This window comes from Dermacentor silvarum, chromosome 2 (assembly GCF_013339745.2).
Source record: "Dermacentor silvarum isolate Dsil-2018 chromosome 2, BIME_Dsil_1.4, whole genome shotgun sequence".
Classification (NCBI taxonomy): Eukaryota; Metazoa; Arthropoda; class Arachnida; order Ixodida; family Ixodidae; genus Dermacentor; species Dermacentor silvarum.
Window position 1 is genome coordinate 110,824,268 of NC_051155.1, and position 576,716 is coordinate 111,400,983.

Below are 576,716 nucleotides of genomic sequence, written 5' to 3' on the forward strand. Positions count from 1 at the left end.
ATGGAGCGGTTTGTATTAATGAGAAAGCCTGGTTGGAACTCCCTAATGGCCAATAGGCACAGGCAAAGCGCCAAATGATTTCTAGGCGCCCGCTTCCGTGTTTCATGCAAATGATTTGTCATTACCTTGTGAACAAAAGACATGCACCAGTATGAATGAGGAGAATACGCCTGCTTGCATACTGCTCAAATTAGCAATCCAAATATAGGAGCGTTTGGTCGAGTCCATTCCACGATGGAGGCAACAACTCCTTTAGACAGAGGCCATGTTCCCATCTCAACTTCTAGATGACGCACGTTGATGCTAAACGCGTCTGTACAAACACTTCACGTTAGTCTCCTCAGGTAAGGCAAGTTCCTTCCCTACTGTTTTTGTAATGACTGCAGGCTTGTAATATTTGCAGTGGTTGATTGCTAAACCTGGAGTTGGAATAATCTGGCTTTCTACCTCGAATGTGGAAAGAGTGATGCTTTCCTTACTAAAATAGGTATCTCTGTTGTAGTTCAAAAGAAGGACAGTACGAAAAAAATTTGAGAGGACAAGCGTTTTATCGTTACGATTCATTGAAAGCCGCACGGATGTGTATACAAGCATTATGACTATGTTACTTGGTTTGTGTTGATCCGTTTGTTTAATTTGTATTGCACGAAAGCGAACTGAACGTCATTCTAAAGGACTCCTCCATTATCGACGCGGAAACAAATTGCGGCAGAGCCATTCTCACAATGCATGTCAACCTAATGCGACTAGCATTGAAGCAATGTGTCGACACGCCGTATTGCCGCCACAGATACGTGCTTTGCATGAGGCCCCATGTGTATGCCACCCGATTCTTCTCTCGCGCTTCCAACTGAATACGCTGCGTCAATCAGTGGGGTCGCTGCGTAATCAGTGCGTGTCGGTTGCGTGAATGAAAAATTGAGGCAGAACTCATCTAACGGTGACTGTCCAAAGCGAACAGCAAATGCGCAATGTAGCGACACCCATATACCTGAAGTCACGTTTATTTTTACACATGGTAGTGGTAATTCTGAGACATTCATCGCATCGGGGACATGCCTCATATTCCGATATCGTAAGACTATGCTATGCCACTCGTTTGCGAACGCCACCCATAGCGTAGAAAATTTAAAATATTTTGTGCCCATTGAAGAGCCACACATACTACGTGGCACATAGTTACCCAAGTAAGCGTCAAGGAGGTTCATTAAGCAGCGGCAGAAACCCAGTGCCTCGTTGCCATGAAAGGGGGTCGTTGAAGAGTGGCGCATATGCAGTGCCACATACCCAGTGATCCAATTAGGCGTAAAGCAGTTTCACTGAAGAACGGTACACACCTACTGTCACGAACGCAGTGACCCAACGTGGCATAGAATAGGGTCGTCGAAAAGAGGCGCATACCCAATGGCACACAACGATGGCTGCATGTTGTCGTCAAAGTGATTGAAGAACGGTACATACCCAATGTCCATACCCAGTTCCTCGTCCTCGGTGACCCATGTCAGCGTGGGAGCAGTTCGTTGAAGAGCGGCACAAAGGTACACATGCTACACACCCGCTGACCCAAATTAGTGCGATGGTTGGTTTTGAAGCATGGTCCATCAACATGCTTCCATCCCGATGATTTAACCATTCGGTCATGGACTACCCAGTAACCAAGGTTGGCTGGAAAAGAGGCAGAGACAGAACCGACAGACGAGACAGACAGCAGACAACGCGACAGACAGACAGACAGACAGACATCAGACAGACAGACAGACAGACAGACAGACAGACAGACAGACAGACAGACAGACAGACAGACCGACAGACAGACAGACAGACAGACAGACAGACAGACAGACAGACAGACAGACAGACAGACAGACAGACAGACAGACAGACAGACAGACAGACAGACAGACAGACAGGACAGACAGACAGAACAGACAGACAGACAGACAGACAGACAGACAGACAGACAGACAGACAGACAGACAGACAGACAGACAGACAGACAGACAGACAGACAGACAGGACAGACAGACAGACAGACAGACAAGACAGACAGACAGACAGACAGACAGACAGAAGACCGACAGACAGACGGACGGACGGACCGGACGGACGGACGGACGGAGGACGGACGGACGGACGGACGGACGGACGGACAGGACGGACGACGGACCGGACGGACGACGGACGGACGGGACGGACGGACAGGACAGGACAGACAGGACAGGACGGACGGACGGACGGCACGGACGGAACGGACGGACGGACGGACGGACGGACGGACGGACGGACGGACGGACGGACGGACGGAGGACAGACAGAACAGACAGACAGACAGACAGACAGACAGCCAGACAGGACAGACAGGACAGACAGACAGACAGACAGACAGACAGACAGACGACAGACAGACAGACAGACAGACAGACAGACAGACAGACAGACAGACAGACAGACAGACAGACAGACAGACAGACAGACAGACAGACAGAAGACAGACAGACAGACAGACAGACAGACAGACAGGACAGACAGACAGACCGACAGAAGACAGACAGACAGACAGACAGACAGACAGACAGACAGACAGACAGACAGACAGACAGACAGACAGACCAGACAGACAGAAAGACAGACGGACAGACGGACAGACGGACGGACAGGACGGACGGACGGACGGACGGACGGACGGACGGACGGACGGACGGACGGGCGGACGGACGGACGGACGGCCATCGTCATGCCATCGTCGGCATACTCTCGTATGCCGACGATGGCATGACGAGAGTCGGATGAAAAAAAGTGGTCGCAGTTTCACCTGAAAGGCGAAGCATCAATTGCGATAGCAAACTTGTAGAGAGCTATACGGAGTAATGATATTAGCTTTATCAGCTGTATAAACTTGGACATGCAGCAGCATCGGCAACACGCAGAACTGTTGTCGACGTCATCGGCGTTTTGCCCGCGTTCGCTCAAAATGCGTGCGGCGTTGGTGACTGTTGCCGGAGCCTGTGATATAAATAGGCACTTGGTGCCGCAGCTAAACGTCGCCTCCCTTCCCTCCCCCTCCCCCACGGCTTCTAGCGCGTCGGAAGAAGGTGCGTTTGCTCTACATATATAGTGATTGTAAAGGAGAAAAGAGACGCCTACTTCTGCAGCCCTTAAGCGAGCACGGCGCGGAACGCGCGTTTGTTCTCCGCCGTGCGTTCACTCCCCGTGAAAGACGCGCCCCTCGCGCCCTTTCACTCGCACATACAGCGTTCGGCGCGCGGCGACGATTTCTTCTCCAAATGACGTCATACGGAACCTCACGGCGACGGCGACGGCGACGGTGACGGCTACGGCGACGGCGACGCCGACGGCAGAAATCTGCTTTTGAGTGTCCATATAATTGCTATCGCAATAAAAGCTGCAGTGACGACGACGGAACGACCACGAGGGTGGTATGAACACGAATGTATGACGACAGTGTTATACATCTATCCAGCCTCTATCCAACCTGGTCGGCAAAGATGCTGGATAGATAGATAAATATATAGATAGAGTAGATAGATAGATTGATAGACGGACGTACGGACGGACAAGTGCCTCCGGAAAGTGCGTGAAGTACCCTAACAATGCTAATCGCCTTAAAAGCCTCAATTAAATTTGTTGAAATATAATTCATGCGTCCAACAACCACAATACGTTTGTTATCTATTCGTAATTACAACCAGAGTCAATACAACACACGAAATATTCAAAAGGAAACGCACAAACAAGCGCTGCCCTACTCTAGTGCCCAGTTATTCACATGAGCGCCCAGTCTTATACTAAACACTCCGGGCACTTCCACGCGTGGAGATCTTGATCCCACTGTTCCGCACTGAACTTCCCATCGTCCAAATCATTTACCATTCCATTCTTCCAAATGTATCTCCCTACTGGGAAAAGGTCTTTATTTTTATTTTCGACGATCGCCGTAAATGAGCCGTAACGATTGGGGCGAAATGCGAAAACACCCGTGTACTTAGATTTAGGTGCACGTTAAAGAACCCCAGGTGGTCGAAATTTCCGGAGTCCCCCACTACGGCGGGCCTCATAATCATATCGTGGTTTTGGCACGTAAAACCCCATAATTTTAATTTTTTTAATGAGCCGTAACGAAAGAACTCATGGACGCCTGAGGCATGATACGAGCTTATTCTCCCGCGTCCTCGCACAGCGCTTCCGTAGGCAGTGTTAAAGAGGCAGTGAGTGAAGACATAAAGGTGGTAGCTATTTTCTCTGACCGAAAGACAGAAATCTACGATTCGAGCCCCGAATGGGGAGAACAATTGAATACGCCGGTAGTGGCACGAAGCAGATAGAGCCAAAAGAAGCAAGATGCGAAAGCAAACGCGAAATTTTCGTTGTTTTCGACATTTCAACGAACCATGCAATTCCTCAGCTTTATGTCAAAAAGAGCGCAAGTTGGTGTTTCCGATGATGTCTTTGGAATCACAGAATTCCCAGTAAATTTCCCTTCAGTCACTGATCGAAGCTCTGTGCAAATCGAGTGAGAGAACCTGCCATCTGCGTATGAGCTTTGTTGACTGCTGGAACTCAGCCACACGGAGAAACCATTTTTTATTTGTGCAAGCATATTTAATGAAAACCTTTGCAAGCCTGCTTTTCTATCACACGGCAAGTTTATGAGGTGTAATATTTTTTAGCTGCACCAAATTAAAAAAAATCACGTGCGACAGACAGTACAACTATAAACTTTGATCTAAATCGCTGGTTGAGGCGGACATTACATATACCAGAAATTAATTGCGTAATAGTATAATTGCAGAAATTTCAATAATTACCTTTCTACTAAATAATTTAAAGCACATATTACAATTTGCGAATTGTAGCTGAATGAGTTCGGAAGGCATGCAGACTTGAAAGTAGTACCTACGATGGTGTCGCTATCGAGATACGCACCGTGAATCTTGCGGTACAAGTGCAATTTACACTTACCAAAGTTTTTCATGAAAACGATGTTTTATGCATTTGAGGCACAAAAGTAACTGAAATGCTAATGTTGTTTGTCGGAAGTTAAGCGCATAGGAATACGAGTGGAAAGCACTGTTTTAGGTTTTGATCTCGCTTACATCCTAACTGGCAAAACCTGCAAATGAAGGCCCCCGGCTGATGTAGTCGGACGACATAGCGCTGCTACCGGACAATTTAAGGAATTTACAGATACTTGCGAATCTAAGTGGCAATGCATCAATTAGGCCTTAAATTTGTCACTAAGAAACCGTGAATTACGATGAGGATGATAGGATTACTACCAGTGTGTGGCAGCAATAGTATGAGGACAAACGATGACAAAGGTGCAGCTGGCATGACGGCGGTGGTATGACAACGAATGCTTGACTGCGACTGTCTTACGACGATACAATTGGGAGGATGGTTTGACAACGGCCCATGATGACGATTTGACGACGGCAGAACAATGAAGGAATGACGTCGATGGTTCGATGAAGGCATGACGAGATTGGCATGATGACGCTGTGACAACGACAGCATGACGGGAGTCGGATGTTGAAGTTGGAAAGAAGATGATAGCACCACCGCGATGGCATAACAATGACGGTTTGACAACGAATGCATGACGGCGATGACATAACAATGGGTTGATGAGAATAACATCACGAAGCATGTTTGGCGGCGATGTAGTGACAACAACGGCACGACTGCGACATGACAGCTACAGCGAGACAAGGGATACATGATATGAGCTGCCCGACGACGACGCAGTGACGACGATGCTGTGACAATGGCGACGTAATCACGATTGAGTGATGACAGCATACTTACGATAGAATAGGAAACAAAGGGTTGACGTTGATGGAACGATGAAGGTGGTATAATGACGACGGCAAGGCGACAATGCGATGGCGTTACTGAAGTGATTACGATGGTCAAACGACAGCGTGAATACGAGGGCATGACAATAGGGGTTGAGGACTAGTGTGTGACGATGATGGTGACTACGACGGCATGACAAAGTTGGATGACGGAGTTAGAATGACGACAATGGAGCGACCACGACGGCATCCCGACAAGGCTATGAGAACGAATGCATGGCGATGAGTATTACGAAAACAAAATGACTACGATGGCATGGCAACGGTATGAAGACAAGGGGAGTATGAGTGTATATGGGAAATGGTGTGACGACGACTGTTTAAACGCGGCGCTACGACGATGGCATGACGAGAGTCGGATGAAAGAGCTACAGTGACGACGACGGAACGACCACGAGGGTGGTATGAACACGAATGTGTGACGACTGTATGACGACAGTATTATACATCTATCCAGCTTCTATCCAACCTGGTTGGCAAAGATGCTGGATAGATAAATAGATAGATAGAGTAGATAGATAGATAGATAGATAGATAGATAGATAGATAGATAGATAGATAGATAGATAGATAGATAGATAGATAGATAGATAGATAGATAGATAGATAGATAGATAGATAGATAGAAATTCAGAGTCCTTCCACTACTGTGAAGATGGAAGTCAGCGAAGCTGTGCCTATGATGGGTCTGCTGTAGTCAACATTGCCCCCACGATGAGAATGGGCGTATCGTCGTTGGGCATCACCCAACCCAACATGTCTATCATGAACGTGTCGATGTCTTTCGTATGCGTTGCAGGGGGAACGGATACAGTCACGATCAGCGAACCGTCAAAGCGTTTTATTAAAGATGGCTATGTCAATCGCGGCGCGCAATCAAGGGCTAACGCGCTCACGTTGTCGCCAGGGTGACCTAATGTGACACCAGGGTGACCTAATGACCGTAATGACCAAGTAAATGTAAGATCCAACAAAAACCGTGGTATAACGCATACTTTTTTACAATTTTAGGATTGAAAATGCCACCATCCCGGCGTTTTCATACGACTCCACGAGGTGGCGTCGAGGTAGAGGGACGCTTGGTGGCGCCACCCTCCACTCCGTTTCAAAGGGGACGCTTATAGCATCCATCCATCCATCCATCCATCCTGCAAAGAAGGAGCGCCGCCGGCCTGATCTCGCTAGCTTCCTAGCAGGGCTCAACTTTAGTCGGGTGCACGCTTGCCGCGCTAGCCTCGCCGCCCGGCCCAACTCTACTCAGGGAGAACACGGCATAAAAGAAGGTCGACTGGCGCAAGAGAGATAGCGTGGGCTCAACCGGCCGGGAGGGAGGAGGGGCCGTGCGCTCACAAAGACGACGATGCTCGAGCCGATGCTGTTGATACTTTTTTTTCTACACGAGGCACGATCCTGGGCAACCTAGCCCTTAATAGCTTCGGTGTAATAGGTATATAGATAGATATATACAAGGATGAATCAGAAAGTATTTGCCTCTACTTTTTATTAGCCAAAATAAGGTACATACAGGTAATTACAAATATACCTACTGTTCTACGTGGCTTACACAATTTTTCCACATAGTCACCACGCCGGTTCAGACATTTGTCCTATCGCAGCACTAACTTTGAGGTGCCCCTGTAGTAGAATTCGTCCGGCTGACTGTGGTACCACCACTCATTGCCATGCAAGTCTTCACGGCCCTTTGCCAACTCACAACACCACCACCTCAGATTTCTCAAAGCGACACACTTTTCCCCATACGTGGGCTGCATTTCCCTGTGGATTTTGATGGGAGTTCGTCGCTTGTTCCATAGAAAACGAATCACACTTCGTTGCTAGTACGCCGTGGATGTGTGCAGCGCAACGGTCATCTTCAACAACTGACAGCAGCGCCGTGTCGCGGAGCTACCGGCAGATAAGGCCGGGCCTGTCCAAGAAGGGTCCACCGCTGGTAAGGGATATGTTGACTTCGAATTTACAGCCGTAATTTGCCTAAAAGAAATATACGGTAAAAGACTTTCTGTTTTGCCCTCGTAGATAGACTCACAGTGCCTGAAGGAAGCTTATAAAAACGGCTTAAACTTGCACTCGGCCGAGCAAGGCTGGAAACAGCGAAACTAGGTTTGGCTAAGTTTTGCTAGGAAATGCTAAGCGCTGCTAGGCATGGTATTCGGAATCGGCTCGCCGCCGACGCGCAGATTCTCGCTTGGCCGCGCGGCGCGCTTCACGATCAGCGGCTTCTTCTTCAGTTTTCCGGATCTTCTATGGTCGTCCCATGTGAAGGCTACATGTACTCGAAACAGAGTCAACGAGAGCGGTGCCACCGTCCCGGCGGCTCCGAGCTTTTGTAGCGAGAGCTACACTGGCCGCATTCACGCCGTTTCGCTGTGGCCGGTGGCCGCACCATGAGCTGAGCCGTTGCCTAGCAACCGCCGCAGCTGGCAGCGCCACTCGCCGGGCTATGTGGAGTCGTCTGCTCAAGTTACCACGGCGCGGCGACGCACCGCCGCCGCCGCAGCTGTGTTGCAAGCGTTCGCCGCTTGCATCTAGAAAGACGTCAGAGGACGAGCTGGTGAAACCGCGTTGCAACAGAGGAGGAGCTGGCGTTGCATCTTATATATAGAAGGGGCGGCTCAGTGGGATTCATCGGCAGATATGGAAAGCGAGTTGGAGAGACTGAAAGAAGCCAGGCTTCGTCGTCTGAACGAAACCAGGAGGATGCAGCGAGCCTAGGAGGCGGAGGAAGAACGAGCCGCAAGCCTGGAGAAGCGTCGTAAGTACGAAGTGGCCAAGCGAGTGGATTCAGATGAGGATACCACCCGAAACGTGTTCAAGTGACTGGAAGACAACCCCTTATCCTCCTGCCTCACCCACTATCGGGCCGTCTTTGTGGCAATTGAGAAACAAGATGAAGACTTTCAAAATAAATGCGTTACACTTTAAAAATGTCTAGTGTTTAATGTAACCATAACTTAACGAGAGGTAACAACCAAACCTCAAGAGCCTGACGTACGAAGCTAAACGAAAAAGATGTCACCGTAGAGAGAACGAAGTTGAACGATGAGATTAACTGTACCTCTCGCTACGCACACCCAGGCATAACTGAGTTAAGCCACAGCCAATTTATTTCCTCGGTAACGTCATAGCAAAGCTGCGCCTACACACTTGCCCGGGCGTGGCTGGTCGAAACCTGCCGAGCTGCTGCCGATGCCGCTCGCGTTTTCCCGGCGCGAACGCGGGAAACGCGGGCGGAGTCGGCAGAAGCTCTGCGCGGTGCCTCGTTGGTGCTGCTACAATTTCTTTCTCTCTCTATCTCGCTCCCATTTTCTCTTTCTCCCTCCCGAGCATTGCGCGCGCCGCGCGCATCCTCTCCTGCCCTCTGCTTAACGTCCTATGTCAAGGCAGCATGTGCACGGCGCGGAGAGGAGGAGAGGCATACGCCGCTCCGCGTTCTGGTTGCTAGGCAAGGCAGTGACGTCATAGCTCGGCGAGGTTTTGCGACAGCAGGCGCCACTTTTTACGGTTAGCTAGAACAGATTCGCTGTTAAAAGGCTAATCGCAAAAACATGATGGCCGAACTCATCTCACGATGACTGTCGACGGGAATGCGAAAAGCATTCGCGCCATGTAGCGACAGACCGTATTCCTGAAGTCACGTCTATTGTTGCTTTAGCTAGTATATGGACACTCCAACCGATTTTTTGCAATTGGCGTTGCCGTGAGGCTTTGCATATATTTAGATATATACAGAGTGTCCCTAAAGGTAACCAATGTTTAAAACATGGCGGAGTGTGCTTGGTGGCTGGAACGAACTCAGTGGCGTTGAGAATCGCGCAGCCTAGTCTGTCGTATTTTTATACGCTTTTCATGGTCTAATAATTAGTATCTCATTGCCTAAGTTTTTAAATATTCGGTTCACTAAGAGAGTGCCAATACGAAAGTTGTTGATCACATTTAAAAATGGTCGACTAAAGTGTTTGCAACCAATTAACATTAATGGAGCTTCTACTTGACTTTAAAGAAAGCCCGCGAAATACAAAAGCAAGTGCTTGTTTACGCCACAATTTCAGCGCTCCCAGACGACCAATCAAGCAGAGAAACTCTGAAACGCTGTCCGGGACGGGCGTGGCGTTTCCGGTGGCAACGACATATGCGGCAGCAGCCCGATCGCGATGATCAGTCGACCAGAGGTGCTGAAATAATTGCGATATCACACGGTTGTTCTTGTATTTCTCGGGCTTTCTTTCAGGGCAAGTAAAAGACACTCCATTAATGCTACTTAGTTGCAAACACTTCAGTCAGCTACTTTTAAATGTCATCCGCAACTTTCATATCGACAGTTTCTTGCAGAAGCCGATATTTAAAAAACTTGCACTAGGCTTCGCAAAGCTCAAAACACAGCGAAGCTGGCCGATTGATTGCGTCTCTTGGTTGTGGCTATAGGTTGAACTTGGCAATGTCGAGGTTTATCTAACCTTGGTTTTAGCTAGGCCTATACTAATGTAGCTAGGTTAAACTTAGTAGTAGCTAGGTTCGGCCATGGCTGCGCCTGAGTTCCAATGCCGACACCCCGTTCCGTCACGTTGCAATGCCGACAACGCGTTCCAGCAGACCCGCTCCGTGAATGCGTGTCTCTCTCGGACTTACGGTCGTCACTGCGCGTTGCATTGCGCACCTTGCAAGACCAACACCGCGTTCCACCGCATTGCAATGCCGACAACGCGTTGCAGCAGACCCGCTCCGTGAATTCGTCCCTCTCTCTCGCTCTCATTTACTTTATCTCTCTCCCTAGCATAGCGCGAAACACATCTTCTTCACCTCGCAGACCATTGGCACGAGCGTGTGCCAACGTGCCAGCTGTGGATGAAGACAGCGAAGCTCGAACGCAATCATATGGTTCGCATTAATGCATGTTCGGCAAGCGTGGCTGTGTAGACTGGTAGAAGAAGAAGCCGCTTCGAACGGCCGTGTTCAAAATGTGCTCTGCTGGAAACAGCGCATCGGCCCTAGGCCGAGGATCTCTTGCAACGTCTACCGTTACCGGTAATTACAAGATCGTTCTTCCTCGTTTGCCATCGGGAAACACCGTTCTCAACTCAGTGTTCCTACACGCGGACCTCGCTGGTCGGCCGTACCACGCCCCGGATTTTCGTGATGCCCTGCTCTCGGTGGTGTACACCAAGGACATTCTCGGAGCAGTCCAGTATCAGATGAGCCATCTGTGGCTCGTCACCTGTGCCAACAGCCTTTCCAAGCAGAAGCTCGTCGATAAAGGTGAGCTACTAGGCAAAGAACTGAAGTGCCTTGTCATCAACCCAAAAAGCCGGAACATCAAAATGAAGCTTCTGTGGCTTCCTCTTCACCTAGAACAGAAGCGTATTGTTGAAGCATTGGAACCATATGGCATGGTGCAATCCATAACCAGAGAAATGTGGCATTGCGAGGGCATGGAGAGTTAGCAGATGACGAATCGTGATGTAGAATTCACGCTCAAAGAAGGCCTCTCTACCAGTTCCCTCCCTCATCTTCTGACGATCTTCGGACATCAATGCTTACTTTTGATTCCCGGACGACCTCCCTTGTGCCTTTGATGCCACAGAGTAGGGAACATAAGACAGTGCAAAACACCACGCTGCGCGAAGTGCCACCGTTATGGTCATAACGCAGAGGCATGCGTTGGCACGTATGCTGACAAGCTTCGTGGCAGTAAACCGGTGGACGATGACACCATTGTTAACCACCTCATGGATGTAAGTGAGGTCGTAGATGCCTCTGGCGAAGCGCCTGCTGAAGACCACCGGGCTGAGGAAGTGCAAATATCGACAGCTGCGGACACTGCTACAGCGAAGGTTACTGAAGAACATACAGTGACTAACCGTGGAAAGGACCATTGTGCAACGTGGGCCGAATCACCACCATTTCGGGACCAGCTTCATCTTGCCGAGGATACTGAAATGACTGAGACATCCAAGAAGCGTCCAGCGCCGGCAGATGATTTGTAGTGCTCTGGGAAAGAGCCAAAGGTCGCCGCGCCTAAGGCGAAGAAACCCCTTCATGGAACCCCTGTGAGTGCAGATGCCGCTGCAGTTCAAGAAGTTGCTGCAGCTGCGACTCCTCAAAGGGATGGAACAGGCAGAACAACGGTAGCAGCGCTACGTGTAGGCGCTGCGCCTCAGTGTTGGAATCATGGCGGGCGCCCTTCCCTTCCAAGCCACGGACACTGAATGTCCGTGGCTTACGTAGTAACCGACGGCAGGGTCAGTTATTACACTTGTTGCCTAGCCGAGCGTTAGATGTTATTGCAATTCAGGAAACAAAAATTGAATCTGATGACGACACAGCGGCTGCTGTAGCTCCATTTCTTTCGGAGTATGAAGTATGTGTCAGCCACGCGATTGGTGTCTCTGGAGGATGTATGATGATTGTGAGGAAAACGCGGCAATGCAACGCGTTGGGACTGTGCACTGATAGGGAAGGGCGCCTTGTATGGTGTGATGTCAATATGGATAGTCATGTTTGGCGGTTTCTTTGCGTGTATGCGCCAAGTAAGGCACGCGACCGGGAGGACTACTTTCTCTCATTGACCCAGCGCTTACGCAATGACTGTGTATTAGTTGTCTTAGGTGACACTGATTGTGTGTGTAGTGGTCAGGATTGGTCGTCTACAAGGTAACGCCATGATACCAGCGTTGACGTTTTGAATTCCATGACATGTGACTACCAGCTTGTTGATGTAGGGGATCATGAAAAGGTCCCTTTTCGCTACACACATTTTCAAGGTACATCTCATGCAAGGCTTGATCGGATTTATGTATCTTTACCTATCCTCCCTAGACTATACGGCTACAGTGTGCACCCTGTGTTATTCAGTGATCATTGTTTGGTCTCGGTTTGTTTTGGCAACTGGCAGTGTCAAAGTTCGCGAATGAACTGGGATTTATGGAAAATTAACAATCAGTTACTCTTACATAAGCCTTTTCTCAAGCACGTCCCGGAAATTTTTATTGACGTTTCAAATCGTAGTTCTTTATCTGTCTTTGCGCAATGGGAGATATTCAAGCAAGAAGTTAAAATAATAGCCATTGAAGAAGCTTCCATATTGTCTTTTGAGAAAAAAGGAAAATATAAAGAGTTGTGCAAGTTGCTAGATAAGCTACACGAACTTGAATGCCTGCATCCTGGCAAGTACATTGAGGACATTTACAACGTTAAGGCACAAATGCAGAGAATGGACACTGAGAGATACTGAGGTGCACTAGTTCGAGCGCGTACTCATCGGTATTTGGAGCAACAGCCTTGTAGTCGTTCGCTTGCTGATGAGCGTCGGCATGCTCTGTCGAAGCAAGTTCTCGAGATAGAGTATACCGGAGCAATTGTTAATGACCAGGATACAATAATGAAAGCATTCACTGATCATTACGAGAATATCTTTCAGTCTCATAAAGTAATTAACAGTGAAGCTGTAACGGAAAACTTTATTTCGTTGCTGCCACAACTCAGTCAAGAAGAATGCGATGACGTTCATAAATATCAAGGAAGTGGAAGCAACCATTGCTTCGCTAACTAAAGGCAAAACTCCTGGGCCTGATGGCTTGAGTGGGGAATTTTATCAGTGTTTCTGCTTTATATTGGCTCCCTTTCTGCTTAATGTATATGAAGAAGCTTATAGAATTGGATACCTACCTGCCACGCTCTAACAAGGGCACACAGTACTTATCCCAAAAAGCAGTCATGTAACAAAATTGCAGAAAGTTGAGGGATATCGCCCCATATCACTTTGCAACGTGGATTACAAAATATTTGCTAAGATATTAGCTAGTCGCCTTCAAGAAGTAATTAGATCATTGGTAGGGGACCATGAAACATGTGGCATTAGAAGAATATCAATTCAGACAAATATCCACGTTGCACGGTCTGTGCTAGAGTGTGTGACAGAAAGTGCGGGTCAGGTTGATTTGGCAAAAGCATTTGATAAAGTTAATCACTGCTTCTTGTTTAGTATTTTAGAGCAGATAAACATTGGATCTCTTCTTCTTTAAAGGCATCTCTATGTGTTATGCTAATGGCACAACAAGGATAATAGTTAATGGTTGTCTATCTGAATCTATCTACCTCAGAGCATCGGTAAGGCAAGGTTGTCCCTTGTCACCTCTATTATTCGCTCTGTACTTGGAACCACTTTGTTCACGAATTTTGAAGGATCATACCTTTCACGGGTTCCGATTGTTATCCAATGAGGTCCGGGTACTTGCCTATGCAGATGACATAGCCTTCTTCTGCGCTGACAAGAAAAGTGTGGAGACTGCCCTTGCCATAACGCAGCAGTTTTGCTCAGTTTCTGGTGCAACTGTGAACTTTGAGAAGAGCTCCGGATTTTGGTTCGGTCAATGGTGTACAATGCCAACTCACTTCGCAGGTATTCAGTGGAGGCAACACTTTAGGTACTTAGGTGTACCCCTCTCTCAATATCGCAACAGTAATCCTCACTGGTCAGCGGAAGTTACAGAAGTACAACGTAAGGTTAACAACTGGCAGGGGCGGCAGTTGTCCATATTTAGCCGAGCTGAAGCTTGCAGTCTGTTTCTAGCAGCTCGACTTATGTATGTCCTGCAGGTATTACACTGCTCGCGACTTAGGTTGCAAGCTTTCCATCGTGTGTTTGCTACCTATGTATGGAGCTCACGTGTTGAGGCCATGCAGCGTGATAATCTTTTTCTTCCTCTTGAGAGTGGTGGTCTTGGCCTAGTTCACCTTTTTGTTAGGCAACTTGTCTCCCGGTTATTCTTCTTACGTGATGTAAACAGTCCTTTTCTAAGAGAGATGTTACAACTTCGATTAATGAATTACCTTGCAGAAATAGTTGTGTCGTCATCTGTCAGAGATGCACCACCTGCTCCTTGGGGCTTCATGAAAGAGGTTGTTGAAGGCTTTCACTTTCTTAAAACTCGCTTTAGCTTGGATTATATTTTCACTGCATCCCGTAAAGAAATTTCTGCTGCAGTGATGAACACATTGTTTCCTGTCCCCCATTATCGTGCGCCTTATTTGGAATGTTGCTGCTTAGATGTACTCAAGCGTGTCCGTCGAATGATCATTCCTCCTGGGATCAAAACTTTTTTTCTTTCACTTACATTCGGCAACCCTTCCTGTCAAAACCTGGTGAGAAAAAAGGGCTGTTTTGTGCCGTGGTCTACAAACTGCCGTTTGTGTCCACATGGTGAAACGATTGATCACTGTTTTGTCGATTGTAGGGATGCCGTGTTGTTCTGGGACATTCTCCAAACACTTAAAAATATTTAGACATCACACCATACACAATTCCTTTCTTACCTTTTAAATATTCCTGTGACCCACCATATGACATGTTCATAGTACTTGGTCGACATAGTCTTTGGCGCAGTAGAATGTGTGACAGGCACGCTGAACCACCGCGAAGCACTCGGTCCTTTTTTCGGGGAATCTGCAGCCTACGTTCGCAGTGTGTACGCTGCTCAAGAAACAGCGCCGGACTGGATGCCTCTATTGGACGCTTGCACATGCTTGCCTGACTTGTGAATATGTACCTGTAGCGCCTTGTTTCTTGTGTTGCTGAAGAGTCTGCTCCCATGCAATAAAGAAAAAAAAGTAGCTGTGTAGGCTAGTGATTACGACGCTCGCCTAAGAACCGTGGGCACGCGGGTTCGAATCCCGTCTCGGCAATAAAGTTTTTTTTATTATTTATTCACTGCTGATGATGATAGTTTCTTGGTACGAACGACAAATTACGGTTGGCTTAAGCAGCTTCGCTGTTATAAAACACTTAACCTTGCACTCGACCGCGCAACGCTTCAAACAGCGAGGCTGTGCGATCATAGCCCAGCATTTTCCGGAAGTGCGCGCGAACTTTTCATCTTATTACTCATGATAATGATAATTTCTTCTCGCGTGCCTTGGACTTACGGCCGTCACTCCACGGTGTTGCATAGCGCAGCTTCCAACACCGCGTTTCAATGCCGACACCGCGTTCCAGGAGAGCCGCTCCGTGAATGCGTCTCTCTCTCTCTCTCTCTCTCACTCTTATAGCGCGCAAAACCTCTTCACCTCGCAGAGCACGAGCGTACGAACACGCCAGCTCTGGACAAAGAAGACGACGCTCGAACGCAATCACAAGGTTCGCATAAATGCATGTTCTGCAAGCGTGGATGTACAGCCTAGTGGTTACGACGCTCGCTTTGGGACCGGGGGTACGCGGGTTAAAATCTCGCCTCGGCAAGAAAGTTTATTTTCTTTCTTGGTAGTTTCTTGATACGCACCGCAAATTGCGTCTGGATTAAACAACTTAGTTGTTAACAGTTAGGGAATTAGTTTATACTAATAAATTGAGTTTTACGTTGACTGTATGACGCCAAATGAGTGACTATGGAATTACGAAGAAGGAATGATATCGATGGAGCCACAAAGGCGGTGTAAGGACTATGGCATGACTACAATGAGGTTCCCATTGTTAAATTATGATGATGGGGTAACGGCAATAGGGTGACAATGGCGACTGTATAATGACAGCTTGGCCGAAGATGACGGCATGAACGCATTTAGGAATGAAGAAGGTGTAACGGCGACGAAGGCATGACCACGGCAGACGACGACGGCATGAGAATGGATTCGTGATAGCGTCTGGTTGACGACAACGCAATGACGGCAATGACATGATAATAGCGGCAAAATGACGAACAAGTACGTCGATGGACCGACGAAGGTGGTTTGACGACGACGGCAATATGACTGGTCCGCAAGATCCGCAGGCTTGTTCAGGCTTTCGTCATCAGCCGGGTGGTGTACTCCCTTCCCTACCTCTACCTCACGAAGACAGATGAAGAAAAAGTTAACGTATTAATCAGGCAAGCATACAACAGCACTCAACCTACGTACGAGGGGCGTTCAATAAAGATTTCCCCTGACTAACTTCTATTTATTGCAGGATGCTGAAACTGCGCATGTGTAATACCATAAATCACTATAGGTCACGTGCCAATGTGCAACTGTGAACTAATAAGGTCTTTCTTTTACAGGCGCTGATGTGGTGTGAGGTGTGATAATGGATGCAGTGGAATACAGAACACTCATCAAGTTCCTGTACTTGAAAGGCCGCACTCCAAGGGAGACGTTCGATGAGATAAAAGAGGTTTATGGGGAAGATTCCCCATCATATGATGTAGTAAAGAACTGGCATCGTCAATTGAAATGCGGTCGGACTTCGGTGGAAACAGTTCAAATTGCAAGGCGACCCCATTCCGCTATCGATGAACACACCGTCCAGCAAGTGGAGGCCGCCATTTTGGAAAATCGCCACGTAACCGTTGGAGACCTAGCCCAAAATGTCAAGATTAGTGTGGGGTCCGTGGAAAAAATCATTTAGGACCATCTTCATATGTGTAAGGTATCCGCTCTCTGGTTTTTCCGGCTGCTCACACCTTTCCAAAGGCAGGAACGAGTCGAATGGTCCCAGACTCTTTTGACAATGTGCCTTGGAAACCAGGAGGACTTTTTCAACAGACTGATTGCACAGGATGAAAGCTAGGTCGACAACTATAATCCGGAGACTAAAGTCCAGTCGATGCAAGGGAAGCACTTGGACTCACCGCCTCCAAAGAAGGCAAGCGCCCAGCCCTCCATGGGCAAGGTCATGCTCACAGTCTTTTGGGACCAGCACGGAGTAGTCCTGATGGATTTCCTAGCAAAGGGTGCCATGATTACTGGGGCATACTATGCTTCACTGCTGTGGAAATTTCAGGAGTCCATGAAAAGCAAGAGACGTGGCATGCTCACCAAAGGTGTCCGCCTTCCGTAAGACAATGCCCCAGTTCACAACTCACATGTTGCCCAGATGGAAGCACGCTTCTGCGTCTTTGACATTCTACCGCATCCCCCTTATTCACCCATCCTCGCACCATCGGACTTCCACCTCTTTCCAACAATGAAGTCATATTTGAAAGGCAAGCATTTTCCAGATGACGAGACTGATTTGGCTTTTTGAGCAACCTGTCGACTTCTACAAGCGAGGTGTTTACAGTTGCATAAAAAGATGGTAGAAGTGTGTATCCCTGGGTGGAACCTACGTAGAGAAGGACTAATAAATCTGCAAAGTTTCGTTGCTCTCCGTCAAAAGGAAGTGGGTCGGGGGAAATCTTTATTGAACGCCCCTAGTACGTCGATTGCCCGCTACTTCTTATGGGAGTGCACAATACACTGGACGAACTCATGGAAGCTCACAAGACGGCGCAGGGTGAACGCCTCTCTTCCATCGGCACAGGCCGGAACAATCTCACAACCTTGGTGGTCAACCCGACTACATCACTACACCATACTTACCGCACCCACAGGGAAGTACATGATCTTCTCACAATTCATTCTCTACCTAAGAATGTACACGCGGTCCATCAACAAGCTCCGAGAGAGTAAGCCCGAGAAAAAGCCCTACACAAGCACCATCTGCACAATACCGGAGAGCGGTATATGCAGATGTCGCCAAATGCACTCAACACAAAGCATTCGCGCTAATCGTGGCCTCTAGCATGCTAACTAAAATAGCAGCAGGCACAACGCAAGCTAACTCCTCATTGGAGGCTGAAGAAGCTGCCACCGCCCTCGCTATCTCCTCCACAACTTCCACACTAATCTTTAGTGATTCGAAAACAGCGACTCGGAACTTCTCAAAGGCCAGGCTACATAAGCTAGTCTTCCGAATTCTCAATTTTTCGAGGGCCCCTCCTTGACCAATTCAACTCCTCTGAGCACCGGCGCCCGCGGGCAACCTTGAGGACGAAGCGGCTCAACGCACGTCAACCGGGCAGGGCCAGCTCCAGACCCAGTTAGCACGCGATACCGCCTGGTCACATATAATGAAATTATCCTACACTATCGGGAGCAGTGCTTCCAATATCCACGACCCCATAAGTCGCTCACCAAATTTGAACAAGTGCCCTGTAAGCAGCTCCAATCCCGCACATTCCTATCCCGAGATTGCTTAGGCCAGGCCTCTATTCACCGGAATGCACCCTATGGGATGCTCCCAGAGGTAACTTCTATTATATTCTCTACACTTGCTCTGAGCTCCAACCACCACCCTATTGGCCATTAACATACCTAGAAAGTCGGAAGATCGCGGTGTCCAGCTCCGACCCGGCTGCGCAAAAACAGCTGGTGGACTGGGCTTTGAGAGTCGCCGAGGGTCAGAAGCTCACGGCCACGTTACGATACCTAGAGCCGACCCATCCATAGGATGTACACCCTCGAGCAAAATTATACGGACCACAGGGTCGCCGAAAAAACTCAATTTATTCGTAATTAACAAGCATAAACTGGAATTGACGAGCACACTGAAAAGTTCGTAACGTCAAGTTTGGACTGCAGTCCTGAATTTTAATTTGCGTTCACAGGCAGAGGGAAAAACGGCTTTATCGCGCAACCCCTGGTCCGTAAATTTTTGCTCACGGGTGCACATATGGCTCAAGTATTTATTAAATGTTTTCCACCACCACCACCATCGCGGCGTCGAAGCACAAACGGAAAGGGCGCGAACGCGGCGACTATCTTTTCCGCCTTCAGATGCCTTCCTCCTCCGGCGCTTGCTTCTCTCGCGGTGACAAACGCAACTGTACCGATTTCACAGAGGGGGCATTTATGCTTCTGCGTAAAAGCGTCAGCGTGGGTAAGTGTGCACGAAAAGGATAACATAAATTTAGCGTGACGTTTACCACGGTGTGGTGTGCACAAAACTGCTCAAGAAGAACGCTAACGTGTGTGCGCAGAACGCTCATGCCCGCAGTGAAATCCAGAATGCGTACTGGCACCTGCAGAGCTGACTGAGCGGAGCGTGACGGCGCGTTCACTTGGCTACGTCGCTTTTGAAGCCAGCCGCACTTCACATCTCTGTGCTATAGAAATTACATAAAGAGGGATAAAGCTCCTCAGAAAGGCTGGAGGCATTTTAATGCCCCACTCGCTGCCCGCACATGTGTCGTCAATAGCCGGACAGTATGACAACGCCGACGCCAAAAAAAAAAAAAACGATGGTCTAATTGCGCTTGGCGCATCCGTATAGTTGCTATCGCACTAAAAACAATATTTATTTCTCTACGAAGGTGTCCGCAAAACGTTGCAATGCTAACTGTCGCCATTTGAACCGCTCCCGCAGCCACGTTGCATGATGTATATTCTAATATATACCTCCAAAATGGCGCAGCTAGTTGTCCAAAATCGTTCGATCTTCTGTATATACGAAGATAAACACTTTATCATTGAAGTAGTGGCTCAGTGTTTAATAATGTTTGATCTCTTGGACGAATTCTGTATAGTTGGGACTGAGGAGGTTAATGCGGGGACTGTCTAGGTTAGCTATAATAATTAGCCATAGCGGGTACACAATGTGGCCAAAGTAAAATTCTGGTGCCTCTTTAGCTCATATGCGAAAGCTACAAATAAATATTCTTATGTTTCCCTGGCCATATGCCCCTACCTCTCGAAACACACCAAACATCTTCTAAAGCAAAGTACATCTGTGTTACCAATCGCTTAATGTTTTCTGCTCTCCAATGTTAGTGTGAAATACGGCAACGCGGTGAAGGACGAATTGCCTGTGAGGTTAGCTTGGCATTCATGTTGTTCATGTGAATGTTTATTCATTTGCATGAACTAACCGTTTTTTTTGGGGGGGGGGGATTAGTGCATAACAAGTAGAAATGTTTCTTAAAATACGATTGGAACCGTGTTTTCTTCCATTTCGGAATTTTATTTATACTAAGCGTTGCAACCGTGACCTTCACTCTAATTGTAGTCACTATAAAGCTAGGTTACAATTAGGTCTTCATGTAAACAAAAACGAAATAGATTTCTAACTAAGCGTTTAAGACGCTTCAACATGTTTTCAAAGTTTTTTTGCTCTAAAGATTGACGTTCCAGGAAACTGCACCAACGAGAGTAGCAGCAAAGGAAAGGCATAACAGCGCTGCACTTCTGTGGTGCGCGAAGTTGATGCCCAAATTGAATCTCGTGACTTTAAACATGACCAAAAACAGTGGCCTCTAAAACTATGCGAAAAGGATGCTTCATTTCAAAACTGCGATCTCCTGAGGGTATCGGTCGTTGGGAAACGCTACAGCATGTAGCTATGCTTTAAGGTCCCATATATTGCAGACACGTGTAAGGTGTCGGCCGGCTTGAAAAACCTTGAATACATATGCAGGGAACCTCCTTAAATTCAATTTCTGGACTGTCGCGACGCGAATAACCTCGTTAAGGGACCGAATCCATGAGTAGGCCCACTACGAAGTTCGAATTCAGTCAGATATATCTAATGCGAAAAATGTTCTGGTGTTGCTGCGAATATTCCCAACAGCCGACACAGCCAGTTCAGGGCAGTTATCGCGATAGAAATTATATGTACATTCGAGGCGCGTTCAGTCCACCACCATGTAGTCACGCTATGGCCTTAAAGCATGTTTTTTCGCATTAGCGAGTCTTGCTAGTACTGATTTGTAGTTTTGGGAGAAATTAACAATGGCTGTTGTGTTGAAGCACAACGACTTACAATACTAACAAACAGGAAAGTCCACTCACAAGTAAATAGCGTGCGATTCGAATTGTGACTGCACCTCATGGGCGCACTTCTATCCAGCTACAGGCGGTCGCTCCATACGAGAACAACCCACCCACCTCTCAGCTGATCGAGTATAGGAGCTTTCAGCATTTGCCGCCAGATGCCTCTCGCTGTCGAGGAGAGCGGCGAGTTGCGCGGATCGCGCTGATACACACGGCGCGAAATCGAGCAGCCAAACGGATCGCCAGACGGGCAAATGCAATGGCGCAGGCAACAAGCAATGACCAAAAGAGGCAAAACAACAGACGCACAGATTCGGACAACCAGGTCAGCAAAAGAGCGGCGGTTTCCTGAGCGATCAGTGGCCGCGGAGAAGAGACCGCCACCACGACTTTCGGCTGCGATGTGGGAGGATTTCCGTAACTCCGGGATGATGACCAGAAGTATGAGATACCGATCGGGAAATTGCTAGTCCTACCGCTCCTATATCAGGGATCATATGCGGGCGAAGATTTCGAGGATGTGGCGCGTGACCACAGTGAGCTGGTGCCATCATTCGCTTGTAGGGAGAGTACGCGCAAACTAACGCACGCACGCATCGACAGACACACACGCACACGCACACGCACATAGACACACACGCACTCGCACATCGACAAACACGTATACACACACACCCGCGTACACACAAAAGAGCACAACGTAAGCTGTGCGCAGTGCACTTCGCCCGATGGGAAAACGCCCGCTGGACCGAGTAATCACGTCGCATTGCCACAGGGTAGCTGTGTCGCACGAAGTGTGTCCTTGAAGAGAACCGTATACTACGCGTTCATGAGAAGCGCACGCCTGTCCCCGTTATCGCTGCTTCGTCGATAATCCATAAAGCCCTGGTTCATTCCGATTTATATACACACCTAGAGAGATGCGAGAGTGGATCACATTGTAATTGTTTCCGCGAAAAGGGGATAGCGCGATCGTCAATCGTTCTGCATTATTTCGTCCTCTCATCGTGGACGGCTGTTTCCTTTTACGCAATCTATTTTTCTTTCCTCAACAACAAGAACGCATGACGTTCCAAATATATATAGCACGTCAGACAGGCAAAAATGCTTGTTAGTGTGCAAAACGTCAACTCAGAATCATTGTGCAATATCATTATACAATATTATTATACAATATTGCGAAAGAGAATATTACAAAGGCCTGCAGTGCAAAACAAACAAAACAATAAAGGTACTATCGATTGGAAGACAAATACAGTGTTGCCTGCCTCAAGAAGCGACCAACTCGCTCAGCAAACCATCCTGATAAAGCCTATAATTGCAGCCGTGATTCATGCCTGTAATTTTTAAACAAATTAATTCATCGTTCCGTTTTGCTCTCAATATCTGTGCTCCATAAATAGTCGTAGTGGCAATTTTTTATTCATAAAATATTCACAGCGACTGGCTCGTACACGGCCTACACTAGTATTTTTAACAACTCTATAGCATGGGATAGCTAGCGTCCCGGCAGTGCCGGCCGCATATCCATGGAGTCGAAATATAGGAACTCCCATTGTGTCCATGCTAAAGAACCTCAGCTGGCCGAAATAAGTCCGCAGTCCCCCGCTACAGCGTGCCTCATACTCTTATCGTTGTTGGGCCGCTGAAAATTTCTAAATTTATTTTAATTTCTGATACGTAACAATGCAAACAATGCGAACACGGAACACTCACAGGACAAAAAGCAGCAATGTCGTCACAAAAGTCAGAGTAGGGCAGAGCAGTGCATAGCAATGCAATGGTCACGTTGAACAAGCTGCAGCGTTATATTGTCTCTCGCTTAAGTATTGTCGTCATTCGTTTTAATGCATTTGCGAAAGTGCATTTGTGATGCTAGTGACTGATGGAGTGTCTTTTGCGCTGTAGCCCACTTTGTTTGCAATGTTCACATTGACTGAGTCTGTGAAAGGGGAACAACGTACGTATGTATGTTCCTTCATGCTCCGTAAGTTCCTGTATGCTGAAGGAAGTTAAGCATACCTTATCCTGCTCCTATATGAACGCCTCTTGTGCCGTAAGCACCCGCAGCGTTCCACAAAGTGTTTCAATGTCTTCTTTTTCAATACCAGGATTATTTTATTACTAGTATATTTCTAGACTGTGAAATTGTATGTCCGGTTAATGTTACTAATTTATTTCCTCACGTAAACACTAATCTTGATTTCCCTATTTTTCCTTTGGCAATATATCTTGTGTAGTTTCAAAGTATCCGGATGCAATTTTTATGCGTGTTGCTCGAACAGGTTACATGATTAGCCTGCCCGGGCGTTTTCATGGTGTTTTAAGATCTCGTTTAAAAGCGTATGAATGCAAGATAGTTGCTGCCAATCCATAGGTGCAAAAACAGCGCTTAATAAACGCACGAACACAGGGAGGAACACAGGACAAGCACTAACTGCCAACTACTTGGGTTTATTGTGATCATACGCAAATATGCCTTTTAAAAGGGGGTTTGTGGGTAAGGGGAATTATCATGCACTTGCAGCCGCACATGTGTCAAGTGATTAAAAGTAAACTCGTGAGAATGTAAGTAAAACGCACTATCATATTAGAGGATGAGATACCTGATCTATTTGTCGGTAAGATCGATAGAAGCAGCGCTGACACATTTGTCACCTTTACACATCATGGGAAAGGCTTCAGAAATATCGCGTGCTCTTTGGTCTGTACCGGTGCAGAACTCGTGTCTCTTGAAAAACTGGATAGCAGCCACACTTTGCACAGTGGGTGGCCAGATTACTGCCGCTTTCTTTCTCACGTTATTAGCGTGATCACGCAGACGGTCGTTAAGGCAACGGCTCGATTGTCCTATATATACGATCGGCTGCACGAGCTCGGGATCTCGTACACGGACTCGCTTTTGCGCGGTACATAGCTGGTGGTGTGCTTCTTGACACAACACCTGTTGGCGGATTTGCTAGCGTTGGCATTTTTGCACAGGGAGCTTTGTTTGTTGGGAGCCGAATACACAACGCGCACTCCCGCGCGTCTCATGGCTATCTTAGCCCGTGTGTCTAGCTATTCGAGAAAAGAGACGGCTTGTTTTAATTCTAGACAACTAAAGACGACCCGCCGTCACTTACAACATATCGCCACCAGCACCACCACCACTAAAGACGTTGTTTTTTTTTCTTGTTTTTTTTTCTTGTGCCTAACATTTAAAAGTAAGACATGCTCTAATTTTATTACCGTAACTGCTTCCAAGCTATTCAAAAGTGGTGACGAAACGTTCTGTCAATGTGGAAATAATAAAGACTAATTACCGCAAAGGAAATACTGACTGAAAAAGGTCAAGCAGAAAAAAGTTGGTGAAAAAAACCCCTTCCGCACCACAATGCGACTATATAAAATACCCATGAGGCTAATAATTAAAGAATTCGTTGGAAATGCTTACCAATATAGAGAAAGATCTCGTATTTTCATTGCAGGTACAGAGGTTGGTATGACCTGCTTTGCTCTGGCGGGAAAATCTGTGCTGTGGAAGTGAAAGAAAAATGTAGTCATGAATGATGATGAGAAGGAAAGCAATCAATGCATATGTACGTGTACATTACCACAACGGCCCCACTAAAGTTGCTGGGCCAGTCCCGTGATATGCAGGGAATGCAAGAATGCTTTTGTTGCATGCCACGCAGTTTTAGTGACAAGGCTGGGGCATGCAGTGGAACAACTCTCTCCGACAGTTGTCGCCCGGCCTATGTGGGCTAGTAAATCATTTAGTGTCCGTCTCTCCGACACACCTGCCGGGATATATTTATTTATATTTTGTCAGCGTTTAGTTTCCAGTGACAGTGTTCACAGTCAGGGCTATCCGGCGCGCTAAAGCAAAGCCTAGAGCCCTTGACAAATCCCATGCAGCAAAGATACCACGCCTCGCGTAACCATCGTGTCAATACGGCATATTTTGTCTGGATTGAACGCATGCAGGCGTGTGTTGATGTTGCCAGCATGAGCCCCATGTGTCAACGTAAGGTCATGACATCGGTGACATTATACAGTGTATAAAATAGACAATGACGAGAACATATTACTATGTAGCATTTCAAGGTGAAAAAATTCAGCGTAAACACCTGGGACAAACCACACAGAAGAGACTAGACAAGCACTGGCGCTCATCTTTATGGTTTGTCCTAATTGTTTGCGCTGAATGTTTTCTCCTTAAAATACTATGTACCAATTAGCTCCAACCGAAGTTTTATTATGTAGCTTTCCAGATATTAGTGGCGCGTCCAACAACGCTAATAGAGAGATCTCACGAATCAGCTCGCGATCATGGTTGTGTCGATAACATCTGGTAGTGCTCTCAAGTTCCATCGCACATACCGGGTGTTTGACTTAACTAGGACCAAACTTTAAGATATGCAAATGCTACGTAGCTGGACAGAACTAAGGTAATATTGTTTGCCGTCGCTTCGAGATACTCAGATTATTTTTTCAATCCGCCTAATTAGGTCATTAGTCTAAATTTATTATTCAACTTCTCAATAATTATAGCTATATGAAAAGTGTCAATGAGAAAATTGTACAGCGACTAGAAAAACTCCAGATGCAGCTCTCTGTTTCTCAGTACATGCTACATAAAAGTGTTTTTCCAAGCGTCAAAGAAGCCCGCGAATACACGCAAGGTTCTTCGGGCAGCCAGTCACCCGGCAATTTTGCGTGTATTCTCTGGCTTCTTTAAAGCTTGGAAAAATCACTTTTCAGAGAGCTGTATCGGGAGTTTCTCATGTTGCTCCACAATTTTCCCATTGACACTTCTCTTATAATTATAGGGTGGTGGTGGTGGTGGTGGTGGTGGTGGTGATGATGTTGAAGCAGGCGGTTCTCAAATAATTATAATAGATGAGTTTATAACTAATTAAGTATAATTATCTAATTATGCAGAATGAAAAAAAATCTGCCACGTGTTTCTAGGCTACGGCAAATATTACCTTGGTTCTGTCCAGCTATGTAGCCATTGCATATTTCTTGAGTTAAAAACACCCTTAACAGCCATAATGTGACAACGTTACATTATTTATCGGCCGGCCGACTACGTTCGTCGACAAAGACAGTGCCATCAAAAGTGTCACAAATTCACTAAATTGCGCCTGTTTGCACTTAACGGGAAGCCAGCAAAAATTAATTGGGCACACAGTAGGCTTTTCGCTTGAAAAACCACGGAAATCGCAAGAAGGATAGTCGAAAAATGCTCACCGTCAATTTCAGTCGTCGTCGACATCGTCGTCATCCTCATCGCTGTTGCCGCCACCGTATAACCTTGCTAGACTGAATGCAGCGGTCAGTGAGTCGTTCCCTGTGTACCTCATGACAGACTACTCACGGCCAGTGACAAAACACGTCGCGGCCGTTGAACTGTTTGAAGCATTTGTAGCACTTTGAAAAAGAAAGAACCCAACAAACTTAGAGGAAGTACACGTAGAAGAAAGATTCCTTTCCATCGTTAATGGGCTTGTCGCGGGAATACGACGAAGCTACCATGCGGAGAGACAAGCAAAGAATGCCAGCAGCTGCCGCTTTTGAGCAGCGTTTGTTCCTGCAGTATGAACTCAACAATGCGGGACAGCCTTTTCCGAATTGTAACAAAATAACCGTCGGCGCAGAGAGGTCGCTTGGCATCTTTTCAAATATCATTAGGTGGATATTTCTCAAAATGTCCTATAGTAGCGTTTGGGTGTCTGCTTAAAGTTTTCTTGTTTTTCATCATAAGTCAGGGCACCGTTTTCATAGCGCATCAATCTACATGAAGACAATGTCTTTGTTTCTGTGCGAATTCAGTGTCCTTTGAATATAGGGGCGATTATTTCTTAATTTCTTTCATTTCTTTTTCCACATTTTGCATTTCCTAAGTCTCGTGGGTTGTTTCTGCATGCTGAACGTGAACTGGGTTTAGTTTTTTTGCAATTTAGGTGCCGACGTTGGCGTTGTCGTGTCTAGCGAAGTATCCATTGTCTCCATGCACGGCTAAGCTCAGGTTTGCGTTTTGTAAGCTTCATTAAAAGCGTACACGTACCAACAGAGTACAATATAAAAACTTGTTTTATTGACATGTAGCAAAATCAAATATTCAAGTTCTTTTCAGAAAGCGTCGGTCAGATTGTCGGACACTGGTTGTGTGTAGTGCTCTGGATGAAAATCATGAAAGAAGCGAAATTTGAAAGATGACTCGTATTTTAATAAACCCTCTGGCGTCTCTCTAATATATGCTACGCTCCATTCGTCCACGCCCCTGGTTGCTGACAGTTTCACAAATGGACTAGGATAAGGACAAGGGTAAACGTTTTTTTTCTCGGCAATCACACCACGAATTTGGACAAGGTTCGGGGCAATTAAAAATATATAGTTAGTAACTGTATAGGAAGTAAATTTTTATTTCATGTCCTTAAATCTGGTTTTTAGAGAATGTTTAAAAATTGCAAGACTTGAAAATATTCAAGTATTAAATTACTTTACAACTGTGTAACTCAGCAACAAAAACTATTCGACAATTTTTTTTTATTGTCTCTGATATTGTAGATAAAGCGGAGCATATTGATGTATTTACATCCCTGTGAGATATACCCGTAATTTGTGAGTAAGAATTTCGCAAAAGTCTCCTGAACATAGTAAAAATTTCACGTTTACCCTAAATTAATATTTCACGTTTGTCCGATTGATGTGCTTTAACAGATGCATTTTACGAAACTTCGACATCTGCTTTTGGTAGGGATATATTATATTCGTAAACGCTGTGCTTCTATATTTATGAAACTTGCATAATTGGGAAATTCTTACAAAAACATAAATAAAAAAAACAGGAGTCTGTCTTTTACATTTGCTAGAATCCCGCTTTTTTCCCAAATTGAAAACATTTCATTGAAATTGGTCAAGCGATTGTGTAATCAGCGCATTTATTTTATTTTTGGCGGGTTTTGCCTGAGTTTCAATAAGCAAAGTGGAGTTGGCCAAGAGGCAGAACTTCTTAACTTTAGTATTTTGAATACTGTGTTGCAATATGTGCTAAGCAAGCGTTGACAAAAATGTTCCTGTATTTGTTAATCTTGCAATACAAAAAGCGTCTCTGAAGTTCATGTTAACTTTCATTTAAATAGGGTGGGCGCATTGAGGGTATATTTACTAGTGCCCTAGTTCTGTTTTATTAGTATGCCACTATTCAAGTTCTCTTGGTCATTATTGCGTGATCACTTTGTTGATATAACAGAAGCTTTATTACGAAGCGCGAACTTCATACATTTGCTGCGAAATTAGAAATAAAATAGACATGTTGCCTCATAAGCTTACAGAGCAATAAAGGAAGGGAGAGTTGGAGGCGGGTAACCTCATTCGACGTCCCTGTAGTCTATGCAGTGCCACCGAAATAAAAAAAATGAAGAGCTATGGAAGAATGTTTAGACCCTGAGTGAAGTAAAAAAAAAAAAAAACAGCCTTTACCTTGGGATCGGTTAACATAAGCATAAACAGAAAGGAATACCGGTCTAAGGACACTCAGCGCGTGTGTGCATACGTCTTTCTTTTCTATCAATGTATGGTTCACGCCGTTTTAATGGTTCTTGTATAGCTACCTTATAGACTCGTGTAAGGGCTGCACTTTTTTCCCCCATTTTTTTAGAAGGTGCGGCCCTTACATGGAATTAAGACATTGGGTCAAATTTTTTTAACTACAAGCTCCGGAAACTTGCACTCTTTCCCACGGAACGCCCTTCTCTATTGGTTCGTTGCAGGGAGCTCCTCTATCTGCTTCAGCCACTGACGTAAGCTTTTCTTCATCGACGCCGAAGTTGCGGTTGGCTGCTTGCCGTACTCCTCAGCTGAAGCGACAACCTTGAGCTTAAATGCAGTGTCGTACGCCCTAAAACACTTCCCCTCCACTGGTGACTCCCGACAACGGACAAATTAGCCGAAGAAGCTGTCTAAGCTGGCTGCGCAAACTAAGCGCAAAAAGAACAGATGACGTCGGCGACTTGCGCAGTGCCATGGAGGCATAGAGTTAGTATAAACAACTCTAGAAGAAAAGCGCCCAATAGCGACCATGCATTCAAATATGCCACTGCAAGGGCCCCGCAATGTTGCTACTCTGTGGAGACGCGCATGCACAGACGACGAGATGCGATTCAGACGAGAAGCGCAATCAACGCGATGCCGAGCCTCCGTCAGTAGGGTGGCACCATCTAGTTCAGGCCCCTGCCAACGCATCCTTTCGCTCGCCATAAATATTACATCAAAGTTTTCTAAACAGCCATCCGATCATTTTGAAAAATATATGGAATCAACGTTGTCCATACGTACTTGCTATGTGTTATTGCTTGGTTTTTTTTACAATAATATTGTTAGCGGTATAAAATGGAGTCGTCGCAACATGACGGTGCCTTTGCAGTTGCCACTTCTCTCGCTCAGCTTTTCATCTAGTGTTAGTATACTAACTCCATGCATGGAGGAACACGGAGGAGCCTGTCGTGGCCGCACCCTGGACGCCAGATGTCATAGCGCAGCTCTCGGCATTCAGTAGTTGCGCGCGCAATTTCGCCGATGCGCGCGCGCGTCGTTAGCACACTGAACGCGATTGCTTCTCGGCTGCAATTCTTTTTAACGCGACAGTGTTAAGGGCCCCGTGTCGCCGAAAATCCGGTGTTGGTGTCGGCGTAAGCGCTGGCGTCCGTGGCGCACAAAATCATCCCGAACCACCCCGACCACGCAGGCCCTCCATGTGGCGCAGAGGCGCTAGTGAACCAATCGAATTCCTCGAAAAAGCGTAAAGTACGACGTAACCACAACCCACAGATTTCATAGCGTCTGATTGCAATTTGAATATACTAGAAAACATAATTATATTACGCGAAAACTCAAACACAATCCCCTTTTCCAGCATTTCTACCTGAGAAGGTTTTAAGATTCTACCATTCATACATCGGCGAGAGCCCCGGTTTGCTCTTTGCAAGAATATTCACTAGATGGCGCTCGCCTCCTTGGCGGCCGCATGCGGAGGCGAAGTTTGAGAAAAAAAAAGCTACAACTTACCGGAAAGCCTCATAAGCAACCATGGATCTTTGAATGCTATCGCGTTCCGCTCTTAAAGGCGAACCTTTAAGCGTCCTCCAATTATTTTTGCCCAATTTAGAGAGATTTGGGGTGTGGCGGCCACTCGATATTGTGTGGTAACTAAACATTATTTCATTAACATGGCCGAGAGCGGGAAAGAAAATGTTGCGTTGTCAATCGTAATTCATATTGTATGCGGCGCACTCAATGAGGACGCACATGATCTTGCCGCTCTCGCTCATTCCGAACGGCTGCCCACAGCTCGTCCCCAGTCGTCGGGCGGACAGGTTTCCGCACCATGGCTGCTTTGATGTACCCCCATATATTTTCGCAGATGTTCATGTCAGCGCCTTTGGCCGGCCAGGAAACCATGCTTATTCTGCGATTTTCTATATGTTACTTGACAACTTTTGCAGTGTGAACCGGCGCCAGGTCATGTTGAAACATAAAGTCGGCATCGGGAAAGACGCTGTGGGTGTAGGGCAGCAACAGATTGTCCAAAATTTTTGTGCAGTATCACTGTGATGTAAGGGCATCTTCTATGCGATGCAGAGGCCCGAGACCATGCCTTGACACCGCGCCCCACACGTTCACGCAGTTTCGGCCCCTCGCGGCGACTCCCTGCACATTGGCTGGCTCGTAACTGCATGGAAATCGTATTTTTGACCATTCTTCGCAAAATCAAGCGTGCATTAAGAAAAGTTTCTTACCATGTGCCTCTGGTTCGCCAAAATCGCATCCGTTGGTTTTGGCGAGTTGTAAAAGTCGACTCATCCGAGAAGATCACTTGGCCCCAGACATCTGCCATCCATGAGGCGTGTGCTTCGGCAAACTAGAGACGTGACTTCTTGTTTGAAGCAGTGACGACTGGTTTTCGTGCAGCTACATAATTTCGCAGTCCAGCACTTCGGAGGCGTCGCCGGACCGTAGCAAGGGAAGCGTCCACATCTAGCTGCTCCCTCACTTGCCTCGCGGACTGGAACGAGTTCTCGACGACAGCAGCTACCATAAGCGCGTCTTCATCCTCCGTAGTTGCCTTTGTTCGACGCCTGTGTGGGGCATCACAGAGTCGGCCTTCCTTGCTGAATGCCTGAATAATTCTGTTGACGGTCTTTAGAGACCTGTGCACGAGAGCACCGATGGAGCGCTGTGAATATCCCTTGAGCGAATGTTGTACGATTTTCCACCTCTCTTCTTCGGGAACGCGGCCCATGCTGAAATTCAGTTGCTGCTCTGACAGATGCGGTAATGTGCAAGAATATATATACGCTCCTCAAAGACGGAAGCCGCTTTTTAAATACGCCCACGAGTGTCATGAGCATGCGTGGCCTGGCTACAGATCAACAATGATCTTGAGAACGCCCACAAAACATTGCATATATTTTCAAGTTTATTTATGCATCATGGGGAGCGTAATGAGAAGTTCAACATCGTCACCAATCCCGAACCCTACGGCTACCTTATTGCGGTACGCGCGCAGCAGACGACACGCACTTGCTTGCGTGACGCAATGCGCGCGGCGGGAGATTTTGCGCACGCCGGACACACTGCGCATGAGCAATGCTTCTCGTTGCCGCCGCTGAAGCGCGCTATGAGCTCAGAAGGCCACGCGTTCCCGTGTTCACCCTCAAAAAGATTGCGACTGTACGGCCGTTTCCTCTGCTGACATGCCATGACGGGTTCAAAGGACAAGGGCGATTTTGTGCTCGCAGCCGTTCTTCGGTCGACAACAATTTCTTCGTTGCTCTGGGCCTTGTGGCCGCCGGTTCCACTGCAAGTGTTTGAACATCGTTGACGAAGAGTACGAGCTATACATGTCCACAGGATCGAGCACTTACTTACCAATGCTCCCAGTGCACCAGACGCAACGGGTGCGAAACATTGGGCTCCAAAAGCCGGCTGTAAGTGCCTAGCTGTACCAGGACGTCACCGCCTGTGATGGAGCCTACGGCCAACTTTGCGTCATCGTGCAGGCCATGTGCGACAACATCGCGCCACTTACAAGTGTGGTTCTTGATCTGAAGAAGGACACCGACAACCTTCGCTAGCACCTGGCCCGGAACACAGAGCTATTGCGCAAATGCGCGCAGCAGCAAAGTGACAAAAACGAGTGGCCTCCTTTGGTGCCTACACCGACGTCCCTTTGGTCACACGTCCTGTTGACCAAGTACTTCCTGCCCGCTGGTTTCTGTGCCGGGAAGGCGTTCGCTTTTCGTGTCTCCCTTGGCCCCTTCGACAACTTGCGAGGAAATCTTCGCTACGTGGGAAAAAGTTTTTGATAGCAGCGATGTCGACTGCCAAAAGCTCAAAGCGAAGCACGAGAGCTACGTTTCCTTCCGGGTCACAGTGAACGAGAGCGTGTTCCAAAAAATCTGCTCTGAAAACATTTGGCCGAAGGGTTGCCTGTTCAGGCCTTTCTACGGCTGGCAGGATGCATACAGGGACGCCAGCGACAAAATAACGTAACTTGTTTTCTAACCTGATTAATCGAGTGCTCCGCTTTTTACCAAAATGTTTGTGGTCTACGCACGAAATCCTCCTGTTTCTATGAGAACGTGCTAGCCTGCTCATACCATCTTATATGCTTAACGAAACCTTGGCTGTGCAATGACTTACTTTCTCAGAATTACTTTCCGCCGGAATACACAGTTCATAGATGTGACCGCGTGTATCATGCGCGCGTTAAATACGGCGGTGGTGTGCTCAATCTTAGCGTGCACGCGGACCTTGAGATTATACCAGAAAATGTGTGGGTTGAAATTTCTCTTAAAAGAGGCGAAAATTTGTTGCTCTGCGCAGCCTACTTCCCTGCTAACATAAGTAACGTGCAGTTTTCTGAGCATATGAATGACTTAGTTGCAGTTATTGATGTCGCAAAATATTATATCCTGATAGCTGGTGATTTCAATGTTCCGTCTATTGCTTGGGATTCTTCACGCGCGACATCTGTATCTTTATCATCCCCTCGCTGTGATGCGCTGTTCATCTTTATCGAATTTCTTGGATTAACGCAGTTTAACAAGATCCCAAATGCCGCTAGACATGTTTTATATCTAAATCTGGCTAATACCTGTGTTGCTGAGTTCTCTGTTGCTGTTAGCGGTTTAGTTCCTGTTGACCATTGGTATGTTTCCCTCGAATTCGCAATTTTTCTTGAGGCAATTCATGTGTCGAGCGAGCCTTTTCGCTCATTTGTTTTTCCGAACGGTAACTATCTAGGTCTTTACCATTATTTGAATGATGCCCACTGGTTTGAATTGTACCGTGCTACAGATATCAACAAAGCAGTTAGCATACTTACTGATAATGTAAAATGTGCTTTGGAAGCCTTCATTCCCTGCAAAGAGTTCCGCTCTGCACGCTATCCTAAGTCGTTTTCTGAGGAATTGCGCGGTTTACTTCGTAAAAAGCTAAGGTACCATAGGAAGTTCAAGAAAACAGAATGATTGGGGTGGTATGAAAAATTTAGTGCCTTGCGAAGCCAGGTAAAGCGCGTAATGCGTAGAGACATTGAGGCATACATTAAGTTTGTCGAAGAGCGCGTAAAATGCGATCCCAAACAATTCTGGATCTATGTAAAAGATTACCGTTCTGAGCGGGCCGAAATTAATGTCATAAATAAACCTTCTCGTGCCATGCTTAGAAACTGCGACAATATCGCCAATGGATTCGCTAAACATTTTTCCTCGGTTTTCTTGAATTCAGCGCATGCTGCTGACTGGCAGTATAGTATGAGTGACCATTTCAATATTTCATGTTTTTCAGAACACGATGTCGTGGCGGCCGTAAGTAAGTTGAAACCAAAGCTCGCTTACGACCGAATACCAAGTTTTGGTATCAAAGGTTGTTCTTCTATTTTTGTTCCTCTCCTTACGCACATATTTAATCTTACTTTGCGTACGAGTGCGTTTGCTTGTTGTAGTTGTGCCAATTTATAAAAGTGGCAGCGTGAGCGAAATAAAAAATTATCGTCCCGTGTCCCTCTTGTCTCCACTTTCAAAAGTTTTCGAACTAGCGATGTTTACACATCTGTCAAGGTAAATACACCTGCTAGCGAAGCTTCCATAGAAGCCCATACGTTCAAAACATGGCAGTTCATCGGCGGTTCATGGGGCTTAGCGCCATCTGTGTGAGGAAGGAACACTTCCGATGGAAAAAAAATGTGACGCCATATCCGTTAAAAACAGAAGTGACGTCATTTTGTTCTCAATGCGCGAAATTTGTTTTCGGAGGCCTGCCATTAGAGCTGTGTATTCAAATTCCCCGCCATTTGACGTGATGGACGTTTCGATCTTTCAGCGCGGAAACCGATGCAGGAAAAGTTCAGCCATACGGGTGTCGAAACCGCACCCTTGCGCAGAACACACTTTGTTTGGAGGCCAACGAACGCTTTAGGCGTAGAGTGCTCGTCCTTTCATCGGACGCCAAGCCCGCCGGCCAGCGCTGTCCCACGAAAACAACTAAAGTGAACAATTTTCTGGCGATCGCAAATCACTACTTTTGACTGAACAGGTTAATAAACAATGAAACTACACGCGTCACGAAATTCAGACAAACGTCGTCAAGCAAAGCAACACAACATGTGAGGGGGGCGTATTATAACTGGTGAACTTTACGAGTGCCCCTTTCTGCACACTTCCAGAGCTACATTGCATTCAAGTGATAGCGGCGTCAACGCCCGCCGCTATCGGTGGACGCTCTTACGGTTGGCGCGGAAAAAAGTATGTATTCATAATGATCAAGTAAAATAGAGTTGTTTTTTATCGCCATGCGTATATAAAATTGATTACATAATTTTATTTTCGTTGAATGAATCTGTATCGCTTTAATTAAAAAACGTTTTTTTTTATTTCCTAATGTTTGTTCCCTCCAAACATAGTCGTGCTTCAATCGCTGCTCCCATAACCACCCTTGTTGATGTCGGTGACAATTCGTTCTGAACCGCTTTTCGCCAGAAGCTTCGCGACCATTTGGATAGAGCTTGCATCTGTCCTTTTTCTTTAAGCATAAGATTAGTGTACGCCAACATGGTTTTGGCCAAGTCAGGTCTATAGAAACAAACCTTGTTTCTTTTCTTGATACTGCGGGACCCACTGTTGCTAATCGGAGGCAGTTAGACACAGTATACTTCGATCTGTGAAAAGCATTTGCTATTGTCTCTCATGACCTTCTTATACATAAACTCCTCAGTTGCGGCGTTAGTACCAGCCTGTGCACGCTGAATAAAGACTACCTGTCCATCGGTTAAATTATGTTCGCGTTGGTGCTAAATACTCTTTGCCTTATGAATCAACTTCGGGTGCTCCGCAAGGGTCTATCTTAGGCCCATTATTTTTCAATATCTTTCGTGATAATCTGGAAGAATGTTTGCGTCATTTGCGTCTCCTTTTGTACGCTGATGATATTAAGCTTTAGAGTGAAATATAAACAACGCAGGATTGTGGTGCATTACAGGAACATGTGAATTCTGTCGCGGAGTGGTGTGCTTCTAACGTTTTGCGTATTAACCCAACTAAGAAAGATACTTGTTGCTTCTTGTAGTGGTAAATTCACCACTTTATCACAAGAATACTCACTTGATAACATTCCTTTGAAAAGAGCGAGTTGTACGCGCGACTTAGGAATATTGGTTGACTCCCGACTAACTTTCGAACATGTTTCAAGCATTGTTAATGCATCTTACAGAAAGTTAGGTTTGATATCAAGAATGACAAAAAGGTTGACGAATGTCAGCTGTGTTGTTCTCTTGTATTCTTTTTTTTTTGTCCGCACCAAGTTAAAGTATAGTTCCGTTGTATGGAACTGTATTAATTTGATAAAGGTGGTTAAATTGAATGTGTTCAGCGATGTTTCATTCGTATCCTGTACGATCGATTTCTGAGACGCCGTGTATTTTATGCCTGTGAGCGTGTACTGCGCATGTTTTATATTAAACCCTTAGAAATTAGGCGAAAATATCGGTATTACTTATTCTTCTATAAACTAATTCATAACCACTTTTCCTGTCCGCGGTAACGTTCTGCGTGCCTGGCTCAAACTTGCGTAATCCCAGCATTTTGTACGTTAACTCCTCTTGCACCTCTAACGCTATAACACGTCTTCAGACACAACAAAATATCTTGCGTTACGAAGTTGATATTTTCAGCTCTTGCATTTGCTCATTATCTGATTTCTGTCATTATAGTAATTCAATCTTTTGTTGCATTTTACCACTGTACTTTCAGGTTTTCTGTTTTGTTTGTCGTTTTTTTAATTTCAGTTCTTTGTGTAACACAAGTGCACCAATACTAAGACCTAGAGCTGTTCTCAGGCACTTTCAGAAACAAATAAAACGAAATAAGTGTCAAAAACGAACACTGAAAAGGCATAGTCTATAACGAGGCACCAAGTTATAAAATTCTACCGAGAAGCAAACAGTTGAATTAGAAAGGAAGAGTTTGTTATGATTAAGAGGTCAGCGGCCGACTGCTCGAAGAGCGATTGGTGGCCGGAAAATTTGGAGTTATTGGAGAATGCTTTCAGATGAATAGTTTCAGTTCAGTTCGGTTTTAAGATAGTGCAGTTTTAAGAAACTTATGGAAAAATCAAGAGTTCTTCCATGGACAGGTAGCAAGAGACTCAGGGAAAATTGGTGGTTCCGAGGCACAGGAAACATGGAATGAAGGGCACTTTCTATTTCAAATTTAGTACAGTTTCCAGATAAATTTAAAAGTAAGCAACTGAATAAATGTAAAAATTACTAGGTTAGCCATCATCTTCATCGGCAGAAGCCTATTTATGTCCACTGCAAGACGAAGGCCTCTGGTCGCGATCTCCATAAAACCTCTAATCTCCATACTACTCCTCCAGCTGACCTCTTCTAATGTTGGCAATTTCTAGTTGCAAGAGACCATCTAGTTTTCTGTCGTCCTCGACTGCGCTTCTCCTCTCTTGGCATCCATTTTGTAACTCTAATAGACCACCAGTTATTTGCCCTACGCGTTACACGGCATCCCCAAATCATTTTTTCCTCTTTAAATTAGAACATTGGCTACACCGGTTTTCTCTCTAATTAACATCACTGCCATCACGTCTTTTGAAGAAACGCCTCAGATTTTTTTCATTCAATTGCTTGTTGCCCCGTCTTAACCTCTTCTAAAGCTCCTTTGTTACATTTCGTTATAGACTAAGAAGTTTCTGTCCAATATGTTAGTGCCGGTAGACTGCAATGATAGGATGTGAGTAGGGTTTACCAACACCCCGCTGAGAACGCATTGTCTACATCATCATCATCATCATCATCAGAACATGTTAACACGTGTATATAGGAATCCTACTGAACGACACACCTACATCTGGTCAGGCTTCCCGCTGGCTGCGTTCTCCAAGCTCTGGCCACTCAAAATACCCTGCAGGTACAGATCATACTCGAATCGCTTATTGCAGGTATCAACTGACAGAATTTCCTTGGCACATGGGCTCCTCACGAACAAGGCCGAACATGTGCACTTTCTTGACACCTTTTTCATCGAGCTTCATTTGACAAAGCATTTTAAGCCGATACAAAACTCTCCGGTTTCTGCCCTTTCTTGTATTCAGTGCTCGATGGCTGTTGAATCCGAAAGGTGATGTAGCAGTTGCGGCGAACATGAGAATAATTCATTTTTTCGCATCGCAGTACTTGTCAAATGTTGTTAGGCAACACAAAACTTCGAAGACGAGTTATAATATCGGCAACATGTATAGCTAGCGGCATCAGTTCTCGTTCAGGATTCCGCCAAGAAAATGCACCGCTCCTATAGATTCAGTGCCACTAAACAGAGGTTGGCATTTGGCAGCTCGCAAACGTATACATCATCTGCATTTGTTGCCTAGGCTTTTAATGAGTGGCGTGAGGAAGGCGAGCGCGATGCGCCAAGGACACGCTAAATGTGGCATTCCAAACGAGCAACGCGTGCAACCCACAAACACCGAACGCGCATTCTTCTTGTTGTCATCATTCGCTTTTTTTTTCTCCCTCTAAATGCCAGCGCGACATAGCGGTCCCCTCTATCAGCATTGCGCGCTCTCGCAGGCAATTTTGCGCGCGCGTTGGTTTTCGGTTTCTGTGTGCTTGCTTGTTTTCCATGGCAATTTAGGTTTGGTGGGAAGGCTACGTCTCACGCGCTCATCTACGCCTATTTTCAGGAACGCTGGAGGAGAGACTGAAGCGGAAATAGAGAATGGGCCAGTTATTTCATATGTGGCATCCGAGCAGATAAATAACTGCCCGCAGACTCAGTACATGCCGCCTGTTTTGGATGAACGCAAAGGCAGCTACTTGACGACCATTTGCCAACGCTCCGGAGAAATGCGCGCAATCCAGGAGCAAGGGGGCAGCAGGAAGAGAATGGGGAAGCTTTAGGGAAACAGGGAGTTGAGCGAAACGCTCCTTCCGGAAACGGCGCAAATCGAGTTGAAATGACTTTTGCGCTAATTCGCGCGAGATTAACGCCGGCCTAATTATTCCGAGAAACAACGACCGCCGCGGCTTTTTTGTAGGAGGCGAGCTAGAGGTCGCCTTCGTGCATCGTGCCGGATTCCTTGCGCAAACAAGTGAGCGCGAGCGCATTAAGTATGCGTGGCACTTAACTGTCGAAAAGAGCCCGCAGTTTGCAGATGTGTGAGAAATGACTTCGTGCATGGACGGTCGTAGCAATTGGTCCTCGCTTCCGGGTTTTGTGCCTTCAGGCCAACACGCAAAGTACTTAGGTGGCAGCCATATGAGCCCGAAAATATACAGATATATACATAGACTCAAATTAATGTGTGTATACTCAGCTTTCGCACAGCCCGCTGCATAAACAAATATTATTGTCCTACAAAACAAACTGTAACTCGACAATTACCTATTTATTTACTTACTTATTTATTTATTAATACCCTCAGGGCCAAGGGAATTATAGAGGGGAGTAGTACAAAAGCAAATGTGGTGCATCATAAGTAAACAAAACGTAGTGATTAATATGAACAAAACACATTGCTAGAATACAAGAGGTTTCAATAAACTGTTAGCTGCTGTGTCAGAAAAATAAATTCCTGGTTATACAATGTTAGCTAAAGTTTCACGAAGAATGTTGTTATCAGTAATATTTACAATATCACCGTGAAGGTGGTTCCAATCTATACATGTTCGAAGGAAATGAGACTGGTAAAAATGCTTTGTGCTACATAGATAGGTCCCGACTTTACGACAATCATCAACACGGTGTGATACATAATGGGGTCTCGTGAAGAATTGCGTGTGCAGTGTACGATGATGATAAACCCTATGAAAAAGGGCTAGACGTGCCATTCTGCGTCGAACAGATAACAAGGGAAGACTGTAAGATTAGATATCATGGAAGAAATGCTCGCAGTTGTATTATAATTACGAAAGATAAATCGAACTGAGCTATTTTGGAAAAGTTCTAAGCGCGTTTTCAGATTATCCTAGCAGGGATCCCATACAAAAGTAGCATATTCTAATATAGGACGTATTAGAGTTTTATAGAGTAGATGTTTTAGGTTATATTGTGAGCTAGAGAAGTTACGGCGCAAGTAGCCTAACATGCGGTTAGCGTTGTTAATAACGTATTCGGTGTGAATTGCCCATGACAGATTTGTAGTTATATGGACACCTAATTACTTCTAAGAGTTGACTGTTTCCAAAGGAACGTTGTTTAATTGGTAAGTGGCTTGTTGGCGAAAAACACGGGAAACACGTAGCACGTTACATTTGTTAGTATTTAGTTCCATTAAGCACGAGTCACACCATTTGGGTATTGCATAAAGTTAGAGTTGCGACTTGTTAACGTCGGTTTTATTGGTTATATCGCGAAAAATAACACAATCGTCAGGGAACAAGTGTACGTTAGAGGATAGTGTAGCAGGAAGGTCGTTAATATAAAGTAACGGTAATATAAAAAATACACGTGTCGAATGTGGTGAATGAGTGCCAGTGTTGATTGTGTTGTCGCGCTGTGCCACGAATTTGTGAACGAAGGCTGAGGTAGCGTTCAATAAATAGCACTTTCCATTTAGATACAGCTTATCATGGACGGAGCTTCAAAGGTTCATAAGAAGCCTGGCTTTTACCAAACTCGAAAAGCCTGTTTTCTAGGGATGCGTGTAGCAGGCAAAAAATCTTCGCTTATAGTCATGCCTTTTTGTTTAAACGTGTTTCGCATCGAAAGGAGCCTTTGTTTGTTTTTAAATCAACTGAACTTTTTAACTATTGGCTGACATTTATTCGGTGCAAAGCGACCTATTCGATGTGCTCGCTCGATTAGGTAGGAAGAAAAGCTCTCAAGAACCGAGGTAAAAGTTGCTACTTTTTTCTGTTCACTTTGTTGCCAAGTTTAATTGATGTCAGGTGTACCATAAATGATTAAATTGTCACGACGTGACCGATATTGTTTATTCAGTTGAGGTTCTAACGGTTCATTTCTAGCAAGCTTTTCAAGTGACTTTTGCATTGTTACGAGTTGTTCCTCGTACCGGTCTAGAGTTTTTGTTCTTTGTTCAAGCACTTCAAAACTTGTGTTCATTCGACTAATCTTAGTATCCAAGCTTTTCTGTCCGTTCTTAACCGCCTTAATATCTGCAGCAAATTCAGCTAGGAACCTGCTACTTTGAAAGGAGCGATTATGCACATCTTTAATAAAGTCAAAGAGAACCTTCATTTGTTCAGCGGGTTCTTTAGGCAGAGAGTCGATTTCTAGAAGGAATTCAGAACGAGTCTGAGGGCCAGGATTAGTCTCAGTGTCAACGGAACATAATAGTAGAAAAGTAATACAGAAGCATTCACATAAGGCCTCGCGCAACACCCTTTGGCACGGTAACAGTAGAAGACACTGGGAATTACATCGCTTAGCATATAACGATAGTTTTTCCCCAACCTGCATCACCAGGGGGAAACGATTGAGAGCCATGCCGGTACAACTGTTCTCGTGCCCACTGAAGTTTACCGGCGCAAGTGTCGTATTTATGTCAAAAAATTATGGGGTTTTACGTGCCAAAACCAGTTCTGATTATGAGGCACGCCGTAGTTGGGGACTCCAGAAATTTGGACCACCTGGGGTTCTTTAACGTGCACCTAAATCTAAGTACACGGGTGTTTTCGCATCTCGCCCCCCTCGAAATGCGGCCGCCGTGGCCGGGATTCGATCCCGCGACCTCGTGCTCAGCAGCCCAACACCATAGCCACTGAGCAACCACGGCGGGTGGCGTATTTATGTCACCGGCTTGTACTGCAGACATTGACGATGTGGCTGGACTCGGGTGAACGTTCCTGCCAGGGGAGGATGCATCCAGGAAAGGAACGCTCTTGGCGATGTCGGGGATCAGCATTTGCACGGATGACGGTTGCGAAAAAGATAGTGGCGTAGGATGGTAATCAGTTGGCAGCCATACGAAAAGCACGGCGATGAAGGCCTGCATCACCAAGCTGAAGCGTTTAATAGCCATGCCGGTAGCACTGTTCTCGTGCCCACTTGGTTGTTGTCCCGGCCGGAGAACAACCAAGTTATAAATGAATTCTAAAGTGAAGCTTTTGTTGCTTCTCCGTACAGGGGTGAACCAGCCACAGCACACGATCTGCTATGGACATGTCCTGGCCTATGGACATGTTCACTGCAAAGAATCTGTCTTGCTGGGTAACAGAGCTCAATCGTTACACTAAACGACTGGATCCACCCAAAAGGGAGCCCTTAACCTTGCCAAGCTAAATACGACAGCTTGCTGCTCTTCCTATTAAAGAGGGAGACAATTCACCTAATCTAGGCACCTCGCCGGAAAATCAACTGCGGTTGCCTTTGAATATATGTACGTATTTTTCTTATTATGAAACGCCTTTTCTATCTCTCTCTGTTTGTTCTCCGAGTTTGGCATGGCAACCTGGCCGCTGCTTGTTAGGTTTGTCGCTATCTTGGCGGATATAATTGCTGATATACAGGGTGTTTCAGCGAACACTTTCAAAGATTCTTCAAGGTTGCCTGTGGCAGATAGCACAATTCTAGTTCATGAGCTGGTCTACTCGAACAGGCGGACATTACTTGCACAAAAAAAATTAAATGCACAATCGAATAATTAACAGAAATTCACTAATTAAGTTTTAAACTAATTACCGGATGGCCCATATTGCAATTTACAAATTGTAGCCGTGGAGTTGGCAAGGCGGAACTTGGAACGACTTCTCGAGATGACATCAGTTTCAAGATATTAATTCCCGAACTTTGCGGAGAAATGCATTGACGTTCCAGTTAGTTTCTTAACAAAATGTCGTTTTATGCATTCAAGCGCAAAATTAACTGGCACGCCAATGCATTTTTCCGCAAAGTTCGGGAAATAATATCTCGAAACTGGTGTCATCCTCAGAATTCATTCCAAGTGGATCCGCCTTATGCACTCCACGGCTACAAGTTGTTAATTGCAATATGGGTCATCAGGTAATTAGGTAAAAACCTAATTAGTGAATTTTTGTTGATTAGTCAATTATGCATTTGAATTTTTTGTGCAAATAGTGTCCGCCTCTTCGAGTAGACCAGCTCAATAACTAGAATTGGGATATCTGCCACAGGCAACCTTAAATAAATTTTGAAAGTGTTCGCTGAAACACCCTGTATATCGGGAGGTTATATTATAGTACCCACGCAGTGGCTTATATAACGCTTGCATGCTGGCCAAACAACATGAGCATTTCGGCTCTGTGTAACAAAAAAATAATAACTTACTGCATGAAACCTGGTCACATGATGTAGGCTCAGGGGCACCTCTAAAGCCCACTGATCTATTCATGGAATGGTGAATTTCATTCAACGGATTCTATGATTTACTTTATGGTCTTCCATTACGCCAAGTCGTAAATGCCACTGAGAGTGTGCCGCTTTTCGGCCAATCCTCCTTAATGAATATGTCCCACTATGACAGAATAGGCACACTTTCCCTAAATACTGCCGGTTACGTGTTTTACTTTGTTGTGCATACACCTGTCATCACTATTATGCCCTCGACAAGCATCATACAACGCCTTCATCATTGTGACATCGGTGCGTATGCATCTCCCACTATGCGTCCACCTGATTTGTAGTTTGCATTTCCGCGCAGCTTGCGAATGGTGCCGTACTAAAAATAAAAACTTCGTGACGTGGAGCTGTCCCCTGTCTGGTGGGGAAACGTAAATATTCCTTGAAATTACGCGTTGCATAGCGTCAAAGTAAAGAAAATTGAACGCATTGCCGTTTGTTGTAAAGCATTTATTTCAGCAATAACTAAGCTTCGCTTCCCATAAGTTTCAACATGCGCGTTCGATATGCACCTCTTTCTAACGCATAGTTCCAGTACATATGAATGCAGCGCTATTACGTTCCTGGAAAATTCTTCAAATTCGGATTCCCTTTTTTTTTAACGTCGCGGCCACAATTTCCTTTAATGTGCTGTGCTATTGTTCATTCACATGTGTTTGTTTTGTCGGTTCCAGATGACACCGGGCAACGCTAGTGGTAACTTACGATGCATGACGAAGTACACGAAACATCATAACCAAGAGGCAGCTCTAGGATTTTTGAGATTTCGATTAACCTGACTTTCTTACAGGAGTTCTCAAGTGGTAGTCAGACGTTTTAATCTTCAGAAGTGCACAATAATCTCGCACAACGACTCGCATGGGACCCGGATCATTAGAAGAACTTTCTTTGCAAAAAAAAAAACACAGGTTAAGGCGCATCTGACTGGCACTGTCAAGTCCGGGACGGTAGTGTACCGATATGTTATAAAGTAAAAGAAGCTATTCAGTTCGTTAAACTAGCATTAAACTACGAGGCTTAAACTTGGATAATAACGAAGACACTTGAGAAGACGCTAAAGACCGCGGAACGTGCCGTCAGAGAGAAGATGACTGGCATAATGTCAAAAGACAGGTAGATTGTGGTAATGATAAGAGAAGAAACGGGTGTGTATCATATTCAATCGTTCAGATTAAGTGTAAGAAGTCTAGCTGCTCAGGTCAAGTAATGTTTACAGCAGGCAACCGGTGGCTTATTAGGGTTAAAGAATAGGCACCCAAATAAAATAAACGTATTTGAGGGTGGCATAGACTGAGAATAAATGATCTACATCCGCCACCAGCATCTGTAGGCACACTTTTGGCTTCATTTTTACATATACTTACAGACTTATAAAAATAGTTGCTCGAAACCCGCAGCCGTTTTAGTGTGTTGTAAAGCCTCAAAAAGGCCGCACTATCATGGCCTTTCAATAAATGAAGCAGGCAAAACAGCCATGGACATGCTGAGGGCACAGATATTTTCAGTGCCGCATTCTTTTCCTTGTACGTGAAAGAAAATACTACCCAAATATTTTGCAACCAACGTAACATTGCATACACCTTCCATTGTGTTTTCGATAGGTGACATGTTGTCAACAATTAAAAAGACCATACCGGCATACAGACAATAAATACAAACATACATAAACATAAAGAAATACACATATCTACCCATAAACATAAATACACATATATTACAAGAAAACCAGATTAGTTCACCAGATTTCTGCGCTAATAGATACATACATGTTCATGTCTTATTGGCAATACATACTAATTTTAGAGTTTGAGTTGCAAGAAACTTCGAGATGTTCAGAAATACGCTTATTTAGGCATATTATAAAGTAAGGAATGTTTGTCGGAGTTGGTTCTAAATGTCGGTATAAACCACTTTGGCTCGCCTCTCGATTGTCGGCGTTCTAATGAAGCTGAGATTATGAGAATATTGCACGATTGTTTTGCATTAATTAAGACCCATATCTTAAAAGTAACAGATAATTATATAACGCGAACAAAGGCAGGACGCCATATTTCCGGAAAAGCTCACTAGTGTGGGAAAAAAAACTCAGCATTCCCAATGCAACGAACGGCAGTTTTTTTTTGAGCAAGTGCAGTTTCTCAAAGAAAACGAATGAGGTATATACCAGCAGTCTAACTTTAGGTGGAAGCATATGTTCATTCGCATGAGAACGCCTATTCAGTGTTATATTTTAGAATTAATATATTCTGTATGTCCAATCCAAGTTCAATCTTTACTTAAAATGACTCCTAAAATGTTCGCAGAGGCTGCACTTCCTATTAATTCTGTGCCTAAGTTAACATGTATATTCTACCTTTCGGAGCACCCAGGGTAACTTTAATTTTAGAGGCGTTTATTTTGAACGCATTATTAGCAGCCCATTTCTTCAATTTCGTGAATGTTTCATTTGCCGTGCACTCTATCTCTGCTTCAGATCTACCAGTTCTGAAAATCGTCGTATCGTCTGCATATGAAATTGCTTGGACACTATTGGCAGTGTGTACTATATCGTTATTAAATATTAAAAATAATAATGGGCCCATTATGCTGCCATGATGGGACACCTGCGCATATTCTCAAGGCTAAAGACGATGCGTTATGAATATTTAGACATTGTTTTCTCTGTGAAAGACGCGATTTAAATAGTGCGTGCGGAAGTGCCCGAACTCCGGTTTTGTCCATTTTATACGGCATAATTTCATTGTCCAGCAGATCGAAGGCATTTGTAAAGTCAACATAATTTCCGGCAGCTAGTTCTTTCTTGCTGAAAGCTTCGATTATAATTTCCTCCTGTGTGAGAACAGCTGTTTCTGTTGATCGATGCTTCCTAAAGCCGTGCCTAAAAGTATGGAGTAGATTGGGGTCATTCAGGTATGACATTAGCCTTATACGCAGTAATTTTTCGATGCCTTTTCATAATCAAAACATGGCGATGGCATCGAAACATGGCGATAATTATTTAGCCTGTTTTTATCACCCTGTTTAAATGTAGGAATACTCATGCTACCTGCATGCCTTCAAGGAAGACGCTTGAACTTAGGGTTACGGTATAAATAAAGGCAATTACGGGGCATACAGTATCGCGTAAAAATTTCACGAGTTATAATTGAATACAGTCTGCGTCTTTTGATTTGATGTTTTTAATTGCGCTCATTTACTAAAAAGCTTGTGCACGGTCAGTTGGCGTAAACAACAGCCACAATTTGCTAGTATTTTTTCTTGTAGGAGGACACAATCTCTTTTAGTGTGGTTGTCCGAACTACACTATTCAATTAAAAATGTTTAAATACATACCAAACTTCGCCAAAGCAGACGTTGCATCCTTTGTAAATGCGCTTGCTTCTGCGTACGAAATTGTTTTGTTTTGCAGTGCCCAGTGCAACGTTGATTCTTTAGTTAGCATGTTTCATGGTATTGTGCGCAGCTGTATCTCTAGTCACGTTCCTAAGAAATGTATAAAGCGCAATCGGCGTCAGCCATGGTACAATCGCGAAATCATTCACCTGTTGCGCAGAATCAAACGAGTTCATAAGCGTGGTCACGAAGACCATGCTTTTGTCAGTCTACTAAGTACGTTGAAGACGACACTAAAAGCTAAAGTGTACGAGGCGAAACGCGTTTACTATAACGTGACCCTAGCAACTGTTCTCAAAGAAAATCCTTCAAGGTTTTAGAAAACCATCAATGCTAATGACTCTAGTTCCTCGTCATTTATTATAGACGGTATCCCCTCTACCGAGCCTTCCACCATCTCAGAGGCTTTCAATAATTTCTTTGAATCCGTTTTTGTCAACAACGATGGTCTTAATTCACCTTTCAATCCTCTTGCCCTCCCAGCGCTTCCCGATATTACCATTACTGTCGAAGGTGTTCTTAATCTTTTACTCAACATCAAAACAACTAAAAGCTGTGGTCCGGACGATATACCAAACACTTTTCTTAAGCGATATTCTGAGTAGAACGCATGCTACCTCACAGTTATCTTTAGGATATCACTGCTGACATCTACCGTTCCGAGCATTTGGAAAACAGCTAACGTGGTCCCAGTCTTTAAATCAGGTAAAAAGCAAATCATTTCTAACTACAGGCCAATTTCGTTGTTATGTGTATACTACTTGTAAGTTACTTGAACACATTATTCACGAACACATTGTTAATTAATTAACAAAGAACAACCTTATCTCATCGTGTCAACATGGTTTTCGGCCCGGTTTCTCGACAATAACACAACTTATTTAGTTTTCGCATGATATTGCTACGGTACTAAATAGCCGCGGCCAGCTGGATGCTATATTTATAGACTATGCTAAAGCTTTCTACTCTTGCTGTAATAGAAAGCTGCTTCTCAAGCTTCGTGAGGTTAATAAAAATGGCCAACTAATTACTTGGATTGCTCATTACTTGCATCAAAGAAGCCAGTACATTTCCTTTAATAAAATTAAGTACAATACTATCGAAGTTACATCTGGTGTGCGCCAAGGATCTGTGTTAGGCCCGCTTTAATTAATAATCTATATCCATGACGCCGTGAAGGTCACTGAAAACTCGCCAGTTAAACTACGATTGTACGCAGACGATTGTGTATTGTATTACGAAGTCTTGAATGCAAATGGCCAGTCACTATTAAATTAACTTTTTTCTAAGTTCTGTGCTTGGAGTGATACTTGGCAACTAGCACCTAACCTAACGAAGACAGTCTCGATGACCTTCACGAATAAGAAAACACCTTTGCACTTTAGCTATGGTTTCAGCAGGACTGACATTGCACATGTAGAGGAATTCAAGTATCTCAGGGTAACTTTTGCTCATATATGGCAGAAACACATAGACTGCATCCATTCGAAGGCACTTCGCAAATTAGCATATTTAAAACATTAGTTAAAGGATGCTAGTAAGGATTGCAAGCTAACTGCATACAAGAATTTGATCAGGCCAGTTTTGGAGTATGCGGACGTTGTCTGGTCTTCCTATTCTTCTTGTGACGCTAACAAATTGGAATCTCTACAACACAAAGCGATAAGATATATTTATAAAAGATATGACCACCATTTTTCACCTTCTTCATATGCCCATGGCCTATCGCTTGACACACTTGCACACAGAGGCATGTGTGAACGTCTTATCATTTTGCATAAAATCATACACGGGCCGTCGGTTGTTGCGGCACCGGTTTCATTTGTGAAGTGTCCTGCGTGTGCTACTCGAAGCACTCACCCCCCTTAACCTTGTTCCATTCCAATCTCGCTTGAACACTTTTAAATTTTCATTTTTCCCGTCAACAGTGGAACTCTGGAATGACCTTGTCGGCTCACTTCGACAGTTATCTCCCACACAATTCACGAAAGAAATATATCACATCTCTCATTAGTTCTAAGACCTCCTGGTGTACTCTTTATTTTTTGTACCTTTGCATACATGCCTGTCTTTACACGCAATATTGTTTGTACTGACCCTGCACATATGCTACATGCTCTACTGATTGTATTCTGTCTAATGTTTGATTTTACCTATTTAGGCTACTTATGTACCCACCCCTGCTTGCAATGTCTCACACTGAGACGGCAGTATTTGTAAATAAATAATAAATAAATGGCCACTAGCGAAATACGTATCCCACCGTCAGAGCCAAATCACGTGTGGTAAATTGCTCGCTCGCGTAACCTATTTCTCCTCGCCCGTACTCCTCCTCCTCCCTTTCCTTCTCCTGTACCCTCTACCGTTGAGGCGCGAGGTATCTGAGGCCGACAACGAGGCGCGGGGTAAGCGGGGACACGCGCGGGGGCACTCACGGGGGCGTCGCGAGCATTCAATCTGTATTAACGTGAAAACGTTAAGGGCCCCGTGTCGCAGAAAATCCGACGTTGGCGTCGGCGTCCCTGGCGGAAAAAAATCATCCCGAACCACCCCGAGCGCGCAGGCCGTCCACGTGATACAGGGTTTTGGTGAACAAAAATTGAATTTCTCACAGTGAAATTCGTCAGAAAAATAGTAAAGTACCACTTAACCACAACCTACAGACATGGGTGGCGTCGGATTGTAATTGGAATGTACGAGAAAACATAATTATGTTACGAGGAAACCCAAGCACAAACCCCTATTCCAGCATTTCTACCATCCCAACACAGTGCGCTCGGGTAATTTACTTGCTTAAATGCTATCCAGATGGCGCTCGCTTCCTCGGCAGTCAAATGTTGACTTCGCCGGCCTAATGCGTTTTGTATACACACGCGCGTCGGGGTAATAGCAAACATTTATTAAAAAATTTAAAAAAAGGTGCAAGGGCCTCCACATTTTAATATAAGACGGCTTATATTATCCGTGGGAAAGCGTCTTCCTAGCAATGCATTTTTGGTATAAAATGAAGCCGCCTTTAAAGGCATCGGTTCAAAAGAATACGGACAAAAATCTGAAAATTTTACGAAAATGCTCATTTTTGAGCCGATGGCTTTATTTTTGGCGTTTTTGTGAGCGCGCGCATCGCCGCCCGACCCGCGGGAGTTGGAAGGTGTGACGTCACGACACCCTCGTCAGATAGCCAGCCAGCCAGCGGCGGTCATTCGAAGCGCGCCGACACCGCTATCGCGAGCATGGATTCGATTTCTGGTGCGTTTACCAACGATGAGTACACGTCTGAAGACGAGGACCATTCCAACTTGGCAAGAAATATTACCGCTTACGGTTACGAGCCTTCTGTGTCACGCGACGAAGAAGAGCAGGCGGCCGTGGAAGTGCCGGTCAGCTTTTAGCGAACCGTAGCGCGAAGATTTCGCTCTGCACCAGACACTTATGCAAGAATTGTTGATCATTTCCTGGTGTAAATTTTTGGCAGTGGCGTAATCGTGTTGCTGCCGAATACTTACACCAGCAGCGAAGTAGAATAGACTTGGTTGCTGCAATATTAACTGCTTTTTTTCTGTTTAAGCTCTGCGCCACCAGGTGGCAGCACCATACAGGCCGCTCACGTTTAAGGTTCCGCCGGAAAGCCCCAACGCCGCGTTTACCCGATTACCGGACAAGCTAAAGCTCTCTAATAGGCAGGTATCCAAAGTTTACGCACCTTCTCGTCTCTGGGAAACGTGTGCGACGGCGTGTCATGACCGACGATGCTGTTATAACAGCAATGTCAGGGCATTTCCTTCCGCCGCGACGAACGCGTCAATAACGAGGGACGACCGCGGGGAGCCTCATGTAAGGCACACCAGCTGCGTGGAGCGCCGACGGGGATAGTGTTTCAGACGGACCGCGTGCGAAGATCGCCGAAAGGGGTTACACGAATGCTGCAAGGAACCAACATCCCTGGAAACACTGTGACAGCTGTGGCCGAGCTTGGCCGCGGGTGGGTGTTATGACGTCCAATTTTAGCTTCTGCCGGCGGCGGCTTGGAGGCAAGGTGCAACAGAAAATTTAAAAAAAATGTTTCTCGTTCGTTTTTTCGAAGCAGCTTGTTGTATTCGTCATTTTCTACAGTTCAAGTTTTGTTCCGACGCAAAAAACCACCCGCCAACTTTTGTGTCCACATCCCTTGGTCTTTGTAAGCTGGCTTTCCCACGTTCTCGGTTGTGATAAAGCCCACTGAAACAAAAATGCGATGTGAACGGCGCCCGATAACGCTATCGCGTTCCTCTCTTAAAGGCGAAGCTTAAGCGTCCTCCAAATTTTTTTACGACTCTGACTTTTGAGAAAGAGTTTGGCGTCGTAGTGCCGTATACCAGAGAGGTCTTCAATAACGCTCAGTAGTTACCATCGCGTAAAATGGACTATTCGAGCGGATTTACGCTGGCAGCGTGACTTCAGACGCGTCGTTTAATCTTTCAGTGCTTAATTGTTTTATTTCTTCATTTCGCTGGATACAGATTGTTTCTGAGAACTATATGGTGACTTACGCGTCATTGGCAAATGATCCGCTTTTGAAACGAATATCTTTTGGATTTGTTCACGATCGAGTACATCTGCTTCGGCTTCCTCGTTACAATATTAATCCTTTATTAGCATGTACGACTATGTAGACACAGCATATACTGTTTTCTCAAAACAATATATATATATATATATATATATATATACATGCTAATAAAGGATTAATATTGTAACGAGGAAGCCGAAGCAGATGTACTCGATCGTGAACAAATCCAAAAGATATTCGTTTCAAAAGCGGATCATTTGCCAATGACGCGTAAGTCATATGACGCGTAAATATATATATATATATATATATATATATATATATATATATATATATATATTATTGTTAGTATATTACTGAAAAACGTTGGGGCGCGAAGTCGTGAAATTCCGGGCGAGTTATTGAAAGACTAAATCACTGGGAGGAGCGGCTGATTTAAAAAGCAACGTTCATCGACGCTTTCTGCAACACCGTGATGCTCATTCTAAAAGCTTCAGCGTGCGCAGTCTGTCTGCAGTGTGCATCCCAAGTGAAGTCCACTGCGCCGCGTCTACAGCGGTTACCGCGGCTTTACTTACTGCGTGTTTCACGCCGTTTCTGTTTGTTGTTGCGCAGAGTGGTCGGCCGCGAGTACGAAGGCGTGGCGGCGCCACTGTGTCATGACGGCATCTACTTCCGTCGTTTGCAGTCTCCAACATTTCGTAGGCGCGTGCACGTTCGCACTTGCCATCTGACGCTACTAGCACAGGCGCCTGAACGGCGCCTGAAGGGAGCTGAACCATAATTAAACAATTGGTGACCGCGCAACAGTGCAATTGCATTACAGCCAGGCGATCATAAATCATCTACGTCCATAAGCTCAAAGCAACCCACAATGACGTGAAAACCGAATATTTTTTTACGCTGTACGCTAGCCGGTAAAAATTCTCACGCTTGCAGAAAAATACATGCGCGTCCCTTGCGATCGGCGCTCTGTGTCAGTCTTGTCGAGATTACCCGCGCCGATTATAAATTTTTAAGCTCCATAGAACTTGGCACCCTTATTTTTGAGGGCAAGGCCGGCAGACAGCCTCTACAAGCTAATAAAAACACAAACAACATTTTAAAGCCACAAAATTTGCGATAATAAGCGACCTTTTACAGCACAGCGAAAGCTTGCGATGCGCGTCTTTGAGGCCATAAAACCCCTGTCGCCCCCTGGCGACCGCTGTGGAAACTCGAGAGGTGCCGCGGCGCTCTTGCGGCGCTCGTTTGGCCACCTCTCCTATTCTACCACTGTGGCCCTAGATACCCCGACCTGAACGTCGCCCCAGAAGGCTCCGTGGTCGCTGCGCATGCGTGAGCTGAGAAAAGGTGAGAAAGGAGAACAACTCTCCTTTGCCGGATATGATCGACGTCACATTTTTTCTTTGCTTTTTGCATTAGCTATTCTCGAAAGTAGAATAGTCACTAATGTCGGATGTCGGCTGCACCACGCTCTGTGCGCGCTTTTATTCATGTAGGAAAGGCCCAAACGTGTGCAATATTCTTGCGAGCGTAGTTCGTGGGCTTGGACTCCGTGACATTTGATTTCGCCATATGTGAATTAACGGCTTGCCGACAGGTCAACCGCCGATGTACTTCGGAGAATGGATTGTTTTTCGTGATCCTGAAATAGGAAATGGTGCTTTGCTGCGTTGGCGGCTTCAATCGAGTTCGGTTGCTGCCTGCGCATAGTGGGTGATTTATTTGCGCAAATACGCGACACATTAACGGTGTAAATAGTGAAAAGCTTAGGCTGTGAGCCTTACTACCGTCAATCAGTCGGTTACCATATGCTTTGCTGTTATCCACTCCACATTTCTTGATATCAATAACGATCTGCTTCAAATACCGACGAAGTGTCTGTTGATCGTGCAGCTTGGTATATATATTTTTTTCAGTCCGCCTTTTTTTCGCTTACGACTCGCAATTGGCAGCAGCGTTACGTCCGTGAAAGCATTGCTTTCGAGCAAACCTTTTCAAATTAGGTTATTGCTCATGTCCACGAGATAGCAAATTTCATTGTTATGTTAGTCACTATATTTTCCTATTTCATGTGACCTAGATTTAAGCTACCTCAGGTTTCGCGCAGACGCTTTTAGCAAAAATAGTTGTAAGCTGAAAATCAAAGCGGTGTGCCAGTTTTTGGATGTTGTGATATTTGTGAAATTAATTATATTTTCCCCTAGTCATGCTAAACTACTTACCGGTCACATGCTTTGACTTCTGAAGGAGTTATTGAAAGGTTTTCCTTCCAACCCAGTATTGTAACTGACGCCTGTCAGAGGTATGAGAGTGGTGTTTGCCCTGCAGCACTGCCATGAGTTCAAGTCAAGATCCAGATGTGTCGCATCTAATAACTGCGCCCGCCAACTGTCTCTGTCCGTATGTCACTAGAAAGTACAAAGGATTCATTTCTGAATTGTTGCAACATTTGTTTTTGGTTTCATCTTCAAAATATTTTTTTTCTTTACCTGGTCAATAAGGACTTGCACACATTGCAGTTTCACATAGTTTGGCAAAAGCATTACATAGCGGGCCTGTGGGTTTTTTCTTGGAATTGAATGTTACCCTTCAGACTGGCCAAACGCGCAGACGTTTTCTTTTGCCTGGTAAAGTAAAACTGTTATTGTATAATTCACTTTTCCTTCCAAAACTGTGCTATTGCTACCTTGTCTGGGATACTACCACAATTTTCAACATTCTGAGGCTTTCTAGATTACAGAAAAGGGCTGTCCGCTTGATTGTCAATGCTCCGTATAACGCACACACAAGGCCCATCTGTAAAAACCTAAACGTAATACCTCTTGACGACTTGTACGATTCTTCACTAATGACACGCTACAAACAAGGCATTAAAACAAACAATCTGTGCTTTAAACAACTTGCTAATTCGACTGAAAGAGTGCATGTTAATGACACGCACGGAATCACTTTTTGGTTTAAGCCACGGACCCGTCATCCTGCTGTTTTGCCAACTATAACGGGATCGGGACCTCGTCAAGCTGTTCAAGCTTTTAGTCCCGTACTCCTCCTATCCAAAGGAAATAAAAGTTGGTTGATTGATTGATTGATTGATTGATTGACCCGTACTAATTACGGCCGACAAATGATCGCATATACATTGCCTACTCTTTCCAACAACCAGCATTGTTTTCTGTAATGCTGCTACTGTTAAGCTTTGGTTTTATACTGGAAAGTTTCTCCAAGTTTTGATAAATTTTGATGTCGTGCAGAAAAGTAAATATTTGCTTTTTATTGTTAATTTCAACACTGTTAGTTTTATTTTTCAGATGTATATTTTTGGCATTGTAAGCTTCTCGCATAGCAACATTTTCTGTTGCCCCTGTCATAGTGCAATTATCGGGTACAGACCCCGTCAAGCCTTTTTTTTTGCTTTTAGTCTGTGTCCGCAGCATTCTTTACATGCTATAATGTACCATAATGCCGAAATAAAATGAATGAATGAATTTTGTTGGCAGTAACAGTGAATACCTCCTTGTTGTGCTGGATTACATATATTTCGCATTTCCTTTGAATAATAATGTTCACCAAACAATTAGACTAATAAAGCGGATATCCAACAGAAACTATGGCATGAAAGAGCACAATCTTATTCGAATAATAAAAACATTCGTAATCAGCCGTATTGTATATGTGGTCCCTTACCTTAAGCTCTACGCTGCGGAGAAAGCAAAGATATAATGCATCATTAGAAGGGCGTGAAAGCAAGCCTTGGGACTTCCAGGAAATACGTCAAACGAGAGGTTGCTAGCACTCGGAGTGCACAACACGTTAGACGAACTTATTGAGGCCCAGAGAGTGGCGCAGTATGAAAGACTTACGCAGAGTTTGACGGGCAGACACATCTTAGACGACATCGAAATATCCTACGATGCACAGCACGGATTGTGGGGAGGCATCCCAAGGAAAATAAGGGAACGTCTCTCAATACTCCCAATCCCCATAAACATGCACCCGGAGTTTCACGAAGATAGAAGAATCGCAAGAGCGAGAGCTCTCCACAAAAAATTCAGTAGTGCTAGGGACGTGGTCTATGTGGATGTGGTGGAGTACACAAATAGACAGAGTATGTCGATAGTTGCTACCAGTATAGAGGGTGACTTCAGAGTTAGTGGCACTGTAAAAACAGGAAAGGCTGAGGTGGCGGAGGAGGCTGCCTTAGCACTGGCAATAGCCTCCACGGAGGCCAGCATCATAGTCAGCGACTCCAAGACGCCGTCAAGAATTATGCCAAAGGAAGAATCTTGCCGGAAGCGCTAAGAAATTTAGCCAACTATCGTGAAGATCGAGATGTTTACATTATAGGGGCACCCGCACACTACTCCCTTCCCGCGAACGAAGTAGCGCACAACCTGGCTCGAGAAATGACGGACCGAGCAGGTGACACGCCAATACTGGGAACGGAGAGAGACCGGAGGACCAGCTTTACCGAAATAACCAAACACTATAATTTGGGCAGGGCCCGTTTCCCCCCGGCACACTCCTCGCTAAGTAGACGGCACGCGACAGCATGGCGCTTGTTGCCAACAGAAACATATCCGAACCTGGTGGCCTACTACCGTTACTATCCAGAACTTTACACCGATAGATGCAGATTCTGTCAAGAAAGGGTGACTTACAACATATGGCTTGGGCTTGTCCTGGGACATCCACACAGAATAAAACGCACAAGACCACAGAGCAGTGGGAGACTGCGCTGCTCAGCTCTGCACCGGAAGACCAACTTAAGGCAATCCAGCAGGCCGAAGATGCCGCCAGAGCCCAAGGGCTCGATGCCGTCATCTAGGTAGAGAAGCCTAGGCCTCACAAATCTGCTGTACAAAAATAAGGTTTATTCCTCCTCCTCCTCCTCCTTTGAATGTCTGTTCCGTCTTCCTCATAAAAGAACCTGGTGCCATTTAGTTTTCTACAGTGTCGAATTGTGCACTGACACCTTCAAATGAGCAAGTGTTGGTTTGTTTTGCAACGGAAATAACAACATGCGTGCTTCTTCAATTCACTTCATCACCGCCTTGCTGATGCCTTCTTCAATGTGCGAAAATGGCTTGTAACAATATTGTTAAGTGTTGCATATGAGGATATGGAATACACTAATTTTCTCCTTTTCCCCTGAACTTATTCAGCCGGAAAAACATTTTGACATCTACCCATGTTTTGTGTCTTATCTTGTCTTATCTTTTGTGTCTTATCTTGTAGATAATGGTGTGATAGCTTGGGGAGTATCTTAACAGTATTGTTAGTTGGTGCATAATCATTTTGTTGCTACGGAGAGGATCAAAGGCACTTTTTTCATATTATTAACACATGTTTCCATCTTTTTTTGTGGGTCAATCGTAAGTAGACCTAGTCACTATTTAGTTACTTTGTCATTTATTTTTGTTCCATATCCGTCTGATATAATATCAATTAAGTTGGGATATGAAGCCATTTGATGTTGCATTCATGGAGAATCCTGGCCAATCCCTCGTCACGAGTGTGCCATATTTCATATGCAACAGTCATTATAAAGTCTCTCTTGTGGTAAGAGTGTATCCCAAAGCCCGGTTTTGGATGCTTGCAGAGCAGTTGAGATTTACAGACATCAATGCCAGCTAACAAAGCTCCTCATACGGCAATCAGCCAGCCACCTTCGCAGTTGGATATTTCTTCAGTTTGCAACCATACTGTTTCGGTTGTCCTTGGGAGATATTTACTTGTACACAGTGGGAATATATTGTAGAACGATAAAAAATATTGCAATGACAATGGCGGTACAGTTTAAATTATAGTAGATTGCGACCAGCATTAGCTCAAGCGCCGCTAAAGGTGTGTGGTGTGTAAAAATGATTGAAGTGCTGGTTTTAAATTTAAGTGCAGCCTATCAGGTTTCGAGAACGTTTACTCTGGAAGAATGACAACATAAAAATTATTTGAAATCAGTGATGCCACGCTGATGAGGTTTGGGCATGAGTATCCCCAATAAAAATAAACGTGCCAAATTCACAAGGAGCTTGAATGAATTCTTTACTATGCTCATCTGTTTTGTTGTTGCCCTATATTGTTTCTATAGGAACAATGCACAACAAAAGTCTTGCGGCTTTTTGTCGTCTTAAAACCCTATAATTGACTTAGATCCGTGGTTCTCAGCCATGGATGTGTCAGGGACCCCTTGTGGATCGGTGGAAGTGACGGGGACCACTCGCAATGACGGGGGAGGGGGGGGGCATAAACTACCATAACATGAGGCGTGAAACAGATGCCTTTTATTGCTACTTAGCTAAGAATGGTCAAACAAACTCCACATCAACTCAATTTGGACAGCTTGTCAATACGTGATACAGTCACGCTTAAGCAGAGTCACATATCTGCTGCCACATTCAACCTGTTTCTGGATTTGCTTTTCAAGTATGCAAGCCTGGAAAGATCAAGCTCGCATGCATGTGATATAGAACTCCAACAAAAGCTTTACAGCCAGCTCATGTAGAAGGGGAAAAAATTCTGCAGTCCCCTACCAGAATGCCTCAAGACTTGCAGAAGCCACAAAGAAAAGAACTTGGTTGCTTTTTTTGTGAGCGCGGGTTTTGCGGACCCCCATTTGAGAACCACTGCCTTAGATGTAGGGCCATTTGATGTTCTTCAGTAAATGTATACACAAGATTTAGATGACACCTTTAAAGACAAGTGTCCCTCGTGCTTCCACGTAAAGGAGCACTGACATGTAGGAGCCTTGTGCTTAATTTTTTATAATTGACTGGTTGCACATGCCACCTTTCAACATCACACCTTGCCGTTGAAAAGCTCGGTCTGCTTTGAGCGATTATTAACGAATGCCAAGACCTGTTTAACTAAATAAAGTATTCTTTTGACCCTTCTCAAACATCTTAACTAAAATTAATTTAATTTTGGTGTTCTATTAGTCACAACCACAACAAATTACGAGGCATGCCAAGGATGCGGACTCTGGCCTAATTTTGATTGCCTGACGTATTTTATAGTGCACCCAATCCACACATGCGTTCTTGTATTCCGCCCCCATGCGAATGAGAATTGTGCTGCGTAGATCACCACGGCCACGATCGAACCCCCGACCTCAGCAGCACAATGCTGCTGAGACATTTCTTTGCATTCCGCACAAAATGAGTCTGCTCTACAAATTTTTCTACTGGCACTTCTCACGGAACCCTTACCTTCCAAGTGGCTCCACCCATCACACATCAAATGTGCACCGAGAAAGAAAGGAAAGGCCAATGTTGTGGTGCAGAGATGCCTTGACATGCTCGGTATTCAATAGCACAATAACGGCATGGCTTACTCACAAACTGGAGAATGCATCATTTGCTTATGATCTACCATGCCACGATGTGACGAAATCATGGAGCCACACGACCTTTGGCATTTTTAAATGTTCGCATTGATGATAATATACTTGTGCACACACACTACACATGCATATAAAAAGATTGTGCCAGGACTACTTAAACTCTGCAATGTTTAAGTGAGCTTGGTCCCTTGTTGCATTGTTACTCATTTCAGATGACTGCAGGTCACTCATTACAATTATGCCAGTTTTTGTACTGTTTAGACATGCAATGGTTGCCCCAGTTTTATACGGCGATCATAGATAGCCACACCACGTTGGTAGAATAATTCAGAAGTAAATTTTAGTAAGAGCGCCACTTTTGCCCAGGCTTAGAATATGCCAGTGTAATTTGTGATTCTCATCAGCAATACCAAACCAATAAACTTAAACGTGTTCAGAAATTGGCACCAAGATTTATTTACTCTTCCTATCGACGAACGCAATCTGCAACAGCCCTGATAACAAGGGCAGTACTGCAAACTGTAAATCTCTGGATAAAAATAGCCTGCCTAAACTTGCGTTATGAGTTGTCAAATGGTAATTTCACTCAACTCACCTGCTCCCATCAGGACGAATTTTTTTACCCTATAACTCACGAGTTGATGTGTACAAATATTCATTTCTTGTTCGCACTATAGCTATGTGGAATAACCTTGGTTCTGAAGTTTTCAATGGTGTTGATTGCTTTACTTTTTTAAATGGAATTTGGAGTTTAATTTTTCATAAGTTGTATTATGATAGTATAGTTTTTCCTTGTCATGCGTATTTTTATCGATGACAGGTTTCACTCTCTTGTATATGCATATCCCACCCTGTAACCGCCCGTATGGGCTTACAGTATTCTAAATAATAAAGTAAAATGGTGTTGCTCCATGTTGAGGTCAACAAGCATGGCATTGTAAATGGGCGCTAGTAGCAGAAGCTTTTCAAGGTATTTTGCCGCACCATGCAAAATCGAAATGTTAGCCCCTCTCCACTTTCGCTGGTAAAACCTGCTGGTGAACAAGGGGCCTTCAAGGTATGCTGGGCTGTTCCTAAAATGCCACCCGAGGCGGCCATCTGTTCTGGCTACAGGACGAAAAGTCCCTAGCCAGGAGTGCATCAAACATGCAGAAATAGCTGTTGATTGTGCTACTGAAGTTCTAGAGATGAACTGTAGTTTTGCTCTCAGGTTTAAAAATACAGCAATGCTGTAGCAAGCAGTGTGGTGAAAGCTGTTGCAGGGCTCTTCCAAGGCATACCCAGCACTGCATGCACATACTTTGCACACACAAAATGATTTAGCAGTAATACTTACACTAGACTGCATTTGTGCAGCTTCAGTTTGTTTTTCATTCAGGTAGGTTTTAAAATCCGTGAAGAAAGGTCGGTCTTTTTCTTCTAATTTGTTTATGCACAAAAAAGTGTCTGTGTATTGGAAGAGGTTAAGGCTCCTTTATCAAGTCAAAATGCGTCCTGGCATGATAAAGCGAAGCCTTCTGCATTTGTCTGCTGTTAATGTGTCCTATCTATATATGTTCAAATTTTTCAAGTCTCAAAGTGTGCCCCTGCTTTGTAACTTGTCCTTTCAACTTGGACAAATGCTAAATTTAGCACCATTACCACATTGATCAAACAAAACTACATATTAAAATGGCAACTCCTTGTTGAATAGAAAAGTGTATATAGTAGACTTCCGTTAATCCAACTCCGGTTAATTTAATCTTTCCGTTAACTCGATCCTGACCAAAGGCCTTGGCCAGCTCCCATACCTTTCTATGGCCCTAAACTTTTGGTATTTTGATCCTAAAATTGGCATTCGCCAGATAATCCGAGCGTCACCACGTGACTCCAATAATGACCCCTTTTAGTGGCGGCGTCTGTCTCGGCTGAGTTTAGGGGAAAGTGAATGCATTTAACAAACGTCTTCTCGCTTCATAAACGCCTATTTTCGACCCACCCTAGGAAGATTTTCAAGCAATAACGGTAGCTCACAATGTCTGATTATGGTATTTACGCGGTTCTAAAGGGCGCATTTTGTTTTCGAAGGAAATTGAGGCGAAAACTGCCTGCACTCGAGTGCGAAACTAAAACCGCATTTGTAGCATTTATACGCTTCGCCGCATAACATGGCTGTATTGAAGCAAGGCTGACTCTGAAAAATCCGCTGACATTCTCAAAAATAAGGTATGCGTTAGGTTTCTACTTTGGTTAGAAGTTTTAAGTCATTTGCACTATACTTTTATACTTTGTAAAAATACAAAGTTGGCGCAGGTTTGTTTCGGAGGTGTCTTAAAGTCAAGTACATACTTCCATATAAATCAGCGGTGTTTTAGCATTTTTGTGCATCTTTACTTCGACCCATCGGATAATTAGATCAATTTTATTGGTGCCGTCAGGGTAGAATTAACGGAAGTCGACTGCAAAAGACCCATACTAGTGCACCAGGAAAGTAACCTATGCTGCCTCACTGAATGTGGTCTTGCTTAGTTGGAAAATGTGGTGCACACAACCTCCACAAATGTTCTGTTGCAGATTCAGCCATCCATCTTACTTAGTCTTTACAGTGTAGCCATATCACCAATTGCTTAGCCTCCTATTTCTCAAAAAGTCATTGACAAAAAAAGTGATCTGATTCACATGTTTTTTTTTTTTTTTGCCATCCAACAGTGTTTATTGTCGATTGTTATTGCTTTCTGTAACCTAACCTGCATGTTAACACTGAGGTATATGGCAAGAGTACTGAAAGGTAAAACAAGAATACTGGGCGTTTAGTCCAAAAATTTTGGTGCTTGATGGTGATCCGCATTTGCAGAATGCTTGCAAAAACAGTAGCTTACATTGTCTTTCACTAGAATAGAGATATCAGCATCACCAAGATAGCCACCGTCTACTTGCCTGTGAGCATGAAGATCTGTTCATTTCGGATCCAGAAATAAAACAAAGACGGTAGGCGAAAAGAAAGTATTCTGTAGCATGTAGATTTGCTCTCAATTCATATGCTTACTTTATGGTGCCAGCTGCTAGAGTTTTAATGAGAACTTCACAGAGAAACTTCATCGAGTATTTTCACATGACCGGAAAAAAGGTACCTGCTAACCTGAACTTCCACGAACTCACCAGTAACCAGATAAAGAGCAGCAAGATTGGTCACAACTCAATAGAATTTACCAATATTACTAAACAGTCACGTGAAACAGCATATACCTTGCGTTGCATTAACAGAAACATGGCTCCACGCAATAGTTTTCCCTGAAAACATATGGGGATGCAGGGAACTGCAGTAAGTTTACCACAGTAGTGAAGTTGATCAGCTCGATCAGAGAGAAGAGAAAGGAATGACAAATTGTCCTCCATTCTACCCCTTCCCAAAATGGGAATTCTTTCTGACCAGATACATCTTACATGTATTTTTACTCATTATAAATACTAGAATCAGTATGGTTATTGTATCGGAGAGTAGATAAGAGTTCGTAAGCAATGTAAAATGCACACAACCTGTTTCACTTATAAAACAAATGAAACTGGTCACTATTTAGTGATAGTTTTCCTTTATGTGTAGCAACTTGGCTCTTGAGAAGTTTCTCATTCTATAATATAAAGGTTTATATAATAAAATATTTGTAAGCATTTGAGGTATCACCTGACGCAAGGGACTTCCAGTTAGAGCACTGCCCGCGGGCTCGGGCTTACCCGAAAGCCCGAGCCCGAGCCCACAGTTATTTCACGGGCTCGGACCGGGCTCGGGCATGGCATGTGTTTTTTGACCCAGGCCATGCAAAGTCGCGTGGCAAAACTTCAATATTTTGAAGTTTTGAAACAACTTCAAAAATTTGTTTCTCGCTTCAAACAAAACTTACAAGAATAAAAATTTCAAAATCACAAGCTAAGAGTTCTGTGCGCATAGTGAGCTATCTGACATATTTTTATCTGGAAGGCCTTAAGGCTTAAATGTTGCCTGAATCTGACAAAAAATTCATTTTTTGCCAACTTTGGAGGTGTTTTTCTAAAAAAATATATGCCTTAAGAATTTCAAATTATTTTAGTACACACTATGGCAACATGCAAAAAGGCAGAAAAAATATTTTGGTTGAAAAATTTGCGCAGTTTATGCGAAAAAATTTCTGAAAACGTAACATTTCTTGCTTTTTTACTGAGCCAAATAAACGCGATAAATTCTAAAATGCATCCATCCAGTTATCACATTATATGAAAGAAGGATGCCTCTAGAATACTCTAAAATAAAATTTGTTATTACACCTACTTTCAGACTTGAATAAAAAAATTTACCTCCAACCAACTAATGCTTCTTCGCAGAAAATTCAAAGAGCGCTCATGTGATCAAAAAAAAATTTTTCGACCAAAATACTTTGGTGAAATCTTATTCACACAATAGCCGTCTAGCCCAATTTTTTCAAGAAAATCAACGATGGTCGCTTTTTGGGCTGGGACGTTTCGCATGGAATGACCCATATAGAGCACATCAGACAGCTGCTGTGGTCAAGCGCTCTGCAGCTGCGAGAAAATGAGGGATAAGGGTTGATTGTGAGAATAATGGCAGTTCCCAAGTTTTTAACCTAGTACCTCCTCTATACGAGGTCGACGCTATGCCAATATACCACTACTGTGCTGCAGTCGCCATAATGGTAATTACTCATTGTAAGATCTATGTGTACAGCTGGGCATGTTGAAAGATAGACAGAATGCCAACTCAAGTGACCACCGTGTGTGTCGGCTCATCCATCTCTAGCTGTGGCTCAGCCTTGAATGCATGTGCAGTTTCAAAACGAGTTACTATATTTTAACTACTAATATAATTTCCGTTTTTTAACTTATAGCTAACTAGTGTGCCTCATACTACATTCTGAACATTGCTGCAGTGTAGTGGGATTTCTGTCTAGCGCACTGGCCTCTACCACCAAATGCCTGAAAAATGAAAAACAAAGAAAATTATGTAGATAACACACACTGTGGGGATTTATGTTACGGAAAGCATTTTGCAGGTAAATGGCTATGTAGCATTGATGAGGGTTCTGCCAAACATTGCAGCGTTCACCAACGTGTTTGTGTATGGCGAGTGATTGCGTGTGTGACAAGCATTGTGAGGAGAGTACAAAGGCCCTTCGCCTTCGTACTCTCCTTGCAATGGTAGTAATATAAAGGTTTATTTGCCTCTTCCTGAATACACTATGGTGGCTACTGTTTTGCCGAGTGGACAACATGGCTTATGCCGTATGCACAAATGGTTGTGTGCCCATTCTTGGCCCGTCTGCTGATTTGGGCATGTGTCACTGTGGCACAAGGAGTATAGAATCCTCATATGTAGTACTAAGATAAATTTCATACTTCTCTGTACATAGACGTCTTGTCAACATTTTTCATTCAACGAGGACATATCACCTTCATCCTCAATGGAAAGGTAGTAAAATGTCGCACAGTGTCCATGTTGTGCAAGCTGCCTGGGAAATGTGGGCGAATCCCAAAGGTAGTGCAGTCTAACAAAACGCCTCAAAGTGTTGCCACAAAGGAAGAATGGCTGAAACTGACATGCTCTCAATTTGATGAGCAACTTGTACATGCACACATGCTCCGACACATATCATGCACCGTAATGCATGTGCCACTACCTCATACACGTAGCTACACATTGGCGAGCGCGAAGTATGTGCACAACAGCGGCTAATGGTTAGAGCGTTGGGTTGTTATGTTTGGAGACAGGTTTGGACTCACTGCCAGCCAATTTTTTGTTTTCAATGGGAAAGACAAAAATGAGCCGGGACATAAAATTGCCTACTGCAAAGTGCTTGGTATGAAGAAAGAATTCTTTGCATTAAAGATGCTCAAATCCAGCACATGAATACTTAGCAAGTGCTTTTCCGCATGCCTAAAATGCTTTGCGGTGGAGCACGGCGCAAGTGCGATGGCTTTGCCACAAGGTTGACATGCATAACAATAAAGAGCAATGCAGCGGCGGGTTTTTCACATCACCGAGGGGCATTGCGGCGCAGCACAGTGCAACAACCACGGCTTCTACACAAAGCTAAGGTGCATAATGGTGCAGCAAGATGGAGCAATGTTTTTCACAAGCACAATGTAGAGGTTGTTTGCGTGCACTTCAATGATTTTATAATCAACTAAAGTGGTTTTAAATCTTGCGACCATAATGTTTTTAAAACGAAGCTTTATATGGCTAGGCGAAACGAAAAAGCGTCTGTCCGTCGCATGTGTACAGATAACTATCATCATCAGCATCGGCTCGAGCATCGTCGTCTTCTTCCGCAGCTGGCTTGTTGGCCCCCATCGGCTTTCCCTTGTGCCACTGCTCCTGCGTTCGTTGTTTTCCTCCACAGCTGACTCTGTTGCCGCTCATAATTCCAGCGAAGAATTTCACTTCTCTTGTGTCGTCGTAATGAGGAGGCCGCATGAGCCATTGCTTAAGGAAGGATGAGCCATTCGTTGTCTTACATGACAGACAGATTTAATTCTGAAGCAATTTAATTTCAAAGAATCGCAAGCGGCAATGGCGGGTGAATGCTGCTAACTACGCCACCAAGCAAACATGAGACATGGAATGCAAGCGACAACGGCGGACATACCATCAGTGACGTTGTTCTCTCCGTCGCAGCTGAACGTGTGTGTAACCTCATTAAGAAACACAAAGACGTAATTAACCCAGTCGTAAACACCGCGGCCACACGTTTCAGCCTCGCTGGTTAACCATATTTATGGAGTGCTAGGGCGGTGATTTTTTCTTTTTTTCAGTTTTTGCTTCTCTTTTCAGACAGCAGAGTTCTTATTTCTACATTATATTAGGTCAAATGAGTAAATTTTAATTCTCAACACCTTTTAAACCGTGTGTTGTAATGGGGATCATAGTACATTAGTGAAAATATAAAAAATGCATAATGTAGATTAGTATTGCCTTTAAGATCACTGAAGATCATGTCAAGAAGCTTGGATAACTGTCACTTACTGAGTGCACATAAAAAGCATTTCCAAAAGATGGGCTGAAATGCTTGAACTTCCGTCACAGGATGCATTCTCAGTGTTCACCAAAATATGCGTCATCACCTCGAGACAGCCTACATCAGATTCAGCTTGCAGTTGGGAAGTTTCCCGGGTACTTCACAAATAGATGTGAAATTACTTTAAAGTACAGGCTATAGTTCGTACCTGCAGTTGTGCCTGCTCATAGCATAACGGGTGTTATCTAGCACACTTGTGATAAAACTAGTTCCCCAAAAGAAAGGCATCTCCTTTTTGTGCAACGTCCATGACTGTATATCAGGTCTGATACAGTCACGAGATCACGAAAAGTGTCTGAGAATCTAAGACCCATTTTCTTGAGGCAAAGACCTCAAGCCAGTAAACAGGCACACTAAATCCTACTCCCACATGCCCATTTTATTTTCTCATTTAGTTTTAGGTTCACCTAAACTATTGTCATCATGATAGCCATCAAATAGTATGGTAGCATCAATTTTTGCATTAATCATTTAAGCATAGAAATCTCAATGCTTAAGGTCAGAAGGACAAGGGAAGAGAGGCGAGGCATCATATTCTAAAATTTCGTATCTTTAGTGGGCTGCTGTGTAACAGACATTGGCAAGCACTAATTCAGTGACAAGGCCACTGGGCACAGGAAAAGCAGATTTAGCTGAAACACAGCAGCCTGTAAGAAGAAAGGCAACATTCATTCTTTGCGATGCTTGGTCTGAATTACTGTTTTATATACCATCGGTGATACGAACATGCTGGAGATGAAGCATATGCTGCGGCTCATTTTGCGTCGCCTGTGCAATTATCTTACTAAAGTGAAAAAGCATGGCAACAATAATTCAGGATTGAGCATGATGTGTGTCTATCATAGCCACAAGAATGTTCAGGTGTCGCCAGAAGTAACCTGAACAATGAGGACACATCTATAACGGCTTAAATTTAACTAACTGAATGCCTCGGAAGGAAGATTCACTGAGCTAGCACATCTACGGCAACCCAACCAAAAATCTCGAGCACCCTCATATATAGCGAAAAGGCAGTTTATGTGCACATTACAGGGTTGCAGTGCCCAATGTATCATTTTTGTTATGCTGTGTTTGATACCTCAAAATTGTGATATAAACATGAGAAACAGAGGAGCCTAAAGTCATGTTTTTTCAATGCACCATTGACTTCTCAGTTGTGGATAGTTTAGCAAACAAATTACCAATTAATTACTATGTAGCGACAAAGACAGGCGCCAACAAAGGTTGTGAAAGAAGATGGTTGTTGGTGTTCGTGCTCACTCTGCTTGGCCATGGACCAAGCCCCTTTTGTGAATGTTTACTCCTGACCTAAATCACGCTTAGAGCTAAATTTGCACTCACATTTATTGGGCGTACTGATTCTATTCTTTAACCTTGAATTTTGTGTGCGGACTCTACCTCCAGCCTTGGCTATGCCTGACCACAAGGAACAGCAAGATGCCACCTCACCCCCAGATGTCAAATGCTGCGGCGTGTCACGGCAGCAAGGCAGCATTGTGTTGTATTCAGCGGCACTGACAACCACGTTGTGCAGGACCGGTTTTCCTCCTATGTACAACACGACACATCAGCAGAATAAGAACAAGCAAATGCCCCACACGTGTGCACGGCGCTAAACTAGACGCACTACCTGCAAGAGAGAATGAGGGAAAGTGAGCTTCACCTAACTGAAGCACCTGCCTACACTGTTTTTTTTTTTTTGCGCACACTATCGAAGCTGTGATTGAGGTAACGCCCAGCACCATATCGAATATAAGCACAACACGCCAACATAGAGAAACCTAAAACAATTGCACGCACAACGCGTCACCAAAGCAAACACATTATCAGCTTTATATGATGCATCTGAGCTGAAACGGGTGAATCTCAAACCCTGCGAGTGTCACATAACATCTGAAAGCATTAACTGCTACGAGAGAACCAATGAGGTTAATCTGGCGAGCTACGCATGCATCTGTAGCCTGATGGGCAAAGAATTTGGATGCTGCACTAGGGACCCGGGTTCAATACCCCCCATCAGAAACATTACTAATTATTAATGAAGCCACCTGGCAGATGTACTAAGAAATTCGAAAATCGATCATGATAATACTTTGCATTAAGAGACAACTTGCTGCCGGTTGGAGCTTAACTCACATTTCCTGTTTTGTACTTCTGATGCTCTACCAAGTGAGCTGCATCAGCAGTTGTCCCAATGTCCATTTCCTCGAATAGTTGCACATGTGTACCAAACTTCGTCCTGGAAGTGCTAGGCAACAGAACTCACACCCATGATGGCAGATGTGAAGTATTCTTTCAACCCCTGACATTACATACAACATTATCTTAAAAGCAGTCAAATGGCCGATAAACGCTCATGTTCTACCTTGAAGCACGAAGGCTGCCAATGTCAATACATTTGCGTTTTCAGAGCGACAAAAATCAGGGGAGCCACAGGGCTCCATTTTTGTTAATAACAAGCACGTGATGGCAACAGACAACGAAGCAACAGTAGCTGTGTAAAAAAATGGGCTAGAGCACACGACAGCCATTGGCAACTCACAATACAATTCTTTCTCTGCAATTTATTGTCTCAAGACACTTGGAAGCAATTTTTGGGGATTATACTTCTAGTATGTCTATTGCGATTGCAAATTTAAATTCGTGTAATACTTTGGGGCAACTTGGAACATTTTAATGTTGAAGCATCTCCATGCTTTAAATCTGTGGACAAGCTTTGCCACCTTTTTAGAACTATAATAATATCATGTAAGGGGACGCTAGCACAAACGCGTTAGAAACGTGCAGTACTCTTTAGTAAGGGGCAGCGGCCACAGCATCTCACGCAGCCATTTACACATGCCGGAACGTGCACCGCGTTTGCCGACGCCATCACATGACTGCTGAGAGAGTAAGCAGAAGCTGTAAAAACAGCAGCAGCACAGTGAAACAAATTATACAAACGTGCACACAGCAAGCGTTCCTGAGGACAATACAGAACGTCACGCCCGCAGTTAGAAGTAAATTGTCCTCTTACAAGAAAAAAAATGTTTTAGCTGTAAACAACACGTGTATGGATTTGGTCGATATTATAAAAACGGCGCAGACAACAATTAAGGCAGACACAGTATTTGTGTCATCTGCCTTCCTGCTGTTTTTACAATGTCGATTACGGTTGTGAAGGTACGCACAAGATCTACTAACAACGAAAGCAACCGACGTGTATAGAAAGGTGAGCTGATTCCTACACTCATACGTATATGTTTAAGTTTAAAGGTGCCCGTGAACGTGACAGCAGCAGTAAAGCGAGTCTGTTTAACAGCTTGCTCACAACGTACACATTGCATGATTTAACTCCACGGCTCTCAAAATATTTGCTAAGAAACTACAAGTGAAACAAATACGCTTTCGTTATCTCACTGCATCAAATGAAAGCCTCTGACACACTTACCCCGGTCAGCGCAAGCAGCGAGAAATGTAATTGAATGCAGCCATGTGTTGCACGGGTAAGTGGCGCATAGCGTAGTCATCCCATAGATATGGAGCAACAAAGACCTAAGCATGAGCGAATAAATTATCCTGGGATCACTGCGAGACCTGCGGCAATCGTTCCGTGCTCCTTCGAATTTCGAGATCACATCGACCACCGCTAGAATGCGCAACTGGTTGTTTTTACAAGTGTCAGCTAGAGAACGGGTAATCGCACGACACTCACCTTTGCTCCAAATGCATTGCGGCAGCTGGGCAACAAATGTCTGCAAGCCCAGCAACCCGCAATTTCCGCAATTTCAGCTTCTAAGGAAGTGCAAAAAAAACAAAACTTGAATGCACACATTGCGCGCGCGAACGAGACGCGAGCAATGTTGTCTGAGTTTGAAAGTAGCTATTTCAAAATGCAAAAAACAAACAATGCGACGTCACATAGGCAAAAGAGAGTTGTTTTCTTTTCTCACCTTCTCTCAGCTCACACATGCGCACCGACCACGGAGCTAGATAGAGTGGATTTGTGCATCGAGGACCCCGTTACTTGTGCAATCTACTGTAACCGGATCTTCAGCGTGGTTAAGAATATTCTGAAGGATAGCCGTTGCTCTCCATTTCGGTCATATCACGTGTTGGACTTCTTTAAGCTAGTTGAATTTAAGCAGCGCGGATGTGCTCACGTGCACATTCTTCTTTGGCTAAACAAGGCTCCCGGGAAGAGATTTGTGGAGACATGCTCGAAGCAGTCGAGATGATCGAGTCGCTGACTTCGCTTGACGTGACCGACGCTAGTAAACCCACTAACATTCACACAAGCACACACGTGTTATAAACAAGGCAAAGAAAGGTGTCGTTTCAGCACCCCTTTAATGCCTAGTTTGAACATGCGTGTAATCGTGACATTTCCTTCCACTGAAAGCCAAGCGAAAACGCATTGATAAGCTCAAAGACCGCTACGAAGAAATGCACAAATGCCTGGAGGACAGCGCATTTAGCTGTATCACCCAGTTCTCGCGTCGCATTGGTGCGCGGAACGAGGGTCACTACATTGAGATTCTCCGAGCCGGTGTGAGCCGTCCCTGCATCTTGTACAAGCGGCACCCGGATCCAAAGTAGATCAACGAGTTCAATTCCTGTCGCATTGGTTCTCGACTTCAACATGGACATTCAGGTCATCCTGGATCACTATGCCTGTCCCACATACGTCGTTGACTATGTGAACAAGGCCGAGCGTGGGATGTCCAACTTGCACAAGGCGTGAGCGAGATGATTCAGGAGCGTGGAGAAATGGGTTAGCCCAAAGTGATAAAGGCGCCTGGCCTGAAGATGATCCAGGCCGTTGAGATGTCTTCTCAGGAGGCTGCGTGGTTTCTCCTTCGTCAAGAAATGTCCGAAAAGAGCCGGGGGGGGGGGGGTGTCTTCTACTTACCTACGTGCTACCCCGAAGAGCGCGTTCGAGTCGGCAAGAACAGCAAGGAGCTCGAAGATATGCCCCCTTCTTCGACGGACGTCTGGCGACACACAGTGATAGACGAGTACAGCAAAGTCCCGATGACTTGGAAGACGTTTGCCTTGCTGAGTTTGTCAGCTCTTAAGCCTAGAACCGGGAAGGCAAGTACTAGACAGTTTAGTAGAGCGCCGCTTACGCTCCGCTCCGCTCAGATTTCACGTCCTGAGATACTGCAGGGAACTGCGTAAATTCGCATTTGCTAAGTGCGTGTTGAGAAGCGAGCGACGCGCTATCAACTCGGCTACCAAACGACGAAGAGGCCAAGTAGACACGCTGTCACGCTCCGCTCAGTCGGCTTTGTAGCGAGCGAGGGATGCGGTCTTCGTTCCGCTGAATGGTATGAGCGTTGTGCGATAGCGCAATAGCGTTCCCGCTAAGTGGTTGTGTGGCATTTGCTAGCATATGCCGGTCTGAGCGAAGCGGAAAGCAAGCGCTCAGCTTAAAACCCTTACTTGCTTTGACGCAACGAGGGTGTGATTAGATACAGACACTATAGTCTTGACTACGTGCTAAACTATCAGCGAGAGCAAGTTCTGCTCTGCGTACCGTTCCGCAACGAGCACCTCGAAGTCTTGGACAATAGTGCCTTTGTTACAACCTACGTGTAGAAGATGGACATCTTAGTCAAAATGCAGAATAAGTACATATATGAGTCTGACTATGACTCACTGATGGAACTTGCCCGAAACATTGCCTACGCAGAGCGACCGCCAACTGTGGCAGAGGCTGAGCCAAGCCGAATTCGTATAGAAGCGGGAGATGAGGGCGCGATTGGCGAAGAGGCGGTCAACAAGGCCCTGGCCGAGCAGAGCGCGTGTTCAGTCCATGCGAAAGCGCGAAGACATCATGGACACTGACAGGTTCTGCGAGATTATGCACCTTACTAATGCCGAGCAACACGAGTTTCTGCGGGAGCTCATACTTCGCCAGACTACGCCGGGGGCTGAGCCACTTCACAATTTCTTCACTGGACTGGCTAGGTGTGCTAAAACGTATGTCCTGAAATTGGCCATGGACATTCACAACCGCTACAGTCCCGACCCACGGTGTAACGCGTATGTCATTTGTGCCAGCACAAGTAAGGCTGCTGTGGCCGTGGGTGGAGCGACCATGCACTCTGCGTTCAAGCTCTCTCGGAACCGGAGCAACGACGGGGGACTGCAGGACAGGAATTTTAACACGTTCCGGACGGCCATCAAGAACGTGCGGTGTGTGATAACAGGTGAAATTAGCATGATGTCTGCGGACCAGCTGGATGCCATCGACATGAGACTTCGGCAAATCACGCAAAAGTACTTCGAACTCTTTGGTGGGCTCAACATGATTCTTTGTGGCGACTTGCGGCAGGTGCCCCCCGTCAGGGCCAGTGAGATCTACAAGCGGCCACGCGGTAGTAACCGTGTATTTGCCTCTGAAGTTAAATGGCACACCATTTCCTACTTCCCACTAGTCCAGGTTGTCAGGCAGAAGGATGTGCGATTCTTGACGATTCTCATCAAGATTGGAGATGGAGTCGCGGTTGAACCTGAAGAGCTTGCCCTGATTGAGAGCCGCTTCGTTAGCACCGAAGAAGCTACCCGACTAGCTCCCGACAACGTGCGACTGTACTACTCGAATGAAGCGGTGAATAAGTACAACGTCGAGCTCGCCAAGAGGGACGCTGGGGTCAAGGGGATCACTGCGATAGATGAGTATTGGGGTTGGATAAGCGAAGAAGGTCGTATTCGTACGACACTGCGTGTCTCTAAAATGACTAGCACTGAGATGGGTAACATGCCGACGAAGCTGGCGCTCTCCGTGGGAAGGCCGTACATGCTGACGATCAACATTGACGTGATCGATGGACTATTGAATGGCTCGGTTGGTGGGCTCAAACATTGTGAGTGGGAGCCAGACTTAGACTTTCCAAAGCGTGTCGGGATAAAGCTTGATGCACCCTACACGGGACGAATAGCCGCGCTAAAGGCCAGAGCCACGGTGGCGTGAATACTTCATTGAAGCCGATTGGGTTCCGATTGAGCCCAGTGTCGTCACTGTGACTTTGAACAGCAAGAAGGAAGAGGTTGTCTAGCGAAAACAGGGGCGCTATAACGTAAAATGATTCCAAACTGTTTTGATTCCAATTTATGCAATCGGCCTCCACGATTGGTCACAACCTTTTCGCGCCACTCCCAACTTCGGCTGTCTGTCACGCGACGTCACGGACACCGCGATAGCTCCCCATCTGATATAACGTGTACACACTGATTATGCATGATTAAATTGAAGAAAAGAACAATAATCATTCCTGATTTGACGCCTTATCACCATTAGCCCTCTGCTATTGGTCCAATGTTTTCTGACTACGCCCACTTCGCCTGTCTGTCACGCGACCTCACAAAACCGTGAAAACTCACCACGTCAAAGTGACGTGTACGCGAAAAAAATGGGTTAATATGCCGAACAAAACTGAAAATTTTCCTGAACAGCCACAGAGTGCCCCTTTCGGAAAGGAATAGAAGATGGCTACGCGCCGATCACTTAGGCCCTCGCTACTCACACCTGCCGGTGAGCATGTATTTATTTGCGCATGATACACCTTTTTGCATGGCAGCAAAACGTTATCGAGCCCTTTCGGCATGCATACGACATCGCTCTGCCAACTCTTCCTTGCTGAGGATCCGTTTTAGCGGTATTCGTATCCTTCCATTGCACGCCGCCGAGATTTTCGACCAGCCACCGCAAGCTAAGTAAGGCGAAGCGTACCAATCGGAGAAGCCGGCACCGCTTTCTTCATGCGGTTATCTATTTTCACTGCTGGCTCGGCCCCATCGAAACCCTCCCCACTAAAGCGTGCTCCTCGCCTCTTGTCAGCCAGTATTAGATAACAAAAACCACATGAGTGTAGACAATGTTATTGGCTTTGAAAGCGAACAAAGGTGACCTCCTATAAACGAGGAGGTTGTTTCATTGGTTTGTTCAGACAAAGCTGCGGGTCACCGCCCGATGCTTGCGTCGGTGGTTAAGTAAATTTGACGTCAGGAGTTTGGAATCAAAACAGTTTGGAATCATTTTACGCTATAGCGCCCAAGTATCCACTCAGTCAGACCAGTGCCATGACTGTTCACATATAGTAGTGTTGTGTATGACTATGATAAGAAGCATCCACAAAAGCTCGTCTATGTGGGCCTAGTCGTTGCACAGACTTGAATAAGCTTTACCTTACTAATGTGGATGGGAAATTTGACTTTCATCATGGTGCTGCCAATCCCGATGCCGGCTTGGTTGATGAACTTAAGCGACTTGAAAAGTAGCCCCTCAAGACGATTGCTCGAGAGTGTCGGGCTAAATTTTATCGAGTGGGGGAAGCAGAGTTTACGCTTTCTCTGCTAAATGTTAGGTCACTGCAGAAACATGCTGCCGACGTGATTCATGACGATTTGATCGCCAAGTCAACTTTGCTGTGCGTTACAGAGGCGTGGAATAGGCGAATGCAGATCGATGGTTTTGTGTGCGGCGCTGACGAGGATAGCTTGGACAGGTCAGCCGGAGGAGTTAGTGTTTACACAAAGCTTGGAGCGGACGTGCCTGTAGAGCGGATTGAACTTGCAAAAGGCGGAGGGTTTGGGAAAGGTGAAGCGTTGGCTCTGCGACTCTATGGCTCGGTTAGGCTTGTCCTGTTTTACATTGCACCAAACGCTACGCAGAACGACGACAAGAGATTGATAAGTACTAAACTGCAGAAAATCTACCAGCGAGGGCCCGTCCTACTGGTCGGAGATTTTAATGTCGACATTCTTAAACAGAAGTGGCTTGTGGAGTATCTGACTGACACGTTTTGGATGCCGTCCGCTCAGATCGGGATCTCTACCAACTACCGTGAGGGCAACGTGTATAGACTTTATCTTTGCTAATTTTGATCCTGCAAGCTTCAGTGAGATTGCCGAACCACCTGCGGGCTACCATAGTGACCTCAAGGCCGTCTTGGCTAAGGTTAGCAAGAAGCCTACTTGAAAAAAAAAGGTTTGAGAGTGAGGCCGAGTTGCTAGGTGCCCTCATGGAGAATTGGATGGTTGGATATGAGTGTGCGATACCGTCCCTCGATGATATACAGGCACAGCCCAGACACGCAGTTGACCAAGAAAGTGAAGAACTGGAAGTATACCAAGGCGAGGATGCAGTCGGAGAAGACCTCCCCTTCGAAATGGCTCGCTCGGATGACGAAGAAGACAGAGACGACGAGGATTGGTACTGACTAGAGACACTCTACAAAAAAAATGTCACAGTTTCGCCCTAAGGGCGAAGCAATGAATGCGATAGCAACACAGCAATGTCATACGAAGTAAGGTGAGCGGCTTTGGTAGCAATATGAATTGTAGTAAACATGAGCTGATTAAGTACGCAGGTGTGCTGCGGCGTAAGTAGACCGACATGAAGAGAGACTCGATGACCACGAGAAGGCGCGTGTGAAACGGTGGTGTTGATGAGAAGCGCTTACCGTGGGCAGCGCGTGCGAAGGGACACACCTGTAGTGCTGCACGGACGATCTGGGCAGCATTGCATGTGTAGCGTGCGTTGGAAAATGTGGCCCGACTATTACGAACTGAATGAACAAGCGTGGTGTGAGCGCGCACAAACAAACATGAATAGATCACACTGAATGACTGCAGCCAATGACTGTCAAAACGCTGGCAGCGAGCGCATACGCCGCGCAGCGGGCGAAGGTACGTGCGGTCTATCGCGTCAACGGAAACTGAGCGGCGAATGCACGGCGCCTAAAGGTCAGAGCCGTGCGGAGATAAGAGACTGTGCGGGCGAGCGAACGACGAGCGCGGTTGTTGGCAGAGTATAAGTGCGCCCCCCCCCCCCCCCCCCGCGCTCCCTCCGGCGCTGGCTTCCCGCTTCCTTGCTTGCGCGTGGGTGATTGAGTGCGTTCGCTCTCCGTGATAGCGCGCGTCCCCGCACGCTTCCGCTCGGGCATACGACGCGCGGCGCAGATTTTATCTATAGGGAACCTCACGGCGACGGTGACGACGACGGCGACGGCAGAAATCCGGTTGAAGTGTCCATATAATTGCTATCGCAATAAAACACTGTAAATACTTTAATGGTGTCTTTGCATTGGTCTGGCGAGTCTTGGTCCTCTGCAAGTGTTGACCTGGAAAGGCTCGACCTCGCTTGGAGAGTGAAGCTTGATCACGATAAGTCTAAATAATTGCGCAACTTGCACCAAGTTGTGCAAGGCGGGAGAAACAGGGGAGCTGGTGATCACCTAGATTCTTCCAGTAGCTTAGCATAACACAAAAACCGCTGAGTAGTGTGGGCAATCGACCGGAACATGAAAATCTCGTCCAACCTAGTAGTCCTTAGCATTTCATAGCGAAACGTAGCCATTCCATAACCAGCCTAGCAAAACTTAGCCGAGCCTAGTAAATCTTAACCAAGCCTAGCAAAAATTAGGCGATCCTAGCAAAACTTAGCCGAGCCTAGCAAAATTTAGCCGAGCCAAGCAAAACTTGAAGAAGCTAGGTGATCACCAGCTCTGCTGTTTCTCCAGCCTTGCACTACTTAGTGCAAGCTGCGGTAATTTTTTTCACTATATTCTGTTACTTTTTTTTCCAATGGACAGATGCCGTGAAATGGTTGGGAGCACCGTTAGCATACAAGGATGAACATGTAAGATAATGTCATGTGTAATCAGCAAGCCCAATGTTGTGACCCTAATACCACTTATCTGCAGCACCAAAGCGCGTGTGTTTCAGTTATTCTGCATACTCCATAATTTCCAGACTTCTGGCGCATCCACTGGCAAAGGAGCCAGCCCGGAGCAGGTGAATTCTGCCACTCTAAATGATAGGACACTCACTGCAATACGGCAGCGCGTTTGTGTGCCTGTATATCAGTTATGTGGTTCTCTTTCCCAAGTGTAGGGTAAGCTCGAAGTGATAGACGCAATGAAGAAGTAAACGGGGGAGCAGCAATGATCCACCCGCTTGTAGCACATACTCAGAAACAAAACACACAGTATGCTTCACCTGTCGGGTTGCTCCATTAGCCTTGCGCTGACGAGCAACCGATCGCACGACGTCCACGCTTGCGGCGGCATGTCAACGCTCAATGTTCTGAACACTTGCGGCTATAGCATGTCCGGAAAAATAATAATGCTACGTATACTGATGCCTTCTGCTACGTCTTGAGCGTTTCTTTGCAATCCTGATGCTTAAACCATATTTCTAATTCAACCATTCGTTTTACTGGGCAACTTCGAAGAAAATAATTGGCTATATGGTATAAGCTTGTTATGACTAGTTGGCCCCTCAGGCAGCAGCATCCGTCGTTATTGTCCACGCCTACCATGCTGAGTGCCGCTTCGCTTGAGGGTCGTCTCCGATGGAACAGAAGGAGACACCACCAGCAACCGCGCATGGAAGAAGTTCAAGCCAGACGCAGTCTTTCAGAAGAAGTAAAGGAGATGTAGAGCAGCTCCGCCCGAGCCCCGTGGGTGCCGATGCGACCAGCGCCATTATTGTATAAGGCTCCTAGGCACAACAAAGCCAGCATGCCAAACATTTCGATCTTCGGCTGCGCGGAGCAAAGCTATTTGGCGAAGCAAACACGACCACCTCCAAAATGTCGCTAGTTCAAGTGCGCGGAAGGAGGCCTGTTGCCTGGCGCTGCGCCTCGCGAGTTATCAGGAGCCCAAGCGCAGCTGCAGTCAAAGTACACCGCCACCATCCTTTATCTCAACTGCGTGTCGCTGTAATTACAGCGGAATTGATGACTGCGGGTCCCGGGTACAAATGGAACGCCGTCCCTCACGAGTGAGAACGAGTGGAAGGGCACCGAGAACGAGACAAGCCCCGCAGAGCAGGGGTTCGTCGCACGAATGCACTCGCATACGTGCCCGTACCACTCCAGTGCCACCGCCACCAAGCTGATGGGGGAGGCCACATGAGTGGGGTTGTGGGACTCGGTGAGAGGAAGCAAAAAAAGAACCACAAAAAAAAGTACGGGAGGGGGGCACGCTAAACCGCGGGCGCTCGGACCACGCTACGCGACAAATCGGGATATTGTCACTTCGCTTGGGGCCAACGCTCGCCGTGTAACGGTGGCACTGTACGGACGCGTGTTCGTGCGTCTGACAGGCTTTGGGCGTGGTGTATGCGCTTGCTGTTTTGACGATAGCTCGAGCTGGACATGCAGCAAAGAGGTCTCGAGGGAGGCGATGATATATAGAGGGCGCCTCGTCTGCAAAGCGAGTATTTGCGTGTGGAGGAAGTCCCAGCACTGTTCGCAGTGACAGAGACAGGGTGGGAGACTGCATCCCATTCGGGCATGTTACGTGCCCTTCCACAAGTAGCACGTTTGTAAAAAGCTTTTTGCGGTGGCTGCTATATGCATGACCCGCACTCCTATAGAACCGTCGTCTTGGTGGCTATTTGTGCCCGTGTGTAGCTATCGGGACTTGTTCGTAAGGCACTTTCATTATTTGTAAAACGCCGGTAACACAGCACACAAGTTGCAGAAATAACGACCTTTGCCCTGCAATGCTGTAAGGGGTGATCAACTTTTAAGTTTGATGGGATTTTTCAAAATTGCCTGGAGCAGAGGGCATATTTCTGTTCTTCCGCTGGAATATTCGAAGAGGCAGACATTGCTAGCACAATAAATGGAAACGCATATTCAACTTATCTACAAAAAATGACTAATTAATTTAATAATTCAATACTTTATGGTACATATTGCAATTTGCGAATTGTAGCCGCTGAGCTTGCAAGAGGTGCCCAATTGCAATCAATTTCTACGATGACACTTGTTTCGAGATATTATTTCCCGAAGTCACCGACGAAACAAATGGGCGTTCGAGTTACTTTCGTGCTTCCATGCATGAAAGAGCGTTTTGTTTAAAAAAGTAAGTGAAACAGCAGTCCATTTTTACTGCGAGTTTCATGGCAGATAACTGCAAAGTGGTGTCATTCTGTAAATTCATTCCGAGTGGATACACCCACCGGCTACAATTCATATGTTGGAAAATGGGCAGTTAAGTAAATATATGTGAAGTTAATTAGTGAGTATTCTAGAGTTATTCGTGAGCAAATAAATGGATGATGCCGTCTTGGTATGGGCACGTGTAACGTGATCCGTGGCGACTACGCTTCTTTTGTCAACCTTCAACCTCTACTTGAGGAGGGTCAGTTGCACCTGCTGCTTCCACCGTAGAAGCCCTGTGCCGTCGTTGTCGGTTTCGCTAAAAAATGCCGCAGTTTCACCCCAAAGGCGAAGCATCAATTGCGTTAGGAAATTAGGTGAGAGCGATGCGGAGTAAGGATAGAAGTTTTACCAGCTGTATAAGCTTGGACATGCAGCAGCACCCGCGACGCGCAGAACTGTTGTCGACGCCGTAGGCGTTCTGCCCGCGCGCGGCGTTGGTGACTGTTGCCGGTGCCTCTGGGGGCGGCTCGGAGGTTTTCGACGAGATCACAACGGGACACTCGCCGAACAGTGTCGGAAGTCTTTACCACTTTCTCGCCTCGCACCGTTTTTATATAAATACGCACTTGGTGCCGCAGCTAAACGTCGTCTCCCCCCGCTCCTTCCCGCCCCCAAACGGCCTTTAGCGCGACGGAAGAAGTCGCGTTTGCTCTCCGCCGTGCGCTCGCTCCCCGTAAAAGCGCGCGTCCCTCGCGCGCTTTCACTCGCACATACAGCATACGGCGCGCTGAGCCGTGCTCCCTCAAGGGCTGCAGAAGATAGCGCCAACCTTTCCCTTTCCCTCAAGAACCACTTACCGCGCGACGACGATTTCATCGCCGTTGGACTCTATACGGAACCTCACAGCAACGGCAGAAATCCGCTTGGAGTGTCCATAGAATTGCTATCGCAATAAAACCACGTGACGTAGCGGGAGAGGAGAAGGAAATAAGAGCTCAACCCTCGGAGAATGCTGTGAGAGGGTGCAGATGAAAAGGCGAACGGGGAGGGGTGTTCACGTAAGTCGCGCCGACAATGCTCGCGTTGGAGGGGGAGAGCGTGAGGCGCGCCAACCGCTGGCGGTGTACCAAAAAGTTGTCGCAGTTTCACCTGAAAGGCGAAGCATCAATTGCGATAGCAAACTTGTAGAGAGCTATACGGAGTAATGATATTAGTTTTATCAGCTGTATAAACTTGGACATGCAGCAGCACCGGCAACACGCAGAACTGTTGTCGACGCCATCGGCGTTTTGCCCGCGTTCGCTCAAAATGCGTGCGGCGTTGGTGACTGTTGCCGGAGCCTCTGATATAAATAGGCACTTGGTGCCACAGCTAAACGTCGCCTCCCTTCCCTCCCCCTCCCCCCCTTCCCCACGGCCTCTCGCGCGTCGGAAGAAGGCGCGTTTGCTCTACATATATGGTGATTGTAAAGGAGGAAAGAGACGCCTACTTCTGCAGCCCTTAAGGGAGCACGGCGCAGAACGCGCGTTTGTTCTCCGCCGTGCGTTCACTCCCCGTGAAACCGCGCGTCCCTCGCGCCCTTTCACTCGCACATACAGCGTTCGGCGGCGCGCGGCAACGATTTCATCTTCATTGACGTCATACGGAACCTCACGGCGACGGCGTCGGCGACGGCAGAAATCTGCTTTTGAGTGTCCATATAATTGCTATCGCAATAAAAGTATGGCAACGCTGCAGTGGGGTGTGAGAGGAGTTCGCGTTAGCGTTGATTGTATATACGGAGCTATGGTTAAGTGCTCTTGTCTGGAAACGTCGTAGAAAAGCTTGAGGAATGCGCTAGGAACGCCGTCACCCGTGGACGCCGATGCGTCCGATCCCCCGCAAGTAGCAGCATTCACAGCTTCGCTGTTCGACCATCTTGACGGAGTGGAAGGGGCGGTAATATTTTTCGTCTTGAAGTACTCCATCTGCATCAAACTTCGCACCGAGTGAAAAATGCACAAGCGCACGAGGCTAAGAAAATCTTAACATAATCTATTTAAAGTTCACACGCGTAACACACTACACAACAGAAAGCCTGACATTTTCTCTTAATCTGACCAGCCATGGTAGCCCAGTTACTGTGCTGTTGCGATGCTGAGCTCGAGGTCAAGGGTTCATTCGTGGTCGTGGCAGTCGCATTCCAATGGGCCCCAATGCAAACTGGCTCTTGTACCGTGCATTAGGTGCACGTTAAAGAACTTCAGGAGATCAAAATAATTCCCGAGTTCCCCCCTACGGCGTGTCTCGTAATCAGGTCCTGATTCTGGCATGTAACTTCTCCGAGTTCAATGCTTCTTTCTTTCGCCAGCGTTTCTTTGATCTGCTGCATGCGGAAAATATTACGTGGCCGCAGAAATTTAGCAGCGCTTCTAGCGTGTACAGACGCTAATCTGTACAAAGTGCGCAAGTTACGAATGTTATGCCTGTTCAAAATGTGGTACAGCTTTCATTAGCACACAGCGTTTTCACTCTGTGTATGTTTCCAACACAGGTGCATCTCCGAAATCTTTCCTGTGGTGAGCAAATTTTTGTGTTTACTCTTATCAAAAATCGTAAATTCCGTGAATCAGTGTGGTGTGGATACCTTCGTGCACTTAATTTAAACAATCTTTAAAAAAACACTTCTCATTTCGAAGTCAACAGGAACCTATTAGACAGAGTGCAGAAAAATTCGTCCTTTTGATGTAACTACAGGTTCTAGTAGACTCTACTCTAAATAAGGGCAAAGTTTCACGTAGCAAGGAAAAAATCATAACATACACGCGCGGCCTGAAATCTCATAACCTGAAAGTTTCAGACGTAATACACAAAAAAGAGCAGATTGTGATAAATCGCCTCACATGCTTCAAGCGCTGGTGGACGTTGTATATCAACTGAATGTCGTGTTTCTTAGTGGACAACGTAGCCTATAAGGCATGCTTCCGCACAGTTGGATAACTGCAAATTTACAAACATTCCGCGCGCCATGCTTACTGCGGATTGAGGGGGGTGGGAGGTTGTCAACCCTGAAAGCAACTCAGCACTAGCATTTTCTCATGTGAAGCAGCTGGAAAGAACCACTGCCTAACGCAATTCCTGGAGCCGTAGTACGCCCATACGAAACGCCGTATCAACGTCTCTGCACCTAGGAATTGGGAAAGTGCGCGCCAACCAAATAGTCGACGAAAATTGCGGGCGAAGTGCTCATCGCCTCTTTACCAAGGCCGGCAAAATCGCTGAAATAAGACTCCGGGACATGCGCTGACGCCTCAACGGCATCCACTTGGTTGAGTGCCACTGCCCGCTCCAAGGTCTTTTCGAGCGTTTGAGAGGCCTCGCTGCCTTGAGAGACCTAGCGCGCAAAAGGCAAGCAAGCCGGTTTGCAAGCATGGCTGTGATAGCATCTTTCTCCTATGGCTCACAGGCGCCAAGCCCGGAGGTTCTAACGTCGCTTTCCATCAAACGGTGACGGTGACGCTCGCGTCTCAGCTTTCCGTTATAGGCGAGTCTCGAATTCCTCTCGGCCCTCAGAAATGGCCTTCAATCAATAAGCAACCCGGCACCTTGGTTGGGGGGAGGTGCGAGCGTGGGAGACAAGCCAGTCAGGGTCCGCCCTCTTCATTGCGATCCCGCAAATAAATCGGTCTCAATTAAAAGCACTTCTCGCTGCCTAAGGTGTCTGACAGCCTCCCACGGATCCTTCCCCTCCTCCGCTCCCTTCCCTTCATCCATCCTTCTAGCTCTTCATCAGCACGTTTTGCCGCCTCTTTCGCTAACCACCTCAGTACTATCGTTCTTGTTCTTTTTCTTTCTTTTTTTCTCTTCCCTTCACGATATCTCTCATGCAGGACTGGCAGCGAGCAGGGAGAAACAGCGCTTCGGTTGCTTCCTCCACCTACAACCCCGCCCCGCCGAACCCCTCCACTGATTCCTCCTCTCAGGACGGATAGATTCATTCCTCAGAATTTGCAGGAGGGTCTCTCAGTCCCTGCCTACATTTTTCTTCGGTCCCCATCCCCCGAAGCAAGCAAGCGCCGCGTTAGGGTTTAATCACAGGCTGCTGTTAGGGCTGGCTGTACGCGTTCTCCTCGCGTGTACTTCGTTTTATGATTATTCTTTTTTTTTCTTCGTTTTATATGCTTTTTTTCTTTCCTTCCTATATTTTGCGACGCACCTTACACTGCCAGAAAGATGTATATGTCTACCCGATATGCCGGCAAGGTGGGGGTGCGTTTTCTCTTCCCATTACCTGTACCCAAATGGCTGGACAGAAACTAGAGAACAAAAGAAGCAGTGGTCGCGCGAACCTCCGGTAGGGGGGCGTTGGAGTGTTGGAACAACGAATATAAAACAAAACTTGCATGTAGGCTCCCTAGGAACGACAAGCAACGCGAAAGAAGATGAAAATGTTGTGCACATTGGTCTGCCCTCAGGTTAGAGTAATCTCTATCGAGCTATATCGTATCTTTTTTTTATTTAATGATTTTTTTAAATCTAGAGGCTGTACCTGGGAACTTCAAACTTGAATCGAGTTGGGCAGCTGAATGCACTTGATAGGATTTACGTGCTCCTGACTGTTTCGGACCTAATGCTATCTGGCAAAGGCCCGCGGGCATCGAATACAGTGGCATGTACATTGGTCTTGGTTAAACAGGCGATCTAAAGTTCCATTTGACAAATAACCGCTCGCGCACTGCAGTTCCTTGCAGCTTCTATATATTGTATTTTGCCCAGGTAGTCGTAAGTAGGTCAAACAGCCTCCAGGGGCACCGCCGTTAATATTACGGATGTAGTGGGCAAGTATTTGTAATCTGCAGTAGTAGAAAAAAGGAACGTCTTACTTTCGTAAGGTTACAGTTCCTGTAATTTCTCTAGAATAACATATAATAGCCGCTTTAATAAAGCCGGCGAGTGCCACAGTGAATTATTTGAAAGATAATTTCGTCTCAGAAATGTAATAAGCATGCTAGCTGGTGCAGGCTTTCTTTATTTTTTTTCTTGTAACAATCAGCGCAGGAAATCCATGCAAAATAAGTCTCCACATTTTAATGTCCAAGCACTTCCCACTCGATAATAAACTTTACCGAAAGCTGCAGTAAACGTGCCTTTGCAACTATTTGCACCAAGCGCAGTGTTTCAACTTGATTTTGCGCATTAGCTTGAGAATATATTTTTGCAGTCTCTTAAGACAAAACACTCTCCATCGTGCACTCGAAAGCGCGGTTAGATAAAACATTTTTCCGATGGTAAAAGTTCACAACTGTGGTCTCTATATTCCAGGGTGTCGTCGTTCTTCCGTCCTCGCAAGTTTTAAATTCCAGGGCACAGTGATTAGAGAGCAGTATATTTCACTAAACTAAAATTACTTTCCGTTATTCCTAGTTAACAGCTCCCATTAAAAATGGAATTAACGTGCGTCAGGAAATCTCTCTTTATGCATAACGCACCGCGTATACGTGGGCATGCTCTGTCTGCCGCCCGGATGACGTCATCCACAAAACAACGGTAGGTACAGATATCCAACTCTCATTTTCAAAGAGTCGGGACGAGTGATGGGTCGCCATTTGTCAATAACTGCTCAAAGCTCTACATTTTATGATCCCCTCTATCCATCTTTGGAACTGTCACTATTTTGGAAAAGTTAACTACGGCGTAACTCCCACGTCTCCCCAAATGCTCTGTACAACAGCAAATACTGGCTTTCGTGATAAGTTGCAATACAGAGTGGAAGAACAGTGGCTTCAAAGCTGAGTCCTTTATGTAGTTCCAAACCAAACTTTGTTCAACAGACTTGTGGCACACCCGCGCTTGTAGTAGCAAGATCGGGCTCAGACTTTCACTAAGCCTCGTATTGCGTGATTGAGTGGGGACGTTCATGTGAATCCCGCTGAATCCAGGACATTTGACGAATGTAGTGGAAGACCAGGTACGCCTTCTCTTAATGTATGTCGTAATGCAAAAGTTATTTTGTAGTTCTTATTGACGTGCCTCGGTCTTTAGTGCTTAAATGCGTACAGCTTTGTGGGGAGAAGGTATTTTTGTGAATTTCACAGTATAAAAGCTCTTGCACTTTTTTGGAATGCAGTACTACTTTTAGCACGTAGTTGAGAAGTAAAATGTTTTCTTGATTTTTTTTTCCTGTGCGTTATAGATTGGGAAACAAGTACGTTTTATTATGCTGTACATCTACAGGAAAAGAAAATTCCTCTGGAAAGGTTCTGCTTGTACTACCCAAGCACTTACAATGTTACCCGTATACCTACACCTTGTTTGCATTTTTTTTTCTGGCAGCATACCCCCATCCAACTTTATCAGTATATTCATAAGCTTAATATGGCGTTTTATTTGTTGGAATCGCGGGGCATATACACAATCCTAAGAACCCTTAGTGTATATTACTTTACAATTCCTAGTTCTCTACAAATCGCTGCATTATCTAAGTGGCTATGACGTTTCGCACTTGAGAGCTAGGATGCGGGTTCTATCACGACTGCAGCGGCCGGTTTCTGAGGTTGGCGGAATGCAAAAAACTATCGTGTACTGGTGCATTGGGTGCACAATAATGAACGCCTGGTGGTACACCATAGCCACATTCAGCGCTAATGAGCAGCACGTTTCAAAGTGTGCCCGCATGCTCTGAAAATAAGTTCGGTTCTACGAGGGCAAACTTCTACGGTTACGTGCATATGCAATCTCTGTCGGAAATGTGCGCAAACACATGCAGCATGTAATCATTCTGTTGCCTACGGCTTCCGCAACCATGCGTATAAACTGGAACACTCGTTGTTTCCGCGCGGTACGCATTCGACAAGCACACATCAACGGCCATAAAGGAGACTTATCGAAGAAAATAGTACTCGCCACTTGCGAACTCACGCTACAACAGCAGTCGATGATCGCTTTTGAACTGTCAGAGGTGGCTAGTAAACGCGCTTCGGAGCATCGAAACCGTGCTATCCATTTTGGAGAAGTTTGTTAGTGATAGTCTTCGCAAATAAAAAGGCACACTTCGTGCTGACATTTGCGTGTCCACACCGGCTAGGACTGTTCGAGAGCACCGCTTCGCAACTGTATAGCCGTAGCAATGCTGATCATTTTGACAAATTTTATTTAGTGAGAAAAATGCCTTCTTTCAACGCGTATTTTCCTTCATTTGTTCATTGATGTTTCTGCATATTTACTCGATCTTGTTTCTACTTTGAAAAAATTAGAGCCCTTCGCATGTCGGGAAAATGGGGCTAAGCGAACCTTCTGGCAAGAAGACGCTGTCACAGGCGTTCCGTGTCGTCTGCCCTAAACTCAGGGTCGGCGGCTCTTCGCTGACGTTTGCCCTGAACATCTCGCTCCCGGGCTCTTCACTGACGTTTCGCGTCGGCTTGGGAAGCTCTCACGCTAGAATCGGCGCTCTAGAATCGGACGACAAGCTTCGCTTGCCCCCCTTTTCTCGACAAGAGAAGGGCTCGGTGATTTTGTCTATTTGGGTCCCACGTGTCAAAAGGGTAGTTCAAGGGCACGTTACAGGTCCCCGAGCCCACAGTGGCATGTGCCATTGAGCTTGGAACCTTTCTGCACGATCACCAGGATCGGCCAACTTTTCAGCGTGACACCGCCGAAACATTTGAGCCTATCAAGCTTCGCTTAAAAAAAAAGGAGATGAAGCTAGTAATGCGTCATTTTGACGTGGTCTTTGCTGACAAACAGTGCCGTGTGTGCTTGCATGGTAAAACGAGGGCCCTATATTTGAATCGTAATTTGTACCATCTAGTTGTTGGCACAGCGCTATTTGCAAGAAGGATTGACGTCGTTATTGTCGTAATTTGCCTTTTCACAATACCCCCAACCGCAAAATTAAACAAGAAAGCTAGGACTTCATGCAGGACTGCAAGATAATATTTTCGCAGTCAGTACATCCATGGCACCTTCAAGTCCGAAGGGGCAGTGAATGCTTTCCCCTACGACCAATCACAAGGTTCACCTAAATACGAAACAGTGTGCAGAAAGCAAAAGAACAACGTAAGCTTGTTGCGAATTCGTTGCTGCGAATACTTTCGACACCCACCGCGCCACCAAAACGACATTTAGAAGTATTCATCAATTATGTGTTCCCTATTTTTAGGCTGCACAGGTAAAAAAAAGAAAACTTATCGTGACGCATTCTAAAGGAGATGCGTGCTTCTTTGCAAAAGAAATTTTACGTACGGTAACGCAGAACTGGGGTGCTATGCAGGATGCGCCGAGTTTCTCGTTCGCACGAGTTTTACCCGAGTTTGCTCGATGGCAGTCAGTGAACGGAGATAGCAAGGAACGTGCAATAACAGCAGGCAAAAATAAATGTCGATATAAAGCCACGTATGGCAACATGAGCGCACCCTGCGCAGCACAGTGTTTCCGCGCTTCAAGCACAGAGGACTGCGCAACAATACGCGCCAGCGCCGCGTATTGTTATCCACGTATTATCGCAATTTAGCAATACCGTGACTCTCCCGCTGTCTATCTGCACACTTGCCGCCAGCCGCTTGCCACGCCTTTCTCGGGCGCGTTAAGGGCGTGCCTCCTCTTTCGAGCATTATCTTTCTATCCTCCGTCGAATGCGAACTGGGCACATGCGGTGCATTCTTGCACCTACACTTTCCCTCAATCGAATACATTGAAATACAACAAATAAAATAACAAACATTTTATTTCTTAAAGTATCGGTTTTTCGTTTTGAATGCTATAAATTTGTGATGACAAACGGACATCGCGTTAAGTATTAAATTTTGTACTTTTTTGCCGCGTGTGGCGACAGTGAGGCGAATACTTACAAGCGGATACATTCTAGAGGGTCGCACGCACGAGGGACTAGTTCATACGGTGAGCAGTCACCAGGGGCGCTGCACTGCTATTCTCGATAAAATCGATGTGATGATGACGCATAAAGTCAGTCATGACAATGATCTGTCATTCCCTGTCTATTATGGGAATGGCAACGCAGCGCTGCGGCATGGCTGTTCACCGCAGGTGCTTTCACTGAGGCGGCTATTAAGGCCGCCGCTTTACCAACTAAAACGAGACTCTAGCCATAGAGACGGGGGCAATGGCTGTAGCTGGGTGAAGGTGCCTCCGTGCGCATGTACGCAGAATTTGAGTGTGTTGTTCACTCCAATGTGCTTGCCGCTTGCCTCTGCTGCTGAGCTAACAGCGATCGCAAATGGATTTGTAACGACAGCACAGCAATCGTTTTTTGGCGGGTGAGGGCTCTTGTGTGCAGTTAGGATATCAGATTTCGAACCCAGGAAGGTGTTGCATTTGCTTAGTGTGCCGTGCTTGTGATGAAGAAATGCCATCGCACTTGGTGTTTTTGCGCTGACCGCTGACCGTGTTTGCGACACTGCGGCTTCGATACATCACTGATGACAGAGCAGCCATCTCAAATGACAGCTGCGATACGTTGTCGTTGGAAAACACTACGCACTGCTCAGGATCGTCGTCCACCGCGGCGCATCGACGCCTTGCAAGCAGCTACAGTGACGTGCCGATAACTATTTGCTGTGCGCTACGTCGCCACAATGCAGGCATGAACCGTGTTGTGGGGCCATCACAGCCCAAGAAGATATATGCATAAGCCAGCAAAAGTCGACTTTTTTTGGATAGTGGTGCTCAGTACATCACCGATGACAGTGCGTTGTGCGTGTTTTATTTCGCCGGTCAAGATTGTTAATGCCTCTCAGTTCCGCACCACGTCGCTGTTGCCGAAAAATAAGTTGGGCGTGGCCCAACCCTGGTGGGCGCGCGCAAGAGTTACATGCCTCGCGTGGGGCTTGACCTATGGTTTTGACTGACAGGCAAACTCGTGCCAAATTCGTACATCGCGAAACCCCCCTCGAGTTGAACTCGTGAACATGGCGGCGGCAGCAGCAGCCTGTGTCATCGCATCCAGCGGCAGTAAGCGTCAATATGACCTTCTGGACCCGTTCACCTACACGACCGACGTAGAGTTTCGCGTAATTTTTTCCTTTCCAAAACGTCAGTGCGCTGGCTGTGTGAGGAGTTAGGCGAAGGCCGTCGTCTGCGGAGATAGGGTGGCGGGCAAATTATGCTTTCCGAGCACAGAGTGAAAAATTAAAAAATTAAATTATGGGGTTTTACGTGCCAAAACCAGTTCTGATTATGAGGCACGCCGTAGTGGGGGACTCCGGAAATTTGGACTACCTGGGGTTCTGTAACGCGCACCTACATCTAAGTACACCGGTGTTTTCGCATTTCGCCCCCATCGAAATGCGGCCGCCGTGGCCGGGATTCGATCCCGCGACCTCGTGCTCAGCAGCCCAACACCATAGCCGCTGAGCAACCACGGCGGGTCGAGCACAGAGTGGTGTGACCAGGCTGCGGAAGAAAAGTTCGTGCGATCGCTTCGGCTCTTCTGTTTCAAGCGCTGCTCGTCCACCGCGCCCCAGCCCTAGGCCAGGTCCGGCGTCGTCATCGGAGTACTGGGGCGCCTGCGAGCACCTGGGCCGGTATTTTGTAGCGATGCCTTTCCGGTAATAATGCCTTTTCGAGCTTATCGCGCTTTGTCAGTGGTCAGAGCGACAGCCCGCTCGCGTTATCAACGGGATCAGCCGGCCGTGAGTGGTGGATGATAAGACTAGTATATAATATGTCATTAGGCATCGCTACAATATCGCGGCCCTGGCGTTCAACCCAGACCAACCAACCTGCGCAGGCGAAGCGGTCACATTATATTGGAAGGCTCAGAATGGACGCCGGGCTGCCTTCCGGTGCAACAACTGCCGAAATCAGTTTTCGCAGTTACGCGGTACTGCTGCACTGGGCAGAAAGGCGAAGGAAGTTACTTCCCCAACACGGGCCGCCTCGTCCGTCCGAACGACCACCTCTCCAGGCGGCAAATGGTTTGGCTCACGTACTGCGTGAGCCAAAGCGTAGACATATGGCTGTTGAAGGAGATGACCAGTGACTTGTTTCCTCTATCGGAGCACGCCTTCGCCGACAGGAGGAACTACCGCCGTAAGTTCGCGAGGGACGAGCTGCTGGCGCAACCTCCGCTCGGTGGCCCCGGGTAGATAGCGCAAATTGACGAGTGCCTTCTTCGCGGCGAGCAAAAGTACAATCGAGGCCGCCTAATGTCGGACGACAACTTTCCGCCGAGCCGTCAAAATTACGGCGGTGTTAAAGATGGTGGCCCATGAGTCATCGGCATGTTCTACGCGACCATAGGGGTGCTGCGACTTTCAAGGTGGACCGACAAAAGGCGGCGACGCTAGGCGCCATTGTTGCAGCCAATGTTCATCCGGGGACCGTTATTCATAGTGACGAATTGGCCGCATACAAATATATCCCAAATTTAGTGGATGCTAACGGGGCTATGCCTCAATCTGCATTGGGACATATTCAACCACAGCGTGAACTTTGTGGACCCTATCACGGGCGTTCACACGCGAAAAAATAGAAAGTTATTGTCAAAAAGGGGAACGCCACCTCGTCAGCGATGGGTGCAGGGTAACTTCACCGATGCTGGAGTCCCACCTAGGATGGATGTGGTGGCACTCAACGGCCACGTGCTCTGCAAAGACCCTGTCTTGCGTTTGTTAAAAACCACGGATCACTCGGGCTACCCAGTATAAAGAGTCCTTCTTGCGGCTGTTAGAAGCCATCGCTCGACGCTTGCCAGTATGAAGGTGCATCGCAATGTAAAAGAAAATAAAGCGTAGTTTTCTGACCCTTGTATGAGTGCTTTCCAGTATTCCTGAGTGCTTACACGTAAGCGCGCGGCAAACCCCTTAGGCGCTAGCCGACGCTCACTTCGTCTCGCAGCTGGGGCAGCTGAGGTGGCTCGATGCGCGCGTGAGGCACCCTACTCGCAGCCTTTCTTTAGCGGGAGCAACGAGCGATCTGTTAAAAGCCCAGTGTGAAAACCAGGCGCACACCAATTTGTGCTCGGAAATGGGAGAGCAAGCACGTAGCGAGCAGCACCAATCCAATCCAGAGGAAAGAGGAAGATCAACGAGCGATCTGTTGAAACCCCAGTGAGAAAACCAAGCGCACACCTATCGGTGCTCGGAAATGCTAGCGCAAATACGTAGCGAGCCGCGCCAATCCAATCCATACGAAAAAAAAGAGGAGGGCGAGCGTACCCTCGTGGTATAACCCGAAACCTATTAAACTACAAAATAGTCTAATACGCATTCAGTGTACATCTTGTAAACTTTAAAATGGTTATAACTCACACAAATGTGACTAATATATTGTACTAAATGCATTTATTTTGTAACTTTCTTGTGCCTGTAATGCACTCAGTGGAACGACAAACAAGTGAAAGAATGCACGACCATGCACCGACCGTATGATCACGTGAGCCCCAGTTTGTCGACCGCCCATATGGCAATGCCCAAGAGATGATAGCCACCCAGAGTGAATCTAGACAAACCAATGAAGCTGGAGGCGTGCCGACGCACAATCTTTGTCTTGTTACCATTTGTTCTTTCATCTTGGGGTGTCGCCAGAGCTCGTGAAGATCCCGAGTTTCGCCAAACTCGGCGCATCCTGCATAGCACCCCTGAATAAATCTTTTCATGTCTTATGTCAGACATCCCTGTAGCGTTAAAAAACGTGCGGCGCATTGAAGTCTTTTTTCTATCAATGAACGAGAAGAAAGGGAACCGAGAGGCCCGATTTTTATTAATCATATCATAAGAAGCCAACAAACAATGACACCAAGAAAAACATAGGGGAAATTACTTGTACTTACTAATTGAATTAAAGAAATGATAAATTAATGGAAATGAAAGCGGATGAAAAAACAGCTGTCCGCAGGTGGAGAACGAAGCCACGTCTTCGCATTACGAGTGCGATGCTCTCAACATTGAGCTACCGAGGAGCTGTTTTCCCATCCACTTTCTGGGGTATTTATGTTTTACAACTAGAACTAACGCTGGGAGTGTTAGCCAGCGCCACCACTCACAAATCTAGGGGCGGATGTGGAACATCCTTTCTGCCGCAGGCGTCACGAGCACGTGATCTTTTTGGGTGATGGCAACTGGTCAACAAATCCACATATATGGTACCTGAGCATCGCATATGCTACCATTAGCATCGCACACATAAAGCAAAGACGTAAGTTCCTTCCCCACCTGCGGACAGTTGTTTTTGCATCCGTTTTCATTTCCATTAATTTATCATATCTTTAATTCAATTTCCCCTATGTTATTCTTGGTGTCATTGTTTGTTGGCTTATTATGATATTTTTCTATCTACGTGATAGCTCTATTCATTTTAGCAACAGGTGTCATCCGAGCTGATCAACAGAAATATGCAATTTATTTTTATTCTTCCCCTAAGCGAGCTTTTAATTGATACGGTTTTCATGGCGTTCAGCACAAATAGCAGACTTACTGAGGCCACATGGCTGCTATGGGGCATTACTTCGCAGCTACAGCAACTCTTATAGCAAAACGTTGGCCACGCCACCACTTTGTTCTGTTTCTTTCGCTCGCCGAGGTCTCCCGAAAAGCCACATCGAACACAGCCTAGCCGCAGCGGAAATCGCCCATTGGTATAATCTTGCAAGTACCCCGCGAGAACGGGCCCGCGCGGGGTTAAATTTCTCGGTCATTGTATCGTCCGTCCCCACCGTGTTGGGCTCCAACAACTCCGTGCTTCTCTCAGGTAACGCCAAACACAGCGGGAGAACGGGAGGGGAACTCGGAGCACGGCGTGCGCGCGAACGCAAGAACAGCAGCGCACACAATTCGTAACACGCCCCGCGGCGCAATGGAGACCGGGCAATGGGACAGCGTCCCTTCAATGGGCGTGCGAGGAGTGGGGGACCACACGCGAGGACTTGGATTTCTATTTATTCCCAAGGGCAATCTCCCGTGCTTCCCCCAGGCGTTTCCCCGACGCCCGGGGAAAGGAGAGACCGGTGAGGGGGCATTGGGGGAAAGAGATTGGAGGTGGGCGTCGGGAGGTGGGTCGGAGCCAATGGCTCTTTGGGAGATCGCCGACACTGCAGGCAGCGTCGCCAGACGAGCGCGGGGAGGGGGGGGGGGGGGGTGCCGCCATGGAAAAAGCTGCACGGCATGCGTTGAGAGAGAGGGGAGCGCTAGACGAAGGCACACAGGGGTACGGTGTTGTCGGAACGTTTAGTTGGGTGCAACGGCGCAATCACCCAGGTGAAGCAGGAGCACGTCGTAACTATTGCGCAAACATGACATCCGAAGCACTTTGTAGGGCGATGCCACTTCAGGACATCAGCTTGGCTAGAGCACACAAGTTACTGGTTGGGTAAAGGGATTAACGGTGCTCTCTCGGCTGTCAGGTATCTTGAAACCATTAAATTGTTTCTAGAACGCGGTATAAACGATGGTTGTAAACGGACAAATGGTTGTGGAGAACGAAATATATAAGGCTCTCTCAAGCAAAAATAAAAAATAAATAAATGTGGAGTCCCACGCATTCAGGGAGTCCATGTTATGGGAAGCATTTTACGAGTACCTGGCTACTCAGCATCCTTTGGGGTTTCGCAAACTGTTACCAGGTGAACCAACTTGTTCGTGTAAATTGAGTATTTGTGTGTGTGTGTGGATCGCGAGATTACGTGTGCGGGAGTACTCCAGCATGACGACGACCACATCGAAGGCGATCTGATTGCAGGAAAGACTCGAGCTTACGACATGACGATAGTTAAGTTCTACATAGGTAGTAGATGAGCGTAAGCAAGAGAAAGGCGGACTGTGACGTCAGCAACAATACGTGTTATACAATCGACTTACCTATGGCTATGCCATGTGATGTACGTTGAAACGAAGATGGGATTTGTACTCCAGCGAAGGAATGTTAAACGCGATTAACTTGGGCGATACCGAATTTGGCAGGACGTCGCACTATTTCCACATATTGTAAAGTGCTGCGAGCAAAATGATGGGGAAAGTCGGCTGGTCCCGGAAGAGCCTATGGTGTTGGGCTGCTGAGCACGAGGTCGCGGGATCGAATCCCGGCCACGGCGGCCGCATTTCGATGGGGGCGAAATGCGAAAACACCGGTGTACTTAAATTTAGGTGCACGTTAAAGAACCCCAGGTGGTCCAAATTTCTGGAGTCCCCCGCTACAGCGTGCTCATAATCAGATCGTGGTTTTGGCACGAATAACCCCATAATTCTTAAGTTGACGAGAAAATGGCACATGGCTCAGGCGCCGAGTGTCTGAAATCGCTGGCTGCACTTGGAACGAAAGAAGTATGCTTGTGATCGTGGCCTATAGTACCGGAAAAATGTTTTTTTTTCAAACTGTATAGTAATACTCTACGTATGAAAATCTGGCTTGAACATAAAGGCTTATTCGTACGTTGGCCCTATGAATGCTTGTACACATGTACAAATGTGTACTAAATGTACACATTTTATGTCACGATTTCTTGTTTTACTACAGGTAACAAAAAAAGGCTTGCTCGCATTTCTTGGTCCGCTGATCGATTTACGCCATAGATGACGGATCCCATAGGCAGAACCTCAATAATCAAGTCTATTCAAGCTTCACATTGAAAATCAGTTAAATAAGGGATGACCAGTCACGCTTGCAGAGCGAGTTACGAACCCTCGTGGTGTTCTTAGAATGCAAGGCGATACAGTTACAGCAACGCTGCGCTGCAGGCTTCCAAATAGATACGCAGCTTATGAACAGATTCCACTCTGCAAAAGCAACCGAGTGGCGACCGTCATTTCCTGGCACGTAATGCAGAAAGAAACATTTTTGGGCTGCACCGAACAAGTTCCGGCATACGGAGCGTCTACGAGCCACATGCCCAGAGGAAGTTTGCAGTGTCGGAGTTGACGGGGAAGTCTGGAGGGGAGAACGGTGCGCAAACTCAAGTGGAGCGCCGTGTCAGAGGAGGAGGAAGCGGGAGGTACGGGCGGCAAAACGACGCTGGGCCGCCGCCTTCCCTCAGCAGATCCCCGTGCTCGAAATGACGAGAATTGGGAAAACAGTAAAGGGAATGAGCAAAAGGGGGTTCGCAGTGGGCGCAGGTCTCTCTCCCCGCAAACCTGAAATGGGGAGTGGACGCCAGAAGAAACACCCGGGCTCCCCCGCCCCCCCTGTGTCCCTATGGTCGCTCTGGGAATATGAGGACGAACGGCACGTAAAGATTATCGCGGGCCACCACCGGCTCCCTAAGCTTGGAACACACTGCTCCCATCCTCCGCATTCGCGTTCCTCCCTGCCTCTTCAAATCCGGCCGTCTAATCCAGAGTCTATCTTCTCTAGATGTGCGCCTTTGTTTGTGCTTTCAAGGAAGCAGGAAGCGCCTCGAGCGAGTCGCAAACGCCTCTCCCTGTGCTTTGCTTCGACACACGCCGTGAGGGGAGCACCTCAAAAAATACTAGCTGTATCTCTTGCCTTCTTTTTATCCTTCCAAATCTTGTTTCAGTATTTTAGGATCGCAACTTGTTTCTGTTTTGTTGATCTAGTATGTTTCCTCTGGGCAATACGTACCCTGCGCACACTTTTTCGTTGTATTGTGTAGTTATTTTTTTTCTTACACTCCCCTTATCACGAAAAACCGAAAAAAAAAACGAAAAAAATATGAATAAATAAAAAAGCGCACAAATCTGAAAAAGCCCACAATGCGTGCACGAAGTTTTGAAGCACAATTTGCCTAGCCGCTTGACGTGGCAGCCGTTAAGACGATTCGCGCTAACAGCGCTTGAGCTCCGGGGATGCGTGCGGTGACATATCGTAGTGTGTTTGTTTCCGATAATGTAAAATAAGTTTGGGCTTTTGCGTTTCAATACTTTATGTTTGGTACGTCGTGGTTGCTTATTGGTTACGGTGTTGGGCTGCTAAGCACGAGGTCGCGGAATCAAATCCTAGCAACGGCTGCCGCATTTTGGTGGGGGCGAAATGCAGAAAAGACCCGTGTACTTAGATTTAGGTACACGTTAAAGAACCCCAGGTGGTCTGTCACACACCCCGTGAACGAGGCGCCAACGCCGGACCAAATTCCAAGACCGACTTATCATCTTCCGAAAATAAGCCCACGAAAGCAAGGACAATAATAAGAGGCCCTCTGGTGCGCCAGTGAACGCCGGTTGTGGTCCAAAGACCGAGTCAGAGCCCAGAGTTGTCAAAGCACAGCAAAATATATTCTTCAAACCAGTCAGTTACATACACACGTGCACACTTCGGCCAGACACTTCACAATACTTTCCAGATGGGTATTAATAAAACTCGGGAGAATAATTAACGACAAACACTAAGAGCCAAACACGTACTCTATAGAATGAATAGTGTCCAATCGTAATCACCTATGCTGGTCTTCAGCCGGACGATCTCGGTGTAGCTCGAGGCAAATCTCGAAGAAGTAACTTCTTCCAGAAATGCAGATGCTCGATAACCTCGTCGATTTGCTAGCCGGGGAATCGCCTTCTTCCACAGACGGTCGGTATTCACGTCACAACTCTTCACTGGCGCTGTCTGGTCCCCCTTCTGATTCCCGCACGACGCTTTTATTGCCTCCGCCGGCGTTTATAGAACCTTCCGAGAAAGTTGTGATCGCGTAGCATGAACAAAGCCTAGGAATCTTCTAGACGTTTCTCGCGTTTTCGACCGCGGCCGTCGCAGCGTCGTCGAGGTGGGGGGGTGACTCATTTGTAGGCGCAAGCCGGGTTGTCGTCCTCCCTCCCTCTTTGGTCTCTCTTGCTATCGTAACCTTCGCGTATCTTGTCGAAGCTTCAAGACTCCGTTGATCTCGTCGGCTGCCTGTGGCATGTGCACCCTCTCCCTCTGTCGAAGCCGCCGCGGGACCGACTTGCTCCGTTATGGGGTTGGCGGATGCGCGATTTAGAGCGTTTTTGTGACATGGTCCAAAAAATTCTCCCACTACAACGTGCCTCATAATCAGATGGTGGCTTTGGCAAGTAAATCCCAATAACTCAGTGTTAAAGGGGGACTGCTTAATGTTCGTGACCACTTGGAGTTATTTATCGTGCACCCAATCCATGACACACGAGCAATCCTGCATTTCGCGCCCGTTCAATCGCCACCGGCAGGCTTTTGAACCCGCGCCCTCGCGCTTAGCAGTGCAACGCCAAAGCCACTATGCCACCACGGTGGTTTTTCAAATATCTGTGTCGCTGACCCTCTCTAGGGTAAATTTTCTGCTTGAGAAGCCTCCTATGGGGCCAGATTGTATGTTTCCCTCTCTTTTTACTTTTGAAGTATAACCGTGCTCTCCCGTACTGCATAGTGTGTCATTTTAGACTCTATTTGAGCTGAAGGACACGTAAACAGTCACTCACGGCAGTGGTATGCGTCAGGCTTAACTTACTATAATAGAAAAATGCTTGCCAGTGCAGAACGTAGTTAGGTGGAATCAACGGCTTTGTGTATCCTGGCGAGAAAATACCGGCCAAATAGGGAAGACGAGCTTTATCTCCAACTTGTCGGGTATGGCTCCTCCCGGATAAAGTTGGAACACGTACGCTCCGACTTTCAGATTAATTTCTTTTCTTTCCAGGGATATGTGTACAAAAAAGGGGAAACCAACGGAGAGAACGAGAGAAAGTCGCAAGAGCGTCAGCGGATGACGTACCGTATAAATGAAACATTCAAAAAATGCCATGACGGGTGCCGACTGTTCCACGCTTATTTGGCAGGCGGGGATTGATGAATGGGCGCCTTGCGGAAAGCAGCTTATATGCTGGTTGGCGGGCCCCTGTGCTTCGTGCACTGAGCGTCCGACCGGTTGAAGTATATATTTCCCTTGGCCCCAAAAACTCTACTTCGCTTCTCCCCTCCCCTCTCCCACACCCACATCCTCCTTGCCCCTCGCTCACGCGTGTCAGCGCCCAGTGACACATACACACACACACAAGCGCACGCACACACGAGCATAATTCACACAGTAACTCCGTTGTCAAGCGCGCATATAAGCTTGCGGCGCGGAGCTCCTTTGCGCATAAACCGATCGACCACCCGGCGCAGTCCATTGACGGGGCTTTGAGTCCGTGACAAAGTTAGGCTTTCGGGAGCGCGCTCCATAGAAAATACAAGTCAAATTTGCTTTTCAAGAAAGACAAAAAAACCACACCATTGAAAGCGAGCAGTTGAACGAAAACATACACACTGCTCTGTAAGCTTACAAAGAAGGAATGGAGGGAAGAAATAAATAAGTTTGAGGGGGGACGGGAAGGGGACTGGAGGGGGGGGGGGAGGGGGGTAGCGAAGTCGCGAGACTAGGGTTCCTATCTTTCGTCCCCCATGGAAGTGTGCGAGCCCGTTCGTGAGTGACGAGCGGCGGTGAAGCGTGGAGCGTTCCAGAGCGCTCGCGTCGGAGATGGCCGTGCGTCGCTTGTTTGGGTTCGGGTGGCGGCGTGACGTGTCGGTACACGTGCGGCGGCACCCTGAAACGGGGCCAGCGGCAGCGCTCAGCATCGATGGCGGCGGCGAGAAAAGAAGATTGGGCCCGACGCGCTCCCACCCAGCGTCCTCCGGAGGGAGAACTAAGAGGGGGGGGAGGGGGTCCGAATTGGAGGAGAACCTAATACGATGTGGCCGCGTGTCGAGATTGGCACAGGATGGGGGATGCGAATGTTTTTGCTTGCGCGGTGGGGAGGGGGCAATCCGAGCGTCACTGCTCAAGAGTGCAGCACGAACGTAGAGGAGTTTGACGCAGGTTGAGGGAATGAGGACGATGCGTGTGGCAGAAACTAGAGCAAAACCGACGCCGAGGATTCGAAGTGAGCGCATCCCCCCGTTTGGATGTTGAAGGACCCTCCTGAAACGCACGTTCGTCAGGGATTTGAAAGAAAAGGAGGGAGGCCTACGCAAGCAGTCTTCACAAAGTGGTTTTGACCGAGCGCCTCATACGAGCGCTTTGGAGCTTTTTTTTTTTTTTTCCAGTGTCGCCATGCCCTGCCGCTGGTGTCCATGCGTGCGTGTGTGCGTGTGTGAAGGGGAACAAAAGAAACATACGGTTCCCGCCATTTTCACGGGTGATAAGCAAGAACTGGATTTGTAGGGGAAGCGGGACGCGGATCTTGAGTAAACACAAGTGGGTATCGCTCCAGCTCCGTCTCGAGTGCTTGCTTTGGATCGCGCTTGGCTTTTGAGCCGGTTATGAAAAGCCACCAAATCCTGTGAGCCTCGGAAGGGAAATTACGGAGGATGCAGTTTGTACAATGAGAGACATAAGAGAAATTGAATTATTACTTGGAAGCTTTCAGGCAGTACTTGGGAAAAAGCGGGCCTCTATTCTGGAAATTAGAAAACTAGTGAACAGAAAACAAAGCTCATCTTTTAGGCTTAACTACCGTTATTCAAATTTATTTTGTCTGTTTTAGAGCGACGCTTTAGAGGTCATTTCTCGGGATATTTGTATGTGCAATAGATCTCAATGACTTCTAAGCGCAATCGCGGCCTTGGAATAATTGAGATTGAGCTGCACGCACGTGCTGGATTATCGTAGTATATATATATATATATATATATATATATATATATATATTGCTTAGATTATGAAAATTTTGTGCGTTTTCTCCAAGAATATTGTGTACCCTACTACAAGCGTTGCTCATAAGTGCTACATGAGTAGAGTGGAATTTGTGAAAGTGAGGACAGGAAAGAACACTCAACGCAGTACAGTTTGAATGGAATGTTCTTGTTGCAAAACTACAGTCACTTGCAAACACCCAAACTTCCATGTGCGGTCATATATTACTTTCTTTCCCTTCTTTTTTTTTATTCAAACCAGTCTTTATATTTCAAGAACGACTCTGTTCCATGTGATTATCGTAGGTGAATTCATGGGGCAAAGGAACAAAAATGTCGTTCTGGTGGATAATTTTCATAATGAATGGCTCGTAATAACTGTCGCTGTACAACATGGCTTACAAGATTGAGCACCGATTTGATATTTTATCACAGTAATATTCATCCTGAAAATACGTACACAGGCATACATTTATAGACCGGTGTAACCACAATAGTGAGCGTAAAAATAAGAACGTAATGGCACAGGAAAGGTCCTTTGTAAACCGATTAAATAGATGAAAAGCACATGTGTTTGGCTGTGGTATTTGGCCCTGCTGGCCTCAAGTTCATACAAAGAGTGGCAAAAATCTAGAATTTGAAACGCTGAAGGGGCATTATTATTTCGTTTACTGTTAAGCATCTGAATTAGTTATTTTTTATTCAACTATAACAGTAAACATCGGGTATGGCGTGTCTTCCAGTGTTAAGCAACTGTGCACGCATAAGCACACACGCAATAAAAAGAATAGAAAACGAAAGCGTCTTGTAGCCTCACGATCTATAGCCAAGCTCACGGGAAGTGGTCAATTCATCCGTTGAAAAACCGCCGTCAAGTTGAACTCTCTTTTTTTTTACATTTCAATGAGCAGTCTGTGTCTTGAGCGGTTGCTTTGTGCTACTTTCAGTGAGTCACGGTACGATCTGCTACACGATCTGCAACCTACAGATTATCGATCATTAATGACTGCCATAGTCAACCAACTCAAATCGTGACCAAAAAAATTTTAAGTTGTTTTTCCCAAGTTTAAAAGTATGGATGAAAGACACGGACAAGAACGAGATAACAGGTCCTGTTATCTCGTTCTTGTGCGTGTCTTCTAGCGCTATGACGCCCTCTGATGGTTTTCCCAAGTTTGTTCAATTTACTCTGTGCTTCAAATCTTCAACTGATTATTGTTAACCACAGCGGAAAAAAACGAAGAACGAGGAAAATAAGGAGACACCACGCTATCGTTGCAGTTGAAAGTAAAAGTTTGTCAGAAAACCGTAAACTCAAAGAAGTTGAGGAACACTCGCGCCCGCGCTGCACAATACATATATATAATGCAACAAGGGTATTTTGCAGGTATACTGGATGAAGCGACTAAAAAGCTGGCTCGTTGAAAACCGACCTAGCGCAAACCACACGATCGTCAACGTCTTCTTCCACACACTGGCTGGCACCGAGCTGGTGCCGATGTGCTCCGTTACAATCACTCGCCACGCAGAAAGGAGCCAACCTGGCGACTTAGGGGAATGACAACACAGGAGGGTCGTAGCACGGTTTCAACCGAGTGACGTGAACTGTTTCACGCCCTCGGCAGCGGTCGTCGCAAGATGGCTCGAGCGGCTCGATGGTGTAATTGACGGGAGATGATTGACGGAGACGGGAGATGTCGGTAGGGACCGTGGTAATTCGAAAGAAGCTTGGTCGAAAGGCCGGGAGTAGTGGACGGGACGCAGAGCCAAACTAGCATTACCGGAGAATAGTGGGCGCTAGATGCGGATTCGTCATGGCGAGATTTTTGGCGACATTGGTCTGGCGCGGTAAACGAGCGAGCCAGTTGACGACACTCTTCAGCATAAACAGCCGCTTCGGAAATGGGCATGGCTTCACAGACGGGTCGGTAGGGGAGAATGGTGTCCATGGAACATGATGGTTCACGTCCATATAGAAGAAAGAAAGGAGAGAAGCCGGTGGTAGCTTTTGGCGCAGAGCACCTCCACCAAATGCAACAAGAGTATTTTGCAGGTAGACTTGATGAAGCGGTTTAACAAGCTGGCTCGTTGAAAACCGACCTAGCACGAACCACATGATCGTCAACGTCTTCTGGTGCCGATCTGCGCTGGTAGAATATATATATATATACCCTCCGCGGAGCACTTTGCTGGTCGCTGGCTACCCAGCAACGTTCGGGATGACGCAAAGCGTTACCAGGTGGACCAACGTCTGACGCGAGCATGTGTGTGAAGAGAGGGGCAAGACGACAGTGTCACAGAGCCCTCAAAAATGGTTTTGGCACGGAATGAGCACAAGTGCCACTGTGATGCTATATCGCGATCTTGTTGATGTTTTCCTCACGCTACCTGTGTATCGCATGGTGTGCAGATTGCTACCGAAACGCAATGTGCTGACGCGCGTGAAAAAAAAAAAACGAAAAAAAAACGTGTATTTTGCCATCTACAGGGAAAACCTTCTTTCTTTAAATGCATTCTGGCACTCTCTCAGTGAAATAGTTGCTTCAAGGCAAAGGCTTCTTCGTTCTGTGGTCTGTTACCGGCATCACATGTAACAAACCTGAAACTATTGGGCAGATCTTGTATTACCATGACTCCATGATCTTGCGGGACGTTCTAGACCATCTTTGAAAACCGAACTGAGGATAATCACTTTCGGTGGTCGTTTCTTGCAATGCGCCGACGCAGGGGAATGCCGGCTGGCATGATATTGCTCTTGTGCATGCGCAACATGTGGAAACTGCGGACAGATTTTAGGAATGCCCACGTAGATGCTAGGTCTGCGAAGCAATACCTTACTGAAGCTATACGTACACGGGATGCCCTACAACACATGATCGCAGCGCCAGAGTGGTTTCAGGAACGCGACGGTTTGGTTTCTGTGATGGACACATTGAAGGTCGTTTAAATTAGTAATCTAGCGAAATCATGTTATGATGTTGTTGAGCACCAAGTGACCAGCTTTGTACGTGTGTACCCATTTTTGCTAAGAAAGTAATAAGAAAATAAGGAATAAGTGAGCGTGGTCAAGTGCTTAGAGCAATAAGCTACTTTGTTATACGGCTGTGGTTCGATTCCACTGTCGGTCATGCATTCTTTTTTTTTTTTACTAAAGTGCGAAGTGTGTTGGGACAGGAAATACTTACCGACCTCCCTCAATGTTCTTGGAATGAGACAACGAATGCTTCGAATTAAAATGTCGCTTTTACACATTTATCTGTACAGGTGTCATAACTTGGTCTGGTTCGTTGGCTGTCTGTATTAATGCACAGAAATAACAACACAGGCGGAAATAACAAGTTGTGAAGTTAATTCTCATTGTCTCTTTGTGTTTTGTTCATTTTGTGCGTCAGCTATGTTTATGTCGTTTGCATATATTACGCAGCGAATGTTCGGGAAATATTTGCTTAACATCCGAATGTGCCGCAATGGTCAGTACTCGGTCCACTAGCATTTTTAATATTTATAAATGGCATTTGCTCTGACATCTATTCAAATATACGTTTGTTTACTGACGAGTGAGTACTGTATAAGGCCGTTATAGATCATTATTGTCTTTTTCATATAACATATATATTTGAATAGAATGTCCGCAGGATGTTGCAAGTGGGTAGTGACTCCTTTGAGAAGTCTGTTCACATATCTATCTCTTTAAAAAATAAAAAAATAACGGCGCACCACTTTCTCACAATAATAACGGTACGAAACCGAACTCTGTATCTGAATTGTAAATACCTGCGAGTACAAGTATCATGAGCTCCGAGTTGGCACCGTCATATCGACTACGTAACGGAAAAAACAGGTCGCGTTCTGAGCTTTCCAACAGGCCATACAAAACGCCTTCCATCAGAAACTAAGGTTCATTCAGTTAAAGAATATGCGCGTTCGGTGTGGAACCTATGCTCCAAAATGGTATAGATAACTGGAAAGAGTTCAAAATTCTGGTGTTCGCTAGGTGTTTCTAATTATTCACAAAATTTCAATGTGTCTCGATCGTGCTAAGTATACACTTGGCTGGGAGCTACTCGTTAAGGGTGAGTAGTGCTTAGCAATTCAAACGCTATACTCGGAGCGCATTACTGCCGGCACCTTTTGCACCACCGATGAACGCTTCGGACACCGAGCGGACACTCAAATCGCAGTGTGCACGGTGCCAGAGGTTGAAAGGCAGGGTATGGAGTAAACCGGGAAAGTTGGATGCTAGCTAAGGCATAGCTTTAGGTCATTGACATCAACCGAGAAATGCACCGAGCAGGTTACGTAGGCGTTTTGTGTGTGACGGGATACATTTTAGCGATAGCGTAGCAACAGAGGTTGGACGTCAATTCGTGGCAAGGGCTATAGCTTTTATATGGGGGCCCCAGGCAAACAGGAAGGAAGATGAAGTATTGTATGTAGCGACACATCAGCAAGGAGCAGAATTAGACCATAAAGAGTTAAGAGAAGACGCTCAGAGGATCAGTATTGAGACGGTAAAATTTGTTACATAAATAGGTAGGGTAGTCGCAAGCAGGAAAGATGGCTTTAAAAAAAACGCAGTGGAATCATCAAGCTATTACCCTGTACGCTTTGACCCAAATGCATCAACGGGATTTGGAGCAGCCGCCTGTTATTGACAGTTTTGTATGGAGGGGCGCAACAGAATTTATAGATCAAGGAAAGACGGAGGCGTAAGCTTGATAATTAGTTGGCTATGACGTGGTAAAGGGTAAAAGTGACAAGTAAGGACCATTTATGCATTAATGGCACATAGGAAGGCAAAAAGGCATGGCTTGGAGTAACTTACCTATGGAAAGGCAGTGACAACAGAGATAAAAATAAATAATCGATTCATTGCAGTAGAAGCAATATTAAGGAGTTCAAAAGGTCGGGCCAGGTGGTATTACTAGGCGATATGAATGAGCACCTGGAGTATTTAGACGGATATATGGTTTACAATGGTTCTCTAATGCTGGATCGGTGCGATGAACAGAACTTTTTAGTAGTTAACAGGGACAATAAGTGTCATGTTCAGGTAATGAGGCAATGCGGAAGTAGGCAGTCATGTATCAACTACGCCTTAGTCTCAGAAACGGTCTACGAATGACTAGACGGAATTCTGATAGACGAACATGAAAAAATAGCCTGTTTAGCGATCATAAACGTCTAATCTTAAAATTTGGGAGAGATACTAATGAAAACACGAACCAATAGCCTCAAAATTTCTAAAAATGAAAGTAAAGCAAGTACCAGAGATCGTCAGAAATATAGAAAGGAAAATGTAGGCGTTTCCTGCAACCGTCTGGGGAACATAAGGAACTGGTAGACGTTATGCAGGAGGAGATAAGACAGACACGGTAAAAAAAAATAGATTGGATAGCGGAAACCATGTAAGTGGGGGAACAAGTAAATAAAGCAAGCTATAGAAGAGCGTAAAGAGGCGTCTAGGGGATCATCGAGAAGCCAAAAAGTTGAGATTACACGAATATGAGGTGCCCCTCAAAAGGAAAAAATACTGAGAAAAGAAAAAGGGGGCGAGTGCGGTCGGGGAAGAAAAAATGAAATGCACAAGTGAACGCTATGCGCATAACATACGCAAGGAAAGAAAGGCGCCCCAAGTAGATTCTAGAACCACGTAAGAGCACTCTGAGGCTGAACTAAAAATTCGCAAACGACTAAAAGGATGGAGACGGTAACATCTTCGAAGGAGACGATGCGCTGCGGTACATCAGGGACGTTATCAGGAATAACTTCGGCGCGAAAGAAAGCGTCGTTCAGACTCAAAAATATCCAGCAGCAGCAGACAACCTTGAGAGATTAACATTTAGCATCGAAAACTTTTGCTGGGAAAGAGCAAAATAAAATGTGCCTAACAACACTGCCGCAGGACCCGATGAAATCCCAATACAGTTAATCAAAAACCTTGGTCCAAAGAGCAAGGCACTGTTGACGAATGCCATGAAGGAAGTAATTAGAAGAACATTCTGGTTGGATGGCGTGAAAGCCACATGAAGCTAATCTACAAAGCCAAAAGTGATAAGGATAATAGGAGCTCCTACAGGTCAGTTAGGGATACGTTGGTGCTAAGCCATAAAATCGGAAGTGCCGAAGTGGATGGCAAAAAATTACGCACTGGGGGAATTACAGAATGGGTTCAGACAAGACAGGCGCTTAAAGGACAATACGTTTGCAATAACTCAGTGCATAGAGATTTCAGCAGCTAAGTATAGACCTTTATTGATAGCTTTTCCATATATTAAAGGAGCCTTCGACACCATAGAAAGGGAATTGTTATGGGATGTTCTCGAGCACGAAGGCATAGATGACGATTTCGTGGAGCTGCTGAGAGAGATATTGAGAGAGACAAGCGAGTAAAAATGGCAGGGGAAGGCAGAAAATGTACTCAAGAGGTGGAAATTCACCAAGGACTGAAGCAAGGATTTCCTATGTCTCCATTGTTGTTCCCGCTTTATGTTAACGGCGTAGAAAGAGGACTGGAAAACAGTCAATTACGGTGTGATTTCTCCCACATGCGTAATGGACAAATGGTACAACAGAGGGTACCCGGATTGATGCAGGCGGACAACATACTGCTACTAGTGGACAATGCAGCATATTTACAGACAATTGAAATTATCTCTGACAACGCAGTGACAAATCTAGACCTTAGGTTTAGCACAGAGAAATCAGTAATGATTATCTTTAATGAAGAGACGAGTAATTGCGTGGTGTCAGTTCAAGAGAAAGATATACCTATAGTCAAGCAATATAAATACCTCGGCGTATACATAATCAAAGAAAAGACTTACTCAAGCACCCAACCAAGATAATCTTAATATAAACGGGAAGCATAATGCAGCAGTTATGAAACAGACCGCTTTAGGCCACAATAAATATTACGTCGTGCGTAGAATCTGGAAAGGAGTAATGGTGCCAGCGCTGACGTTACCAAATGCCATTCTACGCATAAAATCGGATATCTTGTCGGGGTTGGAAGTTAACCAAAGATCGGTATGCCGGTGGGCTTTGGGGGTTCAAGGTAAAACCACAAATGAGGTGCCGGGTGACATGGGTTGGGCCTTTTTTGAATTCAAAGAAATGCAGAAAAAAATTGCTTTTGAAGAATAACTCTGCGGAACATGGATAAAAAAATGGGCGGCTAAAGTGCACAAGCACCTGTACCTAAAAGCGGGGACACAGAATGGAGGAAGAGGTCAAGAAAGTTGCCAGCCAAGTACATGGTGATTGAAAGTGTAAATAGGCAACCAGTAGTCATCAGAAAGAAATCAGAACTGGTTTTGGCACGTCTGCAACGGCGAATTGCAACGGCCAATTGGATGAAAACACTGGAAACGATAAAGACGATGGAGATTTACAAGAATGGGAAGAAAACATTAAGGAGGCAAAATCTGCATTATAACTGAAATGGCAGTAGCGCTTGCATTTGAGGCTCGAGCATGTTGCCTAAGGGCAAAAATATACCGGAGAAAATATTCGGAACTAGATTAGGCATGTATATGCTGTATCAAACATCCGGAGACGACTCAACACATCCTAATGAAATGCGAATTGATTCACCAAGTGAAACCCGGAGGTAAGTACACTTTCCAGAAGTGCTTGGATCTTAAATGGACGGAAGCATCAACCGGTATGCAACCGAATCCGTTACAGGCATAGGTAGTGATAGAAGGCAGATAAGTTTTGAGGGGGAAAATTGAATATGGTTATGTTTACAAAAAAATCAATGCTGGCGCAAGAAAGCACTGGTCACCATGAGGTCCGATTATCGTGTTTGAATATCTAAGCATTGTATAGACTTAGACTTAGGTTTTACTTAACATATCTTATTGTAAAAATGGCATAAACCGTCACTTATACTTGCTTCAACCAACTTTTGTGTCATTGCACAGAAAGCACATGTTCAGATTTAAGGAAAGCTCTTGTAGAAAAGACTGATCCAAGATGATTTTTTTTAAATGTGGCTAAAAAAAATGATGGAATCAATTGTCTAAACAAGTTACATCGATTATGTCAAACGGGCTTTTCGCGTCATCACGGCGAAGTTGTTTTTGTTGCGTCGACTGCGTTTGGCCTGCCTATATTCATTAATAATGCTCCCTGCTACATGACCTCTTTGTGTCAGTGTAACAGTTCTTATAAAGCATTGTCGGCTGGTAAGACTGTGCGCAGATTGCTTTGAAACGTTTTGGTCAGTATTTACGCTTTGTTACTGCGTATGCTTCTACTTATGCTTGAAAATATCCCCATATAACCAGAAGGACGGAAAATGAGGCTACTTGGTATGGTATGGGGTCATTCTGGTGTTATGGTGCCACAGAATGTAAAAAAAAAAGCACGGATAAAGACACACTGCACTTAGACGGCACGCGATCACGCCACATGTGTCCTGCGTGTCCTTATCTGTCTTAATTCGTTTTCTGTGGCTCTTTTACACTAGAATAAACTGAGAGAGAGAGAGAAAGAGATACACGTTTTATGATATATTGGAGACAAATAAATGGACGTGATCATTCTAGGTCGATCAGTTCCAACGCAAAACCTAACAGATAAGAAATAGTACTCACAGGTGGTCATGGTACAGCTGAGCGAAGGGAGGAAAAAGTTCTTGCTATCTACAGGCGGTTGTGACTTTGCTAAGGCATACCAGAGAGTGCTCCTCCCGAGCGTCTCCTTTGAACCTAACTGTTAGGGGTAAATATGCCGCTTTTAGGGGTAATGTGCCAAGTACGTCGCTTATGCACTGACGCTGTTTAGAAAGAAAAATGAACCGGGCTATCCGACAAAGCAAGAGTCTCCACTCCTCACCAACTATGTTAGGCTGCATGAACCGATTGGTGGCTATAAGCAAGCACTGCTAAGTATATTCGGGCGACTGTATGGCGGTAGCATCGCGCCTCCAAATACATTGTTGAAAATTCATTTAAATTTGCATTAACTCCTCCTTTGTTTATTGCTACCCACGAAATGTTCAAGTCGCTCTGTTTCTTGTATCTCTCTACACACTGTTCCTCTATAAAAATTTAATTGCTATATTTTTGCCGCCATCTTTTTGCATATGTTTTTCGTTTACCCTGTCTCCTGTTTTGTTATGAAGCAGGAGACAGAGTGAAAGTTTGACTGTTTTGTAATACGTAAGTATTCAGTCAATGGGACAACGACACAATACCTGCAGTCAACGTCCCAAACGTGTTAGTCAATACTGGTTTGTCATGCTGCAATATGACCACAAGAACATACAGGTCACGATTGACCTCCTTGTGCAGGGAATCATTCTCACGCATTTGAGGTAAACGCGCTTGTTCAAAGTGAAAGTATCCGTATTGATATTCTGTAAACGGACTATGCTTTTCCGTTGATGAGCGCATGCTCCTTCTTACTCAGGTGACCTGTGCTACAACATTCCTCTCCTCCTATTGGTTCTTGTTAGGCAGGTCTCTGCGACCGTTTATGGACTCGGTGCACACCTTCGAGTGTGCGGGTAATTAGTTTTCTTTCTCTCCCCTCTTTCTCTTCATCATTATGTTCTCTTCCTGCACTGAAGGGTTGCATACAGGATCTGCGTCTGGCTAAGCTCCCTGCCTTTCCTCTCCTGTTTCTCTCTCTTTTCCTTTTTGCTCTCGCCAACTCCCTCTCCTGCTTGATGGAGATGGAGGACACGCATGACAACCGAGGAGGCGCAGACACAGCGCTACTAACAACTGATTTAGGAAGTCCAGGAAGGTTCTTCAACTGTCCTGTAAGATGAGAGTGCATTAGCGAATAAATAAATAAATAAATAAATAAATAAATAAATAAATAAATAAATAAATAAATAAATAAATTAAATATTAAATAAATAAATAAATAAATAAGTAAAGCTAAACATCAAGTTCGCACTAGTAACTCAGGCATACTTAGATTGTGATGATTCTGACAGCTCGACCTAGGACACTCTCATTTATCAAACAGACGTTTCTATACCTCGTATCACTTTTTTTTATTTCGTGCACACTTTTGACCCGTATGCTGAGCACACCTCGCGTTTTCTGTTAGAAGTAACCAAAGTTGGTAAAATGTGCCAGTATTACAATAAAGAAATTCGCGACCGAAGGCGGGATCGAACATCTGCGTTCCCGCTCAGCGGCCTAATCAATCAATCAAGTTTACTTTCATTGTGTAAAAGATACAGAAAGAAGGACTGTGACAAAATGCTCTAACCATTAGGCCACGATTGCACGCATGCTTATCTCGGGCCAAAGTTGCTATCTGAAACGTCTGGCGCACTCGTCACACGCCGCTTTATCGCAGTATTCACTCGTCACAGCCATCACTTTGAGATTAGGTGTTATGCTGCACTGCCTTTGAGATCAGCATACATTTTTCGCCAGACGCATACCCACCAATTGTGTGAGTTACGCCTCTAATACTATCGCAGTCAAAGAAACACTTTGCAAAGTCCACTATCCGACAACGGCAATTCTTGCTGAACCAATATATACATCACGCTGATTAGACACGTGGCTTAAGAGAAGGCACAATGCGGTGGACTTCGTACATTCGTTCCTCCTTCTCTTAATCGTCTCCTTTCTTTTTTAATGAAGTTATAGGCGGAAGTGTCGATGCACAATTAAGGTGCCACCTGTTTCTTGGATCTTGAAGATATGATACGTGTACCTAAGTAGTACTGTGGGCAACGAGGTTATCACACAGCAGCGAAAACAACACCACGTCATCACTTCTTTTCTTCGCTGTGCCTCTTTATCGCTGCAGAGAAATGCCAGAGAAAGGTATAAGTCAGACCAACTCATCTGCTTTTCTCTTATCCCCCCTCTCCTCCCTCTACGTAGACCGTGACGTAATGTTAAATCAATGCGTAAACTAACTGCATGCTCTAGTGCGAAAGCAAGAAAAGGCCGTGATGTATAACTATTCGCGAGATTAACGAGCGTCACCAATAGAAGGCAATACTCTAAGCAACAGCCGTTTGAAAAACAGGAAGAGCGGAGCAGCCAGCTCTACTCCCTCGGTTATGACTCGCGAGCGTATTTGAAAAAAGTAGAACCCGTTTGTCAAGTTGCGCAGAACGTCGCGCCCATTATCAAGGGGTCGTAAAGATGGAGCGGAAGGATATACGGCCCCTAGAAAGGGGACCAGCTGGAGGCGCAGTTTGCGGCAGGAGGCATTGCTCAGTGTGTATGGTATACTGTATATAGGAGTGACGTCCTTGGCTTTGAAACAAAAGGCACGCCTTCCCGAGGACGCGAAGGCCTCCCGCTCCCTCATTTCCTTCCTTTCCTCCCAACGTAATGTTTTCTTTTCGAGAAACGGAAACAAGGAAAACACGACTTCGCCGCCCCTTTCCTCTTCCTTAGACCTTCTCCGCCCGCGCATCGCCGCCTGCCTTCCTTCAACGATGAGAGCTGCGAGAGTTCTCTGAGGAAAACGAGAAAAGAGGAAAGAATTCTACGCTCGCCCGTTTTCACCCCTCTCTCTGTCATCCTGAGTTCGTCTCTTTAAAGCGTGGCCCACACGGCCGCGTTACAGAGTTCCCGCAATCACTCTCTGGTTAAAGATCAGAAAAGAAAAGAAGAGGAAATAATCAAGACAGGCGGTATATGAAGCTCCCATTGCGTTGTCTCTCTGAAACAGAAAATAAAAATTAAAGAACGAAAGAAGGAAACGAGCTTGAAACACTCAGCGCTACGCTAGCGTCGACGCCAAAGGTCGTTCCGATGTTGGAGGCGGACGACGGGAGAGCGAGAAAGAGAGAAAGGAGGATATTGAGGAGGAAAGTGCTGCGGCGTGAGCGCGAGCGCGCGCGCGCGAAGTCCATGAAAATTTGTCAGGGCGGCAGTTTTCGTCCCATTCCCTGACGGCGGCGGAGGAGTACTGAGTGCCTCTTCTTCTTGCCCGTCGTCTTAGGACTCGCTGCCGGCTGAAGTCAGCGCCGAAGGCGCGGCAGGAAAGGCGGCTCCGTGTTGTTGTCTCGGGAAAAAAGAATGCATGCAGCGTTGTTTTACACGGACGTCGTTCAAGATGGACAGGTCGGGTAAAAAGCGCTGCACTGTCAGGCGACTTACTGCCACTGCTACAGCATATATTCGGGACACGTCGGCATGTGCGCGTAGGTTTCAACGCAGTCAGTCATCGAATAGAATACCGCGCATAATCTGGTAAGGACTGACGAAAAATCGCGATGCCTACAAGAGATGCGTGAGAATTATTTCTCGAAAAGCCCCACCGAGCAGTCAGTGATCGCTTTTTAGTGAGAATAATAACGAGGTATAGGCGATCGCTGTGCGCCTGAAACTGGGCACTAATGTCTGCGCTTCGCCGCCTGGTTTGTACGCATTGTAATACTGCACCGATTTAGAGAGTCGAAGTCGTCGCGAATCTGACACGTGCTCGAGAGCGCGTTCGGGACGAACGGAAGACAAGAGATGCAGCAGAGCAAACGCGCTAAAAGAAAGAAAGACTGCGAGAGGGACGGCGGCGAAGGAAGAAGGAGGGGGAGGTAACAAGCTCGAGGCAGAAAGAGGGAGGGGAAACTAAAAGCGCGCATCTTGAGTCATTTGCCAACGACGCGTGAAATTGGAGTTTTTCGCCGTCAGCCCTGTTTCCCGCTTTGAGTGACGGCTTAGGGAAAAGATACGCCCCTCCATCCATCCCTTTGCCCTCTGTCTGCCTCAGCTCTCGACGTCGTCGTACTCTCTCGCCCGCCCTGCTTAGCCGCTCTTTCATCACCTTCTTTCTTCCTTTTTCGCGGCCTCAAAGGAGCAGGAAAAGGATGAGAGGGAAACAATTTTGCGAACGGGAAAAAAAAAGAAGGAAAATGAGCGCGGTGATGATAAACGCAGACGAATGGTCGAGCTAGCGAAGCTGGGCCGCTTTTGCTGCTCTGCCGGACTTGGTGTCCTCCGGTTAATGCGAAGTACACCTCTCCCGCCCCATTTCTACCCCTCACTTTCACCCTTTTTCGCTCGTGTCCTTGCTCTCATCTGACGACCACACACACTGCATATGAGGCGGCGAGGATGGCTGTGCTAACACTCTTCGAGTGTCCCCCGGGGCACACGCTCTGTTAAAAGCTCGTTCTCCAATCGAAGGGTCGCGCGAACGCGTTTCACTCACGCTCCACTGTGGCGGTACCAGCTTCGCGCATTTGCCATTTTGCGAAAAAGGGAGCCAAAGGGCCCCCTTTGTTCTTTAGCTGCGTTGATGTCCGGGAAATGAGTTCCAACCACCTCTTCCGCGTGGTAGCTGTCGCGTCGCTATTTCCTGGGGTTGTACGGTATGGCCTAGGTCGACGAACTCGTTACTGCGAGAACTCGTAAAGTGAATTACGCGCGAACGCGGCGCTTTCGGCGATACCTGATCGCGTGAGAGAATGTGATTGTAAATTACTAAGCAATTGACTACCAATTATGGCTTTTTTTAATTTGGACGGCATGGGAGGTAATGCAACAAATTCGCTGTTGAAGATGTGTGCAAGAGTACCGAAAAAAGGTATTGCCCTGACCAATACTTGGTGCATTGACACGTGTTCTCAAGATGGGCCAAAAATTATTGCGTATTCACAGTACGCAACCTGGTTTACTTCGCACAAACTTGAATTATAACGACTATTTCGATTGCCTTTTTGTATATTACTTAAATAATTACAAAGCTACTTGAAAAAGGAAGCTTGATATTTCACGCATTTAGAAAATAATCAGAACGCTTTCGAAGCTCTCCTTTTGCCAAATAAAAAAGACGAAATTACTTAGAAACAAATTACAATTGACATCAAAAAAAAGAACAAGAAAACGTCCCAAAACCTGCATAAGAAGTTTTTTTATGAATAGCTTTAAAAAACGAAAGAAGCATTACGCGCGCAAACATTTTTTTTTGTTTTCACAAATAGGGAGTGAACAAAAATGCGCCCGTAGAATGTTGTGTCATTCTATCGCGAAGGTTGTCTCCACTTCATAACGAACGTTGTCTTTACTTCATTACGAAGGTTGCTGCAGACCCATTAGTATCACGTTTTACTTATCAGCTCCGCCTAACTAAACAATCAGTGACTGTATTTAGTTTTTAAGGCTGTTAAAAAGTTCGTGGTATGGTGCCTTTACGTGCCACACACCAGTAAATAATTGTGCTTTGTACTACAGTATATTTTGGTGAATGCCACCCCAATCGAGATGCGACATGAGAATGCTGCATTAGAGCGGCAGACTTGTGATGGCAATGGCAGCTTCAAAGAATAATTAAGTTTGTGTAGGCGGCACTTTGGGAAACTTCGAGACGGGAGCTTACTCGTTCCGCATTGGCATGGCTGCCACACGTGAGTGCGACTCCTGCGACACAGAAGAAACACCTGAACACGTCCTATGCTTCTGTTCCCGCTATGACGTCGAACGCCTCCCTTCGATTAGCCTTGATTAGCTGGACTCAAGACTGTTTTCAGAAGCCAAGATACTTGGACCGTGGTTGTGCGCGTCGCCGACTGCAGTCTCGCATCTGTTCTCGCCGTCGCTCTTCATAGGCGCGTTGCTCCTCGGGAGTCCGGACTATACGCTGCCTCCGCATCACGACGACCGAAGTGAAATTCAAAATGGGGAACGGCAACTTGTCTTTAGGGTTTGTTTATATGCCGCAACCATGGGAGAGCGGAAGGAAAGGAAACGATACGCAAGCGCTTGGAACGCCGACAAAGAGCGGGCGGTGCGAACGTAGACATGGCCGACGAAGGTCGCACAGCGGTAAATCTTTGAGAAACGTTTATCTACCTGGGCGTCTACTGATCTAGAAAAAGGTGCCTATTTGCCTATTAATATCTAATCTACTAAAAATGCACATCAGAGGGACGCCGGCGAACAACCTGGGGAAGAAGACGACGACAAACGCGAGCAGTGGAACGAGCGCGTTCGCGCGGGACTTCATCTTTTCCCTTACGCACACGAAAAATCCACGGAACCCTAGCCATGAACAGCTTCGCTGTGAAAAACTGCATTTGCATAGTGGAAGAAGTTGTGCAACAATGACATATTTTGTTTTTGTCACCGTACTAAATATTTATCGAATTGTTTAACACTGCAATCATCATTTGCGCAAATTCGTTTTTTCATGCTTGAAATCCCTTGTGATTATATTTTTTGCTGTTGTGGTTTCTTTCACGTCATTGTCAAGAAGAGCAACTGTGAACGAAAAAAAAATATGTCGCAGTTTCACCCGAACGGCGAAGCGTCAATGGCGATAGCAGATTAGTAGAGAGCTATACGCAGTAAGGATAGTAGTTTTATCAGCTGTATAAACTTGGACATGCAGCAGCACCAGCAACGCGCACAACTGTTGTTGACGCCGTCGGCGTTTTGCCCGCGTTCGCACCGAACGCGCGCGGCGTTGGTGACTGTTGCAGGTGCCTCTGGGGGCGGCTTGGTGGTTTTAGACGAGATAAGAATGGGACACTCGTCGAGCAGCTTCGGAAATCTTACCCACCTTCTCGCTTAGCAACATTTTTATATAAATAAGCATCTGGAGCCGCAGCTAAACGTCGCCACCCCTCCCTCCCGTCCCCCCACGGACTTTCGCGCGACGGAAGAAGTCACGTTTGCTCTTTGTATATGGTGATTGTAAAGGAGGAAAGAGACACTTAATTTTGCAACCCTTCAGGGAGCACGGCACAGAACGCACGTTTGCTCTCCGACGTGCGTTCACTCCCCGTGAAAGCGCGCGTCCGGAGCGCGGCGACGATTTCATCACCGTTGACGTCACACAGAACCTCACGGCGACGGCGACGCCGACGCCGACGGCAGAAATCCGCTTTGGAGTGTCCATATAATTGCTATCACAAAAAAATTGAAGGAATTCGAGGCATGCACGGCAGATATGAGGAAAGTTTGAAAGGTGCAACCTAAATTCCGGCGAAGTTGCCGCAACGTGACCACGGCTTCACTGACACTGCTTCACCGAGAAAGTGATTGTAGAGCGTCCAAAGCGTCTTTCCGCCAAATGGGCCGTTTACAGTTCACGGGAAACTTTCTCGCAGCGATCCACTCTTTTAATATGGTCTCGGCGTTCGTGTCCGCCGAGACCATAATAAATCAAGTGTTGCCACTTTGAAGATATGACCACCTCCCGTAGAACTGTCAGCAGTTCAGTATGGAGGATTTATAAATGCCACATATTTGCCGTCAGAAACTACCGGGTATACAAGGCCGCACCAAGGAACAAATACAGTGATGTGCGGTGATATATGTATATATATGAAAACAACATCGGGATGCCTAAATTTAAATCTTCACTGGTCCGACGTGTCCCAATGTCGCAATCTGATATTTTTGTATTCAAACGCTGAAGTGTCCTAATTGCTTTTTCCACTAGAAATCACGCGAACAAATCAATCAGCTGTTAGCGCAGGATTCTTGACTCTTCCAAATAAGCGTGGCCAGCGCAAGTGCACCACACCTCTCATGTTCAAAAGCGGGGAAAGCTGCCCCGCAGACTTGTACAAGATGTTTTCCTACCGTGAGAACTATTGTAGTGCTGTATTAGTCATCATAGAATTAATGCTTGTTTACTCCACGTTGTCTTTTCTATTTAAGTTGAACCGCTGAATCAAGGTTCTGGCGCAAAGCTATACCTTTCGTTACCTTGTCATCCGGTTCTTAGCGTGACGTGCGGATGAGTGGAATTCAGCATTTGGAAGAGCTTTAGCAGCCTTGCAGCCCAATGAATATTCTCACTGTTTTCTGTGATGTTTCATACTAAGTCCAATTGCCCCTATCAATTCTCACAGAAGCTCGTGTGCTAGGAATGTTTTACTAAGACCTACGAGCCACAGTTCTATAAATAGTTTTCACTGATATATTAGGAACTGAAAAAGGTAAAAGAAACGTAACAGATATTCACATGTAGGTAGAACTGAGAAGTCTAGAAAGGCATATCCCGGCATATCCCGCTGTCGCCGTGTGACCGCTGTAGAAAAAGACGAATAACGCGCGCAGGCGGGCACTGCGAAGAGAAGAAGAAGAAGTTAGAACGATGAGAAGCTCTCTGTCTGGTTTCTTCACGTATCGTTAGTTTAATACATTTTCGTGCCTAAACCCTGGATAACGCATCGTTCGTGATCGGCGTGGAGACCAGACATCTAGCAAAAGCTAATCGGATGGATTGCCTCAAGACCAAGCGGTGGGCTCGACGCGCACAGAATACGAAGATTCTGCAGGAAGCACACTTGCTACTTACAGTTCCTCCCGTGGACAAGCCCAAGCTTTCAGGCATTTTTGACCGTCTATCTGCTAGCAACAACGAGCTCTCGAAACTTAACGATGCACTGGAAGAGCACATTGCCGACGATGAGCTCGAAGCAGATCACATAACTGCTGCAGAGTATAACTATCAAGCTATCAGCATGCTTGCCGAGATTCGCTGCAAGATCGCCGCTTTGGAACGCGTGGGCAGTACAGCGGAGTCTGCTCCTCAGAATGCAACCCCGACAGTTCCTGACGCTATGCCAAGAATTGGCCCAATGCTACCGAATCTTGATATGCCACCATTTAAAGGCGACATTCACAAATGGGCCTATCTGGGAGCAGTTCTAGGGGCAGTTCGAGCAGACTGTTCATCTCAACAACGCTATATCGACAACGCCGAAGGTTTTCTATTTACGGCATTATCTTGCTGGGGTAGCGGCAGCGGTCATTGCCGGTTTACCGCCTTCTGAAACTTCCTACGCAGATGCCGTAGAACTTCTAAAAGAACGTTTTGGCGATCGTAAAAGGATACTCCAGCACCACCGGAGAGCGCTTCGCCATCTAACTCATGTAAAATCCGGAAGCGACTTCCGCGGCCTCAGGCAGCTAGCTGTATGATGGCGCGCAACTAAATATCCGCTGTCTGACTGCACTAAACGTACCCACTGTCAGTTTCTTTGTAATGCTGATTGATATTTTACAGAAGGCATTGCCTTACGAGATCTTTCTTGCATATACGCGAGGAAAGCGGAGTCAGACTTCAAGGCAACATGGGTCTGATACCAACGTCTCGGAGCCAGCACAAGCAGCTGCAACATCGGAAGCGGAGTTAAAGGAGCTGCTCATGTTCACACGTGTTGAGTTAGAAAGCCGAGAGCAGTGCAACACATCGTCACAACGATCTGTCGATGACCGTGCTGAGAGAACTCAAAGGAGCAGCACCGCTTCCATACTGCACAGTGCATCATACAGCTGGAGCGATTGTTTCTTCTGTCGATCTAAGAAGCACGGTACACGCGCCTACGACGCCAACCTCTCTTGTTTCCAAAAAAGAGAAACTAGCTAAGGATAACTGCTGTTATAGATGTACATCACGAGGTCACCAGGCACGGTCTTGCCATGTCAAACTCACGTGCTCAGCTTGTCACGGAAGACACGCCTCGAGTATGTGTGACCCGAACTACAGAAAGAAAGACACTACAGCGGAAACTTCGCGAACAGCGGTGGCTTTGGGTAGCACAGCAGGGATATTCTCGTAGCAATCAGTAATGCTTTGCGACAGAGATTGCACAAACGCCTGCGCAAAGACGGACAAAGACGTGTACCTGCAGACTTTTCGCGCTTTTGTCATTAAAAGTAACAGGTCCAGATACATCAGAGGGATTCTGGATGGAGGCAGTCAGAGATCGTTCATCACAGAAGATCTCGCTTTAGAACTACAGCTGTAGGTACTGGGAGAAACCACAATTGCATTCAACACGTTTGGCAACTCATCCCCAAGTTCTGCTGAAATACGCAAAGTTGTTGAAGTACCACTGCGTAGTCAGCACTGTTCCGACATTCATATTGTTCAAGCAATTATTGTTTCAGTTATCTGTCACGACATTGCTTCGCCGACAGCTGATAACAAATTCATTCCGAAGCTGCGATGTAAGGGCAAATTTCCTGCTCACGACAAGAATTTTCTTGAAGCAGATACTGAGAATGGCCTCAACTTGTTGACTGGAGCGGATCATCTTTGGGAAATCATGTCGGGAGAAATTGCAAGGAGCATGGGAATTCTAGAACTGGTCGCAATCAACACGGCATTCGGATGCACACTGCAAGGACCGAGTCGCCAAAACGCCTTTCTTGACTGCGACGCTAACGCTATGGTGTGTGTTCTGCGAGTGGAAACTATTACTGACGATGACACAACCTCGCAGATTCTACAATCGTTCTGGCAGCTCGAAGCAATGAGCATCACAGATTCTGGCGAACCTCCCTCTACTAAGTCCATTGCACGCTTCCGAGGAACAATTACCCTAGAAAAATGGCAGATACACCGTGGCGCTGCCTTGGAAAGAAGATGAGAAACAGCTGCTTGGAAACAACCGTGATACCACGCTCACACGTCTACAAAAACTGGCAAAGAGGCTATCGATGAATGAAGGATTATTATAGCGATACGACACAGTCATCCGACAATACCTGGAGCTAGGACACGCTGAAGTGGTACCTAAGAATGTTCCTATTGATTGGGCCAGCTATAATATCCCACACCGGGAAGTTATAAGAGAGGAATCGCTTACCATCCAACTCCGAGTCGTGTTCGACGCATCGTCAGACACTCACGACTTTCCATCACTCAACGACTGCCTGGATAAAGGGGAGAACCTCAATCCAGAGTTACTTCGCTTGCAGTGGTATCCGTTCGCCATCAACTAGGATATCGAGAAGGTATTCTAACAAATTGAGATACAGGAGACCGCTTGAGATGCATTCCGTTTTCTCGGGTTTGCTGCCATTCCCGTCAGCCAAAACACTAACATTGTCGAATGGCGCATGTCCCGGGTTTCGGCACCAAAATGTACAAAACTAACGATACGCGAAGAAACCCGACAGAGAGCTGTCTGGTTGTCGGTTTCTCCTTAAAACGCACCAAATCCTGAACAATAAAATTAAGTACACTCAGTTTTCTTTTCATACATAAATCTGAGGCTTCGTGGAAGCTGTCATAGTAGTCACCGAAGGGGGCAGATGTGGCCCCGCGGGACATGAATAATTCCAGTTTGCTTCCGGCTTTGAATTTCTTTGTGGAGAAAGAAGTGAAGCGAGGAGAATGGTACGAGAACGGGAATCGGGCGATGAGCGATTAGCTAAACACTAGTGAGGAAGTTGTGAGTAACAGGAAACAGAATTCGGCGACAAACAATTTGGCGATAGGCTGTGTCATTAGATTGCTTCAGTGCTGATGAGATTGGTTCCGCGGGGATTTTTTTTAAACCTGGAAAGCTGGAAAGTTCGCGCTAGCGAACTGTGGAGGAATGCACAGTGTACCATGCGAAGAGCTACTGTAACCCAAATAACTACTCCTCAGTCGATTCTCACTAAGTAAGTACAGGTGATAGCCCATAGTCTGTTCATGTACGGCGCTTCACGGTGACTGCGCATGAAACTGTTAGGGCTACCGACCACATGTTTCAGTAGCCTCGGTCATTGAGTTTCACACAATAACTGCTATAGGGAACTGTCGTACGGCAGCTGCGGGGCAGTTCAGTCAGCTTGGGAATGATGGGTATAGTACATGGATTTGCCTAAACTTCGTCCATCTCGCTTGAAACTACTTCGTGACTTTGTAAACTCGTCCTTTTCAACAAGGTACTGCGTGATAAAAGAATAAATAACCGTTATAATGTGGTCCGACCTCTAGTACCGATGTCCGATATTGAAACCATTGCGCCATTGACGCATGCATCGATCTGCGACATGAAACGCGCTTGTGAATTTCACCGGGCAAGCCAGTCCCTTGAGACCCTTGGTGCGTTTCGGTCATTGTGTAATCAGTGGCGATGATTCCGCAGATAACACTGCTCGCACATCATATCAAGAAGAGCGTTCCAATTCCGCTTTCGAGGACCGACGCCGCAAGGCAGCTTCGACACCTGGCATGCAGTCTCTCACTGACCGAGTGGAACTCGCCAAACTTAAGACTTAGACGACTGCATAGATTAAACTCCTCACTGCAACACCGAACTCCATTCGGACTTCCTCGACGTGAAGCTTCGCTTCTCTGTCGCCTTTGGTAAGGAGTTGCCGTCACAAAGGCATAGTCTACATTGATTGGAGTGACCGACAGTGCAGCATGCGAGGTCTGCGGCACCGAAGAAACTATCGATCACCTGCTGTTCCACTGTCCACGATATGCCTCAGAAAGACTTGCTGATGTGCTACAAAAACTGTACAATCGGCCGCTTTCCGTGCAGGTGCTGCTGGAACACCGCCCCCATCGCTCGACGGCCCGTAAAGCGGTGAAAGCACTTTTGTGCTTCTTGAGGACGATGGGCTTGTGTGAACGTCTGTGACTATTAGTGCAATACCACACGCGTCAGCGAACTCCCCACCGATTTCCTTCTTTCCTTCCCTCCACTCTCTCCCTGTAATCTTTGTGTTTCCCTTTCCTATTGCCCCCGTGTAGGGTAGCCAACCGGACGTTATTCTGGTTAACCTCCCTGCCTTCTGCTTTTCTCTGTCCTCCTCCTTCGATTTGGCTACCTCGACAAGCTGAATCGTTGCAATTAGTAGTGATTGTGCGTGTTCGCAGAGTCTTCTGCACTTGTAAAAGTATAGATTGCTCGTAAATTTGTGACAATGAAGGCAGATAAAGTGCATAATAAACAAAGCCGCAACGTCTTAATCAATAAGCACAAAGATCCGACAAATCCATGTGCTACCCGTCATTACCATGGTGGTTTCACGATGACAGGGCCAGAGTTCCGAAACTCTATGGCCTCAGAAAAAGGCTCGAGCTTTTGTTTATGATCCTTTCCTTTTGTGCATATATTATTCGTACTGTCTATACTGTCATGTTCTTCCAAACACGGACATAAAGTTGTTGCGCCATCAGCACAAGTTGAAACGCGAGCAATGAAAAAAATAATCAGAAAGCCACGGGTCTAATTCACGAAGCTATTTTATTCGCAACCCGTCCATGCCATTGCTCAGCTGCCTTCGCTAAAATTATGTATAGCTTCTAGGAGCGATTTAAATAATGCAAGAGCGGCTTTTTGCGAATATGACCTTGTCGGTAATGCAGATTACCGACAAGGTCTTGTCATTGCATTGAATCAATTGTATAAAATGCAGGCGAAGCTGCAGACGCAATAACACAGCGCCTAGTCAGCTTTAAATTGTTTGCGTTTGAAGATATGCTGACAGCATACATTTGAAGATTATATCGCCATACCTCCTTCCCTCTTTAAAACAAATCATGAAGGCAGTCCTGAGTAAGAAAAGTCTGTGCAAGGTATTGACAGGAGCTGCTCGATAAAAACGTGGCCGCTTGTGCGTTTGTCGCCTAAATACGAAACGGACATTCTTCTTAAGCAGATAAAAGGTTTTATGCCTTCCGAGCCATGTACCACGACGATATTTTGAGCACCTATATCTTAATTTTTCCCAGGGCAACTACTTCAGCTCAGCACATCTCCGAGTACCGTGAGCGTGATTGCACAAACAATAAATGTTAGTATTTCTTGTGCACATTGAAGAGGGCTTCCCACCATGCGCTTCATTTTTTATATATATAAGCTAAACTTGTAATGTTCTTCATCGAATCTAAGAAAGTCTGATCTGTTTACAGCAGACAGAAAACCTATTACAGCCGGAAGCAATGTCTTTCTCTCTTTTATTGCGAATTCTAAACTACGTACCAGAGATCCAAGCTGCTTTAATCTGTTACCTAATCAGACGACTCGCTTCTTGGTTCAAGAACAAAACAAGACTAAACTTTGTAGCCTGCGAAGAACGCGGCAGTTTGAATAATTTATATTCAGGACACGCGCAGGCCTATTCAAACTTTTCAGCGCCAAAGAACAAGCACGAATCGTTACAACGGGAAGCACCGTCATCCTTGCAACGCTAACGATTCCATCTGCTGTTCCTGACACCACTCGGAGACAGTTGCATTTCTTCGGTTACACAGCAAAGCAGCGTGAATAAAGGAAGCCACGTGTGAACGCGCGCTGTCGCGCTGATCTACTGCAGCTCGCTCTCTCCTCCTCTAACTTCCTTTGTTACCTCGCTAGGCTCTGAAGTGGTTGTCTTTTTGGCATTGCTGCAACACCCGATGCAGCCTCGCTCCAAACACACTTTCTATAGCTGCTTGCATTTGCGCTCCGACGGAAAACTTCTTTCCCCGAGGGGGTCCCGCGCGCTCCAGTGCTTTACAACGAGAGCGCAAATTGACTTCGCCCGGAATACACTGGCAAAGTGAAAAACAGAGAACGGGCTCACGCCACCCTGCTTTCCCTGCCGGCTGACTGGCAGGAGTGAAGAATCGCGGATCGGCGGGGATTTATCGCTGTACCAGGGAAGCGAGCTGCATGTACAGCTCCGGTGTATAGTGGCGGTGCATGGTTGCGGCCCGCGGGCGCCGTTATATTTAACCGCTTTACCGAGATTTTCTATCGCGCGAGGGGAAAGATTGTTATTAATCGTGCGGGCGGGCATCCGTTTGTCTTTGGGGATGAGCCCGAGGTGGACGCACTGGGGCCCTTCTCGTCCCTGTGACGCCCAAGGGGAATGCAGAGGGATGCCGCGAGGCAGTGCCTTAGCTCGCTCACTGTATAGACCCGAGAATTAACCTTTCTGGAAGGGGGGATAGTCTGGAAACTAATGAAACGGCCGCGAATGCGCGGCTTAGTTTAGACGAGAGAGCAACGTGAGCGAGAAGGATTGAGCGGGGTGGCGTTGTGCGGGAGGAGTCGGCTTTCCCCTCAACCCGCAAATCCTTCCTCGAGGGGAGGAACATGTCTGCGGGATAAGCCACAAAGACTCCGCTTTAGCACGACGCATTTCCCCTGCCGATATCTGAGGAGACTTAGGGAGGTGTTTTTGCGTGAACGTGATTCTAAAGCTGCGCGCAGTATTTCGCGCCTAGGATCGCGAAGAACAGTTGGCTTGCCTGCGGTTCAGTTTGCGTTTGCTTTCACTCTTTGTGCACTGTGTACGACTTTGACCGTAGTTAAGTTTGAAGAGGGAGTAGATTGCGCGTGAAAGGGGCAAGAATGTGCAAGGATGAGTCGCACAATAGCCTGCGACGTCTTGCGCTAATGGTTAACTCGCGGTGCGTTTCCCTTATCGCTGGCGAGGTTTTTGATAGACCAACAGCAGAGGTGGCGTCTTAAAGAAAGCCTTGCAATATTGTTGACCTGTAAAGCAGCTCTATCTTCGCGTTTTCTAAGAGCATACGGGAAGCCGGGAATTGGAAAGCCAGGATAACCATAACCTACTTGGGCGTTTTTTACGCAAACATCTTGAAGCGATTGCCTACTTAGCCCTTTACCCGCCGTGGTTGCTCAGTGGCTATGGTGCTGGGCTGCTGAGCACGAGGTCGCGGGATCGAATCCCGGCCACGGCGGCCGCATTTCGATGGGGTCGAAATGCGAAAACACCCGTGTACATAGATTTAGGTGCACGTTAAAGAACCCCAGGTGGTCCAAATTTCCGGAGTCCCCCACTACGGCGTGCCTCATAATCAGAACTGGTTTTGGCGCGTAAAACCCCATAACTTAATTTTTTTTAATTTTACTTAGCCCTTTGATTATTTTAGCGTCTATCGGGCAAATACTAAAAAAAGTATTGATGTTTGTCCACGAGTTGCTCCAAATGGACTTTGTGTGCAGTAGTAACCCTTTCGAAGTAGAACACCCGTCGTGAATTGTATCTGCTCCAAAGCTGTAATACTAATGACACAAAACAACATGTGACTGGGGAGCAAATATGATCGAGTGGTCAAAAATGTCTTGTAGAATTCTATAATACTGTATCGATTGCATTATTATCTTACAGACGGTATCCACATTTTGCTTTCTTCTTTTTAAACTGCGAAACTGTAGCGACGACCCGCGGAGCGGTGAGAAATCCTCGTCCTAAAATGACCGCTCCCTAATTTTATCGAAACTTTAATAATATAAGCATTGAAACTAATCCAACGAATTTGATAAGGAAGACATCGCGACTGTAAAAGACGATTTGTATAAAGCATGGAGAGAAATAATTACACTATTTGCTAACCAACGCTTGGCAGGAGGACTAATACTACGCCCCTTTGCAAACAATGGTAGGCATACCAAGCTTACCCTAGGAAAGCAACAAAGCGTGCTATCGATGAATACGATGAGAAACGGCTAATGCCGCAGGTGTACCGATAGCGCGGCAGGAAACTTCCAAATTGCCTTCATAGCCTTACAACTTCCTTTGAACAGTGAAATAAAGTTTAGAATCTGACTTAAAAGATAAAGATGTGCCTTTCGGCTAAAGACTGTGCACGCATGGAACATTCTCTTCGCTTTAGAACTTGCAGTTCGATGCAGTTTCTAAGTGTAATTTTCTTTTGGTTAGTACAGCTAATTTGAACGTTTGCGCGTTCAACTACCAAAGACCGCGGGCGCAAGCAGTGTAGAGCTCTGGTCAGCGATGCGCGCGGATGCCGTAAGAAGGGAGCAGGAGTGCCGCGCGAAAGTTTCATACGAATTGGAAACGCCCCCTTCGGCGGTGAACTGCTCCGAGCATCTGCGGCTGCTTTGTCTATAACATTTCGATTTTAAACTCCGATAACGATACTTCGCAAGAACGTCCGCCGAGATATTCCTATCGTTTTTTCTTCTTTTGTTTTTGCTGGTGCATAGTTGTGTAACAGACAGTGTTAGACACTGCGAAAGATATGAAATCATGGCCACCGCAGGGCGCTGTTTCTTATCGTTCTTTGTCCTTTCTTTTAGCGATATTCGATAACCAACCACGTGCGTCTGAAAAGGGAGCAAGCAATGTGAACGGGATATACTACATTCGCCAGCACGAATGAAAGCAAAACTCGTACTCTTCAAAGCCTTCTGTGCCAAATCGTGCATTTGCGGAACAGTATCATTTACTTAAGAAGAAGCTTTAGCTATGGCTCAACATCGATGCCGCCTAGCCAAATACATCCAGAACGAAGAAATTCTTGTGTGATATAACTTCTGAACCGATTCCAAAAAATGTGTTGCATTTCAATAATAAAGGTAAATTATAGTGACTGGTAAAAGTAAATTATAGTGAAAGGTAAATTATAGTGACCTTTATTTAAGAGGAAGCCTTAGCTCGGGGCCAACTTTGGAGCCGGCTATTCAAATACATGTCAAACGCAGAAACTCCTTTATGACCAAATCGAATATCCATTACTATTCTGGTCAAGGTACACATGTGTCGGCTGCTCTTTTCTAATTCGTCGATTTGTATTCTTTTCCTACTAGCGTTCACTAGCATGAACATCCCCTCTCTAACTTGACCCTTATGAATGTGCTGTAGATAGCGGACATTTTAACCGAGCTATCTGTAAGATACATCGTGACAGCTTTCACCACCTGTGTAAACAGCTTCGTTCTGTCCGTATGAGCAGAATCACATGGTAAGATTTTGTTTCTTTGTAAATCATGGGAAAGTCTGTCAATATACTTTGTGCGCATTGTAACGTTTTGAATTCTCAAAATGGCAAGTGTAGCGAGTCACATGCCACATCTGGTGATGACGTAGACGGAAGCATTTTCACACCACTGACGAAGCACAATAAGGAAGAACTTGGAATAAAAATGATATATCGCCACGACCCCGCTTTGTATGTCGCACATAAAAGGATAATGCGGTAGACGCCAGACGCTGTAATATTTCAATAGCTGCCACAACCATGCAGGAGAGCGAAGAAGAGAAAACGCTGCCACGATAGTATACAGTGTAGAAAAGGACAAAAATGCCAATCCGATAACTGACATCATGGCGGTGGCAGTCGCAGAACCACCACCACGCACGTTTCAGACCATCAAAGGGAAATGTATTGCGAGGAGGTCACAAAGCGAACACATCGGACGGGTGATTTCACGAAAGGTTTGGTGTCCTGTCACACCACGGACTCAAGTGACAAGACAAAGGTCGGATCCTCCCGACCTTAGCCTTGCGCGGCTTAGTTATGTGTGGGGAAAAGAACATCCTGTTGCTTCAGCCAATCCAGATTTCCAGGGCCTGCAAGGCCCCTTGGCTTAGGAAACAAAATACTTTGGTCACCCGTTCTTGTAGGCAGCATCCATGGATTGACCTACGTTGGGTTAATCGGCCACTGCAATGTTGTTTTAGGTAGATGAGTGTTGTTACTGCAGAACTTGATGCCGGCAATTCAGACAAATGGGTTTATTTTTGCTATCATTTTCCAGATACCATCCTTAATTATATACACAACTATTACATATACGTTGGTGCTTTTGGGGCTATTAGCCCCAAAAGCACCAACTGTTTACTAATTGCACTAACGGTTACTAAAAGCACTAACGCTTACTAATTGTTCAAAGGCGAGGCCCGGTTATGCTAGCACGTTTAGACGAAATTTGCAGGGAAGGTTCCGAATCGGCGGCGGGGGGTCTGCATTTACGAAGCCCTTTGCACGCACGAGCCATTTGTATAAGCGGGCAGACAACAGCTTTGATAATGAACACGACAAATATGACATGACAATGAGCCAATGACAAGATATTTTACTAAAAAGAAAGCAAGCTGTTTTGATCCAGGTCGACAAATCTTTTTCGGCTTGCAAATGTCGCAGATTTAGTAGTACACAGTGGCGTTTTTGAGCGAAAGTCGCATAGACGACTTAGCCAAAACTTGTAACATTAAACGATTTCGCAGCTGAAAATGTATGAAAATCATACGGACAATTCAGTCTGAAAGGAAGAGTCTGTTTACAGCAAAAGCGAGAAAGCACACCGAAGCACAGTGCACTGAAGCCAAATCCAAGAATACGGGAACACAAAAGAAAAAAGTTTGCTAAAATGTCGGAGATGCAGATCGCGATAGCGTACTGCCAAGGGCCCACGTGGAGACTTGCCTCATGGCATACAGACGACGGCAGCGCCCACTGCATCAAATGAAAGCTTCTGGGAAGTGTTACAGTTTACCGCTGATGATGTGGCAGGAACACGACCCTCACCACTCACCGAGGTCTGTTTAAAATTCATTTCATCCGGTGTATTCGAGCTTCGTTTTGAACGTTACCGTACCCTTCGTAACGTCTGCGTAAAGTCTACGAGGGGAAAGTACTGAAGAATGGCATTTCGAGTACGGTAGCACATGTATTGCAGAGTTGCTGTCGAGAAGCACTAAGTACGTTACATTGCCTGCGTCGGTATCTCTGTGCACATTCTACATGCACCTGCGTACACGTGCATGGAAAAAGTCGTGGATCATGAAGTGGAAGAGCCAGCCAACAGTCTTTTCACACGAAAATAAGAGAATATAACCAGAATCGAGCGCCAAAAGAACTGCGAAAGGGAAAGGAAAAAATAGAATTTGAGATAATCGAGATTTTTAGATTTTGCGCGTGCAAACAGGTTTCAGTACTTAAAGGGTCCCTTTGGGTACGCAGAGCGCCACCTCATGCTTGCGCTCATTTAGACTGTATTGCAGTTTTTCTGTAAGCACGGCGGGTACCGTATCTTGACGTTTGCATGAGCAAAATCTGAAATTCCCGAATACTGCATGACAAAAATCAAAAGTACCTATCGCCCGTCTCCAGTCATTACCTCAGCCTGCTGTAATAGCTTTTTCCCGAAATTTATTACTGCAGTTCCATTATGCGGGACGTAGTAAAGTAGGGAAACATTGAAAATCGTTACAAATGTCTTTGTCCTAAAAGGATAATCCCTCAAGAATTACATTGTCTCTCAACCGGTTCAATGCGACCGCAGCGGGGTCTTAGAGGTGGCCTGACTGTGCAATGGAAACTGTGCAATGGACGGTGACTGTGCAATGGAAAAAGACCCTTCTAAACAAATACCTTGGGAGTTCGGCCATTCCGTTCAATTCATGTGCATTCTTTATGAGACGAAAACTGCCAGAGAAAAACGCGTGAAAATTGGGAGCTTGGTCCGCAAAAAATTAACAAGTCAATTTGCTCACAATGTCACACTAACAATTTTTAGCGTCATGTGAAGTGTCCTACATGCCTTTTTAGTGTGCATGTGTGATTCTTCGTCATATAGCATGCATCTACGAAGAGTCTTCATTAATCCCATCTTAATCCCATCTTAATCTTGCACGTTGTTCGGCTAGTTTGGCTTCGTATATTTAGCTATTAATTAGCCCATTGGTCCCTTCTGCCCTGCTCAGTGCAACGCAAGTTCTTGTTGTCCTGCATTTGACGACGCATTATTTGTTCTCTGGAGGAAGCTTCTGCGCGAAAAATCACACAACGGTTACGAGCTTGTAACGCGAGTGTTCAAGCATTAGCTGTGGTGTGCGTGCAAGTAGTACTTTGTAGACATCTTGAGTTTTGCGGGCTTTGTTTATTTTATGTAGCCATGACGGCCTTGTGATCGCTGAAGTGTTTGGTTGAATCGACTTTTCAGAAGACGAGGTCTATGCACATTCCTTTAGATGTGGTGACGTATCCCGGTGGGGCGGTGAGTTGTAGATTCAATTCCTCAATCAGTCCGCTTGGAAGGCTTACCATTGTTTGCAAAGGGGCATCGATTAGTCCTCCGCCAGTTCAGGAAATCAGCGTTTGATGGACTGACGAAAAAAGATGTCTTGCCTTTATCAATATCCTCCTACATTTTGCATTATCTATACCTCCGCTCTCACTATCTTTTTTTTTCAATCTGCCCTACCTTCATTGCAGAATAGCAAATGAAGGGAAAACGATCATGTCTATGCAAAATCATATAAAACAAATATATTTTGTATATATTTTTGTATTCTTCGACATATGCACAGCTGCGCCACTAATTTCCATATATTGTATCGGGAAATTGTTGTCACTGTATGCGTAGCATCTAACGCTGTCTGTTTTTTATCTTTGCTTTCAGGCTGTGTCTGCATCAGAAATATGCTAGCACGTACACTTTTCTCGTTGCGCATATTAAGTGATTTATGTTCATTGTACCTCGTTATGCATAACTTCGAAAGCACAATTAGCTTAACTACTGATAAATTTGCGCGGCGACACCATGTTCTGTTTCATTTATTTAAAAACAGTGTATGTGCAAAACCTTTACTGTGTAATACGCGCTGTACAGCCGCTGTTTTTTGGGGTCGAGAACGTCTGTACCACACTCATTCCCTATTGTAACTTCCTCTTTTTAGGATTTCTTATAACTTAAACGCACAAATGACATTTATCAGAGCGTTAATTTAAAGGCATAAACAACGTTCAACAGAGCAATGACCTGCAAAAGCATTGCCCTCCCCCCTCTTTCTTTTATTGCGATAAAGACTTGCCCGCTTCTTCGTCTCAGTTCGCGTCTTCATTCCTGGTCAATGTTAGTCTCGACGCCGTTAGTGTGCGCCATATATATCACAAATAGCTTCACAAGTTCACAGAAGCATTTCCTTCGGGCCGACCTCCCAACCTTCCCTTTGCTGAAGTTTTCTCTCTCATCTGTTTTGTCGGGCACTTTGCCGGCGAGCTGGCGTTCCCTTAGTGGGAACAGAAGGCCATTTGGCAATCAACACGTACTTTCAATAGCTCTAATTTACGTGGATGTTTTCGAAGGGCACTCGAAGAATTACGGCAAGCAATGCATGTGAAAGGCGAACAGTTCTTTTTTTCATTATTATTATTTGTGGCTCTTTCACCCGTGTTCGTGGTGTTTAGTGGTGAACAAATTTTAACCGCGATACAGAGGCATACAATCTTTTGGGCGAGTTTGATGCAGTTAGTGGGACCATTGGATTTAGCTGACGTGGACAAGGAAGAACGACAAGGTCTGGCGCCCGCCCTTATCGTTCTTCCTTGTTCGCGTCGCCTAAGCGCTACAGTTCCGATAATTTGATATTAAGGCGCCGATGTAAAAAGCACGTGCTGTCGCGAAACCGAATTGCGGGTCGCAATCTTCGCCGTACGGATACTATTGAAGCATTGGAGCTGTTTGAGGGACACGTGGTTCTGTCGTGCCGAAATTGTGGGGCATCCAATGGGTAACATGCTGTGGTGGAGCACTGGAGAAGGATAGACTTCGCTCGCCACCCTCTTCCGCGGTGGAGGCTGCGGCGTAGGGCTCCGTCAGCGGGAGAGTGAGATGGCAATCGCCTTCCACCCGGTGATCGCGCCATTGTCCCCAGCGGCGCCATCCTCTGCGTCCGTTCGTTTGCGCTCCTTGACAATGAATCTGTCTGTACCTACCGACTAGCCCAACTCTCTACTCTGTTGCACACACTAACATAGACGAATCAGCTTATATGTGCAGCCACTTTTGCTACCGCTACAAGGGAGGGGGGGCTGCTCGTCAAAAGCTCTGTTCTCTACCGAGTTACGTAATCGAACAACGTAGGCTACCTGAATAACCTCCATGCACCAAATACACGCCTTCATGCGCATCTAATGTGAATGCGTTAATAAAGGCGTGTTGAAGGCATGTTGAAGGCCTTAAAAAGTGAATAGCCTTTAGGATCATTACGCCTAATTTGCATGCATTAACAATCATGGTGGATGGTTTCTGCAGAATTTTTGTTTTTTCCAGTAATAAAGCTAGGTGATTGACATAGTAGCAACTTTGAGAATAAGCAGTGCGAAGGGAAGCTTTCGTGGTGACATTGCTGCAGATTGAATGAGGTGCTTGAGTGAATATCGAGATGAATCCTCTATTCGGTAGTTGTCCATGCAGGAGTACTCACCAAACGCGTAAATCGAGACTGAAGTGTACCTTCGTAGCACATGTGTTTTTTTTTTTACGGGGGCGAAATGGGAAAACACCCATGTAATTGGATATAGGTACACGTTGAAAAACCCCATGTGGTCCAAATTTCCGAAGTCCCTCAGCTACGGCGTGTCTCATAATCAGATCGGGGTTTTGGCACGTAAAACCCCATAATCTAACCTAATCATATTTTTTTCGTTTTTTTTACCGTCATGAATATTCCTGTATTCGGTCTATTAGTGGGAACAGCTATGGATGGTTCGTGTGATGCGTATAGCGTACGCTCATCGCTTCGGATTCCAGCGGACATTTACCGACTGTAGTGGGAATACCAAATCTAACGTCTTATAATGTCTTAAGGTTTACTGGTGCTTTTCTGTTTGCAGTGGCCCTACAGTTTATTCTTTTTTAAGCTAACTTATTGTCAGCAAGTGCTACGGCTGGCTGCTTTCTTTTAATTTTTTCAGCAGTGATGGATCGCTAAGTTCGAGCTATGCGAAGAAAGATGGATTGAAGCTGCCTCGTTATCAGATATAGAACTACGCACTTCGGCGACAATGAAACCGGTCGTATGCGCTGATCAAGAAAGGGGGTTTATCGCCAGACCTAGCGAGCAGCGATAGCCATGAAAGAGTTGTGTGAAACAGTTCCAATATATTCGCGTATCGTACTGTAGCATTGCTGCCATCCAGAGAGGAGTTTCATTTATGATAAGCAACCCTACTGCTCTGCCCCGACTGTTACTTCATATTTTCACTCGCGGAATTCACGGCTACTGCAGCGATGCTTATTTTCCACGTCTAAAGAATGCGTAAGTGTTCTCGTAGAAGCGTGTATGCTACAGTTCATTTCAGTCCGTAACAACGCTAGAGAAGAAACGATTGCGTCGAGCCCGACGTTTTCGCTGCACTCAGACGGTGTACGGGGATGACCACCACGGCGCCAGCCTCGAACTCCACTGCGGGAGCGGGACCCCTCGTCTCCAATGAGGTGAAGAGCAAGCAGCTGTTGCAGCCGTCATCGCCGGACACCAGTACCCTTTCTTTTTTTTCTCTCTCTCTCTCTCCTTTAGTTTCTCGGGGACCCGGCGTGGGCGCTACTTACTTCCGCGACCGCCGCCGGATGGCGCTGACGATAGCGGGTGCAGCGGCGGCGCTCGGTCAGGTACAACGAAAAGGGGAAGGGGGGACGAACCAAGAGTGGAAAGGGGCGGCGCGCCAACACCCCGAGCTTGAATCCAGCGCGTGCGGACTGGCGCGCGATATTCGGCTCGGCACTCCGAACTCGGACGCAGGGCGTGCTGTCGACGTGGGAGCGCGCTCTCGCTCAACCCTCCCTGGAAAGAAGACGCACCGGGAGCGTCCGCGTGTTGGGCGCCGGAAAAATCGGTGTTTTTGTTCTCCAGGGCGCGGAGGAGTCGGAGTGTGGGGTGCTGCTCTTCTTTGATCGCAGTCGCCCGCCGCCGAAGCACTTTACTCAGGTGGGACGCGTTACGAGGCGATGGTGCGGGGCTCGGAGTCGTGGTGATGCGCTGCCGCGACCGTTGCCTGCGGAAGCATCGGCCAAGCGGAGCGGGCTCGGGACCTCTGATCGGTGTCGCACGCCCGGCGCGCTGAAGGACCGCCTCCCTACGTTGTCGTCGCTGTGGAACTGTCGAAACGAAGAGCAGCTGACAGCTTCGGCATGAACCGAAGGACCGCAGCTATGAGACCAGGACGATTGGTGTTCGCTTTCCCGCTACTACACGTTCTTGCCACGATGGGACGCTTGATGGCGACTGCGCAAGACACCAGTGAGTACACTCAAAGCGAACAACATAGGTGCAGCCATTGCATGGGAGAGAAACAAAGTTTGCTTACTAATGCAAGGCTCCCGTTTCTGAAAGGAAAGTTTAAATCTTAACGTGGCAACTGACAGCTTTAAGCGCATTCCGTCTTTTCTGGTTCACTGAAGCAAACGACAGTTCCAACTTCGAAAAGTTGGAGGGCAATTTTTAGAGTAACACATTTAAGAAACTCGAGTTACGAAAGACAAAATGACACATAAGTGGCACATAATTTGTGCTTAAGTGACGTGAAATTTTTCGTGGCACTATTGTTCTCGCCCCATGTCCTAACTCTGCTGCATTTAATGTTTTTTCATCCTCGACAAGCAAGGTGACGTACATTCAGTAGCGTTACCTTAGGCGCATGCAACTATATGTTAATGCACTCCTTCTCGCAAATATATATATATATGCCATTTCTAGAAAAAAAAAAGTGGTTCCTGCACAACAAACATTGAAATTCATGGCCTGAAAACGCAACAACTTTTATTTTTATTAAAAAAAAGTGTATGCGTTCCTGCTTTTGAAGCAAGAAAAATGCTGTATTGTAAATATCGGTTTATGCCTTACGAAGATGAATGAAAACTAGCTCTCCAAAGTATTCTACCTGTATTTTCGCTATTGCATTCGCGATGCCATTGAGAACTTTGAAATCTCTTTGTAATATACCTCGACGATTGCTTTGAATATGAAAGGCCGTATTCATACTTACAATGATTTTTACCGTGTGATACTCAGCAAGTACACTCAGAACAAAGTTAAGCGCATCCTGAACTCTATACAGCCTTCTTTGGTTATTTGTTCTTATAAAATAGCTTACGCTACCCACAAATCATACTTTAAAAAATTAATAACTCAATGAAAACCGGAGGGTGAATAACTGAAAGACCATTATAATAATTCGGAAAATGTATTTCGCCTTAAAATAACGGGGATATTTGTAACGCTGATCCCGTAGCCGCTACGAGATGTCAAGACGTGAAGAAATTGTGCTGAAAGGCGAAACATTAAATGTATTATCGTAAGAACGGAACAGATTCACACGTGCCGCGAGAATTCGTGGAACGTAGTTAACTACAAAATATTGCTTGAAATAATAAAGGTCGAAACACATACCTCAGTAATTTATCTTTCATGTGGGAAACCTATGTGTGTTCTCGACGTTCACGAGGACACAACGATGACTTTATTGGTCACTGCAAAACTCAGTGTTTTTTAAATCTATATGCGAGATGGAAAAATAAAACTAGCGCATCAAATTGCCCTAGCTTGTACAATAAAATAATCACACACCCTTTCTTTCGTTTGCAATCTAATTGTGTGCGATGACTATGTTCTGTCTATCACACTTCTATATATATATATATATATATATATGTATATATATATATCTGGGGAAAATAAGACATCCATCCAATCGTAGGAATTGCTTCAAAGGAAACCTATATATATATATATATATATATATATATATATATATATATATCAAGGCACCAGAAAAGGAAGCCACGGAAAGCACTAGGAAAAGAAGCTGTAGTTTACAATCACATGTAGGACCGGAAGTAAGAATGAAGGTAAATGAAAGTGGACGAAAATGTAACTTGCTCCATAAGTATATTATACGATCTTGCCGACTCGTGGGAGGTTCATGCCATGTTCCTTCCTCTGGAGCCCACACATACTGAATGCGTGCCGCAGGGCAGCGAAGAATGCTTCGATCACAACAGTTTCCGGCGCACGTGATTTACAAGAAAACATAAATTCTCATGAACCCGAAACACATTAGGTCGAAGTTCGAGCGTGTAGCTGCCTGTGTGGCCTGCACATGCAATCATTCAATAATTTTGCAGGGCCGTGCCAAAACAGAATGAACATTCTCACTTTTTATAGAACTCATGTCTGCTAAACCTCTCTGGCCGACTGTACGTTCAGGCAGGCTTTATTTGTGTGCACGAGAATGATCATGTGCTTCAAAAGTTTCATAACCAATGAAACACTGCAGCAAACCATGTCCTCCCCGCCAGTGCTGAATCAATGTTTTTCTTTAAGTGCGAAATTGTACAGATGTTACCTAATGCATTGATATAGGCGAAGCACGCTGCTTAGTCTCTAATGTCTAGAACTGGACCATCTGTTCAAAAAACTACACTGCCCTAAGTGCAGCACGTTATTTTATTTTTATTTGTTTATTTTCGCAATAAACAATCTCGTAACCACTTATGATTATCATTTCACTATTACATCGTATGAGTGAAGTGTAACGTCGATAATTTAAGCAGTGCTTCCTTTCGCATGATTACTTTGCTTTCTCTGGTGAACAAAAAAAGCTGTCGGTTCTTTATTATCCCTCGAAAGCCATGCGAAATGAGCGATTTTGGACGGAGTGAAAAGGCAATACTTTTAGTTTCTTTGATCCGTAAAAATTACACGGGAAGTTCGCAAAACAGAGCACCCACACCGAATAACTATGCCAACCCGCCTACTCATTCCTTCGATACACCAAACGTATTAGCCACGCTGTAAGCTATCGTCGGGTATAAGCAGATCAATTTCACTCAAAATGGGCCATGCTGCCAGCGCGAACACGCTTACGTGCTTTACTTTCTCCCTATTACTAATCGTTCACAACGTGCTTATGATGTGTCCTCTAAAGCATAAGAGGTGCAGCCTCCTTTATGCGCCATCTCATTAATGCAATCCAACACCGTCACGTCGCCTATACCCATCGTTAGCGTAGACTATGACACCATTGAGTTCAAAGTATAGCAGCCTTTTCGCATGCGTGAAAGCATGAGCTGAAAGGCCGAGCATAGGCGAAATGCACTATCATATTATCAGGCATGAACTGGAGGCGGAAGCATAATGTCGGATTAAGTTCATCTGTTGTTCCCCACATGGTTCTCTACTCAACTATGGATCCCTGATCCACGCCATCGCTTGCACTGCGACCGCATAATTCACTGTAGTCCTGGCATGTAGTGATGGTGAAAACTTTTGTGATTGTCTAACCCTTTAATGCTATAAAAGGGAGCACCGTTTGATTGTACACAAAAAACCTATTGCTCACAGTCATAAGCGCATGTTGCGTAGTAGACGCAGATTAAATTTTCAGAAATCAAACGGCCGCGCAGTTGTGTACTTTGCTGGCTATGCATACTATAATGGATAAGGAGTGCTCGTTATTGCACTAAAAGGACTTTCGTGCGAAAGGAACTGATGGGAAAGTCTGCCGTCCAAGAACCTGTTACATAACTAGTTTACTATCTATGTACGTTTACTATTTACGCAGAAGATGCAGGATATGCAATGTACACCAGAAGGCAGGCACGAGACGTTCACTGTTGCAGTGAGAGCAAGTAAGACGATGTGGTTTCTCTTGAACCAGTATATTCAGAACGAAGGACACCAGAATATTCAGTCCACAGAAAAGATGACCTCCACGATTGGCTAATTAGACTCTTCGCATTCGGAGCGGAACACGTCAAGAGCAGAACTGCGGACCCAGGCCACTAATGAATGACGTTATATATTTGCTCGAACTGTGAAGTGATATTAACGCCTAAAATATTTCAGCCCCTAATGAGGGGGCTCTTCTTGAAGTAATCTAGACGTTTAGATAGCGGGTCACTATATATGGCTTCTTTTCGAAGGCTCCAGGACCCTGGAAAATTTCATATTCAGTGCAGCCTCCGTTATCTAAGCATTTTCCATTCAGCCGTAATACATATCACAAACTGGCATGAAGCCGAAGGTCGAGAAGTTAGTTAGCGTGTAGATAAACTTCGAAGTCTGTTTTCTTTCTTTTATTATTACGCGTTTACTGAAGTTAGTTCACACAACTGCAGAGATAACTTAGAAAAAAAATTATGTGCACTGGGCTTGAGCTCAAACGAGCCAGATTCAGTAGTCGCGACCATGATAAGAGGCAAATCGTTTTTCTACAGTGAAGACGTACGCATAATCAAGTGACGTCGTCCGCAGATGACTCGCAGTAAACTGCACCTACTTCCTAATCCGCGGGACTTCTGGAGATAAAAAAATTGGCTTCCTCCTAACGAAGTTTATTTTCTATACCAAGAACATTTCTCTGCACTTTGTACGCTCTCTCTGCGGGCGTAATGCAGCGCGTCGCCTGGTAAGTCACAGCTGCCACTGTCGCGAAATTCTAACCAGCGCAACAAATTTTGCCGCTCATGTAGCAGTGCAAGGAGAGAGGGGAGGTGGTGCAACGAAAAGTAAATTTTAGCTGTAGCAGGCAGTAGGAAGGGCGACTCAAACGTGAAAGTATTCGTTCAAATCTAAATTAAGCCTATACATGAGAATAACGGCCCTGATTTCTTCTTAGGCTGCACGTAGTGTTCAGTCAATGTTCGATCAAACGCGCTCATTGCTATGCGTAGTTAGGCACTATAGCCAGCCAGTTTAAAATGTGCACACTTGTTAAGGAATGTACGGAAACACAATAGGAAGGTGGCTTTTATCGTTGTGCCTATGGTAACTGAAACACAGTGTGCTGTCCCTCGAACGCGCGGCACACTTTCGCAAGCGATGTACTCCTTTCTATATCTCCATGTGAGAGACACGAAATACTTGATCATGTTTTTTTTTTCTCACGAAAGGCAGGATTGCAGCGCTTACATGCAGACTGTTCATCGCCGTGTTTCTCCTGTGTTTTTGTAAGCGAGATCTCATTACTGTCTAGGTACAGCGTTGAAAACATCGCCACTGTTGCTGACTCTACGTGCCCCAAACGAAACATTGTTCCCGAAACAACGTCTTTTCATTTAGGTGAGTTAGGGTGCCTTTTAATCAGAGACACTGCAATCAATCCGCATTTGAGTCCTCCTTTTCTTAATTAAAAAACTACAATAGATTTAAAAAAAACGGGGTTGAGCAGGTGTTCCATGGGGATGAAACTGATATCAACTCGCGAGACCCAGATCACTGGAGTGTAACGTTTATTTTTTGCTCTTTTTTGTAGTTCGTAGCTTTTTTTCAGTTTCAGTCCGTGGGTGCGTGCCCCCTTTTACGCTTTTTTTCATTAGGCGCGGCTCACTTAAGCGGGCTGTTTTGAGTCAAATGAGCCGTCGCACGGCGCCCTAGGGTTAGTCGCAGCCGTTCGGGGTAATCAGGTCGTTATAGGCTCCGTTCGAAGCCGTCCTGACGTGAATGGGGACTACACGGAGAGCTCATCAGCGTGATTTTCTTCTTGGGAGACAAAAAAGGCTAAGGTTTTCGGCGCTACAATGATAATCCCCAATCGGACATTAAAATTTCTGTTCTAATCTAATAAGAGCCCTAGCGAGAGTTGCAGGTTCCGCACTTTCTCCAGATAATTACCTGATTCAAATAAGAGAAAGGGTGTTTGAATGTGATTTGCACACCGACAATGGGCATACTAACAGAAACTCACTTATTACGGGTATCAAATTCGGTATCCTTGAACACATAGGTATTTATTCAGCAGTTTAGGACTGAAATGCCAGTAAACGGTTTCTGAGAGGTAGAAATGAGAAAATACACTGTCCGTTCTACGCAGTGACAAACCGTTGTTTTATTGACACACGTTTACGCCAGTGTGGCTTGCCACTGCAACTTTTTAGCTTGAATATGTATGTTTTTGTCTGAGAGGTTTAAATGAATAGTGCCCATTTGAAAAGAGCGCATTATCAGGCCCCATACAAAAAAAAAGAGGAAGAAATTTTCCAGGCGTCCCCGTTAAACATTGTCAACAGAAATTATTCAGAACATTTTTGGCATAACGAAAGTTCTGTTCATGTGGGTCGTGAAATAGGCGCTTTTTTGTTATCATCTGAGCCCAACGAAGCCACCTGCGAAAATGGCTAAAAGGTTTACGAGCCTGTTCGCTAAATGCTAATGCGCGCATTGACTCATAAAAGGACATAACTGCCAATTTTATGAGATACAACCTACGCTACTTGCAAAGTTCATCAATTTAGAAACATGACAATAAAAGTATATTAGCTTCAGGGCGGGTTTCGCGTTGACGTTAAAATAAAAACCAGCCAAAAACAGAAGGCGTAGATTTCGCCATAGGTTTGTTATTTTACAAGCTCGCAACTATTATGTTCTTTTTAAATACCTTGATGTCTGTGACGTTTATGGAGAGTGTCCTTCAAGTCTTGCGAATTGTCGATTGCCCGTGGTTCTTCTTTGTTTTAGGTTTGACCCTAATCCTCCTCCTATAATTAGCACTCTGCTCCTATGGCTGAGGTTATAGCCTAACCTTTACCGCTTGCATGCTCGTATCATACCAGTGTTCGCAATATAGAAGTTCTGACGTATGTTCAAGCTTTAATTGTGAAGTGCGTACTGAACTAGAGATTTCTACTGTTGTTACAGTAGGCATTCCCAAAGTTAAACTGTAGATTACATGTAATTTCTTTCTCGCCTACTGTTGTTGATTTTATACTCAGCTCGTCTATGCAACCAAACAACTACATTGGTGTCGTGCATTTTCTTCTGGTCCTTCAGAGCAGGAAATGAACTTAAAAGATGCTTTAGTGTCCTATCTAACGAAGCCTGCTCTTTCCCAGCCCTCACCAGCACAGGTGAGAGGTAAACGCAGGCTTATATCAATTTTGTGAGCGGTCTTGTTTTATGAGTATTTATGACACGAAGCACTTCCGAAGCCGCCAACCAAAGCTTACCCTGTTTTTATCCGTGGGGACTGCATTGCTCTTCCAATTCATCACTCTCGACCTGACGATGGAACCCCTCAAGATCATCTAAGCCCTACTGCGGCCTTACTTATACTCATGGCAACTTTTTTGTTTTCTTCATTTTTCTTCGCTGAAATGTCGTAAATACGGATGTCTTATAGATGAGATCTGCTCGGGATTTCCAGTTTTACCATCCAAAGTGAGGAGGAAAACAGCTATAACGCCCACAAACAACCGGTCATTACTTTTAGAGCGATCACTCAAGACGACGTGGAAATTCCTACACCTATAAGAAATTACAGCGCATAAAATTCCGTACCAAAAAGTACACATGCACGGAGAAGCCGAAATTTCAACACTCTATCTGTGTCTACGGTGCTTAAAACGTAGCGCTAACCATCTTAGCAGAAAATTGAAATGTCTATGCGTATGGCTTTTTTCTTTTCCACCGTAAAGGTGGCTTCCCCCATACTTGAGCAGGTATGCATTATGCACAGGCTGCTATGGAGATGAGCAAAGTGCATTGCGTAACTGCATTGCGTAATGCGTTAATGTTCTCCAGGACGCCACCATTCTACCTTGCTCCCCAGCGGTGTGGCTCACAGCACGAGCATCATGCACTTTGGTTCCGCTGCACACAAACTAACAAGAACGGCACACAACTTGCATTACCTGACCTGTTTGCGCTAAACTACCCGCGGCACTTTCGCAGGGTCCCCAGGTTACATTCTATATAATTCTTAATTCCTAAAAAGATGGCGAAGTTCCCAGTTGAACAGCCATATGCGCACACCGCTAGTATTATCATGTGTTCGCAAATACGGGCGCAATTTTCATGCTCTCAACCCTAACCGCATCCGGCCGACTGCTTTCTGCGGCTGCCGCGAATGAGGCCTGTTTTCCAGATGTATGAAGCTCCACGGCAACTTTCCCACTACACGGGCGCGGTTACGCAACAAGTGGAACATATGAACTAGTTGGTAACTCACCGTGGCGAAGAAACCACGCGAAGAAGTGTGCAGCAGTATAATAACCAGGCACGGAGGGCTGCATATCGTCGTTCTTAAGCCATTATGCCATCCCACCGCTGTTCATTCGCCGTGGTGACGTAAGCTTACCTCTACCATGTATAGAATTGGTACTCGCTGTAGTTTCCCGGTGTCCCTTATTTCTTCATGCAGCGCGTTTATTTGTACTTGACTCTCGTTACGTGACCAATGAAATTGAAATGAGGAATGAGTTACAGAAGTATAGTATTTAGAAGATGATTCGTACCAAGAATAAAATTGAAATGGCACCCAAATATGTACTGTTGGCTAGCGCGTGGTAAAAAATACATTTTCTTTCAGACTTGCGTATCATAACGCACTATTCTAAACTTAAAAAAAAGAAATTCAGCATTTGCAACATTTCAGCAGGTAACGATCGAGAGAATTCTCGCGTAATACGTGACACGATGCGACTTCATTTCACTTCAGTTTATTACCTTAAAGGCCCCCAGAGTTCGAGGTATTACATAAGGGGTGGGCAACGAGTATAAAGTAAATAAATACACAAGGAACAGATGTTTAAGTACACGTTTGCTCGGCGGTTACATATGCAAGATGTGCAGTTTAAAGATGTGGATGGCCAGGTGATTGGGGCGATGTCGGGGCGACTGTTATGCGGCGACTGTTTCGCAATTAGGATTCAGTTGTCACTTTATTTAAGCTCGTCAAGCGTTTTAATTATACGGACAGGAGGAAAAGCGGCTAGGCAAAAAAGAAAAAAAAACAATCAACATCAACAACAGCAAAAACATGTTTCCAACTGTAGCGTTACGATGAGGCGTCGCGAAATTACATCCATAGGACACTTTTACGCGTACTGCGTGGGTGCGAGCGCGCGTTAATTACTGGTCCCTCGCGGTGCGACGGGCACGAGCGCATTTGCCCGACGGCGCAGCCCAGCGGACACGCGTGACGAGCCGCGCGCGGAGAGATGTGCGGGGGGCACTGCCACTCGAGCTGAGGCCAGAGCGCGACCACGTCTCTGACGGCCGTGTGACCGCTGGACTCCATAAAGCGAGCCCCCGCGTCACCGTCGGCGCACCCACGAAGAAAGGCAGAGCGAGCAAACATCAAGGCCTCCCAACAACGGCAACAGTGGCAGCAACTAGGGGTCCCTGTCATGACGGACGAGGTTCACAACAACACGTCTCTTTAAAAAAAAGGAGAAAAAAAAACGTAACGAAGAATCCCTTGGGGTCGCGAAAATAAAGCGTCTCCTCTCCCTCATTTCTCTTATTATATGGGCGCGGGGAGAACAACACCAATAACAACGCGAGTGGCGCGCGCGCGCGCGCTTCTAGCGGCTACTTGAGTTGCCTCTTTTTTCCCGCGAGCGACGCTTAGGACGCGAGTGTCGGATGGTAAAAAAATGATAATAAAGTAAACGAAGGATAAATAAGGCGCTATACCGTCCGGCTAGCGCAGAATGAGCCGCTGCGGCGGTGGACGTTCGCACATTAATCTTACGCTCCTCCCGTCGAGCACGGCCACCGGAGAGGGAGGTGAAGTGTTGACACCCCCCCTGGCGGTCACTGTATGAGTGATGGCACCGGAGATGCAAGCGGCTTCGGTATACTGTGGGACAGGTCGGTGTCTGTAACAGTATGCGCCCCGAAACGTAACCGAAGCGGAGTGTGTGTGTATAGTCCGCTGCACGCGGTGGAATTTTTCGAGTCCGTGAGGAAAACACGAAAAAGTGCGATGACAAAGTTTCTTCAGTTTTGAAAATGAGAACAATAATAATAATAATAACCCACTTGCGCGACGCGCTTTCGAGTGCCCATTAGTTATCCGACCGCGCACCTTGCCGCTAGCGTCAGCGTGAAGGTGATGATGGGGATCCGGGAACACGACGTTGTGGTGGGCGAAATACGGCTGAGTGTTATTGTAACCTGCAGTTAGTGTGGCCCGAATGTCTTCGAGAACGTGATGGTGTTGACTAAGCCACTGCTTCGAGAAAGAACGTACAGAAAGCCGGATAACACTCGCCCTACTATGCGGCGCTACAGTTTTGCCTGGGCTAGGAATGCCGGTGACTAATGCGCATGCAACCTGATGAAAATAAAGGACACACAACGTGATGATTATCATAATTAGGCTAGTTTACGCCGCCTATTATTTATCCACTCTGAAAAGTACGGTAAGTATGCTCAGATACGTAGTGGGGACAGCGTCCGGCTATATTCAGACGTGTATAAAGAAGAGCACGCTGTGAGAACTACTGAGATGTCCCATGCTATGCAGACTTTCACACCCTCCGCGTATCCTTAGATATCAAAAAGGCAGTCAGTCACCCTTATATGCATGTTGCGTGCCGTTACAAGTTTCATGACCAGATTATGTAAAAAAAAAACACGCTTTCTGTTTTCTCTAGTGAACCGACAAAGAATGTTCGGCAGAAGGATCTTGGAATTGGCTAGTTGGCTCGGTGACGGGCACCACTACTTACACAGAGGCTTTCTAATGAAAGTGTGAGCGTATACAAGGTGACAGACAACAGACTAGCAATTCTTACGACAGGTAAGTTCTGCCGGAATGACTACTTTGAGCTACAATATAGTGGCTTCCTCTGAGGCACCGCAGCTAGGCACAAAACCTGCTTTACAGGAGCACAGCAGCCTGATGCGCTTCCGATTCGACGACGGACTGCCAAGTGACCTAGTAGGCGGTGAAAACGGTTAGATACAAACGTACATAGATAGATAGATAGATAGATAGATAGATAGATAGATAGATAGATAGATAGATAGATAGATAGATAGATAGATAGATAGATAGATAGATAGATAGATAGATAGATAGATATATTGATTGAGTGATTGATAGATCGATCAATCGATAGATAGATGATACATAAATAGATAGATAGATTGACAGATTGATTGATAGATAGATCCATCGATAGATAGATAGATAAATAGATAGAGACATAGATTGATTGATTTATTGCCTCTGGAAAGTGTGTGAAGTACCCTGAGCATGCTAACGCATTAAAACAAAGTTGGCCGTCATCCTTCATGCGAAATTCGATCGGACGAGCGAAATAGGACACGTGTAGGACGTAAACGAGGAGCGCAAAGCAGGCACGAAAGTTCATTTAATCGATTGCCCAGTGAGCGTCGGGTACCTTTTTTCTAGTCACTGCTTGATTGTCTTAGGAGCAAAATGTATGGTTTTCGTTTTCTATTTCTCTACAACGGCTAAATGTTCAATCACTGACGATACCAGCAGTTGCTAAGTTCAAGTACCATTCTGTTCGTATTATGTTCCTTCGTTCAATTTTGGTGACTAAAATACTGCTGCAACTTTTTTGTGCTAGCTTAATAGCGTAGTTTTATGGCTGCGTCGCTTGCTCAGCATTTCACATACTTTTCAGGCTGCAGATTTAAGGTAGTAAGCTAAAAAAGGAATAAAGAAAACGAGAAGCTATCGAACCAAGACACATTACCGGGCACTTAGATCATTATTTACCATTACGAGTAGTTAGAGCTTTATTGATTGGTCTTTGCAAGGTTTGCGCGTTGCTTATCGCTGGTGGCAACCACTCTGGTCCGACGGCATTCTGCTGTAGAGTAACAGCTTGTGATTTCGATTCTCGGTTGCTGCGGGCGAAATAAGTTAGGGGTTCGAGCTTTGGGTTTCCGTGAACCCCAGGTTGTCAGAAATTATTGCGCAATCCTTCTAAGCGTCACCTCTCATAACCCGTTTGATAATATCAGGCACAAAGCTTTATGAGTGACTGACTGACTGAATGAATGAATGAGCGAATTAATGAATCAATCAGCCAATCAATCAACTAATAAATAAATAAAAATAAATATTTGATGTTTTTTCTGATCCTTATTGTTGTTTCATTTCCTGGTGAACCCCGGTAAAATTTATACAGCTGATGGAAGTAACACAAAAATTACTGATCATGTTTTGTCAGAATTTCGCAGTGTTTATCCACAGGTAAACGAACACGTAGTAACGGGGCCCAATGCGTTGAACTTAGATATGACGCAAATTATTGCTGGAGAAAAGTTCAAAACTTTTAAATGAAATATATGTGCTGCAAACAGAGCGAATAATTAAGCTAGTGGAGTAAGTTCGCGCTTCTTCGTGTCAGTTTGTGTCGTCATTCCCGGTCAGTCTTCGACTTGTCCCCATCAGTGTGTACCGTAAATAGCGCAAGAACAATCAATGTGTGCTCTAAAAGTAAGCAAAAGAATAAATTTGAGGGCTATTGATTTCATTACGATTAGTTCATTGGTTCATAGGAACCAAGCAGCTTAACAACTCAAAACAAATGAAGGAGAAATGTCAAAATAACTAGGTTAGTGGCACCATCGGTGATCTCGCTTCAAAAGATATGCTCATAAAATCCATCTATTTGACCATTGTACTTTGTAGGCTTACGTGCTGAGTGAAAATTTATGACACAGCACCCGAGAGAAATGCTCCAGGCCACTTCGTGTAGTGAAGCAGGTGTCATAGTGATATCGTCCAATCCACTGAATTTTGCTGTCTTTGTTCCTTCCGCAGTGCTAGTAACAGTCCCTGTATCCGTTCCGGCTTGCCAAACCTGCAGTTGTTCAATACTCCCTGCCTGAGCGAAGCCTCTCTTGCGCTTCCATGCGTTGCACACCCAAATACCGGTGGAGCCTGTCCCTTTTGGACTACCGCCTGTATTAGTCTTCAGTCAAACACTTTGCCAAAATGGAGGCATAATAGGATACCAGTGCGCACTTCACGGAATCACTACATCCTCCCTTAATCACCACGATGAGTACCTCCCTGTCGCGTCCTAGATGAATAAACTGTCCATGCTTTGATATGTACATGACAATATGTACATTTACTTCCTTCTGACAAACGCTGGGCATTTGAAGCCACCGGTATGTGCGGTACGTGTTGATTATTTTCAGCTAGCATACGGATAGGGCTGGAAAACTCCGAGATTCGAGACCCGAATCAACGAGATTTTCTTCTAATCTTCCTCTTACGCGCCTTAGACTGGCACGGTTGATCGAAAGTGTTTGGCGATACCGGCGAGATTTATGGAGCTTCTCTAAACCGGCCCCATCCAGGGATGCTCCACCAGAACCTCTCATCCCGAGAAAATCACCTAGGCTCTAAGAAAGTGTTCTGTATATTCAATCTATTCTGGCTATTGCTGTCTACAACATTTCTCAACGTTGTCCGTAGGCCACCGTAAAAATTCGACATAGATACCCACCGGTGCAGCTTAATTTTGTTTATTTCGGTTGTGTCAAATATTCGTAGTAAAAAAAGGTAGTGTATAAGACGCTCGATCTTATTACTGCCTATTCGCAAATTATGAGTAGATATAACTTATATGTATCAATGGCACAAGCACATAAAATAGTAAATATAGAACCGAAAACCTTATACTACCGTCAGGCCCCATGTCTCTCTTCATGTACGCTGACGCTCATGGTGTAATCAGGAAAGTTTGACTAAAAAATGGCATAAACTAATCGACAGATACGACAAAGAACAAGAAGCCTTGTATAATTTTGGGTTAGCAAACCTTCTGCTGCTGCGAGTCTGAACGTGGTATAACATAAACAATATCCCCGCACATTACGAGCGCACTTGGAGCCGCCACCCGTGACCGCGCACGTTTTTGCTGATATAGCCTACAACTTCGCTACGCATGAACCTATGTAGTGCAATCACCTGCAAACAGAGCATGAACGCGTATTGCGGCTACCACGTCGTGGCAGGCTCGCGGAGCAGTCTCTAAGCTACCTATTTATGCTTCGCTGCAACAGTCCATAACCGGAGATATAGCGGCCGATAAAAAGTTGTTCCCCGAACACGACGCAGGCGCCTAGCCTGAGATATTGCAGTTGCATCAACAGGGGCCCACTATGAGCCGTCGGTCTGAAAATACCATAGCCTTATCATCTTTGCTCCCACTGCCGACCACTCGCTTAAGCGAGGCGTCCAGCAAAGTGTTCCCGAAACAAAGAACACAAAAAAGCGAGTGCGACTAACAAATGGAGCCGTATCATTTTCCGGGGCGGTACGCTGTAGCAGTGCCCCCAAGGATTTGCGGGGACACGCTTTCGTGGGTATGCAACCGGGATAACGATTTCGCGCGGCCCGGCCATCGATGCGGTTTTCAAACTAGAGTGCCTGTGCTACTGAGAGCATCACGAAAATGCAACCAATCCAGAAATTGTCGGTGAGGGAGTAAGGAGTACTGAACAAATTAGCCGCTGTCGCTTGAACGTAGGGTCAACATCACCGTGCGGGAAGATAACAGACATGGGCTGCGTTGCTTGAACTCGTAAATAATACAGCCCTTCCCTAAGCTGCGCCACGCTGCCACCACGGGTCATCCCATTTATGAAATTAAACGCCGCAGGTGGCGCTCAAGTCGCGAACCCCATGGGAGAGGTTATGTCTCGTTGTTCATCCCCCAGGCCGTTTTCCTGACTTAGGCACGCAAACTCGCGTCGCACATGCGTAGGTACAGTTAAGCACGCTCGTTCGTGTTGCGGGCGACGTGCCGACGGCAACGCGTCGGAGCAGGCAAACGCGACGACGCTATCGCTCGGTGAGTTTGTCGTGACAACCGTGCACACCGCGCAAAACTTGCTTTCAAACAACTGGAAGACAAAAAGAAAATCAGTATAACGCTGCTTACCTGTACGCAAACAACGCGGTGACTTGTTGTTCGTCGATCGGTGTCACGTGGAGGGTGGAGGGGGGGGGGGGGGGTTGAAGAGTGCGTAAGTAAAAGCAGCGATGAGGCTTTCGACCGGATTATGGTCGATGGTTCAACCGCTCGTTACGGTGGCAGTCATGCGAACGGCCACGCTGAGCCCTCAAAATATAACCCACGTGTTGGCTAGTTGTTAGATGTACTACGTGACGTGTTCTTCTTGTTTCTTCTATGTCTCTTCTTTGGGTCGGTGTAGGGAAGTATCGTACAAAAGACAACATCGCATTTTCGGATGGCTCTGTAAAACTACCTACGATGTAAAGTATTACTTCTACATAGGTATGTTTTAGGCAAAATCTGGCAGTGAATATATACATAGATCAACGGGGCTGTAATTAACGCATGAGACACATTATTACGTTCATCGCATACCTACTGCAACAAGTTTCCGGTGAGGAAGGTCTATATACTGTAAGCTTTTATTTAGCTAGCCTCATTTCGGTGCACTAAACTTTGTTTTAAATTAAAAAAAGAACATAAGGCAGATCACTTTTGCCGAAGCCCGCAAAGTGAAGGAAAGCTTATGAAATAGAAAATTGGCATCCACTCGACTTTAGCGCGAAACTTCAAAAGAAACACATACAGATTTCTCAGAAAGGACGCTTCGCAATTCAAGAAAACGCCACCTTGCTGGCTTCCGCAAACTTGATTTGCCATTTTCAGTGTCCCTGTGCTTCGATTAGTTGATTATTTTGCCCTCGCGAAGCGTTCTGCCAACCTTCTGCTTAGCACAAATAGTATAGATCGACCGGCTCTTAAAGCTGGTAGTGCCGGGTTTGATCCCCGGAGCAGGCAAAAGTAACTGGAACGCCAATTCATTTCTCCGTAAAGTTCGGGAATTATTATCTCGAAACTGGTGTCATCATGAGAATACTTTCCAAGTGTATCCGCCTTGCGAACTCCACGGCTAGAATTTGGAAATTGCAATACGGGCCATAAGGTCATTAGTTAAAACCTTAATTAGTTATTTCTGGTTATTTGGTTTAATATACCGTTCAATTGTTAGTGCATGTAATGTCCGCCTTTTCGAACAGACCACCTCATGAACTAGAATTGTGCTATCTGCCACAGGCAGCCTTTAAAATTTTTTTTAATGTTCGCTGAAACACCGTGTATACTATCAGCCCATTCCTGCATTCGAATGCACCAAAAGAGAATCTGAAAACATGGTTTGTAACTTCTTAGAGTCATTAATAATGTTTTCGTGCTTTTTGGTCTGGAAAACGTCCCTGTCACATTTGAAGGAGCTGAAAAATTATTCATCTCAAAGCACATTTTGAAGAACGTTGTCAGCTACATTGTTGACATTCCAATGTATTTTAATAGATTTACGGAGCTTATAAGTCACTTACTAGATGTGTTGGTAGTTCTGAAGGTCAAGTATATAAATATTAACCTCGGAAATTGCCCTTTGTCTCGGAAATACATTGACTATTAGGGCCAAAGTGTTTCTGAAGCAACACTGGCACCGAAACAGAGCAATGTTCAAGCGGTTTTGTGGTTTCCAAAAGCGACATATCAAAAATAGCTGCAGCATTTTTTAGGAACCACCAACGTCTACCTGCAGTACATTATCCAATTCAGCAATATATTATTTCGTCTTACGAAACTGCTATACAAGGGCGCTTAGTAGGCATACGACATTCAGTGTGAAAATGCTTTAAATGAAATCAGCAAATGGCTAACCTAAAATCTAATATTTGGAATATTTTACGCCGACAAACCATGCATTGTTTACAGCGATGCTTCAAATGTAGGCATTATAGCTTTGATCCAACAACCAGACCACGAAGCTAAGGAACATCCTGTGGCTTTCGAAATCAAACATGACACACCGGGTGTTCAGGGTAATATTTATTTATTTATTTTTTATTATTCGCTGGAGGTACATAAGTGCATTACAGCGGGGAAATGCGTTAAGACATGCATACATAAAAGATCACCGCCCAAGCACTCCGTACAGATGGTTAACCAGCGAAGCTGAAACGTGCGGCCCCGGTGTTTATCACTGGGTTAATCCCAACGGTCGATTAAAGTCTTTCTCAATTATTGTCACGTCCTTGTGTTTCTTATTGAGGTTACACACACGTTCGGCTGTGACGGAGAAAACGACATCACTGACGGTATACCCACAGTCCGCCGTTGTCGCATTGCCACATGCGATTCTTCAAAATTAAATTGCTTCAAAATTAAAAACCATCCATCACGTAAGACAATGAATGGCTCATACCCCCGTAAACGCGGCCTTCCCATTACGATGACAGAATAGAAGTGAAATTCTACGCTGGAATGATGAGCGGCAACGCAGCTAGCTGAAGAAGACGACGACGACGAACGCGGGAGCTGTAGCACGAGCGCATTCGCGCGGAAGCGCCGAGGGACGTCAATGAGCCAGCTGTGGAAGTAGACGATGACGTTCGAGCCATTGCTGATGATGACAGTTTCCTCGTACAGCCGACGGACGGATAAATCGGCTAGCCATATACAGCTTCGCTGTAAAGGAAAAAAAATGAAGACAGCAAGGGGACATTGACATATTAACATTGGAATATACAATTAGTATCCATAGGTAATATGGAGTATACATAAGCAAGTGATGAATACACGAAGTACTGTAGAATACACGCAAGATTAAGAGTTTAGAACAACTTTATACAATGATTACAGACCAGCTAATCACAAAATAGTAAATAAAACATTTTTGAAAGGTATGCTTGTTTTGAAACGTATGTTTACGCATTCATGTAGAGGGAATGTGTAACTGAGTTCCTTTTGCGTATTCTGACTTTCTGAGGGTGATTAAGACACGCAGATAAAAACGGTGCGGAACGGATACACAATATAGGGTATGATAGAACATCCCATAGTAACGGCATATGCAAGAGTGTTTCCTGCGTGCGACCAGGGAAGGAAGCTGTAGAGATGCTTTCAAGTGGGTTACGCTAAATGTTCGATGGTAGTTGAAGAAGTTAAGAAGGGTAGCGTGCTTTTGGATTACCTCGAGGTTTTTTCGAAAATGTAGAATGGCTGTAGTCCTAGAACGCCGAGGCATCTTCAAGCTAATCCAGTCTAAATATTCTAATTTGCTGTACTAATATCCGTGATCACTGGAGCCATGTCAGTCTGGGAAGAATGTTGACACAAGTTTCGAGACATGCGTCTTTAGATCCTGCAGTGAAAAGTTAGTTCCCACTCAGTTTCGAGTCGAGTGCCATAGAATGGCGTTTTTGAGAATGTGGTATGGGACCTATGCTTTTCCTGAGTATTCTTTACATTATGGCAGTCGCCTGGATCCTATACTAATTGAACAGGTATTAAAGGTGTATCGTTTCTAATCCGCAATAATGTTATATGCAATATAAAATCTTGTCAACATTCATGCAATAAAATTCTGTAGGTCGACTGATCCGACATTGTATTTATCTTGCAAGCGATGTTGCAGCACTAATAAGGTATTTCGTTAGAGTGGTTAAAGTTACGGTAGTTTAAATATTTGTCATCGGCCTTATAACATACCTTACATAGGTGTAATAGTAGTTGTCAGTTTTTTGGCGCTTCTGGAAGTCTGTCAATTAGGCGCGCATAATTTTCTATGAAGTCGGCAATATCTCTCAATTACCAGCGGACCATGGACTATAAGCCTTGTTTGTAGACAGGTTTCAATAAAAGTAATATTACCATGAAGAAACGCTTGAAAATATTATGAATATTTGGCCTAGCTTAGAAGGAAACAGATTCAACTGAATGTACACAAAGAAAAAGAGATGTCATATTCGTCTCAGCGTTGTCTCATCGCACGTGACACTGTTCAGAACGCAGTCAAACCGTATCGGATCTGATAGAAAAGTAAAAGGTTTTGATTATTAGTGCTGTCTCTCGTGAGCGAATTGCCTCTATTAGGAGCCGGTTTCGAAATAAGGGTACATTGAATGGGAACAAAAGCTGCCGGCTAATGTCCTCTTCCAGTATATTTTCATGCCTCTCATAGAAGTAGCAGTGCAAAGATGGCTGTTCTTTTCAGATGACGAAATCTCAGCCCTGTAAAACACCAAAACCGAGAACGCGTACGACAGAGCAATGTCCCCGCTGGATGACCGGCTACAGGATCTCGCAAGTTTGCCGCAGCTCATGTTTCGTCTCGTTTCTTTCTTCTTTCTTTCTTTCTTCTTTCTTCTTTCTTTCTTTCGTTCTGTCTTTCTTTCTTTCTTTCATTTATTCTTTCTTTACATGTGCAAGGCGCTGTTGACTATGATGCTTGAAAATATGGCAGAAATAGATTAGTATTTTACTCTTTCAAGGATAGCGCTGTTGCCTCACTAGATCTGTTTCCACGTTTAGGTTCGGTTAGCGTCACATGTACGTAAAATCCTAGCTCATTGAATGTTCCGTTTATAGCTATTTTATTATCACTCGATAACTTACTGAAACCATTAAAATTGCGAAGAAGCTTTTCCTTGCGCAAGTGGGAGAGGAATATTTTTGTACAAAGCCAGTTTCAGAGCAGTTTCAGCAATTCCTTTGTATTATATGGCTCGTTGATTAAGTATGTCTTAGGAAGCGTATCAAAGCTGCATTGTTTAAAAAGGCCAAATTGCGTTGATTCATTCTGCGCGTACAGGTTTTGCTATCTTTTGATACATTTTGTTCTAACCAAGTGAGTATGGTGGTTCTTTATTGAAAGGCCGTAAGCAAAGACAATGCATGAAGACTTGCGAGCTGCCGTCGGGATGGGTAATAATTACTGAGGGCACGCCTTCTCCATAGGAAGCGCTTCAGCCAGTCAGGAATACGCACGAAGAAAATATAGGCCGAGCTTCTAAGCATGCCTTTCGGAAGCAGGTTTTCGATATCGTTATTACAAGAGCAAAATGGCGCTATCGAAGACTGCGAAATATTATAAATTTGAGAACGAAATCGGCGGCATCATTGTTGCGCATCTTTGATTCCGTCAAGAACGAATGAAGTCTTTTACAAAGGCTGTTTCGAAGTGGTGTACCAATTAATTCTGCAGAGAAACATATTTCGCAAGCCATATTCTACCCCCTGGAATCTCTTGCCCGGTTGTAATGTTGTTAATCTACCACAAAGGGTGTGGTCTTCACACCCTTTATGCATGGTCTCATGATGGTTAGGGATTTGACGTAGTTGGTGACAAAGGTTGGGCAACCGCGCGCTATCACTCAGAACAATAATTAAACTACGTCGATTAGTATAGGCGAAAGGATAGTTTTGGCTTGTCGTGAAAGGCTGCCTTACTGTTAGGGACTTGTGCTCAAAATATGAAGGATGGTTTTATGCAAAGTTATTCGCGTTTTTTACTACACTTACAAATATGTTTCATTGTTTGCGCGCGGTAAAATGTTTGTTTTTCTTATTTTTATTGTAATTACAGCTTTCAAATTATAATATATTGTCCCAATTAATTACATGGTGTAGCCAAGCGTATGCCACTGCTAACCTCTCCAGCTGAACCCCAGTTAACTATACCTATGCACAGACTTGCTTTAGACATATCCTGGCAACTGCCTGCCGAAAATAAAAATGAAAAATTTCGTCATCGCTGGCGTGCAGCAGAATCGGAAGATTAGTTCACTTACATCCAGTATTCCCATCGGTTCCTTAGTTTCTATGTTTGACTCGGAATTTAACGAAAGGAAGGAAGTGTTAATCACACCGACCGCAAAAGTTCAGTTACTACCTGGACAGTCAAGTAACAATGTAAATTACACTGGCAGTGATCCCCACCACGCTTCTCTCGCTGCCTTCGTAGAAAACTTCAGACCATATCGATACGTGATTCTTAGCCTACGCTACAAGCAGTAGAAGCAAAATGACTGAAACAGGTGGACCAAAGCAAGGAGGCTGCTAATATTGCCCTTGTGCGAAACGCTTACACCCAGTATGAACATTAAGTTTACTATTACATTGCGAATGGAGATTCCACCATAATTGTCTATCTACAGCGCTCTTTTTTTTCTGGTCGCAATGAGCTTGCTAGTGCCTGAAGTAATTTCTTCACTTCCACCCGCATCAGCTACCCCGATCTACGTGACGACCTTCGAAGGTCGGATGCGAGTGTTCAGGCCAAGTGCTTATGATATGGGAGAGGCAGACTGTTCAAGAGCCACTGATCACGTAACGATACCGTCGCAATAGCCATAGTATGGCCGAAGCAAGCCGGCCCTCACAAGGAATCACGATGCGGTCTCTGTTTCTCCTTGCCTTTTTTTACAGTCGAAAAAAAAAAGACGAAGGAAGCGGCCAAGGCAGCTTTATTGGCCTCAATCAGTGTTCCGAGCAGCACCGTTTCTCTGGCGGCCATCAGGGGAACCTTACGTATTTACGAAGTGGCCACTTAAGGGCGAAACAGGCAGGGTACCAGACTCCCAAGCGAGCTCGGCCGCACAGCAACGTTGATCAGCTGAAAAGCGCTCCAGCAGGAGGCGGTGAAAAATATAACGGGCTCGCGCGCCGTCATAACCTCATATTCGGGAGCAAAAACAGGAGGAAGTGAAGAAGCAATGCGCCGCTACCGGCTTAGACATTGCACCCTGGTAACGAGAAACTTTATTGCCTCGGCAGCAGGAAATGACAGGAAAACGCGCTCTTATATATCCGTACTATTTCCCGTTTCGCAAGTGGTTGAAGAGAGAGAAAAAAAAAGAAACGATTTAGAGGGGAACTGCGGGCGATTAGAGAACTTGTAAGTGCAAGAAAATGAAGGATTATAATTGGGCCTAAACGTAAATAACAAGTGCGGAACATTGACTGAAAAGAAAGGTACCGCCTATCTGTCACTGATGTCGTAAAGGAGTAAAAGTTGCAAGCCGCTGTTATATCTCCCCTAACTGATTCACTGAAGGAAGCCAAGGAGTCCCTGGTTTACCGGAAGAAAAGATTAAAGGGAGACAAATTGTACGAAAACAAGAACTCACCGTCAGGTACAAGCAGGTTACGAAAAGTTGTCCATCAAAGTTTTGGCAGTTGTTTTCTCGCGGTTTCTGCGGCCGCTGCTTTTAGCATGTCTTTCTGACATTGATATTGCTTTTCTCGGTGCGTTAGTAGAAGCCCGGCATGCCTGGCTGTTGGCAGTGGTTCTGACAGTGTATTCGATTATAGAGTGTTTTGTGATCAGTTTTTTTTCCACCGTTAGGCAACAGAGATTTCGATAGCAAATAGCCGCGTGCAGCAACTTAATACCGACACGTGGTACCTTGCGAAAACATGCCCCGGTAGTCTTCGTTGCTGACAGTTCGATTTTCGGCTTACCTTTGAGGCAAGTCACGATCTTTAGAAATTTACGGACAATGCACTGCAATGTACACGACGCCGCCCAAGATACGGTGGGTTCTCAAACATGGTAATGAAAATTCTCAGCAGTGCGTTGTGGGATTTCTTCGAAGATACAAAGAGCCTGGAGGAGGGGGGGGGGGAGGAGGGGTTTGAAGACTGTAGGTTTCAAGAGACGGAGAGCCATTTATTAGCCATAATTAAAGCAAAGATTTACGGAGGTGGTTTATGTAATGTAGGTAGGTCAGAAATGCAGAAGTAATGAAACTCGGAACGTATTTTAAGAGTAGTGACTTGAATCGACGCTGGCTCGAATTTATTTCACCATACCAGTTTTGTTTCCTGTCTTTACCATAATGCCGTCAGAAAAAAGAAAGAAAGACCACTTCTTATTGTCACACATATTCAAATTATTTTCTCTGCAGGGACTTATCAGTCGGCGTACTGAATTCGACAGCAAATTAATTTAGCATATTGCTAAATAGTACGACCACTAGTTCTAGTGCGAGCACAGAGGAAAGAGGTATGTCGAGGTTCGTTTGCGCGATTTATTTATGGAGTACAGCACCCCAAAACAAAAAAAAATAATCATAATAATGCATTATACCAAATGCCATAATGCAGGGCCACGAGGTTAATATTAACCACGACGCCGGGGGCGTAGTGCGACCTGCTCAAAGTCCGTAAAGACTCAATAGCAGGATACATCGTAAAGTGAGAGCTACTCAATTAAGAAAGAAATTAGAGCGAAGGAGATTCAGTTTATTTTCAGCAGATTGCAGTTGTCTTTTTTTTTTTGAGCAGAATGCCCTCGGCCTTGCTATTCGGAGCGCATATGTTGCAGAAAGTTTTTCAAATACGTCGCGAAGTTTTTGGCGAAAAGCAGTTCAGAACGAATTGTCACCGGCATCAGCAAGGGTGGTTATGGGAGCAGCGATTGAAGCGAGGCTTTGTTTGGAGATAACAAGCATTGGGTAAGATAAAGGCGTTTTTTAATTAAAGCGAGGCACAGTACGATTCATTCAACGAAAATAAAATTTCTAATCAATTTTATATACGCATAGCGAGAAAACAAGACAACTCTATTTTACTTGACCATTATCAATAAATACCTTTTTTTTAGCGCCCACCGTAAGAGTGCCCACCGATAGCGGTGGGCGTTGACGCCGCTATCACTTGCAATGCAATGCAGCTGTTGAAGTGTTCAGAAAAGCGCGCTCGTAAAGTTCACCTGTTACAATACGCCCGTCACACGTTGTGTTGTTTTGCTTGTCGACGTTCGTCTGAAATTGGTGACGCGGTAGTCATTGTTTCTTAACCTCTTCAGTCAAAAGTAGTAAGTTCCGACTGCCAGATAATTGTTTACTTAAGTTGTTTTCGTGCGACAGCTCTGGCCGACGGGCTTGGTGTCGGGCGAAAGGATGAGCCCTCTAAGTCCACAGGTTTTATCGGCCTCCAAAAAAAGTATGCTCTGTGTATGGGTTAGATTTCGAGACCCGTATGGCTGACCTTTTCCTGCATCGCTTTCCGCATCGCTTTCTCTGAGCGTGAAAGAAGCCCGCGAATACACGCAAAATTGCCGCGTGACCTGCCGCTCGAGGCACCTTGCGTGTATTCGAGAGCTTCAGTCACGCCCGGAAAAACGCTATTATGTTGAACATATTGAGCAACAGAAAGCTGTATCGGGAGTTTTTCATGTTACTCTACAATTTTCTCGTTGACACTTTTCATTTCATTATAATATTTCAGATGTTGAATTATTAATTAGGACTAATTGTGTAATTAGGCGGAATGCAAAAGTAATCTCAGTATCTTCAAGCGATGACAAGCAACATTATCTTGGTTCTGTCCTGCTGGCACGCTTTAAGAGCCTCATCGTCATCAGGCACTGAGAAAAGGGAAGTTTTTTTCCGCTTTTCTATCAAAACAGTGCGTCTGTCGTTTCATGCGACTTGCCATTGTTTCTTACGGCATGGCAACGTGTAAAAATATTGTCACCACAAGGAGGCACAACTGCACAGCGTGAATGCGAACAGAAACGAGCATGGAGCAAAAAGAACCGAACAGAACCATGCCAACCGAGCGCACTCGCTAGCTCCGGCAGCACCCAAACTACAGTGGAGGCATCTTGGTGCCGACGCGCGCGCCACCACTCGGCATCATGAATCACTGCAACACGCGCCGCGTTCTCCGGTGGCTGCGTTGGTCCCCCCTCCCCCTTTTCAGCCACCGCAACCAGGTATATTAACAGCGAAGCTGTTTAAAGCCAGCCGTAATTTGTGGTTGTGGTTTGTATCAAGATAGAAAAGAGAATAAACTTTCTTGCCGAGGCGGGATTCGAACCCGCGTAGACCAGGTCCCAAGGCGAGCGCCGTAACCACTAGGCTATACAGGCACTTTTTTTTTCTTTATTACATGAGAGCAGAATCGTCAGCAACACAAGAAATAAGGGGCTACAGGTACATATTCAAAGTCAGGCAAGCATGTGCACGCGTCCAATAAAGGCATCCAGTGCGGCGCTGTTTTTTGAGCAGTGTACACACTACGAACGTAGGCAGCAGATTCCCGAAAAACGACCGAGTGCTTCGCGGTGGTTCACCGTGCCTGTCACACATTCTACTGCTCCAAAGACTATGTAGACCAAGTGCTATGAAACATGTCATGTGGTCGGTTACAGGGATTTTTAAAAGGTAAGAAACGAATCGTGTATGGTGTGATGTCTAAATCTTTTTTAAGTGTTCTTTGGAGAATGTCCCAGAAGAACACGGCATCCCTACAATCGACAAAGCAGTGATCAATCGTTTCAGCATGTGGACACCAGTTTGTAGACCACGACACAAAACAGCCCCTTTTTTCTAACCAGATTTTGACAGGAAGGGTTGCCGAATGTAAGTTAAAGAAAAAAGTTTTGATCCCTAGAGGAATGATCATTCTACGGACACGCTTAAGTACATCTAGTAACAACATTCCAAATAAGGCGCACGATAATGGGGCACAGGAAACAATGTGTCTATGAGTGCAGCAGAAATTTCTTTACGGGATGCAGTGAAAATATAATCCAAGCTAAAGCGAGCTTTAACAAAGTTAAAGCCTTCAACAACCTCTTTCAAGAAGCCCCAAGGAGCAGATGGTGCATCTCTGACTGATGACGACACAACTATTTCTGGAAGGTAATTCATTAATCGAAGTTGTAACACCTCTCTTAGAAAAGGACTGTTTACGTCACGAAAGAAGAATAACCGTGAGACAAGTTGCCTAACAAAAAGGTGAACTAGGTCAAGACCCTCACTCTCAAGAGGAAGAAAAAGGTTATCATGCCGCATGGACTCAACGCGTGAGCTCTATACATAGGTAGCAAACACACGATGGAAAGCTTGCAACCTAAGTCGCGAGCAGTGTAATACCTGCAGGACATACATAAGTCGAGCTGCTAGAAACACATTGAAAGCTTCAGCTCGGATAAATATGAACAACTGCCACCCCTGCCAGTTGTTAACAGGCACGCTCGCAGAACATGCATTTATGCGAGCCACATGATTGCGTTCGAGCATCGTCGTCTTTGTGCACAGCTGGCGCCTTCGCACGCTCGTGCTCTGCGAGGTGAAGAGGTTTTGCGCGCTATGAGAGCAAGAGAGAGAGAGAGACGCACTCATGGAGCGGGTCCGCTGGAACGCGTTGTCGGTATTGCAAGCTGCGCTATGCAACGCGCAGTGATAGCCTTAAGTCCAAGACGCGCGAAAAGAAATTATTTACCTTGTGTTGCATCTTTGGTATTTGCTCAGAAGAAAAAAGAGCCCCGAGGATTACTGTGAAATGGGTTCCAGATATTTTACTTCAGGTACTCACGATTCTGCGGAATCTTGGTGTGCCTATTGCTGCCGGCCCCTCCCTCCCTTTCTTATAGTCTACCTATGGTAGCTTACATTTCTTTCATTTTAAGGACGACAGAGAGTAAATGCACGAAAAAATACTAGCCCGGGAAACGTAGTTGATAGAGTTCGGCTGTTCTTTTAAGAACAAGCAGGACGCTGAGAAATAAGAGAGAAACGAACTCCGTCGGGAGCACTGTCTTGCGACCGCATCTATAGGGAAGCCATCGATCCTGCCGTTGGCAGCTAACAAAACTTACCAACGCCTTGATGCAATTTCGAAGCCTTCTTTTATTATATCCTAAATAAGGCTTTTTGTGTAAACGTTGGGTTGTGCTTCAATACTGTCTGCCAAATTTATACAGCGGAACGAGAAGAGGGCATGCAAGTAATTTTTCAGTGGGTGTACTGGGTTATTCTACGAAGGAGAAGAGGAAACGAAATGCAGCTTTCGAAATAAGTAAACTGACTGAAAACTCAGGACAGAGAAACAAACAGGCCAGCAGTGGTCTGTGAATGACAAGGCCGCGTTATTTTTATAATATTAATGATCTATATATAATACACTATAGCCGTATGGAAGAATTAGTAATAAGCAAAAGACTTCCCTGACGTTGGGAATGAGACAAAACAAGTGACAGATTGAAAAACAAAGAAAGTTTTTTGATTACAGTCGCTTGAGCAAGAAAAAATACAATAATATTGATCGCAGTACATTCTACTGCCATCTGAAGTTGCTGCTTTGTTTACGCAGACCCCGGCTACATGCTCCACTCTGCGAAAATAAAAGACTTACAAGCGCTAGAATGAAGCAAGCGAAAGGCATGTTGTTAGCAAGAACATACCTGATCCAGTGTGCTCGCTACATGTCTGCGAGTTCGGTCATGTCAGAAACAGGAACGCGATGTACTCAATAGTAATGTTTTTGTGGAAATATGTCTTCGCGAAGCACGACATGCGTCCATGGTTAAACTTATTTCAAATGTTGAAAGCAGATTACAATTGTTGTCAACTTGAACAAGCACTCGCTATTGAGTAAGGAAGATTGCCGCAGAAAATCAAGTATATGTGCGTGTGTTAGTGTCACTTCTAATTTTGTTCTCTGTCTACATCAGCGGCTGAAGGTATACACGTGAGAGAGCTGCTGCAAAAAAGTCGACGATGAAAATGGCGACGCCTGGGGATGAAGTGCCGAAATATTAAAGCAACCTGTTCAACATTGTTTGGCTTCCCAGTTTTCGCTTAAAAATTATAGCGGGGTTGCAAAATCTAAAGCAGACTTATCTGTTTCTTTTCTTTTTTGTCTTGCTGTTGTTAGTTGCCTTTGCTTCATACAGAAGCCTCCATCTTTTGAGGGCTCCGGGAATCAGTATTGTATTTTACCGCGCTTCGTGCTTTAGCGCCTAGTCATGGTAAATAACGATGCCAACGAAAAGAGGGGCAGGATATTTGTTGCTGATCAACATGTTCCGCTTTTCAGGCTGCCCAAACAATGCCATGCAATATCATAGAAAGCACTGCAGTCAAAGAGTGTTCTCACGGTTTCGGCCATTCCTCCTTTCTCGTTTATTATTTCACGCACCCAAACAGTAGCGCGTACTCAGTCTGAGGGACTCGTCAAGAATGTTCACAAACTAAATGCCACATGCTAAGTTGCACCCACCCAGTGGTACTTATCCTGTGATCCAAGTTGTTGTATACTCTGCCAAACAACCAGCCAAGCAACCAGCAGGCAGAAGAACCAAACAGAACCAGTGCACAGAAGAGCAAAAGAAAGCTTCGCTTTAAAGCTGTTTGCGCTCTGGTCACTCAAATAAACGCAGTTGTTTCTCCTGTGCGCGTTCCCAATGCAGCAACTGTGAGCGCAATAACTACCTTGGCCTTGGAATCTGCATCGAAGGCCCGACGACGACCTTTAGTTGTGGTCGAGGTCCACCAACTACGTCTCATCGCTCTCTTCAACGCACTTTCTTCAGAAGTTCCTGGCTGCCTACAAGGCCCGTCAGCGTTCCAGGTACATAAATTGTCCCAGTACTCCGGCAGCGGGAACAGCAGGCCATGGACACCATCACAGCCTTGGGCTGAAACGAGTGCTCTGGACAGGGAGGACAGCAGGCCGAGGACAACAGTATGCCCGCTGAGCTGTCCACTCACACCAAGTATCAATGACTTCGTCTCCAGGGAGCACTGCGAGCACGGGAGCGACGTTGTAGTTCTAATGAAACCTGACCGACCTGCAGCTAGGCCAAACTTATAGATGATTAATTATGCTGAGAATTTACGTAAAAAATCAAGCGACGTCACTGTCGTTAAGAATAGGCTGCTGCAGTACCCGATGTAGCACTTAGCAGCAGATTGCCCCAGTGCTTGACATTTTCATCTTACATCGACCGTTCGAAGCGTCCGCGGAATTCTAAACTGTGACGTCGACGCTTTAGAGCGAGTGGTTATGAAAAGGGTACAGAATCCTCACCCGTGGAACACAAAGTACCGAAGAGCAGGTTGTAACTTAGGCCTTGTGGAGCAGTGACAGGTATGCCGAGCGAGACGCAATTCAGACAGTTCATTTAATCATTGCACATGTATATTTCATTTGTTTAGAAGGTAGATGAATAAATCCTGCCACGCATTTTCCCACGCGCTGACTGAGTTTAATAGAGACGGAGTTACTCTGCCAAAAAATATTGTTTATGAATTCTCCTTCGATACAATTATCTCTCACCCGCACTTAACATGTCACCGTATGAGTAACCCTACGTCGCTGAAACACCAATCGCCGAAAAAATTTATTGTGGCGTCGCTCGGCGCTAATGCAATGGTAAACTCGGCGGCAATGCAGTTGCGCTCAACGTGAAAGCTGGGGAATTAAGCAGCTCTGATTCGTCGGTGTTTCCCTGCCGGAACGCAGGAACGTCTTTTCTGGGCGCGCGCCTCCTCTTCTACCACATATCGCGCGCTGATTGCAGGCTGGAGCCGCGGGGCGGGGAGTTGAATCCTTCCACTTGTGGGGTGGTGGCGCCCTCTCTTGCGCTGCGCCGGTATCAGCCGGGCGTGTTGGAAGCAATTTTTACGAATGTCTCTTAATACATACGAATAATTCATCAGTATTTCTGTATTTTATATTATTACGAAATTAGGTAGTTTAATTTTACCCGGTTTTGCGCTGGTATTTGCATGTTCTGGCCCTGTTTCGCACTTGTGTTTCATGAGCGTGACGACATGACACATTAGACGCCGACAGCCCTGGGCCCCTAAAGTGCTCCGCACTTAATATAGTGTCGTCACTGCACAATACCTTTATTCGCAGAATTTAAACCCAGGTGCAAGAGCTCAAATAATATATATTCTAATTCTTCCACGAAGATTTCTATTTCTTGAAGCAAGTACCGAAATAATTAGCATTTCAGCGCCTTCTGTGTTCAAACCTTATCTCATGAAGGCCTTGGTCTTCAGGGCATAACGCAGAAGGTGATCTATATATCTAGCTGTCATTTCGAATAACACTGTATACGCTTATTATTATAGTGTTCAGAATAAAATACAGGCATTCCCCTCCCTCTCTCACAGCGAAACTCGTAACGCTCGCTATTCATGTACTTCTGGGGAACACCGCAGAAAATTGAGTTTCTTGTTCATCATAGTATTTATGGCGCGTATCTTCACTTGGCTTCGCTGTCAGATTTTTTTACGTAAGCAGATAAGCGCATGCAAATAAATGCACTTTGAAATCATAGAAAATACGATATTGCTAATTTTAATCTGGTTCCATTATTATTTTCTTTGTGTCACATTTAGCAAAAAATATTGAGTTTTGCGTGGTAATGCTGCCTGTAACCGAAAAACCAAGCAGAAAGTCGCTTTATCGAAGGCTATTCACTTCTCTGGGCAAAATAACCAGATGTTTCGTCACGATGACAGGGGGCGTCCATGGGAGGAGGGACTTCTCTTACGCTACTGTTATACTTCTAGCACCGACTGTACAGCATATGCACCGGGGTGTTTCTACCCTTTTCACAAATAGCGACGCTGATTACACGCATTTAAGGGCAACGCACTAGATCCCTCACCGTTCTCTTATATTTCGCGACTGCTGCAATGCAGAATGACGAAAACACGCTCTGACCGTCCGCCGGAAGCATCAGATGTTGCTTTCACGCTGCTGTGAAAGACTGGGAATCTTTAGGAGATACGAAGGCTTCGCTGCCGTAGATAACTACACGACATTAAGAGAGATCCGCGGATAGAAACAATGGAGCTGCGAGCATCGATTCTGGTGCGGCGGAAGCGTAAACTGCAACAGCCGCTCGAACGGTCAGTAAGGTGGTGAAGGAAGAGGAAGTTACGAAGAAGTTAGCGCTGCTACAAGGAGAATCGGGGGAAAGGGGGAGAGGGAGGGGGGCGAGGATGACCGTGTGAAAGAAGAGACAAAAGGCGGCGCGCGTCGTACAAGGCAGGCGCCGAGCACATCTGCAGCACGAGGCGGTGCTGTGGCGGCGCCGTCGATCAAGGCGCATTTGACGCCGACGCGCCAGAGAATGGAACACCGGAGGCTGAAATCATTTGTCAATACGGCTCGATAAAGCCGAAGCGCCTTTGGGACACGCGTATTGAGCGATCAGACGCTCGCTTCCTCTTCTTCTTCGTGCTGCTGCCGCCGCTCTTGCAGGCGATTCCTTTTTCCTTTTCTGAAGACTGCGAACACACGGTGCGCGCGCGTTTCGCCGGCGCTCAGCGGGGACCATTGGCCGGTATGCCGTATGGTCAGTGCGTGCGTGTGCGTGCATGCGTTCGAACGCGAGCGCGCGCGGCCTTATTACTTCATTAGGTGGCTCGCGCCATTTCAGGAAAGCTATTTTTCATTGCCGCGCTGTTTCCGCTCGCTGGCGCTATATAGGGTCCAAGCTGGATGGCGGTGCGCAGCAGGCCTGCGCAAAGCGAGAGCGCTAGATGACGAGGATTGGCGCGATATCCTGGAAGCAGCGCGGCGCCAGCGGGCAGCGCGCGCACGTCGAACTCTTTCAGTCGAACAGTGTTGGAAGGAAAGGCGTGTTTTTTGGGGGGGCGTCAGCTGTCGAGAACAGGACAGGACCTGCGCGTATTTTGCTCCTCGAGCGCCCTCTGTCCAGTGGAGCATGTTATTTTGGAGTTTCCTCCTGTGTCGCCTTTCCCTACTATAGCTCGTTCTTAATGTTTCGTGGTGGTTATCCGTTAACCTAAATATAACCTGTTTCGTCGAGTTCTCAGGCAGAGCCGAGAGGTACGAAGGTATACTTTGCCGCTTCTGCTATACTATGAGCTTGTACAAGTTGTGAAGATTTGGTTGAACGTAACCTTCACTGAAGTTACACTTCCAGGCATGAGTAGAGAATAACAATTTATTTATTGTATATGCGTCAGTATGCAAAGAGCCCTCACAGGCCAGGTAATAAAAAAATAGGAGGTCATCATTCCAGGCAGTAAGTAGAGCCGTTGTAGATAAACTGAAAGCCATAAGGCTGTAAGATCAAATTCTACAACCAGTCATAAATTCACCAATCGATAAAGACACTTGAAAGTACTAGAGGCCATCGCGGTAGCCAGAGAAGCTGGGAAAATATGGATCCTGAGTCGTTACAAACATAGGTAACTTTATAATGTAGATATGAAGAAACAGATTTGAATAAATTATTTTTGAAGACAGATAAAATAAGTTGGAACTAGATTAATGCTGAAGTGCACAACATGTAGTAACACCAGATTAGCTCAAGCAGGGTATAGGTGAGAATTTGTCGCCACTCAATTTCAAATGGGATGCTATTAGAAATATTCACCATCATCGAGTACTCGATGGTCATCAGAAAGCCATTAGGGGCTGAAATATACAAGTATCTGTATGTAACTTAGCAAATAGTTACCATTCTTAGTTATTCTATCATAGGACACGGAAGCGAGAACCTAATAAAAAGAAATTTAACCTCTAAAAAACGGGCTAGCGCCGCTGTAGCCGGTGGAGAGCCTTCTCAAGAATGTAGCATTACATAAACACTGCGTTTAGGAATTCTTGCCGGCTTTAGGCCATAACTTGTAACAGCTGCACTGGTATTGAACTATGCACATCATTAGTTTGCGTAAACCTGCATATTGAAGCCTGAACACCGGCTACGTGCATGCATCGTTTCTTGAGGAACTATGCCTCTTTAAGTGCGATCACCGTTTTTTTTTTCATGCGACAGCAATCAAAGGGATACTCCACGCGAATTAGCACTATCCTCATCGCCATCGTCGCGGTTTTTGCGTATGAAGTCCAAGTGCGCTAAAATCCCAAATGCGCCCCTCCCGCCGTACGCTACGGGGGCGAGGGTGAACTGAGAAAGATATTCGCTTGATGCACGCCGTCTTCCGTGCGCCCATTGGGGGAGGTCAAGTGATCAAGCACCCGCAAAGGGGAGGGGGGGGGGATTAGGTGAGCGCGTGGTATCGTGATCATGCGCGCGCTAGAGGGCCATGTGAACGGTCGTCTCCTCCTTATCGCGGCCCTGCCTGCGCTCGCTGTTCGGACGGCTGAGTGCAAGCGCGGCCCGCGCGCTCTGCCTTGGACTCAATCTGCGGCGGGTGCAACGCCCGGACGAGCCAAGATAACTGGTGGCTTCATGCGTGCTGCGTTCTGGCGCGCCTAGGGCTGGAGGTCGCTTAATCCCAGGTTACGGAGACGTGTTGAAGAGAGAGGCAGCCGAAAGCATTCGATACCCTCTGCCTTCGCCCATCGCACCAGCGTCGTGACAGCGAGAGGGCGCGGCCATCAATTGAGATCTGTTCATGTTTGCAAGCGCACGAGTGGCACCATGCTTGTTAATTTAACTCTTTCTCTGCCGTTGACCAGTATAGTCGTCGTGAGCTTTCGGTACGAAGGGTAAGCGATGACGAATATAGTCCTGAAATTGAGTCGACTTCCAATTTGTGACACTATAGATGACCACATTTCTCTATGCTGTCTAAAGCATCGCAGAGATTGATATGACCGGATTCATTTTAGGCATAGGTCGCGGTACATGGTAGATAGAGAAGTTTTCAGGGGAAGAAAGGGAATTTAGGAGGTGTATACAAAATTGCTAGAATGAAAATCTAGTATAGCATACATGATTACCTCAAGCAGGCGGGGTGACTATATGGCGCCGCCCTGCTTTCAAATGGGGTGCTAATAAATCATCCACATTAATCATCATTGGTCTATTAAATTGTTTTTCGCCTTTCTCTTTATTGTCGCCTTCTCTGATGCCTGCGCGGAAAAAATGTCTGCCTTCCTGCCTCTTATGAATGAAAGTGCGCGCAAGAGCAAGTATTTTGACAAATCCTCGTGAGAAACAGCTCTGTAGAGCTTGGTTCTTCATAGCGAGGGTGTCGAATCTGGCAGCCTTTATGCCAATACGTAGGATACGAGGGTTTATTACCCGCCTACCTGCTCTTCTAAGTTCACGCGTTACGTGACACCATCAGGAAAAATAAAAAAAAAACGGTGCTCCACATCCACCCGCCATGGCTCTGAGTGGCGCTGGCTTAACTCCTATGGCTCGATCTGCATACATAAATAGACAAGTCAGTGTACGGATTGGTGTACACGGCTGTAACACACTTGGTAGTGCATCATACGCGTCATGCGAGTGCTTTGGGTTCGATCCCCACCGGAGAGAAGTTATCTTTTCGTCAATATATTTATATATTGTAACAGAATAAAGGAGACAGAGACAGCACCCCTTCCTGGGTCAGCTGTTCTATTATTTTCCTCCTCGTCGTCTAGCGCCCGCTTTGCGAGCGCCCCGTAGAGGGAGCCGTATTCGCCACGCGCTTCCCACCGTCATAGGTGGGGCCGACGATGACACCCGAGGGATCCCGCGTCTGCGGCACGGCAACCAGAAGACGTCTCTGTGGAGGCTTTGCAGGACACGACTGGTACGTCAAAGCGGTGTCCATCTGCGGAGCAGTGCCGGTCGGGCTCGTTGCAGGCACACGCGAGAGTGCGAAATACCGCCACCAAAGCTGCGCTCCATTCTGTACTTGTGGCCTTCGTAGTTGTCCCACGCCTTGGCGCCACCTCGATGTCGCCCCGCTGCAACCAGCCATATCGTGTTGTCTGGCTAGGCATGACGTGCCCCGAGCCGCGTTGGCGGCTTGTAGCCAAAGAATGGGGTCATTCTGAAATCCGTGCCACTCCGGTAGTTCCGAGGCAGCCCGTGATGGTAAAGCTGCTAGCGGGAAACCGGAGGGGGTCAAAACGATGTAGTCTAGCTGCTGCGACAGCAGCGAGATGGCTCGCATGACGTCCGTCAAGCTGCCGGTTGAGCCCTGCGTTAAACAAGGGGTGGAATCCGCGCACCCTGAGGTGGCGGCAGCGGCCGCAGTACTTGGGCCAGCCGGACCAGTGGCCAAGGGAGCGTGAATGGCATCCATTAAGCCAGGGCTGGTTGAGGCCATGGTACTCACTGTAGCCGGAAGCATGGCCAGTGGAGCGTGGACAGCATCCCTCGCTGGTTGAGATTGCGATGTCGTCATGGGGCAGTGATCCAGGGCACGGGAAGCGTGGATGGCGTTCCCTGGCCGCAGGAGCCACCCGCGACGGAGAGGATTCATGTCCAAGGCAGTGTGGACGGCATGCCTTGGGGTCTTGGAGATCTAGGTAGTCCCAGGTGCGGCATCTATGACAAGGGAAGCGTTCACGGAGTTCCCTCGCCGGAAGGAACCCAGGAGAGCGAGATGCAGGAGGACGCAAGACCTCCGCAGCACGATGCTTAAGGCTGGAGCGCCTTAAGCCTGGGCTTTCGTCGACTGCGCCATTGTCAAGGAATAAAGGAGACACTGAGACAGCACCAGTTCGATGATGATGATGATGATGATGATGATGCCTCAATCAATGGCACAACCCACTGTGGGGGATAGGCCACGAACCGGGTGGTATTATGATAGAAATTTAAAATAAATTAGTTTAGAAATAAATAAGTAATAAAAATTAAAGGAACATAAATAAATAATTGAAGATGTGAAACGAACCGATAATAAAAGAATTAAGTAGTCTATACCAAGTTAGTCAGCCTTACCTACATAGGAGTATTAATATGAATTTAATAATTAATTAAATACAGTAAAAGACAGACGTAAATATTGAATAATAATATCAACACTAATATAATTGTGATTTTGTAACATTACTTTTTGAATTTGCTAACTCTATAATTTATTGAAGAATAAATAAATCAATCATGGAAAGCTGGGCCAGCTGTTCTATTATCTTCCTCTTCGTCGTCTTCTCTTCTCCTAGCGCCCGCTTTGCGAGCGCCCGAGGCCAAGTTCACTTCATCTTCACAATATATATATATATATATATATATAGCAGGACAACTTCGGCGGACAGCGCAATGCAACTGTCGGGTCGGCTTGTTCTATCATCAAACGTTATTCAGAAATGCATTGCTTATCTGCCCATCTTGCGCCTTCTTATAGGCACTGCAGCTCTCATGGAAGTGCTCAATTTGTGTGCGGCAAAATAAAGTACGCTGGTATCGTTCGCTACAGCATCGAGAGACAAAACTGTTATTGAAGCTCACATTCCATACTATTTCATTGCGATTTTTCCACTTTCGCTACCGCTGAAACAACAAAATTAATTATAATACGTTGCTCTTTTTACCAAATCGCTTCATTTCGATTGAAGAAGGGGTTGTGAGTTCACACATGCGCCTTCTTCGAGTTGTTCTAGACCAACAATAGCCGCAGAAAATTCAAACTCCGTTTGCTGGGGAGACAAGAAATAACGGATGCGTTTCTCGGGCAAGATAATAGGAATTCAGCGTTGTCCCGAGAGTGAGATAGAGAGATAAAAAATAAACTTTAATCAGAACAGCACCGAGTGCCCTAGCACAAGGATAAAAGGGGCGAATACGATTGAGAAAATTGTTTATTGACACAGACGTCGGCTCGTCGGTGGTTAGGGCCCGTCTCTTGGTCGCTAATTGCTTTTTCGTATTCTTCCCTTCTGTTTGGGTCTGACGACGGCGAACTTAAGACTACAGACTGCTGCTTCATGCCGAACAAAAGCACGGCACGCAAAGAATGAAACCGGTGAAACGAAACAAATACACAAGGAAAAACTATATAAAATCGGTATAGCTGGACAGTAACTGGAGTGACGGCTCTTCGCGGACCTCTAGTGGTCGATCGAGCATGACGGGAGGCTCACAGGTTGTCAGGTTCGCATGACTACTCCTCATTTCTTTTCTTTTTTTTCTGACATTCGCTTCGAGTGTTCTTTTTTTTTTTGAGACTTCGGCAAACAAAACGGCGCCGTTTACACGACACATCTCAAGCACAGTGGAGAGAACTCCCAGGACAAGTGCAGAAGAAAACCCATTACTCGGCACCCTTCTAAGAAACCCTGGGGAAACTATAGTAAGACCAATATACAAATACACATATCGAGAAACAGAGAGAAAGAGTGAAAGAGAAGATGTGCTGCGTACGCTCGCGCCGCAATGAGAGGAAGGAAAGCGGCTGCGCATCCTCCGCAAAAAACGCGGAGTTGTCGGTAAGGGTAGAAGTGCGACGCGAAACAGTCCAGCAGCCGGACTTGGAAAGCACTACTTGCGTCAGAGTAAAAAAAGTTAAGAAATAAAGAAAGAATCTACAGAGAGAAAGAGTGAAGGCGCAAACATAAAAAGGAGCGTGACTGCGGTAAGAGCGCAGGGGGTCGCGGTCTGGGCAAAGAACAACGCAGCTACACTCGCGGCGCACGACCACGAAGGCATCGCCTGACGACTACGAGGGCCGACTGGTCGGAAGAGAAGCGATGCTGTGGCGCTTTCGCGAGACAGGCGTACGAACACAAACACTCCTCCGCCAGATCACAGAGAGAGAGAAAGGTTGGCACCGATGCACCGCGGGCACTCAGCGTTGTGAAGAAGGAAGAGAGAAGAAGGTGGCGGAGGTGTAGGAGGAGTTGGAGAATAGCAGCCCGACGTGCCCAACGCGACTCTCGTCAGCTCGCGCTGGAGAAGTGGCGCGCGCGCACACTCGCGACCGCAGAGAAGGGGAGACAGTAAACGAAGACAAACACCGTTTTGCACGGCGGCGGCCTGGAATGAGTCAGCGTTCCTAATTACCGCCGCGAGTGTTCCTTTTTTTGTGTGTGTACCTTGTTGTTGTTGCTGTTGCTGTTGTATCAACCGCGAGCTTTCGCCCCTCTGCTGTGTTCCCCGTGCGGGGCTTCGCTCGGACGCACGAAAAACCTGCGTGCCGACAACCAAGCAGAACAGCTCAAAAAAAAATAAATAAAGCAAGAAAGGAAGTGGCGCCGAGTGATGGAAGAAGACAGCCGACGTGTGCGCGATGGTCGGAAGCCCTCTCTCGCCCCGCAGCAATGCTTTGCCAATGGTCCTGGATGGCGGAATGAGAAGGAAATAGAACAAAGAAAAGCCTCTAAAATGAAAGCAGAAAACACCGCCAAAGAGTGTTAGGCAGAAAAGTACACCAAACAATAAGAAGGAAAAGGGACTCCAAAGGTAGGGAGGCATTCGATGAGCAGCAGTTTTCTCGCTTTCCAAGCCGGGCTCGGACACTGTCGGACTTCATGTTTTGCCTTCTTTCACGCTTTCTTGTACCGTCCGGTGGCGGCGGTCTTCCTGGGGACACGCTTTGTAAGCACGGTGCCCCTGCGTGTCGTCTTCTTGCGTACTCGCCGCCGTTATTCGTCTCCTTTTTTTGCTTTCTTCTTCTTTGTTGCTTCTATCGGCCCACCGCGGGGCTCTGCTTGTTTTTTTTTTTCTTCGCTATCTCTTCATTAGTATGCTGTCCATGGACGTGTCGCTAACAAGGAACAGTTAGCGAATATTTGTTTTCATGTCTGCCGGGGAAGAACACAAGAGGTGAGGTCTAGTATGGTTGGTCGCCTATACGGCGCGCAGATTAACGACATCAAGTAAAGGTAGACATTGGTGGATGAGGAGAGGTTGGACGAAGTGTTAGAGAACCGAAAGACAAGGCGGCTAGATTGGGCGCCGCACTCTAAAAGGTTGGAAGAGAATGTAGGTGTCAGGACAGAGCGTCTGCCTTCTACCCTGACACGCCCACAGGGAAAGAGCATGGCGAGTGGAAGGGGGTTAGCGACTACAGTGTCTGGCAATGTGTGGGTCAAGGGGGGGAGGTAAGCTCAACCATTTAGATTGGGGACGCTCAAAAAAAATAGGGACAAGTGAAGAAAAAAAACAGATATGCACGTCCAAAACACATTCTGGAATTGGCGCTCAGCACGTCCCTCGCGCGCACATGTAACGGGACGTGATGCACCCATCAATCGTCTGAAAGACTTACTTGGCGTTGGAACGAGACAAGTAGTGTGCGTCAAACTGTTGAATAATTGTTGGATCACCGGGTTTTTCAGCCGAGAGAGTGAGGTTGGTTCTCACCATCCGGCAAGTAGTTTTCCCCGCATTCTTTTCTGTGAGTTAGCACACAAGAAAAAAAGCAGCACACAGCAGACACGGTCAGCGAAATCCGCATCGGCTCGCTCATAAACTTTGATTTGAATCACACGCAACGACGGGATTTACACAAATTGCAAGGATGGCGAGGATGCCAAGGGAACACTACGTAAGAACGACAGGCGTCTAATAATAGGGTGTGTTTAGCGAAGCTCTAAAGTTGACGTGACGCAAGGAGGAAAAAAAATGGGGGGGGGGGGGGAGATAAAAAGGGGCCGAAGTCGAACTATATATCAGAGAGCGCAGAACGAGGTGTGACGCGTGGCCAAAGAACTTTTGCGTGCTTCTTTCTAACTCAGGGTTCCTGCGTGTCGACTCTTACTGCGTCGCCCCGGAAGAAGACAGGGCGACGTGGAGTGCGTGCGTGTGGACGGCGATGGCGACTTGGACTCGGCGATGGACGGACAGGAACCCAACTGCGAACGGAAAGGAAATCGGAAGTAAGATTGAGACGAGCGGAAGAACTCGGAACCAGAAGGAAAGAATAAATAGCGGAACCGGTACTGCGGGACGAGTAAAGAGGAAACGAGGCACAAAGCGAAGCGACTTTCCTCCTCTCACAACCATATCTCTGCACTCTCTTGCCCCCCTGTGGCAAAATGAAAAAAAAAATGCAAATAGCAGAGAACCACCCAGCCATCTCAACCCATCCAAGTGCCCCTGACTCGTCTTCTGGCCAAGTTCCCTATCGCGCTCACTTAGCTTTTCTGCGTGCGCGAATTCTTTTCTGTCTTTACCGGGCTTCTTACGCTCACGAAAGGACACTTGGACCTCGTGACATGCGCCACCATATGCACGGCTCTGCACACGCAGCGGCTGTTTTTATGCATTGAAACTTGTTCGCCGTCTCTCGGTGCACGGGGCTTCGAGACACGAGTTCGTTTCTTCCTGGCCCATACAGTTCCGTGTTGTTCTTCTCACCGACCCGCTCGCCCTTTTGTTCTTCATCTGCTTCCCACCTTCGGCCAGCGGTCCAGATCGAAATGGGGTTCGGCCCGGTCCTTCTGTCTCTCACACTCCCTTGGTGCTCCTCGCATCCTCTTCCTCCTTCTTCTACGTCCTCTTTCCTGTATAGCGCGCTAAATCTAATTTTGTCCAGCGCGCGCGAGACTTTTGCTGTTTCCGTGCGACGCGTTCGGTAGTTTCTGTTTTCTCTATCAGTGCGCTCAGTGCCACCGCCACCACATCGGCCACTGCTGGTGCGTACTATCTTTTTCGCTGAATCATGGGTCGAGCTGATACACGAATGAGAGAGAGAGAAAGAGGGAAGAAAAGGGGAAGAAAGGGAAGAAAGATACCGGGGCAACGCACTCGCGACCAGTGCTTCTAAGGCGGTTGTACTACAGTATGTTTGCGCTTGCGCTTAGGTTGGGAGAAGTCTATATTTGTTATCGGGCCGTCTCCCATTCCCCAAACTGCTTCTCGCTGCAGCACCTTTACGCATACCGCCGTTCCTTTCCGCTCTGTACACTACCTTCTTTCCTTGTTTCTTGCTGTCGTTCTTTCTGTCTTTCCTTTTTTTTTCTTGTCTTTTTTTCTTGATTTTTTTTCTACTTTTTGCGCCTCAGTTTTCGTCCAGATCCGCGTCGTCCCGTGCCTCCCAATGTGTACACGTTCCCAACAGCAACTCTTCTCTCACACTCTCGTGTATAGCTCGTCCCATCCCGAGCCCTGCACATGTCTTACCCTCGTCCCCCACTCTGCAAACGACGGGTGGCAGGCTTTGCCGCCTGACTTCCCTTGCTCGCTGGTGGACCTGGTCGTTTTCAGTGGAAGAACGATTTCCTTTTTTTATTATCTTGCGAAATGCGAGCGCGTAGTAGAAACGGTCTGATACAGGCGAAAAAAAAATGCAAGAGTGACACAGAGTGCCAAAGCACCTGGCTTCTTTTAAGCGTTTTTAGTTTGCTGCTAAAGTAGCGCCGGCAAAGAGCTTTCCTTGCCTTCTGCGAGTTGGCGAGATATTTTACCGCGGAAGTTGTTGGCGGAGTATATGGTGCAAAAATTGAATTGCGGTCCGCAACTCCACGTACATTTGCAATGTACGGCAAAAAAAATATTAAATATTGATCATTTCGTGCCAATATCGCCGTCTTCTTAACTAGAACGACACGCTCACACATGTTGTGGGAGTGTCCTGTTATAGCAGCGAAAATGGGCAGTCGCTCCGGATTATCTTGCGTCGAAGTGGGCAGGCGCTCTGCGCAGCTCCGACCTCAAGACACAAGAGTGGGCAGCCCAGCATGCCCGGGAGGCGGCGAGGAGGCAAGGCCTTGAAGTCCTCTCATGGGAGACCTGAGCCCGGGTCGTTAAATTTCGCTGGATTTTAATAAATTTCTTTCCATCCATGTGCGGCGTCATTCGTGTACCTGAAAAATTCTGCAGGTGCGCTTGTTCAAACGCCCGCCTCTTTAATAGCATTATTATTATTATTATTATTATTATTATTATTATTATTATTATTATTATTATTATTATTATTATTATTATTACTTATATGAGTACAGGCGTAGCTTGACCTCTTCCGTACGTCACGTTGTGAACGACGTGTTTACTCCATACTATACGAAGAAAAGCACTTACAATTTGGAAGGTTTTGTGATGCTTTGAAGGAGTATTCATGTCAGCATGATTCACAGGCAGGCGGTGCCTAGTTTGCTGAAGTTAAATCAGTGTATTTCATCTATTTCAATGGCATCACATCTAGAAACGAACACTCGGTCATTAAGTATCTGGAGGCTTCTGGACGCTGAAATGCTTTTGCACGGTTTCGCGGGCTCGTATCTCCCGACCTTCTGCGAATCACCGACGTTTCGCCGCCGCTGCGGCGGCGCGATACTCGGGATCGGCCCGAAGTCATCTCACTCGCTCTCGAGTAGAGGCGCGGAGGCTTTCGCGCCTCGCTTCCTCTGCTTCGAGAGTGACGCTGCTCTTCGGCCGCCCCATCTTCGCGGCCATGTGCTCGGCGCGGAGACGGCGGGGCTTCTGTGTCACCGCGGCGGCGACGCGGAGCTATATATCCCGCGTGACGTCATGGCTCGGCAAAGCTAAGGCGTAGCGATGCGGCGCGAGTGATGACGTCACGGATCACGCAGTTGTGGGGAGGCTCGGCGCGGTCGACACAGCTGGGGCGAAGCGTTGCTTGGCGATGCATGGTGCCGTCATCGCCAGATGGAGGTGTTGCGGCGTACGACGGATCATCCTCGAGCTTAAAAATTATTGGGTTTTACGTGCCAAAACCACGATCTGATTTTGAGGCACGCCGCAGTGGGGGACTCTAAAAAATTTCGACCACCTGGGGTTCTTTAACGTGCCCCTAAATCTAAGTACACAGGGTATTTTCGCATTTCGCCCCCATCGAAATGCGGCCGCCGTGGCCGGGATGCGATCCCGCGACCTCGTGCTTAGCAGTTCAACACCATATCCACTAAGCAACCACGGCGGCTCATCCTGGAGCTTAAACAGCTTCGCTAGTTCACAGGGGTATGTGCCCTTGCGCTTGGACCCTTTCTGCACTACCTCCAAGATCGTCCCACAGTTTTTGTTCGCACTACGCGGCCTAAGGAAGAGCTTAAACAGCTCCGGTGTTAAAAGTTGCGCATTTTTCTAGGCATCGGCTTTAGCCTACTTCAACTTGCTAAAATATTTTTATTCGATTAAACCTGCCATGATAGTGACAGGTTAGCGATAGCGTAAAATTTATTACAGGATTATTTAATCAAAGTGTCGCTTTGCATATATATTATAGCCAAGAGATAGTTCTTCTAAAAATTTGCATACAGGATTACAGTTCAATCAACCTAATCGAGGAAAGAGAGAAAGGCTCTTTAATGAAAACTTCAGAGGTTTGCAAGGTGGCACGCTTAGCATCCGTCTGCACATTTATTAATGCGATGATGAATGAAATGACACACGCAAGCGATACACTTAATACATACATAACACACACATAACACAACATACAATGTTGAAGTATCTTCTTGTGAACAGTGGCGAGACGAAAATGACGAGAGCCTAATGTCGAAACTACATATAACAACGATGGAACGTCCGCGATGGCATGCCAATGACGGTATGACATCGAATGCATGACGTAGATAGACTGTAAGACGACGACGCTATGACGACGATGGCATGCCAGCGGCATGATGACAATGGGATGACGACGAGTGTTTGATGACCATTAATCGTGTGATGATGACGGCATGACAAGAGTAGGATAACGAAGCTGTAATGGCGACGATTGAAAGACCACGATTGCATCACGGCGGTGGTGGGACAACGAACGCACGACGACTCTATGACGACGAAGGCGTGACTACGGCGGCACGGTGATGGTCAGATTATAAAGCTAGAAGGACGACGATGGAACGATCACAATGGCATCACGACCCATACCTGCCCATACCTAGTGGCCGAAGCTATTACACAACTTGGGCCATTGTGTCGGAGTATAGAAAGCGTGACGATGGCGGGCACGACGACTGTAAAATCCCGAAGCTGTAATGGCGACGATGGAACGTCAGCAAAGGCATCACGGCCAGGAGCAAATACCTAGTTGCCCAAGCAGATCGACAACTTGGGTCTCGGGGTCGGCGTGAGTGGATAGACAGACAGATAGATAGATAGATAGATAGATAGATAGATAGATAGATAGATAGATAGATAGATAGATAGATTCAAAGCGGCAATTTGTCAAAAGGAAGGCGGGCTCGTATAGATTGAATATTACACATATTGGAAGCGCACGGTAAGTATTAAAAGAGACAAATAACAATAATCATTAAAGTTTGGCAAAATGAACTCTATCACAATCACGATAGCGGTTTCACAACAGCCTCGCGGAGAGTATGGCGAACGAGCGAGGGCGTGTAGGTAAGCCAAGCCATCCTTGCGCATGCAAGTTGGCGTCTCGCGCAAAATAGGCACCTCAAATTGAGCGAACGGATCGGTGTATCGGCCAGGAGGGGACCATTAGCTTCAACCGACAGTTGAAAAAGGCGCCCGGCACCGCCATTCTCGGCGAAGTGAGATTTAACTAGCCCCATTGTGCGCAAGAATCGTCGTGCGAATCCTGCCCGGCACCATCGGTGTGTATAATGGGCATAGCAGCCACGCCAGTCCAGGCCACAAGCCGGGGAGGAGGGAGTGACAAAGTGACGGGGGCTGATTCTTTCTTCTAATTACCGCTATTCATGACCCGCTGATTGGAACGTTAGTCACACTGTAATAGGATAGCTAGCGAGGGAAGAGAGAGAGAGAGGAAGAAAACGAGAAGTAGGTGCATGCGTGAGAAACTCTGTGCGCAGTGGTTAGCGGTGCATCGGCAGGACTAATCGCTGCTGCTGGCACTTCCGCTCCGTTTCCGAAGCAAAACCGAGTTACTCTTTTATACTTCCCGTTCGACCACTTCACTAATAAGTTGGCCCGGTCACTCCTCTTTCCATTCAGCCTGCTTTGATTCTCCTGTCGTTCTTTTCTTTATTCTGGTGTATTTTCTAGATTGCTCCCAAATGTAGTTTGACGTTCGAGATCGGGAACGTCGAGGCACGACCTCCAATTATGCGTTCGAAAGATTGATGGCCGCAATTTCTCGCGCTCATTCCGCACAGCGAATAGTAGTAGCCTTGAAGTCTTCTCGCCCAAGGCCGCATTCTTTTTTCTTTCTTTCTTTACCCGTTGGTTGGTCTTCTTCAGACACAGAACGCAGGAATGAGATTAGTAATTTAACGCGCAAAAAGAGTGAGGCGCAACATTTTCGCCGGAAGTTTGGGGAGCCCAGTTTGGCAGGATCATCTTGTTTGCCAGGCCTATTCTCGTGTACTCCCCCCCCCCCCTTTATTTCGCTTTCCTTTTTGTGTTTTTTTAATTATTATTAGTAGTAAAAAAAGAGATCGCCTAACTTGATCAGCCTGCAGAAGGGCAATTAGATTTCAGACTTCTCCGCAAAGCCGCGTGCACATTCGAAGCAATTAATTTGCTATTTCCCAACAGAAGCTTGCCTGCACTGATGCAGACCGCGATGGGCGCATTTCACTGGTCGTCAACCCCCAACATCAGCCCGACGTTCGATGCCACTTGAACTTCACATTATAGGAAAGGCAGTGCGATGGTTTTGGAACCACGTAGATGCAGATTTAGTTCAAAATAAAGCACAATACCAAGCAGAAATATTTGTGAAGGCGCGTGAATGGTCGACTTTAGTATCATGATATTGAGAAAAGTATATCGGTAATTATTCAGAAGGCATGTTTACAACGTTTGTTCTAATTTAAGTATCACGCAAGGCAAAATGAGTCACTACAGCAAGTGTGCAGTTCGCTATATAATGTGTGTGGAGCACTCATTTGCAAGAAAAAAAAAATCGTTTACTCGAGAGAAGCTGAGCGTTCCAAAGAGATGTGAAGTAGAGAAATTCGCTTTGACGTGATGTTTTGGATTCAGCGCAAAGCGCCGACTGGCTCAATTTACTTCAGTGCGGGCAACGACAGCGCCTAGCGAAGCAAATAAAATAATCCTCGAGTCTGTACAATATTCATGCACCTCATGCATTCAGTGCGCCCATAATTTGTTCTCGGAAACTCCAAGCTGCCAAAACCAAAACGAAATTTGAACGACAGGACGAGCGCTCCTGTATAGTCTCATTGTCTACGTACTTTTTCACGCACTCTATCCACCTTTGATGCAAGATAAATAATAAATACTCTCTGAATAATGGCATCAATTTAGGATTGGATGAGTGCATCGTACATAAAGGTTGCACGTCACGATCACGCTTTTTCTCTGTGTTCTCGTTCCCGTGAGCTTGCTTAAATTTTTAGAAACGTGTTTTCATGCCACTGCCGTATTTTCCGGACTATAGACCGCCAACTATACATGTTTGAAAGTTGAAACTTTGCGGGGTGCGGACTATACATGAGTTTATTTCTTAAGATTGGAGGCGGGCTTGGAGATAACGAGGCCACATGACACCTGCGAAGTTTTCCCATGCTTAATCACACAGTAAAATGAGCTCCGCAATCATCGTCGCTGCACACAAGCAATAGTTCCGGTTCATTCTGGCAGCTCGCGATATTGTTAGGGTGTCTCAAACTACGCCGTAAAATACGAAACCCCGAGAGAATCTGCTAGCGAATGCTGCAGTTTCACGGCATTACTCAAGCTCAATAGTAAGGATTCTATCTAAAGATTCTGAACTAAAAATTGCTTGCAGAAATAAAGATTATGAAGGCAATGAAGACATCGGGGAGCCGATCGTCGAATCCGACATACTTGACTTGAATTGTTCTGCTTACGAGTGGCAGATAAGCTGAAGCACAAAATTTGAGCTGATGTTCTTCCCTTCAGACTATGCAATGGATGCTGACTATGTAGTATGAACTTTTCATTTTAAGCCGTAATTGGCCCCTGGGGACTGTGGCCCGTGTGCGGGCTGTCGTTATGGAAAATGCGGAGCCTTTATTTAAAAAAAAGCTATTAATGACTTGGAAAAGTGTACAATCATTGCATTCTACCGGTGCTAACATATGGGGCAGAAACTTGGAGGTTAACAAAGAAGCTCGAGAACAAGTTAAGGACCGCACAAAGAGCGATGGAACGAAAAATCTTAGGAGTAACGTTAAGAGACAGGAAGAGAGCGGTGTGGATCAGAGAACAAACGGGGGTAGACGATATTCTAGTTGACATTAAGCGGAAGAAATGGAGCTGGGCAGGCCATTTAATGCGTAGGATGGATAACCGGTGGACCATTAGGGTTACAGAATGGATACCAAGAGAAGGGAAGCGCAGTCGAGGACGGCAGAAAGTCAGGTGGGATGATGAGGTTAGGAAATTCGCAGGCGCAAGTTGGAATACGCTAGCGCAAGACAGGGGTAATTGGAGATCGCAGAGAGAGGCCTTCGTCGTGCAGTGGACATAAATATAGGCTGATGATGATGATTAATGACTTGAAACTCTCCATACTGGGAGCACATGATAACAGTTTAAATTTGCCTAAAGCATGCAACCTTCACTGTAAATACGAGCTTCACTCGGACGTTTTTTGTTTTTGATTTTACATTTAACTTATCTTTCCTTTTTTATTCCTGATTCGCCTCGGTAGCTCAGTAGGTAGGGTGTCGTGCTGTTGATCACGTGGTCGGGGGTTCGATACCGGCCGCATTTGCGATATTCCGATAGGGGTCGCGGAATGCAAAAACGCTCATGTACCGTGCATTGAGTGCACGTTTGAAAATCCCAGGTGGTCAAAATAATTCTGGATTCACCGGTACAACGCGTCTTATATTCGAATCTTGGTTCTAGCGCATCAAACCTCGGAATTTAAATTTTTAGAGTTTTCTTTTTTTTACTTTGCGTATACCGCAATTCTCACATAATAAAAAAAAACTGGGAAACGCAGTAACTATCACATGACGGCAATCGTAAACGGTGATAAAACAGAATCTTACTCTTATATCGCGGAGTCTCTAGAGGCTCCTATAATAAATATCGCAATGTGTAGCTCTCGACAGAATCTTGTGCAAGATTTGGTACCTCTAAAGCCGCTTCAAAAGTAGGTGTGCCTCATTTCCTACATTGAAAGCCTCATGTTCAAACCAACACTTTGCTTGAATGTTTACAGAATGAATTCTGAAGATTTGTCATTGCTTGAGCGGCCAGTCTGCACTGCTGAATGACGGTAAAGACTTTGCCGCTCTTAAAACGTGCTAACTTATCCACCGAGCAGCGGTTTCAGTTATCGATGACATTTTAAAATTTGTAGTTCGCAGTCGCGTCAAACTCATGTACCAAGAACAACTACTTCAGTGAAGAGAACGCATCATATACAACAGGGACTGCGATTCCCTGAGCTCTTTGTCCGGGGGCATAGCTAGGCTTGAACGGAGGAATACCCTGTGTGTACCTTATAAAGGCACGCTTAAGGTCGTGGACAATTTATATAAATCTCGTAGGGAAGGAAATTAGTTAATATTTAAATATAGTGGTTTATGTTACATTGATGGCACGCGTAAACCTCGCAAGTTTCATTTGATAGTTTTTTTTTGACAGGTTCAATTTTATTCACCCGGCCATATATCTCATGTACGTTATGCTACCTTTAACATAACCCTTTCAAACAATTTTATAAATCGGAAGAGCGACATTAAACGCGATGTTTTTCTCTTTTTGTTACTATAAAAGTAAACGCGGTAGGGCAGTGTCCCTTGCTTGGGCTGCCCTTAAAAACGTACAAATATAATTTCAATTACAAAAAAAAAATCATTTCACACTTTTTTGCTACACCTATAATCAGACCAGCAAAATACAATTTCTAAATTTAAGAGTAAGAATATAATGGATCGAATTTCTTGGATATTTCTGCGGGATTGGTTACGAACAAAAGGCACAGTATTTATCGCTCAATGTGCTCTTGAGTAGTTCTCAAGTTTAGTTTCAACCACGAAAAAAGAAAGGGTTTCCATATTTCGTGAAGCTACCCTTCTAGGAAGAGCCAGTAAAACCAATCAGTGAACTGAGATATTGGTTATAACGTAGCTTCATGAACAGGCCGTTGGCCGCTTCACGGGTCTAATTTTAATTACAAGAGAAGGGATATCATGATTTCAATGCCATTTTTATCGCGACGCGTTAACTGAACTAGTAAAGTATATTTTTGGCCAGACTGGAGCATATGAGCGCGAACGCGCATTAAAGCCCTGTCATGCACAAAGCAAACGGTGCGCATGCGCACTACAGTTTTATGTAGCTGCGGTCTGCTACGCAGCGTAGGTACCGCGGCCGCCGCGGAGTTGCGCGATGAGTCCGCTGCCAGAGCGCACTGCGGCTCGATGAGTAAAACCACGTCTGTCTTACGTTTGGTGCGTCGTAGTCGCCAAAATGGGAAGTAGTGCCGTCTACGTGAGCATCCAAAATCAAATTTGAACGGCGCGCCACGGTGACATTCAGTAGGCGGAGCGTTGTGGGCACGCCCCGCTCCGCCGTAGCCTTCGCAGTTTAAGGCATTGAAGAAGGAGCGGAGGCACCGCGAAGGCAATGTTTGATTGCCAATAACTCTGCTTTCAAGTACGCATTCAAGTACTTTTTGAATAGACTATTTTAACTTCAAATTGATAAACACTTCGATCAAAAGTGGTTCAGGGCCCCTTTAAGCACTTATTCGATCGTTTAGCTACTTGTTCAAGCAAGCGGTGACAGTAAAAAAAAAGAAAAGATTATCATTACGGACAAGCAGAAGTTACAATCAGTATGTAAGCGAAAAGTACGTTTTTATTCTCGCATCGACGCGGCGTTTCATAGCTGCCTTATTTTGTCCCGTTTGCACCGTAACGTGTATCCTTTGCTCCGGGAACACCGTTACGTAGTCCGCCTTTTTCATGTTCCCGTGCTGCCCTCTGCCACAAGCCGCTGGAAACGTTTGGAAGATGCCGAGGCTTTCGCCGGTTGATTTGTGTGTATACCTTCGGCCATGTTGATTGTGCGTCGATTGTGTGTTTCGTGGATCACGTATAATTTTAATGGCTTCTCCGCGGCAGCATGTTGTTTTTGGAAGTCATGTAACACTCACCTACTACTGGGTGAGCAGGCCTGAGTGCACTCTTGTGCTAACAGTGCGGCCGATAAAGGCACGCTGAGTTCCGTTTGCCGACGCGGCTGCCTTGGAGTTTGTTATTGCTGATTTCTGCTATTGTACATCCCTTTTTTGTATTCATTTTACACATTCATTAGACATTTCGCATACTTAAGAAGTCTTCGATCGCAGTGTGCCGCTTCGGATTTGCCGAAGCGGTGCATTTGTTTACATCGACATCTACAGCTACACGTCGTTATTAGCTTCGGATATCATGGAAACGGCGCATCGCTGACATGAAATAATGTCAAAACATAGTAAAACATTCATATCTGCGCATATGTGCCGCGTTGTTCCACCATGACACGAGTGAGCATGAGCAGCCGAGCCACTTAAACAACGGCAACTTTGATCCAGAGAAATGTATTACGGGCTGTTATTACTGATTCTTGCTTTTCTTTATCTTCACCACACTTACAGTTCGCGCGTGCCGTAATGTTATATTAAAGAAAACTGTGCTCGGCTTAAGCGCTCACTTATAGCCCGTATAGTTCTCTCGCGAAAACGCGGATGCCATCAGCTGACACCGTTGGTAACTGAGCGAAGAGGTTGTTTATACCGATGTATCGAATGCTCTGTGTCTTATTTCTCGTTCGACCCAGAGGTGAACAGTGTTTCGCTGGAATTAAGAAATGTGTTAGCATAACAACACGTACAGACCCACCCATCTACGTAGCGAATGCAACCGGCAGCCTTCGGGAACAGTGACGTACAGATGTTGGCACAGCGCTGTGTCGCCGCTTGCCGCTTGTTAAGGGGAAAGCCTTAGATGGCTCATAGGTGGACAAATCCGACGACTGTCGGCCGTTATGGCACCAGAATTCAAGTGACGTGTGAGGTGACGTCTCAAGCACATTAAAGAAACTGTTATCAGGAGCAGAAGCACATTCGAAATTACTACGGAAGTTACGAGTATAGCCACGTTTGGTAACGCATGCGCCAGTAAGCCATCAATTTCTTTATCTCTAAAAGAGCTCGATTAACTCTGTTCGCGTGGAACGGAGACCCTTTTCAAAAGATTACACCATCTTCCCGTAGGGGAACCCTGAGTAGTATGCGAAGCAGCCATGGGGTCGACTCAAGGTAGTTTTATCAGCTGTGTAAACTTGGACATGCAGCAGCACGAGCAACGCGCAGAACTGTTGCCGACGCCGTCGGCGTTTTGCCCGCGTTCGCACCGAACGCGCGTGGCGTTGGTGACTGTTGCCGGTGCTCGCGCCTCTAACCTAAGCTGCTTCGCATTATCGCGCGCGGAGTCCGCAGGTGTTGCCATTCGTTGCACAATCCGGGGAGGAGCGTCGGAGAGGAGAGGGGGAATGCCCATTGGAGAGGAGATTAGACAAGGAGAGGAGGGGGAGGAGGATGCGCATGCGCAGTGCGGGTGTGCGCACGGCGGATGGATGGAGGGAGGGAGTGACATAGACCCGAGCATAAGATGCTTCGCATCTAATAATTAACTAAAGCTATTGGGTTTTACGTGTCAAAACCACCATATAATTATGAGGCACGCCATAGCGGAGGACTCCGGATTAATTTGTACCACCTGGGCTTCTTTAACGTGCACCTAAACCTAAGCAAAGTGGAGTTTTCTGCATTTCGCCCCCCTCGAAATACGGCCGCTGTGCCCGGGATTTGGTCCCGCGCCCTCATGTTTAGCAGTCCAACGCCATAACCGCTAAGCAACCACGGCAGGTGATCTCAATAATTAGTATACCCACAAAAGTGTCTGCGTGAGGTTTTCCCGGTTTTGTTCATAGTTGCCGAGCAATGTATACGTGCTTTATTACGTTTTAAGGAGTATAAGTTCGCCTGGGAGAACTGGAAATAAATCTATTGTTGAAAGTTGCGCTGTGTCTTTGTCTAATGTGCCTTTCCATGTCCCTGTAATTCTGCCTACACAACAAGAAAGTATAAAAACGAAAAACTGCCGTTTTAACGTGCCATCAACCCCGCAGAAGCAGTGGCGATGTCTAGGCAACCGAAAAAGAGAACAAGTAAAGAGAAAAACAAGTAAAGAGAAAACAATTGGTAATAGAAATTAACAACGCATTAGAATGAGAGTGGTAAAGTAATGAATTTAGTGTCTCTAGAACACGAGGCTTTCGCCTTCATTCACTTCAGCGTGTGTTAAAGTGACTGTCAACTTTTTGTGTTCGAAGCATTCTTTGCCTTGTTCTCGGTACCTTGCGGCAGGTTCTTGTCTCGCCCTGCTTTATTAAAAGAAAGGAATTCTACAGACTCCAAGCAGTACGGGAATTGATCTTATGCGAACAATGTTGCAGGTACCTGGCTATCCAGTATTGCCTCTGCCAGTCGAACAAACGGGCTCGTGCAAACAGATTAGTTGTGTGCGGGCAGTCGAGAGCGTACGTTTTTGTGACGACAGAAACGCAACGACGACCACGTCAAAGACGATCGTATGCAACCAAGGGTTGCATACGATCGCCCTTCGACGGGACTTTATATAACATGACGATCGTTGTGTTCTACATGAGTAGTGGACGAGGCGCAAGCGAGAGAAGCACGGATTGTGTCATTATCAGCAACTACGTGTTATACGATCGTCCGTGCATGTGGCTATTTCATATGGTGTATGTTAAGGTGACGATGACATTTGTACTTCGATAAAGAAATGGTAAAACTTGATCAACTCGGGCGATCACGAAGTAGGTATACAACGTCGCACATTTTCTACGTAGCGAATGCTTCTTCGAGGATGGTACGCGGGTAGATGGGCCGGCCCCGGACATTGTCTAGTTAAAGCGGCGCCTCAAAGCACGAGCTGTCACAAGGAGAGAAGACCAGAAAGCGGCACGTGACGCATGCGCAGAGTGTTTCAAAGAGCTGGCTGCCTTCGGAGCAAGAGAGAGCAACTCGGTTCTCTGACCACTAGGCAATGATCGCCCTGCGCGTGCACCTCGTCCCACTTCCTCGTCTTCTTTCCCCGTGACAGATCGAGCTGTGAGACGACGTGTTAGACCGCGCTATTTTCGGGACCGGCCCTATTTCCCCCGTGATTTCCTCGTGGTAGTTTACGCTGCGCAGACATTGTGAGACGTTGTACTCAAGCAGTCAAGCAGTTCAGGCAGCCGCGGAATGTTTTGGTGCCAATTTCTCATCCTTATATAAATCTTCAGGTTTAAACGCGGATGTCAGTCACCCGCGCATGACTGTTGCTACATTTAGTGGTGTGTTGTTTCATGAGAAGTTCATCAGCGAAGGGTTTAAGCGTTTGAAGCCTCCCCTATACTGCCGCCCTGTTGGCATGCCCTCTGCCATTCTAAACGGTTATGGCAGCATGTTTGCCCTAGTAATATGTGTTTATTTAAATAACTATGATTTTAAATGAAGTTATGTGTTTATGTAAACACCTATCTTTATTAACTCTTAGAATACTTCCACTTTCCCTCACGTGTAAATTGCTGCACGTGTTTTTCCTGCATTTAAGCATGGCTGTAAAACCGATGTCCCGAATTATAGCCAGATTTGACTTCTCTGTGCCACGTCTAAGGTTTTTGAGCTTGCTTTTCACAACATATTATCTTTTACTGTGAAAAACTCACTGATTCCGAATCAGCATGCATTTCTCACCGGCCACTCCTCTGTCACAAATCTCGCAATTATCATGACACAGACCTCCGCGCCGGTACTTCAAATCGGGCAAGTTGACACCTTTTACTGTGACTTCAGCAAACCTTCTGATGTAGTCAGCCACGCACTGTTTCTGATCGAGCTTACACGGTTTCACATTAACTCGTCCACTGTAAATCTTTTGCGTAGTTATCTCCTTGATAGATCACCTTTTGTTGATTTCAATGGCCAAACACCTTCTTTTCACATGGTAACTAGTGACGTCCTTCAAGGATCAGCACCTCTTCTTTTCCCCTATATGCTATTGACATCAAGATTTTAAAAAAAATCACACTGTTGATGACTTTCGAACCCTGCAGTCAGACTTCTTTTCTTTTTCTAAATGATGCAAACATAATAAATTTACCTTGAATGCTGCTAAGATCAAAGTCATGACTTTCACACGCAGAACAGCATGAGTTTCTTTTTCTTGTTACGTAGATTCTGTCTCGTTGTGTAAAGTGTATGAGATGAATGACCTCGGTGTACCTTTTGATGCTTTTGATGCATTCTCACACTTTACTGCTCACACTAAACGCGTCGCAATACGGGATATGCGCTCTCTGGGCTCTGTTTGCAGACAGTCGAGAGAATGCAAGTCTCCTACACCATTCTGGAAGTTGTACACAACTATCGGTCTTCCCCAACTCGAATTTGCGACCGTAGCTTGAAATGGCTGTTGCAGATCCAACAGTGACATTATAGATCGCGTCCATAAAATGCTTCGAAACATATATCATCACCGCTTTGCTAACACGGACACCAGTCCTTGTTCTAAAATGTTAGATTATTAATACGAAAGCCTTAAGTCGCTTGTTGTAATGACTCATACCCGAAAAAAGTGGCCGCTAGTCCAGTGATACAAAAAAAGAAGACGAGTAAAACAAAATATCATCATCAGCAATGTCTCATAACCGAAAAAAGCGGCATCAAGTCCAGTGATGAAAAAAAAATGTAATGCAAAACATACCATTATCAGGTATGGCTCATATCCGCGTAAGCAAGCAAAGATGCAATGGCTGAATATCAAAGAAGAAACGAAAGAGAAAAAATAACGAATGAAAGAAAGAAAGAACGAAAGAAGCAACAAAAGAAAGAAAGACGGACAAGAAAACAGAACGAAAGAAACAATGAAAGAACATTTAGGTAAAGCATTAGGTGCTCGCATGTGTAGTTGAGAAGGTCGACCTACAGCGGCATACGTTTACTTCACACTGTGCCTCGTTATGTTTTGCAAGAAGTCTGACCCCTCCAATCGTATAACTTAATGCATTACCACGTGTGCATTAGGCTTTCGCGTTCACGTATTACAGGAGTGTAACATGCTGCCGGAGTTTTGTCATTGCCGTTAGTTCACTGCCATCGTAATCGCGCTGTCTTATGTTTTTTTCTTTCTTTTTTTCTTCTTCAAACTTCTTCACAGTACCCTCCCCTGGCTCGAATTCCTCCGCTGTATCATGTTTCGTATTCCGAGCAAGATTACCAGAGGACATAGACCTTTATATGATCCTGCCTGTCATCAGCAACACTCAACAGTCCACAGAAAACTGATTTTTTAAGACGCTTATTTGCATGATCTTCATATTTTTTCATAACTCGCTTTCATCGTTCTTTCCCGAGCTTTGCGTTGTGATGTCATAGTAGCACACATTGTTCAGCTGTCTTTCTCCATCGTTTTATTTACCTTGGGCATAGTTGTACATAAGTTCTTTTGACAATAGATCATTTTAATCATTGTGTTCTCTTTACTTATGTCGCCTGCAGTTTTCTGTTTTGTTTTTATGGTTTCTTGTTCCTTAATATATGCGTGCGCCAGTACTCAGACGTTGGGGTTATTCCTGGCTCGGTAAATAAATGATGATGATGATGATTATGAATATTATTACTGCTACGACTATTATTATTATTATTATTATTATTATTATTATTATTATTATTATTATTATTATTATTATTATTATTATTATTATTATTACAAGATAGCCACAAAACCCCAATCAGCAAGACACAGAAAGAGAAGTAGTAGGTCTCGCATAAGAAACACATGCCGATATGATTCAGATACCTCAAGGTCGAGCTATCAGCAAAATGATCTGTTGGTAATTCAATTTTTGGTGCCAGCAGAGGCAATGTAGAATTTGTTGTCCACTCTAGTCATAAATATTAGCATAAAAAAAGGTAGCGACATGGAAGGAATGGCAGGAAGGTTGCCTCTAGACTTTGCCAAGTTTGCTACCCTACACATGGGGGAGGTGGACGGATGAGTGCCCGCCCTAGTTGCTTAGTGGCTATGGTGTTGGGCTCCTAAGCACGGCGTCGCTGGATAGAATCCTGGCCACGGCGGCCGCATTTCGATGGGGGCGAAATGCCTAAACACCCGTTCACTTGGATTTAGGTGCAAGCTAAAGAACCCCAGGTGACAGTGACAGTGACAAGAACTTTTATTGGTCCTGAGAAACTGGCCAGGGGGAGCCGAAGGCTCCCTCAGGTCAAGTCGGTGGCTCCGCCCACGATGGCACCGGGAGGCGAAATCCCGTTGCGATGTCGTGGGCCCTCTGGACTGCCTGGAGTTGGATGTGGTGGTGGTCGCTTCTTAGGAACTCCTCCCACTGTTCCTTTGTGGCAAGCATAGAGTTTTCTATGGCTGTTGCACAGCCGGAGCATGTGATCGAAAGAGCATGAGTCGGCTCCGCATTTGGGGCACGACTGCGGGAAGTGCGGGTCTATCCTGCTAAGGGACCGCGGAGTGGGGTACGTTCGGGTTTGTAGCATTCTGAGCGTGCTAGTTTGTGGTTTATTTAGTTTTGGGTGAGGAGGAGAGAACCACCTTCTTTCCAAGCGGTAGTGTGAGACGATCTCGTGAAAGGTGCACAGTGGGTCTTCCTGGATGCTAGAGCCTCGTTACGAGGAGGGCCGTTGACGGCTGCGCGGGTCGTGAAATCGCGCTCCAGCCGGTGAGCGCTTTCGTTGGGGTTGCAGCCGTGCGGTTGGATTGAGTCTCCTAGGTGGGCCGGGAACCATTAAATGTGGAAATATGCTTCCGTGCCAATATGACTGAAATTAGTGCGCTTGTTGATCGCAATTCTATTCGCCCGTTTCGATACGCGCGCCGCCGAAAAGGACCTAACGGCTGTACGGGAGTCCGAGAAGACGAAGAGGGGAGAATGTGCGCTGTGTATGGCCAGGGCGATAGCCGCCTCCTCCGCCTCGTGAGCAGAATTGGTGCGCACAGAGGCCGCATTCACCAGATTGCCTTTCGCATCCACTACCGATAGGGCGAACGCGTCTTCACTGTCGTATCTAGCGGCGTCTACGAATAGAGCGTGTAGTCCCTGTCGAGTGATCTGTTTGAGGATTGCCTGAGCTCTCGCACGTCTTCTACCCTCATTGTGTACTGGGTGAATGTTGCGCGGAATCGGGTCTACCTTGATTAGGGAACTAACGCTTTTAGGTAGACAGACTTTATCCTCCGGGTCGTTCCTGGGCCGAATGCCTGCCTAGTTTAGTATACTAATTCCAGCCTTGCTGGACGATAGTCTATAAACCTGCGCCGCCGAGTGGGCACTACTGAAGCTAGGGCTCCATAACACGATAGACGAAATTATAGAAGAACCCCAGGTGGTCCAAATTATTCCGGAGTCGCCCACTATGGCGTGCCTCATAATGAGATGGTGGTTTTCCCACGTAAAAGCCCATAATTTAAAGGATGGACGCGCGGGAAAGAAAGAGAGGGAGTTAATAGAGGAGTTGAGTTCGTGGACGTTCTCTAAATGAGTCACTGCATTTTTACAGTTGGGCACTCCAGTAAGTTGCTTTGAAGAACTAAAATAAAACTCTCGTTTGCTTTTTTTTTATAGGTTATGTGGTGAGTGAAGTGGCGATAGGTCTCTCCGACCGTTCACAGACTAAGCTTTGCACATTCAGGGGTGCGCTCGACTGACCCTTTCTCTCTTCCCTTCTTTCTCCTTTTTTCACCCCTTTATTCTTTTCTCCTATCACAGTTTCGCACACCGGATGTGTGCCTGGTTAGGCTCCCTGCCTTCCCGCGGTTCTCTCTCTCTCTTAAGTGCATCTAAAACAAGGAAACCACGACTGAACCGAAAGCATTAAAAAAAAGCGATGCGCGTGTTGTGTGTTTTGCATACAGCATTTTGTGATGCCCCCGAACGCTTTACCGGCTCGCTTTTCACGAGCGGAGGCACCTGCCATCCAGCTGCTATCAATTCTCGTTATCGAGAATGGCCAGCGCTCGTCAATGTGTTTATTCTCGAAAAAAAAAACCATCACTTACGGTTAGCGCCCATTCATAGCACAGGCCTAATCACGAGTGCCTGACAAAGCAAATGAGATATTGCACAGCTACGAGCGAGCACGTTTGCGTTAAGAAAAGAGAAAAGAAACCGTAACCGTTCGAGAAGAATGACCCCGATGTGTCTTCCTCATCGTCACGCCCCTAAGTGAACTATCGTAAGATGCTATTTTAAGAGCTTTGCTTTCGGTTTTTTTTTTCCTCCCTTGGAATTGCAACAGGCACGGGGAAAAGTGGCGCGCAGAGTCAATTTAATGTGTCCGTTGCAGCGGTTAATCACAGCAAAGGCCTTCGAAAATGTTTAGATATGCGATGGCAGCACAAACGCAAAAAAAAAGAAAGCCGCTACAATTTGTCATTTTGTGTTATTCATCGCGTTGCGATCGAAGAAGTCAGTGGTTCCAACTGCCCTTCCTCGGCCATTTACACTTCGGAGATGCGACAAAGAAAACATGGAAAGTCATCATGTCAAAAGAAAAGCTGGGAACAATATCCGACCGGCCGCAACATATTGCGCAGCTTGCTCCTGTTCTTCGGCCGGCGATTAATTTACTGCGTTGTGGCAGCAAATTATGCCCGGCCGCCCTCTCCCTGGTTCGCTTCTCTGCCCTCCCCATAGTTGGAGCCACCATTCTAATCCTCCTCTCCATTTTCTTGAGGAATGGGGTGCAAAAATGGCTACCTTGCCGTCGCCTTTGGATCTCTCGCGCCATTGTTCCCCTATAGTATGTACACGAATCGCCCGTCGCGAGCAAAGGGTTGCGGCGGCCGCCTTCCGCCCACCGACGCTCATTGACAAACGATGTGCGGCGGTGGTGCGGCGTGGCCGTTATTGTGAACCGGGGTGACTCGAGCTTCCACCGGTTACCACCATTCATTTCTGGACGCTGTTGTTCTTTTGCGCCGTGCTTCGTTCTCGACACCGATCCACACAGTATAAACGTGCACGTGCAAGCAACAGAACCACCTCGAAGGGCCACCGAGAGAGGGTCAGTGCACCAGCACACGGGTCCGCGAAAAAAGAGAAAGGGCGGGGTAAGAAGGAGGGAGAGAAAGTTTGTTCTCCTCTCTTTTCGGGGCCTCGCGACGCAGCACGGGCCGCAGTGCGGCGTACTTTACAATCGACTTTACGCGGCCCCAGCAGAAGCTTTCGCTGAATAAGTAATCCGATGCATATTACAGGCGCGCTCGCGCGCACAGACACACGCACCCGCACACACACGCGCAGACACCGCAAGCGGTAGCGTTCATGCCTGTCCGCCTGCTGGCCAGCTCGCTGCTTTCGCCGGCTCGCGCCCGAGCGCAAGCGGCTTTTGCGGCGGCTCTTGGGGGGCTGGCCGCTGAAGAAAGAACATAAAGGCTCATATTTTAATGCTGCGCCCTGCACCGCCTCACCCAGATCTCGCGAGAGTGCATACCACCACGTCGACCCCCCCCCCCCCCCCCCCGCCCCCTCCCTTTCGTCTCTGCGTTCTTTCCTGCAAGAGTTCGCGCCCAGAGGCGCCTGCCCGCGCTTTGCAGTGAAGCCCCCGCTGCCGAGGTGGCTCCGGCCTAGGTGTGTGCATGTGGAGGTTCGTGGGGGAGAGAAAGGCAGCGGAGAGAAGGCGAAAGAGAGAGAGGAAAAAAGAAAGAAAAGTTTTAAGTGCCCACGAGCCGACTTTAGCGGATGCATGCGGATATATCGTCGAAGAGAAAAGAAGGAAAGCAAAACAGCGACGTTGCAAAACGAACAAAATGTCTGGTGTTCGGGAAATCTTTCTCGCTTCTTCGCGCCTTCACTGGGGCGGACACGGGCGCGTATGTATGTTTCACGGAACGTTGGTAAATGAAGATAAATCGACCGCAGGCGGCCCGCCGCAGCGCAAGGCCGCTCCGCTGGCAGCGGGCATCACAAAATATTAAAGGGAGATTGGAAGTGAAGGAGTTCAGTTAAGGAGTTAAGCAAGGGATACGCAGAGGAAAGATGCGAGTAACGCATGAAGGTGTCCGAGATAAAGAACTGCGGTGTAGAAGCAAAAGAAGATGCTGTCGGGCACGTGGTTTATGCAACGGCAGCCGCAAACAGAGTACCGGCACGCCGGGTGGCCAGTGGAATAAGAGATGTCTCGCCACACGCACTACTATAGCATAACACGAGCAACGCGAGACCTTCGCCAGCGTGGCCATATTTGCGAGAGGATGACCCGCCCTGAGAAGTGGGCTTGGCGAATTTCGTTTATTGTTTGGATGAGCCCCCTTTCAAGTGCGGCATGAAAGGCTAAACTTGCTGCCTGACTGCCTCAGTTGCAGGAAGCCAAGGTGTTCTATAAAAAGCGACACGCACACACAAACACAGGCGCCCGCAAAGTGCAATGCGCAGATTCAATGCGCGATCTTCCTCAAACCAGCTCCCATAAAAAAGGAAGCGAAAAACAAAACAAACAGAAACACTGCACCTTTCCATTCAGCCAGCGCCGAGCTCCTTGCGCTGCTTACGCGATACTTCTTACTTAACCGGTTAGCCTTTAGACTCTCTGTCTTTATTTTAGCTTTGTACCGCGCGCAGCTCTTTTTTATGCGACCCAAGTTCTCGTCCGTTGCATCTCCTATAAAATGTATCATATATAACGCTTATCCGGAGCAAGGAATCTGCAACGCGAAACACGAAATAAAATAAAAAAAAACCACAATGCTTTATACACGCGCACAAAATTCGAAACCACACGAGGTTTCACGAAAACACTCCCTACAGCGCTTTTACGCGAAATAAAGCAAAAGAAAAGGACTGCTCAAGAAAGCAAGAACGCTCACGTTGCCCCTGCGTAACGGCAACGGCCTCATACAGCTATTGCGGTGTCCGGGCGCTGCGCTAACCTACTCCTATATGGGTTGAGCGGGGAGAACGCGGCTCGAACTTGGCTGGGCTAAAGTGCCAGCCGAGCAGCGTCGGAACTCTTCTTACGCGTAACGTGTGCCCAGCAAATCCGTGCTCTTGTTCCTCCGCACCAAGCCAACCCTCCCCCCCCCCCCCCCCCCCCCCCTTCGCCAGACTCCCCAACCCCACCGTCCTAACTGTGCAGCTCGCCCTTTATTTCTCCGGGCCCGTTCTTCCGGGTTCCGCGTTCCAGTGAACCCGCCAGGCACATATACGTATAGCGCCGCGAGAATACACCAGAACCACTAAAAGTGAACGGGGACAACGCCTGCTGCCCGTACGCGTGCTCAAACCGCTACGCAGTATCTGCTACCGCGAACAGAGGGCGGCCGGTAATTTCGAAAACGAAACGTCCCGGACCGTATACGTTGGTTGCCCGTGTATGCTCCTCGGCGTCGCTTGTTCGCCGGGTTGTATACAGCACGTGCGCTTGTACGCCGTGCGTGTCGAGCTCGCAACAGAGACGTCCTGAAACATTGGGTGAGGAGGAGGGCGAGAGGAAGATAAGTAACGAGAAAAGAGACACCAGGACCTCTGGGAACGGTGCCGCCGGAACGGTCAGTGCACGGGGTCTAGCGCTCGTATAGAGAGAAAGAAAGGCGCGTGGCAGGAGAGGGATTGTTGTGGCACGGTCCTACGAGATGAGAGAGGTACATATATGCGCTGCCGCGGCGAGCAACGGCGCAGACACACAGACACGCACGCAAGTATAGAAAGATAATAAAAAAAAAAACGACTGGTAGCTTAGGGCAAGCGCGGGCGTGTTATGAAATATTCAGACGGCCCTTTCTACCCGGTGGCCGCGTGTGTACGTTTCTCGTTGTCCCGTGCCTTCGGCCAGACAGGAACGCACTCTGCCGCTCCTGCTCACGGGCTCGTTCGTGTTGTTTTCCAGTTTGTTTGTTTATGTCCACACGTGTCTGCCACGTCTTCGTCTTCTGCGCCCAGTGCTCTGCTTCCCTGCTACCAGCAACTTTTTTTTTCCTGCCACTGTCTAAAAGCACGGCGCACAAGCGGCACACGGCCGTGCTGCAATGGCAGGAAGAGGGCACTCTTCTGTGTGATGCCGCTAGTTTCTGCATTGCGAAGCACACCCAAGGGTTCGTGTCCATTCTTCTTCGGCTGCCATTGCTACTGCTGATGCTGCTGAGGCGCCTCCCGCTGTATCTATGCGATTCTGCCCCCGGCATTTTTTTATCCCCGCTGCTCGCTGTCATTTAGATTGCGCCCACACGCTGAGCACCCGAGGTCGGTCGAAAAGCAAGCGCGATGCGTGCACTTACGCTTGCGGGCCACAGGCGCAACGTGCGGGAATTTTATCGGTATTCTAAGGAGGCCTACCCGGTGGCGTGTTCGGGACGGCTGTCGAAGGTTTTCTTGCTTCGTTTTTTTTTCTTTATGGGGGAAGCCCCTGGCAACTGCATTTTCTGAGAGAGCTATGTTGTTCATTACCTTCTCCTTCCAACCCCCCTTTTGCCTTGCTCTCTGTTGCCGCATAGCTTTTCGTGATACTATACCAAGATTAATTGCCGGGAAACTGACTCAAAAACAGACTCACGGTCAGGCACGGTTGAAGTACCACGTTTTTCACAGCTGAACGTGGACGCGCAAACGAGACGGCAGAAGGTAATCTACGACCCTGCGGTAGCGCCCACCTTATCGGAAGGTATCGATTGCGGCAACAAAAGTTAGCAAACTGAACCTGACCCAAAGGCTATTCAGGTTACATAGAAAGAAATGAAAAAAAAATACTTGATAGAATTAGCTTGGAAACAATAGTCGATTGTAAAACGTTTGTCAGGAGGAAAGCTTTTACCATCGCTTCTTCTTGTGGAAAACTATGATGAATGATGCGATCCACAGGATGCGATGTAAATAATTTCGTTAAGTGTACTTTGGTGGAATGTGATAGCTTGCTACAGAGATTGCCTTTTGTGTACTGTGCCATACATTCTTCTTCTATTTACTTATGAAATATTCTGCGCTCAACTTTGCTCTGTTTTCTCGTTATTATCTACTTTTCTTTACCTCATCGTTCGCTAAAGAATTTAGTATTGTTGTCTGCCTCGTTGGCGAGGAAATATACGCACGTCTTAACTTCAGAGGCCACCTGCTGCCAGACGAAAGCGAAAACAAATAGTTTGGTAATGACGCACACGTGTTCTATAAACATGCCCAATTAGGGACAATCGTCGATTTCGTCTTTCCGTTATATCTCAAAGATTGCGCCTCCCATGGTTCCCGTCGTCGTCATGGTGTAGATTGAAGCGTATAGTAAAGCGATAATATAGGTAATATACATGCAGTTCCGAAGCCGCTTCACCAGAGTTACTAGCGACTCGAACATTAAAAGGGGTGTTTTGCTGTCGAATTACCTCCCGGAGCATTAGTAGTTTTCCCTAAATAGCTTCTTAAACGACATAAAACGGACGATAAGTGGGCAGAGGCCTACCACGGAATAATTCCTCGGCGAACCTGCAATATTCCCGTGGTGATTCGAGCGTAGTAGTTATATCTCAAACCAGAATCCAGTCAAGCTTCAGAAAGCAGGCATCGAAAACTTTCGTACCTTAACTAAACTGCTCCTGCAGACAGCCAATCTATCGCACGAAAAAAAGGGACAAAGATGTAATGAAGGAAAGAGACCAGGCACGACGTATAGCGGGGAAAGTAGTCGCACGTGGTTCGTTTCGTGGCACTCCGAAAGAACTCACGTGCTGAACACGAAAAATAATGAGTGCTTTCTGCTTCCGGCAGAGACCTCTTCATGCAGAACAACTGAGTGCATCGTTTATCTCGCTGACGCTGCATGGTCTTCGAGGTGGAAAGGATTGTCGGGGATTTTCTTTTTACGCGTTACTGAAACCAGCGCTGGGCTCGGAAGCCCCCAGCGTGGTTCTCAATTCCACAAGAGCGTCGCTCATTTTTCTAAAAGCTCCCCTGCCTCAAGTCACAAAAGCAGCGGCGTGTTTGCACACGCGAAGCGACGGCCTTTTGCTTCCAAAATGCCTGCGGCTAAATAGAAAAAAAAAAACTAGAAAAAAAAGAAAGAGGAGAAAGAAAATGCTGGAAAGGAGCCAGATGGAGAACGCCTGTTGTGCACACGCATCGTGGCTGCACCGTACAATGGTTTTTTATGTGGATGCCTGTTGCGAGCCGGCTGCTAGTGAAGCCTAACAGGAGGCAAAGTAATGAAGTTCTGAGCACTTGATGTTGCTGCTCGCGCTTGAGCTAAGGGAGTGCAGTTGAAGACTTCTACGCAGTAAAAATTAATGTAGATATGCCTCGTTTGAAAAGTTAGGTCTTCTAGGAAGTGAGATTGGGTCGCCTACTTGGGCTGCATTACGTTACCGAAGGCAAAATTTCAGTTCATGCGAGCCGAGATGCTATTCCGTCTACTTTCCATTGTTCCGGGGCGATTTGGAGAAAGCTCCTCGCTTACGAGCAGAGTCGCATGTGCGATCAAAGTTATGCTTCCGGACTGGAGATGCTCACATTTTATAGTGTTGCTGCTTCTTGCTGTGACAACTAATAGCCAACGCTTTGCGATGCGCCACAACACGGACATTTAAGGCTCATTCATACCGGTGACTGACAGCGGTCGCACGACCATGTTGCCGCAAATGTCTGCAAATGGTCACTTTTCCCGAAAAGTGCGTATTTTTTGCTAGTCGCTCAATACTCCATTGTTATGTCGCGCGACCGCAGTCGCAAAACTGCTGAATCAATCAGATGCGCAGAAACAGGACCTATATGATGATAATTGTCCTACGGGACGATGCAATTGTGAGCGGACGGTGACTGGACGGTTCCACATGGCGGTGTGAGCATCGGTCGCCTTCAGTTGCTCTCTGATCGCCAGTTTAATCGCCTTTAGAGCGTTTACAGCATGCGTAGTCAACCTTGCCTTCTGTTCCTTCTCGACTGGACAGAAAGCAATTCGCCCAGGGCCATAAATGTAGTGCTACCAAGCCATAGCTCTTTCGACAATTATCTATAAATAGATGCTGTTATTTCGAAAGCCTTGTTGAAAGTTACTATGACAGAGTATTTTTATAGTTGCTGCTGTTTTTTTTTCTAGCAAAATGGTTTACGATTGCATTTCTTTATTCGCGTTTGAGGTAGAGGTAAATATATACATCTTCCGCGTCACACTCCACTACGTGCATGCATCTTATTCTCTACATCTTCTTGCGATTACGCAGAGGAATCAAGCCAATTTTGCTTAATTTGGCATTTAAGTTATTATCTCTTCGCTACGTTTCGGACGAAATAACTTTAGTTTCAAATACCGGATACTGAAAGGAGTGGGCTAGGAAAATAATTTATTCGCAGCGCGAAGATAATGTACGTTTGTAAGCCCTTAAACATAGCGATTGTTTCTCGCCATGTCTTCTTCTATGAACGTATAGATAAACACGTGCCCCTTATCTTCTTTAGTTAAAATAACGTACTTATTATTCTGCAGTCGAATGGTCAAGTGCTGCAGAATACAAATGCTCCGTTTCCTGTGATATAAAGTGAGTTAGGCGATTCCCCGCTTCCGCATTAATAATCAGTAGTTCTATATTGATGTAAAATCGAAGGAGAGGTTGGCGTCCTTGATGGCCCCAGCTACTTGTCTTTGCAGGTCAAGGAAAGCTAAAAGCACGAGAACATTGAGACATTAGAGTATCCCAAACATTCGCCAAGTTCCACACTAATGTAAAGGAAGTCACAGAGAACAGTAAAAATATTCATGTATCGAACTGTCTCTGCGTCAATGCGTGGCACTGGCCCGGTGCTGCCTCTGAAACGAAGGAGACGAATCTTAACCAGAACCCGCCTAATTCCTTCCACTGCAAAGACGTTCTGAATTCACTCCAGAATATGAAAGCGAATTCAAAACATTCAGTAAGGGCATGGTTGCGTTTCTAGGTCTTCCTCACAATCACTGGTGAAATCTCTAGACCTAACGACAACACACCAAATACAGCGTACATGCTGCTAGAGACATATTGAACGACTGGAGAGGTATGTCTGGCGCCACGCCTATTATGCTACTTCAGGTAATGATGCGTCTGAAACGCCGTGTTATGCGCAAGGCGTAACACCGACGCGTAGCACAAACAGAAAGTACTACGTAGAGAATTAATGGATCTCGTTGAGACGAGGACCTCACACAAATAGTAAAAACGCCTTCGTACCTTGGGACGCGCACGTGGAACTAGTCTATTCACCGAGCAGATTTCGTAGCACAACGTACAATCACTGATGAACATTCAGTGCAGAGTTTAGGATGGTCCTTTGGAGCCTGATGAGGCTGCAATGGCAGAGTAAGTATTCTACGTCTTTTCGTGTATTACACGCGAGTTCATAATGGCCATGCTATGTGCTTGGTTTTGTACGAGACATAGTTTATGTAGACCACGTTCAAACGAACACGGTGTATACGGTCCCGCCTGTCAAGCCCATACGGGGAAGGGTGGTGCCTCATCTAGATTTCTTTCCTTCATATTTCAGATAATGAATACGTTTCCGGTATATGCTCACCCAAGTTCACCAGACCTTATTACGCAAGGCTATTCTAATGCTTTCGAGCACGTTCATTTCCCCTGCAGCCCACATTTATGGTACTGGTCCTGTGTCAGTGAAGAAACCATGCCTGCGTCGCAAACTTTCCTTGCCGGCACTGTGGGCCCGCTTTTACTGCCTTGATATCACCCACTCAGTCGTCTGTTATTTCTTTCTCATCGCAAGCAGTAAGGCCATATACCGCCTGTAATAGAGACGAATGGGCCGTAAATTTGCGTTCGAGTGGCCGAGGAAACCGCAGTACGCCTGTTTGCACCCGTATAACCTTGCTGCCTCACACAAAGAAAGAAGTAGTGACGCATGAGGCAATTTCACGAGAACATGAGAGCGTGAGGGTAAGAAGTTAGAAAGTAAGGAAGAAGTGGCAGGGAACAAAACATGCATTACAGGCGTCGGCAAGAGAGGAGGGAGGGAGGGAGGGAGAGGCGCATTTCTTTCAGCGCAAACAGCAAGATACTCGTGTTTTCTGAGTTTATTCCGCATACCCTTCCTTGGCAGTTACGCGATAGGGCCGCCGGAGAACATGAAGGAGACAGACCGACCACACCGAGCTAGCTGGCAGTAAAGCGGACAGTCAGTGAGGGTGTGGAGAACTTGCCGTACAACAATTAGTAAAAAAAAAAAAAAAAACTAACAGAAGCCCCGTTTCCATCTTTACTGCATGTTTTATTTATATCTCTACTCTGCGAGCCAGCATCGGAAGCAGGGGCTCCCGGGGACGTGGGAGAGCAGCGGGACTTCGTGTATGACCGGGAAAGTAGCCCCCCAAAATGAGGGGAAGCATACGAGCTCGCGGGAGAGAAGGCGATGCATGAAACCCGCGGAGAGAGGCTTGACCATAAAGTTTACGGTTCTCCAAGGAGCCCCGAAAACACGCAGAGGGAAATAGATGGAGAGTGAGGCGGAGCAGTATAGCTCCTCACTTTGTCGTTCTCTCTCGCTCTCTCTAACTACAGCCAAGGCGTCCACGGTAGCCATGAGAGTAGGACGCGAGCGTCCGCAAACTTTCATTCCTTTCGCGTCAGCCCTTGTCTCCCGCTGAACGCGAGTCCGAGATACCCGACAACCTCGCCAAGCCGGCCAAACAGCGGAAGAAGCGATTCAATGCCCCCATCCGCTCACACAGCTTCTTTCGCCTTCTTGGCCTGCAGCCTGCGCTTCGCTGTCCCCCTCCCCGCCTCTCCTCGGTGGCATACTCGGGAAAGAAACAAACAAACACGCGTTATTTCTTCTGCCTCTCGAAATCGGAGGCCTGCTTTTGCTGCTCGCCATAGAAGATACACCTTTCGGTTCTTTTTTCCGCCGTATCGAGGAATTCGCGCAGAGACAAGAAAACGACGAGCGTGTCGGGAAGACTGCGGGAAAAGCACACGCGGCTCGCGCTCGCGTGGGCCTTCTTTCGGACCCACGGCAACGGCTCCCGAAGGAGTTGGCGGATCGCCGCCCGTACGACAGGAAAAACAAAAATAAAAAACAGCTGGGGCATGGCGTATCGGAGAAGACTGGAAATTGGGCATGGCCCATTGCGACATCATTCTTCGCTCTCTCCCTGAAATGCGGACTCCGTCGATTTGTTTTGCTTGGTGGACCACTCGCCGCGAAGGGAAATCTGTAACGCACGCGAAAAGCAAAGAAAGAAAGACTCACAGGCAGTACGTTGCACTGGATGAAATCAACAATAAAATAACGAAACAATATAGACGAACGCATGAGAATACCGGCGGGCAGCGCCTGTGAGCTGAATCGAGCTGCATCCGTGCAAAACGCCATTATTTCGCGTTTATCACTTATGAATACGAAGGTGAAGACGCATTTGTGCTGAGATGGCAGAGGATAGGTTGTAGTGTGTTATTATTCTCCATTTGAAATTGGTGAGAGAAAACCCTTTGCGCATTGGCGTAACGCTACTTCTCTAGTGAGAACCCAAGTGGAATCAATGTTCTATAAATGATAATACAAAAAGGGTTTTACAGAAATGTAAAAGTCAAAGTGACGTTTGATTTTATTGGCTCCATCCTTGGGCAGTATCAGCGATGCTTCGCACATTTTATTTTACAGTTCAGCAATATTTGGTATTGTTCTGAAAAAGCAACCCGCTCGTTCTGTTCTAACGATATTGCTTGATTTTCCACCTTATATCTGTAAAAAAGAAGGAAATAAAGAAACGCGAGCAATGAATTTCAATGAAGCTATCTCTTCATGCTAATTTCACTTTTATGTACTCAAAGAAGACGTGCGATCCTAGCTGCTGATACTTTTTATGCCTGGTCCAATAAGTGAGGATTGGAAGCGCAGTCAGTAAAATGCGAAAATCAGACAAATGCCACGACAATCAACCCGTTTTTCAGCGCTCTTTCCAGAGCAGTGAAATATTTGGTCTTAAGTAGCGCCCCGTGTAAAACACATGTAAAACGAGCACAAAGTGCACTGGTCCCACCGAAGCTCTCTGTCGTAAACTAATTGTGATTAAGTATAAGCAAGGATTCCGCTAGACCGGGTCACACATCTCTGAGACTCATGTTTATTTATTTATTATTCTTTTTTTATTCCCGCACCTTCTTGCCGCTAAAGCGCAGAGGGTCAACGGCCACATCGAACTGCAATCTATTTAATTGGGAAGCACTGTTACCCCCTTTCATCTCGCCTTCCCCGACTCATTCACATTATGGAGCCACTCCCAAGCGATACCTTTCCCGTTAATGCTAAATGGTTAGAGAGCACAAAGTGAGAAACGGTTCTCCTTATTTCGTCTTTATTTGTTCCATCTTTCTTTCTCTCTCAACTCCCTTTATGCTCGCGTTCGTTTCCCCGCTTATTCAGCGCTCCTCGGGACCAGTTTCGGCCGAAATGAGGGCGCGGCTGCACAGGACCCATCCAAGTCACATGCATCAACGTCAGCATGGCCGCGCCGGCCGCTCTCAGAGCGCCGAGCCGACGCGAACAAGAGTTCACTGCGCAGATCTAATTTGGTGTTATTGGATAACTCAAGACAGCGCGGTTCATTCGCAGACGAATCTTTCATCTTCGCGATATGCCTGTGTCAACGCCTGTCGTAAAAGTTGGTGCGATCTGCCACGTACACTGACGACAGGCAGTTGTAATGGTTCCAGCTATAATTTGCAGCTGTATTAGTAGCTTTCCAATCTCTTTGTCATTCCTCAAGAGCGTGATGGCAGCCGCGGGTATGTATGACCCATTTGTAGACATATTATAAGGCTGCTGGTAATTTCACCGGAGTTTGAGAGGTTGTTTCGTGGTGCTTTGAAAGACGACACTCTTGACGCTAAACGTGTGGTTGTGTGTTTCGATAGGATACGACGAGGGACGGGAACGCCTCACTTTTAATGCCGTCCCACAAGGACGCAGTTTTCATTTTCGCTGCACGACATGTATTAGGTGTATTAGGCTGCGGATACCTGTAAATTCGTTAGTTTAAATTATGTTAGTTTAATTACGACGGCCATTTCTTTAATTGGGGCTAAACAACGTCGAACTTGAGCGGTTCCGAGTGCTGTCAGGAGCAAACAGTGCTGTCTTCGACTTGTCCGACCTTTCGGATCTTACTTGAATTTTCCCCCTCATTTTTACAATGGCAGTAAACGGCCATGGCTTGAAATCGCTGACAGTCAACAACGGTTCTGTGCGTTAGAGCGTATGAAGACGCGGACTCGAATGCGAGAGAGAATATTGCAGAGGTAGCTACGACAGCTGAGAATGATAGGGTGACAGATTAAACGCATTGGTAGACGATCGACAGTGGTCAAACAAGAGAAGTCTCACGGACAGACGTTCTGACTAAGTTATTTTTGCGACGACGAAAACAGGTCACCTTATGAAGTCGTTGCGTCAACGAACCTCTCTTCTTCGACGCACTCTCGGTCATTTTTTGGTTTTTGCCTTACTGTGAACCTCTGTATTGTTTGTGTTGCTATACCAGCTGTTGTGTCGCCCCATTCAACGTGATGCTTTGAGTCTCTTGCACTGCAATGTGATTTCTGTGAACTTGTCGCTCACGGCGTTCTCTAGCGATGGAGTTGACGTAGGGCCGTTTCGGACGAGTCTCACGCCACAGGTTGTTTCGTAGGGTGAGCGTCAGTGTCTGGTGCAATGACGTGACGATTAATGAGGTGCATCACCGGGGAAAAAAGCAGAGATAGTTGACCACGTGACCGTTTATCCGTTCTTGACATTTAGTTTTCTAATTAAGGAATACAGTACAGAAGGTCCAAATTTGCTCTCGGCGATTCTTGTTACACGTTAGCCCTCCCTCTCTCTCTCGCTTCTGCTCCAGTGTTCTTGCCTGCCAGTATTGCTTCAATAAAGCATCAATAAAAGTCAGAGCATGTCACATCTGTGTGTAATTGGGTGCTTTTGTCGCCAACTGATGAACTTGGGCTGCCTTGATGAATTGGAGATGCGCATCCAAGCCCGTATTCGCGAAGCGTTCTAACGCTTCAATGTTTAGTAAGCGCAAATGTCATTCACTCGTCTTGTCTGGCATATCATCAGATAATGAGGTGGTCTAATGACAGACAGCTCTTACGATTGAAGATCTTTGCAAGTTTAACCCCTGTTATGCCACCGTATGAGTGAAGCAGAGATCTGTGGTTTCTCTTAAAGGACAGCTTGTGTTTTTAATCTTAGGCATCTTGAATCCATGTTGCTATCGTTTCAACTATGCTGTCAAATGAATCATTAGTGAATATTTTCTTGCGCCCTATGTTACCTCTCTTTTCTCCATTATCTTATTAGGTTTTATAGAATCTTTTGTGTAGAACTGTGCCGGCTGCGTTAACGTTACCTTTGTACTTTGACGACTTATTCCTCTTAAGGCGCGGTGTGGTATCGAGACAACAAAACGTGAGATAATAAACGTCTAATGAAGAGAGGAGTCGATAATAAGAAAGTAGCAGGCACATTTTGATAACTTTTTGGCGATAACATTTGCTGCGCCTGAAAGGAGATCCGCACCGCACAATACGGCGATTTTGCAAGATAAATGATGCGTGTGGCTCTTTGAGCGCAGTCAGCTGACCCGGAAGGATCGGCATTAATATAACCCAAGCTGTTCCGCGTCCTTCCTGAAAGCGCAATAATTACTCAGAGCCAAGGCAAAAATAAACCAATATCTACGCTCCGGGTGTATTTATCATATTCTTTTTTACTTCGCTTGGCGATGCCCAAAGACAAGCACGCACAAAAGTTCTGTCAGTGTTTGCGCACTTCTTTTCAGCGGCCACTGAGGTTCTGCGACGGTGTCCGCGTCACCAAAAGACACAATTTCAGCGACTAGAATCAAAAGCTAAAGAAACAAAAACACAGTGCATGGGTCATGAAACCGCTTTATGTATAATTAAGGTCCCCTAGAGCATGAAAGAATATTTACACGTATCACTAGGTGCACCTCTTCTTAGCTGACCGACACAATGAGACCATGTCAGACGCAATATACATGATCGATAGTGGCGTTCAAATTTGAATTGCAAATACGATGTAAGCAAAGCAAGTTGTGAAACTCCCTGATCAAGCTTCTCCCTTCCATTGGCCATGCCGGTCCAATTGCAGATACTGCTTACACATTAGAGGAATGTTTCTTTTTTTTTCGTTTCGCGGAAATCGGAAATCGGGTAATGTCCACTACGTAGATTAGAACTCCCAAAGTAAGGCATAAATTGCTCCATTGGTCGTCCCGCAAACCCACATTTGCACTCGATATCGTGTGTGAAGTAGACGAAAATGCTATGCATAATGCAGAGGGGAGTTGGAGAAAGAAAGGTTTTGTGCAGCGTTGCCCCAGCTACGCAATAACGCCGTCTCAGAAGGATTCGCGTCCAAGAGACGTGCGTTGATTTAATATGAAACGATCGTTTAATATCGATTGCTGTCGACCAAAATAACGTAGCGAGTGTATTGCACGTCGCCCTTGGCGCACAAAAATGTGGGGCTTACCATTCGTTAACGTGGCCGATAATCGCCCACCTCGATACGTATACAGCGTTAGTGGAAAGTGATGGCGAAATAGCGGCCATTCAAGATTAAGCTTTACGGAATTTTTACAAATCACCTATGGAAGGTACAATAATTCTTATCGTTGAGCTGGATTATTCGAAGACGCGGACATTAGTACCACGAGGAATCGGAATAATAACAAAAGTTGACCAATGACCTTCTTAGTTGATTACTTTACGACACATATTGCAATTCACGAATTGTAGCCGGTGAGTTTGCAAGACGCATCGACTTGAAATGAATTTCCAGGATGACACCAGTTTCGAGATATTATTTCCCAAATTGGGGAACGAATTACATGGGCGTTCCAGCTACTTCTGTCCTTCAATGTGTAAAACAGCACTTTGGTAAAAAGGTAAGTGTTTTTTTTATGGTGAGTTTGATGGCACATATCTCCAAACTGTCAAAACTGATCAACAAGAAGAAAGTAAAGGATATTCGAAACTATAACGCGGAAAAGACTGAGGAAGCAGTAAAACATGGACGCAGCATGAAATCGGTGAGAAGACAACTTGGCATAGGACAAGGCAAGATGTATGCACTGAAAGATTAGCAGCGTAATATCATCAGCAATTTCGATGACATAGTAAAAGCAGCGGAAGAATTGTATACTGACCAGTACAGTTCAAGCTACATACTGACCAGTACAAGCTACATTCATTCGAAGTAATGATGAACAGGATACAGAGGCTCCTTCTATAACTAGCGATTAAGTTAGAAAGGCCTTTCAAGACATGACTAGAGGAAAAGCTGCTGGAGAAGATGGAATAACAGTCGATTTTTTCAAAGATGGAGGAGATATCATGCTTGAAAAGCTTCCGGCCCTTTATACGCAATGCCTCATGACTTCAAGTGTACCAGAGAGCTGGAAGAACGCCAACATTATACTAATCCATAAGAAGGGAGACGTTAAAGAATTAAAGAATTGTAGACCCATTAGCTTGCTTTCAGTATTGTATAAAAAATGACCAAGATAATTTCCAATAGAATCAGGCCAACACTTGACTTCAACCAACAAAGAAAACAGGCTGGCTTCAGGAAGAGATATTCTACGATGGATCATATCCATGTCGTCAATCAGGTAATAGAGAAATCTGCGGAGTACAATCAACCTCTCTATATGGCTTTCATAGAATATGAAAAAAGCATTTGATTCCGTAGAGTTACCAGCAGTCATAAAGGCATTGTGTAATCATTGAGCACAGGAGGCATACGTGAATATCTTGGAAAATATCTACAATGATGGCACAGCAACATTGGTTCTCCACTAGAAAAGCTGAAAGTTACCTATCAAGAAAGGGGTCAGGCAAGGAGACACAATCTCTCCAATGCTTTTCACTGCATGCTCAGAAGAAGTATTCAAGCTCTTAGACTGGGAAGGCTAAGGAGGGAGGATGAACGGTAAATATATTTCAGCAATCTTCGGTTTGCAGATGGCATTGTCCTATTCAGCAACAATGGAGACGAATTACAAGAAGTGATTGAGGAATTTTAATCGACAAAGTGTAAGAATTGGGTTGAAGATGAATATACAGAAGACAAAGATAATGTTCAATAGACTGGCAAGGGAACAAGAATTTTGGATCGCCAGTCAGCCTTTAGAGTCTGTAAAGGAGTACGTTTATCTAGGTCACTTACTCACAGGAGATCCTGATCATGGGAAAGAAATTTGCAGAAGAATAAAATTGGGTTGGAGCACATACGGCAGGCAGTACCAAATCCTGACTGGGAGATTACCACTGTCATTGAAAATAAAAGTGTACAATCATTGCATTCTACCGGTGCTAACATATGGGGCAGAAACTTGGAGGTTAACAAAGAAGCTCGAGAACAAATTAAGGACCGCACAAAGAGCGATGGAATGAAAAATGTTAGGCCTAACGTTAAGAGACAGGGAATGAGCGGCGTGGATTAGAGAGCAAACTGGGATATCCGATATTCTAGCTTACATTGAGAGGAGAAAATAAAGCTGGTCAGGCCATGTAAAGCGTAGGATGGGTAACCAGTAGACCGTTAGAGTTAGAGAATGGATGCCAAGAGAAGGGAAGGGCAGTCGAGGACGGCAGAAAACTAGGTGAAGTGATGAAGTTAGGAATAATGGAGGGGCAAGGTGGAATCGGCTAGCGCAAGACAGGGGTAATTGGAGATCGCAGGGAGAGGCCTTCGTCCTGCAGTGGACATAAATATAGGCTGAGGATGATGATGATGATGACGATGATGATGATCTCCAAACTGGTGACATCCTGGAAATTCATTCTAAGTGGATATGCCTGACAAGCTCACCGGCTACAATCGTAAATTTCAAAATGCGGCGCAAAGTAATTAACTAAGAAGTTATGTAGCGAATTTTGAAGCAAAGCGTTATAGGCACACCAGTGTCGGCGGTGGTGGTGGTGTCACGCTGAAAAGTGGGCCGATCCTGGCGATTGTGCAGAAATGGTCCAAGCTCAATGGCACATACCGCTTTCGTGTGGGCCGATCCTGATGATAGTGTAGAAAGGGTCCAAGCTCAATGGCGCATACCAGGGACAAGAAAGAAAAAAAGAAAGAAAGGATGGAAGGAAGAAAGACAGAAAGAAATTGAAAAAAAGAAAGCAGAAATCAGGTGGGGCGCACATCCGCCTTGGTTATGCTACATGCTTGATCACGGATCACGTGACACGCGCGCGACCAATCAGATTCATCTGGTGTGTCGCAAGGAGGGACATGGAAGGAAATCGGGTTGGCGCGTGCTCCTTCGTGCTTCCCTCATCTCAGATCAGTTTCGCGGAACAGATGGGAAGGCCACGCGTAGTGCGTTCTGCAAAGGAGCAAGCTGCGTTTGATGAATAGCGTCGTGAACTCGCTCGGGAAAGGGCTCGTCATCGACTTGCCAATTCTAGCAAAAATCGCCAAAAGTGAAAAAAAAGGCAATATAAAATGCTCCGTGAGTTGTAATCACAGTGATTTTGTACTTCAGTTGTCTGTTGAACGCAACCACCCGTTTTTTCTTCGTAGCTTCGTAGAATCTTAAAATAGTCAAATGTTGTGCATGTTCCAGTGGAAACATCGTCAAATTGAGAAGCATTTCTGCTGGAACAAGCAGAAGCTAACGCAAAAAAAGGCGGATTGAATACCGGCTTAACTTATTCATCTGATTAGCCGATGAACCAGAACAAACCTAATGCTTGTGCAAAGTACTGTTCATGGAGGTAAACGGCAACACTCGAAACATTGCAACAATTTTCGTATGAAGCATCAAATCCAAACTCTACCTTTCTTTCTTGTTAAATATACTGTTCCTCAAAACTTACTAATTAGTTAAGCAACTTATGCGGGCCTTGCATCAGGAAACATTATAGAAGAAGCTGAGGTCTACGGGCTAAATGAGCGCTCCTTGGAGCACTTTAAAAAGTGCAGTAGCGCCTTTCTTTGTGATAATCTGTGATGTGACAGAGACATGCGTGAAAGACTAGCACATGAGCGTGTAGTTCGGTAATCAAGTTTCTGAAGAACAAGATTCGTATTGACTCTTGTAAGGGCCGCACAACTTTCACAATTTTGACGAGCTGCGGCCCTTACACGGGACCGAACCTTTTGGTCAAAATGATGCCGGCCCAGCCGGTGACTTGAGCACACCCCGGCTCGGCTCTCACCATCTAGTAGCGGCATGCGGAAGTACGAAGCGTGCGAAAATTCGCCGATACTCGTGCGCAGCATCGGGACACCGAACACAATTGCTTCTCCGTTGTTAATGTTTTTCTACAAACTTCTGGCTTGCAAGTGGGGGGTGCGGCCATTACACGAGTCAATGCGGTGTCGCGCTCAAATGAAAAGCGTATTTTATTTTTAGCTACCTCATTTCAATGATACTGCATGCCTATTTCCTATTTTTATGTTGCACGTCGCACAGCATGTCGCTCATTTAGGCAAATTCACGTGCGCTCGAAAAAAATAGCAAAATAATATTGCCCGCCAGCCCTTTGAGATGGCGCTACAGAAACAAATTGTAATACCGCGCTATTTCCAATTTCTTAGAGAGGCTGAGGTGGCATGCTTCAGTTTACTGCATTCCTGAACGCGGCAGATGGTGGAACTCTCATCAGAACTCCTTGCGTTATGCATGACTTCGTGTTACTCACATCACCTAAGTGCCTCCATACACATTATTCAAGCTATAGGAAAAATATAGGGCTTGGTCAATTAGCCTTATAATATTCGTAATTTAACAAATAACGTAAAATCTACAACAAAGAGGGTTGCGGAAAAAAGCGCGCACATAGCAGTCACTTGCAGTGTTGTCAACGAGTTCAGAAGAATAGTATTACCGCTGCGAAGTATACCTTTCACTGCATTCATCAAATTTGTCGTTGACAATTTCATCACGGTTGTCGTTGACAACGTGTTTGCGCGATGTCCCCTGTATATGCGTAGGCGTCGATACATGACCTAACGCAGACGCAAGGAAAACAGCTGAATGACGAAGCGTAAAAGTGCGATTCCACGATGAGCAGTTCCAGCCGGACTGACATGGTTGATGATGGTCGCGGCAAGGACTTTTCTGGTAAATAGACTCGGATCACGCGAACGTCGTTGCAGCCGCAGCACTTGCGCTGCCGTCCGACAGTCCTCTTTCCATTAGTCGAGCACGGCAGTATCGTGACTGAGGTAACAAGCTGGCCCAGGCTGGTTCGTTGTCTTGAAACGGTAAGAAAGAAAAATATAGTGCCACAGGTAATTCGCAAGATATTGTTTTTGGTAGCGAGAGGTCGGCGTGCGTGCGCGTGGCTCTTGCGAAACTTCAGGATCGTTTCAATGGTTGAACGTATACCCTGAAGCCACTCTTGTACGCACACAAACTGCTAGAAGAGCGACACATGCGCTGATTGGTTTGCGCGTATTGCGTGCCGCCGGAGGAAATTAATGGATGGTAGAATGAGAGTAGCAAGTAATGGGCTAGCAAAAGTTTATGCGGTAAAGCGCTTTCTAAATAAGAGGGAGAAATGGAGCTGGGGCGATAATATTTGTAACTGCGGCATGCAGTTGCTTCCTTTATGGTAAACTTTTCTGGCCGGCAACTTAGAGTCGGTAGAAGCGAACAAGTTGATTCATCGACTTGTTTATGTAAAGGCCATTGTTGCCGTAATGCATTTCCAGTATATATTAGTCCATAGCTGACATAGGGCAGCAATGGCTCGAAGCATCCAGTATACTTGAAATTGATTTTTATTTGTGCCGTGGCGAAGAGGCGTGACATTCCTAATAAATGGAAGGGAAGATATGAAAACATATTCTACAATGGAAGCAAATTTGCTGAGGCAGACCTCCCCTCCTTTCTTCCTCTGGTATTCAGCTGGCAAAATTTCCTACGCGGCTAGCCACAGAACTCTACTTGTGTTGTTGTGTTTAATAACTGCCACGGCATACAAATATTGCCTATACAGAAGAGCCCTTTATCTGATAACTGTAACAAAGAAACAATATATATATATATATATATATATATATATATATATATATATATATACCGGGCGTTTCAGTGAACACTTTCAAGAATTCTTAAAGGTCGCCTGTGGCAGCTAGCACAATTCTAGGTGACGAGCTGTTCTACTCGAAGAGGCGGACACTACTTGCACAAGAAATTGAAATGCACAATCGGCTAATTAACAAAAATTCACTAATTAAGTTTTAAGTAATTACCTGATGGCCCCTATGGCAATTTACAAATTATAGCCGTGGAGTTCGCAAGGTGGATCCACTTGGACCGAATTCTCGGGGTGACACCTTCTTCTTCTTCTTTCTGGGATTTTACGTGCCAAAACCAGTTCTGATTATGAGGCACGCCGTAGTGGAGGGCTCCGGATTAATTTTGACCACCTGGGGTTCTTTAACGTGCACTACAACGCAAGCACACGGGCGTTCTTGCATTTCGCCTCCATCGAAATGTGGCCGCCGCGGCCGGGATTCGATCCCGCGATCTCGTGCTCAGCAGCGCAACGCCTTAGCTGACTGAGCCACCCCGGCGGGTTTCGGGGTGACACCAGTTTCGAGATAATAATTCCCGAACTTTGCGGGGAAATCCATTGGCGTTCCAGTTAGTTTCTTAACAAAACGTCGGTTTATGCATTGAAGCACAAAAGTAACCGGAACGCCAATGCATTTCTCCGCAAACTTCGGTAATGAATATCTCGAAACTGGTGTCGTCCCGAGAATTTGTTCTAAGTGGATCTCCCTTCTTGAACCCCATGGCTACAATTTGTAAATTGCAATACGGGTCATCAGGTATTTAGTTAAAAAAAATTGTGCAGTTTCCCTGAAAGGTGAAGCATCAATTGCGATAGTGCAAATTTGTAGAGAGATATACGGAGTACAATCCTTATCCCGTAATTGGCATGATCAGCACCGGCAACGCGCACGAATGTGTTCGACGCGTCGGCATTTTCCGCGTTCGAAAAGCTTGCGGCGTGGTGAGTGCCGAGCTTGATAGACCACGGCCTGGTGCCTGCATGAAACTACAATTTGTAAATTGCAATACGGGTCATCAGGTATTTAGTTAAAAACTTAATTAGTGAATTTTTGTTAATTAGTCGATTATGCATTTCAATTTCTTGTGCAAGTAGTGTCCACCTCTTCAAGCAGACCAGCTCATTAACCAGAATTGTGCTATCTGCCACAGGCAACTTTAAAAAAATTTCAAAGTGTTCGCTGAAACACCTTGCGAGTGAGTGAGTGAAACAACTTTATTTAGACCAGCGGATTGAGGCCTGGGCCTAGGTGTATGTATATACATTACCAAAATTGAACGAGAAAGAACTCTTTCAAAAAATTAAAAAAAGAACATTCCGAATCACTGTCACACCACATGCACTCTACGAAAAAAAAAAAAAACTCGGCGCAATGTTGCAAATATATGCGAATATTGCACCTGCAGAGTCAGCGCATCATCTGTCTGAAGCACAAATACTGTCTCTGCTCGTTGAAACAATATGCGGTTCCAACCTACATGTTAGAATCTACAAAAAGCGAAGCTTTGTTAAAGCAGAGTAATGCAACGCTACACAACCGAATGTGTTTTGCACAGCGTCTTGCGCCATAGTGATTACGTGCTTGTCGGTGAAGACGGCTAGACGCGGAGACCCTCGCCCAGGTGAATCACGTGACCATGCGCTATAGTGTCTCCGGGATCAGCTCCTTTTTCTAGGAATATGTATCCAGGCACGGTGCACCGACCACAGTGGGTTGATCTTGGAGATAGTGCACCAATAAACTGCACTTTACACGGCCAAAAACTGACCAATCAGACGCGCGAAACCACCTGAAAAGTAGGCCGGGAAAGGTTTGCTTTAATAAAGGAAAACATTTCTTGATTACATATGTGCGTTCCAATCAGCATATTTAAGGTACGCACCATTTGTTGTATTACTGCGTAATTTTGTAAGAAAGAAGGCCAGTAGCCAGAAAATCTGTAACGGTGGTAAAAATAGAAGGGCTGTCCTATGTGTACGTGTGTGTGTGTTAGCTATTCGGCAAGACAGCAGCCATCAGTAGCAGAAGCGGGAAAGCTTAACTTGAAAAAAAATCCACACAGATAGTACAGATAGTACTTCTCATTTGTTTATCGGGATAGGGACTGGCGCCATCCGAGCAAATACTTAGCAGGTGAGACACGCCTCTCAATGACGTGAACAAGCTCACAAAAGTATTCTGCTCACGGGTGCGTGACGCCTACTCAGCGAACGCGCGTGCGCAATAAACGTGGTAACCTCGGTAACAACTGACCCTTAGAAGAAAAATGTCCTTTTATATTTGGAGGTATAATTGTCCTAAGTAGCTGAGAAGTGGGAGTTTTACGCATAGACCAATCTAATCATGACCGATAGGACTGAATTACCTACGCCACACATCTGAAGATGTGTGGCGTAAGAATTACTATTCGTCATGGCCTACATACGACGTTCGGTGACTGTCAGTTTCGGCAGGAATAACTGACAATCGCGCAGGTGCCACCCTGCCATATTTAACACAGTGAGGCGTGAAATCAGTAGGTTTATTTTAAAGAAGATAGTCTACCTAAACGCGATGAACTTTGTCTGTCTGTTACTCGATTCAACCGCCCGGCCAAAACGAAGCATGAGGGGAGGAGGTGCAGAGAGAGAAAGACCGACAGACAGAAAGTGAGAGTAATAAATAAAATCACCGCATATCCACTAAGTGAATGATGATGAGTGGGCGAAGCACCGGGGGATCATTCGGGTAAACCACAGCAACGGACGAGAGAGAAAGAGAGCGCGCGTCGGGAACGAACGCCCTTGTGCACCGCAGCGCCCCTAGCTACGGACGAGAGAGAAAAACGCCGGAAGCGTTCTCCGGGAGCCGGAAGCGGAACCGGTAGTGGAAACGGAAGCGGAACCGGAAGTGGAACCGGAAGCGGAAGTGGAAACGGAAGCGGAAGTCGGCTTCCGGTTCCGGCTTCCGGAAGCCGGAGGTTGGCGTACATATATATGTATATATATATATATATATATATATATATATATATATGCGCATACATACATAGCGGTCTCCATGCCAACCAGAGCTACGGACTACGAGGGACAAGGCTCGGCCCTAAGGTGCTTCGCCTCTGAAAATAAACTTTCTTGGCGAGGTGGGATTCAAATTCGGGTACCCACGGTTCGAAGGCGAGCGTCATAACCACTAAGCTATACACCCACGCTTGTAGACCATGCATTTATGGGAACCATATGATTGTGTTCTACCAACGATTGCAACAGAACTTACTAAGGGCGAGAGAAAGAGAAAATGAGAGCGAGAGAGAGAGAGACATTACAAGAAAGAGAGAGAGAAAGACATGGTGACAATGGGGCCGGTGCGAGTGTGAAACGACATCGTGCCGTTGGCACAGGCTTCACCGAAGACGGTGATGGGGGTAGTAAGGTGCAACATTAGTAAATGCGCAGAGCCAGTGGTGGCGCAGTCTTGCAATAACATATTCATCTCTCACAAATAATTCTTCTTCTTTGAAAACTTGGCATGTTGTTCGTTTCACACAATGATTCCAGCGTTGCAGGGTTCACGCACTCGTGTCCGCTAGGGCCACAAGCTTTAACTAAGTCTCAATTCTTGGGTAGTCTGCGAAATACAAAAGTGACAACCGCTTTAAGGAATACGGCTGTTACCAGGATTCGGAAGAAACGCTGCAAATGAAAAAAATCAACGCGTTAGAAATGGTGCCGAAGAGACGCTACGCGTTAAAAACAATCCGACTGAAGCCGCGGCTGTGCAGCCGGCTTTAAGCTAACAGTAATAAAAGGTCCCAACAGATGAGGCGCGAGCAGGGGGACCGTGGGAAATTTGAATTGAATTCAGCAAAACCTCCGTTGCGTCCATCATGGGAGGAGTGAGAGGGGAGGGAAAGAGCGTGAGTGGAATGAGGTAGGAGAAGAGAGAGTGTTACGTATCAAGGGCGGCAGAAGACTATCGTCTTTCGACGTAACTTGCAGCGAAGCAAGCAGATATGCGGCAATTTTTTTATTTCTTTGTTGACATGAATACAAAAAAAAAAGATGTTCGCATCCCGATATGGTGCCGCGTTCTTTTCACATAGGTGACATGAAAATGCATCACATAATATGGCATATTATATCAAGTTTTACCTAATGTGCCATAATATGACAAAATAAATAAAAACAATATCAAATGACACAGTTTAAACTGACTCGTTACTAGTCTCAGAAACAGTACAGATACATACAAATGCGCAAATTTTCACATGAGAGAAAAATACACACAGTATACCTGTATATAAAACACTGCATACGTGCAGTGAGTGTTATTTTCACCAGGCGATTCCTACGTGTATTTGTTGTGCATGTATTTCAATCTTCATCTTCCTATAGGCAAAACATTTATGCTGCCTCATTTGCCGTTGCACATACACTACTAACATTTTCTTATGGAAATACAAGCACGCACATAAAAAGAATGTGGTGCGAAAACATTATCAACGTAAACACAAGAAATTTAGCGATCAAATGCGTTGTGCCAAATTAAGTAGGACTCTCTTGGTGTTAGATATGAGTAGGGTGGCCTTCATTCGCAATCCAATTTTGTTACAAGTATTTGTCATATAACGTTTTATCTAAAGGAGCAGGACGGTAGATATGAGCTTCTTCGATGCGCTGCCGCTGCGTCCTTTTGACGCACATTTCGTAAAGCTTGCGACAAAACTCGCCCGGTTGCTCGGCGTACGCATAGATTAGCAACGTTTACTAACCTAATAAGGTTTTGCGTAGTGAAAAGAAAATAAGCGGTTCTGCAAAAAAAAATATTCTGACATTTCCCATCATAGAAGTTAGTCAAACGACAGACAAGAGAAAGAAAAACAACTCAGAGTTGTGCCACAACTGCACTTTATTGGTCTAGCTTCACTGATGTCCTATACGAATACATTGACCAGCATTCATGCCAAAAACCGAAAGAAAAGCATGACAAGTGACAAACAAAGCTTTCCGTGACTGTCAAAGGAAAACATTGTATGTCCTTGATTGTCTCGTCACGACATTCAAATTATGTACTGACCATAAAATGAAAGCAGGACAAAGAAAAATAAACTAAAAAGGCCTAAGTGAAACGAACTATGACACACTTTTCTTTTTATGTGCTATCGTTTCGTTTAATCCACTTTTTATGCTTCACTTCATTTCTTAGTGCAACCGATTCTTTCTCGGTACACACCGATCGGCCCGGGAAAGACAAAAATGAAAGGCAAAAACGCAGCACAGCTCACTGTACAGCTATGCTGCGTTATAGCCCGTTGTTAAACGTGACGTTTTTTTTCTTTTTCTCCCTTCCACGCTCTTTCAGTTATCGTCGCTCGACTCTTTCGCTTTCGTCGCGTATATATGTCGCATTATACGAGGCTGGCACGCAGCGCGTGCAATCCCCGAGCCGAAAAAGCGGGGCTTCGTGACACCGTGCGTCTGCCGTGCTTCGGCGCTGTCATAGTCCGCGCCGCCCCCTAAGCACACGCGACGTTCGGAAATGCCGCGACGCTCCTTGCGCGCTCGCATGCTGGAGTGCGGCGCTGAGAAAGAAACGAAAAACAAGAAGAATAAGAAGGAGTTTGTGGAATCATGCAGACGTAGGGGGTGGGTATTGAGGGGACCCTTCTGTGGAGTTGCCTTTTAGACTCACCTCCACCTTTTTTTTTTTTTTTTTGCCTTCTCGTGCTCCTATGTAGGAGCAACGCTCGTCGAAAGGGCGCGGGAAAAGTGGCAGCGCTGAACCCTAGAGCATATCTCTTCGAAACAGGGTCGCAATCGTGCGCTGCGTTTGGTCATACTTTCTCTACGAATGGCTTTTACGCAGTCACCTTTTGTTTTTTCTTTTATATTACTTTATGAGTGGAGGGGGCGGGGCATGGAACAGTAATGCTACAGTGATGGCGGCCACGGATGGACGTCTAGAGCTCCGTAACGCGTGTAAAAACTGCTGGAAAAAAATTATTGCCGCCGCCAAGACGAAGCGATTGGAACGCAATAAAAAAATAATCTGAAAGAAAATGAGTTTTCAATGGAAGGGTTGACAAATCGAAGCGAGCGACATGTCTTCTCTTGTTTATGGGTTGGTGCGTCTTTGAGAACTGCTCCTGCTTCTTCTGTTACACTATTTGTGCTAGCTACCGCTGCCACTGCTCGAGTTTTTATGTCCGTAAGTGCATGCCAGGATGTGTCTACGTCTTCGAATTCAGGGACTGCTTGACGGCGCGAAGAGTAAGAAAGGTCGGAGCAGGGAAAAAAGAAAGGAAACGGATAAAAAGGGAACGAAGTATACTTAGTCTACGAAATAAAGCGAGAAACGGAAGGGCGAAGGCAAAAATAGTGAGTCTGTAGAAATTCAGAGTATTTACTACCTTGTCTCCATTTATGGCACTGGACGGAGAATTACGGCAGAGAGAAAAAAGAAGAAAGGCGGTGGCCTCGTATTTATCGACCCGTCGTGTGTCCTTGATGCTACACCTCAAACTCTAAAAGCTCATACTTCCGGATGAATAAATCTCGGAGAGCCGTCCCTCCACCATAGAAAAGACGGACCCGTAAACAATATAAGGCACGACGGCAGGTGTTGTCGTCCGATGTGCTGAGGAAGAAAAAAACAGGGAAAACTTGTAGACAAGGACAACATGAAACAGCGCTTGGGGAAACCGAGACAAAGTAATAAGCGAGAAAAAATAAAAGGCATGACAAACGTAGGAAAGCCGCTATTCAGTCTGCAGAAGTTTGGCGTACCATGCGTACTTATACGTACACTATACGTTTCCAAGCACTTCCTATATGTTCCGCTAGGTGGTGGGACGAGAGCTTCAAATAAAACACCGGCTCTTCGACCGTGTGTAGTGAGCTATACCCGGGATAATCCTTCGGTGTCGAGTTCTGAATCAATACTTGTATGTCGGTCGACAGTCGCACACCCGCGCCTCAAGTCATTAGCGTGAGCCACAGCGATATCCGTTTTTTGAAACGTCTAAATGGCATTTTTTTCTGAGTGTAAACCGGGCGCTACCGCAAGTCGATGTCGTATACACTGCATAATAAACCAATAAGAAATATAAGGGACCATTTGGCCTGTATGGGAGACATGGCTTCAGCAGCGAGCCCTGACGCGCCTTTTTTGATGGACGCACGTGTTGTGCATAAAGCGGGGATTTGCGTGACAAAATACCAGCGTCGTTTTAGTCCTCACCCCATAATGCGTCGAGCTTTTTCTTTTTTTTTACTGCGCTATACGCATTTTATTCCCATTCGCATGAACGTTGGCAAGTGAACCTTTCCTTCGCTACTTGAAAATATTAGAGCACATTTTGGAGATACGTGCTTTTTCACACGAAGGTCGTTTTATACCGGGGTCCACCATCAACTTCCTGTAACGAATGTGACGTCCGCGCTAACGCGTAAAATATGCTCTCTCTTGACAGAGATGGCACCGCCATCTAGGAGCGGTGAAGCGAAGTACTGCGTTAGGACACTAACGAGCGCCGACAGTGAGCGCTTCAGTAGTCCCAGCGCAGCGGAGGCTCCAATGCGGGGCACTCTGGTGTAGGTCGTTCAGGCCTTTAGGTGAGGTGATGATGCAGTTCCGCACATGGTTTGTTTTTCGCGTTCGATTAGCCTGTGAGGCCTCGTCACCTACGGAGTGCAGCTTCAAATACCGCTTTGGTCCGATGAGAGACACGCCAGCGTGAAGCAGAACGCCTTCGCGCGTTCGCCGCGCACGCTGCGAACTCTGCCATTCGCATTCATGAAGCTGAGCGCGTCTCTACTAAACTGGCTGCCCGAGACACTACGGAGCCAGACCAAAATTCTCGCACCTTCAAAGCGACTCGGATGCAGGACGCCGCGCGCCAACAGGAATCTGCGCGCCAAGCAAGCCTGCAACATGGTCGCGGACCCGCAAATCGTGCGCCTTTCCCTACAGAGAACCGCGAATTCTCGAAGCAAACATGCAACAGCTTCTGTGAAGACGTGTTTCTCTTTCGTGTTGTACCGATTCCTATGAAATAGGGATAAACCATATTTTTTCTTCTTTTTTGGTATTACCCTCATATACCAAAAAGAGGTGCTTAACATTTTGCCGGTATTAAGAAATGAGCAGCAAATAAGACATCTAAATCTGTTAGGAAAACCAAAATTGTTTGGCTTCCTAATTGTTTCAAATCACGATAAATTCGAGAACGATTCGGCACGTACCATACATAAGTTTTGACGACGTAGATTGTCAACGTTATGTTGAGTGAAGGAAAAAAAGAAAAGCAGGCGAACGTAGTGGTAGAAAACAATGAGAGTTCATATTGGGAAAGCATGCGTGCTTAACGGGTGACATTTCTTTTGCCAGAAGTTGGGGGCCCTTCAGCGAGATTATCAGAGAGGCCTTCTTGCGAAGTCGCCGAAAAGACAGGCTTTTCGGCCCTGAATAAGGAGTTCTTCCCGTATGGCATCTTCGGAAAAGGAGAGTGGCACACCGTGCAGGACGGCGCGGGCGTTTTGCGGGTCGTTGGCGCAGTACGCGCTGACAGGGTGCGACTTTCCGCAGGCATCCACTGACTGTAAGGCGAGTAATTTGGTGGTGGCCGATGCACGATACGTGTCGACCGCAGTGAGGTTCTCGGCGTTTCGAGTTTTCGCGACTGCGTCCTGTCTCTCGAATTTGCTAAGGTCGGCCGCCTGACGAATTTGTAGCCTCAACTCGATTGGTGTCACATGAGGAGAGGTTGTAGCCATCGGTCAACTTCAGCACTATCGTGCTGGCCTCGTCCTGCCGTGGTGCTGCAGGAGTCACGTGCGTAAACGCTCCCTGCGAGGCGTCACCGACGTCCATGCCCTGCGGTTTCCGCGTGGTGGATTGCGTGGGCTGCGATGCAGTCGTAGGTGTCGAACGCGGCGGATCCACGCTGAGAGCGGCGGCTGGCGACGCGCTGGCAGTGTGGCTGGTTGGCTACCCTACTCTGGGGAGACGGGAAAAAGGGAATAGAAAGATGATATTGCCACGGGAAATGGTATAAATGAAAATGTGTTTACAAACTAGATACAGTGAGCTGTAGCACTGCCAAGATGGCGGAAAAACAATCTTTTTAATCGTTGTCTTCTTCAGCCCAGTGCTCCACGTCGGTAATTCTCGGTAATGGAATGATTGCACTCGGCAGGGGAAAGAAGCCGGCTGGCGTAGACAATAAGTCGATCACAACCACGTTGGCATTGGGCAAAAACAGCGCCAATGTCATAGCCACTCGAGTCAGTGCGTACTTCAGTTGGAGCATTGGGATCAAAGTGGGCGAGAATCGGCGGGGTAGTGAGTAGCGTGATAACGTGTGAAAAGGCTGGTGGCTTGAGCGAAACTCCACGAAAACAGAGCGTCTTTCCTGAGTATATCTGTTAGTGGGCTGGCCATATCTGCAAAATTTCTGACATATCGGCGGAAATACGAGCACAAGCCCACAAAGCTCTGAACATCCGTGGCACAAGTTGGTACAGGGAACTCGATGACAGCACAAAATTTGGCGGCGACAGAAGTGACATCTTGAAGGAATAGGTTGTAGCCAGTCGCACAAAACACCGACAGGATGGATGAAAGTCGTGTGAGGTGTGTGGCAAATGTCGGGGAGAACACGATCACATCGTCCAGGTAGCACAGGCATATAGACCATTTAAAGCTGTGCAACAGCATGTCCATCATTCGCTCGAACGTGACCGAGGCATTGCACAAGCCAAATAGCATGACTTTGAACTGATAGAGGCCATGAGCTGTAACAAATGCTGTCTTTTCACTGTCCTTGTCGTCCACGGCGATCTGCCAGTAACCAGAGCGCAGGTCGATGCCTGAAAAATAGGTCGCGCAGTGAAGGCAATCCAGAGCGTCATCAATTCGTGGAAGAGGATAGACATCCTTCTTGGTGATCTTATTAAGATGCCGATAATCAAAGCAAAATCGCCAACTGTTGTCTTTCTTTGTAACTAAGACAACAGGGGTAGCCCATGGACTCGCGGACGGCTCAGTAATGCCTTTTGAAAGCATCTTGTCAACCTCTGGTTGAATAACTTGGCGCTCGAATGGTGACACGCGATAAGGTGGCCGGTGAATTTGAGGCGCATCGCCAGTATGTATGCGATGTTTGGCGAGAGAGGTTTGACCTAAGGGACGGCTGTCAAAGTCAATGATGTCGGAGTATGTGACGAGCTAATGACGGAGGTAGTCTACTTGGGAGGGCCGATGGTCCGGGGCAATCATCTTTGTGATAGCGCTCTGTATACCGACGGAGAGGTGCGTGCGTCAGCGGACAAAATTGCTGACGTAGGATAAGGTGACAGTGATGAAATCTGGCACTCTTCTGATGTTGACAGCGTGGCAAAAACTATGCCTTGGGGAAGAACTTGAGGACAGACTCCGAAGTTCAAGAGGGGAAGGCAAGTCTGGTTCACAACAGTCACAGCAGTGTGGGGAAATGAAATGATGTGCGACAAAAGGACACTGGTAGACGGAGTAACCACATAGTCACCATCCGGTACACTGGGACAGGGTACAGCGACAATATAGGTGAGTGCTTGGAGCGGCAAACGAATGAACTCGGCACAAGAAAGCTGGCTCTGCACTACGTCAGGAGCATCTGTTGAAGCGGGGAAGTCAAGTTCAACGACACCGGCCAAGCAGTCAATTACAGCGAAGTGGTCAGTCAAGAGATCGAGTCCAAGGATTACGTCATGAGGGCAGTGGCGAAGAACACGGAACAACATGGAAGTGTGGCGGCCAGTGACGCTCACCCGTGCGGTGCCCATTCCAAGCACGGCCGGAGTTCCGCCTTCAGCGACACGCACAACGCGGGACTCTGCAGGTGTTAGCACTTTGGTAGGCGTTCACGGAAATCACAGCTCATCATACAAATATGTGCACCGGTGTCGATAAGGGCAGTAACGGGTAGGCCATCCACTTCTACGGCAAGTTGGTTCTCGTGCGTGGGCAAGATAAAAGAGGCTTTGTAGGTCGTGGGTCCAATGCAGCGTCACCTCCGGGAGCTGCATTGCACAGTTTTCCTGGGAAGAGCGGCCAGAGGGGTGCAGTGATGAATAGCAGCGGGGCAGAGGGGACCGGAAACGACGATCGTGCGGAGAAGGCTGGAGCTGCGGTTTGGTACAGGAGCGTCTCGGAGCGGTGAATTGTTACGAGCTCGAAACTGCAGGGGCCGATTGTCGTCGGGGCGAATGTCAAAAAATGAGCGAGTGGAGGAAGGTTGGCGATACCGGCAGTGACGGGAAATATGTCCAACGCCGTGGCAATGAAAACTAATGGGCTTATCGTCCTGGGTTCACCACTGGGCCGGAGCATGATAGCATCGCAACGTTGCTGTATTTCTGTAAGGCGGAAGAACAGAAATGACCCGAGGGTGAGGAAGGGAGGCAACAGACTGGAGTCCTACGTTAGCAAGTCTTCCCTCACGACAGCTTAGATTAAAGAGACTGACGGTCGGGAATCGTCGGAAGGCCGTGCGAAATAGGAAGGTGGCGACGCCGCCTCAATTTCACGACGCACGTGGCGGACAAGGCTATCGGTTTTAGGTTGCTGATTGGGCGGCTGAACGTCCGCGCAGGACGATGTAGCGGCCGTGTTTGGAAGCCGCATGAATTGTTGGGCGATGTGGCGACTCTTCAGTGCTTCAAAACGCCGGCATTCCTTGATAATGTCTTCAACGGTCGAGCAGTCCTCAAAGACCAGCAACTTGAAAGCGTCATCAGCAATGCCTTTCAGGACGTGACTTACTTTGTCCACCTTGGTCATGGTGACATCAACTCGGTGGCAAAGGGTGATAACGTCAAGGATGTACGCCACGTACGACTGCGTGGGAGATTGGGCGCGACAGGAGAAATCTTTTGAAGCGGCGCCCTGGCGGCCAATTGGTTTGCCAAATAGGCCACGAAGCTTCTGCTTACATAGATCCCAGCTAGTCAGCTCCGGTCGGTGAGTGGCAAACCAGACGCGCACTGTCCCACTGAGGTAGAAACCGACATTAGCGAATATCACTGTCGGGTCCCACCGATTGTTCGTTGCGATGCGCTCGTAATTGCCAATCCAGTCATTAACGTCGACGTTGTCGGTGCCGCAAAAAGAATCTGGGTCGCGGGGTTGGATGAAGAGTTGCGGTTGACGCAATATCCCCGCCTGTAGACATAGTGGAACTTGGCAGGACACGTCCACTGCGGAGTTTCGCCTTGAGTAGTACCCAGCACCTCCACCAAAATGCCACGGGAAACGGTATAAATAAAACTATATTTACAAACTACGTACAGCAATCTGTAGCACTGCCAAGATGGCGGAAAAAGCAATCTTTTTAATCGTCGTCTTCGTCACCCCAATGGTCAACGCCGTCTTTGTCCCATTGCGCGCAGTCTCGTAACAGTATAGAAAGAGGGGGGTGGGGAAATAGGACGCGGTGAGCTAGTCAATGGCGTTCACATAGGCCAGTCGCCCTCAAGGAATGCAAATGGGCCTTCACAGCTTTGTGGGCCGATGAGCGATGGGGACGGTCTCCAAGTAGCACCTGCACGGACAACGGCCGATCGTCCCGTCCTCGCAATGCGGTAGATAATGTTCGTCTTTCCGAGAGAAACTTGTGGCCGTGACAGAATAAATGTTCGATTTTCTCTCCGCCGCCCCATACGTTCCACGCAGCACTGTTGGTCATTCCCATCAAAGCAGTGTCCGCCTTCGTGAAAGCCACTCGCAACCACAGCTGGTATGGTTAAAAAATGGAAGGACGGTTGTAGAGGGAGATAGAAGATACCCACGAAGGTACGTTCATGAAGTTGTCAGCCAGACGAGCTTATAGAAGGCAGATGCATATGGTTCAGACAACATGCATTTATGCGATGCGTCTCGCAATATAATATTAATAATCTGAAAGGGCCCATTGGTAGATTTCATCTACTATGTCGACAGGTGCAACTCCGGTCGTGTTGCAGTGAGCAATTGTTGAGCGTGACTGGAAAGAAATACGAAAATTAAATAATAATGTTCGACCTGTACAGAAGAATGAAGTTCCGCGTATTATTCGTCGATTGTGGCGTGTGTTCCTTAATAAGCGCCTTCTAATATGCCGTCACTCTCTTTGTATTCCCTTATTTCCTCTGCCATGTGTAGGCTAGTGAACCAGATACTGTTCCGGTTTAGCTTCTTCTCTTCATGGCCTTTTTTTCGCTCTCACAGTGGCTTGCGGCGGTTACGAAGAAAGGCTTCTGTACACACATTCCCGCAGTCGAGAAGGTTTTCGCGTGCCAATATTTGCATGTGACCCAGAATTTCACGTTAATTTTTATGTTCTGAACCAAATTCGAAAGCCACTACCAACAATGCTCGATGAGATCGCACACTCTAATCAGTAATCCCGTCCCACACTTTTACATATTTAGTACTTTGCTGAAGAAATGTAGCCGCGTTTGATGATCAGTCAGGTCACGCAATGGGAACCGTTGGAGTGTACAAATATGTAGTTGGGTGGAGTTTCATTTTCTTCCAAATTGATCCTGCAGAATACGCATCCCGATTCTTTTCCCACTAATTTGGGACGGATCGCGCGGTGTATTAGGGTTTGCTTTGGACGGATATCCGCTTAGTATCAGAAATTAATCTGGTCACTGTGGACTACAGAGTCAACCACGTGCATTCGAGAAGTCAAATTTCACTCTGTGAAAAAGAGTGTACTGGAATTATGCCACGCAAATTTAAAACATAGATGAGACATGGAAGCCACGAAATACCAGTCGGGCGTGCGGGGATTAATTACACGTTCTTCTGCACAAAATGTAAGGCATGTAGCGAACCAACGGTATGTTGCAACATGATTTGAGCGCAGTTGCGCTGCTCGCTTCAGAGCGCACCCCGCTGTGACATTTTCGGTCTCGCGGTGTCGTAGCTTGGTCATATTGATTCACGTAAATCTTTGTTCTTTAATGTCGTACCCCCGTAGAAGCGGAATGCTGCATGGTTCTGAGAGCGACACCTTAGCTTCTATGTGCTTCTTCCGAGCAATCTTGTCTTTTTACGTCGTCTCACATTCCCGGCGACGCTCGGCTATTAAATCGGAGCTGAAATTCGAGCGCCTTTAATTAACGCGGTGCAGTCACACTGTTCATTGTGGCGGATGCGCCGCCTCTTAAATATGCAAAGCGCGCGCTTTCGCGCGTGCTCGTGCTTCACGGCGGGCCCTCTTATATATCGCGATGACCACCCGTGGATTCGGCGAGGCTCTTAATTACTCAACGTCGCCTGGCGATCCGGTGGCACGTGGTGGTCTCTGTTCTGTGCATGTTATATTGGAATCTGTAACTATGGAGAAACATCGACGAAGGTTCATTATTGCTTCTTGAACGCGCACTGCCAAGACTACAAATTGAATCGTCTTGCCTGGAATAATTACTTGAGAAGGAAAATCATCACAAAAAAATCTGTACAATCACGGCTTGGTGGGACGTATAGGAATAAAATTTGGAAGACCAAAACATGAGCTATGTAGGAACGCTATAGATCGCCCCGCTACAGAAAGAAAAAAAAACGATCCGCGTAACATGTGGGCGATAGGAAGATGACAATGTGTATTACAGCATCTGATGTTATAGTTCGTATGAATAAGGAGGAAGAGGAGCTAACTGGTAATGCATTGCGCCGGATGTACGCGGTATCTCGTGGTTTATAACACTATCAGTATATAGGTGATAAATAGGGGGGTGGGGAGCGCACTCAGGTATGGATGTATACATAAAATTACAAATTCAAGGGCCAAGAAGGTATACTCAGATGACGCAAGGCTGAGGTTACTAGAGATCGCTGCGAGATGTCTATAGAGCCTGCAGATGATTTCTGCACGCTGATTAGGATGACTAGATTTTAGAGGTAAGGAGTCGGGAATGGCGTGCATGGGAATGGGTGCATGGGTGCAAGTGCTATTATTTTCTGTTTCGAACCTAAAATATATTTAGATTCCACAATTTGCAAGCAAACTTTATACACATTTTCCACGAATTAACAAAATTTTGCTAATTAACGTCGTAATTCACTACTTCATGGCACATATTGCAATTTACGAATTGTAGCCGGTGCGATTGCAAGGCGCATTCCCTTGGAAGGAATTTCCAGAATGACACCACTTCGGAGATATGCGCCATCAAAGTGTCCGTAAAAATACACTGTTGTTGCACTTACATTTTAACAAAACGTAATTTTATGCCTGTAAGCACAAAAGTAAGTGGAACGCCCACGTATTTAGTCCCACACCTTGGGAAATATTATCTCGAAACTGGTCTCCTGCTTCAAATTTATCTCAAGTGGATACGCCTTCCAACCTCACCAGTTCATGATTTGCAATATGTGACGTAAAGTAAATCATTAGGAAGTTGGTTAGTGAACTTTAGTTAATTAGTTCAATATGTGTTAAAATTTCTGGTGCTATAGTCAGGTACAACTTAAGAAGACAGGAGAGGCCCCGTCCAGATGACCGAAGCGCAGCAGCCGATTGCCTCCGCGACTAAAGAAATAGTCCTGCTGACGCGACTCGCCCCAGCTTGAAGCGCGGGCTGCCATGTTCTCCGTCGGCGGGGAAACCGGCCGTTCGGCTCATGACGCAAGTCTATAGTGCGCACCTATTGGTGGAGGCGCGTATGCATCTGCCTTTGAGGGGGTAAATGCCACTGCCTTCTAAAGTTGTACCTGAATATAGTAGTAATGTGCGCCTTTTCGAATAATACTGTTCAAGGTAAAAAATTATGTTATCCGCCATCACCAATTTTTAAAAGTTCTGTAAAAGGTAAAAATTATATCTCCGTGTATTGGCTTAGGTTAGAAATTATGTGGTCGCAATAGTTACTGTAACCTACTCGTTAAGGAGATGCTGCATCCGGTTTATTGGTCATTGTAAGTGTTCGTTGCGATCCATCAGAGAGAGAGAATGTTCAGTATTCTAAAAATCTCTCTCGTAAGTGAAATATCCTCGGTTAAATAGGGCACTTGCAGACCTTCTGAATGAAATTCCTTTGGTAGCTTACTATCACCTAAATCAATCAAAATTTCTTGTTCACACTGTCGGTTCATATACGTGGATTTGCACGCAGTGTTGCAGTTTTCGTGGAAACGTTATGCTTCGGCCAAGTGTGGACAGCTGGGCTAGTTGGTTGTGATTAGCATTATGAAACATCGTCTCAGCGCACAATTGAACACGGACGAGAAGGACAACACGAACGCCGGTTGGGGGGGGGGAGAGGGGGGGGGGGGGCGCTGCTAGTGCACCGGACTATTCAAAAATATTTCCTTGATCCAGGCCACAGTCATCAGGGGCGTCGATAACCAAATGAAAAAAAAATGAAAAAAACTTTTTTTTTTCGCATCACTCATGCACAATCTTGCACACCTCCAAGGACAAGACCAACGTTCGTGTTCTCCTTCTCTTCAGGTCCGTGTTCAGTTGTGCGCTGGAACGATGTTTCATAATGCTTCGGCCGTCACGAATGCGATACGTGTTGTTCATGTTCTTTTCATTTCAATTTTTAGCCCTTAGAAAAGCTAATGTCAGGCTGATATCGTCGTATAGGAAAGCCAACATTCGACGTTTATTTAGACGCACGATGTTTTTATTGTTTATCTTTGTCGCCGATTTGAGAATGACGCAAAAAGCGAAAACATCGCTCGTTTTGCTAATTTGTACTGTTATCTCTGGGCAAAGCCCTGCAATTAGCCTGGCGTTTATTGTACTAAAAGGCACAATACAGCCCTCTTTTTTTATCTTCTGTCATGTGTTTTGCGTCTATTACCAGCGGAACAATAGTCTGTATTCCGTCCAATATTCGCTAACCGCACTTTTCGAATATTCATTTTCAACTCGATAATCACATCATTCTAGTACCGCTTTATATTGAACCTATTATTAGTGGCAAAATATATGGAACCGCTTCAGGTACGAAGCCCACCACTGATTATTCCCTCTCTGGCAGTGGACATTTAGGAGACTACGCAGCTTCTCGCACTGTGTACACTACGGTTGTTTCAGACTTGCCTGGATCTCACGACAGCGCAAGATGCTATTTTTTTCGCCCGAGTGGTCGATCATAATTAGATTTCCGGTTGTCTTGTCACGGATCGAGGAGAGAATGGGCGGCCAAATGGGCCACGTTGCTTCCTAAGCAAGAACTTCAGGTCACGCTCGTGTGCTCAATGGATTCTGTCGCTGTACGAGCATAAACAGACCGACAAAAATAGCCGCAGCACGATGCCGCCCGAGATGCTTTTCTGTGTCAGATTTACTTCTTTAGTTTTGTCTAACCTTTCTAAACTAATTGAACATGTAAGCCAAACGTGGATGCTGCCGTTTGCCTGTTTTGCGAGAACTGTCCTGTTATTTACAATTATTGAGCAATACGGATGTAATTTACGCGCGTGCTGGACTAACACGCCATGTGCCTTGCGTGGGCGTTATAGCAGGGTCATAAAGCACGCCCTGGATTTAGAGTATATTTTTCTGAGGCGAACGCGTTTTGTAGAGTCTAATTGTTTTCATGCTTCTAATCAACCATGTTTCTCAAGGCTAACTTTCGTGTTTGTCACTAGTATTATTTATATGCCATAGAAAACAGACATTCTTGCAAACATAAACAGGCTTTCATAAGAGGAGTTTATACTTCCCTTCGCTATCCACATAATAGGCATTCGAGGCATCCCTTAACAAAAGCTTTCCTGTCATCATCATCATTAATACATCAGGTCGCTGACCATCGTTGAAGATCAAAACTTGACGTTCCGGGATCTGTAATATTTCCTTGTCCACAATGAAAGGGTTACTAAATATTCAGTCGTGTATGCCTGAGCACTCGTCCCAGCATTCGAGAATGCATGTTGTGCAGATTGTCATACGTTCTGTTGCACGTGTTGCCGGTGGTTTGAATGACAAGCTATTCCAAACGTAGTCGTGCTGGTAAATTTCTTCCCTTCGGGCAGTACACATACGGTTGGCAGAGATCAATTCTAATAATCACGCTTTTACGTGACCAGACGGTGTTCTGTTGTACTCTCGATCACATTGGCATTACAGGAAAGTTGTTCAAGTTTTACAGCACCTCGTGAAACGCAGTAAATGTTCTCATTCTCACCGAAAAAGTGAGGAATTGCTTTGACACTTACTGAGCCCATCCAGCACGCACAATTTCAAGATTTCTATTAGGCGACCAATCAAATAATTCGCAGCTGCTGTGGAGGCAACCATCCATTTTAAAGGCTGAATCTTGAGATTTGGCCGTGAAAAGCCTTTCGACTTGGCCTTTCACTACGATGCCTCTCTCGCAGCTCTATTTCTCGCTTTCAGGCTTCAAAGCACATAAACAATCGGACCAGTCTTCGCATTTCTCAAGCGATCAAACCAAAGTGCACCCTCATCTTTGCGCACACCCTCACCCTCCAGACCTCAAAGCACCAGAAACGATGGTCTGCCAATGTGGCGGCCTCGATTCTCTCAAGAAACATGTCTCGACCCTGATACCTCTGGGATACTCTTAGACCCACCTTTCCAATGCATTTAAACACACCAAAATGCCTGCGGCCGTTTTTTATGCTGATGTGCGATGGCCGCGAAAGCACCATGGCTACTAGGTCTGCTGTCCGTTCTGGCGTGTTGTCAACTCATTGCGTGACCATACAATCAGCTAGCGTGACGCCGGTAATGGTAGCGAGTAGTGCGAGTTAGTATCGGTTCAATTGTAAAAAAGGGGTAAGAGAAGGGGCAATGTAAAGAAGGCAAAGTGGACATATGCATTGACTTAAACTGAGGGCCACTGAAATATTTCTCTCTGTCACTCAGCGTAAACGTCGCCCACACGTTAACCTTAATCCATCCTCCCTAGAGGATAGTTAAGAAATTCGACAACACAACTAAAACCACCTAAGTCTTCACGTGGCGAAACTAATGAATCCACTTTCAGGAAGAATTACAGAAACACGGCTGAGGTAGAAGTGACTCGACCATTGTATTTGATAGACATCAGTAATTTCCTACGGTTGCGCCAAATGACTTGGGCATATGACAAATTCAGGTACTCGCTATGGTTGCTCCGTGGCTTTTGCGTTACACTGCTAAGCACGAGGTCACGGGGTCAGCCGTGGCAGTCGCATTTCTGTGGGGGCGAAATGCAAAAACGCCCACGTGCCGTCCATTGGGTGCACGTTAAAGAAGCCAAGGTGGTCCAAATTATATCGCAGTCTCCCCACCATGGCGTGCCTCATAATCAGATTGTGGTTTTGGCATGTAGAACCCCAAAGTTTTATTGTATTTCTTTAAAAGCACTTTAAGGTATACTAGCACACTTTACAATGCAAGACAGCTGATTACAACCGGCGAACGATTTCAAACTGTTTCTGTGCTCAGGCAGCCTACAGTTGATGCTAAATACGACCTGTTTAGTCCATGGAAAACCTGCCCTTCACCAACTTGCTGATGGCGAAGCTGAGGGTGACAGGTGGCCTGACGATGATGACATGATGACTACGATGGTACAACGGCGATGACGGATGATTGGATGTATGGCAGAGAAAATACAGTTTCAAGCTCGCAACTTCGGTGGCAAAAATGCTCGCAGGGCTTTTCGAAGTAAACGCTCGCAATAATTCTGCGGCAGCTTTTACTGCAGTACGCAAACACAGCGAGCCGAATAGTTCCCTGTTCCAAATGTGGGTGTAAGTAACTGCAGTGCCGTCAAATATGCGCTTAAGCTTAGATGCTCGCACCTTCATGAAAACAATTCTCATAAAAGACTTACCGGTAAGCTGGCCTGAACGTTTTGGTCGCAGATTAGCGAGTATTTTTTTTTTTTTGCTAGCCTTAGATTAGCCGAAATGGGGCTCACGTCGCTGTATATTGAGACTTGAGACACTCTCTGCCGTCTACAAATTTCACTTGGGGAACTTCCCCTCTGCTCTAAGAAGCAAGATTCTGATATAATTTGCAAGTGCATAATGCAGTCTTATGAGAAAACTTGCAATCACAAAGCGCCGCAAATCTAGCCACAAAAAGCCAGCCTTGCTTCTCTAACAAGCATGACACATAAATTCCTAAGTTCTCGTTCTTCATCACCTTGGGTGTTGGCGGTCTGTAGCAGTACCGTTGGCTTACGCAGAACTCCTGGTGCCTTCCCAGTAACGAATAAAAAACAGAGAGATCGCGAGAGAAAGAGAGAGAGAGAAAGACGACGACGACGACGACGATCGAACAGGAAAGGAGAAGAAGCATAAATTATGCCATTCACGCATTTGTTTCCCAGGCGAACTTCTCCAGCGCCTCCTCTCGGCTCCAGAGACATGTTTACGACGGGATGTAACCCACGTGTACAGTGTGTAAGTGCTAACGACGAGTCGGCGATCGCAGTTGTCGGCGAAGGCGTGGGCCAGTGTAGGAAACCAGGAGTGAAAAAAGAACGAACTACAGGACCAGGAAAGGGGAGGAGGAGCGTGTTCTTGGTGCGTGTGCTTCCTGGGGCGCAGTAAAAGAAATCTATCCCAACGCCCGCTTGGCCTGTGCGTAGGCTTCTTCTTCTGCCGACTGGCTACCGGCAAATTGCCCCGACGAGAGATAACTCGGTCGCAAACGCACGCCATCCTCAGCGGAGAAGTGCAAGAAAACAAGAGGTTCAGGGAAAGGGAAAGGAAAACTATATCTACATATACATACCGCACTGCCAAGTCGACGACGGCGAACGACTTTGAAGCCAATGCAGCAGTTCTGGTTGTTTATGGGGCAGCGTAAAATTCCGCGCGTGTGTACCATTCGCACGCAATGCGTCGGGCAGCGCGCCAGGCGCGTCAGGGCGCGTCAAGGCGCACGAACACGAACGCACGACAGCGCGCGAGAATCAGGCAGCTCCTCAGCCCTTTCTTTCTTTCTTTCTTTTCCCACCCTCTCTTTATTTCCGCAGAAAGCCTGTGCCGAACATCTCCCATTCTGTCTCCCTCCCCTTGCTAGACGTCTTCTACTCCTAACCGTCGCCTCGCCGGTGGAGCGGGGCGTCGTCGTAAAGTGTTTATGTCCCTGTGTCTTGTCATTGTCTGCCCCCTTCACGTATAGTTTTCCGTCGAGCTTTCGTCAGCGCTCTTACAGCACTCCTTCTCGCTTCTTCGGCGTTTCGTTGCAAGTTCTGATCGTTTATATTTTTATTTGTTTTTTTTTATTCGCGTACGCCAAGAAATCGCAGGCTTCACGTTCAGTAGCTGCGCGAGCCACTATACATGCAACACAATGAGCAGTGCAGAGGACGGAGCTGGCTTGGCAGGCCATCAACGCTGTATACCCTCGCGTTGGGATGACGTCAGTATAAAGCAGGCTCATCGAAGATTCTGCGCTTGTCTGGAGAGTGTATGTACAGTACAGACACCGATGTCTCTCGGGCGTCTTGGGTGCTTAAGGGGAGAACCCGCACGGCGGATGCCGACGTTGTTTATGCGCGAAGATTTCGACGTAAATCACGGCCCCGAGCTGCGTGTATTACCCGCGAAATATGCTCCCGCATGAATTTGAATTTCAGCCTCCGCTAACGACAACTTCTTTCTTTCTTTCTTTCTTTTCTCTGGTCGTGCCTGGAGCAGAAATTGCGCAACTTCAGAGAGGTTAACAGGCGCACAAAACGTAAATATATATTATATAGATCAAGAAATAACGGTTACACGCAATAATTCTGCATTTTTGATAAGGTCACGAACTCTGTTTTCCCAGTAAGGTCTTAACCATTCAAGGAGGAGACGAAGATTACAAATCATGCCAATAAAATCGGGCGGAAATATAAATGTGCCCGGAAAAGACGCAGGCTGATGGCTTGAGAAAGAAAAGCAGACCTGAAGAAAAAAATATGCTAGAAGGTGGGAAAGTCTATATGATGATTAAAAACTGTTTAGCACGAAGCAAACGGTCAATTATACAATTAAACAAGGAATTAGCGCTGCATGGTGTTTGCACGAGTTCTTGCTCTGTTGCAAGCCTAAATTACATAGTATCTTCTACATTTATCTGAGATGCCTTTATGTCCCAATTTTTTCTATGTGATATCTGTCGTGAACTGTTTTAGTACATTTACATCACCTGACTGTCTGAATTTGATTCTGTAATTTTTTCGTTACCTTTACTTTCTTTTCTCCGCGCTCATTATGTCATATTTAATCTATATTTGTTCAATGCGACAAACGAATAACCGGCACAGCCTAAAAGCGTTAACATCACCTAAGTTTCATGTACGGGAAAGGAAAAAAAGAAAAGAAATCGGTCGTTCATCAATCACTGTTCATCAATCTTCAATGCTGTATGAAAGAGTACGCCATTAGTACTGTGTTCTTCTGATTCTTCTTCGTTATTGAAGAAGGCTTGTTTGAAATGCTCACTGGTGCCGAAATGTCACCTTCGCTTTCAGCTCGATAGCTAAGTCATATTGCACCTGATTAACCTGACGATCAATGCAGGCGGTGGTGTTCTCTCGTCACCGTATAAGATTTCTGACTGAGTCATTATCATACAGGATTCTCGCGCGCATATTGTATACGTGAATCAGATGCGCATAATTGTTGAGTAAGTGACCAACTAACTCAGCCACTCGCTGCGCACCTGAAGCTTGCCTATGCTCACCTTCAATGCAATAAATCTTCAATAAGGCTTCAACAAATCTTGCTTGCGCACTTCTTGTCACGCACGAAGTTTCCCGGCAGTTTGAAGACTCCCGCCTCGTTCTCACGTTTCAAGATGCATGTTTAAAGAGACCCGCACCGGAGTATCGTAATTTCGTGTTTCGTAAAAGCTAATACGCATTGATGGAAGCTTAAATGGTGTGCGATGTACGGAATACCTGGCCAACAAATCACACACAGGTATCTCAAGAGCCGTACAAGGAAGCATGCACGTTTAGCGGCTGCAATTTGGCCATACTTCGCCGCCTATTGTCTATCGCCATTGGGCCTTTACATAAAGAAAAAAAAACATAACAAATAAAACTTTTGCGGGCGCTGGACTACGCCCGAGAAAATTACGAGAACCTATCATGGCCCTCAATGCTCGAAATTTATTTTACAGAATGTTTGTTACGCAATGGTAAAAAAGGTTTGTCTTGTTGAAAATCACAATGGCATCTGCACATACACCAAACACACCTGAGTATTTTATTTTCGAATGAACGTTTTCCTTTAAAACTGCGGGTTAAACAAAGATTAAAAGGTCGTTCTCAAATTTGTTTTGTCATGATATGCTGTGTCGGTTAAGCGTTCATTATCGAAGAAAGCCACGGAACACGTGATCGCCATTAAGCATGTCCAGTGTCGATCGTGCTAAGGTTCTATTACGTTGTAAAGCATACTATACTATGGACCAAATCTTGCTCACGCTTGTTAAAGTGTATAGAAGCAGTTTTCTACATGATTTCCAGAGAAGCTATTCTTATCAGTTCTCTCCCGCATGGTATTTTTCTTTCTTTTTTCTCCCGCACTCTTGCTTAAGGTACAGAGCTTGTTGGTTCTCAGCAACAGAACAATGAAACGTGACTGAAGTAAGTATTCTAAAGATTACCTATATGATGTAAGCTACGTCACTTTCCTTTCGGATTTTCTTTTTGCCGCCTTGACGCTCATTATTTATTGATCGTCACTAGGCCTTTAATAGTGATTGGACGTGCGGGTATCGAATTTGCATAACCTTTGCTATCCCCCGAACTTATTTTTCATGTTTATAGCCCTGTGCTTCAAGTCGACCATTAATTCACCTACAGCCTGCAATTTGATGGTCTCCTGGTATAGCGCAGATGGCTGAACTACCGTCCCAGAAATGCGTTGGTCCCGCTTTCCATCCCGTAGCCGTGACAAATGTTTCTTCAACAGCGAAGCTTTCTCTATCAGAAATTCCTATAGATTTCCTTCGTAGTTTCGTGGTACTATCAGGTGGATGACACCATTATGTTATTGTAAATTTCCTCCATCTCGCATACTTTGGCAGAACTGACTTGGCCTAGTAGGTCATCTATTACTGGTAAGTTGCTGTGCAACGTATATGTATATCGAATGGTGGCCAGTGGCCGAAAATGTGCCGATCACACAATCGTCAGCGATAGCACTTGAAATACGTATTGAATGCATTATCATTATTATCAAGAGGAGCCGTGGTCTCCAAAACCAAACATCGACGGGCGCCGAACGTCCTACGAATTGTGCCCATAGAGAGCCTGCTGTGTAAACCACTATGTACGGCGATAGGTATTCTCGCATCTGTTCTTTTGCTTGTCGATTGGGATTAGCACAAGAGAACTTCTTATGTATTTTTATTTGGCTCAGTAACGTATTTCTTATTTTCATGATTCGTGATACACTTCATGGGCCTCTACATTTAGGCTATTACACAAGAAGGGTGGGGGGGGGGGGGCGGGAGGGAAATACGAGAAAGATATCTAGGTTTGAAAAGAAAACAAGAAACAAAGATTACATCACAATGTATGACATTATAAAATACTAAATCTACAAAGTACACAAAAGTAGAAACAATAAGTATCATACAGTCAAATTGTATAGGAAACGGGTATGAAACTACTAATACAAAACAGCTCATGCGTGAATCATGGTTTGAAAGTTAAAAAACCACCAGCCCTTCCCCTGTCGAGAAAATGGGGGTAAGCGAAGTTTGTCGCGTGTGTATCTGACCTTCGTGGTGATTTTCTTTCTTTCTCTCTGTCTCTTTCTTTCTCTCTCTTTTTCTCTCTATTTCTTTCTTTCTCTCCCTCTCTCTTTCTTTCTCTGACCTTAGTGGTGATTTTCTTTTTTTTCTCTCTTCCTTTCTCTTTACCTATCTTTCTCTTCATTTCTTTGTCTTTCTCTCTCTCTCTCTTTCTCACTCTTTCTTTCTCTACCTCTCACTTTCTCTCTCTCTTTTTTTGTCCCTGGTATGTGCCATTGAGCTTGGACCTTTCCGGCACTATCGCCAGGATCGGCCCACTTTTCAGCATGACACCGCCGCCGCCACCACCGCCGCCGACACTTGTGAGCCTATAAAGCTTCCCTTAAAAAGTTCACCGACAATAAGGATATTCCGCAAAGCGATATTTGTCGTAGCTCTTTAGGTGTTCTCAGTTTGCTATATATGAGGCAAAGAATTTGAGAGAGACATGCATGTATGTACAGTTGCAGAGCACTCTTTATTTTCCGCACCATACCCTTTTTTTTAAGAAACACTCCCCTCCTAGTCGTTGACTGTCATGATGGAAGCCTTGTGCTCGGAGAAATGGATGGCTATGTGTTGGACTGTCTGCATCAATGACTGGTTCTCAAAGACGAGGTCTATGCATGTGTTGATGCATGGTGGTGGCGTGCAGCCGAGGTAGAATACCCGGCCTCAAATATGAAGCTCGTAAGTTCGAATCCTACTCCAGTCCATTACATTTTCAGGCATGGAGTGGTGCCTGACACCGGCAAGAAAAAAATATACTGCCGAGAGCTAGTGGGGCTATATTAGTTCAGGTGCAACCAAACTAGGAAGGCCCACTAAGCTTCATCAAAGTCACTCCCTCACCGGAACAGGAATTGGCCTCCCTGGTGCAGTACTCGGCCACTACCTCCCTTATGACTCCGAATCATTGCATTCTACCGGTGCTAACATAAGGGGCAGAAACTTGGAGGTTAACAAAGAAGCTCGGCAACAAGTTAACGATCGCACAAAGAGCGATGGAACGAAAAATCTTAGGACTAACGTTAAGAGACAGGAAGAGAGCGGTGTGGATCAGAGAACAAACGGGGATAGCCGATATTCTAGTTGACATTAAGCGGAAGAAATGCAGCTGGGCAGGCCATCTAATGCGTAGGATGGGATAACCGGTGAACCATTAGGGTTACAGAATGGATACCAAGAGAAGGGAAGCGCAGTCGAGGTCGGCAGAAAACCAGATGGGGTGATGAAGTTAGGAAATTTGCAGGCGCAAGTTCGAATACGCTAGCGCAAGACAGGGGTAATTGGAGATCGCAGGGAGAGGCCTTCGTCCTGCAGTGGACATAAAATATAGGCAGATGATGATGATGATGATGATGATGATGATGATGATGATGATGCATGTGTTTAGCGAGGGCGTCGCAGCAGTGGGAGAAGTTATGAGGAAGAGGCACAAGGTGTTCTCACGCATAAGAGGTAGAAAGTTCTTGTTTTTCTTTATATATACCTATCTTACCGATGAAGCCAGCCACCGCAGACAGACCTCCGCTAATGCAGCGCTGTGTTTCCTCGGTCGCTACTCTCATCCTCCGCTTTCCTCCTCTCGCTCTCTTGGCTATCACTGTCGTTCATTCTCAGCTGTGCTCCACGCTCACTCTCTTTCATCCTCCCCTGTGCCAAAAGAATGTCGACTCGGTTACGCCGACGCCACTCCACGCCCGAACGGCGGCTTAAACGCTGCGCTCTAAAAGCTTTTCTAAATTGTTTCGCACGACAGGTACATGGTGCATTGCGCGAATTGTACAATCTTCTACATCGTGCATGTCATCATCAGCCTATATTTTACGTTCACTGCCGGACGAAGGCCTCTCCCTGCGATCTCCAATTACGCCACTCTTGCGCTAGCGTATTACAACTTGTGCCTGCAAATTTCCTCAACTTCATCATCCGATCTAATTTTCTTTTTTCCTTCTCTTGGTATCCATTCTGTAACCCTGATGGTCTACCGGTTATCCATCCTACGCAGTACATTGCCTGCCCAGCTCCGTTTCTTCTGCCTAATGTCAACTAGAATATCGGCTATCCCCGTTTGTTCTCTGATCCACACCGCTCTCTTCCTGTCTCTTAACGTTAGTGCTAAGATTTTCGTTCCATCGCTCTTTGTGCTGTCCTTATCTTGTTCTCGAGCTTCTTTGTTAACCTCCAAGTTTCTGCCCCATATGTTAGCACCGGTGGAATGCAATGATTGTACAATTTTCTTTTCAACAACAGTTGAAAGCTCCGAGTCAGGATTTAGCAATGCCTGCCGTATGCACTCCTACCCAATTTTATTCTTCCGTAAATTTCTTTCTCGTGATCAGCGTCCCCTGTGAGTAATTGACCTAGATAAACGCACTCCTTCACAGACTCTAGAGGCTGACTGGCGTTCCTGAATTATTTTTCCCTTTCCAGTCTGTTGAACATTATCTTTGTCTTCTGCATATTCATCTTCAACCCAATTCTTACACTTTCTCGATTAAGGTCCTCAATCATTTGCTGTAATTCGTCTGTCGTAAGTCGTGCACGTAATATGTACTAATGTACACTTCACTTGAAATAAAAAAAATTAATTGAGGCTGTGAGAAAAATAAAAGCTGTCATTTGTTTACCGGAGCTTAGATCACGTCCACTAATGCCGCGTCACGGTGCATTGAGGTTTATCTTTCTGTATTACTCAAAAAAAAAAAACATTCCTGACATGGGCAGCGATGAACCCTTGCATGTATGAGTGACGACTTCGTTCCTTGAATACCGTCGCGAGGCACTGGTGATACACATGAAAATATTTGCTGCAGTTATTTCTTCCTGTATAAACCGTAGAAGAATAAGCAAGCCTATTTCGGCGAAGTTAACGCTTTAGATACGAAGGTACGCAATACCATTGAGAATCATAGTGCAGCATGCATATAGAAAATCAATTGTTGACACAAACTAACGTGCTCACCCTTTGGCTATATTTGTACGACTCAGGCGCTACTGCGATAGCTTCAGTATTCTTAAATATTTTCGATGTGAACATATGTCTTGTCGTGCTCAATTTAGGGTGTGTAAATATCCGGTCAGAATAATTTGTTGCATCTGGTGTTGTATTGTAAATGTGACGCAACGAGCTCCCACAATTATTTTGTCGTCATGCACCGTGAACATAGAAAAAAGAATATATTAGGCATAAACATTGCTTCACAACGTAGAAGGGCATTGCTTCTAATAGCAAGCCGCATATGAAAGTAGTTTTGGGATTTAAGAGAAGTTGTCTGCTTAGCGGATAAATACATTTTCGTTTCATATCTCTCATTTACGAGCACGAGATTAACTTACTATTAAAGGGATCTACTTGTTTGCTTTTGCTGGACGTATAAGGAAATGCTTAGAAAGCGGAGCTCCTGGATCCAAATTGTCGCGCCAGACGATTAACAAATAAACAGTTATAAACTACGTAATTTTTTAACAAAATGGCAAGCACACGAATATTTTATGGGCTTGTATGAAACATCCTACACGTCTTGACATGCAAATTAGATAGAAGCACTTCCGCCTCCTTGAATAAAAAAGAAAAATGAAGAAACAAAACCCTGACGCAGAGGCTACGCTTAAAAGGCATTCGCAGATGTGAGAAACAGATGCCTTAATGGCTGTGCCCTGCTGCTGTTGTCGGTGTTAAACCCGCCGCATAGGCACATCAGGGCCGTCCGAACGGCACGAGGCTCGAGAGAGGTCGCGTCAGCCGACCTCAGCCAGTCACTGCTGAACGATAAAAACGGCAGACAAGCAACAAGGATAACAAAAAGTACAGGATAAAGCAAACGAGGGAGCGATGAAAGGGAAGAATATTGGCGTGGGACGGCCCGAGCAATTTGCCGAGGGCTCGTGCTGTGTGGCGCGAATTCGCCATGGCGACGTCATCGCTCGCCCCGTCTCCCGGGTTCGCGCCGGTGGACGAGAGTGCAAGCGACGCCGTTGCGCGTATAATAGCGGCGACCAAACTGCTCCGCGACGTAACGGCACCGCACGGTCCTTGCGTTATGTGAGCTGTTAGCGCGCCCTAAAATTGTCCCCGTGCTTTCTGACCGCGCAGTAATGAGCATTGGTATGGCGGGGCAAGTTGTCCGCTTTGCCTCAATCGTCGTCCCCCCCCCCCCCCCCCCCCCCCGCCCCAATCACTGAGCGTGCGCGTCTGCTATACTTGCGCGTGTGAGAATGTGCCCGCGTGTGTTCGTGTATGCGGGTGTGTGAGTTTTGTGTTTGTAAACGAGGCCGTCAGTGTACGAGTGCATTTTCTTGCTGGCGCTTGCGTGCGTGTGAGTGAATGGCTACGTTTGTGCGTGGGTTCCGTAAGGGCGTGAGCGCGTTCGTGTTAGTGTGTGAGTGAGCGCAAGCTTTCGTACGCGTTGTCGTTAAGCACGCTATGCTTCTCAGCCCGTGCCAATCGTTTCTGGAAAGCTCCGGTGCCGACATTAGCAGATTCCAGAAGGCGAACAGTGCAACCGAATCCGAACGAAGGAATGTTTGCCTGCGGCCTCCCAAACAGTTGCTCGGTGGTGTTATTATCAGGTTGCGTAATGGCGACACACCGCAGCGAGCACCAGGATTGTCGCTGCAGTAAGCCTGGTATTTGCTAGTTACGCAGAAGTGCGCTTCGGCAACCAGCGTTGAGCGTCCGTTTGTTGCGTGTGTGGATTGCTTAACACTAAAGAGTGACTGTTCGATCCGTTGACCTTGTAAGTAAATATTGCTACACGTCTACACAAGACGTCCACGTAAAAGTAGAGGTCTTAAAGCAGAAGAAGCAGAAACCCGGGATTTCTGGCGTTGGTGAATATTTTCCTTCATGATGAAGTAAACTATTGTTTTCATGGTTAAGATTAAAAAGCAAGAGAACATCCTCCCCCCCCTCCCTCCCCTCCGCTGTGACAAATAATGATGATTGTTGCAGTTTATTGGCGCAAGGGCCAGATGTGGCCAAAGAGCGCCAAGGCGATGATAATGGCTTGTGAGTGGTATGAATAATGAATTATAAGGTGTGGATAAAACAGATGTGGCATGGCTGCATGTAAAGGGGCCTAAAACAGTCGCTAGGTAATAAGGTAATAAAAAATTGGTAGGTCATCAGATTATGGCCAATGATTAATGAAATGTGCTATGGATACGAGAGATGCATTGTGAAAGGATGATATACTAAAATAGGTCACAGGCGGGAATTTTCAAAACGCACTACTGCGTAAACAGAGCCCTTGAAGTGCAAGGGCCTGGAGGCATGTGCTATACTGTACTCTATCGCGGCAGCATCCTCTGGAGAGAAGAAGCGCTACGTATTTACTGGGCTTATACCATGTAGGACTACATCGTTAAAAAAGCGAGGACTGCTTTGGTAATTAAAAAACGGTTCTTTACCAAGAAACATAGCGGGATGGAGAGGAACACAATAGGGGTATGCGAGAGGAGAGTGTTTCTTCCTCTTTCTCTCGGCTTCCCGACACTCCAGGAGGACGGTGAGCCTCTCGCCACATCTACCACAGGTTGGAGGATCACTACCATTCAATAGAAAATTGTGGGTACCATATGTGTGTCCTATTCTGAGGCGACAGAATAGGACATCAGTTCGCCGTGTTTTCGATGCAGAGGGCCAGAAACCTAACTGTGGCTTAATCAAGTGAAGCTTATTATTTGTTTCCGCATCCCACAAGCGTTGCCAGTGGCTTCGCAGTTTCTTACGCAAGAAAGGTTTCAAATCTGTTACAGGGACAGCAGCTGTAGGATTAATAGCGTGCGATGTTATTGAAGTGGCCATTTGGTCGGCAAGTACATTACCCTCGATGTCTCTATGTCCAGGTACCCAGAATATTAGGATTTGTTGTTTAGATACATAAACAGAGCAGATCTGTGAGTAGAGGTTGATAATTACAGGGTGTTTATGTTTTTGCGGCATCATTAACGATTTAACAACGCTTAAAGAGTCAGTAAATATTACAGCGTTTTGGAGTTTCAATATATCAATCTGTTTCACCGCCGATAGTACTGCATAGGCCTCTGCCGTAAAGATACTTGTTTGGAGATAAAGTATATCGGATTCCGAGAAGGACGGAGCGACTGCCGCATAGGAAACGCCAGCATGTGACTTTGATGCGTCTGTGTAAAATTCAGGGCAGGAGTACTTCTACTTTAGTTCTAAAAAGTGCATTTGAAAATAAACGATGTGTCATATTCAACCAGCTGCCACTGCCACGGCAGTAGCAGCTTCGCTGGAGGCATTAGGCAATGTTCAAGTAGTGAAGCACCCATTTCTTCACTGAGCTTTCTCATGCGTAGCGTGAAGGGCTGCTTCGCTGTTGGTCGATTATTAAATAGTGTGGCACATGTGGTATCGTTTATGGTAAAATACGTAGGATTTGCACGGATTTCCGCTGTGACAAATAGACAGCGTAAATAGAATAAAACAGATATTATTAAAAAACGTGTGTGTATTTCCATATCTGACAGGATTGTTCACACAGAAGAGATGAAAAATCGATAAGTAGTACAGACGATTTCCTTACATAAACTAAACAAACATGCTATTTTTGAGCATGCATGCGATGCGAACTTAGACATGGTATGACGTGCTTTTGGTGCGTGACAAGTGAGAGATTATGGGAACGCTGGGAGAAAGTGCATTCCGATAACTAGGTGTCCGCAAAAAAAAAAAAAAAAAACGATAGAAGATAGTGTTTACCATCTGCTTCTAGAGCAGAGTAATGGGCCTGTGAACTTCGTGCTAATATTTTTATTGATAATTTTCGGCAATTTTTGCGAAATGTTCGAGGTAATAAATCAATATTCCTTCCTAGAGTTCCTATAATTTGCCTTGCTCTCACTCATCAAATAGTGCAGGCACTTTTAGCATAAACTACGTTGGGATGGTTTGGACAAGAAATAGTGTGTGCAGTTGATGAGTTGGTTGCCGCGTGGTTGGAAATCAAAACATTCATGATAGAAACAAAAATAGCTCTTCTGTGGCGTGACGCAAGAACGGGTAGTTGAACCTGAGCTTTGAGATGAGACTACATTTTAGTTTAATCTTTTAGCCTCTATAGGAACTTAGTGTAAATCGGGCCGCATTGTTGTGGGCGAACCAGATCCAACGGACGGGGTCAAGAGCAGTACAAGCACATTTGAGCTTTGGTCTTGTGAGAGATGCGCATTACAGAAACTTTTCGGAGAGATAGACACAGAGAATAAACTTTATTTGCTCCAGAGGTAGTGTTCTGCAGAGCGCGTATGGATGGGTCCTCAGTCCTGGACTCTCGCCGCCTTAGCTGCCCGTCTATCGCGTTCAACCAGCCACATCTCGAGAATGGTGGAATTTGTGGAAGAGTATATAGCACCAGTCAGTCTTAAACATTTCCGGCACAACGCCATGGCCCATGACCTAACGTAACGCGGTATGAAAAAGAAATTAGTTGACCGTGCACGTAGCAGTTGCATTATAAATAGAGAGAGGGGGGGGGAGAGAGCTCTTTATTGAAATGCAGTAAATTCCGCTAGCCTATAGCCTCCGTGCTACTCTGCATAGGGAAGGGGACCGGGATAAAAAGGCCCTATGAGGAGGAGGGTGGGAACGAGAAAAAGTACGTGAGAACATATGATCGTTGTTTGTGTAGGTGAGACAAAGGTGGTGGGTCTGATGTAAACAGGCCAGACAGCATATAAATTAGGCCACTGTCTTTAAGGAATATAAAAATAAATTGTAAGGCTTACCGCTACTGTGAAGCAGAAGGCATAGAACCTAGTGTTTTTCCTGGATCTAGTGGTTCTTAGGAAGCAAAGCCCATTCTACTGAAGCAATAATATCTCTCGTCTGTGTAATCTGCACACTCCAACATTCGAGCAACCAACTGGAAACTGAACTTTAGCCAGCGCGAGTAGCTGTTCTGTTCAGGCGTGTGAACGCGTGTTGTGTTCATACGTGGCCGTGTTAGGGTATAGTTGCAGGAATTGCGTAAATTCGCAATTATGTTTCCTATAGTATTAACAAAACGTGCCATTGGCATTCCCATATTTCTTGGAGTTATTGCATCATTGTGCAAACTTGAAGCAGATCTTTCTCATTGAAGCATGATCAATAAGAAAAATCCCTATTGTTAAATTGATATCGTCTTTATTTTCTTACACATTATTTTCTTGTCAGAACATTGAAGCTTCCTGTGCCATCAGTCGCTGAGCAACTTATTTTTAATTTGAACTTTGTAAATTACCGTCAACGTTAGCCTAGCATCTCTGCTTTTTTATTGCGAGCCAGCATCGCAGGCACGCAATGGAAACATTTAAAACACTGTGAATCCTGTTTTTACGTTTTGTGTAAGGCGGCTGTAAACGCATACTAATTGTGTCCTGTGTGTGTGTGTAATGTGCGCGAAAGCTTTCTCGAACCGCACGCTCACACAGCAGTTCGCTTAATTAACGTGAATCAACATCCATATGCCTGGGAAGACAAGGTTGAGTAAATTTCCTGAATGACCCACCAGTTCGACTTGAAACATGATGTATCTATCGTATCGTTGTCACTATACTGCGACCTGAGCAGTCAGTTCATTCATCATCAGTTTATTGACTCACCCGCTGCGTTAGCTCAGTGGGTATGACACTGCGCTGATGAGTTCGACGTCACAGGGTTCGAATGCGGCAGCGGCGGCCGCATTCGGATGGGGGCGAAGTGCAAGAAGACTGGCACCGTGCATTGGACGCACGTTGAAAACCCCAGGTGGCCAAAATTAACCCGAAGTTCCCAGAGCCGGGTGCTCCAAATTAAAATGGCCTTTCTGGTGCGCGACACTCCCAAATCTAATTCATTTCAACTTCACCATCTCTGGAATTGAGCGCGGCGAAATACAAGGTAAAATATGTTCAACGCGCCAGCGGAAGCTTTCTCGTTCGCATAAATACATAAATAAGTAGCGAAAAATTGGGACACTACCTCGTGAGAAATTATCACGAGAGAAATTCTACGGACTCTATTTGATAATCCGAAAAAAAAACAAGTAATGCTGAATACACTAGAAAGAAAATAAGCAAGAAAAAACAGAAAGCTTAGGGCAGAAATGATTGCCACGTGCGCAATAAGAAAGCAGTAAAACTTATTCAAAGCGCAGTCTCTCTTTTTTTAAAACTACGGTCCACTTTACCGCCTTATATTCCATGGAATAAGAATGTAATATGTAATGCTATGTTATGTTCCCTACGCTGGTTTCCAATATATATTTTGGTCCGAGCGGGTCCTCCCAAAACCGCGTGCCGTAAATCTTCCGTGCGCTTAAGAGCCGCCCATTCCTCTTAAACATCGTGACGCTCACTTCCGTATTAACTAAAGATCCAGGAACAGCCTTAGCAACACGCTTGAGGGTTTGCCGGAAGTCGTTAATGGAAACCAGCACGCGCTTCAAAAACTTAGCACGGGATTGCAGTGTATTTTTCGTTTCATGCTGTTTTTTTTCAGAAACCTTGCTCTCAGTTGAAAGAATTTGAGGAAGTCAAGCTCGTGCCTAATTAGCCGAGAATGAATTCTAGCAATACTTTATGGATTGCAATATCCTCTGATGAAATATGCAGAATCGGCTTGCGCTGTTTCAGAGTTATGTAATGTTCCTTTCTAATCATGTTGAAAACAGAATATTCCGATTTCCGAAGTCATTTTTTTTGGTACGGAATAATGGTTTCAGTAGATTAAGTAGCTGCTACTTGCGCAGTAGTAAAAAATAAAATAATTAAAAGAAGTGTGCCATAGAACACATGAACAGGCTTTCCTGCTTATGCGCAAAAAAGGCCACTACACGCATAATCCGTCTTTTGGCATTACTTTTGAAGTTCTGTTACGCAGCCGGTTCTAGAAAAACAAATGCACTTCAACAATACGTAAGCAATGTAATTACGATTTTATGTTCATCCGAAATAATGTCAGTCTAAAATGTATATTACGACCAGCTTGAGAGAGTTACGGATAATATGTAACATTCATATGACAAAATTTCCACTTCGATACGCTTCCAGTGGCTGCGGCCAGAGCTTGAAGCTCAGCGCGACTTTCATTTCCGCAGCTCCCAGGCTGGAATTAGGCAGCCGAATAGATGTGCATAACATTTCTAAAACGTTTGGTTTGTAAGACAGGAAGCTTTGCGAAATCTAATAAAACTGTGCAAAAAGCACAATGAAGAATTAAACAGGTGGGGCACCGCTGAAGTGCTAGTTCACTGACGACGCACACCTAGTCAGCACGGACATCTGATATATTCTTCACCGCAAGATTGATTGTAGCCGCCTGGTGATTTGCCAACGAACCATGTCCTGTGGGGATTGCTCCTCGCATTTTTTTACCAGTCAATAATGTGCAAAGGCGACCGTATGGGAAGCTTATTGGGGAATTCAGTTTGTTTTCATGTTACGTCACAGTCGTAATAGTGTGTCTTTAATTTTTAATGATTGGCAGAAACGTAAGGTCTTAGCAATCTCGGGTTTGCTAAATTCTGTGATTTTCTTGCGGAACCGCTCTGTGCAATCGCCCCAAGCATACCACGTGTGTTCAACTCACTTTTGCGTTTACCACGTGAGCTTTGTTTCCTCTCAGCACATAAGCGTCAGAAAAGGTATTGAGTGTGATTTAAAAAAGTCGCAGTTTTGCCCGAAAGACGAAGCATCAATTGGGATAGCAAATTTACTAGTAGAGTGTAGGGAGTAAGGATAGTAGCTGTATGGGCTGCATAAACTTGGACACATTTACTCACTAACTGAATGAACAAGCATGGTGTGAGGGTGTGAGCGCGCTCAAGCAAACATGAATAGATCACACTCGATGACCGCAGACAAGCACTGTCAAAACGCTGGCGTGAGTAAGCGCGGTGGGAGCAGTGATCGAAGTTTCGTGTGGTCTATCGCTTCAACGGAAAGTAAGCGGCGAAACCACAGCGCATACAAAGGTAAGAGCCGTGTGTAGATCGCTTTCAAGATACGGTGCGCGCGACCGCCCTCAGCCGCGCAAAGTACAAGTACGCAGCTCCTGGCAGAGTGGAAGCCGCGCACCCTCCCTCCCGCGCTGTCTTCCCGCTTCCCTCCTTTCACGTGGGAGATTGAGTCGCCAGTTCCCCTTGCGCCCGGTCGCAAGATACGCATTTAGTGCCGCAGCTATACGTCGCCTCCCCTCCCTCACTCCCACCCTCCCATCTCCCCCCCCCCCCACGTACCTTTTGCACGACCGGAGACGTCGTGTTTGATCTCTGCTGTGCGTTCCCTCTGCGTGAAAGTGCGCGAGGGACGCGCGCTTTCACTTGCACATACAGCATACGGCGCGCGCCGACGAGTTCATTGCCGTTGGACTTTATGTTTAACCTCACGACGACGACGACGACGGCGGCGAGAGGAGGAATGCGCTTGGAGTTTCCATATAATTGCTATCGCAATAAAAGAATAGTGGAGCTGCTGTGAAATGGTGAATTCAGCATTCAATTAAATCCTTGTATGTTCATTCGTCCACGATTCCTCAATTTGGGATTCGGCAGGAAATTCCCTAAATGAACTAACCGACAGTGACAAAATAAAAAAGACTGACATTTCTCCAGGCAGTCCAGAGGGCCCACGACATCGCAACGGGATTTCGCCTCCCGGTGCCATCGTGGGCGGAGCCACCGACTTGACCTGAGGGAGCCTTCGGCTCCCCCTGGCCAGTTTCTCAGGACCAATAAAAGTTCTTGTCACTGTCACTGACATTTCTTATAGTACTGCATAAAGTAAAGCTGTTACTACGCTCTAGATGAATGGTGGCCTTTGCATAACAGTACAAGTCAGCATAGAATATAGCGTTATTAATTGACACCGTATTAGAAACGTTATGTGGCTTGGCTGGCATGATGCAATCCAATCTAGCGGGATGCCGTAGAGGTTGAGCCATCTGGGAACATCGGCGAAAATTTATGGAATTAGTTTCATACGTTGGCTAGTAGTACGCTGGAGAATAATCAACGCAAGCAGCGCCGTCATAAAGCACCTATCACTGCGTTTGTTCAGCGGTCTTGCAATTTTCTCGCAGCAGCGCGGATATCGTGAAGCCAATAGGGTTGATCACCGCTTAGAAGGGCATGTCGCACTCTTGGGGCCAGCGCCGGATAGCCTGGCCTTGCTGTTGCCGTCGGGCAGTTAGTGGGTTATAGCCTTGGCAAATGGAGCAATGCCTTCGCGAACGGAGAGATAAGGTGTCAACCGGATCGAATTACCACAGGTTTCGGTTATATTTACGCGGTAGTGATAAGGTGGTCATAAGAAGCAGTAATAAAAGGCAAAGTTACTGTATCCAAAAGTAATTGCACACCGTAAAAAAAAAAGAACTGACCGCGAAAGAACGAGAAATATTCAATTTAGAGGGCTTGCTAGAGTAACCTCCACTTGTATACGTAATAATGGCGGATCTGAAAACTTTATGGAAAATAATGAAAGGAGACAGAGAGAAACGAAGACACAGAGAAGACGTGAAACATGAAAATGACACATGAAAATTCAGTACAAAGCCGACCGCATTCACAGAGTCCAGTTTGGCGCAGAAAACGCTGCAGCTCCTTCGTACCTCCTCAGCCAACATGCACTGAGATAGAGGGATAGAGTACTCTTTAATTAGAAGCAGAAATTTTCGCTGGACTGTGCATAATTGCCTTCGTGTTACCCTCCGTGTTCAAATATCTCGGTGTTATTCATTAGGTGTAAATTTGTCTGTGCAGTGATTACTGTCAAATCATACATAGCTAGGCGCGCAGGCGTAACAACTGTACAACACTTCCTTGTAAAAGCACAAAGCAATGCCATGCAATCCAGTGAACTTAGAGCAGACGTTAGTGACGGCTCTTTGCAATTGCGGTGTAAATAGGATACTGAACTCATGTTGAGGAGTTCCCAACCTCTATCAAAGCACCTGGAAGGGCTGAGATAGCAGCGTTCGCAGAGTACGTCCTTGAAAAAGGTGAAGGCGCTCTGAAGTTTCTTCCCTCCTATAGATTGAGATGCTTCACCAACGTTGCTCATGGCATCAAGCACGATGCCTCAGTGACATTGAAAAGTAACTTGCTAGTTTATTTCACATAGGTTGTGAAGTTACCAAAGGTTAATCCTAATAATTTATTGGTTACGTGGTTCCTTGGTTGATGGAAAAACTGTTGTCATGACATTACATTGCAAAATATAGCCCTGAATAGGGTATTTCACTAAGCAGCTACTGTAAAGTACCACGGAATGTTGCAACTTTGGCAACTGCCAAGTCCCTTATAGTTAGCGACTAGAACCATATCCTTAGAAATACTCTTTAAAAAATCACAGCGCGTTTGGAACTCGTAGTTTGCAAGGTTTCGTTAATGCAAGTGTGCGTGTCAATGCAATACGGGTGGTGTATTTGTGAAACAAACAACGCAGATATTCTTTGTAATTTACGCTGTTCTTCAGCCCTCCTGAGAAGGAGTGAGCATATTGCATTACTTGAATATTATTTAGACGATTTACCACTAATAGGGGCTCTGCATTGCAACATCAAGGTTGCTATCCTGACAAGAGTGGTTGAATTATTTGAGTAGCATTTCCACTTGACACGTTGTATGTTCTTGTGGCCGTAGGTACAAAACTGAAAGCGCAGTGACACAAACAAATGGTCTACATAAACGCTGTAAGACCCCTACCAATAATATATATATATATATATATATATATATATATATATATATATATATATGTATATACAAGGTGTCGAAGCTAAAAGTAGCCAATGTTTTAAAAACGATGGTGTGCTAGGAGGCTCAAACCAACTCAGTGGTCTTGAAGATCACCTGTCCTAGTCTGCGGTATTTTGTTTTGCAACGTCAACTAATTAGTGTGAACTAATTGCCTAACTTTTGAAACACTGGCTTCACCAAGAAAGTTCCAATACGAAAATGGTAGATCACACTTAAAAAGGGCCGACTGCAGTATTTGCAACTAAGTACCATTGATGGAGCTTCTTGTAGCTGTTACGTTTTGCGCAAGACGTGCCGAAAGGATCAGACAAGTTCCGGGTGAACTACGTTTATTAACCCATGCTTACGTGTTCGTGGCTCGGGCAAGAAAGGCACCGCTAGCGAGCGGCACTGTGCTTTTAACACTCCGTGGCGCATGCGCACTTTGCAGCGTGCTTTTATCAACTGAGCGGCAGCCGACACAGCAGTAACTGCTTTTAAAGAAAGCCCACGAAATAAAAAAACCAACCACGTGGTCGCAGTACTATTTCAGTGCCCCAAGAAGACTTATTAGTAAAGGACATTGTTTGCGTGCTTTTTTCCAGACTCACTCGCGTGCCCTGTCACGATCGGGCGCACAGAGCGAGAGGCGTTGATTAAGGTGTATCGCGCTCCGACGTGACGTGGCATAATCATATGATTTGCGAAATAAAACCCGAACACACAAGGCAAGAAAAAAAGCAGCTCGGGCTTGAGTAAATGTTGGCCGAAGAATTTCATTCGTGATCATATTGTTACGTGTAACTGATGCCCAAGGCTATTTACACGTTATTTAGAGGGCAGATAGCGGAGGCCAAAATGGCGACGCTATGTCAAGCGGGAACCCGTCGTCTTCCTTTTCAGTGTAGCCACACTGTCGCGGCGGCTGTTCCGTATCATCACCACCGGCAATAGAAGCACCGTCCCGGTGCTTAAGCTACACATCCGCGGTGAAATGTGCGTGGTATGTATCAAGTCTCGCCATGTGAACGATGTCACTTGCAGCTGACGATGGCGCTCAGAGGTCGGCGGCGATGATTTCATACATTGCATCGGTCACTTGTCGCACCACACGGTATGGTCCAGTGTAGGGCGACAGCAGCTTTTCGGAAAGGCCCACAAGGCGGATGGGTGACCAGAGAAGCACCAGAAAACCCAGAGAAAATTGCACATCGTGATGGTGGCAATCATAGAGCCGTCTCTGATGCTCCTGTGAGGCCTCGAGAGGGGTGCGGGCGAAGCTGGCGCGCGTGGTCGGTGTGTGCGATCGCGTCGCGGCCGTATTCAGTGGCTGAACATGCGGGCCAGGGCAGCAAAGTGTCCAAGGGAAACGCGGATTCTCGGCCATGTAGGAGATAGAAAGGGGAATAGCCGGCGGTGTCGTGACGCGATCAATTATATATATGGTAAATGAAGATCCCAGTCGTGGTGGTGGGTCGCAATGTACTTCGACAGCATGTCGGTGATGGTCAGTTTTAGGTGCTCCGTGAGGCCATTGATCTGTGGGCGGTAGAACGTGCTGAACTTGTGCTTTGTCGAGCAGGAACGGAGGATGTCCTCGATGGCTGCCGAGAGAAAGCTACGGCCACGGTCAGTGAGTAAATGGCGCGGAGCACCGTGCACTAAAATGTTGTCGTAGAGAAGAAAGTCAGCGACGTCAGTAGCACAACTTGTCGGGAGGGCTTTGGTTATTGCGTACCGCGTAGCGTAATCAGTAGCGACGGTGACCAATTTATTTATAGGCGATCCATTTATTATATGACGATAAGGTTAATCACGTCCTCAAATGCACTGCTGACGACGGCTTCAATTTACTGGTATTTACGAACGTCAACAGCATCGATACGATCCTGAAGGAGTGCCACCGTCTCGAGCATGCTAAAAGCCGCCGGGTATCCCAGCACTTCACGCGACTTCCCAACACAGTTGCTATGTCATCATGTGACGACCTCTTCCACCAGCCTTCGCGGTGTGACAACTTTACCCGCACCTCCACCAAATAATGTTACGTGTAACTGATGGCCAAGGCTATTTACACTTTATTTACAGGAAAGATAACGGAGGCCAAAATGGCGATGCTATAGCAAGCGGGAATCCGTCGTCTTCATTCTCCTCAGTGTAGCAACAATGTGGCGGCGCCTGTTCAGTATCAATATCTTACTAGCAAGCGTTGCTGGCGCGTACAAACCCTGCGGCCACCTGAAAGGCCAAGCCTGTCCCGGAATCGCTGTACAGATATGTGGATTTCTTTTCTTGATCGATCGTCTGGGGAGTGTTGAAATAGTGGCGCTATCACGTGGTTGTGTTGTATTACGCGGTCTTTCTTTAAAGGCAGGTACAAGAAGCCCCATCAATGGTACCTAGTTGCAAACACTTAAGTCGGCCATTTTTAAATGGGATCTACAACTTTCGTATTGGCACTTTCGTGGTAAAGCCAGTATTTAAAGAGTGAGGCAATTAGTTTACACTAATTAATTGACTTCGCAAAACGAAAAAAAAAATGAATACCGCAGACTAGGACACGCGATCCTCAACACCACTGAGTTGGCTTGAGCCTCCTAGCCCACTCCGTCCTTTTTCAAACATTGGCTGGTTTTAGTTGGGACACCCTATATATATATATATATATATATGGGGGGGGGAGCAACTCCGCTAAAGTCTAAGAGTGCAGCTCAAGCGAAAGTAGTGCCGCAGCGCGCAAGAAACCCCGTCGGGCACAACTATAACAGTTTGCTCTGTACCATAACCTGACAGTTGATTCTGACAAGTTGACATTGTCTTAAAGAAGGAATGAGTGCTGTTTTTATAGGAGAGGAGATGGCCATGTACTAGTACATCACGATGCATCGGCCAAATACAGAGACGATCTCGCAAGAACTGAAGAGTCACCGCCGTATTGAGTGAGTAATACAATTGTGGTGTAAGCCACAAAAATGGTGCGCTGTTTCTGGCCTCCATACTGGAAACGAAATAAACATTCCCACTTGTCTGCTGTTGCCTAATAGGATTCATTCGGCACCACTGCCCGCAGCGTCGTAAACACGTATTGCACCGAAAGTTATGCGCACTGAAAGCGAGAACAGGCCCCACACTAGGCGCATAAAAGTCTAGCTGGTCGAGCACGGTGAGCTGTAGAAAATTATCAGCATCAGCGCGCGCGTGGCAGTAAAAAAAAGAAGGAAAGGCCAGACTTCAGCGATTTCTTGGTTTTGGACTGATCGACTGGCGTCAGCAGTTACTTCCCAGACGTTCTACTGATGTCCCCCCCCCCTCCCCCCATTTTGCGCAAAGACCCTGTAATCCTCCGCCTCCTGCCTGTATGCCATGACGGGAACACGTCATCGACAACGGGACGACGACGTTGGAGATGTCCATGATGATGATGGGACGAAGGCGACATGGTGAGAAGAACGCTGGCGGCGGCGATGACCAAGGGGACTCTGCGTCGCCCGCTATGGCCCTCATGGTACGAAGAAACGGACGGACGGAGAAAACCACGTTTGAGCTTTTGAGAGAGAAGAAGAAGAAAGATTAGGACGTTTCTGCTATAATCCGGCTCTGAACAGCTATCCAGAACAGCAGACTCTCACCGTGGACACTGCCATCTTGTGTGTTAATCAGCTCTAAAGGACGAAGACAAAGAAACACGTGAACGCACGACTAGCGCTTCATGTATTTCTGCAGTATTCGTCATTTCGCGTTGTTAAGTTGCAGTTCGTTGGAAAAAATTTACCATATTGAAGTACTCAATTACCGGCCTGTTCTCAACAAAACTTGCCATTTTCGATCTGTATGACGTCATCTTCGTCCTATTCACTATTCCTGCTGGACACCTGTGAAAAATGCATGCTCAGACGCCACCACTCTCACAGTTCGCGCGGCCCACAAAACCCCGCAACAGTTGAGAAGTTCGACCTATACGTGATAGCGCAGTGGTTACCGCATCTGGTTACGGACTGTTTTCAAAGGACTAATTGGTTGGACGTTGGAATTACACGCAGACGAAGGGAGACGAAATGCAGCGCTAAGTCCCGTCTCCCTTTCACCTCTGTTCTCAATTCCAATTAAATTAAATTGTTGTTCACTTTTATAGACAAAGAGTTGATAGTGGTAGAAATATATAGAGCTGGTCCCAAAGTATCATCTACAGCGGGACCTCCTACCAACGAGTCATTATTAAATACAAAATAGGCGTGCTCGAAGATGTATATAAACAATATGGAAATAAGGTAGAAATGTCTCGTTCATTCCACACTGCGTGCTCGTGATCTCGTGTTCTGGCTTCTAGCAATGTAAGCATGTCGGCCAGCTGAACATTGCGCTGGAGGCGCGTGATTTATCTTCTCAGGGTCGTTGATGGGCAATCATTTATTTAAGCCAAATCGCGACAGTGAAGCCGACGATGCGCAGGTCGCCTGACGGAGACAAGAGATCACAACAATAACCTAGCTGTATACGGATGGCCGCAACTAACCCAGCATCCAGTGCTCAACTGCTATCGCGTCAAAAAGGAAGCAGGTGCCGGAACAGGAGCCATTACGTGTGGTGGAGGATAGCGAGATAGAAGGCATACTCGTATTTATGAGTTGTTAGGGTAGGTTTGTCATTTGCTCGCGAACAAAGCAGTGTGGGCAGTACATGAAGCCACTAGAAAATGCTTCAGTTGTGCGAAAGAAGAATGGAAACCGAGGGGCCCGATTTTTATTAGTCATAACCACATTAAGCCAACAGACAACGAAGCCAAGGAAAGCATCGGGGGAAATTGAGTGTAGTCGAAATTGGAATGTAGAAAATAATGAAGAAAACGGAAATGAAAATGGACGAAAAGATAACTTGTCGCCGGCGGGAGCCGAACCCGCAACCTCCGCATTACGCGTGCGTTGCACTACCAATTGTGCTACAGCGACGGCCATCAATTCGTCCACTAACTTGGGTATTTATGTTTACTAGATCTAGCCCTAGGAGTGTTAGCCAGCGCCACTCAGAACCATGGTGGGTGGATGTGGAACATCCTTTTTAGCCCGATGGCGTCACGATACACGTGATCTTGGGAGAGCAGGCACGTGGCTAATAAACCCTCGCATGCTACCTAATGGCATCAAGGCTGTCAGATTCGAGACCCTCGTAATGAAATACGAAAGAAGAATGGGAACCGAGGGGCCCGATTTTTATTAGTCATAACCACCCTTTTATTAGTTGTGCGAATGACTCAATGCACGCCCATCCAGTTCTTGTTGCTGACTGACTGCGCGGAAATATTCCTGCATAAACGTTAATTTGCTATGCCAGAGACAGCTGCATTTCAAGCGGAGCAGTTCATTACCCGGAGCTCGTCCTGCTGTAGAAAAAAAAAGTTTGACAGTGTTACTTGCCAGAAGCACGATGTGATTATGAATTACGTCGTTATGAGGGGCTCCATATTAAATTTAACTACTTGGAGTTCTTTTACGTGCCCCCAATGCACGGTGCTTCAGCGTTTTTGCATCCCCCCCCCCCCCCCCCAAGCGAAGTCTGGCAGCCATTGGCAGCATCTATCACGCAACCTTGAGCTCAGCAGCGCAGCACCATAACTACTAGGATACTACGACGGGATTTCTATTAAAGCGCAAGCTTCCTCTGCAATTTCATTCCCTTTGATTTTCATGTAGCCATTTGTAATCAGCGGAATTATTACCGTATGCTGGCGCCTCTGAACTGCAAGGGCACGATACTTATGCGATATTTTGCGGCTCTAACGCTTATTTTCAACCTTCGTTGCTTATGGTACTGATTTTCATCTTCTGCGGCTACCAATCACGTTTCTCCAAAGTTCACCTAACGTGCTGTTCCTACACTAACATAATGGCGACAGGCGCAGAGAGCAGCTGTGCAGACAATTCTCAAACTCACACCTGCGGGAATCTATTTGAGAAAAGCGGCGCTCACTAAGCGATTCGCCGAATGGGAGCTGTAAGTACCCATTAACTTGATGAAGCCGCTATATTCTAAATTTAGTTATCTTCGTCGCTAACGTGAACTTACGAAACGCGGCAATCTATAAATGTGGTCCCTGCCGTTGGTACGACAATTGCGATTTCAAAAGAATGTGTACGCATTCACCAGCACGTTGAATTCCCATTGTCGGTGACGGCCGCCGGGTAATGAAACACTTCTTTCGTAGCAAGACCTGAAAGGATTGTATATACCGTCTGAAATATTGGAGTACGTTATTTCCACAGCCTTTAACATTACTCAATTCTTACCACAGACAACACACACTCACACACAGACATTCACAGACACAGATAGGTGTGTGTGTGTCCCAGCTAACGTTAGCCAAGCTTCTCAAAGAAAAAAAAAGATCAAAGATTTTCTGCATTGCGGGGAAGATAACATTTTGAATAAGCTTTTATTTCCCTTTTTAAGAAAGGGGAGGGGCCGGGGTGGGGAGGGAGGGAGGTCTATGTGCTTCAGTCCCTCCACCTTATTGGGCTACACGTCCGCCTAGCCGTCGTGGTAGGCTTCCACTACCTCCTCAGCCCACCTCAGGACTCGGTCCTGTAGGGTGGGATCGGAACTGCGCAGGGCAGTCTCCCGCAGCTCTTCACTACTAATTAATGGTTTGAGAGTGCAAAGGGGGGGGGGGGGGGGCGTAGATTTGATGGGGCATGCAACATGATATGGGAGATGGGAGAGATCTGCAGTCTGGACAGGGCAGAAGTGACACTTGGGTGTCAGGTATGCGACGGGAAATAATAAGTGCAAAGTGAGTGGGGTAACAAAAGTGTGAGTTCGTAGCTGGCGCCACAGTATTTCTCTCTGGCGCGTGCTCGGCGCAGAGACAGTTGGTTACGTTAGGCGTTATTGTTTGTAATGTGTGCACATTACATTGACCTTAAAATATTTGAAAACCTGTCATCGTTGGTGTACGACCGAACACCGAACGACCGAAAACCGCAAGTGTTAAAATTGTATCTTGCAGACACACATTCATATATATATATATATATATATATATATATATATATATATATATATAGAGGGTGTTTTTAGCTTCTAAAATTTTTAAACTTAGCAACATGTAAATCGTGGTCACGTTATGTTTACCATTCCAGTGTACAGATTGGCGGCCTCTAGATACAGAGCAATGTCCGCACTTGCGTGCGTAATTAGCGAAGTTACGCTAATTAACTTTCTAATTATCAACAATAGGTGGCTACAGCAAATGAGTACTTTGGGGCCCGTCCTCGACACTACCTAGCCCAGCGATCAAATTTTGAATAGCGGAGTTCATGTGGGAGCTACACGAACAATTAGTCCCCCTTGGCAGGCTGCTTGAAACTGAAACTGACCGCAGAAAGAGCGTCTATGTCGTCGATGTCGCCACCCCCCTGCCTTAATATAGTCACGTCTCCGACGTCACCGCCGGTCAGGCCCAACGAGCAGTTTGCGTTATCTCCTTGCTGTCTGCGGCTTTGGCCTAACGCTTCAATGCCAGCGGGCCGCCAAATTTACTTCGTCATTCCGTCGGGCGCACGTTGCACTGTCGCGCCAACCCCGCTCCTTGGGCTTTCAGATACTGCAGGCACGGCGTCATATGAGTCTGTAGCGTCGACTGCGAACGCGGCAGTCAGCAAGGAGATAACGCTAGCTGCTCGCGGGGCCGGACCGGCGGTGGCCTCGGAGACGTGAGGATCGAAAGGCGGGAGGAGTGGGGGGTGGCGACATCATTTGCATTGCGCTTTTCTCTAATATGTTCTGCATTTCAATTTAAACCACAGCTAATTTCCCCGATGCTTTCCTTGGCTTCTTTGACTGTTGGCTTTATATGGTCATGATACACAAAAACACATTATGTATCTTGCTCCACACATACCCACATATATATATATATATATATATATATATATATATATATATATATATATATGTATTATTGTAAGTATCGCAATCTGGTGTTGTGTTCCTGCTGCATTTTGTTTCTAATTCTGGGGTGTACCGTGTCCCAGCCACGATCTGATTATGAGGCACGCCGTAGTGGGGCACTAGTGCCGGATTAATTTCGACCACGCGGGGTTCTTAGACGTGCACCCAATGCGCGACACACGGGCATTTTTGCACTTCGACCGCATCGATCTAAGTGAAGGCCGCCGTGGGCGGGATTTGATCCCGAGACCTCGTGCTTATAGCAGCGGAACGCCCTAGCTGCTAGGCTAGCGCGGCGGGCATTTTATTATTTCTCATAACACAGAGACAATCTTAGAGCAGAACTTTAACAAGAACGCTAAAGTGTCGATTTTTCTTTTCGCGTTGAAGAAAATACAAATCAAGGACTTTGTTTCACTTTGTTAGAAACGAGCTACAGGCATGGATTCTCCTCGCGGAACTCACGAAAATATTTTTGTGGCCTCTCTGTCGTTAAGTGCGTATTTCCATTTAAGGTCTTTAACACTGAAGGACGAAGTATTTTGCGAATAATACGTCTCTAGGCTGGTTCAGATATCTGCTGTAGCGACAATAATTAGGTTATAAGCTTAAGATTCAGAAGCTTCGTGAATACTAATTAGAACGCCGTAAGAGCAACTTTCCAAGTGTTTTAAGGTAGTTTTAGAAGCGTTCGTTCTCATCGGTATTCAGCTCCTAATCTATAGGAGCGCTTTTCGGAATTTTCTTGTGGTTAAATTGGTGGCCTTTCCTGACAGTTTATAAGTTAGCACTAGTGAAGATCAGCATTAACCCGTATCGCGCTTGATTTCTTCCTTTTCGAAACGAGTTGGGAAAATAAGCACATCGCAGCCGTAAGAAATGACCTGAAAGTGCCTTATATCACTGGGAGCATGGTGGAAGGCAATTTCACACGATGTTTTATTCATAAGGTAAGCTGTATTGAAATCCGCTCATTCAAAAAGGTGTGGTTCTAATGCTTCTGGGATTCAGCACTCTCTAAATTAGTAAATACGAGTAAGCAAGAAAACGATAAAAGGTGCGAGACGCGAGAAACAACGCAGTCCTGGTTGTTCAAATCTACTCAATATAAATAGCGGAATGACCTTCTTTTGATCTTATTGTGATCAACTTTATCGACCCGTACGTTCTTGTCGACTTGATTGCCACGCTCAGGATGCTATCGCGCTTACTATATAATTCCGTGGATCGCCGCCACATTAAAAATTGTTTTCTAGAGCGCAGCTTTTATGCGCCCGTTCCTGCGGCGGGCGTCGGCATCGGCGTTGTCCCTCCTAACTCAGAGAACGAGCACAGAGAAAGATGAAAGCCAACGCGGAGCGCAGCGGGAGGTGAAAGAAGGTGATAGAGAAGAGAGCGCGAGGAGGACTGTGGAAGAGGAGGGTATGGCGAAAGCGCGAGAAGAAAAGCGTAGTGCCGCGCCAGACGGGCTTCGCGGTGACGATGGCTACGAGATGGCGCCAGAGTAGCGCGCCTCGTCCGCACGGAAACAAAGCGCTGCATGAGTGGAGGTCTGTCTGCGGCGGCTGCTGTGAATCGTGCCAACGCGTCACCCCCACGCTGCCTCTCCGGATCACCCGATTAGCGAGGAAGTCGCGCCACACTTCGCTCCGCTTGCAACCTCCCACAAGAGATAGATGCCATTATATCGCAAAATGAAAACACGCATAACGGTGGCTCAAATTTCGCATCAGGGAGTATCGCAATCGCCAGTGAACTTTCTTTATTGAAATTGTGTGTAGGAAAGAAAATCATAGGTAATAAGCTCTACTCTCTCGCTTAAGAAAACGGTGCGTAGCAACGATATGCCGGCTCAAGCAAACAAGACAGAATATTAAAATAAGATGTGAATAAAAAATGGGAACGTTCACACAAGTTAGCGCATTGCACGTCACACCGCTAACAATTGACGCAGCAAGTCGTGTCAGATCCTATAAAAAGATGCATCGTTATCAAGCAATATTATGTACTGTTGCTACAGGTGACTTTCGCTTTCTGTTTAGGTACCACAGTAAATATTTGTGCAATTTCTAGAGCGCTTCGCTTTAAACTTCAAGAGTGTTAGTGCAAGTTTGGCATGTTACGTAGGTCTGTTACACTAGTGTTCAAGCCTGCGTTGACGTCCCATTACTGGCGTAAATGTGCTACCTGAAAGAGAGAGGCAATGGTTCTTTTTTTTTCATTGAAACCATAAATGGCATCCTAGCATCCTACTCCGTTTACCTGTGATCAAAAATGTAATATAGGCAAAGTTATTGAGATAATAACGAAAGTGTTATTGAGATCGGTGTCTCTGAGGTAGGTTAAAAAGGCCTTGTTTGCGCGAGATGAAGATTTATATTGTTTGATTTGTGTGACTTGATTCTTACCCATATATATACAGGGTGTCCCAGCTAAAGGTAGCCAACGAAGAGTGTAGGTAACCCTGCGACCAAGACTATGACCAAATCTCGAGAAGCAGCCGCACAAAGTACAGCGCATTGTTATGGGGTTATACAGGGCGTCCCAGCTAAATGTAGCCAAGGAGCGCTATAATAGTTATGCTATCACGCACTTGTTTATCTATTTCGCGGGCTTTTTTAAAGGAAATTACAACCAGCTGCATCAATGGTACTTTGTTGCAAACACTTCAGTCGGTCATTCTTACATGTGATCTACAACTCTCCTATTGGCACTTTGTTGGTGAAGCCAATATTTAAAAATTAGGCAATTAGTTTATACTCAATAATTGACTTTGCAAAACGAAAAAAAATACCGTAGACGAGGACACGCGATCTCTACACCAATTAGTTGGTTTGAGCCTCCTAGCACACTCCGTTGTCTTTAAAGCACTGGCTATTTTTAGCTGGAACACCCTGTATATTCCCCATACTATGCGCTGTACTTTGTGCGGCTGCTTCTCAAGATTTGGCCACAGTCTTGGTCGAATGGTTGGCACTCTTCGTTTGAGCTCGTGCGTTTACTTGGCGTTGTTGCGATGTCCGAGGGTCCGAGGGTCCGAGCGGTCACGAAGGTTCCATGTCTTGTCACGTGCCAGGTACCGGGAGAAGGAGAGGTCTAGATAGATCACGAAAGGTTTTATACACAAGTGTACATGGTATTTTAGAAGATGGGCTCCATGATATTGGAGCCGTCTAGATGCTGACCTCTTTTCATTTCCTATCGTTTACATCTCCAAACGACCACACAACACTCCTGCTTTCCTTTTTATCCCTTTCGTTTCCGTCTTTCACTCGACGAGGGAATGCACGTGAGTTCTTCTAAACCAATGACAATCTTCAACCACTTCGTAATATTCCGCCACTGATGTGTCCTCGTTCCGCCGGGCTCCGCCGCCAATGTTGACTGATCGACCCCTGCACACCAGGTAACCGGTGGCACCTTGGGAACCAAACGTCGCCGTGGTGTCCACGGGAAAGCTCGACGCTGCTCCTTTCGAGTCGCCTCTCCGTGAAGGTCAGTTTGACAGGGTCCGCAGACTGGCCTTCGCGGAAGCCACCGTTTCCAGGGAGGTCGGCGGCTGTTGTCTCGGAAGGAGGCTCCTGGTTTGCGCGTCACAGTCGGCGCCGGGCCTCGTCGTAGTTCGGGCGGGCGCTGGCACTTAACAAAAATACACCAAGAGCGACGTTGCTGTTTTAGCGACCAATGAGGCGCTGACCGATTGCAGCCTGCTGACAAATTGCTCGTCCATCAGTCCCAGGTGACGGTGACGCTTCCCGGCCGCGAGAAACGCCAAGCGTGAACAGCACTCCACAGCTGCATGTCTATTGGTGAGGCCTCCTTTGCCTCGAAGGACCGCCAGGCACAATGGCGTACATTAATGGCGTCATCGCGCAAAACTTGAAGCGCAAAGCTTTAGAGCACATTTTATACTCGGGTATTGAAGCACATATGAGTCAGTATTCCCCATTTAATCCCTCTCAACGTGGATTTAGAAATGATTTGTCTTGCGTAACACAATTAATTGAATTCACATGTGATACTACCAGTGCTATGGACGAACGATTTTCTATAGGTTGTGTATTATTGCGATAGCAATTATATGGACACTTCAAGCAGATTTCTGCCGTCGCCGTCGCCGTCGGCGTGAGGTTCCGTATAAAGTCCAAGGACGATAAAAGCGTCGCCGCGCGCCGTATGTGCGAGTGAAAGCGCGCGTGGAACGCGCGCTATCACGGAGAGCGAACGCACGGCGGAAAGCAACTGCGACTTCCGTGGCGCGAAACGCCGTGGTGGTATAGGGAGAAGGGAGGTAGGGGGGGCGACGCTTTGCTGCGGCACCAAATGCGTATCTTGCAACCGGGCGCAAGGGGAACTGGCGACGCAATCTCCCACGCGAAAGGAGCAAAGCGGGAAGGCAGCGCGGGAGCGAAGGGGGGGGGGGGGGTGCTTCTACTCTGCCAACAAATGCGTTCATGTACTTCGCGCTTTGCGCTTGGTTCTTTATTAGAGTGTTTTAGCTGAGCGCTTGCTGTCCGCTCCACTCAGACCGGCATATGCTAGCAAATGCCACACAACCGCTTAGCGGGAACGCTATTGCACTTGCGCACATTGCTCATACTGGCAGCGGAAGGAAGACCGCATCCCTCACGTCCGCTACAAAGCCCACTGAGCAGAGCGTGACAGCGTGTCTACTTAGCCTCTTAGTCGCTTTGCAGCCGAGTTGATAGCGCGTCGCTCGCGTCTCGGCAAGACGCGCTTATCAAATGCGAAATCTACGCAGTTCCCTGCAGTATCTCAGAGCGATAAATCTGAGCGGAGCGGAGCGCCAGCGGCGCTCTGCTAAAACTAGTCTATTATGTTTGCGCCGGTAGGGGCTGTCGGTGTTGTCGCGCGCGCCGTATCTTGCAAGTGATCTCCACACGGCTCTGACCTTTGTATGCCCTGTGCATTCGGCCGCTCAGTTTCCGTTGAAGCGATAGACCGCACGAACCTTCGCTCGCTGCGGTGGCTGCGCTTGCTGCCAGCGTTTTGACAGTGCTTGTCTGAGGTCATCGAGTGTGATCTATTCATGTGTGCTTGTGCGCGCTGACAACACCCTTCTTAATTCAGTTAGCAAGTGAATGTGTCCAACTTTATGCAGCCGATAAAACTACTATCCTTACTCTGAATAGATCTCTGCTAATTTGATATCGCAATTGATGCTTCGCCTTTCGGGCGAAACTGCGACATTTTTTTTTAGACTTCAGGAAGGTATTGGGATACTGTGTCCCATTCTTTGTTAATTGAGAAACTTCTAACCTACGATATTATTACACAAGTTATCGCATGGATTGCCGAATACTTAAGACTGCCCAAACAAAACATAGTTGTGAAGGGTTCTGAGTCACCAAGAGTAGACGTCACTTCTGGCATCCCTCAGGGCTCAGTTGTGGGTCCACTTTTGTTTATTTTATTCATCAATGATATCAGTGAAGAAGTCGTGTCCGATTTGAGACTATACGCTGATGATTGCATCTTGTATTAGCCTATTAGTAGTGAAGATGATTGCCGCATATTACAGTGCGATCTCAGCCGCATTGCTCAGTGGTGTTGTAAGTGGAACACGAGCTTGAACCTAGATAACACGGTTTTCACGTGATTTAGCAAGAAAAAAAAACCTTAGATAACATTGCATTGTCATGGGTGTCCTTAATTAAATACGTTGGAGTTTATTTTAGCACTGATTAAAAATGGCATCGTCATGTTGATCATGTAATAGCAAGTGCAAGCAAGGCATTAGGGTTTCTACGGCGCAACGCTAAAAACTTCAGTATGGCTGCTAAAGAGCTACTCTTCAAGACGTTCGTCAGGTCTGTCTTAGAATATGCATGTGAGGTATGTGACCTACTGATTATTGGTTACAAGGAACGCCTTGAAAGAATACAAAACTTAGCTGCAAGACTTGTTACTGGAAATCATAGTTTTGCTCCTAGTGCCACACAAGCAAAGAATAATTTACAATGGAGTCTCTTGACAATAGCAGGAAAAAAACTTCGTTTAAAGCTTTTTCATAGTACCTTTCATTCAACAATTGACATAGACAAGCAAGGGTACATACTTCAACCTTGTTATCCATCAGCTCGAGGCGACCAGCTACCACACTCATGAGGAGAATTATTTTGCCACACAGAGCAATTCCGGATGTCTTTTTTGTTCTCTAGGACAATACGGGGGAGTGGAATAGGCTACCAGTGTCAGTGGGTGAATGTAATATCGAATGATACATATTATGCCGTGTTGAATTGATGCGACATTACCTATGTTTCTCTTTCTTTTCTCTCCGCGTGCGTATAGTGACTGTTATTCTTTGAACATCATTGTCACCTCATGTATCATAATGTCTATTTTTAAGTCATGGAGCACGAATCCGCTTGATGTTATGTATTTCCCCCCACTGTAACGCCTGTAAAGGTGCTGTGTGTATTGAATAAATAAATAAATAGATAAATAAATAAATACATAAATAAATAAATAAATTAAGCATGCACATTTATGCACGCATCGCTTCATTACAGAACGTTTGCTTTTTTTTTCTAGTGGCACGAGAGAGAGCGAGAAGTCATACGGGAAAGGCACGAAGGTTAACCGCGCGGCACGAAAAACTGCACTAGCATCGCGGAACGAACAATCTTAAGTTAAGACGCAAAAAAGAAAAAAATAAACCTGGAAACATCTACGTGCGGGGAGTTCTGTTTCTGACAAAACAAGACGCAATTTTTCTTGAGTGCAGTGGAACATGATTTATTTTTTTTAATTCTTCTCGCCGCTCGCAGAGGCATCGCACAGCCGACCGACGATCGTGGTCAACCAGGGCCAGCAGACGGAGCTGCCGTGCGAGACGCGCAACCCGACCTTCAACAGCACGCAACACGCGTTGCGCGTCGAGTGGTTTCACCTGGGGCCCCACAGGAGAGCCCAGCACGGCCCGTCGTCCTCGTCGGGCGCAGCCTCTGGCAGTGCCTCCAGTCAACCCATCTACACGGTGGACTTCGGGGCGCCCAAGGACTCCGCTGGGAAGCCCACCACCGGAACGAGGGCCAACCTACTGCAGGTATACTTCGGATGTCCGTGTCACATTTTTAAAGCGAAACTTTGTGGACGAATTGAGTTAACGATCGATGATTGATAGGCTGCCGAAACCAATATTTGCGCCAAGGACCGACGGCATACTAAGAACTTCCAGGATTAGTTTGGCTGTCGGGGGTTTAACAAAGTGTGCCGTGAAGCTAAGTAAACGAGTGTTTGAGCTGTTGTCTGCATTGGAACGCCACCACAGCAGATAACATTCGAACGCTCCCATCTCATGCTCAGAAAACGAAATTACAGAGATGCAACACATATTTCTTTATTTATTTGTCTATTCATTCATTCATTCATTCATTCATTCATTCATTCATTCATTTATTCATTCATTCATATACCCTAAGAGACCTTGCGGGCATTACATAGGGAGAGGGGGGGCGGCAGTGATTTTAATAGATTGCGGTTAAGTTCACAAATTAAAAATAAAAATAAAAAGCACAAGTTCGCGTGCAACATGAACATGAAGATACAGTACCATGCAAGGTAATACAAAATACAATATATACGTTTGCACAAGTATAACATATGACCAACTAATATGTTAATCATCTGTTAATTTCTGGTAGCGCAGGCGTACGTTGTAATCAGTTATTAGCCGAAGTCTTCGTGAAGCGGTTAATTTTATGCAATAAAACTAAATCCGATGCGTATACGCACTATCCCTGTTATTACGGCGCGTCAATAAATGAAAAAAATTAAAATAAATCAGACAGCCTGTATCAGCAAGCTTGGGACAGAGAGGAAGTAGCAAGCTACACACTTCATTGATCCTTATGTGTCACTAGCTATGATATATGATGAGTAGTCGGCTAAGTACAAGGCCTCGCATTCACTGGTTGGCCAATTCGCGCTCTTCGCCTTTATGCTTATAGTGATGTTAACATATTCAGAGTTTTCGTAGCTGGACGCCTCTTAAAAGCGGATCGTTTTGGTTTAACATACAGTTACACGAAACAAAACCTGCGCACTACCGATCGACATGCAACGTCACCCTCCTCTGTGGAGCGTGCCTAATGCAGCCTTGAGCACGAGCCAATCATTACCACGCACATACTATATTTAAGGAGCACACGCTGCGACCGGTGCGTTTGACGCATGTCATAGAGCAAAGCCAATATTTCCGCATTGATTTTGGAGCAAGACTCTTTGTACATGTAACCCTTGTGTCTGAGAAGGGCTACATCGATATGGTAGGAAACGTTGGACAAACATGCGAAAATAGCTTGTTATGCCTCAGGTGTAATAAATAAATCACTTTCAAAGAATATCAATCCAGTTCTTATTTTTGCACTTCATTATGGTTATCATCCTTGACTGCGCTTCCTTTGCCTTGGCACCCATCATGTAACTCAAATGGTTCACCTGTTATCTAACCTACGCATTACATGGCCTGCCCAGCTCCATCTTTTTCTCCTAATGTCAACTAGAAGATCGGATATCCCCGTTCGCTATCTCATACACAGCCCTCTCTTCCTTTCTCTTAACGTTATGCCTAATAGTTTTTGTTCCATCGCTATTTGCGCGGTCCTTAACTTGTGCTCGAGCTTTTTGCTAACCTTCAGGTTACTGTCACATATGTTAGCACTGGTAGGATGCAAGGAGTGTGTGCTTTTCTTTTCAACAACAGTGGTAAGCTCGCAGTCAGGATGTAGTCATGCCTGCCGTATGCACTTTAATCCATGTTTTTATTCTTCCGTAAATTTCTTTCTCATGATGAGGGTCCCCCATGAGCAATTGACATAGATAAACGTACTGCTTTACAGGCTCTAGAGGCTGACTGGTGATCATGAGTCCTCGTTCCCTTGCCAGGCTATTGAACATTATCTTTTTTTCTGCATAATAATCTTCAACCATACTCCTTCACTTTCTCGGTTAAAACTCTGAATCAATTGTGGCAATTCACATCCAGTCTTGATGAAGAGGACAACGTGATCTGCTAGCCTAAGGCTGCGGAGGTATTCGCCGTTGAACCTCACTCCTAAACCTTACCAGTCTAATAGGTTCAATACTTCTTCTAAGCATGCAGTGAATAGCATTGGAGAGAGTGTGTCTGCTTGCCTAGCTGACCCCTTTCTTGATAGGTAATTGATTGTTGAGGACGCAGAAAATTAGGTAGGTTGATGAAATTAGGAATTTTAGAGGCGCAAGTTTGAATCATCTGGCGCAAGACAGGGATAATTAGAGATCGCTAGGAGAGGCCTTCAAAAATTATGGGGTTTTACGTGCCGAAACCACGATCTGATTATGAGGCACGCCGTAGTGGGGGACTCCGGAAATGCCTTCCTCCTGCAGTGGACATAAGAATAAACAAATCATGTTGACGACGATTATCATATCCCTGTGTTTTCTTCCCTTTCTATAATATCTATAATGACTCGAATGCATAATCAGAACTTTCTAAACCTCCGACCGCCACCAAACCTATAACCTTGCATCTATGCAGAAAATCTAACGTCTTATAATGCTAACGTAGATATTAGTCTTATAAACAAACTTTCGGCCATAGTCAGCAGCACTTCACTGCGGAAGATATTCTGCGAAAAATCCGCCCGTCGAGGAAAGCCCCTTAAGTCTAAAGCACGAATGCGGCGTTGACAAGATTTCGGCCGCCAAGTTCTTGCACAGAATTAATGAGTTCTGCAAAACACGGTTCTCTAAGTTAAGAAAAAAAAATGAGAGTGGATGCTCGACTGGTTGGCATGACAATCAAATTATTGTCCTTTCGAGACTCCGCTAACCGCTTTCCAGTGAATAAGCCACGGTTGCACAAGTGCTACCGCCCGTTCCTTGCTGCTACAACGAACACGCGGAAGCAGCGCGTCAAGGGTGGAATGGAAGAGAACGGAAAATAGAGTAAAAGCGACATTGCCAATGCGCTGAGAATACTGAGAAGCGCGTGTATTGCACTGGTGGTAGTCGGCAGAGTGTAAGTGCGTGTATTGCACTGGTGGTAGTCGGCAGAGTGGAAGTGCACAGGCTATAGGTTCTGGAAAAGAACACGAAGTATATAATACCAGAGACAAACGCGAAGAGTTAGGGGATGGGAGAGCCTCGATCTTTTTGTTTGTCACAAACAGAGTGAACAATGCTGACTGGTTCTTTCGCTCATGTATATTATGCTATAGGAGAGGCGGTATTTGTGCTTAACCAGATCCACTTCTTTCCCGACGTGCAGGTGGTCCGCTGGGCGCGTCCCGAGTGGCAGGGCAGGGCCTACTTCCACATGGTGGGCTACCCGTTCTCGCTGAAGGTGACGGGACTGCGGTACGAGGACACCGGCGAGTACGTCTGTGTCGTCACTTTCCGGGACGGCACCGGCCGCAACGCCAGCGTGCGCCTACAGGTCGTCGGTAAGGGCAAAACGTCGTGTATCTGCGGCCACCAACACACGTTGCCATTTTGTACATCAAACAGAGTTTCAATGGCGATTTACCGGTAAATGCGAGAGACATGCGTTGGAATTACGTTGAACCTCTTCGAGGTCCCAGATCAAAGATTTGAGCCACGTTCTCCACATTGCCAAGTGTTCAGGAGCTCACCCGAAACACGTCCTGCCTTTTTGAGGAGCGAGGTGCAACCGACGGTGTAAGTTTCACTGTATGTATACCGGGTGTGTAAGCGAACACTTGCAAGAATGTTTGAAGTTCACCTGTGGCCGATAGCACAATTCTAGTTGGTGAGCTGGTCTACTCGAAGAGGCGGACATTACTTGCGCAAAACATTGAAATGCATGATCCACTAATGAATAAAAATTAAGTAATTAAGTTTTGAACTAATTACCTTATGGCCCATATTGCAATTTACAAAGGCGGATTCACTTGTATCGAATTATACGGATGGCACTGGTTGCGTGAAATTAATTCCCGTTCCTATATATTAATACAGGATCGGGAATTATTAGCTACAATTTATACTCGAATTATCAGGGTGGCACTAGTTGCCGGATATAATTCCCGAACACACACACACACACACACACACATATGTATATATATATATATATATATATATATATATTATACGAGGGGAAGCCAAAAGCCAAAGCGCAAAGGGACTTTTTGAGACAAAGGGCATTTATTCTAGTGATAGAAAACTGAAAAATATGTTATTTTTCTTCATAACCTGCCTGCACTTTAACGCACTTTGCCCAATGTTTCACAGTTTTTTTTTTATTCAGTCGGCGAAAGGTTTTTCAGATGTACCTGTAACCAATTTTGCACCGCATCAATGACTTCTGCAGTGGTTGCAAATTTTCCCCAGAGCGCTTCCTTCAAAGGTCCAACATGAAAATCACTTGGAGCCAAGTCTGGACTGTATCGCGGGTGTTCCAGCAAATCAAATCTGAACTTCTTTATTGTTTCGGCCATCTCTTTGGCAGAATGTGGCCGAGCGTTATCTTGCTTCAGGATGACACCTTTTCGCAGTTTTCCACGACGTTTGGATCAGATAGCAGGATTCAGTTTAGTTTGCAACACATCACAATAGTTCTCATTGTTCACAGTTTCGCCTCTTGGGGTGAAATGAACGGCTACCAGCCTACCACACCTACCATGTCCCAGATTAGTGTTAGCATGATGTTACCAGCTGAAGGCGAATGTTAACATTTCTTAACTTCTGGTGATGCTCGCAGCCTTACTTTCCGGTTCGTGATGATGTGCCTAAGTTTCATCTAGTGTAACAATTTGCTGTAAAAAGCCTTCTCCCTCGCGACGATCACGGGCCAAATGTTAACGAGAGATGACCAACCTTTGTGCCTTATGCTGCGCTGACAATTCTTTCGGGACCGACCTTGCAAACAATTTTCGAAAATTTAGCCTCTCGAGTAAGGTGGAATACGCTGAACCATGACTGATATGTAGAGTATTGCTGATTTTGTCCACTGTGATTCGTCTATTTCCCATCACCATGTCCTCAACGACTTTCAAATTATCCCCAGTCGTCAATGGCCTGTCCGATCTTTCCTGGTGACATGAAGAAGTTCTTCCCTGTTTGAAACGCTCTATCCATTCGCACTTTTTGCTTGGCGATAAACAACTGTCGCCATACGGCGCTTGCATTCGATGAATAATTTCTGCAGGCTTAACACATTCCGCGAACCGAACGTGGGGCAGAATTCCCAAGTTCTTCATTCGCCGTTGGCTGGCCGTCATTGATAATATTATGTCGAACATAAAGAACAGCTGTAATTTTCTTTTACGAATAATTCTGGCGTACATATATGTATATAGACATGGAAAGGCGTTAACCAGACGGAATTCCGGTTTGCTACCCAGCACGAGCATTAAAGGATGAAGAATTGAAAGAAGAACGCAGAAAGCGAAGAGATGGGGAGTCTACTGGCACATTAGTAGATATAGGGTTTCTACAAGATTGTTGTGAATACGAGCAAAAAGAAAAAGAAAAAAAAAATCAGGCAAAGTTGCACTCGCTCGCGCAAAGCTTGGGCCCAAGCTTACAGGCTTCTACTGCTAGGTATGAACTTGGTTGCAACTAGGTCTTCACTTGATTTAACTTAACTACGCATGTAGGAAGGTATTCTCGAGCGGTCATTTTCGGCGGTACCTTCCCTTTCGCGACATTTCGCGTGACTAGCGCTGGACTCGTCGGCGCCTACGATCGACAGCGTTCCTGGCATGCCACAAACGCAGGCAGGCTAACCAAGGTTGGCAGAGTGCCAAGAACGCTGCTGCTTGCAGACGCCGAACGCGTTAGAGGCTAGCCGCTCGGTTTCAATTGGCCAGCTTCGCTGTGTCTCGAGCTTTGCGCGGCCTAGTGCTAGCTTGCGCCTTTTTACAGCGTAAGCTGTTATGGGCTCATTCCAATAGCCGTTTCGGGTCGCGCTGATGCCGCCGCCGCCGCACCGTAGCCGCTATCGCATGCGGAAAAAATTGCCGCGTATCTGCGTGCTTCGCTGCAAATGTCGTCGAAAGACGATAGTCTTCTGCCGGCCGTACTACATGAGTGCTGGTCTGATCCGCGGCCACCCGTGATGCTGTTCTCGTACCATTTCCGTCCTGGCATGATAAATGCAATGGAGGTTTGTTTGAACAGATTTCATTTTACCGCATTATTTCATCAAGCGGCCATTTATGTTTTGCCCTGCCTCAGACAGCGCTTCCTTTATGTTGAATCGGCCGCATCTGGCTGGCATTGATAAAATTGAGGAGGCGCTGCGTGAGACATGGACGCCATCTAGCAATACATCGGGAAACATGAGCTTGTGCAGAGGGTTTCCTTCCTCCATGGCAGAGGGCGCTCGTCGGCGCGCAGTCGGGGAACGTCGTTCGTCGGCGCGCATAGCATGGCATTTTCAGCGCAGCTTAAGAAACTAGGGTCTTTAGAGTTACGTATCTATGTATTTTCTATTAAAGGAACACACCTCCTAATACTTACCTAGTGATGTTGCGCCTCAGATATGCGTAATATTTACTTTGTGATCGATAACGTTCACAAGTATGAACAGCCGTACCAGTTTAAGTAGTGTGGACGGTAAGCAAGTGGTCCAACTTTGGCCGGGGGGCTCAATCGGGTGACAGACAGACCAAATTTTCAGCGTTTAAGTTCCCCAAGAAAGACTATCGTCTTTAAAAGAAAGACTATCGTCTTTAAAAGTAGCCGCTCTCCGCCAGGATCGAACCCAGGCACGCTGCGTGGGAGGCGGATACTCTACCACTGAGCCAGGCAAGTGCTTGCTTGGCTGGGCCGAACGGCGCTAGCCATCGGCGATGGAACACGTCGGCTGGCACGCGCGACGGCGTCCCAAGCAGGCCGCGTCGGGCGCGTTGCAATGGGAGCGAATGTGACAGCCGTAGTTGCATTGTCGGCCGCTTGGCTAGACCGAACGGCGCTAGCCATCGGCGATGAAACGCGTCGGCTTGCAGGCGCGACGGCGTCCCAAGCGCATTCCTGACGCATTCACTCAAATTATTAGGTAGTACTGTCGAAACGCTCGCCTATCTTACGCTGTGACTCTGCTGCGTTCGCTGCGCAGGCCTGTCATTTTTTTTCTCCCGGCTAAGCGCGCAGCGGAGAGAAGAGAGGGAGAGATTGTGCTTGTGAAGAAGAAGAGACGCTACTTCCGGTAGCCCTTTAGGGAGCGCGACTCAGCGCCTTGGGGAAGGGGCGGGGGATGTAAAGAAGAAAGAAAAGAGAAAGAAAAGAGGGTGAAGTTCGAGCGATTACACAGCCCTTGACCGTCAGCGGTAGCCAGGCCGTGAATTCACAATTTGCACGATAGCTCCGTGTGAGAGGCAGGGAGGTGGCGAGGAGGAGACCGCGTGCATGCATGCGCACGCGGTCTCCTCCTCCTTCTTTTCGGGTTGCCGTGGCTACCACGGCTACGCACCACAAATAACGGCTCGCTTAAACAGCTTCGCTGTAAAAAAAGAAAAAAAAAGAAAAAAAAAACATTCGGGTGCTTCTGGTTGCCTTTATCGCAGAAGCGCAAGCATCTGGCATAAATTGATAACTCGCAGGTACTTAGTATACGCTTCCTGCGTGATGGATGTGCACATGGTTGAAAGTGTGTCGAGCTACAGACACCACGTTCTAGGTAACCGCGGCGGGCATAGTGCTAAGAGATTTGACGATGTTCCCTGTACGCAATGAAAAACATGACACTGTAGGAAGTGCGGGTCCAGCAATATAGTCGATCGCCAAGTTCTACCAATTAAAAAGCATCAACTATGGCTTCGTAAGCAACAGTGCCATAAGCTTCTTTTTGGTCAGAGAAGCACAACCAAATTTTCAATAGCGAGTTTTTAGCAAACGATCGAGAGCAGCGCATTACCCGTTCCCCAGCAAGGTGCTACATGGTGTGCATCGACATACTATCTGGTACAGGAGACGAGTATGGTAGATTGCATAGGCAAGCAGCCGCATCGAGCTCTTCAGCAGTGAGAGTCTGGTGTATGTACGAATACCCTGATTGCAGACCGTAATTACAATCAAGGTAACCAATGCACCTACATTTGCCCGTAATCTTTGAAAAGAAGTCTTCCGCTGCATCGATATGCTGTCAGTGTTAGAAGAGCCATAGTGCTCTGAAGCGTAAAGCGTTGTTCGAGGACTAAACGTAGAAATCTCACTGTTCTGCATGTGCCCATGGTTTCCGGGGGTCTAGGTAATCGAAAAATCGCGTCCGCTGTTGCGGTTTCAATTGACCAATCCGATCCTTTATTTTATTTATCGGACCCTCGAACTAAGAGATCATGAATGGGCTACGGGTGTCGGGAGCCCGTACCGTCTTTCGACAGGGCTGCTCATTGTTGAAACCCTAGGAGAGCATGCGAGTGTAAACATGGTGGTCTCCGTTGTTTCATTTATTCACTTCCTCTATATTGTTATCTGTGAAAGTCAGAAACCAATGCACACTTCTCATCATAATGAGCAGCTACGCTGCAAGTTAAACCCTGTGAAAGCAAGTAGAGAGCGAGGAAGTCGAGGGGTGAGAAGCTGGAAGATGCCGACTACAAATCCACTTAATACGGACCGTTGCGAAAAGCATTCTCTAGTGAGGTATTACAAGTTTTTCAATTAGTCAGATTATGGTAGGCGGAATCGCAACAGTAGAATTCTGTTTTCGGCATCTGATTTACGCTTCCGAAAGCTATTTGTTTACTATTACAGCAGGTGATTGCTACAAATTCGGTTTCCTGTGTCCCTCCCTCCATTTCCATTTCGCCATCGTCGTCTAGCCATTGCTGTCATGGTTAGGTGATCCTTCGAACCACCCTAACCATGTGGCGAAAGACCACCACGTCCAGTCCGGATAAAACTTATGGACCTCCGGCCATGTGCTGTTGTGAGGCGGAAGCAATATTCCCACTCAGATATTGCATAATGTTCGCGCTTAGCCATACGTGCGGTGTTTGGTTCACCACAGAGACTGAGAGGATGGTGGTGTCTGCGCTTGGTGTCGGAGGCGACCTTGTGCGCATCCGAAAGTTTTCGAACACCCTTACTTGAAGAGAAAGTGAGCTAACAATATGGCGAAGTCCGCTGTGATAAGTTTACATTTCAAAGTGAATGAGTTCAGAGCCGAATGAATCACTGAACTTGGCTTATTTTATTCGAAGGTTTGATGTTGCTTTAAGAGTGGCCCGCTTAGGATTGATAAAAATTTCGATAAATAATACAAAACTTTAACGGTGGCTACCACTTTCGATATTCCAAAACATGTAGTTTTGCTCTACAATTATAATATGGTGAAAAAAAGCCAGCTATTTGTTCTCGTAGACCACACCGACCAGCATATGCCGATATCTCTGCTGCGCTTATAGAACAAGCGTTGCGTTGCTACATTTGTCAGCTGCGATTTCACCGTTGCCAGCATGTTTCAAACTTGCGGGACAGTGATGTCGGAAAGAACGAACCAGCTGCCAAGGCACAAATACAGCTGTTAAATCTTATTCATGATCGGAGGGTGTTATTAACATATATGCAATGAGTTCCGGGCCACCGCAATAAAAAGGATAGTGGGTGCAGAGATGGAGAGACGTGCTAATGGACCCTTGAGCTACAACGCTTGGTTAGAAATTGCGGACATGGACAACGACGCTCTTGAGGGTGCTCACACTCAACTCTATCAACGTGGAAACGCTGTCGTTTGCGGATGCTTAAAAGGCTTTGAACTAGAATAAAGTAGAGAAAGTACATTCCACTGAGTCCCCCTGAAATCATGTGTGGCTCTTTTCTGTTTGCATGTGTGTGTGTGTGTGTGTGTGTGCGTGTCAGCGTATATGTGCGTGAATCCCAATTCAAGATCTTAAGAAAACGGTCCACTTGTTCGCAGGAAGGTAGCATTTCAGAATACAGAACTCTGCATTCACGTTGCAGCAGCGCTCGTGGAAAGTATACGTGACAGTAGTTCAGGAGTTGCATCATTGTCTTCACAACAAAGCCGCAGAAATGTAGATTGACTTCTCATAATCCCACGTGGATTAAATTGCATTTGGCCAAATCAATAACCACAAGTTACCACAAGACCATTAGAGTTACAGAATGGATACCAAGAGAAGGGAAGCGCAGTCGAGAATGGCAGAAATCTAGATGTGCTGATGAAGTTAGGAAATTTGCAGGCGCAAGTTGGAAACAGCTTGCGCAAGACAGGGGTAATTGGAGATCGCAGGGACAGTGCCTTCGTCCAGCAGGGAACATAAATAAAGGCTGATGATGATGATAACGACAAGTCACATGTTTTGGTATTAAGTAATAGTACTTTCAAATAACTTTATCTTGCACCTCTGTGAACGTATTTATGTTAAGACCCCGGAGTCTGTCGGGTTGAAAAAAGTAACTCATAACCGTATTTCCTATAAGCTATACCGACTAACGAGTTCTACCTGCTATCGCATTTTTTGCGTGAGGTATCGCTTCCGCCATTCCCCGAAAGATTTGCTCCTATATCTCGCGAGAAACAACTATAGCTCGAAATCAAATTTCTAAGCGCCATTCGTTCGGCGATTTCTCGGCGTGGGCCGATTCTCGGCTCCTTATATACCCTTCTTTTAGTCCCTGCGCTTCAAACGCCTGTGCTCGCCTCTTCAAATCCACTCCTTTTTTTTCCCCGCGCGCTGAAGCCGCCCGAGGAGCACCCAGGAGACGTGAGAGTTCGTTTCAGCTCGGGCGTGGAAGACGAATGGGTCACTTTGAAGCGACGGGGGTCTGGCGAGAGACGTTCGCTGAGACCGCTTGCGAAGGTTGGCTGCCAGCCCGAAAGAAAGAAGGCGAAGCACCTCCAAGAAGCGAACACAACGTGAGAAGAAGCACCGTACTCTAACCCAACTCAGAGCTCCCCTTATATACGTGGTGTTCTCGAACGGGTTTCGTTCAAAACTAGCAATGGGTATACAGAAGGGTGTTCCTTTAAGACTTCCTTTAAAGCTCCCCTTTGCAGTTCTGGTATAGATTACATTTTTTTTCTTTCTTTTCAATCTCTTTGTTTTCTTTTTGCATTGTTGCCTGCCGGTGTGTTTTTCTTTAATTTTTTATATTCCCTCTCACTTATTCGCGTACTCTCTCTCCTTGCGTTGTGTCGAGGCTTGAAGATGGCCAGTCCTTCTTTTTCTGAGCTGCTTTTCTTTTTTTGCGACGTTGGCACGGGCGCATTCATCAACCCATGCGAGCTTAAATTGAGTCCGCCAACCCTTGTGCTACTTGCTTCCTCCTTGTAACGGGGCGCAGAAAACGCGTCGTTCTTGCATATACAAGGCGCGAGTCTAGCCAGCTATAGCATGTCGCGACCTGTAGTCTTCTAAGAGGCGCTCGATAACAAGCGAGGCATCTATCAACCTGTAATCAACCAGCTTCGAGGCAAACGCGTCAACCGTAAGAGTCCCGTGCTGGTGCGCACTCCCAGCATCGTTCGCGATGCCACGAGACAAACTTCGTTGAATCTTTTTTTTAAGTACTCGTTTCATCTCATGTCACGAAGTGCGAAGGTATCGAAGTGCTAAGGCATCGTTTTCCCGGACGTGAAGATCACTTATTAACTTTGGTGGGCGTTCCGAGAGGGCACTTAACATCCTGCATGGAACGCTAGCTGCCGCGTATATTTAGGAGTTCCTCGTAGTTTGAGATGCGAGACGTTTCTGCATTCCAATATTTTGCCCAGCGGTGCAATAAAGATTGTTGACGTTTGATTTATGAGAAAAAGAAAGCATATTTAAACAGCTTCTGCAGTGAGGAATGCGGCACTGAGCGCAGGTTTCCTTCGGAATCTATCCTCTATTACTGCTTCCCTGTGCATTTTGCGTGGGATTTTGTGAGCAAAAACGAAATTTGCATTTGGTTATCAGGCTGGAACTGCCTAATAAGGAAGCGAGCCGTACGTGACCTATCTACGATCGCAGCGCTTTACGCGAAGCTCAGCTCCGAGGGCCCCTGAAAGCGTTGCGTAAAATTGCTTTCGTCGTCTGGAAAGCGAAATGCAGTGATACGTGATGCTGCTTTTAGAGGGATAGCGAATAAGGGCGGAGGAGAAGTGGCAGCTGAAGAGCAACAAAGTCGAACAAATCAAAAGCAAGAAATGAGAGCAAATAAATCTCCCATACCAGCTCTTGAAGCAACAAAGCAATTGAAGATGCTACATTCGCAACGGTTCGCAAGGTTAATCTTATATGTGTTTTTAGTGTACAGGGTCGACTAAATCTAAGGTGAACACCTCAGTAGTATTCCTTTAAGACATCATAGAAGCTGATGTGCAGTACATAATTGGAAAAATCATTATTGTGTTTATCGACACCATGATTACACATCGTATAACGAAAATTTCGCTCGTGAAGTAGAATAAACGCTGTAGTCTTACCGGCTTGAATACTAATTAGGTGTTCACCTTAGATGTGGTCGACCGTGTACATCATATTAGCAGCCTAAATAGTGTAAGCGTAAATCGTGCGATGTTGACGCACCTTTGAATGTGTGGAAGCATTCGTGTGCCCTATTATGAAGAAAAGAGCTTCATTATGCAAGACAAGTTCACATTAAAGCAGAGTAGCAGTGGCCAATCCGCAGCCAAAATGGAGAAATAGGCGAAGCAGACTAACTTCGGTCCATGCTTGAAATCAAACGAACTTGTCAACCAAGCCGAATTGGATATCTTGTTATGTGATCTTGTGCAATCACTTAAAAATGTATTGATTGCCTTGGTTTAATAATATATTGAAATCGAAAATGAATGAGGCTGTCAAGGCGAGCACATTGGTGTGCATCCATGTTAGAAGACAGTGCTAAAGACACGGACTATAAGAAAGCGCTCGTCCTGTCTTCTTCCTTCTAGTCCGTGTCTTGAGCATCGTTTTCTACAATGAAATGGCAAATGTTCACAGACTTTTGCTCATGTGGAATCCCATAAAATTGTAAAGTTCCATTTCCAAGACAGCTGACGCCAACAGGAAGGCTTACCTTAAAAAGCTTTACCAAGTAGCCCACCAAGCCATCCTTGTGAGCTTCATATGAATGTGTTGTACCGGCGGTACAAACGAATGTCAAAAGAGAACATTTTCTATGAAGGATTTGTTGAAAGACGTAGTGATAGTGGAATAAAAACAATCTCTAGGACCACATGTAGAGCCGACTTGGAGCATTGCAGACGTGAGGAAAATTTCGAGTTTGCTAAAATTTAATGTCAAACACGCCACATGGTACGCTTAGGTGATCGCGGATGCGCGTTCGGTTGGGGCGTTCCTTCACCGACCGAATTGCCACCGATCTCAGAAGCCTCATGCGCTTCGCGTCGCGCAGTACAGACAGATAGGGAGTCAATGAGGTAATAATGATTATGAGGAGGGAAGAGGGGTTATATGGGTTTCATCACACTTGATAACGATTCGACGCTAATGGATAAGGTGCTAAATTGCGATAAGGGACTAAAATGGTCGAAGCAATTCTGATAAGGTTAATAAGCACCGATAAGGGTTGATGAAGGTCGGATCAAGTCTGATAAGATTGATAAGGACTGATAATAGTTGATAAGGGTCGGGCCATGTCTGATAAGGTTGACCAGGAGAGCTAAGGGTTGATAGGGGCCAATTGCGATAAGGTTGATACCAACTGGTAGGATTGATAAGGCTCGTATCAAGTTCTATAAGGTTGATAACAACCCATAAGGGTTGTTTAGGATCTGATATAGTCCGATAAGGTTGATAACGACTGATAAAGGTTGATAAGGGTGTATACTGGTCGGATCAAATTTCGTAACATTGATAAAGACATCGGACAGCGTGGAGATGAGCAAGTGGCACAATGCTTACGCATAATTAGACAACTCCGAGAGGAGTTTCTGCACGTATTTCCCTTCCTTCCTATTCTCGGGGGGGGGGGGGGACAGGACATGTGGCCGATGCGCCACCCCCTGGCTATACATAACTGCTAACGAAGTGACACATAAATTGCAGTGTGGAATTGACGATATGTGCTTTAATGTGCCTTTTTTCATTTGCGTTTAACAAAGCGCATAGAAAGCGCGTAGGTTTCTTTCGAGTCACATTTATGGAAAGCCCGAGCATCTAGCAGACCATTAGGCTGTTGCGACCAAAAAAACGAGTCGTATAGTAACGTAAGCAGAACATATGCAGTACAAAATGTTACAGCATATGAAGTGAAGATTATTATGTGACACACACCTTAAGTACTGGTAGCACCAAATGCTACAGCAGATAGAAAAAAAAAGACTGTTACGAGATGGAGAATAAGTACAGCATATGATCACATTCTTACGGAACAAAACAAATAAATACTCATCCCAACATTAACATCAAAACACGTACACTCGTTGCTCAAAAAGTACTTTTTTTTGACCCAGTAACATTGCGTGCTACACTTCTGTAAAGCTGGCAGATAGGAATGGTCGCGAAAGTCGGATGTTGTAGTCAGTGTACTCGCACACTTTAAATCTCAAATGAATTGAAAGGGGAAAAAATACGCAACCGAGAAGACTTAATTTAAAATTACCTTGACAAGGCAATAACCGTAGCTTGCAATTTAATATCGATTACGAACTCACTAGTATACGTAGTTTCTTAAAGCCGAAAATAAATATTTGAGAGCGAAAAGAAGAGTTTACCGAGTTTTGTTGTTGTAGGGAACAATCCATTTATGTACACACAGGACTGCCAATGGGAGATCGATCGATAACGAGAGAGCAAATATTGGATGAAAGGCTCAGAGGTTATGCAAACTAACTGTCTGGTTGGCTGCTCTGCACTAATGGACGGTGTAAGGGCAGATAGGATAAGGAGAAGAGAAAAAACTTCGGCAGGTGTTAAATTCTTCTTGTAACATAAGAAGGCGAAAGCGTGCTGCACACTTGGTAGTACATGAAGTTATACAATCGGGGTTTGACTTCTTTGTAAGACATATTGGCAAATTATTGAGTTATACAATTGGGGCTAGACTTCTTGCAACACATAAAGAGCCGCAATAAAAAGTACACGTGTGACACTAAGGCGACCTCCTGAATACCGCATATGAACAGTTAACGTATAGTACCCAAGGTGCGGCATGTTAGGGCACGCCCTGTGCCACACCTGTAGTCAGCGAGTTGGCTGCGACGTGACGTGCGTACGCACGCACTAGATACACTTTTCGTAAGCCGGAACCATAGAGCAATCGTGGCTTCAGGGAAGAGTGCTCGTCTCACACTCCGGAGGGCCGTATTCGATTCTCACCCAGACCGAAATGGTCCAACTGTTCCTTTCAAAGCCACTAATTTACGTTGTTTGCAGGAACCTCCCTGAGAAATGTGACTTCAATCCGGGCATTTTTGCGGCGTCGGCCACCTTTCGTCACGGTGCAGTTTCGCCAAGGGAGCTCCAAGAGCACCGCCAATATAGACACCTAAGGCTTTCGCCTTATTAATATGGGAAGGAAGCCTGTCTGCCCCAGCACGAGGAAGGCAACTGACAACTACAGTTGTTCTTTATTAGGAATAAATGTTTAAAATCAAAGGAAAAACAAAAAAGTGCTATCTTTTTTAGAGCAACTGGAGCTGACGCCGGCTGTGACCAGGGTCGAAGAATTTTGTTTTCTATATAGTGGAATAGTTATGAACTTGGGACAATCATAGGGACAATCTCATCAAAGGCGTGCAATTGTTATTTGCACCAATAATCTTCTCATTAGGTACATCTGGCCACTGCGATGGTGTTGGTTTCTATATGTAGCGCCAAATTTGGGCATTACATTTGTGCACTTTCACACGAATAAGCGCTCTTTTGATAATAGTGTGACTAAAATATTTGCAATATTACAGGTTCAAATGCCTTGCAGGCGGCGCTTCTCTAACCGTGTCCTTGATAATCAATCACCACGGGTGCACATTTTCTAACTTGCGCTAACAAGACGCAGACGCATTGCACCTTGTAAACCCTGTAATAACGACACAAATAAATAAAAAAATGTATATTTTCTATCTAGATGGGCAAAACACAGTAAGAATAGGCATAATCAACGAAAAAAAAATTAGTGGACGCTTAAGCTTTACCTTTATGAGTGGAACGCGATAGCGTTACCGGGCCCCGTTCGCACCGCATTTTTCTTTCAGTGGGATTCACTGCAACACCGAACGCGGGAAAGCCAGCTTACAAAAACCAAGCTTACACCGATCCTCTCAAAGTCGGCTTCACTTTTAAACAGAAATGCTTTGCTGGGAAGACGTTCTTCCAGGGGCAATATAAGTCGTCTTATATTAACCCCCTCAGGTACATAAGCGAATAAGCCGCGAAATTATCGATGTATTGTATTTTTTTCTTTATTTTGGGCTTTCAAACAACATTGAAGCACTTTTAAAAAGTATATTTCTGATAGCTTATAAGTTACACTATGGGACATATGTGTCCCTATGTACCTTAAGGGAACCGCACAATTACGTGGGCTTCTTAGCTGCTTCTACCGTAAGACTCAATGAAGCAATTCCTCGCGGTAGGAAAGCACAAGTGAAATTGCAAATGCTGCAGCAGGGAAATGTGGGGATTGCATGCGTTCAGTTGGAGCAATCCGTGCACATTTTTCGAGCGGGAGCTTTTTTAATTTAGTGTGCAGGGGTGCCTGGCCTTGCACACATTCTTATGCGTTTGCATATCTTTCCAGGACTTGTGCTTCGGTCTCGGCTCAAAAAATTTCCCTAGGAAGCCATGCAACTGCTTGGCAGAACTGCAGGGAGGTCAGAGCGGGCATAGTGGGCTCGTCAGCTTGTAGTTTTTGGTAGTATAGGTTTGGTAGGTAGTTGTAGTTCCTTGAACACACGGGGTAGTATTTAATTTTTGACTTACAGTCCACATCGTAGGTTAACTTCTTTGAGCTGGCAGGGCATGATTCCTCATCAAAAGGATAACAACTAGAAAGCTCTTTATTTCTTCTACCGTTCGCATTTTCTCGGCATAACGAGTGCTTTGTTTCACAAGCATTTTTTTTGAAGTTTTCCCAACTTCATACCAGTAAACATTTTTAGTTTTATAAGATCCTCTGGTTGCTTGCACGCTGGAATACACTTTATTTCCTTTTGTTTCACACCGGAATCAGCTGTGACTCGCCGTTTTGCACGTACTCTTCTATTCAATGACCCTTTGATGGAACAGGTAATTTTGAGAGGAGTAATTGCAAGATCTTTTGCTGACCTTCCCTTATTCGCTTTATCGGTGGCTTTGAATGTTATGGCTTTTCTGGGTGTATTGCGTCGATGCTGCACTAACGTTGTCAACATATTCTACGTCAAGCTGTAAAACAGACTCATGATCGTTGTCATGAAACAAAATCTTAGAGAATGTTTTCTTCCGATATTAGGAATTTCCATTGTTTTTTTCTGCCATAATTCCGGAAAATAAAAGCTTGCATATAAAATAAACCAGGCTACACGTAAAGGTAAAACGTATACAAGTTTATTCATTTCAAGCGGCTATTGGAACATGAAAGTGCCGCCCTCAAGCGAACGCCGCCAAATGGCATCCATAATTCCATCACGGTACACTGGGACACATATGTTCCCAACACCTCTTTATCGCTAAAAAAAGTAGTTTACACTCGCTTATTATCAAAAATCTTGGTTTGTCACAAACCCTTGATAAAGACGCTTTATATTCCACACGTTCTATTCCTTTATTGGTTTGAAAAATCTCCAAAACATGTACCTAATGCGGTGGTGGTGAAGCGCACCTTTGAGGCGCGACTGCCACCCACGCCTCGTCAGTGTTTTGTCATAGATTTATCAACCAAAATTATATATTTCGTTAATGGAAGCTGTTTAGTTCGATAAATTGCCCTCAGCTGGTTTCTAGGGGCAAAACGTATTTATCGAGACATGGTTAAAATTCGGGGACACATATGTCCATGTACCTTAAGGGGTTAAATGTGAAGGCCCTAGCACCTTTTTTATTGTTTTAATAATTGCTTGCTATTGCCCCGACGCACGCGCGTGTCCAAAACGCATTAGACAGGCCAAGTCACAATTTGACCTGCCGAGGATGCAAGCGCCATCTGGATAGCATTTTCGCCAGTAAACTACCCGAGCGCGCCGGTGTTGGTATGGTAGAAATGCTGGAAAAGGGGTTTGTGTTTGAGTTCCTCGTAACTAAATTATGCTTTCTCGCAGCCGAGGACGGCAGAAAACTCGGTGGGGTGCTGAAATTAGGAAATTTGCAAGTAGAAAATGGAATCAGCTAGCGCAAGACAGGGGTAAGTGGAGATCGCAGGGAGAGCCATTCGTCCTGCCGTGGGCATAAATATAGACTGCTGCTGACGATGATGACTTGCTTGGAGCAAGTTTATTCCGACCAGCTTCTAAAGCATGCGAAATTGGCTATAACAAGGTCGCTGAAAATGAATGTGGTATAAGAACAATACACGTGTTGCCGTTCAGTCCTTAATGTGCCAAGTTCTTTTCTTCATGTTTACTGCGTCTATTGATAAATCGTCACTAATAGAATGCACAAGTATCCCACAAAAAGTGTGTGCTTAGAGAACACACTGAGAAAAAATGCATGCCGCTCCGCTCGGTTTGTGAAATCTGGGGCATTTTTACAATCCTTTTTTCGTCAAAGGTAGGCAGGTATTCTGGTTTGATCGAAATCCAGCTGTGTTATTGCGCCATTCATACTACTAAGCCGCTGAGGAGCCCATAGTGGAAATATTGCGAAACACATGATCAGCGGAAGCAAAGCGCAAGCCGCGACTGGCAGTATGAAAGGGTTGAATCTGTACTCAGCAAAAATGCAGTTAGACAGAGATCGAGTACACAAAGAAAAAAATCTCAGCCAGTCAATCATTGTGATCACGGACACCAACAAAGGCGGCATTACATAAACCAACAAGCGCACAACGGTTAAAAACAGCGGCATGATGAGGCAGCGGAATGCAAGGCAGGCCTGCGCGTGAGGTAAGTAAGGCGAGCGGGGATCGGGAACGGAGACAGGAGATCTTTACTGAGTGCAAAGCTAACCCTTCTGTCACACTTCAGGGTTTGTGCCGTCCAATCGCTCAAGCATGCGCGTTTTCTGAGCTGAAAATCAACTTTACTTGATGTCATCGCATTGTCAACGTGGTTTTGCGCAGAACACCCCTCCGCGAACTGTCAAAATAGAGTTCACCTGTCAGCAATCTGAAGCGCTCATCAACAGGAATCCCGCTGGCGCATATAGGGGCCTTGCCCTCATGTCTAATACACAAAGAAAAAAAAGAGATCTTGCACCTTCTCTCATGCCTTCACTGATTGCTGAAATCTCGATTTCGACAGTAGCTTGACTTGGCTTGGCTATACTACTTCTAGTTTATAGCGCGAATAGACACAGGTGAAGACTAGAAGCAAACAGGACGAGCACCAACTCTCAACTATAGGTTTATTGAAACAATCAATATATGTAAGCGATCGCAAAAAACCTAAGCAAAGAAACATATCACATGGTCTAAAGAATATCAGTAAACAAACAAACATATCAGAAAGGAGGGAGTTCATAAAAACTAAACAAGAAGGGGCACTCCTTTGGATGGACCACGGTGTAATATATATACTATTTAGGTGAAGACACTAGCCAGACGCGATCGACCAGATAAAGTAGCAAGGGAGTGCTCCGATCGGCCCGGTGACAGTACGACGCCATCGGCAGTACGACGCAAGCTTCAACACAGAAAATTTTTATTGGTTTAATCTCCCATTGGTATAGCAACCGGCGATTCGCGAGAAATCCGAAATGGCTGAGTAACACGCGAAAGTAGGTCACCGGGGAGAGGGCATGAGCGCGTTCCTTGTCTCCGCAAGCTCTCGCCTGCGTTCTAACTGAAGTTGCGTCGTTCCGCCGATAGGTATCCGCTGGTGTCCCCGCCCCGATAGGCGGGTGTCCTTGCTACTTTATCTGGTGAATCGCGTCTAGCAAGGAAGCTGAGAAGTGTCCCCGGACCTAAAGATTATATATCTTACACCGTAGGATGGACGCACGATATCAGAAAGCAAGGAAGCCATGAAAACTAAACAAGAAAGAGCAATACTTGGGATGGACGCACGTTTAATTAGTTTCTATGGCTTCCCTACTTTCTGATATGTTTATCTGTTTACTGATATTCTTTATATCATGTGATGTTGCTTTGCCTATGGTTTTTGTAATCACTTATATATGTTAATCGTTTCAATAAATATTTAGTGGAGAGTTAGCGCTCGCCCTGCATGCTTCTAGTCTTCGTTTGTGTCCCTTCGCGCTATAAAGTAGAAATCTGTCACCGTACCAACTAGTCCAACTTTCCATCCTTTTGTATCCAAGACTAGCTGTGACGGGTCGGTAAAATGTTATAGCCGACTTGTCACAAAAGAGCGCGTAATCCAAGCGCGCGACGTGTCACGCAAACCAGAGAAAGAACACGCCGGCCCCGCGGCAGCTTCAACAGAGGTGGAGAGTGCATACGCTCCAAACAGCCGACGCGACCAACGGAGTCTAGACGTCGAGGCGACGGTAACCAGAGAGAGAGAGCGGACGCCAAGGCACCCTTTTACCCGGCGAGTCGAGAGAGAGATTACTACAGCGGGAGCGCGCGCCAACAGGATGATTCACCACCCCCTCGACGACGCTCCGACAGCGGCGGTCGAAGGTGCGAGAAAAGACTAGAAGATTCCCAGGCATCGGCCATGCTACGAGAGCACGACTCTGATAGGAAGGTTCGAGAACCCCGGCGGAGGATATAAAAACGGCGTGCGAGGATCAGAAGAATCAGCTCAGACCAGACCGCTCTGGTAAAGAGATGTAACGTGAAGACTGACCGTCTGCGGAAGGGGATTTCCCGGCAAGCTAGTCGACGAGTTCATCGAGCGTCTGCATTTCTGGAATAAGTTCCTTCTTCGAGAATTGCCCCGAGCTGCGCCGAGATCGTCTGACTGCAAGACCAGCACGGTGAATACGATTGGACTGCTAAATGCCATGTATCCCACCCGCTATAGGGCCACGTGCCCTTGGTGCGGTGGCATATCTACACTAATACATGTGACCTGGGAGTGTACTAAGCACCCTCATAGGCCAACTAATAATATCTCAATAGAGCAGTAGGAGGCACAGCTCGCCCGTTCCAACTTGGCAGGACAAAAGTCCTAAATTAGCCAGGTCAGGCAGGCGGCAGAGGCCAGTGGGGCCCTGGACTGAGGGGCTCCGACCACCGCTATACATAAAATATTTTCCAGCCAAATAAAGTTTCTCTCTCTCTCTCTCTCTATATATATATATATATATATATATATATAGTGTTCCTATTCATTTTGTACTTTACGTGTTGGACTCTTAGTGCTTGTCGTTAATTAATTTCCTGTGTTTTGTGAATACCCATCTGAATTGTATTGTGTTGGGTGTAGCCTAAGTCTGCACGTGAGTATGTAACTGCTTTGTGTGAAGAATATATTTTGTTGTGTTTTGACAACTCTGGGCTCTGACTCGGTCTTTAGACCACAACCAGCGTTGGCTGGTGCACCAGAGGGCCTATTACTAATTGTCCTTGCTTTCGTGGGATTATTTTCGGAAGCTGGTAAGTCGGCTGTGGAATTTAGTCCGGCGTCTGCGCCTGGCTCACTGGGGTCTGTGACACGACTACTTTCTTCTTTTGCACTGCAGCGGTAGCCCAAATAAAGTGAACTATGCCCACTTTAATCAATGATACAAAAAGACAAGGCAGTGTTAAATTTACTGCTAATGGCCGTGCGTTTCTTTTTTTTAAGCGAAAGCTTTGCTAAACAAGTCAAGCCGAGTTTCGCCGTCGCCAGCAATTTGACCTTCATTTGACCGCAGCTGCGCCGTAGCCTTGGCAACGTATCACGTGACTCGCCTGCCGCCGGCTTGACGCATGCACGCTCCGCAGCTGGGTCGCCGCGTGACCGCGTGACTCGCCGCGCGTCTGGCTAAAAGGAATGCCGCGTCTTCTCTGAGCGTAGCGTTGCGCGGGAGCGGGAGGCTTTGAGCCGTCGTCGGCAAGCGGCTTCTCACCTACGCCCTCCATGGATATCGCCCGGCGAATTGCTTCACTGGAGAGGCTTCGGAATGCCAAGCGTGCGAAGCTAGCGTCGGCGACTGCGGAAGAGCGAACTGTTCGGCTCGCATTAGGCTTGGACTTGTCGGCTTATAATTTATATCTGGCTTAACGATGAGAGTATCCCTAAGTATAATAACTACAGCTGAATCAAAGATTAACCAAGCGAAACCAAGACTTTACCAGGCTAAACCAAGTTTTCGCTTTGCATATTCAGGGTTAGCTGAGCTAAGCCACAGCCATCTTTTCTTGGAACTTGGTTACACAGACCATTTACGCAAGCAGAAAGAATACTTTCGGCAAATAATTGGCACGGTGTGACTCAGATAGCTACAAAAAGCATATAACTACAAAAAGACGTTGAGTTTAACTTCTTTCATAACGCATCTTTGCTTGCTAAATAACGCTTGTGACCAATCATACTTGGATGTGTGATCGTCTTGCGTACTTCCTTGCAAGGGTGCTTTCAGGACATTTCATTGTCCTCCGAAAGTACCTGATAGGACGTTTCTTGGTTGGTCCAGCGGATGTCGTCACCAGTGTACGTCCTAAAGACATCGCAAAATGTGCTAGGACGTTTTTGCCGTTTGATGGCGTCCTCAGAACATCGAATGTTGTCTGGGTGATTTCTTTGCTTGATTAGACACTTGAGCAACAAGATATGGACAACAAGGTGACACGAACAAGTGCCAACGCTAAGTATATCTCAAAGTTATGCTAAAATTTCGAAATTCAGCGTACAACCTCACCAACGTGCTCTGTGTGTAATGTTCCTGAGGCCTTACAAGATTATCTATGTGAGTACTGCCGCTAGACAACCTCTACAGGCTCTGTTACACTTGTATCACCACTCGCGCTTGCAGCTGCGGCACATTAAGGGCCCGCGAGGGAGCATCACCCGTGTGTTGCGAATGTTACTTAATAGCTTTATTGCGTGCATGTCTCTGATGAAGTATTCGGTGTATTTGTGTTTATATAATAACTGCGTAGCCCTATTTATCATACATCACCCGGAATAGCATGACAGGTGACCAGACAGGCTACCATATCGAGCATTTCATGTAATTATAATGAAATTAGATTTTAATTATACCAATGAATTCATGTGATAGCACGTGTAACTTCTTTTTGTAGGTCAACGTTTCGCGTGGCTACGCTATAGGAAGCACCTATATGACATGCAGGTGGTTCAATACAAGGTAGTCAATGGAACCACACCGAATGTGCGATGCCAGTGACTTACCAAGTCGCGCGTACTTACGAAGTGGCGCGAACACTACGTATAACAACCGTTCACAAAAGAAATCACATTCTATGCGCCCAAGAATTACAGAAAAGAGCATATGCAGGGAAGCTGCCTGGCTGCCGGTACAAATGCGGTATTGCACTAAAAGCTCCGTGGGTAGTAATTAGCGAGCAGTGCAACTACTGCGAAGTGAAGGACGTGCTGAAGAACTAGGCCTGCACTTGGAAACATCAATAGTTAATGGCGGTCGCCATCTGTCTCTTTATAGAGACCTGTACCTAAGATTGCGTGGACGCTGGGGGAGCCTTACGCACGCCATTCGCTAGTCCTGTGACTGGTCCGCAAATATCGACCAGCGCTCAATCCTAAACCCTTCGGAGGAACCAAACTGTAATACCATAAATAGCACTGTCGCAAATATAATCGAAGCTCGCAATTTAGCAAAGGCTTATGTCGCAGAGAGAAAGAACAAACAGATAGGTTGTTTTATTTATTATGACATTTATCGGGGCCCCGAAACACGGTTGCATATACACCAGGCTAGAGATATGTGAGAAGTTAGCAAATAATTGCCCCGAAGCCCCATTCGGGGAAGCAGTAGATTACTTGGCAGATATGCCTGGTAAATGTTCCTAAGAGAAACTATGGCGAGATTGCCTCTACTCACAGGTAGAACCCACCGTATTCGTGTGTTCGAAGCCGAAGCTTTATAAGCAGGAAAAAATTGATTGCCTCGTGCATTGGAAGGTGGAAGGGAAGGTAGCCAGTTAGTTCCTCGGATGCAGATATCTAGCTCAACATGCTAAGAAATCGTGATTGCAGTTCCACTGGTGCATGACGATGGTACTTAAGTATGAGTTGGTTAGTGTAGATATCTTTAGTTGGTTAGTGTAGCTATCTTTATAGAAGCGAATGCGAACAAGCACGCAAATCGACAGGGTAGTTTGAGAAGCCCTGGGGCACAGATTTCGGTATGGTATAGCGTCGGCTTTACAGGAGGACGCGAAAAGACGCTGAAAGTTGAATTACATTAGCATCTGTGAAAGGAAACAGAGGTTACAGGAAACTGTCTAGTAGGAAATGGAGATTGTTGCCTCGAAACTCACGTGGTTTCAAGAAATTAACTTTTTGTAACTTAACTCAGTTTAGGTAGTATTCACAGCAATATCCTGGTATATAGGCGTTTTCGTTGCAGTAATTTTCAATATAAGTAGTATACTTTGTCAGTGTGAATAGTGAGGAAAGTCTATACCATCGGATTTTGCGTTATTTCTTGGCGAAAGTTTTGCGCTGTTAGAGCAGTTGCAGGGAGGCGCAGTTCGAGTCGTAGGGTGTAAGGTGGTTTTTGCCGCGTTTCAAGTTTGCAATATTGTTTTGCATGTTGCGCGCCACATGTACGTTTATGAAACTGTGAATTAGGTTAAGGAACGAAACCGATTTGATCAAACTCTGCAGAACCTGAAGGGCTATTCTGCCGGAAAAGTATATTGAAAATAAATGCTTTTTGTTTCTCCAAAGGAAACTTGAGTTCACCAATAAGTTGGTGGTTATTTACAATCGAAGCGCATGTAATCCGTTTTTATTTTCTTTTTCAATATCCACCATGGCTCCTCTGAAACATGTTTTGACTTATCTCAACTTTATCAGTAATCCGAGTGCGTAACAAAACGCCAATCTTTCAACATTATACATGCAGCAGCTACCTATTTTTGTAGCTCCCTAAGCTTCTAAAACAAATTTATTAATATATTGTCATGTTGTAGTGACGCTGAGGAAACAAGTAGCAAAAGTGCGAGAGTGATATATATTATTGTGGTGAACTCGTACCTAGAAATATGAACGCTTGAGCCACAAAGACACAGTTATCAGAGTTATGAAAGTTATTGCAAGCAGAATTATCGGTCGTCGTGGATCAAGTTTGTCTGTTATTTATTGCTATTCCGCCTTACATTCGAGATTAATCGCTGCTCGCGAATATTCCAAAATATGCAGTAATATTCGCGCCGCGTGCGCGGTTTTGTTAGGCAACGCTCTTCCTCTGTAAAATAGGTTACGAGATTAAGGTAATTCCGGATTAAAGTGAGCGTGCCTTGCGCTGTGCGATAACTTGAAAACAATGATAACCTGGTCAAAGAAGATCACCAGCAAAAACCAAGACACCAGTGCACTTGTGACAATGAATGAAAGCGTGACAATATATTGCACTTGCACAATAACTACCTTTATATCTAATAATAATACAACAATTTTGCTTCCACCTAATGAAGCTACCGACAGGAAAGTGCATCGGAAAATTATTCTTTATTGACGCTTAATCGGATGAAGAAAAGCCTCAAATGCCGGTGCATGAGCTTAGAGTAAAAACGCCATTGCACTTCTCTTGCGATACCTCACGAAGAAGTGTCTTGCGACGTTAATTACAACAATACATAGTGAATACAGTGTAGCGATACCTCCGTAGCACTTGCCTATAAAGGAAAAGACGAAAATACAAACCCATGAAGTCGTTGCTGAGAATGGCAAGGAGAGTTCGAGCTAAAATATTGAAGAACAATGAAAGTGTACAATTGGCATCTGCCTGAAAGTAGCACGCAGCTGAGGGGAGGGGGTAAGCCCTACTGCTTTCGTAGAAAGAAAGCTTGGCAGTTAAAGAAAAAATCACCTTGTCTAAGTGCAGAACCATGGACCATTGTGCAGCAACTGAGGCAATTATCGCCCTTTCATGAACTTTCCCCCACCTTGGGGATTAACACAGCTCTGATTTGCCATGAAACCATCAACGGTATATAGGGTGTCCTAGCTAAGATTAGCCAAGCTGTTCAACGACAAAAAAGGTGTGACGACCGAACACCGTCTGAGAGAATTTAGTGTACGATACCAGACTTACTGCTATATTGAACAACTGTCAGTAGGTTCTCGCAAATTTGTTTGCGGTTCCTTGCATATGTATTTGTGCCTTGCATATGTAATTACCTTTGCTCTACAGTTTGTCACTCAAGTGGTTGTCCATTTGGCTATGTAAGCACGATGCATATATCCGTGCATTTTTTTCGAAGAAATCCAAGAGTCAATCCTGGAAATAAAACGTAGGACATCAACACTTCTTAACAAAAAATAAAGGCCGAGCTTTTTAGAAAATTGCTCATTAGCCTCATCCATCTCCCTAGATATTTCCGGTCAACAGATATTGAACATGCTTTTTCCGTTGAGAGTCCGCAGGGGACATACTTGTCCCTACTATGTTTCTCGTATTGGTTCATTCTTCCACCTATCCTAAGTAATTGAATTGTTGCCTATCTCGCTGTCCTCCCTCCCTAAAAAATTCGCCGCTACATCTTTCGAATGCGCGTGCATGGGCATCGCCTCGAAGTTATCCACACAACGAAGCAACAACTCCGAGAAGAAATAAATTATTGGCCGAGTTCTTCCAGACACAATTCGCTGCCTCTTTTCAACACCGCACTGCACCCCCGTGCAGCCGGAATCTTCTCCTATCTAGAGTTAAGCTCAACCTGCTTACCTAACTTCCCTGTTGTCCTAAAAGCGCCCGATAGGATATTACGAGCAACAAAAACTGCGTCGATCGACGCTTACCCGCCACAGCTCCGCACCCTTCAACATCGGTAGCAGCTATGCGAGAAGTTTTGCCACTTAAGCGGTCTGTAGACTCGAATTTCCGCTGAAGTCAGTGCTTTCGCAATTTTCTTGGGCCGAGTATAGTAATCTCACTTCGATACTAGTGCCTAAACTTCTATATACCGAGGATAACAGAGCGCGAAAGAAAAATGCAGTAGCAACACTACCACACGCATAGACTTGGGCAAATTCGAAGTAGCTCGTCGGCTCGCAAAAGAAGCCTCGAGAATAGAGTCCTGCCTGGCTGATCGATCAACCAACACCCCATTTGAACCGCAAACACGTCAGTCGGCTCGGTCTATACATCTATCTATCTGCCCACGTATCTGCCGATTCTTCTTTCTTTCTCTCCCTTCCCCCCCCCCCCCCCCCGTATACAGACTTCGTGCGTTATAGAGATGCACTGATGCCTATACGCACAATTTTTTTCCTCGCTTTCTCTTAGCCTTGCAGCGCTTCTTGTTTCTTCATTTTTTTTTCGATTCACATTACGAATCGTTTCCTGTGAGTGCGTACAGCACAGTGAAGAGGAGGAATTGTAGTGAGGGGCTACAGCGTGGAAGGTTTGGAGGCGGCGCAAGTTATTTTGCTTCGTGCGAGACAACACTGTCTCACTCCTTCAACGAGTTCATTTTTCCAGTTTTCCGTGGCTTTCCTGCGTGAACTCCTTCGAATTCCCGAGCGACATAAACGCTAAAAAGAAAGAAAGAAAGAAAGAAAGAAGGAAAGAAAGAAAGAAAGAAAGAAAGAAAACTAACGAGATATGAAGAATGATCGCACGCGAGAACTGCGTGGTGCGTCCTCCTCGTTGGTGGTCAGCGGCTCTACAGGGGAGAGTGCCACGGCTTTCTCTTCTGGGTCGCCTTTATCATTTGATTTCGTTCAAAGCTCGGCGAAATGCTGCCCCCAACAACGGGCATCGATGGTGACGGGCAGTGAAAATAAACGAGGACAACACCGATGAAAAACGTAAGCATGCGAGGGGGAGGGAGTTGCACTCCATCGTGCCCCTTCTGTGTGCCGCCGGACCGAGCTGCACGCTTCAAGAATTGAAAACACTGCCCCCTCCACCGGCGCCTCTGGCACGACAGACCCCTTTTGATCCCGTTCGTGTTTTTATTGGAGTGGCAGTTCGCCTTTATGGTGAAGGGCTCGTGTGGCCGCAAGAACAAAGTAAGCTTGTTAATATTTCAAAGGCTGGCTTTGTCCTATATCTTTCTTTACGCATCTATTCTCACTTCTGCCTTTTTTTTTAGGCTTGTGCTTCTAGCCCCATTTGCTTCTATCTCCCGATCCCTTCTTCTATTTCCGTCCATAACATTTCTCCACTTCAAAGCTCCCTTTTCATCGCCGCCTCTCCACATTTTATACCAGACCTACTTGCATCTTCTTGCCTTGACCGCAGCGGCCAGAACAAGGAACGACTCCACACACTTTTCTTTTGTTCGCACCGCTTCTTCGGCTATTCTCGGGTTTTTCGCCATTTCTGATACGCGAGATCCGGGAGAAAACAATGGGCTTGGTGCTTCTCGTTTGTCACTGACAGGCCTTGTTTTATTCGCCGCGGTTTCGTATGACCCACCCTAGCTCACATGGTTCTCGCCGTATACCATACACTCCTCGCACGTCTTCAAATCGTATCGCGCGTTGCGGTGCGTTCACCTCCCTTAGCAGATTGTGCTTGTTATATGTGCGTCTCTACATAATGCCGACGGCTGCTTCTGAGGCCATGCAGCCCAGGGAGTTTTCAGGACTGCGTACGACCGCTGTTGCTTTGATGGCGGGCGTGATGACGTCAAGTAGAAACAAAGAGCCCTTTGATCGGGTGTTTGCCTTGTCGAGGCCCAGTGTATAGGCGTGAAACTGTATCGGCCGACCGTCAGAAGCAGGCGGGACAACCAGGCTTTTGCTGTATTGCGGTTGGGGGCGTGAGTGCATGTTCCCGCGAGTGAAATTTGCTCGGTATGCGAAACGCTTTTGATATCATTATTGCGCTCTGTCGTGTGCGTTATACAGTTCTACAGAAGGGCGGACAGGGAGTATCGAGGAAAAGAGATAATCCAAGGTTCGACGAAAACTCGCCAGGCGAACGTTGAACACTGTTACAATAAAAAAAAGAAGCTATTCCTTTTTTTGTTGTTTTTGTTTTTTCCTTCGTTCGTTTAACCTTTTTGAGCCAGTAGTCCTCATTCCGCCGGCAATGTTCGAGCAGCACACCCGAGTATTTAGCAAGCCACTTAATCCATCTCATGTTCGCGCAAGTTTCCGATGGTGACTGCTATTCACCATGCCAAAAACCGATAGGCTTACTCCAATTTGCAGTTCTCCCTGTTATATTTCCGAAATGCTTAATAATGGTTATTAGTTCTGTAATGCTGTACGTCGTTCGATGTACAGTACAGCACTACATCATCCGCATATGATAAGAGTTTCACTTCGGCTTCCATGAGCTTGAAATCAATTATGCTACTGTCTTGAATATTTGCCAAACAAAAGCTTTCTCGATAGATGCCAAAAAAAGCGGGCTCTCCTGGCACACGGGACGCTGTATTTTAATGGGGACCCCCAGTGTCTTATTAGTAATCAGGCGTGTTAGTTCCGGTACGCCACAGCTACCCCGTAAGCGATGATTGATCCCATATTGAAATGTTCCAGAACTAACAACAAAATATCACGCGGGACAAAATCAAGTGCCTTCTCTTAATCTATATGCATAATTGCAACCGCACATGTAAAATCGTCACTACTATTCAAGACGCCTCTCTTCGTGTGTATATTTGTGGCGATAGTGCATTCCTTTATAGCACAAGTCTGGTGTCGCCCTAGAAGGTCCTTAATGACCGACTGTAATCGCCTTTAAGAAATTTCATTAAAACTTTGTAATACGTGTTGGCTAATGAAATGGGCTTGTATACTGTGACCATGACAACATTGCTTTTATTGCGATAGCAATTATATGGACACTTCAACCGGATTTCTGCCGTCGGCGTCGCCGTCGTCGTCGCCGCCGCCGTCGCCGTCGCCGTGAGGTTCCATATAGATAAAATCTTCGCCGCGTGCCGTATGCCCGAGCGGAAGCGTGCGGGGACGCGCGCTATCACGGAGAGCGAAAGCACTCAATCTCCCACGCGCAAGCAAGGAAGCGGGAAGCCAGCGCCGGAGGGAGCGGGGGGGGGGGGGGGCGCACTTCTAATCTGCCAACAACCGCGCTCGTCGCTCGCTCGCACCGTCTCTTATCTCCACACGGCTCTGACCTTTATGCGCCGTGCATTCGCCGCTCAGTTTCCGTTGAAGCGATAGACCGCACGTACCTTCGCCGCTACGGCGTATCCGCTTGCTGCCAGAGTTTTGACGGTCGTTGTCTGCAGTCATTCAGTGTGATCTATTCATGTTTGTTTGTGCGCGCTCACACCACGCTTGTTCATTCAGTTAGTAATAGTCGGGCCACATTTTCCAACGCACGCTACACATGCAATGCTGCCCGGATCGGCAGTGCAGCGCTACAGGTGTGTCCCTTCGCACGCGCTGCCCACGGGAAGCGCTTCTCATCAACACGACCGTTTCACACGCGCCTTCTCGTGGTCATCGAGTCTCTCTTCATGTCGGTCTACTTACGCCGCAGCACACCTGCTTACTTAATCAGCCCATGTTTACTTCAATTCATATTGCTACCAAAGCCGCTCACGTTACTTCGTATGACATTGCTGTGTTGATATCGCATTCATTGCTTCGCCCTTAGGGCGAAACTGTGACATTTTTGATCCATCTTAGGAATAAGGACGGTATGGGCTTCCGATAATGACGGTGGTAATGCGTTGGTCGCAATTGCTTCGCCAAACACCGCTTTAAACAAAGGCAGCAACTCTTTCTTGAACGCTTTATAAAAAGCCGTGTTCAGACCATGCGGACCGGCCGACTTATTAGGGCTTAGGCTATCTACAGTATTTTCTATTTCCGCACGGGTAATGGGCGCTTCGAGAAGCGACTTAGTTTCGGCTAATAGTTGAGATAGTTAGTTGATAGATAGTTTTCTCTGTACCTTTCGATATCGCACAGCTTGTGTGCAAAGAGCTACGCATAATGTCGGTGAAAAGCACACGCGATGCTCTCCCGGACACTCGGTTCTTGGCCATTCTCTACAATCACTTCTTTTTTGTTCAGCCGCGCAAGCATATTATCGATACCTAGGGCTAGTTTTGTGGCCGTTTCCTGCACCGCCCATGCTTCGGCTCTGGCTCGAACTAGCGCCCCACGACAGCGGTTGAAACTGTAATATACACTGTTACAATTACACTGTACTACCCGTTTCTTTCTAGGATCATCGCTTGGTCAAACGGAATGTAGTTATGCAAAAAAAAAGAAGCAATAGCTTTAACTGGGATCTGGGGAAACTTAAGACAGTGCTATTACGGGACGAGCCTGCCATTACTTTGTGACTGAAGCAATAAACGATGTCAAACTAGACGGTAACAATCGGATAGGTGTGGACTGAGAACTACTCAAACAATCCTTTAAAAGAACGACAATCGAAAGAAGGAGCGTGTTAAAATACCGAGAAAAGATATACTATAGTACACTTAGGCTTCAATTGCGGGCGTACTTCAATCGTGACAACGCCAACTACCTCTTTGAGAGGATCACTGCTTGTTGATGATGATGATTATTTAATTATCATGGCACTTACCCACAACGGAGCCAAGAAGTCATCGGTACAGTCAAAATAAATAAGACAAAATTCAGAAATGCTAGGCAATGTAAGAGTTGTCACCATGCTTAGCACGGCTGTACTACAGAGCACATACACTCACAACAGTTTCCTTTACACCAATAGCGCAGGAATGATGTGGTAAAATTTATAGCATTTCATTACCCACTTCAGGAAAGCTTTGCTGCAAATAGATTGCAAAATTTAGGTTGATTCTGCATAATATTTTTTATCTGCAAACAAAATCAGTGAGAATGGCTATGAAAACACAGATATTATGATTCTGGAAGTATTGGCTGGCGTAAGCTTCTGATGAGCAGGTGCTAATGAGCGGCCGAACAGATGCACGTGTGTTGATGCTCAGTGCGCTTTGGAACGTGCAGTAAGTAATATGTCTGATGCTAAAATTCAATTATGGCAGAATTCTTTGAAACCGGGGCGAAACGCGAGAGGCAAAGAAAAAAATCGGCAGGAAAGACGGTAGCAATTCCTCCCGTGTCGGACTGGTTCACAGTGACTGTAGCGTGGGCTGCCACAGCGGTCACTGCCATCTTTTCAATAACAACTTATTCGCGATGTTTTGTTATGTGCTCTACAGTATTTCCTCTTGTTACCTTTGATATAAACGCACACAACTTTGACGGTATATATTGCGTATAATACCTCGAGCAAACTGCTAATCTCCGTCGCAGCACGACAGCAAAGTGTTCAGTGCATCTGCCAACTCCACATTGTCGTAGCCGCATGAAACATGTCACTGTATTGGCGGTTGTCAAAACTTTGTTTTTCTGCCATCGTTGATCACAACGGACAGATAGTGAATGCAGCTTCCCTGAAGTGCTCAACTCCATCCAGAGCGGAGCAGGTCGCAATTGCTATGGCACTCCCAGATAGCAGCAAAACACAAATCTTCACTGATTCGAGATAGGCGGTCAGGGCTTTCGCTTCAGGGTCCATTGCTCAGGAGGCTCACAAGATTCTCAAGAACAAGATCATCTCTACGCACACCATCACGTGGCTTCCGGCGCACCTCGACCTCCAGCTTGACTCCTTGCCCAATCTCAATGACATCGCCCGCTCCCAAGCGCGCGGTAACTCACCCACCGGGCGGGAGCAAGGGCGAGCTCAGAGGCCGGGGTTCTCTAGTTTCGGGACACTCTCGCTACTTTCAACGAAATCACTAAGCACTATCACCTGGGTAGGAGTACTTACCCTCCCCCTCATAGCAAACTGGCTAGACCTCTGTCGTCCACTTTTCGCATGCTTCAGACTAAGTCATATCCCAACCTGGCCCTTTTTCATTTGATCACTCCAGAGACTTATAGCTCTACTTGCCCCGACTGTGCGGCTGTTAGCAATCTAGTACACATCCTCTGGCGATGCCCCTCGTTACAGGGACCCAGTCGCATCACAGAAGAAGAATGGAGCGCTGCCATCCAGAGCTCAGAACTTTCACGACAAACTTGGGTTGTCCAGAGAGCCCATGATGCGGCGGTTATGCTCGGCCTACCCGTCTCCACGTGGGAGCGGCCTGCAGCTCTGCCCTAGGGCAGGGCTCCTCAGGACCTAGTTATTAAAGTTCTTTGTCTGTATGTCTGTTGCCCTTATGGCGAGCATGAGGCGGAGGATGATGAGGTGGCCAGACTTCCACAACACGGTAACGAACACTATACAGTGTCGGCGTAACCAGAAAGGGCGGAAGGATATATCAAGCGAAGTTTCTGCTGATAGCCTGTTATGCTTCGGTGGCACAGGCGAGGCTTTTCTTTTCTTTTATTTTCATAATGCCTCACCATAATTTTTTGTCTAACTGCTGTTGCAGTGAAAAAAATATAGACAGCCCACGAAAGCGAGTATGCTTAATATATCGGCTTCCACGCGTCAGCCGTGCCAACTATATGACCAAAACACGAACTACACTAACCTTTAAGACCCACGTTCGTCTTGCAGTTTTTTTGGTGGGGGCCTATTTTGCCAGCAGGCGCCTTAGCTCAGAAGATAAACGAGGACGTCAACCTCGAATGATATTGGCTTCGCGAGAAAACAAATTCTGACCTCAACTAAAATGAGTTTTTTGCGTGCTTATTGGTTTTGCAAATAATAATAATAATAATAATAATAATAATAATAATAATAATAATAATAATAATAATAATAATAATAATAATAATAATAAAAATAGTATTAATAAATGTAACAAGGAAAGCGAGAGGTAAAATATGCATTTATAGGATCCTATATACGCGTACAGTAGGCAATATGGCGAAATCCACACACGAACCGAGGCGTGCCTTCATTGTCTTCCTTTCGCTGCGTCTTCGTGCGCGCGCTTGGGTAACGGTCCCGCGACAATATGTCCCATTTACTTCAGCACTTTCGCTGTATCACCTCAAAAACGAAAATCTCACACGCAGAAAAAAAATAACTAGTTAAGCATAGCGATATCGAGTTGTCGTGATAGTACCTGCAATGAAAGGATGAAGCAGAGAGTAAAAGGCGCAGGTTCATATACTTAAGAGGAAGAGTTAGGCTTAGGGTAAACGTGTAGAAACGAAGGAGGGGGTAACATACTTCACTTTCAGTCAATTTGGTAACCAAGAGGAGCACTGCTTATAATTCTTAGAGACATGTGTAATGACATATATGGCGTATAGGTTATAAGCAGCGGCTTAAACTACCTTGAGAGAAGCTTAGAACCTGGAGTAGGCTCAATTAGACCATGATCACGTTGATCCTCGTGTCGGTGTTTTTAGCAAGTTTTTCACCCACATGTTGCTGGTCATACTTTGTAACATCCAATTACTGTACATTCCTTCAGGTCATGCTCCTGCGAAGTAAATTTTCAGATGACTGTTGCGCAGTGAGAGACCATTTCTGCAGTGAGAGACCCTGAGACTGCAATGAGAATTCATTTCTGCAGTGAGAGACCCTCAATGAGCCTAAATGAGCTTGGCCGAATGAGAGGGCTAGCATCGACAGACTAAACAAAGTTTTTTTTTGCATCGCTTGTCATAGACGCCTACGTAATCGCATCTTTCTGGTTATATGAGCTAGGAATCATAATCTCAATGTCATCGTGACAAACAGTAGTCTTCTCATAGACATAGAGATCCCTAGTCGTGCATGCCAATATGCTCTCGCATATCTAAGCTTGCGATGCTTCGGCAATTAACAAACATACGAGTATACCTTTCTTTCATAAACAGACTTTCTTGCTACGTCTTGAATAAATGGCCTATTAGATACCAGCGGAAAAAAATTACACAGATCCAACGCACATATTGGAATCTCTGTTTAATGAATTGCAATGCGTTTAATGAATTGCTATGAATTTGCTTAAAGGAAAGTGACGTGCACAAGTGCTTTCTCTCACATGTGCTACGCAAGGTGATGAATCTTCTATTGACTTGTATTTCTGAATTTCCTGAGTTTTATTTTATTTTAAATGTTCCAGCCGCTTCTTGTTCAATCATCTGTTGCGTGTATGATCCATAGCATAAAAATCATCATCTTTACTCAAATCATCCCAAAGTGGCCGTTGGCGTTCGGACGATAGCTGCATACTTGCGATTGTGTGTCTAAAAGGTATGCAAACAACGTGTTCTCGACGTTGTTTTTCAAGAAAATTTGCAAGAGAAAAATTTCTCAAGAAGAAATGGCTGCTCAAGTAATTCGTCGTGAAAAAAAAAACGGCGAAATATGACTGCCAGAAAGGCAGTCAGGAATGCGACTTTAATGGGGGTAAGGTATTTTCGACGACCATTGAAGAAACCACTCCGATTCAGAAAAGTTACTCGTAATGGGTGCTGTTATAAACTTTTATCGATTGTTATTTGATGTAAAATCGAGAAATGTCGCTTCAAAGTTGGCGAAAGACTATGCGGATTTCCTTCGTCGACTGCCCGCTGAGGTTCTTCATGCGGAAGTGCTAGTTTTAGGCATAATGCACGTACACTCGCGCGTGCAGGGAAGGAGCTAGGGGAGGGTGTTTGAGTTCGCACGGCACAGCTACTTCATAGTAAATTGCCTGGTGAACTTGCGAAGCTCGGGATCACGCGAAAGCTGCGTGACACATCATAATCAAATATATTTGTTTCTAAAGCAGACCACAAATATGACGAATCCGAATGGAGAAGCCGGCGAGGGTGCTTCAGAAAACTTTCGCAGGATTTATCATAGTGTCACCGACATATGCAAGATGAACGAGACTGACTGTCGGGCAGGGCAGAATCAGGTCGATTTATCAATTGTCATGAAACATCGGCGGGTGGTGTTCATCACTCATCGTCTTTCATTAGGTGGGACAGCAAATCAAAAAGCGAACAAAAATGTGCGCATGCATCACAGTACGGAAGTAAAGCCAGGACGTCTCATTCATGGAGCGTGTACTCTAGTAACTCTGCTGTGAGTACCTGAGTATGAGAATGTGCTCGCATGAGTTACTGTTGCATACGACGGGGAAAATATTTAATTTGCCACGAAACATGAAAACAAGAATAAAAATATGGGACCGCCGATGCAAGGGCAGCAATAAAAATAGGTATAAGGAAGAGAGTAGAATGTGCATAAAAAAAGCTAAATAATAAGTGGTTTTCCCAGGCAAAGCACACAATACATAGAACACAAAAAAGAGAAGAATGAAGCAGGAATTGGCAGTGGAATTATTAAACGGCGTATTTATTTACAAATTCATTTATTTGTTTTAATGCTTATTTATCTCAATACGCGTGGGATGTTACATAGAGGATTGGGGTTGGCTGCAATACGTAGTAATAGCGGCTTTAAATGATAATGAAAGCTTGTCGATGGCAACAGAGGTGGGGACGTGGTTCTAGGTGGTCGCTGTTCTTGGAATAAAGGAGTTCGCCTGCAAGTTTGTACGCCAACTTGGGACGGGAACTTTTATCTTATGGCCAGTGCATTTTGAAATGTAACGAAAAGCAGTGAGGAGTTCATTGTTAAGATGGTTATCGGTGTAGTATGCAGGGTGTTTCATTTTAGCTGCACCAAATTTTTTTTAATTGCCTGTGGCAGATAGCAGAATTATAATCCTCGATCTAAACTACTCGAACAAGCGGCCATTACTTCCACGATAAATCAAAACGCCTAATTGAATAATTAACATAATTACGCTAAATAATTTCTTAATTAATAATTTTACGGCACATATTTCCATCTACGAATAATAGCCGCTGAGTTCGCAAGGCGTATCCACTTGGAACGAATTCTAAGGGCTGAACCAGTTTCGAGGTATTAATTTTCAAAGTGTCCGACGATATGAATGGGCGTTCCAGTTAACTTTGTGATTCAATGCATAAAACAGCGTTTTCCTCAAGAAGTTAACTGGAACGCCCATGAATTTCGTCGGACACATTGAAAATTAACATCTCGAAACTGGTTCAGTCCTGATAATTCGTTCCAAGTGGATACGTCTTGCGAACTCAGTGACTATAATTCGTAGATGGAAAGATGTGCCGTAAAATAATTAATTTACAAAGTGAATCACCGTAATTATGTTATTTATTCAATTAGGCGTTTTTGATTTCTCGTGGCCGCCTCATCGAGTAGTTTAGATCAATGATTATAGTTGTGCTAACTGCCACTTGCAATTTAAAAAAAAATTGGGTTCAGCTAAACTGAAACACCCTGTATATTGTGTAATGAGACATGTCCTGCTATTTTACTGCGATTAGCATTTCTTGGGCTGTTCACGCACGTTTCGGGCACTGTCTGTGTATATATTTATCTCTCCAACTGTTTTCACGCCATCCTGGGTCACGGGTAGTCCAATATCGAATGGATAGCACATCGGGCTTCGGTACGGAGGGAACAGGGTTCCAAACCAACCGTTGGATTAGCTTGGGTCACTGAGTGTGTGCCAATGTGCACCTACGTACCGCTAAACCCCTTTGACGCCGACCTAGATCACTGTAGATATGGTACCGGATAAGTGGCACATGGCCTTGCACCACTCTTCAATCAACCTATTTCATGGTGACTTGGAGCACTGGCTTTGTGCCACTCAGTCTGTGCTGCTTTTCTATGAGCCTCTTTGATGCCAACTTGGGCCACGTGGGTATGGGCCAGTAGGTGCGTGCCGCTCTGCAAGGGACCGCTTTGACGTCAACTTGGGTAACGAGGCCTGTTCCACTTGGTATATGTGGCACTCTAGAATGACAAAGATGACAGTTTACATTTCTCCGACGGGCAGCGAAATTGAACCTGCGCTACGCGCGGTTCTTACGGCGACACCGCTAGGTGGCCCCGTAAGGTGGCGCCGTGTGCAGTGTGAAGTGTGAGAGAGAAGCCCGGCGGCAGACACGTTTTGGCATTGGCAATACGGTTGGTCGCTATATTTCTCCAATGTTAATCGCATTACCGTCAGCCGTCATCGTGAGATGGGTTCTGCCGGAGATTGTTGTTCTTAATCCTAGGTCAGCGATGTCGAGATGAATTTTCGTCGCAGTTGAAGTAGCGATGCGAGAGTAATTAGAAATGTTGAAACGAGTGGCTCGATTCTTGATAGCTTCGAAGGAGGAGGTAAGCGAAATAGAGGGAGAATCACAGATACACGCGGAATATTCGAGTTGGGACTTGAAAAGTGTTTTGAAAGCTGTAGTTTGGAACCGGGTGCTAGAGAAATGTTGGAGGTTAGGGGGTAGACGAATGCCAGAGGCAAAGTAAACCTAACGTGCGATTAGCCTTGTGAGCCACGAGGTCAGTGTGAGTTTGTCCTGCCACGATGTTAGAGATATGAACGTCATGGTGTTTATATGAAGTAAAAGCCTTCAAGGTAGAATTTTAAGTAAATACGGGCAAGAGGCAAAATGGGGGTGGGGGGGGGGGGGAGGGGCGTTGTTGCCACCACTTAGGCTCATCACTGTGCATTTATTTACGTTTATTTTCAGTGACCAATCCGTATACCATGCTTGGGCGTTTTTGAAGTCAGCTTGGAGCAGCAGTGTGTCTTCTGGTTTAGTTTTTCCCGTTGTGTAAAACAATCAGCAATATGTCTCATTTGTGAGGAAACGTGGTCTGGAAGGCCATTATTATAAATGAGAAAAAGTAAAGACCTGAACACGACCCTTCATGGTAGTCCGGAAATGACAATACAGTTGACAATCATGGTTGCTTGCGGTGACGTAATGGTTTCTATATAGTAAGAACACTGAATTCACTGAACTACGTTATGGTCAATGTTAATGGGTTTCAATTTTAAAAGAGGAAGATGGTGGGAAACGGTGTCGAAGGCTTTCTTAAATTATAGAAACATACATTCCACAAAGGAGCCGCAATCAAGGATATTACAGAGATGACTAGAAAAAAGAAGCAAATGGGTTTTAGAAGAATGGTTCCTTTAGCTGGGCTCATGGCGTACTGAAGATGTTCTTACTTTCAAGGAACGTTACGAAATTAGAATATATTGCGTGCTCTAGCAGCTTGCATGCTATGGTGGATTATGCGTTGGGTCTATAGTTTAGAAGGCTGCTTGGGAATTGGTAACACCCTCTCCCACTTTCCGGTCGTCAGGGAGGTCGCAGAACGGGAATGGCTGAGTAAATATTTGCGACAAAATGACGGACCAAAAAAGTACAGTGGGCTCAGAAACACAGCAGTGATATTGTCGGTGCCAGGCGAAGAAGATAGCTTCCATTTCTGAAATAATTGGGCTATGCAAACTCAGTCAACCAAAACCGGATCCATTAGATTAAAAACAGTTATCTGCATGTTTATGGGCAACGTACAAAACATAGTTCAACGTTGAGGCAAAAAAAATGGTTTCGAACAACTACACAACATTCATTCCTTGGCAATATATCACTTTGCTCATTGCGTAGCTGAATTTCCTGCTTTTCTAGGCCGCTCAGAATACTCCAGAACTGCCGTGCAACGGATTTTAATAATGATGGAAGTGGGCTGGTAAAAAAGGAGTATCTGAAATGAGTTCATCAGAACGCAGCAAGGGTAGTCGTATGCAATTCCGACTTACTCGTATGTTGTCACTAGGCAAATAGCCAGTGTCTGTCCTAAGCACACATAATCTGCATGTTCGTAAGCAACAAGCCCTTGCAATGCACGTTGCAGGCAATAGCAGATGGCAATACATCAGCACTCCAATTTTCTTTTTCTCCTCCATTCAAGCTGTGAAGAAATGGAACTTGTGAATAGAAGTGAACGCCCCCCCCCCCTACCCACCCCCCCACCCCGCCCCCGTATCCTACTCCATTCAAGTATTATTTCTTTTAGTGCTAAATATCGTACAAATGGAGTTTGTAAGTTGGTTATTTGTGTGCACGAGAACGACTGGCATTGCTGCGAGAACATTTTGGTATCACGCTCTGGGACAAGTTCACAGGCAAGATTACAAGTAGCAAGAAAAAAAAACGAAGAAAAAAACGTCTTAGTAGCGCGCGATTACACAATTTCGCAGCGTCGATGTAACGTATTTGAACGAAAGATATGCTCCATCTTTAGCTTAGTAACTTGCAGAAAGTAAAAAAAAATGCCTCGAATGCTTATCATAAAGGCGGCTGCAGTGTTCAAGACGACAGCGACTATACACCACGTGACCAATTAGGGATCCTCGAACCACCTTTTAGCAAAAGCCATTTTGCACCCGACTGCTGTTGCTATAGCCTAGTTAAAGCAACCGGAAAACGCCTATTATTACGACGCTAGAAAGCCTTTTGCTGGAGGCGAATTCAAAGCTAGTCGATGTTTTTATTACGACACGTTTCGTGAAGCATTTGTCATCTAAACATGGCGCTCGCTATTTTAGAAGAAAACAATGCAATGATCATTGTTTCAAATTGAGGCTGTCGAGAAAGATGCCATTATTTCGTGCTGGCCGTTGTTTGGGGACACGCAATCCATGCGGGCGTTAAGCATTGAAGCCGCTATATGCGCGCGCAAATTGGAAGTACCACTACGGTGCTTCTAGCATGTGGGCCCAATTAACCGTTATTTGTAAAGCGTTGAAAGATTTCCCAGAGTCAGCATTGAAGTTCAGGCCACCATATCGGCTCCCTTTATGAAATGCGTAAAAGCTCCGCCTGATTTTGTTTGGTTTCATAAAAAAAGTTTATTTTCTTTACCTTTTCGCATGCTACCTACACTACTGTACAAGTTGCAGGTGCACACTTGTTACGGAATTTTGTTAAAAGGTGAGAGTTTCGTGTTTTAGCATATATATATATATATATATATATATATATATATATATTAATGCGTGAATCATGCCACGTGAGCGATACCTCTTTGGTGACGTATCTTGGAATTTTTAGGAGCGTAAGAAGGCTCGTCCACCATTAAAATACAGGCACTTAACGAATGGCTAATAAATTCACTTGGTGCGCTGCTGCCTTCAACGTCACTAGATGACATGGTCTAGTAAGTAACCTAAAAACGCTATTGCGCAAGGCTATACGCCGACAAAGACCGGGTATCTGGATGGAGCACTATACAAGAAATTGAAATCAATGCAATAAATGTTACAACGTTTACAAAAGACCACCATTGAAGTTTATCGAGGAATTCCTGAAATCACTCCAGTGTGAGCCTTCTATCCCGGTCAATGTCACAAGGATGCGTGGTGAGCAATTGAAGAGTTTGTAATTGTTTCAAAACAATTTACTTGTTAAATTTATAGTAGGTTGTGTTATTTTTATCTTCTTAGATTCTTCCCAAATGTTTTGCTTATTTTCAAGGTATTACCAGACGTCTTCTTCCAATTACACCCGAATCAAGGCCAGTCCTGTATGGTGGGTATCAGTTATCAACAGAGGGCAAGCAAACAAACAACGAGGAAGCCTTAATTGGAGCATCTGTGCAAGGCTACAGGCAAAGGAATGTTTGCCAGGCTGTCTACGGTTACATCCACCTTGATTACATCTGCGAACTAAAAGAGGACCGTGTTAAAGTTTAGTTTTTGTAATCATCCTGTATCATATTTCCACAATTTATTTCTGTTTCATGAAGTTATCGATTTCAACTACGAAAGCGACAGACTGAAAAAAAAAGGTGTTTAAAATTTGTGCATATGCTTTACAGCAGTGGTTTATTTGTTTCGGTTTATAATTATTTTCCAAAGTTCTTGTTGGATCTTCTGTTGGATGGCTGACTGAGTTAGTTAATATATTTACAATGGCCTTTTTGTGTTTTCGTTTATCATTTAGTTGTCTTTTTTGATTCTTGGCTTAACCCTGATTGTTGGTTTGCGCCAGTTTTGAGGGAAAACATCATCGGCATCACATCACAATTGCCTCAACCTTCGTTATCATCTTCATCATCATGAATGAGGTAGGCAGTTCCTAAGCCAAAAATGACTGAGCGTAACAGGCTAGTCAATTGCCACGCGCTGATAGGTGAAGTAAAAGTGCATATCAGATGCTTGCTGTACTCACTAAAACACTGCTCGTCATTTTCAGAGTGGTAGCACGCCTACGAATGACCCTTCACTCGGAAGTTCATTTTCTACACAATTGTTTGCTCGATTTGTTGGTCACGGTGCACGAAAAAAAAAGACAGCTTTTGATTCCGCACAATCATGCACACTTTTTGTGTTCTCTTTTCTACTTCACAAGCCAAAATACTTTCTGCTTCACACTCCAAAATAAAATTACGCAATACTGTCCGCCCAAAATAAAATCGCAGTGTAGAGAAGGCCGCCATCAACTCCACAAAGGGGGCAGCGAGCTCTGGACGCTCATACCATATAGCAACAAGCGGGCCGAGAGGGCAACGCGGCAGTTTTCTCGGCTAGCGAACATATATATGAACACACATACAAACAGAAACCGTGGCTAGCAGCGCAGAAGTCCAGCTTTGTTTGCGGCCCATCGCAAACAGATGGCGCCGACCGTGTGTGCAAGAAATGAAAGGGTCTTGCTCCCCCTTCCTCCAGTGTGCCCACCTATCGCTATATAACATCGCCGCGTCATGGATTGCTGCTACTTGCGTGTCGGTATTGCTCTGCTGCCGACGTATATATACGAGAGACTGATCGGCGGCACGCCGCGCGACCATGCTGCTGGCTGCCCATCTGAACAAATGCTGAATTGCCACTTTGCTCGGCCTGTTGATAGCGCCATACAGCGTTGTTGCTGATTGTTGCTGACGATAAATTTGTGATGTGGACTCGCGAGTTTCTGCGCTTTCTATTCCTTTTTTTTTCTTTACAGCCGTTGAAAGGGACGCCAACCTTTTCTTTTTTATATCACGCTCAATTTTCGATCGGTGTGGGACGTCTTATAAATCTGGCGAGATGAATACAGTTAAGGTTGCATTCATGCATCGATTTGTAACGTGAGAAAGAAAGTCGTGCCGCCCTCAGGTTGCAAAACTTTTCTTTAGAACACCCTTGCACACCATGACGCTCCTCACTATAGCGAAGAATCAAAATGATATTGGTTGATCGCAGTTTTGCACTCGAAATTTCCCGTGTTTGTACGACGCTCACGTCTATTTAATTTTGCTTAGGCTCGTATTACATGTGTACCTCCAATTTCAAACACTTTACTCTGACACGGGGGCTGGAAACATTTTATTTTGAATTTGTGTTCACTCGGAACGAGCTAAATTTTACCATCGCACATTCACAAAGACAATTTATACTATGGTCGCTCCGAGAGCAGGCTGTAGTGCCGCAGGTAGCCCGCAAGCGCGGTCACACGTACCGTAAAAAAAGTTTGTGAACACGTTTGCAAATTTTTTTTCCCGTTGGAAGTCATTCCTACTGGTAAACAAGCATACCTAATGACAAGTTAGCTGCCAAGATTTATTCGCGTCTTGTCTCAGTAACTGCTGTAGTATGCGTGACTGTGTGCACGAACTTGCCGTCTTTTGTCCGTGTACGAGCGTACGCTGGGATACTTTGGCTTCCGTGAATGCAGTGAGGCAGATTGTAGGTGTACATGCGCGTGGAAGACTTTTCTAAATCTATCGCTTTAAGACGCTTCCCCACAACTTCATTGAAATCTGAAATAACTTTTGTTGCGTAAATTTGCATGCCTTGGTGCCTTACATTGAAATGCGCCGAAATAGAAAAAAAGTTGAGAGAAGTGGTGAGTGAGAACACTTATAGTTTATCTTATGAAGGTGAATGAATTGCCTAAAGCCCTTTAGCCATAACTTCTTTCAAACATGTAGTTTTATTACGATGTATTCGCGTACCTTCGTCCCTTAGATTTAACTGTGCCGTAAAATTTTGAGATAGATACTGAATGAGAATACTTAGCAAATATTTATTTTACAGAGATTGCTCTCCGATTATATGACTCTCGCCGACTGAACAGTCCCAGTGATAGCATGGGTGCAGCTTTGTGCGAGCGAATGAAGGAATTCATGATGAAAGGAAATGTGAAAATAACCATTAAACGATATAGCCCCTGCACTTTTGCTCAGAAGTAGAAAGAGAGCAAGAACAAAGTGGTTACTTTAAGCTCGCAGCTAGCCAAGACTCTATTAGTCGATTTCTCCGCGAGTAGGCTATGCATGCGGCCCCTTTATATGTGAATATGCGCCATTCGTTGCGTTATAAGGCGCAATAAACGTAGCTAGACTTTTTCCACGTAGCTTTTTTTTTCATATCTTGACATGTAATGTTGTATACCCACACAAAGATAGCATGCCGGTGACTTTTGGTAATAAATTTTATACTGCAACATTATAATCTGTGCAGTTTGTAGACAATTTACACGCGTGCAAAAATGTTGAAACACCAATGCTTTCCTTCAATAAAGATAACTTTAAGCGTTCTGCAATCAAAAGGGTTTGGGCTTGTAAAGAAAAACTAAAGCAGTCATCCCGTGAGAAAGAGTGCCTTTATATATTAGCACGTCAGCTTTGTTAGTATATTTACGCATTATGTACACTCCAGGTATCTATTCCAGGCAACAATGCTGTGAAGTACGTGATTGTCTACCTAAAACTATCATATGAACTGCCATTGGCACTTCTAACAAGGGGATCGCAGTGTTGGCATATGGTACAAAGCTTATTCAGGAAAGAAAAAAAAATGAATCCTGGGATGGCAGCGGTATTCAGGCCTAGATTTTCGTGGGTTGGAATGCAAAGTGTTCTATACTCTGTTTTACACATCAGTTGCGATGCTGTGGAAGCTACGCAAGAAGTGCAGTCCCCAATATGTATCATTCTGCGCGTTCCGTCTATGCATCGCTGCACGCCAGCGGCGCTCGATCGCGCGAGCATGCACGTGAGATTTCTGCGAAGGGCTGAAATAAAAAAAAAAGAAAAGAAACGAAAAGAAAATTGATCTAAAACAACGTGTTAGCAGCCGTATGAGTACATTGTTTGTATGTTGCTAAGGGTAAATTTTATTTTATTCAGAACTGAGCTTATTTAAAGAACATTTTCACAAACGTCGGTCAGAAAACACCGAACTATTTCCATGTGCGCCACTGCAAAAAGTATCTTTAGCCTCCACAGCGTCGCACCTGATGTATGAAACGGAGTATATATTTAACCTATGCTACCAGGTGCATTCCAACCAAAGATTATCAATTCATTCATTTAAATATTTACATATTACTGATTGATTGATTTCTTCGTTCATTCATTATGTAAGTATCTGAAGGCTTCTCTATATTTGTGATTATTATTGTTTTGTCTATTGTATGGCTTTCTTCAATTACTTCTTTTCTTTTCCTCAATAATTGTGCGCGCATTGTACCAAACGTCTTGTGAAGCGAGTTGCCTTTGCTTCCAATTCAAGCGGTTCGCAGCCACGTACACGTCATTGTATGTGTGTGCATTTACAATGTATTGATTTGCGTATTTCCTCATGGTCATTTCTTCATATTCCTTTGCTCTCATACGTTGTAAAAATTCAGAGACGAACGTTCTTGATATTACTGAGTACCACTATTATCCCATAAACTAAAATATTCAAATAAAAATAAAGAAATGTAAGAATGAAAAAAAAACTTTCAGAAATCTCATGTATGTTTTATAACGTCAATGGAAAAACTGTATCGTCAAACCCATCGAACGCTTGTGGTTTAGAACTCTGCATGTACTTGCGAATATAATGGCCTACTGAAGTTCTTGTGACAAAGTATGTGAAGGGCAATGCAAACATTGGCTCTCGCCAGACGAGAGAATCGGCGATAAGCACGAAGATGGCCAATACTTTGAGTGTGTATGCCGCGACCTACCACCAAACGGCCTAGACAACCGAGTCAGTTAAGTTATTCAGCTGCTCCTGCACATATATCAATTAGAAAACACAGACAACGTAGATAATAATAACCGTCAAGCATAGCAGAATGTTAGCTTGAACAACTTCGAGAAAAGGTAGTGTTTCTCTCAACACCAGAGGAGAAGAACGATGGAGAATGCTTAGACGGGTCTAGCCATGTACACCTCTTTATAGCATATTAAGGCCAAACCCAACCCCGTGATTTCCTTCCTCGTCCTCAATCGTCTCCTCTCTAATTCACCCCTTACCGTTACGCCTAAACGCAGTGCCACCGGAGCTGCCCGTGATCGTGGATGAATCGGGACGCAGCCTGCACGGTACCGTGGGACCTTACGACGAAGGCTCGCGCCTGAGCCTCCTCTGCCGGGTCAAAGGAGGTGAGTCTCTGCTCAGATGCCCGTCGACCCGCGCTATACGTCGCGGCGTCACGCTCGTCGGGCTCCAAACACCGCCGGGCGCGCCCTAATGGACGCGCCGCGTTAGTGCTAATGACCCGGTTCTCGAAGAACCACGCGCGCGCCCCGAGTCGTCGCTCCGACGGCTTGCGCGATCTTTAACCGCAACCGCGGCACCACCACCGGATCCCCGGGCCTTCCTTAACGCGTGAAGTTTGGCGCGTCTCCGGGGATGCGCCGAGACGAGCAGCGACGCGGAGGAGCGCGTAGCGGCGGAGACACGCTAGCGTTGCAGAGGCGTCGGGTGGCTCTAAGCGGCCTGGATGAGTTGTTGTTGTGGTATGTAGAGGACGAGGAGGAGGAGGATGAAAAAGGGCATTTCGGGAGAGAAAGCGCGCTGTACCGCGTCTCGGTGTTGCGGCAGCAGTGACACATGTTATGAGAGAAAGAGAGAAGGGCGGGGGGGGGGGGGTACGCTAAGCACGCCAAGAGAAGGAGAAGGGGCTTTACGCAGCGCAGCGCGTTTCTAAATACCCGCCATTACGAGGAGGCGCGGTTTAGAATTAGGCACGAAGTCGGGCTCAAATTTGCCGGCGCTTGCGGCAGCGGGAGTTTAGAAGCCTCTGAAGGGGGTACAGAGGACAGCCGCAAACGATGAATCCAAGTTATGAGAATGCATCCTGCGTGTAACGAACAACGTCCGGTCTCTTGGGTTACCCAAATTTTGCTGCGCTTTGCATTGTCATCTTTTCCCAGAGGTGTTTTCTTTGGCCGACTTTGACTCGAAAGCCTACAGCTAATGGCTTTTAACTAGTTGCACTGAGTGCATCAAAACAGGAGTATTTCCGACCCGTTTGAGCCTTCGAGGTTCAATCAAGGAATGACTGCTAAACGTCCTCTCGATTGCAGAATAGCCATGGCCCACACCGTCCGTGACACGCCCCCCACGCCCGGCGCATTGCGCGTCGTCTTTGATATTCAGTTCATTTGAATTTTGATATTGCTTCATCTCGTAGCACACCGAACCAGGACGCACAACAAAAGAACGTAAGTGAGGCCACGAGCGAATTAAACCACAAATGACAAATGAGATCCAACAATAACTGACACTCTATAAACAAAAGTACATGAACAAGAGTGACTGTTGAAGACGAGCCCACACTCACGAAGCTTCACTTACGTGAGGGTGTTTTTCTCAACGGCCATTGATGAGGCGCTTGCCACTCACGATAAAGATCAGAAGCATAATTATGTCGAGCGCAAATGTCAGACAGAATTTCCGTATGATAAGTTTTCTCAACACGATCTCTCGCTCTTCTGTACAAGGATTCTCCCATGTTTGCTAGTTTGAAAACGTTATGCTTTTTTGATAGCTTCCTACCAGTAATGTTGTAAATTAACATATTCACTTATTGAAAACTCAATGGCATATTTCTATAACACAGTATTTGCAAGGAGCTATTTCTAAAGCGTTTAATACCCAGTAAAAATACCTACACGCAAAGAAGTACTATTTGTGTTTGAACCGTGTATAATGATCTTTTAACACAGGGTTCGCTGCGCGTCCTCTCAAAGCCATAAACAGCATTTTCGTATTCAAGTGAGAAAGTTCGTGACTGGTAGCATAATAAACGAGGACAGTGAACCGCGCATGTATTGCCTTCTCCATTCCGAATTCCAATTCAGCCTTGAGAGCTAAGCATTTGCGACTTCTCGTTGCGGAAAATGATATGGCGTTTTTAACTCACACAATGAAAGTATTGAGTATTCTCGAGTACGAACAGCACATGTTCGATGTGCTTTCTTTTTCTGGAAATGAAATCGCGTATTGCGCTGACCAACCATCATATCGGGCGATGCATTGGCTAAAGAACGTTCCTGGCTATGCAAGCTCATTCGTTCACAGAAACATACAATGCGCAAACCAAACCATCATCTATCCAAAATTTAGTGTCATGTCATTCTGGTTTGCGCGCTACGTGCGTAGAATTGAGCTCACCAGAACCCGTAGCAAACAAACCGACGTGCTTGGCGTGGTTAAAGCGTGTTACGACCTGTCACCATTTTGCACATGCCTCCTACTTTCCTGACAGCAAAAAGTAAACATTGCGGAAGGCCATCTCGTCTGCACTACGTTTACTTAGCACCCTACGAGAAATGTGAGAATGAATGAATGAAAAACTTTATTTTTACAAAGGAGGTTTCCCGGCGTAGGTGGAGCCCTCAGTCCAGGGCCCCTGTGGCCTTTGCCATCTTGCGAGCTCTGTCGATCAGCTTGAGCTGTTCTTCAGGCTTCAAGCAGGATAGCGCAGCCTCCCACTGCTCCGGTGTTGGTGTTTTGTGTACTGGCGCTACATTTGGTTTTTGGCAAGCCCATGTAACGTGGTAAAGCGTCGCGCGTTCCCCGCATAGCGGGCATTTATTGTCATATGTTGCCGGATAGATTTTGCTGAGTAAACTCAGATTGGGGTATGTATTAGTCTGCAGTTCTCTCCAGGCGACCGACTGCTCTCTACTAAGGTCTTTGTGGGGAGGGGGGTAGATCCTCCTTAGGGCTCTTTGATTTTCTAAAGTTGCTCCATAGCGTCTGGTGACTGTGTCCAGTTCCCCGTCGTGGTGCGCCCCCCGGTTGGCGTATGCTCGGGCGTTGGCGTCGGCACGCTGGTTCCCTGTCACAGTCTCATGGCCTGGTGTCCACGTAATGAAGCATCTCGAGAAGGTGATTTTTCTCCTCTTGAGTATGCGGATGGCCACAGTGGATATTCGTCCACTGCTGTACCTCCTGCACGCTTCTTGCGAGTCCGTAAGTATTTCTGTAGTGGCCTCTTCGCCCTGGTGGGTGATGGCGAGTGCGATTGCCGCTTCCTCAGCCTCGAGGATGTTGTTGCCTTTGATCGAAGCACAATTGATTTCCCTAAGCTGGTGATCAACAACGCTGACTACCGCCCCGGAGTGTTCCTTGTATGTGGTCGCGTCGACGTATAACACGTCTTTTCTCCCCACGAAATATCTTTCGTGTGCTTCCGATCTTGCCTTTCTTCTGGCCTTGTGTATTTTAGGATGCATGTTTCTCGGTATCGGGCTGATCTCAATGATCTCTCGAATATCTTTAGGTATGCTATCCGTGCTGCTAATTTCTCTGCAAGCATCCCTCATGCCCAGTATCTTCAGCGTGTTCCTGCCCATGGGGGTCTGCATGAGTCTCATTTTCTGCGCGAGAAGGTGAGCTTCGATGTGTTCTTGCACTGTGTTGTTTATGCCCAATTTAAAGAATTTTTCTGTCGAGGTGTTGACCGGCAGTCCGAGAGTGCATTTATAAGCTTTCCTAAGGATTGCCTCCAATTGTTCCTTTTCCTGCTCGAGTGGGGTTTGATAGGGGACACTGTATACAATCCTACTGACCACGAGGGCCTGTACTAGCCTACATGTGTCCTCTTCCTTCATACCTCGTCGTCTGTTTGAAATTCGTGCGATCATCCTCGTGATCTGCGCTGTGGTGTTTGCGAGCTGTCTGATTGTGTGATCTAAACGACAGTTGCTTTGTATCCACATGCCAAGGATCTTAACTTGGGATACCTCCGGAATCTTCTTCCCCCCTATGTAGATGTCTATGGAGTTTTGCAGATTGTATCCTCTTCTGTAGACTCTGAGCACTTCGGATTTCTCCGGGGAGCATGCAAGTCCGCAGTGTGCGGTGTATGCGTGGACTGTATCTGCTGCACTCTGCAGAAGGTCTTGTTTTTCTCCTAAGGATCCCCTGGTCACCCAGATTGTGACGTCGTCTGCGTAGATGGCATGCCTGAGTCCTTCAATTCTTTCGAGGTTCCGTGCTAAGCCGATCATAACAATGTTAAAAAGCATAGGGGATATCACAGAACCTTGCGGTGTTCCCTTTGGGGGCGCGTTGAAGGTGTCAGTCCTGATGCCTCCTATACCAATGGTGGCGGTTCTGTTACTGAGGAAAGCTTTGACGTAGTTGTGTATTCTCTGCCCGCAACCAATGTTGCTGAGCCCCTCCAGCACAGCTCTATGACTTACGTTGTCGAAGGCCGCTTTAAGATCGAGCGCAAGCAAGATATGTTCTCCGTATTTCGGGATGTTAGCAAGCAACTCCTCCTTAATCTGCAGGAGGATGTCTTGTGTTGAGAGGCATTTTCTGAATCCAAACATAGTGTGCGGCATGAGCTCGTTATCCTCCAGGTAGGTCTCCAACCTCTGAAACACAATTCTCTCGTATACTTTTCCCAAGCAGGACGTTAGTGAAATGGGTCGCATATTTTCCAGGCAGGGAGTCTTTCTGGACTTCGGAATCATTACTATTTCCGCATGTCTCCAGTCGTCCGGGATGGTCCCCCGTTCCCAGTGTTTATTGACGAATTCTGTAAATCGTTTGATCGAGTTTTCGTCTAGGTTCCTTATCATGGCGTTGGTGATGCCATCCTTTCCTGGCGTGGTGTTCTTTGTGGCAGACATCACAGCGTGTCTGACTTCTTCTGTGGTAATGGGTTCATCTAGAGCGGGATTTGCTTCACCCTTGTATGCCAAAGTGCAGTTGACGTCCGTTGTATCCCCAACATAGCGCTGCTTGATGTTCTCTAGCATTTCCCGATCTGTGCCTTGGAATCCGTGCGCGATTCGTTGGGTCGTCTTACGATTTTCGGACTTGGTCATGGTTGGGTCTATAAGAGCCCTTAGCAAGGCCCATGTCTTTTTCCAGCCTAGGGTCCCCTGTAGCTCGTTGCATTTTTGGTCCCAGTGGCGTCCTGACAGTTCTGTCGCATACTCTTCGGCTTGTCTGGTGACCTCGACGATCTTAAGCTTGAGTTTCCTGTTGTGCTTCTGCCGTTTCCATATTTTTAGTAGCCCACGTCGGGCGTCCCATAGGTGTAACAGATGCTTATCCACCTCGGGTGTGTTGGTGGTGAGGGCTACCTCGCGCGTTAGCCTTTTGCAGTCTGCCTTCATTCCTGCGACCCAGCTCGTAATGTCTGTGATCTCAGCATCTTCGGACTCCGCCCTAGTTTTTCTATAGGCTACCCAGTCGGTGAGCCTAGCCTTGCCAAGTCTTTTCCTGATCGGGATGGTTTCTATCTTGATGCGCAAAATGCAATGGTCACTGCCGAGTGTTTCCCCGTCATTTTCCCATCGAGCATCCCTTACCCCTCTGACGAATGCCAAGTCTGGGCATGAATCTCGGTTGATACTGTTCCCCACTCGCGTGGGTTGGGTGTGGTCTGTGATGAGACTGAGCCTTCTGCGATCCGCTTCTCTGGCTAGATCCCTGCCTTTTTGAGTTTCCTTAACGTAGCCCCAGCTTTTGTGCCAGGCATTAAAATCTCCCAGGATGACAAGACCCTTCTTTCCTGCTGCTTGTTCTGCCTTGCGTAGCAGGTAGCCGAAGTTTGCTTTCCTCTGGCTGGGTGGGCTGTAAATGTTGAGGAGAAAGATGCTTTCTTGGCTTCTTTTTTGGGTAATGATTTCAATAAAGACGTGGTCAATGTCCGTTGCGTCGATGTCGTGTCTGATTGCGGTGACCGCTTTGGCAACCAGCGTCGCGACCTTACTTTGCCCGAGCCCCTCATAGACTGAGTAGCCCGGAAGAGTGGGTGAGCAGCCGGTTTCCTGCAGGGCGATTATATCTGGCGGAGCTCTGCAGTTAGTGATGTGTTGTTTAAGAAGACCCTGCTTTCTGCGAATCCCACGGCAGTTCCACTGCCATATATCGAGGGTTTCCAACTTGATCGAGCATTTACGGCAGCTCGCCATGGTCAGCTGATGGCCTAGTATAGGGTTTAGTTCTGGATTTCATGCCCGTAAATTGTACTAGGCGTTCTCTATCCTTGCGCGCCTCCTCTTGGAGGTTAGAAACGAGGTTGCTAAGATTCGCTAGCGCATTGTTCATGGCTACCATGGAAGTTGTGAATTCCTGCCGCCCTATGGTGGCCGACTGAGTTTCGTCTGTTTGCGGGTTTGAGTTTGGCTGCCCTGTTCTCAGTGCTTTAAGTTCATCTATGAGCTCGTTGAGCTTCTGTCTAAGCTCAGCATTTTCTGCCCTGAGAGTCTGAATAGTTTGCCTACGCTCATTTACTTCGTCGTTCTGCGTGTTTGTGTTCTTTGGAGCAGTGGGAGAGGCTGGGAAAAGATGCGCTTTCCAGATCACCTTACTGTCTTCTTCCTTCTTGGCTATGGTCTTCTTCTGTTGCTTCTTTTTCGTTTCCGGAGCCTGCCGGGTCTTGGACGCGGATCTCGACCTTGATCTGGACCTGGATGTCGAGCTGGAGTCTCTACTGAACCAGCGTTTCCTGGTCCGGCCACATCCGCCGGCGTTCCTGGCTTCGGCGTCTGGTTCCTCTTGTTTTCTCGCCCGTGGGCTCCTCGGTTTCCTGAGGCGTTTCTTGCACTCCTTTGCTCGTGTGGGGTGCGCTTCCTTGCATAGCGCACACCTGGGCTCGCAGGTGTGTCCGTCCTCGATGACTGGTTCGGCGCAGTTCGAGCAGACAACGGCGTCAGGTGTCGGGCAAACATCCGCCCTATTCCCAGGCTTGAAGCATATATAGCAGACTTGCCGCGATGACCGATAGAGGTAGCAACGTGTCTCGCCGCCGTAGTAGTAAACGTAGCGGGGGACGATCTTGCCTTCGAAGGTAATGACTGCGGTTTGGGAGTTTCCAAGCATTCTTGCATAAAGTATTTTCACTCCTTGGGTACGTACCCGAAGATGGGCTAGTAATTCTGTCGGCGTTGTACCGGCGTCCAGTCCGTGAATCACACCTTTACACGAATTGTCCGGCGCTGCCACGTAAGCCGTCACTGCATAGTCTTTTGCACCAAAACGTAGACTTGGAACGCTCTGCACAACATTGGTGCTCTCCATGCTTGGCGTGCTGATTATGGCGATGTTCGATCCGTTGTGCAACCGTATAAGCAAGTTGCCTTCGTTACACATGTCTGGGTTTCCACATGCTTTGGTTATAGCCCGGGCCATCTGATGCGTGCTCAGTTGACTGATGTTGAGCCCATTCTTCGGTCTAATGATGACTTTGAAATCGCTCTTCGGCAGTGGAGGTAGCTTCTCTTGGCGAAGGGAATTAGCCTTTAGTTTGGGCTGGCTAGACGCTGATTTGTCCACCGCTGCGGTCCCGGCCTCCGGAACGGCGATCAGTCTTGAGTTGTGGTATTTTGCAGTAAACCATCCCCCGTTGTCAAGGGTTTTCTTTTGCGAGAGGTCGGTAGCGTTGTCTTCGCGTTGGGGGTTCTTTTCGATCGGCGTCGTGGCTCCGATCGTCGCAGACGCGTCGTCGTCAGCCATCCTGGCGCGTCCCGCACCAGCTGGAGCAGCGTTCCGTCGGGCCGAAGGCCCGACGCCGCTTAGGCTTAGAGCCGCGTTCTTCTCCGCGGTTCTTCGAACAAGCACAGAACGGAAAAATTTAGACTTACGGTTGAAAACCGGTTATCCACGGATTTCGCTTGATTTGTAGGAGACGATGAAGTAGTGCATTTTCGGCGACGTCGAGGTTTTCCGGGTGAAATGAGGCGTCGAGGCAGGAGCTGATGTGAAGCGTGACCGCTCCGTGTGGCCCCCTAGCGGCGTCCCCCTAAATGTGAGAGAACCTCTTGTCGAGGCGCTATATCAAGCGCCCGTACGTGGTATATTTATTTTGTGCCTGGAATCTTGAAACAGAACATGTCTTAAGCATCCAGGTAACTGTAGTTAATTCATTTGCTCCAGGAGAAGGAATCAAAAGTAGAAGGAAAGGATGTTGACCAGAAAACAGTCTGGTTGGCTACCGGACGCTGGCGTAGAGGAAAGGAGAAATAGAAAGATGAAAGAGACAGGAAGGATCGAAATACACAGTGAATTGGAACACACGCATGGGGGCACCCCGAACTAAAAGGCGTTCACACAGACCACTCGTTCTCAAGAAACCAAAAGTGTCTTCAAAGCCTCGGGTATGGTGTTCGAGTAGAGCCTGTATGGAAAACGGCCGATCGCCCAGTCGTCGAACTGCGACAGGTAGTGTTTGTCTGTGCAGCTGAAATTGGATGACAGTGGCACAATAAAATCTCGATTTTTTCTTCTCTGCCACATGTGTCTCACTCAGCACTGTAGGTCATTCCAATCAAAGTAGCGTTAGCCTTCATGTAGGCCACTTCCATCCACCTAACGCCTAATGCATAACGCCGATGAAGCCCCTGTGGAGGTCGCAGCTGGAGCGAAGGATTCAGTTCGTGTAACCTGGTGCGCCTTATATTTGGAGTGTTCCACTCTGGCAAAGAAAGCGTGCGCGCCAGATGACGAATCTACATCGCAGCGTCTTTCCTTGAAAGGGGAATTGGAACGCTGTGTGCTTCTTGATGTGATGCCCGGGCCGCTTTGTCTGCGTGATCATTACCGCGGAGGCCGCAATGACCTGGTAACCATTGAAAAATATTTTCGCGACATACTTGCTTGACGTGGTCATAATTTTTGGTGATTTCGTAGGTCAGCTGTTCGTGAGGTTTACGTTGGAGAATTGGAACGAAGAAAGGAAGTAAGGAAGGAAGGAAGGAATGAAGGAAGGAAGGAGGAATAGACGGAAAGACAGGGAGGTTAGCGAGTTCTCAGACCGGCTGGCTACCCTTTGCAGAGAAAAGGGGGTAAGGGGAATAAAAGATAACAGAAAAGAGAAGTTCGAAAAAAAAGGAAAGAAGAGCAAAAAAAAAAAGAAAAAAGAAAGGGCAGTACTACACTGCTTAAATTCTGTCTCTAAGACCAGTTCTCTGCAAGAAGCGCAACGGCGCTTTCAAAACATTTTGTGCTGAGGGCGGTCAGGGTCAGTGTCCCAGGACCCTTTCCTCCGACAAAGGGCATTTGGCAAGTCTAACACTTTTGAAATTTCTTTCCTGGGCGCACTGAAGCGGATACACTCACAAAGAAGGTGGCCGATTGTTTCCTCGCAGTTACAGTTAGCGCATGTAGGGCTGTTGGCTATTCCGATCCGAAATGAGTAAGCATTCGTGTTGGAGAATTGGCTGCATACAACATAAAGCCGGTCCCGAGTCGGAAAACACGGTCAATTTACAAAGTTGAAGAAAAAACAGCGCAATAGAGACGAGGACGAAAAGAGGACAGGTACAACAGACAGCGCCTCTCTGTTGTACCTGTCTTCTTTTCGTCCTCGTCTCTTTTGCGCGGTTTTTTTTGTTCAAGTATGTTACACCAACTCGTCCACATCAAGCTCCTGCTGCTTCATTTACAAAGACTCTGTGTCTCAAAATGGAAGTACACTGTGAAGCGCCGTTAGTTTTGTACATTCTGAAGCAGAAATGCTGTTAATGTTAGGCTGCAGCAAGATCGCGTGTTAAACCAAAGTTGATGTAAAATTTGTTGCCATATCTGATAAAGAAATCTTGATCATATGAAACGCAGTGATATTCCCACAGTAATGAGCTGTTTTAAAACCAAGCAGCCAAAGTTTGTTACGTTTGCCGGAAGCTTCATTGCAAGAAAACTCATATTTTGTCTAACATGCGGCCTTCCTTCAACATGTTCTGTTTATACTAACCTCCTAAAAAAGTAGCCTCAGTTACTAACAAAAGCTAGTAACTGCACGTCAGAAAGTGAACTAATATTCCAGTAAGGGCTGTTAGTAACGACACCGGTAGTCGCATTTACTAGCCGAAGGAGGTGGTGCGTGCCACACGAGTGAGGTTACGAACCCTAAAGAGTAAAGGCCCCGCTGCACTGGCATTTGCTGCAAAATTTAGTTACTGGTACTTTTTTGTACCAGTAACAAGATTGCTGGGATTGCCGATATTCTAATTGACTATAAGAGGAAAAAATACATGGGCAGATTGCACTAGTGGTGCAAGGCTGGAGTAAACAGCGGAGCTGCTGCTCTACCTAGCTTCTTCCAGGTTTTACTTGGTTTGGCTAAGCTTTGCTAGGAAATGCCAAGTGCTGCTAGGCACGGTATTCCGAATCGGCTCACCGCCGACGCGCAGATTCTCGCTTGGCGGCGCGACGCGCTTCAATATGTGCGGCTTTATCTTCGGGTGACCGGATCTTTTTTTGTCGTCCGATGTCAAGGCTACATGTAGTCGCCACAGAGTCAACGATAGTTCTGCCGCCGTCGCTGCGGCTCCGAGCTTTATCTCCCCGGTGACGTCACGACCAAGCTGCGCCTCCACGCTTGCCGGGGCGTGGCTGGTCGAAACTTGCCGAGCCACCGCCAGAGCCGCCTGCTGCATTCACGGGCACTGCGCGCGTTCGGCGCGAACGCGGGGAAACGGGAAAACGCGGGCGGCGTCGGCAGCATCTCTGCGCGTTGCCTCGTTGGTGCTGCTACAATGTTTCTTTCTCGCTCTCGCTCTCAATTTCTCTTGCCCTCTCCCGAACATTGCGCGCGCCGTGCGCATGCTCTCCTTGCCTCTCCTTAACGTCCCATGTCAAGGCAACTTGTGCACGGCACTCAGAGGAGGCAAAGGCACGCCGCTGCGCGAGGAGGTTGCTAGGCAATCGAGTGACGCCATAGCTCGGTGAGGTTTTGTGGATGAGCGTTGACTTATGGCCGGCTTAAACAGCTCGGCTGTTAAAAATGGTGCTGTTCCGGCCGCGTAATGCTTAGGATGGATTACCGGTGGACCATTGGAGTTCCAGAATGGGTGTCAAGAAAAGGAGAGCGTAGTCGAGGACGGCAGCAAACTAGGTGGGGTGATGAAGTTAGTAAATTCGCAGGTGCAAGTTGGAATCAGCTACGCAAGACAGGGGTTATTGGAGATTGCAGGGAGAGGCCTTCGTCCTGCAGTGGACACAAATATAGTCTGATGACGATGATGAGGATGACCTTTGTGTTTAGAAGCGGCACTTCGATTGCCAAGAAATATTTACGGCACGTGCCAAAGTGTACTATGAACATGCATGCGGAAATAAGAAAGAGGCATACAAGAACTGCATTGCGACACAGTTATTGATATCTATAACGCCGTCAAATAATGGGAATATAGAGTCATGCGTAAAAGCCGCACTATATATATATATATATATATATATATATATATATATATATATATATATTTCAGAGGTTTCGGGTACTCCACCAACCCTTGTCAAAGTAAGCAGTACAGTGCTGTGTATAAATCTATACATATACTATGTAAATACCAACGTACGTAGCACTCTTAACGTGACAGCGTTTCTTGGCTAGGTTGGCGAAAGTGCACACCCAGCTGACGTCTGCACAAGGCACAACAGCCGTGTCCGGAAAGCACGTGACCTCTCCTACCGTAACTGATGCCGGCGCCAAAAGTTGCCGCAGCAACAGTCGGCGCGCGCTCTACTCAGCCACAGCAACCACCTGCAGCCGAAGCTTAGGAGGGGGGGAATCACACAGCAGTAGAGGAGAACGAAAGCGCATAGTCGCTGCCTGCTAGAGCACCTTCTGTGTCATTTCCCAGCTTTTCACGCTCAAAGACGGATTCTTCAAGCTCAACTCAGTATGTTAGATAGCAGAGTGCTCTCAGAGAAAAAGATTATGGGACCATGGCCTACGCATTCTTGCATGCGAAAGGCCACAGAAGCTCTTCTTCACTTCTTGAAGGAGACTGGACTGTATGGTTGCTAGTGACAGTGGACCTTCCTCTGCGAATACCTCTGTGAATGACCGACTGTTTATTATTTTTATATGCTCGCTCCTTATCTATTCTTCCCCCTTCCCTCTCCCGAAGCGTAGGGTAGCCAACCGTGCACGTCCTTGGTTAACCTCCCTACCTTTCCCTTCTCGGTTCCTCTCTCTCTCTGCGTGAGCGGGTCGATGTCTCCACCTATACTCATATCACAAGGCCATGACAGTGTCTATGTACACCAACGCATGTACGCCGTCACCGGAAGGACAAGAGGATGACGACACCAGAAACTGTTAAATGACAGCACCCACAATGCCGTGGTGGTCGTGCTGCTACGATATATCCGAGACCTGCGACGACGATATAGAAGAGCACATTTAAAGTGGTGTCGACATCACTTTGATTGCACCAAATCATGTAAATAAACACAATTCGGGCTCTCACATTACCTCATTCATCATAATACACCTCGGCAACACCACTTTTGCAGCACCTCTCCGTAAAAACAACCTAGTGAAAAGAAACGCTCTCGCGTTCTGATCTCTTAAGAATGTGCTTAGGGATCCTCTGCGACTTTTTCTTCGAAGTTATTCCTGCGGGGCCATCATCATTCCTACAATCTAGATTACTGTCTATACCCTTAACTTTTAGGAGCACAGGTTTTACCGGTGAGAACCTATGTATTTGAACAAAGTAACAAACGAATATTTGTACAACGTACAGTTTGCGCATAAGAGAACTAACGCATGCCTACTCTCTAAGTGAACCTTTTGGCTTAAAAAAAGAAAAATGCCCACTTAACGCAATCTGTTTGAAATTTATCTGCCTCGTTGCACAGAGACGGCTCTTGGGTTTCACGAAACGCAATCGAAGCGTGAAACCTCGGAAAGAAGAAACGATCTGTTCCTCGAAGCTATGCAGCAAGCGAAGCAACAGAAGCACGTGGCGTCTTCTTTCGCAAATGCGTGAAGAGAGAGTGAAAAATTAAGCCACAAGTGATATAAAGCGAGCAGTTATTCAAGCGTACTTGGAGGAAGCCGGAGCATAGCGAGGTATTGGAGTTAAGGAAAGACTGTTAACTCACGAAGACGCATTAGCAGACAATCGTTCTCGAAGCGGAATAAGCACTTGAGGCGCAGCTTGCGTGAAGCCGTCCACCTATCGGGAAGGTTGTTCGCGTCAAGTTCCAGCCGTCTGGAAAACGCACAACGAGCAATATGAGATTCCCCCTTTCATTTCCGACTGCTAGGTGTCTGCAGCTCGCGCCACCATTTCGGCCTGTCCAGTCCTCAACGAACGTGACAGAACAGGCACGTGGTTCGGTAAAGAAACAACAGGAAAGTGCGGTTCGGAATGCTCTTACCCTTACCGAGAACTTTCGCAAACAGTTAATGGAAGGATAATCTGATGGCCGCCCTTGTAGATAGCAATTGCCACTCTATTTCGTTTTCCCGACGTGCTAATGGATTGTCTCTGCGTTCGTCGATGAGGAGTAATGGTGATAGGAGGGCTTTGTCATGGACGCATGGGCTGCAATATGAGCGTTCTCTGTCGTTACGTACGATAAGAAAAGAAAGAACTAAATATATATCTCTGGATTTTTTTTTTCAAACTTTTGTTATCGTGGTGGTTTTAACCAGGTTTCTTAGTCGCCCGCTTATTCGCTGTCTTATTGGGAATTCCCGGAGTGCATTCGATTGTCAAATGCATAGAGACATCGCATGAGTCTGCCGACTTTGTCAGGTTTTGCTCGAGTGAGCCGTACTCTTTGTCCACGGTGTGTTAATGCGGATTAATAAAATAATCTGATTATCGAATTGGTGTGCCTGATAATATCAGTTTAAAAGGACCTAATCTTCTAGCATTTAGGTATATTGGATATAATCACTAACGGCGAGTGTGAGGGTATGATTACACAAATTTGTGAAATCATGCTCTCACACTATTGCCTAAAGTTTCAACAAATTAGCTTGACCATTTGTTGAATGCTTGGGATTTGCGCGAACATTCCTGTTTCTTCTCCCAGATTCCCCTACGCGGCACAGTTGCAAAGACACCTCGATGCCGAGGTGCAAGAAACATCGATGTCGAAGGACTAAGAGAGTACCAAAGAGTTATGCACTGTCCTTATCCGTCTAACCTGCCTCAGTGGCAATCTATGCTTTCGTTAGCCAAACTAACGCAAAAGCTAAAGAGTGCACCACAGCAGACGTCTGCCTTCAACGCTCGTATCGGGACGTGGTCATGTCTAATGTATATAGGAGTGCAGACGACTTCACAACTATTTCGAAAGATAGTGTAATGATGTTCGAAGGCACGACGAAGCTGTTCAATGTGCTCGAAAACGTATGACGTAGTTAGAGATTAGAATGCACAAAGATCTCGCGTGGCCCACAGTGATGCGCGCACATACACATACCTATGAAAAATGTCGTGACCACGATAATCATCGTTATAAGGACTCAGTACTCTTTGCACGGTTAAGTATTGTCCCTGGTCACATAAAATAAATGGTGAATATTTGATTGATTGATTATTATTAGTATTATTAGGCACATTATTACCCTCCTAAGCACTTGCCGAATGTCTATTTCTTTAAAGGCTGTCCATCAGCCTCGCTCAAGAGAGCGTTTTATTCCACCCAGTGTTAGGAGACAAGGGGAACGCCTAAGGTCTTACTATGTGTCCGCGCGTGGTGTTTAATGACTTACTGACAACATGTTGCCACTTCACAAATCTAAATTAAGCAGCCATTTTAAGAAAATACGACAGCGTATTGTGGTAACATAGTGCATCTTTACCACCGCGTTGTAAATCGATCTGGATTCTAAGTGTAGCGTTCTGTATGATTGTATCCATGTGACGTGCGGGCTATGGAGTGCCTCAACGGCCCGGCACTGTCGCTCAAGCCAAACAATGGTTTGGCAGGTGTACACGTTTGTGTGATGAACTTTCAGGAATTAAGCCATCATTGTATAACAGAAATGCGAAAACCCCTTCACGCGAGTTTCTTACCTTTTACAGAAGGCCCGCAGCAGGGAGCATGATATATTTTACACTCGTAATGACAGCCACATTTTTTTAAAAGTAAGAACAATAGTAGGAAAACATTGGGAGGTACTTAATTGGGTATCGTGCATACCGTACACATCTACAAAAATATTTGAAGCATGCAAGATTTCAGCGGCAAGTCTAATAAAAGTAAAAAATAGGAACGCTCATTTAAAGACGCAACAAAAAATCGCATTTGAAAGAAAATTGAGCAGTGTAGTATACTGCATAGGGGAGAAGGAGAGAGAAGAATCTTGGTAGAGAACAGCACACGAGCCAAGCGAACCTATAGGCGCTCCTCCAGCCCACTGCGGATGGTCCCCTCTGTGCATGGAGTGGCCTTATAACTGCGCCTTTCTCTCGGTTGACCAGTTAGAGATGGTCCGTCGAGCAGTTGATGGACAGCGCTGCCTCCCATCGCCGTGTGGTTGGGTGTCTGTACGTCTGGCGCGAGCTCTGGGGAGGTATTAAGAGTCTGTCTAGTGAATATGTCCATTTCGTCTGCTGTTGAAGTTCTGATTGCAATTCAGCTGCTGACGAAATGGACATGTCCAGTAGGTAGACTCTTACAGAATACGTCCCCTGGTGTATTTGCGCATGCCCTTACGATATTGTCGAGCGTTGCACATCCATCGCACTGTGGGTATATAAGGCTCATTAAAACTACAAATACCTTCCCCTATGCCATACACCTTGCGCTGTAGCGCATAAGGGAAGTTATTGGTAGTTTTACTTGAAGTGTAGAAATTATAATAACAATGCAAACTAAAGTGAACTAAAAAAAAACAACTTGCTGGCGGAGGCAGTAGAACCGAAAACATCCTCATTACGCGTGCGTTGCACTACCAATTCGACTACGCTATTGGCTGTACCCACAACCACATTCTTGGGTACTTACGCATGTCTACAGGATCTAATCTTGGGAGTGCTAGCCAGCAACACTCATGGTCACCGCGATGAATGTAAAACATCCTTTTGACCGACGGCGTCATGTAGAATACGTGAACTTTTGTAGCCGCAAGAAGCTCACCAATAAACCTTTGTATTCTACCTGAAGGCATAAAACCTATCAATATGCACGGATAGAAACGAGCCTTGATACATGGGTCTTCTCAATATATCTTCCTTTCTTGCCGGAAAACAGCAGCACATAGAGGCGATTGCTGTGTACAATACTCCGTTACAACTTCTCAGTCTTCTAGAGGACGCTGCTTTTCCCGCTCATTTCTCCACATCCCGCTCCCTTCTCCTCCCACCGTGGAAGTTTTAAAGGCAGAAATTCCAAATACATGCCTTTTACATGGGAAAGAACAACGTGGAGGTGAAAGCCACCGAAGTGTGCCCCGAATTTCTCACAAGGTCGCTCTCAACGCTACACGTGCTCACTGCAGGGCTCCTTCGCGCCTGGTTTTCCTGAGATTAGCCCTTTTCCCTCCACCGCCCTCCACAACACCGGTGACACAAATTTTCTCGCGGGGAAGACAGAGAACGCAAAAAAAAAATCAATAGGAGACCGGTAGTTACAGCGGGTGCATGGGCGTGTGCGCGGCTTGAACTCGGTGCTCCTCTAGCTTTGTCACGCTATACATGGCGTCGCCGCTCGAAATGAACGGCTACACAGCGCAGTAAGTGAATGAACGCAGTCACCGGCGTAAAGTAGGCGCGTAAAGGTAACAAAATAACGAAACGGGGCGAGAAGAGGGGGAAGGCTGAATGCGAGAGAGAAACTGGGAGCGACGAGCCGAGGTAGGAGGTCTGGAGTCGTTATTAATGTTTGACAGGCGAATGATAAATGGCAGTTTGAGCCAGCACGGTGACGGCGCAGGGGACCCGTATTGGGAGTATCCTCGGAGGAATCGAAATGAAAAGTCGGCGAGTCATACCATTCTGCCCCCTTCCGCGTAGCGTTATATACGCTCCGTGTCGAATTTAGGCCCAGAGTATACAGTGCAGGTTTAAGCGTAGCACGACCGATTCGCTGACGATGTCCGTGGTCCTCAACCCGACATGAAACGAGTAAATGTGCGGAACTTCCTTATATATCGCTAAAGTGAACTGGAATTCATTTCAACCTAATGCGGTAGGGCGGCTGAAGCTGCGGTGTCAAAACATGATCCAGGAATAAGCGAGAATTTGAAAATGACAAAAAAAAAACATCGAGCAGAACACGTGTAGGAACAAAACCACGCGAATAATGCTAACATCAATAGAAAAGCCAACACTATCTAAAGTCTAAAAAGAGCGGACGGATGGTAGAAGCTACAAAACGACCAGTCGTTGAAAATTGAAACAGTCGATGCGCCTGCACTCACTTATGAAAACTGCGACCTTTAGGTCGAGCCGCTTTTCTTTTTCTTTTCTTTTTTTTTTGTTGCATTCGAGTCGAATTCCGGAACAGCTTGCAGATAACCTCGTTTTGGAAAGACAAACGCAAGAATGGAGTGTGAAAATTGAAGCGTGCGATGTTTCCCCTCTTGTCTGGATAACAACATTTCAATAATTTATAGCTTCAGAAAAAAATACAACACGTGATGCCAGCTTAGGATGCTCGTAGGTGCCTAGCGGTAATCCTTTGGCGTATTGCTTGTAGGGAGCCAAATAGATTTGAAACTTCATCCGATGTCTCCTCTTCTTTACATCAGAAAGTTCTGACCACCAAGCACCAGAAGATACCCCGCGCGAAGTGAGAATCATTGAAGTGATGCTTTCAGTTTCTCCTTTTTTTATTCATAAGCTACTTGCAGAATAAAGAAACTGCGTTGGCTTTTCAAATACCGTAGATAACGGCTTTTACCTCAAAGAAAACAATATATTTCACGAAAACTCTTCGAAAGCTGCTTTGTAAAACTATTCTTTGTAAGTTTTCATCGTGCTGCGTGATACGGATGCGCAGCGGGCTTTTGTTTTGTTCTCTCGAATTGCTTCTTGCCCGTGCAGAGAAATAAACCAGAATGCTCTTGATACGCAGACGTGAAAAGTGTTATACGGTCGGATGAAATTCATCGTTCAACGCAAGAAATCGTATCTGCCTGTGGTGGTGAAAAAAGAAAGAATAAAAAAACTTGGCTGAATAATAAAGTGCAATCCGGCTTCGCGAGCAGTTGACCATGCTGACTGAAATATATTTCATTTCCTCTTACCAAAGGCCAACAGAAGGGCATTTAAGAAAACGAAAATATAAGTACCCTCTATTCTGTGCGCTAACGGATTTTTATAGATACCTTCGTTCTGAATAGACTTAGGTCTTTTGCTTTACCGGAATCATCAAATGTATACATGCCTTTACTTCGCTGCCTCGAGGGGCAAGTATTCTTCAGCGTCGGAATCAAAGCTAAAAGGCATGACCCTTATGTGAAAACAACAGCAGAGCTATTCCTAATAAAGAGCCGCACATCATTCCGCGGCAGTTCAAGTTGACATTCATGCGCCGGTCGTGTAAATTCTTTCAGAGTGATCATTAGGGTTGTCAAGAAGGGTTCCTATTGGCATTCAGCTCACGTTCACAACACAAGCCTGCCTCGTCACCAGTGTTCCGCGGCAGCCACACGCCCTTACACGCAATGCGAGGCTCAGACAAGGAAACCCACTGTATAGTGAAACGCAGGCAGTCAGCTTTGCATTCGTCGACGCTTTTTCTTTAAGAGGAAGCTTCAGCTCGTGGCCACCTCCTATGCGGCCTATTCGATTACTTGTAAAACGCATAAGTGATCTTACGAAACAACCGCAACACCGTTTTGAATGAACATTGTTGCATTTGAAAAACAACGACAAATTCTAGCTACTCTAGGCAGCATAACTTTGATTTGGGACTGTAAATGTTTTGTTGAAATATGTCTAAGATCGGTAAATTGATCATATAATAGTAAATGTGAAGCAATAATGAAGATCGCTGTTTTCTCAACTGCATATTTCAAAAGACTTCAAGGGGACAAACTTGACATGCAAGCCTAGAAGTTATTTGAAATCTTTACAATGTTATCGAGTTTTTGGGAAGAATTATGCTCACAAATTAGTGGTATATTTCAGAGCGCTGTGTATTTTATCATCTTTGCTGGTTTGTGACTAGTTGGCTCTGGACCATGGTGAACACATAACAGCGCAAGATTCCATTTCGTGAAGATGGATGATGAGCGAAGCTTATCACCATCACAACAAATGGAGGTTATACGCACCCGTTCACAGTGCTGAAGAACGCAGGCACTTTTCCCTTGAGAAAAGATTCCTTACACGTACCGCAAACTCTAAATTCACCAAGGTCTTCTCCACTAGTAGTGTAAAGTTCATTCAACACTTCCAAGTATTTGTGTCGCTGTTCGTCGGAGCGGTTCACACTGATGAGGGACAAGTTGTTGTCGAACCACAAACGATTACGTTCGATATCTCAAGTTTGCTCGGCGGCGTGGTTAGCAGCATTCACCCGCCATTGTCGCTTGCTTGCGATTCTTCGAACTGAAATTGCTTCAAAATTAAATGCGTCCGTCACGTAAGACAATGAATGACTCATATCCCCTTGAGCCATTGCTCAAGGGGATAGTTTCTGAAATTTCTATGAAAAGAAGTGAATTTTACGCTGGAATGATGCGCGGCAACGGAGCCAGCTGTGTAAGAAGACGACGACGATGAACGCAGGAGCAATGGCACGAGCGCGTCCCCACGGGTGGCGGCGCCAACGTGTCAGCTGCGAAAGAAGACAACGACGTTCGAGCCATTGCTGATGATAGGTTTTCCGAACAGACAGGGACGTTTAGGCTAGATATAAACAAGCTTCGCTTGTAAAAGAGAATCCGCAAGTCTTTACGCCCCGATGCCAACCCCCGTATGCAGAAATGCATCTTAACTTGATGCCCATGCTTGACTTGATCTAAATGACGCCTATCGTGAACGCGCCGAAGGAAACGCAATGAGCGTCTTGGGCGCCTTTATGTCAGGCGTCATTTAAATCAAGCATGGGCTTCAAGTTGGGTTGCATTTCTAAATACGGGGGTAAGGGTGCAAACTGTAGGTTAGACTTCATTGTTGTGATGTTGGCTGTGCTGTTATAGTTGGAGAATATAAATCGTGCGGTATTGTTCTGCAACATTTCTAATGCATAAATTAAATTATTCTGATGAGGATTCCAAACTCAGGCGGCGTATTCGAGCTTCGGCAGGAGAAGTGCTTTTATAGAGCATCAGTTTGAGAAACAGTGGCGCAGTTAAACGTTCACCATGACAACACTTTTCGCTTCAGTTGTATTATTGTGTCCCCGCTTAAGAAAAAAGAAAAAGAACATTTTATTTTCTTGCAGTAGATGTATTATATATATGGGTGTTACAGATATTACTTGGAGCAGAAATAGTAAGCCATTTTGCGTGATGCAATAAATATGCTAGCGGACGCCAACATTGCCCGCAATGATTACTGAAAACGCATTAGCTTGGTATAATTTTATGATCAAATTCGAATAATTTACCTTGGGAAAGAATTTCTAATCGTACAATTGCAACCGGTTGTTTCTCAATGCATCCTGGTTTCGCATGCTTTCTGCGACCACCCCCATGCCGTTTCCGGAGATATATGTCCGCATATGTGCGGCGTAATATGTTTGCGTTCTACTTTTATTTTGCTCGGTGACCTTCTCTATTCACCACAATGCTGTATAGTTTTCCAAAGAAAATATTTTCAACCACCCGACCATACCCCGCAGCTACAATATCTTCTGGTTTGAGCCCAGACTCATTCAATCCGCACAGCCTTCCTCCCGTCTTCCGCACGAGTTGGGATGTGCGGATGCCGTGCGGATTGAGCTAGTTTCGGTCCTGAGGTCTGAAGGCAGAGCAACCGACCCGGAAAGGCGTTCGTCTCACGCTGAATACCCGTATGAAGGCAAATTTTTCTTCAACTGCGAGGCTAGTTTTATCACGAACCCGTATGAGTTTCCTTCGTCGCTTTCTGCTACAGCCGGGCGGATGACGATTTTTCCTTTCACGAGCCTTCCTTCACCCTGCGGGCTCGCAGTACTAATTTGTCAGTTGTGTAGCTTGTGAAGCGTACACTCGAATTTCCACGAGGTGTACACGCACTCATCAGTTATCAGCTTATATTCCACACAAACTATGGGTAGTAAAATTAAGTATAATAACTGAATAAAAGTAAACTTGTGAATTACACTTCATTGTAGAAGTAATCATTGAGTGTATCTATCATCAAATTGTTAGTTCACGCCGATTTTTAACTTATAATCTTTGCGCGAAAATGTCGTGCATCGCAGAGCAAGCGTTGAGGGAAGAGACGAATTTGTCCGTGACATAGTTCATTTAGGATCCAAGAGCAAATGTGATATATGATTGCAAAACATGACAAGTTGCCTGAGAATGGTGCGTGCTAAATTGCGATATGGTAGAATACTGAACGTAAGAACATGCTAAAAGCGCTTCCTTTTTTATTTTTTGTTCTATAGCTACGGCAGTCAATGAGCTTACATGATTTTGAAGACGATGCGGGTTTGTGAAAATGTGATCCTAGTTTCTGGCATACTGATAATATATTGAGGAATAAATATACCTGATACAATATGCGACCTAATTGAACAATGTGTTAAACAATGTGACACATAGAAATCGGGGGCCAGAATTAAGGTACACTGGGGTTTGTGTTGATTCGGTGATTATAAGAACCAGCACCCGCGTTTGTCCCACCGTGCATGCTTGCGCGTTTGTGTATACGATCAAAATGAGGATCGCAGCTCCAGCAACTGCGGCGTGCACGGTTCTTAATTACATCCTGCTGGCCTTTTTTGTCAGCCATTGAGCCAGAAATATACGTACACAAAATTGCGCAACAAATCCCAACCTGATCTCTAATAGCATGATGAAAACAAAAAAAGACACCTTCATGCAAGTGGCATGCAGTGTTATTTCGCCTTTCCAGCTTTTTCTTCTTTCTTTTTTTTTCCGCGTTTGTCTCAACGAGATAGACTAAGTACACTTCAACATTGTGTCGTTCTTCTTTTCTTCTTTTTTTTCGTCGCGTTCTTGCGTACAGCAATCACGCCTTATTACCCCTCATAATGCCACACGTGTGCTCGGTGCATTCCTCTTGTCGGTAATAGCATCGCACGAAGTGTCACACAAAAGGCAGTGCACCGGGACGAAGTTCAAACAACTCGAGCGCATGTCGCGAAGCATTAGAATAAAAAAAAGCGACAGAGAATGTCGCCAGGAAAAAAAGTGCCCTCCGGAAAGGCTCAATCAGGCGTTACCTCCATGCATGCGACCTCGCGAAAAAAAAAATTGTTATTAACAGGGCGCCCCGCGAATCGTGTCGCATAGACTCGGCTGCCCGCTAAACACCGCTCCGGGAGGAAAAGCAGAGAGCGTGAAAAAGTAATGTAATGAACCACGGCCTTTTAATTATTTCACGGACGGTCAGAAGGGGAAAAAAAAGGGACGTAAGTAAGACCCTACAAACGGTGAGAAAACGCGCTGCAAATTGTTCTTTTTTTATACATATTGTTTTTCACTTTCTCGCTCCCTTCTGCAGCGGCCAGTTTGTAACAGCTCGGTGGCCGAATGCGGGCGGTAAACATTATTACCGACACTTGGCGGTTGGCAACGTGCGCACTGGGCTGAAACAGCCTTCGCTTTTCAAGCAGCGACCCCCTTCCCCTCGTTCAGCCTTCCAAACTCTCTTTCCCTTATCTCCACGTTCGAGGTGCCCGGTGCGCTCTTCGCTGCCATCGGCAAACAAGTCACGTTCCGGGAGCTCAAGTCGCAGGTCCGCAGTTCAAACCATCGCGCGCACCGGGAACGCGAAGAGAAACACTTCCCCATTTTAATTTATATAAGAACTTTTCATCTCTTCTTGGCGCCGCAAGAATGCAAGCACGTGGGGACATGTTTTCTTTTTTTTGCGATAAATAATGGAAAAATGTATTACTGCGCATATAACGAAAGAGCAGGAAGGAATAGCGAATTGGTGACCCGCAACGATGCATTTGCGAGAACGAGTCGTGTTTTCATTTCATTTTATTTTGTGTATCCTTCGACCCGTTTCTCGGGTGCCTACCTCCGGGGACTTCCACCGTTCTGATGATCCGCGGAGTAAACTGAAATCTTTTCCAGCTTTTCTATCACCGGCTGCATCGACGCGCATGTTTCACGGGGCATGCTTATTAGACGGAATCACGGTTCCGGGCGAGCTCTAACCCCGTGTTCTCCCTGATGTCTAGACCATCTAATAAACTTCTGGGTCCCTTAGTCCGCTGAGATTTCCTCCAGTCCCCCGTGTCAGGTGCTCGGCTTCGGATGCGGGAGCTTCTTGGAATGTGCTGGCTGAGCAGATTTTTTCTCTTTTTTCTTTCTATATATATGCACTGCTTATCTTTGCTGGGAGCGAAATTTCCGCTGTTTTATTTTTCATTTCTATATTGTGGAAGGGCGTGCGTAGTTTAATGACGACACCCCCGCGGGAGCTGAACAGCCAGACTCAGTGAGCAACGGCATATTTGAATCTTGCAGAGGCCCCCAGACACAAAGCACGCCCTCTAAATTTGAGTATCATACGAGAATATCAAGTTTTATTTTGCGCACTTTCTCTCCCGCTAATTGCGATATGAGCGTTCTTGTAGAGAAAGTTCAAATGCTAGGAGCCCGGACAGTCGCGTGTCAGCTAGCATGCATTAGAGACCGCTGTTTCTTTCGCGGTATAGTATCAGCCGGAAGAGCAGTAAATTGTTAAGATTAGTGATACTCTCTTTTTGTGTGTCGGGGCTCATGCGGAGAGGATTTGAGAAGGCCTCCTCAGACGCGCAGTGCGGTTGGCTCCAGAAGCGATGAGGCCGAGTAGTCGCACCGACACGATCCGTTCGGTGAGCTCTGCCAGAGCCAGAACAGAATTCTGGCTTCCACTGCTGGCGTGAGCTTTGTGCAGGCCCACATTAGCGTCCCTGGTGAGCGTCTGTGTGTATACCACAACGTGGTGAATTCACTGATCTCAGGTGGCGCGGATAGGAAACGTAAAGTTAAATATATGCAATCCTTTTTTTTGCGACGCTGCCAAACGCTCATAGTTTTCCTTCAGTTTTATCTCGAGAAGCATTGAGGTCCACGACGGTGCTAGCATACGCCTCGTCGCGCTAGCGTTCTTAGACGTCTTCATGTAGGACAACGTTAAAGCTTGTTATCGCTTTCAGTGGTTCGCCCTCCTCAGGCCATGCACCCAACTATTTGCACATTTAGATGTCCCCATTTCGTGCAGTATGCTTCGCTTTATCGCGCAACTTGGCAGTGCTAGAGCACAGCGACCCCTTCGCCCTATGCAACAGCCCACCTCAAAACCTGTAGGAAGCCGCGCTGTCCAGCGCGAACCTCTATGAGGAGCAACAGCTGGTGTGGTGGGGCGTGAGAGGCAGCCCGGGATGTTGCGATCCTGGACTGATGACCCCAACGGCTGCCGGTAAAGATGCAGGATGCGACAAATTATTCAATACAATATTAGGATTATTCTCTCTAACGTTCTCGCCTTCAGGTGAAGCTGACAGTTTTTTTTATTTGTAAACGTTGCCACTATTATATGAACGGTTCACTAATGCATCGCTTACCTGAGCACCGGCTTTTCGACGAACGCTTTCAAAGGACTCTGCTTGTACATTTTATAAATTACGCAGGAAGAACTTCGATAATTCCTAATACCCCGTAGTGTACATAGTTCGCATCGCAGCGCTAACACAGCGCGGGGGAAAAAGTGAAAACATGGCGGCTGGGAAGAGATTGCTTCCTATTTCTGGTTCAGGTACCAACCTACAGACAATTCTTCGTTTATTCACTCATTATTGCTATTCGTATCAGGGTACTGTAACGGCCCTCAAACCAGAATTATTGTTATTAACCCTTGCCCTTTTGCTGCGCATATCCATGCAAACCATTGAATGTCGGGACATATAAATAGCCAGAAAAAATTATTTTCTCTCTTAATGCGCAAAAAACACCAAGAATCAGCGTACTCAATGCAAAGAAAAACTTTTTGCGGATATCTTTTCAGCAATGGCGGTAAAACCCTACGCAAGAAACTGGAAGTGGAATTCACACCATACCACCTAAGGCTTCGTTTTCAATTTTTCTAGACAGCTGTCATCACCTGTGAACCATAGGTGCACATTTCATTTGCTTTACGTCAGTGGTTCGAGATGTGTGATACCACTGCCGCTGGATATCTTGCATCGCCCTATCTCCATTGACCTTGCTTTCAAAAGACAGTTAGTCGCGTACCAATCTTCTTCTTCCTCGTCCAGTGTTCCTGCTCTAACCCAAGGAATACCCGCCTTTGGTATTTTGTTAGACGCGCATTTCAAACGACCTAATGTGGCGAATCCCCCCTGTGGGTACGAGCCATGTGTGGAGGCAACAACAACAACCCAACGAATGACGCTTGCTGCCTGTCATTCAATGTTGGTCGAATACATTTAGCCAGAAACTTTGCACTCAGTACTGAAAGTCGACCAGAAAAAAAGATCGTTTCTGGAATGTAGCCTGTATGCAACACTCGTCACTAAAAGGTCAACTCTGTTTCGCAAGCCCTTTTACAGCCCCATCGACCGCACAGGGTACATAGCACCACCTGCTCGCATTTCTCGCTGCACAGGCGAGAAATGCGAGCAGATATCGTCTTCAAGTGACCATGATATCGTCTTCAAGTGACCAACCGACGTGCTCATACTGCCATATTTTCTGCTTATTTCTTTCCCCGCGCAGCAACAGAATGAAACGGCTTTTCCCCCGACATCGTCGCGATCACCTGCCCGAATGATTGTTTGAGAGCCTTAACCTATCACCTGCCATCTTTAGTCACATGGCAAATGTTCTTACGGCACTAATCTGTAATTCCTAGCTTTCTGTAATACCCCCTGGAGGACTCTTTAATGCAATAAACTGAACTCAACTGAAAACGTGACGACAATCACTTCTGCCCGCCTCACCTGTAAGAATGAAAAACGCGAACGCTCGAGAGTCACCCAAGATGGACAATGAAATTGCAAACGCACTGCGTTCACATTGCTGTGAATTGCTAGCGCAGAAGACAAAGTAAGAAATCCTTGAATTTTCAGAAACTTCAATTGTTCGTGTGTAATTACGTGTGAATCTACACAAAGCCAAATCAACCTTGCAATACCTCCTGTGCTAGCAAACTGAAACTGTGTTGTAGCTTTGCGTCATAACGATTCAAGGTATCTTTATGTGTGGCACATTCAAGGGCAACTTTCTGGCTGAACATGTACAGAGTGGCTAGATATTAGGCGGAACGCTTCTCTATAAGACTACTTTTGCTTGGGTAGGCAACATACTGCCCACCTGTGGCACATATTGCCGGCAGGGCACACATTCTTTCTGTGATGTCGAAGACTTCACAATAGTAGCATCCGCGTTATTTTATAGTTAGCGGAATGACTGTTTCCTGCAAAACTTTGAGCAAGAAGCGAATTCTCAGACCACTCTGCGCCGTATCTGTTATTCTGATCTAGCCAGCCTGATTTAGGTCGCCTCCCTACAACCTTTTTTTATTTGTCACTTTCTCATATACTGGTATGTAAAGTTTCCGCGCGGGAGTCTGATAAGGTATCCCTTACTGTAATTCCTTATTTTTTTTATTGCGATAGCAATTATATGGACACTCCAAGCTAATTTCTGTCGACGTCGCCGTCGCCGTGAAGTTCCGTATAGAGTCCAACGGCGATGAAATCGTCGCCGCGCGCCGTATGCTGTATGCGCGAGTGAAAGCGCGCGAGGGACGCGCGATTTCACGGGGAGCGAACGCACGGCGGATGTAAGGCGTCAGTAAGGACGTTTCTTGTGTAGAAAATACCAAGTGCATGAAAGCTGGGTCACTAAGATATCGTAAGAAGAGTTCATGCACCCACAAGCTGATAAGCGATTGCATGCTAATAAAGGTATTTGTGCCTCAAACGGGCCGCCGTTTGCACAACCCCATGTTTACGAATGCTCAACTGGCGCCGGTTGGCAGTGCAATAAAGTTTTGCCACGTCTCAGACGAGAGTGTTGACCCACGCAGGGAAGCCGTCTCCGGTTCTTACATGGAAGCGCAACGGTGACTACTTCCCCACGAAGACGCTGACGTCAGTGGCCGGCGACGTGAAGCAGTCCAAGCTCACGCTGTCATCCCTGCAGCGGAGCGACCTCATGGCCACCTACACGTGTGTCTCCTCCAACAACGTGTCCAGTCCCATGGAGGTCTCCGTCACGCTGGAACTGAACCGTGAGTTCTTAGAAGCTTCCTTCTTTTTGGTTGGAGTAATCGCAACTGTCTTTTTTTGGGGGGGGAGGGGGGGCTAAAATTACAGTAGCGCAAACATAAAATTGTAATTGCCGCAGTTAGAATCCTGTAACGGCTGAGAATACGGGGTGCACGGCCCAATGCATGCCTTCGTTATATTTTATAAGGATGCCTGGCTATATTTGACTGTTATATCATCTAACATAGCTAAGCTCCCCTGGAAATAAACACGTGTGGCTTTTATTTTTCAAATACGCATCGCTCCCGCTTATCTGAACGAATTTAATTGGGCCACAAATTATTCAGTGCAAGTTTCTGTAGTCGAATATGCATTGCCTACATATATTCCTGTTATAAGGGCGTGACGTCAGCACTCAACGGTTTTAAATACATATTCAGAACACACCTACCGATCCAAGAAAACCAACAGAAAGGGGCACAGTTGTGCTACCTACTACGGACGGGTTTGAATAAGTGAAGTGCAGAAGGGTACTTATTTGGGCTGATTGGTTCATGATTACGAGGACATTCATGTTACGAGCACGACTATGAGCGCTGTGGTCTGTGTCCTTCTCCTCGTCTTGTCGTTTAGCGCTGTTTTCTGCTTGAATATATATATGTGTTTATCGTTAGCCTTATGTGACACCACGGTGGCGTTCTTTCCGCGCTGTCGCAGTGGCGCCGACATCGGTGCAGATCCGCAAGAGCGAGGCTCCAATCTCGTCGGGCCTCACTGCCGAGATACTGTGCGAGGTTTGGGGTTCGCGGCCTCCACCCGAGATCACCTGGTGGAAGAGCAGCGAGCAGCTGAACCAGACTTTCGTGCACGTGTCGCAGGACGGAAACCTGACCACAAGCGTGGTGGCATTCTCACCGCAGCGCTCCGACAACGGCCAGATGCTGGTGTGCCGTGCGCAGAACCCGCGCCTCAGAAACAGCGCCCGCGAGGACCAGTGGGAGCTCAGCGTGCACTGTGAGCAATGGCAGCGCACTCACAGCAGGGGGCGCAACTGGGATTACTCTTTCGTTGCATGTGCTGTGCACAATGTCACGTGGTGTATGTCCTTCAGAGAGTAGGTTAAACAAACGCAGTGCGAACTACGTCGTGTTCTATCATCTTGCGATAGAAATGCGAAACCGGCATTGCCTGCACAGGGCTGTTGGCACGCGCGATTCAGGAAGCGAACATCTTCGATTCTGCTAGTGCAAAGAATCTATCATTGCGCGCTGTGTTTTTGATGTTTTAATATAAGGTATGAATGAAGGTTCGTTTATTGGCAGGCTAATGATTTTGGTATAACAGCTAATGCTAACGATTTCGGTATCCCTCATCATAGGTAATTATGTTTTATATTTCCGGCAATACTTTTGAGTGGTAGTATTCCCGCAGAACATAATGTGGAGGACTGCTTCCGCAGAACATAAAGTGGTGGTCTGGTAGAGTGTCTCATTGCAGAGCTGGGGATTTTCTTATAAGTCCAACCACTGGAAACATTTTATATTGTTCGAGATACCCCAAACAAGGCCAAGTGGCTAGAAGTGGCAAAAAATGCTTTCTATTAAAAGAATGGTGGCACTATCTATGCGGCCCAAGCCTCGTGCGGAGGCAAGAAATGCATCCAGGTGCAAACTTGGGGAAGTAGACAAGGAAATCAATCGCTTAAAGCCTATAATAAATGCTACAGATGGAGTGAAGACAGTAGAGTATAGCCGTGGTTACCACAAAAGAAATTGATTGAAATGGCTTTAGAAACCCCGGCGGTAGCATTTCGAGGTAACATTCCCGACTGCCAGCGTTGATGTTAAACACATATTTATTTGGTATGTGCCGCACGTAAGCCTATGCTCAGCTATTATTCTGTAGGCGCTGTGTAACTTAAATTTGTGCACATCTAATCACTTTTTCATCGCTTCTGCAAAATAAAAAGAAAAAAAACTAGAGAAAGAAAGAAAAATCGCGCTTCGGTGCAGACTATTCAATTTCAAGTTTTCTCTCCCATAGCTGAGCCTGGACGTCCTATAGATAGCTTTCAAAAGATAGGGGCGATATGTAAACGAGAAGTCATTAAAGTAATATATCCGAGTTAAATGCTGAAGCTATGAAAACCGTCACTTGGTAAACATGACGCTTCTTGTGTGTTTGTAATGTACAATAAGGGTGACATTATACTTACAAGAATATTCCAGAACATAGAACCTACTTCTACGCAGCACAAAGAAAAACGCCAATTTTAATCTTGCAAGGCAAGTAGCGTAGGAACAGTCTTTCTTGAAGTCGACATGGATAAATGCCTGACAGCATCTCACGCAACTTTTGCTAATGAAACATTTTGCCGCATTTTTCTGTTCTTCATATTATAGGGCAATTTCGCGGTTTATCCACACTTAGGTGTTTTAATGACGTTGAGAAAGTTGAACGGATCTTTGCCTTCATAGCAAGAAACTTGCGTGGTGTGCAATGGACGGGTTTTATATCACTGCTTATAGAACCTCTCATTAGCGCCTATAAAGAACCTATTGTTTGGTTGAGAAAAGAGGTTTGCATTTATTAAATATCATCATGCTCTATATCTGAAACATGTAAGTGGGGCTTCTTATATTTATTTTTTGGTCTGGACTGCATTTTGTTTGTTCTAGCGGAACATGGATATTACTAAAACGTTCGATGTGCTATATAGCATAACAGTGAACTTGCTGATAGAAACAAGATTTATTTGCACAATTGTAATATTGACACGTGTACTTGCGACTAGTTTTGCGTGTACTTTCGAAGTAGTTTTGTGACTGTTTTCATTCACCCCTTCTACTACGTGACAATATAACAAAAGTTCAATTTTCCACGTGTTTCTCCTCATTATCCAAAAAAGCCGAAATACAAAAAAGAAAGTATTGATTTCAATTTCTTGCTACAAATCAATCGTCTTCAGCCAAGTCAATCGAAATACGAGTTTGATAAAACAATTGATCGCGCAGCAGTAGGTTTCGCGTTGCTTTTTAGGGCCCCTTTAACTTCCCCCAAAGAAACAAAGTGCGAAGGGGTATACAACATAAGTGGTAAAAACTTATAAGAAAAACAAAGCAGCCCCACTTTGACTCAGAATGGGCAGGGAAGCGATGTGCCTTGACTCAAGTTTTCACTTAGCGTACCTACTATACCACTCCGCTGAGACTCGTGGGTCGAAAATTTCGCAACCACGGAAGCTGTTCGGGCCTTTTAAAAGACATCGCAGGGGAGACGTCCTGTCCAGAACACTCCTCGTCGCAGGAATCGACGAGGAGGGTTACTGAAGCGCAGCGTTTTTTTTTTTACTCCTTACTGCATTTATTTTTCTTTGATCAGTTACCCTAGCTACCTGGAGCGGCGTTTCAGACATTTTCCAAGGCTACATTTCCAGTACTCATTAAAATTTTCCTCTCTCTCTCTCTCTCTCTATTTCTTTCGCCAACCGTTCTTTTTTCGGTATCATGCGCACATTCGGTGGAGTTGAAGAAGCCAGCCGTCTGTGAATACGGAAGTTGATATAACGTCGGGCTTAACATCTTAGGCAAGGCATTTAAGGGCTCGTTTATCTGTGTAAGCTTTACTCAGCCACCGAAGAAAAAAAAAGAATGGAAATCTAACGCGGGTGTTCGAAGTTATTTATTTAGTTATTTATTTACTTAGGTTACCCCGAAAGGTCCATTGGTTGAGGGTATTACATAGGAGGAACCAATACAAATAAAATGAACGGTACATTAGGTAACATTCCAATTAAAACAATAATACGAAACGAAACTTTTGTACAAGCGAATAATTAAACGCTACGTAACTGTTTATCTGATGTACCGCGTTTTGCAGAACAGTGATCACTTGCCTGCCCGTCAAGATGCGCAGACCCCGATGATGATGATAGATAATATTGTGATCATGATAGTAGGGTGCCTACTATAATGCTCTTTGAAACGGGGCGGGGACAAATACTCACCCAGCCTGTTTGTTTTAATCAGATTTCGCTGTATCTACCGCTATCTAACCTTTCGCCTGTCTGATCTCGATCCCCATCTTTCCTATTTCAAATATCTTGCACTATAGTGCCCCATTACCGACACCTGCAGTGACTCTGGTTCTAATCAATATCTTTCTAGTTTTTCTTTCTCACACCAATACTCTGATCCTGTCTTAGTTATCTCGACTGCTGACCGGTTAATTCTGCCACTTTCCTTCGATCCAAACGCATCTTTAAGGTGGAGACTCCCTACGGGTCCGGTTGGGTCAATGTAGTTGCATCACATTACGATGTGCCGAGTTGTTTGCGCGTTTTTTCCTGCAGCATGAGCGTATACCTCATCTTATTCCGTAGTATTTAGACGCAACCAAGGACGGAAAAAAAGTCAAGACAGGAAAGAACGAAAGACGCTCTTTCCTGTCTTGACTTTTTTTCCATCCTTGGTTGCGTCTAAACACTACGGAATAAGATGAACCAACTAGCCCAGCAACAAGTCCTGATACGATACCTCATCTTGTGGCGAATATTGGTTCCGGCATGTTTTTGTCGTCAAGCAACCAGTTCGAGCCTCAAATAGCAAGGCATTATCAACTTCTACGTTATCGCACAATTCTTTGTCTTGTCTTCTTGCTGCTTTTGCAAATCTCCGCGGACTGTTTTTGTTTCCATCCTTTACATATCCACTTTGCCGTCTCTGCTTCTCTCACTTCCTTTTGTATTAGTGTTGCTTATTTATTTACATTTTCGATTAGCCTGTACGTGGTTGCCAACTTTCTTGAACTCTTCCTGCAATTCGCACCACGCGACCGCCGTCACTCAGAGGCCACGATGTTGTGCTCCTCCATTCCCGTCGGCAGCGGTCGTTTTTCCGTGGATGCGAAATTCGAAAATGATGGCTTATGACATTTAGATAGTAATTAATAGTTTAGGGACCCCAGGTGGTTGAAGTTATTCCGGAACCCTACACTACGTGGCGTCTCTCGCAGCGCCGGTGTTGCTTTCGGTGGTTAAACCACGCCAAACGATCACTGCCTTTAATGACACACGTTCCACTATTGATTACGCCATCTCCGGTACCGGCCCACATTTTCATCGCATTTTCTCCTGGATGGGCTTGCTTTACTGCGCGAGAACCCTACGAGGCCTACGCGTCAAACTCCGGGGACGAAGGCATGGAAAGCTTCGCTTTATAGCAAAGAAATTTTGAGCTTGAGGCGTGTACTTGCTGCAGTGAGGATATTTAGGCACCTCTTCTTGTTTCATTGTGCAATTACGCGGAGCACTGAATAGGCACCGACACATTTGTAGGGTTAGTACAGATGGATATACATAACCTGAATCGCTATGTGTGTGCTCTCCTGCATGTAGGCTACCCGGCAAGAGCAGCGGCAGCCACGGTCAGCGAAGTCCGGAAGTCATCGCAGTGAAAGCCTCGCTTTAAAAACACGCACTAGCCATTGTCCTGGCAAACTTGCGCTCGCAGCGAGCAACTTGAACGTAACGGTCCCTCCGCTATAGCACGTGCAGTATAACCAGAACGCAGTGGGTCGCGCTTGCCTCGTTGGCTTCGCTGCAATTATTTGCGAGAAAGTGGATCAGTCTTCCGTTGTTGTTATGCATATAAATGTTTGCTCAGACCATGAGATGCGTGGATTTGTCAGCACACCACCTAAACGCATCAGCTGCGAGAGCAGTGCGAATAAAGTTAGTAAAAGTTAAAACGTGCAATTTACAGTGAGGGGAGTAATGTTCCGTATCGGCGTACTTTTTTTCTGTCGAATCCCTTTTGCAGATTGTTATTTTGGAACGCCTGAGCTCGGACGTGTTTGCATTAAGAAATTGTGAGATGTCCGATGACAGTCTCTTCTGCTTTATAAGCAGCTCTTGCGGCATGTAAAGTGCAGTGTGCCTGTAGGCACAAAATATTGGAAACCTAAAAAAGTATATAACTCGCAACGGTAGAAAATGCATAAATAATATTTGTTTGTCTCGCTAAGCGTGGCGTTTGTGTATACTATCAACACTATTCTAAAGTTTTACAAGCGTATTAAGGCTTTGCTTGATATTATTTCACGTGCAAGCGCAACTGGCCCGCTCGGCGCAATAGGCGAATGTCTGTTCCAATCCGCGAAGAAAGCGGCTCTCACTCCGGCGGCTCCTGCGTGCGGCTGCTGCATCGCCAGTTGTTTCCAAAACGCACAAAAATGCCTTCACTGCCTTCTGGACCTCTCTTCCTATCTGAACCCTTATGAAAGGCATGAGGGAAAAAAAAACGCGCGTCTGTCATCCATCTCATTCCTTTCTGTATGCGGCCTTTGAGCTTATATAAAACGAACTATTATAGGTGCTGCGGGCTTCATAGTGGTGCACTTAATTTCCTTCAACTCCTCCTGAGAACACTGTTGGCAGAAAAGACAGAAAAAAACTAATAAGGAAAGGAGGTATCGAAAACAATGCAAATGACGTTGTGTGCCAGTTGCCAGGTTCTTTACCTGTTCCTACTTTCGTAAACTTGTGCACGTTTAAGCTGGCTGTCTGATTACAACAAGACAAGCAACTATTCCCAGGGAACAAGCTTCACGAGCTGCTACCCAACGGTGTTCTTTCCCTGAATTTTGAGATGCTTGCATTGAGTTGCTGGTTCCTTAGCATGAAATGCACTAGGTATTCGATTGCCGATACGGACTCTGCCACAGCGAATAACGCTTTCGTGTTGGCATTTTCACACCAAACCCGGAAAGTACGAAGCTTCAAGCCAGGCAAATATTAAAAAAAATCTTTTTTTCACTGCAGATGTTCAATGACACCGCTTCCATCTCATACAAGAAGCAAGATAACTTCAAGGAGCCTTATGCTTATAAAAAAACAGCGTTATGATCCTTGAAGAATACACACGTTAAATCTGTGCGGCTGCAAACCTTAGTATTTACATTTATATTTAAGCAATGAAACAACTCAACTGTGCTAACTTTCTCACGGTTTCCTGACTTCATATTCTCTGTCTGCCATCGTTCCAACATTATAAAGATTTTGAAGCGCCACTTGGGCAATAATACAAGTGAGATTCAAGAAAACGCGGCAGTGTAACCTATAGAGCTCTAAACCTGAGTGAGCCTTTTCTGAAGAACAGAACGAATTGACATTTTTGAGCCTAGCAAGTAGTATCAAAGCCATTTGAAGGGAGCATATTACGAAGCACGTGACAGCACTCAGGAACTATGGAAGGTGACAGCATTGATTCAACCTAACCTTATCCATTTCTTTGCAGGAACAACACAAAGTATTCCTTAAATTGCTCTGCTTATACCATGGCGAACAACACAACAACAATTTACAAGAAAAGGATGGCACTAGTGATCACCGTGTGAATATGTAAAAAGGCGTGCGCTTGGAAAATAAAGCACTTCATTGACTCAAACCTGTTCTACGGACTTGTAAAGAAAATATATTTTCCTTGTATGAAGAGCGAACTGAAACCCGAATTGCGAGGCTACGTCAACCGGTTTAAGCTCGCACTAAGAAGAGCGATATAGGCGACAAAATATGCTTTTCAGTTTTGACTAAAGCAGAATGAATACTGGTACACACGAATGCCTCGAACTTTTCTGTGGACAGACAACTAACTTTAGATTGCTCACATTGATTGGTCGAAATCGATCCATTTATATATATATATATATATATATATATTATATATATTATATTATTATTATTTATTTATTTATTTATTTATTTATTTATTTATTTATTTATTGGCTGATTGACTCATTCATTCAGGCAGGCATGCATGTATTGAGTTCACCGTCCGCAAGTCACATTAGCGGCGTAGTCCACTCTGCAATCAAGGGCTCCAAAATAATCTTAACCGCGGTCCTTTATTCTCCTTCCGTCAAAATGCGCCTTCGTGGCCGGGAATTGATTAAATGACCTTGCTTCAAAACTGCACAGTTTTGAAGCCTTTAGAATCAATTATAAGGAGTTCTGCATTAAAGCTGTAAATATGTCGTATTCGAACGTGAGGTGGTCTCACGCCTTTGCACTTTCACTTTGCCGTTGTTCAGTGGAACCTCACTAAGCGTGTGAGAAATCAGTGTGCCCGCGTAACTGCACTGCTGCATGTTCTACGCGCAGACAAACCGAGGGTGCAGCTCCGCCTCGGACAACAGATGTCGTTCGACAACATCCGCGAAAGGACTGACGTCACCTTCCTGTGCGTCATCGACGCCAACCCACCGGTGGAAGAGGTCCAGTGGATTTTCAACGGTCGAGAGCTGCGGCCCGCTCCCACGGCCGCAGATATGCTTGGCGGGAAGCGGCCCATGCGCAACAACCTTGTCATTCGCAACATCGGCACCAGTCACTCGGGCAACTACTCCTGCTTGGGAGCCAACTCGGAAGGCGTGGGCACAAGTGCTGACGTCAACATACACGTCAAACGTAGGCTGCAGTACATTATTTCGAACTATCAAATAAAAAAAATTACCAGCATTGCGCAGAATGTTGTTTCATGCAAAGCAATATGAGGCGCATTTCGGAGACAGTAGTTATTTGCGGCATCCGGATAGTAAAGTCACTGGAAGATGAAACTTGAAGGCTCATTACTAATTCTCAGCCTCAGAGCGCTTGAGTTTCTGCACAACACAAGAATCCAGGTGAAGAAAGTACTCCTCTTTTACTTTCCTCCGCTACATTGTTAAACAACTCGCTCCCCGTTTAATTTTCAGCGCCTCCTTTTTTATCTTTCTGTCACCACATACCGCCTTCTCCAGCGCAGGCTAGCAAATTGTATATTCTTTAGACTAACGTCCCCACCTTTGGCATCTCATTTATCTCTCTCTCTCTAGACCACATGTTCATTTTGGTGACCACTAAGAACACATTAGTGTTTTTCGTGCTCGTTTGAATCGTTCAACAGTTCGAGTGAATCGTGCCGACACACCCGGGTTTAGAATGCACTTGTGAACTCAGCCGTAGGCATACATGCGAGGATTGTGATACACCAGAGTAGCGCAAAGCTACAAAAATATTCGAGTTGGGCAATAATAGTTAACACAGATGGTAAGGCGAACACCTCAGAAATGTTTTGGTCCAGATTAGATCACTTGACCAAGAAGAACTGTCCCTCAACTGCAGTTGTTTCTTCTTTTTTTTTCTGAGGAACCCGCATTTCGTGCCTTTTGTAGCAACTCCCTGTTCTCGGTGAATGTCAATTTTCTTTTTCGGGGGGTTGGTATGAACTGTCCATGCATTTTTGGTTCGAGGTCTTCTCCGCATCCTTCTGTAAAAAGTAGGCACTAAGTGACGGAACACCTCTCTCCTTCTCGCCGCTCCTCACGTGACACTCAAACTGACGTCATGCTCGCAGACTCCCCCGTGTGCCGTTCCCACCAGCGGGTAGTGTACACGGCGGCACGTGCCGAGGAGGTTGACGTGTCCTGCGAGGTGGAGGCACATCCGGCGGCCGTCACTTTCCTCTGGCTCTTCAACTCGAGCCTGCAGAGCCATCAGCTCGACTCCGTCCACTGGAACGGCACCCAGAGCACGGCGCGCTACGCGGCGCATTCCACCGACGATTACGGCACGCTCCTGTGCTGGGCCCGCAACGAGGTGGGACGCCAGGAGCAGCCGTGCGTCTTCCTCGTCGTGCCTCAGGGTGAGTGGACGGAGCCGCCATCAAAGCATCGCCGCGGCGTCCTCGGGCTCGTGCCGTTGCAATAACGCAGGGTCCACGCATGGGTTCGCTTGACTGTCTCGCTTTTCGGCGTTGCCCTGAATTCCAGATCATCGTATGGTCAAAGTGGTCGGCATACCGGAGCTGTTTGGGAAAGACGCAGAAATGCTGCTGTATATGGTATGCCTTACGTATTGATGTCGACAATGTGCCCTTTTTTATATAAGCGAATAGGCAGACCGCTTGGGGGACATGTAACGTTAGCTTGTACAAGCGCACGGTCGGCCACAAAGCATTGCGGGTCGCGGTTTTTTATAAGAAATGTGAAATATTACTCGGTTCAGCAATAACGTTTCTAATTTGTCAGACTACTGCGTAGGTCGCAGAAAGGATACTACGAATTGAAATCTGAAAACGAGGATTTGGGCTCGGGCTTTCCTGAGAAATTATTTTTCCCACAAACCTCGTGTCTGGTAACTTGTTTCGTGAGCGACTGTACGTTGTGCCGGTGAATAAAGACTACGAACTGAAAGAGCGAATAAGAACGATAAAGGAATTATACATTTCAGGTACGATATTGGCGATAGAAGTGTCACCTGTCAAAAGTAAACTCTGTTGTACTGTCGATACTGCCCTGGGAGTTTTTAACGCGACAGCGTTAGGGGCCCCGTGTCGCAGGAAACCCGGCGTCGGCCTGGATGTCGGCGTCCGTGGCAAAGAAAATCATCCCGAACCACTCCGACCTCGCAGGCCCTCCACGTGGTGCACGATGTTAGTGAACAAAAATTGAATTTCTCAGAGTAAAATCCATCAGAAAATGGTAAAGTACGACTTACCCACAACCTACAGACATGGTGGCGTCGGACTGGTATTTGAATGTACGAGAAAACATAATTCTGTTATGAGGAAACTCAAACACAAACCCCGTTTCCAGCATTTCTACCATGCTAACATCGGCGCGCTCGGGCAGTTTACTTGCGAAAATGCTATCCAGATGGCACTAGCATCCTCAGCAGGTCAAATTGGGACTACATACGCCTGCCTAATGCGTTTTGGACATCGGGGCAATAGCCAACAAATAATAAAAATTGTGGTTGATCCCTCTTATATAGGAATCGGTATAGAACACGAAAGTGAAACGTGTCTTCACAGAAGTAGTGTAATGTTTATTGCACATTGATATATAATGTCTATTGGTGTTTTGTGGCTAAAGCGCCCTTAGGCGTTGATGCACCCACGCTGACGCCTGGTGGCACGTCTCCTCCATCACGACTACCAACGTCGATGACCATGAGCAACCGTCGTGCATATGGAAGCTGCACTACGCTGCACACGCTAGCACAACGCGAAAGACGAAGCACGTAACTGACACACTAATACAACGCGCAAGACAAAGCACGTAACTGAATCGTCACCGAGTCAAATCAGCGCGTACAGCGCGTCGTAATTGCAGCCTCTGCGATCAACTTCAGAAACATTTTCAGAGCTAATTGCGGAGGCCACGCTCCGCTGTGCTGAGTACGGTGAACGCCACCTAGGTGGCGTTGGTAGTGCTTCTTGATGCCAGCGTCCCTTCGAATGCTGGCATCGAGGCGTCGTAGTGCTGAGACCACCGAAGCGTTCACTGTCGGTGCGCGTTAGTGTCATAATGCAGTACTTCTCTTTTCTGCTCGTAGGCGGCGGCACCGCCCCGAGCAAGAGCGCGGGTACACGGAGGAGTGTTAGATATATAAGGCGCGTCTGTGCAGCTCTCTGCAAATGCGTTTGTGGCGCAATGGGTTAAACGCTCGGCGATCTATCGTCGCGGACCGAGCGGTCGTGGGTTCGATTTCCAAATTTTGCATGTTTGTGGAACTTTTTCTTCTGGTTTCTTTCTTTGTATTATGTTCTATGACGTATTTCCGTGACGGAAATACGTCAGTGAAGTCTTGGTGGACCCCGGCATAAAACACTTTCGTGTTAAAATAATTAAAAAAACGTCCTAGGGCCTTCACATTTTAATATAAGACGACTTAAATTGCCCCTAGAAAAACGTCGTCCCAGCAATGATTCCTCAAGTTCATAACACGAGTGGCGACGCAGTTGCCACTAAAGAACACAAGTTCATTTGCACCATTGTGCTAGAAAAAAAGAAAACACAGGCAGCTTGACTCGACAAACAACAGCGCAACGCTACGCACAAGGTATCGCCACATTCAATATGAATATCCGTGAATGATGGGGCTCCGTGTAGTTATTACATATGTTGCAAGCAATAGTGCACATGCTTGAAATTGTAGAAAAAAATACCAACATGTAATAGACAATGTCTAAGTTATTTATTGAGCTTACTATTTTTTCAGATTTCTGTTTATTAAAAAAACTAATATGTAAGCGCTGCCTGCAGTTTCATTCTTAGCATAGGGCACGCACAGAAGAACAACAGCTCTGTGATCTTGTTTGAAAGTTTCAAAATGGGAAGCAATATACATCATATTGCATTATTATTAGACGACATGTCGGCTTTCCGTTCTAAGTGTTTCAAAAATAATTCGTTCTACGTCTGAAAAGTGGGGTTGTTTGTAATGCATATACATAGGAATTGATTGGTGCCAGAAATCCCACACATCATTTGTTCGCTTAAAACAGATCGTTATATTCAGTAAGGCCGCTTGAGTAAGCTGTGATGCATGTGACAAGAAACTACGTAGACACCTACGCGATATCGATAAAAAATTGGCAGTTATTTACTTTGAGGGGGAGGGGCCGCGGGGTGACGTCGTCATGTGTCCGCATTTTAATCTACAAAAAAACATCAGCCCATCTCAGCCTCTGGGGATATAAATTCATGTCTATTTCCTATAGATTGTCACACCATTGGAATGAAAACGACAATCTACGTGAACACTGGTTGGAAGGCTTTAACTTTGTGCTATAGATTAGAACACAGTACTACGACGCGCTTGAGGTTTCAAAACGAAAAAAAAAGGCATTGTTAGGCTGCTCAGTTTTCCTATTTAGCCACCACGTATCCGAGGTCACTGTCTTAATAAATATACATTTTAAGCTATTCAGTTCTAAGTCACGCATTGTATATTCTAATCCCCGATTTCTTAGTCATGCGCATATGTCTCCGAAACGGAAGCTCTTTATTTTATAGACCTATCCTTTCCTTTCTTTATTCGGTTACTGTCACAACTATTACGCAACGATGGCCTTGGCAATGAATGTCCCTGATTTAAAGCGTCCGACTTATACAGATGCTTCGAGGCACGACGGCAGGACTTCAATTTATGACTCCAAAGCTATGATATATCGTAACTGCTCGACAACGCAACCTTTTTAAGTATTCTTAGCATGCTCTGTTGTAGGCTTTGAACTCTCGCAATCTTTACCGTCGTCCGAATGTCTTGGGAAAAAGTCAATACTGAGTGGCGATGGCATGCAGCAGAGTCACCGCCTATCAATACTCGAGTCGCTTATCCAATTTTGCTCTTTCTTTCTCATATCGGATCGCGTATCGTATCGATTTCTCGTATTCGCCTGACAAAAGGGCGCACGCCGCTTAGCTTGTATAAATGTGGGAGCGCCAGTGAAATATGACCGCCTGACGGGATGAAATATCTCCAGAACGAGAGAAAAAAAAAATAAGTCCATTCTCTCTGCGAACAACATTTATCGTGCAACTGGATGCTTACGTGGTGAATTGCGGTGCGGTGTCATATGACGGAAAGAATAGGTTACGAAAGCATCCTTGGTTTTTGAAGAGAAAAACAAAAAGATGATGTTACGGGGCATGGTGTTAAACTTCGCGCAGGCAAGTCATGTCCGCTCCCTTCCACCATCTTTTTCTTTTTTGATCCAAGGAGTTTGGCGAGTACTTTTAAGATTTTAAATTTTTTTGCGAGCATCCGTTCACTGCCCACGTCTTCTTTTCTTTACCCTGTGGGACTGGAGTAAATATAATTCTTTAGAAATGGCCGGCGCGTATCGCAACGAGACGCATGGCACGCCTCTCGTGAAGCAATTGAGCAAGATGCTGCCTGCCATTTTCTGTTATAGGAGGCGCAGTATACGCGGTAATAACTAACGCTGTATCATCTCTTGAGTGACTTTTCACTGCAGTCATCTTCTAAAGAAAAGCATTCGTATGAATTCTATTTATTCTGACTGTCTTGGGTATTGCGTTTATGAAGATGATATAGATATTGTGCATATGCATTTTCACATGTTTTCTCGACCACCAATCAGTATGAGTGAGAATTTTTGTTCCAGTAAGGTTATGACACAGGACAGTTATGTTTGTCCTTAACATCAGCTCCAGGCTGTCACAGGCAAAATGATGCGCACTGTTTATGTGCGTTTAGCGGCATACGAGCTATTAGTATATCATTAAGCTCGTTTCCTGCGGTGTCTGCCTCTGAGCCTCTGTCCAATCGCGAGGGCGAGACGTTCAAGCAAAATACTTTAAATACCCATTTATTTTCGGTTTTGCAACGCCGACAAGAAGCTAGACTGCCTTGTCACAGCGCAGCACAGACCGTGTGGCATTGTTCTCTGACGGCTTGAACTTGTTATTTTAGTGCTAAAATGAATGAGGTCATTTATTGTGCTGAACGTGACGCATCCTCCGCTAGCGACCATCATGCTTATCAGAAGCAGCATATTGCCGTTTTTCAAGAAATCGGAATCTAAATTTATTGTTATAGGTTCAGCAATGTTACAGGTACTTGATTTACAAAAGCAGACGCCATAATTAAAGACTGTATCTGGGCCTTTTGTACACAAAATAATTATGGTAGCTAACAAAAATCAAATCTAGCAAAACAACAAAGTATATATAAATGAAAATCAGAAAATACAGTACGGCCCTACCAATTCTCATGGTCTCCTGGCTTTCGCTTTGAGCATAAAGACTACGAAGAACAAATCCAGAAAATCTAGTAATCATGCATGGAAACGGGAAATGAAAGAGTGAACGCTGTTATTGGTTCAAAGGCACTTGTTCCCTTCCATAGAGCTGTAGCCTAGAAATGCAGATAAACGAGCGAAGGTTAACAGAAAAAACAGCACTTCAAGACGGGACACAACGGAAGAACCACAAACATCCTGCGCTGACTAACGACTGACATCCTTGCGAGCGAAGGATGCTTTCCTGACAGCAAATATTTGAGTCGATGGGAAACCCTTGACAGTTGGCGTGATCTACTTTGGTGGCCCTAATTTAGGACATCTCAAAGTGATGGTGACGCATCTGGGCATCCTTTAAATACTCAATTTACGACCGATCAAGTAGTCGTGGGAGCACTCGTGGAAAATCAAAGCGTAGTTAGGGATCAAGTGATCCACAAGGCATCGACAAGCTTTTTTAAAAACCTGTTAGATGGTATACAGTTTTTGTTTTTAAAGAAAAAAATTTCTATCTTATTCGCACTTTACATGTGATAGACCGATGAGCCTGTGAGCACGTTTATTTACACCGGAGAAATTTCAGCAAAAAATTATTCCATGATTAAGAACAAATGTTGAAGTTTTATCGCGCGAAAATTGCGCAAGGCAGGAGAGCCTTGTTTGAAGCAAGGTAGTTGTTTAGGGTTACGAATGGAAGTGTCAACAGATTTTTGTGGCACATAGCGAGTGAAATGGTACGCTTGAAAAATAATTTGAACAAAGCTATGTTAATAATTGTTCGCCTTTCGCAATGAACTGCTGTTAGCGTTGCATAACACTTTTATGTAGCAGGTGTAGTGACGGTGATGTTAAACTGTTTAACCACGTTTTATGGTCATCATCATAACAATTAAAATTTTCTTAGTACACTGCAATACGAACGCCTCTTCCTGCTAATATCAACTTCTACCCAGTCTCAACTACAGTATCGGCTACTGGAATATGCTGTTTAAGGGCCTTAGCACCGCCTTACTGTCTCTCAAGGTTAGGTGCACACCATTTATTTCGCCCTCCGCTACTATATCGCCTTATTTTGCTTCTTCTATACCTCCTTTGCTATCTTCTAAGTTTCAGATGCCTACGCCAGTACTTGTAGGAAGCTCTGACTGTGCACCAGGTCTCTCCCAAAAGTTCAGTACAGTACGTTTAAAATAAACATTTCCCAAGCTTTCAATAGAACCAATGTGGTTACCTTCAAAATATTTCCGATGAACCACAATACACTGGTTTCCCGTCTTCTCCGATTGTGGAAGCACATTCGGAAGCTCTGTTCGGTTATGCGTTTCAGCAACAATGTCATTTGCTTTCGGATTGTCGGCACATCCCAGAAATACCACCTCCGGAGCCCCAGACATTCATTAGAGGAACATCGAAATTTGCAGGGGGCTAAATGCCGTCGGTAGGGACGGCGTTATAGCACCGTGATGGGAACTGCGTCTCCAAAGCTCACGCACCATCTACACAGGTTGCGCGAGGGGCATTATCGTGGTGTGGACTTCATGCACCCCTCGTTGGGCAAATTTGGTTACACGAGGCGTCCATAATCTCCCAAAGGCTTCACAAACTCCCCCTAGAAAGCAGCACTGACAGTTTGCCTTTGAGGAGCAGAATTTCATGGAAGAAAAAAGCAACACATCAACATGACGGACTTCTTGCTTTCTTCTTCCGCGCTTTATTGGCATTGCCTCATCTTTCTTTTTTCGCTCCTTGCTTTGTGACTTCAGTGGCAAGCCGTATTCGTAAATCGAAGTTTCTTCGCCGCTGACGACCTTTTGCAATAATTTATTGTTGTCGTCTGAAGTTTTCCAACGAACGCAAGTTTCTTTTCGTCGCGACTCTTCCTCAGGAGTCGGTCGTTTCGGCACCATCACGAAAGCAAACCTTCTTGATTTCGAAATTTTCCGTGAAAATCAGGTGAACGAATGACTTTCTGCAAACCAGCTGTTTATGACATTATTCCAGCAGTAATTCGGCGGTCACTGAGGCCAAGCAAGTACACGCGATCGAGGTTTTCATCTTCGCACGACGTGAAGGGGCATCCTGATCTGGCACCATCCTCAAAGTCTCGCGGTCTCCTCGAAAACGGTGGACGCTCTTTAACAAAGCGATTTCCTTCAGAGAATCATTTCCATGGGCCTTTTGCATTATTTCTTGAATTTTGTCACCGTTATTGCCCAATTTCTTTGAAACATTTTATATTGATGCTATGCTCTGTCTGTTCATTGATATGTGTTTCGGCGAAGACTGAAAATTGATTACAAAATTAGTGCGTGCACGAAATTGTGCCTCGTCTTTGAGAAGTCCGGCTCGTCCTACAATAGATCAACCGGGTTCTTTTGAACGGTAAGAGCGAGAGAAGAAGCGGTGCCGCTACACCCTATCCCACTTTTATGCTGACTCACTGCGTGAAATTTTAGCGACATACAACATACTTTTCTTTTCAAGGATCGGTAAGCTGCCTGTCCCAGTGTTCTTTCTTTCTTTTTTTTCTCTGCCGTATGAATCGCTACCCATTTTTTCTAGTGAGTTAATTTCCACAGATGGTTGAGGTCCACTACTGAAGTATATTTCCAGAAAAGATAATGGTTCGGAGTGAGTTCAGTATTAGCTTTCCGGCAGGTGACTTTTTTGTGTAAATCTACGGGTATCAGCTCCATAACACGGCTATCTTCGCAATGCAGGGACCAGACTTCAGTTATCCGACGAGACTCTGCTGACGATGCTGATATCGGCAGTCACGGTTCTCTTCCTCCTACCGCTGTGCATCATCATTGCGCTTCGACTGCGTAACAAGAGGAATGACGAAGAAGGTAAGCGTGGCTTGAATTTATTTGTTTTCGTCACTGACGTCGATAGGCTCTTCGCCGTTTCACGTCTTGCGTTATGCTCTCACCATGGCTTGCCTCTGCCACTTGCTAAGAGACCTTTGTGTAGGGGAAAAAAACGCAAAAAATAGAAGAAGAATTGAAATGTTCTTCTATTTGTCTAAAGAAAAAGGGTTATATGCAAAATGACAGAAAGTAGCAAGACAACTAAACAAAGGCCGTGGCTATTACGCAGGAGCAACATCAGAGTTTTTTTTTTCTTTTTTGCGCAGTCATTTCCTTTTGCTTTATTTCGCCTGAAAGCGAGGTAGGGAGCGTTTTCTTGAAACCTCATGTGGTGTAGAATTTTGTGCGTGTGTATGAAGCGTCAAGTTTTTTTGAAATTTTATTTCGCGTTCCAGATTCATTCTTCGGATAAGCGTTATATATAATAGATTTCATAGCAGATGCAACTCACGGGCATGGCACGTGCAATATTGAATTACTACGAAGGCGAGCCAGAGTGCAGGTATAAGCAGCATGCTCTCACACGAACTAAACAGCAAAAAAAGAAAATGGGCCTTCTTGACTGCTGATGTTCGCAAAATTTTCTTTGTGAATTTTAGAGCAGAGAGCAGAAGTAATAACAAAGCGAGCAATAACGTGGTACAAAAATACAGTAGTTGTACGTAGCTCATTTCTGTTCGGCTGCGACAGCAGGTCTCAGTTGAAAGGTGGCGCTGCAAACTGTGACGTATCCAACACAGCAGCAGTATGACACAACCTCCGCAGTGGATCCGGGTGGACTATTCGCAGTAAAATCAGATACATGTGCGCAGTCGCGCTTGGGCTGTTGAGTTATGAGAAGCTCCGGTGGATGCTAAATCTATCACACTGCACGACGCTTAATCTAGACAAAGTGAGGGCCTCGACGCATTCCCTTGAAGACGTCCTCCGAGACCACCGCAGTAAACACTGTCATAGTTGCGGTGCGGCTTAGTCGCCGAGGCAACGCTGTGTCCGATGGGAGGTAAGATCACTTTGTTTTTCCTATTATGTTGACTTCACCATTTGCTTCTTGCCCTTCTTGCTCAGCAGGTGCATTTTCATGCCACGCGCTTGAACACTGTTGAATTTGACCGGCGCTTTATTACCCGTGAAGAAATTCTATTGTTCATTTGATGTAAGGAAGTATATGAGTATACCTTACATCTGCGGTATTTCATTTTCTTTCGGTTTTTTTTTCTCACGCCGTCATTTATTATGACATTGCTTTACCAAGGACAACTCTGCATTTACGTTCTGTTACTTCTTGGGCGCTATAGAGTAAATGCATGCCGCTGTGACCTCGGACCAGCCACCGCAAGTTAAGCAAGCGGAAGCGGGTCCATAGCAGGCGCCAGCACCGCCCTCCTCATTCGGTTATCTACTTTCACTGAGCTAGCCCGCCATCACCGAAACCCTCTACACTTCTGCGTGATTTTCGCCTCTTGTTATCCCATTACATGAGAAAAACATGCCAAGGTAGACAATGCTATTCGCTTTGAAAGCAAGCAAAAGTGACCTCCTATAAACGCGAAGACCGTTTTATTGATCTGTGCTGTTGGGGACTCGGGGTAGCGTTTGGGCCGGTGATCCTTACAGCCACAGTGATGAGTAAGTTCGGGAGTACGAGCGAGAGAGAAAGGATTTATTCTACAATATTTTCAGCGGCTCCAGATATGGAAGCCTACTCCATGTAGGAGCACTTCACATCACATCACTACATGTCTCAGTACGCATAAGAACACCTCAGGATGCACCACTGCACCCAAGGTGTCCGCTTATAAAACAGTCGTTTTCCCTAGTTGACCCGACCACGGAATCGGACGACCTTGGTGCGGCCTATCAGAGGGGTTGTATTGTTCACAGAACTCCACCTATAATGTTGCACCCTCGCCCTCGCATTTGCCGCAACTGTGTGGCCATCTGGGAAACCGAGATCGTCGCCGTTACCATGGTAGTAATTCTAGGAAGTTCGCCCCACGAATGAATCAGTGGCATCTCCGCCACCGTCAGCTTGTCATGGTCGGCGTCGGGCACTGTAGCCGTCCGGGCGATGCTGATGAAAGGGGCTGCCTCGGTGGAAACACCCAAAGGTTGCGCACTGCCGATTTGGGGTGCTTGTCTGCCCGTCACCATCGGTGTCGGGCACTGTCGCCCTCTGGGCGATGCCGATGAAAGGGGCTGCCTCAGTGGAATCAACCAAAGAATGCGCCCTGCCGATTCGGGACGCAACAGTGCAAACGACGCTGCAGGTGACCGCACGAGTCTTGCGTCGTCGGGCACGTAAATTTGATGTCGGCGGTTTGAAATAAAAACATATTGGAATAGATCTACGTTATAGGGCACCATGCTTCCTTGTACCTTTGCAGGTACGAAAGAAATCACACCACCAGCATTGAATATTTGAGAAAAACTAAACTGCCAGGCTTATGTAAATGCGTGTGGATGAGAATGAGACAGCCTGAATGGTTGAGTTGATTTAGCTGGAAATGCTAGGGTGATTAAGCTTAACGCACTGCCAAGGTGACAGCACAATCCCACCATTGCAGGTGGTACGTATCCACCAAACCAAGGAACAAGAGTCTCCACGCATGCACGTGGAGACTCTTGCTAAGTCTCGGTGTAGTAGTGTGTCGTTTCAACCTCGGCCTGAAAGTGAAGAAAGGACGTAAATGCTTTCCCTAATACAGCGCCAACACGAAATAGCAAAGACACACACAAAATCCACAAAACGAGTGGTCACTAAAATATGATCGTTTATTCACGAAATCCTTATAATATATGCAAACGCGTGTTTGGAACGCAGCCGCTACAGAAGTCCCAGCATCTTGCCTTGTACGCCTATCACCCGTGTACCAGAAGTGCTACTTCACTATCTGTATTAGTGTTAAGGAACCTGGGGCTCACACAGTTATCATTCTGCTTTATAGAATACGCTTCCATGATCTCTCAGGACGTAGTATCTCTGGGTCTAAGCTAAAATGTGTCATCTTTCGCGTGTGTCTTTGCAGCGTCGTGTTTGCTCGCCCTGTATTAAGAAAATGAATCCGTACCAGCCAGCTAAATTATACATAATTCTACGCAAATTCCGCTGTGCCCCGCGCTGCCTAGAGAATGTAACTTCCATTGTTCAGCTTCCGTCGGCCAAATTCATGCACTCGAGCTCCTATAAGCAGCTATTGCTAGCCTCTTTCCAGCATTTGGCAGTTTAGGGTTTAATATATTGCATTAAAAAGCTGTAACCTGGAAACGCCGCACTGATGTTGGCAGATGTCACGAGGAAAACTAACATTTACGAGTAGAAGCATACTGTGAAAAAGCACTAAAGCCAAAAAAGTGCGCTTGGGGTGGCACCCTAGATACCAGCCATGGAATTTACTTGCTCGTGTTTTCCACATTTTCTTGGTACAGGAAGGATCTATGAACCTGTATATAATATGGTTCACTCTGAAAGGAATCACGCAAAAAGTAATCAGCCACCAATTGCCGCTAAGATATTCAATGAAGGCCTGTACATTATGTTTTATTTAGGGGTTCCCGCCTAATGCATCACAGTCAATGCTTTCTCTAAATGGGCGATGAAATGTAGCTGTGTTAATTTATTTATTTCCAATCAGGTTATCTCTTCACGCCTCGATCACACAATATACAGGGTGTTTCATTTTACCTGCACCAAATTTATAAAAATTGCGTGTGGCCGTTAGCACAATTATAATCCTTGATCTAAATTACTCTATGAGGTAGCCATTGCTTCCACGAGAAATCAAAACACCTAATTGAATAATTAACATAACTATGCTAATTAGCTTTTTAATTAAATATTTTACGGCACAACTTTTAATCTACGAATTATAGCCGCTAAGTTCACAAGGTGTATCCACTTGGAACGTATCCACTTTCGTATCCACTTGGAACGAATTCTCACGACTGAACCAGTTTCGAGATGATAATTTTTGAAGTGTGCGATGAAATGCATGGGCGTACCAGTTAACTGTTTGCATCAATGCATAAAACAGCGTTTTCCTCAAACAGTTAACTTGAACGCTCATGCATTTCGTCGGATACATTGAAAATTAATATCTCGAAATAGGATCAGTCCGGAGAATTTGTTCCAAGTGGATACGCCTTGCGAACTCAGCGGCTATAATTCGTACATTGAAAGATGTGCCGTAAGATAATGAATTGAAAAGTTATTTAGCGTAATTATGTTCACTATTCAATTAAGCGTTTTGATTTCTCGTGGAAGTAATGGCCGCCTCATCGAGTAGTTTACATCAAGGCTTATAATTGTGCTCTCTGCCACAGGCAATTTCTAAAACTTTGGTCCAGCTAAAATGAAACACCCTGTATTGCACGATCTGGAGCAGCATTTAGTGGGGTTTTCGTTCCCAAGAAGTCTATATTACCGGCAGGTGGCTTTCGCTTATTATATGCTTGCTATAATGATTGACGAGCGCCTTCCAAACCACAATTGACGACGAAGTGGTTTTCAATACGGGCCCCTGGAACGTCCACAATAGTATCGCTTACAAAGGGATCGCGTTACTGTACAGTTTCACGGACACGTGTACTAAAAAAACTAGGTCCGCTGGCCGCAAATGAAGTGAAAATATTCCTAGTGCCGGCGACAACTCATACAGTGCTTAATGTCGCCCACATAGCTGCAAGACACATAAAGCTTGCCCACGCTTCGGACGTCTGTTATGCCCCCGAGGTCCACGTGTTTTTTGTTTCCTGCGACCAATTGTTTCTGCTGCAGTAGCCCACATTAGCCCCGAGGCGCCCCGGGAAGGCGCATGTCTCACGTTCGGTTGAGCCAAGGAGGTAGGTGTAAGACGTTCTGTGGGAACAACTTGCCTCCTGAATGAAGGAAGAAAGACCGGAGGGGGACATATAGGATATATATATATATATATATATATATATATATATATATATATGCCGATAATAGAGCCAGTGCATTGTGTTCCGACCGAAAGAAGCTGACTCGCTCATTGTCGAGCTACAAACGACACTTCCGGCCCATTGCGCGTATCTGCTTGTTCATGCTTTACTCCGTTCAATCTGTTTCTCCTACTGTCGCTCCCCTGTTTTACCTCTCAGCTTCCCAATGTGGATTGGTTACTCCTTTGTTCTAAGAAACTGGGGCGGAATTCACTAAGCTGCGCTGTTCGTAGGCAATTTCTTAGCGAAAAAGTTCTTACGCTGAGATAAGGGTGCACCCGAAGTGACAGCGCATTTAACTTACGGCTTCGTACGAGAGCAAGAAGGAAACAAAGCTCGAATTAAACGAGAAGGAATGAAAGAACCGCGGTTAGATGACAGCATGATAACACATCATGCATATGTAGTCGCAGCCATATTCTTACGGCAAATCACTACACACCCCTATTCGACAGCTCCCTGTTCCGCGCGTCTGCTACAGCACCGACAAGCGCAACCGATCTCGCGCGTTCACGGCACCGCCGTCAAAAAAATTGCAATGAAAGTGCTACGCATTCTGCTCACATTTCTGCGAGCGACAGGACTGATGGGCACATGGTAACATATTTGGTGCAGAATGAGACGCTCTGCTGGCCAGGTCTGCCGGGCTATGTGACCCCGCCTGTATACCAACCTCACCATCACCACCATATTGCAAAGCTACTAAATGTCTTTAGTTCGATACTAATTACGGAAATAAAAAAGCTCCATATTATATAGTTCGTATGGCCTCAAAGAAAGAAGCACTGCAGCCGTAAGTTCACCGGAACGGTATGTGATCGCGCTGCACACTGTTGCAGGTGCGGTTCTAATACCGCGCATAGGCTCAATGTCAGCTCCCTCGCCAGCCGCACCGTCTAAGTGGCTCGTCGACGACGTGGTCAAGCGCCAACCGACGACGAAACGTGCTCCCTTCGTATAGGATCACTGTTGAGGGCGCGAATAGCTATTAAAGCAGCCATAAATAAGAAATGCAGAAAGAAGCCGTGACTATCAATACTCCCAAATTATGACAGAAAACTTAACGACGTAATATCCCCACCTGCAAGCTTCTCTGCCTATCAACACTTTGACATCGTGTCAGCGTTCATCGCTTCTTCTTAGCTTGTCCTCATCTGATAAATAACGATGATGCCTCGCTCCAGGTCAAGAGTTTGTTCTTGCAGGTACATGCGGCCGCATTCCGACAGAGGCGAAATGCACAAAGAGGCGTACACATCAATTTTGGAGACCAGTAATAAGTCATAGGTTAGCGATGTCAGCGACTGGAGCCCCTAACTACGCTGTATGTCATAGTCCAAGTGGCACCTCATAGAAGTGAAGGCTACTCAGTCAACATCACCACGATGCTCAGCGCCAACGTTGCCATACATTTACCAGCCTCATAAGAATACACGCTAAAGTGCAAGTCAGAATACTGCACAGCACCGTACTCGAAGCACATAGCAGTCCAACATTCTAGTTGGTTTCGGATCAAATCGGTTCAAGTCACAGATCTTGCGACACTGACAGACATTGTTCAGAACAGTCACTGCACATATACTACGATCCCAAGATGGTGCTATCCAAGCGGCGCCCGACGTCCTTCTCTAAACAAGCGAATGCAGCCTCGCAGTCCGACGCGAAATCCGAGCCACAGTCCATTAAAATTCCGCAGAAATTTTGGATGTTCTAAAACGTCATCAGCGTACTTTCATGTTTACTGGAGGACGAAGGCCTCTCCCAGCGATCTCTATTTACCCCTCACCTGCGCTAGCTGATTTCTAGTTATGCCTACAAATTTCCCGATTAACATTGCTCCACCTAATATTCCGCCATCCTCGACGGCGCTTCCTTTCCCCTTTAGCACCCACTCTGTATTTCTAATGGACCGCCGATATCTGCCCTCTAAACTCAGCGGCCTGCAACTGAAGCTGCGAGGAGACAATCTCCCGTGAGGGTCCCCGTTTCCGTGCGCCCCGAAAGAACTTTTACGAATGCTAGATAGACTTGACAAACGCCCTTTGTCGAAGGAAAGGGTCCTGGAACACTGGCCGAGACCGTCCTCAGCACAGAAGACTTTGAAAGCGTTGTTGCGCTTAATGCGGAGAACTTGTCTTAGAGACAGACCTTAAGCAGTGCCATATTGTCCTTTCCTTTCCTTTTGTTGCTCTTTTTTTGTAAGGTCTCTTTTCTATAACATTTCATTCACCTTACCTCCTTTCTCCAGCACAGGGTAGCTGGTCAGTCTGAGAACTGGCTAGCCTCCCTGTCTTTCCGCCTATTCCTTATCGCTTCCCCTCTTGCGCAGCTCCTATTTTCCCTCTTAATTTCAACTACCACTACTCCTTCTGGCTCTCCGATCCACAGCGCTCTCTTCCTCTCTCTTAGCGTTATAACATTTTTCGTTCCATTGCTTGTTTGAGCGCTCCCTAACTTATGTACACGCTTCATTGTTAAACTGTAAGTTTCGGCCCCATATGATAGTACCGGAAAAATGGAATGATTGTGCGCTTTTCTTTTCAACGACAGGCGGTGAGCTCCCGGTCACGATTTCGTAATGGCGGCCGTATGCACTTCGACCTTATTTTCATTCTTCCGTAAATTTCCTTGTCATGATCACGGTTCCCTGTGAGTAATTGACCAATATAATCTTACTCCTGTACGTACTCTAGAGCCTGACTGCCGATCATGGATTCTTGTCCGCTTGGCAAGGTTATTCAACAATAACTTAATTTGTTAACTTACTATTAAACTTTCTCGGTTAAGGTCCTCAATAAATTGTTGCATTGTGTCCCCAGCGTTGCTGAACAGGACAATGTCATTGGCAAGCTGAAGGTTGTTGACATATTCGCCGTTGACCTTCACCCTTTATCCACCCCAGTCTGTTAGCCTGAATACTTCTTCTAAGCATTCAATTAATATAACTGGACAAACTGTGTCTCCTTGCCTGACCATTTGTCGATAAGTATTTTTCCACTTTTCTTGCAGCTAATTAAAACACGTGTAGCCAGAACTATCACTGAGGCAGACTCGAAGCCTGAGAAGTTGCGGATACGTGCCCTGTGGCTGGAGGAAAATATGGAATAAGTTACACATAAATGAAATAATTATTGAGTTGTCAGCCGTAGGCCTCAATCACCACGGCCTTGATGTGAAGTTCGTTCAATGCATCAGTACAATTCCTACGATATGCGCGTACATTGCTAATCACATACAAATGTCGCAGCTTTCTCCAAACGCACTGAATTCAGTGATCGAACTGGGCGCCGCCAGGAGAGTGCACATGAGAGCGTAATTCGAGCTTAGGCAATGCTGATCTTGCGAATACGGCGCGTTTTAGTGACCGCGCTTAGCGTCGGGCACGCTTCACATTGTTCACTTCACGATACCGGGCCACTGTGACCGGCTTTATCACGCCGTCATGTTGACCTGACAGTGCAGTAGTCAGGTCTGCGCAGCAGGCGCGGAGCATCGTAAGACTACTGCCAGCTGGAGGAAAATCTTTGCGCTGCATTCACAAACGCCTATGAAGGGTTTCTTAGGTGAGAGTAAATGAGTGGAGAAAAGTATAGAAAGAACATCGCACAAAGCGACTGAAAGACGTCACTGACGTTATTTCACCCAGGACTGATGTTACTCTGGTGTTTAGAATAAGCATCTCCGGGTTCCGGCCAATCATAGGAAGTGATGGCTGTCGTCTGCTGTCGTTTTGTTTTTGTTTTGCTGTCTGCTTTTACCATGGGCTGTTGCTTGTACTGGCTTTGTGCATGCCAAATAAGAACGGAGTGGCGTCTTTATGAGTGTTATGCTGCACTCGTTTTTACCAAAAACGCAGTGTCCAGTTATACGCGTCATTGTTGTTATAAACATAAATGTGTGTGTGTGTGTGTGTGTGTGTGTGTGTGTGTGTGTGTGTGTGTGTGTGTGTGTGTGTGTGTGTGTGTGTGTGTGTGTGTGTGTGTGTGTGTGTGTGTGTGTGTGTGTGTGTGTGTGTGTGTGTGTGTGTGTGTGTGTGTGTGTGTGTGTGTGTGTGTGTGTGTGTGTGTGTGTGTGTGTGTGTGTGTGTGTTTGGACGTATGCGACAATTCTTCGCATCGTTCGTGTGATGTACTTTATTTCACAGCATCACTATGGTGGTCCGTGATTTTATACGCCATTTCTTTTGTCATCGTATTGACGTTCGGCTTCCTATCATAGAGAGGATTGCCATCCGTCGTATGCATATGTTGGTTCACATCATCGACCACAGAATGAGCAACACTGTGGGCACAGACACTACGTCGCTTCAACTGTGTGCTGAGATAAATCTATGGGCTATATAATACAAGGCTGAGGCTAACAGCACTGAAGACGACAGCGAATTCTGCTAGAGCAACAAGGTCTGATAATTTATTTCATTGTTTCATCTCGCATGAAGAATTATAGCCTCAAAGCGTCGTAAAAAATAATTGTCTGCAGCCCTTTGAGCAAGAGAAAGCTCAAACCAGAAAAAGAATACGATAGAATTGTGCTCCAGACACACTTGACGGTTGTCAAGGACGCACAGTGCACTTAGGTTTGCTACTACCCAATAGAGTGTCGTGATGAGTATGAAAATTGCGGCTACTGCGCTCATACAGAAACACAGCCTATCAGACATTAGGCAAAAGTTCGCCGCAAAGCATTAATGTTACTGCCTTTCACAGCAGCGCACACTCAATACAATTACACAATAAAACGGCTCAATGCGCTTTGACATTATAAATCAGAGTGCAGCACAAAATATAAGCACGCGCCATCCTCAGCTATGAGTTGTGACCTCTCGCCTATCAGCCGCAACAGCACCTTCCAACGCTTACCTATGTCAGCTCGAGACTTCTACACCCCTATCGTAGAAATTTTTTAAGTCGTCACCTGCGACGTCTGTTTAGGTTTTGTGAATCGACTTACGCTTGCTATTGGCGGATGTATCGCCTGAAGTTAGCGCCTGTGCTACCCTTAAATATACGCATTTTTTCAACTATAGCGCTCGTATTTGCAGCGGCGGGCATCGCAAGCTTAGTGATCTTACGAACAGTTACAGCTTTGTGAATACGCTATTCTCGTGGGATTTTTTTACCCCAAAATTTGTGGGCAAATTCGCCAATTCCGCCCCTGGTCTCCGAGTATCACTACGAATGCTTCAATTATGACTACGTGCAACCCCCTCTAACGTAGCCTATCATTCTATTTGCGCAGGGATATCAACACCAATAACGTGCGTTGATCAAATCACGTCAATCATTGTTGTTTTGGTGAAGAATATTATAATGTTCAATACATTTTATAGGATCTAGATTCCGGACATAATTACTTTCCTATTCAAAATGGACTGCCAAGATAATGGCGTTTCTCTCTGTCTGGGCAGTAGCTTTTCTTTTCTTTCACGATTGTTTAGATTCTTGATAGCTTTCTAGAATATATTGTTGGTTATAGATACTGTCGCATTTCCATCGGCTCCGTGATTCTGGCTCAAGTATTGGTGCTGCTCCTTGATTCCGGCATCCTTCTAAGTTTTGGATCTTCCTGGAGCTTCAGTTAGGTCCCCGTTTGACCGGCACCTCCGCCATTTGTTAGATGGAGACAGACGGAACGCTTTATCTTGAAACCGAACGCGCGACCGAACGACGTGAAGATGAAGTTGAAAGGCGATGATACGTATTGTGTACATGTGAAAATAATAAAGTCCACAGTTAGTGCTCCCAATATATTGTTCTTTTTATCTTCTCACAGTTCATTAAGTACGAAGTGCCTCGGCTTTGAAGTGTGTGGCCTTGATTTTCCTTTTCTTGCATTATATTAAGCCTGTTTAGATATAGCAGACCAACTGCTTAAAACGGGGATGAAAGAGCATGCGCAGTGAATAAAACAAGACACAGAAATCCTGAAAACACGCTAGGATGCATTTTTCTTCGCTGCTGCAGAAGCATCAGGTACAAACCTCAAAGTTAGAACAAATAAGCCGTGTGTATCTTCGATTGGTCGTATCAGCATGGCGGGACCGTGTTACAAAGGTCCAGTAATACAGCGACCTTCGTTTTTTTTATTCCTAACATTTATATTCTTTAACTTCACGCTTAGAACAGCATTTATTTCCCGCAGATTTCGCAACAAGACCGCATTCTAAGATAGACATTTTTCCATGTACCACTTGGCAGTTACTCAGGCGGATGCGAATTTGCCTTCATCTGCGCCCCACGTGATAAGTGGTGTACAACGCATGGCAGTTATGCCGTCACCTGTATTGTCGCTTTACGCGACTGCAGTACGACAAAACATGACCCTCGAGATTGTTTCTGGTATTTGCTGCGGTCTTGGACAATACGGACGATCACGAATGGCTCACTCCAAGGCAAATTTGCTTAATTTTTCGTTAAAGGGGGAGAAAGGGGGGAGGCCTAGGCAAGTAACATGGCCTATGTCGATATTACTTAGACACACACAGAATGTTGTGTGTGTGTCTTATTTCTGTTGTTTTCTAGTTGCACTGTACATATTCGTAAAAAATGGCGGATTCCTGCGAATTTTGCGCAAGGTCACAGCAGTGGTCAGGTGAAATTCTTTTTAAATATTTGTAAGAGAAACGCATAATATATACATAAATATTGCAGATAACATATATTGCATTGGTGGACATGCTGAAGCTAAGACGATTTGTTATTTAACGGCATATGTCCAAAAGATTGTCGTCCTTCTTCCGCATTATATACATATATATAAAGCCCGCAGAGAATGAAGCCAAGGACAGCATCTGGAAAATTAGCTGTGGTTGAAACTGAAATGTAAGAATGAAATGTAAAGGAAAGGGAAGTAAAAGTGGACGAAAAGAAAACTTTCCGCAGGTGGGAGGCGAACCCACAACCTCCGTATGTATGTATGTATGTATGTATGTATGTATGTATGTATGTACGTATGTATGTATGTATGTATGTATGTATGTATGTATGTATGTATGTATGTATGTATGTATGTATGTATGTATGTATGTATGTATGTATGTATGTATGTACGTATGTATGTATGTATGTATGTATGTATGTACGTATGTATGTATGTATGTATGTATGTATGTATGTATGTATGTATGTATGTATGTATGTATGCATATGTAGTGCGTTTTAGATTACATGTCTAGAAAGGACAGAAGACTATCAACATTCCTTTTTATGATGACGAATCGGAATAGTAATTTCCGCCGACTTAGCAATCTTTACTCCGTGTCTAGGTGTTTTTTCACAGCTCCTTCAATTTCGAGGAGGTGGCAGTCCTTGTTTCATGTTACAGCGCCGAACTATGAAATGACCCAAAATAAAGAGCAATAATTCAGCGCGAAAGAACAGAACTCTTAATTCTGTTTTCAAGCTGACACCGCTCAACACGAACAGGACCGGTGCTATGGCCGAAATGATTTAGGCGGGATACACGTGCATGCCAGGAAAGAGGGTGGGGCCCGGATAATTGTCAGCGAGCGAGGCCTGATCGTACTTTTCCAGAAATCTCGCACGAACATTTATCTCAGTGAACGAGGAGCGCCGCTGACGGTTCTCGCAGGCTTGTTTTAAGTACACACATAACACACCAGTTGCACCTCGATATAACTGCAAAGAAAGAAAAAAATCAACCAAACAAACAAAAAAAGAGCAAATTGTTGCGGACGCCTTCCAAATCCTTTCCACCAGCGTCCCCCACAAACTCATTCTCAGACAGAAAATCCACCACACACTCTCTCTCTCTCTCCACCACATGCGTGCGTGTTGTCGCTGTTCTTTCTAGTACAATTATAGCTACTTCATTCGTTCCGCTTTCCCCCACCAACGGTCCGCACTTTTTCGCTCGTGAAGAGGCCTCCAGCGTGTGGGCAGGCGGAGTGCAAGCGGGCGACCAACGGGCGTTGTAATGTCGTCCCTGTTTCGCGTCGTAGAAGCGAAATGCAATTCAATTACCACGAGGGAGATGAGCGGGCAAACGACACGTGCGTGGCGCACCAGCCCCGGCTGATCTTCTCCTTTATACCCGCTCGCAACACTGGCCCAGTTTCGGACAGCTTAGGTTCTGTGTTTACGCACCACGCCTGACAAGACACGCGCGGTGCAGCTGAAGCTGTCGCGCTGCTGAGGTTGCTAAAAAAATGAGAAAAAAAGGAAAATGCGCAATAACGAATATTCTCCCTTGTGAAGCGCTTACAGTTATGCTGCGGAGCACAGTGACACCACACGGCGGGCACAGATTTTAGCGCTTTAGTTTGAAGGTGGAGGGTTCGTATAGCTTCTTTCAAACCCTTCCTGCACTGGCCTTCCAAGCTAAATAATACTGGAACAAATTGTTCAGTTACAGCGACTTTATTAATATGCTAATCAAAAAAGCTGCGGTTTTGCCCGAAAGGCGAAGAATAAATTGCGATAGCAAACTAGCAGAGAGCTATGCGGAGTAAGGATATTAGTTTTGTCTGCTGTATAAACTTGGACACATTCGCTTACTAACTGAATTAACAAGCATGGTGTCATCGCACACAAACAAACATGAATAGATCACACTGGATGACCACAGACACCTACTGTCAAAACGCTGGTGTGAGCAGGCGCGCTGGCAGTAGCGAGCGAAGGTTCGTGCCGTCTATCGCTTCAACGGAAACTTAGCGGTGAAAGCACACACATACAAAGGTATACGAGCCGTGTTCCAGATCGCTTTCAAGATACGGTGTGCGCGACCGCCCGGCGCCGCGCAAAGTACAAGTACACAGTTGATGGCAGAGTAGAAGCCGCCACCCCTCCCTCCCGCGCTGCCTTCCCGCTTTCCTCCATTCGCGTGGGTAATTGAGTCACCAGTTCTCCTTGCGCCTGGTCGCAAGATACGCATTTGGCGCCGCAGTTAACGTCGCCTCCCTTCCCTCCCGCCTGTCTCCCCACAGCCTTTCGCACGACGGAAGAGGTCGCGTTTGCTCTCCGCCGTGCATTCGTTCCCCGTGAAAGCGCGCGTCCCTCGTGCGCTTCCACTCGCACATACAGCATACGGCGCGCGGCGACAATTTTATCGCCGTTGGATTTTATAAGGAACCTTCCGGCGACGGCGGCGACGACAGAAATCTGCTTGCGGTGTCCATATATTTGCTATAGCAATAAAATGGCATTCGGTCGCGGCGTGTGCACTCTCACCGCGGAGAGTAGGGAAGAACGATTCGACTAGGAAGCGACAGAAGGAAGGAGGGTCGCGGAGGAAAGAAACTTGCGGAGTTCAAATCTAGCCCTAATGCTGCTCCACTATCGTGAATCCTGGTGAAGTGCGAAGCAGTGATGCGCCGGTGCATAGGGTGGTGGCGCTCTGTCTTGCGCTGCGCTGGTACCAGTCTGGCATTTTGGAAGCGATTTTATTTAACGAGTTTCTGCTAATAATCCGCTTAATGCTTGATTATTCCTGTCTTTTAAATTATTCTGAATAATGTTAGTTTATTTTGAACCGGTTTTGATCAATTCTGCACTTGTTATGACACTGTTTTGAGTACTTGTGAGCGTGATCACTGTGAGCGTGATCATGACGGACTCCGCCGACAGCCCGGGCGTAGCCAGCTAGGTTTATTTAGACCCTCCTTAGAAATGCTAGCGTGTGAACGACGGTCGGTTTACAATCACAACCACATATAGACAACTAGCCGGCACCGATGTCAAGTAATCACAACATTCTGTAACACCTCAAAATTATGTCCCCGTATGCATATATATATATATATATATACAATATGTTAACGAAAAATGTTAGGCCTAACATTAGGAGACAGAAAGAGAGCGGCGTGGACCAGAGAACAAACGGGTATACCCGATATTGTAGTTGAGCATAAGCGTAAGAAATGGAGCTGGGCAGGCGATGTAATGCGTAGGATGGATAACCCGTCGACCATTAGAGTTACAGAATGAGTACCAAGAGAAGGGAAGTGCAGTCGAGAACGGCAGAAAACTAGGTGGGCTGATGAGGTTAGGAAATTTGGAGGTGCAAGTTGGAATCAGCTAGCGCAAGACAGGGGTAATTGGAGAGCACAGGGACTGCCTTCGTCCTGCAGTCGACGTAGATATAGGCTGATGATGATGGTGATATATATATATATATATATATATATATGTGTGTGTGTGTGTGTGTGTGTGTGTGTGTGTGTGTGTGTGTGTGTGTGTGTGTGTGTGTGTGTGTGTGTGTGTGTGTGTGTGTGTGTGTGTGTGAGCTGTGAAAAGCAGCCGCACGTCTGAGCGCTCTCAGAACGTTTTCGATATGTGCCGGATATTGTGCAGATAGGGCCGCATGCATGACCGACCGGTTCCTGTCACTGGTTTTATGTTTCTGAGGATTGCGCCTTCGCTTAACGAACTACAGCAGCATTTAGTGCGTAGCTTACAGCAGTTATTTAGTTTAATAAACGTTCAACAGACGGGGAAACCTGTATTGCGAAACTGCCCTTTGCTTTGTCAACGCCCTCAAGAAATCCTGCCCTCCTAACACGGAGCACAGTTTCGCAATAAGGTCCGCCGTCTGTTGAAATGTGGTTGCGCAGAAACTCTGGATAACTTAAGCTGATTACCCAGGCTGAAATAATAAATAATCTTGACGACATGAGCGCCAGTGCGCGGGTAGTTGTACTTGAAAAATCTTTGTGTGTGTGTGTATTGCCGAATTCTGAAGAAAGTGTGGGCGTTTACTTGGCGTGTTGAAATGAACTTATATATACACCCATCTTCATAGGAGGACATATGCCACGCTCTGTTCCCCAAATAAATGTTGATTTCTGTATAACCTCTAGTTCTGGATTGAGTGTTGTAACAGTCATTTCGCTCGCTAATTGTTTGCCTAGATTTTCATCCCACACCTTCTTTCCGCCTGTCTTTTTTATTGCGTGTTATACGTTATCAGTCCTTGTCTTCCTACTATTGCACAATTTTTGGGTGTAGTATGTGTAATCATTACGCTACTTCTTATTATTGTATAATTGATTAGATACGTGTGGTTCAATGTTCATTTTTTTCGTTTATTCTACTTGTGTATTTTTAACTACCACGTAGCAAATTGTAATGCGGAAACATAAATTTAAGTTCCTCAGGACAGCATTAAGCTTTGTATTTTCGTCCCTGGGTGTTAGTTGATTTTTTAGTTGCCCTCTTTATTGTTAAATGTATTGCGGAGATTTTCTTCAACAATATTTTATAACTAAATGCTGTCTTCTCACATAAATTCTCATATACGGTATTGTCCAACTACTACGCTGTTCAATGAGAAGAGCATTAGTGCAAATAAATAAAGTCATCGTTTCTTCACTCTTAGTTATGCCTGTTACCCTTCGTGCGCTGTGAATGAAATTGCGCTGAGATTCCGTAATGAGCATAGCATCATGAGCCCCGATCAATCGTGTAAACCATAAACAGGGCACTCCAAAGTGTGGAAGTCGGTAACTTTATTTCGCGGAGCACTGCAACTACACATTGTTGGTTTCCGAATAATAAATGGTACGGGTGTTCGAACAGCGAAATTTGCGAGTCCAATCGAACTAGAATATTCGAGCAAGACGACCTTTGTAATATCGAGTCGAATATCGAATTTCTTCTCATTTCACATCAAAGTGAAATATAATCTTTGGTGAAAATATTCCTTTGGTGAAAAGAGTTTCTTAAAAGTATTTCATCCATCTAATGTCGTTCGTAGCTGGACGTGCGGCCAAATGAGGAGCTTGTAAATGAGAAACTCATAGGTGGATAGTGCCTTACGCATGCCATGACAATGAAGGTAAACAAAAAGGAATGTTATTAACGTCTCTAGCTCGTTTGTTGTTAGAGATTCTGCTGGTTACATTCGGGTTGCACTTTGACAGGAACGGGTGCGCACCTAGAATGGGTAGCATCTCCTCCTGGCGGCACCAGTGGCGCTAAAAGGTAGCATCAGGCAGCACCAAAGCTTGGTCTGGGAAACAGTCGTGCTTTGACTGTCGTAACCAGCATTCATTGGGCGCATTGGAGCCACGTTCTCGTAAGAAAGCCTAGTTGCTGCCTTGCATACCGTCGGAGCGCAGCCGGAGTGCTCTAAAATGGCTATTCCGCAATGTGATTAGATACATGAGATGGCGTTTTTCCATTTTAAGAGTAGCAGGGACGGCTTCTCTAGGACGTGACGTGGCAAGTCAAGATGAAAGAAAGGGGCGAACTGACACTACGTGGAGTAGTGTGTGCGGCACCGTGCTCTGGCTTGAAAAGTGAACTCTCTTTATGGCGAAGCGCTGAGGAGGGCCCGCGAAGGGCCCTATCATCGCGAGATTAAAACTAGATTTTATCCCAGAGACCAAGGAGGACGCTGTGCGGCAGAACAAAAGGTAAAAAGAAGAGAGAATGAGATAAAAATGTGAGGCTCAAGGAGCGTGGCGAAAGTTTCGCAAACATTTCAGTAAATGCCATTTTCAAGATCCACAGTCACAAGAAAAAAACGAAAACGGGGGTACGATAACAAGATGAAAGAACAATGGCTTACCCGCCACTCTCCCCTAAACACCCTCAACCAACACCACCTTCGTTCACCCCCTCAACAAAGGCACGGAAGACAGACGAAGCTGACTGAGCGTTTTACGACGGGAGAAGAGGCCTCAGCCTGGGGTCGGAAGTGGTTCAGCACTCGGGGTATCTAACCCTCCTCCTTCGTCACCTTTACACTCTCACTTTTTGCTCCTAAGTGCGTGCCATTCCGCAAGCGGGCGCCGCAGGGGTAACTCGTAAAGAAAATTACGCGCCTTAGCACGACTGCTTTCTTTTTTTCTCTTACGCACATTGCTTTTGTCACCTCGTTCGTTTCGGTATCTGCCTGACCCTCTTCTTCCCAATCTTTGCCATTTCACGGGGGCTAGACGCGCGCCCCGACTCAACGCTGCTTCACTGCGCCACCGGACAGACAGCCCGATACGCAAGGACCTCCATATACTTTTTTTTTTCGGTGTCCGTCGAGTCTGTGCTCCATTTTGAAGTCTGTGTGCAGAAGCGTGGGCCCTTCCATCAACGTTTGTGGTGCGCAATTTGTTCGTTTTTTTTTTTTGTCGTTCTGCTCTCTAACTTCCTGCACCCGGTCAACATCATCACACTGAAGTCGCGGCAACCCACGTTTTGACCCACGCCAGCGTTTATCCTGCGGGGCAGCCCTCTCCCCTCTGAACCTGCTTCTACGTGGCTGCTTTTGCATTAAATTAATTTGGTCGTGCTCGGCGAGTGGAAAGCTCGGCGTTACTTTAATTGAAGTGGTCCCGCGGGAAAGGTGATGTGTTTCTGCGTACCAGGTATCACGTTCTTCGTCTCCTAGGCACAGCTCGTATAGCGTCTTTTAACGTTTGAAATGTTCCGTGCTTTGTTTATTTTGTTTCCCCTCCTTGACAGGGCTATGGGCTTGGCTGTATATGCCTAGGCAAGGGGATCTTCAGCATAAACCTGAACTGTGACCTCAGAGACGGAAAATGTGGCCTGTATTTTCTCGCAAGATATTGTCCTTAGTGGGAACGCTGACGAAACGGTGCGCAACAAATATGGGGGATCATGGCATGCCTAGCTGTAATGAGATATCTTAGAGTGAATAGAGTGTTTTTCCTTCACTGGCTTTCGCGGGCAGCGGCTATAGGATGTGCGCTGGCTTTGGAAGAGCCCCGAATGTTGCATGGGGCCTTTGTTAGCCCACACGAGCGTGCAGATTTGCTTCTTTTTCGAACGTGTACTGTGGCACTCTTCACTAAATATATCGAAGCACTGCGACATTTATATTGACCTGCCGGAAAAATCGGAGCACCGACGAGCATCTTAAGCAGATTGTTTGAGGAAACGAGTTCCATAGCAAACTTTCCGGTGGTTCAAGCACTGGAGGGCACGTGGGATGACCACGGCTTAAGAAATTAGATCTTACCGTGTAATAGAATAAGTGTCAGCACCACTGTGTACATTTTGTAGGCAATTCATTATATTAGGTAACAGGCAGTGGAATGCCCGTAAGATAAATTGAAGGAGACAGCCTCTGAAAGAGATAAGGCACGTGAAAGGTATAAATAGTACACGACGTCACTCCGACCTATTGTTTGTATCCAAGAAGATGAAAGCTTTGAATTGTCGTTCCCTATAAATCTGGTTGAGGTTGTGTTTTCGTGCTGTTCCGTTGAGGACCATAAGATGCAGTTGATGCAGTCACTTCGAGAACTACTGATAGGGCTTAATCGGCTATGAAATGCGCTTGAATATGTTTAGATTTATCTAGTGTTCACCTAATGCAATATAATAACGAATTTTTATACTTTGTCGTGTCGGCTGCTTGTTTCCGTAAAAATAGTCAATGAACTTCCTGATCAACATTAAATGCCACATAACGTGCCCAACGAACTACAAAATAAACCAACGTGCCGTTGTGCCTCTTGTGCTAAGCCCAAAACATCTCGTCGAACATTCCGTCCCTCTTCACGAGGCGTCTGCTTCCAATAATGAGAATTCTCACATCGAAGCCACTTAAAAACATATAGTCTGCGCGTTTTTTCAGAAGCACCCCCAGAACCCCTTTGCCAGCTATTGGGACAAATTTCGACTTAGCCCGTATCTCGCCGCACTGTTAACGCCTATGCTGCATGCTGCCATGCTGCCATTGTATTTTGCGCCTAGATGCCTCTGGGCCGTAATAGATCATAATTTATCATCATGCAGCTCTGTAGAACAACACTTCCAACTATAACTTTGATCAAACACTTGCGTGCTTAGACCCTGTGCGTAGATATCAAATACCGGATAACCAAGCTAGTTTTCTTCGTGGTTTTATAGATAATATTATTAGACATATCACCTCCCATCAGACTGTCCGGGTATGAGTCCAATATGTCCTCCACCCACGGGCAATACAACAAGAATATTGTTTTCATGCGCCGTGACTTAACATATGTTCATCACCCAGTGTCACCTGACAATGAAAAACAATACTTGTGTTTACCTGTGAAGAAGAGAAAGGTCACGTTCAGAATTCCGGGAGCCTACATATCAGCATCAAGTTGTCTAAACTCCGCTCGCTTACGGCAAATTTTGACGACTCCACAGTCGTGGGTGATCATTAGGGATTTTAATGTCCACCATGATCACTGGGTAAGCTCCAAGATTAACTCGAGGGACAGGAGATTGGTGTGCATTGCCTGTGAATGAGAACTTTGTGAAATTATGGAAGCGCCATCCACCTGCGTGGAACAGAGTATAGTAGGTGCCTAGATGTTAACTTTGTTTCGCGCTCCTTTAACATAAGGATTCAGTGGTTCGCGGACTTGGAAACGTAGAGAAGTGACCACATCATACCGCATATTCTTATGTACCCAGGAAAGCGAATGGCGGGACAGCCTTAATTGTTACTCCATTTAGTGGAGTATCACCTGCCTCGTGCATGCTTTGTTGCTACAGCTGCCCCTCCCACTGGAAGCAAGTCGTCTTTTCTTCATCACTTCGGCTATTGCTTTATTAATAAAAAGAAACCTTACCAGAACTATATCGCTACATTAATCTATAATTTTAGATTTCAATAAAAGAAACAGTTGCCTTTGCCTTATGCATTCTTTGGTTTCATTTTCTAATGGCTTCATGTGATTCCTTTCGTAGGGTCATTACTGATTATATCAGTGTTCTGCGTTAGTAACGCGATTAGCATTCTTTACATAATTCAGGCGTTTTGAGCGTATCTATTCACCTAATCTATCTACCTAATTATGTAATCTATCTATCGGATCTATCTATATGTTAGCATGTCGCTAGCGCCCTCCCTCGGGAAGCACTCTTTACGTAATGCGTTAGTGGGCCTAACCGAAATGGGAACCCACGTAGCAGTTCTAGGCTGGTCGGTGAAACAAGAAGACGTGTCAATGCTCTCGTGTGAATTCGCCTGTGTGGCTAGCGCTCGCCTGTTTGTCAAAGTCAGCCTGTGTGGCTATGTAACCTTTATTCTTCTATTATACACCCCTCTGAATGCCTGAATCAGCCCTCTGGTGACTGCATCACCGACGGCAAGACAACATATTGCAAGTGTCTCAAGACAAGCAGAAGCAACGCTACTACCTCCGTCACCGTGATGTGCATTTTGCGCCCGGAACCCTCGTGTTGCTTTGGTAACCATCGCGTAAAGTTGGCCTTTGTGAAAAACTGCTCTCCTGTTACACAGGCCCATATATCGCGTGCTCCGCCAAGTGACCGATGTCCCGTATGAAATAGTTCGAGCCGCGCCCACTACGTCCTCCGCTGTGACAACCAGTGATACTGTCCACGTCGCCCGACTCAAACCCTACACCTCTCCAAGCACCTTGAATATTTAAGAGCACCGTGACGGCGCTTTTACCGCCGGGGGGGGGGGGGGGGGGGGGTAGTATTACGATATCATCTCGAGATGCTCAAGAGACGAGCCACCGCGAGAAAGACGTTGACGTGTGTCTGGGCTTTTGGCGCGAGCAAGGTGTCGGCCTGGCGGTTTTGGTTCCAGTGTAAATATATTGTAAATAGGCTCTTTCGTGTGTGTCTTTCCACACGTAACAATAGACAGGGTGTTTCAGCGAACACTTTCAAAATTTATTTAAGGTTGCCTGTGGTAGATAGCCCAATTCTAGTTAATGAGCTGGTCTACTCGAAGAGGGGGACATTACTTGCACAAAAAATTGAAATGCATAACTCATTAACAAAAATTTACTAATTAGGTTTTTAACTAATTACCTGATGGCCCATATTGCAATTTACAAATTGTAGCCGTGGAGTTTGCAAGGCGGATCCACTTAGAACTAATCTCAGGATGATGCCAGTTTCGAGATATTAATTACCAAACTTTGCGGCGAAATGCATTGGCGTTCCAGTTAATTTTGTGCTTCACCGCAAAAATCGACGTTTTGTTAAGAACCTAACTGTAACGCCAATGCATTTATCGGCAAAGTTCAGGAATTATTATCTCGAAGCTGGTGTCATTCCGTGAATTAGTTCCAAGTGGATCCGCCTTGCGAACTCCACGGCTAAAATTTGTAAATTGCAATGTGGGCCATCAGGTAATTAGTAAAAAAACTTAATTAGTACATTTCTGATAATTATTCGATTATGCATTTCAATTTCTTGTGGAAGTAATGTCCGCCTATTCGAGTAGACGAACTCATGAACTAGAATTGTGCTATCTGCCGCAGGCAACCTTCAAGAATTTTTGAAAGTGTTCGCTGAAACACCCTGTATATCTATCGCGCCGCTAACGCCGACCCAGTGGCCCAAATTTTCTGCCAGCTTCGGCCACTTGGTATGTGCTCGTGGTTGTGTAGCCTACGTGGTGGTTCCTTCGTCGTCATTCCCGCTTCGTCAGTTGACTCTCGTCAGCCGTCGCCCTCGCCTCTTCTACCCCGGCTCATCAACCCAGGCTGTCTAAACTTAGGGCCAGTAGGTATGTGCTCGTTGTCGTGATGCATTGTGATCGTTCGTTCGTCATCGTTCCAAATTTGTCATCGAACGCTCGTTATGCCGTGGTCGTCAGGCCATCGTCGTCGTACGCTCGTCGTCGTCCCGTTGTACTCGTGGCGCCGTCGTCACGCTTATACCATCGCATCATTTAGGCATCATCTCATTGTTGTCACGCCGTAGTCGTCTTACTGCCTTAGTCGTTCCATCAACGTCACCCCAACGCCGCCACTGCGTCGTCATCTTACAGTAATTGCCATTTTGTCTTGATTATGGGTGACTTTGGAAAGCGAGTGCCGTGGCACAGTGCGCCGATACCAGAGACAGTGTATGTCGCATTAACAGAAGCACCAGAATTTTCAGAATTACCGCTACGGATCTTAAGTTAACGTTATTTCAGCAATAGAATGTTATTCCGGCAGTCGACTAGCTATTGCTGGAATGCTAATCACATTACCCTCAATGGTCATCGTTCAACGAGCTTTGCCGTAACTGTTTTTGTGAGATTGTAATGTAGTGATATGATTATGTGTGCAGTGCGAGCTGCAATCTCGTTCTTGTGCCCAAATTGAGTGCACAAGCGAATAAGAGCAGATGTGTACGCGTAGCCCCGGTGCCGTATGCCTTCCAGTTCTTTTTATTATGTCATTAACAAGAAAAGAAAAATATAGTCTGTGCCTGCGTGCGCGATTTCTCTCCCATGCACGTCTACATCCTTTCAACCCTATTAGGAGCGAAGCTCCTTAGGCTCTCACGGTCCGTTGTCGCCGTCGTCGTCGTAGCTCCCCGTCACGCATGCAGCGCGCATACCAACGCTCCGAAACCCCTCTCCGAGCAAGCGCACGACGTCATGCGCAGAACGGTTTGCAGAGCGCACGCAGCGCGCATACCGACCACGCGCAGGTGTTGCGCCGGCGCCGCGCCGCTGTCGCTACACTTAGCGCTGCAGTATGGAAGAACGCGAACGTAAGTGCAAACGTCGTGACTCTGATCCTACACTTCGAGAACAAGACGCGGCAGAGCAACGGCAACGCCACGAAGCTAACCCCGAGCTACGAACACGAGAAGCAGCAGCACGCCGGCAATGGCAGCAAGACCCCGAAGCGAAAGCTCAAGCAGCAGCCGTAATCGTCCAAGGAGCTTCACTCCATTATCAGCATTCACTTCCTCGATCGGCTCCCAATTTTTAGATGCGAAGCAGCCTATGGCGGGGGCTTTGTCCGTCCCTCCGGGAGTGTCCCACACCCCCACAGCGCATGCGCGTGCCCTCCCTCTCTCTCCTCTCCCACCCACCACCCCTTTCTCTCTTCTAGGAATCCTCTACTGGACGGAGCGGAGCCTGCTTGCCACACCCCTACAGCGCAGGTGCGTCCCCTCCCCCCTCTCTCCTCTCCTACGTTCCCCCCTATCTCCTCTAGGAATCCGGAGCGGCGTGCACGACAGGTGGTGCGACAGCGGCATACTCCGCTGCAGGTGCCACGGTAGTTCCGCGGTATGAAAACGACGGAGCGCGCGCGCCTCATACTCTCACCTGTGCAGCGCCGCGATGAGCGCTCGGGCCGCTGCCGCGAAACCATCTCCTGCTCAAGCTAACCATCTCCCCGCTGCTTCGCATCCACACATGGTTCCCTTTAGCGGGAGATGGAGTAATTTTCTTCTTAATTGCTACAGTTGAGAAACGAAAAGCGTTACATCGTTCGTAGTCAACGCCCATAACCTGTTTCTACTCGATTTCTTTCTCTCTGTCTCTCAGTTGTCATGGTAGCCTTGACCTCTATGATTTAGGCGCAACTTGCGATGTTCTATTCCTTATTCAGTGCTACTACGTGCGCACTTCGTGGACGTAACACTTTTCATGCAACCCCGCGCAGAAGGCCCGCAGACGCCCAAGAGCAGCAACCACCAGTCGCAGTCGCAGCCGCCGCAGCAGTCGCACCAGCATTCAGCTTCCAAGTCCGGCAGCGGCAAGGGGGCCCATAGCAACGGCAAGGCGGACGACTACTGGATCAGCCGCGAGACGACCACGTAGCGGGAGAGCCCGGAGTCACCGTCGCCCGCTGCCGTGGCCTACGCGGCAGCGGCGGCAGCGGCGACTCCCGACAGGGGCATCGAGCAACCGCCCCTGTCCGCACCGCCATGCTGGTGGTCGGACACGTCGGCGCGCCACGTGGCGCTCACGTCTGCGGTGACTGCGCCGGCTCACGCACATCCCGAGCGAGAAGCGGTGGCGCTGGCCTCGTTTCACGCGGCCCAGCCACCGCCTCAGCGTCGGCTACCGCAGCACCTGCACCTCATGCCGCAGCTGTCGGCGCACGAGCAGGAGCTGCGTCGGCGAATCCAGCTGCAGCAGCAGCACCAGCAGCAGCAACAGGCCGCCTGTGTCATGTCGGCCAGAGTGGAGGCAACACACGGGGGCGTTGACACCGGTTACGGAGTCTGAGGTACGCAGCCCAAGTTTCAAGCCGCCGACTGTTAACGAAAATATTAAGCGCACATGTATGCACGCGCGCGTGTACACCCATCCACCATCACCCACACGCAAATAGAAACAAACGCACACGCAGCTTTCTTGAAACATCGACGATTCACAATTCGTGCAAGTGTACCTCACGGTCGTTTCGGTCGTGCCCTCCCCCCCTCCCCCCTCCCCATGCCCCCCATTTTCTCCAATGTTTTCGCAAGGAATGTAAAGCTTCGCACATTGTCATTGACCATTTCGTGAAGCCACTGCGCTTGCCGAGTACATCGATAACAGAGTGATCCTTAAAATGTCATTTAGCGAACACGTTTGCTTTATATGAAACCTTTCACTTGCTCAGCCAAACGGGCTCTTTTGAATTCACTTAATCAAATACTAGGTTATTTACGCAACTTGCGAGAAAAACGGAAAATATCGGGGCATGGTTAGGCGTATTAAGAAGCGCAGTGAGAAAAAAATTCGTTAAACAGAATGCTCCTTTCATTCATTTGTAGTGCCGGTATAAGTGTCAACGGAAGTTTGTAGGCTCAAAATTTTATCAAATGCCTCATGAAAATGCTTACTAAGTGTTACCCATGTATCCTTGGCAGTTGACCAGAAGCCCTCCATTCGGATCGATAATACGCTAAGAATATCAAAATGCAACAAATTAAAATTTGTAGAGTACAAAAAACATTAATCGCTCATCGGCACAAAGGCTGCGTATGTACAAAATCATAGTACGTTGTCCCATAGATATTTTATAAGACTGTTTTTACGCTTCTCAATACAAAGCCAAGTGTCGTAGCGACAGCGAAATAAGCACAAAAAATAGTATTATAGCGTTGTTGTACGCACGCTTTTATTCATAAACACAGCGAGAGCATGCTTGACGAGGAATTATAATGAGCAGAGTAATACATACGGCGAAGATGGGGGGAAAAGGAATAGCGCGCGCGTAGTGAGCTTCAACGACAACGGTAAATTTGCGGGCTCCCTTAATGCGGCTTTGCATGAACACGTCCCTTCACGCGGACTACAGTGGCACACTCAAAATATGCACCCTCCGGTCCGTCCTGTTGGTTGGTGCGCCGCGCGAGGCGCGCGAACCATTTATCAAGCCGCGGGGACTCATGTAAATGGGTGAGCATGAAACGCGGTCTGACGCGCGAGGGCGATGCTGCTCACTCTTATCTGCTAGGCCTGGCGTTTTTGCGCCACTAACGAAGCCCGGGACAACGTTCGTTATGTTTTCCCCTACGAAGATGAGCGTTCTTTACCGTCCTTTCTCTTTTTTTAAAGGTTCATTTCACTTATCTTCTGTTGGGCACCTGAATTTTGTTTTTACTCTATACTGCTACGTCCTTTTGCAGTACCAAGGTGTCTGTCTGAGCTCCCGCGCAGACCACCAGATGTTAGGGGATCCCTTGAGAGTGGGTTGTGTATGTTATTCTAAACTTCCTTTTCCCAGCCCAGCCTTCGCTCCTTGTGCACATTCATCTGGGATGGGTGCCAGGGCTCGGTAAACTTATCTGGGGCTGTGTGCAGTGATGTTCTATGCAAGAATGGGAATCACGATTACGGTCTGAGAAGGGTGGAAGATGAGCTACACGCCTGTCAGATGGGGAGATTGAGCAACAAGAAAAGTTTCAGAGAGAAGATTAAGTAAAACATATCATCAACGCAGCAGTGAGAAATTGCGTGTGCTGGACGCCAGAGGAGAAATTTGGTTAAAAAAAGAACGCTAAAAAACATAAAGAAAGAAAAAGAACGGTGGTTATATTTGCGCAGTTTCATAGTGCTCATTCGGCTAGTTCGACCTCGGTTTCCCGACTCCACGACACTCTCTTCTATCTATGCCCTCCCCCCCCCCCCCCCAAACCCAAAATAAAGAAATAAGAGATAAAGAAATAAAGATTACGGACGCTCCGTTGAAAAATCCACTGCCACCAAGTGTAGGGAACATTTCTTTCCATCACTTAAATCTGAGACAGTACTCATGGGGATATATATATATATATATATATATATATATATAGGTAATGTTTTTTTTTAATTTGTCTCGCTGGTGGATCAAAAGTTTAGGTATTTTAGATAGTCATTCGGAATCACGGAAGAGGTGTTACGTAGCTTAAATACCAACAATGGGAGCGATTCTACTTTTTTTTAACTTTCTATTCGGTCAAACATTCGTAGTACCAGAGACGAGGATATAGCCGCTTCATAATCCTCAGCGGCAATAATAAAACAGCAACTTCCCGAGAAGAAAATTACTGCTGTGACGACTTAATGAGTACCAGACACGTGTTTCGATATGGCCCATAACGACAAAGCCTGTCCACAGGTTTCTCTGTCATAATATGGGTTCGGATGGAACGTTTACAGAGACACTGTAGAGAAAAACCATTTAAACTGTGTTAGCAAATTACCATTAAAAAAACAGCCAAACTTACAGCTACAGGATGCATGATGATCCCGAAAAGTAGCAAAAAAAAAATAACGGCTGGCGGTGCCACCCTAATTATTCTGCACCAGCTAGCCGTGACGTCATAGACTTCGACAGCATCTGTCGAGCATAGTTATCTTTCTTAGCAGTAAAGATATAATACAGTCCACTCTAAAGAAGCCAAAGACTGAACTGAGTAAGCCCCGAAACTGTACTGATATACAGTGCCCTAAATACAGGAACAGACGCCGAAACCCTTAAGGTCACACAGACGTACCGGCGTTCGGTTTTCGGCGCAAAGTTACGAAAATGTAACGTTGGGGCCCCTGTAACGTAAAACTATCCTAATCAGTTTTTTATTGCAATCTCCTGACGTCAGAATGTCGTGACCGCTTACGCAAGCATCGGGGTGACTCGCCGCGTTGTTGGTTTGAAAGGGACACTCAAACGCTCTCCTCGTTTATAGGAAGTCACTTTTGTTTGCGTTGAAAGCGAATGGCATTGCCTACCTTGCCAGGTTCTTCTTATCTATAAGTGGCTGGCAAGAGGCGATAAACAAGCACGAGTGGTGAGGGTTAAGGTGGGGCCGAGCAGGCGCAGTGAAACCGGATGAGGAGGGTGGGGCGGGCGTTTGCGATTGGCACGCTTCCCCTGATGTAGCTTGCGGTGAGTGGTCGAAAATTCCGGCGCCGTGCAACGCAAGGATAAACATGCCACCAAAACCGATCCTTCGCGAAAGAAGTTGGCAGAACGATGTCGTATACGCGTCAAAAGGTCATGACAACGTTATATTGCCACGCAAATATTTTTATAATACACAAATAAATCCTTCCATCCCGGCAGCTCCTAGTAGCCAGTGCCTGAGTGACCGGTCGACAGCGATCTTTTATTCCTCTCGGGACGGGACAGCCTTCGGCAATTCCGAAAAAAAGGCTTACTTTTGTTGGGCATATTAATGCATCTTTCTCGGCGCATTTCTCCGAAAAGGTTAGGTTTTGTTGGGCGTATTAATGCATCTTTATTGCGTATCACTCTGATCTTAGGGAGTCTTCGTGGTTTTTTCACGTCGCGTGATAGAGCGGTGAAGTGGACTTTTTATTTTATTTATTTGCTTACTATTACCCGCAGGGCCAAAGGCATTAAAGAGGGGAGTGAGTTACTGCAAATGAAAAGAAAAGAAATAAGAGATGTTTGGACGTTCATGCACAATGTGCTTCTAATTATACAGTTTTACCTAGGGTGCACATCGTCATGAGAAATCTGTAGCAAACTAAGATAGTAAAGGAGTGAATACGAAATGCGAATAGGTTACAAACATATAAGCAGAAGAAAATGGTTCGATTATGCAATGTTAGCTAAAGCTGCTCAAAAGCTTTGGTTATCGTGAATCGATACGACTTCAGCAGGAAGGTAGTAGTAGTATTAGTAGTAGAAAACTTTATTTTATGTTTTAAAACGAAGTCCCAGAGGGTGGAGCCCTCAGTCCAGGGCCCCATTTGCTGCTGCTATCCGGCAGGCCCGGTCGATCAGGCATCGCTGGTCGTCGAAGGCTGTGCTGGAAAGAGCGGCTTCCCACTGGGATGGGGAGGGGTTGGGTATTCTAGGTAAGCCGGGTGGTTTGGAGCATTCCCACGTAGAATGGTAGAGGTTTGGGTGACCACCACAGAAAGGACATTTGTCGGGGTACTGGCTAGGGTAAAAAGTGTGGCGGAGAGCAAGGCTGCGGAACGTATTAGTTTGGAGCTGACGCCAAGCGGCTGCATCTGCACGGTTTAGCTTCACGTGTGGTGGAGGGAATGTTCTACGGGATAGTCTGTGGTGTTGTAGTATATGCGTGTATGTAAGCGGTATCGTTTCCACCTTGTCTGGGTTGGACTGGTCTTCCACCGGTGCCTGGACGGTTAGGCCTCGGGCTGCCGCATGAACGCGCTCATTGCCAGGGAGAGACGCATGCCCATGTGTCCAGACTAGGTGAACTAGTGGAATGTTTTGCTTCTTGTGTAGAATTTTATGAGCGATCGGTGAAATCCGTCCTTGTGCGTAGTTTCGACATGCTTACTGGGAATCTGTAAGAATATGTATGATCTTATCTTGGGGTTGAGCACTGATGGCGAGGGCTATGGCACATTCTTCGGCTTCCGTGCAGTTGTCAGTGCGTATTGTGGCTGATAATAGTGCTTCGCCCCTCCAGTCGGCCACCGCTACCACTTTGGCTGTAATGTCGGGGTATCACGCTGCGTCTGTATAGAAGGTGTCGAGGTCGTTGCAGTATGCTCGGTGCAGTGCCATTGCACGTGCAGTGCGCCTGCCTTTATGGTGTTCGGGGTGCATATTCCGAGGTATGGGGGCCACTGTAATGTTTTCTTTGATGTTTGGGGCGATTGACAGGGGCTCTCGTGGGGAAAACTGATGTTGGGTAACGTAATTGTCTGAGTACGTGCCTTCCTGTCGATGTACGTTTCAGTCGTTCGATCTGCCCGACTTTCTGGGCTTCGATTAATTCGGCCGTGGTGTTATGCAAACCAAGCTGTAATAGTCTCTATTCCGTGGATGAACGAAGAAAAAATAACTCCAAGAACTTTTGAACAAACTTTTGACCAATAGCAGAGGTCTAGTGGGGATGAAGGTGTACGATCGGAAATAGTTATTTTCCGTTTGTTTGGCGTGATCATACATAATCAGTGTGTACGCGTCATAGCAGATAGGGAGTTCTCCGGGTTTTCGTGAATCCGGAGAACTTGGAGCTAATCAGCTACTCATTTGTCAGATAAGCTGGGATGTGGTCACTTCTTCGCGTTTCCAAGTCCGAGGACCACTGAGTCAATATGTTAAAGGAGCGCCAAACAAAGTTAAGGTCTAGGCAGCTACTATACTCTGTTCCTCGGAGGTGGATGGGGCTGCCATCATTTCACAAAGTTCTGATTCACGGGCAATGGACACCAATCTCCTGTCCCTCGAGTTAATCTTGGAGCTTCTCCACCGATATTGGTAGACATTGAAATCCCTAGTGATCACCCATGACGGAGGAGTCGTTGTCAAAATTAGCCGTAAGCGCATGCAGTTTAGACGAATTGATGGTGATATCTAGGCTCCCGAAATTCTGAAGGTGACCTTGCTCTTCTTCACAGGTAAACACATTGATTGGTTTTGATTGTCAGATGACACTGGGTGATGAGCATATGTCAAGTCACCGCGCATGCACACAATATTCTTCTTGCATTTCCCGTGGGTGGAGGACATATTGGAGTCATACCCGGACAGTCTGATGGGAGCTGATAGGTTTGGAATACAAACTAGAAAAATGGAAAACTGATTCACGAATACAAACGGTCTAAAGTCGGACATGCGTGACTTAAGTACTCCGGCGTTCCATTGAAAGGCAGATGCATTCTCGACCTCCTCTCCAAACGATGGCATCTGGCAGGCTATTGTTTTACTGTTGAGCGGCAACCACTGGACTTGGGGTGCACAGCTCCTGCAGCGCGCTCTGCGCCGACGCGCTTTTCATGTTGCTGAGTAGAACACGCATAGCATCCATCAGTGATCGCAACATGATTCGCATCAGCAGTTGTGGGGGGGGGGGGGGGGGTGGCATTGGTATTCGAGGTGTCTGTGACAGGTTGTCCGCTTGGAAGTGCGGGCCACTCTTCAGGATGATCGAGTCTTGCCACTTTCTTTGTTTTCACAGTATCTGTCATGGCGGCGCCTCGCGTTGATGCAGCAGCCACTTTGGCGGAACACGGCGTGTCGCTTTGGTGCAGCTTTACGATCCACTCTTCAGTGGCGCTACCGCCAACGCCCTAAGTGTAGCGGAAGCCTCCCTGTGTATTGATACCGAAAGTCGCGGCACTCCATTCATATTTATATGGGGACTGTACCAGGACTACGAACTTGGACAATCTTCCACCATTGAAGTCTACATCCCCAACCAATAACAAGACGACAAAGCTCCGTCGGCTGGTTCAACCGATTGCAGCAACTGAAGCAATCGTACCTACGGGATGCTTTGCGATATACACGGACGAGGCAGTTACCTTGAAAGAAGGACAAATAGCCGTTTCAAGTCCGATCTACCCTGAGATCGAAGCCACTAGCAGGTATCCAACGGAATTTTTAGACCCCTTATAATTTCAGCTGCAGGTATACACGATGCGATAGAAACCGTTGCAAACTTGCCTAACATCAACGAAGCCCACATCTGTACTGACAGCCTCGGCACAGTTAAGCATCTCAAAGAAGTAACGAAAACATTGCGTATTTGTGAGATGACACTAAAAATTCACAATTCTACACGTGTGAATGTTACTGTCCACTGGGTGCAGGCACATAGTCATGACCACAACAATGTATTTCTCACTCTTTCTCGACACCCGTAGCTCCTCCTCTTTCCCTTCCCTCTGAACCGCGGTCTGTTTTAATTGCCCGAAAATCCATCCTGGACCTGCTGCCCTCATTTCCCTGCGTGTATGCTCCCTTCCCCACCATCTTTCTGGGGTCGAGGAAGTCTCTCTCCGGAGACTTCGGGCAGGGGCAGGCCTTGCACCAGTCGTCACTTGAGTTTGGGGTCAATTATACGCAGACATTGTCCAGTGTCCGAAGTGCTCTGCTCCTACATATGCAGCGGATGCCCACAATCTGCTTTTGACGTGTACTGGGACAAAGACAATTCGAGAAAGTGTTCCTAAAGGTGTGAAATTGAACAGTAATCAAATGGAAGACTATGAAAGATAGATTATAAACAACGCATTTTATAGGCCACTGTTGCAGTGCCCTGATGAAACGGGCCTCTATGCTTATATTTAACTCCATTATGACGTTATGGCCTAGTGGCAAGCGAAGAGGAACAAAAAAATTATCCCGAACTATACGCTTTCGAACCGCGAATTCCTTCCGGACCCTCGGGCAGTCCTTCGATGGGGCTTCGTAGGAGCCGCGGTAATTAGGCCAGTTCAGGATAGTCACGCGGCAGGCGTCTTCTGAATGAGATTCAGCGCACCGCGGACACATGACATCGTTCACAAGGATGATTTTTACGTGGTGAAACGTGAAGCACTTAGGACACTGTACGGAATTTGGTATGTATGGTCTGGATGGCGGACATGGCCAACTTTGGCGTGTGAAGGCAGTCTCCCTCAAACACAAGCTTCGCGCAGTGTATGCTTCCGAGTCTGGTGAGATGCGTAATGAGAGGGCGCTCTGTTGTTGGATGTATTAACATTGGCAAGTCGTTGGTCGAAATAGAGACGTCGCCGTCATAAATAATGCCAACAGTGCCGTTACCGTATGTAGGGATCACTGATCGTACTTTTACTTTGTCGATTTCCGCGAAATTCCGTATGCCTTGTACTGCGCTGAAGTGTAAAACGTCTACAGCCAGGACCCTCTTTCGTGAGCTTATTCTCAAGTCTTTTATCTTATTCGGTGCGATTCCCTCGAGTAAGAAAGCGAGAACCTGCCTGTTCAGTATCCGTCAATTTGTCGTAGGATCCACGAGCAAGAAGAGCACAGAGTGCGGTCAGCGCTGTCAATCAATCAATCAATCAATCAATCAATCAATCAATCAATCAATCAATCATCAATCAATCTTTATTAATGCAACAATAAGGGATTACAATTCAACTGAATATGCAGAAGGAGGTCCCATGGTTACAAACCGCAGGCACATCATTTGCGGTTGAAACACTTACCAGCGATGACACCCCCAGCAGTCTCTTTTTGCCGTTCGGCTCATGACAACCTCCAATTCGTCGTCCGAGGAGTCGCCGCTGGCCGAGTTCAATTCAGTCGCCTGGCTGTCGGTGCCGCTTGAATCGCTCCCACGTATCGTGGACGGAGGTGGACCTGGCGGCGGCGCACCAGGACGGTCCTCGGAAGTATCTCCATCCATTAGAGCGAGAGAAAACAGGGTTTATTCTACATATTTACAATGGCTCCAAATATGGAAGCCCACTCCATGGGGGAGCATGAAAGTCTCAGCTCACTACATGTCTGAGCACATATCAGAACAGGTCAGGACACACCACTGCACGCAAGGTGTCTCCTTATAAAACATCGGTCTTCCCTAGTTGACCCGACTAGGGAATCAGATGACCTTGATGCGGCCAATCAGAAAGGCCGTCTTGTTCGCTGAACTCCGCCTCTAATATTGCACCTTCGAAGCAAGGACGAGGCAATCCGGAAACAGGGGGTTGACACTCCTTCCACGAAAGTCGGTGACCTGTTTCTTGCCCTCCGACGGTCAGCTTGCCCGGGTCGGGAGAATGGCCTTTGCACTAATCCCCGCGTCTAACGAAGGGGGGCAAGCTTCGTGAGCTTCTTTGTCATCGCGTCCCAGCTGGTGTTGCGCCGCGTCGCCAAGTAGGCGGCTGCTGATGAAGGGGGTGGCATCGGGGGAAGCACCTACGAGGGAGCGGTAGCTCGCAGTGTTTGCAAAGGAGCAAACCGAACGCGCACAGACCGGCGCAAGCGTTCAACTAAGGAATCACTTCGTCGTACTTCTAAATCGTAATAACATTGGGAAAACGGTTCCAACGTGGGCGCAAATTCTTATTTCGCAGCTTCATAGCTACAACACCCGGCCTTAGGATCAATTAGGGATCCGCCCACGCCATTTATCTCCTCGCGTTCGCTGCTATCCACAGAAGGTGCTGTTGAGTGGTCGGCGCGTTTGTTTTCCACACTTCCGTCACGTTTTTCATTACGTCGAGGTTTTTAGGGCTTACTTTTGATATTGTGTAGTGTGTTCAGTCTACGTTATTTTTCTTGATATAGTTAGTGCGCAACATCTTATTTCTCACTATTTCCACCTGAAGTCCCACGCTAAACATCGGCGTGGGGAAACACCGTTCAATCTTTTCAAGCGAAGCTTCTGTTGGCTCACTTGTGTCGGGGTCGGTGTACGCGGCAAACTATCATCATCAGTATTGGCTCGAGCGTCGTCGTCTTCTTCCGCAGGTGGCTCGTTGGTGCCCCTCGGATTCTGCTCGTGCTCGTGCTCGGCACGCGCTCGTGCCACTGCTCCCGCGTTCGTCGTCGTCGTCTTCTTACACAGCTGGCTGCTTTGCCACTCATAATTCCAGCGTAGAATTTCACTTCTCGTCTGTGTCGTAATGGGAAGGCCACGTTTACGGATGCGTAAGTCATTGCTTAAGGAGGTATAAGCCGTTCATTGTCTTGCGTGACAGATAGATTTAATTTCGAAACAACCTAATTTCGACAATGACGCGCGAATGCTGCAAACCACGCCGCCGAGCCAACTTGAGGCATCGAATGCAAGCGACAACGGTGGAATTCGGTCCACCGTTGTCGACATACCCATAGACGTGCCGACCCGACCGTGAGGACTTCCGTAGGCGAGGCTCGAAAGTTGCACAAATAGGAAGGAAAAATAGAAGGAAATGGAAGGAAAAGTAGTAGGTCAGGTACACAGACGACAAGCTTCGCTTACCCCCATTTTCTCCTCAGGGGAAGGGCTAGCGATTTTTCTTTTTCATAAAAAGATCACTTCCTCTCGGTGCTCGGTTCTCGTAGTGGTGAATGCATGTACGCGCGCGCCTGACTCCACACTGTCGAAGTCGTTCACAGAGGCCAGTCGGCCTTACAGTATTTACCGTCGCAGTGCAAACACGGGCTATGATGGACTTCATTACATTTATTTACCCTAAGGGCCGAGAATCAGGCTTTTCAAAAGGAGGGGGGGATAATAACAAGTTGCTTCAAAAGGGGGTTATAAGCATGAAGAACAACACACAAATAACGAACACAAATGTTCTCAGCATTAAGGACATACAGTGGATCCAGTAGTAGTGTGAAGTAATGATAATATATGCAGTATTACCCGATCGAGCTACAACACTATTAGACTAGTACACCATATACATGACAGTGTTCAAAGGCAGGAATGCACGCAAGCAGGATAACATGGTTGTTTAGACGAGATCAGCTGGCGTGGCAGGTTTGCTCATTAGTGTAGGCTTGTAGAGCTGATTGGAAAGACGATAATTCCTTATCATATGTAGTGGTTGTCTTTTTATTAACAGAGAACACCGGGGGTTCTTGAACGTGGGTCGAACTCTGAGTACAATAGAGTTGTTTTCGTATTCAATTCTCATAGAAAGGCAGCCGCTGCGGTCAAAAATTGAACCCGCGACCGCGTGCTCAGCAGCACAGCAATAGAGTGCAAAACTGGGGCGAGTTGGTAGATCTTCGTAGTAAAATTCAGCGCTAGAATAATGTCAAAACAAAACAGAGAACTGCACAGAACACGTGCTGATGTCCTGTGTACTTCTCTGTCTTGTGTTGGCGTTATTCTAGCGCTAATTTTACTACGAAGATCAGCAGCACAAAGCCATACCGACTGAGCCGCCCCCGGGAAACTTGCCGACCAGCTTTGTCCTCCGTCTTCGTACCGCCTGAACGTAAGGTTTATCGCCAATAAATTCCATTTGGGCACTCTAATAAGCAAGAATGCAACGCTAACGTAGTTAACTCAGTGCCTGGTTAGTTGCTGCACGTATTTGTTATAATTTTCGACAAACAGGACATGGGACTGGAGGTTAGGTTTTTTCACATGCGACACAATTTCTTGCGAACGCAACGAATGTGGGGCACTCCACTGCAACAAAACATTTTTTTCAGAAGCTCGACACAGCAATTAGGAAGCAAATGAGCTTTTTTTTCGAAGCGCAGGTAGTTACAAAAGTAAGCTCGTCGTAGGCCTCTTAAGACTGCCGCCCTTTCAGAAATCCAACGGAGCGAAAACTCGTCGTGGCTTCGATAATTAGTAGCAGCAAGATTCGCTGCTCAATAATTACTGGGTCATAATGGCAGTGGTGACTGTTGAGAGGTCTAATTAGCCGCACGGTGACGGTCTCTAAGCCTCCTAACAAACCGCCGCCTCGGAACTACGAATGGCGGAAACGACCAGTGTTGCTAGAGCCTATGTATTATACATATTTCCTATTTGCGGAATCTCATTTCAATAAGAAACTTAATTTTAAAAATAAAACAGTAGATAGCTTAAAACTGATCGACCACACAACCCTATGCTTCAAGATAACATTAGCAATGACTCCATAAAGGCCAGAACGCGCAAGCGTTTTCTCGAAATCATATGAGCAATCTCTAGTCATATTGTGCTGCGGTGGTTAATGGTATTGTCTTGTAGGTATAGAGTCCCCTACACCTTTGTCATGTCTAATATTTCCGAGCAGCGCTGGTTAACAGTTCCAGAGCCAGGTACACTACGCATATAAACAAATACCCAACAAGTTTGACAGAAGGATAGCAGCCGGCGTAACTCAACTGGTAGAGCATCGCATGCTTAGTGCAGAAGATGTGAGTACGGCTCCCACAGGCGGCAAGTTGTCTTTTTGTCTGCTTTCATTTCACTCTACCCTAATGTTGCTAGATACCAATTAAAACCCTATTGACTTTCTCTTATACCTTCCTTCGCCTAATTGTCGGCTGGCCTGTCACTTACATCGGCTGTCACTGACTAAACATTGATCCACCATGGTCGCCTTCTTCCCGTTCATTAATGTTTCTGTGTAATGTAACGCAAGCGCCGCCTTTAAGTGACTGCTTGTGTAGTTGCGGCAGCGAGTTTACTCTTAAGCCTATGATTTGATTTTCGATAGCCACAAGTTCTCGCTAAATTTTTGTATACCTTTGTTGAGTTCATTGCTCTGTACTTTTAGACTGCTTACAATTGTGGTTCCTATGGGGAAGCTCATAGCATACATCAATAGTCTCTACATGTGAACCTTAGCATAACGGTGCAAGAAATGTGGTTTGTTTCAAATGTATGTTAAATCATAGCTGCCAAACAAAAGTACATACTTAATTTCCTGTTTCCCGCTAAGGATTCAAACTTTAATTCACGAAAGTGTTATAGGTTCAGTTTTATACCGCCGCTAATATTTGCCTGTACACATGAAACAAAATTCTAAGAAATATATCTCAACAAAGAGCGGTGAGACAGTTTGATTGCGCTAAGAGTTGGTTTGAACTACTGTTTCGTTGGATCTTGCGCTATACGGATGTCGTAACAAACTCACAACATGAAAACTAATTCAGATCTGTTTTCCCTAATAGTGGCTATATTTATTTTTAATCGGGGATTTGCCGGAAGGGGTATTGAAAAAAGTGAAGAAAACGGCTTCAAATCAACGATTGCAGGTCTGCGTGAAGCAGGTACTCCCGCCATGTGTTCGGGCACTTTGACCACCTGGCGTTTTTTAACGTGCAACCATGTCTCAGGCATGAGTGCTTATAGAATTTGAACATTCATATCTCTCAGCGACGACATAATCTACGCGTACGCGCTACACATGACCTGGGCCCAGTATTGTGAAGTAATTTTTTCCTTTGATTCTATGCCTTTCCGGCCGATGCCGGTGATAGCTTGGACGGTGTGCCCCTTGGGCCGCTGACAAAGCATGAAAAAAAGTAGCATTAGAATAAAACCGTGCCATTATTCCGGCAACATCATGGGGCCACTGCCGAGCGAGGAACGACAAGCCGCTTGGTTGCATTCGGCAGGTGACTAATCGAAACTCAAATTCTATGATTACTACCACACCTGTGCCTTCCAGTTCGGAGTTCCAGGAACTAGACCTAAGTGCCTACGTGGATGCCGGGTCGTGTTTCCAAATCTTCATACTTCCTTAGTGAGCCCTTCCTATCCAGATGCAAACCAGGCGTGTTCTTATGAGTTGGGTACACCCATTACCTCGGTACAGGCCACGGAGAAAAAGATATTTCTCCGTAGTACAGGCGGAGCTAGTTGCACTCTAGGCCTAACCACTCTGTTGCCAATCGCCAAGGTTGCAACGCCCAGAAGCGTAATCCTCCACACCGATTCGACGCAAGCGGAGCGCTCACTTCACTGCGTTGGTCGTTCAGCTTCTGTATAGCGATGGACTTTCCCCGTTGTGCGACGACCTATCCATGCCTGGTTCGAGTAGGCTGGATTCGTCGATCAAGTGTTCCCGCTCATAACGCGACAGACGCCGCATGCCATCCCTTGACGGTAGTATGCCCGTTGCCTTTGCTCATGCTTCCGAGCTCTGAAACAGTGGACATTCACACACAAAAAAAAAAACAATCTTCGGCGCACGGAGGTATACTCCGTGTGGTTTTTGATCTCCCGGGTGCTCTCACACATCAACAGGAGGTATCGCTCCGAAGTGTTCGCGTCAGTGCGGCTGTCACACCGTCCATCCTCGAGTAGTGGGTATATGTCGACGCCTGTTCGTAGCGTCGCGGGACAGTACGGGCGGCAGACCTACAGCACTTGCTATGGACATGCCCTGGTCTGCAATCGGCTCGTCGACGTCATCTGATACGTGTGGGTCTCCGCCCTAATCGGCAGCCAGACTTACACCAGTGCATATTTTGCCATCATCACCGCTCCTTTTTTGGACTTTATGCAAGAGGCAGAGCTTTACAATTGTGTGTAAAACTTTCGTGTGGTGCCGCGTAAGGTATACTAACGCAATAAAAAAAATCAGGCCGTGGTTATCTTAATAAATTTCGTAGCCATATCGCACTGCGATTAGCTTACTAATTGTGTTCAGTTCGCGGGATAACGAACCTCATAATGTACTTTAAAGCGAAGCTTTCTTGAGGAGTTCCGGGCGCTTTGCGTGGCCTCCACACGCCATCTAGGAATGATGCAGCATAGAAGTAGCTTACCGTTTCAATCACACAGTTTCATACAACACTTACTAGAGGGAAATGTGACGCTAGTGTTTATGGAAGCGGAAAGCGGGGCGGTTCGGCCATAGGAGGGGAATGATGGTTAGTACATGGATTTGCCTAAACTTCGTCCTTTTGGATTTTCGAGCTCATCATTTGCAGCAAAGTATGGCGTTATATATAATAAAATAAGCGGTAATCAAATTGTCCGACAGCAGGATTTGAGCACAGGACCTCTAGCACACAAGCCTAATATTGAAACCATTATACCACGGGCACAAGCGTCGACACGCACTATAGAACACACTTTCTCGCGGGCAATACAGCCCGTTGAGAATCGTGGCGCGTTTGGATCCCCAGTTGCACTAGAAAAAAACGACTGCATCAAAAACACAACGAGTTCAACGCGATGATATATGAATCACCACTGAAAATTTAAACAAATAATACATATGTATGATGCACTGCATGTAAGTATGCGTGTGAAACATCCGCCCTGCCTATAATTCACTGCAAATAAAATAATTTCTTCGTTTAACATAATGCTTATTAGGACTAGTATTTATACCTCGAAAACAACACTGGATATATACGCGCACACATATTTTGTGAGCCAGTCGCCCGAAGAATGATTTGCTTTACGTAGATGGCAACTGGAGTTGAGTCCGCCTGTTTCCTTTTTTTTTCTTTTTTTTTTCGCTGAAGTGACCATTTTGTGTACGCATTGTCTTCTCCGGTTTTTCTCGCGCACATTTACCGTGAACTTGCGATGCACGCTTTCCTGCGGCTTCACAATGAGAGCTGGTGTTTTTTAAATCTCCGCGCTTCGTTATTCAGATGTTATTGTTTTTATATTTCTGTTATTGTGGTTTTGCGAAGAGATAATCAACGCACATTGTCATTTACTGGCAACAGCAAAAATTTATTTTTGACGATTGAGGTTGTTAAATCGCATGCTTTGCAAAAAAAAGCTATTTAAGAAATCACTTTATTGTTGCAATTTTTAATTGCTATAAGCTATTCTTAGAATATAAGTTGTTCGAAAAAATGACTGTTTTAGTTGGCGCGTCCCAACCAAGTGGCAAGAATTCGCTAATATGTATACGTGTAGGGTAGCAGGTCGTAAGTTTTTTATTGCTTGTACAGCAGCTGTCACTCTCCTATCATCTCAGGAGAAACGAATTCAGGGAAATGTCATTCGCAGTGCCAATACTTTCAGAGCAATTTTCTCTTCGGTATATTTCTGCCTTTCAAAATGACAAATAAATATGTAGGTATTAGAGGGCAGCAAGGACGCGGCCATAAAACAGTTTCACGTGTACAAGTCATGCGTACGAAAACATGGTTGCTTGGGAAATAACAATAAAGAGATAAGCGCTTTGGAATTTAATCCCTTGAGACTCGGTAATTTTATCTTTTATTCTATCTTGCACTCATCTAGGAAAGCACTATATGCTCTTTTCATAAGTCTGCAAAACGAAACTCCTTAAAATGATTGCACCCACTTTCTAGTTCCACAGCTATAAAGGCAAACGTACAAAATACTGTAGCAGAAGTAAGGTTTGGCTACCTGTGGAAATCTTAAGCCTGCACTTAAGCCAGGAGCGCAAGAAAAAAAAAAGAACTAGACAGCCACTAAGCTGAAGAAATCCAAGTTATATGTAATCCACCGTGGACTATAACCTAACCAAACTGAACCGGAAGTGGAAAGACGTTTTAAGATACGGTACCTCAAACGTTCGGCAGCGATTATTTATGTTTTCTTTTGTTTGTGCAAAAATTCAGGTAACCTTACAGTCACGTGCAATATGACCTGCCACACCGAGACCCGTGGTCGAAGGGACTCCACGACTGCACGGCTCCAGTGAAATAGGAAACGTTGCAGAACTAAACCCAGTTCTAACTACTAGTATTCAGTAAATCTATATTTCTTGTGTCGTTAGGAGCCCCATCGACCACGTGCCAGAGTGCTGCAGATCATATTGCACGCAACTGTGCATCTGCATCGCCTGCTAGTGTTTTTTTTTTCCTCTAAGATGCGTGGAAAGTAACATGAGAAATTCATATCGCAACAAAATGCACGTAGGCCGACTTTTCCTAAGCTTATTCTAGAATAAAATTTGTTTTAGTCCATTGTTGACTGAAATGTAAGGCAGCTATCAGGAGTTTGCTTTGAAGAATGATAGGACATTTTGTAGCTCTTCTGAGTCCTGACTATAGTGCGCATAAAATTGCAGTACATCCGGTTCTGCATAGTTAGGGGTGTTTGACTGGAAGAAAAACACCCCTCTAGTTCGGTCTTCAAGAAGAAGTTGTCCGAAAGGAACTTCTTGGGCTGATTAAATAGGGAAGTGCCTCGAGCGGCCTGTCAAGCGACAATTTTGCGTGTAATCACGGGCTTCTTTAACGCTTGGCAAAAGACTTTTATGTAGCATGTATTCAGAAACAGAAAGCTCTGTAAGGAGTTTCTCATGTTCTTCAATTTCCTCATTGACCCTCTTCACCTAATTATAATAATTGACAAGTTCAATTAATAATAATACTAATTGTCTAATTAGGCGTAATGCAGAAAATAATCTGAGTATCTCCAAGCGATGGCAAACAACGTTACCTTGGCTCTGTCCAGCTACGTAGCATTTGCATATTTTTAAAGTTTGGCTCAAGTTAAGTGAAATTAACACCCTGTATACTGGGTTTGGCTGAGGGTAAGCGGATTCAGCGTACAAGAAAGTAAAATAATGACTGGCGAAAGGCAAAATAATTCAGCTCCACAATTATCTACATACATCGGACACCCCAAATGTTTGTGGCTAAGTATTCGTCGTAAAGCATGTTGTGTGTCATACTTGCCTGTGGCATGTGGGATCACGCAAGATTTTAGATGCCGTAGAAAGTTATTTCTGGTAGCGCGGCGGGCACATGCCGCCGTTCCTTCCTTCTTTTCCTCCTCGTTGACTAATACCTCTACTGGGTTTAGAAATCATGTCAATGCGACAATGCACACTTCAAGCATCTCCTCTGTGACCGCCCCCGCTACATTGTGGCAAGAAAGTGCTCGCGACTGTGCTTGAAAAACTGGACGATCGCCCCTTCACAGAGGAAAAAGTTTTAGGACACTGGTCCAGACAGGTTTCGGCACTCAAGGCCTTAAGAGCTCTGATGAAGTTCCTAAGGGCTTGCGAAGTGTGCGACCGACTTTGAACGTACAAGCGCGTAGGTTCGCGTTATTGGGCGAATTTTTCTAACTTCAATTTTTTATTTGCTTCTTCTATCACCTTTTATTCCCTTTACCCCTTTCCCCAGCACAGGGTAGCCAGCCGGTACTTGCTAACCTCCTTGTCTTTCTTTCCCTTTCTTTCCCTCTCACTCCCAGCGGGACGCGCTAAACACTCTGATATCTTAATTTGCGCCTTGACCCCCCCACACTCTCAGAATGCTGCAATCTGCGCATGTACCACGGAAGCCACAACAGGTATGGTAGAGCGGGTTAAAGTGAGTCGCGGGCCAGAGCGCGTCAGCTTGAATTTTACGGGCCATCTACTTCAAACTGGAAAGTCTGAGGGATTTGATATTTTGCCTAAAGTGGTCGCTACTTGCCCACCTTTCTTGATTTGAAAACTGCTGTGATTGGTCAAAAGACGCCGGAGAAAAAAAAATGTGACAGAAACCATCTCACGATGACCGTGAAGGTAATGCAATTACGTTCACGCGAAGTAACGACACACTGTATTGGTGAATTCACGCTAATTTAAACTCCCTAGTGGTCATTCCGAATATTATGTGGCTTCGGCCAGATGCGACATACACTGTCTCCGGTATCGGCCCACTTTGCTATGGCTCTCACTTTCCATGGTCACCCATAATCCAGATGACACGACGACGACTGTATGACGACAACGACGCTGTAACGGCGACTGGATTACGTAGATAGAACGTATGACTACGAGGCAGTGCCAACAATGGCATGAGAATGGTGTGTGACGACGATGTGTGATGACGATGGTATGATGAGATTTGAGTGACGAAGCTGTAGTGATGACAACAAAACGACCACAAAGGCCTCCAACGATGGCACGACAACTAATCCATTAGGACGGTATGACAGCGCTGGCCTCATGACCTCGGCCAGACGAAATTCGGATGCCGAAGCCGGAGTGAAGACGATGGACCGACCACGGCATGGCGAGCATGGGATGTCGAAGCTGGAATGAAGAAGTTGCAATGGACCACGATGGGGATCACGCACTATAAGCACATAATTAGTGACCGAAACTGTTAGGCAGCTTGCGCTGCTTTGTCGGCGCAGAAGGCGTGAACGTAACGGCTGACGAGGGTCAGCTGAGGACGATGGAACGATCATAACGGCTACACAACAACGAGTGCGTACAAAGTGGCCACAGCTGGCAGAAACCTTTCGTCACTGGGTCGGCGTAAGCAGCTCGATAGATAGATAGTTCGGGATCAAAAGGCCGCAGGTTTGCGAAAAATGCTAATCGCATCAATATTCATTTTCTGGCGTAGCCGCACAATGATGTGCTCCTTCGAATAATTATAAACTTATCTCCCTGTTTTACGTGGAGGAAAACAGCTATTCCCGTATATTAACGGTCGTGGATGACCCAAAAATGTGTACTCTGCCACACTGCCTGAATAAACTAGGAAGAGAGACGTTGGACGATGATCCCTCTGAGCGAGAGGAGGCGTCGCATAGGAGGAAGGTGTCGTTGCTTAGCCAAAAAAAGTAAGCATATCCAGGGACGTTAAAAGGATTCAGCATTGCAATAACTTTTAAACATGCGATGTTAGCGACAATATACGAGATAATGTCGCAACTATGTGCTTTTCGATATCGTTTAAGGAAGCGCCAAAAACACCACGTAAAAGCAGCAGTGACGAATGCAGGAGGCTAAGGTAAAAGCCATGTGGGATCAGTAGAAACGATGCCCGTGACGTAACCCGGGTGGGCTTCCACCTTTGCCCATTAAGCCTGTACAGTAGCGGAAGAAACCGTGGTCACCTACGGGGCGGGTGAAACTAGTGGAGCAGAAGCGCGCCGGGGTGCCCCTGATCCTGCTGTTCACATGAGAACGAAGACAGCAAGAAAAAACAAAAACGCTAAATCGGGGTTTGCTTTCATTTCCGCGCCCATGTCTCTTTTGCAGGAACGAGGCCGTGCAAAATGAAACCAGAACAGAAACAAAATATAAGCGAATACTCAAGCAGAGACGTGAAGGGGAAGCGCACCATACTGTAACGAACCGCGTGTCGTGCCCCCTTTTCTGTGCCCAGGTGACTAGAAAGGCGGCAGCAGCCAAGCTAAGAGATGAAGCACGTGGAGGGGAGTACAGAAAAAAAAAGGTGGGGGAGGTTAGGCGAAATTGCGTTCACAGCGGGGCATTAATAGAAGAAGCCAGCACATTAGCATCTGCTTGCGGCGACTACAACGCCCGCAGAAAAGCCCCGGCTGAACCCCCCGCCTGCCTACTCCCCTTACGTCGTAAGCGGTCACGCGAAGTAATGGCTTTGCAGCGACTCCATTTGCATGTCTATTTGTACGTCAGCGCTGCTGTAGCCAGATTCTTGTTATCCGCTTCAGCGGATGCGTGTCAAATTGTCGCTCGTTATATTACGCGCCTTCTCCCGGATGTGGTGGCTCAGACGGCCGCAATTGCTGATTCCGTTTCTGGTTTTACTTTCCGTAATGTAGCAATTTGGGACCACATAATTCACGAACCGTTATAAAAAGCAAAGTGTGATTAAGAATTTTGGGCCGACAAGGTGGGCCTTAATCTCCCGTATCATGTGCCTTGCGAGAGGGCGTAGAGTTTCTTTAATGGGGTGCGTGGCAGATGTGACATATTTTCTTGGTCTACTGCACCGAGTAGTAAGGCTTGCACGGGATTCGTGCTAGAAATATTTTTTTAGCCCAGGAAACATCTTGCCTTTTTCTTTGATCTCGCATGACTCCAGTGTGTGACGCAAAACTTCGCGTCATTCCCCATGCTTTAATTCTATAGGCGTGAAATAAATGTTTACTGTGACCAATTATCCCAGTAATTACGTCGCGAGCTGTTTCTTTGGCCACGAAAATTGTTATATCTGTGCAACTCCGACCTCCACCCAGACTGTAACGACACTAGGCATCGATTCTATTTAACACAGCAAGCTGGGCGAGTTGGTAACTGAACATGTTTCTTAGGGATGGGTAGCGCTACCCGGACGAAGGACGGATGAAGAGACCGGGTAGCGCTACCCACCCCTAAGAAACATGTTCAGTTCTATGTTGGTTTTGGATAGGAGTTGCCTTCACACAGGTTCATTCAGCGGAAACTAGAATCACTGACGGTGCTACAGATGCCTGCGGCTGCGAAGGAAGAATCATCTGTTTATAGTGCTACTGTCCTAGACTTGATTTAAAAAGCAATGGCAATACAATAGAGTTACAATGATGGAACGTCATCTATTCTCCATGAAAGCAGAATTGGGACGCCACCTACACCGATCATCAACCCATAAGGCAGTGAAAGCGTTTTGGGGATTTTTGGGAACAACAGGTCTTTGCGAACGCTTATGACTTAGCGGAGAATTCGCACGCATCCCACACTCACTTCGTCTTTGCTCCCTGCAACTTTCTGATCTTTCTATTCCAATTTGGTCCTCTCGCAGTATAGAGTAGCGAACTACACAGAAGCACTCATGCTTTTCATACATGTGCGCTTTTCTTCTTTTTATTTTCATTTGCATACAAAACCAGACACGTAGTCACCTATAATGATAACAGCAATTGCTTTTCACGTAACTGTAACAATCATTATTTTATTTATACTGAACTATCCTGGATTTACTAGAAAGCACACTTCTTTCTCGGCAAAATCGACTGCAAGGGCAAGGGAATGGAAATTCTAGTAGTTCCGTGCTCAGCATCGCCACAATTACCCCTGCTAAAGGTTGTACAGACTTGAATTCGCAACGCTTCTATATGGAACATACATATTTTGCTGGGGACTGCAGGCGCTGGGGGAAAGAGCGAAATAACAACCTCGATAACGTTGAGCATGTCCTGTTCTTATAGCATGCTTGTCGCCAGGGTTCACTTGCCATATCTTTGTCGTCAGTTGCAGCGTCGTAAAACTGGCATCCCAGTGTGGGCTGCACCGACAACTGGTCGACGGGGGCTGAAATTAAGTGCGATTGCTCTCAACGGGTAGGAAAGAGTGAAATATTCTGGCCGCTATCGCGGTGCGACCAGCCACTGCCAAGTCAGAGGTGAAGAGCATATTGTCTCAGAAATTATACGAACACTCGAAGCTGTCAGCAGTTTAGGGTGGTAGTCGGGCCACCCTAAGCAAGTGGCCCTGAGGAGCAACTAGCTTACGTCGTCGAAGCGTCTGAGGGTGGCTCTCAAAGTTTGCTGAAGCTTCATTCACACTAGGCCGACACGACACCAATATTGGTCTACCGACTGTTGGCGACAGCAGTTCACACGACAGAAAACTCTGTGGCCAACGGTTTAAAGGAAGGAAGACGCTGTCGCCAACAGTCGGCAGATCAAAATCGGTGTCGTGTCGGTCTAGTGTGAATGAGCCTTAAGCAGAACCGCGCCATCTTCTCTTCTTTTAAGCCTATGGTGGCTTGTTAGTAGGAGTTAGAGATCTCGAGGTTAAAAGAACAGTAACGAAATAATTTTACAATATTACTTAACCGTTATGGAGCATACTTCTTAACAGAATGATGGTGCATTTATGTTTACAGAAATATGGGGCACTCATAGTTGGAGAATAAGTGGCACTCCAGTCGGGAGATGGAAGGAAAAGCAAAACAATATATTTTGCCCATCTACAATAACTCTGGAAGCATCCATATGTTCGCAATTATTCTGGAGCACACATATTGACAGAATTATGGAGCACATTCGGAACTCGCTAGAAGTTCTCCATTAAAACATTTGACGATTCCCAGTTTCCCTACAACAGGAAAATGCCAGATGCTAGAAAATGCTACAGCAGGGTGATGCCAGATAGGGGCCACTCAGGTAGTGCGAAGCCGTCGCACAACTCTTATATTCGAGGGGGGAAATTCCACGCAAGAGCAGATGCACTGCCCCTTAGCAAGAACGTGAAAAGAGGCAGCGAGGGCACAAAACGCTTTGTCCCAGCGACGAAACGGGAACACACAACCAGCAGAGCAGGCTCGTCGAACAGAGCGGCCCCTCGCGCAATTGTGAAATATCGACTCGTAGGAGAAGCCGTGAGAGCCGTCACGTCATCGCCATCTAAGATCGTACCTGCCCCGCCAACGAAACCGGGCCTATTACACATGGTTATGTGTGGCTAGATTCTACAATGCTGGCGCTAACTGGTTGTATGTTTACAATGTGTCTTGACAGCCTCAAAATGATAATGCGTGCTCTTGCTGGAATACCGTACTTGTGAGAATTTCAGTGACGCTGGTATTCGCTAGAGGTACAGCATTACTCACGGTGCATCATATCTTCACCACTGACCAGTCTGGCACGGATAGCTTTTGCTAACATCACCAATTTTCTTAGTCTACTTTTAGTGTTGTCTTCCTCTACAAATTTTCTCTGTGGAAGCATAAAGAACTGGTCAGTGCGTGTATACAAATCAGCTGCTCCTTTTGTCTGCACTGCAGAGTTCTCGCTGCATTGCTTTTCGTTTTCTATATATGCCAACGCTTGCCTGTAAATGTAATTTTTATGTGAGATATTCTAAGAACACCTTTGTCGTTTTTTTTCCTGTTTTACTTTCTTTTCAGAAACAAGGTGCCTTATGCGTCTATTCTGAAGAAATACTGCCGCTCAACATACTCCATTTCTGTGTGGACCCTTCCATCTTCGTTGAAAATTCCCTAAACTGTGACCATTCCAAGAAACACTGAGGAAGTGTCCCGCTATGAAAAAAAAAGGTATGAGTTTGTTGTCGTTCTCTGTCTTGTTTGTACTTCTCGTTCGGTCTTCCTGCGTGAACTGAGCCTTCGTTTAGACGAGTATGAGGTGTTATAATGATAATTTTAGGCGAATGACTACTTATCTCTTGAAACCGCTGCACTACCCAATATACTTACCCCTGCAAGAACTGTCCGCATTGAGTGCGCTTAGAATAGGCGTGGAGAGCTCATCACTTCAGCCTGTTTACGCGGCACTTCCTAAGTTAGCGCTAAAGCTCAAAACGTTGTGACAACAGTGTCATTAAACTGCCTTGACGTATTTAATTGTATCGTATATACAAGAACGATTTGAATGGATAAGCTATTGTGCAAGTAAATATTCTTTGGTACAAACAAAATTCCCCGCGACTCTTGCTCACAGCCTGAACTTAACGCTGCGGAGAAAAGTTAAGAAGAACCAGCCACTATTTTCCCCCTTGGGGATGCACATAGCTCTGTCAAATGTTAGATGAAGAAATACGGAAGGATCCGGGAACCATGAGCAGAATCGCTCTGTCGTTCGTCAAAAGACATCATGTCAGTGCTTCAGATATCGGCTGGAAAACATTGCGCATAATAGATGTGACCTAGAGCGCACACGTGCCCGCGTATGATGGCAAAACGTGGGAATAGAGCACACCTAGCACATAGTACGTAGTACACGTGACACGTGTAACCTAGTACGCGTCTCACAATCAGTCAATAATGGAAAGGAAGACCCGATGCAATGGTATACATATCATTCAGTTAGGGGTACAAGCATTACCCAGACCCACAGAAGTGCACCGAAAGCTACGTCAAGTATATATAATTTTAATTAAAGCAGTCTAAGTCTTTATAAGCGGATATCGAACAATAGTAACCGCACTTTAATTAACTTTAAAATACAAACATTACCGTTTTAGGCAAAAACTGTGTTACTTTGCAAACATATGCATTTGATAAATGGTTGTGTGTTGGTGTACAGCCTATTGTGTTGCCTCCTTTCAATTATAGCGTACCTTCTTTGCAGATCTACAAAGAAGACCACTGGAATCGCATATCGGCAGACAACAGTACTAAACAAGCATCTGCATTCAGATGGTGGTTTGTGTGAAGTGGACAAGCAATCTAAATCTACTGACGGGACGCCAAACTTGAAGATGACAGACAATGCCTGTCTTGGAAGCTGCGCCAACAGAACTGAAATGAAGTTCTAAGGAAGTGTTACCATGGGTGTCGTGTGAAAGAAAGAGAACAATTGTGAGAGAAAAAAAACCCGAAAGGACCACCTTTGTAAGGTGTGAGCGCTTTTGTTCCCAACTCTTCCCTTTTTCCCTTTGAGGTGCGCGTTATCAAACAAAATGTAGGTAGTAAAACAAACCAATCATCCCCCTGCGAACTAGCATCAAGCAATGCTTTATGTTGAAGGTAAGTTTATAGAGAACGTGCGTTTCGTCCTTAGGATTTCCGTGACAAGCGTAAAAGCTTCTCCCATCTCGTCACGTGGCTGGTGCCGATGCACGTTTTCAGTATTGTGTACAAATGTTTTCATGCATACATGGACAAATTTACCGAACTGACTGCCGGTGCTGTATAGACGTAGTTAGAAGTGTTTAGCTTCTTTTCAATGTCAGTCGACTAGACTCCATCACCTTCGCTTACCCTTAGCACACCCATCAGATATGTTCCCGTCACCGACACTGCCTGAAGGCATGGAAAAGATATGTTCATTTGTGCATGCGGTTGTTCTTTATTAAAAAAATTCACGAAAGTTCAAACTGTTCTAATAGGAAGGCGTCTTGTTGAATATTGTAAAGTGTCTTCACGCCTACACAATCTGTTGTCAGCATTGGTGTATTGCTCTTGATTAATATTTGAAATTAAAGAATTCATTTTGGTGCAATGTAATTTTTTCTCCACACACAAACACCCATCAGTTGGCTTTAGTTTTATTTCTGAATTAGGCATTTTTGAGACATGTTTGGTTCAAAGAAAGGAGCCAGGCAAGTAGGCGCAATCTCTGCGATGCTATTCACTGCATGCTTAGAAGTATTCAAGCTATTAGACTGGAAATGCTTAGAAGTGAAGATCAACGGTGAATATCTCGGCAACCTTCTGTTTGCAGATGGCACTGTCATGTTCAGCAACACTGGGGATGAATTACAAGAAATTATTGAGGACCGTAACCGAGAAGTGCAAGAGTGGGGTTGAAGATTATTATGCCGAAGACAAAGGTAGTGTTAACATGTTTAATAGCCTGGCAATGTGGGTAGAATTCAGGATCGCCATTCAGCCTCTAGAATGAGTGCAGGAGTACGTTTATCTAGGTCAATTACTCACAGGGAACCCTGGGGCGTTATAATGTAAAATGAATCCAAACTGTTTTGATTCGAACTTCTGCAATCAGCCTCCACGATTTGTCAAGACATTGTCGGGCCACTCGCAACTTTCCCTGTCTGTCACGCGACATCACAAAGCCGCGAAGACTCACCATGTCCTGTCACGCGACATCACAAAACCGCGAAGACTCACCATGTCAAAGTGACGTGTAGGCGAAAAAAAAATTGCATTAATATGTCGAACAAAGCTGAATTTTTTTCTAAATAGCCACAGACTGCCCCGTTCCGAAAGGAATAGAAGATGACTGCCCGGCGATCGCTCAGGCCCTCGCTACTCGCACCCGCCGGTGAGCATGTATTTATTAGCGCATGATAAACATTTTCCCGTGGCACTAAAACGCAATCGAGCCCTTTCGGCATGATACGACATCAATCTGCGAACTCTTCCTTGCTGAGGATCGGTTTTAGTCGCATTCTTATCTTTCCGTTGCACGCCGCCGCGATTTTCGACCAGCCACCGCAAGCTAAGCAAGGCGAAGCGGACCAATCGGAGAAGCCGGAACCACCCTCTTCATGCGGTTATCTGTTTTCACTGTGCTGGCTCGGCCCCATCGAAACCCTCTCCACTAGAGCGTGCTCCTCGCCTCTTGTCAGCCAATTAGATAAGAAAAACCGCTGAGAGTAGACAACGTTATTGGTTTGAAAGCGAACAAAAGTGACCTCCTATAAACGAGGAGAGTGTTTGATTGGGTTGTTCAGACAGCGCTGCCGGCCACTGCTCGATGCTTGCGTCGGTGGTTACGTAAATTTGACGTCAGGAGTTTGGAATTATTTTACGTTATAGCGCCCCTGATCACGCGAAGAAAATTTACAAAAGAATAAAAATGGGTTGGAGTGCATACGGCAAGCATTACCAAATCCTGACTGGGAGCTTACCACTGTCGTTGAAAAGAAAAGTACACAATCATTGCATTCTACCGGTGCTAACATATGGGACAGGAAGTTAGAAGCTAACAAAGAAGCTCGAGAGCAAGTAGAGGACCGCGCAAAGAGCAAGGTAACAAAAATATTAGGCATAATCTTAAGATACAGAAAGAGAGCGGTGTGGTCAGAGAGCCAACGGACATAGCCGATATCCTAGTTGACATTAAGAGGAAAAAATGGAGCTGGGCCGGCCATGTAATGCGTAGGATAGATAACCGGTGTACCATTAGAGTTAAACAATGTGTGCCAAGGGAAGGCAAGCGCAGTCGAGTATGGTAGAAAACTAGATGGGGTGATGAAATTAGGAAATTTGCAAGCGCATGAAGGAATCAGCGCAAGAGTTGGGTAATTGGAGATCACAGGCAGATGCATTCGTCCTGCAGTGCACATAAATATACGCTGCGGCTGCTGCTGCTGATGATGATCATTTGGATAAAATAATAAATACGTTTGCCAGTAAAAATTTGCTGCCATCCCTACTTGGAGCACCGGTCCTCAAATGTACTCCTCACGTCATGGCGGCCGTATAATTCTATTTCTTTCTGCTGCAGAAACACTTGACGTCACAGTGAAGCTCTTTGAGTGAACAGTTGCGCAGAAAAACGTTATGCATTTTTCTCAGTAAGTAGTTTCGGGCACGAAAAATTAAAACATAGTTTTTTTGTTCCTCGTGCGTTCATCGCAGCTGTAATTTTCGCATAGTACTAGTCAGCCATTACATTTCAATTGATTATTTATTTGATGATATATCTATGTGGTCCTTCAAAAACATTGAACAGTAAGTGTAATCGGTACTATAGTGACAACTTTGTTACTCTATCGCGGAAATTGGGCAGACTTTAGAGAGATTTCACTGATTAAGCAGAGAACTAGTAAAAAACTTGCATATACGCTGTCGGATTACTGTATTCCCAGGAGCAATTTATATTGGAAATAATAGTGCAAGCGCAAAATTTCTACGGACAGATATTCACTTCCGTAAGCAAGGCGTACTTAAGGTTATTTGGGAATACGATCAAAAACTGCAGAGTCGCTTTCACCCTTTAATGATGGCACATAAAACTATCGGAAAATTATCATTTTCTATCTACGAGTGCAAAGCCCATCATATGCTTACAATAGGTGGCTTCACTCAATAGGTGGCGTCACTCCAAGCCCCCTAAGCCTTCGTTTTGAATTTGTACAGACACCTCTCGTCTTATGTGAACCATAGTGGTGCATTTCATTTGCTTTGCATCACGTCTGGAACACTGCAACCGGAGACGTTGCATCGGCCTGTCTCAACTGCACACGCTTTCAAGAAAAAGCGAGTCGCGTACCAAACTACTTCTTCCTCGTCCTGCGTTGCTGTTTTAAACAAACACATAACGCTTGCTGCCTGTCATTCGCTGTTTGTCGAAGACAATTTGCAAGAAAGCTCTTGCTCAATAGCAAAACTGAGCAAAAAAAAATTGGTAAATAAAGGGTTAACACTTCTAGACCACACGAAGCACTGTGTTTAGAGCCACCAGCAGAAATATTCTGCTTTATTCTTGTCGTTGAGTCAAGAAAAGCTTTAAATAATCCAGCAGGACCTTGTGATACGACACAGTGACGCCAATAACGGGTGATAGAAAACGCTTACTGGTACTTATGGCGCTTATTATCATCCTCGGAAAATACCCACGAATGTTATGCAAAGCACCCGATATATTGTAGTATTATGCGTGCCATGGCGCACACATGTATTCATGACCTGCGGAACCCAAGCAGGGATTATGAAATTTAATATGGTAACTTTGATAGATCGTCATGGTCCTTTACATGCACTGAGTAGACAACCATGGCAAAGTATACCCTATATGTGACTTGAGTATGTCCGACAGAACTCAATCTTTTTTCTTTAGTCCCCATAAACATTACAATTTCAACCCTTTGTTGTTGCTATGCTAACTTCCTTCTCCTAGACACCTTCGCATTTTCGCAGATGCTCTGTAAGGTGCAACGTATCACAATCGTGTTGGCTTGCCACCTTCGGTGCCTATGACCGTGTACAGCCCGAAAAAAAAATTACGTAGCGAAACAACTAGTCCATGTACACATATGGTACGAAGCGTTAAAAACCTCTAGCCAATCGCGCTGCCATAGAACGCCGTTTCCATTGTCATGCATGTTGAAAGTTACCATCCAATGGTATTTCTGAAGCCACCGGTAGAACATTCCAACGTGAGACAGTTACGATGCCCGACTTCGTTCCCTTTCTTTCTTGCTTTCGTATGAATTGTAATGATATATTATAACTACTACACAAAACAATCCGGTAGAACCCATCTCGCGATGAACGTCCACGTTAAGGCGAATAGTATTAAGGCAGTGTATCGGAGCGACACCGTATTCCAACCACCGAAACGCGTCATGAATGAGATGTGCATGACGCCGGGGTAAATTATCGCGTTTACCTATGATACGCTGCGCTATCTATAGTGGCGCCGTAGCAATGTACCCGACTGGCAGTGACCCCAAGTTGGGGTCAAAGTGGTTCACTGAAGCTACTCATCCAAGTTAGCTATAGACGTTTATCGAAGTGCGGTACTAAACCATCTACGTACACATACTCACTGAGCGACCCAAGTTGGCATGAAACAGGTTTATCGAAGAGCTGCACGTAACTTTTGGCTATACCTGGTAGGACATACCCAACGGCACATGCCTAATGGCCCAAGTTCATCGAAGTAAGGAGGTTCATTGAAGTACGGCACATTGCTGGTTTCCCTTACGTAGAATTGAAGTTGGCTTGAAAGATGTCCAATGAAGCATTCATTTAAGTGTTTCATCTTCGTGCTCTCTTCGTCGTTCAACCGGCGATGAAATGCTGCCGAGAGAAAAAGCCACTATTGAAAACAAAACAGGCAGAGGTGCAGCCATAGAAGAGAGAAGTGAAGGAAAACAAGAAAAAGGTAGGGAAAAAAGAAAGCAGCAACTTGAGCGCTGTTGAAATGAGTGCTTTCGAAACCGGTTCCCTCCTTACAGGAACAGGATTCTTTAAACATTAGACCATAGACGACCCAGCGACCCAAGTTGGTTGGAAAACGCTTGGACATCGACAGATAGACATGCAGTCGGACATATACACAGCCCCGGAAAGTGCGTGCAGTACCCTAATAATGCTAATCACATAAAAATGCATTTTTGAAGCACCAACAGGAATTGCAGTTGAACTTGCGCAGCTTCATGACGGTTCACCAGGTTATCATAATCAGCCTTGCTAGTATGGTATGAATATTTTTACGGAGTCGCAATATACTAGAATAATCAGGGTGATCGTCAAGTGTTTGATGTCCTTGTCGTCGCTTTATCTTGTGTTATAGAGACAATAATGATGACGGATCCTGAACATGAACGATTTCTGGGTAAGCATCATCCGCGCTGCCTACATTCACAAGCGGAGACATGACTATGTTTGCAGAATGCGAGCTGCAGAAATCTGGACCCTTAATGCAGTGCGATTCCTTCAAAGTTGATGGCTTCCTCCGTACCAGAAATGAAAGCTGAAATCGCAATAAAGCACAATTTGCGATTGTTGTTATATCATGGTTTGTTGTCTGCTTGTGCATCATGTTTCCACAGTCTGTTGATTTTTTGAATGTGCGAAACTCAAATGGCCTGCCTTAGTGCATAGACAAGAAAAACCTCAAGCAGACAGGTGTACTTACCGTATAGCAATGCAGCCGGTTCTTGAATAAACTTTGTGACGACAAAAATCAAACGCATCAGGTAGTTTGGGAAACGAAGTAGATTGGCTGTAAGTGCCAAGAAAAAGATCAGGCAAGTTTGCACTCAGTTGCGCGAAGCATAGGTACAGCGATGCTTACAGGCTGCTATTGTTAGGTATGAACTTGGTTGCTGCTAGGCCTTAAGTTGGTTTAACTTAACTACGCATGTACGAAGGTATTCTCGAGCGATCATTTCCAAGGTACCTTCCCTTTCGCGATATTTCGCCTGAATAACGCTGGACGCGTGGGAGCCTACGAGCGACAGCGCTCCTGGCATGCCACAAAAGCAGGCAGGCTAACCAAGTTTGGTACAGTGCCAAGAACGTTGTCGCTTGCCGACTCCGTACACGTTGGCGACATTTCTTGTGACTAGCGCTGGACGCGTCGGCGCCTACGAGCGACAGCGTTCCTGGCATGCCACAAACGCAGGCAGGCTAATAAAGGTTAGCACAGTGCCAAGAACGCTGCTTCTTGCGGGCGCCGAACGCGTTGGAGGCTAGCCGCTCGATACCCATCGGCCAGCTTCGCTGTGTCTTGAGCTTTGCGCAGCCTAGTGCAAGCTTTGGGCTTTCTTTTAAATGCGAAGCGTTTTTTGCACAGGCTCTGTCTGTTTTCCCGCGTCCCACACCCCCACAGCGCATGTGCGTCCCCTCTCCTCTCTCTCCTCTCCTACGCTCCCACCTTTTCTCTCCTCTAGGAATACTCTACGGAGCGGCGCCCATCTGCCACCCCCCCCCTCCCCAGCGCATGCGCGTCCCATCCCCCTCTCTCTCCTCTCCTACGCTCCACCCTTTTATCTCCTCTAGGAATCCGGAGCGGCGCGCTCGACAGGTGGTGCGACAGCTGCATACTCCACTGGGGGCGCCACGGTAGCTCCGCGGTATGAAAATGAGGGAGCGCGCGCGCCTCATTCTCTCTCCTTTGCAGCGCCACGATGAGCGCTCGGGCCGCTGCCGCGAAACCATCTCCCGCTCAAGCTAACCATCTCGCCGCTGCATCGCATCCACACATGGTTCCCTTTAGCGGGAGATGGAGTAATTTTTATTTCCTGGCTCAGCGCGCCGCGGAGAGAAGACAGGCAGGGGTCGGGAAGGGAGGGATCTGGCGAGGAGGAGACTGCGTGCTTGCGCACGCAGTCTCCTTTTTCTCGGGGTTGCCATGGCTACCATAGCTACGCACCACAAATTATGGAAATAGGTTGAAGCGCAAATACACAGGCACAAAAGAGCACATGAGACACAGACGAGCGCATACTACCAACAAGTTTTATTGACCACCACACGTGTTTATACTATGCTCACCATTACCGCTGCACATGCGCACAGTGCCTTCTATAGTATAACAAAGGACAGCTATTTATCGGACAGGTGTACAGAAGGTGTGCTTGATACAGGCTGAGCCTAATGAAGATATCTTTTCAGCTTCTATTATCTCACGGGTGAGCCTATGGTCACTTCTGTTGACAACAGCACACTTTTCAAAAAGAGGTCTACAGTGACAGGAACTGCAGTGCATCGCCAACCAACCAACACGTGCCGTTTTCTTTACGTTTAGCGCGTGTTCTTTCAAACGTTCATTCAAACATCTCTACGTCTGCCCTATGTATTGCTTGCCACATGTTAGCGGGATATTGTAGTCTACATTAATAGTACAGTGAACAAAAGGGTCTTTGTGCTGCTTATTGCAGCCTATTTGATTACGAACGTACCTCTCATTGCAGAATTTAATGAGCTTGCAATCAATAAGGTTGCAGGCCGCTCGAAAGTTAATGTTGTGTTTTCGGCACCACAAAAGCTAATTAAATTCTACAATCAGAGGTACGTTCGTAATCAAAGAGGCTGCAATAAGCAGCACAAAGACCCTTTGTGCCGCAGCACAAAGACACAAATGCCACATAGTTGAACAGAACCGAGGTAATATTGTTTGCCGTCCCTTGGAGATAATCAGATTATTTTCGCATTCCACCTAATTAAATAATTAGTCTAAATATAATTGTAAAAATATATTTAAAAATGGGGTTTCCCATGCGAAAACTACGATCTGATTAGGAGGCGTGCCGTAGTGGGAGACTCCTGAATAATTTGGACCACCTGGGGTTCTTTAATGGGCACCTAAATCTAAGTACAGGGTTATTTTCGCATTCCGCCCCCTTCGAAATGCAGCCGCCGTGGCCGGGGTTCGATCCCGCGACCTTGTGCTTAGCAGCCCAACACCATAGCCACTAAGCTACCACGGCGGGTCTAAATATAATTTATCAACTTCTCAAATATAATAATTAGATCAAAAGTATCAAAGAGAAAATTATAGAGCAGTGTGAAAAACTACCGACACAGGTTTCTGTTGCCCCATACGTGCTACATAAAAGCGTTTTTGCGAGCGTGAAAGAAGCCCTCGAATACACGCAAAAGTTTCCGCGCGACTGGCCACTGGGGGCACTTTGCGTGTATTCTTGGGCTTCTCACCACTGCCACCATGTCGTGGTCTAGTGACGAGCATGCCACGAGATTGACGAGGCGTATGTGGTAACTGACAGCTGTTCAATAGGTTACGTAAGCAACACTCCCATGGCTACATGCCGACTTGCCTCGCGTGGTCTGGACGCGGTCCTGCGGAGGCGTCGTTCCACGTCTCACATGATGGCGTACGTAGCGCCATCTCGTTGGCCATAAAAGCTGCCTGACAAAAGACCAATATAACATATCGACGGTTTATTTTTTCTTGTATTATATTTGTTGCTCCTAGCGACCTACTATCCTCTCGTTCCGTTGACAATGTAGGTGGAATGACCCTCGGACCAAGCACCATAACCAAAGTTATTAGAACCAAAACGTTAGATTACTGCAGCCCAGTACCTAAAACGTGCTATCTTCATCTTCTATCCCCGTATTAAGTCAGCAATTGAAAATGTTTCCTCGGTTGTCTCTGAACTTACGTTGCCGTATCTTTTCTGGTACAAATGATTTCTTTTTTTCTTATGCAGAAGATCATTCCTCGAATGAGAATTTGCCCTGCACGTACGCATACATTTCATATCCGATCACTCCAGTGGAGGGCAGTAGGACCAGCTATTGATCCTTATGAACCAACAAAATTGGCAGTTTCGCCCGAAGGGTGAACCACTGACTGCGAAAGGAAGGTCTAGCGTGGCGCTTGAACTTCTCGGACGCTGTTCTAATTATACGCGGGTCTTCTAACGCGGAGACAACATACGCGGGTGGGCCAAGTTTTTCAGCACCCTTGACCCTTTAACTGGCAAGATAAGAAAAACTTGGCGTAGAATGGTTTTATTGCTTTAGTTCTTCTTTGGTTTGCTCAAATACATACCAATTGAAATGTTAAACGCTGTCTGTAAAAACTAAGCGAGGTACAGTAGGTCAAAATTATTGTTGAGCAGGTGGTGGCAGGGCCCAAAACTGGTCTCTGGTACTTGCGTTGGCAAGGCTAATGTGTGTTCTTGAGATGCACCTCTATGAAGTTAACAAATAAGAGCTTGCTTAAAACAGGGGGAAAAAATTCGCATTGGCGAGAATATGACCCCCCACGTGCGCTAAGAAGATAAAGACGAAGCCTTCAGATTTCGGGACCGATACATCTGCTGCTGCTCACGCTCGACATTTTATTGAATACCACTGTTCAGCAGGTAGTTAGATACAGGTAAATTGAAAGGCACAGACTAATGTTTGGATTTGTCTAGTTTTTGCATATGTTTTTGCTAGGCCAACAATATTGTTGAGCTGTCAGTTAAAGGGTTGAAAAAATTTACCACGCGGTTAAGGGCATTTAACGAATAACACCGGCGCACACCACTTTGCCCGTAAAGAGCCGCGCCGTTATCAGTACAACACCTTCAGATTTCAACGCCGATGATGTTTTGTCCTTGTAATATTCCACATTCGCAGAAAACTTTAGAGAAGAGGCATGAGCTGTGAATGTTGTTTCGAGAGATTTGTGTCTGGGCCGGGAATCTCAAGAAGCTGACGAACAATTTAGTCAGCAACTTAATACCTGGCATGAGCCACTTTAGCGGTAGAATACCGTAGCAAAATAACCAGCCTATACGGTATGGATCAGCATATATCATACATATATTATATGCGGAACCCCATGGCGACCCCGCCGGCGAAAGTGGCTTGGGGTGTGCATATAACTGCTACTGCAATAAAATGAGGCAGTGTTGTTAAATAAAGATACAAACCAGCACAAAATGCAATGAAGCCGGCACATTAGGTTTGGAGAAATTATGTTAAACTTTCAAGAGTAAAATTTTTTTTACGTTGCAATGATCTTCTTCTAGCACATATTGTCACGCACCCAGCTCCTCCACCAGTTTGTCACGCGCTAAGGCAAGATCAATCAACAGTACTAGCAGCCAGGCACGAAGAATGCCACACACGAAAAGACGGTTGTTGTTGTTGTTGTTGCCTCAAAACGGTTCTCCAGCTGGCGCGGGATCTTCGACTTCGTCGTCTTCTTCACCGTTCTTGCTGGGCACGCAATGCTGATCATTTGCTGGCTCTAAACACCAGGTGGCAATATCTTTTGCCGAATTTAAATTCAGTCATGGTACGCAAGTTGTACGAGTTAGTAAACGCGGAAACGTCGCGATCAGTTTCAGCATTTCGACGACAGACGTTATAATTAGTGGTGCGCCGTTCATGCGAACGGCGCACCACTAATTATAGTTTTTGGAATCAGGACAGTTGCCCGGAGACTGGAAGGTGGGTAAGGTGGTACCAATATTCAAGTCAGGTGATACTCATTGCGCCACAAACAACATACCCATATCGTTAACGAGCATCCCATGTAAAATGTTTGAACATGGCATATTATCTAATTTGGTTAAATTCCTTGAAAAATAATTAGTTTTTTTCCCTCATCAGCATGGCTTTCGCAAAACATTTTCGTGTGAGACGCAACTCATTTCATTCACCCACGACTTGTCTGACGCATTAGACAAAGGACTTTTCATTGACTGTATATTCTTAGATTTTCGGAAAGCATTTGACCTTGTTAATCACCAACTGCTTTGTTTAAAGCTCAGCAAACTGAATATTGACCCTAACATTCTTTTATGGATCGAGAGCTTTTTGCGTAATACAACTCAATTCGTAACTGCTAATGACGCTGATTCTTAACCATGTTCTGTTACCTCAGGCGTGCCTCAAGGTTCGGTGCTGGGGCTCTTACTGTTCCTGATATATATTAATGATCTGGCAAATTATATTAACTCCACATTCATGCTTTTCGCAGATGACTGCGCCATTTACCGAGTGATCACTTCTGTTTCAGACACATCCATACTTCAATGTGACTGAGATAAGGTATCTAGTTGGTGTAACACTTGGCTCATGAAATTGAATACTAACAAATGTAAGGTCATGCGTGTTTCACACAGGTCTGCCATTGCGAATCTTAGTGCGTATCATATTTCAGGCTCTGTACTTAAACAAGTGACGGCTTATAAATATTTAGGGCTTCATATAACTGCTAATCTTTCATGGCAGCCGCATATTGATTATATTGTTAACAATGCTAACCGCATGCTTGGTTACTTGTGACGAAATTTTTCTATGGCTCCATCTTCATTAAAGCTACTACTGTACAAAACCCTAGTGCGATCGAAATTAGAGTACGCATGCTCTGTGTGGGACCCGGGCCTCGAAACTCTTACTATACAATTAGAATCGGTACAGAATCGCAGTGCCCGTTTTATATTATGTAACTTCTCCCGCACTACTAGCGTCACGGCCATGAAAAGTACCTCGAACCTTCCTAGTCTTTCCCTTCGTAGAAAACTTTCGCGAATGCTAACCTTTCACAAGATTTATTACCACAATCATCAGCTAAAAGAGGATCTTCTTTCTGAGCCATCATTCATATCACCTCGCACAGATCATCGCCATAAGGTACGCATTCCATATTGCCGGACTAATGCGCACTTTAACTCTTTTGTGCCAAAGACGTGTAGCGATTGGAACCACCTTCCCACCTCTGTTGCCGATATATCTGACACGTGTTTATTTAAAACTGCTGCTGAAAACTATGTGTTCGCCTAATCTGTCTTGTTCCTAATCTGATTTGCATTTTACCTAAACTTACTTTTTCGCTGCTGTATACGATAATGTTTTCTTTTGTGTACACCATATTGTTTTCATTTGTGGCAAGGACGGCGAGCATTGGAACCACCTACCCGTCTGTGTTGCTGATATTTCTGACACGTTGTAATTTTTTTAACTGCCGCAGAAAACTATGTATTCGCCTAATCGGCCTTTTTACCAATGTGATCTTGTATTTCGCTTAAACATACGTTTTTTCGTTGCTGATACCATTTGTTTTATTTTTTCAGCATTATGACTTCTTTTTTTTTTATACCACTCCGTTCTGTAACGCCTCCTGGGCCTTGAAGGTATTGAAATAAATAAATAAATAAATAAACACTAGAACAGGCTTAGAAGAATGAGGAAACCGCGAACACGATAAGATTTGCTTGTAATGTTCTGTAATGATTTTATATTACACAAAAGAACGTCTTAAGGTAGGAAGCTACCACAAGACATATTTATATTGAGAGGAATTCGACAAAACACTTTTTTACATCTCTATGACAACAGCTTTAGATGTAAAGACTTCTTTGCAGCAGTTGGAATGTAATGAAAGTTTCTACACAGGGTGTTTTATTTTAGATGCACGAAATTTTTCAAAATTACCTGTGGCAGATAGCACAATTCTTATCCATGATCTAAAATATTCGATGAGGTGGCCATTACTTCCACGAGAAATCCAAACGCCTAGTTGAATAATTAGCATATTTATGCTACTTACCTTTTTAATTGATTACATTGCAGCAGATATTTCAAGCTACGAATTATATCCGGTGGGCTGGCAAGGCATATCCACTTGGAACAAATTCTCAGGGCTGAAGCAGTTTCGTTATATTAATTTTCAAAGTGTACGATGAAATGCATTGGCGTACCAGTTACGTACCTTTTTGAAGAAAACGCTGTTTTATGCATTGAAGCAGAAAAGTAACTGAAGTACTCGTGCATTTCGTCGAACACTTTGAAAATAATATTTCGTAACTAGCGCAGCCCAGAAAGTTCGTTCGAAGTAGATACACATTAAAAACTCAGTAGCTACAGTGTGTGTATTTAGATATGTGCCATAAAATAATTAATTAAAAAGTGAAGTAGGCGTAACTATTCTCAATTATTCAATTAGGCATTTGGATTTCTCTCTTCGAGTAGTTTACATCAAGGTTTTGGAATTGTGCTATCTGCCACTAGCAATTGATAAAAATTAGGTGCAGCTAAAATAAAACACTTTGTATATTCGACAAATGTATAGCTTCGGCAACGTTACGTATTCCTTGCGCCATCTTGCGCCCATCGATACAAAGACTATCTCTGTTGTTCCCTCCGCGGTCGCACCAGTGCGCCGGTGCAATCGCAGACGCCGCGTAATTGCAGGAGTAATCCGATACCAGAGCACCCTCATTTTAATACCATCGCGCCCCCCGAGTGCAAACCATATGTCTTAAACTTCCTTAAATTTCGTGTAATTCGGTAGCGCCTTATAAACGTGGTTGAATTTATACTTGAAGGCTTCGAATGAACGCCCGCTTCAGACCCTATATTCTGTGGTATAATTTTCACGCTTATAGATTGAACGCCAGCGTGCCCAATTCTGTTGAAATGCTACCCTATCACCCCACCTGTCGGGAATGGTGCGAAGCAGTGATCAAGAATTTGGATCACATGGGCGCTAAGAATAATCAATAACTGCTTCGGTGCGTTGTCGGCAGATGGCGCTGGAAGTCCAAGCACCGTAGCAAGGTTTGCGTAACCTCGGGACGTGAGAATCGAAACACGAAGGCGAAGCGCCCCATCCAGGGCACGACATACGTTTCCCCACCGTGGTTCCGCACACATTCACCCTTCGGCGCCACCGGTTCCGAGGAATGAGAACCCGCGCCTAAGCCCTCGATATGGTGCGTCTTCTTTTGCCGTCGAACGAATGCATCCACGGAAGCACTCAAACGCATTCGCGCTCCTTAATGATGCTCTGTATCTGCTGCCTCTGCGGCATGAATTTTGGCCCTCCCCTCGAGCAACAAGAAATTGTCGGCGCTGCTTGGAAATCTTGCAAATGCTTTGCTTGTTGAATGCGACAGGCAAGATGGGGAAGGTCGACGTCTGGTGTATGTGAAGCTCATATTCCTTGTTGGTGTAATTATATTTTGGGTGGCTGCGTATACTGCAACTGCGAGGGTTCTCTAAGTTACTCGTCGCCAATAATATATTTTATTGCGAGCCATATATCCCTCTGGATTCACGCTGCCACAAAGCCCCCCCCCCAAAAAAAAAAACAGCACAGTGCGCTACTGATACTATGGGAATCGCTCGCTGCTACGTGTACACATTTAATTTTCTTCTTTACGGGAGGATGCAATGACCATCGGCAAGAACGGTCTTAATGTCCCAGACTAACAATTAAAGCAGTGAAATCATAGCTTTCTCAAATGCCTGCATAAAAAAAAGAAACTGCGCTTCTTGTGAAGGGCGGTCAGATACCTCCAAGTAAAAATAATCCTTATACCTCACTCTTATGGCCTTTGCACTAGCATCCGGCGGGCCGTAAACGCAAATTCAGACCGTTAAGCTGTAGCAATGAAAGCTGCGTCTTTCCATCTAATGAAAACCACAGAGAACCTGATGGACCTTGGAGTTCAAAATACACTTGAAGTAGTCATCGAGTCTCAGCAAACGGCACAGGTCGCCAGGCTTTCAGTTACATCAGCAGGGAGAAAGATCCTGATTGACACGGGACACAACGCCCTTACGCTCGAAGCGCAATACACACATCTCTCTGATCGCACGAGATCTTGCATTAAGGTCTCTCCCCTTCCGCGAAATGTGCACCCACAATACAACGTGGGAAGGCGTGTCACTGGAGCCTCCTATCTTTTAGCTCACGCTCACGCCCACTCTCCGCTTGCATGCTTTGGCGATGCTGGCCGGCAAGGCGCTTCCGCTCACTTTGCAGTAGTATCCACAGATACTAAGGGTCGGATTCTATCCTCAGCATCGGTCCGAACCTCTTCTTTTCACAAAGCAGAGTATACTCTGCTTTGTGAGAAGAAGAGGTTCTGTGATGGTCATCTATAGATGGCATCTATAGAAGAGCTGCTGTGATGGCCACCTATAGATGGCCATCACACTCGCTCTACTTTATCCGCAAAGAACTGATATTTACACTGATTCGAGATCCGCTGCTAGGGCCTTCGCTTCTGGGTCCGTCTGCAAGGAAGTTTTTAAAACTCTAGCTCACAAGGAACTCGCACACCACACGCGAGGTCTCACTTGCCGCGCCGGGGCTTCCGAGGCTCGGGCCGTCAGTGCGGGCTGCGCCGGGACTTGCGCGTTTCAGACAGTGGAATCAGCCCCAGCCTTCATTTAGGGACATCTTAACTACTTTCAGCGATGTGACGAAACACACAGAAAGTTGTCTCGGCCACGGGAAATCTCTGTTCACATGCTTGAGACGGGGACATACCCCAGACTCTCCATTTACAGTCATTATACTCAGACATTTCAGCACTTTCTGCAGACTGTAACGATAGGAATGATTTTAGACACCTACTCTGTAGGTTCCCTTCTTTACAGGGAAAGCATCAAGGCTTCTCTGAACATGAATTTTATTCCATGATCAAGAGCCCGGTCCTACTACAACAACTCCAGGCTGTCCAGAAGGCCCACTATGCGGCGATGAGGCTAGGCCTCCCCGTTCCTACGTGGGAGCGGCCCGCGAGCCTGCCCCTATAAAACGGGGGTGGATTCCTTGAGGACCTCATTAAAGTTCTTTATCTATCTATCTATCTATCTATCTATCTATCTATCTATCTATCTATCTATCTATCTATCTATCTATCTATCTATCTATCTATCTATCTATCTATCTATCTATCTATCTATCTATCTATCCGCATATTAATCTTCAACGCCATTCTTACACTTTCTCTCTGAAGGTCTTCAATCATTTGTTGTAATTCGTCCCCATTCTTGCTGAACAGGACAATGTCATCTGAAAACCGAAGGTTGCTGAGATATTCGCCGTGATCCTCACTCCTAAGACTTCCCAGTCTAAGAGCTTGAATACTTCTAAGCCTGCAGTGAATCGCATTGGAGAGGTGTCTCTCCTTGCCTGGCCCTTTTCTTGATAGGTTACTTTATACTTTTTTTTGCAGAGAACCAAGGTACCTGTGGAATCTTTGTAGATATTTGCCAAGATATTTACGTATGATTCTGGCACTCCTTGATTAAGCAATGCCTCTATGACTGCTGGTATCTCTACTGAATCAAATGCCTTTTCATAATCTATGAAAGCCATATAGGCTGCTTGTTGATTGTACTCCGCAGATTTCTCGATTACCTGATTGATCACATCGATATGATCAATGGTAGAATATCCCTTCCTGAAGCCCGCCTGCTCTCTTGGAAATTATCTTGGGGAATATTTTACAGAATACTGAAAGCGAGCTAATGGGTCTATAATTATTTATTTATTTAATGTCTAACGATGAATAACGATGGCGTTCTTCCAGCTTTCTGGTACACTTGAAGTCATGAAGCATTGCGTATTACGGGCCGCAAGCTTTTCAAGCATATCTCCTCCATGTTTGATTAAATCAACGGTTGTGGCATCTTCCCCAGCAGCTTTTCCCCTGGTCATGTCTTGCAAGGCCCTTCTAACTTTATCGCTAGGCATAGAAGGAGCTTCTGTATCCTGTTCATCAGTACATGAAATGAAAGCAGCTTAGCCGCTCTGGGAACTGTACAGGTCAGTATAGAATTCTTCCGCTGCTTTTACTATGTCATTTAAATTGCTGATGATATTACCCTGCTTACTTTCAGTGCATACATCTTGCCTTGTCCTATGCCAAGTTTTCCTCTCACTGATTTCATGCTGCGTCCATATTTTACTGCTTCCTCAATCTTCTCCACGTTATAATTTCGGATATCCCTTACTTTCTTCTTGTTAATCAGTATCGACAGTTCAACGAAACCTATCTGACCTCTCAAGTTTGCTACTTTCATGTTTTGTCGTTTCTTTATTAGGTCCTTTGTTACTTGAGAGAGCTTACCTACAGGTTGCCTTGGTGCCTTACCTCCCACTTGAATTGCTGCTTCTGAGATGCAGCCTAGTTACGGTTTGATTCATTACCTCTATGTCGTCTTCATCTTCTTGTACTAAAGCTGCATATTTGTTTGCGAGCACCAGCCTGAATGAGTCTGCATTTAGCCTCACTACGTCTAGGTTGGCTTGTTTCTTCTTGACTAATTTTACTCTTTCTCTCTTCAAATTGAGAGAAATTCTAAACCTCATTAACCTATGGTGACTGCGCTTTGCCCTACCAAACACTTCTACATCCTGCACTATGCTGGTATTGGCAGCAAGTATGAGATCTATTTCATTCCTTGTTCATTCATCAGATCTTTTCCAGGTCCACTTCCTGTTGCTGCGCTTCCTGAAGAAGGTATTCATTATTCGGAGCTTATTCCTTTCCGCGAATTCTACCCACTTCTCTCCTCTAGCGTTCTCCGCAAGTACATTTATACATCTATAATTATATACGCATCTCACGAGACCTACCTTTAACACGTCACCAGCTGTCCACATTTCGCGTGCACTTTTTCTGCTTTGATACTCCTAATGACGACGCATTAGAATGTTGAAGGTAATGCACCGTGCTTTTGAGGTACCTCCATGTTCTGCCTGTGTGTCACGTACGGAAACTGCTCTCTAGGAGCATGAAGAGTACGTGGAGCAGGTAGAGCAACCTTTCGCCAAAGTGTATTTTCTAGCTTTCTTTACCTACCATTCACTGCAGTCATTACGAGCTATTCATTTCGAAATGTTCTTGATTTCTTGCACACCGCGGACGTGTGTTCCCTTTTAAAGCGAAGTCCCTTACTTTCGGTCAAAATCAAACTTCGTCTTTTTATTTAAATAAATTTAAAGGAGAGGTTTGCGCCTTTGGTGGCGCAGGCTGCTCACCGCTGCAGGACAAACCAAACTGAAAGCACGAAAAGCACTGAGAAAACACTGAATACAGCACGAACCCTTACGAAGTTCCACAGAAAGAACACAAGAAGGCACAGAAACACGTCAAATTACTCTCAGAAAAACGACAACGTTCCGTAAATAAGTGCGCTTAAGCGTCCGGGAATACGCTCAAAACTTAGACATCTGAGTGCGTAATAGCATGCAACAGTTTCAAACTTTCTATGGACAATACAGCTCGTTAAAAATGACTGAGTCCTTGGCTGCTTTCATGTGCGTATATATATATATATATATATATATATATATATATATATATTGTAATGAAGAAGACAAGACGACGACGAAGCAGTCAGCAAGCAAGCCATAGTGTTAGTGCTAACCACGCGCCCCGAGCTTGCGCTTGCCCGGATTTTGGCTGCTGGTCGCCTCGCCGCTTCTTGATGTTCGCCTGACGTTTCTCGCATTCCTTGACGTTTACACGTGAATAAATCGCTTTGCATTTGGTGGAGGTTGCGTGGGTCCCCCGCACCAACCTGGAACTCCGCTCCCGGACGCTCCCTTCGGTTCCCGCACCCATGATGGTCAACGACACCTCGACTCAGACTGACCCTTCGGCAGCGCCTGCCACCTGCAGCGCCGTGTACCGTGAGCGGGATCCGCCCATCTTCAACGGCTCAGGTGACTCCGATGTTGAAGACTGGTTGTCGACATACGAACGGGTCAGCGCCAATAACAAATGGGACGATTCATCGAAGTTGAGTCACGTCATGTTTTATCTCGCGGACATCGCGCAACTGTGGTATCGCAACCAGGAAACCGACATACCCACTTGGTCCGTTTTTAAGACTTCCATTTCGGACGTCTTTGGTCGGCCTACGGCCCGCATGCTTCGCGCAGAGCAGCGCTTGCGTGAGCGTGCGCAACATCCAGGGGAGAATTACACGGGCTACAGCGAGGATGTGCTGAATCTCTGCAACCGCGTCAACCCTACCATGACAGAGGGCGAGAAAATCAAACACATCCTGAAGGGCATCGAGGACGACGCTTTTCAGATGCTGCTCGCGAGAAATCCCACCACAGTCGCGGCACTCGTCTCCTTGTGTCAAAGCTTTGACGAGTTGCGTAGGCAGCGCACGATCGCCCGCCAAGCCCTCATGACGCCAGACACACTATCGAGCTTGCAGCTAGCTGCCCACTCTGCCGATCAACAGCCACTGCTCTCTACCATCAAGGACTTTATCCAGGAAGAGGTAGCGCGTCAGCTTTCATTGCTGCGTCTCACGCACGAGCCTTCGCAGTCTTTGGCTCCGGATCTTCAACACGTCATTCGGACCCAGGTTGCAATATATTGAACAAGGTCGGTCCACCTACCGAATCTGCGCGCAAATTAAACCGACGATAACCGCGAAGTTGTGCTTCCCATCTTTAAAATATATACATATATATTGTGGCGTTTATATAAACGCCATCTCTATTTTTCATCGAACTAATCTGCCATTGCTTCCGCAGCATGTTGCATAAATAACCTATTTTTACACGAGCGCTTATGAGGAGACCAAAAGTATTGGGAGCTGGGGGGACTTATACTGATGTACTATTGCGGTCTGTGATTCAGTCGCCCACGCACGAGAAATGTCGCTGTTTATCTGGATTGGTTAGGGAACCTAAATGCAAAACTTGCGTGCAGGTTCTCTGGGCCGCAATGTTGATAGGGTATGAATTATCGCTGTCACTGTAAATTCGCGCACATCAGGAGTTACAGGGAGCACGAAATAATCCTTATGCTCCGCACATAATACCCGAGACTGTATTTCTGTTCCGTAAAATTGTTATAAAAGTTTTGACCTTGCACCTGTTTTGATCTTGATCAAATTTCACAGAAATATCGCGTTTCTTATTAAGATATGCAGCGTAACTAAACTAAGACAGAGAAATACGACAGCAGGCGCACAGGGCTGTGTATATGGCGTCTTCTTTTCCCCGTTTTAGCTAGTCACACTGCACAACTTAATCATAAATGTGAACCAGAAGGATTGAAAATTGAGCTTGTTGGTACATTTTGAAACTTCTTTGGTGGAGCGCTTAACTACCGGACAAGGGGGAAAGACAACACATGGGCGCATGGAGAAACAGTGCTCGATTTGTAAAGAGTAAATTTCAGGAGGGTTGAAAATTGAGCGTGTTGGTACATTTGGAATCTTATTAAACGACGGGGCCAGGAAAGGCAATACAAGGGCGCAGTCTGAGCCAACTAGTGTGCCCGTATGCTCTTATAGTGTGCTTTCGCATGTTACTTATCTAGTTTGACAAACAAAAGCAAATCTGCCTTCGACTGAAGTACTCGTGATTGTACTTATTACCCTACCCCACCCAACAATGGAAACAAATCTCGAAGGCCATGCTTTGCCGCGCTGCAACGTCGCAAGCCAGCAGACGACTTCATTACGACCATGCATTGACTTAATACGTGGGCGCAGACGAAGGCGAATTCGCACTGTCTGAAAAATAGTTTCGTTTCTATTCCCGTAGCGCAATTTAGGTGCCTAATTATACCCCTCATATTTGCTCACAGTAAGCGCACGCGAGCTGCCATCTAAAGTATTCCGCCTGCGCCACCATTGACTCACCTTCTACTAATTGTTTCATTCGGTAGCAACTGTGTCGGGTCTGGTCCACAGGTGGCGAGATGACTAGAAAACGCTGCCAGTATTTGAAGTTGTAAGCACGCTGGCAAATAAAGTAAATAAATAGAATATCGCAGTGTTATGGGACCCGTGATTAGATTGCGTCCTATTAACGCGATAGCGTTAAGGGCCCCGTGTCGCCGAAAATCTGGCGCTGGCATTGGTATCGGCGTCCGCGGCCCAAAAATTATTTGGAACCACCCCTACCACGCAGGCCCCCCACGCGGGGTAGAGGCGCTGGTGAACTTAATTGAATTTCTCAAGGTAAGATGCGTCAGAAAAACCGTAAAGTACTACTTAACCACAACCTACAGGTATGATGGCGTCGAATTGTAATTTGAATATAAGGGAAAACATAATTATGTTAGGTGGAAGCTCAAACAGAAACCCCTTTTCAACATTTTGTAGAATTTATACAGGGGCGCGCCCCGGTCGGTGTTCCTTGCAAGAACACCATCCAGATGGCGCTCGCCTCCTCGGCTGCGGCGCGCCGAGGCGAAGGTGCAGAAAAGAGAAAGTTGCAGTTGCCGGGAGGCCTGACAAGCAGTCAGGGATCTTTGAATGCTATCGCGTTCCACCCTTAAAGGCGAAGCTAAAGTGTCCTCCAAATTTTTGGAATTGCACTTCAATTTCTCGCGATGGAACGACCACATTCTTTTCAAGTAGATATGTCATTCACATTATTGAAGTACCCTTCATTCTGACCGGTTTCGAAATTCTGCACGCATTGTTTCTTTCAAGAAATTCTCTGAAGGCCGGGCGCTGGGAATTAAACAAATTCGTTCAAGGATAACTATCATGATTAAACTTAAGCAGTTCGCGAGTTGAAAGCTCAATTTACCTTGGAAAAACATTTACTGTGCAAGGTTTTCCTGCAATTCAGTTTCCATTTGAATTAACTAGCGTCAATTGGAAGAAAAACTGAATCACTTTTCGCTTTTGTGACTCCGAGTACCAAACATAAATAAAGATGACGGCAAAATGTTGACGAAAAGAAACTTGGGCGTATATATTTTTCTTGTGTAGCAAAAAAGCTTCGATATTTTTTAGAACAATTCCGCGAGACTAGCTGCCCCGTTTATTTCTATAGAGCGACCGGCAGTGAATGAAAAAAAAATTATTGAGAACCTCGCAAGAATGAAATGTTTTTATATTTTTGTGGTTCGAAATGCTCACACCGAGAAATCGTTTCTGACTTTGACAAACAAGCAACATGCCAGTGTTCCAGCCGGAAGGCAGGATGTGATTGAAACTCGACATCGACGGGTCTTTCCAAACCTAGCACCGCGCATCCCATTTTGGAGCGTCCCGAATTTCGTTTTCTGGACATGCTTGTGTGAGCAAGACAACAAACGAATTCCTACTCGCGGTCAATTCGCCTTGATGTTGTACCATCAAGAACTTTGTTTGCTTTTCTTGTTTGTGGTTTTGCTTTGAAATAGTCGCTACTTCGTTTTCTTGCCTTTATGTTTAGCCACTCCGAGAAATATAGTACGGCGCTCTTGGAGTGCTGTGCCTTCAGGCGAGGTTCGATATTGGTTGCAGAACTTACTTTTAACAGTGGAGCTGTTTAGGCTCTTCGTTGCGCCGCGTAACATAGACCAGTAACTGCGCCTGGCGATGACGTCACAGCGCGTTGCGTAGCAACCACTTGTAAAAGCTGCGCCTCGCTTCGCATAGTTTCGTGAACGCTTCTCCGCCGCCACGCCAGCTGTTCCGTGCACCCATGACGTCACTTCGCGTCGCCTAGCAACCACCTGGCATAGCTGCTCCGCCGCTTCGCTTAGGCATGCCATCGCTTCGCCAAGCTCTTCACGGCGCCCTTCCCAGCTACTACGCACATGCTTTGCCTAGCCGCACCGACACCGCGCACCCGCAGAGGGTTCACGTGACCTCACCAGAATCCCGGCTGCCGCCAAAACATCCTCGCTCCACCTGGTAGGCGGAGCAAAAAACCATGACGTCACTGCGCGCCAACACGGTTCACGGGCTGTGTGGGCTTTGCCTAGCTGTGCCTGGCAAGTGTGGAGGCGCGAGTGCTAACAGCGAGCACGGCCTTTTTTGTAGACATTGAAGAACTTTATTATTCTATTCCACATGAAGAACTTTTGGTAGGAGTGCGGGAAGCTATTAGATGCCAAAGGAGACTTCTTTTCAAGGTAGTTGTGGCCACTTTTATTTTTTACTTGTCGGCATTTTTTGCTGTTGGCACTCCCAATCTCAAGGCGTCGATCACCGCGCTTTAACTGTCAATGCCGAACGGTCGTTAACAGCAAGTGCATTCAAGGAACGTTGCAAGAACCTTCCAAAGGGCTTCTGCCAGGAATCTTCTTCTGTGACTATGGTTCTCATAGGGCAGTCAGGCTTGTGTATTTTCATCGTGAAAAAAGCGGCAAGCCCATCCCTATCGCTCTTAACATACTTTTATAAAAACTTCAGGTTAAGCCTCTTCAGAAGCTCCAGTGTACTTTTTTTCACTCTTTCTGATTTTACGCAAACTGCCTTGAAGTTTTTGTTGAAAGCTTCTTTGGCTTTCTTACTGAAAGAAGTATTCGGGAGGACAACATGCCCACTTTCCCTATCGGACTGCTGAATTCCAAGTTCACTGTCAACGAGGAAACATACAACAGGAAGCATGAGCTTTTCCGAGAGACCACGAGAATGTCCTGATTTCCGAAGTTGTTCAATAGCTTCTGATAGGCACCTTTCCTTCTCTTAGGAAGGCGCTTTTCATGATACGAAGAAATAGAATCTCTTGGTAAAGAACACAGATGGCGGACTTACGCGCTTCTCGGGGCCAAGTTTATAGATGCGATAGGCTTCAATCGACTCTCTTTCCTGCTGAGTCTTAGCCTTCCCCATGATTGATACGTCACGGAAGATGGGATTGCAACCGCACTCCTTACAATGTAGCGGAAGATTACCCCCCGTGCCTGTGGGTACCAGATTGGCATGCTCACGCATCCGATCGTTCACATAGCGACCGATTTGTCCTATGTAATCTCTACCTCATTTCAAGGAAATACTGTACACTAAACATGTGTCGCACCTGCGGCGCTTCGAGACATGCTTGGTATTGCACGCACTCCTTCGCGAACTGGGCTGCGAGACCCTCATGCAAAGTATTGCAAGCTTATAATGCGCAGAACAGACCAAACTGACATCGTTTCTTGCCGCAACCTTTTTCAATCTGTGTGAAATACCATGTACTTACGGCATAACCACCAAGTTATTTTTCCTTTTGTCTCATACTTCGCGACCCCTTCTGTTTTTCATTTTCAGAAGCTTCTGCAGAAGATTCAGTCACTGCAGGGGTAAAATGGGAAAGCTTGCCGCTAACAGTCTCCTCTCCTGCTGGGCGCCACTGTCTGGCATTTGATGCGTACAACACTTTTCCACCGCAATCGACAGGCGCAAGTTGGCTATGCCGTTGGCTATGTCGGATGCACGAGCACAACAATCTGGTGCCTCCAGGCACGGGAGGTAATCTTCGGCTATATTGTAAGGAATGCGGTTGCAATCCCATCTTCAGTGACTTATCAATCGTGGGGAACGCGAAGACTCAGCAGGAAAAGAGTTGATTGAAGCCTATCGCATCTATAAACTTGGCCATGGGAAGTGGTTAAGCGCGCCATCTGTACTCCTTACCAAGAAAGAGCTTCTATTTCTTGATCAGTGTAGCCTTCTATAGATAAGGTGTTTACCGTGTATTTGATATGCTGTGTTTTGCGCATGTTAAGTACGGACATAGGGGACGTTGTTTTCAAGAATAAAGTTCACTTGTTTGTCCCTCACCTTCCTGTCGCTTTGTCTATGTCTGCCTCTCGATTGTTTTTCCTATTTCAGGTTTGCTGGCGTTCTCCTAGTATATCTACACTTGATGTGTAGGCAAACATTCAAGAGCGTCAGGTTATTACACTCCTTGCAAAAAATTCCTGAATGTGCTCGAAAGCTTTGTACAGCCCTTATCATCTATGCTTGTCAGTGTCCTGAAAGGGCTCGACGTTACACCGAGTTTACATAAAGTCAGAATGCAGTGAGTAATAAGTGTAATGTGCGGCTATACATTACCTCTTCTGACTGTATCATGCATGAGCTTGGCAAAGAAAGTCTTAAATCTCGTTTCTTTCCTGTGTCCATGTGTTATACAAGATGCCCATGGGGTCCTGGATGAACTATATTAATTACCTTTTTTGTGTTTTGTGAAAATAAGGGTATTTTAGAGCTGATTTGTAAGTGAGCATTAAAGGCTAGTGGAAGCAACGGCCCCACGGTAATATGGATTGTTATTCTGGGATATCGCACAAGATTCCTGATTTTTCTTCTTTTTGTGAATCTAACGCTGAAAAAGACGCGGCATTGTCTCTTGTACCGGCAATACACTTAGTTTAACTTGTACTATTTGAATTACTACTGGTGTAACCTTCTTGCAGTTCCTTGTAATGTCCTGCCTAAGTCCTACCTGCGTTCCATAGGCACGATGCACGCAATTTAAACTACATTATGGCAAACTGATAGCCGAAAGCATAATTTTTTGCGTGCGATCACTCTTTCAAGAAAGTTGTATAAGTCAAATAATAGCTATCAATACGGCAAGAGCAAGAAAGCTACTAAATCTGGTAGTCCCGCTTGATCGTTGCTTTACGCTGTCACAATTTTGGGAGGTAAGAGACTGAGTCATAGAGTTGGCGAAGGAGTAGCGAAGAATTTTATACAGTATATAAAAGAAATATTGACGAAAATATCAGTAATGGCATACTCGTAGCTGCCAAATAGCTGTCAGAACCCACCAGACCGACTAGGTCGATTGTTGGCATCTCTAACAATGTGCCGTAAAGCAGTGCCCGTTACTACTACGCGCCAAATGAAAGCGCAGAAGGTGAGCTTTCTACTGTAACGTGGCTTATATGTCTATGAAACGTGTACGAAGCACAGTGCGCCCCCAACAATGTCTAGAATGCGGAAATTGCGCAGCTGGAGTGAGACCGCCACCTTATGCTCTTGACGTCGGAGGCTCGACGGTCCATCACCTTGTGTAAAAAAGTTCTCGCAGTTTCACCTGAAAGGCGAAGCATCAATTGCGATAGCAAATTTGTAGAGAGCTATACGGAGTATGATAGTAGCTTTATCAGCTGTATAAACTTGGACATGCAGCAGCACCGGCAACACGCAGAACTGTTGTCGACGCCGTCGGCGTTTTGCCCGCGTTCGCACAAAATGCGTGCGCGTTCGTGACTGTTGCCGGAGCCTCTGATATAAATAGGCACTTGGTACCGCAGCTAAACGTCGCCTCCCTTCCCTCCCCCTCCCCCCCACGGCTTTTCGTGCGTCAGAAGAAGGCGCGTTTGCTCTACATATATGGTGATGGTAAAGGAGGAAGAGACGCCTACTTCTGCAGCCTTTTGGGAGCACGGCACAGAACGCGCGTTTGTTCTCCGCCGTGCGTTCACTCCCCGTGAAAGCGCGCGTCCCTCGCGCCCTTTCACTCGCACATACAGCGTTCGGCGGCGCGCGGCGACGATTTCATCTCCATTGACGTCATACGGAACCTCACGGCGACGGCGACGGCGACGGCAACGGCGACGGCGACGCCGACGGCAGAAATCTGCTTTGTAGTGTCCATATCATTGCCATCGCAATAAAAGGCGTGGGGGGCGGTGACACCACTCGCATCACACTATTTTGCTTCAGGAGTACACAAGTTGAAGAGATTTTAGTCATTGGCGCTGGGCGCTGACCCGTCCCGTCACACCGTCTTGCGATGGTGAGGGAGGGGGGGGGGGTCAACTTTGCGAAAGGCATGGTTGCGCTTCGCTGTACGTAAAGCATAGAGACACTTTCCTACAAAAATAGCAGAAAAAACGAATGTTCCTCTGAAGGCAAAAAAGCTTTAATACATCACTTGAAAGTTACTGATTTTGATAGTCGTTTGCTTCGAAGTGAATAATTTGGTTGCGGGTCTGGAGGAAAGTATACCGTCCTTCGTTTGCTTTTCCTTCAAGCCATTCTTCACATTTTCTCAAAACATCTGCTGAGAAAATCAGGAAAAAAAAACTTTCTCAGTTTTAAAACAGTACTACGCACGAGTTTCTTCTCCCCATGCATCACTTGTCTTGGGTCTGATGGTGGTCCCAAAATTGGAAGCTTTCCTGCTTTGGTGAAGAAACTCAGTTGGAACAGAAAGTAGCACAAGGAGTTATTTCAGGAGTATACCGTGTGAACCAATATTTAGAAATCAAGGGCTGTAAACCGTGCATAGAAAAGAGAAAACTGAGGGAGAGCTCTGTACGGAGAGGGTCGCGAGAGGCGAATGGTGAAAAGCATATGTAGATGTTGTCAGGAGGCGTATGCGAGATTAGGAAGAAGAAATAAATGTCGCAATTTTCACAGAGTGACAGCTGTTCTGTAACTCGGCGTGGATGACGTTTATTTCGCTGTACTGATTTATTTCCGGGCTTCCGTGGCGGTGATTATGCAAGCAGGTAAAATACAACTACGAATATAATGGCCCTGTATGGTAATGAGCTCATTTGTATTCAGCGACAATCTTCGCGACGATACGCCGAGCATTTCGAGACTTGAGGTGCCGGAAGAAAGCGGAATAAACAAGGACAATATACTTCTGCCGAGGCGATCTTGTACATCACCACTTTGAGCGCAGACATGACCACATTGCTCTAAACAGCGGACTTGGTACTTTCTTTGTATGCCACGTAACGCCGAGTGAAACAAAGAATGTAGAGCTACCGTAGAGAAGGGAAAAACAGGCTGTCATTTGAAAGAGTAAACCAGGTAACATAGATTAAACGGGGCCTCTTTTTTGCGGTGGTCTCTACACTGGCTATTTAGGTTACTGGTGTGTGCTTACGGTTCATTAAGACACTTTTATCTTTCTTGCTCGACGGGTTGTAATGACAAGGAGAGTTATGCAGTGATGAGTTAGCCTGGTTTGGGACACGTCGTGGAAGCACGAAGATTAAGCGGGAGTAATACGATTTAATTAAAGGAGAAAATTAGTCTTGCAGCAGCCTAGCAGCAGCTAAGAGCCCGAACTCTCTGCCTATCACAGCATGGTTCTTCGTCTTCTTTCTTCGTGCTGCTACCCAAAACACGAGGCACGTCTGCTTCACTACATTGGCCCCGGGTGTGAAACGGAGCCATCCTGGCGACTCAGGTATAGCAGACAAGGTGAGGGGGTCGTAATATGGCTTCAGGCGGCTAACATGCACCGCCTCGCAACTCCGACAACAAAGGTCCGGCGATGGTGTGACGAGCTCAACGATATAGATCACAGGTGAGTAGGCGCCGATAATCCGGTAGGGTCCATGGTACCACGAAAGTAGTTTGGAAGAAAGGCCAGGAGTGTGAGGCGGTATCCATAGCCAAACAAGGGAACCGGCAGGGAAGGTGGTTGTGTCATGATACCTTTCACGTCTTGTCCTCTGACGCTCCTAATCTTCGTTCCTCAGCGAACGAGCCAGCTGGCGGCAATCTTCAGCATATCGGGCGACTTCTGAAATTGTAGTGCACTCGGAGGCGTCAGGTCTGTAGCGCAGGATATTAGCCAGTGGACACGAAGGTACACGTCCGTAGAAGGAAAAAAGGAGAAAAACCGGGGGTCGCTTGCGTCGCGGTGGTATAAGCGACGGTGTCCCAATTGGTGTGGTCGGACGAGACGTACATCCTCAACATGCCGCCCAGTGTTGGGTTGAAGCGCTCCGCAATACCGTTCGTTCGGGGGGTGATACGTGGTCGACTTCCTGTGAATGATCTGGCACTCGCGAAGGAGGGATTGTATCGCTTCTGGCAAGAAGACATGACCCTTATCGCTGAGTAGTTCTCGAGAATGAACATCGCTACGTCGCGCGGAGTCGCGGCGGGATGAGCCGCGGTCTCGGCGTAGCGCGTCAGGTGATCGACGCCAACAATAATCCAGCGGTTTCCACATCAGCTGTATGGGAGCAGGCCATAGAGGTCGATGCCTACGTGGTCGAACGCTCGAGCAGGACACGCTGGCGGCTGCACTGGGTCAGTATGGCGCAGTGGGGGAGTTTTGCTTGGTTGGCACGCGCTGCATGATCGAACGTACTGCTGGACAACCCGATACATTCCCCGCCAGTAGTATCATTGACGCAGCCTTGTGAAGGTTTTTAGGACGCCGGCGTGGGCGCTTTGAGGGTCGGCATGGAAATACGCGCGCATATCGGAGCACACGTGACAAGGGATAGCTAGAAGCTAGTTCCGACCGCTACGCATATAGGTGCGGCGGTAGAGGCTGTTGTCTCGCACGGCAAAGTGGGCTGCTTGACGGCGTAGCGTCCGCGTTGAAGGAAGGACCGATGGAGCGACAAGGTAGTCGAACAGCAGGGAAAGCGATGGGTCCTTGCGTTGCTCGGAGGGCATATCGATGGCAGTCAATAGTGACGGGTCTGATGTCGTAGAGTCAACAGAAAGAGAAGCCACATCAGGTGTCATCGGTGAGCGGGAGAACGCGTCAGCGTAGGAATGCTTTCGACGGGAGCGGTATACGACATGAATGACGTATTCCTGCAGGCAAAGCGCGCAACGGCTGAGGCGGCCCGACTCGTCTTTCAAGGAGGAGAGCCAGGAATGGGAGAGATGATCAGTGATGATGCTGAAAGGACGACCGTAGAGGTAAGGACGAAACTTGACGAAATAAGAGCACAGGCCTACGAAACTTCGTAGAGACTTGATAGATGGGGGATTTGGAAACTCGGTGTCTCCGCAAAGCTTGTCGGGATCGCGAAAGATGCCGTCTTTCGCGACAACGTGACCCAAGACAGTTAATTTTCGCGCAGCGAAACGACACTTCTTGAGGTTGAGCTGTAGGCTAGCTGAGGTGAGACAGGTTAGGATGTCATGCAGACGGACGAGATGCGTCGGAAAATCCTTTGAGAAAACAACTATGCCGTCCAGGTAACAGAAACAAGTCTTCCACTTGTGTCCGCGAAGGATGCGCTCGAAGGATGCGCGAATCATGCGCTCGAAGGTAGTGGGAGCATTGCAGAGACCGAAAGGCATACCGCGTCACATAAAGTCACAAAGCGGCGAGAGCGCTACTTGCGCGCGAGAGCAATTGATGATGGCATTAGGACGTGACAGGAAACCCCATCCGAGGATGAGATCATGTGAACAGGAGGACAACATAAAAAACTCGATGATGTACAAAATGTCTTGGATGACTACACGGGCGGTACATACAGCTGTTAGATGAATGCGTTGCGCACTAGCAGTGCAGAGTGCCATGCCAGATAGAGAAGTCATGACTTTTTTCAGCTTGCGACAAAGATTTTCATGGATGACGGAAATGGTGGCTCCGTTATCGACAAGCACTTGTGCGGATGCTCCCTCAACATGGACGTCAATGACATTCTGCGGTGAAAAATGAAGGTCTTAGAATGTTCGATGAACTTGCAGTTCTTGCCTCCGGAACTGTGCTAATCAGTTTCCCTCGGCAGTAGGCGGCCGACGACGCATAGGTGACAGCAACCGTAGACGTGGAAGGAGAATGTCGACTGTCTGAACGGCGGTCGAGAACGAGAGGTCTCGGCGGCGAGTCAGTGGCATCTCTGCAGCGAATCTCGGCGGCATGTTTTGACACGTAGGGATGCTGGCCGAATGCGTCATGGTTCGAGGACATGTTACGACGACAAAAGCGCTCAAAGTGACCATCAATGCCACAAGCGAAGCAAATAGGCCTGTTGTCTGGTGTGCACCACGTGTCGGATCAACAAAGAAGCTGGGGTGACTGTCATGGAACGGGAGCAAGGGGAAGCCGGTGCGTTGGTGGTGGGACGGGATTTTACGGTGGGGGTGATCTTGCGATCGCGGCAGCGTAGTTGAGAGGTGGAGATGTGATGCGTGACGGGTAGTCGGCATAAGAGAGCAGTGCCGTCGGAGATGCGAATAACGGACGCTCGTCAATATGGGAGAGCGGTGCCGTCACATGAGCTGGCGGGCGAATGGGGGTAACTGCATGAGATATTTGGGCACGCATGGCTTTTCGCACGGCTGGAGTCAGTGTTGGGTCAGGCTCCGGGCTATGAGGGAGTAGCGACAGCTGGCGGGCCACTTCCTCTCGAATTCAATCCTTCATATTATGAACGAGAGCAGAAGTATCGGTATGGCCAGCGGCACCTGCAATGGCCGAGACGGAGTCAGCATGCGGGAAGTTTTGGTGGGAGATGTGACGTTGGCGGCGCAATTCGTCGAAATTCTGACACAGGTTGAAGAGAACAGCGACACTGTTTGTACACTGGTCTTCCGTCATCTTTGGATTAACATGGCTGCATATATCAATACATCCTCAATATTGTCACGTAGTAGTGACAGGGAAGTAAACAGTCGTAAAACTGTGTATGACGAAACTGATCCTTTATTGGGCGAACCTGTGCCCACAAAATCAAGCTACACTCGAAGCACAACGATAGCGGCGAACACAGTCGGCGATCGTAGAAATCTGATCAGCGGCGAAACGCGTCGGCTTTTAAACGTGAGTGATCGAAGGTTCCCGATTAATCCCTGGTGCCCGCGTGTCTTTCAGAAAGTTCTAGACAATTCGCGTCGCTCATACAATGAATTCTTATGAGCGTCGGTGACCACAGACGACGGATGGAAGCATCGATAACGTTCGAGAAGATTCCGATGCAGGCGCGTCCTGCGCTGAGCTATAACTTTTGACATTTGTTAGCCAGTGGAAAGCGGCCACCGGTGAAAGATAAGCATGTATACGTGTCAATACCCTCCCTTTAAAAAGCATCGTCCCGATGCTACAAACACGAAAGCGAAAACAAAACCACGCGTACAGAAAGGGAAAAAAACAATAACAAAGTAACAAAGGACCTAAGTTCGTCAGCGGGCGTAGGAAGGCTTAAGACGCACCATGTGGATGACTTCAGGTCGTGCGCGGCGCCGCTGTAATTGTGAAATACCAGTGCGCCAATACGTCGGATGATCTTATATGGTTCGAAATAGCGATGTAAGAGTTCCTCGCAAAAGTCCTGGTCGGCGTATCGGAGTCCAGACCCAAACACGGTCGCCTGTTTGGTACTCGACGTAGCGTCGTCGAAGATTGTAGTGTCGGCTGTCGGTCCACTGCTGGTTCTTGATGCACAGGCGGGCGAGCTGTCGACCTTCTTCGGCACGCTGTAAATAGGTGGCAGCGTCAAGATCTTCTTCGTCGGTTACGTCCGGTAGCATGGCGTCAAGCGTCGTTGCCGGGTTCCTTCCGTAGACCAGGTTGAACGGCGCCATGTGCGTCGTTTCCTGCACGGCCGTGTTGTATGCGAAGGTCACGTACGGAAGCATGGCATCTCACGTCTTGTGTTCGACGTCGACGTACATTGCCAGCATGTCGGCGATGGTCTTATTTAGGCGCTCTGTGAGGCCATTCGTCTGCGGGTGGTAGGCGGTGGTCCGGCGATGGCTTGTCTGGCTGTATCGCAGGATGGCTTGAGTTTGTTCTGCGGTAAAGGCCGTGCCTCTGTCGGTGATGAGGACTTCTGGAGCACCATGACGCAGGATGATGCTCTCAACGAAGAATCGGGCTACCTCGGCTTAACTGCCTTGGGCAAGGCTTTTGTTTCGGTGTAGCGGGTGAGGTAGTCCGTAGTTACTACGATCCATTTATTCCCGGATGTCGACCGAATGCCTCTGGACGCAATGTTGAGGGTTCCACGAGGAGGAAGTTGGCTCGGAGAGGCGAAAAGTTCTTCTTTAGGAGAATGTTGCTTTGCAAGAAAAGCGACGCCAATCCTCGCCTGAACACATTCGGCACAGTGGCGGTCTTGCCTTCCAGGTAGTCTACGAGGCTCCTTAGTTCTGGGTCGGCTCGCTGTTGTTCGGCGAATTCGTCGGCACTGATGGGTCCCAAGAAAGTGTCGTCATCCTGGTCGTCCTGTGGCGGTGGTTCGACGGGGGCGCGAGACAAGCAGTCGGCGTCAGAGTGCTTTCGCCCGGACTTGTAAACGACGGCGATGTCGAAAGCTCGAAGTCTCAGACTCAATCGCGCAAGGCGACTTGAAGAATCCTTCAAGTTAGCTAGCCAACACAAGGTGTGGTGGCCGCTCACAACATTGAAGGGCCACCCATAGAGGTAGGAGCGAAACTTTCATTTAGTCCAGATGATGGCGAGGCACTCCCTCTCTCTTGTGGAATATTTTGCTTCCGCCTTCGATAGCGAACCGGCTAGCGTAATTTACAACCCTTTTCAGTCCTTCCTCTGCACAAGCACGGCGCCGAGTCCTACACCGCTTGCGTAGGTGTGGACTTCAGTATCGGCGTTTTCGTCCAAATGCGCAAGTATTGGCGGCGATTGCAGGCGTCGCTTCAGTTCTTCAAATGCTTCGACTTGTGGCGTCGCCCACTTGAACTCCACGTCGGCCTTCGTGAGGTACGTCAGTGGCTCGGCGATCCGTGAAAAGTCCTTGACGAAGCGCCTGTAATAGGCGCACAGTCCAAGAAATATACGCACTGCCTTTTATTCGGCGGGCGGAGGAAAGTCAGTGATGGCCGCCGTTTTCTGTGGCTCAGGACACACTCCAGACTTGTTGATGACGTGGCCCAAAAACAAGAGCTCCTCGTATCCGGAGCGGCCCTTTTCTGGCTTCAACGTGTGTCCGGAGGTCTTGATTGTTTGAAGAACTGTTTCAAGGCGCCGGAGGTGTTCCTCAAAGCTTGAGGCAAACACAATGACGTCGTCCAAATAGACGAGGCAAGTCTGCCACTTCAAGCCTTCCAGTACTGTATCCATGACGCGTTGGAAAGTGCTTGTATTCGTGGCTGAAGTTCGTGAGCATCACTCCTGCTTTCCCTTCACGTAGCTCAGCTATGCCTCTAGCGACCAAATTGCACGGTCGAGCAGTAAGTGATGCTCGCTCTCGATGACGCCCTCCATGTCTGCGGGCACTTCGTTACCGACGGAAATAATTACGCTGGAGTGAGGCGGAACGGTGACCCTTTCTTCTAGCACATTTAAGGCATGGTAACTGATGTTTGTATCCGGTGGTATCGCGTTGTGCGTTGAAAGCGATATCCGCTTGAACCTTAAGTCAATGACTGCACCGTGTTGGTTTAGAAAGTCCAGGATGACATGCCTGGAGCAGTGCTGCAGGATTACGAAGCTCGCGGGGTAAGTGCGGTTTCTTGAACCTTAAGTCAATGACTGCACCGTGTTGGTTTAGAAAGTCCAGGATGACATGCCTGGAGCAGTGCTGCAGGATTACGAAGCTCGCGGGGTAAGTGCGGTTGTTTACCGTGACTCGCACTGTGCAGATTCCAACCGGCTGTCTGGATATCAGGTCCTTGCCAGGCCGTTTTCACCTTCTTCAACTTGGCGGCGAACCGGCCACCGAAGACGGAATAGTCGGCTCCAGTGTCGACGAGAGCGGTGACGTTATTACCCTCTATTAGCACGTCTTGATCGGTAGACCGTCATCTGGTGTTACGGTTAAGTCGTGGCGTCGGATCACGGCTGCGTCGGCTTGCTCCACTGCTGTTACGTCGCGTCGGCAGGTCCACTTTCGGCGGCGAAGTGTTGTCGACAAGGTTCTTGCCAGGCGGTGTGCTGATACCTCGTCGTGATGATTCGCGAATCTTCTTCGTCGGTGGCGGAGGATCTTCGGCATTGCGTCGTACAGCAACCGCACATCCATCGGTTGCTGCCTTTAGTTTCCCGGGTTAGGGCTGGGAGATCAGCCCCGGGTGAGACCGGTGTACTGACGGCGATGCGGCGAGATGTAGCGGCCTGGTGACGGCGAGCGTGAGGGTCGTCGTGGTTGCCACCGGGTTCCGGCGAGGTAGTCGGCGATGTAGCGCGGTCGTTCACCCCGCACTGGACGTGGAGCGTTGACGGCGAACCCCCGTAGGCCAATCTCACGGTATAGGCACCGGCCTTCCGCTACAATGCTTTAGCGAGATGCGCCGTAAATGAACTGGGTGTGTGCCACTCTTGCATGAACCTCTCATGAACTTGAGTCACTGAGTACGCGTACGCCAACCGAGGGAACGAATCTCAGTGTTCGCCGGCACCGGCGTTCGGCGCTTCTCGTCTCGGTTGCTACGCGCGGGCTTCTCCGCAGTGCCACTAGATGGCGCTGTGTGTCCAGAAAGACGCGCGGGGCAGAGGAGCCCGGTTGCCGCATGACGCGTTTCTCAGCGTTCGCACGCACCTGCGCGCAATGCATTTCGGATGCCATGCGCAGGCTTCGCGGCCGCGACGCTAGATGGCGCCGAACGTTCTTAGGGAAGCGTGAAAGAGGAGAACCGCTGCACTACAGGCCTTAAACCTAACTCATTCCGACGACGGCAATCCGTTGTGTCGCGATATTGATTCGATGCTAACGCATTACCGTCGACAGTGAGCGTGAGAGGGGTTCTGCCACAATTTTGTCAAATGAAGTATTAGCTTTCTAGAAGCCTACGCCTATTCCCTTGCATCGGACATTGTCTTCGGTGCTGTCAGCATCATGTTTGACCATCAGCTTGTGTTAGCCACCCCGATGAGGCTGCTGTGCAAGACAGCCGGACGTTGACAGACATTCTAAGCACAGGGAGTGACGCAAGAATTTCTTTGATTTGCTAGTCGGTGGCCCATAGCGTTTGATTAATTCAACACATAATCGTGAGTCAGAGTGAGAATCAGTTTATTCAAGACAAAAACGGAGTTAAAACATGATGAGTATATACAGAAGGAGGTCCTTTATTTAAACACTGAAATGGACATTCAATGCATGATGACAAGATTTATTAATACAAACAACAACGGCAACATCTGAAGTCTACGCTAATAAATGTTTTTAGGAGACAAGGCACAAAAGAAGAGAAAAGCAGCAGTTGAATGCAATAAACAATGGCGAGGCTGCAGATTAGTCAATAACAGGGAAAACTACAAAGGGTACTTTTTCAAGAAAATAAAAAAGATGCTAGAAACAAATAAATAAACGCAGGTAATATTAAAAAGAACAAAAGAATACATACTACACTGAAACATGAGTTGGAGGAGAAGATAAAAGAAAGTTTTGAAGTTGTGCATGAAACCAGTGAGCTTTCAACAATTTTAATGGAAATGGTAATGCGTTCTAGAGAGATAAAGCTCAGAAGTGAAGTGCATGCTCGCGTAGTTAGTGCAAACACTGTCTAAAATAGAGCTCATATTCTCTGCCAATCTATTATTGTTTATATTCATAATAGATGTCTTCAGTAAGATGGTTACTGGAATATTATTGCTAAATGCCCTAAAAATAGAGATAGCGAGGTTATATTTAAGAAGGTCAGTCACATTCAAAATATGACGTGCATGCAATAACTGATTGCCGGTAATGCTACGAGATGAAAATGTTATTAGACGAATAGCTCGATTTTGAATGACTTGCAATACCGTTAGGTGACTGTTATACGCGCTTCCTCAAGATTCATTCTTATAGTAGATATGAGAATGAACAAAAGAATACTACAGTGGCATGAGAGAAGGAAATGAGAAATATGGTCGTGCTTTAATTATAACGCGTATTTCATGTGCCATTTTCTTTTTTTACGTTAGCTGCGTGAACGTGATTGTTAAAGTTGTGGTGAAATTCCACAACCAAATAGGTGCAATGATCAACTGCAGTCATTAGGTGATTGTTGATGGAAATAGATTGTATGTGCTCAGGCGATCACTTATGCGAGGTAAAGACAACAAAATTGGTCTTATAATGGTTAATCTGCAGCTTATAATGTTCACACCACGTGTAGATATACTAAAGGTCTTCGTTTAGCTTACTTGTTATAGCGTTGTTACACATTGTTAGAGTTAAATATAGTAGTATTGTCAGCGTACAGAATGCACTTCGATGAGGAGGGGCAAGTAGGCAGATCATTATTATAAATTAGGAAAAGTAGGGGACCTAATATATACCCCAGCTACTACTAACGCCTATGTTAGTAGTAGCTTCTTAGAGTAGTACCCACGAATGCTAACTGCCCATTTTCTTCTAAGTAACTGCGGATTAGAAGTAGTGGTGGACCAGTTATTCCAATGCCTTCGAGTTTGGCGCAAAGAAAGGCGTGGTTAATAGTGTCGAAGGGCAGAGATAGGTAAACGAATATGGAGGCTGCAAACTTACCTTAATCACTTTATTGAAATATTTTGTTAGACGCTTTTTCATAAGATTTTCAATAACTTTATTCTAAACTGCGAGAACAAAATGGGTGTATAAGTCTGCGTGAGCGTGCGATCACCTTTTTTTGAAAACAGAAATGACTCGACCGCGTTTGAGTTCAGATGGATAGACACCGGCTTTAAAGATGAGGTTAATGATAGCAGAGAGAACAATAGCAATATGTTGTGCAATCATTTTATTGTGGTAACCGTTAATACTCTCGAGGCCAGCGCTATAGTGACCACGATAATAACGAAGCAGACGCAAAATACACGGCACATTGCTGATGGTAAGTTCACGAAGGTGACCTAAAGTGTGAGGTGCCAGGCTTCAAGGATGGCCATGAGATTCCATAGCTCGAAATAGAATTAAATATTACCTTAATACAATTATTATTAGTCTTTTATGAAGAAATGGTGGTATACGTATTTAAACGAGAAAGGGCACCTTAGTCTATTTGTCGATTCTTTATTTTTACTTTTCTCAAACTGAAAGTGGCGGAATATAGTTACCTTTACCTTAGGTATTTTTACCTGTGATCCCTGAATAATAACGACGCGAAACATTTTAGGCCTGCATTAGCAGAACTTCACTAACATAAGAGCGTCTCTTCGCATCTCCATTTTAGAGTCTGTTGCCGCTCACATTAGCAACCGCCGTGATACGAAGCCGGCGCCACGGCGATGGCTAATCGTGAACGGCCCAGACGCGACTGAATCATTGGTCTGTGAATGCGAACCCTAATTAGAAATCTGTGCTATAACTTGGATGCTTAGTCGCTGCCCTATATGCTTAGATTTAGAGCGGAGCGTAAAAATAATATTCGCGGCTCCATGAAAACGACGTTACCCCCTAGCAGATTTATTTTGGCTAAAATTGTGATCACAGTGCCCCTGCTGCTAACTACTAGAGGTGAACGTGTGCTTGGTTTTTGGGTTGTATAGTAAGAAACAGGCATCAGGTTGGCAACAGCAACAGTTGCTGAACTCGATACGAGAACAGTGCCGGCGCTACGAAAATAAAAAGGCGAAGTGAATTTACTACAGGCAGTCATTCTTCGAAATTTCTTTTCACAGAATTCACGTGGGAGTAAGAAAACAGTTTACCAAAGACGCTCGTTTGCATGGTCTGAACGACAGTTAAAATAAACGAGAAAAAGCACTGAATTCATATAATGAGTGAGGTCTTCAAAGAAGATTAAGGAGAAGTCGGGAGAACAAGGCGATATAAAGCCACAAGCACAGGATCTCAATGTGTAGCCGAGTTTGGCGGCCAGCCATTAACATGTATTATGTTATTGAAAGCTCTGCATTTTAACTCTAGTATATAAATTTTTTAGCATGCTAGCTCTTGAACCCTACATCGTTTTCTAGCGGTTTTCCCACCTACACCTCCAGAGACCCCGAAAGCTTAACAGCGGTAGCTGCAAAAGAATAAAAAAAAAGAAAGTCAAAGAAAATCAGCTGCTAACAAAGAAGCAGTGAGCAGTGGTTTCTTGTCCTGAGGGGCCGTAACAGGAAATAGGCGGTGTCCACAGGAGCGAGAAGACGCTGCTCTCTCAGCGCGACAATTCATTTCATTACAGGCGACAACCGCGACAGCACGGCACCATTTCTCAGTTCCAGAAACGTGCCGAAGTGACCAATCCTGGAGCCTCCCACCGAAAGCCTAAATTGGAAGAAAACAGCCACTGGGGGGCCGGGCTTTGCTGTCTTCGATACGTGTGAAGGCCTGGTTAGCTGGAGCCGCGTTGTACATTCCGGCTTCTCTCCCACGCGGCTTCTTTTATGTACGGCGCTGCGTGCTTTATCATTGCATTTTTGAAGCGCCAGTAGATGAGGTGATTGGTTTGGCTTCTCTAAGGGTGGTCTGCGCCCTATCATAAATCCCATTTTCTTGGACGGTGACTCCTTCGCTTTCTCCATGGCTTAGGGAACTTGGCGGCATAATAAGGAAGCCCCTGGCACTCCCGCACCTTTACCGAACAAGTTACTCGAGATTAGTTTTCGGAAACCATGTTTCTTTCCTTGCAGCAACTGTGTATTCGGTAATTGGGAGCCACTGTACTATATCTAACGGAAGTATTTTTCCTTATTGGTCAACTCAATGTATCTGCGCTTTTGTTCACATTCTTATTCGGCGGCTCGGTTGAGCTAAATGACTGCCAGCAAGCATTGAGAAACTTCGGTCATGGAGACGAGACCTTGCAGAATTGGGGTAACGATTGTAGTGGAAGAGATAGGCACCCATATCAATCAGAGTTAATCGACCCTGTAATCGCTGCGAACTGCTTAATAAAGTCGCGTGTCTATCGACAACAAGAATAATGCGGAATGTTACCAAAATATTGCAATTTACAAAATGTAGCCACTGATATTGCAAAGTATGTCTACTTGGAATGACTTTTAACCCTTTGCGGTCCGCTGTCGGGCAGGGCCCGACAACGCAACACGGCCGTAGCGGTCCGCTGTCGGGCACCGCCCGACAAGGGTATTCGGGGGTTAAATTTCGCGGTTTTTCTCACTGCGATTCGTGCGCATTCTCTGTATACATAATGCGCCATCTCTTGAGGGATAAATAAACATTGTTTGTTGAAGTTTACTTTTTTTGCACTAGGGTGCAGCACAATGTTCAGCATTGCTGCTGGATACCAGAGCGTTCTCACATGCGAGAGCGCTCCACCTAATCCACTAGCTATGCACTTTCTTATGCAGTGTAGCTAGCAACAAATGCAAGTTTCGTTCCTCTATAATCTCTCGAAGAAGGACCCGGCACCCGGAAGAGAGCCGTATGTTGGAACAACGCTTTCAGAAATTGCTACGCACCCCGGAAGCAAAATAATTGCTTTCCTATTAATAGCTCCTTGATCTAGTGCTTCGAATTAGCGCGAACGGGGTTCGCAGCCGACTGGAGTTGAAGCGGGGGCGTACAAGGCAACCGATGCTTAACAACCAAGCATTGGAGAGCAGATAGGAAATGACTGTCCTGGAGGGAGAGGATTAGAGCCGCCCGGTAGGTGTAGGCGCGTTGAAACCACTAGGCCTCGGGGAATTGGAGCTTGTTAGGCCGAAAGCGCATCGTAGAGCTAGCCTGACCGACGCGGAGACGCCGATACGCTACCGGTGTGCGCTTCTCTACTTCGCAGTACTTCGCCGACCACCGAAGAAACGGCCGAGTAAAGCCAGCCTTTGCCACGATGGCAATAGCCGTAGCTACGTGGTCCCAGAACTAGAGAGCGGCTTTCCCTCGTAATGCCACCGTATTTCCGGAGTTGCTTCCCAGTGACTCATAATGAGGCTCGCGGAAAGGTGTTTACCTCGGGCCCCGAGGCGCACTATTGCGGTGGTTGGGAAGGCGGCTGTGGTAGAGAAATCAGGGGGAGGCTGTGGTGGAGAGCCCAGGGGGAGGAGAAAAAAATGTGTCTAAAAGGGAAGCGCCAGAGTGAGACGTGAACAGAAAATGGCGGTTGCTCGGTAGAATGGTGGCGGCATCGAGTGCGGTACAATCGGCAACATAATCCAGGGAAATGAAAAGCATCTGTCACTTATTGCAAAAAGAAATTTCCAGTGACAGCGAGTAAATTGGCTGCCATGGGACACCGGTATTCTGGCAGCCAAAATGTATCCCGCTATTCGGCTTGTTCTATATGAGATGTTCTCGGTGATAGTACTTATAAAACTAGAGCTTGAAGCATCATACCACCTTTAATAATTAGGTCTGTTATGTTCCTAGTTATGCTGTCCCACACAAATAAGAATATTTCAGGTTCCTTAATGCTAAATAGATAAAAACCTCATGTTCTTCCAACCAAATTGTAAAATTACGCGTCGAATTATTGTTCGATGCGCTGCAGAAAGTAATTACTACAATTCTTTGCAAATATGGAGTGCGGTTCAACAACCTGCCTCGCGAACAGTAGCGCGTTTGTAGGTTACAAGACAAAGCACCGGGCACAGTTGGAGCCTATGTAATTTGGTAGCTTATATGACGTCCCTGGAGGTGACGCTGTCCATTCACCTTCCAGGTACGAGAGTTGCAGGAGTGGCGACAGGAAAGCAGACAGCGGCGGGCTGAAGCCTGAAAAGTTGCCGGCTGCTGGGAAGATAGCGGCCAGTGCAGGGTCGCAGTGCTGCAATTTACAGCCCGGCAATATGTCCGCAGAAGCAGTCACGCCAGCAGCAAGAAGCAAGCAAACGACGGCGGCAGGAAGCATCGTAGGTTGGCGGCGCGACGAGCTACATGGGAAGAGGGAGAAGTGACAGCAAAGAGCGCTAACTTGCAACAATTGTTAATGCGCGCATAAACCAGCTTAAATACCACCCTATGGCACAACAGCAAGTAGAGGAGGGTGACACGTGCTCCATTCACTGTTTGCCACAAATGACATAGCGTGGTATTTAGGCCTGGTTTATGTGCGCAATAAAAATTTTTGCAAGCCAGCAGTCTTTCCCGTCACTTCTCTCACTTCCCACGTAGATCGTCGCGCTGCTAACCTAAGATGCAACATTACCAACATGCCCGTTCAGGTATACCGTGGCAGAATGCACCTGCATTGCGAGCAGCAGCTGGTTTGTACGTGACAAGTCGAAGCGGCCACCTTTTCCAGCTGATCTAAACTGCTTTAAAGGCTTAGATCTACTCTACCGCGCACGCAAAAGATGAGAGACCGTTTTCCACGAGACATTTACCGAAGCTCCGCAATAACCAAAGACATTAACACACGCGAACGCGAAAATGTTAATGGCAATGTTCATAAACTTATCGTACTTATTTTACATCGCAGCATTAAGAAAGCGCCACACTCGCCCTGGTTGCCTAGTGGATACGGTGTTGGGCTCTCAGCACGTAGCCGCGGGATCGAATCCCGGCAATGGCTGCCGCATTTCGATGGGGGCGAAATGCGAAAACACCCCTGTGCTTAGAATTAGGTGCACGTTAACGAACCTCAGGTAGTCCAAATTATTCCGGAGTCCTCCACTATGGCGTGCCAAATAATTTAAGGAAGCGCCAGAATTCAAACTCTTATTAGACACCCATGTAATCACTGTACGTAGAGTGTTGCTGGGTAAAAAAATGAATTAGATATTTGTTAAATTTTATAGTGTCCATTCAGCAATGCCATGAACGAAGTAGGTTGATGAATGGCACATTAAAAACGAGACAATGAAGAGACTGGACACACAAATGCGCATTTTTGTGTCCGGCCCTTTCACTGTCCGCCCCCCCCTTCTCTCCTCCACGCTATGTAGTTATGCATAAAAACAAATTAGCCCAGTTCTGTATCTTATTAGAGTTAATCGGGCGTATTCAGCAACGGCTTGCGCTTGTGTGTTGTCACTTTTGTCGCTCCTTTCATTTACCGTGGAAAACCATCGCAATACCTGAAATTATTCATGATGATTAACTCCACCATTATTGCAGGATGATTTCCTATCCATATTTGCCTTGTCGTTGTTCAGCTTAGTTTCTTCCTTGAGCTTACTCACTCCATTTTCTCTATTTAATGCGCAACGAGCAAGATAACCTGCTTCACGTCAACGTCCGTTGCGCTATTTCTGACACTTATTACTCGCGTCACCCCGCTGGTGTAGCGCAGGTGTTATAAAAATTTTCGGGTCAAATTCACAACACTTTTCTTTCGTGGGTGCTGTTAACGATTGGTCGTCGGCCTTCCGTAATTAGTCCTACTACATGATTGGATGATACAAGCTCGTACAAAGAGCGAAAGTCCCCCTTTGGGAATACAGGACCGGATCCATACCTTAGTGGAGATATAATTTAGCCGTGAGCAGCACTTACTAGACATGAAATCAAGTGAATGGGTCTGCTCGTCCGCTTGCACTATTCACCACCTCTGCTGTCATGCCGAAATGTGTGACGTCACGCCCACTCCAATTGGAGCAGGGTGATTCTCCGCACTGCAGAGGATGACGTGCAGCAGTAGTAAGAGGGAACGGGGCGGCCTGGTAATTTTCAAGTAGCCTGAAGAGGAGGAGTACTATTAAATCCCGAACTATAGAACATGGTACAATGGCAGAAACTCGAAAAACAGCGGAAGAGCCAGGAGATGAGGCTGGAAGTGTCTTCCCAAAAGACCACCTGGATTTCTTGCACCTTTGAAAATTGAGCGGTTTTCACGTATTGTCTAGTCACTGTGCTCATACAGTATCCGTCCTTATTGAACTTACGGGTGGCACTACAGTCCACGATTCAAGTACATTTCGTAGCTCACGGTGCGACACGTGAGCTACATTCAGTGCGCATATAGGATAATCCTTTCGAGTATAAATAGGATGCAATAGCACATTTACTGTGTCATGTCCTCTCACAGTACATTGCACGCATTGCACAGGGGCGATCCTATTCGCTTGGTTTCATGCGAAAAAGAACATTGTACTGGGAAACTTCTTTTCTTCAGTAGTCAGTGGGTTTCAGGGCAAAGGAATCAAACAGTGCTACACAAACATGAAAAAAAGTTCCCTGGTGCAAATTAAACGCTGAAATAGCGGTGCCATGATGAATTTCCCCGCTCAGAAACATCTGGTTGGAAAGGTACTGTGCGCAAACAGCCCGGCGAGAAACCCCTCCCCCTTCTCTCTCCCCCCAAAAAAACGAGCAAAAAAAAAAAAACGAAATAGCTCCCTTTAAAGCCTTCGCATGTCCAGCGTTCTATATTATAAACATTCTCGGTTGTAGACGGTGGGTCTTCGTGTTTTTGAACGGTAATATCCATTGTTAGACGACGCCCGGGACGAAGGCAGGGGTGCTGTAACGTAAAATGATTCCAAACTGTTTTGATTCCAATTCTGCAATCAGCGCACCACGATTGGTCAAAACATTTTCGGGCCACTCCCAACTTTGCCTGTCTGTCACGCGACATCACAAAGACCGCGATAGCTCCCCATCTGGTATTACGTGTACACACTAATTATGCATGATTAAACCGCACAAAAGAACAAGAATCATTCCTGATTCGACGCATTTTCCCCATTAGCCCTCTGATATTGGCCCAGCGTTTTCTGGCTACGCCCACTTCGCCTGTCTATCACGCGACCTCACAAAACCGCGAAAACTGACCACGTCAAAGAAAGGTGTGCGCGAAAAAAAAAGCATTATTATGCCGAACAAAACTAAAATTTTTCTGAATAGCCAATGACTGCCCCGTTCCGAAAGGAATGGAAGATGGCTGCCCGCCTATCGCTCAGACCGTCGCTACTCGCACCTGCCTGAGCATGTATTTATTTGCGCATGATAAACTTTCTTACATGGCAGTAAAGCCTTATCGAGCCCTTTCGGCATGCATACGACATCGCTCTGCCAACTCTTCCTTGCTAACGATCCGTCTTAGCGGCATTCTTATCCTACCGTTGCACGCCGCCGTGATTTTCGACCAGCCACCGCAAGCTAAGTAAGGCGAAGCGGACCAATCGGAGAAGCCGGCACCACCCTCTTCATGTGGTTCTCGCTTTTCACTGTGCTGGCTCGGCCCCCTCGAACCCCTCTCCACTAGAGCGTGCTCCTCGTCTCTTGTCAGCCAATTAGACAAGAAAAACCGCTGAGTGTAGGCAATGTTATTGGTTTTGAAAGCGAACAAAGGTGACATCCTATAAACGAGGAGAGTATTTGATTGGGTTGTTCAGACAACGCTTCGGGTCACCGCCAATCCTTGCGTCGGTGGTTACGTAAATTTGACGTCAGGAGTTTGGAATCAAAACAGTTTGCGATCATTTTACGTTATAGCGCCCATAGTTCACTTTGTGCGCATGAAACAATACGGTGCGCGTTCGTGATTTTTTTTTCATTTATTAATTTTTATATTTACGCTCCTATTTGCAGCTATGCGGTTAGCTCTTTTTTTCTTGAGACTGTGCACGGCACGCTTCACCACTGCTGTACTTTTGTTTTTCCTGTAGCTGGCACTATGTTCCTTGCGCGAGCATCTGTCTTGACCATGTTTCTTTTTTCCTTACACCGTTTCTTGAGCTCTAAGCCAGTGCTCTTACTCGGGGAGGGGGGCAAAATTCCGCTTGCAGTAGTGGGCACAGTGCAAGAGAACAGGCACGCAAGGACAAGAAGAAGTGCGCGTGCTACACACCCGTTAGATAGCCAGGTCCCACCTCTTCTTTTTCAGGGGCCAGTTGCTTTCAATAAAAGTCGCCAGTTCTCCCTCAAGACACTTAATACTGTCACGTAGTAGTGACGATGAAGCAAACAGTCGTAAAACTGGGAATGACGAAACTGATTCTTTATTGGGCGAACCTGTGCCCACAAAAGCAAGTTACACTTGAAGCACAACGATAGCGGCGAACACAGTCGGCGATCGTCGAAATCTGATCAGCGGCGAAACGCGTCGGCTTTTATACCTGAGTCATCGAAGGTTCCAGATTAATCCCTGATGCCCGCGTGTCTTCCAGAAAGTTCTAGACAATTCGCGTCGCTCATACAATCAGATTACATGGGCGTCGGTGACCACAGACGACGGATAGAAGCATTGATAACGTCCGAGAAGCTTCCAATGCAGGCGCGTCCTGCGCCGAGCGATAACGTTTAACATTTGTTGAAAGCGGCCACCGGTGAAAGATAAACATGTGTACGTGTCAATACCCTCCCCTTAAAAAGCATCGTCCCGATGCTACAAACAAACACGAAAGCGAAAACAAAACCATGCGTAATAAACAAAATAACAAAAAATAATAACAAAGTAACAAAGTACCTAAGTTTGTCAGCGGGCGTAGAAAGGCTTAAGACGCACCACGTGGATGACTTCAGGTCATGCCCGGCGCCGCTGTGATTGCGAAATGCCGTCTGGCACGACCTCATAGTCGAGTGCGCCAATACGTCGGGTGATCTTATATGGTCCGAAATAGCGACGTAACAGCTTCTCGCTAAGTCCTCGTCGGCGTATCGGAGTCCAGACCCAAACACGGTCACCGGGCTGGTACTCGACGTAGCGTCGTCGAAGGTTGTAGTGTCGGCTGTCGGTCCTCTGCTGGTTCTTGATGCGCAGTCGGGCGAGCTGTCGACCTTCTTCGGCACGCTGCAAATAGGTGGCAACGTCGAGATTTTCTTCGTCGGTGACGTCCGGCAGCATGGCGTCAAGCGTCGTTGCCGGGTTCCTTCCGTAGACCAGGTTGAACGGCGCCATGTGCGTCGTTTCTTGCACGGCCGTGTTGTATGCGAAGGTCACGTACGGAAGGATGGCATCCCACGTCTTGTGTTCGACGTCGACGTACATTGCCAGCATGTCGGCGATGGTCTTATTTAGGCGCTCGGTGAGGCCATTCGTCTGCGGGTGGTAGGCGGTGGTCCGGCGATGGCTTGTGTGGCTGTATCGCAGGATGGCTTGAGTTAGTTCTGCCGTAAAGGCAGTACCTCTGTCGGTGATGAGGACTTCTGGGGCACCGTGACGCAGGAGGATGTTCTCAACGAAGAATCGGGCTACCTCGGCAGCACTGCCTTTGGGCAAGGCTTTTGTTTCGGCGTAGCGGGTGAGGTAGTCCGTAGCTACGACGATCCATTTATTCCCGGACGTCGACGTCGGAAAAGGCCCCACTAAGTCCATCCCAATCTGCTGGAACGGTCGGCGAGGTGGCTCGATCGGCTGTAGAAGTCCGGCTGGCCTTGTCGGCGGTGTTTTGCGTCGCTGACAGTCTCGGCATGTCCTTACGTAATGGGCGACGTCGGTAGAGAGGCGAGGCCAGTAGTATTTTTCTTGTATCCTCGCGAGCGTGCGGGAAAAACCGAGGTGTCCAGCCGTTGGGTCGTCATGGAGAGCTTGCAGAACCTCTGGACGCAATGCTGAGGGTACCACGAGGAGGTAGTTGGCTCGGAGAGGCGAGGAGTTCTTCTTTAGGAGAATGTCGTTTTGCAAGAAAAACGACGCCAATCCTCGCCTGAACACCTTCGGCACCATGACGGTCTTGCCTTCCAGGTAATCTACAAGGTTCCTTAGTTCCGGGTCGGCTCGCTGTTGTTCGGCGAATTCGTCGGCACTGATGGGTCCCAAGAAAGTGTCGTCATCCTGGTCATCCTGTGGCGGCGGTTCGACGGGGGCGCGAGACAAGCAGTCGGCGTCAGAGTGATTTCGCCCGGACTTGTAAACGACGGTGATGTCGAATGCTTGAAGTCTCAGACTCCATCGTGCGAGGCGACCTGAAGGATCCTTCAAGTTAGCTAGCCAACACAAGGCGTGGTGGTCGCTCACAACTTTGAAGGGCCTGCCATAGAGGTAGGGGCGAAACTTTGATGTAGCCCAGATGATGGCGAGGCACTCCTTTTCTGTTGTGGAATAATTTGATTCCGCCTTCGATAGCGACCGGCTAGCGTAACTTACATCCCTTTCTAGTCCGTCAGTCCTCTGCACAAGCACGGCGCCGAGTCCTACGCTGCTTGCGTCGGTGTGGACTTCGGTATCGGCGTTTTCGTCGAAATGCGCAAGGATGGGCGGCGATTGTAGGCGTCGCTTCAGTTCTTCAAATGCTTCGATTTGCGGCGTCTCCCACTTGAACTCGACGTCGGCCTTCGTGAGGTACGTCAATGGCTCGGCGATCCGTGAAAAATCCTTGACGAAGCGCCTGTAATAGGCGCACAGGCCAAGAAATCTACGCACTGCCTTCTTGTCGGCGGGCGGAGGAAAGTCAGTGATGGCCGCCGTTTTCTGTGGGTCAGGGCACACTCCAGACTTGTTGATGACATGGCCCAAAAACAAGAGCTCCTCGTATGCGAAGCGGCACTTTTCTGGCTTCAACGTGAGTCCGGAGGTCTTGATAGCTTGAAGAACTGTTTCAAGGCGCCGCAGGTGTTCTTCGAAGCTTGAGGCAAACACAACGACGTCGTCCAAATACACGAGGCAAGTCTGCCACTTCAAGCCTGCCAGTACTGTATCCATGACGCGTTGGAAAGTCGCAGGTGCCGAGCAAAGACCAAACGGCATGACCTTGAACTCGAACAGTCCGTCTGGTGTTATAAAGGCAGTCTTCTCCCGGTCCCTCTCGTCAACTTCGATTTGCCAGTAGCCGGTTTTGAGGTCCATCGACGAAAAATACTTTGCGTTGTAGAGTCGATCCAAGGCGTCGTCAATCCGTGGGAGGGGGTATACGTCCTTCTTCGTGATCTTGTTGAGGCGACGATAATCTACGCAGAAACGTAGGGTTCCATCCTTCTTCTTCACTAACACCACGGGGGACGCCCACGGACTCTTGGACGGCTGGATGATGTCGTCGCGTAGCATTTCGTCGACTTGTTGCCTTATGGCCTCGCGTTCGCGCGCCGTAAACTCGGTACGGGCTCTGACGGAGTGGGCGGACATTTTCGTCGGTTATGATGCGGTGCTTGGCGACAGGGGTTTGTCGAACTTTTGACGACGACGAGAAGCAGTCCTTGTATTGCAGGAGCAGAGCTTTTAGTTGTTCTTTCCTATGCCTGGGAAGGGTCTGATTGACGTCGAAAGTTGGTTCAGGTACTATAGTCGTCTTTGCAGGTGCACTGGAATCCGTGAAGGCGAAAGCACTGCTGGCTTGTACTATTTCGTCGATGTAGGCGACCGTGGTGCCTTTGTTAATGTGCTTGTATTCGGGGCTGAAGTTCGTGAGCATCACCCTTGCTTTCCCTGCACGTAGCTCAGCTATGCCTCTAGCGACGCAAATTTCACGGTCGAGCAGTAAGTGATGATCGCCCTCGATGACGCCCTCCATGTCTGCAGGCACTTCGGTACCGACGGAAATCATTACGCTGGAGCGAGGCGGAACGGTGACTTGTTCTTCTAGCACATTCAAGGCATGGTAACTGATGTCTGTATCCGGTGGTATCGCGTTGTGCGTTGAAAGCGTTACCGACTTGGCCTTAAGTCGATGACTGCACCGTGTCGGTTTAGAAAGTCCATGCCTAGGATGACATCCCTGAAGCAGTGCTGCAGGATTACGAAGCTCGCCGGGTAAGTGCGGTTGTTCACAGTGACTCGTGCTGTGCAGATTCCAGCCGGCGTTATTAGGTGGCCTCCCGCTGTACGGATATCGGGTCCTTGCCAGGCAGTCTTCACCTTCTTCAACTTGGCGGCGAACGGGCCACTGAAGACGGAATAGTCGGCTCCATTGTCGACGACAGCAGTGACGTGATGACCATCGATTAGCACGTCTAAGTCGGTAGACCGTCGTCTGGCGTTGCGGTTAAGTCGTGGCGTCGGATCACGGCTGCGTCGGCTTGCTCCGCTGCTGCTACGTCGCGTCGGTAGGTCTTCTTTCGGCGGCGAAGTGTTGTCGTTAGGGCTCTTGCCAGGCGGTGTGCTGATACCTCGTCGTGGTGATTCGCGAATCTTCTTCGTCGGCGGCGGAGGATCTTCGGTATTGCGTCGTACAGCAACCGCACCTCCATCGGTTGCTGCCTTTAGTTTCCCGGGTAAGGACTGGGAGATCGGCCCCGAGTGGGACCGGTGTACTGACGGCGATGGGGCGAGATGTAGCGGCCTGGTGACGGCGAGCGTGAGGGTCGTCGTGGTTGCCACTGAGCTCCGGCGAGGTAGTCGGCGATGTCACGTGGTCGCTCGCCAAGCTGTGGACGTCGCGCGTTGACGGCGAACCCTCGTAGGCCCATCTCGCGGTATGGGCATCGGCGGTAGACATGACCGGCTTCCCCGCAGTGATAGCAGAGCGGGCGGTGGTCGGGGGCACGCCAAATGTCCGTTTTTCTCGGGTAGCTGCGCTGGGCGACGGGCGGGCGTGCTGGCTGCGGCGGCGGCGCTGGGCGACGGAATTGCGGCGTTACGGGGCCCTGGCGCGAGCGCGGAGGGGGGCCTTGACGACGGGCGACGGCGGCGTATGTCATCGCTTCCGGCTGGGGTTGCGGCGATTCGGGAAGTCCTAGCGATTGCTGGATTTCCTCCCGCACGATATCGGCAATGGAAGCAACTTGAGGCTGCGACGACGGTAGCAACTTCCGCAGCTCTTCGCGTACTATCGCCCTGATGGTGTCTCGTAGGTCGTCGGAAAGTCCTTGGACTTCGGCGTAGTGTGGCGTCGAACGGCGATTGTATTGCCGGTTGCGCATGTCCAGTGCTTTCTCGATCGTCGTAGCCTCCGAGAGAAAGTCTTGGACTGTTGTTGGTGGATTCCGTACCAGTCCGGCGAATAGCTCCTGCTTAACTCCCCGCATGAGCAAGCGAACTTTCTTGTTTTCGGGCATAGCTGGATCGGCGTGCCGGAACAATCGAGTCATTTCTTCAGTGTACATACCGATGCCCTCATTCGGGAGCTGTACACGGTTTTCCAGCAAGGCTGCAGCTCTTCCTTTACGGACGACGCTCGTGAAGGTGTCCAGGAAGGCGGCTCGGAAGAGGTCCCAGGTTGGTAGTGAACGTTCCCTATTCTCGAACCAGGTTCTGGCGCCATCTTCAAGAGAGAAGTAAACATGGCGCAGCTTTTCGTCGCAGTCCCACTTGTTGAACGTAGCGACCCGGTCGTATGCCTCCAGCCAGCTTTCGGCGTCTTCACATGGCGAACCGCGGAAAGTCGGCGGCTCCCTGGATTGTTGCATCACGACCGCAGATGTTGGCACAGGGGCTGTCATGGTAGCTGCTGCCGAGGTCATGACTTTTGTCCTCTTGGTCTTCTCAGGTAGGGGTTCGTACTCCGGTGGCAGGTTCAGTAGCCTGCGACTAGCTCGCTGGTCGGGGTAGGCGTCGACGTCTTCTAGACGGTGTGGGCTTGGCTCACGGCTGGATGGGGGGGTCCGGTACAAGGACATAAAAGCACCTCCACCAGATGTCACGTAGTAGTGACGATGAAGCAAACAGTCGTAAAACTGGGAATGACGAAACTGATTCTTTATTGAGCGAATCTGTGCCCACAAAAGCAAGTTACACTTGAAGCACAACGATAGCGGCGAACACAGTCGGCGATCGTCGAAATCTGATCAGCGGCGAAACGCGTCGGCTTTTATACCTGAGTCATCGAAGGTTCCAGATTAATCCCTGATGCCCGCGTGTCTTCCAGAAAGTTCTAGACAATTCGCGTCGGTCATACAATCAGATTACATGGGCGTCGGTGACCACAGACGACGGATAGAAGCATTGATAACGTCCGAGAAGCTTCCAATGCAGGCGCGTCCTGCGCCGAGCGATAACGTTTAACATTTGTTGAAAGCGGCCACCGGTGAAAGATAAACATGTGTACGTGTCAATACGATGAATGACACTTACCCTTTACCGCGAATTGATGATGCCCGTGATTGTCTGTGCGCTGCCACTTACTTTTATCGACCTTCTGTCTGGATATTGGGACATTGCTGTGGACTCCGTTGGCAGCGATAAGACGGCTTTTGTAACCCTTGATGGGCTTTTCCAGTTCAAGGTCAAGCCTTTCGCTCTGTTTAATGCCCCCACCCCATTCGCGCGAATGACCGACTTTCGGCTTCATAGGTTCAAGTGGTATACATGCCTCTGTTATACCGGGTGATCAAAATTAAGCTTTACGGAATTTTTAGAAATCGCATGTGGCAGGTAGCATATTTCTTATCGTTGAGCTTGGTTATTCGAAGAGGCGGACATTAGTAGCAACAGAAATCGAAACACATGTTCAACTAATTAACAAAAAATGAGGAATGAACTTCTTAGTTAATATTTTACAACACATATTGCAATTTACGAATTGTAGCCGGTGAGTTCGCCAGGCGCATCCACTTGAAATGAATTTCTAGGATGACACCAGTTTCGAGATATTATTTCCCAAAGTGTGGAACGAAATAAAAGGGCGTTCCATTTACATATGTGCTTCAATGTATAAAACAGCACTTTGGTAAAAATGTCAGTGGAACAACAGTTAATTTTTAGGGCGAGTTTGATGGCACATACCTCCAAACTGGTCTGCTTCTGGAAGTTCATTTCAAGTGGATACATCTAACAAGCTCACCGGCTACAATTCGTAAATTGCAGTATGTGTCAAAAATAATTAAAGAACTTAATTAGTGTATTTTTGTTAATCAGTTCAATATGTGTTTCGATTTCTCGTGCTACTAATATCCGCCTCTTCGAATAACCCAGCTCAACGATAAGAATTATGCTATACGCCACAGGCTACATTTTAAAAAATTCCGTAAAGCTTAATTTTGAACACCTGTATAATGACGTAATTGTGTTGTCACCTACGTTTGATACACGCATCGAAAGCCTCTCAGCGATTCTTGACGTGATCCGCCGTGCCGGCCTTCTGCTGAATTCATCGAAGTGCCGCATTGGCCATCGCCACATCACGATATTTGCCCATATCATGGAGTTGCAACCTGACCCAAAGAAAATTCGAGCCGTGAAAGGCTTCTTTGGGCCCAAGTCTGCCCTAAATGTTCGCTTTGCACCTTGTCCGACCCTTTCCTATATGTGCATCAGGAAACAAGTGGGTTGATGTCACTCCGATTACGCGACGCGCTACGCAATGACATGAGCGCGTGCGACCAGCTGTGCTAGAGACGTGGCGGACTTACTTCTCCGTGCTAGTTTAGTACACAGTGCCCCACATTTATTGCTGGACGACCAAAGCCGTACCTTCTTGTCTAAAGTCATCGAGGATATCCTGCGCTGCTGCTCCACGCAGCAAACGCTCACCACTTTATGCCATCCCCTGACGAATTTGCTCACTGAACGCTTGAATCGGGCCTTAACGTAGATTTCTTTTAAAGTCCGTGTCGGCTGATCACAGTGATCGGGACCTTGTACTGCCACACGTGACGTTCGCATCTAATTCCTTCCGCCACGACACGGCTGGATACTCTCCTTTTTACCTTTTGTTCGGACGTGAACCAACTTTGCCACTGGACACTTCCTTTCCCTGCCACTTCGACTAGTGAATATGCACGTGGTGCGGCAGATAGCCCGTAGTAGACTTGCTGCTTCCAAAGAGAACCAGAAGCGTCTTTATGACCAGCAATACCACGACGAACGTTTTGCTCCGGACGTCCTCGTACTTCCTTAGCCCCTTTTCCGGCATGTGGGGCTTTCTGAAAAGCTCATTCCTCCCTACAAGGGCCAATACTGCGTCCTTAGACGTGTGACCGATGCCACGTACGAGATTGTGTCTGTCACTCCCACTACATCTCCTGTTCCGTTGTACAGCTACGTCGTCCACGTTACTAAACTCAAAAATTACCCCTCTTTCACTGCTGATGGTCCTTAGTGGGGCCGGGCCGGCGCTTCTGCTGCGAAGGGTCATGCTACGGGTTACTCGGAGAGGATGATGTCAGCCCTTGGATTTGGTGGAACATACCCATGCGTGGTCACTGCGTGATCTGTTGACGACGTGCCTTGCTTGATGTTGACTGGCTTCCATCCTGGCCAGTGCTTACTACATTTGCAAATACAGCCTGTAAATTGCTTCCATATTGTGCTTCCACGTGAGAGTAGTATAAAAACTTTGGTTTTGGTGGTGTTAAATTCATTCAGTATCTTTAGTAGAGACTCATTAGTATCTAACAACATCGTTTAGTAAGTACTTTTACTAATTCAGTGGCTGCAAACTGCAGTTATACCAAATTAAGAATTGGTGTGACTCAAGGCAGTAACTACGATGAACCTTCTTTTAAGAGTGCATAGCACGTTTTCCAGACAACTCTTAAGGCATGGTTGGGGGAGCAGTCTCAATGATGAAAGTCGGAGGCAGGGAGAAAGAAACCACTACGAAGACGGCACACAAACGTAGCAGGTTTTTTTTTAGATCATAGAGAATATGCAAATAATGTCTGTGGCACATAGTATAATTCTTGTCATTGAGACGAATTACTCAAAAATACCCGCATTACTTGAACGAGAAATTGAAATACGTTGTCGATACAAGCAACAATTCAAATAATTGCCTTTTTAATTGATTACATTACTCAACGTATTGCAATTGCGAGTTCTAGGCGGTGAGATCGCAAGGCCAATTCGCGTAGAACGAATTATTAGGGGGACACCAGTTCTGAAATATTGATTTCCAATGTGTGCGACTAAACACACGGGTGTATTAGTTATTTTTGTGCATCAATGCATAAAACGGCGGTTTGTAAAATTAAATGACTGGAACAAAAGCGTATTTTTACCTTTAGTTTCACGACGCCTATTTTGAAACTCGTGTCATCCTTAACCCTTTGCGGTCCTAAACTTTTACCCACTTTCCGGCTGTTCCGGTCCAAAACTATTTTGCCAGTTTGTGGCGCCGCTAACAAAACCACCAAATGTGGAAGAAAAACTCACAGGATATATATTTTTTTCTTGCATTCTGCAGGCAACACCTCTACCGATATTTGAGCAGCGTGTGATACCACTCGAAACATTCTCCTGGGTGCAGGCCAGGGTTGTTACTGCAGGTTTTACAGAAAAACACAGTTTCCCTCCTGCCTCCGTTTGTTTTTCGATCGCTACAAGCTGCACAGTCCTTGCTGCTTCGGCCTGGCAGCTTGTACAAGAAATGGCTCCTCCCATCTAGCCTTTCCTCGCACTCCTTCCGCGCAGACGGGCCTCAATTTTTGGCTCTAGCCCTCACGTCACCCACCAGCTGTAGGACGAGGTTGCGGCGGTACTGCAGGTGTCGCTGTTCTTTCTCAGCATGATTCTGCTGCTGTGTGCGCCTCAAAATAAAGTTATTGAGAATGGAAAACCCTAGAAGCTTTCACTAAATGCACCATCGTAAAACGCACGCGGTGAAAATGTGGTCATGCTTCTCAGCGAACCGCGCGAACGTGCGGTTGCGCAACATGGTAAAAAATGATTGGATGCCGAAGCAAAGAATGCTCCTATTTTGCTGTCAATATTTGGATGTCTTTGAAAATTTTCCGTAAATATGATAACTGTAGAATAATATTCAAATCTTCGCTGCTTAAGGCAGTGTTCAAGTTCTGCTCTGTGATGTTATGGATTTAAATGAGAAAGACTTAATGTGAAGCTTTTGCATACAGTAAGTGCAAGCTCATGTCAGAGTGTTGTTGAAATACGCATAAATACACGCAATGCTTTAGTTTACCTGCTATTTTGCGAATGCAGAGTACCTGAATTTTTGCTTAATTCCTACTTGAAAGGTCACAAATAAAATACAGCCTATATCCTGAAGACACTAAATATTATTTCCTTGCCTGAGTGCGATAGCGGTGATTGCCATTACAGGTTTAAAGTGTGTGTTTTGTTGTATGAATACGTCAAGGATGTCAAAGCAAGATTATCTGCCAAACAGTTGTCGGCTTTTGTAATGAAGATGTCAGTTCTGTAATATCTAATAATACAATGGTGGCTAAATGGAGTGGCAAGCATGGCGACGCGTGTAATTATGTTAGGTCAATGTTACTAATTTTGCTTTAATTGCGAAAGAGCAAGAAAGTTATTACTAAACTAAGTGGACCGCATAGACTCAATATTATATGGCCAGCATATGCTATATTGACAGATCCGGGTGTAATAACTGTAACTTTGCTCATCGCAATATAGATTAAGTGCCTCCAATATTTGGTGTAAGATCACAGCTTCATTTTATGCAAGTGAATTGTGAGAGTATGTTAAAAGGCGTGTCACTGTGAAGTAGACACTCGCACATTTCACTAAAAAGACGTAGTAAAAAAGCAATGAATACGAATATTGCGAAAACAGTTTTGACATCTGTTTCACGAAAACTACGAGTCTTGTATTGTTATCGAAGGGCAAATAATTCTGCAGCAGTTCCCTCTTCTAGTCTACGCTATACTTCCCCATTGCAGACTTCAATAACTTGGATTCGTGCCTGTAGCATGGATTACCGGCTTAAGTTTGCACCTTATTTGGTACCCTGACACACTTAAGACTATCCGGGGAGTATAGACCCTTTCCCAGCACGGATTGTAATGTTAGCAATTGGCCGCTATGTGACTTGAAGCATACCGTGGAGCTTGAGAAGTGTCAGTTATAACGTTGTAGAGCGAGAAATCGTACTTCAGCGTGATCTCCCAGATGAAAAAAATACAAATTAACGTAATTATGTGAAGAGAATACCTCTCAATAAGAAAAGCTGCAACAACAACAACAATAAAACTGAACAGAGAAAAGTGTTTTAAAACGCGCATCGCTCTGAGTGCTTGCTAAAGATGTAATTGTCAGTTGACAATTCGAATGGGTGCCAAGAAAGATAACAAAAACTGGAAGGCTTGACAACTTTGACGACACACTCGCCAATACAATCTGCAAGCATCTCTTCTTTTAGATGAGAGTGGCCGAGGAAGGTGAATATCTTCCACGTTTCACGACTCGCTTACGTGCCTGGTCACACATCATTCCTGAAGTTCCTGCTGGCAGGGCGGCGCATAGTCACTTTCGGAGATGATTCCCGCATGCGTGATTTCGCAACGCGAGTTAAGTTGGGAAGGGAATTTTAGGTTTGGGAAGTAGGCAAAAGAGAAAAAAATGAAACTGCCAAAAAAGAGAGGGGGCACCACCGGCGCAGCAAACGCACTCCGTGCACTCATGTTGTTTCATCCTTACTCGTTATTTTCTCTTTACTCTTTATGTCCTTCCAATCTCATTGTTTCCTTCTTATTCTCTGCTAACGCCGTTTGTGGGTTCAAAGTTTTTGTCCCTCTCACCTCTTACAAATAGTATTCTATGTTTATTAGCCGGAATATCGTTACTTTCTACTATACGATCTCTACTGAGTAAACAGCAACGCAACGCGAACAAGCTGAGAAGCACACCAGCGCGAGCTCACTATCTCTTACAGCTTGCTGTTGTTTTTTTGTCTTTTATTTTGTATCAACACAGACTCTCCTCTCACTTCCCCCTTCCCTTATCCGCTCATGGAACCCTTCCTATATTTCCATTGTGCGGTGGCGCACAGGTTTTGTTCGGGTGTCCCGCCCGGTTTCGGAAGCAGTGGCTGTCTTCCGATAAAGAAAGGGTCGATCATCTTATCAGCGACCACACTGCTTCAGATGCCGATGATCGCTTATACGCGCCCATGCCTCTTTTTGGAACCTCCATACCATTTGCTCAAATCTACGTCTCTTTCGAAGCGTTTCCTGGGATGTTATGCAGCTTTATGTAAATAAAAAAAAATTACGACAAATTCCTCTCACGATGACTGCCCACGGTAATGCGAATTACATTCGAGCAATTTACCCACACACCGTAAAGCGCAAGTCACGAATCATATCGCTGGAACGACGAAGGCAGTATAACGATGACGGCACGACTACATTGAGATGTGGATTCTTAAATTATGACGATGGTGTAACGGCAACAATGGAAGACAACGACATCAGGGCAACGAGATGAACGACGACGGTACGACGATGATTGCATGGAGAAGATGGAATGACGACGATGAAACGACCACAATGACATGAGCAGGACGCTTCGACAACGGATGCATATAGCTCTGTCTCACAACTATAGCATGACAACAGCGGCACAATCAGGATCGAATTACGACACCACGATTACGATAGAGTGACGAACTTGCAATTACGTCGATGGATCGATGAACGTGATATCACGATGACAGGATGGTGTTATACAAGTGATGAAGGTGGTGAAACAACTGTGTGACGACGATGAAAAGATGACAGCTGTATAACAACGACCGCGTGACGACGAAGGCTCACGACGACGGCATAAAGAGAGAGAGAAACATCTTTATTTACAGCATAACAAGTGGGTAAATTAGCTTGCCGGTGGTCCGAAGGGTGGCGGCCAATTGCTTCCCGCGACCGTTGCGGCTCATTTATTTATTTATTTATTTATTTATTTATTTATTTATTTATTTATTTATTTATTTATTTATTTATTTATTTATTTATTTATTTATTTATTTATTTATTTCTGTTTGTACTCTCAATCGCCGAAGGCTTTACAGAGAGGAGGGGCAAGAACAACTGTAAGTGTTAATTGCGGTCTTGAAATGCTTGGAGTGAGAGATGGCAGATGGTAATTAGTTACTTCTGCCTGAATCTGGTAGTCCGTCATCGACACGAGGTCACTCCCATATCTCGTGGGAGTCATTCTCCACAGTCATTACTGACTGTGGAGGAGGGTTTCAGTTGCCCAAGTTATTATTAAAGGCCTCAGGGTAGAATATTGTCCCCACTCCAGCTGAACATTGGAATGCGCAAACTCGCCCTACACTTCCAGGAAGACGGAGACCTCAGCGCCGCAATCTACGCCTATGACATTACTCACTTTTCCATCAAAGGCTCATACGGAGACAGACACAATACAATTCAACGAGCCCTAGACACAGTCGAATCATACACAAAACAAGCCGGCATGAAATACACTCTGATTGAATGAGAATAGTGCATATTAACCCACGAAGAACCCGAGCCATCAGAGCTCCGCCACTACATCTACTTCTGAATGGAGAGCACATCCGAAGAGTCCAGCACCTTCGGGGGCTTGGATGCATATACAGGTAATGGGCATCGCCATGTCGAAACTCAAGCGCACGGTGCGCACTGTCGCTTGCCTCATTAACAGAATCGCACGTAGCAGCGAGGTAATGACAGAGACGCACAGTATGAAGTAGTTCACGCCTTCGACATAAGCAGAATCGCCAATGCTCCCCCTTTCCGAGCCGCCCAACAAAACGCAATCGACCAAACATATCCACTAATCCGGTTTTCCTGCAAGGAGCACAGACCACCTCAGCGAGCTCGGCACGACGAACACATACGAAGAGCTCGCCGCGGCCACACTGATGGCCCAGCGCGAACGACTCAGCGCCATTATCCAGGGGCACTGCGTGCTAACACGGCTACGCTACCCGCTAACGCGACAGTTCTCCGAAGACGATACCACACTTATGTCAACTGATCTAAGAGTAATAATCTATGTGGACCCCATCTCACGTCACACGAATCCTCACTACCACGCGAAACGGTGATAAGCCCGAGCAGCCATGCTGCGCAAAAGGCAGCGGGACGCATACACCTACTGTACTGACGCGAACCTATGCCCTTTATGTGAGACGGCGACTCCCACTTACGCCGCGGTCGCGACCAACCGGGGGAGACCGATCGCAGCAGCATCTATACACACGACATCAAGCGCCATGGCGGAAGCCGCGGTTATAGCCCTGGCCATCCGAGCCGCTGAAGCCAGGAGCCAGTCAGCTTATATATACTCACAGACTCGTAATACGCCTGCAGATTGTTCCTTCGTGGAGTTCACGCAGCTGCGCTCCTTCGCATACTGGGACCAAGCCTCCAAATGGACCCCATGATAAGCTGGTGTCCGACACATACTGGAGTGGAAGGCAACGATAGGGAGGACCACCTGGCTGGAGGCGTGACAGGTCGAGTCATGATACATACCGCTCAAACGGACTCCTCTCCGGCACCCAGCGGGACACCGATAGACATACTCCAAGCACAACGACTGGGAAGACGAACCAAAGCCGTATGCACTGTAACCATATGCAGCATCCCAAGTCCTAAAATGCACCTCTAAAATTTTTGCCTTCTCCGTGCTGCTGTGGAGCACCTCTGAGTTTGTTGTTTTTATTTAAGCTTGACGAAACAATTTCATCAGTATTCAATAGAAAGACTAGAAGCTACGAATCGTATTCCAGCCCACTGAAACCGTTGTCCTTTGATCCTCGATAGCAATTATGACTTCAAATTAGTTTTATTTCTCCCTTTCCGCGGCGCAACACATACATAAGCATATTAGCACGAACAGTGTTAGACAGGACATACAAATTGATATGAGATTCAGTCATCAGGAATTTTCGCTTCCCTATTACTTGCTATTTACATCTGCTCAATTTCGAAGCCGCATATTATAATGATTTAGCTTTAATCTTTATAATATCCACCGTGCAAGTGGCTTATCCCGGCGATGATGATGATGTCCGGGCCAAGAACGAAGAGCGATATAGTGTGAATTGAAATGACTAAGTACCAAATACGGTGCAATGTGCATGAATCCGAAGCTGGGAAGAGCTCTTGCTTTGTTCTGAAAATCTGTAGATGTTATCACAATGACTTCAAGCCCCTAAGTTCCACCGAAAAACACTACAGCTATGGATAAACTCCTAGAGGTGGTATCACTGACAACCAGATAGTCTGGTTTTGTCTCTGTTATAGTACTAACCTAGCTTTAACCACACGCATAGACAAGATGCAAAGAGGAATTGACAGGGACAGCTCTGTCATTATTGGTGAAACGAAAGCATTTGATTTCAATAATTATAACGGTGTCCTTACTAAACTAAGTGCCTGTGGCAAAAATGTACCATCCTTAGGGCTACTACGCAGTTATACACACGACAGCTGCAGATTCACGTTTCAGGTGCACTGTCTGACACAAAAATAATTTACCATGACGTTCCTCAGGGGCCCATGCTGGGTCTCTCACTGATCCGTGTATTTCTTAATCATATTCGAAGCTGTCTAACTTCTACAGAACGTCTTCCGTACGTGTTCTGAATAGCACTGCTGTTTACACTTCTTTTAATGACGTCAGCGCACTAAGAGAGTATTTAAATGACGAACTAGATAATATCAGCAGTTGATGTTAAAAAGACAGGTTATCTAGTAACCCCCCAAGACAAAGTGTTTCGCTTTCAATTCCCACAATAAATTTCGATATACGGTTCCAATAGTGCTTAACCACGCGTTCAATCCAATATTACCATCTAATGAGTATTCATTATAGGTGCTCAATTAGACTCCTTTCTAAAATGCATTGCGCATGCCGACATCTTAAGAAAATAGGCCGCCTACGGAATCAGAGTGTTTTTTAAGGCTAGTCACTGTTTTCAACAGCGTACTCTCATGACATTGTAAAGTCCTGCCTTTGTAACCATTCAAATAATTGAATCAGGCCATGGAGTCCCACATACTGCTTCCCTAAAGCTCATTCGTAGCCTTTCCTAAGTAACGCGGTCCCTATTAATGCATCGGCTCCTTAAAACGCTCATTTTACCCCCATCTTCAATGATATAAATCTTGCTCACTAAATAAAAGCCTGGTACAACCATAACATCGTTATGTACCACCTATCCTCAAACCCGCTTTTAAATTATCTCAATGGCACAAATAGTGTCACTAACCCTAACACTACTAGCTTTTCTTAACAGAACATTCTTTTACTCACGAAATCGCTTAGCAACACCGGCAAACAGGCTGTTGGTTTTGCTGGGGCGAAAATTTGGGATTGTTTAGCGGCTCATTTAAAATCTTCACCAACATTATAATCATACCAGTGTTTCGTATTTATATTCCAACTACGTATCGCAACTCTGACGTAACTTCTTGCCTTTATTATGTGGTTACTCGTTATGCGCAGTTTTTGTCTTAAGATGCTTTGTGTCATGTTTTCCTGCTAAACGTTGTATAACTTCCGTAAAACTAGCTCTTTTAATTATTTCTAATCTCAACTGACGCCTTCTCAATAATGTATTCTTGTGATACTCAGAAAAATAGGTCCCACTGCAGTCTTTACCTTTGCGACCTTTTTCTGTAAAGCATATATCGTATATAAATACCTCCACCACAAATGAAACAAGTAAATTGAATCAGAGTCATATCAGCGGCATATGAATAAGGCCAAGGGCGAACGAAGCGTTGGAATCATCGTAGAGAAGGGAACTCAAACACACGCAAAAAGAAAATCAAACTGGGTCAAATATACCGGCGTAGCAGCGAGCGCTATCGCCTTTCCTGTCCGTCCTCTATAGAAGTATGGACAAAAACTATGGCAAAAACCATTACATACAACTGTAGATTCACAGACCACACACGCTAACTCGATTCGAAATGAAAAGAGCGGATTGACAGCAGCCCCGATGGCACCCGTGTCTTACGCGCGACATGATGCCCGCCTTCCGATTCCCCCCTGTGATTAGGACGTCCGCCCTCCACCTAACCATCGCGCTACGCTGGCGTCCTTCATTGTGAGATAAGGAAGAGGAGAGAGGGTTAAATGAGGGCAAAACTGCGCTGCTGCCGGAAGGTGCAGTTCCATGTCGCTCTCGTTGGTCCGCCGATTAATAGGTAGATAAGAGTGACAAATTACAGTCCCCGCTTCTCTTTAGCGAGCGGCCGAGCTCTGGTCCTTACGCCGTTCATCACGAAAAGCTCAATCGAAGTTATTTCCGTGACTTGCGTTTCACGGTGCCACTGCACTCTGGGAATCGCGTCAAGGGGCTGCTGTTGCTTGAGAGCAGCTGCAAGCGTTTGACGATGCTGTTCGCACCCGCAGAGGTCACTCGCTAGTTTTCTCGCTTTGTAAAAAAAACGCTCCTGTTAATTTTTTCACACCGTTTACTACACGTGTGGGAATAACGCTTTATGAGGCCGACTCGGAACTTGAGTCGAATATTGCCTGAAGTGAATGAAATCGAATGAAATATTGAATATTTTTAGAATAATTTGCGAATAATAAAGAGCATCCTGCCTAACAATACTCATCGCGAGGTATTCACAACGATGTAAAGTTTTTTGTGATTACACTGCACATCATAGAGCATGATTTAGTAAAATAACGAAGGGCTACGAAATACTAAGAATTTTGTTCGGAAACGTCAGTAAATTAGCAGCCTACGCAGTTATGCATTACACTATAAAATTTAAGAAGGTAATGTTCTTCCCCAATAAATATCTGTGAGCACATTCGCGGCCAAACCAAACATGCGCGTCTTTGCGTGACATAGTGAAAAAAAAAAAAGAAACGCACTTTAAAGCGAAGCTCTCCTTACCTCTTCCTTCGACTTTTTCACTACTGTTGCTGCTGCCGCTGCCGCTATCGCTGTCTTGCGCACCACGTCGGAAGGTGGTTCATAGCGTTCATATACAAGGCAGGAGCGCGGCAGATAGGCAAGGAGACGAGAGAAATTCCTTTGGATCTTTCGATCGCGGTGTCACAATGCTCTCTGGATCTCCCGGGGCGTCGCCACCTCTTGACAGCTGTAGTTATCCGTGACCTCCCGCAACAGCATTCCAGCAACTACAGCGCTTACGTTCGTACTAACGTGTAACCTGCCAGAGGGGAGATAGAAAGAAGGATAGAGAGGAGGTAGAGAATGGGTAGAACCGATGCAGTCACGGAACGAGCGAAATGAACCTTGCTACTATTGCCTCGCAGCTCCAATACGGAGGGGGAGGGCGGGAGAGGCAAAAGGCGACGTAAGAAGTCAAGTAAAGACACGGCAGCGGTCGAGGATAAACAGGATAAATTTAAGTAGAAAGGATGATATTAAAGCACCACAGCATCTAGGCGACCGTACGGAAGCGGCCGCAGGTCTGCGTCCACCGCGGTAGCTTTGCGGCTATGGCGTTGCTCGAGGTAGCCTGTTCGATCCCGACCGCGGCAGCCGCATTTCGACGGATACGAAATACAAATCCGCTCGCTCACATAAATTTAGGTCCATTGTAACGAAAGCCTGGGAGTAAAAAGCCACAGTTTAGCCCGAAAGGCGAAGCATCAATTGCGATAGCAAATCAGTAGAGAACTATACGGAGTAAAGATAGTAGTTTTATAGGCTGCGTAAACTTTAACACATTCGCTAAATATATAAATTAACAAGCCTGGTGTCAGCGCCCACAAGCAAGCATAAATAGATCACACTCGATGACCGCAGACAACCACTGTCAAAACGTTGGCGTGAGCAAGCGCAGCTTCAGCAGCAAGCGAAGGTTCGCGCGGTCTATCGTTTCAACGGAAACTAAGCGGCGAAAGTACAACGCATACAAAGGTAAGAGCCGTGTGGAGATCGATTTCAAGATACGGTGCACACGACAGCCCGCAGCCGCGCAAAGTACAAGTAGGCAGTTGCTGGCAGAGTAGAAGCCGCACTCCTACCTCCCGCGCTGCCTTCCCGCTTTCCGCCTTTCGCGTGGGAGATTGAGTCGCCAGTTCCCCTTGCGCCCTGTCGCCAGATGCGAATTTTGTGCCGCAGCTAAACGTCGCCTACCCTCCGTACCTCCCATCCCCCCACGGCCTTTCGCACGACGGAACACGTCGCGTTTGCTCTCCGCCATGCGTTCGCTCTCAGTAAAAGCGCGCGTCCCTCGCGCGATTTCACTCGCCCATACAGAATAGGGCGCAAGGCGACGATGTTATCGCCCTTGGACTTTATACGGAGTCTCACGGCGACGACAGGGGCGACGGCAGAAATCCGATTGTAGTGTCCATATAGTTACTATCACAATAAAGATCTATCCAAAGCCCGCCACTACGAGTTACCTCATAATCCGATTTATGTTTTGGGAAGTACAACCACATAATTCAATCAAATTTTAACACATCTGCCACGATGCCATGGGACATGTAAGGCGATGACAACGCTACCCTCTTGGAGGTTACGAATAATGGCGCACAACAACACGTCAAGCATACACCCCATCCCCGTGTGTTCTGTGTACTACACAAATAAAGAGCCACGGTGCACCAGATCTAGCATTTAACATCACTCACCACTCTCGTACTGCACCAGACGCTGAAGAAATTAAACATTCGCTTTCAACATCCCCACTAATAAACGTCGATCAAGGCAAACAGCACAGAAAGCTTCGCTTAAATCGATCCCCTCAGTGCGTGGGATTCCCATGATTGTTCTTCCCTTCGAAAAGGTATCGGCAGATGGCGCCTCTATTGCATGGCGTTTGTTGCAATGAAAGCTATTCTGACTTATTACGATGAGAGGACGCAGGTGCTGCATTTATAAATAGTACCAAACATTACCAACTGCCCGATACCGTGTCTAAACTACATTTTATGTTGAATGTTTGTGTTTACATGGAAGAGCCTGCATCTCTTAGCTACGCAGTGTGCTCGAAGTTTCGCACTTTTGCTTCAATTTTTAGCATAAACATGTACAGTCCATATCGTAACATACTGATTCGAATCGATGACCTAATTAAACTGCTACTACAAATTTAAATAGAAATGTATTCGATGGATTAGTCGAAAGTTTCGAATATTCGCACACCTCTGCGTTGCTCTTCTTTATTGTAGGCTGCCGGAGAGTCAATGAGGAACAGCGAAAGGTATGCAAGCTCGTTGCACCTAATTTATGCGTATCTATGTTTTCTTATAGCTACACTTCAGGATATGCTGGTGATTGAAGGCTGCGCCGGGGGGCTGCGCCCTTTCTCTGCCATCATAAATGTGTACAGTCAAACCCCGTAAATGATGTAAGCAAAAATAAATAAAAGAAGGATTTTAGTGTTCACGCCTGCACACTGGCAGAGAAATCAAAAGAAACACGGCAAGAAGAACACGAGCGACTACACAAAGATGCCGTAGTACATGCAGAAATAGAAAGTTTTACCCACAGCTTCAGTAAAAGCTTCGATGCTCATCAAATGATTTCGCAGCGACAACAGCCAAGTACCACCTGGAATTATACACCATCGGATTCAGCTCGTCACCGGGAACCCGGAGATAACAAATTCTGAGGTGGGTGGCCGTTTTGCGAGATTTTACGGCCGAAAACTACCTCGCGCCTGCTGCCTGCTATTCCCGCCATTGCTCAGAGCTGCCTCGAGCCACCTCACGAGACCCAGGGTCTGGGCGCTCGCGCCCAAGAGGCAATAATCGTCAACGATGGATGATGAGCAGGATGAGGAAGGCACCTGACGGGAGGACGACGTAGACAACGGATGGAAAGAAGTTAGATACAGGAAACGTGCAAAGGAGGGGAGGTAGCATATCCGTGCTAGCCCTAGCCCTACCCGAACGCCAAGAAGGCATGGCGCGCAAGTTATATCCAAGATAAACAGGGCCAGCAGAATACAGGAGACTACAAGATAGTCATCAGGCCAAGAGGAGGACTGCAGATATCCCAGCTAAGCTTAACGGAGCTAGACAAAGCTGTGTACGAAGCAGCTGAGATCCGTTATGAACAACGAGATATGGACACGTTCTGTCCGAATAACTTCCAGAACATCTTGGTCGTCAGCACCCCAAATCAAGAGCACGCAGACAGATACCAAGGAATCAAGCACATCAAGGCCAATGACAAGGTGTATGAGGTGAGAGCTTACGAGACGGCACCGGAAATCACCGCTACAGGAGTAATCAAAGGTGACCCCTTGGAAGAAACCCCGCGAGATATCACCGCGGCAGATATCACAGCCAGAAATGCTACGGCGATCGCAGGTAAACGTCTCGGAAACACCACGACCGTCATAGTCCTTTTCGACGGCTACAGAGTTCCGTCATACGTCCTATACCGAGGAGTGCTTACGCGATGTTCTCTATACAGAAAGCAAATGGACTTTTGCAGACAGTGTAACAGACTTGGACACAGGAGCGACGTGTGCCCGAGGCCAAACGACAAACTATGTGCGGGATGTGGAACGCCCAACCCAAGTGAGGACCACAAGTGTCAGCCAAGATGTCAGCTATGCGGCATGGATCATCCCACGGCCGACAAAGCCTGTCAGGCCAAGTTCAAAAAGCCCTACATCGTCAAGCAACGCCAATGGCTCCAACAAATGCAGCAGCAACAGCAGGAAGAGCATCTCCCCACCACCAGGCCGACCGATCGCGGCAGATCCAGATTCAGGAGGAGGGCAACGCCTGGGTCCAGATCCCGATCTGGGTCCCGCACGACGCTAAGAGGTCGCACCCCCCCGTCTACCGGACCGAACCTGAGAGGAGGCCGGACTCCATCGCGCTCCAGATCCCGGTCCAGACCAAGGGGTGGTCACGGCCATCGAGGCGATCCGCCACTCGCGGTGAGCTGGTCAGACGCGGTTAAAGGGACGCGCCCCGGGTCTTTGGGAGAGACTGCACATAATCTCAATGAAATTGCCGAGATCAAAAAAGAAAACGCTCAGCTTAGAGAATTAATATCGCAACTCACTAGAGAAATTCAAAGCCTTAAAAGTGTATTGAAAGAACTGCCAGTCAAACACGTTCCGCGGGCCTGGAGAGACCCGAGGAAATCCCAGATAATCGAATGGAAGAGGACAGCACCCCTCCGCCACTGAAAAGAAAATCTCAGGCGTCTAGTGACAAAACCGTTACGCAAAATTCAAACCTGAATCAAACATTGTCCGAAATACAGAAGGCAGTTAAGGAACAGGCAGAGGCAACCAACAACCTTTCGCTTGCAATCTCCATGATGATGAATAGACTAGATAAACTCGAGGCTAACGTAGCCAGTCTCAACCCTAGGGCATCTCCGGCGCCTCCAGCCAACACCCTGGCTATCAGCACCGTGGGCAATTCACAATTACCGCAGGGCACCACAACAGCGGCTGTCCCAACTAATGTCATGAGACCTGCCTCCTTCCATCCCCCTCCCTCCTCATTACCCAAATCAAAATAGGGGCGTACAGGAAAAAGTCTTAATACCGAAACCAAAATAGGGAAGTACAGGAAAAAAGATTTAAATATTTGGCAGTGGAATTTTAGGAGCTATGAGGGGAAGAGAGCAGTACTGCAACAACACCTTAGGAACAAAACCAAACCAGATATTCTAATTCTGCAGGAAATGCACGCTTTAGCTAAGCTATCGGGATATAAGGCGATCGGCCCCACGACCGGGGATAATAGAACACTAACCACCCTGGTAAGGAAGGGATTCGTAGCAATCCGCCACGACACCCAGATCACAGAAATCGAGCACATACTCGTAGAACTTCCCCCTAGAAGAAAAAAAAACTTCCTAGCACGTTTATCCTAAATTTGTATAGCAATCCTGCGTACATACGACAACGCTTCCTTTCTCTCTTTACGAAGGCAGTAGTAATAGCGGGAGCCAACCCCCTCGTCATTGGAGGAGACTTTAATGCCCCACACAGCGCATGGGGATACGGATACACACGAGCCAAAGGCAAAATGCTATGGCAGGATATTCAAGAAACCGATTTAACTCTCATCACCGACCCCGACTCCCCACGCGTATAGGAACTGGTCTCGCGAGGGACACAACTCCACATTTAACATTAGTTCGCAACGCGGGGACCGCCAAATGGAAAAACACATTTGAATATTTGGGGAGCGATGATCGTATAGTAGAAACCAAAATTGAACAGGCGGTAGACGCAGTACTCAATAGACGACAGGTTAGATGGACGGACTGGGATAAGTTTCGAAAAGTCAGAGATGCCAAAAAACAAGCTTCCGTCAAGAATATTGCGCAATGGGTCAAAGACGTTATACAAGACGTCAACGAGGCTACGCAAACGATTACATCAGATCCCCCCATAGAAAAGATTGATAGCCGTCTCGCGTACATGTGTGAGGCCAAACAATCACTACAGAACAGATGGCAGGGGCAGAGGCACAATAGGAGCTTGCGCAAGCGTATAGCCAAGCTCAACAAGCAGATTGAAGAACATTGTCAGCAGCTAAGCAAACAACAATGGAACGAGGTTTGCAATGCTTTGGATGGGCAACTGCACGCAGGTCAGACATGGCGCATGCTCAAACACCTGCTCGACCCAGATAACACCAAATCGGAACATACGCAAACCTTGCGTAAGCTGATGCACCAGTATAAAGGCAGCGAGGAGGACTTTATCGCCGAAGCAAGCAACATATATATCCCCATAAACCCCGTCATAGAGCACGGGTAATGTACCTGAGACACAAACGAGCTCTTGGACGAGGAGTTCACCGTAGCTGAATTTAGGGCAGCGCTACAGAAGCTGAACACCAAATCCGCACCGGGACCTGACGGGATCACCAACAGAACTCTCCGGAACCTAGACGATCAAGCAATAGAGAACATCACGCAATATATAAACGAATGTTGGGCCGAAGGCGTCATCCCAGCACAATGGAAATATGCTAAAGTAATCCTTATCACCAAGCCCGGAAAACAACCCGATCTGTCGAACTTACGCCCCATTTCACTCACGTCCTGCGCTGGAAAGCTGGTGGAACACGCTTTCTTCAATAGAATCAATAACTATCTTGAGGAGAAGGAAATTTACCCAGACTCCATGCTGGGGTTCCGCTCCCAGCTATCCACACAGGACGCCATGCTGCAAATTAAACAGCAGATCCTAGACAATAAAACAAGATCGACTAGGGCGGTACTAGGATTAGACCTCAAAAAGCCTTCGACAAAGCAGCGCATGCAGCTATATTAAATCAGATAAGCCAATTAAGCTTAGGGTCGAGAGCATGTAATTATGTCAAGGACTTCCTAGCGGACAGACCGGCATCCCTTGTAATGGGAGGACTGAGATCTGAGGAGAGACACATGGGTAGAATGGCACCCCGCAGGGTTCAGTCATATCGCCCATTCTGTTCAATATAATAATGATAGGACTCCCGCAACGGCTCAACTCTGTATATGGAATACATCCCTCCTTGTATGCAGATGATATCACCATCTGGGTGTCTGAAGGTAGCGACGGAGAGATAGAGCAGAGACTACAGGAGGCCGTCGACACGATCAAGGAGTATCTCGAAGGTACTGGCCTCGAGTGCTCGCCGGATAAATCCGAACTCCTCCTCTATCGACCCACGCTCAAAGGCAGACCACCCAAGGGCTACAACCGCAACCGAGCCTACGAAGAAATCCAAATTCGCAGCAAAAACGGCAGGACTATCCCCATAGTGGAACAGATTAGAATCCTAGAACTCATCCTCGAACCTAAGGGCACTAACGAAGAAACCGTCAAGAGGCTAGTAACTAAAGTCACCAACGCAATAAGGCTAATCAAGAGAGTCACAAACAAACACCAGGGAATGAAAGAAGCTAACGTCGTCAGACTTATATATTCCTTCGCCATAAGTCACATTATATACGTGGCGGCATACCTCAATCGGTATTCAGCCGAAAAAGCTAAGATCAACGCACTCATACGAAAGGCGTACAAGCAAGCTCTAGGCCTTCCAGATAGCACCAGCACCGAGCGACTACTTCAACTGGGTGTACACAACACGTTAGAGGAGCTGATAGAGGCTCAACAGATTGCTCAGTTGGAGAGACTAGCCGGTTCGCGCAAGGGTAGGCGTATCCCCAGCAAATTAGGGATAACCTATCACAATCAACAAGGATCTAAAGTGTCGGTTCCCAAGGTAATCAAGCAAAAGATCGAGGTCTGAGGTAACGTCTGAAGGTAGCGACGGAGAGATAGAGCAGAGACTACAGGAGGCCGTCGACACGATCAAGGAGTATCTCGAAGGTACTGGCCTCGAGTGCTCGCCGGATAAATCCGAACTCCTCCTCTATCGACCCACGCTCAAAGGCAGACCACCCAAGGGCTACAACCGCAACCGAGCCTACGAAGAAATCCAAATTCGCACCAAAAACGGCAGGACTATCCCCATAGTGGAACAGATTAAAATCCTAGGACTCATCCTCGAACCTAAGGGCACTAACGGAGAAACCGTCAAGAGGCTAGTAACTAAAGTCACCAACGCAATAAGGCTAATCAAGAGAGTCACAAACAAACACCAGGGAATGAAAGAAGCTAACGTCGTCAGACTTATATATTCCTTCGCCATAAGTCACATTATATACGTGGCGGCATACCTCAATCGGTATTCAGCCGAAAAAGCTAAGATCAACGCACTCATACGAAAGGCGTACAAGCAAGCTCTAGGCCTTCCAGATAGCACCAGCACCGAGCGACTACTTCAACTGGGTGTACACAACACGTTAGAGGAGCTGATAGAGGCTGAACAGATTGCTCAGTTGGAGAGACTAGCCGGTTCGCGCACGGGTAGGCGTATCCCCAGCAAATTAGGGATAACCTATCGCAATCAACAAGGATGTAAAGTGTCGGTTCCCAAGGTAATCAGGCAAAAGATCCAGGTCCCCATTCTGCCTAAAAATATGCACCCCGAACTTGATCAGGGAAGGAGGGAGAGCAGAGCTAAAGCTCTACTCAAGGCATACGGTAGAGACAAGGAGGCGTTGTTAGTGGACGCAGCATAGTACTCGAGTCACGAAACCTACGTCGCAGTAGTAATAAACTCCGACCACGAGTGCATAAGCGCATGCTCGATACGCTCTAATAGTGAAATTGCAGAAGAAGTAGCCATCACTCAGGCCTTAATTTCCCCCAAATATATATACGTCATCAGCAACTCGCAGTCAGCCATCAGAAACTATGCGCGAGGAAGAATATCGCCCGAGGCCGCTAACATACTCCACGGGACAGCACAGTTAATATGATCAGAGGAATTCGAAGACAGATACATCATTTGGTTCCCAGCCCACACCTCCTGTGAGTCCCTCGCTCTCAACCTCAACGAGGAAGCCCACCGCGTCGCGCGAGGTCTCATTTACCGCGCTCGCGAAGAAGCTTCCCCCGAAGGAACGGGAGGGGAGACCTGGAAGGAGAAGGACAGAATGTTCACATTCTGCGACGTCACCCGCTTCTACCAAACGTCGAGGTGCATATTCCCACCTCCTAGCTCCAAATTAGACAGATCTCAGGCGGTTGACTGGAGGCGACTTCAAACTAGAACGTTCCCCAACCCGGTGCACCTACATCGCATCTACCCCGAACTATACCCAGATTACTTGTCCAAATTATGTAGGACAGAACACGCCACCCTTGAACACATTCTATGGGATTGCGCACATGTTCAGGATGAATATGCAGTCTCCCCAGAACAGCTTGGGGCGCGGTGGAAAGCCGCGTTGATCAGCTCAGATCTGCAAGTTCAACTATGGGCCATCCAGCGAGCTCGAGAGGCGGCCGGGAGACAGGGTCTCTCTACCACCCCTGGCACGGCCTAGGCCCAGGCCTCAATCCGCTGGTCTAAATAAAGTTGTTTCACTCACTCATGAAACGTGCGATAACCACATAAGTAATATATGGGACAATCATGATTACTCAACTACCTGTACTAATGCGGGTTCATCAATGTGTTTCTATATTGATGATTTCATGCTCACAAGTGTTTTTCTTACAATATTCGGCTCCTCTGCAATCCAAACCATGTATGTTTACCGACAGACTCTTCGGGATAGCGTCAGATTTCTTGCAGCATAAAAAATGGGCTCCCCATGTTTAATTCGCGATTTTACACTACTACACAGCACCTTCTTTAAATGTGCTTAGCTAAAAGGTTGAGCCAAAGAGCCGTTTCCGTTCATATGGCTCCAAGTTGACGGGTAAGGGATCAGGAAAGGAAGGGCAATTTAGAAAAATGAGTAGTAATATAGAAATCCCGGAGATTTTTATTAAACGGCGGCCGAGGCTATGTATAAACAAGACTTATCTGTTACTAGCTCCACTGTTCAAAAACCGCGCATTTTTAAACCCACTTTTATCCATAATCAATCTCAGCTTGCATAAACACAAGGCGGTATGCAGAAGTATTTAGTATAAACATCACAAAATCGCTTATATGAGTACATACGATGCTAGATAGAAAAAAGCACGCTGCTGTTCACAACATAAACTTCACCACTTTAAATGAAAATTAATTTTTTTCCAAGATTTCATTGCTCAGCGATGTGTACTATCACCATATATGCACTTCTCTTCACAGGAATCGATTGTAACCGACTTGAAGAATCTTTGCAGAATAGGCCACTTGCGACTAGTTAATTAACTAAACAGAGAGCCACATATTGAGTCCCTACACAAATCTTGCTTTCTTTCCTTGCGAGTAACGGGCTTGTAAATATCCACCTACTTCGGCACCACCATCCTGAAATTGGAGCAGTACGAAAGTACATCGACTCGAAATGTTAAACTGCTTTATCTCATGTACGCTTGCTGGATTTGTGTCGAAATTTCTGGAAAGGCATCAAAGATATATTTTCCTTCTTTTGTTCAGTCAGCACAGAGCAAATTCTCGTTCTGCCTTTCTTTCCTGGTTGATTTTTTCGCTATACTGCTCTCAGGGCCTTTTCTCATTTTGAGATATTTACGCCACGTATATTAGTGGTAATAAATTGAGCGTAGACATTTTCTGCCAATACAGTCTTAGCTTCGACGGATATCCTGCAAGCGCATCCCTATTTGAGCAGGCACGGCACAGTGAAAACTTTGATGTATGAGACATTCACCCACCGGGCATTTATACTGACTGAGAACGTTGTCTTAATGAACTAATGCAGAAAAAAGCTATGAAGATTCATTGCATATCTTGGAATCGATGTAAGGCGAAGCTTTTGCGAAGTGGCTGCTGTAAAAGTGCTCATTTCATTTCTACGTCTTTTGGGGGTTGAAGGAAACGGGCGCTCATACGTGTTTTCGCGCACCCGTGCTAGGCAATGTGAGGAATCTTATATTGGCTTCCATTCCTTCGTTGTTTACTTATTTATTTGGAATGCACCAGCCGCATCGTAGACGATCAGCCGTTGCGGGTAAGTGCCTCAGTGTATATATTATGATCATTGTCAGCAGGTGGCGGTCATCTCACAGAGCTAGTTCCAACTTGGCGCGACATGTACCACCCGCTTCTAAGCCAACGTTCTAGTCAGGTCATTCGCCGTTGTATAGAAATTATCATCTTCATGATCAGCATATGGACACGCTTCTTGGCCGACCCTCCGTTGTGTGTCAGTGTCATAGTATAGAAATCACGACGCGGCGACCATCTGAAGGAACTTGTTGATTTTACACGGTTGACATGTATACGTGCCGTCATGGACATCCTTATCATCTAAATATCATCCCACAAGCACAGACTGTCAGCTATCTTGGCGTGATATAAGACGTTTATCCGTCTTAGAAGGCGCGGTGGGTTTCCTATGTAGGCCGACCAAAGCAAAGAGACAAAGCCAAACAGGAATTCGAATAAGAAGGCTATTATCAATCTACTCCATGTAATATGAAAGGGAAAAATTGTCATCCACCCGAATGTAGCATGAGGCAGTAAAGGAAACACATACGGGTTTGTCACAAAGAACGCTTCGCAGTTGAGGAAAAATTTGTCCAGGTCCGGGATTCAAACCCGGGACCAACGCCTTTCCGGGGTGGTCGCTCTACCATCTGAGCTAAGCAGGAGGCTACCAGATCAGAGTGCGAGGGTGAATTAATGGACAACTCGAAGCACAGGGACACAAAAGTTGTACTGACAATAAATTTAAAAAAATGTCATCATGGCATTTTTTGGAAATGCCATCATGGATTCATGGAAGATCGAGTCCCCCCACCACACACACTTTTTTTTTTAGAGGCAGTAGATATCTACTCGTCGTCAACCCGACCACCGACAAGCCCTGGCGAGGCTAAGAGATGGCAGGAGAAGAAAGCTGTGCTCAGAACTTTCGTTTCAACTCAAAAGAACGCTTACTATAGGACACAATATCGCAATTTGACTGCTTCCAGACATTTTTATTGTTGCTGTTTCACTCGCCAGGCAGCATGAACAAACGGTACAGTACTTACCTTATTAGGCTTGTTGAACTTTATGGCTCTACAAAACCGAAATATGATGCCGAGCTAGGTACCGGCGTATGCTCATTTACCAGTGCTCGAAGACAACAACCCAATGCATAATGTGTGCTCCTTGGTCTTGTACACTTCGCTGAATTGTCAGCCGTGTTCTTTTTTTTTTGCCATTCGTCCAGAAGAGCGGGTATTTCGCACCCCAGCACGCCTCTGAGTAGGAAGCATACGCTCCCATATCTTAATAATAAAAGCTGCGTGTGAGAATCCGTGAGTATTCCATCAAGGCGATATTTGTTATGAAATCTTACATTTCAAACAAGTTCCAACCACAGCACGCCGACCACGCGTCACAGATTTAGATTTTGTCCAAGACGCTGTGCAGAGATTGGCTGAACCAATTCAGTGCAGTCATTAGTACCAATGCCCCTGTTCGTATACAGTGATGTATTGTACCTCTCGCTTTAGGAGTAAATGTCATTTTTTCATGAAACATTTATCCCGAAATCTTTTGTGTTAATATTTTTCATTTATGCACTACAAGAAAAAGCCAATAAATAAACTTACTTTGTTCACACGAAAGAACGGTATAAGAACTTTATGGCTGTATGAAACCTTCTAAAAATAGAAACAAAAATAAAGGTTGGAGACTTACCAAGTGGAAGGAGAAGAAAAAAAAAAGGACTGATTTCTCGTCGCTTGAGACTTCCGTTCACAACCTAGCATTTCAGGCAACTGAAGTGGAATAACGTCTCAACAGCCTCGGCTCTTGCGCAATTGGGGTTTCGAGCGTGCTTTTCCAGAGGCCTTATTAGCGGGTGTGTACGTAGACTGCGTTTCGTATTTGAGGAGACGAGGGGGCTAACCTTCGCGGCACGTTTCCAACTGATCGACTTGGAAGGAATGACCTGCTCCAAGGTACATTTTTAGGAATGCAAACTTCGCAATGGGCTAATAAATAGTTTGGATATCGAAGCCTCTTACCTTCGGCGTACTTTATCGCTCCCATTAACCAGGGGATTCTTTGGAGATGCAGAAACCTTTTCTAGGGGCATGTGGCCTCTCGAGGAGTCCAGGAGCAAATATAAAAATAAAACCAATGTCCTTATAATAGGAACTGTACGAAATAGTTTTTTTTTCAATTGCCGACAGGGCGGGTTACAATTGCTTAAGTTCAGTCGTTGGAACGTTACAACGTATACGGTTAGACTCAGGGCGTTCCTCATAATCAGAACTGGTTTTGGCACGTAATTCTAATTGCGAGGAATTACACAGCTTATTACACTTTTTTGCGCTCACTTACGAAAATATTAACTCACCCATGATGATGATAGTGGTGGTAAATTTACCCCAATTTACCCTTTTCGCGGCGCAATTTGCTTTAGAGGAACGAGATGGCGCTTTCGGCAGCGCGCCATACGTTGCCTCAGCGAATACGCACGAACTACTTCTGTAAATTTCTTTCCTCAGGGTCTGTGAGTATTGACCTAGATAAATATTCCTTTCAGATTCAGGAGATCCAATTCTTGTTCCCTTGCCATATGAACATTATCTTTGTCTTCTGCAAATCTTAAAACCACTTTCTCGATGTCCTCAATCATTTGTTGTAATTCTTCCATTGTTGCTAATAGGCAAACCGGACTGAGTACGATCCTCACTCCTAAATAGTTGAATTTTTTAAGCATTTAGCATTGTGTCTCCTTGCCTGACCCCTTTCTTTGTATCTTTCTACTTTCTTGTGGAGACAGGGCTGTGGAATCCTTGTTATTTGCCAAGATAATTGCTCCTCCACTCCTTGAGTTACGCAAGCCTCTATGTGCTGGAACGTCATACAAGCCGTCCGCAGATTTCTCGATACGGTTAGAGCCAGCCTGTTCTCTGACAGGGCGTTCCTCATAATCAGATGTTGGCGTTCTTCCAGCTCTCTGGTTGAAGTGGTGAGGCATTGCGTATAAAGGGCCGCAAGCTTTTCAAGCTAATTGCTGAGGCGCTTTTCCCCTGGAATCTAACACAGCGGTTCATTATTTCACTACTGTTTATAGCGCTGCACTGTCATCGAAAAATATTATTAACATACACTTGCCATGTCCTATAGACTGATCAGTGCTGCGTCCAAACGGCTTCCTCAACCCACATTTCGAATATTTACTTTCTTCTTGTTGATCGACAGTTCAGCGCAATATTGATCTCTTGAGAGCCGATTACTTGGGAGAGATGTGCAATTGCTGCTTCTGAGATCAGCAGTTACGCATTAGCTCATCTTCATCTTCCTGTCTAAAGCTGCATATTGTTTCAGCCTGAAACCCTGACTGCCTCTACTTGACTAATTTCACAAATTGAGAGAAAGACCTATGGTCACTGCTACATCCTGCACTATGCCGGCTGCTACTTGTAGGGCAGGTCCATCCAGGTATTCTGTCCGCGAATTCTACTAACATCTCTCCTCTTGCATTCCTAGAATCGATGCCGTAGTTGCCAATGGCTTGCTCACCAACCTGCTTTTTCCCCACTTTTGCACTAAAGCAAGTACTTATGCCCAATTCATGTTACAAAATGTGCAACGATAAAAGCAAGACGTGCGTGGTAGTTAGCTGCAAAAATAATGATTCGCATATTAAAGAATCGAATCAACCTGTGCCACCGATGCAATATAAGGACCTGCCGCTGTTGTCGGGCCTTCGCGATGCATGGCTTTCCTCGAGGAAAACAAAAAGATAATTCATCCGCCAGCGCTGTATAGCTAACCTCCAAAGAAAGGACTTAAACTATGCAACGTCGGTACTTAAGAGTGTGTACCGCTCGTTACAAAAGGAAGTAGTGGCACCTAATAGAATAGTAAGTTTCTCGCACGTTTTATACTCACGTCAACCCCTACTCGCACGCAAACTTGCGCCCACCCTATCTCCAACGTATTATATAATTGAATGGGCGCACACTCGAATTAATGTGCCGAAGCATGAGTGACGGCGACTACACAGACAAGACACGAATGTGCTTGAAGCTGAACGTTTCGTGACGGTCCACAGAGTAAGCGAGGGACTAGCGATAATACGTTTTTGCTACAAGCTACCACAAAGTACAGAACATTTACATTCCAAGCTTTGTGCGCAGCAAGCACAAATCTATCGCAGCAGAGCACCCCCGCAAGCGATGAAGTTGATAATACACAATGAGATAGTGGCCGCACCGAGGAACCGAGGAACTTTACTGAATCAGAAACATGAAAAGTCGCTGCCTCAAAATGTTTGCCGAATAAAGAACGAAGAGTACACTGATCCTGATTTAATTCATAAGCGGAAAGTTTGGACAGCTTGGAATACATCTCTAGCCCCGTTTTAGTACGAGCACCGTATACGCTGCTCACGTCGCTTGGGCAAGGCGTAATCAGTTCTGAAAGCACATACATATCCTCTAAGGCTGTGGCCAAAGTTTCGTGTCGTTCACACCGTCACCGTCAACGATATCCGTCGAAATGGACGTTTGCTGTGCCGCACCGGCGTCAGGCCCTTGCATTGTAAGCATGGAGGCAATGGAGGTTGCTGAGGCAAACAATGGACGCGTCACCACGTGATCAAACATGGCAGCGCCCACGGGAGCGCCGGGAAAAGGGTCGAATAGCATGTGTTAAGTTGACTGGTTCATTAAGCTTTGCATTCTGATCTGACCGGTAACTGACTCATGGCTCGTTTGCAATGGAAGTAAGTAATGAGTCATCAATGGCAATTTCTCTATATTGTCTGCCCAGTGCATAGTGGATAGAAAAAGTACGCGTGGGAGAATGCGTAAGGCCGGACACGTTCGAATGCTAAAGGCGCAAGCGCATCAAGTAGGAGTCAGTTACGATGTGAACAGTGCATAGTTGGGTGAGCTAACGGTGTGAAAGAGCCCGTGCGATGCGTACGCATGCGCATGAATGCAAATTAGTATCTGTGTAGATGCGTAACGCAAACATTTTGACGGCAATGTTTTTAAGCAAAGATGGCGCCTTCCTTACCTAAGCTCGTACAATCAGCCGAGGACAGAGGTCGCTAGCGATCAGGGTCGGGATAAGCGAGTTCTAGAGAAAGTGCGTTACCTGATCACGTTGTTACGCACAAAAAGTGGTGAGTAAATGAGGGATACAAAGAAAGAGAGGGGGGGGGGACGTGGCTCTTCAAGGAGTTCTGGAGAGGCAGAAAGTGAGAAGGGCGTATCTAGCCAACTCAGAAAGGGGCATAGTTAGGCGCACTCGTTTTAAATAAAACAGCCACAAAAAGAATTCAAATAGAGATGAGAGGAGCAATCTCATTAGGAAAAAAAAACGTTTCTTTAGAGGCCAACTGTCATGCACGTTTAGACCGCGTTAGACACCTTACTATTGATACTGTAAATTCTGAGCCGCACCCTTGTAAACATGTGGGTTTGTGATGTGAGAGGAGACATAAAAAAAAGCTCACAAAACCAAACGTTTTTTATATCGAAACAAAAAAAAACCTAATCACTCTACGGAGATTACGCAGAACCAAGAAAGTTGAAAAACTGCACCTATACAGCGTGATTAGCACTCCTGCACAATTCGGTGGGCTGCGTCAGAAGGGCTTACCACAAGTTGCCTGCGTAGTTTGTTAAGGCGCTCTTTAGAGGCTCTATAACAAACTGCGCAAATGGCAGCTTTCCAACTTTGTCGATACATTAGGTTAAGTTTTGTTCACTTATTTGTTTTTTTATTGATATGATATGAGGAGATGTTGACGCACAAGTAAGGCGCCGGCTGCTCCTTAACTCTTGAATACGTCTAACCTACAACATACAGGGTTTAAAATAGCCTTCTCATATAAGCAACGTTTGCACAGCAACACGGTGAGGAAAAAAAAAGTGGTACATACAATGTAGAAGTTCAATCACTCCACTGCACTGGAGAAGAAAGTATCAGGAATATAAACAATAATGGCACCTTACAATACAGTCTAATCAGTGGGTGGTGCACACATCGTGTACATGCATTTTCATATAAAAGTCAGCACAGAATATAAACATAAATCACAAGTCCACAAATCATAATCACAACACATACAATCAATCATACATACAACACAATCATAATCCACAAACACATACACAGCTACATTGAAATAAAAGAAACATTATAAGCGTTAATAACGGCCAACAATGCCGCTCTCTTCGAGAAATGTTGTTAACGCTTTTAGAGCGCTCTTTTGCAAGGCCGTTGTTGACCAAGGGCCCAAAAGTTTCCGTAAACTGAAAGATCTGCGGTCTAATGCCAATAAAGTTAATTTAAGTCGGCGTCTTGGTGTGTCGTGATGTGGACAATCTAAAAGGAGGTGAAAGACATCTTCATCTACAAATCCACAATCACATTCGGGGGTTTCCGCACGGCCAATTCTATGTAAGAAATGTTTTGTGTAGGCAGCGCCTAGTCGTAATCGATGAATAAGGGTTTCCATATTTCTGTCTAATGACAACGGAAATTTGAATTCAACAAGCGGATCAATATGCTATAAATCAGAGCTCTTCGAATTCTGGTCAAACAACGTATTTCTACACATTTTAAAAGACGTTGCCCTTATGATATGACGTAATTCATTTTTTGATATTGGGAGCGAAATTGTATCATCTTTGAGGTGTGCTTGTCGTGCTGCTTCATCGGCTGCTGTGTTGCCAGGAATGTTACAATGTCCAGGTATCCACTGGAATCTTATTTTATGCTTCTCTTGGCTTGCCTTCGTGAGGTCTCTAAGTGTTTCATATATTATACTATTACTGATTGTTTTTGATATTGTGCTGCAGAGTGATATGAGTGCCGCCTGTGAATCGCTGAAAATTACCCATTTTTGCGCATCTCGTACTGAAGTTATAAATTTTAACGCACATAGGATTGCGAACAGTTCAGCCGTTGTGGACGAAGTCGCACGAGATAAGTTAAACGATTCGTGTTTATTGAGGCGCGGTATATAGAATGCTGAAGTTGACGAGGTTGCTGTACTGGAGCCATCTGTATAGACGTGTACGTATCCTGAATACCGCATATAAATCTGGTAAAGTGCTAGTTGTTGAGCAGCTTGAATGCACATGTCTCTTTTTCTGAATATTCCATCTACTGACAATTCGATTTTTGGACGAGTAAGCAGCCATGGAGGATATTCGACATCTGAGATCCAAAATTAATTTCTTGGCAATACATGAAGATTTTCCTGAATTTCTTTATTAACATAACATCTATCTTGTTTCATTATGTCTAGAGCCAATGGGTGGTTTTTATGCTGTGTTTGAAGACGAAAATAATGCCGGCATGTTTCTGTAGATCTCATAACTGGAAACGGTGATTGGCGAGCCTCAGCTATTACAAGACGGCTAGAAGTCGCTCGTGGAACTCCTAGACATATGCGCAGTCCTCTAGCTAAAAGTCTTTGAAGTCGCTCTTCTGACGTGTGTGAAAGTCCGTGCAAGATGGGCACGGAATACGCAATTTTTTCTCGTATTAATGCATTGTAAACAGTTAGCATGGTCGATACTGATCCACCCCATCATGTGCCAGCCAGTCTGCGAAGTACATTCACTAGCGCATTGACCTCGTTTTCGAGTTTTTTTTTATGTGGGGTACCCAGTATAGTTGCCGATCAAGTATTTTTCCAAGAAAACGATGCTGTTTGACTATCATTAGAGGTTGTCCTTCCAGATTAGGAGTGAAATTTTTTAACTGTCTCCGAGTGAAGGGCAATACAGCAGTCTTCGCATGTAATAGAACCATTCCTCTCTCTCTCAAAAAGCGGTTAATAATATTTATGCCGTCTTGTAACGCCATCTGAAGTAATTGAACATTAGTTCCAGATGTCCAAATTCACACATCATCTGCATACAGTGAGAATCTTAACTGTGATGGCAGTCTTCTCGCTAAATCAGCCATGACGCAGTTAAAAAGAAAAGGGCTGAGTACACTTCCCTGTGGTACTCCCTGCTTGACAGCATGTTCAGCACTCTTTCCTTCACTCGTCTGAACAAATATCTTGCGTCCTGATAAAAATTCAGAAATCCATCGCAAGGACCTGCTGGACATTCCGACTTCTAACATACTTAGCAGAACATGAACGTGACTAACAGTGTCAAATGCCCTCTTGATGTCTAAGAATACTGCTATCGTCAAGTTGCCATATGCACGTTCATGTTCCACACAGGTTACTATATCCAATATTGCATCCATTGTGCATCTCTGTTTTCTAAAACCTGTTAAGTAGTTGGACAACACATCCGTTTCATTACACCACCACTGTATTCGCGCGTCAATCATTTTCTCCATTACTTTGCATAAACAACTTGTCAAACTAATGGGGCGGAAGGATTCAATGCACAAGGCCCGTCTTGCCCGATTTTAAAATTGGTATAATTCGAGCGACTTTCCACGAATGAGGTACACTTTCTTCTATCCATAAATTATTATAAATGTGTAAGGGAGCATTTGTACCTGTCGGCCCAAGGTTTCTTAGCATATTGTATATAATGCCGTCCGGCCCAGCAGCAGACTTTTGGCGACATAACGCAATTGCACATTGAAGCTCGCTTATTGTGAATGCAGGTTCTAATTGAGTCAACAATAATAACAAATAACAATAACAAGTGAATAACTAGTCAACAATATACTGTACTTGCTGGCATGATTTCCAATATATAGTAAACAAATAAGTGGGGGGGAGATCACTTATTTGTTTACTATATATTGGAAATCGTGCCAGCAAGTACAGTATATTGTTCACTTCTACACAACGTTAGATTTTTTATTTGAATGGAGGGTGCTAACTGATGGAGTGAAACATTTAAATTTTAATTCGTTCGCAAACAAAAATGTCACTGTCACTTGCAATATAAAAGAAAATGCCAAACGAGAATAGTTCGATAGCACGTACACTATTGATTTCAAAACCAATCCACAGGAATAGGAGAAGGAATAACTCGGCAGCCAAAGTTCCAACAAAGGAATTAGCCTTCGTCAGACAAGCGACTTGTATTTGCCCTGACGAGGGCACTTGTACAGAGAGACCACTTGTTCCACAACAGTTGATCACTTCAAGTCTCCATCTCGCAGCATAATGCAGTCTCCTGTGCGCGAACTCGGCATCCCTGCACCCGGTGCATTTGCTCAGCGTCTCAATCTCCTCCCCCCTTCAACTCTTCCACATTTTACTGCATCACATTTATATTCGACGCAACATACTACCACATTAAATTAGAAAGACGCACTGCTGAAGGGGAACGGTAATTTGTCATGCAGATTTATCAATCTCAGTAACCATTATATCGAACGACGCCGTAGGCCTCACGCAGGTAGTCATCGCAGACGTTGCATAGTAGATTTGAAATGCGTGAGATCAATACCAGCGGCTGACACAAACATTCCAACGACTGGTGCTTCGATGTTATGGCGTTGCATTGGGTTGGCCGTATGCGGGCACTCCCATGCCAGGGGATCAGATAGTCAAGAGATTTTGCCATTCACGCTGCCAATCTAGAAACGGCACTTCTGTTGTTGAGTGGAAACCATTGCAGCCTACATAGTTCAAGACAAGACACGCGCACCAAGGTTGATGATGCATGCCACCCGCCGCGGTGGCTTAGTCAGCTAAGGCGTTGCGCTGCTGAGCACGAGATCGCGGGATCAAATCCCGGCCGCGGCGGCCGCATTTCGATGGAGCCGAAATGCGAAAACACCCGTGTGCTTGCGTTGTAGTGCACGTTAAAGAACCCCAGGTGGTAAAAATTTATCCGGTGCCCTCCACTACGGCGTGCCTCATAATCAGAACTGGTTTTGGCACGTAAAACCCCAGAAAGAAGATGATGCATGCCACATGCTTCTGCTGCCAAGATCGAGTTTCAACTTTCTGTACTTATTTCTGCACCCAAAACTTACACAGTGCTTTCCCGATTGACTCGTATGAGCTGACACCACGCAGTCACTTCACAGAACCAGCTTAAGTCCAGAACCAGCACACACTTAAGTGCAGAACCTTTACAGAACCAGCACAGAACGAGCTTAAGCATCTCCAAGTTGTTTTCCACCACGTGATCAGTACGCATTCAAGCAGCACTACGCCGGCTCGCACATTCCATAAAGGAGGAACACCTTGTAGTGCACTGGTTGCCAGACCTTTACCTCTCATTCGATAAAAAAGACTATAGCAAAACTCGGAAAGGATCCTGCACCTTCAGGTTGGACGCGAGAGTGAAGCGATCTGAATAGGGAGCCTATACTCGCAGATGGGGCACAAGCTTGGAGGATAACAAAGAAGCTCGAGAACAAGTTAAGGACCCCACAAAGAATGATGGACCGAAAAATGTTTGGCCTAACCTTAAGAGACAGGGCGAGAGCGGTGTGAATCGGGGAGGAAATGGGAATAGCCGATTTTCTAATTGGCATTAAGAGAAAAAATTGGAGAACGCTTAAGCTTCACCTTTAAGAGTGGAACGCGATAGCATTCAAAGATCCCTGGCTGCTTATCAGGCTTTTTTTTCTCGTATAGTCAAATTACAATCCGACGCTATCGTGTCTGTAGCTTGTAGTTAAGTCGCACTTCATGATTTTCTGACGAATTTCACTTTGAGAAATTCAATTTTTGTTCACTAACGCCTTGCGCCACGCGTAGGGCATGTGTGGTCGGGGTGGTTCGGGCTTAATCTCTCGGCCACGGATACCGTGGACGCCGATGCTTACGCCGACGCGGACACCGGCGCCGACTCCGGATTTTTGCGACATGGGGCCGGCCCCTTAACGATATCGCGTTAAACTTAAATTCTGGTGTTTTGCCCAACCACGATATGATTATGAGGCACGGCGGTTTGGGTGACTTGACCACCCGAGGTGCTTTAACGTAGACTCATTCGCAGACGAAACCCGATGGGCAAGTAGCTGTTAGATGCACCGGCCGCAGCAGCGGGGGGGGGGGGGGGGGGGGGGGGGGGGCGCTGTGGCTCAGGGGTCGATGATGCGTGGCTACAACGCACAATATCTGTCCGCGTCGTTGGGGGGAGTGTCGACACCTGAAGTATATTTCTTACGCCGTGATAGATAAGATAGATAGATAGATAGATAGATAGATAGATAGATAGATAGATAGATAGATAGATAGATAGATAGATAGATAGATAGATAGATAGATAGATAGACATTGGGACGTTGTAGTGAAGGTCAAGAACACAGTAGTAAACCTTTGTGAAGGCCGAAACATTTTATTGGACTAACCTGAGCCCACAAACGTCAGTGACACTTGCTTGACACGAAAGGAAGTTGTGGAAGCACAATGATTGCGGCCGACATTGTCGGTGATCATCGAAATCTGGTCTGTGGGTGCAGTTCGTCGGCTTTTATAAATGCCTCGTAGAACGTTCCAGCGTAATCGCTGGCTCCCGCATGCCTTCCAGAAAATATCGTGTCGCGCATACAACCTGACTACAGAAAATGCGGCGAGAACATGGAATGGAACAGGTGGAATCAACAATAACATTCGAGTAAGTTCCAAATCATGCAGGCGCGCCTTGCGCTGAGTGGTAACTAAGTTGTTAGCGCGTGAACTGCAGTGCCCGGAAAAAGGATAAGTAATTACACGTGTGATTGTCCCTCTCCTAAAATGCATCTTCCCGATGCTAATAACACGACATCAAAAATTAAAGCGCACGCAGTAAGGAAAAGTAAACAAAAAAGTCGCAGTTTCGCCTGAAAGGTGGAAGCAGCGATTGCGATAGCAAACTAGTGGGCAGCTATACGAATCAGCGATAGTAGTTTCATCGGCCGTATAAACTTGTTAACATAGGCATACTAAATAAAGGAACAAGCTTGGCGTCACGCGCGCATAAGCAAACATGAACGCATCTCACTCGATGACCGCGGAAACTCGCTAGTTAAAACGCTGTGTAAGCGCCGGAGCAGCAGCAAGCGAATTGACCTTCGTCCTGCCGCTCGCGTCAACGCGAACTAAGCCGCGAAAACACAACGAAGGGTGGAAGGACTGCTCCCGCCTCGGATGGCTTTCAAGATACAGCCGCCCGGGCGGACGGAAGCGCGCGGCGTGATGCGCGGCCTTCCACCTCCCTGTCCTCTCCCGGAGCTTTGCAGCCCGGCGGGCACTCGCGGTCGCCCGAGCGGCGCGGTGTAAAATGCACCCCCGCCCTCTTTACCGTCCCTCCAGAGCGTTGGCACCGCGCGTTTCCTTCCCGCTTCGCTCACTTGCGTGCGTTAGATAGAGCCGCGATCGCAGGCTCACCTTCGCACGCTTTCTCTCGCACATACATAATACGGCGCGAGGCTCCGATATTATCGCCCTCGGACTTTATACGGAACCTCACGGCGGCGACGACGGCAGGAACGCGCTTGGAGTGTCCATATAATTGCTGTCGCAATAAAATGGAGCTGGCCAGGCTATGTAATGCGTAGGATGGATAACCGGTGGACCATTAGAGTTACACAATAGGTGCCAAGAGAAGAGAAGCGCCGTCGGGGACGGCTAAAAACTAGGCGGGGCGAGGAAGTCAGACAATTTGCAGAGGCAAGTTGGAATCAGCTAGCGCATGACAGGGGTAATTGGAGATCGCAGGGAGAGGCCTTTCGTCCAGCAGTGGACATAAATATAGGCTGATGATGGTGATGATGACTAGCAGATAAATTGTCGAGGCAATAGCGAGAAATCTACGGCGCAGAGATTTTGAATGCGTGAAAAGGCATCCGTTGGATTTCTGGCAGCGTTTGACAGCACTTTTGTTTCCTTGGTAACGAGACACAATCAGTGTGGCTCTCATTTGCGAGAGTTTCGCATTTACTTAAACATTGAAGCGAAAATCAGGGAAATAAAAAAAGACGTTTCACTCAGTGGTGTAGTTTGTGATATTTTCCAGTTGTGAATAAGATGTTTATGTTTTCTATCGCCAAGCTTACATTAACGCGCATAAGAAAGCGAGATTTTCTTGGTAGTGCTGTACCTTTCGCGCGCTTTCATACTGTAGCTTCCCTTTATTTCCACACAAACTGTTTCGTGAGTAAAGATGCGGTAGATTCGAAAAGGGAAGCTACTAAAAGAAAAGTAAAAAAAAACATGACTGTGGAAGACGTTTCCTCTCAAAGGCTGCATGTAATACAACGCGGTCACTGCGGCCGCTGCTACGCAGGATTGCAAGATTTCTTCTTCACTTATAACTTTTTGCGGAAAAAAATCCATCGGGTAGCGACAATTTGAACCTGCCACTCGTTTGGGGGCATTTCTTTGACGTTAGCACATTTGACCACATGTGAAAAACGATCATTACTTTTTTTGTGTTCTGTACTCAGTCACTGGGCGTGTTACACATGATAGATTACTCTCTCCTGGTTACTGCAGCGTGCCCTGGCGATGACATGCGGAACGGAACAGTATCGACCGAGCCATAGGCTGGCAGAAAAATTCCCGCTGAGCCTCAGTTTTCTTCCTGTATTGCCGAAGGTATAACCGACAACACCGATAAGAAGCCTTCCGAATTTTGAAAGCAACCATGCCGCATAGCCTGCTTCATTCATCTAGGCTTCAGTGCGGTGAAGAAAAGAGAGCTAAACTGTTCAATCTTGGCTGGCGGTAATACAAGGGGCTGTGCCACCGCTTGACGGAAACGACATCGCAATCGTCGTTTCGTACACGAGGAGGCATCAATCATCATCTAGTGCGTTTTCACCGAGGCGCACTTTTTCTTTCGCTCTTGAGAACACTATGTACAACTTTTTTTTCAGGAATCTCGTTGCTGCCTTCGAATGAATAGGTAGAACGTGCGGAGACAGAATGACGATTTCCGTGCGTGGTACTTAGTTTAGCACATTTTTCTCAGGTACTAATTTTTGGATGTCGCGAAGATTACATCATCTGAAATCTGGGTGATCTCACCAGTGCAAAACGGCTAGTCATTGGCACCTGACAACAAAAACAACTTTAGGAAAATCTAAAAAAGACTAATAAACAGGTCTTTTATTGGTTCGGTATTCGTCTTGCAGTGCTCTGCATAAGTCTGGTGCCATCTATTGCATGCGTTTTGCGGGGTCTCAGTGTCGTTTTGCGACGTAATCCCCATGAATCAAGTGAGAATTGCGTCATAGAAACTATCCTAGCGAAAACCTGAGTTCGTATCAAAGACGTACAAGGTGCTTGGCTCAAAATCGATGTGCTGGCAACTTCTCGCAGAAATGAGATGTTATGGGCAAGCCAGCGATTCGCTTGTATTTTAGAGCACAGTTCTTAGGTGCCCGTTCCTGCAACGAGCGTCCCTCGTAACCGAATGAACGAGCACCGCGAAAGATGAGAAAAGCGGCGAGAGCTGAATTGGAGCGAGGAGGAAAGCGGAGTGCAGGTGGCGACCAGGCACAGGGGTGCGACTGTTTGCACAAAAAATCCGCGCATGGGCGGGAGCTCTCCTCGATGACGTATCACCATTTTCTTTTTTTTTCTTCCTCTTTGTTTGGCGGCGTTCGAACGGTGAACATGCTGGGCTGGTGGTGACTAGGCACAACTGTGGCTGCTGTTAAGGGATCGATGGTATTCCTCAATAAACGCATCACTGTTTTGATGATCCAAATATAATCTCACTATCATCGAGGGAGCAGTCTACCTCACAGGAGCAGTATTTTTTTATTTGTGGTGTTGCTACGCTACGCTCCGAAACACCCCAACGACCGCCGCTGCGCGTCGGCGCCCGGCACATCGGCTTGCGCCACGGCACCGGGGAACAACCGACCGCGTCGCTAAACAGAGAGGGAAAAAAGAAAATGGTGATACCTAGGAAAAAATAAAGTTTCTTGCCAAAGCGGGACTCGGACCCGCGTCCCCCCGGTCCCAAAGCGAGCGTCGTAACCACTAGGCCATATAGCAACGCTTGCCAGCGGCTGTATGGGCCACGCTTGGCTGTATACAGCCACGCTTCCAGCGTTGCTGTATAAATAAATCAAATTATTTGTCATAATACATCCCGACTTAAACACACCTAACAGCGGCGCCCTAAATTCGCATTAGGGAGTACGTATCGTAATCATCAATGAAATTTCTTAACGAGATAGCATTAAAGGCCCCGTGTGTCAGAAAAATTCGCAGGCCTGCGCGGCACACGCAGCACAGTCACAACGTAAACTAGTGAAGCGGCTCAAGAGGCACTCCAATTTGGGCACCACGCACAACAGGGTCTTCGCGGCATTCTGTTCGCCTCGTTTTGACGAGAACGATCTGAACGGTCCGCCCGGCGTCGACGGCGAGCTGCGGCTTGTAATGCTCTCTGCACAGCAGTCTGCTGAGCCCGATCAAGCCTTAGAACTGCAACTTACATGTCGTGCACGCCGCGTTTGCAGACACCTTAACTAGATGGTGCCAGCATACTGGCGGAGGCTCGGCCGCTCGGGAGCGCGTTCATTGCGCGCCTCGTCTGAATCGCATATCGTCGTCTGCGCCTGCGCGCGCTGCGTTTGCAGGCACATTACCTAGATGGTGCCACGATACTGGCGGAGGCTCGGGTCGTCTGCCCCGGCGCGCTTGCCTTATAGGGCATTTCCGCTGGCCGAGAGCAAGCGCTTGCGTGGCTCAGTGGTAGAGTATCTGGTTCCCACGCAGCAGGCGCGGGCTCGATACCGGCGGGAAACGCGTAGTTTTTTCGCATTTCTAGCAAAAGGGGTAACGGCGGCGCCATCATCGCGAATCGGAACGGCTATTGGAATGAGCCCATACCAGCTTACGCTGTAAACCCGGCGCCGGTGTCGGTCTCGCGTCGGCGTCCGCGGCCAAGAAAATCACCCTGAACCACCCCTACCACACAGGTCCTCCGCGTGGCGCGGAGGCGCTGGTGAACCAATCGAATTTCTCAAAGAAAAATGTGCCAGAAAAATTGTAAAGTAGACCGCAACCTGAGGTGATGGCGTCCGACTGTAATTTGAATATACAAGAAAACATAATTTTATTACGAGGAAACTTAAACACTAACCACTCATACAGCGGCGCGCCGCAGTTTGCTCCTTGCGAAAATAATATCCAGATGGCGCTCGCCTCCTCGGCAGCCGCATGCGGAGGCCAAGTTGAAGAAAAAGAAAGCTGCAGTTTCCAGGAAGAGAAAATTCTATTTAAATATTCATCCTTTTTCTACCCACTGCTGCCCGATTCAAGGCCAATACCCTGTAGTGGGTTGTGCTATATCTATAGGCATCAAACCAAACCAAACCAAACCTGATAAGCAGCCAGAGACCTTTGAATGCTATCGCGTTCCACTCTTAAAGGCGATGCTTAATGGTCCTCGAAATTTTTTCCACTATTCGTCGCCAGTTCATTACGTTATTGAATTGTAATCTTTGTTTGGTCAAACGACTCAAATAATAGTTTCAGTCGCCCATAAATGGTTTGTTTCGAGGATATTTTAAGAGTTCCGACAAGTGCTTACGAGCGTGCTAACTGTAATTGCGACAGAATAGGTTGCGAGGTGTATCATTAGTCGCCGAGAAAGAGGCGCACCATGGTTTGATAACTGTGAAGAGAGCTGAGGGGCGGCAAAGCGTTGCTGAGGCTTTCATAGCTTTAGAGGCTGAGTGACTAGCGTTTGCACGCAAGATGACACGAGACAAGTAGATCCAATAGAAGATTGCAATATCTCTAAAACTATTTGTTGTTAGCGCACGGTACTCAATCTTGGCGCTCCTACATACATAAATGGTGAGTGAATGGGAGGTGAATGGCGTTGCATAGGCGTTAGTGATGAATATAGGATATTTACGTTTGGTATTCTAAGATGCACGCACTACCAAACAGCCTTGTATAACTTAACAGGGACCGCATGTGTAACTCTATCAGCGAAGCTTGCCCAGTACCGACCAAAGGGAGCAATACTATTGCAATTTTTATAAACGGGATGGTTACCATTGAATTAATTGACACATGAGTATATAAATCAATAAATGAAAGTATAAATAGGACCGATAAAGAAGGGGGAAACGGCCAGTGCTAACTTTGATCCCCGTGGTTGTGTGGAACTGACAAATAATGTAAAAACACAGAGTGAACAGTACGCATACCTGTCGACGATGCGCATGCTGTCAGACTTCAAGCATTCTAATCCCGTCACGATACAGAAACATGGCTTTTGGTCACTTTAGTGAGCTGACCACAGCCTTAAAAGCTGTGGTCAGTTGAGGGTAACAAGTAAAAAGGAAGAGGAAATGAAATGCACCGACATCGAATCAACTATTTGGCCAATTTCTTCCAAAAAAGCCCTTTTTATTCACCATACTCAACATACTATTCACAAGAACCATGCGTGAGATGAACATATTGTATTTTTGATGCACAGTATGCATTTTCAATTCATATGAATGTGTCAGCTGATGTATTTTCAAATTTTAATATTAAAAAAGAACTTTCGGGAAGTTTCAGATATTCGCTCGATTACGAAAAGCTTCACATCTAAATCTCCCCGCATAAAGCTATACCGTGTCTTTCCGTAATGAACTGCGGGGTTCGTGGAAAACAGACCATAGCTTGTACATTGGAATTGATTTTTATCAACACTTGTCCTAGGGATCCGGTGTTTGCCAGTGCACAATCCTTAGATAGTTGGTTTTGCTTTTGTGCATTACTGACTTCCTTCACTACAATTATTCCAATATCCGCATTTTCGCTGGGTGATTGTGCTCATTGCCACACTTTCACTAACCAGTCCGACTAAAGACCCGGCCAGACTGCGGCATACCGGAAAAAAAACATGAAATATTGTTACAGCGGTTACAAATAGTGTCATCAGACTTAGTAAAACATCCGTAATACGCCTCTGCCGTGGTCGCTTTTAAATTATCCCCTTCATTACCTTACCAACCAAGCTATGACTGTCAGTAACACTTACACAGAGGAATCTCGTTGATACTATTGTTCATAATAACGTGTTTCGAATAATACGTTTCTTTTTTTCCTTTTCCCCGGCCAGCGTCCCATAGCAGCAAGGTGTTTTATTCGGTTATAGCGAACGCGTTTTGACCTGGAAATGAATAATACGACTGCAAAGTTGGACTTTTAATCTTATTGCTAAATGTCATAACTGTATATTCCATAGTATTAGCTTAAACAACAATCCACCGACCCACGAACAACGCGTTGAGCTCCAGCCACGCTGGAGACAGAACACGCGTAGCACGCCACTGGCGGTAAAACGCTGCTGCGGCAGTGCGACCACACTGAGTGGCGACGCATCGGTGCTCAGTTGAGTGAGAAAACGGCGGCTTTTTTTTAACTTGACGAAGAATTTATTTTACGGATATTAAAATGAAGAAAGTAGAGCGCAAACTGTCGAGCTATTTCATCGTTGCTAAATAAGAGTGCGTTGGCTACGGTTCGTGTGGCGTCGAGTGATGCTGCTCCGCATGACGTGTTACACGGAGCACTGTCATTCGACGCCACACGTACTTTTGCTATTGAGTTTGTCATCGGGTACGCCTATTCTCAGACTTTTCTACTTTTCTTGGGCAGTACAATTTTTGGAAATACGTTTTATTTTCAGTTGCCGTGAAGATCGTATCGACGAGATTCCGCTGTAAATACCTACATGTTCATAAGTGCCTGTGCATAGTGTCGTTGGATCATATTTATATGATAACAAAATCTGCTAACGACATTCTCGGCTAGTTGCGTTATATTCTTGTATTGCCAATGCACCCACCATCCCACCTTCCTTTTCAAGCTAGTGGCGTAGAATATTGTTGACTGTAAACTAGAGTAGCATTCTGCTATATTTCACTGACACTAACTTATTTTAAATATTGCCCTTGATTGAGTTCATAACACATTTAATGTATTTATTCCACATAACTATAAGCACCATACCGATCAATAACGGTGGAACCAGAGAAACATTTAGGCTGCAGCCAATGCTTCGACAACGAAACTTGTCTTCGTAAGGCACAAATAGACCTGAACCGTGTAATACAACATTACAACGTACTTGTGACTCAAAAGTAAAATAAAACACCGGGGAGCATGGTATTCGCCTGTTTTTTACTTATAGGACTCACCATATTTTGTCATTTTTTGCAAGCAGCCGTCTTTCTCGAACTAACTTTCAAGGTTCGGCAGCTCCATCTATTCAGTTGAGAAGATACATAAAAAAGTACAAAGAAAACACTACACGGTGTCTTTTCGCAATGTAAGTCGGTGCGAAAAGGAAAAACGTAATTCTATAGAAGCACAGCAAGCGAAGCTGCCCCTGGCTGATGACTTCCACGCTCAAGCCAGCACATTCCCGCCGCAGGCATTTCCGAATCATTAGCTGCACCATTGTGAAAAGACGCCTTCAGTGCGCATTTCCTCCCGCGCTGTGGAGGGAAGGATGCGCTAAGAAACACTGGTGCGGCGTGCTGCGAAAATAGGTTCGAGAATAATTAAAGAGAAAGAAGAGAACTTGCTCTCCGGGTTTCACTAACGTCTTCACCCTTTAACACAGACAGGGAAGTCCGCGCCGACGCTCGAGAGGAAGATTATAAAAGAAGTTCCAAGCGTGTGCCTGGAATAATTACACATTACGCCCCATTAATCAGTTTGATGAACTAGTAGAGATGTTGCTGGCTGATCCCATGAGCTAGAAGTCGCGCTCCGACGATGAGTTTTACGCGATAATATTGAAGCTGGCCGCTTTCTGGGAAGTGTGTTCGATCGTGTTGAAAGCAAAAACGTGCGGTGGTCTCAGAAAACGAAAATAACAACACCGATGACTTGGCCTGGCGAGCAGGCGTAAATATCTGCATCCAGTAGCAGGAATACTTACTTTCGAGCGAGCAAGAAAAACGTGTCAATCTTGACCGCGTCGACATTATGTGCAAGGCTTTTTGACCATGCATTTACAACAAGGGTACACATTGAAGACGTAGGATGTGCAGCAGCCTGCACCATGATCGTATTGTACGCAACATTGAAATTCCTCAGCATACAAACGAATACAATAATTAGGATTCTCATACACTCACCTACACTTTCCATTCAGTTCTAAATGGAAGGTTCGTTAGAATTTAAGCTTTTCGTTAGGACACTAAGCCCTAGAACAGGCAGTAAGTTATTAAAAGGATTTATTCATCCGTTGCCATATTACCAGTTAATGGGTTAACCAGACTCAACCTAGTAGTTTGCATACAGTGGGAAAGGGAGAAAGTGGACTGAAAGATGAGAAGAAGAAGAGACGTTCAAACTTTGCGCGAACAAGCCCAAAATTAAGCGTTAATCATTCACTTCACGCCAAGCGGTCCTATAGGCTGGCGCATCGCAATATACACAACAGATAGAAACAACGATAACAACGATAACATTCGAGAAAGTTACAAATCATGCGGGCGGGTCTTCCGTTGATCGATAGTTTTAATTTGTGAGCGGGTGAAATGCAGTCCCCGGAAAATGGATAAATAAGAACACGTGTCAACATGCCACATCCATGTTAAAAAAGATGTTTGTGTTGACGTGTCTACCAAGCTAAGCTGCCAGTGCTTCACCGTGACCATCTGAGCTGGCGGGTTGTCTGCCGAGGTAAGCTTGATCAATGCTGAAGAAGGCTTCCAGGTGGTTCATATGTGAAAAAGTGAAAATCTCTGTTTAAATGAAGCGTAGCGTTATTTCTGAAGTTCGTGAATAAATGTGGCTGCAGACAGCCGCACTCGCGAGCCACTCCTATGTATTAGTCACGGAGAAAAGAGATGCTCCTTTAAGATATGATGCAGCTCTATTTTTGTGCCTTGTTGAAGTTCCTTACGCGAATAGTACCAAAATGAATCAGGTTAGATCACCTGCTTCTGTGACACATTTTGACGTCTAAACCGATATTTGTATTGCCAGTGAAGACACCAGCTCTTTGAACACAACGTCTTCTGAGCTGACTTCACAAGTGCTTGGAAAATTGGGAGGACGCTTAAGCTTCGCTTTTAAGAGTGGAACGCGATAGCATTCAAAGATCCCTGACTGATACTCATGGTTCCCGACGACTGCAGCTTACACAACCGTAATGGTTACTGGCAAACACTGGCGGCGAACGCTATGCACACAGGCGAGCTTTCTGGTGGAAACGCGGCCTCTTGGATTGTGCACAACCGCGCCAAAGAAATTACATCATTTTCGGGTTTCCGCATTTGTTTCGCACTTTTAAAATTTCAGTCTGAGAAGATTTAACATAAAAGACATACACTGTGGGTGTTTAGTTTGATGACATTTGTTTGTGGATTGTCATTCTCAAAATTCCGAGGAATAGCTTTGCCAAGACTGCAAGACAAGGCATGAGCAACATTATTGATAGAATGGTGTGGCATGCCTAAACTGGTTGGAGATGATTTTCTTGGCCGTGGGTGCCAACGCCGAAGCCGACGCCGAATTTTCTGCGACACGGGGCCCTAAACGCTCTCGCGTTAATATCTGGTAATTGTAGCCACTTGCAGCATAAAAAGAAAAAAAAAAGGGGGGGGGTGGTATGCTTCCGAATTGTTGTAGCAGTGTCCAGAGGTATAAGATTGTAGGTCTCAACGGGAAAGTACGGGATAATTAGTCGCTGAGTAGGCAACAATAACGGTGTGCGTGTAATTAGCGCCAATATGGTCGAAAATTAGTCACATTGCTATATACCCCTGTAAAGAGTGCATCGCCGTAGATAGAGCCATTTTGAGGTAAAGCAGCCCTACAGCACATTTCTGGTAAATGGAGCGAGTTCGCTTGGACTAATGGGGGCTCGCATGAGCAATCATGTCTCGAAGGCGGTTTCGGTGATGCCCACAAGGAGCAAGCATTATTCGCAGAATCAGTAAAATTAACTCTATGGGCATAATTATCGCCAAACATAGTCAAAATTAACCACATAGCCCTATACCTCTGTAAAGGGTGCACCACCGTTGACATCGAGATGTTAAGGCAGAGCCGCCATACAGCCCACATTTAGGACGAGTGTGCGTGGATTAAGCAAGGCCACCGGCGAGGTAATGGTGTCTGGAAGGCGGCTTGGGCGGATCGAAGAAGAAGCGAGAAATAGTCGCAGTGTAGGTAAAATAACCGGTAGGGGCGTAATGCAGGCCAATATAGTCGAAATTAACTACATTACACCATCGACTGTGGAATCTTCGGCACCGGCCCACTTGGCGTTTACATAAAAAAAAGTGGGCAGCTTGCAGCTAGTGGTGCAAGGCTGGAGTAAACAGCGGAGCTGGTGATCGACCTAGCTTCTCCCAGGTTTTACTAGCCTTGCGTGTTTAGCAGCGGCGGCTTCGGCGCGATACTCCTGATTAGCACGCAATCGCCGCATCGCTTTTATGATATTGTGGTCATTCTTTGGATGTCATGTCATCATCATTATCTTTCCACCGTTTTTCCTCCGCTATTGTCACTGCGTTATAACATCGTCGTAATAACGCTGCGTTCGAGCCGTCGTTTTCATACCATCGCCGTGCTGTCGTCATGGCACTGTCTACATAGAGTCATCATCACAACGTCGCCGTCAATCGTCGTGGTCGTTCCATAGTCGTTATTTTGTCGGAGCGAATGCACGGTCGTCTAACTATCGTCGTCGTACATTGCACCTAACGCAGTCATCGTGTTTCCACTTCCGTCATCTCTTCGTGGCCATGCCATTGTTGACACGCCTTCGTCGTGATGCAGCCGTTGTCATGCCACTGTCATCATATCATGAATTATTTTAATATCGTCATCTCACCGGTATCACTCCAGCATGGCATCACGTTGTCATCAAGCCATTGTCATCCACCATCATCGTTACTCTCTGCACATATTTTCGTCATCCATACCTTTCAGAAGTACTTCGCTTGACACCATGAAGGAAGGAAACCCAGGAGAGGCCCCGGTCAGCACGGACGTATTGAGAAAGTGTGCCGGAAGTCACGTGCTGTTTTTCGCGAAGGAGCACTGGGACGGGTACCCCAAATGTCAAAGTTGCCATAGCAACCGCGCTCCTGAAGCTTTCGCTGCTGCTCTCGGTCTCTGAAAAGTAAGATACGATTTTTCCGCCGGTGCCTTTCACGCAGCACATTTTGTTCGCGAGGAAAGCTGACTTTGGAGCGTTGTGTGTAAGCTTGAAAGTTGTGTTTTGAGTCTGTGAGTGTTAGCCAACAACAGATACACTCACAGCAATCACGGCGCGGGTATTCGTCGTCGTCTTCAACGTGCCACGGAAAAACACAGGAGCGCGTCTGCTTCACTAATACTGCTACAGAAGTTTCGTAGGCTTTGTTTTGATGCGCGTCGGCAGCACACACTTCCGCGGGCTCGTAACAATGCAAGTTGAAAGTTCAGGCCCATCTGCTTCTGCGAGCTGCAGTACCCCTGATTGGAGGCGCAAAATGAGATGACACACCAACATGGCTGCACTTCCGGCTTCAAAAACGTGACGTCAGGGCCTCTCCTGTTTTGTTTCTTTCCTCCATGCTTGACACAGATAATCACCCCGGATGTCTGAATATTTACCTCTTGTGTTTAAGCAGATGAAAGTGCCTGCAAGTGGCACTGGTTACTCCGATGACATGATATATCTACGGAAATTGCTGGAAATGTTACAAGTGACAATTGAAGAAGAATATGCAACGACGTCCGCTCTGAAGTTCAGAAAATACCAATGGCCCTTGCACTGTTCAAGCCACGCCCTTCATGAGTGTCGAGTTTCAATCAAGACACTACTCGTGATCACTGTATAACAGATTAAGACGCGATAAAACACAGCAACAAGAATAGTTGCACTACAAGTGCGCAGGCTACTTCGCGCAAACAATACCGTTCATTAGAGATAGAACTATACATGCGCTCGAAATGAGCGCGATAAGTAAACAAAGTGGTAATGTAAGTAATATTCAATGAATTATTGGGCCTAATTTGAGGAATGCTGCCCAGAAAACGCTTAATAGGTAAAAAGAGGCACTCAATGGCCGGCCAAGAGAAGGTGAGGGAAAAATGCATAGCAAGGCAAATCCACTTGAGGCTGCTGCACACGGGTTCTAAAGAAGGTAACAGTAAAATGCAGCAGTGTAATAAACAGCGTAGTAAAGAATAGAACAGTCGCTCCGCTCCTATATTGATTTCAGCTGTGTACTCAGAGGAAAAGCCTCGATCGACGAGAAAAGAAGCTGCCGTAGTAGAGACGTCCAAGCAAGAAACATTGGCCGGGTCATCCATCACAATCTGTCCTCGAGTTAGTTCACGTACATACAAAGCCGTTCCCTATTCTGAAGGCTCCGCTGGGCAAAGTGTAGCTCACGTGCCTCCCATTTAGCTACCGGATGCGCTAAGGCTATTATTTTTTTCAGCACCCTTTCCACGAAGAATGTTTCGTGATTCTTTTATATACGGATTACTATACCATGCGCAATATATTTTGTTTACAGGTTATCAAAGCCCATAAGCAAAGCACCAGTGTATTCTCTTTTTGGCTTCTACTTAGCCCCGTGAAAGATCAGTTATCTTCCAACTGGCGACAAGGCGGATATGTTTTGACATCTCGAGTTTTCCCGACTTGCACATTTGAGAATGCGAATCTTCCATTAGTCATCCCTGTGTCCCGTAAAAATATGCCTCATGGCGCGAACTGCCGCTTTTATTGGGTTTTCTTACAAAACACAAACCAGAATCGTCGTCCTTTCTTAAGGATCGATCCTGCTTTTCCTCATTTTTCTTACTGTGACATAGTCAATTGGACAATCACTTCACTCCATGCTGCTACAAACCTTCTTGTAATCCGGAATCACTGTGACAAGCACGTTTCTTGCTTGTTAGGTATTACAAAGAATAATAATTTGCTTGCATTGCATGCACCGACAGGTCTAGGCTTTCTCTTGACTGTAAAACCTCTATGCATACAAAATTTTATGTACAAGAACTTGTCTTAGCGACCTGTTGTCAAAATGGTAATTCAAGAAGAGTACGCACACATCGTTTAACATTGACATTGCGGTGGGCTAAGAACATTGAAACAAATCTATTTATGACGCCGAAAGCCATGAGTCCATATATAAACATAAAACAATGAAATAGCCTAGAATGTTTTGCTATCAAAGTCAAAGAAACTTGTCGCTGTGAATAACATATGCCTAAAAGCTACAAATGCGCTAAAGGAAGCAGCCAATATCACAAGCAATATGCGGACAAGCCTCTTTAGTGACAATATACTGTCAACAATCTATAAGAACAAAAACTTTCTGTACACGCTATAGTGTGGCAATAATGATCGTAAGTAAGCACAAAAAGTGGTTTACTTGGACAAAGCTCGGTCCTGTATTAAATTCAGAGTACTAATTCTTTTTGGGTTACCTTCAATTTCTCGCAGGCGAATGTAGAGTGTTCCTTTTCAAGCCGCCATCAGTTAGAGGTACACGCCAGTTCAACGAAAACTGGGCACGAATGAATGAAGGGTAATCAGAAAAGGTGGCGAGACCGAGGGTCCGGACTCCCGAGAGACCTACAACAAACCGGAAAGAGGAAATTAGGAATGCCCATGTGCCTAGGCATGATTTCTACGCGGTGCCGCTTCGCAATCCAATGACACTATTCATTTCATGATTAGAGCTCATTCTACAGAATACTGGCCACGAGGTACTTAGTATTGAAGACAACAAATAATGCACCCTATTTCGAATCCAATGGGTTAATGTGTACATTGAACGGAAACAGCGGCTTCTTGCCGCCTTTAGGAACTGAGCAAACTTTAAGGTGCGAAGAACTTTAAGGGCCTGGGCTGTCGGCATGTAATATCGTGGTCACGCGCCAAAACAGGGTGAATAAAAATGTGAAAAATTGATCAAAACTTGTTCAAAATTAACTAACATGATTCAAGATAATGTAAAACATAGGAATAATTCAGCATTAAGCGCATTAATTAGCAGAAACTCGTGAAAATTGTGAAAATCTTGTAATGTGATGTCATGTCGTCGTGGTCACGCGCAGGAAAGGCTTTAGCTCCATCTGCGTGTTGGTTTGTCTCCATGTCCGTGGCGGTTCCCCACCAGTTGTGCCTTAGCACAAGTATTGAAACGGATGGTGGATTGCTAAACACAAGAAAAACACAGGATAAAACAAGATAAACGCAAGGAAAACACAAACGAAACACCGGCGAACCACTGCTTCGCACTTCCCTGCAGCTTTCATGTTGAGTGGAACTGCATTACCGCCGAGTTTACCAAGGCCTTGGTCCCGGACCGGTACTCAATTTCGTTAACTTGGTAAGTACCAAAATTTGCATTGTATGACAAGAGTGTATGACGAACATAGATGATAGGTCATGACATGAATGTCATGACATGCCTGTCATGTAGTTCATAAAACAGCCGCCTACATCTTGGTGCTGTTTGACCACCTGGGGATATTTAACGTGCAAATTTAAGGGTTCTTTTTCCTCATTGTAGAGCGGCACATTCCCAGAGGCAAAGACCTATAGTTACCCAAGTTGGTGTCAAATACCTTCATTTACGGGCGGCACACACCTGCTAGCGCAAAATCAGCGACCAAAGTTGGTCCTGTGGATGATTTCGTACCCTACTACCGCTACTTAGTAGCCCGATGCGCTACCCATTTGACCACAAACTTCCCAGTGACCAAGGTAGACGAAAATAGGTTAGATACAAACATACATAGATGCAAACACTGCGCTCGGCCAGTGCATGAAGAACACACACACACATAGCCCCAGGAAAGCGTTTGAAGTACGCCAAGGCTGCTTACGCATTAAATATTGATACATGCATATTGCGTGTTTCTTATGGACGATGCGCGCGGGCGCCCAGACGAAGAAGACGAATTGCGCTTTGCTCTCGAGCTGTCGGCTGAACTGGCCAGCGCTGCAGCTATCCTGTGTAAATATATTTTGTAAATAGTCTCCAGTACTCAATCCTTCGTTCGCGTAACATTTTGGTGGAGCGTGCCGTTCCTCGTCCTCGCCACGGAGCTCCGCAGCGGCCGCACCGTCCAGCTTTCCACCATGGCTCCCGCTGACGAGACCTCGTCTGCTCCTACTACTCCGACTCCAACCACAACGTACGTCACGGTTGCCACTCCCCGCGATCCTGGCATATTCTCCGGCCAAGATAATGTCGACGTTGATGACTGGCTCGGCATGTATGAGCTTGTTAGCCGCAACAACCACTGGGACCCTACCATTATGCTCGCGAACGTCCTCTTCTACTTGGACGGAACACCTCGTGTCTGGTTCCGGACACACGAGGAGGAGATCTCTAGCTGGGATGCTTTCAAGGAGAAGCTCCGCGACCTTTTTGGAAATCCGACCGGTCGGCAGCTGGCTGCAAAGAAAGAGCTTGCTACTCGAGTGCAGTCTTCTACTGAATCGTATGTCTCGTACATACAGGACGTGCTCGCTCTTTGCCGAAAAGTCGACGCGAACATGGTCGAAGTTGACAAGGTAGGCCACGTTCTCAAAGGGATCGCGGACGATGCGTTCAACTTGTTGATATTCAACAATGTGTCCACCATCGACGTCATTATCAAGGAATGCCGCCGCTTTGAGCTCGCCAAAAGCCGCCGCGTCATTCCGCAGTTCTCCCGGCTCCCTAACACGGCTGCGACGTCCTCCTGCGTCGCCATTACCGCTTCTCCCCCGTCCAATGAGACCGTCACGTGTATTGTTCACCGCGAGCTCGAGGCTGTAAGTCCTGCCCCGTTCCATCCATGCCCAGTTGACCCCACCATTGACCAACCAGCCCCGGCGATCTCCCTCATTCAGGAAGTTGTGCGGCAAGAATTTGCCAACCTCGGTTTTCCTGCTGCCTGCTCCGTCTCGCGACCTGACGCCCGACTGGTGCCGACAGCTGCGCCTAGCACCAATCTGTATTCCCCTCCCAGATACCGCAACCCAACAGAGTGGAGAACTCCGGATGACAAGCCCATTTGCTTCCGTTGTCACCGCATTGGCCACGTCGCTCGCCACTGCCGCACCTCCTGGATATCGCCGTATTCGAGCTACTTCTCCCCGTCTCCGCGCCCATATGCCGACCCTCGCCGCTACTCGCCTCGCCGTATGCCTTCTACCTCTGACGTATCCATCGATGACAGTCGTCCCGCTCACTCACCGTCACCTCTGCGCCGTCGGTCCCCGTCGCCCCAGCCACGCCGCTATTCGTCGCCGACCAATTATGGGTCTTCCCGGACGGAAAACTAGACCATGCAGCTCCTGGGGGTAGCGCTGCATTATCTTCGTCGTGTCAAAATCCCCCATTGACGCTCCCAACGAACCAGAACTTACTTGATGTCCACGTCGACGGTGTCCCTTTGACGGCGTTAATAGATACTGGAGCCCAGGTGTCCATAATGAGTAATAACCTCCGTCGTCGATTGAAAAAGGTTCTCACGCCTGCTGCTACACGAGCTGTACGCGTCGCCGATGGCAGCACTGTTGCCGTCACTGGAATGTGTACTTCCCGGATCAGTATCGCCGACCGCCACATTCCAGTTCTTTTTACAGTGCTGACCAATTGTCCCCATGACCTAATCTTCGGACTAGACTTCCTTACGGCGCATTCAGCTTTGATCGACTGTTCTACCGGTACCCTTTGCCTCGAACTTCCTCTACTCGCGCATATTCGTGCTGAACTGCCGAACAACTTTAGTCCGACCGCCTTCGTCCGCCTGCCGCCTAAAACCTTGACTTTCGTCGAATTGCTATCATCTTTCCCTCTGCCCGATGGTGATTACGTCGCTACTCCTGTTCCTGATGTCCTTTTGCTGCGCGATATCACTGTGCCCCACTCCGTCGTAACCGTCGTCGATAACCGGACATGCCTTCCCGTCGTCAATTTTGGACTAACAAAGCAAGTTCTACCCCAAGGCATATCGGTTGCAACGCTGCGCGCTATAGGAGATGACCACGTCACGGCGTTTTCCGTAGACGGCTGCTCCGAGTCTTCACCATGTCCACAGGATGCTATTTGCCGTGACGAAACCTTTAGTCCCATGATTGCTGCGGACCTATTGCCTGAGCAAGCAGCAGCTCTGTGTCGCCTTTTGGTTTCGTACCAAGACATCTTCGACCTCCACAATCGACAGTTGGGCCAGACTTCAAATGTTAAGCACCACATAAATACTGGTGATGCCAGTCCTATTCATCGCCGGCCATATCGAGTTTCTCTTTCAGAGCGTAAGGTTATTCAAGATGAAGTGCACAAGATGCTTGCCAAAGGCATTGTTGAACCCTCGTCGAGCCCTTGGGCGTCGCCCGTTGTGCTTGTTAAAAAGAAAGATGGCACGTGGCGCTTCTGCGTAGATTATCGTCATCTAAACCGAATTACTAAAAAAGACGTCTATCCCTTGCCTCGCATTGACGATGCCCTCGATTGTCTCCACGGTGCCAACTACTTCTCATCAATAGACCTTCGGTCTGGTTATTGGCAAATTTCTGTGGATGAAAGGGACCGAGAGAAGACCGCATTTGTCACCCCTGATGGTCTTTATCAATTCAAAGTTATTCCATTCGGTCTGTGCAACGCCCCAGCCACATTCGAGCGTATGATGGACTCTTTGCTTCAAGGGTTCAAATGGACAACATGCCTTTGCTACCTAGACGACGTTCTCGTATTTTCACCTACGTTTGAGACACACCTCGAGCGCTTATCAGCTGTTCTTCAAGTCTTTCGCGAGGCTGGGCTCCAACTAAATTCCTTGAAGTGTCACTTTGGTCGTCGGCAGATTACAGTGCTGGGCCACCTCGTCGACGCTTCCGGTATTCAACCAGACCCGGAGAAAATTCGTGCTGTCACGTCTTTTCCTGTACCTCAGTCTGTCAAAGACGTCCGAAGTTTTGTAGGACTCTGCTCCTACTTCCGACGGTTCATTAAAGACTTCGCAGCGATTGCCCGACCACTTACGGATCTTCTGAAGAAGGACGTGCCGTTTACCTGGGGTCCCGCTCAAACTGCCGCGTTTTCCCACCTGACCAACATTCTCACCACGCCGCCTATTCTGGCCCACTTTGACCCGTAATGCCCTACAGAGGTCCGTACCGATGCCAGTGGTCACGGTATCGGAGCCGTCTTAGCCCAACGCCAACAGGGACGCGATCGTGTTATCGCCTACGCTAGCCGCCTCCTCACAGCAGCGGAGCGCAACTATTCGATTACAGAGCGTGAATGCCTGGCCCTCGTCTGGGCGGTTTCTAAATTCCGCCCGTACTTGTATGGCACGCATTTCTCTGTAATCACGGACCACCACGCGCTCTGCTGGCTTTCCTCACTCAAGGATCCTACCGGCCGGCTTGGTCGCTGGGCTCTGCGGCTACAAGAATTTTCCTATGCGGTAGTCTACAAGTCGGGCCGCCTACATCAAGACGCAGACTGCTTATCACGCTATCCAGTGGACGAACCACCCGCCGACCCTGACACCGATGCCGACGCTTGCGTTTTCTCGGTTTCTCGGCTGCCACAAGTCGCCGACGAGCAACGCCGTGATGCCACCTTGCGCGCCATCATTGATCGTTTGGAATCTTCGCCTTCTGATTCGTCCCTTCATTTGTTTGTTCTCCGGGATGGTGTATTATACCGCCACAACGTCCGCCCCGACGGTCCTGCCCTACTCCTCGTCATTCCTCGGCACCTCCGGTCAGCTGTTCTCCAAGAACTTCATGACTTTCCAACGGCAGGTCACCTCGGCGTCTCCCGCACCTACGACCGGATTCGCCGACGCTTCTTTTGGCCAGGCCTCGCCCGCTCCGTACGGAAATACGTTGCGGCGTGTGATAAATGCCAGCGGCGGAAAACACCATCGACGCTCCCTTCCGGGTGCCTTCAACCGCTCGACATTCCTTTGGAGCCGTTCTTTCGCGTTGGCTTGGACTTACTTGGCCCTTTCCCTCTATCAACGTCTGGCAACAAGTGGGTCGCTGTGGCGACAGATTACGCCACGCGCTACGCCATCACCAGAGCGCTTCCAACAAGCTGTGCCACAGATGTCGCCGATTTTCTTTTACGCGACGTGATTCTGCAGCATGGAGCTCCACACCAACTGCTCACTGACCGTGGTCGGATATTCCTTTCAAAAGTCATCGCCGACATACTGAAGTCCTGCTCAACCAGGCACAAGCTGACTACGTCTTACCATCCACAGACCAATGGTCTCACGGAGCGTCTCAATCGAACCCTGACAGACATGCTTGCAAAGTATGTCTCGTCTGACCATACTGATTGGGACCTCGTCCTACCGTATGTCACATTTGCATATAACTCTTCGCGCCACGACACTGCCGGCTATTCCCCGTTCTTTCTGTTGTTTGGCCGAGAACCCACATTGCCACTGGACACATCCCTTCCAACCGCCGCAGCAGAGACCAGCGAATATGCACTTGACGCCATCACCAGGGCTGCCCAAGCTCGCGAAATTGCCCGCGCTCGCCTCCTGACCTCCCAAGCGAACCAGCGGCGTTTGTACGATCGACATCACAGAGACGTTCACTTTTCGCCTGGATCTCTGGTACTCCTGTGGTCACCGACTCGTCACGTTGGCCTGTCTGAAAAACTCCTGTCTCGGTACACAGGCCCATATCGAGTGCTGCGTGCCGTGACTCCAGTTACGTATGAAATCGCCCCAGTCAGTACCAGTGCCCCATCTGCCCCGACTTCCACTGACGTTGTGCATGTCGCACGCCTAAAACCATATTACCCTCCTGTACCCACTGACATTTAGATGCACCGGGACGGTGCTTCTGCCGCCGGGGATAATGATACATGCATATTGAGTGTTTCTTATGGACGATGCGCGCGGGCGCCCAGACGAAGAAGAATTGCGCTTTGCTCTCGAGCTGTCGGCTGAACTGGCCAGCGCTGCAGCTATCCTGTGTAAATATATTTTGTAAATAGTCTCCAGTACTCAATCCTTCGTTCGCGTAACAATATGAATAAGTCCCAACGACCTTACCTAACTCCTTACAAGAGTCTCGTTTGTTCGTGTTTTTATGGGGGTTCCCATTTAGGTGGTGGCCTGACCCATCTTTGTCGTTGACAAATTCGGCGAGCTTCCTCCAGACAAAGAAAACTTCCGGATAACTGCGGCGAGATCGAATCCACTCATCCAATGCGACTGGCTAGATTTGTCGTGGTGCCCCATACATCATGCGTTTCATCATTGCGTCCTGTCTTAGAGAAGACAGTGGCTTATTGCTGTCATTTTGGGTTTATTATCTTGTCAGAAAAGAGAAGATATCTCTTGTGCGATGACATCATCGTAGGTGTATTGGCCCTCGCACATGTTTGCGTGTTTCTCGTGTAACAGCCAGGCTGAGAGCTTTATTATCGTTGGGTGAAAGAGGACAGGGTGCATTTATTGCATCCGGCATGGACTGTCATCTATTGGGCCACTCGTGTCTTGCTGTCAGCACAATATTTTCATTTTACTCTGGCATGTGCTTGTACACCATTAAGTCGCAGCTTAAGTGTGCACGTTTGCAGTAATTTGGCAGGATTTGTTGATTTACCAGAACAATTGGCATGTGCATTCCTTATGGACTAGAGCAAGCGGTGTGTGCTGTTGCGAGTTGGTAGAAGTGTAAATATTGTTGTTTGTGTTGCAGGTTTTATAATGTACTTGTGCTAATCTCGTTGCTGAGATCGAGGCTGCCACCTTCACCATAGTAGTCACCTAGGCTGAATCTAGGTTTACTCTCGCCAAATAGGCTTCTAGACTATGAAGCGTGCCCCACAATAATGCTGCTATATTTTCCCCTGCTTGAGGTGATTTCTTTGCATCTTACTCATAAATATCAGCAATTCTGTGTTGGCGATTACGCTGGCTGTTGTGGCTGTACTTCTGGGCTGTAGAGGGCTGACTCCCGTATTGCTTGTGTGTGGCCCGGGCCCGGGCCTGCCATCGCGGTGCTTAGTGCACTGGGTGCATTTTGCGATGTAGGGGAGGTAGGGTGATGCTGGTCCAGATAGCATGGCGTAAGCTCACAGTCTGAGGCGGCGGATGGCTGAGCGGAGCAGAGAGCCCTGAGGCGTAAGAGGATGGAGACCCCAGCTTCCGTTACCGTCAACCTTGTTGGCTGGCTGGGTAAATGCGCCTCGATCAGCTCCGCGGCCGTGCTGTGCACTCCTAGTAGTAGGCGTTATGTGAGCGTACTCTCGACAGGCCTATAACCTGCTTATATGCCTTTCTGATTATTTTGTTGATTTTCTTCAATCCCGTCGCCTTGAGTAGGGCGTATGGAATAGCGTAAGTTATTCGAGACACGACGAAGGCTTGGACAAGCCGAAGCGTGTCCGCCTCCCCCATGCCTCTTGTCTGGGTTGTTATTCGCCTGATCATGTGGGCGGCATGGGCTTTTGTATTCTTGAGCTTGTTAATTCATGTTGTGTTGCTGTGATCCGACTGAAAAACCATTCCCAGTATCTTTACGCTCTGAGAAAGAACGATGTTGTGTCCCTTCAGCTGTGTGTTGATAGTGGGCGAGTCGGATGCGTACTTCTTTCGCGATGAGACGAGGACTAGCTCCGACTTTTGGGGGGCGCAACTGAGGCCGCATGACTTCACATAGTCGCTCACCACGTCTGCCGCTTCCTGCAAGCGGCTCTCCATTGCCCCGACTGACCCTGTGGATGACCACATGGTATTGTCGTCGGCATGTAGGACATGCCGGACTTCCAGGATTTTATCGAGGAGCGGTGGAACGCCTATTAGGGCGATATTGAAAAGGATAGGGGATACCATTGCGGCCTGTGGTGTACCACGCCCACGCAGTAGGAAGGTGTTTGTGGCTTCGTCCCCGACCTTTAGGATGGCTTTTCTATCTAAGAAAGAAATCTTTGATATAGTAATACAACCGGGCTCCACAGCCCAGCGGGGGCTGGCCCGGGCCTCGGCCACAAACAAGCAATACGGGAGTCAGCCTTCTACAGGCCAGAAGTACAGCCACAACCGTCACCGTGAACGTCAACACAGAATATCGGAGCAGCTGTATACTTGACGTTATCGAACGCCCCTTTAAAATCTAAGGCGAGGATAGCTGTGGGGGAGTTGCGTGTCGCTGGTACAATCACCTCTTTCAGATGAAGTAGGTTGTCTTGTGTTGAGAGGTGTGGACGGAATCCTATCATCGTTGTTGGAAGTTTCCCCGAGTCCACCAGAAATGGTTGTAGGCGCTTGAGAACGATGTGCTCTAGGAGCTTTCCTACGCAGGATGTGCAGGAGATCGGTCCTAGGTTCTCGATGGATGGTGGCTTGCCTGGCTTCGGTATGAAGCAAACCTCCGCCATGTTCCAGTCCTCGGGAAGGTTGGGAAGGTCCTCGAGAAGCTTGGTGACTTCAATGGGGGGATATCCCCCCACCTACACCCACCAGCACTCACCGCACTAACACTACACACATCATAACTACAGCCGAGCAGTGGGAGACTTTGCTGCTCAGCGTGGACCCAGAAGAGCAGCTCTGGGCCATCCGCATGGCCGAAGACGCCGCCAGAAAGCAAGGGCTGGCCGCCGTCTGAGGAAGGGGAGGCCTGGGGGTTAGTCTCCCAACCCCCGCCGCCCCCAGACCCCGTCATGGACAAAATAAAGTTTTATCTCTCTCTCACTCTCGCCTTTCACCTGTCGTTTATAAATACCCTTATCAAAGTGGTAGAGGTGCTGTTCATGACTAGCAGTCATTTATGCCCTCCTGGGTTTGCTGTGGCGGTATAAAAGGGCATCACGTATTGCGACATGTATGGCATGGCGACCAAGGGCACAAGGTTGGCTAGCGGGTGAAGAGGCCCGAAAAACTTTTAAGAGGTATGCGATCCACGGGTCCTTGCGCTGTTCTGAAGGCCTGCCTGTGATTGTGAGAGCATCCAGGGAAAAGTCGATCGCTGAAGGTGGGCCTTCATCGGATTTCGTCGTTGGCATGTAGTCATTTGAAAGGGAGAGCGTGCACAACGAATGGGACGACGCTACAAAACTACGCAACGCCCTGTTCTACGTAACAGACGTCGCAAACCTCTGGCTTCGCAACCGTGAGTCTGACTTCGGCACTTGGACTACTTTCAAGACAAACTTCGCGAAAGTGTTCGGTCGCCCGGCAGTGCGCAAGCTTCGGACTGAACAGCGCGAAGCATGCACTGTTGCTTGCCTCGTTGGCTAAACACCAAAGAGGCAACGCGCAGGACTGACGCCGTCCGCGTTTCCCCGTTTCCCCGCGTTCGCGCTAAACGCGTGCAGTGTTCGTGACTGCAGCAGGCGACTCTAGCGGCGGCTCGGCATGTTTCGACCAGCCACGCCCCGGCAAGTGTGGGCCAGCCTTGCACCACTAGTGCAAGCTGCCCACATTTTTTATTTATTTCTTCATTTATTCTACATACCGTCAAACGCAAATGCATTTTAGGGGGGAGTGGGTGACAAAGGAACGCTGTTATACAAAGTTATACAATACAGAAACGCTAATGCAGAAACCATTATGACAGATTACGACAAAAAATAACAACAATGAAACGAACACGGCGTCATACAAACGAAATGACTCGCTATATGGCACATATAGTCACAACGAAAAAATACCAAGATTGCCAGAACAAAGCATGATCCGCGATAGAAACAAGGTTGTCGCAAAGCCGGTTCCAGTCACGTGAGGTGTGCGGGATGAAAGATTATAGAAATGTGTTTGTGCGAGAGTATGTACACCCAACTTTACTAATGTGGTCTAGCCTCGATGAAATGTACGTAGGCACAGAGATGAGCTCAGTGTGCAGATGATGATGCTAGTAAACTGTGTGAAATAAGCCTAAGCGAAAAACTTTTCTTCGCAGTGATAAATAAGACAATGAGAAACTGGTTGTCATTGCTGTTGCGCTCGATATCCGAAGATAATTGGCTAGTGTGGAACGAGTGGCATTGTTCTGAACCAGTTCAAGTGTACTAATAAGGATATCATGATCAGGAGTCCAAACAGCCGTGGCCTATTATAATTTGGGGTGCACGATGGTGTCATAAAGAATCAATTTTACTTCTGCTGGAGACTTACTGACAATTCGACGTAAGTATCCAAACATACGACGAGCGTTATGAATTATTACGGTATCGTGAGTTTTCCATGCTAGAATAGACGTTATATTTATTCCAAGAAATCGATAGCACAAAACTTGTTCAAGCTTAATACTTTTAAATTTATGAACTGCCTGGTGGTGTTTTGTGCGCAAAACACGCATTAATTTGCATTTATTAATGCTTAATTCTATGATTAACTTGTCACACCAACACATTACAGAATCTACGTCTAAACGATATATATGTCCATCGTGTTCACTGCAAATTTATCGACACATAACACAATCATCTGTGTAAATATGGATATTAGACGACACAAAACTTGTGAAATTATAGTCTATGTTCAAGCTGCTCTCTGTTTTAAAAGAATAAAAGGCTCACTTAACTATGCCTTACCCTTTTCTTCAAAAATTAATGCCACGACCTTGATTCAATGTGTTATGTTGTTAGAGGAAGATACATCCATGGTTACAGCTGTTGTCTGCTCCTGCTTGAAATCAAAAGTATTTCGTTAAACAAGTTGCTTTTGTTTGCTAAAATACGTAGGTGCTTTTTAGGAGGATGAAAATTATGAATATATCACGCACAGCGGTAATCAACTTTAACAATGCGTGTAACAGGCACATGGCTGCCCAGCATTGTTTGGAGTTTTACAAAGCGTGTACAGGTTCACGAAAGTAAGAAGCCCAATGATGTATCTATGTGATGACAGTGGACAAGAGTAGCGTGGCTGCAACGGCGATGGGATGACGGCTAATGTAGTGCGCTCTGGCGAAGAGACGCTACAACCCATCCCGTTGCGAATTGACATCATGTTGGTACGATATCACATAGCACCTCGAAGTTCTACAAGGAAGGATAGGCAAAATAGGCACTCTGTCAATTTGATGAGCATTTTTGCTAGGGTGACAAGTTACTGGCGTGCTTCATTCCTGCGACCGTTGCCCACTGTAAACAGGCAGGGATGCCGTTACCCGCGCTTTTTATGCCTAGCTGTTGATATGCCACATGACGTACCCGCCAGTCCTCTCAAAGCTCTACTCGGCCTGGGAACGAGCAAGTGTGCACACGCTCCTGAGATAACGGGCAGAAAGTCACCAGGGTATTGTGCCGGGTTCGGAACCTGATACGTCCAAGGTCCACCATCGAATGTGCAATTCTTCTTTTTTTTTGCAGAGGGCCGAAACAAGGCGCCTTCCTACCACAAGGTGGCTGGTATGAGTCAAGGAAAGCGTCGCACAAAAAACCTAAAACCAATGCTCTACCTGCATGAGGTGTGCTTTGTACAAGAGCAACCCTTTCAAAATAGCTTTATACAGTCTTATCTTTCTGAAACATGGTTACACTTTAGTATCCTACTTTTATTTTCAGCACGTTTTTCGACAAAGAACGTTTATAATTTCCTGTAACTCCCTACCAAATTTTAGTGGTGTGTAAGATTTCAATGCGCATTTCAGACACTATTTCGAAACCGCTACCTGAAACTAAAACGTGAAATTTGTTCACGTTATAGTTCATTGTATCGGCAATAATCTGAACATAACATATTAACACACTCTTTATGGTGGGTGCCCCGTTTCGGCAGATGACGCTGCTTTCACGAGCATGATGACGAAGAAGTACACACAACACTTCGCCATCTTGTCAAGAATTAGCAGGGAAAATGTCAAAATTGTCATCTTGTCAGTTATGTCAAGCGTGAGCAATGTTTTTTTTTTCTTGGACTACCTTTGTACGGATCTAAATTTTTAAGATATGTTTCCAGGCAGTAATCTGTGGAATACACTTGCCACTTTACTATATATTCTAGTAATTAGCTTATGAGAAAACGTACATTCCAATGTTATACACATCTGACATTTGATAGGCAAATAGAAAATATTACAGTTTCTGCAGTAACAAGCTGCTATACGTTAACTTAAATTGCATCCCTGTTTAGCAATCAAAAATTCGGAATAAGATATGCAGTCATTTTTAAAATAAAAAAGCTAAATCCAAGATGACCCATTTATCTTACCATCCCCTTTTAAGGAGTCATAACGCCAATGCACAGGACGCCGAGGACACAACACGCAGAAAAAGAGGCAGCACGTGTCCATATACAAGCATAAACTTGAATTCAGTGTCTGTAACGTTTTATTAGAAAGAAAAAGGGTGCCGTATAAAAAGACCTCTCGAGAAACCATGCTTTACGCGTGATCCCGGAGGCTACCGATTCCCATTCACTTCCTGCCACGCTGATTGATGGACCATGGTTGGCGGCTACTATCACGATGGGGATGTCACGTCGGAAGCCGCAATCCAATTGCGCACGCTTGAAGGAAACGGAGAAAAATGCGGACATCGTTCGGGCACGCCATTAATTAGCGGTCATCAACCACGGCACTCCGACCTGACATGTCGGAGCAGTGAGGCATGGAAGCTATTTTCCGGTTTTCTTTTTTATGGCGGCAGACGCGAAACAAGAAGGAAAAAGCTGACAAGCGCTAACGAAGCGATAAGAACGTGATAGTGTGGAGAAATACGTGAAAAGCAGTCAACAGAAGACAGGTCGAACAGAATAGAAAGGACGGTTCATTACTCTCTACGGCCGATGTGGGAATGCGAGGCGGAAAGATTCTAACTAAGCAGAGCAGAGATGTACAGTTTACATGAGTTTGCTGAGCCATGAACACAAATTCGTTAACACTGTATACTGCTGAACGCGTTCGTCGGGGCAGGTAGTAGAGCCTGCATTGCCACCGGTTGTGACGACTGAAAAAGGTAGGCATTTGAAATAGCCTGTCCCGAAAGCAGTTAGTAATCACGTTACGTTAGCAGTCTCGTGAGGTCGCGAACACGTTTTGTATAATGTAGAGGAATGTTGCTGTAGCATGAGAAAGTGCAACGAAATTTCGGTGAGGAAGAACGCAAGCACAGCACTTACCCAGTAAAGCGGGGAACACTTCAATTCTTTCGGCTCCGAACTCATTTACTGTGACATCAGTATTGTCGCCCAGTGAGACCCACCATCTTGTTCTTTCTTGCGTGACTTTATTTCAAGTAATTTCGCTCTTCCTCTAGAGCAGAGTGAGCAAGAATCACAGTGGTTATAGGGTTGTAGGTTAGGCGGTAAGAAGTTGGGTAAAAAAAAATTACCGATTTGTTTTATGGAAATAACTTGAGGAACAACTAAAACTTTAAGATAACTTTCAAAAACACCTATAAGTTCGTCGTATCAGATATAGAAAAAATGTGATTACAGAAATAGGTTCCAACTTTACCTTCTTGATGATGTACGGAACCTTGTTTCTGTGTGATGTAGTAGTGCATGTTGTGTAATTCTGGATACATGGATAGACTCTACCCCTCTAGATATATTCATGTCTACGCCGACTATATTTAGTTAGTTCAAATTTGTAGTTCCATGGAACCTTAAGATGGTCGGTGTGGTTTGGCTAATAACCTGAGCTTTTTCTTTTCAAACATTTTCAGTTTCAAAAATATTTATTTATGTCAATCAGGCAGCTGCGGCACTGCGGCTTGTGGTTTCCCGCTTCGGCAAGTCGTTTTGAAGTTTCCAGCTGGGGAATAAACAACTATTGGGTCAAACAATCAACTGATGCCGGGAGCGAAATGACGCGTTGCTACCTACAAGGCCTCAGCCAAAACATTTACTCGTCTACATTTGCAGTGCTACTATATCAAGCACTCGGCGGCTGTGCAAAAGATGCTTTGTAAAACATAATGTGACGTTGCCGTTGCGACATCATTGTTGGCAGTGACACCGACAATGTTTCCGGCGCTGCTTTTTTGGCAGACACCTGTATCTTGGCCCATGATCTATTGAGGGTATCTGACATGTTCATCAAAATTGTGATGTGTACCTCTTTTCTGCAGATGACACTACTTTCACGAGCATGATGACGAAGAAGTACAAGCAAGACGCCCCCATCTTGTCAAGAACGGCTTCTATGCGACGGAGAAAATATCATTCCCTACCGCTACAATATAGCCTATTCTGACCTCCACAGACAACACCGCTCTCAGATCTTTGTCGAGAGCTAAACCTTGTACTAATTCCTCGTGCTTAAACGTGCGATAGCGTATCTCTAAGCGCTCCCGACTTATCCCGACTCCCACATGCCCACTGCTGCATTGACATGGGTTCGAATCCCAGTGGTGGCGGTTGTGAAACGCTTAATCATATGCTATAAAGTTTTCAATTTCTTTCCAGCGTCTTCAGCGCAACGGAACATAGCGTGTGCATGAGCTTACGCGCACCCATGCTATGAAATGTGAGAAAGATTACATCGGCTGGTATTTCTTCATTTCTTCCAATTTATTTTGAATGCACTGGCCGCTTCTTGGCCGATTCCCCGTTGTGGGTATCTGCCATAGTATAGATATTATAATCATCAACACGGGCAGTAATCTCAAAGAACTAGTTGACCCAATATGCGCCACCCGCTTCTTTGCCAATCCCACATTGTGGGATTTGCATTATACCGCTAGCTCATTGGCCAACTCACCGTTGTGGATGTGTGTGATTGCATGGAAATCATCATTATCCACCCGCCGGCGCGCGCCTCGGCCGATCCACCGTTATGGGCATGTGGCCTCCTATGGAAATCCTAATCATCAACATGCGGCGATCATCTCAAAGGGCTGTTGGCGTTGGTAGCACGTGCACCGCCACTGCCACTGGATATATATAAAAAATTGGCTGTGGTTTAGCTCTGGCTAAACCTAGTCGAGTAGCGATAGCTACAGACCCCCGGCTGCGCTTAGGCTTTGCTTGTGGTTAGACATGTTGTTATTAAACTTAGTGGTTTCCGACTACCCTAAGAATGGAGAGACGTGGTCAAACAGCGGGTAAAACTGTATTTTTCACCCCAATGAATAGGCTTCTATGGCCCGTTATCAACATTCATCATCAGGTGTCGGCGCTGTAGATTCATCGTTAGAGGCTAAGCGAGCACGTCTAGCGGCATCGCTATCACGGCGTTTGGCCAACCGTTCGGCACGCCCCTCCTTGAGTCTCTTCAGCGCGCTGTCTCCTCTTCATTTGGCGATCCCTGGCCTCTTTCAGGCTGGCCGACTTACCATCTATTGACTCTTTTCGCGGAGCAGTTTGCTCTACAAGAACGAGATGGCACTTTCGGCCGCGCGCCATACGTTGCCTCAGCGAATGCGCACGAATACGACACCATTACATGCTTCTACCCTGCTACTGTGCGATCAGCTGGCGAAAATGCAACTGGGTGTGCGCTAATGCACTGTGCCCAAATCATACTGCAAAATGTGTAACGATAAAGGGAAGACGTGTGCGGTAGTTCCCTGCAAAAATTCACATATTAATGAATAGAATGAACCTGTGTCGCCGCTGCTACATAAGGACTGCCTGTGTTGCCGCCCTTCGCGATGCACGGCTTTCCTCAAGGATAAAAAAATATAATTCATCCGCCTGCGCTGTATAGCTAACCTCCAAAGAAAGGACTTCAACTCTGGAACGTAGGTACTTGGGAGTGAGTACCGCTCGTTACAAAATGAAGTAGTGCCACTTACTGGCATAGTATGTAAGTTTCCCCTCGCGCTATCTACACACATCCACCCTTACTAGCACGAAAACTTGCGCCCCTATTCCCAACGTGTGAGCGAATAGGCGCACAAGCATGAGTGACGGCGACTACACCGACAAGACACGAATGTTGGAAGCTGAATGTTTCGTGACGGTCCACAGAGTAAGCGAGGGACTGGCGATAATATGTCTTTGGTACGAGCTACTGCAAAGTACAGAACATTTAAATTCCAAGCTTTGTGCACGGCAAGAACAAATTTATCGCAGCAGAGCACACCCGCGAGTGATTGCGCTGAAAATAAACAATTAGATAGTGGCCGCACCGAGGAACTTTACTAAGTCAGAAATATGACAAGCCGCTGGTTCAAAATGTTTGCCAAATAAAGAACGCAGAGCCCACTGATCCCGATTTAATTCATAAGCGGAAAATTTGGACAGCTTGGAATACATTTCTAGCCCCGCTTTTAGTACAAGCACCGTATACGCTGCTCACGCCGTTTGGAAAAGGCGTAATGAGCTCTGAAAGCTCTTACATGTCCTCTAAAGCTGTGGTCAAAGCTTCGTGTCGTGCACGCAGTCACCGTCTATGATACGCGTCGAAACAGCGGTTTTCTGCGCCGCGCCGGCGTCACGCGCTTGCATTGTAAACGCGTAGGCAACGGAGGCGGCTGAGGCAAGCAATGGACGCGTCACCACGTGAGAAAACATGGCAGCGCCCACGGGAGCGCCGCGAAAAGGGTCAATACTGCGGCCTCAACTATGGCGGCGGCAACGCGAGCTCTCCCTTCTATACTCCCGGTTATCACAGTTGCGGAGCGCGGGGTGTGACGTCATACACAGGGCGCAGCGAGCGCCGAACGGCAGGAGCGAGGCCGCGCGGCGACTGCGAAGAGGCGAGTTGCCTGAGAATCGAGGCCCGTAGTGTGACGTCACACAGAGGGCGCGGCGAGCCTGCCAGCTGTGGCGGTTTTCAGGGGAACGGCGGACGCGCGCCTCTAGGAGTGGTGGCCGCGAGGCGACCGCGACGAGCCGAGTCACCGGAGAATAGCGGCCCGTGGTGTGTCGTCACACAGAGGGCGCGGCGAGTGCCCAACGGCTAAGGCTCCTGTATGTTCCAAAGGTAGCGCAAACCATTGTTCAAATAGGAAAGGAGAATTTTTTCCCCGCCCTCTACACCTCTCTTGACTTCACCGTTTTCAGCTCTCCCATTGGATGAGGCTTGACACGTGATGAATGACCCGCGCGCCTTTCGTTATCGCGGGAAAACGGCGCCATTAGTGAGCGTAGAAACCAAGGTCGATTCACATAGGTCGCGAAGCTTCGGGCGAAAAGCGGTTCAGAACAAATTGTCACCGACATCAGCAAGGGTGGTTATGGGAGCAGCGATTGAAGCGCGACTATATTTGGAGGGAACAAACATTGGGAAAGAAAAAAGCGTTTTATAATTAAAAAGAGAGACAGAGATTCATTCAACGAAAATAAAGTTCCTAATCAATTTTATATACGCATGGCGAGGAAAGAAGTGACAATTCTCTTTCACTTGATCATTATCAATAAATACCTTTTTTCAGCGCCCACCGCAAGAGCGCCCATGGATGCCGCTATCACTCGCAATGCACTGCAGCTCTTGAAGTGTGCAGAAAGGCGCGCTCGCAACGCTCACCTGTTGCAATATGCCCCCCTCACATGTTGTGTTCTTTTGCTTATCGACGTTTGCCTAAATTTGATGACGCGGGTAGTTTCATTGTTTTTAAACTGTTCAGTCAAAAGCAGTAACTTGCGACCGCCAGATAATTGTTCACTTTAGTTGTTTTCGTGCCACAGCGCTGGCCGACGGGCTTCGCGTCCGACGAAAGGACGAGCACGCTACGCCCAAAGCGTTCGTCGGCCTCCGAAGAATGTACGTTTAGTGCAGGGATTCGATTTCGATACCCGTACGGCAGACCTTTTCCTGCCTCGATTTCCGTGCTGAAAGCCCGGAACGCCCACCAAGTCGCATGACGGGGCATTTGAATATACAGCTGTAATGGCCGGCCTCCGAAAACACATTTCGCGCCTTTGAGAACAAAATGACGTCACTTATGTTTTTAACGAATGCGAAGTCACATTATTTTTTCTTCCGCCGGAAGATGGCGCTAAGCCCCACGAACCGCCGATGAACCGCCATGTTTTGAACGTATGGGCTTCTATGGAAGCTTCGCTACCAGGTATATCTACCTTGTAGAAACACCGGGACACAGGTGCGCTGTGCGTGCGCGTAGGCTTTTTACATTTTTTGAAGACGCGCTCGGCTGCAGCACGATGCCGAGTTGCTGTGCTGTCGGATGTTCGAATAGCATTGCCAAGGGGGCAAGCTTTTTGCGGTTCCTCGTGGCAGACGAAGCCGCAAACGGCGAGCGATATTCCTCCAGCCTATCGGAAGAAAGAAATTTGACTGACACCGAGGGAGGTCATTACTGAGGGAGGTTCTGATCACTTTTCTCACTCATTGATGAACGCGGGAAGGTGGGTGCGTTCGTGAGTTGACCATCAGCCAACGACTGACTAAAAAAAAAAATAGTCCCGGTTTATGCTCGGCGGCGAACAAAAGGACGCATTTGGCAATATTAATACCAACATGACTTCTTTAAAAATAAGCATAATAGAAGAGTCGCCAATTAAAGACCAAAACGCAGAAAGCGCACGCACACGCAGGAACCAATGCATCTAAATGAGGGGGAAATAAAAGCGCGGGGATGCATTTTGGAAATAAAAAAAAAACACGTTTACGGTACTTAGCACATAAATGTTGTGTTGTGTGCTGTGTGTGCATAGTTTCATGTATATATAGCTCTTTGTTTTCATAAATGCGTCAGGTAAACTGAACACCATTCGATTCCGAGAAAGAATCAGCAGTAGTAAAGACTGCCTAGGATTGCGTTTAACTTGTTCTACCTTTCGTTTTCCTCGTCTGAATGACGCAGATTCTTCCAAGAATTGAAGGTACTACTTATATTACCTAGATATCTTACGTACGAATAGCCTTGTGAAAATGCGCCCAGAACAGTCGCGTTAGATACGATATGAAGCGGGCGGTAGCGGCGGAGCGCTTCGCTCACTATAATGGCGGCCGAGAGGGTGGGGCAAGGAGGAAACGGCGCGGAGAGGAGGAGTTTGTGCTACCTTTGAAAAATACAGGGACCTTACCAACGGCTAAAACCCCTTAATATAGAACGTAGCGACAGTCTGCTCCACTCCCGCGTTTTCCTCCTCGATATCCTCTCCAAGCCGGTTACGTGCTTAGCGCACGGCACGCTAAGCACGCCGCCGTACGGGGCGACGGCCCTATGCGTTGGCTGGTGCCCGCGAGCACGCCTAAGTTAACGTTTTTTTTTTTTTAACACGAAAGTGTTTTATGCCGGGGTCCACCAAGACTTCACTGACGTATTTCCGTCACGGAAATACGTCACACGAACATACACGAACATAATACAAAGAAAGAAACCAGAAGAAAAAGTTCCACAAACATGCAAAATTTGGAAATCAAACCCACGACCTCTCGGTCCGCGACGATAGATCGCCGAGCGTTTAACCCATAGCGCCACAAACGCATTTGCAGAGAGCTACACAGACGCGCCTTATGTATCTAACACTCCTCCGTGTACCCGCGCTCTTGCTCGGGGCGGTGCCGCCGCCTACGAGCAGAAAAGAGAAGTACTGCATTATGACACTAACGCGCACCGACAGTGAACGCTTCGGTGGTCTCAGCACTACGACGCCTCGATGCCAGCATTCGAAGGGACGCTGGCATCAAGAAGCACTACCAACGCGTGCTCGCAGAAGCACTACTAGGTGGCGTTCACCGTACTCAGCACAGCGGAGCGTGGCCTCCGCAATTAGCTCTGAAAATGTTTCTGAAGTTGATCGCGGAGGCTGCAATTACGACGCGCTGTACGCGCTGATTTGACTCGGTGACGATTCAGTTAATTGTCTTGCGCGTTGTATTAGTGTGTCAGTTACGTGCTTCGTCTTTCGCGTTGTGCTAGCGTGTGCAGCGTAGTGCAGCTTCCATATGCACGACTTTACGTTTTACTATTGAACAAAAACGCGAGAAAGTTGTGGGACATGATTGATCCTACCATGAGCCCCCTTAATCATCTTCTCGTTTGCGCAATGAAAGCATTAAGTACAAACGCTTGATCCATGAGCAATAACTGCGTAATATTATAGCCCACATAGGCTTTGGCATATTAATACCGGTGTATTGGGGAAGAGGGTTTACGAACTATTGAGAGAGGACGACGACATCCGGCATGCCGTAATGAGCGAGACAGCAACCGACGCTCTTGGGCCAAGGCTGTTACGTAGCCCCTGTGTGTAAATAAACCCCCTTACAGTTTGGTGGAAGTGCTGGGCATCGAAATCAGGGGAGAAAACAACGACTTCATCCAGGTAGCACAGGCATGTCTTGAACTTTAACCCACGCAAAACACTGTCCATCATCCTTTCCGATGTGGCTGGGGCATAACATAGACCGAAGGGCATGACATTGAATTCGTACAGCCCATTGGGAGTTACGAAGGCAGTTTTCGGGCGATCGGATTGCGCCATATATAGGGACCTGCCAATAGCCGGATCTTAAGTCTAGTGATGAAAAAAAATTCGTCTCCTTGCAAGCAGTCCAGGGCATCATTGATTCGTGGCAGAGGATACACATTTTTGCGCATAAATTTGTTTAATCGGCGGTAATCGACGCAGAAGCGTATCGAGCGGTATTTTTTCTTGACGAGAACCACAGGCAACGACCAGGGACTGCAGGACGGCTGAATGATGCCGCGCTGAAGCATGTCGTCGACTTGTTCGGAGATCACACGACGCTCAGCAGGGGATACGTGGTAAGGGCGCTGTCAGAGAGGCGCTTGTGAGCCGGTGTAGGCCCGATGAAGAACAGTGTGCGTGCGGCTTAATGACTTCTGCTGGCAACCAAAGGAGCCACGAAACTGGTGTAGAAGCGCAAGAAGTTTCTCGCGGTGCACCTCTGTAAGTTCGTTGTCGATGGCGGAGCCAAACATGCTTAAAGGTGGGCGATCAGGCATACCAGCAGGAGGTGTCAGGGCACTAAGTTGATAGTTGTCCGCGTCGTCAAGGCAGAAGATGGAGGATGCGTCGAATGCCTGAATTGTGCCTACACACTCTCCATTGGAGTAAGGCTGAGGGAACTGGCAACGGATTCATAACAAACAACGATGTATCGCCGTTGGGCATGTCGAGAACGGCAAATGGCAATGTGAGACTCCTGCGGCGTTGAACGGTCTCGGAGGGGGTAAATAGAGCTGTGGATTCACCAACGGCGGCACAGGACACGGGGACAAGGGCTGCACTACTGGGTGGGATGTTTGTATCATCGGCGACAAACAACTTCTCCAACGGAGGGCCAGACGATGCGGAACAGAACGCAGAGAACGCCACCTCAGCACGAGCACAGTCAATAATGGCATGGTGGCGTATTAATAGCGCACAGCTTTATTGGTAAAATATTTAAGTTATATATTTGTACATTCCTCAATATTTTTAGCCCGCTGACGTTGCGGTAAAAACAGATTTTGTGTAGTGCATGATTTTCGAAGAAATGCTGTTGTTTATGAAGCTGAAAGAAAATTAAATTGTGGGGTTTTACGTGCCAAAACTACAATCTGATTATGAGGCACGCCGTAGTGGGGGACTCCGGAAATTTTTACCTCCTGGGGTTCTTTAACGTGCATCTAAATCTAAGTACACGGATGTTTTCGCATTTCGCCCCATCTAAATGCGGCCGTTGTGGCCGGGATTCGATCCCGCGACCTCGTGCTCAGCAGCACAACACCATAGCCACTGAGTAACCACGGCGGGTGTTTATGAAACTGCTCCCGAGTGGTTTTAGAAGCAGGATAATTTCTTGGTGCCTCGGAGTGGTTTCCATGCAGCTGCTTTATTACTTGTTGACCTTGTTGACTAAAACAAACAAACAAAAAAAAAACACAGCTGCTTGAAAGACAACAACATTTTTTTTTCATGATCTCGAGAGAGAGACAATTTTACCGACTATTTGGAGAAGTGGCCTGACCAAGGAGTTTGACTTGAAATCTCTGGATGATTACTCGCGTCAACGGATAATTAGATTAAGTTATGGAAATGTTACGTTTTCTGGATGAAGTATATAGGCTAGTCCCTCGATGGCACTTTCGGAGGCTTTCAGATACACGTGTCGAAACAATATTTAGCGCTGTAAAGCCTTGCCATAAAGGACGTAGTCATTTGTGATTGACATCTGGAAGGAAATAATTCGTACCATTTTCTAAATTACCAAGGTCATGAACCTGGAAATATTTTTTCAAAATATATCTCAGTGTATATATAACTCAGATCACATGCGAAGGAAACCAGCAGTCGGCGAAACCATGGCAAGCATAGGGAAGTGTTTCTACATTTTTTTAGGTAGGGGTGTTAATTTCTTCGAAATTGATTGTGTAATTATTTATGAAAGAAATAATTGATTCGAAGGTTCGATCAAGGTCCACGTGGCACCTGCAGTAATACAGGACGTACTACGTCCGCCGCTATGGAGGAGGGTGGCGCTCGTGAACACTCTCGATATTAGCTTACACAAGACATAAATACCCAGAAAAGTTGAAGATTGGACAGCCGTCGCCGTGGCTCAGTTGGTACTGCACCGGACGCGAAATCCGGAGGTCGCGGGTGGGATTTCACCAGCGGTGCATGGTTGTTTTCCTTCTACTTTCTAATCAAATATTTCTTTCACGAATGATTAAACAATCAATTTCGAGAATTTAACACCGCAACTTAAAAAGATAGAGAAATAGAAACACTTCCCTATGCTGGCCTTGGTTTCGCCGATTGACGGTTTCCTCCATGTGTAAGTCATAACGAGAGCCTCAGATCCCTCCCCTTGTTTGCAGATCACCTGTAGCGAGTCAAGGCCGGGCAGAGTTCCAAGTATGTCGGTACTTTCAAATTATCTAGAGACTTTACCAGTGGCATGAGCGATGGCCGCGCGGCGACCGCGAGGAGCCGAGTTGCTGGAGAATCGAGGGTCGTGGTATAAAGTCACAGTGGGGGTCACGACGTCACAGAGGCGAAAACCTGGCGTAATGTAGCTATCGCTACAAAAAAAAAAAAAAGATGCGGTCTGCCTCGTCAGGCGGGCTGCAATGGGAGCGAACGTCGCAGCCGTTGTTGCATTCTCGGTTGCTTGGCTGGGCCGAACGGCGCTAGCTGACGGGGAAGCAACGCATCGGCTTCCACGAGCGACGGCTTTCCAAGAGCGTTCATGACGCATTTTCTATGCCGATTCCAGACAAAAGCCCCCAACTGGTCGCGCTGCGGCGGACGACCCCGTTTTCGATGCACGCGGCCGGCCGCAGATCTTTTTTTACCCAGCGGCCGTGGTACCGCCAGCTTCTTGACCAACTTCTGGGTTGTGAGTAGGTGCCATTACATGGGAATCATGATAATGAACACGTGCACACGCTTCTTGGCCGATACCCCGTTGTGGCTACCGGGCATAGTAAGGAAATCATAATCATCATCAAGATCTGGTGTTGACGGCACGATATGTACCACCTCTTTCGTCGCCAATTTTCCGTTGCGGCATGGCACATGGCATGGAAATCATCATAATAACACGTGGCGACCATGTGAAAAAGCTGGTTGGTGTTGGCACGATAGAAGCATAAGTGCGATTGTGACCTAATGGTTAGAGTACCGGGCTGCTGTGCTGGGGGGGGGGGGGGGGCGAGGCTCAAATCCCGCTGCCGAAAGAACCTACATGGTGAGGAGCCTACCAATGACCGACAGACAGACCCAGGTGACACCATGGGATGGTAGGCCAAGAAAGCGTCGCTTTAATATAAGTTAATGCTGCTCTTATCTGCAACGTAGTGAATACCGGGAAACATCACTTGAAAAACCAAAACTTAAGTGCCGGAAAAGGCAACTGTCGCGCCATTTTAAGACCACCATGAATGAGGTGGTTGCTTATGATTGACCATCCAGCGACCATGAAGCAACCGAGATGGCTGCTTGTTAAGGGCGTTGGTTTCCTTATCATTTAAAGCGTGTCTTCGGTCGACCAGGAGCAGAGTATGTCGTCGATAACCTGCGAGAGGAATTAAGTAGCGGCCGCGATGAATCAATAGCTGCATGGCCGAAGCATGGTAATAAATCGTGTCCTGAAAAAGTTGGTGACGTATTTAGCTAGGCTCGTGGGCAGGCCACGGCGGATAATATGGCGCATAGAGCAACTGGTACCCAATTTTACCCTTTCATAGATGCAGTGAAGGGGCCAAGAAGGTCCCAGCAGAGAAGAATTAACGTTTCATGGGAGTTTCGATTAAAAATGTACGTGCCAAAACCACGATTTGATGATGATGAGGCACGCCGCAGAGGCGGACTCGGGAATAATTTTGGCCACCTGGGTTTCTTTAGTACACGTTCCTTTTTGCATTGTGCCCCATCAAAATGCGGCCGCAGCGTCCTGGATTTGACACTGCTTCCTCGTGGTAAGATGCCCAACACCACAGCCAGTAAGCAACCACAGCTGGTGCCTTCCGGGTGAAACAGCGGCTCTTTTTTTTTTTTTTTTGCTTCAGTGAATTCTTAAAGGCCGATGATGGTACTGCAATTGACGATGATGCACAATAGCAGCTGCTATGCTATACTGTACCTTGCCCTTACGGTCACTGAAGAGCGTCCAATCACAAAAATGCAGCAAGATTGGTGACGGCTTCATGAACTGTTAAAACAGCGAAATGAATGTCTGCAGAAACGAAATGTTGATAATTTTTGATGCAGTGGGTACATGGACGTTCATTCACGGGCGGCCGTGCTGAAATCATGTTTTAATCGGGGCTAGAGCCATTTCCATACTGTTACCACTGCAAATCAGAACTAGCATAAGTGTCTAGCATAAGTGTTTTGAGCATCGTAATGTAGCAAGCATCGAGTCTTTAAACTGATGGCCGTAGACTCTATCATGTCCATTGAACCGGTTAGTATAAGACCATTGAACGTGGCACCAACCGGACACTTCGGGATCCGCAGTTCAACTAAGAGAATAACGTGAAATGGGGGACACAACGAAATAAATCTTAAAATTTGAGAAATTCAGTGACAACGATTTGTAGCTTGGTGTCAACATGTTTATGACACTGCTGTACTACAAACTTTCTGCGGCCTGTTCGATCAATTTCTTCTCACCATTTAAGGAAGAGACATATAAATACCTAGAAAAAAATATTTATTTTTTATCTAAATGTGTAATAGACATCAATAATAAGCATAATCAACAAAATATATTTTGCGCAAATTTTTTTCAGCAATAGAGGAAAACCCACGGCGGGAAACTGGAAGTGGGCTTCACCCCTAGCCACCTAACACTTCGTTTTCAGTTTGTGTAGACAGCTTTCGTCATATGCGAACCATAGGTGTACATTTCATTTGCTTTACACCACATGTGTGACACCAATGCAGCTGGATATCTTGCATCGCTCTTTCTCCTCTGACCTGGCTTTCAAAAGACAGAATGGCGTGCCAAACTTATTCTTCCCCGTCCTATGTTTCTGCTCTACAACTACCAATGACGCTTGTTGCCTGTGTTGGCTGAAGATACTTAGCCCGAAACTTCGTACTCAATACTGAAACTCCGCAAGATTTTTTTTTTTTTTGGTAGGTTGCCTCTAGGCAACACTCGTCAATAAAGGGTTAAAGCAGTATAAGACAGAGCTGCTGGACTGCTTAAGTAATGAGGCGTCTACATGGCGCTTTTTAAAACGCCTTCAGTACTCTGAGATATCTGATGCAATGGGAATAAGTTTGTGAGCCACGGTATTTTAAAAGGGACGAATTTTTGAGCGCTTACTTCGCACTGCTTTTTCTATAGCCAGCGCATTTTGGTTCGAACTGTTGGAAAGGCACCGATAAAAATACCAGGGCCAAGTGAATTTAATTTCTCCTTCATTACGAACAGAGAGCATCTCTACCGAAATTATTGGGACATTCTACAACAGGGATGAAGGTGCTTCCAATCTCGTTTCAGCGCACCGAGAGCTCTTTGTAATCTGCTCCGACCTATCGAAATGAGACCCAGTTCGCTCCTTCAACGCACCAAAATTACAACCCTGTCTGCGGCTGTAGTAATATCACAGTTAAACTCTGGGACGTTGGTTTCAGAGGTTGCATATTTTTGCACGAGGCAAAGAATCTCTTCCTTATGTTATCCCAGAAACAATGAAAAATTGAAAAAGAGGGACTCCAAAGCTCATTACAGCGGTTATGGTGAAAGGAAATATAAAAATATTTTAATACAAATAATAATATGAGTATACAGAATGGCCAGTGGAATATAAACTTTACGACGAGAATAAAACAATGCAAAGATATACATATTCTGATGGCGCAGTGTGCGATGTAGAGAAATGGGCTACTCTATACGCTGTGTTCCCGCTTCAAGCCATGTCTTTAATTCTCAGTGTAATCACGAGCAGTTCCTGTTTCAAATAGAGTAAGAGAAACTACAACCTTGCATAGCTAAACGAGAAAGATGAAAAAAAAACAGGCAACCCACGTACGAGCAATTCCGTTTGGCACGAACAGTTCGATAGCTGCTGCTGTATCACTAGTTGTGCTTATGACGTGTTTTTTTTTCTTTTTGTTTCTTGGGCACATCCCAATGTTAGACTTTTGCTGAGACGTTTCGCTAGGCTCGCATATATTTCGTTCAGTGAGCTGTCGCAACCACGGAGAAGCAATATCTAGCTCAAAGGCCTTCCGACTAAACCATCCATGCCCATCGGTTTGCATTTCTAAAGCGGCCATAAGCATTCGCCCACTCCACACTCATCGCTTCCTGTCGTCAGCTGTTCTGCTTCCCCTCTTCTGATCTATGAACTTTGCGTACTTTTTAGATAGTGCCCAGTTCTTTGGCGGTCGCTGATAACTTCTCGACAGGGGGGTCAGTGGCGAAAGTCTTGGCAGTTGCAACATGAGCTTTGTGTCGCAAGACATCCGCAAGCTTACACGACAACGCCAGAAACGCGTTCGACGAAAAACTGCATATTTTAGGAGACTTTGGCGAGGAATAACTTTTGCGCGCTTGTGTGTGCCGTCTTCATGTCTTCGACATCGCATTATGAATTTGTTTTTACGTATGTCCTGCTCTGTGTCAACCTCGCATATTTCAGACAATGTATAAATATGCTTGCGGGAAGACACTGCCTCTCTGTCCCGATTCAGTTTACGACACGCCGAGCCTGCGATTTTGTATACTGCGATAAAGAGAGTGTGAAGTCCGAACCTTGAACCGGGCATCAAGCGTAAAAAAAAAAATGAAGGAAGGCCGAGAACGGGCGAACACGGGCTGCGTCACGTGCAACAAAGGAACTGCCCCGTTCGTTGCATAACCGCAATAAACGGCGCCAACGTCGTGCGCCATAAATAAATGCATGAAGTTTCAGCACAGAGAGCCTCGTCAGCACCGCGAGGATTCGGAGGAAGAGTCTGTGATTGCCCTTGCGGGTATCGTTCATTCACCACAGTTACGCAGCCAATGGCTGACGCGACGAGCTGATGGCTTTGCATGTCCCTGTCTTTGTTGCAATTTGTTTCCTTTGCATCTAAACATTCGCACTCTGGCCTTTATCTCGGAGATTGCGTGCCCGAGTATAGGAAAGGACATAGGTGGGTCGAATTCGAGAAACGAGACACAAAGAAGCCGAGCATTCTCACCGGGTCGCTATAGGTGCCTGTTTTCAATACGTTCCATGCAAAGAGAGTACTTGGGAGGACATTGTCGGTTGGTACACAGAGGATAAATTATATTCGCAAAGCATCTTTTTGGGCCTCTCACCCTATTTTTCTCAGTTCACACGTTCCCACGCTGCTCCTGAGATTTTCAGCAATGTAGCTGCGGTGACTTTCTCTCCCATTAGTGATGGGCTAAACCATGTCCTAACTGTCACTCCTTCCCCAAGCCTTAGCTTAGATTAAACGAATCCTTGCCCTTGTTTATCATCACGCATAAATATATTGAGGCCCCTATTATGAGTCTAGCACTTCCCATTCTCGTTTGCAGTAGCAGCGCCACACAAAATGACGTTAGTCAATTGGGAACGTCCTTCTGTTGTAATGAAAACAATACACAGTAAACCATGGCTATGGCAAAACCACCGGGACAGGAATGAAAGTTCTTTACTAGCGGAATTGCGCCAAAGGCGGAGAAAAAGATTATTAGTCTAGAACAGCACCCGAACAGGCTGGAGGACCGTAAAATGTACACTGCAACAACGCCGCTATTTGCAGAAGAGGTTTGTAAAGCAGGCGAGCATGGAGCCTATCCGACCTAGCCGCTCTTCGTCCTGACATCATGACGATGGCGAGATTCCTCTGACATCCGTGAGCAGGTTGTCGCATCTGTCGTGCAATCGCTATGACTTGCCGCCATATGGCGAACTGGCTTTCGTAGTGCTTTTTTCTTTTAGAGATTGACACGATGAAAAAACAAGAATACGGCAGAACTCATGTCACGATGACGGTCGAGGGTAAGGCGAATAGCATTCGAACGATGTAGCTATATATCATATTCTTAAAATCCGTTCATTTGTCAGGTGTAGCGGCATTTAATAGAGTTTCGTTGCTTCGCATATGCCACATACTCTGATATCGTTGCATTTTGCTGTGGCACTCGCTTGCCAAGGCCACCCAAAACCGTGGCGGCAGGACCACGACTCTATGACACGGACACAGTGACAATGGCATGACGAAAGAGTGGTATCGGTGGGACGACAAAGGCGGTATAACGACAATGGCAAGACGGCAATGAGATGTTCATTTTTAAACTATGACGATGACGTAACGGCAACAGTGTGAGGACGGCGACATGAGGGCGACGACTGTATGATAGTGACGACTGTATGAGGATGCAATGACGACGATGCCATGACAACAAAATCATAATCACGATTTAATGACGACAGCCTCATTACGAAAGAATGGCGTCAATCTATCGATGAAAGTTATACGACGATGTCGTGACGGATGAAGACATGGCTGGTATGAAGTAATGATGGGCTCATATAAACGATCTTGCAATCCTGACGAAGCGGCGGTGATACGACAGTAGCCATAGTAGTTCGCAGGCAGTTGGCGTAAGAGTGTAGCTCAGCTGATGTCGGTTCCAAGGGAAAAACTCGCCAGGTACGCGAAGTGTCGTGCCGAAAACCAGCTCTGCGGATGAACACTGTGTGCCTTCTTTCACCGTGGTGCGAAGACCTAGTAGAACCAGAGGCAGGCGCTCTGTCCATGGAATTGTGGAGTCCTGTGGACGCAGTGATGCCTTCAGTTGACGGTGGAAGCGTTCCACCATGCCGTTGGAACTGGGGTGGTAAGCCGTAGTTCGTATGTGTGTTACGCCTAGAAGGCGGGAGAGAGACCGAAAGAGAGACGATTCGAACTGTCTCCCACGGTCTGTCGTTATGGTGTGTGGCACGCCATAACGAGCAATCCTGGTGTGCACAAGAGCCTGTGCAACAGATTCTGCAGCGATGTTGCTTAGCGGCGTTGCTTCCGGCCAGCGGGTAAATCTGTCGATACAAGTGAGTATGTAACGTTGTTGCGCGGACGGTAGTAGCGGACCCACAATGTCGACGTGAACATGGCCAAAACGAATTTCTGGCGGCGGAAAATGACCCGGCGCGCTCATGGTGTGTCTGTTGACCTTGGCGCGCTGGCATTGGATACACAACCGCGCCCAGCAATGGACATCAGCATTCATACGGTGCCAAATGCAGCGGGAGGTGACAAGACGTTGCGTAGTTCGCACTCCTGGGTGCGATAAGGAGTGTAGAGCGTCGAAGACCTGTCGTCGGAATTCTTGTGGGACATACGGTCGTGGCCGACGTGTAGACACGTCGCAAATGACGGTATGGTCGCATCCAGGTAGCAAGACCTCTTCGAAGCGCAGGGAATTGTTCGCAGTTAGGATGGTTGGAAGTTCGGGGTCTGTGCGCTGAGCAGTAGCTAGGCGCATGAAGTCGATGCCGGAACGAGTGACTTGAGTTGCGTTGATGCGAATCCGTGACAGGGCGTCAGCAACGGGATTGTTGGTACCGCTGATATGTCCAATGTCGGTAGTGAACTCGGCAATATAGGCAAGCTGGCGAATTTCACGTGGCCTGTGTTTGGAACTGTTGGAAGTAATAGCATAAATCAGTGGCTTGTGGTTGGTGAGAATAAAGAACCGGCGACCTTCGAGGTTATGACGGAAGTGGCGGACAGCGAGGTAGATTGCCAGGAGTTCGCGGCCGAAAGTGCTGTAGCGAGTTTCTTGGACTGTCAGCTTCCTCGAGAAGAAATGTATGGGCTGCCAAGCATTGTCAACCAGCTGTTGAAGAACAGCGCCAACAGCTATGTCGGACGCGTCGACCATAACGGAAATTGGGGCATCTGGCTTCGAGTGCGCCAGAAGAGTGGCGGAAGCGAGAGCATTTTTGGCAGAGGCAAAAGCACTTTCGGCAGCATGCGTCCATAGTAGAAGCGGGTTTGCTTGGTTTTTTTTTTTCGAGAGCAGACTGTGCAGCGGCTGCAGGATGAATGGACAACGAGGAATGAAACGGCGGTAGTAATTGATGAGGCCCAGAAATTGCCGCAATTTCATTGTGGTCGACGGTTGCGGGTAATCTTTATTGACTTGAACGCGGAGTGAGACGGGCTGGATGCCACGTTGATCAACTCGATGCCCGCGGAAATCGAGGGAATCGACGCCAAACTTGCTCTTCGAGACGTTCATAACGAGACTGTATTAACGGAGACGTTCGAAGACTTTACGCAGGTCCGATTCATGTTCCGCAGCAGATAGGCTGAAAACGAGAATGTCGTCTAAATAGACGAAGCAACAAGTCAGCCCACGTAGCACTTGGTCAACGAACCGGTGAAATGTTTGAGCAGCATTTCGGAGACCGAAGGGCATGCGGACGTATTCAAACATGGCGAATGGTTTGATGATTGTGGTTTTAGGAATGTCGGAAGGTTCCACAGGAATCTGATGGTAAGCTTTAACTAGATCCACTTTGCTGAATATGCAGCAACCGTCAAGCGAAGCCGTGAAGTCGTGAATGGGAGGAATAGGATACAGGTCGGGAATCGTAACGTTGTTTAACGCGCAGTAATCTCCGCATGGCCTCCAATCACCTGTCTTCTTTGGAACCATGTGTAAAGCGGATGCCCAAGGGCTAGCAGAAGGCCGAACGAAACCCAACTCGAGCATGTGATCGAATTCCTGTTCTTCAATATTTAGGTGGTCAAGTGCTAAGCGGCGGGGTCGGGCATATATGCCCGACCCCGCCCCTTACTGGTGGTCCTTTCCTGACAATGTGGTGCGTGACCTTGTGCAGGATTGGGCGATCAAGTGAGGGGGGTTGAAATAACTCTGGAAAATATTGTAGGAAGGTGGACCAAGGTGTCGATACCTGGGTGTGTGCTTGTAGGAGACGCAAGGGCGGTGCAGTTGAGTGATGCCTTGTACCGACATGTTTGTCGTGGGGTGCAGCAGGTGGCATAGGGGTAGCTCGACAAAAAAGTTGAACTTCCACAAAAAATCGGCACCGATGATGGGGCCGCGGACGTCAGTGACGGTGAACAGCTATGGAAAGGAACGCTGCAGTCCGAGATGAAGAGTCACTAATTTTTGGCCGTATCGTTGACCGCAGTTGGAAAGGACGTGTCGTGGCGATGTCGTCTTCGGTCGTCAAAGGTAGGCGGAAGCACACAAATTTCTGCGCCAGTGTCTACAAGGTAGCGAACCTTCGTCACGCGGTCGGTGACATAGAAAAGACGGGTTGACGTAGGACCGCTAGCACGTGCCGTCATCAGTGACTGGACCGACCGTTTTCTGAAAAGGTACACGGTGGACGGCACTAGCGTGCACGAGTGCCGTATCGAGTGTGGTACCAACAAATAGCGGCATTGGAATAGCGGGAGTTGCTTTGGTTGGGCGAGCGATGACTGGTCTCTACCCGCAGAGAAACGCAAGGTAGCTAGCTCAGTAGTTAGTTGATGTACTTGCGAAGCAAGCTGTGCGTTTGAGGCACTGAGTTTGTCAAAGCGCTGCTGTAACTGTAACAGACTCGAGATTGGCTCCTTACAACGGTCCATGGCAGATACGAAAGGATGGGAAGTATCCATGATCTGGTCTGCCGTTGTTGCTAAGTCTTCAGTGGACGTTGCCGCAGGTGAGGCACATAAAATCATCCGTACCTGATTCGGTAGACGCTGAAGGAAGAGCTCCCGGACGATGTTTGAGTCCGTTGAAGATGGATTGCTTCCGAGTAGCAGGGTCATGCGGCGAAGCACCTCGGTCGGCTTTCGGTCGCCATGTTCCTCCGATAGAAGCTGTTGAATGCATCGCGACTCGGAGTCGGTCGTGCGTCGTAGTAACTCCCGTTTCAGGATGTCGTAGCGGTTTTCGGGTGGGGGAGTGAGCAAAACGTCGCGGATCAAAGCTGAGGTGGTCGGGCTGAGCGCACTCACGACATAGTCGTACTTGGCCGTCTGCGATATGATGCGGTGACGGCGGAACTGCGCTTCGATGTGGAGAAACCAGAGCTCACTATCTGCGGGCCAGAACTCGGGAAGCTTGAGTGTGGCGATGGAAGGTGTGGCATTGTCTTGGGAGTTCGATCCCATGGCGTCGAAGAGAAGCGGCGGGACGAATAGTTGCGATGCGGGAAGCGTCCTAGGTCACCAACTTGTGGGAACAGAAGACTCGGAACAAGCAAACATTTATTCGGCGAGCAACTAAGCTGAGGTTGCGGCCATGATGTCGAGCCTTTTCTTCATTATGCGTTACGTGTACGCGAGAACCAACCATACGAACGGGCTTGCATTCACAAGTGCATTTGCTAGCCGCGTTGCTTGCTCTGTAATACTTGAAAAATAGCCTTATTTTATTTATGAGCGTTATAGACTAACCGGAAATAACGTGGGTATTTCAGCGAACAAGTGTATCGGCACGACATCATTCCACGCAGAAAAACGTCATCCTTTAAGAGTACGCCCAAGATACTGATGGTTAATTTGCAGATATATCAAGTAACATGGGTGATAGCGAGGGAGAAATGGTATCAAAGTGAGAATTTGAGACGTCATGGATGAAGCGCGAATATTTGACTAATAGGTGAGTTTTTTCATTGATGATCATTCTTTTGTTTGGTTAGTTATGGTATTAAAATGGTAGAATGCTTATGTTACGTTTGTTTAAGCGTAGGAAGTGGCGCTAGGCAGCGGCCATGCAAAACATGTATATCCTCTATCACAACCTTCTATACGGCGACAGGGGCGTTCTTCAGTGTTCGCTTTGTTCTCGGGGATGGTTTCTGTTGTGCACAAGTACTGCCAACCGTAAACGATGCCGCAACAAGGCATCATTGGGCCACGAATTTGATGGCTGCAGAAGTGTAGGGCGGGACAGATCCAATAACAAAGGGTTGGCTTTGTCTGACTACTCGATTTTTTTTACGAAGTGCCCTTTGCGTAAGGCGTCTATTCGAAGACGCTGAAATCACTTCGCCAATATACGTACTTCAAATGCTTCGACAGCGTAATTTCTTTCTGAGCTGAATGTTTCATTGCTCTTTTTCCAGCTGCTATAAACCCTTTGAGTTTCTGTGCATCATTTTTCTTACAGATCTTTTTCTCTTGAACTTTGTTATTGCGACAGCAAACACAGTTACCTTGGCTTGTTATGTTCGGTGTCTCAGCGACAAGTTAGTTCTGAGATGGGTGAACTCATCCTTGCCTGTACAAATCAACCGCAAGCGGCTGTCTGAATCCTTCGAGCGCACTGTAAAGGTTTTCGTACTTATTCTTCCGAACCAGCGAATTCAGGTACCAAATCCTCGCGCACCAAGACCGAGTGTGAGCGTTCCGCCAGACACAAGCTAATGGCACTTAGTGGCGAGAGCCCCGTGTGCAGCCGCAAATCCTTCCTAAGGGTGACGAGCAAGTTGAAGGAAAATTAAAATTAGAAATTATCAGACTCAAAACTAGATGACCTGGGCTACCGAAAACAGGAAACTGACTATACCACAAACATTCTGCGGTGCAAGATTACCGCGCCGAGCAGTTCACAATATACGGGTAAATTTCAACCGGCATTGTAGCATTAATCAATGAAATACTGCAACACAGAAAGTTATCATGAGGTAAGCATTACTTATTTTCTGCAGTGAACCCCAAAATGTTTTGATACCATCATGTCCTTGGAGCCCGGTATGTTTAGTGCCCATGTCTGGATTTCGATATGAAAACATCTATTCCTTTTACTTTTCTATTTCTATTATACACTGTTTCCTAGTAAGATACCTAATTTATTTGCCTCCAAGGCACACTCACGTGGGCTAAGCTAAAAAAGTTCGCTCTCGTCTCTGGAAGTCGCTTCTGTGGATATGCTACTCTGTATGCAAAGTCACGAACGCTTCTGCAACCAAACAGCCTGTAAGAAATGCAACTGTGCTTGACCAAACCGTAAAAACTGGTTCGTTGTTCACACCAAAACTGAGTGGAACATGCAGTGTTTACACTTAAAGTCAGCGACAAGGAAAACAGCAATCGAGCCAAAGCTTCTTACTTAAGTTCATCGTTACGCACACTCTTCGTTAAGCAGGCATGACTGCTACTGCATGGAGGCTAAACAAAAAAATGAGACACGCAATGGCTTTAGATTCTTAGGATCGGCTACTAAGTTAACACTGCAACGTTACTATAGCACGCAGATAAGTACCACGAGCCAAAAGCTTTTTAACTAGGCAGAAGAGGGGACGCCGGACGGTAGCTTGCGATCTATGAGTTGCATTTATAAGCGGCATCGTCAAAAAGCATGTTTATGCAGTAATAATCTTTCTCGCCAAGGAAAGGGCAATGACCAAACGTAGACAAACGTAAACAGGCTTCGATAGGGTTATTTGTGAGCATTTAATTTTGTCGCTCACGGCCAACTCACTACATTTATTAACTTCACTGTTCACGGTTTTCGAAGAAAGCACTTATGCTCACGTCTCTCTAGATGAGTCAGGCAATGGCTTTCGCTTGCTACTTATCATTTGATTTTGATTTTTACCTTGTCCTATCGTATTTATTTCCCTAAGTTCTTGTAATGAACATTTCACAGCGGAGCTGTTATAGGGGAATTTGACAGCCGCCATCGGCGCAGCATGTGGCGGCGTGGTCGATATATATCAGCAAAGCAACCCGCCTCAGAGTCCTGAATTTATCGTGAACGTGCTATGGGGAGTTCCGCAATGTTTTCGTGCGGCTTTAAAGGCTGGCGAGTCGCAGCGTGGTCGATATTACCTGTAAATGTCACACAACATGTCGAATCCCCAAATTTTCTTTAGAACGTAAAATACATAATTTTGATATAAAAGCTACGATGCACAAATCCCAGTCAAATAGAGAACATGTTATATGTTCACTTTGATTAACAGATAATTCAGTATTTTATTGCGATAGCAATTATATGGACACTCAAAAGCAGATTTCTGCCGTCGGCGTCGCCGTCGCCGTTGCCGTCGCCGTCGCCGTGAGGTTCCGTATGACGTCAATGGAGATGAAATCGTCGCCGCGCGCCGAACGCTGTATGTGCGAGTGAAAGGGCGCGAGGGGCGCGCGCTTTCACTGGGAGTGAGCGCACGGCGGAGAACAAACGCGCGTTCTGCGCCGTGCTCCCTTAAGGGCTGCAGAAGTAGGCGTCTCTTTCCTCCTTTACAATCACCATATAGTAGAGCAAACGCGCCTTCTTCCGACGCTCGAAATGCCATGGAGGAGGGGGGGGAGGGGGAGGGAAGGGAGGCGACGTTTAGCTGCGGCACCAAGTGCCTATTTATATCAGAGGCTCCAGCAACAGTCACCAACGCCGCACGCATTTTGAGCGAACGCGGGCAAAACGCCGACGGCATCGACAACAGTTCTGCGTGTTGCGGGTGCTGCTGCTTGTTCAAGTTTATACAGCTGATAAAGCTAATATCATTACTCCGTATAGCTCTCTACAAATTTGCTATCGCAATTGATGCTTCGCCTTTCAGGTGAAACTGCGACAACTTTTTTGCTTCAGACTTCGCCTTACTTCGACTTCGCTCCAGGTTGGAGGTCAGTTTGCAGTTTGAAGAACTGCGATGGGGAAAGCTACCGAGGGAAGTACAGAAATCATATTTCCACCCACTCTTGAGATTAAACGTGTAAAGTTCGCACAATGCTCTAGGTGTAAGACAGCATTGGACAACAGGAAAGAATATAAGTGTTACGTCTTCTGCGATTAGGGCGTCAAACTGGAAGATGTGTTGTTACCATGACAGCTTTCACTGCGACTTAATTTCCGCTTGAGTCCAGTGAATTCATCATTTGAATATTTTAAAACGAACTTTGATATAAAGTACAAAACTTGCGGTCTGTTTGCATAGCACACGCAAACGTTTATCAGTAAAGTCATACTAGCAAAGTAAAAATGATATTTCTTATTTTAAATGTAGGCATACCTGGGGATTTTTTTTTCTGAGTTTGAAAAAAAAACTGGCTTGAGGGGTTAGCAGCACCGTAAATAGCAGCTAGTAAAGCAGCCTGCGTTCGAGGCTCGAAGCTGTCTTATGAACAGGCAGCAAATAGATCCATACATCTCCCAAAGGTAGTAAGAACTCATTTATACAGCTTCGCGCTCTTTGGTGTATCAGTTCGTGAGGTTGGCGAACACTCGCGAACAATTTTTGTTTTTGGGAAAGCAATTTCAAATCCTTAGAGGCGCGTTTCCGTCAACCTGTTTCGCGCCGCTGTTGACGTTGTCGTGCTGTCACGATATCGACGCAGATGCCCGGCCCACGCGTGGCGGGTTAGAAGGTCTCCAGACAAGTGCCGTGAGTTTTGCTGCAAAAACAACTAAGCCAGGCGGACGCACCATCACGCTGAGCAAAACCGGCTCCACTGGAAACCGGGCAACCTTCTCGCTTAGAGTGCAGATGCGTGCGCTTTGCGCACATGCATTATTGCTACTGCGTAGAAGCTGTATGCGAAGCCCACCATGGTGCATGTGCTGGTCTAAGCAGAATGGACAGTAAATCTCAAGGTAAATCTATATAATGTTTTCTTTGGGCGCTGACGAATACCGATGACATTCTTTCGATTGCAACTCGTGTACCGTCCGGTGTTTCTAATGATGCCAGCTTCCTGACAGGCCTTCTTAGTGACGAACGCTAAACCTTCTTATCAGTTTCAAAGCTCCATCGTTTGATAAAACTACCAGTTTTTTACTATGTATGGCAATACAACACAGAGTTCTGCTTGCGAATATACGTGATAAAAAAGATTCGTTGGATTCCGGCATTTCTTTCACGAAAAAGAAAGTCAGCAAGCAGCACCGGGATTGTGCACCAAAACTGCTTTCAATAAAATTACAGGAAGTTTTCGTCATACAAGAGCCACTAAAAAGCTCTAGAAGCCGGGCATATCTACTTTTTCTTGCTGTGAGAAATGTTTGAACAGCCTTACGATATGCAAAACATCATGACACATTTAAATTTCATAACTGAACTTCTTGTCATCAGGGACGCCATATACCAGAAAGGTGTCAGTTTTACTGCCTGTATTAATTTTCAGTAGTAATAAACATTCTTACATCGTCATAAATGCAGGAGAATGTGTTCTTGCACACGACATTGCTGTTTGGTGTGCGATGTAGCCTTGCTCCAAATATTTATCCACTCGATGGTGTCACTGCACCCATTTAGTACAAGAAAAAATGGTACTGTCGTGGCCGACATAATGCTTTTTATTCCCCTTGGTACTTTCGGCGTTGCTATAAACAGCCTCGATTCATCTATCCACTGTGTCACGGAAGTAATTCTTTGTGATATGACTATGCTAAGTAGATTGATTGATTCATGATAATTTTTGTGCCAAAGCAACGCGGCGGATCCGAGTCACGCCGTAGTGCAGAGGTCTGGATTAATGTTGACCGCCTGCGGTTCTTTACCGATCACTTAGATTTATGTACACGAGTGCATATACATTAAGCCCGACTCATATTGCAGGCGCCCCAGCTGGGATTGAACCCACGACGTCATGCTTACGCAGCAGAATGCCATAGCAACTGTACCACCGGGGCGGCTGACTATAGCAAGCAGGCACACTTGCAAATTACTATACTTTATAATTTGAGTGTGGAGAGCATCGGATCTTGAAGTATTCACTTGCGTTTGAACATGAATATGTGCCGTGAGATCAGGCCAGTTTTTCAAGAACACAGATTAGGCGAACCACTATGTGATCGAATCTCTTTTGCCAAACTTACAATAGAAAGCTTCCGTTAAGATGATGTATAATTCCAATCAAAACTAGGAAACGCTCAGTAAATGCTTTCTCTCCAAAGATAATATATCTATCTTTCCGAGATACTGGATAATCAGCGCTCCTAACGGTCACTGCCCGAAACTGCTGCGTTTTCAATGCAACGGGCTCATTTTTCGGCAATAAGAAAATCGTAGAGGCAGAATCCTAGAAAGTCACGTAGAAGTCATGTGCGCCGTGGCAGTGCGGTCTGAATTGTTTGGCGTGCTCGAATGAAATCGCTATGGCCGGAGTTCGAATCAGTCAATCATGATATGGCTTATATTTTAGTGCATCGCTCAACACTTAGTTCCTTGTTTATTGCTAGAGGTCAGCACTCAAAACATTCGCCAAAGTTCCGGTTTCACTGCTGCGAAGATATCCAGTGAGACGGCAGCAACAGAGCAACAACTACTCATAGCACCGGTGCAGAGCTACAAGTACGACCGGTGCAGAGCTACTAGCGATTCTAGAGGTTGCTCAAGCAGCCAGATATGGCCGCCTCGAGCATCGCAGCTCTCTACACATATACACGGGTTCGCAAGACGCCGCACCCGAACTAAGCAAGATTGACCTACACCCACTGGCACCCGCCATTCACTAAGAAGCAACACTTCTGCGGCACAATGGAACTGAGCTTCACATTCATCGGACACCGAGGCATATGGGCGCAGGAGGGAATGAGCGAGCGGACGCCCTCATGCGGGCAGCAATGTTACCCACCCCCTATTCTCCTTGCCCCGTTTTCGTTGCAGCCCGATCGGCAGAACATGTCCACGCTGTCGAGGCTCACCTGCAGTTCCGACAGCATAGAAAGCTTGCTTTACAAGAGCTTCTGCCCGAAGGCCATGACCCCCTACCTCCTGGGCTTCCACGCTGGGAACGCGTGGCACTCAGCCGTCTACGCACCGGTACGGCAGTCACGCCTGCGTTCAAAGCCCAATACATTAACAAGTCGCTTGACCCCACCTGTGGAACTTGCACCACACGTGTGCCCGCCACAGCACACCACTTGCTATGGACATCTCCTGGCCTATCCTCACTGCAAAGAATCTGACTTGCTGAGCTGCATAGCTTTGCCGTCACGCTCAATGACTGGATCCATCCAAGAGGAACCCCTCAACACCGCAAAGCTATATATGACACCTTGCTCGTCTACCTTATAACAAGCAAAACCATTACCCTAATCTAGGTACCTCACCGGAAAAACCACTGGGGTTGCCTATTATTTCATGTACAATTTTTAAATAATAAACTTCTTTCTCTTATTCTCTCTCTCACGTATGATCATTCCACATCACACAACTCATTCTGTAGTGTTTTCGCGAGTGTCGAAATCAGTATGAAGCAACATGCTCTGAGAAAGTCTCAGTTTGCCTTTTGATGATGCGCGAATGTTTGTAACTCTCTTGATGAGCCATTTTCCAACGCCCTGTAAGCTCTGCAATTACCTACAGAATGCCACAGAGTTCGCATGCGGGTGTCCGTGTAGCATAATTATGTAAATTTGCATAATTTCACGTCCCCTGAAAGCCTTTCTAGTAAAACTAAGTGTGTTTTCATACAGTCTCCATCTTGTATTACACGTCGTTTCGCCCAGTGCGGCAAAGAGCGTCATGAAATGTCTAAGAAATAGCGACAGAACTCAACCCGTGCGGTGCTATTCGTGCTATTGATGATAAGGTGGGATCTGGGTGTCGTGTTCATTGTGTGTTTGCTGCAGCCGCCAGGAGTGACTGCGCCTGCGTGGTCCTATATTGTCCATGATTTTTAATTATTTTATAGAGCATTATATTTCCCATTTAATGCTGCTGTCGGCATCTCTGTGGTCCATAAATGAGTTATAACGATCCATTTTGCCGTGTGACCTAATATTTTGTTATACCAACAATAGTGTCGATGGTACCGTCGGCTGTCAGGCGTGTAACGTTCAACTCACCGCCACAGCTTACTTACAGCCGCTCGACAGCTTGAATGCAATCGGAGAGACACAGTCACAGAAAGGGGATGGTAACAAGATTTATATCTTACGGTGACGGAGGTGCGAAGAATGTTTCAATTTTTTTAGTTATGCAGTAGGATTGTATGGGACTCAACTTTCGGCATATTGCAGCAAGAGGCGAAACGCTGTCTTCTGAATGGCCACAAATACTACTTAGAGAAAGAGAAAGGACGTTAAGTACGAAGGATGACGAGAGTGAGTTCTGTTTTGCTGCCCTGCGCGAGGGAAAGGGGGTACTGCGATTAAAAAAGATTTAGAGCTCAGAGGAGATAAAAAAAGTTGTCGCAGTTTCACCTGAAAGGCGAAGCATCAATTGCGATAGCAAATTTGTAGAAAGCTATACGGAGTATAGCTTTCTAACATAAGGTATTTGTGGCAGAACAACTTAAGGCAGACACGAAGGCTGTTCCGACCAAAAAACGCGCAATTGCGATTGGGGCGGGTTCGGCAAAAGCTAAAATAAGCCACTGCATAACAGAATCTGATAGCTCGGACGCGGAAACGTCACGGGCATAAAACAAGATTGGGCAACATGGCTAATCAAACTAGGAAACCACAACGAATAACAAATTCAGAACAATTGGAGATCTGGCAATGGAACTGCCGCTCCTTCTCCAGGAAAGCGGCAGCGCTCCGACAGTTTATCAAAAACTTCGAAATCGCTCCGGACGTGATATGTCTGCAGGAGGTCGGAGCCAAGCCGGCCAAAATGCAGGGATACTACACCCTGAGCGATCCCCAAAATTCGAAGGTCGCCACGCTGGTGAGCAAGTCTATAAACGCTCAATTATTAACACTTCCACAAATTGAGGGAGATACTCATTCAATAGTTATCAGTGTGATGCCAAAGAAACGAAGTAAAGCACACACAATAATCACAAACTTGTACAGTCCTCCCAAAAGCAAAGGGGACGATCTACCACAAATTCTCTCGGCAACAAAAGATTTAACGGGCACCAGGGATAAGGCGGTGATAGTGGGGGACTTTAACGCGCCCCATATACTATGGGGATACGCGAAAACATCGCCCAAAGGGTTCCTACTCGAGCGTACCGCCACAGCCTTGTGCTTACGGGCAATCAATCAAATTGGCAAACCGACGCGCACGGATAACAGCGTCAGCAGAGACACGGCGCCCGACCGTGCATATACAATTAATGTCAGAGACGTACAATGGGTTTCCCTCGACGAAAACCTGGGAAGCGATCATGAAATAATCAGAATAGCGCTCTCCACACCCAACATACGTAGAACAATAGGAACCACCAAGCTAACCGATTGGCCTCGTTATAGAAAACTCCAGAGGGCACAGGAGGATTCAGATACCGCCCCGGCCAACATGCGGGAATGGACTAAATTCCTTCAACAAGTGCACGGGGACACCACCAAAGCCATAGAGCGCACAGCGGAGGCGCCGGTGATAGACTCTCACCTAGTCAGCTTATGGGAAGAGAGGCGGAAACTCGTGAAGAGGTGGAAAAGACAGCGCCTAAACAAACACCTAAGACAACGCATCGCTCTATTGGCAGAGCAAGCCCAAGGCCACGCCAACGAGCTAGCTAAAAACGAGTGGGCGACCTTCTGCGGAAACCTATCTGGGACACTGGGAACGACCAGTACGTGGCGAATACTCCGGAGTATGCTAGACCCAATGAGCACACGTACTGAGAATAACAAGAAGCTCCAAATTATAGCAGACAATTTCGAGGGTACAGATCAAGAACTAGTCGACGTCCTTCAAAACAAATACATAGGACCCTCACCCGCGGCGGCATCACCCTACACGGCGAGACCATACGCGGGAGAGGCCAACCCTAAATTAGACGAAGAAATAACGTACGCGGAAGTGTACGAAGCGGCGCAAGCCGCAGTTAAAAACTCGGCACCGGGCCCAGACACAATCACAAATTGAATGATTCGAAACATGGATTCGGTGGCCCTAGCGAAAATAACAAAGGTTTTCAATAGCGAGTACTGGGCCAAGGGAGATTTGCCCCAAGAATGGAAATTGGCTAAAATAATCATGATCCCCAAACCGAAAAAGAATCCCTCGATCGATACCCTCCGGCCGGTATCGCTCACGTCCTGCCTCGGTAAGCTCTATGAGAGGGTGATCCACAGCAGACTACAGCGATACCTGGAAGAGCGGAGCTGGTTCCCAGACTCCATGATAGGATTTCGCACAGGGTTATCGTGTCAAGACGCGTTCCTCCTACTAAGGGACGAGATTCTAATCAATATTCCGTACGGTGACGAGAGACTAGTCCTAGCACTAGACCTCAAAGGAGCCTTCGACAATGTCTCTCACGGCGCAATACTCGAGGAACTCGAACGTTCGGGTTGTGGTGAGCGCACCTACAATTACATAAGGGCATTTCTTTCCAACCGCGAGGCCAGCATCAGTATTGGCCAAATCACATCGCAGATATTTAAAATGCCGAGCAAAGGAACCCCTCAAGGAGCGATAATATCTCCTCTGCTCTTCAACGTGGCGATGTGTCGCCTCGCGCGCGATCTCGATCGGATACCCGAGCTAGGTTACACGCTTTACGCTGACGATATCACGCTGTGGGCGAGCAGAGGTTCCCTAGGGGAAAAAGAATACACGCTCCAAACCGCGGTATTAGCGGTGGAGAAATTTTCCCGAACGAGCGGGCTGAATTGCGCGCCCGAAAAATCCGAGGTCATCCGGATACACGCGAAAGGCTACAAATCCAGAGGGTCGATTAACATTGTGGTTGAGGGCCAAATGGTCCGAGAGGTACCTACGATGCGAGTCCTGGGTTTGTGCCTTCAGAGCGACGGCAGAGCAGCACAGACGCTCAAAACCATCAAATCCGCAACCCACAACATAGCCCAAATGATACGTCGAGTGACGTATAGAAAGGCGGGAATGCGAGAAATCGATACCCTAAGGCTCGTACAGGCCTTAGTGATTAGTCGAATCACATATGGCTTGCCCTACCAAATCCTGAACAGGGAAGAGGAGAGGCAGGCCAACACGATAATTCGAACAGCTTTCAAGGCGGCTCTGGGCCTGCCTAAATCTACCTCCACGGAGCGCATGCTAGCTTTGGGAGTACACAATACTTTCGAAGAACTGAGGCAGGCCACTCTGATGCGACAGAGGGAGCGCCTCAGCTTCACAAAAACTGGTAGGGCAATATTGGCACGACTTAATATCCCAGCATACCCGATTTATCTCACCGAAGAGGCCGTACCTCTCCCTCCTTCGGTGAGATCCAAAATTACAGTAGCTCCAATTCCCAAGAATATGCATCCCGAGTACAACAAGGAAAGGCGCAAAGCACGCGCGCAACATATTCAATCGATGTACTCCAATAACGCTAGGTACAATACGTACTACACGGACGCAGCTGCGTATGCAGAGGCTACCGGGCAGCGCTACCAAAGGAGGTACGCCCTGGCAGTCGTGAACGCGATCAGCCAGCAGCAAATTACCGCGTCGACCACGGCGGGCTCCCCCACCTCAGCCGAAATGTTAGCAGTGGCGATCGCGCTCGCTCACGCGGAGCGTTCGGAAAGGGACTCAGTCGTGGTCACTGACTCCCGGGAGACATGTTGCATGTTTCTTAAGGGGCACGTGACTGCGGCTAGCCTCGCGATAATCCCCAAATCGTTCAACCACCGCCATCGCCTACTCTGGTGCCCGGGACATTCGGGGGTACAGGGGAACGAACAGGCTAACGCTTTAGCTCGAGCGTCTACTAACCGAGCGATGGCGTCCTCTTCGAACCCCAACCCCTCACACTATCCCTCACAAAATCCCATCAATTTAAATGCAAAAGACATCCTTGCTCATCAGCGCGGAGTCCGCAGAAAATACCCGCCGCCTCACCCACAACTTAGCGGGGAAGAGGCCGCCGATTGGCGCAAAATACAGACCGGGGTATTCCCCCATCTAAAACTGCTAAATGCCATGTATCCCACCCGCTATAGGGCCACATGCCCTTGGTGCGGTGGCATACCTACACTAATACATGTGACCTGGGAGTGTAGTAAGCACCCTCATAGGCCCACTAATATCTCAATGGAGCAGTGGGAGGCACAGCTCACCCGTTCCGACTTGGCAGGACAAAAGTCCTTAATTAGCCAGGTCAGGCAGGCGGCAGAGGCCAGTGGGGCCCTGGACTGAGGGGCTCCGACCACCGCTATACTTAAAATATTTTCCAGCCAAATAAAGTTTCTATATATATATATGAGCAGCACGGAGGGCGGCGAGTTCTGCATCCATCGATGATGTCAAATGCGACGTCTTGAATTTTATGGTGACGGACTTCTCGGGAACAACCACTGTTCCGACTAAGCTTGCAGAAGAAATTGAACCATCCGTGTAAATGTGAAGGCATCCGCTGCGTTTCTCATGCAGGAACAGTATTGTGACTTGTTGTAGAGCGAAATATGACGACTGCGTTTTTGGGGGGGATTCCAGGAATGGTTAGGAGTGTTTCGAAGGGATGTAGGCACCACAACAGTAATGGTGGTCTTGCTGCAGGCGTGTAGTTCGATGGAAGCACTGCACGATGCGAAGCAATAAATTTTGCTGAACGCAGGTTGTGGCCTTGAAGTAGGAAGTGAGGCGAGGTGGTGAGATGGAATCCGGGCGAAATGCCTGACGTGAATTCTTTAAGGGTCCCTGAAGCAGTTCGAACAAATTTTGCAGACGCGTAGTAAAACAGCTACAGTAAAACATTCGCACAACAATTTGTGTGCAGTGTCTCATATTAAGAGATCTACGGACGATTAAAAGTTACCCTCCTCCCCAGCTATGCTTTTATTGCGATAGAAATTATATAGACACTTCAACCGGATTTCTGCCGTCGCCGTGAGGTTCCGTATAAAGTCCAACGGCGATAATATCATCGTCGCGCGCCGTATGCGCGAGTGAAAGCACTCGGGGGACGCGCGCTACCACGGAGAGTGAACGCACGGCGGAAAGCAAAAGCGACCGTTGCACGAAAGGGCGAGGGGTTATGAAAGGGAGGGAGCTGGGGCGACGCTGTGCTGCGGCACGAAATGCGTATGTTGCAACCGGGCGCAAGGGGAACTGGCCACTCAATCCCCTACTCGACAGCAAGAAAGCGGGAAGGCAGCGCGGGAGGGAGGGGGGGGGCAGCTTCTACTCTGCCAACAACTGCGCTTGTACTTTGCCCGGCTGTGGCGGTTGCCCGCCCCGTCTCTTATCTCCACACGCTATAACCTTTGTATGCGCTGTGCATTCGCCGCTCAGTTTCCGTTGAAACGATAGACCGCACGAACCTTCACCTGCTGCGGCGGCTGCACTTGCTGACAGCTTTTGACAGTCGTTTTCTGCGGTCATTCAGTGTGATCTATTCATGTTTTCTTGTGTGCGCTGACACCACGCTTGTTAATTAAGTTACTAAGTGAATGTTTCCAGGTTTATGCAGCCGATAGAACTACTATCCCTACTCCGAATAGGTCTCTACTAATTTGCTATCGCAATTGAAGCTTCGCCTTGCGGGCGAAACTGCGACATTTTTTTTTCTCCACAACTCGTTCGTCGAGTGATCCGAGTTAAGCTCCGCCTTCACTGGCTCTACGTCCTGATATGACGTCGTGTTATCTACTTCCGGTTTTCTTGGAGCCAGCGTGCGAAGCCTCACCAACCTCTCCGGCTGCCTCTAGGCCCTCGATCCCAAGCGAGAGTTTCGAAGTAGCGTGCGTTACGAGCATTCTGTCACAGTGCCGAGCGCGGCCGGTATTCCGGTAACCACAGTCGAGCTGGGCATTTTGACGGATGGGTGGAAGCGTAAACTAAAGCCCCTCCACACTACTATTGCTGGATGATGAAGCTTCAGTCAGCGCAGACGGAAGTGAGGCGAGTGAGTGGCTCTCCATGCTCGAAACAGTGAAATCCACTGACGTTTGCGCTGCTTTTGAGGTAGCCCCTGTGACGTTAAACACTAATTGGTGGAGTGCCATTGTTGAAGGAATCATTAAAATAAAATAAATTATAGGGGTTTACGTGCGAAAACCACCATATGATTGAGGCACGCCGTAGTGGGGGACTCCTGATTAATTTGCACCCCCCGGGGTTCTTTACCGTGCGCCTAAATCTAGGTACGCGGGTGTTTGCTGCATTTTGCCCCCATCGAAATGCGACCGCCGTAGCCGGGATTCGATCCCGCGATCTTGCGCTCAGCAGCCTAACACCATAACCACTGAGCAACCACGGCGGGTCGGAAGGAATCGTCATCATAATCATAAAAATAATCAGCATCAGCAGTGCCATAGAAGAAAGACACGACGCCGGCCTTGTTTTCTATTGTTTTCGTGCATATGTGTGTTCACATATCGCCGGGTTGTTGAAGCACGAGACATGCCCCACAACGCCCTAGTTATTACTATGCGCCCAACCTGATACTGCGCTTGTACTTACATCGGAGTAAAACGGGGTAGTGCAGTGGAAAAGCAAACTTCGTGGTGGAATGCACTCTCGTGTATGCGTGAATTACAAAAGTGTAGTACTAACGCTCGGTCACGTGTAATTCAAAACTGCAATATAATCAGACATTCATGTACAATCAGATAGCTTTAAATGTAAACAACCATAGCAAATAATTCAGCTATAGTTTTTTAGCGGGTCAAGCATTAACATTAATGTTTCAGTTAAAAAGAGAAATGGAAGCACGGGGAGATGCGATTGTCTGCTTCACTTTAGGAAGCAGTGTCAAATGCGAAATGCTTCCCTTTTGCAACAAGATCCTTTTCAAGGGCAGCTTGACAATTCACTCCGAGAGCTACAAAATGTCATTCTATGCATTCCATTGTGGGCCGGCGACTTTCACGTATACGGCCAGAAGACACAATCGAATGAGTACAAAAATTTTCCTTACTTTTCGGAATCTTGTGCAAGGAATACGATAGGATATTCTTGTGCGCAGCTAAAAATCAGAGTGCTCCGACGTAGACACAACAGCAATCAACAATCTAATCTTCATTTATTTAAAACGATAACACAGAAAGATAAAGAACTGAACGAAATTGACCTGCGGGAAGTGACGTTACATAAAAACGAGAACGTCCAGAAAAACGTGCACGTCACGGTAGCGCACACTCCTCTGTGGTACATTGCTTTATGACACCACGTCGGCACCACTGATCCGCTGGTGTAGCCGCAGCTGACGAAGCCGGAGCCCTTGGCGATGGACGCGGTGCTGGTCACTGCGCTGCTGCGTGCGATTCATTCGCATCGAGCAGCCACCGCAGCCTCGCCGACCGTGCAGGGCGTCGACAGCTCGGGCCACTGCAACAGTGAAACACAAGCACACCGTCAATCTGGGACTTGTATTTCCCTAAAAACCTTAAAATACGTGCTCAATCAAAATCTCATTGAAGCATGGCTACGAGTCAGGATGTACGCAAGTTAATGGCAAACACAAATATTACGGACGAATTGATTGATTTTTAGCAGCGAAGGGAGACGCGCATGGTTACGGGCAATATTACAGTCTCCATAGTTCTGAATAATTAGTCAGAGCCTTGTCACACTAACTTCTTTTTGTTTTCTGGTCCTCCAAAATCTGTGACTCCGAAGCTGCAGTTTGACTAATTTTATGCTACGAGCTACAGCTGCCAGCCTTGCTAGCAAATACGGAGAAACTCGCGCCATTTTCTTTCTTTTTTTTCACCCCTTTTTTGCTAAACGCCATCGAATAGTGCTGAAACGTTTACTCACTATATAGAACTTTCTTAGCGTTTACCACACGAGCGGAAGACAGACCACACGGACCACAGAGAGCGGAAGGCAGAAGTAGCGATCGACTGAAGCGTCAATTACGTCCCATCATGCGGAACATTTGCGAATCCAGCCACGCATACTCTATCTATTGTTTAACCTACTGCATGCCAGTGACTGTGGACACCACCATTTTCTGGTCGCCACAAACAGTGGTTATGATTAAGCGGCACAGGAGTTCATCTAGGCATGAGCTAGATAGTTGACTGGCGTGCGCCAGTGGCCTCATCCTCCGCAGTGTAAACATTCCCCAAATCCACCTTAAGAAGACCAACTGCGGGGGTGCTTTCCTCAACACTCTCGAATGCCGCCATATTGTCTAATTCGCCCTCACCTCTGCTCTCGTTGGCTCACGGGCATATGCTACGGTCGCCATGATTGGCTCAGAACGCCAACATGTAGGAATTTCACAAATTCCAGAATAGCACTGAGATACCACTGAAGAAGTGCGCGCGTGTGTGTGGAGGATGCCCTGGCGGAGCGAGGGATAGCCGCTTCGTCAGGATGCCACATTTTTTTTTATACGTACCTTTAGTTTTGCTCAGTGCTCAAAGTTTTGGAGCATGAACAGCAACGCACTGCAACCAATGCCTTTTACCGGTCAGTACATGGAACGGCGACGGGCAGTCACTCTGTAGCCGGTTTCTAAGCATGGAGTAATCCCAAGTGTACGTTTATAGTCTAAATTAGAAAACTGTTACACATGCAGGTGAACCTGGAACCGAAACAACACATTGGAGTACTTTCGTATTGTTCGCGCTTCAATTTTTGAGCACTGCACTTATTAGTTTATTAAGCTTTAGCTCGTGTCAAGTGTCGCCTTCGCCTATTGATGTAGGGATGCTTTTTAACCCTGCTGAATTAAAACGAAGTCGGAGTTTTCAAGAACATTGTGAATCCCGACACTTGAGAAAATTAATCAGGAATGAGCATTTATTCTCTCTTAGGTTATGTGGGGAATCCCCGCAATGTACTTTCCTCTGAACTTAGAGATACCCATGCTTCAACATAAAGGTCTATATGAAGGCTCGCCCAACACTAGTGCACTTGCAGGTCACATGACGTCGGGAAGTGTGGAGTGCTTCGGCTACAGGCTATTTCGAGTTTATTTGTTTTTAGCCTCGTGAAGAGCATGTTATGAAATGGCAAAATAAATTCAGCTCGTATGTTCGGTCTGTTGGCACTGGCAAAGAAAGAGCAGTTTTGATATTTTTTTCTTCTTTTTACATGTACATGCGGGCTTCAAAAAAAAAAAAATGAAGGCGCAAGGTTTTCGTAAGCCATTCCATATTTAGTTGCGAATAATGAGGAGCTAACGTATTTCGAACTATTTAAAGGACAATAACCCAGTCATCGAGGCGCAGCGCACAATTCTAAAATTTCGGGTGACGCATCGTACTATCTGTGCCTATCAAATCATTTTGACGCCAGAGCCACTGTTAGAAGAAACAACCAGCTCACCTTTCTGGGTTGCGTGCCCTTGTAGTAGCGCAGCCATTTGTTCCAGGGCCCGAAGTACGGTGGGACCTTGGAGATGCCAGGACGGAGGACCCACGCAAGTCTTGCACCGCTTCTGTCTCCAGTAACGCGTCGCGGAATGCCAGGCGCTGCCGCTGCTGCTGATCCGAACGAGCGGCCCGACATGACGTCATGCTGACACTTGCGGTGCAAGGTGCGGCGAGACCTGCAGAAGCGCTTGTGAGGTCGAAACAGGGGAGCAAGCCGTTTGCTAGATGGCGGGTTGCGAGCGCTGTCAGCTCCAAGGCGGTCGGGAAAGGGTTCAGAGTGCTGGACGAAGTCGAGTCGCCGATGACGCCTTCGGTGACGCCGACTACTCATTCCGGAAAGCGTGAAGGAGATCAGTGTGGTCGAAGGAGACATAATCTGCGAGGCGCGGTGGCGTCTCGTGCAGCATCGTACAGGCAGCTGCGCTTCTTCTTTGCTTTTTACTCACGCGTAATCTTCTCGCGCCCACGTGAGGCATCTTGCTTGCAAGCTTGCTCCTAATTTCATGCCGCTTACCCACTACAGAGGTTCGGCCGAGAAGACGGTGGTTATAGGGAAGAGGGAGAGTAAAAACGTAAAAAAAAGTAACTCACTGTAATTTAGGAATGTTTGACAATTAAAAAAACATACTTACTTCTGCAGAATCTAATTTATTATAATTTTATATGTACAGCACATTTGGTGGCATTATAATAACTTAGAATGCATAATCATCGATATGATGAGATATTCAATTTTGGATTCAGCATAATTAACACGGTATCAACCTTGTGTCACAGAGATAATCACAAATGCAGATATTCTATCTTAATATTTCTATCTATATTTTCTTTATAACCCCGTCTCGTGCCAGGAACGAGAACGTTGCATTGATCATTACATTCTCGTAATATCGCGCTGTGTCTTCACATGCGAAGAAAGAAAACAATTAGTGCACGGTTGGATGAAATATGGCCTTTTTGCGGGTCCAGTAATATCTACAGTTCAAAAGAAAAAAAATCTCTGACGATTACGGTACTCCGTAATGCGAAATTTGAGCGCAGCTCTATACGCGTTTTCATCGCAAGTTGTTGGCTGGCGCGGACAATCTGACTCGTGCGGGACATTGCAAAAGGAGCGAAGACATGCAAAACAAGTAACACTCAATCACAACGATAGCGGCGAGTAGAGGCGGCGATCACCGAAAAACTGATCTGCGGGTCATGCACATCAGCTTTTATACATGACTGGTCGAAAGTTCCAGTGTAATTGCTGGTGTCCTCGAGGCTCCCAGAAAGCGCTGCACAATTCGTGTCACGCATACATTCAGATTACGAAAAGCTTTCGGGACAACAGCCTGCGTATAGAACAATAGATAGCATTCGAAGAAACGTCTGATACACGCAGCCGCGTCGTGCATCGAGGGATAACGTTTAACATCTGTTAGCCGATGAAACACAGTGACTGAAGAAAGGTAAAGTGAGCAGACGACGCGCGGTTTTCTGGCGCCACCTCGTAGTGATCGTCCGCACTACGCTTCGCTCTTTCACCCTTGGCGCTCGTTTGCTCGGTTACGCCGCTGACGCTTGCCGCAACAACGGGCCATTAAGAGCTGCGCTCTAAAAATGCACTTAAGAATTTTACAAAGCGCAACTCTATCGTATCAGCATCATGTTTTTGCTTGCTTCGAACCGAGCGAAATAATAAGGGTGTCCAAGGGGCTTTATTTTTTGTTAGTCACAGCCTTTCGAAAATAGGCAATGAAGAGAAAAAGAGAAGGCATACGGGAAAATACCGTTTAATTGAAATGTAGAAACAATAAGGTTAACGGAAGTGGACGAAGATGTTGCTGCAGGTGGGGACAGAACCAGGGTGTCGAACCGAACCGGAAATGAACCGAAAAGCGGAGCTCAACCATTATATTTAACTTAACCGTAACAGAAGCGAACCGATATTCTTTCCTGCATTCAGTAACCGAACCGAAACCTTTTGGAGGAACCATTCGAACCGGCTCCACCACAGGTCCTGAGCACGGTCACCGTTGCTGAAATCTTACGAGAGCAGACGACGCTTCTTGCGTCTATATTCGGTGACGTGTGCGACGTGTTGCCTCTGACTCAACTATATAGGCATGCTCGCCTTCGCTTTACACTGTGCGCATACATGCTCAGCAGTTTTGGATCTTGCTGCTTCAGAAATATGTTGAGCTTCACCGTGATACATCAACGTAACTCGATGTACAACATTTTCAAAAGTTATATTTCAAAAGATCCGCCGAGTTTTAAGACGTTTTCCTGAACAACGTCGAGAAGGTACTGACTTCTAATAACATGCGCACTTACGGCACTTATTCGACATTTAGAGCTGCGTCATAGCAGTGTTTTGTTCCTGACCAAAACACTGTTATAACGCTGCACGAATTGGCCACTAAGTGCAGTAAATGCGTGCGTTAATTAATACAAGTACACTCTCAAAGTGTCTAATTGAAATTTGTTGAAACTAGGCCGATGTTCTGAAATATATTCTTTTAAAAATTCTGCCCATTGAGTTACGCTGGTGTATTGTGGTCAAGTTCAATAGATTGCCTGAGGGGAAATGTCCAACATTCGTGGACATGGTCGGCGCGCATCCTATGCAGCATAATTTTGAATGATACTGCTCGTGGCTCAAGGTATTTATTGTGCTCCACAGTATAACGCGCTGACTTCCCTGTCTCATAAGTGTGTTTCAGTAGGTCCATGGCTTCAGTAACTGCTGTTGCTTCTCTAGTGCCAATGCTTCTGCGGTATAACTTCATAGAAATTCTCCACGGCTATGCGCAGTTGGCGACTACTCAATAAAGAGAGAAAGGGGACTTACTTTGTTTCGGGGTGTTCGGCTATTAACGAGTGGATCGAGAATTTATGTAATTTCAAGACCCCTCGATAACTTTTAGGCGGCATTCCTGTTTGTAAGGCAGTATGCGCGGGTGCTCTGGATAAAGCCAGTATGGAACATGTATCGTTATGGAACGACACAAAAAAGTGGGGATATGTGAATATTCAAGAATTCGAATGCGATTCAAATATTCCTTCGTAATAGATCCGTATTCAATTCGAGAATTCGCCATTAAATATTGTCGAATATTCACTTCTGTTCAAGCGGCGGTTAACGGCAATTATTGGAGTCTCGACGGAGAGTAACCGATTAAACGACATGACTGTTCCGAACCATTCTGCTGCCGAAGAGCCGCGCTTTTTTAGGTGCGCAAGGGCGAATCCGCATTCGCAAAAAACCTCTTACGCTAGAATGGTTCGTAAGAGCACATTCGAACAAATACTGATGCTTGCCATATTATTAGCGAAGGCGGACGGTCGATGGAAAAGGGCACGTAAGGAACGAAAAGCTTCGTGAATTCAGCCACAGTTTCTGAGCGAAGGCATGGAGCAGTTACCTTCTGCTCACTAATTTGCAGTCATTCAGTAAGAATGCCCCATTGTTGGGCTACCTGTATGAGAATTTGTTATTCCGAAGTTAGGCAAACAACATTTTATTTGGCTAATCTCGCCATGTTTACATCCTTTTAAGATGATGTGTGGTGATGTAGTATTATACTTACCTCGCCCAACGAACACAGCACACTACTTGATCTGGTGACGCCTTCGTTTCACTACTGTCATTTTCATGGTGTCTCAGGTGATTGAAAGCAGTTGATTATCGTTGGCGAGCTCTTCGTTTGAGCTGACGTCCTGCCATGAACCGCTTTAATGCATGTTTCAAATAATGCAAAGTATATATTTTTTTAACCGACGGGCTCCACGGAAAATTTATATTTGAATTTGTTTAGAAATGTGAAATTATTTGATATTCGATTCCATATTCCGAGTTCGTTTTCCTTCATCGGACATTCGTGTTTGATTCGATTTTTAATTTTCTTGCTTCGATCACCCCTACAAAAAAAGAAAAAAGAAAGTTGTTTTTATATGTCTATTTATCTATTTATTTATTTATTTTTAGTTAGTTAGTTAGTTAATTAGTTACCTCACAGGCTCCCAAAGGAGTATTACGTGAGGGGAGCATACAGGGAATGAGCAAAAAGAAAGGTGTACAAAGAAATTATACATTGTTGGCGGGTAAACATGAAAGAACAAATATCTAACAATATAAATAACGCGATAAATGAATCAAAACGACTGCGTTAAGTAGCAAAAAAGGAGCACCAAGAAATTATACAAATGGTAACTGGTGAAGATGAAAGAGCAAATCTCTAACAATGTCAACGCAATGCAAAACAAAAAACTAACAAAAACTATACAACTTCGCTAAAGGTAATTACTTAGGGTGCAGTAAGGTTAGTTGTGATGAATTATGGGAATAATATGCATAAGCGTGCTTTGAAGGAATCAAGGTCAAGAATGTCAACTACAGTTAAATCTGCTTATAACGAACCTCCCTATAACGAATTCCTGGATATAACGAAGTATTTCTATTCCGCGCCGTTACTCCATAGAAGCACATGTATTTGAGACCTCTACGTAACGAAGTGGCAGCGGGAGACCCCCTCGATATAACGAATTTTCCCCTCCGACAACCTAGAGATTTCGCCCCAAATTTTGTTAATTTTGCGCGAGCAGCAACCGGAAGCACCTTCTCCGCCGCGACGGAATGCGAAGCGAGCGCACGCGTGCGCGCGTACGTGTGCAAGGCGGGCCTGCATCCCTCGACCCGGCGATTTTGCCGCCGCGGGCGTGACCTTTCCCCCTCTCTTCATTCAAACCTGATCCTGCCGCTTGCTGCAGCTGGCGTAGCCCGCCAAACCGGCACTCTCCTCTTTTCCAGTTGATGTTGCCGACGCGCTGGTACACGCTGTGACACATCACACTCGACGAGCGCGGACACGCGCTGTCAAACGCTGGCGGCATGTGGAAGCGTCGTTGGAGAAGCGAGCGAAGTCACCTTCATGCTGTTGTCTATCGCTTCAACGCAAACTGAGTGCCGAGAACACACAGCACGCACAAAGCTACGAGCCGCCGACGCACCTACACTGCTAGACTGCCCCAACGCACATCGCTTTCAAGATACGGCCCGCGCGCCGCCGCGCAGTACGCAGTTGATGCCAGAGTACAGTAAGACGCTGCCCCGCTTAGAGCACTGCACGGGCCGGATTTTTCGGCCCGAGCCCAGCCCAGGCCCGCTTTACAAGGCCCGAGCCCAGCCCGGGCCCGTAATACAGAGCCCGGGCCCGGCCCGGGCCCGGGCGTACATGACTGAGACCAGCCCGGGCCCGGCCCGGGCCCAGGCGTTCATTATTAAGCTTAGCTAGGGCCCGCGTGTGCATGACCAGGCCCGGCTTGTAAGAGAAAAAAAAAATCTTTTTTTTTACTTACAGATTCTACCGTATCTTTCAGCCTCACGTTCTCGAGGTTTAATCAGCTGCAGTATATAAGCAATAAAAGACCGAAATCTTTGTTTCTCCCACGGGAACATCAGTAATCCGGCCCATTGCCTGTGCTGCTATTTTTCCGCTGGTGCCCATGCACTTACCTTGATTTGTACGATATGGTTCTATGATGTCATTTAGTATGCAAATATACAGGGCGTTTCATTTTAGCTGAACCAAATTTTTAAAAATTGCCTGTTGCAGATTGCACAAATATATAATAATCCTTGATCTAAACTACTGGATGAGGCGGTCATTACTTCCAAGAGAAAACAAACCGCCTAATTGAATAATTAACATAATTACGCTAATTACCTTTTTCATTATTATTTTACGGCACATCTTTCAATCTACGAATTATAGCCGCTGAGTTCGTAGGCGTATCCACTTGGAACGAATTCTCAGTACTGAACCAGTTTCGAGATAATAATTTTCAAAGTGTCCGACGAAATCAATCAAATCAAATCAATTTATTCTCCAATTTACATGTTTGACGGTCATTTTGGACTAAAAGCTACATACGTAGCTTGACGTGACCCAAAACACCAGGCAAGGCAATAGTACGTCAGCAAACAGTGTGCGCACATGTACACTAATTCACATATATTTACATCTGTCGCTGGAATTGCTCACGGACGAAATAGCTATGAACGGAAAAACAGAATATTTCCGTCACGGCGAGTTGAGAGAATTGGGAAAAGTTTTAACAGAATGCATTTTAAACCACACTACAGTAGCAATCATCATCAGCAGCAGCCTATACAATAGCAATACTAGCTATACAAAACGAGGCAACACCAGCTATACAACATAGCCTGAGACTGAATTTTACAAAATTAACATTTGCTAATAAAACGAAACAGGATGTACATTATATACTCAGAGCCATACACGAAGGCCGAATGATAAACACACCAGATATATTACAAGCTACCAACGTATGGGCTGAGTTCTTTCTTACTGAAATTATCGACATTTTTGTATTTGTTCAAAGTGAATGGTAGGTTATGTATTAACAACTGATGCTTATAGAGTGTTCTGAAGTATGGAATTTACTATATCTCAGAATTTCTTGTGTTCGCATTAATGCGACGACGCTCTAAGGAGGATAATTGTTTTATGTAGTTCCTAGCTAATTCTGACGCGGCTGGCCTAATGGATGGTGAAAACGCGTAATTCAATATTTAACATAATTACGCTAATTAACTTTTTAATTATTCATGTTACGGCACATCTTTCAATCTACGAATTATAGCCGCTGAGTTCGCAAGACGTATCCACTTGGAATGAATTCTCAGGACTGAACCAGTTTCGAGATATTAATTTTCAAAGTGTCCGACGAAATGAATGGGCGTTCCAGTAAACTTTTTGAGGAAAACGCTGTTTTATGCGTTGAAGCACAAAAGTAACTGGCCTTATCGCTAAAATATTGCAATAGTATCGACAGTGGTAATAGTGCAATCGCAAAAGTGGTAACATGGAAATGGTTTGAGGAGTGGTTCTTTGTATAATTTATTTTTCCTTACGCGGAAACAATGTTTGTTTTTGTGGAAAATAAAAATAGCGTAGTACTCCTGGCGCAATGCTAAAGAAACAGCGGACCTGATGGGCACCTAGTTAGTCCTGGCTTTTGGGCTAGGCTAAGCACTACCAAGTCATCCCCAGCATTCCCCGTAATTTATTTATAATATATTGAATATCGATTAGCTATTTATTGGCTTTCTATTTTCTATCGCAAGATATTGGCCACGTATTTGGGCTAGGCTAAGCACTACCAAGTCACCTACAGAAGTTTCCGGAATTAATTGGTTATTGATCAATTATCGACTAGCTATTGATTGGCTATCAATTGCCTATCGATGACTGACTAAGTTTAAGTAGTCCCCACCATTCTTAGCTAGACTTATCCAGGCTCAGCTTCGCTAGTTCACAGGTGTATGTGCCATTGCGCTTGGACCCTTTCTACACTGCTACCAGGATCGGCACAATTTTTTTTGGATTCAGCAGACACATTGCGCCCGGCTGAAATAGCTCGGCTGTTAAAATGAGAACATCATCTGTTTTACTATTTTCTTCGATAAGATATACAGTTATCCGATAAGATATACAGTCAAGGGAGCGGTGTGGATCAGATAACGGGGATAACCGATATTCTAGTTGACATTAAGCGGAAAAAATGAAGCTGGACAGGCCATGTAATACGTAGGATGGATAACCGATGGACCATTAGAGCTACAGAATGTATACGAAGAGAACGGAAGCGCAGTCTAGGACGGCAGAAAACTAGGTGGGGTGATGAAGTTAGAAAATTTGCAGGTGCAAGTTGCAATCATCTAGCGTAAGAGAGGGTTAATTGGAGATCGCAGGGAGAGGCCTTCGTCCTGCAGTGGACATAAATATAGGCTGATGATGATGATGATGACAGTCATTTTTCACGTGTGACTTCAGCTTGGCACAGAATGCATTGAACCATGCAATGCATAACGGTTGCGTGTGCTCGAAGGCCTACTTAAGTCCTTTAATGAGCGGGCCCGAGTCTGGCCCGGGCCCGAGTCTGGCCCGGGCCCGTGGCTTCAAGCCCGAGTCCGGCCCGGGCCCGCGGCCTCAAGCCCGAGCCCGGCTCGGGCCCGTGTCTTTAAGCCCGGGCCCGGCCCGAGCCCGCCAAAAAAACGCTTCGGACGTCCTAGTTGTCGCCCCCGGCACTTTGGGCGGCCAATGCCATCGTTAAGCCACCAAGCCAAGCGACATGAAAAGTGAAAATGGCCACTCGGGCCGGCGCGGGGTGGCAGTTCGCAACGTATGATGCGGGAATGGTCCCACAGTTGCGACGCAACAGCGGGGTTACCAATGCATTGGGTTGTATAGGAGCAGTGCCGGGACCGGCCGAAAACGACGTAACAGCCGGGAAAACGCAGCCCCCCGGGAACGTAACCGCGGGGTTCTACTGTAACACTATACGACGCTACGACGCCATCGTGACGCTCGCTCTTTGTTACCGATGCCTCGCGCTTGTGCTAAACGATACGCGTCCACGCATCCGGTACCTGGTGTGACATTCCAAGGATGAGTGTTTTCACGAAAACGGAAAACGGGTGCGCGTTACAATTGAGGGCGTGTTAAAATCGAGTAAATACGGTAAGCGTTTCTTTTTCGAATTTTCGTGCCGAACCTGCATGTAACGAAATCTTCTTTATAACGAAGTTTTTCGGGAATTTGTGAATTTCGTTATATCCAGCTTTAACTGTATGTCGTTTGGTAGATTATTGCAATGCTGAATAGCACGTGGTAACGAGGATGAATTAAAAGTTCGGCCAAAGATAATGTGGAAACTGAGATGATTATGCAAACGCCGAGATGTACGAGATGGACGAGTGAGCGGCAGGGTGGACGGGCGCGTCCTTTTTATTATTTTGTGAAACAGACAAAACAATGCTGTTTCTTTGTGATTCAAAAGATGAGAAGGATAAAGATGACCTAATGCTAGTCACGCTAGAGTCGCGGCGATAATCTCTGACAATGAAGCGGGCGGCGCGTTTTTGGACTCACTCGAGAGTCGCCATTAGGTAAGCTTGATCACCAGATAGGGGATGCGAATTCCAGTTGTGGTCTTACGAATGTCTGATAGGCGATTTGTCTGATGAGGGCAGGAGCATCGCGCCGGTGACGTTTAAGATAACCGAGCGTACGTGAGGCTTTCGCAGTTATTTTTTCGATGTGCGGAGACCATGACAGGTTAGGCTTAAGGAGAATGCACTCTAAGAAGAAAAGGAGGAAATGGGGTATTGAGGTTACTCCTTTAGGGGAGGAACTGATCTGCCACAACCATTCCTCCCTTTAGGGGGTAAGTGAGAGGGGATGAACTGTTACTCCCCATGCGGAGGACTAACAGTTGCTCTTTTCCGATGCTCCTCAAGGGAGTAACGGTTATTCTTTCCGATGCTCCTCGAACATGGAATTAATTAAATTAGCCATTTATTCGCTAATAAAAAATTACTGGGCAAAAAAAAAAAACGCAACCGCAAGCAGGATTCGAACTCACATCCTCTCGCTTACAAGTCGGGTACCCTAACCACTTCACCATGACAACTCGGTTGACAAGTCGGGTTACCGAGTCGAGGTTAACCAGCTTAACGCAGGTGCAGCAATAACAGAAGAGACTCGGCATTTGGTGTATGCTATGCCGGGAAAGTCTAACGTTGCGCATACTGACAAATCTAAGCGACTACATAAAGAAAGTTGCCCGATTATTCTTACGGTGATTTAAACTGAGACATTACGTGATCTTCGTGTAGAGAGTGCAAACGAGGCACGCAAGACGACAGAGGACAACTTCTCTATCGCTTAGCGTGCCCCTCTTGAGCTACACATCGCTTCAGTTAAGTTTATAATCTCCTTGGAACGAAAGGAACTCCTTAGGTATACTGGCCAAGAAAATCTGGCAATCCATTTATGACTTGCGCGCTTAATGCGTATGGTTCACTTATGGTGTGCACGCACACGAAGTGCACGGCTCTTCAGATTCCACCTTTTAAATTTCAGGCAATATTCTCACGAAGATGCAAAGTGCTGCTTTACATCTAGTTCAGATAGACAGTACACGAACTTCCAACTATTCATGATATATAGACAATACCGCGTTCGCCGCATCACTCCACGAGACGGACGAAAACAGCAAAGTGCATGGGGAGTAACTGTTGCAGTTCGTCCTCGCCGTTGCTCTCTTTCGGACCAGGGATCGTACACTTACTCTCCAAAATTTGCACACGCCACCCACACTCCTGCAGTTACTCCCTTGAGGGACGAAAGTGCCGTTTTTTGGACTAACTGTGCAGTTACTCCCGTTTTCCCCTGAATACTTCTTAGAGTGTGCCGAGGTACTTGTATGAGTTGGTGCGTGTAACGGGGTTCTTATCCAAAGCGGGTAAGAACTGGATGTTATATATGCGGGTGAATATTATTACTTTGCATTTATGAGTGTTTATGGTCATTTGCCAAGAACACCAGTTAGTAATACGGTCAAGATCTTGTTGAAGACCGACGTGATCGGAGAGGGTGTGTCAGAGAATTGCGATTCTGGTTTATAGAGCACTCGACCACGTAAAGAACACCAAATTAAAAAAATTAATTTGCCAAGTTTTACGTGCCCAAACCACGATCTGATTATGTGACACGCCGTAATGCGGGACTCCGGAATTTGCTCCGCCTGGAGTTCTTTAACGTGCACCTAAATCTAATTAAACGGGTGTTTTTCGCATTTCGCCCCCATAGAGATGTGGCCGCCGTGGCCGGGATTCGATCCCATGACCTCGTGCTCAGCAGCCCAACACCATAGCCACTGAGCAGCCACGGAGGGTCAAAAGAACACCAGTTCGCCAAGTTATTGTGATAGCACACTGCCAACGGAGCGCTGAAGGACACGAACACAAGATGAGCGTTCCGTACTCACAGGCAGGCTATGCGGTTGCGGCTCAGACACATCTGGTAGGCACCCAGGTTCTCAGCTTTTCTCGTACGTATGGCTTTTGTACAAGAAGGTTTAAATAGCGTGAACAGCAAAGGTTATATTAACATGCGTAAACACCGCACAAGCACCATACCGAGCAGAGGCAAGAGAACAAAAAAGAAAAGGAAAACAGAGAAAGCACTGGTTATCGTGTGAGTAAAATTAGTATAGGTAAACACGGTCGTGGAATAAAAAAGCCGTAGTTTCGCCCGAAAGGCTAATCATCAATTACGATAGCAAATTAGTAGAGAGCTATACGGAGTAAGGATAGTAGTTTTATCGGCAGTATAAACTTGGACACATTCACTTACTAACTGAATTAAAAAGCATGGTGTCAGCAGCCAGAAGCAGACATGAATAGATCAGACTGGATGACCGCAGACAACGGCTGTCAAAACGCTGGCCTGAGCCTTTGGACTTCATATGGAACCTCACAGGGACGGCGACGCCGACGCCGGCAGCCGAAATTAAAGAAAACCACTGAAACCAACCAATATTTTTGGCTTGGTTTGTTGGCTTACAGGACAACCCCCCCCCCCCCCCCCTGACGGTGCGACATCGCCGGCAGAGATCCTTCAGTCCAGGACGCTACGAACAACGCTGCCAGAAATTCCGGACGGCTCTGGCCTACATGTTGTCAAGCGTCGTCTAACAGCAAGTAACCGGCAACCGCTTCCACCTCTGAGCCAAGGTGACATTGTTCGTGTGAAGAACTCTGTCCGGGATGAAAAAGCAAAGGTAATGCTGCGGTGTACTCAACCCAGATCCTACAACGTCGTCACCGAAGATGGGAGACTTCGGCGTCGCAACCGAAGGCATTTGCTGCCTACGAAAGAAACATTTAGGCGTTTACTTGATGACGACAGCGAGGACACTTCCGGGAACGGCGCATCGCAATCGCAGCAGCAACAGCAGCAGCGACCGTTGACGCTTGATAGGCCTGCAGTGTCAAGCACCCCTGGGAATAGCACCTCGCAGCCACAACAGCGACCAATGACGTGTGATGGTGGTGCGGTGCTAAACCACACCACCATCAGGTGTGTAGGCGATCGCAGAGATAACGTGTACCCCCGCGAAGTTTGGCATATGGCAGGAACTTTGAGCAAATGTCCTAAGTTGTTTGTGTGTGTGTGTGTGTGTGTGTGTACATTGATCGGATGTTACGCTTAACCCCTCCTTTTGTTTACGCTTTGTTTATGTTTTCATTCTCTCATGTTGCAGGAAAGATGTATCCGATGCGCGATGGGCAGCCTGCGCCGTGCTGGCTCAGAACTGTAGGTGATACGCATTGCTGACTGATACACACTCGTCCTCTGTTGGTGCTTACAGTATAAATACCTTTTGCTCAATAAAGCTGGGCTTCTTATCCCCTTGGAACTCGGCGTACCATGACTACGGTACAAGGGCGTCGGCGACGACGCCGACGACGACGCCGGCGCTTGGAGTGTCCATATAATTGCTATCGCAAAACAACGTTCACCTGTACCCCGGCACCGCGTCAGCGAATAACACTACGGACAGAGCTAAAACTTGGTGCCTGGGAAAAGAAAAATTAACAGCTCTGGGCATTTTTTTTAAATTTCTACTTAGCCAACAAGAGTCAGCATACTAACGGTAGCCAAAGGTGAAAAAGAGATTAGCACACTGCGACGACTCCAAAGAGCTGGACATATAGTAGTAATTTCCTTGGTGCTTCACAGCAGCTGTATCCGAGAAATTAAATAGTTAATAGCTTTAAACCATGAGATATCACAAGGCAGTATATTTACTAATGTAGTCTCCAACTCATACGATTCTAGGCGTCAGTACCACTGGCACGAATGATATACCACATCAGAAAACTTATACAAAGGCAAAAGCTGTAGTGAAAACAGGAAAATAAAATGTAAGCTTAGTTGTTAAGAATTTTCACGAAAGCTTAGCTTAGATAACATTTTATTGGGACGAATATTTCAACTAAGAAATTTAGTGTTCACTTTGAAATTGCGCGTTTGAAGCCCGTCGTTGTTTAAGGGGTTCTGAACCACCCCACGGGCTTGGTGAAAAACACAGACCGCGGATAGGATACGCTGTTGCGAACATCTCAGCCAAATTGTGCAGGCGTGCGCGGCTCATGGAGCTTGCAAGTGGAGCGCCAAGTCACATTTTAGGTGCGAAGCACCTTATGCGCCCGGGCTGTCGGTGTCTGCTGTCGTCGTCGTCGTCACGGTAAGCAAGCGGCTCGTGCTCGCGCGAGCGCGTGCCGAGCGTCCCGAGGGCCGAGCTCTCCCGAGCGCTCTCGTGTCGTCGTATTCCACAGCTGGCTGCGTTGCCGCTCATCATTCCAGCTTATAATTTACCTTCACTTCTGTCGTCGTAATGGGGAGGCCGCGTTTACGGGGCAATGAGCCATTGCTTGAGGCAGTATGAGCCCACTAGCGGTGCATAACTGCATGCGTCACACCACCCCAGGTTTCACGTTAGTGGAGCTGCATTTGGCTCAATGGGTCATTTGACACTTACGCATAAAATTTAATCCACCGTTCAAACCGAGCCTACGACTTAACTCGTGCTAACTGTAACAACTAATAAAAACTAAAACAGTAAGTAAGGCATCCATAATGGCCAAATTGCTGAGTGAGTTAAAGAAAAAAATGATGGTTCCGCTAATATACTTTATGGTAAAAGACATCATCAAGCTAAAATAATACTACAGTGACGGCCTGGCCACACGGCGAGCGTTTTTTGAAACGCTCTGTTTTGAACAAAAGCCAGCTCCTCACTCTTTTCTGGACGCTTTATTTCGTAATATAGCAGATTCCCATACGCGGCCGCTATTGGCCAATAGCTGACATCAATCAAGAAGGGTGTTTTCATCGATCAGTGCGCTTCTTTATATGGTTACTTTGTATATTTATTAACGCAGTTCAATAAACTAGCTGAAGCAAGCGAAAACCTACTCTGCTATTTCGATAAGACTTACGTACTTCCGGAAGAAGCCGAGTATTGTCTGGTCACGCTCACCCGCGGCCGCCCACGTAGGAAATATACTGTAACCAGACTGTTTATTGGTGCCGTAGCCGACGGGTATCGCTCGTTTCGACTAGTTTTGAACACTCAACTAGACTCGAACCACGCGAAACTTCAGGTCAGAACACGCTCCCGCTTGCCAGCGTGCTCACTCCTAGCCACTCCTGGCTAGACGCCTTGGCAGACTTCGCTTCGCTTTGAGCTACCGTCGCAGCCTTCGCAGTGCGAGGGAGCCGGAGGGGTACATACGCGACCTTTGAATGCCAATAACTCCGCTTCTGCTGAACGCATTGAAGTACTTTTTGCGGCGACGCATTTCTGAAAGGTGTCTATTTTAACTGTATATGCATTTCTCGACATCTATAAAATATGGTTCAGGGCCCCTTTAAATTACAAAATACTTATATTTTCCGGGTAAGCCTTTAGCTGTACCGCGATTTTCTGTAAATTAGGGAACTAAGGTGCTTCTTTTATTGCGATAGCAATAATATGTACACTCCAGGAGGATTTCTGCTGTCGGCGTGGCCGTCGTGTTCGCCGTGAGGTTGCGTATAAAGTCCAAGGGTGACAAAATCGTCGCAGCGCACCGTATACGCTGTATGTGGGAGGGAAAGCATGAGAGGGTGACCCGGCGATTGGAGCTCAATCTCGCCTACCGTCTTCGTTGTGCGAAAGACCGTGGGGGGATGGGAGGGAGGGGGCGGTGTTGTTCTCCGACAGCAACTGCGCATTTCGCGACTGCGCGCTTGGGGAACCGTCGATCGCGGCTCCATCTCGCGCGCGCAGGGACGGAGGCTCCGAGGCAGCGCAGGAGGGAGGGGGGGTGCGTTTGACTCCGGCACCAACTGCGTAGTTTGCACTGCCGCGCGCGCTCGCGAGCGCCATATCTAGGAAGCCATCTGCAGGCGGCTCATATCTTTATGCGTGTGGTGATCTCGCCGCTCATTTTGCGTTGAAGCTATGCACAGCACGAAGGTCACTTCGCTCACTAAAGCTGCCGCTCCGTTTCGTGACGCCAGCTTTTGACCGCGAGTGTCCGCGGCCATCGAGTGTGACGTGTTCATGTTTCCCAATGCGCGCTGACACTATTGTTGTTAATTTAGTTAGAAAGCGAATACTTCCAAGTTTATACGGCCGATAAATCTACTATCCATACTTCGCATAGCTTTCTACTAATCGATGGTTCGCCTTTTGGGCGAAACTGCGGCTGTTATTCTCTTTTATTCAGAATCAAAATAATTATACATGAAACAAATTGTTACGAAACAAGGCCCCAAATGTCTAGGAAGTATGTTGCTCTCGGACGAAAAAGAAGTCACAGGCCTGCGCGGCACGCGCAGCACAGTCACAGCGTAAGCTGGTAGAGCCGCTCAAGAGTAGCTCCAATCTGGGCCCCATGCACAACAGGGTCTTCGCGGCAGTTTGTTCGCCTCGTTTTGACGAGAACGATCTGAATTGTCCACTCGGCCTCGAAGGAAAGCTGCGGCTTGTAATGCTCTCTGCACAGCAGTCTGCACAGTCGTCTGCGCCTGCGGACGCTGCGTTTGAAGACATTTTACCTAGATGGCGCCACCATACTGGCGGAGGCTCGAGCCGTCTTCCCCTGCGTGCTAGGCTTATAGGGTATTGTCCGCGGCCCGTTCGCAAGTGCTTGCGTGGCTCAGTGGTAGAGTATCTGGCTCCCACGCAGCGGTGGCGGGTTCAATTCCGGCGGCAGTCGGGTACTTTTTTAGCGTTTCCGGCGATAGCGGTTACGCGCACGCCGCCGGCGGCGGCATCATCGCGACCCGAGACTGCAATTGGAATGAGCCCACAACAGCTTACGCTGTAAAAGCAAAATCCTAGTGACAACAGCGAGCAGGCTATTAATTAGGGCCTCAAAAAACGGAAGAAAACCGCCAAGATTAAAGAAAAAGCTGCTGAAATTTGTTTATATCGTTACCCGACAGCAAAGATCTGTTAAAACATTCAGTAAGAGAAAAATGAGCATCAGATGTGGCTCCAGAATACACTGCAGATATGAACACGCGTTAGCTAGGCAACGAATATTGCGGTATTTTTTTGCTTTTATATTATTTACAAGTGACTGGTCCATGTTTGATAGTTTATAGCGAAATGCTAAGTAGTCGAACGGTTTCCTTTCGGCTATCATGATCCTTCAATCCTTTAACAATTTAACGTAGTGGAGAAGCCAACACACTGTACTTGTAGCGAACATTTACAATTCATACGAAATAAATACTCAAAAACTATATAAATAAATAACAGAGTGTTTCATCTAAAAAAATGTTGACGAAATCGACGTGACCCAGTACACTGACGTACGCTACATATTTACGTAATGATATTGTCCCCCTTAATAAGGTTTATTCAGGGTCCCAGAATGAACAAACTGCCTTCTAAAATAGTTTTGTTTCTGGTGGAGTTCACAGAATTACAGAGAGAGAAAGAAATTAGAAGAAACTTTATAGAAGAAAAAAAAGGTTAAGTGGGCCGGAGGGTGCATGAGTCCACAGTCCAGGACTACAGTGGCCACCGCCCCGCACCGGGCCTGGTCGAGGAGGCTCAGCTGAGTCTGCAGATCAGTCTGGGCGAGGATGGCTGCCCATCCTCTCTATAGATCTGTGAATTTTGGGGCCATGATTTGCACTCCCATGAATTAGTTTTACGGAATAATATCCTAAACATAATGGTTCACTTCTTTTATTTCTGATTCTTCGATCACCATAATTTTTTATCTCTGACTGAGACGACTTTATCTAGTTTTCGTCGACAAACCTCAGCGCTGTATACCCAATGATTCACCTGGAGATTATGCAACGGCCATTGGTTCGACAGCGAACTGCACTCTGGAGTTCTTGAGCAACAGCCAAATTTTCGGTTATTGTATACAATAAACGATATAATAAATTGTGGGGTTTTGCATCCCAAGACCCCGCACACTCAGCGCAGGAAATGAGATCAAAGCGATAAGGCGATCAAAAATTGTGCTCAATGGTCCGTCGCACTTACCTCCTCCTCTCCGGCACACTCGCTGACGTATTGGTGGCACAGTTTGGATATATAAATCCTGAGAAAAAAAAGTACAGCGCTGTAATTCTCTTCCGACATGAAGCGCAATTCTTCCGTGCGTATCACACTCATGAGCAACACCTTAGTTGTGAAACGAATTTAGGCCTAAGACTCTACCACGCGAGCGTAATCTTGGACGTATAAAATTCACCTTACTCCGGTAAACCCCTGCACAATGCAGTGCTACAAGCTTTTTTATTTAATTCCACTGTTGTTTTTGGTTTATGTCAACGATATCTATTTATTAGTGCAGCCAGTGGTGAAGATCAGACGTTTTGCGGATGATTGTGTTGTGTATTGTCGGAGTCATGAGCGGTGTGGACAAGAGAACAAACGGGGATAGCCGATATTCCAGTTGACATTAAGCGGAAGAAATGGAGCTAGGCAGGCCATGTAATGCGTAGGATGGATAACCGGTGGAGCATTAGGGTTACAGAATGGATACCAAGAGAAGGGAAGCGCAGTCAATGTTGGCAGAAAACCAGATGGGATGATGAAGTTAGAAAATTTGCAGGCGCAAGTTGAAATACGCTAGCGCAAGACAGGGGTAAATGGAGATCGCAGGGAGAGGCCTTCGTCCTGCAGTGGACACAAAATATAGGCTGCTGCTGCTGATGATGATGTGTTGGGTATACTAGCATAAATCAGCATTCTTATCAAGTCAGACTAAATGATTCCTTGCATTCAATCAGCGTAGGGTGTGACAAATGGGGCTTGAGTCTCAATACTTCGAAAACGGCGAGCATAACATTTAGTAACAAAAAAAGCCTTTAGAATTTGCTTACACCATTAAAAATGCGTATGATAAAAACACTCGACAAGTGAAGTATGTGGGTGTCACACTCACGAGTAACTTAAGTTGGTAACCCTATACAGATGATCTTTGTAGTAACGCACTGAAAAAGTTGGCATTTTTAAAACGGAAACCGCGTCATGCGCCAACCGCCGTAAAGTTAACAGCCTACAAAGCTCTCATCAGGCCAAAACAAGAATATGCGGGCCTAATCTGGAGTCCGTATCAACAATTTTAATTACAAAAATAGGAAGGGTGCAGAACTTAGCATTGAGGTTTATCTATTCTATATATTCGCATCTCTCGAGCGTATCTGTCCGTCGCGATTGGGAAAAGATAAAAAGGATCGAACATCGTATAATGGTGTCCAGATTAAAATTTATCTATCAGCTTTACCATGGTCACTTTAATACCGCGTGAACGTTACATAACCAAGCCGTCCACGCGCTTTGACCGCACACACGACAGCAAAACAGTCAGGCAACCATTTAGTCACCTTAACATAGATCAATATTCCCTGTTTCCTCAAGCTATTACACTATAGAATAAATAACCACAGGAAGTAGTTAACGCTAATACGACACAATCGTTCGTTCATCTTGTGAATAATATTTCTTTTTGATTAATATTGTGCTACGCCGCAATGAAACAACTTAATCAATTCTCGCGTCTGTTTTATGTTGATATTAGGTGAAATGCTGAATGTAGTCTACTGTTGTGTGTGCATGGTACATCACTGCTTTGGTTTTAAGTTGCAAACTACAACTCTCGTTCCTGCTTATTATTTATTGTTGACCATTCTGTATTGCAAATGTTGATGTCCCTGTATTTTTCTGTTTCTCGCCTTGTTTATTAGAATTGATGTAACCACTCCTGCTTGGGCCCGAATAGAGCCTGCAGTATTTGTAAATAAATAAATAAATAAATAAATAAATAAATAAATAAATAAATAAATAAATAAATAAATAATGCACTGGAGAGCGGCCTTAGAGGCAGAGAAGATTGACCGTGCCTGAGACGGTTCTTCAAGTAAAAACTCTAGAGCACCACGGAGGGCGGCGAGTTCTGCAGCCATCGATGATGTAAAATGCGACGTCTTGAATTTTATGGTGATGGACCTCGCGGTCACTGCTCCTGCTGAGCTTGCAGAAGAAATTGAACCATCCGTGTAAATGTGAAGGCATCCGCTGCGTTTCTCATGCAGGAACAGTATTGTGACTTGGTGTAGAGCGAAATATGACGACTGCGTTTTTAGGGGGGGGGGGGGATTCCAGAAATGGTTAGGAGTGCTTCGAGGGGATGTAGGCACCACAAAAGTAACGGTGGTCTTGCTGCAGGCGTGTAGTTCGATGGAAGCACTGCACGATGCGAAGCAATAAATTTCGCTGAACGCAGGTTGTGGCCTTGAAGTAGGAAGTGAGGCGAGGTGGCGTGATGGAATCCGGGCGAAATGCCTGACGTGCATTCTTTACAGGCCCCTGAAGCAGTTCGAACAAATTTTGTAGACGCGTAGGGTACAGCTACAGTAAAACATTCGCACAACAATTTGTGTGCAGTGTCCGGACGATTAAAAGTTACCCTCCTCACTAGATATGCTTTTATTGCGATAGAAATTATATAGACACTCCAACCAGATTTCTGCCGTCGCCGTCGCCATCACCGTGAGGTTCCGTATAAAATCCAACCGCGAGAAAATCGTCGTTGCGCGCCGTATGCGCGAGTGAAAGCGCTCGGGGGACGCCCGCTATCACGGAGAGGGAACGCACGGCGGAAAGCAAACGCGACCGTTGCACGAAAGGCCGTAGGGGTATGAAAGGGAGGGAGCTGGGGCGACGCTTTGCTGCGGCACCAAATGCATATCTTGCAACCGGGCGCGAGCGGAACTGGCCACTCAATCCCCCACGCGACAGCAAGAAAGCGGGAAGGCAGCGCGGGAGGGAGGGGGGCAGCTTTTACTCTGCCAACAACTGCACTTGTACTTTGCCCGGCTGTGGCGGTCGCCCGCCCCGTCTCTTATGTCCACACGCTATGACCTTTGTATGCGCTGTGCATTTCACCGCTCAGTTTCCGTTGAAGCGATAGACCGCACGAACCTTCACCCGCTGCGGCGGCTGCGCTTGCTGCCAGCTTTTTGACAGTCGTTGTCTGCGGTCATTCAGTGTGATCTATTCATGTTTGCTTGTGCGCGCTGACACCACGCTTGTTAATTAGGTTAGTAAGTAACGTGTCCATGTTTAGGCAGCCGATAGAACTACTATCCCTACTCCGAACAGCTCTCTACTAATTTGCTATCGCAATTGATGCTTTGCCTTTCGGGCGAAACTGTGACATTTATTTTTCTCCTCAACTCGTTCGTCGAGTGATCAGAGCTTAGCTCCGCCTTCACTAGCTCTACATCCTGATATGATGTCGTGTTATCTACTTCCGGTTTTCTAGGAGCCAGCGTGCGAAGCCTCGCCAACCTCTCCGGCAGCCGCCAGGCACTCGATCCCAAGCAAGAGCTTCGAAGTAGCGTGCGTTACGAGCATTCTGTCACAGCCCCGAGCGCGCTTGGTATTCCGGTAACCATAGTCGAACTGGGCATTTTGACGAATGTGTGGAAGCGTAAAATGAAGCCCCTCCACACTACTATTGCTGTGATATGTAGCTTCAGTCAGCGTAGACGGAAGTGAGGTGAGTGAGCGGCCTGATAGGTCTGCATGGTCCAGCCAGCTGGTGGGGCAGAGCTTAACCAGCCAAACAAATAGAAAATATTGCTGTAGCTAAGTATGAACATCTAGAAAAACAACGTGTTCACAAATACGCTCCTTCCAAAAATTTACACCAGCAGAAAAGTAGAACATGCTTGATTACTGCTGTATTAGTTCGGTGTTTGGTTGAGCTGTGTGCCACCAGGTGGCTGAAACGTCCAGGCCATTTAGTGTTACTGTATAGGCGCCCAAAAGGGAGCCTATATAGTAAGTCTAAGGCCGTTCACGTTTGCACCTCCGCCCATCCCGAGAAACGCCCGGCGCTGTCATCTTGCGTTTGCGTTTACCCGAATCCCGGACACGCGAATCACTAGTGACCTGTATAGACGGTTTCAGTGTTTACAAACAAACCTCGCTTGCCGCTGATTGGTTGCCCGATCGGAAATTCCGGCAGCAGAGCTAGAAGCACTTCCGGCTCAGTTGTTTGAAGGCATGCGTGACGTGAGGCCGGCGCGTCGATGTTTGCACTGCTTGGTGGAATCTGTGATCTGTTAATATTGTCGAGATGACGAGCGACTATATACTTAAAGGCGCTTAGCGCCGAACCAAAAGATCGGTATCGCCAAAAGCTGATGTTTAGAGGCGGAGAGCTGCCCGATCTGCTGTACGATGATGTCGTGCGATTTTAGTTTTCGTAGGGCTCCAAACACCTTCCCTCAGTTACAAACCCGGAGCAACAAGCGGAGCATATTAGTGAGGACATGCAATGAACGCATGACTGTTGTCTTCAAGGCACGTAATGGACTGCCGAAAACTAGAAAAAATTTAATGGCACTTTTTTCTTCTTTCTGGGGTTCGCACTTATATCGATGTATCCGAAAAATAACACAGAATATGCGCAGGACGAGATCGCGAGCGAACAAATACCAGCAAAAACGAGCAAAAGGAACGGCTACCGGAAGTTTCCTAATGGCGCCGGATGCCGGTACCCAGCGTTGCCAGAGCGCGGTGGGCGCTGGATGAAACCATCTATAATAATCCTTCGACGTCAAGTGACGGCCGCAAATGCGTAGAGGCCGGTGCCGATCACACACCCCTAACCAGTGCAGCAGCCACTTCGCACGCATCTTTGCCTTGCAGAGGGACACGATGTCGCCCCTTGGCATGTCGCCGATAGCTACGTTTGCAGCCCTAAACGCGAGGCTGAACCACGGTGCTCGCGAAAGGACAGATTATGACCAACACAAACCGTGGAGCTCGCGTCAACGCGGAGCACGTTTTAACACAAGCAGACGACACTTGCTGTGTGCCGGAAGTGCTTTCAAGAGTGTAGCGATGCACTGTCCTTGTGCATTCTCTTTGTGTTACTTCCTTTTGAAAGAAACAAATTAACCAACATTTAAAATATTACGAAGTACATTTGCTCACCATGATTTTGGAAAAATTACCCATGACACGCCGTGGGCAGCCAATCGGATAGCTGGCCCTACTGACGTGATATGGTAAAATCGCGTCAAATGGTCAGGGGCGGCTTAAAATACATCCGAGTGGCGTGCTGCGATCGGTAACAATGTGCCTTTCTAAAACGTTGTAATCAATTATACGCTTTACGCAGAGCACTTCCATGCGTCAATTAATTATCACAAGGACCTACCCTAACGACTCTGTGCCGTTGTACAAAATCGTCAATATCGTTTCAGGGTCCCTTTAGGGCATGAACTGTAATATGTGTTGTGATTGGGTGATCACGCGTGATGATGACAGTCGCTGATGAAGATGCATATCTCGGAAGGCCAAGGCAGATTCCCAGTGCTTGAGCTTGAATCGACTGGAGGACGTGTATGTTTGCTCTTCTGGTCCTGCCCAGCACAGGTCGCGATCTATTATTTCTCCCAGAATGCGATGAGTCTTCTCATAACTAATAGCCTGTCCTTTGATTTTAATGACGTAGGGGCCCATTGCCTTGCGCGTGAAGGTAACCAGCGAGCACTTCTCAGATGCACAGCTCTAATCCCCGTCCTTGAAGGTAGTTTGACATCAGTGTAGCCACTCTCTGAAGCCTGGCACGTACGTGAAGACGCGTCACCTCTGATTCCCAGGTGTAGATGTCGTCTAGTGTTGCCAAATCGGACGACGCGGCATAGCCCAAAGCTAGAGAAATTGTAGCCCAAATGTAGCCAGACACAAAAAAGAGCAAAAAAATTGTAGCCAAATATAGACATTTTTATTTCAAGTTTTATTTGTAAACACATTTATTTTCACATTCGACTACAGCAATCGTTTTTTTGCACAACCCGTCATAACAAAATGTCCCTGACGGCCGATCCTTCACATCAAGAACAGCGCCACAGTGCTTGCATGCAGAACACTTTTTGGTTGGCCCCGGAACCTCTCAAGTACCACTAAATCGCCGCAGAGGGCGAAAAAGAAAACACGTAACGAAATCGAAACAAGTGGGCATGATGCTTTCGAATTTGATGCACTACCTGACATGAGATTTTAGGCTATTGCGCAAGCAATTAATAATATCATTTTCTCGAATTAGGTACGAAATGGCAACCGAAATATTCACTAGTTTTCGCAAAACACAGTTTGTTTCATCGTCCTATCTTGTTTTGTCTTTTAACACGAAAGTGTTTTATGCCGGGGTCCACCAAGACTTCACTGAGGTATTTCCGTCACGGAAATACGTCATAGAACATAATACAAAGAAAGAAACCAGAAGAAAAAGTTCCACAAACATGCAAAATTTGGAAATCGAACCCACGACCTCTCGGTCCGCGACGATAGATCGCCGAGCGTTTAACCCATTGCGCCACAAACGCATTTGCAGAGAGCTACACAGACGCGCCTTATATATCTAACACTCCTCCGTGTACCCGCGCTCTTGCTCGGGGCGGTGCCGCCGCCTACGAGCAGAAAAGAGAAGTACTGCATTATGACACTAACGCGCACCGACAGTGAACGCTTCGGTGGTCTCAGCACTACGACGCCTCGATGCCAGCATTCCAAGGGACGCTGGCATCAAGAAGCACTACCAACGCCACCTAGGTGGCGTTCACCGTACTCAGCACAGCGGAGCGTGGCCTCCGCAATTAGCTCTGAAAATGTTTCTGAAGTTGATCGCGGAGGCTGCAATTACGACGCGCTGTACGCGCTGATTTGACTCGGTGACGATTCAGTTACGTGCTTTGTCTTGCGCGTTGTATTAGTGTGTCAGTTACGTGCTTCGTCTTTCGCGTTGTGCTAGCGTGTGCAGCGTAGTGCAGCTTCCATATGCACGACGGTTGCTCATGGTCATCGACGTTGGTAGTCGTGATGGAGGAGACGTGCCACCAGGCGTCAGCGTGGGTGCATCAACGCCTAAGGGCGCTTTAGCCACAAAACACCAATAGACATTATATATCAATGTGCAATAAACATTACACTACTTCTGTGAAGACAAGTTTCACTTTCGTGTTCTATACCGATTCCTATATAAGAGGGATCAACCACATTTTTTTCCTTTCTCAATTAGCTTGGCTCGGGTTGGCTGGGACACACTCTATATAGTTTCCATTTACACCAACCTGGCCGCCATCTTAGGTCTCTAACACCCCTAGAACATGCATTAAAAAAAGTGAGATACGACAGATGCCAATCACTGTCTGACTCGGTGTAAGCGAAGCATTAAAATATTACTGCGCAATACGACACATCCGTGTAGAAAGCGCGCAGTCGTTTCCGGGGACGAGCACGTCCGCAACGTAACTCGCTCGAAATGGTAAAAGCCACGACGGCGCACAAAGAGCAACGGTAAACGACAAATTGATAACAGTTACAGTGGTAATCCTGCGAAAACCGGTTACTGTCAAAAAGCAAACCACGTTCATGCGCTAATAATAATTGCTGGTATATTGCGTGCCAAAACCGCGATATCATTATGAGCCATGCCGCAGTGGGGACTCCGGATTAATTTTGACCACCTGGCGCTCCTTAACGTGCACAACAATCTATGTTCCAGGGTGTTCCTGCATTTCGCCTCCATAAAATCTGGCCATCGTGGCCGGCAATCAAACCCGCGTCCTGGAGCCAGCAGCGCGACAACTCACCTACCAAGCTAACACGGTGGGTGATGTTCGTGTGACGTGGTGGAGTGATGTCATCGTGGCAAACATGTTTCGATATTGGCACAAAGAGTACCTTCATCTGTGACTTTACGGGCAAACTATGTCTACGTTAAAGCACCGGGACTCACCTTTGAGCTCGGGGTCTTGCTCCCATTCCTTTTTATACTTCGTCGCATACTTGGCCCACTTCGCCATCGTTTGACTCTCCTCTAGTGGCATCGGTTTCTGTTCTCATCGTCTCGACCGATCTTATGAGAATTTTCAATATCATTCAGGTATAGCGCTGCATGCCTCTGCTTCCTTATAATGCTTCTCGTTGGACACGAGTGGGCAGATATATTTTTTTCCGCCTATGTCACAAGATGCGTCCAATAACAAGCAGGAAGAGATGGCTGTTAAGCTTAATGAGAAGCATGGAGCTGGTCAAAACAGTGCCCGGTGCGATACTTCGCCCAGAAGCCATGGTCATGAACACACTGGAGCGTGTCATACAACCGTGCTTCCCTTCTTTCATTACGAACTTATTTTACTGCCCTCCCTTTCTGAGCATAGCCACGTTAGTACAGTGTGCTATAACACCCTCTACTCCCAGGCTCATCCCGATGCCGAGGTATATCGGGTGTCTGATGACTGAAACCAATAACACGAAGATGAGACGAAGTTACTGGCGCAAATGTTAGCACGGTGTAACTATAAGTGCATCAAAGATTAAAGCCACCGGCTCAGACAACGGCGCAGAGAAAGGGGGACAGGGGGGGGGGGGGGGATTTCGCGCACGCCCACAGGCACAGCCGTGCTGCCGGCTCAGCCAGCTAAAAGATAGCCTTCGAGATTTCTTTCTACTCGATTTGCTTCTAATCTGGAGCGGGATTAGGGCGCCACTACAAACAAAGCCAGCTCGCAAATTTTCAGTAGCCCAAATACAGCCACATAGCCAACTTGCCCAACTCGACGCCACAATGTTTTTCGTGTAGCCCGATTTGGCTATATATATCCAAAGCTGGCAACACTGATGTCGTCTGCATATGTCGACAGATGCATGGACCGCGGAAGTACATCAACAAGGCCGATGAGCGCAAGGTTAAAGAGCGTGGGGCTCAGGCCTCCACCTTGAAAGACACCGCGTCAAGTGCAATGGTGCGTTGTTGTACCATCTTCTGTCTGTACGAAGAAGGTTCTGCCCTTCATATAATAGCCGCATATCCAATGCGGGTATGCCGCACACGTGACTTTTTTCGGGACTACGCCGCCACCGAAATTTGTAACGCAATACAAGCTTCGCTTAAATAGCCTGTACAAAATTCTTGCAGAAGCCCAAGACGAGCGTGAACCCATTCAAATACGCTTGGTGCCTGATACAGTAAATATCGCAAGCAGGCGGGGTCCACCACTGACCACCGATGTAGGCGCACGTTGGCCGCTGGGAAGAGCAGGTTCCTGCGGACATCTTCGACAAGCATCACG

The 576,716-nt window shown here is 46.3% G+C and overlaps 2 protein-coding genes across 2 annotated transcripts; one reads left to right on the forward strand and one right to left on the reverse strand.

The window, feature by feature from the left end:
* Positions 1 to 132,007: 132,007 nt before the first annotated feature.
* LOC119441695 (hemicentin-2) lies at positions 132,008 to 403,122 on the forward strand. Its single transcript, XM_037706292.2, has 12 exons — positions 132,008 to 132,515; positions 262,436 to 262,713; positions 265,921 to 266,095; positions 308,804 to 308,914; positions 335,633 to 335,836; positions 336,531 to 336,827; positions 343,972 to 344,277; positions 345,206 to 345,493; positions 353,122 to 353,250; positions 377,570 to 378,139; positions 401,078 to 401,227; positions 402,261 to 403,122. Exons 1-10 carry the CDS (start codon positions 132,407 to 132,409, stop codon positions 377,725 to 377,727), a joined length of 2,055 nt encoding a protein of 684 aa, XP_037562220.1. The 5' UTR covers positions 132,008 to 132,406; the 3' UTR covers positions 377,728 to 378,139; positions 401,078 to 401,227; positions 402,261 to 403,122.
* Positions 403,123 to 548,414: 145,292 nt separating this feature from the next.
* Positions 548,415 to 551,168, reverse strand: LOC125943654 (uncharacterized). The gene is made up of 2 exons (XM_049663106.1): positions 550,634 to 551,168; positions 548,415 to 548,680 (listed from the first exon to the last, which is right to left on the reverse strand). Exons 1-2 carry the CDS (start codon positions 551,051 to 551,053, stop codon positions 548,618 to 548,620), a joined length of 483 nt encoding a protein of 160 aa, XP_049519063.1. The 5' UTR covers positions 551,054 to 551,168; the 3' UTR covers positions 548,415 to 548,617.
* Positions 551,169 to 576,716: the final 25,548 nt, after the last annotated feature.

Excerpts from the sequence above, each read along its gene's own strand:
- LOC119441695 (XM_037706292.2), top strand. The coding sequence starts at position 132,407 with ATGAACCGAAGGACCGCAGCTATGAGACCAGGACGATTGGTGTTCGCT. Across the intron at positions 266,096-308,803 it reads CGTGCGCCTACAGGTCGTCG|TGCCACCGGAGCTGCCCGTG; the intron begins GTAAGGGCAAAA and ends GCCTAAACGCAG. Across the intron at positions 308,915-335,632 it reads CCTCTGCCGGGTCAAAGGAG|GGAAGCCGTCTCCGGTTCTT; the intron begins GTGAGTCTCTGC and ends TGACCCACGCAG.
- LOC125943654 (XM_049663106.1), bottom strand. The coding sequence starts at position 551,053 with ATGTCTCCTTCGACCACACTGATCTCCTTCACGCTTTCCGGAATGAGT. Across the intron at positions 548,681-550,633 it reads AGGGCACGCAACCCAGAAAG|TGGCCCGAGCTGTCGACGCC; the intron begins GTGAGCTGGTTG and ends TCACTGTTGCAG.